Here is a 576,716-nt window from a genome sequence, read left to right on the forward strand (position 1 = left end):
TTGTTGAATTTACAAAAAATTACATTGGAATCCAATAAATGTGCAACCAAATTTCAAACTTCAAATTTCATCAAAGTATAACATAGTATTTTGGAATTCGTACATATTAATTCTACCATATAATTTTTGGTCAATACTTATTTCCTGATTGTAAGTAAAATTTCCTTTTCCGTAAAATTTCTTAACGCCGTAATTGATAGATATTGTATACATGCCCTCGCCATTTTTCAAAAAACGCACAGAAATTGAAAGTACTCTATTTTACAGCTCTTTACAAGCCCTATCTAAAGAAACCATAAAAAATTATTTTCATCATTTTTTTTACTCTACATTTTTGAATTAAATATTTTTCCGAAGAAAAAAGCTCAAAGCCAAAAATTTTCATACTCACATCGTATTTGACGAAAATAATTTTTTAATTAGTTATTTATTCTTATTTATGGTGCATGCGTCCCTCTTTTAATTTTTCTTTTCTTTTTAGACAAATGTCTTTATTGGTTTTTTTTTTTTTTTTTTTTTATTTATCTCTCACCCGCACCTTGATTTATCATGATATTTCATTTACTCACGTGCTTCGCAATTTGTTTCTACATCAGTGTAGCCGACCTGATGACTACTCTCACCCGCACCTTGAATGTTTTCCTTATCTTGTTGCTCTTCTTTGTTGTCCATTCTCGCCGTTGGTTTTCTCTTCACTTTTCTTTTCGTTCACACACACCTTATTTTACCACTCGCGCAGTGGAAGCGTATTTGTATTACACCGCCGGGCTTATAACCTGTCAATGTATGTGTCGCGAGGACAGGTGTGTGCAAATGAATAAACGTTATGTACGTTAAGAAGTCTTTATTATAATGCGTTCTCAAAAGCTCCCCTCGATTTAAGTAGCTGTATGTGTCGCGCTCGAACTAACTCGACGGACTGACTCTATAGCGCTAGGCGGCGTCCTCAGCATGGGAGGAGAGGATTAGAGCGGGCATGAAGGCGGGAGCATTCAAATATTTTACACTCTTTATAAGCTATATCTAAATCACTAATTAAAAAATTATTTTCGTCAAATACGATGTGAGTATGAAAATTTTTGAGCTTTTTTCTTCGGAAAAATATTTAATTCCAAAATGTAGAGTAAAAAAAATGATGAAAATATTTTTTTATGGATTCTTTAGATAGGGCTTGTAAAGAGCTGTAAAATAGAGTACTTTCAATTTCTGTGCGTTTTTTGAAAAATGGCGAGGGCATATATACAATATCTATCAATTACCGCGTTAAGAAATTTTACGCAAAAGGAAATTTTACTTACAATCAGGAAATAAGTATTGACCAAAAATTATATGGTAGAATTAATATGTACGAATTCCAAAATACTATGTTATACTTTGATGAAATTTGAAGTTTGAAATTTGGTTGCACATTTATTGGATTCCAATGTAATTTCTTGTAAATTCAACAAACACTGCACTCACAATTAATATACTGATTCAAACGAGCTCGATGAAGCTCTGACTAAAGACTGATGATGAGAGGTAATATCGAGTATTCGAGTGTTGTTTTGGCGAGCTGATTGTGAGTTCAAGAGTGTGATCGCATCGTCGAAAAAGGTCTTATCTATCCAAAACATAGCAAAACGATAATTTAACCGTTGAGGTTTTTCCCACCGTCCGATCTCGACAACAACAACAAGAAAATGATAAATTTAATCTTATCTTGTTATTTTAAGCTGTTCACTTCTCTTAATTTGTTTTCCAAGCGTTTATACGTTTATTCTTCGTATGCATTTATTCGATAATTAGTTAGTTCTTCTTGCTTTGAATCATTAATTTTTTATTACTTTTGAAAGTCCCATAGAAAAAGAATAAAATCATAGAGATACGACAATATCTCCTGTGGGGCTGGTACACCCCTTATTATAGGTTATTTTTATTAAGGTGAGAACAGTCGATTTCGTATTTGAATATTGTGCATACTGCCAAAATTTTTTTCGTCAAACTCAAGAAACTAATATTTTCATATGGAAAAGGGTGTCATTTTTTTATTGAAAAATAGGGGTTGATACATTAGTGGGGTGAAGAATTCTAATTCAATACCAAGGATGTGAACTAATATTATTACACGTTTTACGCCACTGAATAGTCCTAGGGTATTTTCAAGTAATGAAAAAATAATACTTGAGATTGAGTTTTAGGGATGAATTCATTTGTAAGGGCTGATTTCAGAAAATTTCAAACTACATCAACTACTTAACAATTTTAATAGTATCCAAGAGATTTACACCATGATATCGTAATGGAATAATGAAATATAATAGTATAAATGTTAGGGGTAGCTCACCCCCTCAAGGAATTTTTTTTTTGAAAATGCCGGAACAGGTCAACTTTATTTTTGATTATTGTGCATAAAACAATTAATTTTGTCAAGATTTAACAGATTTTGGAATGTGTATAGTGAAAAAAATGGTCATCAAATATAGTTTTTCATTAATAAAAAACGGGGGTTACGAGTCTGATGACTAAAAACAATACATAAATATGTGCTTTTCAATAACAAGTGTTACCCACTTTGTTTCAGTAAAAAATTACGAATTGTATTCGAGAAATTAAAAAAAATTTGTTTTTAGGGGTGAACTTCAAGGGTGGGTTTCACCCCTTAAATGGGCTTATGGGCACGTATAAAAAAATACGCGTCGAATATTTTTTGATGTTCTACAACATATCACAATTTCAAGAAAATCGGTGAGGTACACCTCGGGTACCTTCCTTGTCAGTAATAAAATGAGTGTTGATGTATTTGGACGTATATTGAATAAAAAAAGGAGGATAATAGAGGTCCTCCTGGTATAGGGTATAATATCACTGAAGACGGACAATACGACTCGAATGACAAAAGAATTTGTTATATAGCCGATCCTCAGGATAGTAACGATGCTGTAAACTTACGAACGTTGCGAAAAACTAGTGAAGCTAACGTTACTACGCTTACGAGTATGATAAATGATCTCTCAAAATCACTGGATACAATAAGATTAGAATTAGTAAAGCATCGAGTAGTTATTGCTCAGTTAGAAAAAGATAATATTAGTAATCATAAAGAGAAAGAAAAAACTATTCGACCGTTTGACATTTTAAAAACTATTGGACCGTTTGACATTTTAAAAACAACTTTAAAATGAAACATCAAAGTGTGGTGGATGAGTTACATAAACCAGCACGTCGAAACTATCCCCGTAGAAAAGTTGATGTACGCCGAATAGATGAGACATGGCAAGCTGATCTTGTAGAGATGCAAGGCTACTCGAGAGAGAACAAAGGCTTTCGATATCTATTAACTGTCATTGATATATTTTCAAAGTACGCTTGGGCAGTTCCTGTGAAACAAAAAACTGGTATAGATGTTGCTTATGCAATGAAGTCTATATTAAAAAAAGGACGTACTCCTAGAAATCTACATGTGGATTATGGCAAAGAATTCTACAATTCAAATTTTCAAAGACTAATGACAAAGTATAAAATAAATCTATATTCAACCTATAGCAATCTTAAGGCAACTATTTGTGAACGTTTCAATCGCACGCTAAAAATTGTCATGTGGAAAAAATTCAGTCTTCAAGGAAATTACAAATGGATCAACAATCTAGCGGATTTATTGAAATCTTACAATAATCTAAAACATCGTACGATAGATATGAAGCCAAAAGACGTAACTAAAGATAATGAAATGCAGGTGTTGAGACGATTCTCTTACGACCGACGTCTTTTCGTTAAGAGCCCTAAATTTCAAGTAGGCGATAAAGTACGTGTGAGCAAGTCTAAACACGTTTTCGAAAAAGGATACACTCCTAACTGGTCTACTGAGATTTTTACTATTCAACGAGTTGTGAAGACAAAGCCTATCACTTATCATTTAAGAGATTATAAAGGCAATCAAATTGTTGGAGGTTTTTACGAGCAAGAACTACAGAAAGCTATGTATCCTGATGTATATCTCATTGAAAAAGTTTTAAGGAAACGTGGTAATCAAGTATACGTTAAATGGTTGGGATTCGACAATTCGCACAATTCATGGATAGATAAGACTTTATACGTATGAAAGAATAAAGACGTTTATGTAAAGTAAATTTTATTCAAATAAATATCACAATAATAATAAATAATTTTTGTTTTATTTTAATGGTAAGAGCCCCAACCTTCGCTCTCACCTGTGAGGTACTTCCATTTGAGCATCATCACTTGTGAGTCCATTAGAACAAGTCGAAACCTGCTTTAGTAGAAACACCTGTGACTCATTTACCTCTCCACAATATATTTTATAACAAATTTATTGTACATACTTTATTGAAATAAAGATACATTGATGTTACATTAAATAATAAATTGAAATCTACCAGCGCTATGATATTCAATCTGTAAACAATATTTTTGCACATGATCTGAAAGTAATATACTATATAAAGATCATAATGTTTCATGATGACTCTTGAAATTCGATCTGGTAAAATAAGTTGGAATTCACAATCGAGCTCGAGAATGATTCGATTGTTATCTTCTTCCTTAAACTTTGTTACTAAATAACAATGATTTTCTTCAAGTTCATAATGATTTTTCTCCGGTAGTGGATCAAAGGGCTTCATAGCTATTTTATTTAACATTTCTAAGTCCATCTTGCTATTGAAGACTTGAGAATAGTGGAGAAGGAAGTGAATACTACTGGTAATGATTCTTCTAACAGAATGACGTTTTCCGAGCTCTTCTCTCTCTCTTAAGACCTTTACCCCACCTACACTTTTTCTAGCCGGCACGGCCGCCTCCCTCCACTTGCTACTTCTTCCACCTCCACTTGCTGCTTCTTCCACCTCCACTTAGATTTTTAGTTTGTTAAGTGTACATACTATACAATGATTTTTTAGTATAGGTTCAAGAATATGATTCATCATTATTATACGTTTTTTTAAATAGTGCTCGCGATATTATACTACTTAGTTGCATAATACGACGTTGGAAGCGTTCTCGATCTCGTGCAAGCTGCTCCCACACTCCTTTTCTCGAGTCTTTGTCTTCAATAGGAAGATGATGAATTTGAATATTATCTGAGAACCATACATACTTTGAAGCGCGAATGCTCTTCTTGTTTCTTCTAATAGGCGCCATGATGAACCACAAGAGGATAGTCTTGCTATAGCTATTTCTTCTCACTGAATGATGGTAAAGCAAACTATGCATTCTTCTTATAAATATATTAGAACTCGAATGGCTGTCCTCTATCGGAACTTAAGGTTAATTATAGGAATAGTGAGAGCCCCAACCTTCGCTCTCACCTGTGAGGTACTTCCTTTCGAATCAATGCTCATGAGTCACCTTTACATTCAGATAAAATTCAATGGAAAGGGCTACATTAAGAACTTTCTTTTTTTACCTCTCCACAAAAGAAAATAAGAGGATAGTTAAATAAAAGAAAAAAGACTATTTAATTAGATATATTTTTTTTATTATTCATAGTGTAGCTATTTACATTAGTATTATAATACATTTAATTACTATTCGTTGAAAATACAATTATGTTTAAATTCGAAGTTTGAACCGACAATATGGTAAATAAATAACTCATCCTTCTCATTAGTCTGATGTAGGTTGTTCAACATTTCTTCATCTTTTTCGAGTACTATGTTAACCCTTTTAGGCAGGAACACATCAAATTCGTCGTCAATTGTAATAACAACGCTAAATCCATATTTCGTTGTTAATGATCTAACTTTAGTAACTTGATATAATGTGTTCGATGTTAGTTGGGACATCGCCTTCCGAGGAAGGAAAGTTGTCTTGGAAATTTTAATTATTGCTGAGAAATCCATTCTGTAAAATAAAAAATCAAAGAATTAATTATTTATTTATTTATTACTAAGGTATTAATAAACTAAAATTATTTAAATATCTTACTTGTTTCAATAGTTAGTGGAAGACGTATTAGAGATAAGACTGTTGCTTGAGTGAGAGCTGAGCAACTATTTCGAACAAGAGTGAGCTCTTAGTTTTATAAGTGGCATCCCCACTCTTAAAGCTCAAGCCACCGTCGCCGCTTTCCTCTCTTTCAGTCTCCCCTCTCTCATGATTCTTCATCTAAAACCATTCTCCCACTCTGTAGACTCAGATATCCATTATTTTTCCCTCTCCATTACTAGTCATCAGCGCCATCTAGTAACTGTCGAGGAGTAGAATTCTTTCGCTAGTGCTGCCCTCTAGAATTATTTTCTTCAAATCTGAATCTTTTCATATTACTATTTTGTTCTATCACTTCGTCTTCTTCTCTATACCTCTTTCTTCGTAGCTGTTCAACTCTTTCTTTCATTTTAGCAATTTCGAGAGTTTTATAATGCCCCCATGGAAGTGTGTCCGGATTATTATCAAAAATACATCGTTTATCATCATGAGGGCTTAGTGCTGTCTTTTCCTCTCTCTCTGTTAATACTTGATGTAATTTAGATCGAATATTACATTGAGTACGTTTAATAATTTCCATTTCGTTTAAACACCTTCGATAATCTGAGTGAGTTATTGTATTTTTTACTGTATGTTTTTTCACTCCTTTTGCCTTTTTCAAGAGATCCTTATTTATTATTTCAATACTGTATAGTTTACTTCGTAACCCAATGTACTCCCTCATAATAGCAGCTTTGCACTCATCCTTCATAACACCAAGAACTTTTTTGTTAGCTAGAGGCATTCCAAATTGATTATCAGCAGGATAGTCCGATGTGTCAAATTTATCAATGTCTACTTTCATGATCTCATACATATCGACATCTTGAATTTCATAAATGAGGCTGTCAGTATCAGTATAAAGTAATTTACATTTTTCACCAATTCGTTGCTTCATGTAACCATAATGAAAGTCATAGACTAATGTTTTTGAAAGATCTAATAGACCGATGTATATAGGTTTTTTAATACTGATAGTTGTCCACGATAATTGAATAGCAGCTAAATTTTCATGAAAGATGGAACTACTATGGAAATTTGGTTGGGCAATTCGAGCTTCAGCGCCATATCTACCACCCCATTGATTGATCAGTTTGACATCTTTTCGTTTTCTTTCGTCTTCCATTGTTTTTCCATATACTGCATTAATCATAAGCTTGTAAAATAATTTTTAAAACTCATTTTTAGCTTGCTTTCTTTTTTCAGTATTTAAATCAACATATGGTTTCAGCCATTGTTTTTGTTTGAATTCTAGCGCTCTATATATCTTTTTGAGTTTTAGTCCATATTTGAGAGCTTGTTTTAACGCTCTATAATGAATAACGTATCGTTCTTTATCATAAAGCGTTGTCAAAAGTTTTTTCTGTTTTGATCCGGGTGGTTTAGTATGTTCAGGACAAAGAGGTAGGTCTTTATGTTCATCATGCAGCTCTTGTGGATACTCTAGATCTACTTCTAAAATATAGCCTACGTCGCTATCATCAGAGATATTGAAAAAATTTGACATATCCACATTTGAAACCCATTTGAAGCCTTCAAATGGTAGTGATTGAGTCATAGCCCATTCATAAAGGTTGTTTACGTCATAATACATTAAAAATTTGTTTGGCTCATCCTTATTGAATTCTTCACCCATATATTTATTGTTTGCTTTTGAAAATCTATTGCAGCATTGACTAATACCTCCACGAATACCTTTTTGAATGAATAAAACCATATCTATATCTGTTAATAGTTCAAGCTTCATATTTATATATTTTAACATCGCGTCCCATGTTAATCCAGGAGTAGTATAATAATGAGCAGGATCGAGATCATATGCATTCTTACAGGTTGATCGAAAATTCTCAAAAATATCAGCTAGTAAAAGTACATCAGTTTTCAGATAGAGATCAGAATACATTCCTAAATCTATTTTCTTCCAAATACTACCGAAAATATTCCATACGTTTTGAGCATGCTTATATTCTTTAGTAGGAATATCACTATCTGTCAATTGACTATGAAATTTTTCAATAGATGGTAACTCTGTCTCAGTTAGTCTATTTAAATTTTGTATGTATTCATATGGGAAAACTCCTTTTCTTTTGAGTAAATTAATCTGTTCTAAAGTGTAATTATCTTTCTGAAATTCTCTCTGTACAATATCTAGCTGAGGTAAATAATATGCTAATTTATCTAGAGATGTAGGCATAAATCGAAAGGAATCAATGAAACGAAAGCTAATTCGACTGTTTGTAACTTCTTTTGTGAAGGATATGTATCGCTCCTTGTTTTCAGCGAGAACAGAGATCTTTCCTTCAAATTCTGAGTTAGTAGCAATTTCTGTTATAATAAAATGTGAGTCATAGCCTGTAAAGTTATGAAATACGATTGGTATGAAAGCAGCATTTTTATAATTCAAATTGCAATGATTGTGAGCTGCACCTCTAAATTTTCCTGTTAAATGACAATGATCACGAACTCGTTTTTGGTTATCTTGAAAATATTGGTTGCAAATATGACATCTTCTTGCCGTTTTGAATGTCTGTTCATTAATAAATGATAAATCCATTTTTATTGCATTATTATATATCTTTTCTAACTCAATCACTAGGGACTTCAATTGCTTTATAAACCATGATGCTGGTGATTCGTCTTCATTTAATTTTTTTCTATATGACTTATATATCGACTTACTATCATCATAACGGCATTTTACATATAATCCAATGCTATAGGCTTCATGTTCTTGGAAACTATGTCTCTTAACATTGAGATTTCTATTCGGATCTTCTATAGGTTTTAACAGACATTCAAAATCCGCGTATATAATAAATGGAACTTCCTCTTTATGTTTAAAATTTTTAAATTCTAAAGTAGCATCGTCAGGTAAATTAATCCGACACTTATTTATTTTGGAACAGTCAACTTCATGAGATTTCAAATTTTTTCTTGTTAGTAAAATAATGAAGGCAACGTTCACAAAGATAAATTTTTTCAGTATGTTGAGTAACTTGTCTACAAAGGAGAGCAGATAAAGTTTTAATCCATACGTAGTGAGTTTCTAATTTGAATTTTTCATCATCTATTGATATTCGTGGTCTATTAGTCTCATTTTCATCAATATATTCGTTTTGTATTAAGAGTAAGTTCACATGTTTAGTTTGTTTTAATTTCGTTATATAGTACGGTGAGACTTTATATTTTGATCCATATTTTTTTAGTATATATAAATTTACACTTATATTATTCAACTTTTCAAATTTAGGAATACTTTTTATTTTTACAGGGAAGCTTATACTATCAAAATTCAGTTCATTCTCATAGGGCTTGTACTTAATTACTCTGTTTGGATTTCTTGCAACTTGATGAAGGCATGAAAGTATAGCCCATTTAAAACATTCATTGTCTTCATTTTTTACATTAACACAGACTCTTTTATTATCTATGCTTGACGGTAATGGTATATACGAGCATGGTTTAAATGGATTATACTTATTTATATTAATAGTGAGACCGACAATAGTTTTTAACGACCAGCCTGAGTCTCTTTCTTGAAATTCTTCGATTTGTTTAAGTATAATATCTTTAACGTTATTTTGAAACCATCTATGAAGATCAGTAGTCTTATAAATGCAAACATTTTCTGTATTGAAATATTTGATTTGAATATCTTCTTCTTGATTTTTCTTTATGATAAATTGTGATGCCATTTCTGTATTTATTTCTAAGTTATTATGGAAAGCAAGAAATTGAGGTATTTTAATTTGTAATAGTTGATTTGCGGCAACTAGAAATGTTTTTATATCTAAATGATGTTGGTTAACTATACAGACTGTACTAATTCGATTTTCAAAGGCTGAATGAATTGGTCTCCAAACAACTCCATCTCCTAGAATTTCATCCTGAATAGCTGTTAATGGCTGTATACTTCCACCAACTTTTATAGTTTTACTTAAATTGACTTCAATAGAATTCAAATGACAAGCACAAGTTTGACACCTTTGTCGAATTGCTCTACTTAAATCAGATCGTTTCATAAATTCATTAATTGAAATTATAGCATTAACTGTTAGATTTCTCCATCTAATACAATCGTCTATATCTAAATCGTTCGAATGGTTATAAGCTTTCCATAAATTTTTAATTGTTTCTTCAAAATAGGCGATAGAAGTCATGTTGTTAGTTATCTAGTTTTATTGTCTTGTACAGTCACTTGTCTATAGTTGTATAAAGGATTATTATGATGAAAGAATGGAAAAGGTAGTGAACAGCTCTAAAATGAACTTGTTCTCAGTTGGTAATGAATATTGATTTGTTTAACAAATCAATAAGGATTCAACTAACTACTGAGGAACTACTTGCAAATGGCGCAAGGTAAGGCAAGCTTAGCTCGCAGGCTGTCTCGAGAGACTGCGCTCTTTTGCTAGGCCAAAGCTGCTTTTAAAGGTTAAGTGAGGGCGCTGTCAGCAAACTGAGGGCGCTGCCAGCAAACTGAGGACGCTGCCTACAAAGTGTGGGCGCTGTAGGTAGTATATGGAAGGGTTAGCTCAAACGAAAGAGTGTGGATGAACCGACTGTAGCACCATCTAACTTATTAATTTAGTATTAAAGGGTTTATATATAGATCTTCAGAATGAAAATATAGTCATTATTGCTTTGAGATACGATTCTTTGAGATACATATTATAGAGAATAATGGGATTTATACTCTAAGATAGACTATATTTTAGATATTCAAGGCTTTCAGAGTCTTAATAATACTTTTATTTGTAAGGAGTTTGCCTATTTACCAGTATGTTCTAATACTTCACCTACAGTACTACTTTTTAAACCTCCATATCATTGGCTCAAAATGTCTATTGAATATCAAAGAGTTAATAAGTGGTTGGAATTACATCATCATGGTATTTATTTTTATTATCGGTAATTAACATTGATTTTATTTGAAATATTTAATATAATCAATTTTATAGGTATATTATGGAGAAATGGTATTTTACCATATAATTTTTTAAATTGTACTATACGCAGTCATTTACATAATTGTAGAAATATTTATGTGAAAGGATTACAAAAGAAGCAATGGCTCAAAAAAATTATTCATGAAAAGTAGGTTCAAATAATATACAATAGTACAAAATTCTAAATTCGAATTTAATTAGTTTTTTTTTTTTAATTACAGAAATATTTTAGATATCGAAACTGAAATGAGATGTCCGCGATTGGAAGATTTAAGTCTTAAATTTAAACCATCATGCATATATCATAGTCAAAATCGCGAGAATATAGTATGTGCTGCAGTAAATACACAAAAGATACACGATTGGATGATGGAAAGACAAAAACAAGCAAAATCAAAAGGGATCGACACAGGCGAAAGATTTACAGATGACTATAATTCATATAAAAATTCAACTGAATATTTAAAAATAGCTATGTCAGACACTGAACATAAAGATTATAGACAAAGTGTACTCAATTCAATGTATAATTAAAAATAATAAATATTAAATAAATAATAAATGTGTGCTTATTTAAATAGTAAAATAATCATAACGATTGTAAGAAAGGGTGAATGGATGGGAATAAGGTTCTCTCCTAGCAGAGATGTTTAGGAGGAACATCTCAAGGAGGTGTCAGTCGAGCGACTGCATTCGTAGTCTCTAGCATTCTCACGAAAACAGTTCCCTTCGTGGAGAGAGCACGTATTGACTATAGACAGCATATGCTCCCCTCCGCGCACCATGGTCTACGTTTAGCTAGAGCGTAGGAGAGAGAAAAAGAGAGAGAGAGAAAGAGAGAGAGCGCCCGTTTACTACTACTATAGTAGCGCATCCCCATCAGGCCAGAACTATAGACAGCATGCGCTCCCCTCCTCCTCCACGCACTGTGGTCCACGCTGAGTCAGAGCGTAGGAGAGAGAGAGAGAAAGAAAGAGAGAGCATACGTTTACTACTATAGTAGCGCATCCCCATCAGGCCAGAACTATAGACAGCGTGCGCTCCCCTCCTTCTCCGCACGCTCGGGCCCTATACCAAATGTATGCGTGTGTAGCTAATATACACAATATGCATCTTCTAAGGTACATGTGGCATTGGCTCTAGTGGTAGAACGCTAGCCTGCCAAACCAGAGGACTACGGTTCGATTCCCCGGTCTGTCTTTTCATTTTTTTCAAAAAATCGTCGCTATTTTCTATATTCGTTTCATTCTCAATATAGCAAGTAAATTGTTAATAATATATATTTATAACTTTAAAAAAAAAAAACATTTAAATTTAATTAGACTGAAAGCACTAGGTATAGCGTCCCTAGGGACTAGGAGCCCTAGAGACTAGGAGCCCTAGAAACCTTCCTCAAAAATTATAAACAATTATTAACATTAATAATAATAATTAACATGGAGGGGATAGAGGCCAGGGAATCAAAGGGTTAAACCAAGGGACTCCCCACGAATATTGTTAATAATAATTGTTAACAATAATAATTATTATTAACATGAAAGGGTTAAGCCAGGGGGCCAAAGGGTTAAGCCCGGTGGGGTCAAAGGGTTACAGACCCCCCGCAGGTGTGCTGGAACATACATTGCTATACTACTTGTCTGAATCATGAACGACCAATCCCGCTTCAATTGCAGCTTTAAAAATTTCCAATGTAAATTGACATATTCTAGAAATTTTCTCTCTATATGTCCCTCCTTTATTATCTTCTAATACAACACAAAATAAGATAAATAAAAAATAAAATAAGATAAATTTTATATACATACTGATTACATTATCAATTCTCAAGATAAGATACGATAGTAAAAATAGTCTGAACTAATATATTATGGTTATTTTGCACAGTAAACATTTTTAAAACTATTCTGCTTTATATATTATATTATTAACATAAGCTGAAATACACACACACACATTATTACTATTACTATATTATATAATTATTATAAATTACTAAATTTATTATTATCATCATCATTATCATCATCATCGTCATGACCATCATCATCGTCATCATCATCATCATTATCATTATTATTATTAAACTACTACTACTACTACTACATTATTTAACTTTATATATGTATTATTATAAGACAAAATCAGGGGTAAACATTTTATTGAATAAATTAAGTTTACTTTAAACCTCTTACTGTAGAGTTTTATTTATATTATTTTTGGAAAACTGTTTTTTCAGTCTATAATTTTCCAATTTAAAATAACATAAGGTAGTTCCTTCGAATAAAATCTAGGTTTAAAACACGTACGAAAATTTTTAGTTCATTGGTTAAAACAGTTCTGAATAACATATTCAAATTTTAACCGAATCGACAATTTAGTTTTTTAGAAATCAATTGTCAAAGTTTAAAGAATGAACACGTGGTAGATAGGGATTCGTTATATTTCTCGTAAACCACTTTTACCGTATATGCACAAATTTTTGTAAGCGTAGAATAATTTTTTTGCAATTTTTTCATACAAAAAAAATTATAATTGACCATTGCAACGGTAGTCGATTCAATTAATAGAACCGTTCGCGATTCTGATTTTCGCGCATTAGTTCTAAGTATTGAGAGAGAGAGAGGGGGCGCGCGATCTTTTGAATTAGCAGTTACGTCTCAGCTGTTACTTGTATAGTACCGCCAAAATCGTTTAGCACAGTGTCCCAACGATAAAAAAGTTTACTTGGATTTTGGATACGTGTGCAAGGGTGAGCGAGGAAGCAGCAACAGTAGCAGCATCATGGAAGCAGCAGCAAAAGCGACAGCAATTATACAGCAGATTTGCAATCGAGGCAGCATAGCTGATTCTGATCTGAGGAGCACCTTTAATTTGCTTCAACAATTACGGCTGATCACCGTAATTGCACCGCAGGGTAGGTGCACCTCCCTTAATTATCGCGTGACAAAATACATTTGGTATTTTGCCCAACCGTATTAGCGTTAATTTTTTGTATTCGCGCCGAGCGTTAGATCGCGCCAATATTCGTATCTTCTCTCTCTCTCTTTCTCACCGAAAGTTATTTAATTGTAAATCCTATTCGCGTACGTCAGTCTTTCGGCCCGACAAAGACTGTAGAGATTTTTTATTAATAAAATCTATTAAACTTACTCGCCGATTTCGTCATATAATTTTTCCTAATAGTTTAAACAATTGAAAAAGGCTTAGGTTTTAATCCGATTATAGCTAGGGGATTAAGTGGATTAGGAGCAAAGTCGATTACACTTAAAACTCATCGAGTATCACAAGGCACGTGACTTAAGGTGAGTTCAACTCTGCTTGATCGAAGACAACTAAGTTAAGTCAGCTGACGTTAAGGCGAATACACGTATTAACATACGTGTTAACGGAGCGGCGGTTTGCTCTGCATCGTGGGAGTTTACTCTTAAATAAATTTCTCATTTTGCAGATTTATCTCCCCCGTTATATGGCGCCCAACTGGTATTAAGACCCGTGTCGTGCGAATAGGATTGTGCGTCGAAGGTAATTGACGCACGAGAGAGAGAGACGATTGCGCGAGCGCTTAGGAAGGTTTGAACGGGTGGTAGAGCGAGATCGTGAGCGGTACGCCCTCTGCTGGGGAAAAAACGAAACCACTTCGAACCTTTTGTTAAAAATTGTTAAGATTATTGTAAAAAGGGCCGAAAGCGATAATTATTGGTAGGTCGAAGTGATTTCAGATCGTACGAGATAATCAGGTGTTAACCTATTTCAGCCATAGTTTGGTGGATAAAGGGGGGTTGGTAGCACCTGATCAACGATAAAGCAGAGAGCGCGACCCAAGCGTGCAGTCCAAATATTAGCCAGGCGGAGCAAGCAAACAGCAGGCTCCGACCTTAGGTAGGATATTTTTATAATATTTATAGAAAGTTTGCAGAGACTGCACGCGCTCATAATCTCCTTTTAAAAGGCCTTATAAAAGGAGGCATTAAAAGTAGTAACACTAAATAGTGTACACCCCGCTCATACCTTGGGTGATAGGAAGCGGTAGTGGTCGATTAGGACGAAATTTTAAACCTCAACCGCATCCTACACCCGTGCGGAGGCAAGATGGCTCTGTTGTCAGCTCAAATCGACAATTGGGCATTAGAGCTGACCTCCGCACAGCGCGAACACTATTTAGCGGATTTGGAACTGCGCAAGGATGGAAGTGTCATCCAACAGGCGGCTAGGCTTGGGAGATGGTTGCTGGGTGAGTACACCGCCACAGATTTTCAAGAGACCACGCACAGCAAAGAGGTGGCGGGGCGCAGGAGGTGAGCCCGACAAGTGTGGCTCGACACAGTCTGTGACGAGTTGGAAAACTCCAACGCGGATGATAACAGCGACCATCCCCTCAGGATCATCAATAGGGAGGGAATATCATTGACTGATATGTCAAGGACATTCACCTGCCCGGACGAGGACTCTGAGGGTGAAGCCAACCGCCAAGAAGAGAATGAACTTATCTAGAAGGCCCTCCGCACGCAAGAGCAGGAGGAGAGGGAGAGGAGACAGAGCAATCCGGATCCCAGGTCGCAGGAATCCTGCACTCGGAAGGAACCTCAGGAAGAATTATCCTTGAGTGAAGCCTTCCGGGAAATAGAGTATCTGAAGGAGGGAGTAGACCATAACCAACAGTTGGTAGGTCGAATCCTAGAAACCCTTCAGACTCTGCAGGGATTACAGGTGTGTGCGGAGCGCGAGGCGCAGGACATGCGCATACGAATTCGAGAGCTGGAAGACGCAATGCATGACATGGCCAGTGCTAACCGTGCTTCTCAGCGTGACTCGGTTCAACCGCGCTCCGGACGTAATGTGGACTTTCAGGACACATTCACCTGTCACTACGACTCGGGGATTCCGGGGAGTACACCGGCTCCTCCAAGACCAATACCTAGGAGAAGGGACGTCACCACACTGGAAGTCCTCCAACGAAGAGTAGGTGAAGAGGATCTGGAAGTTTATGGGAGATCCGCACCCTTTCGACAGAGGAGTCGAAGCGGATCATCTGGCACCGGACATCAGATATTCTCAGGGCTCTCCACAACCTGAGATGTTGGGAAAATTGTCCGCGGATGGAAATTGAGGTTTGCGGGCAGTAGGGCACAGAGCGTAGATACGTTTCTGTCGAGGTTAGAGGATCTGCGCGTAGGTGCAGGACTAACTGACGACGAAGTGCTTTGTTCCGTATCAGAGATCCTCGAAGGTAACGCGAGGACCTGGTACGATAACAACAAGTATCAGTGGCTCAGTTATGACGAGTTCGTCGCGGACGCCCGGGGGTTTGGCACAAGTACGCAACAGCAACAAAGGCTGTTGCAGGAAGCCCAGAACCGGTTCCAGGGTGAGGACGAACTAGTGCTAGACTACGTGTCCAACCTGGTGGCTCTTGTCAATAGACTAGAACCGCCCATGCCCTTGGAGAGGTTATTAGACCTACTCCATGCAAACCTCCTTCCAAGCATCCAAATCCAGCTGCGTCGGAGCGAGATGTCGTCGATACGCGAATTCAACAGGAGGGCGACCGAGGTACAGAACACCTTATCTTATGGTCGCCGTCCACGTGTATTCGCTGACCCCAACTCGACGATCTTCCCTCAGCATGCCTACCAGCCGAGCAAAAGAACGGCTGGTAGTAAATCCCAAGCCGCTGCAATGGCAAGCGAAGGGAAGGCGCGTGCGAAGAAGGAGGGAGATCCGCAGCGCGGACTGGGCGTGGAGAACTTCGCCAGAAGGCCTACCGAACAAGCATCGGTATCGGCTACGCAAGCTTTCACTTCTGATAAGAAGATGGAAGAACGTCTGGAGGGCATCGAGCGGATATTGCGCAAGTTGGCCACTGACAAGCAAGGCAGCCCTCCAGAACAGCGTAAGAGCCGATGGCGTGGAGGAAGGAAAAATTCTCCTTCTTCCAGGTCTCCTGGCGAGCGGCGAGAAGGGCAGAGGCGGAAGATAGACTTTACTAAGCCTCTCCAGTGTTCCGCTTGTGGCAAGCTGGGTTTTAGTCGCAAGTTTTTCCCAGATTGCAACAAGGGAAACGGCAAGGAGAGCGAAGAGAAGAGGTCATCTTCGCGCCTCCAGTAAATTCGACCTCTCGCTGCGGGTCGCCGATGGGAAACAGCAAGTTGTCGGCGACCCAGGGATCCAAACAAGTCCTGGGAGGTCATCAAGAGAGCCCAGGACATAGCAGTATATTAGAGCGGAAGGCAATTGAACCCGATGGCATCCCTCGGCAGAATAGGGGAGTGGTTATCCTGAAAGGACCAGATGGCCACATACAGGTTGTGGAGGAAGGGGAAGCTCCAGGGGGAGCCTCTCCACAAAAAAGCTCCTCTGCCGAAGGGATCCACGATAGAAGCCAGCCCACCGTCGTCGCGGCAGCGGAAGGAAAAAAGCCGCTGAAAAGCACGATGAAAGGAAGCGAAGATGGGACTCGTGGATATGACCCAGAGGATGAGACCAGGTGGTGGTTGCGGGTAGACATAGGTGACTTTAAAATTAGAGCACTCTATGATACCGGCGCCTCATCCACGGTCATGGGTCAATTAGGGCTGAGATTGGCATCGGAGATGGGACTCGGGTTGAATGTGACCAGGGCGGGCGATGCAAGGCTTGCTGATGGACGCCCGTGCCCTATAATTGGTCACGTGATGTTCCCTTTTAAAGTAGGGGGAATCACGAAGACAATCAGAGTCGCCATTACGCCGCTGCTCACAGATGACTGCTATGTAGGCGCGAACTTTATAAGAGAGTTCCGCGCAATTTTGGATCCCGATGAGGATGAATTATGGCTTAAGGACGCCCAAGTGAAAGTACCAATGGAAGTGGCTGGAATTGATGGTACGGCATTTCTCGCACCGGTAGGACTATGGGAAGCCACGGAGTCACAGCTTGAAGAAATTGAAGACCTCGTCAGAAGGTTAATTCCTGACGGGGGTCAGGCTTTAGGTTGTGCCGTGGGGGTTGAGCATGAAATAGATGTTGGAAATGCTCGACCCATCAAACAGAAGTACTACCCAGTCTCAGATAGAGTGCGAGAGGAAATGCACACGCTGGTCAAAGATATGCTGGAAAAGGATGTTATCGAACCAGCGACCAGCGGATGGTCGAGTCCAGTAGTAATGGTAAAGAAGGCAGATGGAAAATATAGGTTTTGTGTGAATTATCAAAAGGTAAATGCAATTACCAAACCTGATGCCTATCCTTTACCATATATGAACGACATCCTAAGACGAATTAGGGATGCAAAGTTCATATCTACTTTGGACTTGAGCAGTGCGTACCATCAAATTCCCTTAAAGGAAGAATCGCGTCCAATATCAGCGTTTACAGTTCCTAGATTAGGGCACTTTCAATTTAAGAGAATGCCCTTCGGACTGTCATAAGCAGGAGCGACCTTCCAGAGGTTGATGGACAAGGTGATAGGCCCGGATATGGATCCATTCGCTTTTGCTTACCTTGACGACGTAATTGTGGTTTCGTCGTCCTTTGAGGAGCATAGGCGGCACCTAGAAAGGGTATTAAAAAGAATTCTAGGTGCGGGCCTAACCATCAACAAAGATAAAAGTCACTTTTGTAAGACGGAAGTCAGGTACTTGGGAGTTCTTGTGAACCAGGACGGAGTAAAACCAGATCCCGAGAAAATATGCCCGATATTAGAATATCCAACACCCCGGACTGTCAAACAGGTGAAGCGGTTCATGGGAATGACCTCGTGGTTAGACGTTTTATTCCCGACTTTGCCATGATCGCTGAACCTATAAACCGCCTGACAAAGAAGAATGTACGTTTCTCTTGGGAGGAGGAGCAAGAGCGAGCTTTCACGAAATTGCAGGAGGCAATGACTTCCGCCCCAATACTACAATCACCCGATCCGAACGGTCAGTTTGTACTGCAAACTGATGCCAGTGACAATGGAATCGGGGCAGTTCTCGCGCAGGATGTCGATGGAGATGAGCGTGTAATAGAATACGCCAGCCGATCACTCAACAGTGCCGAGAGAAATTATACGGTCTCCGAGAAAGAGTGCTTGGCAGTGGTATGGGCCATTGGAAAGTTCTGACCGTATATTGAAGGGCATCACTTCAGGGTCGTCACTGATCATAGTTGCCTGAAATGGCTCCACAATATGAGAAATCCCACGGGAAGATTAGCGCGATGGGCGCTAGCATTGCAAGGCAATGTCTTCGATATCGAATATCGAAGAGGGGATCTCAATGTGGTGCCAAACGCTTTATCTAGGGCCTATGAGGAGGAGGGGATTGAAGTGAGTGCTATAAATAGTCGGCCGGAGACCACTGACGTCTGGTATTTGCAACAATACCAGGAAGTATGCCAGGACCCACACTCTCACCCCACTTGGAAGGTGGTGGGAGGGAGACTGTATCATTATCAGCCTGATGAGGATGGTGAAGGGTCCATCGACAACGATGAAGCGTGGAAGCTTGCGGTGCCTAGGGAGAAAAGGTACCAGGTGCTCCAGGAAGTCCATGATGCTCCTACTGCAGGACATCAAGGACGAGAGCGTACGTTCTCCAGGGCTAGGCGCTTGTACTACTGGCCTAAAATGTATGATCAGGTCAGGGAGTACGTAAAGAGTTGCCCGGTATGTCAGCAGTGCAAGGTGGAACAAAGAACACCTTGCGGGCTGATGGGTCGTAGACAAGTATCACGACCCTGGCAGGTGGTGGCCGGTGATATCACTGTTCCATTTCCCAAAAGCTCTCGAGGTTTTGAGTATATCTTAGTATTTTTAGACTTGTTTACTCGCTGGGTAGAGTGTGTTGCGATACGCAAGGCCAATGGGAAGACAATCGCAAGGGAATTACACGAGAGGATCGTCACTAGGTTTGGTGCGCCTGAAGTATTCTTGTCGGATAATGGAACCGAATTTAAGAATCAGGATGTCGATTCATACCTGCAGATGAACCGCATCCAGCGCGCTTTAACTCCCGTGTATCATCCCCAAGCGAATCCCACAGAGCGAGTAAACAGGACACTCAAGAGCATGATCACGTCTTACGTAAGCCGTGATCATAAGAGCTGGGATGAACACCTGTCAGAGTTCAACTTCGCGTTGAACTCGGAAACTCATAGCGCCACCGGATATAGTCCTGCGATGCTCATGTTTGGGCGTCAGCCGGTACCTCCTTTGACGTTCAGAAGAACCCAAGATCAGCAGGCCCTTGAATGTTCGGAGGGTCAGGCTGTGGAAGATTGGGCCGAACATATGGAGAAGCTTCCTAATTTGTGGGAGAGAGCTAACTCCAAGTCAAGGGAGGAAGCTGCGCGTCAGGCGGCTTATTATGACCGGAAGAGACGGCAACCCGAGTTTAAGGTCGGAGATTGGGTTTGGAAGAGGAACAGGATTCTATCTTCAGCTGCTCGAGGTATTTCAGCTAAATTAGCACCGAAATATGCCGGCCCGTACGTGATTGAAGAGGTTTGTGGTTCCAACACGTACAGGCTAAGCAATCAGCTGGAGATCCTGTCTGAGCTCTTCCATGCCAAGAACCTTAAACCATATTACGGTCCGGGTGAGGATGGGGAAAGCGAGGAGGTCATCGAACCTCGCGAGCCGCCAGATGAACTGCCGTCGGAGGATGCGAACGATTCCGCGAATGCGCGCGAAAATCCGGGAGGGGATTTATCGGATAGCGAGCGGATCCAATTAGCAGCCCCCACGGCCGTAGATAAAGTTCCCACCGAGGCGTCGGATTTACCGGTATCTGCCACAACTAAGAGAGGTCGAGGTCGACCTCGAAAGGTTCCAGAGACGGTCACCGGTCCAGCGAGGGGCTACGACTCTCCCGTGAAAGAGAATAGAGGGAGAGGTAGACCTCGAAAGATCGTGCCCGTCGTACAAAGGATGGTTGGGCCGATAAAACCGAGCGGTAACCGACGAGGGCCAGGACGTTCCCACAAAGAATCGCGAGGGAGCGTATAACTCGGTGGGATGCGGCTTATTTTAGGGTTTTTCTTCGCGCAGGGAGATTCATCCGAAATTTGTTTTTTGGATGTTTCAGATGGACCGGAGAATCGTCGTCGAAGAGGAGACCTTCGAGGTGGTCACGCAGATGCTGTTAGATCTGCAACTGGGCCCTGATACGACGCAGCTAATTGAAGATCTGCGGAGCATCGCCAGGGTCCAGTTGGAAGGGAGCGACGCAATGCCTTGGTGGCAGAGGTTCTCCGGGATTCGTCGTGGGTCGCCCCGAAGAAGGCTTCTCGGGACGCTTCGACACAGACCGAGGACCAGGACAGTGTCGAACGTCCCAAGTCTACAGTGGACCAGGGGGTGCAGACCCTCAAGTCCGGCGTAACCCTTACGTCGGACAGTGCGAGCCAATGCCCAGGACCCAGGGAAACCTGTGGGGCCTCGCACTGGGTCTGCAATCATTCCCGGATCCCTGAGCAGCCTACTCTCCTCCTCGACTTCAGACACGTGCGTCTGGGGATCAACGAGGTGGAGAGTGCATGGCGGTTCACTCAAGAACTCCAGTCTCAGGTGCAGGAGCACCTGAGACGCTTTTTGAGCCACCAGGGCGCAGAAGAGCTGCTCGGGGAGTGGGCAGGGATGGCTCAGCGTCAGAGGGCCTACGGAGAGGCCCTGCTGCGGGTGGATAACGGACAGGAGTCCTCCGCAGCACTCCCGGCGCCGGCTCAAGAGAACAGAGCTACTGACGCTGGACCGACGCTCACGGTCCATGTGGACGGGCGCATGGCTCCTGATACCACCATCGTGATCAGGTCGCAGGATAGACGTGCGACCGCCACGGTGGGAGGCGTGACCATCACCGCCTCACAGGGAGTCAGTACCCAGCAGTCCCCTCTGGCTGCTGAGCAGCCATCACAAGATCGGGAGGCTGCTCAATCTCGGTCGCAGCTGAGGGGCTGCTACATCTGTGGGGAGCCTGGGGTGACCAACTCCCAGCGGTGCCCGAAGAAGGCTACACACTGGCGCTACCCGAAACATCGCGCGCCAGGTGTAGCCAAACGATGATGTAGGCCCTGGAGGGCAAATAAATTAGCCGAAATAAAGAAGGGAGTTTATTATTTTGTTTCCTTTCCTTCTTTATTACTTCCAGGTTCCTGATGGCAGCGAATCGCGGATATTCGTCCTGCCCGGATAGTCAGGACTTGGAAGGGGCTGCAACGGTAGTCAATTCAATTAATCGAACCGTTCGCGATTCTGATTTTCGCGCGTTAGTTCTAAGTATTGAGAGAGAGAGGGGGCGCGCGATCTTTTGAATTAGCAGTTACGTCTCAGCTGTTACTTGTATAGTACCGCCAAAATAGTTTAGCACAGTGTCCCAACGATTTGCCAATAAAAAAGTTTACTTGGATTTTGGAAACGTGTGCAAGGGTGAGCGAGGAAGCAGCAACAGTAGCAGCATCACGGAAGCAGCAGCAAAAGCGACAGCAATTATACAGCAGATTTGCAATCGAGGCAGCACAGCTGATTCTGATCTGAGGAGCACCTTTAATTTGCTTCAACAATTACGGCTGATCACCGTAATTGCACCGCAGGGTAGGTGCACCTCCCTTAATTATCGCGTGACAAAATACATTTGGTATTTTGCCCAACCGTATTAGCGTTAATTTTTTGTATTCGCGCCGAGCGTTAGATCGCGCCAATATTCGTATCTTCTCTCTCTCTCTTTCTCACCGAAAGTTATTTAATTGTAAATCCTATTCGCGTGCGTCAGTCTTTCGGCCCGACAAAGACTGTAGAGATTTTTTATTAATAAAATCTATTAAACTTACTCGCCGATTTCGTCATATAATTTTTCCTAATAGTTTAAACAATTGAAAAAGTTTTAATCCGATTATAGCTAGGGGATTAAGTGGATTAGGAGCAAAGTCGATTACACTTAAAACTCATCGAGTATCACAAGGCACGTGACTTAAGGTGAGTTCAACTCTGCTTGATCGAAGACAACTAAGTTAAGTCAGCTGACGTTAAGGCGAATACACGTATTAACATACGTGTTAACGGAGCGGCGGTTTGCTCTGCATCGTGGGAGTTTACTCTTAAATAAATTTCTCATTTTGCAGATTTATCTCCCCCGTTATACCATTTAATATTAGAGTAATTAATTTTTTTAAATATCAATAATATACAAGTTCGCTTGAATGGGTCAATGTGGTAACGTCGCACTGACGAAATATAGAAAAATGAGCGCGAAAGTCGATGCTTGAATGTTTGGTAATATCAAAGATTTCTTATCTAGCAGGATTTATAGAATTACAATGGACATTTAAATAAATTACCAAATACTTTATATTTAACGAACAGTAACGTAAACAATAAAACAATTTTGGTATAATAAGAACTTTTTTTTCATTGTGTAGTTTATAATTTCGAATTTATTCAAGATACATAAATAACGTTTTTAATCATTGTAACATTGAAACTCAGTACGTAATATTGAAGCTTATTCTAATTTATATAAATAATATTTTATAATATTAATTTCAACACAAAATAAATAAATATATTTTTTATACTTGTTTATCGAATTGCTCAACAATTTTATTCAGTATACTTAATCTATTAGTCAATCTACATTTCTTATTAATTTTGTCTGATAAATAGTTAATAAGCGCTTCTTTACCCTATTTTTTAAATAATTGCTCTAATTATTCATAAGTAAATTGTCTGGAAGCCATTTTTTGCAATATGCTTTTTTTCACAACATCTTTCAAGGGTGTGAAAATACTTAATCTTCGTTTTATTCTATCACGTATTTTCACATTCTCACATATATTTTCAAAGGTCTTACAATTTTTGGTTAAACAGTCTACGCTATAATGAATTTACAACTTAACGCTTCAAGGCACATTACATCACATAAAGCTTCATAAAAGTTTCCTTTTAATTTCAATAAATCATTTGTTAAAGTGGCAAGCTTGAATTGTCCAGCACCTTTTCTATCAGGAAAAATTCGCTTTAAAATTATATAACTATCTGCCACTCCATGTATCACGTTTTTAAACATATCAGTCATAGAACACTGGTTGATTGCTCGTACTAAAATTGATGATTCGAACTTACAATTATGCGCATTAAGTATACATGGTTTATTAAATTTTTTAATAAACTCATAGAATAAAGACATTGCCTGCATGAGAGTAATACTTTCAACCAATTTACCATTATACATTAGTTTCCTCCCGACATTTACTCAACAAGTAACAGCACTAGCTGCACGATCAATCTGCTGAGTCGGGTTTACATAGGTTTGATAAATACGTACAAAGACTAGATTTTACTGCGATTTGTAAAATATTCACATCACTAGATAAGCCTGATGTTTTCAAGTCGAAATATAAAATTTGTTAACCTAGGGAATACAAGCTCTGTCTTACAGATAGTTCATTTTCAAATTCACCCATATCAAATGTCGACATATTTTCTTTACTAGATATTGGAATACCAATACTACTCTGATAAGTAATACCTTCTTTCTTTCCATTAGATTTTTTCAAGCTCTCTCTTTTTCTTTCAGAATATTTCTCCGAACCTTTGATTTGATAGTTTTGGTTTTATTAGCTTTCTTAAATCGCAGATAGTCACTTCTTTTTGTAAAACGTGACATGTAAAATCTAGGCGAAAATTCAACTTTTTGTTAACATCAATCAAGCTACTACTTCCATCGTTTTTATTCAAAACAGCTAAGCCTACACGGTAGTCTGCAGATTGGCTTGTGCTTAAGCATTTAGTTTTCGGAAGCTTCCGAGCATTCATATTATTCAAACATGATGTCGTGGTATCGTCGCTTCATACCCGACTTCGCAACGATCGCTGAGCCGATAAACCGCCTGACGAAGAAGAGCATCCCGTTTACGTGGCAGCAGGAACAAGAGCAGGCTTTCGAACGGTTACGAGACGCAATGGTCTCGGCACCGATCTTGGAGTCGCCAGATCCCAGCGCGCAGTTCGTGTTACAAACGGACGCGAGCGATAGTGGGATAGGCGCGGTATTGACGCAAGAAGTCGATGGACAGGAGCGCGTAATTGAGTACGCCAGTCGCTCCTTAAACAGTGCGGAAAGGAACTATACAGTCTCCGAACGAGAGTGCCTGGCAGTAGTATGGGCTATCGGGAAGTTCCGGCTCTATGTTGAGGGGCACCACTTCAAAGTCATCACCGATCATAGTTGTCTTAAGTGGCTCCACAGTATGAGGAATCCTACAGGAAGGCTGGCGCGTTGGGCGTTAGCACTACAAGGCCATGTGTTCGATATCGAGTATCGAAAAGGAGACCTCAACGTGGTGCCAGACGCTTTATCTAGGGCCTATGAGGAGGGGGTGGTAGAAGTGGGTGCCATGACTCATCAGCCGGAAACTGCCGACGCCTGGTACCTTCAAAAGTATCGAGAGGTATGCCAGGATCCACATTCTCAACCTACCTGGAAGGTGGTCGGAGGGAGATTGTATCACTACAATCCGACTGAGGAGAGCGAAGGGTCCATCGACAACGAGGAAGCCTGGAAGCTAGTGGTTCCTGCCGAGAAGAGGCATCAAGTACTCGAGGAGGTACACGATGCGCCAGCAGCGGGACACCAGGGGAGAGAACGAACGTTCTCCCGGGCTAGGCACCTGTATTTCTGGCCAAAGATGTACGATCAGGTCAGAGAGTACGTGAGGAGTTGCCCGGTGTGTCAGCAATGCAAGGCGGAGCAAAGGCCGCCTTGCGGGCTGATGGGTCGTCGAGAGGTCTCGCGACCCTGGCAGGTGGTGGCCAGTGACATTACTGGCCCCTTCCCGAAGAGCTCGAGAGGGTTCGAGTACATTTTAGTCTTTTTAGACCTGTTCACTCGGTGGGTGAAGTGCGTACCCGTACGTAAGGCCAATGGAAGGGCCATCGTACGGGAATTGCACGAGAGGGTGGTAACCTGGTTTGGGGCGCCAGAGATATTTCTTTCGGACAATGGGACCGAATTTAAAAATCAAGAGGTCGATGCCTACCTGTCGAGGAACGGCATCCAGCGCGCCCTGACCCCAGTTTACCACCCACAGGCAAACCCCACAGAGCGAGTGAACAAAACCCTCAAGGCCATGCTCATATCGTACGTGGAGCGGGACCATAAGAGCTGGGACGAGCACCTGCCAGAGTTCAACTTTGCGTTGAACTCGGCAACTCACAGCGCGACAGGTTACAGCCCGGCCATGCTGGTCTTCGGTAGACAGCTCACTCCCCCCTCGACCTTTAGGAGGGCCCAGGATCAGTTGGCTCGGGAAGCTTCCGAGGGCCAAGAACTGACCGAATGGGGCGAGCACATGCGCCAGTTACCCAATTTGTGGGAACGCGCTGGCTCTAAGTCCAGGGAGGAGGCGGCCCGTCAGGCGGTCTATTACAACCGGAGGAGACGCCAGGCCGACTTTAGGGTTGGGGACTGGGTGTGGAAGCGGAACCGCATCTGGTCTTCCGCAGCTCAGGGCGTTTCGGCGAAGTTGGCGCCGAAGTATGCTGGTCCCTACGTAATTCAGGAGGTATGTGGGACGAATACCTACCGTCTAGGTAACCAGCAGGAAGAGTTGCCCGAGCTGATCCACGCCAAGGACCTCAAGCCCTATTTCGGTCCATTCTCGGATGAGGACAACGAGGAACCAGGAGGCGGGGACTCAGCACCGTTGGAGGAAGAGGAGGGCGTAGGCGACCCGCCAGCGAAAATCGAGGAATCCAGCGAGGATCCGATATGCGAGCGCGTCGCGATTGCAGCCCCCGCGAACGAGCGTGAGATACCCGCGGCGACTCCAAAGGTACCGATCGAGGCGCCGGCTAAGCGAGGCCGGGGTAGGCCGCGCAAGAACCCTGCGCGCGAACCTCAGGAACCAGGTGGAGACGACCTGGATGGCAACGCGGTAAGGGGAAGAGGCAGGCCACGTAGAACCGCTCAGCATGTGCGGAGGGTGGTCCTGCCAGCTACCCCCGCAAATGGGCCATGTTCGCGAGGAAAGCGCAGGGGACCGGGACGTCCTCGTAAGCATTAGTGTCGAGCGTGACACAGCGACGGGTAGGTTAAGGGCTGAACCTGAGAAATCCCTTAACCCCACTTCTTCTCTTTTACAGATGGAGAGGAAGCTGGTCATCAGTGAAGAGGCCCTCGAGACGGCCACCCAACTGCTGCTCGACCTGGGATTGGGTCCGGGCGCCGATCGGCTGATCGGCGACCTCCGTAGGTTCGTCCGGGCCCAGGTCGAGGTGGCCGCTCGCGCCAGCGGGTGGACGACTTCCTCCGGGAAGGTATGAGGGCCCAAACATCCAAGCCCTCGACCCGGGAAGCGTCCACCCAGACCGACGGCCCGTCCGAAGAGGGTCGTCGGTCTCAGTCCACGCAGGACCAGGGGGTGCAGACCCAAGGGTCGAGCGCGGCAACGACGGAGATCTCGACCCAGTGCCCCGGGCCAAGGGAGGCCTGCGGCCAACAACAGTGGGTCTGCAACCACCCACGGATCCCCCAGCAAGATGGGCTTGCAAACTCCTGGAGGCACGTGAGGTTGGGCCTCCAGGAGTTGGAGAATGCTTGGGAGTTCGTCGGGGAACTCCAGCGCCAGGTACACGCTCACCTGGGGGAGTTCCTCGACTTCCGAGGCGCCCAAGAAATGCTGGGGGAGTGGGCTCCGGTAGTCCGGCGGCAGAGGGCCTACGGTGAGGCCCTCCTGCGCGTTGACCGGGGGCTGGAGTCCCCAGAGGCCGCGGGCCCGCCGGCGGTGTTACCACCGGCGGCCTCGACGAGTAGGGACGCGGCCAGGACTCCGGCCAAGCCCCCGACCAAGACTCAGCCCAAGAGAGTCTCGGGGGCCCCCGGCGCCGGACAGGAGTTCACGGTCCGCGTGGACGGGTCGGTTTCCGACCCCACCGTGGTGGTGCGTACCATGGGAGGACGCACATCCGCCACGGTGGGCGGCGTAACATTCATCGCCGCCCCGGCAGCAGCAGCCACGCCGCCCCAACAACCAGCAGGGAGCCAGGGCCATGGGGCGGAGCCCAGCCTCAGCAGACGACCGGGCAGGGGCTGCTACATCTGCGGCCATCCCGGGATTACGACCACGTCCAAATGCCCCAATAAGTCGGAGCACTGGCGCTACCCCAGATACAAGGCGCCAGGGGGCTCCGGTAGGTGACGTGGAGGAGTGGTGGCCCGGGATGGGCAAATAAAGCCATGTTTCAAAGAGGATGGATTGTGCTGATTTCTCTCCTTTCCCAATCCTGTCCTTGGGGTCGCGAGTCAATGGGGTAGTTCGATCCGGTAGTTCGAAGCTAGGAGGGGGCTGCAACGATTACCGAAATCGTAGACTCGCGCGAGGTTAACGAGCGGCTAAGCGAGAGGAGCCGCGTCCGGTCCGCGGGAGAGAGAGAGCGCGTAAGGGGCAATGACCGGGAGGGGAGGCTCCGACAGGCAGTATGACTGTGCTTCTCAGTCCGTCAGTGTCGCGCTAACCTCCAACCTCCCTAGTTTTGTGTTTTGCCATTGACATTGTGACTGGAGTGCGTGGGTGGGTGTGCAGCAGCAGCAGCAGCAATAGCAGTAGCAGCAACTGCAGTAGCAGCAACAGCAGCAACATCAACAGCAGCAACATCAGTGGCGACAACAACAACAGCAGCGACAGCAATAGAAGCGGTGCAGCAAGCAGCGGATCAGTCGATTAACAGCGTGTTTGTCGGATACGGTTGGCCACCGTATCCTCATCGTTCTCGCGGTAGGTGCACCTTCTTCCCTTGTTTAATTATTGTCATAATTTGCGTGCGAATCCGCGCAGCGAGCGCGAAGAATTTGTTTATTGCGTGCGAGCAGGTAGTTCGCGGGAATCGCGGTTTTCTCTCTCTCTCGCAATTTGCGTGTCTTGTCATTCACGCGTGCGTGCGTAGGTCTCTCGGCCAATTCCCCGTGTAGGTCAATTGCCTTAATAAAGTGCATTTTTATCGTTTCTAACGAATCAAAGAGTCGTTATTGTGTCTTTCCCTTGTCCGGAGGTCGCGCCCGTGTTTATTTTCAGTGTTTACGTCCGATTCGAATTCGCCGGTTACGCAGCACGGACCGTGCGAGTACAGGTAGACGCGAATCGACGCCTTGGGTTCCGGCGGCGGCCGCTCGAGCGCTGCTAGCAAGGGGCGACAGCGCCGCCAAGTGGTGAGTTGGGGGAACCCAACTCGGAACGGTGAAGAGACTCTGCGCAGGCGCTCTTCGAGGCAAGGTAGGTTACTGTGCCTTGAGCACAGAGATAACAAGGCGTCGTTTAGTCGAAATTAAAGGTACGTCTGCGGGATTATAGACTAAACGGCAGCCTGTTACAATATCAATCAATGCACAGCAAGTCAAAGGCTACTCCAAGATGGGGAGCTCCACGCAGAGTCATTTAACTCTGAGCTCGTGCAGTGAGAGGATGATGTCATCCGGTTGTGGACTTAGAAAGTTTTCGTGCAAGGTGTTTATGCTCGCGCGCAACTAAGACCACTTATACTCGCGCACGTGGCTATGTCCTTTCATGCGTGCACATTTCTAACTCATATCACACACTAATTACCTTTTTCATTAACTTCAAAAAATTTTCAAGAGCAAATACATCACATTTAGTGCATTGACACTTACAATCAGCAAGGTATAATCCGACTGCTAATTTAATAAGTTTCAATGCTCATGAATGCTTAAAAATTTTTCAAAGTTAAAATGAGCGTGTTTATTTAGTAATTGATAAGGTGAAGTCACGACGCTGTTCAATCATCGATTAATGCGCGTGCATTATGATCACATATTATATCAATTCATGAATGAAAGAAATGTATGTGTGTGTGTCCATGAGAGAGAGAAAGAGAGAGAGCGCACGCACCGCTCATAGCCAGGTGCTACATGGCTAACTTTTGGGGGAGGGGAGAGTATAACGCATCGAACTGCTCCACGGCTAAGATCGTATTATGTTCACAAGTCTAAATTCTCATATGACTCGAAAACTTATCTTTCTCAGCGTGCGACATAGCTAATGGAGCTATGTCACTTCGCAGGCATACAATTCTAAGTTCTTTTTTGTTTTGGATGCTGTAGAAACTAAGTGTCGATAATAGAAAGAGAGAGAGATGAAACTTACCCGTGTGTGCATTGGAAAGAAAGGCTACAGTATAAGTCATGTAGCGTCTTGGCGGTAAATAGTCCCGTGCGACTCAAGCTCGTTTAAAAGGACTTAACTATATTCGCTGGGAGCTAGAGTTCTTGTAGCATATAAAAAGAACTTAGCCGCATTCATAAAGACTCTTAATTGGACATAGACGTGTATGTGAATTATGATTGTCGCGCTGTTACTAACATATATGAAAAATGAACTTATATATATTCAAGAAAGTATGCAAAAATGGAAGGGGGTAAATGTATAAAATGCACGTCGAAATCGATGCTTCATCATATTCGGTGGAGCACAGCGATCATGGCACGTCGCAATCCTTTAACAAGGTATTGAAAAAATTTCAATCAATGAACTAACTTTTAATTTAAACTATATTTCTGTCTAATTATTTTTTCATTGTAGATTTGACATGGAAATCATCGTTGATATACGAGGTGTGTTCAAAAAGTAAGGTGGCTTTGTATTTTTAAGAAAAAATGAGTGAGCAGGGGCATTATCCTGATGCAAAAGCCATGAATTGTTTTTCCACAATTCTGGGCGTTTTCTTCGTATTGCTTCTCGCAAACGGCGCATAACTTCAAGATAATACTGTTAATTGACCGTACATCCATATGGTAAGAACTCATGATGCACCACACCATGGTAATCGAAGAAAACATTGAGCAAAACTTTGACATTCGATCGAACTTGGCGTGCTTTTTTCGGTATTGGCTCTTCCATTGGGACGATTGGACTTTGGTTTCGATATCATAACCATATACCCATGATTCGTCACCAGTTATGACCCTTTTGAGTAAATCTGGGTCGTCGTTGACGTCATTCAACAGTTCTTGAGCGATGCTCATGCGACGGTTCTTTTGGTCAAAATTTAGCAATTTCGGAACAAACTTCGCTGACACACGTCTCATGCCCAAAACGTTAGAAAAAATTTCATGGCACGAGCCAAGCGATATACCAACATCCTCAGCAACTTCTCTGATAGTGATTCGACGATTTTCCAGAACAATTTTCTTCACTGCTTGAACGTTTTCATCAGTTGTTGACGTGCTTGGGCGTCCAGAGCGAGGCTCGTCATTGGCATCTTCCCGGCCATCTTGGAAGAGTTTGTACCACTTGTAAACATTTTTTTTACTCAGAACAGTTTCACCGTATGCCACCGTCAACATTTCAAGTATTTCGGAGCACTTTATTTTATTTTTTACACAAAATTTGATGCAAATCCTTTGATCCATATTTTTCGATAGCAAGAAATCGCCGAGCACGCAAAACACTTAAAACCTTTACGCCTTTCACAACCAAACAAAAAATGCTATACACTTGAAACTTGGTACAGATGTTCGGGAAGAGTGTACCAACATAACAAAACAAAAAAAGCGATAATCGAAAGTACGTTGCCCGTGAAATTTGAAAAGTCACCTTACTTTTTGAACACACCTCGTACAAGCCTTTAAGTACGATAATCAACCAGTTTTTAAAGAATTTGCATTGATAAATCTCAATGACAATATTGAACCCACCCATTGGATTTTCAAGCGACCATATCCTTGAGAATAACTTCCCAGTCATTCAAAACGTGAAAATTCATGGCTTACAGTTAACTTCCATGGGCTTGATTGGAATACAGTAAACTTACTATTCGATTACCATCCACTTATTATACAAGACCTAACTCGCTTAGCAGCTGGCACTGACGAAGTTCTTATTTATGTAAAGAGATGTCAAAAAGTGTAGTGGTTCACTAGATTTGTTGATCATGTCTTCGATCTCGAAGATCTGGGTTGCCCTTCTTTACGTCAGCCAGGATTTTGCGAACCTATAGTTTGCAATTATCATCCTTCAAGCTGGACAGAAAACTATGCGCTTCAAAATGTCGTGGCTCTTAAAAACTGGTTGAAAAACAGTTATAGTCAACAATTAAGTCAGTCTTGCGACCTCTCTGACAGTGATTCTTCAACGTCAGAGTCGAATAGTGATGATGATGATGATGATGATGTGCACCATGTTGTGATCAGCAAACTAAAAATGTTAGATTCAGAGGATGAGGAAGATGAAGTGGAGATGGGGGATTGGTACAACACCTTCAATTAAAATGAGCGGTTTAACCTATATATGTGACAACATCAAGGTACGGATTCATTCGCTCGTCTACGCTCACAGTAGATACTTCATATAGCTTGAATACTTTTTTTAATAAAAAATTGTATGTCAATTTTTACTCAAAGAAAAAAGAATTTTTTTTTTAAGAATTGAATCCATCAATCTTTTATACAGTCACTGACATGAAAAAAGTTTAAACAAAATTCGGAACAAGAATCGTCATCGAACTGGAGACTGAGTTTAACGATTTTCTTCCGAACAAACTAAGCGAACATTTCGTTTCGAACCCCTAATCGCACAATACTCTGCTAAGACAACTTGAAAAAAGAATTGTTAAGCTTAAGTACGATGGGGGGGGGGGGGTCAAAAGTCTTTACAAAAAGAAGGAAAAAAAAGTTTTGCGTATTTCGTGAATCGTTTTCGGCAAGCCATTTTTTGAGGTTAGGAAATAAGAAAAAGTCACTGGAAGTCAAATCAGGTGAATGTGGGGAATGGTCAATTAATTCGAACTTTAAATCGTTAATTTTTGCCATCGAAACTTACACGTGTGAACTCGAGCATTGTCTTGAAGAAAGAAGCATTTTTGTTGTTCAAATGAGGACGTTTTTCAGTGATTTTTTCTTTCAGCTAACCTAATAATGACGCATAATAATGTCCAGTGATCGTCTGGCCCTTTTCCAAGTAGTCGATGTAGATGGTTCCATACGTATCCCAGAAAACCGTGGCCATAATCTTGCCAGCTGACTTTACTGTCTTTGCCTTCTTTGGGGCTGGTTCTCCTGCGGTAATATATTGTTTGGACTGTTCCTTGGTTTCAGGAGTGTAGTGGTGTACCCATGTTTCGTCAACAGTTACAAGTCGACGCCAAAAGTCTTCCTGATTACGACGTATGCAAGCCAAAAGAGCCTCAGAGGTGACCACGCTGGTTCGTTTGTTTTCAACAGTGAGCAACCGTGGCACTCATCTTGCTGATATTTTTTTCATCCCCAATTTTTTATGCTAAACTGAAATGATTGTATCCTTTGATATCCCTGTGGCCTCAACTAATTCTCACAATTTTAATCTTCTATCACTCAACACCATATCGTGGATTTTGTTGACCATTTCGGGCGTACTCACTTCTACGGGGCCTCCTGAACTAGGTTCATCTTTTGTTGTTGTACGGCCGCGTTTAAATTCATTTACCCAGTTATAAACAGTCTTAAACACAGGGGCAGACTTGCCATGAACGGCGTTTAACTCAACTATGATTTCTTTTGGTGTAAGGCCTTTCAAATGAAAATGTTTTATCATCGCTCGAAACTCTGTTTTTTCCATTTTTCAAATAAACCAATAACTTTTTATTCAACCAACGCTCACAAAAAAACTACTTAATGAATCGAGCTCAAACTTTGTACGATATCTAGTTAGTAGTATTGCTTGCCAAAAACATCATAATTTAAGCGTGACGAGCGCCATCTCTTTGATTTTGTATAGACTTATTGACCCTCCCCTCGTACCTTGGTGGCAGCTTATTAGAATTTATATAAGTGACAATAATTCAATAAGTATAAAAAAAAATTTAAAGAAATTAACAATTTTCAATTTACTATTTATCATCCATTCATTTCCTTTTTTTATTCATTTTAACAATGAGCATTGACGTGTTTGGACGCAAGCTCAGAGGAGCTGACAAAGTAAATTTGAAAACTTCACATGAGATTCTTTTAACAGAGATTGAAAATATTTAAGATTCTATTTTAAAATTGAAAGCTAAGTTAAAAAAACTTATATATTGTGTAACGGAGTTCACACGGCTCGGCCGTTGCTTTCCGTTAGACTCTCACCAATCCCCGTGCGCCTTCCCGCGTTGGTTGAGCACACTCTCATCTGCTGTCTCTTTTACTCCCTTTCTTGAGCTGCGACGGCGGCGACGGCGATTAGAGGGAGCTGACGAGAAGATGGCAGTGAGAGAGAGAGAGAGAGAGAGAGAGAGAGACGGAAGATCAGAGAGAGCCAGCGAGTCGCCGGCAAACCTGCGCGCGCACCTCGTTAGCGGAGAGAGAAAAAAATCGGCAGTAGCAGTTGGACAGCAGAGTAGACCGCCGCGCGCACATCATTTGTTTGGTTATTCGCCCGTGTTTCCTTCATTGGTTGAGTACCCGCGCCCTCGCCGTAATTTTCAAGGATATGTGCCTGGTGCGTGGAATAGTGACATTTTTCTTGTGCGTAAGGTGATACCGCGATTGCAGCGAGGCCGGCCCCGGTGCATGTAGACGACCGGCGAGGTGACGCGAGTTTGTGTGTGCGTGCGGCCATCTTGTCTTGACGGTGAGCTGCTATTCTCGTTGGTTTTGGACGGAGTACGACACAATCAGAACACACACGTACACTCATCAATCACAGGCAATACACACATACATACTCTCCAGGGCGACCACGACAACACTAATAGCGATAACAACAGCGATAACAGCAATAGCATTAACAACAGCAGCCACGTTAACGGAATTAGCAATAACAACAACACTAACAACAATCATAATAACATTAATAATATCAACAACAACAACACTACCGAAACTTAACTAACAAGAATTTGGGAACTCGAGAGGAATACATCTAATACAGGATTTTTTTATATCGCCGCAGAATTTTTCAACGTAGACAGAGGGCAAGAAGACGGAGCCACACATATCAACAGCGCGAGGCAAGGTCGGTGCTGTGTTTCTCTCTTTTTCTCACTCTCTCTCTCTGTCCGAAACGTCGATCGAATACTACGTTGCCCGACAGCTCTGCCGGCTACGGGGTCACCTGTTGACTTTCTTCGGGCTTTTTGTTTTTTCTTATTTTGTATTCAGATGCATCTTTTCTTTTGTATTTTCTTTTTCTCCATTAAGTAAACAGCGATTCGGTGAGCAGTCCTGCAGCCGATCCGCTGCGTGTTTACGCTCGTAAATTTGTTGTAACGGCGGTAATATTTACTTGTTCAATATAAATTTTATTATTTTGTTATTTTGTTATTATTAAAAATTGCTATGTTATTTCGAATGTTGTTGTGATATTTGCGCCTGAAGTCACTCCTGATCTCGTGTTAGTCAATTCGCGTGCGATTAATGCGTTCGCTCGACGCATTATTTAGTCGTGGGAACGTTTTCTTTTGCTTCCCGGATCCTCTTTATCGAACAAATAATTTGTACGGGCAGTCGCGAGCCACCTTGAGAAGGACGACTGGATTTCACCGTTACAATTCATTGATCTTCAGTGACAAGAACTTGATATGAAAATCATAGAAATTTTTTCTGACATTCATAAGTTAAATGAGTTATTTACCCTCTCTATGACTCAGTTGCCGTTACAAAAGGAGCGCGATTCATTCGCTGCAGCTCATTTACCGTCTGCAGCAGCATCAGACACATTATGAAATCATTAAGTAACAATATTCGAAGTCGGGCTATAGCCTGCTTGCGTGAATATCTTAGTAACTCGTACAATTTAGATGAATCTACGGCTCAAACAATGATGGATTATGTACAGTCATTCATTGACGAAGGTGCGGAGCTGATACATTTTTCTCACATTTTCAACCTATCAACGAATGATCTCATAATAATTGAATATTCTATAGCCTTATTGAAAAGTATCTTGTACATGACAAAGGATAAGAAAACGAACAACTTTATAACGATGTAGGCTGGTCATGGCCTACACCGTGCGTCCCTTTTCTCTCTCCGACATTAGCAAGGGCTCATGGCAGGCATCTGACGCACGTATATTTTTCGTGTCTGATGCCAGCCTTTTGTTTCAGCATCGGTCTCTCTTCCACAAAAAAGAAAGAGAGAGAGAGAGAGGGGGAGAGAGAGAGAGAGGGAGGGAGAGAGAGAGAGGGAGGGAGAGAGAGAGAGAGGGGGGCAGTCTCTCAGGCACTATTGAGTCATCTCTCGCGAGCATTAAGGAAATGACCTCGCGAGTGAGAGTACAGCGATCTAAGGCAGTGGCACAGTATTTTTCGAGCTTAGCAGCCTTTGTCTACCAGTCACGCCATACCACACGGGGTCACCAACCGGCAGAAAAGAAAGATCAACGTGCCAGCCCAGCAGACTTCGCCAATTATACAGGTCATCCTCTCTCCTCTCGTTTCTCTTTCTTAATCGGTTTAACCCTTTTGGCTATTCGCGATTTGTGCGCTGTGCCAGGCTCTCGCGGGCCGGCACAGCTGCGTTAGTGGTTAAGTTTTCTTTTTATTATTGTGTATCGAGTCGGTAATGAGATGGCAAGGCGCTCACGTGCCGGCTATCTCAGTTAGTTGATAAGAATTTATTGTGTATTAGGTTAAGGTTTTGATAAAGTGTTTTAATCGTCATCGCTCGGGGTAGCGATTTTATAATAAATATAATCCTAGGCGATAACTTGCCAGTGTATGACACGGGGAAGGCGATGTTAGTTTATTTTTTGTTTCGTTTTCTCTCGTTTATTTTTTGTTGTTGTGTTGTTAAATTCTTAGCGTGTCGGTTATCGCGTTCCATGCGCTTGTTTGACTGTTCGTCACCACCGCAACTGCGCCGTTAAAAGAAAAATTTTTTTTTACAACATGCTACTCGCAAGCAAAGATCGGCTTACGATGCGTAGATTGCTTCGCGATACCCGCGTTAAGGAAGTCAAGCGCCGTATCGATTCAATAGAACCGGCCGCCCTGCTTGAACTAATGCGTTACCGTAGGTTAGCGTTGCACGGCGAGATGGATGAACTTAAGAAAAGGTACTTAAGAAAATACTTGCGTTTCATGGAGAGGCCAGAGCTTGGGTCGTCCTTACATCCGAGCGATTTTACGCCGGGTCGCATGCCTGATCTATCACGTGATGAGCCGATGCATACGTCAGTTAGCAGTGACGAAAGCGAGATAGGACGGTCGAACCGGTTAGGATTGCGCCGCCCAAGGCAGCAGAGTGGCGATCGCCAGGACAGACGACGCGATCAACAGAAAGCGTTGCCGTTCTGCCTGAGCCAATTAGGCCGCCGGGCGATAGGGTTATCACTCCCATTCCCGAGGAGGAAATTTTACCGGCAGCCGTCGCCGCTAATGCAGTAATACCAGAGGTAGATTTGTATATAGAGGTTTTCGAGATCGCTGATTACGAATCTGTTATCAGATTTTGAAAATTCAAAATGACGGAACCAATATGGCGGACGGAAATATCGAAAAAAAATTTTATATAATAAAAAAGTTTTAAATGACTAAAAAAATTGGAAAAAATTTGTAAACATCTATAATAAACAAATTAAGTTTTTCGGTTTTTTCATAGATACTACCCCTAAGGGGGGGTAAACCACCCCTAACACAAAATAACTATAAGTATACTTCAATCGATAATATTTTGTAGAAGGTTTGTATATAGGGGTTTTCGTGATCGCTCTTTACAAATCTGATATCAGATTTTGAAAATTTAAAATGGCGGAACCAATGTGGTAGACGAAAATGTCGGAAAAAAAATTTAACTTTCATAAAAACTTGTTTACAAATGTCCGATCTTTGTAGCCTGTACATGTGAACTAAAGTGCCTTAAACCCTAATCCCCTAAATAACAAATAGGCTAGATGCCTGTGCTTTTTAACCAAACCACCTCAAATTCCTAAATTTGTAAACAAGAAAATTCTGTGTGTGAAGCAGTTTTATAATTTCCGTAGAAATTGTTATCAGAATGTTATTGAAATTCCTTTATTGTATATTTAACTTATAATGAATTTATCTGTATAATATTAGAGTATAATAATAATAATCTACAATCTTTTATCTTTTGCCATAGTGCATTTTTGTATTGAGCATAAAATATACTATTTTAAGAAGTTTTTACAATAATGGTAGTACTCATAAAAGTGTTTAAAGCACAATGCTTTTTTGCACCAACCACATTGTACAATTGCAATGTTTGTGCACCCTTCTATTTCACAATGTATTGCACAAGACTTTCCAAAACTGAAATCTATAGGATTATCAAATTTATCTGGTTTTTTATTGACGTAACCACTTTTATACCAGGAATATTTAAACAAATCTATATATCTCGGTGAAGACAGTTAGTTGTGAACCAATGATTAAAGTTTAATTATATTATTTCTCACGTGTAAATTCATATCATGATCCATTAACATTACATTATCAGAAAATGTTCGGACAAAGTTTTTCCAAATACGGAATCTATAGACATCCAATGGTTGAATTTTTCCTGTGGTTCCAGTTGGAATTTTTTTTATGTTAATAATTATACTTTGTGGCATCGTTTCTTCTATAACTTTGTCACAATGACCACTCCAAGAATCAAGTCATAATATTAAGTGATGACCTACATGGGGATAAAATATTTTTTCCAACCAGATTTTGAAGTGATCTGCAATTAAACGACTTACTAATTAACTGATCAACGATGTTACAATATAAAAATTGTTATTAGTTCCCTTACTTGTTGTTAATTTTCCAGATTTGGATGTTTCCATGTACACGTTTTCTGGTCTAAATATGTTTTGTTCTACAATAGGGCCAAACTTGCCACTTGGTTCCATTAAAACTAGAAATAGCGATGACGACAATTGTCCAGTAGCTGATATTAGTGGCTGTATAGTATAACTATGCGTTGTTGCTGAAATTGACTGTACCAGACATTGCACTGGCTTTTCTCCTTCTACTGCTAATGTTCTTCCAGAATGCATTTCTAGCTGAAATCCGCTCTGATCTGAATTATACAAATTTTCAAGTCCAATTCTTGGTATACACGATTTAACGTCATCGATAAATGCTTCAGCTTTAGCCGTAAGTTCTGCACTACTTTCTAGCGTTTTTCTTGTTATGAACTTATTTATTTTCCTAGAAACTATTCTCTGTGCTTGCTTAAATTTGAGTAACCAATGTTTAGAAGCTTTGAATCTAATATCAAAACCAATTTCTTTTTTAGCTTGTAAGGTCCATCGAATTATATCTACATCATGGATAATTGAACCATTGTCGAGAGCTGCTTTAAAGTTATCCAGGGTATACTGACAAGTTTGTAATACTTTTTCTCTATACGTGCTACCTTTATTAATTGAATGAGCCCAGCGATGTAGCTGACTAATAGATGATACTTTTTTGAATCTGTTTTACACTGTTTTGAGACTTAAATTTTGCTTCGTTTTGTTACTTCTCCAAAAATCTACAGCTCTTTTTTTGTATTCAAAATCTAGTTCTTCATTATCTGCTGTACATTGATTTGTTGGTGCTATACCCGGATCAGGAAAATGATGTTGCACTACATCTTCAATTATTTTCGCAATATGGTCTTTATACTCTTCTTGAAAATCCAAAGAGTCATCAGTAATCATTTCTACATCATTCAAATCATGCGTTGCATCTATTAAAATTTCTTTTATTTTTTCGACCAACTCTGTTTCATGATAATTCGTGACACTATCTGGTATGTTTAACGCTTGAAAGTATGCTTATAATAAGTTCAGAACGTTTAACGGATTAATTTTCATTTTTCAATCTGAAATAAAAACAAACGGTAAAATTTATAGAAGCTGTGTTTTTGCATGTAAGGTACGACTGCTATATTTCTACCAGAATAAAACGAGTGAATGTAAATTGAATGAAATCATTAATTTATGCATTGGAGAAGAATTCTCGTTCCATTTTGTGATGTTCGGGAAACTCTATTTTTGGTTCACTTTATAGGCGCCGAAAATGGTAGTTTCTATTCACATGTTATAAAAAAAACTCTTTGAGTTTATTAAAAAACTTTATTACATACATGTACCATGGTTACATACATGTTGAAAATATCTTTTTGCCCTGCCTCCACCGAAAGTATGCTGTTATATGCATGTAAATCGGGCGGAAATAGCACTTTGCCCCTCAAGGGCGGAGGAATGAGCCCTTGGGCGGGAAATAAACTTACGGGCGAAAAAGTGCAGAAAAGGAAAAAATTTCCGTTGTAGGGCTTACATTCTATCCTAGGGCTCTCTTTTCCGCTCTAGAGCGGAAAATAGTGCTATCATTTCCACTCGCATTTACATGTATGTAATAACACACTTACGGTGCAGATTAGACAAAAAATGTGGTATGCATAATGGATGGAAAGAAGACGATCATAATGAGTGATTGCCACCCTCACTTCGCTAGGGTGACAACTTTCACACTCGTCTGTAATTGCCTTCTTTCTGTCCTTAATGCGTAACATACTAATGATGGTTTATGCCTAGTCGTAAGGCGAAAAATCACGCGATTTTCGTCGATCTTTTTGAGAAATGAAAACTTTCTTTTTGCTTACAGCAAATTGTTGGTTCCAAAGTAGATATATTGAAAAACTTTCATGAATTTTGGTATTGAAAAATATTGTAAATTAAGGGAATTATAGCCATGTTAAGGAAACCTGTCTTTTTCAGAGTTGTTTTTCGGTGACCCAGATAACTTGAAAATCGTAAAAGCAATCGTCTTAAAACTTTGCTCCCTCCTAGAAGAAGTTTTGTAATAGTAAAATTTTCAGCTTCATAAAAAACTTCGTTTGAAGTTCAAAAAACGTGTCTTTAGAAAATGTCCGTATGGATGTGTGCGTGTATGTACGTATACCATTTTTGAACTGTCCATCGGATATCGATAAAATTTGGTATCCACTTTTGCATTTCTATCCCTAATGCGTGAAAAGAATCCATTTTGATTTTATCAACACGTTTTTGATTTATAGTGAATTTTCGATTTTTGAAAAACGGGTTTTCCATTCTTTAGATGAAAAAAATTAAGATATTTAAATGGTACAAATTGTTTTTGAAAGAATACAAAATACTTATGTTTTCACTAAATCAAAATTTACTTACAATTAGCTATAACCATAACTCTGTTATTCACAAAAAGGGTTTTTTTTAAAACGTTATATCTTGTAAACTAAATCCGACTAGGCCCAAACATTTTCGAAAAATACGTGATTCGATCTCCAAACACCTTCAAGCTTACTTCTATGAAGTATTAACTGAAAATTTTACTATTATAAAGCGTTCTCTCGGAGGAAGCAAAATCAAAAATTGAGTCTTCGAAAAGCCACGTTATTTCATAAAACGGCCGCCATTTTCTTTAAAATAATTTTTCGAAAAACCCTTTTGAACCAACAATTTTCTGTAATAAAATACAGTTTTTAACTTCTTTTAAAAAGATCACCGAAAATCGCGTGTTTTTTCGCTTTGAAAACAGACATGGCTTCTTCAGCGAACACATATTAGTTCAATATTTATTTCATACTTTAAATAATTTTTTAATTGGTTACACTTTTTGTTCTGGTGAAAATATAAGGCCTATTGTGTAGGAGTCGTGCCCAAAATGAATGATAAGTAACTACTACGATAGTATTCTTACACTCGAAATCGCTAAACAAGAGACTGTACTGGTTTAGACATTTTTATTTCTGAAGGAATTTTGAAAAAAAAAATTATAAATTTTTTTTCGTTACAATAAATTTTCGAAACAAGACAAAACAAAACAGTATCTTTTCTAGACGAGCCCTTTGAGCAGTATCGAGTTTAATTTTGAAGAAGCAAAAATACAAAAGTTTATTTATTCATTTCATATGAAACGTAATAATTACTGAAAAGATGTTCAAAAAGTGAATAAAATACATAATAAATAAATACATAATAAATACATAATAATAAAATACAAATAAATAAAAATAGTATTTTAAAAATAATCACTTTTAAACGAATTATTTTTTACTTTTAAAATTTATAGAAACTTTTATTCACTTTGAAATTGAATAATGTAAATGAATATAAAATCACTAAAGAAAATTTTCTACAACTGTATGATACCACTAACAAGCAAAAAGACGTACTATTCGTACTTTCCGGCATCGAACTAGAATACCCACAAAAGTCACTCACTGCCGAAAAACTAACACAGGCAGCTGAGGTAAACACTCGATGAAAACAATCTAAAAAAAGAATATAATGATTCGCACATATTATCAACAACTTTTATTAGTGAAAGACGTTTATCTGTGGAATTATCATTGAATGTATGATAACATTCATTAAACTAATGAATGTATATACAATTCCCTTTCAATAACAACGTGTTCTTTAATTCCAAATGAAGTTAAAGTATTAATATACTTATATATTTTTTTACCAATAACAAAAATTATCATAGTAATATAATAATAATAATAAAAATAATATGTAACAGGGGGGTTTTATTCGGAACGGAAATAAAAATCTTACCCGTTAAAGAGAAGGATATTCCTAGCATTGCGAGACTGACGATGTCCACGGGTCTCGTTGGCTTCTGGTCCTTCCTTGCAGCACTTTTCTTAGCCGAGATTTTCCCTGCCCGGATTCACAGTTACCCGCGAACCTCGACTGTTGCCTCAGATCGCTCTGGACAACTGGCTATAATGGGCAGTGGAAGGTCTTTTCCTCAGCTACGATTCTCTGCTCCCTCTGAATTATCGGCCCTCTGCATGATGTTGATCGAGGAGCTCTTTAGTTTCTTCTCACGGTCACTTGTCTCTCGTGCTTTTCTATCCGCAGGTTCGGACTCGAATGCCGCCACGCGCTCCTCTCCTCTCTTCACGCGTCGCGCACGCCGGCCGGCGGCCTAATCGCTCTCATTTCCCTTTCCCTTTTTCCTACTGTCCCATGTTACGCGCGTTTAACACGCGCTGACCGATGCCCTAATCTCTCTCCTCTCTCCCACTTTCTTTCGTTCGTTCGTTTCGCGCACTCTTTCCGCTTCCCCTTCTCTGTTTTATTCTCGCGGGCCGACTTTTGAGTTGCCCAACGCGATGGAAGCGCTTAGGTCTACTTTTAACGAGCGTCACTCGTTACAGCCTCCTCCTAGTCGACTGATGTATAGGGACGACATCGGCGACGATCTTTGCTTAAACGCCTTGGTGATGTAATGAATGAGAGATGGACAGGTAAGGGATTTTCGGTAGGATTAGGTGACTAAAGGAAACAGATCTCGAAAATTTTCTCCTTTTCTCCTTTTTTTTTTTTTTTTTATTTTTCTTTATCCGCCGTCGTACAGTTTATTTTCCTGTTCTTCGGGCACGGTCCTTCTTTTTTTCCTTTCCCGCCGGATAGCTCCGTGATCCTCTATCCGCGGATACCGGCTGGACTTGGCTACCCCCGGATGCCCACAAATGTAGCAGCCCCGGTCGTCTTTTCGTGATTTTCCTTCGTGTACCCCTGAAGGGTCGACGACGTTGGGATTGGGCTGCCTTTGTTATGCCCGACCTTGTGTCTGGGGAGCTTGATTGGGGTGAGGACGTGATTTTTCCTTCGCCCGTTCCCCAGATCGTTCGCCACCCAGGTTGATGGTGATATTCACCGAGCCAAGGCCCGACGGAGATGCGTCAACGCTTATTTTACAGGGCGAAGAATTTCGACTTCGCCCTGCAGTCTGGCTGGCTGAGGTCGGACGTTCGGGCATCCTCGGAGGTATCTGCCCTGGGAGCTTCTGGGCTCGCCATATGCATACGATGGCGTCGCGGTACGCTTGCCATCTCAACACCCGGTCCACCCAAGGCATGATAAAGGAACGGGTTCCCGGCAGCTCATTATACGCCTGGAATCTTGCCATTACCCGCGTGTGTAAGCGGCTAATGAACCTCCAGGCGTTTTCCAATTCTCGGAGACCCCTCTTCATCACTCGCCACCGCTCTTCTAGCGGCGTTACCTCGCTCCACAACAATGGCGAGGTAGGCCAGTCTTCCTCGTCGAAGGGGCGGTCGAGAGTCGGTGCTTCGTGGCCCTACCGGGCCGCGCGGGCGGGTTCCCCAGCGTCGGATGATGGTCCGGTGTCTCCGAGAGCGCTGGGAGTTTCGCCCTCTCCTTTGGTTGAAGAGGGTGCGTGGTCCAGTCCTTCCGATTTTTTGAGCTTGCCCCTTTCTTCCTCCATGGGTGGCTCGGCGGGGCGTGGTACTTCCGACCTCGAGGTTTCCCTGCCGGGAACGGGCCGACATTCTTCGGTAGAGGCGGGTTCCGACGATACCTCTTCCTCCATGGGCGGTTTGGAATGGCAAGAGGCTTCTTCCCCATCGAAGTGGACGTTCTGTCCATCTTCTTCGTCATCCACGAGGTCTATTACTTCGATGACGACGGGCTTAGGCCTCGGTTTGGAGGTCCCCATCGATATATACCGCGAGAACAACTCCTTGCGCCGCAGATGTTCTTTATGTTCTTCAAATGTAGCCGATACTATTATTATGTCGTCTAAGTAAGCGAAAGCAAACGGATCCATTTCAGGTCCAATCACTGAGTCGATTGCTCACTGAAAAGTCGCCCCCGCATACGATAACCCGAAGGGCATGCGCCGAAATTGAAAGTGACCCATGCCCGGTACCGTGAATGCGGTGATCGGGCGAGACTCTTTCTTCAGGCTGATCTGTTGGTAAGCCGAGCTGAGATCAAGCGTCGATATATATTTCGCGTTTCTCAGACGCCGCAAAATATCCTGCATATATGGTATCGGGTAAGCGTCAGGCTCGGTCACTCTGTTCACTTCCCGAAAGTCTATGCAAAAACGATATGATCCATCCGCTTTGCGTACCATTACAATGGGACTTGACCACCCACTGTTCGATGGTTCTATCATGCCTGCAGCCAACATCTGCTTCACTTGGCGATGCATTTCTTGTTCTACTCGCGGTGAGACGGGATAGTACCTCTTCTTAATTGGGTGGACGTTGCCCACACTGATTTCGTGTTCCACGCCGATCGCGCAGCCCAGTGTTTTATCGAGCTCGGGCAACAACTGCTTCGCGAGCTCTTTTATTTCCTTGCGTTGCGATTCGGACACATCCGCGATTCCGATCGAAGCCATCTCTGGTACACCGTGCAAACTTGCGAGCTCCATTGGCACGCTTACTCGCTCGTCCTTCAAAAGCAGCGTGTTGTCCGTTAGATCGGGGATCGCTTTGAATGCCTTCATAAAATTCATACCGGCGTAGCACTCACTCTCCAAATGAGGAATAATTGCTACTCTTACTATCCGAGTTACGCCGCCAACCGTAAAGGGCAGCATAACGTGTCCTATGATAGTAATAGAACTGCCATCGGGAAGCCGGCACGAGCCCGCTTTCCTTACGTCGAGAGTGATTTTCATCTCGGCCGCTATCTGTTGACCTAATGAACCCATCGTCGTACATGATGCTCCCGAGTTGTATAATGCCCGATCTCGAAAACTACCAATTTGGACGGGTAGCCACCATCTCGTCTCGTCTTCGGGTTCGTAGTCGTCGCTCCCCCACTATTTGAGCGATTCCCTCGTGTAGCTCCTACTGCCAGTGACTTATCGTTTGCGTACTTTGGTACGCGTTTATTCATGGTCTCTATGCTCGTGAGTTTCTCCGCGTCGCTCTTCGACTCAATACGACGTCCTGAGTCACCTCGGTCTTATGTCAAAGCCATCTGGTCCTACTCGTCTTTAGTTCGTGCTTCCTTCTCTGGGACCTTCTTGACCTTTTGTCACGAGTGGTTTCGTATCACTCTCCTCTTCTTATAAGCGAGGCTCTGCCTCACTTTCCCGGTGGATTCCCTCTGGTGACGTCCCTTCCGCGCGGTCAGCCTTTATTGCGAGGCCATGGAGTTGCTCTATTGCTCCATCCCTCTGCGCTACTTCGCTACCGCCGGGCGATACCATGGGCAGCGCGTGGCATGACTCTTCACGCGACTGCCCTGCCTGGGGGAGCCCTTTAACGTCGGGAGCGGCCCGGACTCCTTCTAGCCGCTGCCCTTCTCGTTTCCCGTCCCGGCGGACTTATTGCAATCGGGACAGTACCTCGCGCTAAAGCCTAATTTGCCGCATTTGCCGCACTGGAGCGGTTTCGAATAATCCACTGGCCTCCTGGGCTTGGGGTTAAATTTTGCTCCTTGTCCTGTGGGGCTGCTGTGACCCTTATCACCCTCATTGGTCGGGAGGGCCTTCGCTAACTCTTCCCTCAATAGGCGCGTGAGCAACTCCTCCACTTGGCTCATCGGGACCACGGTGCCACTGTTATCGGCCATTGCCGAGAGGCACGCTCGACTCGCCTCCTCATTTCCCTCGCCCTTCTCCGCCCCCATACCGGAAATTTTAGTCCTCTTCGGCTGGGATTGGGCGGAGGTGGTGGTCGTAGTGGACTGGTACATCCATTCGGGAAAGAGTGCCGTCTTTGGATCAATCATTTGTCGCTTTTGTTGAGCATAATGAAGATCGTTCTGAACTTCAGTCGCTCGTTTACATAACTCTCGAATATTTGAGCATTCCTTTCTCTGTATTGCTGGATTCCCGGCAGCAGGTTCGAATAGGCTAACTCCATTACTTCTTCCTGAGGCATTGGAGGTTGGACTTTGTTCATCATCGCTTGGATTTTCGTCAGGTAAATTCGCGCGGGCTCGTCGGGTCCTTGATACCTCGCTTGCGCTTCTCTTTTCAAGCGTTGTTGTTGCTGTATACTCGTGCCGAACCACTCTTGTGCATCGCGAATAAAATCTCCGTACGAAGTCCAATCTTTATTATTATTTAAATACCACGTTTGCGCTGCTCCTGGGAATAAATCCGCTAGTCCGTTTAGCGTTTCGTCTTCTGTCAGCCCCGCTGATATTCTTTGTGCCTCGAGTTTCTCTAAAAATACATCGATGCTCTGCTGATTCTCACCTGAGAATTTATTCTCCCAGCCTCGCACTATTCTGCCGACGTCTTTTGGGGACGCAAAACTAGCCGTCGCGTTGTACGGGAAATTGTTTGTTTGTCCGACAACGCGATCAGCTGAGGAGTCATTAGTCCTCTGCTGTCCTCTCCCTCCTGAGGGCAGTACCGGGGGCGCTCGTTGGACCACCGAGTGCCCGGCGTCGGGTTCGCCCGGAGGGGAGTGCTGCCCGGTAGAGCGGGATCGTAGCGGAGCGTGAAGGTTTCCGCGAAATTTACCGATTTTGCCGGTGGTTGTGGACTTCGACTATTTTCCTTGCTTGTTTCCACCATTTCGTCTAGGTCATTTTCTAATATACCTATCCGGTGCAAGGCTTTATTTAATCTGTCCGTTTCTATTGCTTGGGTAGCGCATATTGATTGGCACATTGCTGCCATTGACGACGTATTTTCCATCGCTCGCGTTAGCGCTCTTTCTAAATAATCTATTCGTTCTTTATATTTGCAGAATAAGCTCAGTAAGTCGGGTGGTGTTTGCTCTAGGCGCTTTTCGACGTCAGTGGGCTCTGATGTTTGCGCATTTGGGCGAATCGACTCTTCGTCTTCATCGCCCTGCGCATTTTTTGCTGCTGCGTTTTGCATTGCCGCTCCCGTTATGAGGCTTAGCTTCGTGTTTATTTCGTCGTCGGTCATAAGCCTGTATAGAGGGTGACTACTTGCTTCTGCTGCTTGCGTTTTTTCTAGTGCTATGCACTCTTGTTCTATATATTTAGTTCGGAGGGCTAACCTTCTCGCCGGGTCCGATGTCTTCTCTGTTGCCCTCGTTTGATCAAAATCGGCTGCTGTGTAGTCCCCCATCAGCCAATTTTTTAATCTTTGTTCTTGGGCGGTACGCTCTCTCGCTTGTTTGAGCTCTAATTGAGCGAGCGTTCGCTCTAGCTCTGGCTTGGACATGCCCTTGACAAAAGCCTCGATTTCCGAGATCGTGTTGTCGAAATCAGACATTTTTGTTGCAAAACATATTATCAACAGAGGGACAAAAATGCGTGTTTGTTTCTCTGTCTTTGGGTTTCGCTTATTGTGCGTACGTGTATTTGCTTTCTTTAATAATAGACGGCCAGTCGTTTTCTATTTGTCGGGGTGACTGCGACAACACAAACTATTTTGTTGCCTGGCCGATTTGTACGCGCGCGACTCGTGAGCGCGCCCTGCTATGCCTTTTGCTAACAATTGTCCTGTCTATTAATTTTGTCAACTATTTGCTGGCAAAATTATTGTTAGTTTTCTGGGCGCGCCGTCCTGTACAAGTTCGTCGCTGGGCGGTTGAGTGACAAGAAAAAAAACAAAAAAAACAAAAAAAGAAATACTCGCGTGAGATTCTTAGAATCGTGCCTTCGCGTGTGATATTATTGTAAGTTCGACCTCGGCCAATGTTTGCATTGGCCCAAGTCTAGCTCTTTCAAATTCTTGTATATTAATGCTTTTGCTTCGCGCCTTTGTTTCACTCGTGACCGCTCTTTGTCCTGCCTGCTCGGTGTTGTTGTTATGTACTCTCGGACTCACAAGAGTCACGTGATTTTTGTTTTCGATCAGACTCGAATTTTCCGGTGAACTTGTATTTTTGAGTCGCGTGTTCTTGAGCCCTACACGTGCGCTCTTACAATTCGCTTATTCGACCTATCTTTGTCTTTCTCTCTCGGGTTGTAAAAGAAACGCGAATGTTTAATGGAGGTTTCTACTCCTTACCCTTACCACTAGTTGGGCGCCACTGTAACGGGAGGTTTTATTCGGGGCGGAAATTAAAATCTTACCCGTTAAAGAGAAGGATATTCCTAGCGTTGCGAGGCTAGCCGCCGCCTCGATCAGCTCGTTCGGACAGCCTCAATCTTCTGACCGTTCGCCCCAGGGCCTGTCAAAACCCACACGTGCAGAACACACGTGGCGATCCAGGTTGCCCAATGACTCAAGGTCGGGCAGGTTCTGTTATGTTAGGAGAGGAAAACCAGAGGGGATTCAAAAAAAAAATCTCAACCAATTGTCACAAGATCTAGAAATTTATTTCTCTTTGCCGCGTCCAATTGTACAAAAAGAAAGTTATGGCCGAGAGATTTCGTTAGATACGTCGCTTTCGCGGTGAGAGAGAGAAAGACGCGCACTATCTAATTTCGATATTCGGCCGCGCGCATTTACATTCGATATCGAGGACTTACGTCACGGGAACGAGTTGCTGCCGACAACGGAGTTCCTGACGATGTCCACGGGTCTCATTGGCTTCTGGTCCTTCCTTGCAGCACTTTTCTCAGCCGAGGTTTTCTCTGCCCGGATTCACAGTTACCCGCGATCCTCGACTGTTGCCTCAGATCGCTCTGGGCAACTGGCTATAATGGGCGGTGGAAGGTCTTTTCCTCAGCTACGATTCTCTGCTCCCTCGGAATTATAGGCCCTCTGCACGATGTCGGTCGAGGAGTTCTTTAGTTTCTTCTCACGGTCACTTGTCTCTCCGCTTTTCTATCCGCAGGTCCGGACTCCAATGCCGCCACGCGATCCTCTCCTCTCTTCACGCCTCGCGCACGCCGGCCGGAAGCCTAATCGCTCTCATTTCCCTATCCCTTTTTCCTACTGTCCAATGTTACGTGCGTTTAACACGCGCTGACCGTTGCCCTAATCTCTCTCCTCTCTCCCACTTTCTTTCGTTCGATCGTTTCACCTTCTCTACATTATTCTCGCAGGCCGACTTTTGAGTTGCTCCAAGCGATGGAAGCGTTTAGGCTCTACTTTTAACGAGCGGCACTCGTTACAAATAATAATAATAATAATAATAATAATAATAATAATAATCTCCGGCTTGTGGCTTGTCTACGGCCGGAGATACTCTTCGACCTGTACAACACGTGCTTGACGACAGGAACATTCAGCGACCGGTGGAAGGTGGTAAGGCTCGTTCTTATCCCAAAAGGTAGGAGCGATCCTGGCACGCCTTCGGCTTACCGACCGTTGAGTTTACTTGACACGACTGGTAAACTCTTTGAACAACTACTGAGACCGAGGCCGATGGATGCGATACAGACCGGAGGGGCTTTATCACGTTTGCAGTTCGGTTTCCGGAGGGTTGGATCGACGATTGGAGCGATTCAAAAGGTGATCGACTCTTTCCTGGAACTAGACAGACACTGCCACGCAGCGCGACCTATAGTGTTGCTGGCGACGCTCGACATTAGGAATGCTTTTAATTCGGCCAGGTGGAAGGATATCTTGGAGGCGCTGAAAAGCAACTTCGGGATCCAGCCATACCTGCTTCACATTGTGGAGGATTACCTAAAAAACAGACGGAAAACGTACGAGACGATCGAAGGACAAGTAACGAGACAGGTCACTGCTGGGGATGGCACAGGGGTCGATACTGGAACCTGACTTCTGGAATGGCTTATACGATAGTTTGCTTCGGCTTGAGATGCCGCTCGGAGTGACCCTCGTCGCCTACGCTGATGACGTGGCGGCGGTGATTACGGAGAGGTCCCCCGAGCTGGCGCAGCTGGCGTTGAACCAGACCACGGGGACGAGTCGGACGATGGATGACAGACCACGGACTACAACTCGCAACGGAAAAAACGGAACTGTTGTTTCTCACGAGAAGACGCATACAGACAATACTGCACATGAGGGTGGGGACATGCGAGATGGAGACCAAGAGGGAAGTAAAGTACTTTGGGGTAACCCTCGATACGAAGATGATCTTCTGCCCTCATATGGGCAAATCCACCGAACCCTTAACTTTTCTGTTACTCGCTATTTTATGTCAGAAATAATTTTTGTAACTGGATATAAACCATCTAGTCCTCAAGTATAGCATCTATACTAATCAATTTAATGATATCTAGCCACCGAAAAATTCTCTGCTGCGTTTAAAGGACTTTAATAAAAGAAAATTACTAAGAATCGCATTGATTTCAAGTGTTACTCTGATCTCTTTTTTTTCGATTTTTGCCTGTAATTTTTTAAAGTCGTCATCAATCGACTTGAAAATTTGAGGAAATATTCCTCTACATAAGACAGTTAAACTACTTACTCCTTTATTAGTGTGCCGTCCAATGCCTCATCATGGTCTACAGTTATATAAGCGTTACTCTGTTTTTGGTCATTAAGAATTTTTTTACTTTTTCACGTATAACTTTTTAAAGTCATCAAAATTTATGATTTTGAATATATGGTATAATAGCTTTTTGAAAAACAAAAAAAACTGTGATTTCAAAAGTTATGTGCCATCAAAAACCGTGAAGCTAGAATGGAAAATATTGAAGATATGCTTGCGTAACTTTTTTTCAAAATCATATTTTTCTATCGGCACAACTCAAATTTTTTATTTTACATACCAAAACATCTTGTAATTCATGTATGCTCATTGTAGGAGTCTGCTGCTAAAATATTTACATCAGATTATTAAAACTACTATAGTTACAACGCTTTACTCGATGAATAAATTTTGTAATATTTTATGCCATAGTAAAAAAAGAGTTTTGTTTACATATGTGACCGTTTGAACCGATGAATACAAATATACAGTAGTATAATTTGCGGACTGCGAAAATAGCGTCAGTTGTATAACAGTGGTCACGTTTTTCACTTTATGTCATTATGGCAATGAAAGAAAATGAGTAAGTTATTGTATATTTTACTATAATAGTGAAAAGTTTGCATAATTGAAGTTGGATTGTATGAGTAACTTTTTTTAACGTAAAGTTTTATTTCAATAAGATTATTTTTCTGGACAAGTGGTAACAGTAGTATCAGAGATGCACAATTGCAGTTGAAAAAACAAAAGGTGAAAAAGAAACGCGCGAGTGATGCTGAACAACGTAGAATAAAATCACTTAAACTGGCTGCATATAATAAAAGTCAAAAATCAACACGAGAGTTGAATAAAACTTTGTAAGCATTTTACAACGTATTTAATTTTGGATTGTATAAATACTGTCTAAATATTCCACAAATTCTATTCTATAGATGCCAATCAGCAACAGAACCTCGTCCAAATAGAATATATTCACTGAGAGCGAAAGAAAATACAACTCCTAGTCAGAAAAGCAATAATTCAACATCAAAACAAACAAAAAAGTCGGTAAGCACGCCAATTTCGATTATTAGTACTGACGAGAATACAAGTAATATACAGGAGCTTGAGGAACCGACAGTAAATACACAACAGTTATATGATGAAAGGACACTTGAGAACTCTGACAATAGATTTTCAAAACTAGAAAAACAAATTATTAGTTTGAAAAGACGCGAAGCTAAGTTGCGTAGAAAAGTAAAAAAATTAAAAATTCAGTTACAAAAACAAATAAAAAAAAATAATACTCAAGTTTCAAAATGGAAAATGAAATATTATCGATGTTTGAAAAAGTATTCTAAACCTGATGAAATTATAGAAAATGTAAAAAAGATAGAAAATGCAGGATGTCACGAAGTACACAAAAATCTGCAATTTGAAATTTGGAATTTGGAAAAAACAAATACGTGATAGACGACTTTTGTTAAGAAATGAAAAAGAAAAATCCGTTTTTACTCAATGTTTGGCTGGAAGAGTAATAAAAAAATATAAAGGAATCAAAAAATTGTCCCCTTTCGTATCTAATTATGCATTGAGAAAGTATAAGAATTCCAATAACATACATTTCAATAGATGCAGTCCTAAAAGAAAATTATTCCACAATCAAATTAGTGAAAAGGTTCAGAATTTCTTGGAAAAAGACGAAAACACTTCGATTTCCCCAGGAGTTAAAGACACAATAACCAAAAATGGCATCACTAAAAGAAAACGGTATTTATGTGACACAATGGAAAACTTATATTTGAAATTTGTGACAGAAGAGAAGCTTAAAATTTCACGTTCGCTTTTTTATACAGTAAAGCCCTTCTGGGTGTTACACAGAAAAGTTACTGGAAGAGATACTTGTCTCTGCAAGTCTCACGCTAATATGGGATTGTTATTGCAAAAACTATTTCAACTAAAATTAATACCCAGTCGATCTATTACTGCATTTGTAAAATCAAGAGTTTGCACTATGTCTACTAAAGAATGTTTTTATGATGAGTGTGAAAAATGCGAACAAAAAAGTGTACTAGCGAAATCCAGTGAACAACCGACATGATACTACAAATGGACGACGCAAGAAATAACTCGACCTGGTTCAAAAGGACTTACTTATAAGGTCAAAATAACTTCAAAGGTTAAAGTTGACTGCTCCATTGATGAATTAATATCAGAGGTTAATTCAGAAATACCTGAATTCTTTAAACATGTCTACCTCACTACTCATCAGCTTAAAGCACTCGAATGTATATCTGAAGACATAAAAGAAAATGAAGTTTCTTTAGTGATTGATTACTCACAAAACTATATTTGCAAGTCCCACGAAGAAATTCAAAGTGCGCACTTTGGTGCATCAAAAAAGCAATTATCCTTGCATACTGGAGCTTTTTTTTATAAAGATAAAGTAACCAACTCAAGAATGTGTCAATCTTTCTGTTCTGCTTCTGAATGTCTTCGACACAATGCCGCATCAGTATGGGCACACCTAGATCCTGTTTTTAAGCTTATTAAGGATACTGTACCTGACGTGAAGATTGTGCATTTTCAAAGCGACGGGCCATCTACTCAATATAAGAACAAGACAAATTTTTATTTATTCAAAGAACATTGTCGTAATGAACAATACGATATTGCCATTTGGGGCATCACTCCACCTGGACATGGCAAAAGTATCGCCGATGGAGTAGGTGGATCAGTCAAAGGGTTGTGCGACCGAGCAGTGGCTCAAGGTGCGGATATTACTAGTGCTGAAGATATGGTCAAGATCATTAACTCAAACAGTTCTAAAATTCAAGCATTTCTAATATTACCTTCTGATATTGAACGTAAAGATTCGAAGATTCCTGAGTCACTGAAAGCTGCTCCTAATACTCAGAAGATTTTTCAATTAACGTGGTTGAAAACTGACATGAATAAATTATTTTTGAACGAATTTTCATGCTCATATTGCTTCGCTAACAAATTATATGATTCGCCTTGTAAACACTTTCCACTTCAACCAAACAGTTACACATTAATAGACACTCCAAACTCTAGGAAACGCCCTACAACTGCCCCGAAACAAAATTCTACTGAGAAGAAAAGAAAACTTGATCAATCTTCAGAGATTGATAAAACTCAAACTCGAATAAAAACTAATAGACAGAAAAGAAAAAAAAATAGTCAAGAAAGTGAAGAAAATGTAGTTGAAGTCAATGGGAGCAGAAAAAATGTAACTAAAACCAAAAGAGGTATGCAGAATAAAGGTTGTATACAAAAAACGAAAACGGAAACAAATGCCCCGAAAATTTCAAAACGTCCTGTACGTAAAACTAAGTCGTAAATGCGTTAGATATTACTTTTTTTTTATTGTGAATATGATACAATATTTACTAAGTAAATTGTTTTTCTTGTTTATTATGTAATAGATATACATTACTCTATCAATAATTATATGTTACATTTATTTTGTTGTTAATAAACATCTTAGTGTTTTATGAAAGGTGTGTTCTTTATTTAAAGTAGAAGGTTCTAATTAATTATTTCCATAGAATTTCTTGCTTGATATTCATAAATAATTATTAGAGGATGCTAACTAATTTATTAATCATTGGTATCCTCTTAACAAGTATTAAACTACTAACTATTATCACAATGCAATGTCAAAAAAAACTTTTTTGCCAAATAGTCAGTTTTTTCATTTTTTTATGATAACTCAGTAAAGTCTTTATAGAACTGAGTTACGCGGGTAAATTTTTCACTTTTAGTAGTCTACAATTACGTCTAAATAAGTTTAACAAGTGTGCTTAAAAAAAAAAAATTAAATTCCATTTTTCAAAAAAATGAAAGGTTCGGTGGATTTACCCATATACAGAAAACAACCCGGAAAGCAGCAGAGAGGATAGCATCCTTGAAACGCCTGATAGCAAATACGACGGGACCGAGATCGGGAAAACGACGACTGTTAATGACGACAGCTCACTCGGTCCTTCTATACGGCGCGGAATTATGGGCAGACTCCCTGAAGACAAAGAAATACTGTAAGTCGATGATGATGGTACAGAGACAGGGCGCACTGCGAATCGCTTGCTCCTACCGAACAGTCTCTGCGCAGGCTGTTTTGGTGATGGCTGATATTAATACCCGTGGATCTTCTGGCCTTTGAACGCAAAAGGATCTACGGGAGTAGCGAGGACATAGAACGGAAGAACGCGACAATCGCTGAGCGCGACGGGACAATTGACATTTGGCAAGGCCGATGGACAGAGGAACGAGGTGGTAACTGGACGAGACGATTGATACGGGACTTGAGGCTGTGGCTCGGAAGGAAATTTGGTGATGTAAATTTCTACGTCACCCAGCTCTTGACGGGCCACGGGTACTTCCGACGGTACCTTAATAATATGAACAAACTACGAACATCCTACTGTAAGTACTATGGACAGGAACGAGACGACGCGGAACACACGTTTTTCGCGGGTTACCGCTGGACAAGACTCAGACAGGAACTGGAAGAAACTGTCGGCAGCATCACCCCCGATAACATCGTGGCTCTGATGCTGCGTGAACCCGAAAGGTGGCGCTTAGTTGCTACCTATACGGAAACTATACTGAGACGTAAGAACGCGGACGGCTGCCTGATAGTTGACTGAGCAAACGAAGTGACGCGACGTAACGAGATTCGGAGGAACGACACGAACGGACGAACACAGACAGAACCTCCAATCAGAAGTAATATCAACATAGTCCCTGGCTAGGGGAAGGACACCAAGGAGATGGCGGTTTAGTGGGTAGGCCTATTTTTTTTTCGATATATAAGAGTCCCACATAACCCCTCAATCAGAAAGACTAAGGGCAATTCGCAAAAAGAATTCCGCAACTCCTTGTAAAAAAAAAATAATAATATAATAACAGTAATACTGATAATAGCAATGATAATGAATAATAATAATAATAATGAGAATAATATTTATTATTGAATTTAGATTTTTGGATAAATTCATTAAATCGTATCAAACAGTATTATTATGGAATTCCAGACTGTTAATATTTTACAATAGATAGAATAAAAAACTTTTGGCTTACAAAATAATTGTAACAATGAAAAACTCCTAAGTTTGACAACATTAAAATTGATTACAAAACGCAAAAGAGGTTGATAAACTAATTTTATTAACCTATGTTTTTTCATTTGCAAAACAGTATAACGGGGTTTCGACTCAGCGCGGGTCGCTCGTTATATAATTTACGAGGAAGTCATGAACAGCTCGGAGTGGGCCTCGTAATAGGCTGTGCGAAGCCTAACCCAGCAGCAACAGAAACGTCGTGGTGCAGCGTCCGTTACCTTAGCCCGCAGAGAGCGTCGTGCAGTCCTATGGGCGCTTTGGAGCGATCACGAAATTCAGGTGCGAAAGCCGGACGGAACGGGATTGTTTACGATAGGTAAAAAGAGGCGCAGAGGAAGAAAACAGATATACGAGCAGCATTGAGTTTACTACAGAGAATAGTACAGAGTTAGGACGCAGCGTAAGCGAGAGAGAGAGAGCGACGCAAAGCTAGCGAGAGAGACACGTATTCGAGGTGGTACTTACAATGACGTCTCGGAGTCAGCCCTGGAGACGGTGTTCTCGGCCTCGCACGTGGCCCGCGAGGACGCGCAGTGCGCAACTCGAATGCGGTCAAGAGACGGGCGGCTTTGAAGGCTCGCACGCGTAGTCGCTAGAATAAGCTTGCCAAAACACTGGGGCAATCTCGGCACCAAACCTTACACCGAGTGGATACTCGCGTACTCGCCAGAAACACCAAAAAAAAAAGTCGCAGATCACAAAAGGTCGCAAGTACGTATATCCACTCGCAATACGTCCGCGTGCGTGGAAGTCGCCGATACAAAATCCTCGTCTCCCCTCTCGTCCGCGCGCGCGTCGCGCCGGCTTCCCGAATCCTCTCTCTCTAACTCGCCCTCTATTGGCGCTCTCTCTGACTTACCTTTAGCTGCCATACAAGTGAGATAATTATATGACAAATATATATATATATAAATAATTATAATTATGTGTGGGGAGAGAGAGACATAACGAGGGTCTGGCCGCTCGTTATAACAGTGAGGACTTTTTGAATTTATAAATTATATAATTATGAAATTTATAAAATACTTTATAATTTATGAAATTACTTTTGAAATTATGCTAATTTATAAAAGCAGAAAAATAAATAATCTTTGATTGAAACATAAAACGAGACGTTATTTGTTACATACAAAATGATTGAATAAAATATCGGTAATATGTCTACTCGTATACTCGTGTCTACGGTTAAGTATAGGCCTTCGGCCTGTCTGGAGGTTAGGGGTTTGGAGTCGTTTGGTTAAAAAGCATAACCAATTAGCTTATTTGTTGTTTAGGGGTTTAGGGTTTAAGGCTCTTTAGTTCACATGTACAGGCTACAAAGATCACACATTTGTAAACAAGTTTTTATGAAAGTTAAAATTTTTTTTCGACAATTTCGTCCACCACATTAAATTTTCAAAATCTGATATCAGATTTGTGAAGAGCGATTTCGAAAACCCCTACCCTGCTAAAAATAATCCATTCGGAATCATTAAAATTGATTGAATTTCAATAATATTCAATGATTTTCAATGAAATTGATGATTCGCAATTGAAAGTGCGATTAATACTGAATGATATTTAATCAGATTCAATGACAATCCTAATTAATAGTAAAATGTACCATTAATCTCAATAATTTCCAATCACCTTTAATATTTCTTTGAAACACAATTGGTGAATCATATATAATTCAAAACTTTTTTATATATTCTAATAATTTTTTATTGGTCATACTGTTGAATCACATTTAATGTAATAACTTTTAATATATTTCAATGAATTGTCAGTTCTAAAATCTTCAATCACATTCTATCTTATACTTCTTGATAAATCCCAATAAATTAGATAAGAGGAATTCGGTTAATCGCATTCAATGTAATAACTTTTAATATATTTCAATGAATTGTATATAAGTAACACTTTATTAGTTAAAAAATATAATAAAAACTATTTTTACAAAAATATAAAAAACTATATCAATTTGCTAAAAAATATAGCTAAAAAGTAGGTTGCTATTGAATTTCAAAATTATTAGGCATTCTACATAAATACCTAGCATTCCTTGCATTCACTAATAAAACTTTACATTCTATATCACTGATCTGTATAACAATGTCATTGTCTCCCTCAGATTCAATCTTTTGTATATGTCTTACACCTGGGAATGGATCTTCTGGGAACATATTAAATATTCGTACCTGAATGTATGGTTTTAAATTTCTTTGACATTCTATAACTTGCACAATTGTTGCATATGCTCCTGAAGTAAGCTGTATCATACAATTATTAGTTCTTTTCGCTTGGGCGTATTTTTCACTATGATAAGCAGTATTTTTGTATATACATCTCTTGTATACCAAACATTTTCCAAGCCCGTCTATGTTTCTTGACTCGCTTTTTCCGCAATAAACGATATCTTGCCCATGGCGGAAAGATTTGCTGTATTTGATGGGATTGAACACAGCAGAACAAAATCTTATAGCTATTTCAGACGGAGCAACTTTTCCAATATTTCCGGTTTTTAAAAGTAAATATTGCAAATGTTTTCTGGCTATTTGTCTATCCATACCTTTCGGTCCATTAACATATAATTTTAATCTGTAGATGTTACTTTCGAACGGGAATGCTGAATTATAACATAAAGATCCAGTTTTTTTTATAGAACTAACAATGTGCCTGAGAGTGTGATTATTGAATGTCATTTTTTCTTTACCGTAATACCTTTCATAATCAACTTCAAAAGATAGAAGATCCTCATCGCATTTATTCAGCTCTTCAGCTGTCTGTGCAGGCTTTAACGCAGTGAAGGCGCTCTTTACTAACAAACTGTAATGATTTAAAGCATCTTCATGCAAAACATTTTTCAAACAAGGTAAGCTGTAATACAGTAACCAAGATTTTAGTTCAGAGGCCTTTGGTTTAGCTGACCCTTTTATGATTCTACTTCTTGGAAGTCTGTGGATTTCCTGGGTGGGTGTCATGCGCAAAAATCTTTTTTCAATGAAGTCGATTTGTTGCTTGCTGAGCTTGAAGTCGGAATCACCATTTTTCCACTCATTTACAATTGTAAGTGTTGTTCCAAGACATAGCCCGTGTAGATATTCATAGCAAAGTGACCAAATCATATCACATAGTGGTTGTAATTGCGACATTACAGAAGCTCCTCTCACTCCGTTACTTATTTTTCCTGTTGTTATAGCTTTTTCAACGTCTTTTTCATGACTGAAAGGAGTTCTTTCAATACAACTTTGATTGACAGGATAGCGTATACCACGTACACTTGTAACGTATTCTCCTAATTGGTAGCCCCAACTGCAACCGTTATAGCCGTTGAATTGGATTCGATTTTGAATAATCGGACGGCAGACTGAATCAACTGGGCAAGTATGAGTACAAAATTTAAATATAATATCCCGTTCTTTGTACGTGACTTCTATACCCTCCGTGTATAATAGATTAATTTGTTTGCAATAAACTTCCGAAAGATACAAATTAAGCAGATCACTTTTTGGTTCAACTTCGGTCAATAACAAGCCACCAAGTAAAACATTTCGAAACCTTAACTTGGGAGATAAATCATTCAATATTATTTGCACAGGCCAAAATCCTCTTTTACCGCTTTTTGTGAGCGGTGCTCCATCGGTCTTCATATTTACCGTACATATGATTTCGGATTCGTTCGTTGAGTTGAGAGCAAAATTCTTGAGTAAATCTTTGTGAATGGATCCGGCATTTACGTCTTCGATATAATCACTATCAGGATCTCTTGATTCTACATTATTTAAAATATCATCTATCATGACCGAATCAGATAGCAAATGATCTATTTGATGCTTTAAATCTATGCTTAAAAAATAATTACTCGACTGTGCATTTATTTTACTGCTAAAATTGCAATTAGGGCAAACAATTTCTGTATTTCTATTCTTTTCATCAGCTGTTATAGAACAGAGCTTTGAAGCAGTGCAACTAGTACAGTAATAATGATAAGTTACTTGTTCATCTTGCGAGGAAAAACACTTATCCATCATATACTTTCATAAGTTCAAGCGATCAAACTTTTCGCCAGCAAGAACTTTAGTAAATTGTCCTAATTTCAATTTACCTTCATCAGATAGCTTCAAATCTAGTGATAGCGCAGTTATCATAGCAATTACATCACATACCTTCAGCTTAGACTCAGGAAACATAACTTTATCGAAGAAGTCAATTTTTTTATTTGTTTGGAAAGGAACATCTTCATCATCGTCGCTACTACCTTTGAGGTCCGAATATTCCGATTGGTTATCACCAAGGGAACTGTAATCGGAGTTGTTTTGTTGTTCAAAATATTCTTCTACATTTTCTCTATTAGGCTCATCATAATAAGGAATGTGCTCGGTAAATGGCGCACTATTGTTATCGATCAAAGTAGTATCAATTTCCTTTACGATGTCTCCTTCAACATCACTAATATGATGACCCACAGATTCCGGCGAAGAATTGGAAATTATTGGACTATTACAAGCTTGAGAACATGTTGCTGTTGGAATAGACGATCTTGACTCTGTAACATAAAATTAGTAAGTCTCGTCAGATGATGTTGCTATATATAAAAATACAATTACAGGTGGGACAATTAATTTCTATTTAAAAATATTCAAGCTTATTCAATACGATTAAAAATTATAAAAAATTTATAAACTGTTATATGATATTATTAATCATTAATAGTAATATATGACTGCCGATGTTATGAATTAATCATAAAAAATTTTTAGTTACATAAGCACCATATTTTGCAAAACAAAATGAGCTGTACACCCGCTTGTGCACATACATTTTTGTTAACTTCACCTGCAAAAAAACTCATCTATTTCAGGACACACACAATGCACTCTGACCAGCCGGTAATTGTTGATGTGAAAAACGATGCCAAAACCGCGATTACGAAATATATAATCAATCACTCGGCAAAACCAAAAAGATCGTGGTAATACTGGTTTTCAACTCGATATCTGATACCAACATTATTTCGTTAACATTAGTAACCAATCATCTAATACTAATCTAGTTATTTTCACGCGGTTGAGCGCGAATAATATATGTATATATATATATATTATTAATATATTTCATACAATGAAAACTATTTTAATAATTTATGAAAGCATGCATAATTATGTATCTATTATCAATATATGAATTCAGTCATATATTTTTAATGTAAATAAAAAACAAAGAACTCAATCTAATTATCATCTGGACTGGTGAATACATAACAAATAGAACTTTAAAACGAATGAAAGCTATAGTGCATCAGTGATGCATATAGACGTATAATTATAATTATAATTGTATATTATGGAAGACTTCATATTCGTGTTATAATGCATACTAAATTTCTTATACAATAATTAGATTGTGAACTTTGTGTTTTATTCACTTGCAAAATATATATGACACTATCAATTAAAAAGTTATATGAACGATTTTGTGCAGCCACTTCATAAGAACAAAATTTAATATGTGCCTACATAAAATCGGTTTATGAAATCAATAAAAAACAAAAGCGCGTGAACACATATATACGAATGACAGCTGAATTCATTTATAATTTTCTAGATTTTTTCTTGTTCAACGGTCGTGTTGCGCAGAATCGGTTGAAGGCGCGTAGCGCAAAAACTACGTAATATAATTTGTTTATGTTATTTTTTTGTTAAGAAGAAGCAATAATAAGTATACAAAATCACATATATATATTGTATTCAATACAGCATTTATATACATATTTTATACATTGAAAACTATTTTAATTCATGACCGCGCGTGCTTTATATATCTATTATTATCAATGCAAGTCATATATATTTTTAATGTAAATAAAAACAAACAAGGAACTCAATCTAATTATCATCTGAATAATTGGTAAATGCATAACAATTAATAGAACTTTATTCAGTATGTCACGCATAATATAGCCGTTATATATTACAATTGTATTTGGAAGACTTCATATTCGTGTTAAAAATGCATACTAAATTTCTTATACAATAATTAGAAATTACACAGGCCTGCAAGGTTTTGTTCTTTTGCAACTGAGGGTCATTTCCGAAGTAATTTTTGGCGTAGAATTCGAATCCGTCATCAGAATTTCTCCATCACGTAAGGTTTTTGAGTAATCGTCCCCTAAAGGTCGAAAAAACACGTTTTTTGGCCATATTCAAGGCTTGATTACATCGTGAGTTTATATTCTTTTCAATTCTAGAATCATTATCCAAAAAATACTAAGAAATATATCGTATTCTTCCAGGACAATTGGCCGAATTTTTAAGCTCATGGTGAAACCTCAAAAATGGCAAATTTCCATTGATGATATCTTGATGAAAAAAAATGATATCTTAAATTTGAAAAATGGGTTTTGAAGGGTAAGAGTGCTTCTTTAAGATGCCGTCAACCGTTTTTGAAAAGAATATAAACTCACGATGTAATCAAGCCTTGAATATGGCCAAAAAACGTGTTTTTTCGACCTTTAGGGGACGATTACTCAAAAACCTGACGTGATGAAGCAATTCTGGCGACGGATTCTAATTTTACGCCAAAAATTACTTCGGAAATGACCGTAAGTTGTAAAATAACAGTGACGACTCTCTATTTTGCAGGCCTGTGTTATTCACTTGTAAAATATATTATGACACTATCAATTATTTAAAAGTTATATTTATAAAGAAACCACTAACCATTGGCCCTTTGTGATCGCTTGAGTTCCCACCTCCTTCTTGTTTGTCGACTGACATCACTTGGCTTATATCCTAGATCCAAAGGTAATTTATACCGCTTTGATGGTCTATTATTTACATCATCGTCACTGCTATAGCTGCTGCTCGAAGTACAATTGGCCATGATGTAGTTTTTATCTTTAAATTAATTAATAATAATATATACATACACATATCATATATTAGAAGGTGCGATATATACTATTCAATATGTGAATTTATATTATATCAATCGATATATATATATATATATATGTACGTGTAGCAGCAGTCGGTAAGTGTAATTATACGTGTCAGCATTATAATAAAGAGAAAATCCTAAATTGTACTTGTTCATAATATCCATTAATATTTAAAACTTTTAATTTCCAACTATTTTTATTATTTATTAAATAATAAAAAACAGCACTAATACCAGCAGGTCCCATAGACCCGGAGTGGCGGTCAGAGAAGGGGGGACATTGTAGACATAGCCGTAATAATACAGCCTTGCGTACCGGGCATCGGCGTTCAGCCTGCATTGTTGACTTGAGTGAATTAATAGTGCAGCAACCGTACAGATTAGGCATGCAGTTAAAGCTTTCAAATTTGCGAGAGAAAATCTAACTGTGCTCGCGAAAAATTGTTTAAATTAAACACGTGATCGTGTACATATTAGCTGGCACGACATTTTGCTTTTTGTCCTACTTAGCCTGAAAACTAACCTGCATAACCAAGTGGTCGCGCCAAAATCGACTTTTTTTTGTAGCGTGTAGGAGTAATAAAAATGTCTAGTTTAACTGATAATCATGATGCTGCTAAAGTCAGGTACATTCGTGTGAAACATCTAAATGGTCAACGAAAGTCGTCTGAGGACAATATCACTACTGACATGATCTATGGCAATCACAGCTTTGCAAACAATGAGTTCTTGAAAAACCATAAGTACAAACTTATAGACAAAGATAATTCTACCAAGAACCCAAAGTTACTGACAAGAGTATTAATTTTAAGCATTGCAGGTATGTAAATAATAAACAGTAAATCAATCATTTTCAAGTAAAAAAATTTATATTGATAAATTTTTATTAAATTAAATTAAACCACATTTTGTTGTCAAATTCTATAATTTATATAAATAACATCTCATTAGTTGATAAAAAAAATATATAATATCAAAACTATATTCACAATATAATATTTATATTTATATCATCAGAAACTATATTATCTTGCGTCATAAATTTTTATTAGTAAATTTGTATATTATAGATACACTAGAAGAACTGGAGCAAAATTTGTCTACTATGTCATCTATGCGTATACCTTGTCTGAAAAATATAGACACAGCTACAGACTCAGAAGTCGACTGCACTGCCCAAGCTCATGCATCCTTGACCAGCAAAAAGAAATTTCAGGTAATTTTGTAATAAATATAAACAATTTATCTGCAAGAAGAAAAGTGTGAAGGACATGCATAATTTTTTGGCACATAACAGTAATTTTTTCAAATTAGTCTGACATAAATCTTAAATTATAATAATTGTATAACTTACTAGTCTATATTGCACAAAAGAACATGTTATAAAATGTTATCAATTGAAGTAGATTTGACAATCAGTTGTTTATACTCGTATTGAAAGATCCAATGAAAGTTGTAGAATTGCTTTGTGAATGGAACCATACAAAGTACGTATGCACAAGTTGAATTTAATTTTCTAGTGTATCCTTGTAAAAATCCTTGTAAATATTAACGTGTATAAAATTAGAATATATATAGCAATATATCTTTGCACATTACACTATGAAATCAAAATGAACAAGTAATTCTAAAGCTAATGACTTACGAATAGAATTTGGTAAATTTTCATTTACTAAAAACAAAAAATTATGTACATCTTCTCAAGTTCTAATTTAATTTGTAATAAATTTGTAATGCTATAACGGGGTTCCTGCTCAGCTTCGCTCGAGCGGGATACGCTATATAAAAGTAACCGCGGAAAAGTAGATGAATGGCTCTCCAGAGCAGATCGGCACTCCTGCACCGAACGTCCTGGGTCCAGCAGCTCAGTTGCCTCCTTCTCGAGTCGAAAACTTGGCCCGCGGAGAGTGTCGTAAGCTTTCGTATGACAAGGCGCGACAGCCAAGGAGAAGCTAAAGCGCATAATCGCATATACGACTAGGAATCGGGGGAAAATGACACATAGCAAAGGAGTGAATTGAATTCATTTATTCACAACACAAGCATAGAATAGCGTAGTTCGCGCGCAGTACAAATAGCAGCGTGGATAGCCTCGCGTCAGATTTCAGTGCAGCCGACGAGCCGCGCACACGCTACGCAGCGAGGAACTTGCCCGCGCACGCCCTGTAAGAGCGGTTAGGCACAATGGCGGCGGCTAGCCGGCGCGCACCGTTCGAACGAGAAACCTACATCGCTTACTCGTGTCGGCTCTTTAGCCGGTCGAAATGTCTCGGTCACTCGACTTAGACGAAAACGGCAACCGCACTTGCTCGTGCGGTTACGAGCTCTCTTTAGAGCTCTCTTTAGAGGCTATCGTAATAAAATTTTGGAAGTTCGTTTGAAAGCGGGCGTTACATGTCTCGACCGGCAAAGCAAAGGCGCGACGTCATGACGTCGAGCCGAGCACGTGTAGAAAGCATAAAGAACCGAGTAACAGGTCGGTGCGTGTCTGAAATTCTAGGAATAGAAAAATTAAAAGAAAGAATGTGAAACGAAAACAAAAGTATTAGAGATATAATAAAATAGATGTATTTTGAAAGTAAAAATTGATGTGATTATGAAATTAAACAGAATTAACCAGAAAAATAAATTAGAATGATTGTTGTTAAAAAATTAGAAGTATTCGAAGAATAAACTAGACGTATTCTATTGATGAAAAAAATTAGAAAGTTGTAGAAATTATAAAAAGTTATAATGTACTAAATTAAAGTGAAACTAATCATAACATAAAGTTAAATTGTAAAGTCGAGAAATTTCGGGCGATGTTCGAACGTTTTTCTCTCAACAGACTAACATAAGCTTGGAACACATTCCTGGTGCTTTGCATGTGTGCGATCGCCACCTGCTTAAAGGACTTTGTCGTTGTACGACCCTTTAGTGGGGTGCACGTGTTGAGTATCAGTGTGTGCAAAGAGCAAACGTCGTTTCCAATCCGAACTATCAAACGTTTTGATGGGAAGGAAAAGAAACTGCTATATATCCATGAGAAACTAATTGAAATGTTTGGTATTTATCTAGAGGTCTACTACGCATCGAAATGGGAGATATCCCAAAATATGGTCATGCTGAAAGTGGCACTCCTCCGGGAACGCCACTCATGTTAAGACAGGGTCATGTTTCTCATGGTAAGTATAACAAAATGATAACAATCAAAATAAAATTATATGCATATAAACTAAAAAAAAAAAACTTAATTAGAAGCCATATTAGAAGTAGATGTGCGGATCCGCCACTAGAAGTTCATTGTAGAAATTATAAACAAAATCCAAACATTAATTAAATTTTTGTTTCATCTAGATGACGAAAACAGCAACAATTCTGTTGAGGAGGCTCTAAGAAGCTCCGGTTCGGTTGAGGAAAATGCTGTAGCTCAGGAAGGTGTCGATGACTTTCCAGCACAACCTTTGATGAATCCTGCTTCAGACAGGGTTCATAGAGGTAGAAGTAATAATAATCGAGGTAAAAATAATAAAGGAAACAGAGGCGGGAGTATATTTAGAGGTAAAAGTCGATCTTTTAAATCCAACGCTAGACCATACACCCCGCACAATCAGCATCAGAATAACGCCAAAACTGCAGCGGCACATGCAGCGGTTCAAGGTAAGAGTAATACTCATACCTCAATTCATAATATAAGTTTCCTGGCTGATTCCGGTGCAACAGAACATATAATAAATAAAGGCTTTATTCTATCTAACTTTAAAGAATGTCCTGGGGCGGTTATTAGAAGTGCGAATAAAAATAGTACTGCTGATATTAAAATAAATGGAAAAGGGGACCTTGTTCTAGAAAAACTTGATAGTCAGGGTAAAATTGTTGTACTGCCAAACGTTCTAGCTGCGGAAAATATTAGTGAAAATCTAATGTCACTTAGAAAGTTTGTTGATGCAGGTTTTAGTATATATTTAGATGATCGAATTTTGAAAGTTTTTGACAAAGAAACAAATCATGTGTATTTATCAGGCGTTTATAATAAACCAAATTGGATAATTTCACTGAGCATTAAGAGTCCCGTTGATGTTCTAGAGGAAAAATATTATAGTTATAGATGTAACGCGAGAATGATCACTCTTGATGAAGCCCCTGAGGAAACTCCTATTAAATCATCTAACGTATTAGACGAAAATAACCAAAATAAAAATATAGATGCTGAACTTGAGAGGGAGTGCATTGTGGAAGAAATCAATCCTAGTTCAATACTTAACAATAATCCGTCACTCAAACATTTAAATTACAAATTGGTGGACATAGATAGTTTAGAAGATGCAGATAAAATAGAAAACCTGTTCATGTCATTTGAATTAGAAAAATTACACACTGAAAAATTGAACGAAGGTATGTTATGGCATGTTAGATTAGGTTACCCCTCGTTAGCTTATCTCAAAGAATTACAGAAATTAGATGTAAATTTGAAGGGAATAAAATTCGACGAAAATATAATAAACTGTGAGACCTGTATCCTTGCAAAATTGACGAAACTACCATTTAAAGAAACAAGAACCAGAGCTACCAAGCCACTTTATATGATTCATGCAGATACCATTGGTCCAATCAAACCTATTTCATTCCCAGATCAATGTCGATATATAATAGTTTTTGTGGATGACTGCACCAAATTTGCATTGGCCTATTCGGTAAAACACAAGTCTGATTCAGGTGATTGTTTAGAGGTTTTCCTGATTAGTGCACGAAATCTACTTGGTAGAAATGAAAAGGTCAGTTTTATCCGAGCTGATAATGGTACTGAATTCACAGGAGGAAAGTTTTTAGAAGTAATGAAAAGGGAGGGCATAGAACCAAATTTTTCTAGCCCGCACACTCCATCACATAATGGTACCGCAGAGAGATTTAATAGAACCCTTATTGAGAAAACCAGGTCACTAATGATTGATTCCGATCTGCCTAAGAGTATGTGGCCGTTTGCTGTGGATGTATCTATAAACTTATATAATAGAACTCCTAATAAATCAATTGATTTCAAGATCCCTTTGAAGCTAATAAATCCTGAAGGCAAATGCCACATAGATAAAATTAGAAGGTTTGGAAGTATTGCTTATGCTGCGAAACACGCCCTTGAAACAAAATTCTCAGCCAAGGCTATTAAAGGTGTGCTGGTAGGTCAGACATCAAATGGTTATATACTTTGGCACCCCAGCTCGGGCAAATTTGTTCACTCAAAACATGTTAAAATCAAAGAAAAACTTACATACAAAAATATTGAGAACAAAAGAATTTTTGCAAAAGATAGTGAACTAGAAGATGGAAAAGAAAATACAGTGCATTTATATGGAGATAATTTAGAAGTATTAGAAGTCGAAGAAAACAACTTTAAAAACATACAACAGACATTAAACCAAAACATGGGAGTTGATAGTTCAGTCATACCTAAATCTAAAGAGAGTAAGAAGACCCGATCTACGGAACAAACTACAGATGTAGAGCCCGTGAGAAAGCAACCGAAAAGAAATGTAAAAACTGCCAAAGACTATAAGGCCATGGATAAAGGAATCTGTGATGCTCGAATGGTAGTAGATACCAGCTTTGCGTTTTTAAGTAAAATAGTAGGCATTGGCTTAGGAGATAAAGATGAGTCAGTCTTTGCTCTTTTGGCTGTTGTAAATCATGATCCCATTAGTTTTAAAGAAGCAATGAGTATGGAAGACAAAGGTGAATGGCTTACAGCAGTTAAAGAAGAATTGAAATCAATGGAAATAAACAAAGTTTGGAGTTTGGTGGACAGGCCAACAGTCTTGAAGAATGGTAAACGAGCAAACGTTATTGATTCTAGATGGGTATTTAAGAAGAAATTAGATAAATTACATATATTGAACAGAAAAGGTAGGCTCGTTATTAGAGGATTCATGGATAAAAATAATTATGAGCTCAGAGAAACATATGCACCAGTTTCTAGACTGCCGGTTATAAGAGCAGCTCTAGCCATTATAAACAAGATGGATTTAGAAATCCGCCAGTTAGATGTAAAAACAGCTTTCTTAAATGGTACTTTAGATGAAGATGAAGAAATCTATATGGAAATATCAGAGGGTTTAGAAGTAGATGAATTCACTAGAAAGACTAAAGTTTGTAGACTACATAAAGCACTGTATGGTTTGAAAATAAGTCCTAAGAAGTGGAATGAACGGTTCACAGAAGAAGTACTAAAACTGGGTTTGCAAAAGGATATTAACGAGCCCTGCTTGTTTACTTATAGATATCAAGGGATTATTGTTTTTCTAGTCTTGTATGTGGATGACATTATTGCGGCGAGCAATTGTTTAAAGAAATTAAAAGAAATAATAGATCATTTGAGCGGCGTCTTCCAAATGAAAAACTTGGGTGAACCAAAACAGTTTTTAGGCATGACCATAAAGAGAGATAGAGGTAGCAAAATATTGACAATCAATCAAACAGAGTATGTTTACAAGGTGTTAGAAAGGTTTGGAATGACTGATTGTAATCCACACGAAACGCCTATGGTTACTCGACAAGCTAGAAGCAAGAAAATCAATCAAGATCAAAATAAGACTAGAAGAAAACTAGATGTTCCATATAGAGAGGTCATTGGATGTATCTCTTACCTGGCAAATGCTTCACGACCGGATATCTCCTTCGCGGTAAATTTCCTCTCGCGTAAGCAATCTAATCCCTCCGAGGAAGATTGGTTAGATGTCAAAAGAGTACTTAGGTATTTAAAGGGAACAGCTGAGTTAGGACTTACATTTAGAGGTGATGGTGATACTTTGGAAGCCTACTCTGATTCAAGTTTTAAAGATTGTCCAGATTCCACTTCCACTAGTGGAATGGTCATTTCATTATATAAAGACACTGTTGCATGGAGAAGTCATAAGCAAACTTTGGTGACTTCTTCAACTTGTGGGTCAGAGTATTTGGCGATGAGTGAGGCATGCAAAGACATCGTTTCGTTAGATAAGGTATTAAGAGATATATTAGGTTACACCATGTATCCAGTTACTCTTTACTGTGATAATCAGTCTGCCAGAGATTGTACCCAAAAGGAGGGTAGCCATAAACTTAAAGATTTTGATGATACTTTAGAAGAGATTAAGAAACATCTGGTTGAAAGAGAAAGAACTGGTGTTAAAAGAAAATTGTCTGATACCCATGGAGATTACGTGAAGCAGTGTGCTTTAGAAGGTAAAGTCAGTATTAGAGGGGTATCTATACATGATAATATTGCTGATATATTTACTAAGCCGCTTTCTCTTCAGCCCTTTAGAAAATACAGAAATATATTGCTGAACCATTACAACTGATATACATATATATAAAAATTCCTTTTGAATTTTTCAGAGGCAGCTGTTATTAATAATGCTGATTGAGAGACGTTGATGATCGAGGTAGATGAATTTAGAAGAATTTCATTTAGAAGAAAGAATTAAGTTAATTATAAGAAAAAGCCAGTTACTTTTTGTATTTAGAAGTTTTCGTTTGTATTTAAAGTTTTTGTATTTAGAAGTTTTCGTTTGTATTTAAAGTTTTTGTATTTAGAAGTTTTCGTTTGTATTCAAAGTTTTTTATTTGTGTTTGGAAGTTCTTTGTATTTGGACATATGTAATGCAAAGCAAGAGAGGGAGTGTTAAAATCAACTTGCTCGGCATTTCATATGTATGTGCATGCGCGTGCTTTGTGAGAGTGTGTGTGTGCTGTGCATTCAAGACTAGGCCTACGAGCCGCCTTTTGTATAAGCAAGGACCTCACTCCTTCTGCAATCGCTTAGAAGTACACAGCAATAAACACCTTTTCTTTTGTGACTCGTGTCTACGCTTGGTATCCTCCGACTTAATCATAACAAAATTTAAGCTACGCAAAAGTACATGAGAAAAAAAAGATAGTTTATTGATAATAAATGGCCCGACGTTACAGTAGCATCATGAAAAAATAAAGTCTATCGAGAACACATATAATTACTGTGTTATTTTTTTAACATACTAACGATTATTTTGCAATAACATCGAAGATTTACACGAAATCAATAACTTTCAATTCAAATAAAGACTGCTAGTTACGTTACATGCTATTTTAATTCCGAACTTATTCAAGACGGAGTCTTGATTAAAAAAGAATCATTATATTATTCGTATAAATCTACGATTTTATACTGTATATTTCGATCGTGACTGTTAGTATTAAAATGTATTATAAAGGATTCGTTATAATGATATTAAAAATACACCTGATGAGAGTAGGACTTGTGATTCGATTTTATTGAAAGTGATTCGTAGGTAAATTTTATAATCCATTAAAAAGTATTAATCAAATGCATATCAATATATTGAATGTTATTGAAAATAATTCTCATTTAATTTATTGGGGTATATTAAAAAGTATATGATAGAGGAATGTGATTGCACGATTTATAGTGCTAGATAGCTTATTGGAGTATATTCAAAGTTATTGAATTAAACGTGATTCAATATTGTGCCTAATCAAAGATCATTGAAAAATATAAAAAAGTATTATTTTAAACATGACCAACCGTCCGTTTTTAGAAATGTTTTTAAAAGTGATTAAAAATTATTAAGTTTAATCGTAAATGTGGATATTAATTATGATTCTTATTGAATATCGTTAAATATGATTCAATTTTAATCGCGCTTTCAATTACGAATCATCAATTTTATTGAAAGTGATTGCATTTTATTATAAGTCAATCAATATTAATGATTCCTAATGCTACTTGAATTGCGGGAAAACATTGAATAGTTTTTAATCATAAATCTGAATACCTAATAGTACTATTGATATCAATAGAATGTAATCTAAATAATTATTAATTGAATTTCATTAAATATTATTGATTTATCACTATATTTCTTATTAAAACCCAAAGAATGTTATTAGATTCCTAATAAATTTTAATCAACTTGGTTCACTGGCACGGGAGAAATCGTTTTGAATAGAATTTTAATTGGCATATGAGGGATTCAGATTTATGATTAAAAATTATTCACTTTTTTTTAATAATTTTCAATGGATTATTTTTAGCAGGGTATATACAAACCTTCTACAAAATATTATGGATTGAAGTATACTTATAGTTATTTTGTGTTAGAGGTGATTTACCCCCCTTAGGGATAATATTTATTAAAACACCGAAAGACGTCAATTAAATTTTGTTATTATGGATGTTTAAATATTTATTCTAATTTTTTTTAGTCGGTTTAAACTTTTTTATTATAAAATTATGTCAAAAAATATATGTTTTCAACCCCTAAAAAATAGGGGATGCTATCCTTACTCTTAAAATCACCATGAAATACCTGCTCCTTTTGTAAGAAATAACCTCCAATTTGTTTCACTGAAAAATATTAATTTTAAGCCGAGATATTAAAAAAATGCTTTTTGGGGGTTAACTTTAGGGGAGGTTTTTACCCCTTTAAAGTAAAAATTAGCCGATAAAAAAATAAGTGTTTCTTATTTTTTTGGGTTGGTTACCTTTCCTTGTTAGTCTGGCGGAAAGTTCACTCGCTCTCTAACGCTGCGGAGGGTAAGAACGCGAAACTAGACCCTAAATATGGTGGTAGTTCAAAATCGTTAGAGTATTATCACCGGAAATATACTATTTGCAGACGGAAAGCAAATATCGTGTTGCGCGAGTGCACGTGCCGGACTTAAAGCGATACCTTACACCTCGAAAGGTTAAGGGATATTAGTTGAAGGCAAGGAGGCATGTAGTCTATAGGTATGATAACTTGGATGTCTGTTATTTTATTTTTAAGGTATTGGTAACGACGATGGATAATAGAGCGACGGAGTTGGGAGCCGCCGCACCCTTTAAGCCCAACCGTTCCGCGCAATTATCTGTCGCGATCGGGATGAGCGTTCCCAACGTGTTGCAATAATCGATGGCGCCGGAAGCTGCGGGGTCGAGCCAGGCCGAGGGGTTCGCCGCTTTTCCTTCACGAGAAGAGCAGGCGGCCACTCTGGTTGAGGCTCCACCACAGCTTCTTGGCGCCTCGAACGAGACGTTTGATCGTGCCAGTCTCAGGTCGCGAGGAGTGCCGACTCCTCAACCGTTACCGGTGTGTCCGGTCCCTTTTGAAAAGTTGGGTTTGGTGAGCCTTAAAAAAGCAGGGCTCCATCGACGACGTTACGTTTGGCTGCTCCAGTACAGTACTGGGCAGAAGCCGTACGCAAGTGTGCGTCCTACCGCCTGACGTCTCTCGCAATACGTGAGGCGGCGGAGAGATTGCGCGTGGCTTCCGCCGCGGAGGGACTGTATCAACCCCCGGTTGATACAAATACCTGTTTAGGATCGTCACCGGATTAGCGACGTATCTCAATCGGTCGCTCCCCAAGTCCGAATTTCGGGAGAATGGCTAGGACGCGCGCGAATTCGCGAGGACGAAGGAGTCGGTCGCGATAGCACGGTATTATGTTCCGCGGGTACCAACGGAGTGTTGGAGATCTTCGACGAAGACGGCGCCTGGCGACGAGTGGCGCCTCAGAAGCACGTACATGAGCCATTGCCGTGGAAGCCTCTTCGGCTCCAGAGGCTCGATCTGGCCTATCAGTTCGTAAGGACTGATGGACCGGGAGGTCACGCGCCGGCTGGCTATTCGGCTGATGAGCGAAGGCGAGAACATGAAGAACGCGTTAACGCAGGACGGAGGCGGCGGCGAGCGCGGCTTGATCTGTCCTCCTGCAACATAGAGTCGCCATTGCATTCTAGGGATCCAGTGCCGCCGCTATTGGTTCGTGTGGTTGCGGACGCTGCATCGGTGGAAGCCGACTAGCGTCCCGTGACGACTACGAGTCGAGCGGCGAGTCAATCACTGACTCAAAGGCCTGGGCCCCGTAAGCGCGTCGACGGGCCGATGGAGGTGGAGGAGTCGCTACTACGTCCGTCGTCTCCTCTGGCCTCGTTGCCCGTCCTCCCCGTGCCGACAACTAGGCATGCCTCGACATCATCTGAGGCAACCTGGTTTGTAAGGCGTGGGGAAAAGCCATCAGTTGGGTCAGCCCCGGCGAGTGTGCCAGTTAGGGCTGGCGTCTCTAGTGCAGGGTTCGGACTCGTGAGGGGGGCTTTTCTCCGGGGATTGGCGTCTGTGCCGTAAGACGATCAGCTAGATCTCCCATTGTTTAGAAGCTTTAATTGCCGGACGGGCTCCCGCCGTAGGGCCGACTGCACGGAGCCGCCGCTTAGACCCGACTACTGCCATAATTGCGGACGGTTGGACACAACCGTCAGCGATTGCCCGCGATGTCGCCTGGCATACTCGCTTGAACAAGCGAGGGTTGATTCTAGCCGAGATGCTCCAGTACCGGTCTTGAGCCGCTGCCCAGCGTGCCGTCTGTCCCACAAAACAGATAGGTGCCACAGCAGGCTCCTCAAAGTCAGGGACCTTTGACAACGGGGCAGACGGTTCCCCTGGCTACCACTCCGGAGGTTATCCGAAAACCAGATGAACGGTGCGGAGTCGCTATCGCGAGACGGGTCCAGTTCGTTCTTGAAGGAGGTCACCCCGATGGATAGAGAGAGAGAGAGAGAGAGAGAGAGAGAGAGAGAGAGAGAGAGAGAGAGAGAGAGAGAGAGAGAGAGAGAGAAGTACTTGAATATATGAGAAGAAGAAAATATATATAAATGATATGTATTAATCACCCCAAAAACTTTTTTTACATTAGCATACTCATCAATAGGCAATATTCATGAAAATTTGAAAAGTAAATTGTAGACCTGACATTTGAACATTAAATGTGGTACGTTCAGCGCTACAGTTTTAAAAAACAGTCACTTTTGCTCACTACCGGTAGTGTTGGTACTAAATAATCGAACTAGATATTTTTAGTGATGTAACTAAAGTTGCGATTCGCGTCCGTATCCGTCCGCATCCGTATGTAATGTAACCGGGGCCTAATTGTTGCACATGAAACAACTACATTTTTTGTCTCTCTCTTGGTTGGGCTGGAGATACAAATTCAATTATCTAAAATTATTTTATTTAAAAATTCTGAGTTAACATTAGATCATTAAATTAAATTATCTGTAATTGCCAATTTTTTGAATCAGTTTAAAATTTCAATTGAACCCATGTCTATATTTCATACGTACTCTATGACTACAATTCAATATCTCAGTTTTGTAAAATCAAATACTGAATAAATTCACTTGTTAATAACTCTCGATTGATTTTAAACAAAGTAAAGAATAGAACGATTCAGATTGATTTTGACAAAATAGTACTAATTAATTTAGTGTTATAATCTTTACAGTGATATATATAACCTAACAAATAATTATATTCAAAATATAGAATTATAGCTAGTATTTGAAAATGGAAATTGAATACATGCACAGAAAATTGAGTTATTTAAGAAAAATACTGGAACGATCAGGACCATTCTGTCACCAAGACTTTGAACCTTCATCCGAATGTTTGCAATTTGTAATACAACACTGTAAAGTACTTATAGTTGGTGCCGGTGGATTAGGTTGTGAATGCTTAAAAAATTTAGCATATATGGGTTTTCGACAAATGCATGTTATTGATATGGATCAAATTGATTTATCAAATTTAAATAGGTAAGCTAAAATTCTAGCATTAACAAACAAAAATGAAAGAGTATTGTACATTTATAATTTTATGAGAAATACATGTTAAACTTGAAATATTGATTGTTTAACATGTTTAGCTTATACTGATGTCTATTAATTTTTATTATACCTGTGTGGAATATGTAAAATTACTGTGCACTAACTTAATTATTTATAATAATTCAATTATAACATACAATTAAAAAAATTAGTCAATTTCTAAAAAAAAAATAAACCAGTTTGTTATTAAATTATATAATTGAACTTTCGTGTTAATAATTTATAACTCTTATTATTGAAACAAAATATATCATTAAAAATGAGGGCCAAAGAAATCATTTCTAATATTTTAATATATGTGATTTAATATTCAGTATTACTTTGAAATATTTAAAGTTAAATTATCAGTTTAGTAATTAAAAGTAGTCAAGGATTGACAACATTTGTGTAAAGATTTTACCTAATTTTTAATTATTTTTATAAATTATAGTATAGTAGAAAAGTATTATACAAAATATTATATCATTTTATTATCTTTTCTATGGTCTCACTTGTGATATAGGATTCAACAGTTTCATTGTACTATTTTTAACTTTTGACCTAATATAACAGTTGTTGATCTATTATCATTATCAAGGTAGTACATTAATACAATCAACGTCTTTACTAGTTTAACGAAACTTCAGGCATGTTTATTTATAATAGTAAAAGAAATTCAGTTGAAATTTTACAAGTTAGAATACTTTGTAACAAAGTTATTAATATTCTTTCCTTCCATAATTTTACTATAAAATGAGAAATCGGCCTACTATCACCATGAATTGTAAACTGCAAACTTTAGCAGAACTTCCTCAAGTAACATGTTACTAAAGGTATAAAACAACCAATGGAAATGAGATTTTTTAAAACAACTTAGTGAATGCTTTTGTTGACCACAAAAAATAATACATATTGTAATTTTTCAACTATATGATCCTATCAATTAAGTACTGTTTTCATCCATTTATACAAAATGAAATAGTTTTTACAATTTATTTAATACAATAGTACAAATTACAATGTATTCGAATTTAAGTCTAATATATAAAAATATTTATCTACAAATGTAATAAAATCAATCTTCAACATCACAGTTTTCTTAGATCACAGCTAGAAGTTCTTAAAAATTAAAGTGTTTGATCAACTATTCTAGCTGGATTTAATATCTGTGTTAATAAATGATGAAGTTCCCTTGAACAGCAGTTGTCAAAGAGGGCTCCACGAAACGAAAAAGTGTTTCATCAGTTCAACTCACTCGTATTTTGAAAGTTGCAGATAGATTAAAGCAAAAAAACTTAAGAATAATTCATTAAGCATGAAGTTTCTAATAGTCTTTTTCACAAAATAATTTTTAGGATTGTTTATAAAAAATTATAATCTCGAAAGTTATGGAATGAGTAATGTAGATCCTCAAAAATCTGTTAAAAATTTTCGAAAATTAAAATTTTTTTAAATAGTATATTTAAATCAACATTCTGAGAATGTGAGTACAAAATTTAAAGTCTCAATATTGATTAGAAAACATTATAGAAATGATTTAATGGAATAGCATTGCCCCAAGGTATCGATATTTATAAGTATATTTTTATGAATGGTATTGAATTACCACTTTCAATTGCTATTGAATTATCACTTTGAACTGATTCAATTAGATATGAAAATTATTACGATAATTATTATGAGCCTGTGAAAAAAACTTTTATATCCCTTAACATCATTTTATAAAAAGCTGACAAATTATTAGATGAAATTTATTTAAATGGTAGTTTTCTTCTATTTCAATTTTCATGCTTAAATTTGATCATTAATGTGTTTTGTATATCCTTTATTAATTTTATTCTGCAAAGATTTTCTTCCAAAATTCGAATTAAATTTTTTATCAATTAAATACTACAAAAAACAAGTAATTTTGCAATAGAGTTCAGCTGTTTGTAACTAGCATTGCAGAGTTGGTGATACAGGAACTTGTGTTTTCTGACCTCTTGAAAATGAGGGGATAAATTTTTTCGGCAGAATATACGAAAGAATTTACGTAAGACGTATCAGAAGAATTTATGTGAGCTCTTCCAGAAATATTGTGGCTGTTTTTTTATCTGTACCATTACCACATAAGATAAGTTCTTACATAAGTTCTTCCAGAGGAACAATAAAAGAAACAGCATGATAGAAAACAGATTTATTAAGTAAAGACAAACCCTCATCGAAGATTACTGGCTTAATAATTTGAACAGCAATGCAATAGAAACAAAAAATCTGTTTAAAGTTTTGAAAAAAAAGGAAATAAACGAAAACATAGAAAAGGTAAACACATCATTTATGTTGTTATTTAAATTGATAACTATATGTTTCTATTATGTCTATATTCTATGTCACGCTATTCAATCTTATGCTCACGCTTACAGTTGAATTTGCTGGCCAAATGCCTAGCATACAAGTCCGAATAAAATCCTCATCTAATTACAATTCGAGAGTTATCCTTATTTTACTCCCGTATTCGCTGTATATAAATATCAGATTACGGGTCCAGCGTGAGGACTTCAAGTGAATAAAGGCTCGAGTTAGTAAGTGCGTTGGGCGCGTAAAAACGTTTTTTCTTTTTGAGCGACGAAGGCGAAGTGCTGTGTCAGGAACAAAGCGCTAAAAATGGCGACAAAGACATCGTTCGGAACGATGCAGTTTATCGAGCATCTTGCCAGAATTATCAAAAGTGGGCGATTGTTATGAAGGATTACTTCAAGGTAGAAGAACTCTGGGACACCGTCAAGGTAACCAGAGCCGCATCGCTATCCAACGGACGCTGAGACAAGTCTGTACGTGCATATGCAGGAAGTTGAGTTTCCAAGGTTATATGGGAGAAACTTAAAAAGGCGTTCATCGATGACGGTTTGGATAGGAGAGTGTACCTCGTGAAGGAGATTACGTCAATCAGGTTGTTTGAGTGTGAGTTTACTGAAAGCTACGTCGAGAATATCATTGGTGCGTCACAGAAGCTTCGAGGCCTAGGCACAAATTTGCTAAATGATTGGGTAGCCACATTTCTTCTCGCTGGTTTGCCCGAGGATTATCAGCCGATGGTAATGGTACTCGAAACACTCACCGACAGAGTGACTGCCGATCTAGTCAAGATCAAGATACTTCAAAAGGTTCGCATCGACGGCGCGACCAGTACTGTCAAGTCGCAGAGTCTATACACACATTTAAGTCAAATCGATGCTGAAACACGTCACGCAGCTGGCGCAGACAACACAACGAAAATTCGTCGAAGGACGAAAACAGTAAAAAAGAAAAAAAATAAATAAAACAAAGTGTTATAATTGTGACAGACACGAAAATTACGCGCGCGATTGTTCAACCGAATCTAACAAGAGACAACGCAAAGTCTATGTTGTTGACGTTCACGAAAATTCAGACGGTGATACGCAAAAGCCTATTTGCGGATTCATAAGTGTCACAAATGCTAATCTCATCTCTTTTAATACTATTGCAAATACGGGATACTCGAAGCTCGAATGTGCCAAGCGTCAAAATAGCATATAGCTCAAAAATACAAGTATGCGGTTAAGACGAGGTTATGTTGTCTCTAGTGGCAAATCAAGGCACACATAAAGTCAAGCTCCACAATGTTCTATACACTCCGGACATATCGGCAAATCTAATCTCTGTAAACTCTATTGTAAGAAATGACTTCTCAACGATTTTTGAAAAAGGGTATTGCAAAGTAATGGATCATGAGAGCAAAGTGATCTTGGCCGTAACTATGGCTCTAACTAGAGTTTGTTAGATTCCTGAAATGACATTATTTGCCATTGTCGATCCTCAAGATCTTGATTTTGCAGTGTGCCTGATTTTCTGCATACTTAATGAAGTGTCGATATCTTTGAGTAACTTGATCCTTCTTGTAACGGTCCATACCGATACATAAATTAGTTCTAACAAGAGAACCACCCCAACCCGACCTCGCCGATTCGAATGATTTTGGGATATGTTGTAGTACTTGAAAAAAAATTAGATACGTGTTTTTTTTATCGGCCCATAAGGGCTTTTAAGAGATGAAATCCATCCTGAAAATCAACCCCTAAAATCAGTTTTTTTAATATTTCTCAGCATCAAATGAATATTTTTCAGTAAACTCAACGTTAAAAAATTTCTTATAAAAAGGCGCTTTTAAGGACATAACATTTATACTGAAGGGTTGCAACCCCTTTTTAACAGGGGTAAATACACTATTTTTTGTACTGTTTTACGACATGTAATATAGTAAATCATATGTGAGTGATTTAAAAATCGCACTGATAATGAGAAAATACCAAAATTAAATTGAAGTGTTTCCAGATTTAAAAAAAAATATATTTAAGGGGTGTTTTACCCCCTAGAAACCATCCCCGTCAAACTATCAGTAGGTTAATCCACCTAACCCTGGGATAAACAAGTTTAGTCGTTTGTTATTTCTTGAAATAATTTAATCCTATGCATGAGCGAGCTACCTCAACTAAGCAACCTGCCTCTAACACACCAAACCTCCATAAACCACCCTTACCAAACCACATGCAGGCTAACCCACCTAATCCTGTGAAAAGCAACTTTAGTCGTTTGTTATTTCTTGAAATAATTGAATTTTACACCACAAGCGAGTTATCCCAGCTGTATAACATACCTCTTATCCACCTACCCCTAACCTATCTAACCCCCACCCTTATAAACCACCCTTACTGAAACACAAGCAGGCTAAACCTCCTAACCCTGGGAAACACGAGTTAAGTCATTTGTTATTCCCTGAAATAATTCAATCCTACGCTTGAGCGAGCTACCTCAACTAACCAACCTGCCTCTAACCCACCAAACCCCCATAAACCACTCTTATCCAACCAAATGTAGGCTAATAGACCTAACTTTGGGAGAATTGAGTTTATCAGTTACTTTTTCTTAAAATAATTGATTTCTACACCGTACGTGGGGTATCCCATTTTTTCGGATAAAATATATCTGTAGCTCAAACATAATTTATGACAAATAACAATATGTTTAATATATTTTATTTTAATAGTACCAAAATGGCGAGAAATATCTCTTAAAAATAAACACGAGAATAACACGAGGTCTAATTATCATTTATAGATCTATACATATATATTTATATTCGTATGTAGATACATAAATATATTTACGTAAGAGCCATCGTATGCGATACTACATATATTTTGATTTTTCATAATAATTTTCATATTTTTCTTTTTTTTTATTGGTAAATTAAAATGTATCATTCAACGAATTCCTTACAGAAATGATAATCATCGAAATAGTGTTTGAAACATAATGATCTTTTACACCAACCACACCGTATTATAGCAACATTTTTACATGCTTCTACTTCGCAATGTATATTACAAGAATTTCCAAAACTAAAATCAACAGGGTTATCTGTTTTAGCTGATTTTTCAGCACTGCAGCCGCTTTTATACCAAGCGTATTTAAAAATATTTGTATATCTTGGTGAAGAAAGCTGGTTCTGGACAAGAGACTGCATTTTTATGATGTTATTTCTTAAATGTAGATTCATTTCATAGTCCATCAAAATTACTTGATCTGATAAACGTCGAACGAAGTTTTTCCAGATACGAAATCCATAAACATCGAGTGGTTGGATGTTCCCTGTCGTTCCTGTGGGGATTTTTTTTATATTAACAATTTTGTTTGTCGGCATCGTTTCCCTTACAGCTTTATCGCAATGTCCACTCCAAGAGTCGAGTGAAAGTACAGATTGAGGTCCAACATTTGGGTAAAAAACTTTTTTCAACCAAATTTTAAAATGATCTAAAATAAAAAAATGTCAAAATTTTTTTTTGTCATTGCATTATAATAAACAAAAATATACTAACTTGTCGTTAATTTTCCAGATTTAGATGCTTCCACATGCACATTTTCTGGTCTAAATAATAAAGATTCCACTATGGGACCGAATTGACCATTTTTTTCTTTTAATACTATAAAAAGTGGTGATAAAAGTTTCCCGGTTGCTGATATAGTTGGCTGAATTGTATAACTGTGCGTTGTCGATGAAACCGACTGTACCAGATATTGCACTTGCTTTTTTCCTTCAACTACTAATGTTCTTCCCGAGTGCATTTCTAATTGGAAACCACTCTGATCTGAATTATAAAAGTTTGCAATGCCGATTTCTGGTATACATGATTTAACATCAGCTACAAAAGCATCAGCATTAGTTTGTAGTTCTTTTTTACTTTCTAATGTTTTTTGATGATAAATTTATTTATTTTTCTAGATACTATTCTGTGAGCTTTTTTAAATTTTAGTAACCAATTTTGAGAAGCCTTAAATCTTATATCTTCATGGCCAACAATTTTTTGAGCTTGCAATGCCCATTTCCGTATATCTCGATCATGCACTATCGTACCAGCTACAATAGCGGCTTTTAAATTATCAAACGTGTATTGGCAAATTTGCGCAATTTTTTCTCGGTAAGTTCCATTTTTATTAATTGTTTTCGCCCAACGTTTAAGTTGATTTATAGATGAAACTTTTTTGAATCTATGTTGTACAGTATCCAGTTTTAAGTTTATGTTTTTTCCGCTCCTCCAAAATTCTATGGCTCTTTGTTTATAATCAAATGTGATTTCTTCATCATTATTTGTGCACTGATTTGTTGGTGCAAAATCAGGATCAGGAAAGTGATGTTAAACTTCATCTTCGATTATTTTAGCATCAGTATCTTTATAATCTTCATGAAAATCTAACGTCTTTTCAACAATCATATCAATATCGTTAAACTCCTACACGGCATCTATTAATATTTCTTTCAACTTTTCTGACAATTTAATTTCTTTGAAATTAATCTCGCTATCTGGTATTTGTAAACTTTGAAAATATGCTAATAATAAATTGACTACGTTCAAAGGATTGATCTTCATGTTTTAATTTAAAACAAAATCAAGATATAAATACTCTTTTTTGCAGTTGAATAATTTGACAAAAGGCAAAAGAAAACCTAATCTTTAGATAGAATTCGACCATACGTTTTTAACAGTTATATTTCACATGTTTACAAATCAAAATATTTGAATAAAATTATATATGATAAGTGACATAAATACTTACGTAGTAGACAAAAACTTTTCTTCTTGTTATGTACTATATTTTCGTGTACGGGAAATTTGTATGTAAATATAGAAATAAGTTTATTTATAAATCCAGCACTATAAAAAAACTTTAACTTTTTAAATACTTGACTTTTCTTCAACTACTATGAATAATGAAATATGTATCGGATGTCTTATTATCGTAAGGGGCGTAGATTTCATATAACTTATCTTCTTCGAGCCATTGATAAGACAAAATTGTAAATAAGTTAATGTGTACAGCAAAGTAAAGTACCAACAAAAAGTAAACTAAACCACAAGTGAAAATTGAAAAAAGTAAACAGTTTATAAGTATAGGAATTGAGACTATAATAACTATTTATAACTATTAATATAATCAATTATTTGTTATAATCTCTTTTCTCATTGACAAATTGTAAAAGACTAAAAAAGAAATAATAACTATATTAAACTTCCACTTTTGAAATTAATAATTTTTAACTGTTATTACTTGTTATTTTTCTTTATTACGAATTAACTTTACGTTTAAAAAATAATAACTATTATTATTACTCTTTTATACATAGCTATATGTAATACAATGCAAATAATATTTAAAAAAAACTGATACTATAACTGTTATTATTAATTTATAAGGGTGGGGGTTAGATAGGTTAGGGGTAGGTGGATAAGAGGTATGTTATACAGCTGGGATAACTCGCTTGTGGTGTAAAATTCAATTATTTCAAGAAATAACAAACGACTAAAGTTGCTTTTCACAGGATTAGGTGGGTTAGCCTGCATGTGGTTTGGTAAGGGTGGTTTATGGAGGTTTGGTGTGTTAGAGGCAGGTTGCTTAGTTGAGGTAGCTCGCTCATGCATAGGATTAAATTATTTCAAGAAATAACAAACGACTAAACTTGTTTATCCCAGGGTTAGGTGGATTAACCTACTGATAGTTTGACGGGGATGGTTTCTAGGGGGTAAAACACCCCTTAAATATATTTTTTTTTAAATCTGGAAACACTTCAATTTAATTTTGGTATTTTCTCATTATCAGTGCGATTTTTAAATCACTCACATATGATTTACTATATTACATGTCGTAAAACAGTACAAAAAATAGTGTATTTACCCCTGTTAAAAAGGGGTTGCAACCCTTCAGTATAAATGTTATGTCCTTAAAAGCGCCTTTTTATAAGAAATTTTTTAACGTTGAGTTTACTGAAAAATATTCATTTGATGCTGAGAAATATTAAAAAAACTGATTTTAGGGGTTGATTTTCAGGATGGATTTCATCTCTTAAAAGCCCTTATGGGCCGATAAAAAAAACACGTATCTAATTTTTTTTCAAGTACTACAACATATCCCAAAATCATTCGAATCGGCGAGGTCGGGTTGGGGTGGTTCTCTTGTTAGAACTAATTTATGTATCGGTATGGACCGTTACAAGAAGGATCAAGTTACTCAAAGATATCGACACTTCATTAAGTATGCAGAAAATCAGGCACACTGCAAAATCAAGATCTTGAGGATCGACAATGGCAAATAATGTCATTTCAGGAATCTAACAAATTTGTGATGAGTACGGAATTCTACATCAAGCTAGCGTCGCCTACAATTCTTCATCAAATGGTAGAGCCGAGCGACTAAATAGATTACTACTAAACAAAACTAGGAGCTTAATTGAGGATGCTCAACTTAAAGAGTCATTGTGGTCAGAAGCTTTATCAACTGCAGCTTACTTGTAAAATCATTCTCCTCATAAATCCTTAGACGGAAAGTTGCCTCAAGAATTATGGACTGGGAAGACTCCTAGCTTGAAGCATTTACGAATTTTTGGATGCCGAACCCTAGTTCATGTTGAACCGCATAATAGATCCAAGCTTGACGCTAAAGCTATGAAATGTTTAATGTTTAGTTATTCTGAAACGGAAAAGGGCTATCGTCTGTGGGATTATAAGGCTTTGAAAATCATTATCAGTTGTGACATTGAATTCAAACTCATTCATATAGCTAGTTATAAAGGATGTAGCACTGGGAAACTTCCGCAATAAAAATTATTTCCGACATTTAGATCAAAATAAACAACAAGAACAGAAAGTCCCATTAGACCAAATATTATATATGCACAGGTAGCGAACGACAATGTTTATATGTTAAATTAGGCGCCCGAACATGCGTGAGAATGAAAGAACATACGCCACCGACCTTCCGCGGTTTGGTTACTACTACTCGCTATTATCCCTGCTACTGCTGTTTGCTATGGCCTCTATTATTGCCGTAGTCGCTCAAAATTAGCCACACGCGCCGCTAACTCGGGTCTTCGCTGGTATCTCTACATCCACTGGTTCGGGGTTGTGACACTGGCTGGACGCAACTCAGCCACCAAATACATGAACATCAGACTTGCATGTAACGCGTAGTGGGCGAGCATTCTTATAACAGAAGAGGCTACACACCAAAACCAAGCAAAACGAAAAATCGGACACAGGACACATCGGCAAGGGAAAATCGGCGACGTGCGCGACTTGTCAATCTAGCTGATACTACTACTTATTACAAGTTTTCATAATGCGCGCGACTCACATCTCTCACCTAAGATTAGAAAAGAGATCGATATAGGTATTGCTTGGTCATGCACCGAATTTTGTTGGAGCGATCCAAGCGATCAATGTTAGAACCATGAAAGTCTAGTAAAGAGAACGGGATGTCGACAGCAGAGTTTATCGACTCAAGGGAAAGAGACAACATAGTAAGAAGTGGAGCGTTTTCATATTTTGAGACATTTGCGTTTTCTCTTCTCGTAGCCTAAATGCATATTTTAATCTGACGTCTGGATAGACTGTGACATGTATGTCACTTGCTCGATTTCTCGTTATCCTCCCATAAAAGGGACAAGATTGACTGAGCCCGGTAATACAGTATTTCGTCTGATCATCCTGTTTTGCCAAAGTCGTGGAGTTTGATCGATAGTCTCCCCCTTGAGTACGACTTTCACGTGATCGCTGGTTATCTAGTTTGGCTCTAGATTTTCGCACTGATAACTGTACCTTCTTACTTGAAAGATGAAGTGATAATGGCGACCAATGAGAACGCGTCCTTGCCGACGATCGGTAGCGATAATCCAACCCTCTGTTATGTCGTGCACTTGTAGCTAGGCACATTTAATAGTTATTTCTGCTATACCAATCTAGTCACGGGTGGGCTCATTTTATCTTTGATTAAAAAGCGCAGTCAAGATCTTTACCAGCGCCCAATCTTGAATTTATAACTGCTTTGTATTACTATACATATTGAATAAAAAGTACTAGTATTTATTTATTTATTTTATTTATTTAGGTATTCATATATATATATATATATATATATATATATATATATACATACAGGGTGTTCCAGACCACCCGTACACCCCCTCTAGAATCCAAAATAATGGATTAATCAAAAACTGCTTCAGACAAAAGTTGCTGGGCTTCGAGGGGGACATATCCGTACGACCTTGGCTTTGACCTTGGAGGTCATGTTCAAGGTCATTTCAAGGTCAACTTTGTTTCTTTAAATATGAAACCCCTATTTTTGACCCCGGATTCGGAAAGAGCGGGAAATTTACGTCCAAAACGGTATTTTTAAATTTTTTTTCATGGCCTAGAGAAGGTCGATTTAAGGTCAAATGCTTGAAAAACTGCCTAAAAGCGTTTTTTTAATTTTTAAGATATCGAAAAATGACCTCTACAAAATTTGTTCAGAACAGAGTGGGCCACCCAATGCACCAAAAACCTTTGACCTTTAACCTCATTTTGAAGGTCATTTCAAGGTCGAAGTGTTTTTTGTAATGGAAATCCCTCTTTTTAACCCCGGATACGCACATAGCGCGAAATCCGACGTTTGGATAAGGTATTGTGTTGAGTTTCGCGCTATGTGCGAATCCGGGGTCAAAAAGAGGGGTTTCCATTACAAAAAACACTTCGACCTTGAAATGACCTTCAAAATGAGGTTAAAGGTCAAAGGTTTTTGGTGCATTGGGTGGCCCACTCTATTCTGAACAAATTTTGTAGAGGTCATTTTTCGATATCTTAAAAATTAAAAAAACGCTTTTATGCAGTTTTTCAAGCATTTGACCTTAAATCGACCTTCTCAAGGCCATGAAAAAAAATTTAAAAATACCGTTTTGGACGTAAAATTTTCCGCTCTTTCCGAATCCGGGGTCAAAAATGGGGGTTTCATATTTAAAAAAACAAAGTTGACCTTGAAATGACCTTGAACATGACCTCCTCAGTTGAGTAACTTTTGTCTGAAACTTTTTTCGATAAAACTCACTCCAATCTAGATATTTGAGTGGATCACTTAAAATGGGCCACCCTGTATATATATATATATGGATACCTAAATAAATAAAATAAATAAATAAATATGTACTTTTTATTCAATATGTATAGTAATACAAAGCAGTTATAAATTCAAGATTGGGCGCTGGTAAAGATCTTGACTGCGCTTTTTAATCAAAGATAAAATGAGCCCACCCGTGACTAGACTGGTATAGCAGAAATAACTATTAAATGTGCCTAGCTACAAGTGCACGACATAACAGAGGGTTGGATTATCGCTACCGATCGTCGGCAAGGACGCGTTCTCATTGGTCGCCATTATCACTTCATCTTTCAAGTAAGAAGGTACAGTTATCAGTGCGAAAATCTAGAGCCAAACTAGACAACCAGCGATCACGTGAAAGTCGTACTCAAGGGGGAGACTATCGATCAAACTCCACGACTTTGGCAAAACAGGATGATCAGACGAAATACTGTATTACCGGGCTCAGTCAATCTTGTCCCTTTTATGGGAGGATAACGAGAAATCGAGCAAGTGACATACATGTCACAGTCTATCCAGACGTCAGATTAAAATATGCATTTAGGCTACGAGAAGAGAAAACGCAAATGTCTCAAAATATGAAAACGCTCCACTTCTTACTATGTTGTCTCTTTCCCTTGAGTCGATAAACTCTGCTGTCGACATCCCGTTCTCTTTACTAGACTTTCATGGTTCTAACATTGATCGCTTGGATCGCTCCAACAAAATTCGGTGCATGACCAAGCAATACCTATATCGATCTCTTTTCTAATCTTAGGTGAGAGATGTGAGTCGCGCGAAACTCAACACAATACCTTATCCAAACGTCGGATTTCGCGCTATGTGCGTATCCGGGGTTAAAAAGAGGGATTTCCATTACAAAAAACACTTCGACCTTGAAATGACCTTCAAAATGAGGTTAAAGGTCAAAGGTTTTTGGTGCATTGGGTGGCCTACTCTGTTCTGAACAAATTTTGTAGAGGTCATTTTTCGATATCTTAAAAATTAAAAAAACGCTTTTAGGCAGTTTTTCAAGCATTTGACCTTAAATCGACCTTCTCAAGGCCATGAAAAAAAATTTAAAAATACCGTTTTGGACGTAAAATTTCCCGCTCTTTCCGAATCCGGGGTCAAAAATGGGGGTTCCTATTTAAAAAAACAAAGTTGACCTTGAAATGACCTTGAACATGACCTCCAAGGTCAAAGCCAAGGTCGTACGGATATGTCCCCCTCGAAGCCCAGCAACTTTTGTCTGAAGCAGTTTTTGATTAATCCATTATTTTGGATTCTAGAGGGGGTGTACGGGTGGTCTGGAACACCCTGTATATAGTGCTACTTTCCGGGACCCCTTTTTTCTAGGATCCCGGAAAAATTATTAGTAATTTTCCGGGATCCTGAAATATATTTTTTCTAGGATATCCTAAATATTGTATAAAATATTCTGAGGAAACAATTTAAACTTACATAAAATAATTCTTATAACTTGGCTAACTATGGAATTTGAAATATAAGTCTATATTATTATTTATTTGTGAAAATTACTATTAAATAAATAATATCTCAAAAAAATTTGTTTCCAATTAAATTAATAATATTTATTATTTACTTCTAAATTACCGATCTATTAATGCTTTGGACATGAATTGTTTTTATTGTTGTTCGATGCGAAATAATCACAAATTTCTACATATAAAGAAATGTTAAAGTAAGTAATTTAATTCCAGTCACAATAGTACAATGAATTTTGTTAAATAATATTATTCTAGAAAATTTCCTTACAGATCTACAAGCATTTTTAAATGAGAATATTTTGATTGTTGAAAACTTAAACCAGTAGTTCTTTTCAACGTTCGATCATATGGCAAGTATTCTTCACATAGTATAAACAGGTAAGTACCTCATCAATCTCTTAGTTTTATATAATGAATTTTCATTGACTCATCATTTTCTGGGATCCTAGAAATACGTAAGCTTGTACAACTGGATGATAAGCACCTACATCATATTTTGATTTTAAAAATATGATTAAAAAATACCATTCTTTAATTAATTCTTTATTAATATTTACGAAGTAGTCTGAGGAGAAACGTAGTTCTGATCGGGTGTTCAGTAACACTTGCATATACCTTATTTTAACGGATTGATTCTAGACGAATAATTAATTGCTATCAAAACTGTTTACTTGTCAAGTTATCACATGGTTTAATCTATTTTTTATTATTTCGAAAATTCAGTACATATACGCTAATAATTGAAACCTGTAGTTAATCGTTTTCTGATACATTCTTTAACGGTAAGTGGCGTGATTAAGATAAACGGAAGTATATAGAAAGAACTTTTATCAGTAACGTGGAAACCATTCTTGAAAATTCGAAAAGTTATTAGAACCACTTCCTGATTTATTGATGCATAGATAGTTGCATACGGATTTATAGAATTAAGAGTGTAACGAAGTGCAATTTCGCGGTCGTTTCCAATTCGGATAGCTCACGGCCGTCCGTACAAAATTATTTAAGGTGGAGATTGGGGAAGTGCGAACGTTCCCATGACTGAATGATCCAGTGAGTTAAACGGATCAAAACGAGCGTTAACAAATTTTACGGAGTGAGGAGTGATAATGCGAAGTAATGAAAACTCGGAATTATTAACAATCAATTTTAATCTAAATAACAACAAACGTATTTAACAAAAGTAATAATAAACTTAACTAACGAAAACAAATCGAAAACGCACACATAAGAATAACAAAACTCCCACTCGTTACACGATCGACAAAGTCTCTTCGCGCCCGCGAAGAAGTACGAATCGGCGGCAGGATTGTCATCCGATCCACCTTCACTACTATTCGCGGGCTCCAAAATACATAATGAAATGGCGTCTGTAACAAAGAAAATTATAAAACGATTGCGGACGGCGAGGTAACTGGCAGGTCTTCCGCTCTACTCGCTCGACAAGAACGCCCGGAACATGCGAAAAAGAGAAAAAGAGAAAATCTGACCCTGACCTCACCCACCTGCTCTTGTCTCTGCGGTTGCTTGTCCGATCTCCTCCTCCTCTGTGTATGTGTGTGTGTGTATGTGTACGAGGTGTGATCAAAAAGTAAGGTGAATTTTGAAATTTAGCGGGCTACGTCCGTTCGATCTTCGACTTTTTTATTTGGTTATGTCGGTACACTCGTCTAGAACATACGTTCCAAATTTCAGCTTTGTAGTATGTTTGGTTTGTTTGTGAGAGGCATCAAGGTTAGAAGTGTTTTGCGTGCTCCACGATTTACTGCTGTCTAAAAAACATGGATCAAAGAGTTTGCATTAAATTTTGTGTGAAAAATGGAATCAAATGTTCCAAAACACTTGAAATGCTGAAAGTGGCATACGTTGAGTCTACTTTAAGCCAAAAAAATGTTTACAAGTGGTATAAACTCTTCCAAGAAGGCCGAGAAGACACCGACGACGAACCTCGTTCTGGACGCCCCAGCACATCAACAACTGATGAGAATGTTGAAGAAGTGAAGAAAATAGTGTTGGGAAATCGTCGAATTACCATTAGAGAAATTGCTGATGATATTGGCATCTCATTTGGTTCGTGCCAATCAATTTTGATGAGTGTTTTAGACATGAGACGTGTGTCAGCGAAGTTTGTTCCGAAATTGCTCAATTTCGACCAAAAGAAACGTCGCATGAGCATCGCCCAAGAGCTACTGAATGACGTCAACGATGATCCAGATTTACTCAACAGGGTTATAACAGGTGACGAAACATGGGTATACGGTTATGACGTCGAGACTAAGACTCAATCGTCCCAGTGGAGGCATTCTGGATCACCAAGACCAAAAAAAGCACGCCAAGTTCGATCAAATGTAAAGGTTTTGCTTACAGTTTTCTTTGACTGCAGGGGCGTGGTGCATCATGAGTTCTTGCCACAGGGTAGAACAGTAAATAATGAATATTACCTGCAAGTTATGCGCAATTTGCGCGAAGAAATCCGCCAGAAACGTCCGAATTTGTGGAAAAATAAAAATTGGCTTTTGCACCATGATAACGCCCCTGCTCACACATCGTTGCTTGTGCGCGAGTTTTTGGCTAAAATCAACACAGTAACGATGCCACAGGCACCGTATTCCCCAGATCTGGCCCCCTGTGACTTCTTCTTGTTCCCAAAACTGAAGAGGCCCATGAAAGGACGGCGTTTTGCCACGATTGAGGAGATAAAGACGGCATCGAAGGATGAACTAAACAAGATCACAAAAAATGATTTTTTGAAATGCTTTGAGGATTGGAAAAAGCGTTGGCACAAGTGCATTATATCCGAGGGGGATTACTTTGAAGGAGATAAAATAAAAATTGATGAATAAATAAATATTTGTTGAGAAAAATAAAAATTCACCTTACTTTTTGATCACACCTCGTACGTATCTTATAATTTGCTCTTGGTCATTATTTGACCGATCACTTCATTTTCTCGGTCACGCTTTCCTACTTGGACTTATAACTATTAGGTTGAATTGAAAAAATTAGGTCGTGCTTTTTCAGTAGACAACGTGTCCTTTCGAATGCTCCTTCCAGTTTTTGACTCAAATGGGAATTAGTGATGTGAGAAGAGTTCAAAAACAGTAGAAAAGTCTTTTTTATACTTTTAGGTTAGAATTTATCAGAAACTGAGGGTGATGGATCAGATCTGAGGCCAGATTCGGCTTCAGCGAGTAAAATTTCTTTGGGTATACTAGGTCTGGTCTCTGGATCTGCACTTTCCACAAATTTGTCGACCTGTGTTATGTTTTCTGTTAGTAAATATATCCCATATCACAAGCGAACTATATTACCTAACCAAGTTACCCTTAACCCCTAACTGTTCAAAATCAAAAAGACTACCCCTATCAAATTACAACAAGCTAATCTTACTCTGACCCTAGCGTATTTTTTGATGATTTATTCAATAAATATATCCTACAGAATAAGTAATTTATTATCTCGAGTAGACTACTGCCTTCAACCTTAACCCCAGCGCGTTTATCGCTTATTTCTTCTTGGAATCATTGTTAAATCGAAACCTGGGATGAAAAAAGTCACGCATAAAAATAATTATCTAATGTAATACGTTGTCTTATTATTTTCAAATTAACTTTATTAAAATTTATTTTTATAAAAGATATTTTTGACTCATATGTAAATTAAAATGTATTATTTGACATAGTTTTCACAGTAGTAATAATCTTCAAAGAAGTGCTTGAAACATAATGACTTTCTACACTAGCCATATTATATTATTGCAACATTCTTAAATCCTTCTACTTCGCAGTTGACATTACGAGATTCTCCAAAACTAAAATCGACAAGATTATCAGTTTTATCTGATTTTTGAGTAATATAGCCGCTTTTATACTAGAAACATTAACAAATATTCGGATATCTCAGTGAAGAAAACTGGTTATGTACCAGCGATTATAATGTTATTTCTTAAATGTAAATTGAAGTCATAATCTATCAGCATTACTCAATCTCAAAATTGTATCACGAAATTTTTCCAAACCCTAAAACCATGTACATTAAGAGGTTGAATCTCCTCTGTCCTTCCAGTTAGAATGTTTTTAATATTAACAATTTTATTCGTTGGCATTATTTCCTCTACAACTCTATCACAATGTCCACTCCAAGAATTAAGTAAAAGAATTGATTAAGAACCAATATTTAGATAAAGTAATTCTTTTAACCAAATTTAAAGTGCTCTGAAATAAATAAAATATTGCTATAGAATACTTTTTTATATTATTGTATTATTATACATAAAAATAATCTCACCTGTGATTAATTTTCCAGATTTTGATGCTTTCACATGTACATTATTTCGTTTTATCAAAGTTGATTGTACTATAGGATTGAATTTACCAGTTTTTTCTTTTAACAATAATACTGTAACGGTAAATCACAGTCGTCCTTCTTCAGGTGGCTCGCGACTGCCCGTACAAATTATTTATTTGAGGATTCGGGAAGCAAGAGTCGTTCCCACGGCTGAATAAATAAAAAAAAACGCGTCGAGCGCAAACACGGTAATCGTACCTCAATTGCCTAGCACGGGATCAGGAGTGACTTCGGGTATAGAGATTATAGCAAAATTCAAAATAACATAATAATTTTAATTACAACAAAAAAGAAACAAAGTAACTGAATTTATATCTGGGAACAAAATAATCGAATCTATATAAAAAAATTACTAAATAATAAGAGAAGTACAAAATAATAGAAAAGTACAAAATAATATAAAAGAACAAAATAATACCACCGTTACAATCAAAATACAAATGTAAGCACGCAGCGGATTGGCTGCAGGGCTGCTCACCGAACCGCTGTTTACCCAATCAAGGAGAAAGAATACAAAGAAAGATACATCTGTATACAAATCAAAGAAAACAAATCGCTCGAACAAATCTAACGCGTGACATCGCAGCCGGCACAGCTGCCGAGCCGCATAATATTTAATCGACGCCTCGGATAGAGAGAGAGAGAGAGAAAGAGAGAAAACATAGCACCGACCTTGCCGCGCTTTGATGGCACGTATCACTCCGTCCGCTCTTCTTTGTCTCCGATGAAGAAAATTCTGTGGCAAACAAAGGATTCCTATTCCATAATTGCTCTCCTCGTACTCTCAAATCCTGGTTAGTTGGAGGTTCGACGATGTTGTTGTTATTTTCGTTGTTAGCGTTGTTATTGTTAATGTTGTTACTCTCGTTGTTAGCGTTATTATTATTACTGGTTTGTTGTGTGGTTACGGTGGCTAGAACTGTTGTTGTAATTGTTGTTGTTATTGTTATTCCTGTTGCTGTAGTGTTGTAGTTGTGGCCTTTGAGTGTGTGTGTGTATGTGTAAGCTGGTGGTCGGCGAAGTGTGTGTGTGTGTCTTGATCGTGCCGAATCTCGTCCCCCGAGATAAATCAGCGAAAAAAATCGCAACTCACTGTAGCATACAAAATGGCCGCACGCGCGCACACGGCCGCGTCACGTCGTCGGCTCCCTCCAATCACCGTCGCCGCCGTACCTCGAGAAAGGGAGCAAGAAAGACAGTCGATTAGAGTGTGCTCAACGCCCATACACTCTCAGCTCAGCAAGGCACACGGGGATCAACGAGAGCCTGACGGAGAGCAACGGCCGAGTCGTGATTCTCCGTTACAATACTAAAAAAAAGTCGTGATAGAAGTTTTCCTGTAGCTGATATGTTTGGTTGAATTATGTAACTGTGCGTTGTCGATGAAACTGACTGTACCAAACATTGAACTTGTTTTTTCCCTTTCATCGTTATTGTCCTTCCTGAATGCATTTCTAATGTGGAACCACTCTGGTCTGAATTATAAATAGTTGCTACGTATTCCGATTCTTGGTATACACTATTTTACGTTAGCAACAAAAGCGTCAGCACTATCTTGAAGTTCTGAAGCACCTTGTAATGTTTTTAGTAATAAATTTATTTATTTTTCTTAACAAAATTCTATAAGCATTTTTAAACTTTACTACCTAATCCACAGAAGCCTTGAATCTTAGATCTTCTGGGCCGAGTTTTTTTTGAGCTTGTAACACCTATTTACTACGTATATTTTTGTCATGCACTGTCATACCAGTTTCAATAGCAGCTTTGAAATTTTCTAATATATACTGACAGATTTGGGTAATTTTTTCTCAATAAGTACCACATTTATTTATTGTTTCGGTCCAACGTTTAAGTTGACTTATTTATGAACCTTTTTTAAATCTGTTACTTATAGTTTGTAATTTTAAATTTGTTCCCTTTTTTACGCTTCTCCAATATTCTACGGCATTATTTTTATATTCAATTTACTTCTATTGACATAATATGACTTTTCAACGTAAATATAGTCGAACGTATTAAAACTATAAGTTTGATACATGTTCTATTGAAATATTGCTTCAGTTGCTTTGAATTTTGAAAATACAGAGCAGTGATTTCCTTATGTCCGGTTTTGTGAATAATTATTATTCCTATTGCTAATCTAGTGTTTATTAATTAAAATGGGAAAAAAGAGAAATTTGAGTGTTGAACAATGTGCAAAAATTTTTGCTTCGCATAGCTTAAAAAAAGTAATCAAAAAATTTCTCAAATTTTAAAAATTCTAAGAACAGTTAATTACAATGTTAACAAATTTAAATTTAAAGGGAATATTACAAACAAAAATAATGAAGGAAAATGTAGAAAGACAAATGTTCAAGATAAACATTTGTGATATTAATCGCCGTAATCCAAGATTAACTGTTCCTGAAATAGCTGCAATTGCAAGAAAAGATTTTGGTGTTACAGTCAGTTATTCAACAATAAAGAGAAGACTGAATGAGAAAGGCCTGTATGGCCGAATCGCAGCTAAAAAGCCTTTGTTGAAAGACATTAATAAAAAGAAACGTTTGAAATGGGCGAGAAAACATAAGGACTAGACTGTAAATAATTGGAAGAAAGTTTTGTGATCAGATGAAAGTAAAGTTGAATTATTTGGTAATAAGCAAGATCATTTGTACGACGACCAACTAATGAAAGATTCTTAGAAAAAAAAATTAGTTTCTTTAGTAAACATGGTGGAGGCTCGGCAATGGTCTGGGGTTGTTTCGGTGGTACTAAAGTTGAAGACTTAGTAAAAATAGATGGAAAGCTAAACAAAGAAGGATATAAAAGTATATTGGAAAAACATGCTGTACCATTTGGAAGAAGAAAACTCGGCCATAAGATTACTTTCCAACAAGACAACTATCCAAAAAATACTTCAAACTTGTCTAAATTCCAAACCAAAAAAAAGGAAATAAAATTATTTTAATCATTTTATAAGTTTGTAAATGGTCTTTGTTTACCAAAATGCAACAACTTTTTTCTTTAGTTTTTTTGTAAAATTTTTCTGAGATATAACGATTTGATTCTTAACATGTTTTTTTTAATAAAATACGATATACTCAATAAAATCGTATGTAACAAAATTTCTCGGATATGGGGTTTGTAGCATTTGGGACAAGCTTTTAAATGGTAATGACGGTTCGTTTTTCGTCTCTGAAAACATAAAACAACCTAAATATTATTGGTGAAAAACAATTTCTTAAGTAAAAAAACCTGTTTTCTTCGAATCTTTTGTCAGATTTGAAAAATTTTTTTCTAGAAATTTAATATGACCGCCTGAAAATGGCTGAACTCAAAGCACCGCCTGTCTGATTTTAACAATTTACGTATTGTTTTATTCGAAAAAATAAGGTTTGGAAGCTAGCCATATTACATCCTTGAAATGCAGATTAGATGGGACAGATGTGAAAATGTTAATACTAAACATTTTTAAAATGGCGGATCCAATATGGCCGCCAATACTAACATATTTTTATCTTATCAAATGCAAAGCAAGCGAGTAATCATTTTATGTTTTGGAGGGTGCTAAATCTAAATTTTATACCAGATTTTCTATTTACCAAACGGCGGACCTAATATGGCCATCATTCCAACAAATTTTAGTAATTTTATGATTTTCTGATCTTTCGCCATTCAAAATGTTGCCCGACTCCTACAACGAGGAGGTGAACAGAAGGTACCATATAATATTTTAGTCATGTTTTTTTCTGTATTTTTCTTTTTTTTTAATTTTTTAATTTTTTTATTCTATACGAGTAATTGCACTGGCGTATGCATACTATATGAGTGACTCCAATATATATGAAATGGTTACTCTCTTGCTATGACTTCGCAAAAAAAATAGTTAATAATGGCAGCCATATTGGATCCGGCATCTTGTAAGATTACAATCTGTTGTAAAATTTGGATTCAGCACCCTCCAAAACATAAAATAATTACTCGCTTACTAGGAGGGTCGTTTGAAAAGTCCGTGCAAAATCAGAGAGATGGCGCTACTAGTGCGTATCAAGGTTATTTTCAGATAGTGGCATATCTTGGAAGAGCACACACCAAGTTTCAGCCAGATCAGCCAATTACTTTGCGTTTTACATTCGTTTCAATCAAAGAAATCGAGTGGTTGTAAAAACATGGACGAAAAAGAATTTCGTGTATTGATTAAATATTACTTTTTCAAAGGCAAAACGCCTCAGGAGATTAAACAGAAGCTTGATAAACATTATGATGATTGTGCACATTCGATTAGAATGGTTTATAAGTGGTTTCAAAATTTTCGGAGTGGTCATATAAGCACAAAAGACGCTGAACGTTCTGGACGCCCTGTTGAAGTTACCACTTCAGAAATCATTGATAAAATCCATGATATGGTGATGGCTGACAGAAGAGTGAAGGTGCATGAGATTGCTAGTACTGTAGGCATCTCGAGCGAACGGGTACATAATATTTTGCACCAACATTTGGACATGAAAAAGCTATCCGCTAGATGGGTGCCGCGATTGCTCACAATTGACCAAAAACGAGATCGTGTGAAGTGTTGCAAGAATGGTTTGCAGCTGTTCCAGCAAAATCCGCAAGACTTTAAGGGGGTATCCTGCTTTAGAACGTTCAAAAAATCGATTTTTTTTATTGCTTAAATCTATTCCTTATATGTATAAGAATATATATCCGAAGTTATAGAGTCGGATTCGCAGTATTTCCGAAGATACAGCACTAAACGCAGCGGGGCATCGAGTAAGTGCCAGTGCTCGGTCAGACTGAAACGCGCTCGCTCCTCCCCTCGTCTCTAAACTCGAAACTATATACCTGAAAAGGTTCAGCAGCTGTTAGAAATAATATTTTGCTTTCATAGAAGCGTCTTTTGAACCTTAGTATGTGTCATCGGTATATAATCTGTGTGTACCTGTTTCCTATAGGGCTGTTTGTGGCGTAACGTTTAGTTCTGCTCTGACTATTGACGAGTGCGCTTCAATATAATTATGTCTAGTTATCCGAAAAGTGACAAATTGAGTAGTAATCGTGCTGTAAAACCACGGAAACGAAAATTCCATGGTAATCAATTCACAACAGAATCAGACGATACAGAGTGCAACACAAGTAGTACTGAGAGAAAATTAGCCACCGCTAGCACCGAGAACATCATTGTGCATCTAACTCACTGCTATCGAATAATCGAGTTTGTCACAGTATTTTTTGCAATTTCTGATATCGTAATTTGCAGATATTGCAAACAAAATATACACTTTTCAGAGAGCGGACATCGAGGCTTAGGTTTCAAAATTGTATTATCGTGTATGTGTGGCCATAGAGAAATAAATTCAGGACCGTTTATAAAAACTGGATTCGAAATAAATAGACGAATTGTTTTTGTTATGAGGCTTTTCGGTGTTGGACGAGAAGGTATTAATGTGTTTTGTGGACTTATGGATATATGTCAAGGTTTAGCAAAATCAACGTATGATCAAATTGTGCAGCATTTATATACAGCGTCAAAATCAATGTTCAAAAGCGTTTGTGAAAAAGCTGTCAAAGAAGAGAAAAAAATATATAGAACATGATAGATCTGCTGACTGTTTGAAAGTTTCTGGTGATGGATCCTGGAAAAAACGAGGTTTTACTTCATTGTTTGGTGTTACAACGCTCATTGCATATTACTCTGGCAAAGTAGTCGACCTTATTGTAAAAAATGCATATTGTCATTCATGTGCTTTACAAAAGAATATATTAGATGAAGAAGAATTTGAAGAATGGTATAATGGTCATAACGAATCATGCTCTTCAAATCACGATGGTTCAGCAGGGAAGATGGAGGTAGATTCAATCGTGGAGATGTTCTTGAGATCTGTTGAAAATTTTGGAGTAAAGTATACGAATTACATCGGCGACGGTGATTCGAAAACTTTCAATGGTATTGTAAAAATGAATCCATATGGTAATGATTACCCTGTGACAAAAAATGAGTGCGTGGGACATGTACAAAAGCGCATGGGTACTCGACTCCGAAATAAAAGGAAGGAAGAGAAGCTTGGAGGAAAAAAGCGTCTAACAGAGAGTCTCATCAAAAAGTTGACAATATATTATGGTTTAGCAATTCGAAGGAATATTCATTTTGTCCATGATATGAAAAAAGCTGTGATGGCAACGCTGGATCATTATTGTTCAACTGATGAATCTCCTTGTCACGAGAATTGTCCGACAGGCACTGACAGCTGGTATGAGTGGCGCAAAGCCAAAGCTACGAATCGTCTTGCATCCTTCAAACATTCTGCTCGATTAATTGACGAAAAAGTGGAGGAACATATTCGTCCAATCTACGAAGAACTTTCAAATGACGATCTCATGACGCGATGCTTAGGTGGACACACGCAAAATTCGAACGAATCGTTCAACTCCACTGTCTGGCGCATAACTCCGAAACATCTCAATTCTGGTCAAAAAATCGTAGAAATTGCTGCGTATATGGCTGCAGGAATGTTCAATGAAGGATATTCAGCAGTTCTGCATACCATGCAATTACTCAATTTGAAAATTGGCCAGCAATGTAAAATGTTTGCGGATAATGTCGACATACAACGGATTGAACGAGAAAGATGACGTTCATCTCTTTCCAGTAAAGAAGCTCGTACGACCCGTAGACTTGAACAACTTCAACAAAATGAGTTCCATGAGGAAGCTGAAGGTCTATTGTATGGCACAGGAATAGTTCATTAGCGAATTATTGCCGTAAGTAGTCGAAAATTAACATTTTTCCAGTTCATAAACTTCAAAGCGCTTTTTCTCGAGTTTTCGTTTTTCCACTTTTTCTAAACTGGCGGGAGTGTTTGTAAAAAAAATAAATAAGCTATCATAACGATCCGAAGCTTTTTAGCTTCAGTTTTATCTACTCTTCTATATGAACCAAAAAGGTTTTTGGAAATAAATTTCTATAAGACTTTTTCAGCACATTGAAGAGATTTTTTTTTCTCGTAAAAAGCACTTTTTGCTTCAAATTCGGAAAAAATTTCAAATTTCACAATTTCTTCGGATTTTTCTTGGTTCACATAGAAAATACATGTATGAAAATGAAATATTTTTTTGGTTTTCTGTTTCAGATCAAAATTAAGAGCTCTATCACTCCCGCCAATAGAAGACTCGGATTACGGATTGCCCAACAAATGTGTCTAATAATCGGCTGCATTTGGATATTTTTCTTTAAAAAAATTTTTTTATAATGTTCAATTATATACTAAAATATTCCTGAAAGTTCGCTGGAGTTGGTTATTTTTTTCTATCTTAAAAAAATTCCCTAAGAAACGGGTTTTTAGGCCTTCCAAAGCAGGATACCCCTTTAAGCGTCGTTTCATCACTAGATTAAACATGGATACATCACTACACTCCTGAGACCAATGGATTACCAAGGGGGAATCTGAATATAGAATTAAATTAAAAAAAAAAATAAGAAACGTCCACGATTGGCCCACAAAATGTCCTCTTCCACCGCGACAATGCGCCAGCTCACGCCTTAGCAGTTGTGGCCGCAGAATGATGGATGGATGGATTCACATCCCCCCTATTTTCCAGACTTGGCTCCGTCGGACTACTATTTGTTCCTTAATATGAAAAAATGGCTGGCGGGGAAAAGATTTTATTCAAACGAGGAGGTGATTGCAGAAACGAATGCCTATTTTACAAACTTGGACAAATCCTATTATTTGGAAGGGATTAAACTAGAGCAGCGTTGGATGAAGTGTATAAGCCTAAAAGGAGACTATGTTGAAAAATAAGAAAGATTTATTTAAAAAAATCAAGTAGTTTTTATTTTTGCACGGACTTTTTAAACGACCCTCGTATAATGAACGGTTTACAGAGGGGAAGTTTTTTATGCCCTGAATATCTTCGTTGATATTCGCTATTAGAGCTTTTCTGATGTTTCAAATAAGTACTGTCAGCAATAAGTGCAAGATTATTATCACTTACACCGTGAAGTTTTCGAGACGAATTGTTGAATGATTACGAATTAAATCTCCTTCAAACCAAAGCGCAACGGTAAGACATCATTATCAAATGACTTGAAAATAGACTTTGAAAATTCAAAAACTTGCTGATGTCGTTTAAGTTCAAAAATAGACAGATCATCTCATTTGAATTTCCTGTTCGTATTCTGAATAAAAACACAACAATAGCTTGTGTAACATTCCGATTATTTATATTTTTTAAAGAAACCATCATATCTTTCAATTGTATTAGCTGTTCCCAGCGTAATCCTGTAAGCGCGCGAATTCTTTCTTCAGATATAGAAAAGTCACCGATTCTGTCGTGTAATTCTCTATCTGAAGTGATACTTATAGATTTGAGTAACTTAGTAATATCTTCAGCTGTTGCTATACATGAATTCGAATGTATTTTTAGACTATTTAAATCTTCTACAATACATACAACCGTCTCTTTATTAAGTGTTAGTGACAGCATCGATTACCTTCCGGGATATATATTTCCCTTTTAACGAAAGCTTTACGTCGCGCTTCAAAAGGAACATTAATAATTCCTGATTTGCATTGACACTGATAACAATAATCATGCGTAGATACCACTCTTCTATAAGGTAATTCAATAGTTTCTTGGACAGTAACGTTTTTTTCGCAGTGGACTATAACTTGGAAGGCTGTGATGGTGGATTTGAAGATGAAGCGAATTCTTGACTGTCGAATTGTGGCGTACTTATCACTTTTTTCGGTTCTTCAAGTTTACGTTGTTTTGGCTTTGCTAAACTTACGAAACCGCTGCACTTGCCACACGCAATATTTCCAACTACAACGTCTGTAGCAAAACAGTTGGCTAAAGCAACTTCTTCTTCATCTGTGTCAACTTTTTTTTTGCTTCCGATTATCTTCGTTTCTGATAAACCGCAACCAAGGCACTTGTTCTGAGCCATACTGATTCACATCTAAAAGAGAAAGAATCTATTACCTACATCAAGAATGTAGATAAAGAAAAACGATTGACCCAATACGACTGAATATAACAATTTCATATATTTTCGGCCCATAAATTACAGTTGAACGAACAATATTTTTCTTTGAAACAAAGATATCTATTCTAGCGATGTGAAATATTAATAAAAAAGTATTCAATTACGAACTGAATGGAATTTCAAAAATAATCAATTTATCTTGTAAATAATTGAAGAATAGATTCTTATGCGATTATTGTGAAAAAAAATTAATGAAAACTGCATTAGAACACATGTTATTTTGTGTAATTTTTTAATATCTTTTTTAATACATTTCTTAGTATTCACAAGGTAATTTATGCATGGAGAAATTTTGAAAAAAGCTGAAATAGATTTATTCAAAGCTCAGATAATTTATATAATGGAAAGTAATTTTCAAAATTCATTGAGTACGTTTTTTTACATACTTTCAATTAAGATAGTACTATAATATTATTGAAAAATTTGTAAAAGATTTTTTTAATTCGTTATAAAATAAAAAATCTGTCATTCTTATTTAACTCAATGCATTATCTGATTGATAATTTTTATAATAATGTTGAATTTTTAAAGTTAAATTTTGGTGTCAAATATCATATAAAATCCAAATAATATAAGAGTAATACTGTAGGTACAATCAAGAAACTTACTAACTTATTATTAAAATAGTTGACTAATTTTATATATTTTATTATTATGTACAATCGAATAACTGTTTTACTGTGAAAATTAAAATGACTTATCCTAAAAAGGAATCGTTAAATCTGATTTGAATTTATAACTAAAATAAAAGGAATTAATGGATATTCTAAAGATTATATCATCAGTAATAATTGGTATTTCAATTATAAAAAAGTATATTAATATATGATTATCTAATGAGGTAGGTTGAAATTCCATCAATTTCCTCACTTTCCCATTAGCTTCTTAAAAAAAAATTATTTGTGTTGAATTATGTATAGCTTTTCGTGTAGTTCGTTATTCTAATGTATGTACGATGTTGGAGACAGTAGCGCTGTACGCTCTTTGCGCTCGGTCAACTGTGCAAGGTTGACTCGCAGGGGTCTTATTGAGATAGTGGATCCGGTAAGCTCAGAGGCACTATGCTGCAACTGCGCAATATGTAGTTTCTAATGCGCAGAAGACCCCAGTCAGCCGGGTTAACCGACATGGAGTTATTTTAAATAATATTATACACGTTTTTAATATATTTTTTCGCATAGAAGACAATAGTGTAACTGGTTGTATGATAGAGCATGTTATAGGAATGCAGAAGCAAACAACTACAAATATTTACAAAATAATCCGGTTTTTATCTTCTAGCGTTCTTGCTATAGGCTTTACAGTAACACTGATTGCACCATTGCATACTACGTAATAAAATACAAAAGAACCATGCATTATAATTTTGAAAAAAAGGTTTGTTCGCTCTGGAATATCGAAAAATAAAAATTTTGAATATTAGTTGGAAGACAGGTAGAGAATTCATTGGTTTTTTGAATTTTTTAAGGATGACCCCAGATTGTTTTCAAATATATGGTACACTCTTTTGATGTATTTTTTGACGTAGAATCTAATGGTGCTATTTATTTTATCGTAAGATTTAGCTTAAAAGCGCTACAAGCGAGAAATGGTGTTTATAGGCCGTTTTTATTTTTTTCAAAGTCGTTCCACCAATTTTAAAAATCTAAAAAAATATAGGCGTATTTTTGGAGTAAAAATACAAGAAATATATTTTTTCCAGAAAAGTGTTTTTCTTAATTTTTGAGAAAAAAATTGTTGAAATTTTTAAATCGCTATGAAAATGTGAATATGGCGCAAAAATTTTTTCGACTAGACAGTTCTGAAGAACTTAAAAAATCCTCCAAAACCAAAAAGAAAATTTTTTTCTAGCTCAAAAGTTAACCGAGATATCATTAAAAAATCCCAAAGCACAAAATCGGGTCCCGTTGTGCCCTACCTTATTCTAAGGGTATGGAAATTTGAGAAAAGAAGTTTCTATTCATACCAAACATAACGGCGGAGTTACTTTATCTGAGAGAGAGAGAGAGAGAGAGAGAGAGAGAGAGAGAGAGAGAGAGAGAGAGAGAGAGAGAGAGAGAGAGTTTTTGAGCTGAACAATCGCGCGAGTTTGGAGTGTGTGAGCGACGGCCTCTTGCCTCCGGCGCCAACCTATTCAGGCTTATTATAATTACATATTACAGTTTGTATTTATTATCATATTATTATTATATATTACATATATTATCATATTACAGTTTGTAATTCGAGTGCCTATTGCGAGCCGACCTTCAAGGGGCAGCAACTTGTAAGTACTGCTGCGTACCTCACTCTCTCCCAATTCTTGCTTTCTCTCTCTCCTTTTTGCTTCGCCGCTCTTCTATTATTTTTGGTAACATTTATTCGTCATTCTAATAAATAACACGCTTATTTCTTAACACACGTCTACTTTATTCCGTTCTTCCGCCTATCTCCTTGACCTTTTATTCTTGCGTTTAGGCGTGCGAGTTTTACGCCGCGACCTGGCATTAGAGCCACGACGCCCCGACAACACCTGACGAGCCGAGCTGTTCCTGTCTAACCGAGCCTGGATTCTTTATTTGCGTTATCCGCATATCTTCATATACTAATTTTTATGTCAATAAGACTGTTCCTCGTTATAGTAGGTGTGGGTTCACTTGTTCTAAAAACAATTTTCTAAGGAAAATTGTTTTAAAATTTTTTTTTCTAATTTTACATTTGGATGATTAAGTTATTCAAAATTGAAAATATATTTTTACTTGAAATCAACATTTTTAGAACAATTTTCCTTAGAACATTTTTTTAGAAAAACTGTACCCAAATTATTAAGTATAATAGTTTATATAATCGGAAATTTCTTTAAAAATAATAATTTTTTGATATTATAATTTTTATAGTTTATATATTCGAATTTTATTTAAGAGATGAAATATGTTCGTTCAATGAAATGAAATAATTATTATTTACACTTCACAAAAAGTAACTATTGACTAGGTATATTTTTATAATCATAGAACTTTCTTCAACAATGAAAATAATATTGTTACGTTTACGTATAGTCAATAAAAATACGCAAATAACTCAAACTAAACTTTATTGAAACACAAACGTGATGCTTTCAATTCGACGCTCAGGCGTCAACTAACTAAACAACAAAAATATTTATTTTGACGCTGCCGTGGATACAAACGTACAAATTCGATATGATAAACCGCATTCGTAACACTACCCCCTCCTTTGAAAAATAATTGTCGTCCTCGACAATAAGAAAATCTTGAACCAAGCGGGTTAATTCGTCTTCAACCAATGAAGGCTCCAAGGTTGCCCAAGATACCAAATCTTCGAGCACAACCTAACCAACATTCCAGAAGAAAACTGGGACCCGTCTCTTGATTGATTCTTGAATCTTCTCTCTTGACTCCAAGCAGGTTGATCTTCAGTCTTCCAATGACGACTCAAGGCCCCAAGCCAATCATCATTCCAGAAAACAAAGGACCCGTTTCTTGAACGTCAGAAAATTTCGAAAGGAGTATTATGGGGGATATATAGGAGATTGAACTTGGTTGGGAGTTAACGCTCTGTGGTCCAACCCAAGTTCCTGTTCTAGCATTTGCCCACAGCTTGAGGAAAACCACAGCACCAAAAACTCAAGCAGAACAGTTCTCCAATTAACGACGGTCAACGTATTTCGCAAGTCTTATCACTATGTACAATTTTATTCTTATGTCTAGGGGATGGTCTTATACAATAAACAACGTCGTTAATTTTTCGAATAACTTCATATGGACCTTCCCAGTCGGATTGCAACTTCGGGGTTTTTCCAATTTTTCTCTTCGGATTGAAGAACCAAACTTTCTTTGGCTTCAAATGACTTGAAAACAGAAGATTTATTATAGGTTATCTTGGTACAGTTGGATTGTGAATTCATCTTTTTCGAGCAACATCATGAATTTGGTGTAATCGATGACGAATTCTTGTGACATAATTGGAGGGAGTTTCGGGAACAACGTTGGGTGGACATCCTTGGAGTAAGTCAATGGGCAATCGAAGATCTTGTCCAAGGTACATCTCCGCAGGAGTCATCCCTGTTGTCTCATTTCGTGAAGAATGAAATGTCAGAAGAAAAAGCGGAATAAGTTCATCCCAATTCCGTTGATTTTCTGAAATGAGCAACGACAGATACTGCAGAATTGTTCTATTAAGACGATTGACTTGACCATTAGATTGTGGGTGTAAAGGTGTCGTTCTAGTTTTATGGATACCCAATAAAACTGTTAACTCTTTGAACAAATTTGACTTAAAATTCCTACCCTGATCTGTATGGATTTCTAATGGAACTCCATGACGGGAAATGACTTGGGAGACTAATGCCCGAGCAATTACCTTGGCTTGAATATTTTTTAGAGGAATTACTTCAGGCCATCTCGTAAAACAATCAATTATAACCATTAAATATTTATTACCTGATGAAGAAGGAGGTAATTTGCCTAAAATGTCTCCAATATTATAAATCTATAAAGTACTTTTACCTCTTCCTGATGGTCCCTTTTTAGCAATACTCTTACACCAATTTTTAACATCTTTTTTATAGGAATCCCAGTAAAAACGAAGTCGAACCCTGTCCAGAGTTTTGTTTATACCAAAATGGCCATCAGTAGAAGAATCGTGAGATTCTTTGAGCACTTCATTGATCCTACTCTTTGGGACATTTAATTGCCACACACATGTTTTAAAATCATGTGATTCCCAACGTCTAAAAAGAAGATCATTACGAATAAAAAGAGAATCCCACTGAAGAGTATAAAATTGAAACGAAGGACTTTTTGAAGAAACAATACGTCTATCAGGGCGTTTATCCTCCATTTTAAATTTAAGTAGAACACTAATGCAATAATGAAATAATCTTTTCCTTGTTCTATTTTTCAAACAATAGGATTATTTTCAAGAAGACAGATTCGACCGACTACCTTTTCAACAGCATAGTTATTTTCAATTTTTGAGCAATATCTACAAAAAGATTCATCGCGGGGACGACGTGAAAGTCCATCTGCATTACTGTTATTCCTTTCCTATGAATAACCTCAAAATTAAATTTACTTAATTTTCCTAACCACCTAGCTAACTAACCATCTAAGTTCCGAAAAGAGATTAGCCATGTAAGAGCTGAATGATCTGTACGAATTAAAAACTTCTTACAAATGAGATAATGGGAGAAATATTCATAAATATTCATCTATAACCGCAAAAAGTTCTCTTCTAGTGACGCAGTAATTGTTCTCAGCTTTGGATAGAACTCTACTATAATACGCAATTGTTCGTTCTACACCATTCTGAACTTGTAAAAGAACAGCACCAATCCCATGTCCTGATGCATCAGTATCTAAGATAAATTCGTCATCTTTATCTGGATATGCCAAAATAGGAGGGGATGTCAAGGCCTGCATTAACTTATCAAAAGCTTTCTGACATTCAGAAGTCCAAAAAAATAGAATGTTTTTCTCAGTTAACTTATGAAGAGGTGTGACTATGTTAGAAAACTTTGGGACGAATTTTCTTTAATATGAAGCGAACCCAATAAAACTCCTAATCTATTTTTTTGTTTTAGGAATTGGCCATTCCAAGACAGCAGAAACTTTCTTGGGGTCCATACTTATACCCTCCTGAGATATAATATGACAGGTATTCTGTCTGCCTCTTAAAAAGTTCGCACTTTTTCGGGTTAAGTTTCATATTCGCCTCATCTAAACGAGAGAAAACTTTATCCAAATTATCTAACATTTCTTCGAAGTTCTTAGCTTTAACCATAATATCGTCTAGGTAAACTAGACAAATTTTGTGGATCAAATCTTGAAGAATATCCTACATTACCCTTTCAAAAGTAGCTGGAGCATTGCACAAACCGAAAGCCATAACCTCAAGTTCCCAAAGACCATTACCTACAGAAAATGCTGTTTTTTCTTTATCCTGAGATCTGAGTTTAATTTGCCAGTATCCTATCTTTAAATCTAATGTTGAAAACCAAGAATACCCTATTAGATCATCGAGAATTTCTGAAATATTTGGCAAAGGAAAAGAATCTTTAATTGTAACAGCATTTAACTGTCTGAAGTCTACATAAAACCGTAATGTACCATCCTTTTTTTTATAACTACAGGGGAACACCAAGAACTTTTAGATTTTCTAATAGCTCCATGTTTTTGCATTTCCAAAATCATTTTTTGGATTTCTGCATTGTAGTGAAAAGGGGGTCTACGAAGAGGTTGTTTAACGAGACGGGGGTTAGAAAGCTCTATCTTATGTTTGATCTTATTACATGCACCAATATTTACTGATCCATCCGTAAAAGACGACTTATGTTGAATAAGGAATTCTTTGAATTTCTCTTATAAGTCTTGTAAATATTCAGGAATTTCAGAGGAAGAAGAAGAGGAAGAAATACAACCACAAGTTCGTTGTTCGGAAACTTGGAAATTACCAAAGAGGCCTGTTTCTATATAGGAAGTAATGCCTACAGCAACAAGAAAATCTAACCTTAAAATGCAATCATCTCCTATGTCAGCGACATAGATAATTAAATCCAAACGGTATTTTACTAATTTTATATTAACAGGTGTCTATTATACAGGAACATTTTCGCCTGTAGGGTATTTAAGGCTAGAAGAATCACAAGGAATTCTTTCGTTACTCGGGTCAAACAATTTAAAATTTAAAATTGAAATATCAGAGCCGGAATCGATTCTAAATGTACATGAAGTTCTATTAGCTTTACCAGAAAAATGAAAAAATTTTGGATTCCTTGAGATTCTTCCGAAATAAAGAGAATTAGGATTACATGGTTGCAATAGGGCTTTATTGCGATTCGTCAAACTCGCTCCAGAAAGTTTGACACATTTTAATTTCCCTTCTTATTAAACTTAGAGCAATTAACGCGGATATGATTAGTGGAACCACACTCCTAACAACACCCGGGGTCAGTGAACTTCTTAGTGGGGGCATGTTGGTTACTGGAAAAAGGTTTTTGTGGTTGATAAAAATTTTGGACAGTCGTAGTCGGGATATCAGGAGCAAAACCAAGTAATGGTGGTGGAACCTGTGGGGTCAATCTACGATTTTGTTCTCTAATAGCTTTTATCTCAAAAGCATGAGCGACAGCATTTTTTAAAGAGATTATATGTTCTAGTTGTAACTGTTCGCGAATAGAATTATCAAGCAGAGCAAGGATAAATTGTGAACAAGCAATTTTATCTTGTTCTTCCGGTGGAGAACGAGCAAATACTGATCTGGCTAATCTTTCCAAATCCATAGCCAGTACAGCGAAATCCTCATTCGTTTGCTGACGTCTATTTTGGAATAACGAAAAACTATTTAATGCCTGAAAACTATTGCCAAAACGAAGGTCTAATTTTGAACGTAAATCTGCAAAATTTACACAGCCATGTTGGAAACTATCTAATACGGTTCGAGCTTGTCCACGTAAACAAGAAACTAATGCAATACAACTTTTGTTGTCATCCCATCTATTAAACTAAGCAATAATGTCGAACTGATGAATGAAATCGCGGAAGGATGAAGTACCATCAAAAGTATCGGGTTGTAGGTTATATCCTAAATTGATATGGGTATTCGCAATTGGAAGTGGTTGAGTGTTAGAAAGGTTGGATGTGTTTACATTTATAGGTGATATAGGGGTATATAGCGAATGTTGAGGGATTGAAACAGATGTATGTGTAAGAGTAGGGTTATGTGTAGGGTTGTGGAAAGGGTTGAAAAATAGAGGTAGATGAAATCAGTAGAACATTACAAGAAACCGATGGTGAAATGACAGATGTACTGCAGTTGCTTAGCTGTGTTAATCGTAATTGCATCTCTGCTAGTTCTCTGCGAAACTGTGATTCAATGTCGGTTCATAAGCGATGTTTTTCTTAGTTAGCTTTCTCTAATGTAGCTTGTCGTTGAGTTAATCGGTCACGTTCTTCTCGGTTAGCTTCTGCATCTTCCTCTCGAAGATGACGTAAAGCTGCAACTTCTAGACGTAGTTTTTCTGATTCTGCCTTTGCTGCATTAAGTTGGTGAAGAAAAGACTGTGATTCGTCAACCGACAGCACACTACATTGTACTGGTTCTTGACGTATAAGTTGTATCTCATCCACCGGCAGAGAAGTTAACGAGCGTGGATCTTGATCCAGTGACAGCGGGTCGTTCGGCAAGCTCGAAGGCAAAATTGTTTGTTGAGCAGATGTAGAATTAGAAATATTAACGGATGATGTATTTACATTTTCGACGGTGGCTTCCACTTCGAAAATGTCCGATGTAGCAGTATCGTTTTAAGCAGCAGCGGTGGTCGCAGCTTCAATTGCAGACTGTGCCCTCGTCTTTGTCTGCAGCGGCACGCGTGATGGTGTACGTGTTGTTTTTTCAGATTTTTGAAAACTCATGTTGTACAAACAGTTCACTGTCAGAAATTCAAGAAAAGTCCGGACAAATTAAAAAACGGACGAGCCCTCAAAATGTTACGTTTACGTATAGTCAATAAAAATACGCAAATAACTCAAACTAAACTTTATTAAAACACAAACGTGATGCTTTCAATTTAACGCTCAGGCGTCAACTAACTAAACAACAACAAAAATATTTATTCTGACGTTGCCGTGGATACAAACGTACGAATTCGATATTATACGAGGTATGTCCGGAAAGTATCGGGCCTACCTTTATATTTTCGTGCTAGAGTTATTCCTTATCATCTAGTGGGTGGCATCCTTCAAAGTAATCCCCACTTGATTGAATAACATGGTTCCATCGATGTTTCCACTTTTCAAAACAGTCCTGGGACTCACTCTTAGGGATAGCCTTAAGTACACTCGTGGCATTGTTTTCAACCGTTGTTTTGTCATCGAATCGGTGTCCTTTGAGTGGTTTTTTTAGTTTTGGAAACAGCAAAAAGTTACAAGGGGCTATGTCGGGACTGTATGGAGGTTGTCGAAGCAATGCGATATTGTGTTTGCTCAAAAACTGCTCCACAAGATTGGATGAATGCGCTGGCGCATTATCGTGATAGAGAAGCCAGTCACCACTTTCCCAAAAGTGCGGCCGTTTTCTTCTTACTACATCACGCAAACGTTTTAAAATTTGAACGTAGTATTCTTTATTGATTGTCTGACCTGTTGGTGTATATTCGTGATGTACAACACTTTAACAATCGAAAAAAACAATCAACATTGATTCAACATTGCTTTTTTTACATTTCAGGCTGACATCGAAAATGGTAATGAAGATTAACTGCAAGGATGATCCGAACTTCATTAATCATTAAAAATAAGTTAAGGAGATAAAATAAGTATAACAAGTTAATTTAGAAGTAGTATTAGGTTGTTTAATATTTAGATGAAAAAATTGTATAACCCAATACTGCAAAATTGTATTATGAATTGGATTAATTTGTCACAGTACAGTGTCTAGTCATATTATATAATCATCATGCTTTTAATAACTGATATTTTTTTAATGTTTACTGATTGAGAAATTGTATATAATTGATTCAATATTTTATTTTAAAATATGTATCTCTCTTGTGAGTGTTTTGTTATTAAGAATTAATATTTTTGATTTGAGCTATTACCTAAGTGATTATTTTAATATTGCGTAACATTTGTACAATTTATTTCTAATTTCACTTTCAAATCTCCAATGAATACATTGAAATTGTGTGTTTAAGTTGAATTCTTAAACAAGGAATTCTCTTACTAAGTTGTATTCAAAATCAAGTCTCTTAAATATTGCATTTATTGTATGATAGAAGTAAAAGCATGATAGAAATAAAAAAATATTAAATACTCATTGTTAATATGTTTTATCAATAACTTCTTGATTATATAAAAATCTCGATATATAACAGATTAATCTTCTTTAACCCTTTGACATCCTGTACTCCTGTAATGTATCACAGTATTAAAAAATGTTTAAGAATAATTACACTCAATATTTTTCAATCGATAATTGACAGATTAATTAAAAGATTATAATATCTATTAGTTGTTCTATATATTTCTGCTGTAACGGGGTGAATTAGCTAGTAAAATAAAAATTTATTAAAGCACAAACTCCCACGATACAGAGCTAACCGCCGCTTCGTTAAACACGTATGAGTATACGTGTATTCGTCTTTACGTTTGATACTTTCGTTTCAGTGTCTACTTTCCAACAGAGTTTAACTCACCTTAAGTCACCTGAATTGTGACACTCGATCTATCTTAGGTGTAATTGACCTAATGTTTATTCCACCTATTCCCCTAAATGAAATCGGTTTAAAATTTAATCCGTAATAGATCCGTTAAACTAATAGGAAACGAAATGATGTAATGCGGCGAATAAAATTAATAACGTTTATGACTAGAAAAATTAGTCTTTGATGGGCCGAAAAACTAACGCACGCGAATAGGATTTTACAATGATTAACAATTATACGGGGAGAGAGAAAGAGAGAGAGAATTTGAAACTTTGTCGTGAAAACTAACGCTCGGCGCGAATACAAAATAACAGTCGTGATGGACACTCTTGCTAGTATTTTGTTGTGCAATAAAAAGGGAGGTGCACCTACCCTGCGTTGCAATCACGGTGATCAGCCGTAATTGTTGAAGCAAATAACTGAAGGTGCTCCTCAGAAACCAGTTGCGCTGTCTCGCTCGCTTCCAAAATGCTACTGCTTTGCTACCGCTTTATTTGCTGCTGCAGTGATGCTATTTCTTTTCCCAAGTTTCCTTGTTATCACTCGCGCACGTATCAAAAACCCTAGTTAACTATTATTAATTATTAAAACGGCGAAACACAGTGGAAAACAATTTGGTGGTGCTATCCAAGTAACAGCTGAGGCTTATCTGAACTTTTAAACTCTCACGCGCCCTATCTCTCTTAGTCGTTCGCTCTTGCATCGCGAGTGTACCGAATCGCGAACGGATCGATTAATCAAATCGACTACCGTTGCACTGCTTAAAGAAAACTAATTTTTCTTATTTTCTCTTATAAGGGTACCACCCCAACCCGACCCCACCGATTTTAATGATTTTTGGATAAGTTATAACGTTCTAAAAAATATTCGACACGTGTTTTTTTTTATCGGCTGACATCCACTTTTAAGGGGTGAAAGCCACCTCTAAAAAGCACCTTTTGAAAACCACCCCGAAAAATGATTTTTTTAATATATCGCTGTATCTAATGAATATTTTAAATAAAACCATATCACTAGAAGCACCTCCTTTTAAGAAATATTTTGGCGTTGATTTGATTTAAAAATATTCTTTAGATGCATAGATATATTAAAAAAAAAACATTTTTCGGGGTGTCTTTCAGGGGTGGATTTCACTCCTTAAAAGTGAATGTCAGCTGATAAAAAAACACGTGTCGAATATTTTTTCGAGTATTACAACATATCTAAAAATCATTAAAATCGGTGGAGTCGGGTTGGGGTGATTCCCTTGTTAGTTATTATTAATATTTTAGATATAACAATAATATAATTTAAATGTTTATATATAATGCAACGGTAGTCGATTCGATAAATCGATCCGTACGCGATTCGTACACTCGCGATGTTAGTTTGAACGACTAAGAGAGAGAAAGGGTGCTCGAGGGTTTAAATATTCAGTTAAGCCTCAGCTGTTTTTGGAAGAGTACTGCCAATACTTTTTGCATAGTGTTTTGCCGTTTTGATAAAAGTTATTTCCTGAATTTTTTGGCCTTGTGCGAGAGAAAGCGAGCAGCATCACAACAGCAGCAATCAAAGCAGCAACAGAGTAATAACAGATATTACGATGGAGGCAGCGCAGCTGATATTTGCGGAGCATCGACCGTTGATTTTCTTCTACAATTGCGGCTGATAACGGTAATTGCACCGCAAGGTAGGTGCACCTCCCTTATATTGCGCGACAAAATACGAGCGAGAGTATTTTGTCTATCGCGAGCGTTATTTTTTGTATTCGCGCTAAGTGTTAGATTTCGCGGCAAAAGCTCAAATTTTCTCTCTCTCTCTCTCTCTCTCTCTCTCTCTCACCGAATTATTATCGATAATTGTAAATCCTATTTCGCGTGCGTTAGTCTTTCGGCCCGGAAAAGACTGTAGTTTTTTATTAATTAAACAGTATTAATTTTATTCGCCATTTACGTCATTTCGTTTCCTACTAGCTTAACAGATCTATAAAGGATAAGCATTAGGTCACTCAACTCTAAGATAGATCGAGTGTCACAAGTCAAATGACTTAAGGTGAGTTTAACTCGGTTGGAAAGAAGACACTGAAATGAAAATATTTAACGGAAAGGCAAATACATGTATAACTATACGTGTTTAACGGAGCGGCGGTTAGCTCTGCATCGTGGGAGTTTGTGCGTTAATGAATTTCCCATTTTCTTAGATCACTACCCCGTTACATGCCGCCCAACTGGTATTAAGTCCCCTTTTAGTGCGAATGGGATTGCACGTCGAAGGTAATCGACGCACGAGAGAGAGAGAGAGACGATTGCGCGAGCGCTTAGGAAGATTTGGGCAGGTGGTAGCGCGAGATCGTGAGCGGTGCGCCCTCTGCAGGGAAAAAACGGAATCACTTCGACTTTTTTTCTTCTAAATTGTTAAATTTATTGTAAAAAGCGCCGAAAGCGGTAATAATTAGTAGGTCGAAGTAATTCCAGATCGTTGTAAGTAATCAGGTGCTAGCCCGTTTGAGCCATAGTTTGGTGAATAAAGGGGGACCGGAAGCCCCTGAGCGACGATATTAGCAGAGAGCGCGACCCAAGCGTGTATCCAGGAAATATTAGCCAGGCGGAGCAAGCAAACTACAGGCTCTGACCTTAGTAGGATATTTTTATCTTATTATTAGATAATTTGCGGAGACTGCACGTGCTTATAATCTCGCGAGTTTGCGCCTTAAAAAAGAAGGCATTAAGGGCAAATACACTATGTAGTGTATACCCCGCTCATACCTTGGGTGGTATGAAGCGGTAGTGGTCGATTAGGCCGATAATTTTAAACCTCGACCGCATCCTACACCCGTGCGGAGGCAAGATGGCTCTGCTGTAAGCCCAGATCGACACGTGGGCACAGCGCGAACACTACTTGGCGGATCTAGAGCTGCGAAAGGATGGTAGTGTCATCTAGCAGGCGGCTAGGCTTGGGAGATGGTTGCTGGGTGAGTACACCGTCACAAATTTTAAAGAGACCACGTGCAGTAATGAGGTGGCGGGGCGCAGGAAACATACCGGACAAGTGTAGCTCGATACAATCTGTGACGAATTGGAAAACCTCAGCGCAGAGGAGAACAGCGACCATCCCTTGAAACTTATCAAGAGGGAGGTAATATCCTTGACAAGTATGTCAAGGACATTCGCCGACCCGGATGAGGACTTGGAAGGTGAAACCAGCCGCCAAAAAGAGGATGAAATCATCCAAAAAGTCCTCCAAACCCACAAACAGGAGGAGGGAGAGAGGAGACGGAGCAACCCGGATCTAAGATCACAGGAATCCTGCACCCGGAAGGAGCCTCAAGAAGAATTATCCTTGAGCGAAGCCTTCCGGAAGATAGAGTACCTGAAGTAGGGAGTCGACCGCAACCGCAAGCTGGTAGGTCGGATCCTAGGAACCCTTCAGACTGTACAGGGTATACAGGTGTGTGCGAGGCGCAGGACATGCATTAAAGAATAAGAAAGCTGGAGGACGGAATGCATGAAATGGCCAATGCATCCCGTTCGTCACAGCGTGAATCGATTCAACCGCGCTCCAGACGTAATGTGGACTTTCAGGACACATTCACCTGTACGCTTTGGGATTCCGGGAAGCACACCGGCTTCTCCAAGATCCGTACCCAGGAGAAGGGACATCACCCCACCGGAAGCCCTCCGGAGAAGCGGAGGTGAGGAGGATCCAGAGGAATACAAGAGATCCGCACTTGTTCGACAGAGGAGTCGAAGCGGATCGTCTGGTATCGGTCCTCAATTATCCTCAGGGCTCTCCACAACCCGAGATGTTAGGAAAATTGTCCGCGGATGGAAATTGAGGTTTGCGGGCAGTAAGGCACAGAGCGTGGACACGTTTCTGTCGAGGTTGGAAGACCTGTGCGTGGGAGCAGGACTAACCGACGACGAAGTACTTTGTTCCGTATCAGAGATCCTCGAAGGCAACGCGAGGACCTGGTACAATAACAATAAGTACCAGTGGCTCAGTTACGCCAAATTCGTCGCCAACGCCCGAGAATGGTTCGGGACAAGTACGCAACAGCAACAAAGGCTGTTGCAGGAAGCTCAGAACCGATTCCAGAGCGAAGACGAATTGGTACGAGACTCCGTGTCCAACCTGGTGGCTCTTGTCAATAGACTAGAACCACCAATGCCTTCGGAGAGGTTATTATACCTGCTCCATGTAAACCTCCTTCCGAACATCCAGATTCAGCTGCGTCGGAGCGAGTTGACGTCGATACGCGAGTTTAACAGGAGGACGACCGAAGTACAAAACACTTTGTCTTACGGTCGTCGTTCACGCGTATACACTGACCCCAACTCGACGATCTTTCCTCAGCACGTCTACCAACCGAGCAAAAGAACGGCTGGTAGTAAACCCCAAACAGCTGCAGTAGCCAGCTAAGGTAAGGAGCGTGATAAGAAGGAGGGATATCCGCAGCGCGGACAGGGCGTGGAGAAACCTGCCAGGAGGCCTACCAAGCAAGCGACGGTATCGGCTACACAAAGAGGTTGATCGACTTCACAAAGCCTGTGTTCCACTTGTGGCAAACTGGGCTTTAGTCGTAAATTCTGCCCAGACTGCAATAAGGGAAACGGCAAGGAGAGCGAAGAGAAAAGGTCGCACCTCCAGTAAATTCGACCTCTCGCTGCGGGTCGTCGACTGAAAAGAGCAAGTTGTCGGCGACGCAGGGATCCAAACAGGTCCTAGTAGGGTATCACGAGAGCCCAGGACCTAGCGGTACATCGGAGCAGAAGGTGATCGAGCCCGATGCCAGCCCTCGACAGAGTAAGGGGGTGGTCATCCTGGAAGGACCAGGTGGCTACATACAAGTTGTGAAAAAAGGGGAAAACTCAGAGAATCAAGCAACCCGATGACCTAAAAGGTTCGGGCCACTCCACACAAAAAGCTCCCATGCCGAAGGAATCCACGAGTATGAGCAAGCCCATCGTCGTAGCATCAGTGACAGTGGGATCGGAGCAGTTTTCACGGAGGATGTCGATGGAAAGGAGCGTAAGATAGAATACGCCAGTTGATCACTCAACAGCGCTGAGAAGAATTAAACAGTCCTCGAGAAATGTGTTTGGCAGTGGTTTGGGTCATCAGAAATTTCCGGCCGTACATTGAAGGGCATCACTTCAGGGTAATCACTGATGATAGTTGCCTGAAATTGCTCCACAGTATGAGAAATCCCTCCGGAAGACTAGCGCGGTAGGCGCTAGCATTGCAAGGCAATGTCTTCGATATTGAATATCTCAATGTGGTACCGGACGTATTGTCTAGGACCTATGAGGAGGAGGGGATTGAATTGAGTGTCATAAATAGTCGGCCGGAGACGACTGACGCCTGGTATTTGCAACAATATCAGGAAGTGTGCCAAGACCCACACTCATACCCCACATGGAAGGTAATGGGAGGCTTGATGAGGACGGTGAAGGATCCATCGACAACGAGGAAGCGTGGAAGCTTGCGGTGCCTAGAGAGAAAAGGCACCAACTGCTCCAGGAGGTCCATGATACTCCGACGGCAGGGCATCAAGGACGAGAGCGTACGTTCTCCAGGGCTAGGCGCTTGTACTACTGGCCTAAGATGTATGATCAGGTCAGGGAGTACGTAAAAAGTTGCCCGGTATGTCAGCAATGCAAGGTGAAACAAAGGGCACCTTGCGGGCTGATGGGTCGTAAACAAGTGTTGCGACCCTGGCAGGTGGTGGCCGGTGATATCACTGGCCCATTCCCCAAAAGTTTCGAGGTTTTGATTATGTCTTAGTCTCTGTAGACCTAATTACTTGCTGGGTAGAGTGTGTTGCGATACGCAAAGCCAATGGGAGGACAATCGCAAAGGAATTACACGAGATGATTGTTACTAGGTTTGGAGCGCCAGAAGTATTCTTGTCGGATAATGGAACCGAATTCAAGAATCAGGAAGTCGATTCATACCTCCAGATAAACGGCATACAGCTTGCCTAAATTCCCGTGTATCATCCCCAAGCGAATTCCACAGAGCAAGTAAACAGAACGCTCAAAAAAAACCCTGATCACGTCGTATGTGAGCCGTGATCATAAGAGCTGAAACGAGCACCTGTCAGAGTTTAACTTCGCGTTGAACTCGGCAACTCATAACGCCACTAGGTATAGTCCTGCAATGCTCATCTTTGGGCGTCAGCCGGTACTTCCTTTGTCGTTCAGAAGATTTCAAGATCAGCAGGCCTTTGAGTGTTCGGAAGGTCAAGCTGTGATAGATTGAGCTGAACATATGGAGAAGCTCCCTAATTTATGGGAGCGGGCCAATTTCAAGTCAAAGGAGGAAGCTGCGCGTCAGGCGGCTTATTATGACCGGAAGAGACGGCAACCCGAGTTTAAGGTCGGAGATTGGGTATGGAAGAGAAACAGGATTCTCTCCTCGGCTGCCCAAGGCATTTCAGCCAAATTGGCCCTGGAATACGCCGGCGTATGTGATGAAGAGGTTTGCGGTTCCAACACGTACCGACTGGGTAATCAGCTAGAGTTCCTGCGCGAGCTCTTCCATACCAAAAACCTTAAGCCGTATTACGGTCCGGGGGATGAAGAGGAAAGCGAAGAAGCGACCGTCATCGATCCTTGTGAGCCGCACGAAGAACGGCCATTGGAGGTGACCGAATCCGCGAATGCGTGCAAAGATCCGTGGGGGGATTTGTCGAGCGAGCAGATCAAATTAGGAGCCCCCACGGCCATAGGTAACGATCCCATTGAGTCGTCGAATTTACCGGTATCTGTCCCAACCAAGAGAGGTCGAGGTCGACATCGAAATGTCCCAGAGACGGTCACTGTTCAAGCAAGAGGCGACAACTCTCCCTTAAAGGAATCTAGAGGGAGAGGTAGGCCTCAAAAGATCGTGCCCATCGAGCAAAGGACGGTTGGGCCGATAAACCCGAACGGTAACCGACGAGGGCCAGGGCGTTCACGCGAGAATTAGCGAGAGAACGCGTGACTCGGTGGGATACGGCATTCGATAAGGTTTTTTCTTTGCGCAAGGAGTTTTATCCAAAATTTTGTTTTGGTTTGGATGTAACAGATGGACCGGAGAATCGTTGCGGAGGAAAAGATCTTCGAGGTGGTCATGCAGATATTGCTGGATCTGCAGCTGGGCCCTGATGCGACGCAACTTTTAGAAAATCTGCCTAGTTTTACCAAGGTCAAGTTGGAGGGGACCACCCGAAGGGAGTGCCACAACGGATCGGTGGCGGACGTTCTCCGGGGTTCAACGTGGATCGCCCCGAAGAAGGCTTCCCAGGACGCTTGTACCCAGACGGAGAACCAGGAAGAGGTCAAGCATCCCAAGTCCACCGTGGATCAGGAGGTACAGACCTTCAAGTCCTGCGTACCCCAGACGTCGGACAGTGCGAGCCAGTGCCCAGGGTCCAGGGAAACCTGTGGGACATCGCACTGGGTTTGCAACCACCCCCGTATCCTGGAGCAGCCATTTAAATTTATAATTGAGCCAATTAAACTTATAATTTAAACATTGAAAGTTTAAGTAAATAATGAAACTATAATCAGCAGAATGTCAGTAATTAAAAAACTAATTTATTTTTATTAATGTCTGAGAATATGGAACTGTTTACTGTTTATTATATAGAAACCATTATTATATATGTTTTAGATCATATTTACCTTTAACATCCTTGATAATTACACAGTTGAAATCATTATCGTATCTCTTTAATGCATCAGTACATGATCAATGCTTGTTAATATAAACGTTATTTGCTATCAGTTGTATTTCTTTCTCATCAGATTTAAGCATGTTCGAATTTATTAAATTTTCTTCACTGACATAGTTTATTAGGTTTTATTTCATACAGGTTAGTGTCATATCCAATCCTTTTTTTATGTGTTCGTTTACTCTTCTTTAGGTACTTTAATCAATGCAGTTTGATTCCAGATTACTGTTATTTTTATACACAGCATCTTTAAATTTGGTTAACTGTTCTGAAAACTTTTCGGTCTCTGTAAGAATAGGATTTTTCTGAAATATGCAAAAAAAATATCTTAATTAGTATATAATTGCAAACAATAAGTCAACGTACATGTGTCCAAAGAATTAATAATTTTTGCTACAGGTTAAAATTGTTAAAGTTTATTATTAACCCTTTGCGGCATACATTTTTCAGAGAAACCAGTTTTCGTATAAATTGGTATACAAGGGTTTTTGGGATCGCTGATCACGATTCTGAACTCAGAATTTCAAAATTAAAAATGGTGGATTCAAGATGGCGGCAAAAATTTGGGTTATTTTCTTTTATTTTATTGAAAATTGGTATACAAGGGTTTTTGAGATCGTTGATCACGATTCTGAACTCAGATTTTCGAAATTCAAAATAGCGGATCTAAAATGGCGGCAAAAATTTGGTGTATATATTTTATTTTATTGAAAGTTGGTATAAAAGGGTTTTTGGGATCGCTGATCTCGATTCTGAACTCAGAATTCCGAAATTCAAAATGGCGGTCAAAATGACGGATTCAAGATGGCGGCGTAAATTCAATGTATATTTTTTATTTCATTGAAAATTTGTATACAAGGGTTTTTGGAATCGCTGATCACGGTTCTGAACTCAGAATTTTGAAATTAAAAATGGCGGATCCAAGATGGCGGCAAAAATTTGGTGTATATTTTTTATTTTATTGAAAGTTGGTATACAAGGGTTTTTGCGGTTGCTAATTATGAATCTAAACTCAAATTTGCGAAATTCGTAATAACGAATCCAAGACGACAGCAAATATTGATATTTCAGAATTTCTTCTGAAAATGTGCATGTAGAGGTTTACGGGATGGGTGATCATATTTCTTCGAAAATTTCCTTTCTTTCTGCGGAAAGTTCTGAAATTCCATATTTTTAAAAGTCAACTCCTTCCATCAATAGAGGCTGTAACAAACCGTCATCTGTTCAAATGTTGTAATTTCTGTATGCTGGTACTCCATTAGATCCAATGCCAATTCAGTAAATCAGAGGATAAATCATTACCAAACTTACTTGACTTCAATAATCGTGAAATTATATACGTATACATAAGAGTAAAAATATAGCGAGTGTTAAAAATTCTTTCAGTTATATAGCACATCGAACATTTCAAGTCATCTATTGGAGACCGATGGAAAAACAATTTTAAAGCGATAAAATAGATTCGTACGGATCATTGTAGTATAATACACTAAAATCTGTTGTGAGTTGCAATTTTCGTAAGAGCTTGTACCGATCCTGTAGCATGAAAAATTTTTTTTATCTAGTAGTCGAGTTTTTTTATAATTACAAATATTAACGTATCTCATACAAAATGGAAATCGCTGATATTCCTAGCGACACGGAGTCAGTAGATGGACTTGTTGATTCAGACCAAGAGGAGGATGATATAAATGTAGAAACCGAAGATCAGCTTGAAGAGAATGAAGGTGACAGCGATTCAGATGAAGATCAAGGAGAACGCTCTGGCAATGAAGTATGGAAGAAAAAAGGAAAAAATAGAGATGATGATCAATTCACTGCTGATTTCGGACCAAATATCCCCGAAAACGTAAAATCTCCACTAGATAATTTTTTGTGTCTTTTTTCTGACGACATGCTGGATTTACTAGTTCAGCAAACAAATAAATATACACAGGAGAAAACTCAGGAAAAGCAATTGATCAAAAAAGAAGAGTTACTGATTTTTCTAGGAATTAATTTTCTGATGGGAATAAAAAAACTGCCTTCTTAACGCGACTATTGGTCGAGTGACCCAAAGTTGAAGGATTCATATATAAGCTCGCTAATGCCGGTTGTTCGTTTCGGATTCATATTAGGTAATTTGCATATATCCGACAACAGCACAGAACCTAAAAAAGGTGAGCCTAATTATGATAAATTGTATAAATTGAGACCATTGCTGGATAGACTTCAAGAAACATTCAAAACTTGCTGGAAACCAAGCAAATATCAATCTATCGATGAATCCACGATAAAATTCAAAGGTCGAAGTAGCCTGAAGCAATACTTGCCAGCAAAACCAATAAAACGAGGATATAAATGTTGGGTTCGTGCGGATGAGTCCAGTTACGTATGTGAATTTCAAGTTTATACTGGCAAAACCGAAAGTTCTGAGAAACAGTTAGGAGCACGAGTTGTCGAAGATTTGACGCGTGAACTTGTTGGTAAAAATCACCATGTATACTTTGACAATTTCTTCACTGGTGTCGATCTATTAATTTCGCTGAAAGAAGACAAAATATTTGCTTGCGGAACTGTACGTTCCAATCGTACTGGGTTACCTAAATCTGTAATGCTTGACAAACAAATGAAACATGGACAATACGATTTTCGAACGTCTGATACTGGTATTACTTGGATAAAATGGATGGATAAGAAAGGTGTTTGTTTCCTGTCAAATTACCATGATCCATCCGAAGTGACAACAGTAAATCGAACACAGAAAGATGGCACACGAGTGCAGGTAGATTGTCCAGTCATGTGCTCTGATTACAATAAATACATGGGATTTGTCGATAACTCTGATCGTTTGTTATCTACATAAAAATAGATCGAAAGTCCAAAAAGTGGTGGCACGGATTATTCTGGCATTTCATTGATCTAACTATTACAAATTCATTCAACATATTTTCAAAAATAAACGCTGATAATTCTATAACATTGAAGAAGTTCAGACTACTTTTAGTGGATCGATTGGTTTCTCACAAAATTCCAACTAAAAAAGGAAGAAAGCGACAACCTACACAAACCAATCTTCACAAACCACAAGTTTCTGTTGAAAAAAGACGCTCTCTATCTGCTCATATGCCAACACCCATTGATAATTATAGGAGATGCGCTCACTGCAGTACAAAAACAAAAGATGTGCGAACTAAATGGTCATGTATTACGTGCAACGTACCATTATGTTTACAAGTAGACAGAAATTGCTTTTTGAAGTATCATTCATGAAAGATTGAAATGAATTAGAAAGCTAAGATAATTAAAAAATTGAAGGTGAGAAGATAAAAATATAAAAGTGAAAAAAACAAAAAAAAACAAAAATACAAAAAAAAAATCAATCTAATATTGGATTCACTATTTTGAATTTCGAAATTCTGGATTCAGAATCGAGATTAGCGATCCCAAAAACCCTTGTATACTAATTTTCAATAAATTAAAAAATATACACCAAATTTTTACCGCCATCTTGAATCCGCCATTTTAAATTTCGAAATTCTGAGTTCAACATCGTGATCAGCGATCCCAAAAAACCTTGTATACAAATTTTCAATGAAATAAAAAATATACACTGAATTTATGCCGCCATCTTGGATCCGCCATTGTAAATTTCAAAATTCTGAGTTTAGAATCGTGATTAGCGATCCCAAAAACTCCTTTGTCTAAATTTTTGTAAAATTATAACTGAAAGTTTCTTCAATAATGAATTTTGTTTATAAATAGGGCTGTTTTTTCGTCTTTGTTTAACAATATTAACAAATTAATAAAAGTTGTGGTACCAATTGACGTAAATTTCAATTGTATATCATCCTATAATCGTAAAACAACAAAAAACTCAGGGTAAATTCATCAAAAACTATTCCAAATTTGCAAAAAATGCTATGAAAAAAGGTGGGAATACGTATTCCCACTGTGCCGCAAAGGGTTAAGTAGATAATATTATCTCAGTATTCTTATTTTTGTTCTGATATGTATCATGAAAATTTATTTTACATAAATATAGTGTGAATAAGGTACTGTAATATGGTACTGACAATATTGATTTTTATTACTAATGAAATTACAGTCATGAAAACAAGTTAGTTCTTCTCCTATATGAATAAATCTTTTTATTTCTATGTAAACAGTATCATTGTAAGAGATGTATTTACAATTGGTATTACAATCGTAATTACCAAATGCAACAGGTACTACAAGGATAAAAGTAAGTTCTGTTCTGTATTTCTTTTTCAGTTATTCTTATATTGAATCCAATAAGATTATTAATTCTTATATTCTTAGCTATATTTTGTTTAGCAACAATTTTATTTTGCTTTTGACTTGTTTGATATCTAGTAGATTCCCTAATAGTGACAATACAACTAGCATTAATAAGATTTAAATAGATTTTTGAATAATCAAATAATTTAGTTTCATTAGCAAAATTAACAATTTTTTCACAATTTATATAAGTTGATAAATTTGAAACAATATCCTTTAAAATTTTTTGGTTTAATGATTTTTGTACGTTTAGGCATAAAATAAAAAAAAATCGGTCCGTCACATTGCCGGTGCGTCAGCCAGATATTGAAGTTACACTTTTAATCAAAGTAAAAGATACAAATACAGTGTATACTTACAAGGAAACTACCTCAGATGTACCTCACAGATTTTCTTCATTTTTTGATATGTTGTACATCGAAAAATACTTGATCCGTATTTTTTCGTTTGTGCTAATTCGGCGATTTACGGAGTGAAGTCCTTGAAAGTTCTTATACTACATTTTCTGCCTATTTGGCTAAGAGTGGACTAGGCAATGTGACTTTAGGTGATTCAAAACTAAATAAGATCTGATGGAAAGAAATTGAATCTTATTTTGTCTACGATGCGCGTATTTGAAATCTTATACGTTTGATTGTTAAATAATAGGTATTGCAACGATTACCGAAAATCGTCAGACTCGCGCGAGGTTGATGAGCGGCTAAACGAGAGGAGCCGCGTTCGGTTCGCGAGAGAGAGAGAGCGCGTAGGGGCAATGACCGGGAGGGGAGGCTCCGACCGGCAGTATGACTGTGCCACTCAGTCTGTCAGCGTCGCGCTAACCTCCATTTCCAAGTTTTCCGTGCGTTTTCCCAGGTGACATTGCGAACTTGAGTGCGTGGGTGTGTTGGCAGCAGCAATAGCAGCAGCAGCAGCGGTAGCAGCAGCAATATCGGCGGCAGCCCTAGCAGCAACAGCAATTGAGCGACAGCAGCAACAACAACAGCAGCAATAGCAATCGAGGCGGTGCAGCAAGTAGCGGAGCCGATTATTAGCAGCGTGTTAATCGGATACGGTTGGCCACCGTATCCTCATCGTTCTTGCGGTAGGTGCACCTTTTCCCCCTTTTGTTATTGTAATTTGCGTGCGATCCCGCGCAGCGTGCGCGAGGAAAATTAGTTGTTGCGTGCGAGCGGTTAGTTCGCGGTAATCGCGGTTTTCTCTCTCTCTCAATCTGCGTGTTGTCATTCGCGCAAGCGTGCGTAAGTCTCTCGGCCAAACCCTCGTGTAAATAAGTTGCAGAAATAAAGTGCATATTAATCGTTACATTCAAATCAAATAGTCGTTATTTAGTCTTTCCTTTGTCCGGAGGTCGCGTCAGTGTTTGTTTACGGTCGATTCGAATTCGCCGGTAACGTAGCACGAAGCACGTGAATCGTTAGGCGGGAATCTTCAACTTAGGTTCCAGCGGCGGCCGCACGAGCGCTACTAGTAAGGGCGACAGCGCCGCCAAGCGGCGAGTTGGGGGAACCCAGCTCGGAATAGTAAGGAGACTCTGCGCAGGCGCACTCCGAGGCAAGGTAGGTTGCTGTGCTTCGAGCACAGAGATAACAAGGCTTCGTCTAGTCGTAATAAAGGCACTTTCAAGAGATTATCGACTAAATGGCAGCCTGTTACAGTATTCTTAATTTATTATTTGGTATCCCGTTTAATTTTTTTAAAAATATTTTATTTTATTATTAATGTAATTTATTAAGTGTTTTGGTTACCGAACTATATTTTCAAAACCTATAAAAGTACAAAAATAGAATGTTACCATAATTTAAAACAGGTGTTCACCGATTATAAACTTTTCTATCGTTGCGCATCCCTTCGCTTTCACTTTCTGAGCATAATAAGCTGCCAAGGACTCTGGGGGCGATAAGTTTTCTGTAGACTAGAAATTAGCGAGACGTAGCAGGATCTATTATCATTTTTTTTATTTTAAACGAATAAACGATAAGTAAGACGGCAACCGAAGCAGACACCCTACAGCTGCTGACTAACATGTCGGCCAGCTTTACCCTTCAGAACATTGTACAAGGAATCACAGAATTTGATGGAAATAATGTGCCTTTGAAATATTTTATCCAAATAAATCGGCAAATCAATCAAGGCTGTTGACGACTTCATTAAAATTGTAAAGGAGTGACTTGCACCATGCAACCACTTTGCATACTATGATTCTAAAATTCATAGTTTACGCATGAATCAAGGAGACTTGGTTGGAGATTTTCATGACAGGATAAACAACTTGTTCAATTATGCGTAGAATGCTCTGGAGGAAGAGCTTGGAGAAAACTATACCGACGCGATTATGACCCCTATGCAGAACTCAACTATAAAAACTTTTATGGATGATTAGGGTGGTTCTTAATTTTTTTTTTTTTTTTAGTAGACCTTAGGTCCGGGTTAAAATGGCTTCTAGGTACTCTAAAAACTCTGCGCAAATAGTTTTTAATTTTTTTTTATTGTATTAACACGTGCCTCAAAGCACCTCAAGTTTCCTATTGATTTTATATGGGAAAAACGAGTTAAACGGTTTACCCTTCCAAAACCTAGTCTAATTTTCGGATTTTTAATTTTGAAACCACATAATCTTGTGTATTTTGAGTCGCCAAATCGAATGGCACTATTAGTTTTTGTCTAAAATGCGATTAAAAAATGTTATAAGCGAAAATTGTCAAAAAAATGGAAAAATCAGTGAAAAAAAGACAATTAACTGGCTTGTAATGTTTGTAACCAGTCAGTTATGTTTTTAGAAATACATATTTCCATGTATTTTGAGCTGCCAAATCGAATGGTATCATTAATTTCCTGATAGCTAAGCAGAATATTAAAGTTATAGGCCAATATCGGTGAAAAACTTGGAAAATCACCGGAAAATGGCAAATAACTTGCATACAATGTTTATATCCGGCAATATATCAGAAATTTCTTCGCGCTCACATCAATTTCTATATACGAGGTGTGATCAAAAAGTAAGGTGAATTTTGAAATTTAGCGGGCTACGTCCGTTCGATCTTCGACTTTTTTATTTGGTTATGTCGGTACACTCGTCTAGAACATACGTTCCAAATTTCAGCTTTGTAGTATGTTTGGTTTGTTTGTGAGAGGCATCAAGATTAGAAGTGTTTTGCGTGCTCCACGATTTGCTGCTGTCTAAAAACATGGATCAAAGAGTTTGCATTAAATTTTGTGTGAAAAATGGAATCAAATGTTCCAAATGAACTTGAAATGCTGAAAGTGGCATACGGTGAGTCTACTTTAAGCCAAAAAAATGTTTACAAGTGGTATAAACTCTTCCAAGAAGACCGAGAAGACACCGACGACGAACCTCGTTCTGGACGCCCCAGCACATCAACAACTGATGAGAATGTTGAAGAAGTGAAGAAAATAGTGTTGGGAAATCGTCGAATTACCATTAGAGAAATTGCTGATGATATTGGCATCTCATTTGGTTCGTGCCAATCAATTTTGACGAGTATTTTAGACATGAGACGTGTGTCAGCGAAGTTTTTTCCGAAATTGCTCAATTTCGACCAAAAGAAACGTCGCATGAGCATCGCCCAAGAGCTACTGAATGACGTCAACGATGATCCAGATTTACTCAACAGGGTTATAACAGGTGACGAAACATGGGTATACGGTTATGATGTCGAGACTAAGACTCAATCGTCCCAGTGGAGGCATTCTGGATCACCAAGACCAAAAAAAGCACGCCAAGTTCGATCAAATGTAAAGGTTTTGCTTACAGTTTTCTTTGACTGCAGGGGCGTGGTGCATCATGAGTTCTTGCCACAGGGTAGAACAGTAAATAAGGAATATTACCTGCAAGTTATGCGCAATTTGCGCGAAGCAATCCGCCAGAAACGTCCGAATTTTTGGAAAAATAAAAATTGGCTTTTGCACCATGATAACGCCCCTGTTCACACATCGTTGCTTGTGCGCGAATTTTTGGCTAAAACCAACACAGTAACGATGCCCCAGGCACCGTATTCCCCAGATCTGGCCCCCTGTGACTTCTTCTTGTTCCCAAAATTGAAGAGGCCCATGAAAGGACGGCGTTTTGCCACGATTGAGGAGATAAAGACGGCATCGAATGATGAACTAAACAAGATCACAAAAAATGATTTTTTGAAATGCTTTGAGGATTCGAAAAAGCGTTGGCACAAGTGCATTATATCCGAGGGGGATTACTTTGAAGGAGATAAAATAAAAATTGATGAATAAATAAATATTTTTTGAGAAAAATAAAAATTCACCTTACTTTTTGATCACACCTCGTATTTAAAGCCGCTAAAATGAAGAGTATGAGTATGTTTTTGTCAGTATAGCCACACTATTTAGTTGTAAACCAGAATCCTTAAAAAACCCGCGCAAAGAAAAGGAATAAGAATCGTATACTTTTGATGAACATAATTATCAAATTTTTCCAGAGTAGTTCATATATTTTTTGACACAAGAAGAAAAAACAACGACTTATTTCTGACATTTTTTAACTATAAAATTTAAATTGTAGTAAGTACACGTATAAATTTTCACTGTCGTAAAAAATAAAACACATGAGGTGAAATCCTAAAAAGTTACTATTTCAAAATTGAAGCTGCTTTGTAATTCATGGTTTCGACCGACGGGGGCGCTATAGCTCGAACTGGAATGCCATGCATTAGGCATCGAGTTGACGCTCTACAGTTCATCATAGTTTCAGCTTTCAGCAAACGTATAACATTTGCCAGCATTTGTATACAATCTTCAAGTTTTATTGATTTTATTTAGTTTTGTGCAAGAAATCTGTTAATAACTTTTCAGGAGGATTATTAGTAGCATTTATAGTCACAAAGCTCAAATTATAATGAATTTTAGTGTAGGTCAATAGGTAACTGATTAGAATATGAAATTTTTTAAAATGGACAGTATACAAAAAGGTGAAATGCAATTGAACAAGAAACCTACGTGTAAATACTACTTATACAATTTGAATACAATTTGAATTTTATAGTTAAAAAATATCAGAAATAAGTCGTTGTTTTTTCTTCTTGTGTCAAAAAATATATGAACTACTCTGGAAAAATTTGATAATTATGTTCATCAAAAGTATACGATTCTTATTCCTTTTCTTCGCGCGGGTTTTTTAAGAATTTTGGCTTACAACTAAATAGTGTGGCTATACTGACAAAAACATACTCGTACTCTTCATTTTAGCGGCTTTAAATATATAGAAATTGACGTGAGCGCGAAGAAATTTCTGATATATTGCCGGATATAAACATTGTATGCAAGTTATTTGCCATTTTCCGGTGATTTTCCAAGTTTTTCACCGATATTGGCCTATAACTTTAATATTCCGCTTAGCTATCAGGAAATTAATGATACCATTCGGCAGCTCAAAATACATGGAAATATGTATTTCTAAAAACATAACTGACTGGTTACAAACATTATAAGCCAGTTAATTGTCTTTTTTTCACTGATTTTTCCATTTTTTTGACAATTTTCGCTTATAACATTTTTTAATCGCATTTTAGACAAAAACTAATAGTGCCATTCGATTTGGCGACTCAATATACACAAGATTATGTGGTTTCAAAATTAAAAATCCGAAAATTAGACTAGGTTTTGGAAGGGTAAACCGTTTAACTCGTTTTTCCCATATAAAATCAATGGGAAACTTGAGGTGCTTTGAGGCACGTGTTAATACAATAAAAAAAAATTAAAAACTATTTGCGCAGAGTTTTTAGAGTACCTAGAAGCCATTTTAACCCGGACCTAAGGTCTTCTAAGAAAAAAAAAATTAAGAGCCACCCTAATGGATGATTTACCAAAGGAAATCGGGGATTTAGTAGCTGTTAAGCGACCCGAGACTCTGGAGGAAGCGCATAAAGAAGCGCTTCGTATAGAGATTAGAAATAAATCAAGGACGAGGCACGCTGAGCCGAATATTAACAGATGGATAACCCTCTTGCGTGGACTAAATGGAAATTACGTACAAGATCAACAAAATGATCCAGAGGAGCAGCATGAAGACGAGTGGGATGTTTTAACGCGTTTTAATTGAAAAATAAAAACGATTATATCTATATCTATAAGTAAAGTGACGTCACGCTCCTTATATGGTCATGAAATTTGACTCTAGCTCTAATACAATCACATAATATGTGAGGTGGCGCCGTTTAATATACTAATTGATGTAAGTAGATTGACGAGTTTAGCGGATTGCAGTAATCTAGTGAAAATAAGAGAAGAGTTCATAGCTAGGACAGTTACAATTGTATCATTTCCTAAATGAATCTTTTTTCATGATAATTTTGTGATTCTGTACACGAAAAATCCATTAAAAAATGTAGTTTTTCCCCTGTACATGGTAGGAGTTGCTACCCCCCGAGTCCAAAACTATGCGGTTTTGTTGTTTTTTAAGTAAAAAATTTTTTCCATTTTGTTTCATCAAAAAAGATTCGTTACAACCAAAGTTACTGCTGTTTAATTATTTTTAGGGGTGACTTTTGAGGGTGATTTTCACCCCCTAGAAAGCTTTTTCCGCCGATAAAAAAATACGTGTCTCTTATTTTTTTTATAATAATATATCTCAATTTCAACAAAATTGAAGGCAGACGGTTGGGAATATTCCCTTGTTAGTCCTAAAACACTACCTATCCGCCTTCAATTACGTGTTTAAACGTCATTTGGCGTAGACATAATAATTGGGAACCCCTGCCTAGGTAATTAGAACTGTAGTTAACATAATAAGAAAACGCTAACAAAATGTCAAACCAGCAAATCAGCCAAGCAATCGCAGACGAAATTATTGTACGTAAAATATCAAAAATTGAAAATACGTTCACTCAGAATAGAGTACCATCGCTAATAGAATGTATTACATATTTACAAAATAGATTCACACCCACCATGGAAAAAGAAATCACATGCTTACAAGAACTGCAACGACTAAAATTTAATTTATTAGAATCACATAGCGCGCTACGCGCGCATCACGTTGGTTAACTTTATTACGTGATATAAATTATAACATAATTTTAGATAATAAATAATGTAATTATCATTTCTGTTCGAAAATTGATTAAATAATCACGTGAATGAACGTGAATACGTTTGTTAACAGACAGCTATGATTTTCTATAAGAAAAGCTCTTTATAAGCATAATTTTAACCTTGAAACTATTTTGTCGATGGCTCCCAAGAAAAATTTTAAGGGTATCCCATGATCGTACTCTAGACATTGCTACATATAACTGCCCATGATTGAAAACGTCTCTACGAAGATCAATTGCAATATTGTCAAATGTTTGCCCTTGAGCTTTATTAATCGTCATTGCAAATGCTAATTTAACTGGAAATTGACGTCTTTTAAATGAAAATGGATACTCATTAGTACCAAACAATTAGATACGATTTAAAAATACTGTATTATTATATTTATCTCCCGTTAAAACTTGGCATTTCAATAAATGATGCGAAAAATCTAATATTCGTAAACGTGTACCATTGCATAAACCTTCATGAATTCTAATATTTCGAATAAGTATAACAATACAGTTTTTTCTTAATCGTAATTCATATGGAGGTAAGCTGGAAGGATTTAAGGAATTTAAATATTCGGGTAAAAGTACTTCATCCAATTTCCCATTATCACAATTATCAGTACTGTCAATTGCAGTATAAATATTTTCCATAGTGATATCTAGTAAATTAGTAATTAATTTATTTATTTCATCAACGTCGGCGTTTCTGGCAGATAAAATAGCACATTTACTCATTTCATCAAATTTCTTTTCTCTAATTAGTTTACCAAATACAGTTTAAATAACATCATCATTAATATTAAGAATGCAATGATTAGGTAACGTCAAATTATCGTGTTGGTCATTCAATGTTCCGTTACCAACCAATAATAAAAATTTTGCAAAATCGACTTCATGAGGTAAAACTCTCATATTCGTTGTAAGATTATATTTGATGAAATGACTCCATAATTCACTGTATTTTATAGAAAGATTCAATGTTTCACTTCGTGGAGTCTAATTGGTAAAAGTTGTGGAAAATCACCGCCCAAAACCATAACTTTACCACCGAATGGTAAATCATTGTTCATAATGCTCTTAAGCGTTCTGTTAACTATTTCCAATGCATATCTTGGAGCCATGGGAGCTTCATCCCAAATAAAAACTTTTGTTTTTTTAATAAAAGACCTTCTTTAGATTGCGCTTTAATACTTGAAGATGAATCACTATACATAGGAACTGGAAGGCTAAATGTTTTATGCACTGTTTTTCCTTTTGGAAGTAAAATTGCAGCAATCCCTTTAAAAGCCATTGAAGTAACTTTAATATTTTTCGAACATAATAAATTATAAGTAGTCGTATAGATAAAAGTTTTCCCCGATCCTCCTGGACCATCAATATATAAACAATTATGCTTGCTTACCTGGTCATTAACACCAGTAGCTAAATCCAAAATAACATCAACAATTTCTTTTTGTTATTCATTCAATAAATCATATTGTTGTTTTCCAATGTCTGCAAAATTTGTTTGTGATACTTGATCGCTATTTTCAAGTGATAAATAAGTAATAACTGTTTGATTCATAGAAGAAAAATCAGACAAACTTTTACCTTCATGATTTAACATATTATTTATGTCAGCGTATGCCAGTTGATGACTTACATTAGTATTGTTTGTTCTTGAAAAATCTTTGGATAATGCATTTTTAATTCATAATTTTTCAGGATGTATTGGTTGGCAATGTATTAAAATGCGAACAAATAATTGTCTAAGTCTTCGTGGCATCATCCATAACGTGGCTTCTTGTAAAGCTTTAGCCCATTCTTGGTCATCTTCTATTAGTCCCAGTTCAAGACATGCTGCTGTGAATGAAGGTTGTAGTATGCCATTAACTGATTTTAATGAATCGAAGCTTGTAGCTCCTCTTACATGTAACAATAGTAATCGCAAGTGGAATAACTCTATTTGTGTAGGACTGACCGAAAACATCTCCGAGACAGTTGAAATGCATTTTACATGTTACCCATTTAATTACTTTAATGTCATTAATTTTTTCTGTTTTATATGTAAAAAAATTTGGAATATCACTGTAAAAATATTGTCGTGCATTTTCATTTTCAATATTTAACTTGAAATAATCAAGTAGTTTACTACTTACTTCATTGAGATTTCTTACAGAATTGTTTGCATCATTAGAAATGATTACGTAATGTTGATTTGGTAAATGAACTGGTAATCGTTCTATAGTATGACTTTTATCTTGTAGAATTTTACTCAAAATTCGATTACATGCCTCAACAGGTCCAACATAGCGAGTTTCTATTAAATTAGAAACTTCATCGTGGTTGATAACATTTCTAGGTGGATTTTCAGTTCCAGTAGTTACAGAAGCTGCGTCATTCCCTTTATAAATATATTTATATAAATATTTCACAGCTCGAACACTTGAAACAATTTCCAAATTTATATGACAATGAGACATTTTTAATAAATTACGGCAATGTGGTACAACCCATCGATTATCAATAATATGACCATTAGGTAGTTCATGTGAAACACCATCATCTTTTCTTTGACAATGAGAATATCCGTTTTCATCCATAGTAGTTTTATCTTGAAATTATTTTGGAAATTTTTTGGAACATTTGTTATTTACCATATACCAATTACCACAAGGACCATTAGTCATATTTTTTACAACGATGTTATATAAATCAGGATCGGTTTCTTTATTCGACAGTTCAGCGGATATAAATTTGTTAACCATATCAGGTGTAGTTATTTTGTAAACATATTTCAAAGTAATCAATAAATGCATATGAGGTATCCCACGCTTTTGAAATTCTACAACATATACATAAGATGCTACTTCCCCAAAAAAAGTTTTTTTGTAACAACGTCAAGTAATCGATTTTTTTTAAATGAAATACTCGAGCAACAATATCTGGTCTATCACATGCCTGTTGGCCTGGAAGAAGGTTTTCTTGAATTTCTTTCCACCTTGGGTTACAAGTCATCGTAAGAAAAATATCTGGTTTTCAAGTTTTATCAACCAAAGCCATTGTATCTTGATAACTTTGTTGCATGTGGCGTGGTGAACCCAAGAAAGTCGATGGTAAAATAACAGTTTTTCCTATTTGGCCACCAATATCATTTGCAGAATTTTGCAAATAGTCATGTAGTCCTTGGTATGTATCTGCTTTTAATTCTCTTTGATGATCTTTACACCATTGAATTCTATCCTTTTCAATTTTAACATAAGAATCTACAATCCATTGTTGAAACAATCGACGACCTAACAAAATAGCATTAAATTCATCTGGTCTTATAGCTATTTTACATCTAATATAGGCCATTCGTGTTACTCGTCTACTTGGGTCATTATCATTTACCTTGATTCGTTGTAAATTTTTATACCATCCTTGTGATCCATAAGGATGAATCAATGGGTATATCCATGGCTCCACGTTACGATCCATAGTGCTAACATATTGCAATACTTTTGTATTTTTATTTCTGATAGTAACATACGACTCTGGAATTTCACCATCGGTTATTGAAAAAATAGCAGCAACCTCGTTTGTTCGTTGAAAATTGAATCGTCGTCTATCAGTTCCTGGTTTCAAGGTAAATAATAATTGCAATTCAAGTTCTTCTTCGACATTCATTCGTGATCTCTGATCGTTTATTTCTTGTTTCATTATTGCGTATGACTGTGTAAAGATATTGTTTTCTCGTATTATTATGTCTAACATTGAAAGTGTCTCTTGTCTAAGATGAGGATTTTGTGACAATCGAACATTAAGAGCTTCTTCTTGATCAACGAAGAAAAGCTGACCATAAGCAGGATTTTCATTTACGCAAGGATACGAGGGTGGTCCGATAAGTACTTAGCCTACAAAAGAAAAATTTTTTCGACGTCAAATCGGCCCAATAATTCGGCATAGTATAGCCCTGTGACCGTTTTGCCCCTCTCCAGGTAGTCGATGTAGATCACACCTTGTGAATCCCAGAAAACAGTGGTTATCACCTTTCCGGCCGATGGGGCAGTCTTCACCTACTTCGGAGCACTTTCACCGAGTAAAGTCCACTGTTTCGACTGTTCCTTGGTCTCTGGTGTATACCAGTGGATCCATGTTCCGTCGACTGTCACGAAACGACGCAGAAACTCCTTCGGATTGCGCTTCAACAGCGTCAGACATTGTCCGGAGTGAGCAAACGTGGCACCCATCGCGCTGACAGCTTTCTCATGCCCAAAATTTCATGCAGGACATGACCCACGCGGTCTTGTGAGATGCTTACGATCTTAGCTATCTCGCGCACCTTCAATCGTCGATCTGCCAATACGAGATCGTGAATTTTTGTCACGTTATCCTCCGTGGTAGCCGTTTTCGGAGCTCCTGGACGTGGCTCTTCAAAAATCGACGTGCAACCACGTTGAAACTCGTTAAACCAATTTTTAACGGTCGCCATCGAAGGAGAAGAGTCACCGTACGCAGCATCCAAGCGATTTTTGATTTCGCTGCGTGATTTCCCTTCCAAAAACAAGAATCGAATCATCGACCGATACTGTTCTTTTTCCATTTTTCAAAAATCAACGGACACACTTGCTTTCACACGCTCTCAAAAATGAACTACAACTCCGATCCGGCTGAAATCTTGATAGTAACCATCGAGAAGGTTGTACTACGTGATAGAATATTTCTTTTGCGAGAGTGGTGCCATCGAGCGGTGAGTCTAAGTACTTATCGGACCACCCTCGTATAATGCTGTATTGATTTGATAATATATTTGTCCATGAATTTTAAAACAATATGGCCCTGGACGGCGCTGTTGAAAGTTGACTAAATTGGCATTAAAAGATGCAAACGAAAGCGAATTATTATAATAACGAATGTTATCAAAAAAATCATTCGAATTGGCATGAGTTCCATCAAATAAAGGTAATAATTCTTGAGGAAAGTCAGAGGTAGTGTCTAAAGCTACTGCTCCATGCGAACAACAATCATTGAAAGATAAACCTTTTTTATCAACTTTTTCTAATTTGAAATGTTTCACTTTACAATGCTTACACGAAACATCCATTTTTCCTAAATAATCTTGTTCATTTGTAGAATTTCTGCGTTCATCATTTATAAGATTGTGTGCAACTTGACGTCTAATTCGCTGGCATTCAGCATTTCTTAAACGTCTTTGAGCTTGATAAACTTGCTGTTCCTCTGGAGTACGGTTTGTTTTTGGTTTCTCCGTTTAAAACAAATAAAATCGGAATTTACTAATTTTTCTAATTTTTTCTAATTTTTCTAGTATTTCTAATTTTTCTAGTTTTTCTAATTTTTCTAGTTTTTCTAATTTTTCTAGTTTTTCTAGTTTTTCTAGTTTTTTTATTTTCGTTTTTTTGCTTGTTCTTTATTTTCTTTGTCTTCAATTCTTTAATTTACTAGTCGATTCAGTTTCGTTTTTCTCTAACTAATCCTTTATTTCATTTCTCTTTGATTCTTAAAATTTCATTTAAAAAAGTAGTATAATTTATCTCTGGTTGTTTTTCTTTCAATAATTAATTTTAAATGGTGTCCAAAATTCTATGTAAAAACTGATATTTACATTTTCAATATTGTAATTTTCTTCTGTAAATCCTTTTTTTAGTAAATAAATTGAATGTTTGTTGAATAATCCCCTTATAAAAAAGTGATGGAAGCCATATTGAAGCATTTTATTCGTGACCTGATTGGCCCAAATGAAAAAAACCGCGAGAATTTAAATTGATTTTAATTGATTTTTTATTTCAGATATAATTTAATTTGTTTTTAGCAAATAAATAAAATATAAAAAATATAATCTTTCATTCATCATTTATAATCATAATGTAATTCATTGTTTATCAGTTTTATCTCTTATAAAAAAGTAATGGATGCCACGTTGAAGCATATAGTGATCTGATGGGTGAGATATAATTGCGTGATATACTTACATATGCGGCGGAAAATAAGCATAGGCGTGGTTTTGAGTTGAGATTTTACTACTAAAAATTCAAATCATCATAATTTATCATACGGATAATTTTGAAGATAATGAAGTAAAAAAGTAGACTATAATATTGTTTATACAATGCAACGGTAGTCGATTTAATTAATCGACTCGTTCGCGATTCTGCTTCTCGCACGTTAGTTCGAACTATTGAGAGAGAGAGGGGGCGCGCGATCTTTTGAATAAGCAGTTACGCCTCAGCTGTGAACGTGAATTTACCGCCGATTTGTATTGCACTTTGTTTTCGCCGAATAATTAGTTTTTTGGGACAATTTCGTGCGTGAGTGCAACGGCATATTCGAGATAACCAGTAGCAATGCAGAAGCAGCAGCTTTGTAGCTAATTTGAGGCAGATCGAGGCAGCGCAGCTGATAATAGAGGGGCAGCGGCAGTTGAAATTTTTTGCAACAACAATTACGGCTGATAACCGTAATTGCACTGCATGGTAGGTGCACCTTCCGTCATATTAAGCGAAGCAAAATACATTCGGTATTTTGTCTATTCGTGATAGCGTTATATTTTTTTGTATTCGCGGCGTGCGTTAGTTCGCGGTAGAATTCAAATCTACTCTCTCTCTCATTCTCTTTCTCACCGAAAATATCCATTTTTTATTAATGGTTCCTTTTCGAAACTCATGCAACTGAAAACGATTTTTAAAATGACTTGCAGCACCGTCCGATAATATGGTGATCGACTCCAGTACAATATTGTCTTCACTAAGTGTGCTTTCAATTATATCAATAATTTTTTTCATCGCTAATAAAGCATGACAAAAATCATGTTTTTGGTCATCGCTGACAACAACAAAACTCTTCACCATATTTCCTACATAAATAACTGCAGTAAAAATTGAAATCTGTTTGTTTACCCAGTGGTTTCCTTGAACGGGATTTTTCAAAATTACTGTCCAATTCTCAGCAAAATCAATATGCATCAATAACCATCGACAGTTTTTTGATACTGCTTCTTTTTCAGATTTTATTTCTAACCTTTGTATTTCCTTAATCCTTAAGTGAGAAATAATTTTGATGGTATGCTCTGCAATCTCTTCCTTGAACGTAGCAATAGATACCGTTCTCATTTCTAGAGTACCTTTACTCCAAAATGCAAATGATATTTCACTATCTACCTCAGATTCGTCAATTTTTAATTTGTCGAATGTGATGCCATTAGCGCCAGGGCATGAAGTGCATTCTTGAAAATTACAAGACTCTGTAGGGGCTGAACAAACAACATTTGATAACATTTCAGAGCGCATACTCGAAAGACTAGTACTTGTTTGCCCAATAAAATTTTTCAAAGCAATGAGAAGTAGATCAAAATTTGCACAATAAATACATAAGCATACATCGTTCACTGGATCTATTAGTACATATTTCGGGCGCATTGAGTAGAATTTTGATTTGCTAATTTTTATACTAGGATTGTCTTCTTTGAAAACTTTGTATACTTCCTTCATACTCCTCGTTAAAAAACGTTTAACTTTTTTCACCCTTTGCCCATGTTCAATCACAGTAATAACGTCACATTTGTTAGGACTTTGTCTTGAGCAGTTATAATCTTCGTTCAAAAAATATGGCATGACTATTTCACTTGTTTCTTTTTCTAATGGATGTCCATTATAGCGATCTGGTTCACTGTAAATTCCTATAATCGAAAATTACACAATAAAACTTCTGCTTTTAGAATAAACTATCAACAAATATATCTAATTTTGAATATTTTAAAAATAAAGTTACCTTCATTTGAAGAAATTTTTCTTGCTTTATCAACCATGTAAGCCGTAACTTGTGGAAACAAAGATAAGATTTGGCATTTAGATAATATAGGAGCTATAATGGTCAAGAGCTTGATCTTGTCTGAAATATTCCGACAACTATCAAAGGCTTTAGCTACGTTATCCTTTAATTCTTTGGACATATGACCCAAATAGCTTTGCTCTTCCTCAAGTGGTGTATCATATATTTTTCTTAACTTCCGGCTCGTAGCTTTAGTAAACGATGACACGAGTTGTCTTTTTTTTTTAAGAACATATGTTTCGATGTTCATCTGGGAAAGATTTCCTTTTTTTCGCAAAGGCGATACTGGATTTTCCAATTTTGAAATAACTGCATTATTGAATTCATCAACATGTACAGAAGAATCCAGTTCAAACTCACTATCACCACCAACGTTAATCACATTCACTTCCACCGAATCGGGGATCTAAACCGTATCATTATGATCTACACTATCATTATGAGCTCTGTAAATACGCTTGTAGCAATTACTACATACACTACTGTTAGCAGTTATACTTTCATCTGCAAACTTTGTTTGCAAAAATCCTGCGTAATCACCCACAACTTGAGTTCAATGTTCTACTTTGATACACGCACTTTTTGTGAACTTGAAAATAATCGGGGCATTTCAGTCTCTTTGCAGAATAATTTTCGAGAGTAGACATGATAACTACAAGAAAGCCAAGCTTCTACTGTCGTCAAATTCCAGATATGCGTATGTGGATAGTACTCGCGTACTCAAAGAATGCGGCAGTGTTTGTAAACATGAGCGTTCAATGATTTACAGTTTTTTTTTTATAGAAGTAACATACATTTACGTAGATTATTCAAATTTTCGACACGGAAGAAAAAATTTTTTTTTTATTTTTTTTCTCCATAAAAAAGCAAAAACCGGAAACCGGACTGGTATACGTTTGAACACGATGGTACAACGAATCTACAAAAAAAATGGGCCAAAAAAAAGATGGCCTTTTTGAGATAAATCGGTATTTTTACAGGAAGGAAATTTTATGCAAAAGTGCATAATCTTCTGAAAAATGCATTTATGCACATTTTTGATCACGTACATCTGAAGGTCTTCAATTTTGCTACAATATGAAAAAAGTTTCATCCGATTTGGACTAATAATGACCGAGCAGTAGAAAGTCGAAATCCAACTCTTAAAATTTTTTTTTAACTTTGAATTTTAGAAGTGAATTTTCAAAATTCAATATTAAATCAAATATGCGTCTAAGGCAAAAAAAATACGTGTCGCTTTATTTTCATCATAGAATCTCAAAAAAATAGTTTGGTGTGGTTTGCTCATGGGTGCCCATGGAGCTCCGTATGATTTGAGATGGAATCGGCCTATAGCTTTTCGTCTAATTGCGCTTTGACCAAAGCAAGTCGCGAAGGCGAGAGAGACAGTTCTCTTCTTTCACGCTTTCGCGAGATTTACTGAATAGAATATGCAACGACTCGCGAAGCTGATTAAGCAATTAGCAATTGGCCAGTGACATTGGCGAATACGTTCATGGTCGGGTCATCGCGAGGCTTTTTCCTTGATTGCAGGAGGACTTGCGACATTCGGTAACCGGCAGTAAAACAGTAAGGACGTGCGCGAAAGTCTAGTAAAGGTGTCGAATCTTCAAAATTAGAAAGTACGTTTAAAATCGATTAGATATACTTGTAAACTTCAAGTATAAGTGTTAATTTAATAAAAGTGACGATACCTCTAAAAATTGTGATTTCAACTTAACCGAAAACTTCCGATTTTCCTCTCGTCTTGTGGAGTGTGATGGCCGTGAGCGGTGCTTTAAGCACAATCATTTCCTTGGCAAGCGACGGACTGCAGATCAACAATTTAAAAGGAAACAACTCGCAAAACAAATTGAACAATAAAAGGAAACAATTCAAAAGGTAGCGAAAGGTACCCGCTACATCAGGTTCTCCCTTTATTTCTTCTTTCTCTTTCGATAATTTTCGCTTACTCTAGGCGGATTTTCCAAGTAAGTTTAATTAAATATTAATAAATTCCGGACGTAACATTTGGTGACACACGCGGTGGTATACTTTTCTTACAAAGGTATTCGATGCTCATAATTACACTCGTACAAAATTAAACAATTAATTAATTAATAATTAATTAACTAACAGAACAAATCGAAATAATGCTTATCAGAGCGTGACATTTTACAAACTCAAAGAAATTTTATTTCTCTTTCATTTTATTTTTTTCCTTTATCTTTATTTTTCAGCTCGCAATTTTACGAATTTTTTTTTCTCTTCTTTCATTGATCAAAGATCAAACAAAAACCTAATTTTACAAAAGAAATTTTACCTTTTGCTAGGAAAAGAAATTAAAAATCTGTCCCTTGTGTCATCGGTTTCATTCCTCTTTCATTTTATTTTAATACTTTATCTTTTTCTTTCAGCTCGGTAGCGGAAGATCGTCACCTTTAGAACAATATAACGAAGAAACAAACAAAAACTTACTTGAATGAATTAGTGGTAGTGATATTAATAAAAAACAACTGGAGGAACTACAATTTCGACTGTTTAAAAAACAACAAGAGCTTGAAGAACGAGAAGCGGCTATTCTAGCCGAAGAACAACAGATCAAGATAGAGGCTAAGAAAATTGCAAAACAAGTATCCAGTGCCCTCGCAGAAGAAAATAAAAAAACCGTTGCTTTAGACATAGAAATTAAACGATTAAAAACTACTCTCCAACAAATGCAAATTCAAAACCGAGAGACACTTCCTTTCCAGGTTCCCTCTAGTACTCCATTAGCTGAACAAACAAGAACAAAAATTTCGGATCCTTTCGCTGATATCGGAGCAACATTAGTAAATTATTCAAAACAGGATGAAACGCTCAGCCAGACTACTGCTGAACAAAATTTAACAGTACCCGTCTCAGTTACAATTAAAGAAGCCCTTACAATGGTCCTTTCTTTCGATGGCACGAACTTGCCGCAATTCCTACGTGCATGTCGCCCTGCTCGGAGACTGGTGGCGTCGGAAGCTCAAACAGAACTAATAAAGCTCCTGACGAACAAGTTAGATGACAGAGCCTATGTAGCTATCGAGGGCCTTCGATTCACTAACTTCGAAAATTTTTCAACACAGTTAAGACAAGTCTTTTCACCAAGCACCAGTGCAAACACTTATCGCGGCGAGCTTGCGGGGATAGTGAAAGAACGCGGCGATCCCATATTAGATTATATTAATAGAATAACCAACATTAGAGACTGCATAGAAGATGCAATTAGAAATGAAACAAGAACAGAATTGTCGTTAATAGAGAAGGCAAAATTGGACAACGAAACAATAGAAGGATTTTGCGACAGTCTACATTTCAATTTTCGCTGCTGACTAGAAAACTGGAAAGGTATGACACTGCAAGAAGTCTTCAGCGACGCAATAAAGGTAGAAAAACAAATTCAGAGAGACAGGCAAAAACTTGGCGCAAATGAGTCACGAAAACCATTACCGACAAGCGGTAGGCCATCTCAAGCAGGAAAACCAACTGAAGCCCATCAACAAATGGAACGGACAGCCCAACGAACACAAATGCAATCAACGTCATCACCGGCGCATCCCAGTCCACAAAAGAGGCCTAGAAATCCAAACTTACCACCGCCACCTAAATTCGAGAAAAAACCATACGACGCAGAAGCCAATTGCACGCATTGCAAAAGAAGCGGACATCATGTAAATGACTGCCTAAGTCTCAAGTACAAAGCATGGTGCGAAGAACAAGAAAGAAAACTAGCGGGAAACGTACAGGCAGCCCCGCAAACCCAGGGCGCGTCGGGGCCTGCCATGAACCAGCGCCCAGTGAATGCAATTCTTGCAGCAATAGAAAAAAACCAATCTACCATATAAATTTAGGACGCTCGGAGGTAATACCAGTTATTGAACTTACATCCGACGATTTTTATACAAAACAAGTCGACGCTATGTTAGATTCAGGAGCAGAGCCACTTATAATTAAAATATCTGCTTTATCCCGCGACTACTATATAAATTCACAAAACGTACCCTTAATCCGTGGAGTAACAGGCGGAGACATCTGCGCTTTAGGTACCACACTAATCTGTCTGGCAGATTCTCAGACTGACTTTGTCGTTGTAACCGATGATTTTCCCATAGCTACAACCGCTTTGTTAGGAGCCCATTTTCTAAAAAGTAATAGAGCATGCGTTGATTTCGCGTTAGAAACAATGTTCACCCCCGCAAAAATTTATCCCTTCCTAAACAAATTGATACACGAAATTCCGGCATATACAACTTTAGTTCTCAGACTAACCCTTGTAAATCCGATTTCTTTTTACAGACGATACATACTTGAATTAGAGTTCGGTGACTCAAATATTAAAGTAGGAAATCTATTAGTCGATAATTTCGATGATCTAGTGGATCTCCCAGTCACCAATAATAATTCGTTTTCGTCAAATTGCGTTTTCCAAAACTCAATCTTTATTCGGAAGCAATGTATTACCAAATGAACGTAACGACAGGCTTTCTGAAAGATCCAGAAGATCACGAATCAAGTTATGGTCACAATGTAAACGACGGTCGAACATCGCTTCGTCTCTCTCTCTTCCTCTCTCTTTATATTTATAAGGAAGAAGAAGAAAACAAGCGGGTGAGCGCGAATAAAATAAAAAAATGGTCCCGGGGTCCCGTCGTTAGTCGTAAGACAGGGTCGGTGAGCCGCATCTGTTCCTCAGGTGTGCCACATCAACGCTGACCGATCCCGTCAATAAATTGCCTCGTATTTACTCTCGTTTTTTGTCGGGTTATTCTGTTTGTTCGTCGCAAAATAGGGAACGAAGAAATCCGCGGAATTGTAAACGTTTAGGACAGACACCGGACATATGTAAAATAAATTACCGAAAATTGTAAGGCTAAGCAGTGACAAAAAAGCGCCTTGTCCGTTTGGGCCTTCTTATTTCAGCTCATCCCTATAAAACTCACTCTCGCCAATAACCGCGGGCGTACGCAAGGTCTGCGTATCGTCGCCGGACACCACTATACTACTCCGAGGGATAAGTCCCTGGAGGTAGTTAGACCCCACGGGAAACCGATGGTCTTACCAGAGGTTTCCGGGTATTGTCGGGTCATAAAATGAACAGATAGGGCCAGCACAGAGGCTCCCCTAGGCTGACAAGCTGGCGAGAGAGAGAGAGAGAGAGAGAGAGAGACGAATTTGAACAACAGACAAACGACAAGAAAGTGGAAGATAGAATGGAGAAGGAAGGGGAAACGGGGGCGTAAACCATGTCGCATCAACCAGGCACCAGAACGAGATTTGGTCTCAAACGAGCAGGTCGCCTTTTAGTCGCTGCTAGCCACGCGAAAGTCTTTGTCAATTTGAAGAAATAAATACCAGTCTGTAAAATTATCGAATTTAACAATCCATTATTATTTCTCATACTCACCCCTAACACACAAACATGAATCGGTTTCCTCTTTTCCGACACGCATATTAACTGATGATATGAGCGACCCGGAAAACGTAAGCGAAAACGAGAACAGTTCGATAAAAACCTCTTATGAAATTAACGATTTTACAAGAATCTTAAAGAAACTTATTGATCTTGAACTAAATCCTAACAAAAATAATAACGTAAACAGAAACAAATTACCTATAAACGAGGCACCACAGGCTGAAAAAGCACAGAACAGGCCTCATTTATTGGTTCAGAATTACGTCAAAGAAAACGCCCCTATCACAATAGATAATATGATACAGAACTTAAATATTTCAGTTCAAGAATATGTCGAAACTAAGAAAGAAATATTAAATAAAAACAGCGAAACAGAAATCAATCAAACCCATGTGCTTGCTACATTTAAGCTCGACTCAGAAAGCAATACATACAAAACGTTTGACGAAACATCAGGTTACCCAATTACGGAAAATTTTCCATCAGCTCCCAGCATTTCAAAACCTCAAAATCATTTGAGTCGATCAGATTATGGATCTGATTAACTTCGGTGAGTTAGCTAACGATAAAATACAGAGATTTCGAAACTTAGTCGAAAAAACAGAAAAAGCTTTCCATTTACCTACTGAAAACTTAACGTCCATCAACGTGGCAAGATACAATAATAACGACAGATGACGTCCCTGTACATATACGCCAATATCCAATTCCACAAAAGATGCAAGAAATAGTTGAAAATGAAGTTATTAAACTCTTAGCAGCAGGAATTATAGAACCATCGAAAAGCGATTATAACGCCCCTCTTATTGTCGTACCCAAACAAGAAAAGGAATGGAGAGATGTAGTCGACTTCCGAGAGTTAAACAAAAAAACTAAACCCAACCTTTACCCGATCCCGAATTTAATCAACATGCCCTTTGGATTGAAAAATGCGCCCAGTACATTCCAACGCATGATAGATAATGTACTAAGAGGTATTCAAGGAAAAATCGTATTCGCATATATCGATGATCTTAACATCTTTGCAAGAAACATCGATGAGCATGATCAGAAATTTCTTTTGACAGCAGAAATATTTATAAAGGCAAACTTAAAATTCAACCCCAAAAAGTGCAGGCCCTATCGAGAGGAAGCAAACTATCTTGGGCATGTGCTGACTCCCGAAGGAATAAAACCGGATCCTAAAAAAAACAGAAGCAATAAAGAAGTTTCCATTACCAGAAAATCCAACTGCCGTAAAATCATTTCACGGATTACCCGGATACTACCGACGATTTATTCCAAACTTTTCCAAAATAGCAAAACCTTTAACAGATATACTTAAGAAAGACGTCCCATTTACCTGGGGAGAGCTCCAACAAAATTCCTTCGATTACCTAAAACATTCTTTGACGTCTGCACCAATCTTAATCCATCCAAATTTAGAAGAACGATTTTTGTAACCACTGACGCCTCAAAATACGCTATAGGAGGATTTCTAAGCCAGAGACGTGAACATCTATAGTTACCAGTTTGCTTTGCCTCTAGAATACTCACCAAAGCTGAAGTAAATTACAGTACAATAGAAAAGGAGTTACTCGCAATAGTATATTGTATAGAGCAATTGAGATACTACATTTTCGCTCGAGAATTCACTGTTATCACGGACCACCAGCCACTAGTTTGGCTACGAAATCTCAAAAATCCAAACTCTCGTTAAAAAAGGTAGGAGTATAAGTTATCAGAATACGACTTTACCATTATCTATAGCCCTGGTAAGGACAATCGCGTCGCTGATCCATTATCTAGATATCCACCATTACCTCAAGATGTACTTGCGATCAGGAAATGAGAAGAAATGGAATCAAAAACGGCGAGCGCAGAGTTACTAGTAAAGTGTCCAAAATATGATAAACAAAAACACGAACTGATATACGAAAAAGGCAAATTCATTGCCGTAAAGACGGTTGATGATTCGTTTTACTTATGCAAGGCTATACAGGATATATATAAACACTCACACAGAATCAAGATCCGATGGCTGACTCAGGATAAAAACGACAAGACGCTCTTCAATACGGACTATGATAACAAGATCGATTTTAACTGCATTTTAACAGACCTGTATCTCCAAACGGTTCTAGGAACGACATACCGTCTTTCAAATCAAGAAAGGAAGAAAATAGAACAAATCCTGAAGGACTCCATTAACATAGAATTACACAAGAAAACTAACGATATTAATTCTCCACGAAACCCGACAAATACTCAATCGCCAGAAATAACCACAAGAAATAGAACAGCATCGGACATAGTAAACACTCCTATAGACTCTCTCACTGACTTAGAAACAAATAGAGACGACATACATAGGCATACTTAATGAACTCCGCCGTAAACAGAGAAACATTAGTTAGCTCTGACGATTTGGCAAATGTAGAGGACGACCCTATGATGGGAAATGAGCTTCAGAATCAAGATGAAGTAATACAAGTAATACAAGTAATACAACGAGTAATACAAGCTCCAAAAAGAAAAACAGTAAAAAGCAAGATCAATTAGAAAATGTCTCTGAAGACGAGTCGGGTGATGAAAATCTATCCGAAGTAGAATATGAATTTGGCCGTAGTGAAGTAACCAGACCGAGGCCAGCGCCTAATATCATAGAAATCAGAAACAATTTCTTACTTGCGAAGTATAACCTCATCTACTTTGTAACACTCAAAAACCAACCAATAGATTCTGGAGCCATTACCTTTCAAAATGCAGATGAACTTCCGTCTCACCATGAATTAACACTTGGTAAGGCAAAAGTCCATCAGCATAAAAACAAATATCTAATAGCACTGCCGATAAAGGAAAACATGAGAATCACAATAGTCCCAGAAATTTTGAAAAGTACAATAGAATCTCTCTTAGATTTATGCCTCTCACTTTGTTTGACTTCTGTTAGAATATCAAAAACAAGCAGGATTGACGATACCGAGTGGAACGAGATCGTCGATCTTCTCAAAATTTATTTCAAGGGAAGCCAAACTAAAATCTTGATTTGTAAAAATTTAATACAGCTACCAGATAGTGCTATTAGAGAAAAAATAATCACTGACATTCATGGGCACAATGGTAAATCCCAATAAATGGACACAAGGGTGTCACAAAAACCTATAAGCGTATTCGACAGGATTATTACTGGCCGAATATGAAAAAACAAATACAGGAGCTCATTGGTCTCTGTAAAACTTGTGAGATCAATAAGCTCCGCAGACAAAAAATAAAACAACCAATGATTTTGACCGATACGCCCGGTACTTGCTTCGAAAAAGTAGCGTTGGATATGGTCGGACCGTTAAAAAAAACTAGAAAAAACAACAGCTATATCTTAACAATTCAATGCTTATTAACAAAACACATTACGTTAGCACCGCTTTCAAAAACAAACTCAAAAGCAATAGCAAATGAATTTTTAAGAAAATTCATTTTTATTCACGGTTGTCCGAAAATAATACTAACAGATCAGAGAACAAATTTTACTAGGCCATTAATAAGGAACATGGCTAAGCTTTGTCGCATTAAAACCTGTAACACAACGGCATACCGACCACAATCCAACGGTAGTATCGAACGCATGCACCATTCAATGACTGGTTAATTAACTACACTAATAGTATAAGGGAATGGGATACGTGGTGCGAATGCGCTGCTTTTTCTTATAACACAAGCGTTCATGACGGCACAAAACTAATACCATACGAATGCGTATACGGTAAATTAGCCCGCGTGCCTGGTCCAGAAACTTCACTCGAAGAAGACACTGTCGATACGTACTGTGATTACGTAGCTAGACTTAAGGAGCGATTGGCCGATGTACAAGAACTGGCTCGGAAAAATTTAATAAATACTAAAATACGCTCAAAAAAAATTTTATGATAGAAGATGTAACCTCTGCATTTTTAAAGTAGGAGATTATGTTATGTTATTATTAGAACCAAGATCTGGAAAACATGTGCCCCAATATCGAGGCCCTTTTAGAGTTTTTGAAATAGAAAATGAAACAGGTAATGTCTAAATCGCGTATAAAAATAGCACCCGTTTGGTTCGCCCAAATAAATTGCGCTTAACTCGCTTAAGATGTAGCGAGATCAGCACTGCGGTACCAAGTAGTTCTTGTACATTGCCCAGCCATGAGGAAAACTCAAACATACTGTCCACCGAAAATTATAATAGCGAGAATAATACAAATAACAGCACTACAATAAGCGGAGAAACAGAAAACGACTTGTAAATGTGAGCATTATTAATAACCACTAGAAATAAATTATAAAGTTAGCATTTCAAATCACTATTACAATAATACGAAGCAAAAGCGAGATGAATCGAAAAGAAAACTTAAAGTGCGAACCTAATACGCCACATAATATAAAAAGTATATATTTTTCTAATATTTTTCTTTTTCTTTACCATTTTTTCTTCCATCTAGAGTTAAAACAGAATACGAAAAACAATACGAATTGGAATTCCTTTCAGCGTTCATCTTCCTCACAGTTATCAGCACCACTGCCACACTCACCGCCTACAGGTGTGGAGACGGAAAACCTAATATAACGACCGTCTCTCTCATCGATATCGGGTCGTGTGATCTCGAAGACATCAAGCCAATGCAAACATCAGTATACATACAATTATTACAACTAGTTGAATATGAAAAGATCTTTGTAAGACAGTGCAAAATTCAAGTTAAACGTACAGCACGTCATTGTAGCATGTTCTCACACAATTCCGACGTTGAACACGGCGTTGAAAACTACATAAAAAGGGTCTCATCCGATGAATGCTTTGACATAGCACGATACGGTGAGTTTAAACTTGGAGAAGCCATCATCAGAAACATCAAAGTAAACGCAACGACTCGTGAAACTGTCACCAGCCACGGCTCGTTGGTCAGCGAAGGAAAATGCCAAGGCGTCCGTTTAGTAATAAACGGTATCGAGTACGAAAATGCATACGAGTATTCAGAACTTACAATCACAGTTTAATATTTAATTACAATACAGGAATTCTACATCAGTGCAAAAAGAGAGAGAAACGAAATATACCTTCCTCTTGGTACGCAATGTACTTATACAGATGGTCACTGTTTTACCAATGAAGAATTCTATGCATTTTGGCAAATAAACTCGGAACCTCAGTGCAATTACAATATGTATGAAGCGCTGTATCAAGGTTATGGAACTAAAGTAACCGATAACATCACACATGCTCCAGATATGTATTTTACCAACTCAACTGGAAACATACAATTCGGATTAGCCACTGAAAATTCATTTGATCTATGCGGATATCGCCTCATCTCAACTGAACAAGCCAGACTTTTCATAGTAGAAACACAACCAGGCCGTTCCTTTTCAGCAAAACAGAGAATTGATCTCGAAGATATACTTCTGTCAGCGTATTTTAACACAAAAATGACTTACTTTGCACGGCACGTTAAACTTCAATTTTCCCAAGTATACAAGGATATAGTAAAACACAGATGTGAACTTGAACGACAAGTAATTAAAAATTCACTGGCATACACTGCACCTGATGTATTTGCTACAATTATCATGCGACAGCCAGGACACACAGCAGTCACAGTAGGTGAAATCGCACACATTATACGATACCAACCCGTAGAATGCCGTCTCAGGAAGACTGAAAACTGTTACCACGAATTACCAGTAATTTGTAACAAAAACGAACTCTTCGTAAAACCAGAAACACACATATTACAATCACACGGAACCGCGAGAGATTGTAATTCAATATTACCCGCAGCATTCAAATTCAACATGTGGTACTCTCCATTAAAAGTCAGTCACTACTTACCAATCCAACTATAATTCAACCAATGAAAAAACTGACTTGGCATTACAGTGATATAAACAATCTTATTAATGATGGAATCTACTCCCCTGAAGATCTCGATCGCCTACACCATCATACGAATTTCCTCATCGAACGACCAGCATTGTTAGAAAACATGGCAAGAAGGCTTAATGGCACGACAACACCTGCAGATGAATCAAACCTTCAAAATCTACTAAACAAAAATGTAATAGAAGACTTTACCGAATCAGTAATACAGAAAACCTGGGAAAATTTTATGAAGTTCGGCACTATTTCAGCAGGAATCCTTATGATAATATTAGTTGTACAATTTCTCAAAGGCATTTTAGACGTCTGCATCAACGGGTACGCTCTATACAGGATTTATGGATGGAGCGCACACTTATTGGCCGCTGTATGGTCATCGTTGGCTCACTTGTTCATGTATCTGGCGAAACCCACAACTGACGTAGAGACACCACCAACTCCGCCACGAAGAGAGCAGGCGGCGTTTGATAGGCAAACTGTCCATTACAAAACCACACCGACTAAGATTACTTTCAAAAACGATGAAGAGAAGAAACCAAGCGAACAACTACGGGAGTTACATGCCCAAATAGAAGCCACAAAAAACAAGGCGTCCGTACCTCGCTAATTAAAACTTAAATTATATTCAACAATTAGTCTAATATCATCAAGGAAGTCAGAACATCACTGTCGTTAGCTGAATAAAATACAGCGACTTCGGATGATACCTGACTCGGATTCACAGGCCGACAAAATTTAAAAAATGGAAAAACCCAGAAATCAGACAGTACGTTCCCAAACGTTTTTGGTGCGCTGAAACCGAATCTGACCTCAGAATTGCTCCATCACCCTAGGTTTTCGAGAAATCCTAACCTAAAAGTTCAAAAAACACGATTTTTCACTATATTTCGCGTAGTATTACGTCGTAAGCCAATTTTATTTTAAAAAACGAGTAATGCTATTTGAAAGTACTACTCTTACCCTTCAAAACCCTTTTTTCAGATTTAAAAAATCTTTTTTTTCCATCGAGATATCGTAGATTGAATTTGAGTGATTTAGCGATTTCGTTACAGCACGAAATAGTGGCGAATTTCCGAATAAGGAGTTATAGTGTAATTATATGTTTTTTGGGTTACTGAATCAAAATTTAACGTCAGAACGACTCTATAATCTCAATTCCCTTAACCCTAGAGCCCCATAACCTGCGACGCTGTAACCCCTGACCGACATACTCCAAAGTCCTTAACTCTCGAGCCCTTTAACCTGCTACGGTATAACCCCCGACCCTCACACCCCAATTTCCTTAACCCTCGAGCCTTTAACCTGCGAAGCTATAACCCCCGGCCCTATCAAGGGTTAAAGAATTTCGGGTTTGGTGGACGGGGAATACCGCTGGGTCAATGGAACAACGATAGACGTCATTTCTGCGGTAAAAGAAGGTAGAAGAATTTGTGTCTGTGATAGGAAAATTCATATCCAACTTACGTATACAAGTACAATTTACGTTTACATACAAGTGTCTATAACTTGCGAAATCGATCAGCTAGGATTTTTAATCTTACATTTTTCTGGTCCACTAACGATGAAGAAAGTATCTACGTTAGCAGATATCGGATTCACTTAGGGCCTACATTTCCTTACTTGAGGATAACCGAGTATGACATTGCTCAAAAACTACAAATTTTTGTGCTTCGTTCTTCATCCGTGTTAGGGATCGCGTTTGAGCGGCAGGCTAACGGAGAAGTCACTGGAATTTCTATTATTTCTCATATAACACTGCGTGCAGTACTTTACTGATCTTTATTATTACTTTGTCTTCTAGAAATTTAATTATATTTACCCATTTCGTTATTAGAATAAGTTTATAATATTACTCGTGATTTCCAATTAACTTATAAGTTATTGAAGATGTCGGCATGTAGAATTCCATGCAAAGGAAAAATCGATTCCTTTTGTAATATCTGCGGTAAATTTGAGGTAGCTCGACTTCGTCGACCAATCACTGATATCATTAAAGATCAGTTTGAAGAATGTTACGAGACACCTACGAAGAATTTAGACAAACCATGGGTTCCTAAATATATTTGTGAAGACTGTCGCCGAAGTTTAAAAAACTGGAATAAAACTAAAACCGAAGTTGTTCTCCAACCAACAATATGGCGTGAACCTAAAAATCACCATGATGACTGTTACTGTTGTAAATGTGATACTTTAGGTTTTAATCATAATAACACAGCTTCTCTCTTTTATTCGAACGTTTCTAGTGTAACAGCAGCTCAGTATGGAAAAATAGAAAGAAAAAAAAAATTCTGATTCTGAGCCAAAAAAACTTCAACCAATAGAAGTTCCGGTAACAGACAAAAGTAGCAGTAGTGATGAAGAAGATTTTTCTGACTCAGAAAAGCCCAAACTTTTCGACCAAAATTCTTTGGATGATCTGATCTGTGATTTGAATCTTCCGAAAGATTCTTCAGAACTCTTAGCTTCAAGACTAAAAGAAAGAAATCTTTTATTACCTGACACAAAAGTTTCTATTTACAGGAAGAGAGATATTAAATTTCGGCCATATTTTACTTGCGTGTTTACTGCAACGATATAAAGCATCTCATCAGTTTATATGGAGTGCAAGGAGGTTATAATCCAGAGAACTGGCGACTCTTCATGGATGCATCTGTACAAAGTCTCAAGGCAGTACTTCTGCACAATGGGAATGAGTATGCAGCTATTCCCATTGCTCATTCCACTGTGATGAAAGAGTCTCACGATAACTTTCGATTCCTTCTTGAGATAATCAATTACAATGAACACAAATGGCTCGTTTGTGGCAATTTCAAGATGATCAATATATTAGTTGGCTTGCAATCTGGAAATACGAAGCACCCCTGTTTTTTGTGTCTCTGGGACAGTCGTGCACGAGAAGAACATTGGGTTCGGAAAGAATGGACGAAAAGAATCGGAATGGTTGTTGGATCACACAATGTCGTCCATGAGAACCTTGTTGATACTAAACATATCTTGTTACCTCCACTCCATATAAAACTGGGCTTGATGAAGCAATTCGTCAAGGCACTAGATAAGGAAGGCGAATGTTACAAGTATCTTCAGGGCAAATTTCTTAAATTGTCTGAAGCGAAAATTAAGGAAGGCATATTTGTAGGGCCAGACATTCGAGCACTTATGAAAGATGATGAATTCCTCTTGATAATGACGACTAATGAGAGAAATGCTTGGATAAGTTTCAAAAGTGTCACCGAGAATTTTCTCAGAAACCACCGGGACCCTAAATACAAAACTATTGTGTCGACAATGCTACAGAATTTTCAAAAATTGGGGTGTTTGATGAGCCTGAAAATACACTTTTTGTTTTCACATTTGAAATACTTTCCGGACAATGTTGGAGCGTTCAGTGAAGAAATGGGTGAAAGATTTCATCAAGATTTCAGAAACAAAGAGGAACATTATCAAGGTAGATGGAATGAGAGCATGATGGCTGACTATTGCTGGGCTCTACACCGACACGATACATTAACAGATCATCATAGACACAAATCTCTTAAACATTCATTTCAAGATAAACGACAGCGTTTTCATAAAAAAAAGAAGTGAAAAACTGTAGGGTTGCAGATATTCAGATGCAACACTCACAAACTGAATAAAAGAGATTTAAAACGCGTAATTGAAAGCTGCGTAGAATACAAGGCTTGGATATTGAAGGGATTGAAATGTAGAGACATACGGTTATACGATAGCAGCTTGAAGTGCTGATTGAGGAAATTCTGGCAAAGGAGTCTGAGGTTGCCGACTTGTAGAGCTCGGCGGTTGAATATAATTTGGAGGCTTGAGGTATTCTGCGTAGCGAATTTCGGTATGAGGGTTGGGGGTTATAGCGTCGCGGTAATAGGGCTCGAGGGTTGAGGAAATTGGGGTGTGAGGGTCGGGGGTTATAGCTTCGCAGGTTAAAGGCTCGAGGGTTGAGGAAATTGGGGTATGAGGGTCGGGGGTTATACCGCAGCAGGTTAAAGGGCTCGAGGGTTAAGGAAATTGGGGTGTGAGGGTCGGGGGTTATACCGCCGCAGGTTAAAGGGCTCGAGGGTTAAGGAAATTAGTGTATGTCGGTCAGGGGTTACAGCGTCGCAGGTTATGGGGCTCTAGGGTTAAGGGAATTGAGATTATAGAGTCGTTCTGACGTTAAATTTTGATTCAGTAACCCAAAAAACATATAATTACACTATAACTCCTTATTCGGAAATTCGCCACTATTTCGTGCTGTAACCAAATCGCTAAATCACTCAAATTCAATCTACGATATCTCGATGGAAAAAAACGATCTTTTAAATCTGAAAAAGGGTTTTGAAGGGTAAGAGTAGTACTTTGAGATAGCATTGCTCGTTTTTTAAAATAAAATTGACTTACGACATAATACTACGCGAAATATAGTGAAAAATCGTGTTTTTTGAACTTTTAGGTTAGGATTTCTCGAAAACCTAGGGCGATGGAGCAATTCTGAGGTCATATTCGGTTTCAGCGCACCAAAAACGTTTGGGAACGTACTGTCTACTTTCTGGGTTTTTTTCCTTGTCGGCTTGTGTAATTTTCGCTTACTCTAGGCGGATTTTCCAAGTAAGTTTAATTAAATATTGATAAATTTCGGACGTAACACGTAACACAATATAAATATATACTCACAAGTACTCAAAACTGTAAAAATTACATGAAAGTTGACTGAAAAAATATTTTCTTTTCATTATGGAACGCATAACACGTAACGTTTACCTTAAATCAGTTACTAACATAGAAAGTAGTATTAAAATACTTAACGTATATCTACCTGAGGCCATTAACAAATGTTAGATGACTGTAAATAGTAGAAAAAACATAGCAAATCACTAGTAATATATCTAATAACACAAAAAATAAAAAATAGAGATTACTAAGAGAAAGGTAACAGTCAATAGATGGAATTAAGATAAAACCAAAGTAAACAAAGCATTCAAAGTGTTACAAAAAATATATGAAGAAAAAACATACAAATCCAGATATATCTAAGTCGAATAGAAGCAACGGATTACTTACTATGAAATGCCACTAAACGAGTTAAAACACTAACTACATTTATACCAGCTATCAGAAGATCTTGCGGTAAGAAAATGTTGTATGAAGAAAAAAAATAATTAAAAAGTTACCTTAAAGCAATAATATACGTAACAATTATTTTCAATATATGCTTGCATATTTGTTATTTCCCCTCTGACTAAAAAGTAGCATAAATTAAATATTAATATATAAACCGGATAAAGAACCTAAACTGGTGATCTTATATAGACCGGTTATTTTTTTACCAGCACTTTTAAAAATGTTTAGAGAAAGTATTTCTAGCCTGAATTAATCCAATAACATTGAATAGAAAACATATCTCATAACCTTAATTCAGTTTGAGGTGCAAACATTTCGCGATTGAACAAGTAAAACGGATAGTGTTTTACTGCGAGGATATTAGTTGAAAGTAAACAGTATTTCTTCGGCACATTTCTTGATTTCACCAGGCCTTTGATAAAGTTTATCATACAGGCCTCATGCACAAACTCACGAGATATTTTCACAAGCACCATTATGAATTACTATAGTTATATCTACAAAATAGATGTTTTTTATGTTCATAAAAGTAGGATTACCGCAGTATAATTTTACTGAATGCATCGAAGAGAAGTACGTGGGTGCGATAAAAGGGGGAGAGCGACACGTGACGAGAAAAATAGCTTAGACTGACTAGTCGACAAGCGAGAAAGACAGACGGTTACAAAGTTTGTCCTGTCGAATTTCACTCGACCTGGTGACTTGCTTTTTACAGCAACCTCTCGTCAGCCAGACCCTTTATGCGGTGAAGTATGAATAGAGAGGACGCGATGCAGTGTAGCGTATCTATCGAGAGATCGACGCCCAATGTTGACAGGATCATTGATTTTAACCATTCGGAGCATCACTCTCTAGACGCTACCAGTAATAAGCGGGCCGAGTCGGCTAATCATCATCGACCAACTATCTTCCCATAAATCTACTCGATCCGTCGTAGTATCGTTGTTTGCAGCAACGATGTCCAAAATAAGGTAGGCGATTGATTGTATCATCACAAATGCAGTGAGTCGTTGCACGAGTGAAGCGACCACTATTCGCGCTTAGCTGGATATGTTTATTTCTCTCTCTCTCTCTCTCTCTCTCTCTCTCTCTCTCTCTCTCTCTCTCTCTCTCTCTCGTACTCGCTGTGGTCAACAAGTGCGCTCACTTGTTGATCTTTGTCTGTATCTAAAATCTCTTGGCCGAATCGTTATTGTGAATTGTTTCTAAAAAGCGGAATAAAATTCGCACATTTTATTTTATTTCCTATTATGTCTATATTTACCTTACTCTGTACTAATCCCTGCCCGCAGTAGAGAACCTGACTTGATTTCTTTTTATCTCTTGCATTGCTCCGTGATTTCACGTACGTTTTCAGCCACGCGCAATATATATGTGCCATCACCAAGGTTACTTGAAACAGATTAAGCCTGTAGTTAGTCTTGCATCGAGGGACGAATAATTTTTAACGGCATTAAATAATATATTTTTTTGATTCATCATTACAGCATAAATAAATTCTAATCTTTTTATCGCATTCTAAAATAAAAACTATCTACTGGAGTATTTTCCTAAATCTCGTGTACACATAACTATATAGCAGTAACATTTACTTAATGTCTTAATATACTCGTATTAGACAGATTATAAATAAATTTGGCGCACATAGAAAACATTTGATAAGTCTAGTGAAGGTTTAGGTATAAATTTTCTCAAGGTTAGGGGCTTTCTCAAGCCCTTAACTGATCCTCGCTCGAAACAAAACTTACGCGATCTGTTAAGCGCCCGCAGTTTACACGTATTTACATGTTTTCTGGTGCGCTCACGAAAATAGAAATAGTCTATCTTTCAACACAATTCCCCAGTGCTATTGACAGCGACGTGGCAGTGAGTAGTTCATTGTGGGAATACAAATCGAAACGTGGGAAATTTGTTTTAATTAGCTCCCCCTCCCCCTGGAGCAAAGAACACGTAATATAAAAATTAATCCTCGTGGAACATAGCATGAGTAAGAAATAATGGGAGTGGGAATAGAGAGAATGCCGGGAGATAAGTGATTGCTATATCTCTCTGCACTATCTTTCTTTTTATTCTTTCGCATATCGATAAGACATTATAATTTTTACAGTTCACTTGTCATCTCAATTGTGTGATAAGAAACATAGCTTTAGAAAAACTTAAAGATCATACTCCAGAAATACTATAAATTTTTCTTGTAATATATAACGCTTAATTTTTGGATAAAGCAATATAATTATTTAGTTTAATTTCAGGCAATTCTTGTTTCGACATAAAGACATTGGAAGTTCAAAAGCAGAAACAGCTTCAATATTTATTAACAATCAAATGCCTGGATGTAATGTTGTTCCTCATTACTGCAAAATTCAAGATAAGGATGAAGACTTTTACCGTCAGTTTCATATTGTTGTTTGTGGTTTAGATTCGGTTATAGCAAGAAGATGGATCAATGGCATGTTGATTTCGCTTCTTGTTTATAACGATGGTGTTCTTGATCATAGCAGTATAATTCCATTTGTCGATGGTGGAACTGAAGGTTTCAAAGGAAATGTAAGAGTAATCTTACCTGGACTCACGGCGTGTGTAGAGTGTACTCTGGACTTATACCCTCCACAGGTACTCAATTTTTATATCAATATTATTGTAGGTTTCTCTTTAATTTTATTATATTTCATATAACCGTAAATAACAATGTGGGCCTGAAAGTGATAATAAGTACGATTACGTGTTTACTCAGGTGCTCTTTGGTGTTATAAATATTTGGTATTATGTTAAATAGTGCAGGAAATCCTTCGTGTCAGTCAACCAGAAATATGTACAAATAAACACTTTCGTGATAAATTACTATGTATTTCGAATGCAATAAGGGGAGTAATAAATGTATATTGTCTAGGAAATTTATGAGTAGAGATTAGGAAAATGCATAGTAATTTTTTTTATTTGTGAGTATCGTTTGCGTTAGAATTTAGATGATTTGCATGCATTTTATCATCTCATATTTTATTTACACTTGCATAGTAATTATAATAATTTAATAAGTCATTGTTATGATATCCATTGTTTTTAATCATATTTGTATTCTTTTCGTTGAATTTTCATTTACACCTTTATGTTCTGACAATTTTTTAAGCGTTCTTTTATCTATTATTTTCGTGTTTCTCAATAAATATTTTTTCATTTTCATCAGTCAAAGATAGTGATTGTAGTAGAAAATGTATTTAAATGAGAATTAACCTGTCTAAATTAACCCGTTTCGGCCGAAAACGCCACTAGCGATATACCAGTCTTTGGTATCTCGTAACTCATTCTATAGATGTCCAAAAAAATTGAGAGGGGCATATTTTAAAAGCTTGAAATAAATCCTTTCTGATGGTGAATTCAAAATTGTTCAAAATTATTAATATTTATGAAAAAATGGTGTTTAAACAAAAAGAAAACATTAATTTTCTTCTCTTTTTTTCAAAGCCTTTCACGTTTGGAATTGACCGGAAACCTTTTTAACCGGTGGAATAAATGGTTGAACTTTAAGAATCCATCATTCATAGATCGATTTTTCACTGTAGAATTTGTAAAATGACGTCCAAACCGCAAAATATTTTTAAATAATTCATGATTTTTTTTCTCAAAAACTATAAACTTATGGTAAAATTGCCAAGAAAAGAAAATTACTTAAAATTAATTTAAAAATACACGTGCATTTTTTTATTTTCTTATATTTGTATAATTTTTCACAAATATTTTTTTTTTATTATATGTATATGCTCCCAAATTTTTATAATAAAGATTATTAATCTAATATAGTGAATGAAAATTTGGAAAATTCTACCAATAGAACATATTAGTCACATGTGGATTTAATGTTCATCGCCTTCTGTGTTGTAATAATTTTTTATTTATGACATTCAGCAAAGTAATTTTTTTCCGTATTAATGCATAAAGTTACACTGCATGTCGTGCAATAGAATTATGATCGAAATCCTTTGTTTTAGTACTAAAAAGCTCATTGTTTGTGTATAGTCCTCATGCATACGAGGCAAATGTTTCTTCTGTATTGACGTCCTGATACTTTCAGGAGTTTTAATTTTTTTTTTATTAACTTATCTACAACTGATAAACGAATGTCTTTCAATTTCAATTCTTTATCAGGATTGAAAAATTTACAAATTATGAAAGTGTTGATAATAGTTACGTGCCCTTGTACGCGGTGCCACCATTTTCTTTTTTTTTTGTTATTTCATAGAATGATTTTATCTGATGTGATTTGTCAATAATCTCTATGTGAGTATTATAATCCTTTACCATTTGAGGGCAAGCTATAGTCTTGAATAAACCATCTTTCTCCCAGTGACTTTTTCTTATTTCCTAACCTCAAAAAATGGCTTGCCGGACAACGATTCACGTCGAATGAAGAAGTCATCGTCGAAACAAATGCCTATTTTGAGGATTTTCAGAAATCATATTTTTCTAATAGCTTAAAAAAACTGGAAGGCCATTTAATAAAATGTATCGACCTTCAAGGAGATTATGTTGAAAAATATAAAAAAATTACATACGCAAAACTATTTTTTCCTTCTTTTTGTAAAGACTTATTGACCCCCCCCTCGTACTTAAAGTCTATTCTTCAACTTTTCTGTGTCATGTTGGTTAGCGCCGTTAATAACGAGCGGAACCACTTAATATTACACAGTTATTCATACCTGTCCGGTTTATCTTCGTAATAGCTGCTCTTCCTCGACTTTTTTTTTTCTGTAGTACACAATGTTGTGATAATGTGTTTATCACCTATTCATACCAATATATACAGACGTAAATACGTAAGTTAATATTGCGAGGACAAGATTATATTAAGTAGAAAATATTATTTTGATATTGTGATCATTACTTTTTATATAAATAAGTACGGACATTCATACATGTTGCGCGGACATTATTATATTATGAAGTAAATATTAATTATTATTATTATTATTATTTTTAATAAAATGATAGTGAATATTATGAGGACACTATTATATTAAGTATTACGCGATATTTCGTTAACGAGGGGCTACTTCATTTTTGTAGAAATGTCTCTAAGTCTATTTTTATAATAAAGAAACATTTAAATATAATTCAAAATTGTTGGTTTAATAAAATCCATGCTAAACACAGAAGTTCATTTACATAATAAACTTTTAACGTTGTTGAAATTATGTTGAAAAATATAACAAAATTACATACGCAAAACTTTTTTTTCCTTCTTTTTGTAAAGACTTATTGACCCCCCTCGTAGAATCTGCCTTTGATAGGGTTACATTAGAAATGAGTTTTAACTTTCAGTTATACATTGTATGATCTGCAACGGTAGTGGATTCAATCAATTGATACGTTCGCGATTCGGTAGCACTCGCGATGCTAGAGCGAACGTCTAAGAGAGAGAGAGGGGGGGTGCGCGAGAGTTCAATTTTTCAATTAACCTTTTCGCTACGGTGGGCCTCACCGCGGAGTACCTCGTCTAAAACGGAGCTCCGTGCCGAAAGTGGGAACATTAAGCGCGCGCAGTTTTTAGCATTCGGGGCCAAGACTTTTGTCTCAAAAACGACTTTGTGACATTACTTTTAGAAACAAAATGATTTGTGTTCATAATTTTTCCATGGAGGTATTTTTAATTCAACAATGCAATTAATATTTTTATATTGTACAACAATATAGGAACTATAATTATAACATAATATTGAACAGTAATTTTTTAATAATAATATTCTGTATGAAATTTTTCAAAACACGGATACACATAAACCAACATCACATTTCTCACGTTAACCTTTTAAGGACGGGACTGGTCGATATATCGACCACCAATTTTGTCAGGCACTCCACGTGACATATTCTTTCATTTTATGCACAAATATTGTGCAAAAAAAAGTCAAATTTTAACGTAAAAATCCCCGTCCTTAAAAGGTTAATATCGTGTTTGACTGCTTTTATCGTTCTTTTTTGCATACCACACATTTTTTTAGTGGATTTTTTCTCTTCGTCTTGTTATTCTCATAAAGTGATGGAAAATGTCTTGCAGTAAGAAGCGTTGTGTTAATATGTCCAGATTTATTAACATTCTTCGTGGCTTTCGATGAATGGTAGCGTCTTAAAATTTGTCGAATTAATTCAAGATGGAATTTAGCCATTGATATATATTTCCCACTTTTCAATTTATATAGACAATAGGCGTTCCATATGCATATATCCAATAAGAGGAAAAAATACTTCTTGTACCATTTAAACTTTTCTTTTGGGAATGAATCGCACTTATTATCATATCAGTTTTATTCACGGCTCCCATAGAACGATTATAATCAACGACACACTTTGGTTTTATGATCATTTCCTTTGTGCGATAATGGATTTTTGTATCGACAAATTCTTCGGTGTGAAAGGTCGGTAACATATACACCTCTCTTTTGTCATGTCATTTCATGGCTAGCAAACATTCTGACGATCAGAAACCCGCCTCGTTTTTTTTCAATTTTTTATCCATTCTTGGCATACCTTTGCGTCTTTTTTTCACGGTGCCACAGGCGTTAGTACCATTCTTGTGCAAAAAAATAAACAGTGCTGGACTTGCGCACTAGTTATCAACAAATAGACTATGCCCTTTTTCTAAATATGGTCTAAGTAGCTGGACAACAATGTTCCCAGATTTTCCAAGATTTGCATCTGTGTTGGTAATATTGGAGAGGGATCCGTCGTAAATTATAAAGTCTTGAACAAATTCAGATTTCTTATCACATAACACAAAGGACTTAATACCAAATCTGTTCCTCTTTGATGGAATATACTGTTTGAAGGACAATCTGCCCTTATATAACAACAAACTTTCATCAATGCATAAATCTTGGAAGGGATACAACGCATTCTTGAATCTTTCTCTAAGCATATCTCAAATTTCCCGAATTTCATTAATCTATCAACATTTGCTTACGTATCATTGGTATTAAAATGTAATGTTTTTAGTAAATATAAAAATCGGTCCCTTGACATTATTTCACCAAAAATTCTGTTTCTCAAAAGCTCATCGTTTGCCCAATACTCAAAATGAGATAGTTTTTTATTCCGCGACATCAACATCTTTATACAGAGTAAACGATACATTTCAGCAAGAGAAGTCCCTTGTGAAGGACTCGGAGCGTTATTATTATTTATGCATTCCTCATAATCGTTTGTTGTTTTGACGATAAATTCCACAAAGCTCTCGGAGAAAAATAACTGGAAGTAATCAAGAATTGATGTGGAGTGGCTAATTGGTACTCTTATTCCGGAATTTCGTTTCGAAAATTGATGAAGTTTGGGTCGCGCCGGTTCGGTAGTCCATGTAATATCGAATATATTTTTTTCCGATTTTGTTGAATTTTGTTCTTCGGATTCTGAGGTGCTCAATATACTCTTTCGAGTTCTTTTGTACGAAGTAATAATATCATCTTCCGATTGCGATTCATTTATTATTTTGATTTTTATTGTTTCTAATCATTTTCTGGAACGGGTCAAATATTTAAAAATTTATTGCAATTGCAGAAAAATATAAAAGTTAGAAAAATAATCAGTTATACCTTTTTCTTGCTGTACGTCTGATATATTATTTATATAATTTTAATATAATTATATCATAATTCACTATATTTATATAAATTTACTGCAATTTTGTCACTGATACGACTGGTTTCTATCCTCTGATACACTCGACTTACGACTAACTGAGTATAATTATACATTTGAGACCCACGGGTTGATGACAAAACAACGTCGAAAAAAATCGAACGCTGCAATAGCGCTTGCAATTGTTTGCGAACAGAAATACACGAAGCGATACCATTTATCTTAACATTTGGTTCCATTTTTGGAGCGGGTGACTATAGTCACCCGTCGTGTGCGGGTATCGTTTTGTGGCGGGTGACTATAGTCACCCGCAGTAGCGAAAGGGTTAAGCCTCAGCTGTTGTTCTTGAGAGTACTGCCCAAGTTTTCCACTGTGTTTTTGCCGTTTGCCGATTCAGAAAATTATTGATTTTGTACGTACGTGAATGGCAATGAGGGTGCTAGAATAAATAGCAGCAGTAATCACAGCAGCAGCACATTAAGCGCAGCAACAGCCAATTTGCAGCGAGGATAACCAGCGCAGCCGTTCCTGGAAAAGAATTCGTGAGCGGCGGTTAGCTGTGCATCGTAGGAGTTTGTTCTTTAATAAACCCATTTTGTACCAGTTAATCTCCGTTATAGATCAAATTTGTATAGATTTATTATCTAAATTATTGATTAAAGACGATGTTTTAATGATGTTTCATAAGACGACTACATCTTGTTTCTTTTTCTGTACAAAACAGTTTAAAAAATATGATCCATTTTAAAACGAAAAGATCTCTTGTCATTTTATCGTCCAATGAACATTTCAAAAATTTATAAATTTATAAATTTTTTGAGATTAATAATTTTATTAATTTTCTCTGTTAATAAATTTTAAATACGCATTTTACGAAAAAATGACAAGAGATCTTTTTGTTTTAAACGATTTCTTCCTAATCAACCATATTATAGTTGATTGGTTTGTTGCCTATAATTTTTTTTATTACTTCAAATATATTTACAATTTGTCTCACGTACAGAGAAAATAAGCATATTTTGTTACTATTAGACATATACATCTATGTAATAAATAGTAGTATACTCCAGTAAGTATACTGTCTGTGTTTTACAGTGTGATTGAAATAATTATGTTAATTTATTTGTGCATTCATTACTTTATGTTTTTTTAGTCTGGTTTTAGCAATGGACGTCTTGAGAAGTGTGTTGACAAGTTTATTTGGATGGTATTGAAGTCTGGAATTATATTTTGCGTAGAATTTTTTAATTTCTTTATGGACCGTAGATATCTGTAAATCATTTCGGATAATTTCATTCGGTACGAACCGTGGGGCACGTACTATATTGCGTAGAACTTTCCAGGATTTAAATCTTTCCAGGATTTCGATATTCGAGTTCGAAGCAGCACTCTATAGTTGAATGCTATATATCCAAACTGGTTTAAGTACAATTTTATATACCATCAGTTTGTTGTAAATTGACAACTCCGATTTTGTTCCGATGAGCCAGTATATTTTCTTCCATTATAGACCTAACTGTTTATGTTTAGTGAATATATGTTCTTTCCATGTAAGTCTTCGGTGTAGGTGAATATCTAGATATTTTACTTGATTGCTTTGCGGAATATTTCTCGATTAATCTAATAGGAGAACAGGTATCTTTTCGAAGTATGAATGTCATATGTATCGATTTGCTTTCGTTTACTATTAATCTCTATTAATCTACAAAACTACATAAAAAACCACTTTCAAACCAATTTTGAAAGTGGTTTTTTATGTAGTTTTGTAATGTTTTGGTTACTATTGATGCCTCTGAGTATACTGTTAAAATTGCTTTATCATTTGCATATGTTGCTGTCAAGATATTAATAGAGTTTGATAGGTCCGGGGTATATAACAGATGTAGTGTTAGACCTAGAACATAGCCCTACGGAACTCCTACTCTTATTAATTAACGTTTTGATACATTTTTATTTATTTTAACTTGATAGGCTCTATTGTGTAGATAAGACTATAACAATTCTTAGTAGGTCTGAGAAAAAACTCTCTTGAGCTTGTGCAGTAGCCCTTTATGCCATACCTTGTCAAAAGCCTGGGCAACATTCATAAATATACCACCAGTACAGTATTGTTCATCTTCGATGGCTTTCCTTGTAACATCGCGGAATGGTTACACCTGTGTAAAATCTTTTAGCTGGGAGGGAGACAAATGAAGTCGTAAAATTAAGATAACGTGAATTTTAAATTGTTTTATTATATACTTAAAATCACCAAAAGGGAAATACGCAAGAACGAAACACACTTGATGAAGTAAAGTATGCGCATCATTATCTTAATACTGACCTGTCGCAATCGTTCATGAAGGAACTGAGCCCTCTCCTTCGCATGCGGTCTATTTAAAAACTCGCTATCACCTCCCTACTCCTCACCAAATAAAGGCACGTGTTGGCTGTCGCCAATACACAGCTTCGCTTATCTCGGAAGTTGTTTTCAAGAGTTATTTCGAGTATGTTTCGCCCTACAGCTTTCGAAAATTCCTAGGATTTAGACCAAAAATCCGAAAGCCCAACCCTCACAACAGTTCCACAACTTTCGAGGGCTTGTGCCCTTTCGATACTACAAGGAAATGAGCAATTGTAAGCCTGGCAACTTTCTGATCATATCTCAAAATCGCGGTATTTTTCCGTCACGACAGGGACAGGCGACTCTCGATTTTTTGTTTTTTCAAGTATGTATAAGGCTCCTCGTATACTCACTATCGATGCGTGAACTTCACCGTATTATCGACGCTTATAAGATATACATAAATATATAAATGCGTTATACATAAATTATTAATCGACGAATACAGTCATTTTAACTTACTCTCTAATCATACAAAATATTATCTAATTACTTAATATTTTAATAATAATCACACTCTTAAATTTAAATCGTTTTAGTTGCACACTCGTGCATTGCACTAACCAACAAAATTTTCCAATTATTAAAATTATGTACATCATGTCCGTAACAATTTAAAACCGAATTGATGATCAACAATAAGTTTTCTATTTAGTATTATTGGGTGAATTCTAGCTAAAATTAGTTTTTCAAAGATTTTAGAAAATGGTGATAAAAGACTAATCGATCTATATGACGTTACCAGGTCTGGTTCTTTACCGGGGTTAGGTATTAAAACAATTTCTGCCACTTTCCACTATTTTAATCAATTTGATTGGTGTACTGTCTTGGATGTCAGAGCCTCCTAGTAAGATTTCTTCTTCTTCAGTGATTATTCTTTGGTGAGGTTTGAATACTGTACTAAGATGACTTACGAACGTTTCAACTTTTCCTTCGTTTGATCTTGCCTAGTTACTACCAGGTTTTCTGATAGGCGATATAAATGTAATTGGTCTTTTAAGTCGTTCAGTAGCTTTCTATAATAAGTATTTGTTGCTTCTGTAGGACTCAGTGATCTGAGATAATTCTACGTTTGTGTTTATTCTTCATATAACATTTTCTTTAGATCTTTGTTTGCTTAATTTCCTTTAGTTTTGTCTTGACTCAACTGAGTTAGTTGATACCTTTTTCTTAATAATTTCTTTTCTTTGATTTTTTGGGCTATTTCAGTGGACGTGATTTGCTGTGTTTTATTTCTATTTATTGTAGTAGAACATTTATTAATAGTTTCAGTTAGAATTACGTTGAGTGAGTTGATGCTATTTTCTATATTATTAGCTGTTTTAAGAGGAAGGTACACGTTATGCGTTTCTCTATGTAAAGAGCATATTGTTTCCACTCGACTTTTATGTTATTGTTTACTTTATTAAATACTTGGTGGTGTAAAGTTATTAGTACCGGTGAATGATCTGTTAATAAATCTAATCATAATGACACTTCAAAATAATTTTTGTTTATACCTTTTACTATAACAAATTCAATCAAATCCGGAAACTTGTTTACATCTGTAGGCCAGTATATTGGTTCTTCAGAGGATATCGGAATGTAGTTATTTTTTTGTAGTATTTCACAGGGTACTCTGCCTCTCTATGTTAAAGTTGATGATCTTGATCCCTACTACGGATCTTTCACATTATAATCACCTCCTACTATAAAGCGATTTTCAAAGTATGTTAAAAAACTCTGTCCAGTTTTCTTTTATAATTGTTTTGTTGGAGGATAGTAAACAGCTGATATTGTTATCGGTATGTTTTTATCCTTGATGATTACACTGGTTGCTTGTAAATTGATTTCACTAGTGTAAATGTGGATGTAGTGGTTTATTTTTGTTTTGATTATAATCCAGTACCTGGATAATCCAGCTTTATTGAACGGGTAATTGATTTTATGCACAGTGTAATTTGATATATTAAGATAGTTTTTACTCGTAAAGTGTGTTTCTGATATCAACATGATGTCTATATTTACATAGATTAAAAATGCTTTTAATTCAATATGCTTCTGCATAAGGCCGATTACTAGTACATTTAAAAGATTTAACATAGTATTCATTCTTTGCATCGACTGCTCAATCATATGTTCGAGTTTATTGTTTGTGTTTACTTAGCTCTGCTTGAACAATTGTTTGTTTTGATATTTCTATCTCACTCTGATCGTTTTGTTTTGATATTATCTATGCATATGTTATATTTGGTCTAACTCTATTGACGTTATTATTTAAATTTAAATTTGAATTTTGATGAACTTGAATACTGTTTTAATTTGACGTTTTTTCTCTTAGTCTAGAAAATAGTTTTTGCTGTGATTGCTTACTAAATGGGCATCCTTTAAAGATTACAGTGTAATTTCCTTTGTAATGTTTCTTCTTTTATTTTTTGTTTAATTGGACATTCTTTAGTTTGGTGTTATTCAGCACATTTCACATACATAGTGTTCAGGTATGAATACGGGTGGAATTAGATAACACAAGGTTTAAATTGGAATTCAATGACTCGAATACGGTGAAAAAATTGTTTATTTATGTATAATGTTACACTCGAAACTAACTAAATAGTCGGCACAAAGCGAACCTCATTACATGTGAGAGAAGCCTATTATTTTGCAAACTGTAATCTTGTTATACTGAACTAGGTTAAAAAACGAAACGCAACAATCTAAAATTAAGGGAGAGCGAATTGTTTAAGTGACCTGCTTCGAGCGGCCTTAAACGAGAAGTGTTTCAGACGAGCCCGGCCGCTCACTCGCTCTGTTACACACCCGAGTTTTCCGCCCGTACTCCTCTCTCTACCACTACGGTTGCAGGGTTGGGCCTCAGAGGCGCGCGCAGTTTTTCTATTCCTTCGCTCTCGGTCCTCCTCTATCCCGCGCGTTTTTATGGCTTGACAACCAACCGGCCTAGGACAATACGTATGCGCTGACTCTTTCCGTACCTGGGTGACCGCAATACCCGGAAGCCTGTCTTCCTCGTGGGTCGAGCAGCCTTCGCAAACCATGTGCTCGCGAAGCTGTACATAAGGTGGTGTTACGACAACGGTATCCTTGATACGCCCGTTCTTGTCCATATGTCTAGCACGAACGGCGAGAGAGATGAGCAACAGATTGCTTGGACTGATGCTGACTAAATCATGTTCGTGCCTACGTAGACGATTTTATGGCTTGGCAATTTTGACATTGAGAAATTTCTCTTTTAATGTTCGGTAGTTCTAAATTGATTACTGTGTTTAATAGTCGGTTTACTTTATAAACTTTCTAGCTTTGAGAATTATGTTCAATTTCAACTGTGAAAAGCGGCAATAGTGGTTTTGTGATGCAATGCCTATTATTATGAATACTTATTACTTTATGTCTATGTTCTTTTATGACTGTTTTTAAATCATGTACAGGGTGTTTCATTTTAATCCGACCAGGTGCGTAACTTAGTAAAAACAAACGTTATCAAAAAATGACCTTTACAAAAATTGTAGGGGACTGAGTGGGCTACCAAATGCTATCATCAACTTTGACCCTTAATTCGATTTTCAAGGTCATCTGAAGGTCAAAGTGCTTTTTTAATTGGAACCCCTATTTTTGACCCCGGAATCGTGTAGACCGGGAAAATTACACCGAAAATGATATTACAAATTTTTATTTATGACCTGAGAAGGTCAATTGAAGGTCAAATGCTCGAAAAACCTTATAATAACTGGTTTTTTAAATTTTTTGATAGAATAAATATTGTAAAGATAATTTTTGAAAGTAATTGTGTAAAATATCATGCTGTCTTTGAAGCAATTTTGTATTGTCATTTGAAAGTCACAGTGCTTGTTGTAACAGAAAATTTTTCTTATGAAGGATCCGAAAATAAAAAAAATATACAATTTGAATATGACAATGAATATTATTAATATTTTGGTTATTTGAAGGTTAAATTTTTATCCTACCATTAGCATCACCCAGGAACAACGACGTGGACGTAATAGAATTCTTTTCCCTTTAGAGTGCTTGATTAGAGTCCCGTTGCCTCTCACTTTTCTTTAGAATTCAACGTAGGTTTTCGGAGATACCACGATTTTCTTGAATACACAATTGTATTAACTGTTGAAATTGTTCTACTGTTCTGAGTAATACAGCCCTTGGGATGTTTTCACAAGCGGTTCGAATTCTTTGCATCATGTCTTCTCTTGTTGTTGGTTCGTGTTCATAAACAATGTCTTTTAAATATCCCCACAAATAAAAATTAGGTGATGTTAAATCTAGAGATTTTTGTGGCCATTGAACAAAAAAATCTCCACGCTCGGCGTGTCCAATCCATCTGTCACGATAATATTGATTGAGATATTGTCTAATTATTCGAGCGTAGTGTGCAGGAGCTCCATCTAATTGAATCCACATTCTTAATCTTGTGTACAAATCTACTTCTTCAAGAATTACTGGAAGATGGTCTCTCGTAAAATGTAAAAAATTATGCATATTTGTATTTCCATCGAAAAAGTACGGGCCTATAAGGTATCCATTAACAATTCCACACTATACGTTAAGGCTCCATTGATTTTGATTATCTATCTGCCTGTGTCAATGCGGATTAACATCCGACCAATAATGACAGTTATTTCGATTAAGCTGGCCATTGCTTTGAAAGTTTGCTTCGTCTGAAAACATTACGTATCGAAAAAAGTTTGGATCATTGACAATCATTTGTTTTGCCCATTGGCAAAACTGTAGACGTAATCTCATATCAGCAGATGTGATGGCTTGAGTCAAAGTGATATGATATGGATGATAACGATGATTTCTTAGTATTCTCCAAACAGTAGCCATTGGTATACCAGTTTGCCTTTGAATGTCACGAGTACTGATGTTACGATTTAAATGAACCATTGTCAGAACCACTATTACACGAATATCTTCTTCATTGTGATTACGACGTTCTCTAACCCGTGCTAGTTGCCCTTGTTGAGCTCTACGGTATATTTCAAGAACTGTTGTATGACTCGGATGTCTCCTGTCGAGATATCGATTTCGATAAAGAGCAGCAGCTTGTCCATAATTACGCCTACATTCACCAAAAACCAATAGAATATCAACCCTTCCAACCGCTGGGTAATCAACCATAGTGAAAATTTTGATTATAAAAAAGTAAAAAAAAACGAAATAATTTTTCTGCGATAATTAAATATAAGAAGAAAACAATGTTAAACAAAAGAAATTTAATTAGTTTAACTATTCAATAAGTAGAGCTACATTAAATATAAACTGTATGTAACAATAAGCAGAGGTCAAAGTCAAAATGAAAAATTATTTTTAACTGAAAAAATTATCTACTTTAATAATCACGGTGGGTCTGAGCGACATTTAAATAAAAGTGAAAGCAGGTTCCAATTTTTTTGCATATTTCGGTAAAAATACTAATAATTAGAAGATCCCAGAAAGAATTAAAAAAAATCCCTGAGCCCTTTTTGAAAAAATCGATTTTTAAAAATTTTTATCAAACAAAAAAAATAAAAAAATAATTTTGGTTGTGGTTGATGGTATTAATAAATAAATCAATATTTTTTCGATATTTCCACAGATGCACATTTAATAATAAAAAATTCAACACCAGCATTTTAAAAATTAATTTTTTTTTATTTATTGACTGTTTTTACTAATTTTTATCTCTCTATTCTCCCATACACAATCATATTAATGGAGAAACACATGTATATATAAATATCAGTGTTTATTAATAGTATACATACGATAAGGACATATCAGTATTGTAAACATGTGTGTTTACAGCCCGCACCTGTATCTAAGGAAGTAGTAGCTAGAATAGCGTGCTCAAAAGTTTTCACAGTTGTCCCAGCTTGATTGTGGAAAAAATTTGTGGAAAGTTAGTTAGAATTTAGTGAGTTACAACATGTTGTAACTCACTAAATTCTCCAATTTCTCGAGAAACTTTCCACAAATTTTTTTCAGTTTAGCCTTCTTTTTCTGACAAACCAAACAAATTTTCGAACGATTCTCAGAGTGCGTTAGTGCACGTCGCTTCATGTTGCTAATTCAATTATTTTGATCAAACACAGAACGTTAACTACAACAAAATTCTTATTGTATTTCTTATCACGAGAACACTATTACTGGCAGATTTCATTGTTGATCGGTCAAGCAATCTGGGACAACTGTGAAAACTTTTGAGCACGCTATTCTAGCTACTACTTCCTTAGATACAAGGTGCACGCTGTAAACACACATGTTTACAATACTGCTATGTCCTTATCGTATGTATACTATTAATAAACACTGATATTTATATATACATGTGTTTCTCTATTAATATGATTGTGTATGGGAGAATAGAGAGATAAAAATTAGTAAAAACAGTCAATAAATAAAAAAAAATTAATTTTCAAAATGCTGGTGTTGAATTTTTTATTATTAAATGTGCATCTGTGGAAATATCGAAAAAATATTGATTTATTTATTAATACCATCAACCACAACCAAAATTATTTTTTTATTTTTTTTGTTTGATAAAAATTTTTAAAAATCGATTTTTTCAAAAAGGGCTCAGGGATTTTTTTGAATTCTTTCTGGGATCTTCTTATTATTAGTATTTTTACCGAAATATGCAAAAAAATTGGAACCTGCTTTCACTTTTATTTAAATGTCGCTCAGACCCACCGTGTACAATCAAAGCTCTCCATCGCCGCAATTTCTGCTACCTCCGGCCGAAATCGAGACGCGTGTACGTAATTTAACTTTGTACAATGATAAAAAAACTTTTTAAAAAATCAGTAACAAGTAAAATTATTGCTGATTATATGTATCATTGTATTAGTCTTTAACTATAGTCTGAAACATTAGTCTATTATCTAGCGAAATTAATTAATATTTGTCATAATTTATAAGTTTATACAGTTTTGACTTTAGATTTAAAATATAAATGATAAAATTTTTTAAATAAACAGGAAATCATTATGTATGCCCTTTGAGAGTGGCTTTGTGTGTGTGCATTCTTATTATGCTTGTATGTGATACTGTTTTAATATATTTACTTGATATATCGACTAAAACGGAATACGAAAATGAGATATTTAAATGTTGTAGTTTCAAAGTATTGTTATATTTTATTAATCAGTAAATAATGGGACATCTACGTATTTATCTATCCATCTCTCATTTGTGCAAGTCTTAATTTTTTACTTACGAAGTGCTTGAACGCGTCTATAATGATAGGCGTGCTGTCCATCGTCCTTCATTACCAGTTGTGCCATACTGTACGTGCAAATGATTCCTGTAGTTTCGGTTATTATTGTAGCGACTCGACGTAAGCTGGTGATCGGGTCCCTCTCAAACGCTTCAACTATTGGTTCATGCAACTGATTTCGAAGCTCCCTCGGTCGCCCACCATCACGATTAGTCACGATAATGCTCCCGGTCTCCCGTAACCTTTTTATAAATAGCAACAAAAAGAAAATAAATTCATCGTCGCTACTGATTACTATGAAAATATTCTATCTATAAAGCAACAAAATAAAAGTATACAAATAAAAAACGGCTTCGCTAGTAGCTTTTTTAATTGAATATTTGCAATTTTGTTTTATAAAAACCTTTGCTCGGTACTGCCGATAGTCTCGGCTGTTGGCATGTTCTCCCGAAAGTGTCCAAAACGGCGACGATATTCACGAGCAGCCTCTTCTCGATTTCCTTGAGCACAACCAAGACACAATACCATGTCTGTATACTCTTCAGCAGTATAATTAATACGAGGCATTTTAGATGCGCGTTGATGTAAACAAAACAACGATTAAACGATATTGACGGCATTTGAAACAAAATTAATAACGAAAAAAAAGAACGCTTTAAGAAATTTCAGTTCGAAGCCGAATAAATTTGAATAATTTTATAATAACAACATTTAAAACGGAAATACGAAGTCCTTGACACATTAATAATCATAACATTATTATTGAAAAATTTTATTTAATTCAATAGTATTTGTTTTAGCTAAATAATCATTATTATTTCATAATCTTAAATATATTAAGTTGTACATACTTTATTTTTATTTTGCTACAATATAGTGCATTAAAAAAATTATAATAAAAGACTTTATAAATATTAAAAATTACCGTATGCCAATTAACACAAAATTTGATAAATATTATAAAAATGCGACTACTTACCTACATTTTATTCAGCAAAATATGTAACACATTAATATTGCCAAAAACCAACAAATTATATTACCGATAATTGAAATCTATCGTGCACCATCTAATTTCTAACCAATGTATATTATAAGCAAAAATCATTATTACAACTGTTAAGCCTTCACAGTCACTTGAAAATACAAAATACCAATACCACTGACTCTAAATTTAAAAAATTCCTCAATTATTTGCACTATCGCAAAGAAAGAAACGAACTAATTATAACGTCTTTGTCATTTATTATAAATATCATACTTGAATAATTTAGACTAAAATAGTTTAAGCGAGACATTTGTTCATTGATAATCAAGGAAGATTTTTGCAAAGTTTCAGATCAATTCAACAAATAATCACTGAAATAGAGCGTTTATACCAAATCCGCGTCCTGGCGGTAACAACGAAATGATGCTTACGTGACAGCAGGATACAAAGATGCCGCGTGCAAGATCGCGCGTTTGTGTTAAAAATGCTTTATTTCAGTGATTATTCATTGAATCGATCTGAAACTTTACAGAAATCTTCCTTGATTATTATTAAATAAATGTCTCACTGAGAGTTATTCTAGTCTCCAACTTCTTTGCATACATATCATCGTTGAATGTACACTACAAACATGTCACTCGAAATCGTTTACTTAAAATTAAACAAATAAATAATATTATATCACAATTATTTTTGTATATGTTTAACGCATTTGCAAAACCATTATACGCATTTGAAAAAAATAATGAATCAATTCTAATAATATTTCAAGAAGCTAGAGCGAGTTATTTAAGAAAAAAGATATAAAAATCATATTTAAATTCATCTTTTTTGATGTTTCATTTCAATTATTTTATCCTTGTAATCTTGACACGTATTGCTGAATATGAAAAATGTACAAAGATAGCATTTTTTGTTCATAGCATATTGGAAATTGGTTTTTTTTTTTGGGGTTTTCAATGTTGGAAAATACATTATGAACAAGGCATTTTTTGAAAAAATCTAGCTTCTCAATGACAAAAAATAAATATAGATTAATTAATTTGGCATTACTATTATCATTATTATCATATTTCTAATATTATGAAAACGTATTTCAATTCGTTAGCATCGAAATATTATGCCACGCATGAAGGTTGAGCACCGTTTTTGTTTAGCTGTGGCGCGCTTATAGCAGTCCATCTCACTGCTCCCCGTTCGCCGCCGAGCGCCTATACTTCCAAAGCCGCGCGCTGATTGATCGATCTTTGAAACTAATTATCTAATTACTCGATTGTCAAAAAAAAATAATAATTGATTCTTAAATAACTTTTGGAGACGAATCCGGCAATACCAATTTCCTTTAATGTTTTTGAATCGCTCTATAAAGAACCCGTGGTACCGGCGTAAGTTTCTGCAGGTCGAACGGAATCCAAAAGCGCACCCTTATTGGAAGATTGTTGGCGGTCGTTTGTTTCTGTATCGACCGGACCCTGCGATCGACGATCTCATGGGAGACGACGACGCCTGGAAACTCGTTGTTCCAAGAGAACAGCGTGAGCAGGGTCTCATGGAATGTCATGAGGAACCCACAGCTGGCCATTTAGGCCGACACAAAACTCACCAGAGGGTGGTGCTGCGTTATTACTGGCCAAGTGTCTACAAAGATACCGCACACTTTGTACGTAACTGTCAAGTGTGCCAGCAAATTAAAGTCGAACAACGAGCATCTGCTGGACTGATGGGAAAACACGTTGTTTCCCGTCCATGGGAAATCGTCTGTACTGATATGATGGGCCCCTTTCCGAGATCGCCTCAAGGAAACGAACACTTAGTCATCTTCATGGATATCTTCACGAGATGGATAGAGTGTATTCCGATCCGCAAGGCCAATGCCAAAATAATTAAGGAAGAGATTAATCATCGCATCTTCTTACGTTTTGGAATCCCTGATAGATTTCTATCGGACAATGGCACGCCCTTTAAAAACTCGTTAATCGACTCATTCTTAGATGCACATGGCGTCTTTCGTGGCACATGCGCTCTTTATTCCCCCAAATCGAACCCGACGAGCGAGTAAACCGCACCGTCAAAACTATGATTGCGGCATTTATTACGGATAAACATAATAAGTAGGACGAGCATATTGGCGAGTTCGCCTTTGCCTACAACACTGCTATCCACGAGACTACTCGCTCCAGTCCTGCCTTCTTAAATTACGGACGGAATCCAGAATCACCATATAATGTTCGACGCAGGGAAGAGCGCGCTGCTCTACAGCAGCTAGAAACTTACGGCCCATGAAGAATGGTACTCTCGCATGCGAAAGCTTGACGAATTACGAGCTGATGCCCGCGAGATGAGTGAAGATGCTCAACTACGACAAGAGAAGTACTACAACCGGAAATATTGCGATGTTAACTATAACATCGGTGATAAAGTTTGGGTAAAGAACCGAGTACTTTCCTCAGCGGCTAAAGCCATAGCAGCTAAACTCTGCCCTAAATACGCTGGCCCATTCGTTGTGGTATCTCGCCTTGGCATGAATTCTTATCAACTTCGGAACGAGAATGGATTCGATATAGGAAAATTCGCTGTCTGTGACATGAAGCCCTGTTTCAATGCCGAGCAATTTTCCTTGGACGCTCATTTGTGCCAGCCACTACTCAATCTCGGTTAATTAATATATTGTAGCGGTTTAAATCCCCGTTACATAATTTCAATATTCGAAAGAGTTATATAGATTATTGGGCGAGAAATTGAATGTTGCACTCTTATATTATTTCAAATACGATAAGTCAAAATTTTTGTGAAAAAAATCAAGTCTAATTTGTAAACTTCAAAAAATTGAGACAGTGATGATAGTCATAAAGTTTGGAAAGTATGTGTACTGTTAAATATTTTATAAAAAATATAAAACAATTTGGATTCTTTTGCTCATTATTGTCAATTGATCAAATGATGATTAAATTTTTTGGTCGGACCCTTCTAAAACAATTCATCAAAGACAAAGCAATACGTTTTGGAATAAACGCCTCTTGCACTTTAAATAGATATGTTTTAGAACTAGATATTTATTGTGGGAAGAATGATGGTATAAATAATGCAAAATTTTTCATGTACAGTTTAGGATCAAGGTCAGTTATGAAAATTCACTGCAATTTACTATAATAATAATAATTTTATTCCAGTGAAGTATTCATCTTTTGCTTACTTTACCATGCCATGTAATACAATCTTTTTACTCTATGTAGTCCTAGTTTCGTACATAGATTTCCGCGAACTAAATATTACAATTAATCTTTCGTCTTCAATACTCCATGTGACTGTCTTCTTCCTCTTCTTTCCTAACTCTGCTTCTCCCCTCTGATTTCCCTGATTCCTTCCTTTGTATGTAGACTATTCATTCCTCAATTCCAACCTCCTATCCTCTCGCATTTATCTCTTATTCTCAATTTCTTTTTCTTATCTATTATTATGTCGAAAGTCCTTGCATATTGATTCGTACCATGGTCGATCCTTCCTTCTAGCACTATTCTCAATTTTCTTATTCAATCTTCTCCCATGCTCTCCCCTCTCCAATTGTGCACAGCCTTTACCCATTCTTTCCTTATAATATTCTTCGTCGCCTCACATGTTAAAATGTGTTGTAGGTCCTCTTCTTCTTTTTCGTAAACTCTGCATATTTAATTTATGTATCTTTTGTTCTCTTCCTTTTCTATGTCCCCGCATCTTATTCTTGCCCATTCCTCTTTCAGATAACCCCCATTTCCACCTTCTCTCCAGTATTTCTCCGTATCTAATGATTTTTTCCATTTCATGTAGTATTTCCATTATTTCGAACCGTCTATCTTGTTCCATTTTGTTTGTATGTCTTGCTCTGTCCTTATTTTTAAGGTTCATTCTGTGATTTCCATTAATTTTTCTTTCTTTAACCCGATTTCCATTGATATTTTTAACTCACCGTTTCTTGCCTTCCTAGCTGAATCCAGCCATTGCCTCCCCCATCTTGTAGAGTTGTTATTTCTTATCCCTCTTATCTCCTTAAGCATATTTTCGGGAGTCTTTCGTCATCCATTTCCGTAATCTTCCCTATGTAGTTTGTCGCCCTCTTTATCGTTTCTAAATATAATCCTTCTACCCCCATCTCCATTTTCCATATGTAATCTGGTGTGTTCATGTTGACGCTTAGCTTCAATTTACCATCTTGATTAGTTTTGCTTGAATTTTTATTCCATTTCATCGTGCGGTGTTTATCCCCATATCTCTGTTCCATATAGGCATCCCGCTCTCCCCATTGAATTCAGTATTAACAATCTTCTTTCCAGTGTATTGAGTCTTGCTCTCTTCATTAAACCCCATGAGCTGCCTGTGTTCACCGCCCTGTGTGCTTTTTGCTTCATTTTCTTTATATGCGCTTTGTATCCGCCCTTCGTTGTGAATCAAAATCCTAAATATTTGTACTCCTTTACTACTTTCAGTCTTTCTCCTTTGTAATACCATTTTGCTTCTCTTCTTAACCTTCCTCCCGCGTTATCATCATTACCTTTGTCTTGTTTACATTTAAGTCCATTCCATTCCTCTCATTATATCCTTGCATGCTGTTAAGCATTTCTTGCAATCCCTCCTTGGTGTCAGCAATCAGTACTATGCCGTCGGCGAACTTTAATCCATAAACTTTCTGTTTTCCAATTACAGTTCCCCCTTTCTTTCGATTCGTCCACATTTTGTCTAAGTCGTTTAAGTAGATGTTAAAGAGTGTCGGACTTAATGGGCAGCCTTGCTTTATTCCTTTCGTGGTTCTGAATTCCCTTGAAATTCTTTTGTCCATTATCACTTCACATGTTGATTCTCTGTATATCTCGTTTAATATCGTTAACATTTTCCCATGTACCCCTTCCTCTGCCAGCTTTGTCTTCAGAATTTTTCTGTTTACCGAATCGAAGGCTCTCTTGAAATCAATGAATGCCAGATGAATGTTTCCTCCTTCTTTCTTGATTTTGTTCTCCATTATGCTGTTTAGGGTGAAAATATGATCCCTTGTTCCTCTTTCTATCCTGAATCCTGCCTGACACTCTCCTAGTATACCTTCTTCTTCTATCCAAGATCTAAGTATGTTGTTTAAGATCCCTGCAAAAATCTTGTACCCCACATCTAAAAGTAATACTCCTCGATAATTCTTCGCTTTATTTTCCTCGCCAGCTTTGTAAATTGAAAAAATTTGGGCTTTTTTCCATTCCTCTGGTATCTTCCCTGTGTCCCATATCTCGTTCAGTGTCTCTGTTAATTCTGTCAGCCAGCCATTCGTCATGTTCTTAAAAACTCTGCGGGGATTCCGTGTTGTCCCGCTGCTTTCCCATTTTTAATGCCTTTTATAGCCCTCTCTACCTCTCCTCTAATTATCACTTTGTCCATAACGCTCTGATCGCTCTAGGGTCTCTTCACTTCTTCCTCTCTTCTTTATTCACTTCCTTCTTCATTCTCTCCCAAAACTGCTTCTGTCTCCTCTTTCGTATCCCTGCGTTCCATTCTTTCTTGTTCCACTGGATTAAAATGTTTCAGTCAATCTACTTCAATGATCCTGGAGCCCTTTCTGCTTCTCTTTTTCCTAAAACTTTTCAGTGCCTTCCATAAATATGCTCCTCTCTTACTTTTTCATGCCTTATCCACTTTCTTTCTGCCATCTGCCTTTTCTTCTTGTTTACCAACTCTCTTAGCATTCTCCTTCCCTCATTATATTCTTCTCTGTCTTTATTTTCTTTAGACCATAAATATTTATTAAGTTTTTTCCATACACTTCTACTCTTCTCCTTGTATTCCGTGGCTTTCCAGCCCCTTTCCTCTATATTTCTTCTCGTCTTATACTTTATCTCTCTTAGTAGCCCTAGTTTTTCCGCTATTTCTAGTAAGTTCTCTTTTATCCTTTTCCATCTTTCTCCTTTTGTTTCCGAGCTCCAATCATTCTCTCTCTTCTTTAATTCTTCACTGAACTCCATTTTCTTTCCTTCTTCCCATACTATTCTCACTGCTGCACTTTGTTCTTCATCTCCAACTGGCTCCTCCCCTATTTTACAGTTTCTCTCTGATCCTGCGTCAATCTCAAATGTGATAGGTAAATAGTCCGATGCTAGTTTCCCCTCTATTTTTATTCTTTCCACTATATCTCCATTATCATCTTGTCTTTCGACTATATAATAGAGTCTAGAACTACATCCTGAACCAATGTATGTTATATCTCCTTCCCAGTCGCCTTCGGTGTTTCCATTTCTTATAAATCCCCTCAACTCGTCACAAAATTCTAACATTCTTTCTCCTTCTTTGTTTTTTGTTTTGTCCTGTGATCTTCTCCTTCTGCGGTCGTTTTCTTTTTCCTACCCCTCTCCCACTCTTGTGTTAAAATCCCCAATTATTAGTAGGCCATTTGCTTTATCTTCTCTTTCCTCTAGCATTTTTTCCAGCTCTCTTCTCATCTTATTTTTCTTCGTTGATGTATACTGCTACTATGTCACAACTTCTTCCATCCGAGATTCTTATTCCTTGAGCAATCACTCCATATTTCCATTCCTGCATTTTAACTTCTGCTGGAATCCATTTTTTAATTCCAATTAGAACTCCTCCACTTGCTCTCCCTCTTCTTTTAGATTTCACTACCGTCTTTCCTCCCCATTTGTGCTCCTCTCCTGTATTTTTTATGAAACTCTGCATTCTCCCTTCTTCTAACCATGTCTCTTATAGTATTATGATGTCGTATTCCTTGATTTTTTTCTATTCTTTTCATATATTTTTTTCTATTCTTTTCATATATTAATCCCGCACTGTTCCAGTCAATTCCTGTAATCTTCCTTTTCTTCTTTCTTTTATTCCCTTTGAAGTATATGTTACCCTCGTTTTCCACTCTCACCAATCCCCCCTCTTTATCTCTCCATTCATACCAGGTCCCTTCTACTATTATTTTTTGGTGTCCAGCTACCGCATTCCTTCCTCTTGCTCTTTCTTCCTTCTCCACTGTGTCTATCCACTCCTGGATTACTCTTTCTCTTGCTGTCAGCTCGTCATCTATCCTAATGGCCATTCTCTTTAATCTATATCTATTCTTGATTATGTCCAACTTTTCTTGTAGTGCACACATTGTCAGCACCGTCCCTTCTCTTGCGGTTTTAGTCCTGTAGATCTTGATTGGGATTTTTAAAAGTGTTACCAGTTCTTCCTTGTATCTAGCTAATGCTTCCTCCAGCTTATCATCCCATTCACTAAAATGTTATTTTTCCTCGCTACTCTTTCCTTCCTCTAGTATTCTTGCTCGATCTCCGATATCCTATCCAGTTTTGACCTGTAGCTTTCCGACTTCTAGTCCTCCCATATCGGTGTTATCACTCTCGTTTCGGGATGTTCGTTCCTTTTTCTATTCCCTTCTAAATGCAATCTGCGTACTTCCTCCTTAAAATCTCTCTGAGTGTATTCCCCTACGTTGTGTACTTCCCTTGTTTCTATATCTTCGTCATCCTCCTTCCGTTTAGTCGGTTCCCTTTATCCTGATGGCTCCTCTCTTTCTCGCTGGCTCATCCGTCCCTCGTTCTCCAGTTCGTCAATCCTCTCCTGTAAATTGTTTATTTTAGAGTTTTTCTTGACTATTTCCTCCCAAACTTCCTCGAATCTGATCTCCCAGTTCCTTTCAATAATTCTCATTTCCTCTTTATGCTTTTTTCCATTATTTTCTATCATCCCCTCTAATAATCTTATTTTCCTTTCCATTTCATTTTTGATTTTGTCCCATTCAGCACTTACCTCGTCTTTTCTTCTTTCTCTAGCAATTATCTCCTCTTTACCTGTGTCGCTTATTCCTCATTTTTCTCTTAACCTCTCTTCGTTCCAACGCTTAGCTGCAGTTCCTCTATCCAAAAAGGATTTTTCATTATCTACCTCGCTGCGATCGACGGGTTCCTTCTCTTCCTTCTCACTTTTATCTGCGATCTATAAATAATATAATAATATAATAATACAAATAATTTATATTTCCATCTCATCCTCCTCTTCCTTATCGACCTCTTCTCTCCTTTCTGTTCTGACTTCTCCTTTGTTCTTGTCCCTTTCTGTGCCCCCCTCGCCCATCTGCCTTTCTTTGTCTTTCCCCCCTGTCTCCTCCCTCTCACCTGTTTTTAGCATAAATTTCTTAATCCCTGTTTCTTGATTCCAGCCTTCATTCGACTGTCCTCTTTTTAATGGCCTTCCTCTTCTCCTCTTCGAATCCGACTCGTCGCCTATTCTTTTTTCTGCTCCCCTGCTCCTGCTATAAATTTCTCCTTCGCACCTAACCTCACTGACGCCTCTTCTTTTTTCCTTCCTGATACTTTCTTCTAATCACTTTCCTTTATCGAACTTTCACCCACTTCTCTTCTTCCCTTTAACAGCTTTCTTTTTCACTACTTTTCACTTAATTCCTTAGCTTATTTCTTTTAAAACTAAGATTTTTTCATGTGCTGCGTTGCGCTGCACTGTCAATCGTCCCAGCGTCCAACCGGAAGTCCACTACACTTGACTAATTACGATCTTCAAAAGATATATTGCAAAATATCATTTATATTTCCATAAATATTTAACATCTCCTGATTTATTAGTATATTGAAAAAACCAAATCTTCGTACAACAATAACAGTAAGAAATTATCGTGTCTTCACAAACGATATGTTTTCTAAAGTGTTAATGAATGCAAATAAAAAATAAAAAATAAAAATAAATCCTGAAAAAGAAAAATTAATGAACAAACATAAAATGGATTAAAAAAAGCCGTAAGAGGGTTCCATGTTGTAAGCTACGAGGAAAATAGTGGTATAAATTATATTACTGTACTGGACTCAAAACCAGTGTCTATATTATCTATAGGTCTTGGACAGATTTGATAAAACAATTAAAGTACAGATCAACTTTCCTGGAGCATTCACATATAATATGGTTGTGGTGAGCGCATCGAGCATTCGAACCAATATTCGAACGTGGTTGAGAAACAAAAGTGTAAGCATAGCAACGAATTCATTTCATTTAATAAAAAAACATTTCTATAGTCAGTCTGTCAATTGTATTCTTAATAAACAGACGGTTTCATATTAACCAATTGACTTATTACTAATAGGAGTAAACTACTCGAATAAATAGCCATTTATTCCTATATTGGTAACCCCGATAATAAAATTGTGTTACAATTCAAGCCTTGGCGAGAATTGTGGTATTTTGTTAGTGGATTTTCTTTTCGCCATCGTAGAAGATTATAGCCTCATCACAAGATGCTTCGCGACGAGGGTCAACTTGTGGTTCTACGTGAGGAAAACGAGCTGCTTCAACGGCAGATCGAGGAACTACGTCAACAAATAGAGCATCGAGTGCAAAATTTACAACCGCATGAGCTGCAGGAACCACCGCCGCAGCAGCAGCAGCTACAAGAACAACAGCAGTTGCAGACTCAAGGCGTCATCGCTGACACCGTCAACCAACGCCATGCAGTACATCGTGTCGCTGTGAAATTGCCGCCGTTTTGGTGAGATAAACCAAGCTTGTGGTTTGTTCAAGCTGATTCTCAATTCACGCTTTCTGACATCACTAATGAAGTAACAAAATTTCATTACGTTGTTTCTCAATTAGACGCTCGCATTGCATTGGAAGTAGAGGATGTTATTAAAAATCCTCCTCAATTAAACCCCTACACATATTTACGCACAAAAATAATTGAACGATTATCTGCGTCTGAGGAACAACGTGTCCGCCAACTCATCAGTCTCTATTGACTGAGTGAAACCTGCATTCATTTTACAAGATGATGTCACACCTGTTCCTGTTTCTGTCCCTGATGCTGTACCTACAGAACCAATTCCTGTTCCTGTTTCTGTTCCTGATTCTGTACCTACAGAACCAATACCAGTTCCTGTTCTTGATGTTGTGCCTACAGAGCCCACGCAAATTCCTGAACGCGCTACGCGATTTGGCAGAAGAGTCAAATTTCGAGACATTTTAAATTTATAGCCAATTCGAACATTCGAACCAATATTCGAACGTGGTTGAGAAACAAAAGTGTGAGCATAGCAACGAACATTCATTTCATTTAATAAAAAAACATTTCTATAGTCAGTCTGTCAATTGTATTCTTAATAAACAGATGGTTTAATATTAACCAATTGACTTATTACTAATAGGAGTAAACTACTCGAATAAATAGCCATTTATTCCTATATGGTTATGGGTGAGGTTGATCTTCATAACCAATACCTCAGTGACATAAGAACAAATATTGGTTCAAAGAAATGGACATGGGTTGTTCTATACAGGTTGATTGATCATTGATAAATGCTTTGATTTTATACAACATGGTGCATGAAAAGAAACTGCCCAATAAAGATGTCGTAAAAAAAGTTATTTATTCTTATTTAGAGCTTTCTGCAAAGAAGTTATCAAAACATTTAAAACTTACAATACCTAATCGTAGAAGAGTTTATATAACATGTAACACGAGAACGATAATTAATTAATTTTTTTAATTAATTATCTTTTAATTTTTTTAGTTTAAAAAAATATGTATTTGAATAATTTGTTTAAATAATTGCGATTTTAAACATGAATCTATAAATTCATAAAAAAATAAACATTAGTTTCGTATTCGGCACCTTTGAAAACATTATATTAACTTATTTTTAGCGACTAGAAGGAGATCGGTCGATTAGACATTTTCTAGATGACTTTTGGGATGTTCCGCTCCTTTATGTGGCGAGATTCGTTGAGGAATCTCTTGGTCATCGAAGCCCAACTAACCGCCCAAAACCTGTTTCTTTTTAACCTAATGATAAATCGCCGGGGAACGAGTAGTAATATCTGCCGAGAACGGCGTCAGTATCACTTGAAAACCCATGTGTGGTATGTCTTTGTTATCTAGTCTTGTATCTTGTACTTTATTCGTTATTAAACTTGCATTCGAGCGTTTTCTCTTACATACATTTGCGCACACATGCTTTTGCCATTCACTCTATTTTCCTGCACCCATCCATCTTTTTCCCTCGCAGAATAGCCTCGACATATGTCGCAGTCATTGTCTTTCTTTATCTTTCTTTACCTTATCTTTCACAAAACTTCTATCCCGATTTCGTCTGTGCTTCATTCGTATACGCGTTTCTGTTCCCGAGCGAGGTGGTCAATTAGAATTATGCCCGCCACCACAAGAACGGATTTAACAGAGACCGTTCTATAGGTGCAGGCAATCCTCAATACTCTTTATCTCTGTACGTACATGAGTCGTTTGCTGTATTTTCTAATCTTCAGTACATCAACCCATACCTCTGCCCCGTATAGCATGATTGAGTGGGTCGTAGATATTAATAGTTGTCTATTTCATTGACTCAGTCCAAATGTGTTTGCCATCAGACAGCTTTGAGCGAAAGTCCTCTCCGACGCCTTTTTGATTGCTTCTTTATAACAGTCTTGTATTCCTGTTACGTCCTCACCAAAAAGTCTTGGATTCGATTACCGATACTAGAACTAATTGTTACGTTGTGAACATTAGTAGTGTTCAAGGCATTTTTATATGAGTCTAATGAAATAGCTCAATATAAATTGTTATAATGAGAATTTATATTATAAGATTATAAATTACCTTGGAAACTTATCCATGCATTGAGTAACATTGTAGTAGTAGTCTCTTTATTGGAAGTGAGCTTATGCAATGATTCCGAGATTTTATATTTATACAATTAAATTTAACTTTTATTAGAATTTAACACGCTTGAATATAAGTTGAAATAGACTTTGCAAGTAAATGACAAGTGAAGCTTTCTATGTTTAATGGATAAATATAAGCTGTAAAAGCATTCGTGTCAATGGTCCAACTGGCGTCGTAAGGATCTCTGATTTCCAGCTGTTGTTCTTTGGTTTACATGCTTGTTTTTAAACCGTCGCATCTTAAATATCTGCAACGCAACTTATCATGACCGATTTTTAATGAAGCTTTAAATCGCACGACTCACTTTGTAATTTCATAATTGAGTGACCGAATTTTAGTTGTGCAACTTATGAAACTGCGCTGAGGCTTTGTGTAATGTTTCAAATTGTTGGCTGATAGTTAGACAAATTGAGTGAACCTCTTATGATTTATAACCCAACCCCAGAGATTTCTTTCCACTTTTTCCTACAGTTCTCCTAATCAACGGTTTTGTTTTCTCTAATTCAGATAGTCAGAGCCTTTCGTGAGTTGCTAAACTATCTGTGATAGGACTTCCTTTTTTTCGCGCGTGGTATAACCTTTTGCGGCAGGCAATATATTTCTTATGGAAAAGATTGATGTCATCTATCCACTAGTACATTGTCTTTTCCTCGTTCTACCCTTACGCCAGGTCATCGTGGCGTCACATAGTTACGTCATCAGTTCCATCATCTTTTGTTATCCAGGTTACCCGTTCTTGAACGTTGAGCTCTACCGGGGAAGCTTTGGCGGGTGCCGTTGCCTCCTATAACAGTTCCATCAAGCACACTTTGTTTTGTTCCATAGGTTTCAGTACTTTAAGATTCTGTCCATACTCTTATCCGTGACAAGAGCCTACTTCAAGTTATTTTCACATTGGGTATTGAGTAACCAGATCGCAGTTGTCTGTATGACAGCGTCGTTCTTTGGTTAACTTCTTCTAAATAAAACCTTGTGACTATTTTCAGAAGCAACATTCCTTGTTTAACCATTGTTGTTATGCCCCACTCGATCACCCTACAGTTTAGATCTTCTGGCAAGATCATCTGAAAGGTCTTCAAGGGTCTCCAGCTTGCCGATTTTTCCTTTAAATTTTGCTGTTATGCAGTTTGGGCTGACCCTAAATTTACCGGAGTATATGCTTACGTATGTTGTGATGTCTACCCTCATCCACACCTAACTCTTCCTCCTAAAGATGCCTGAACTCTCCTTGCCGATTTTCCCTTCACTCATATAGCCGATATACCAGAGGCATTTGAAAACCAGTCGTCTTGTGTTCGTAAGTTTCATAGTTGTTCGCTCAGAATAAGTATGTCCCCGTTTCGTTTTTTCACTATTTCTGAGAACAGTAGCTAGGCCGTGTATCACTTATATAAGTTAACTTGAAGGATTCTTCTAATTTTGTGTCTACTTCCTACGCCCCTCTAGCGTGGTGCAGTAGACCGTACACGTTTTCGTTCTCGGGACTTGCCCCCTATTCCCCACCAGCGCCTCGGAGCACAGGAGGTATATCAGTTGTTTGGTCAGGCATGGTCGGTTTCACAGCATTTCCAACAACATTGTCCTTTATCTTGTTTTTCATAGTCTGCACGTCAGTGTCAATATCCAAGATTTCGGTAGCACCACGGAACCATTATCTTTGTTCTCACTCGATAATTCACCCAGCCGATTAGGATTCTGCCCTTCTTAAATAGCCTATGAACTGTGTCTCTGTCCATCTCAAATACTAAATGTGTCATTGACGTCATCGTATCTGTGACACAGTCCAAATTTATAATTTCCAGTGTCTGTCTCTGCATCAAATTCTGCACCATTCCGTCATCTTCCAGGATCTGCTTAAACTTTATCTTTCGATATCCTTAAATGCTGACTTTTAAGCCATCAGGATTAATCTCCATCTTTAATCGACGTAGTGTGTCTGGGTACGTTTCTTCATCCTTTGGCTAAATTAAAATGGTGTTGGTTCTCCTCTTTTCGTGAAAACTCAGTTATCTTGGGCCGTGACTTGTCTGTGGATGGTGTCCTATTTTATTGGGATGGCAAGGTAAGTAGCCCCCTCGTCAAGTTGTTCGTCGGTGTCTTCGACATCAACCGTTCTGTCGTTTGGGTAAATTTTGTCGCTGTTATAGTGCCATTCGTCAGATATTTCATCTTCTTTTTTATTTTTTTTTAAGAGAACCGTAATCCAATTCGATTTTTCTACTACTTTTTTATAGGCCGCAGTTTGTTCGAGAACGAATCTGATGTCGGTGATTTCTCTCTTTCGTTTCTGTCCCTTTGTTGTTATATTTTTAGCATTTTTCGGAAGTGGACCTAGGCAGTCACACTCATTCCATTCTATCTCAACTGTTTCCATTATCATAGTCATACCAGTCATTATATCCGTGCTGATATTCCTTTGTGCCTCCATGTTTTCGAGCGTAGCATCGATGCACTTGAGCTATGCTTGAAGACTATCGATGCCTTTGGTCCTCTGTCCGTCGTCCATATTTATGTCGGTTATTTATTTATTTATTCCATAACTTCCATATCTGTGTGGATTGGTATTGTAACGGTCCTATCTGTAAGCTATTTTCTTATTTCACTGAATCACTGCAACCCGCTAAACTCATCAATCTTTTTACATCAATTAGCAGATTAAACGGTGCCACCTCACATTATTTGATTGTCTTAGTACCAGAGTCATATTTCATGACCATATAAGGAACGTGACGTCACATATTTATAGATATAAATATAATAGTTTTCGTTATTTTATTAAAATATGTTAATTAAGAGTAATTTCGATGAAACAAAGCATTTTTTATATGGATTTTAGGGCATAGATATAGATTTTAATAATTTTGATTGCGTTTAACTACTAAATTATATTAAATTTTAATATGCAAAGTTAGTTTGTTTATTACATTGTAAATATTAATTATCAGAATAATGCGGATACTCTAAATTCGTGATGACATCTTAGAAACATGAGTAAGAACAGGTTTCATTGATAACAGTTTGAATTATTACTATTATCAATTGTGACGGGGTGGATACCGTTTGATTATTTTTATTCGCGCAACTTTATTGAAGGGCGAATGTAATCATCTATGCTCAATACATAATCCGGAGAGCATGGGGAAACAGGTGTCAGTCAACCAATAGATCTACTAATCTACGAAAATGTGAGTGGAAGCAATATGGAATAAGCGAGTCGAAAGCACTTGTTAATGTCACGAATAGAATCTTTTATTGTCTATCAAATGCTACATAAGGTCGGCCCGCGTGTTTTTTTACATCGATGCTCGCTCAACGACAACCTGCAGTGTCGGGACGCTCGCTGCTCTTTGTTAACAGAGCTATTACATGCACGCTTCGGATGCCGGAGGTTAGTCGTCACGCATGCAATCATATCGCGACCGCGAAATGAAGCTGGCCAGCTTACCTTTATTCAGCGGACGCTCGAAGATGACACCAACAAGTCACACTCAAGAAAGGGATTCGAGTTTGGTCGTGGCGCGGATCGCGAACTCGCGCGCACGTGGTTTCGCCCTCGATGTCGCCGGTACGAGGGCGTTCAGCAGGCTCAGGTCAGCACTCGGTAGTAGCGGTTGCTGGTGTTCGACTCTAATTTGGATACTCTCACTGGATGACTCGACCTCTAGCTCACGTATCAGTAATCGGCGTCGTAATTGCGGGTGAGCGTGACGATGGCCAGTGCTTCACTAGTTCAATTTCAATCGCGCGCGTTCCGTCTGCTCGCGTGCCGAATTCCTTCGTTACGTTTTTCGTCTCCCCGGTAGGTGCTGCCCCCGCAGGCAGCAATTAGGTTATATTATTAGCGCTAATTTGACGTTTACCGTCACACAATACATAAATAATTAATAATTTATTTAAACATATAATTGTATATAGATCAAAAACGTTAATTTTGTACATAACAATGACAACTTTATAATTTATTAATCTTAATTGATTAATCTAGTAATTACATTATAAGATTTTAGAAAAAAACGTTCTAAATACGAAAATTTATTATAATTTAAATGTTATTAACTAATTTGAGTATTTCTTTTTAGAAATTACTTCTACTAGTGATAAACTATTAATCTGTGTCAAATTTTCTTATTGTAAATATTACGCTATCACATTTATTAATATTATTAGTTAATAACTTTTGACGATACTTTTTGCGATAATTGTAAATTATACTAAAATGATCAATATCTATGTTTATAAAGTTTACATATTTTAAAATTTCATTATTACTGTTTATTCTCTTGTAAATTTGAAAAAATGATTTCTCACAATTGCGTAAATACCTCGAAGAGAGCTGTCCTGCGAAAATAGGCGGGAAAATCTGTGTATGAATATGCTGATTTTGCACAGGCTAGAATTCACTTCTGATTACTGTAATTGCACCGCAGGATAGGTGTACCTCCCTTCTTCTGCGCGACAAAATATTCACGAGAATATTTTGTCTATCGCGACTATTATTTTTGTATTCGCGCTGAGCATTAGTTTTCGCGGCCGTATTTCGAATTCTCTCTCTCTCCCCGTATTATTATTAAACATTGTAAATCCTATTCGTGTGCTTTAGTCTTTCGGTCCATCGAAGACTGTAGTTTATTAGAGATAAAATATCTGAATTTCATTCGCCGCATTACGTTATTTCGTTCGCTTTTAGTTTAATGGATCCTTCAGCGGTTATTTTTTCAAACCGATTTCATCTACCATTCAGCGATTGACCACTGTAGTGTACAGACGTGCAAATACAGCGCTCTAGCCGAAAAGCGAAAGTATAAACCGATCTAAGTGAGGTGACAGTGAATTTACAAAAATTGATTGTAATCAAGAAGTTAAGGAATGTAATTAACAAAGTTCACAAAAGAAACGGCAGAAATGGCCACTCAGTCGGGAGATATTACTCCTAATAAAAACACCAAGGACTGGAAAATAGCAAGCGTCAAAAGAAAAAGAGTTAGCCCTGACAATCAAACCCACGACAGGGAAAGACAATCAAAATTACCTGAGTATTGGCTAAGTAACACGAAAAACAGGTACGAGCTTCTACAGGAAAATAATGAAAAAGGAAATGAAGAAGAAAACGGAGTAAGTAAAGATTTAAATACACCTAAAGTCAAATCACCTCCGATCTTCGTATATAATGTAGAGGATATTCGCCCGTTAGAAAAACTGCTAAATGAGATAGCAAAAGACAGCTATACCTTAAAGATAACCGGGCAAAACAAAATAAAAATACAACCGTTAATAACTGAAAAATACTTGCCAATTGTTAGCGCTTTGAAAAAAAACACACGCAGTTTTACACATATCAACGCAAAGAAGAAAAAGGATTTAGAGTAATTTTAAGAAGTATACACCCTTCAGTAGACATAAAAGAACTGAAAGAGGCTATAGAGGAACACGGTCATAAAGTGATGAACATCAGCAACATTCGACATCGTACCACAAAAATACCTCTACCATTATTTTCGGTGGTAATAGAACACGATTACAAAAGTCAAGAAATTTATAAAATAAACAGGCTATTAAATACAGTGATCAAATTCGAACCACCGAACGTTAAGAGAGAAATACCGTAATGTCATAACTGTCAAGAGTTCGGACACACAAAAAATTACTGTTTTAAGAGCGCAGTATGTGTTAAATGTGCTAAACATCACTTAACCAAAGATTGCCCAATAAAAGAAAAAATCAAAGAAATAGTATGTGCAAATTGCCTAGGAAATCACACTGCTAGCTATAAAGGATGCCCTACACGAAAACAATTACAGCAAAAATTATATCCTAGACTCCGAGAAAAAATATTACATCAAAATCAAAACAATACTCAAATTCAGTTAAATTCAAATTTAAATCTCGACAACAATAGTATCAGACCAAACACATCATATGCTCAAGCTGTTTCAAAATCAAAACATAACGATCAGAGAGAGACAGACATACCAAAACAAATAGATGTACTAACAGACTCAAATAATTACTCACAAGACCAAACAAATAACAAACTTGTACGCATGATAGAACATCTAACGCAAAAAATGGACAAAATGGTAAACTTACTAACAATACTAGTAAATAATATGGCAAAACAATGGAATATCTAAAAATTGTAATCTGGAACGCAAACGGTCTTATGCAAAGGCATCAGGAATTACGAGCATTTCTAACGTACGAAAACATTGATATCATGCTGATTTCAGAGACTCACTTCACAAGCAAAAATTTTCTACACATACCAAAATATTCAGTATACAAAACAAATCATCCACACGACAAAGCACACGGAGGTACCGCAATCATCATCAAAACAAAAATAAACCATTACGTCAATGTACACATTAATGAAATAAATATACAAGCAACTAGCGTAACCATCAACGACAACAATGGTCCTATAACTGTAACAGCTGTTTACTGCCCCCCAAATAAAGCAATAACAAAAGAAAACTGGACGTACTTTTTCCACTCATTAGGAAATCGCTTCATAGCAGGAGGCGACTACAATGCTAAACATCCGTGGTGGGGTTCGAGATCATCAACTCCAACATTCAGAGGCAAAGTGCTATACGAGATAATACAAACAAATAATTACACCCCAATATCCACTGGAGAACCAACATATTGGCCAACTGACATGACAAAAAAACCAGATTTGATCGACTTCGCAATAGTTAAGAGTATTAATAAATCACACATTACAGCTTCCTCATGCTTAGACCTTACTTCAGATCACTCGCTGATAATAGTCACTTTAAACTCCACAGTAAACAGAACAGTAAATAATCTCACAATAACAAAATGGAAAAAATATACAAGCTTCATTGAGAAACGTATCAAATGTAATGTCCCTCTTAAAACAACAAGGGATATAGATAACAGTATACAAACACTCAATTCTCTTCTAACTGAAGCCATCAATAAATGCTCTACTACTGTAACAAGGAGAGAATCTCAACTAAGTATCTCCTCAATAGTAGAGAAAAAAATCAAAGAAAAAAGACTACTGAGGAAAAGGTATCAGACCACAAGATCGAGCCATGACAAAACAAATTTAAATAGAGCAGTAAAAGAACTGAAGCAAGTATTGATTATAGAGAAAAATGCAGAGATACAGAAAAAACTCAGAACACTTAGCCCAACTGATGCAACGGACTACTCACTGTGGAAAGCAACAAAAAGGCTAAAGAGACCAACCTCATTCATTCCACCCATACGTAGAGACTGTGGAACTTAGGCCAGATCGGACGAAGAGAAAACGGAAACTTTTGCTAAACATCTAAGTGAAGTATTCAAACCACATAAACGGAAAATCACAAAACAAGAAGAGGAAATATTACTCGAAGAACATAATGCACAGGACAGCACTTCGTTTAAACCAGTTAAACTAAAGGAAGTATACAAAATCATCAATACCATAAATAATAAAAAAGCCCCCGGTTATGATAGTATTACAGGAAAAATGATTAAAAAGCTTCCAATGATAGCAACTCGCTACATAACAATAATATTAAATGCATGCTTCCGTCTTTGCTACTTTCCATCACAATGGAAAAAAGCTGAGATCATCGTAATACCAAAACCAGGTAAAGAAAATGAACTTGTAACATCATACAGGCCAATCAGTCTACTGCCTGTACTTTCTAAAATCTATGAAAAATCCATACTCGCACGAATAAATCCAATCATAACAGAAAAAAAACTCATCCCGGACCACCAATTTAGATTCAAGAGCCAACATTCTACGATCGAACAAGTCAACAGAATCGTATCAATAGCAAGGAAATCAATAGAAAATAAACAATTCCGTACAGGCATATTTCTTGACGTCGCGCAGGCGTTCGATAAAGTCTGGCACAAGGGGCTAATACACAAACTGAAGGGGTCTTTTCCAAAATGCTATAGTGATTTGCTAGAATCTTACCTGCAGGATAGAACATTTCAAGTAAAGATCAACAAAAAAGTGTCAACGTGGCAAGAAATCAAAGCAGGAATACCACAGGGCAGTGTCTTAGGCCCAATACTATATCTGCTATACACATCCGACCTACCAGAATCTTCAAATATATCGACAGCAACATATGCAGACGATACAGCAATACTCACAACACACCAAGAAGCAAAAATAGCATCGGAAACAATTCAAAACTATGTAAATAACTATCTTCAAAATTAGCTAAATTCATGGAGAATAATAGTAAACGAGGGGAAATCAATTCACATCACATTCACTCTGCGTAAAGATACCTGTCCATCTATTTCGCTGAACGAAAAACAAATACCACAGAAGGACCATGTTAAGTACCTAGGTATACACTTGGATAGAAGACTGACATGGAAAGAACACATATTCACCAAGAGGAAACAGTTAGGATTAACCCATTAACGCTCACAGGACGGTTTTTCGAGACCTGAGTTTGAACTATTCTCATGTCATGAATTCTCGTGGAAAAAATTCAGGAACCATTGTTTCTTATGTTTTCGAGTGTCCTCTTTCCAATGATGCTGGTTAAAATTGTCGCTGAAAAACTTTTACGGTCCAAAAATCAAAAATAAATAAAAAAAACATGATTTTCTGATTTAATTTTTTTTTTAAATCGACTTTTCGTTCCCTAAGCATTTTTTTTAATGCCTAAAACCCTTATAGATCGCGGCCTCGAGGTTTTAACTACAAGTTACTATGGTTCTCCGGATATGAAAATTTTTCGTATAAACAAAATGGCGGCCGAAGTGAAAATATTTATCTAAAACTTTACAAATTTTTTTCTCGAATACTATAGATTTTCATGAAAATTTTTAAAGAACAAAAATGTCTTAGAATTAGTTATAAAATACTCTCAAATTTTTTCAGAATCATCCGAGAAAATTTTGGGATTTCGGAAAAGTCTCTGAATTGAAAATTTAAAAATTATGTCGGAAAATTTTGAAATAATTTGAGAGCGTTCTTTGTTTGTTTTTAAGACATTTCTATTCTCAGAAAAATGTTCCTAAAGAGTATACTTTTCGAGAAAAAAAATGTTAAAGTTTGCAAAACAAATATTTTGTTTACCAAAAACCATGCACTTTACGAAAGTTTTTCTGAGAATAGAAATGTCTTAAAAACAAACAAAGAACGCTCTCAAATTATTTCAAAATTTTCCGACATAATTTTTAAATTTTCAATTCAGAGACTTTTCCGAAATCCCAAAATTTTCTCGGATGATTCTGAAAAAATTTGAGAGTATTTTATAACTAATTCTAAGACATTTTTGTTCTTTAAAAATTTTCATGAAAATCTATAGTATTCGAGAAAAAAATTTGTAAAGTTTTAGATAAATATTTTCACTTCGGCCGCCATTTTGTTTATACGAAAAATTTTCATATCCGGAGAACCATAGTAACTTGTAGTTAAAACCTCGAGGCCGCGATCTATAAGGGTTTTAGGCATTAAAAAAAATGCTTAGGGAACGAAAAGTCGATTTAAAAAAAAAAATTAAATCAGAAAGTCATGTTTTTTTTATTTATTTTTGATTTTTGGACCGTAAAAGTTTTTCAGCGACAATTTTAACCAGCATCATTGGAAAGAGGACACTCGAAAACATAAGAAACAATGGTTCCTGAATTTTTTCCACGAGAATTCATGACATGAGAATAGTTCAAACTCAGGTCTCGAAAAACCGTCCTGTGAGCGTTAATGGGTTAAAATGGAGAAAAATGTACTGGCTAATTGGAGGAAAATCGGAGCTACAAATTGAAAATAAACTTTTACTGTACAAAGCTGTACTCAAGCCAGTCTGGACCTACGGCATCCAACTATGGGGAGCCGCTTCGAACTCGAACATTGAAATTTTAGAAAGATTTCAAGCGAAAGTCCTACGCAATATAACACGCGCACCGTGGTTCGTTTCCAACGATATCATTAGAAATGATTTACAAATTGCATCAGTGAAAGAAGAAATTCAAACCTTCTACGTAAAATATTACATAAGACTACAAAACCACACAAACAAACTCATTAGCACACTTCTGGAGGAATCGATTACAAATACCAGACTAAAGAAACACAAGATAATGAAACCATGACATAACTCAAGATAAAAAAATAGAACCTTTTTTAATTCATAAACCTTTTAATTCAAAAAAAAAAAAAATAAAACAAGATAGAATACTTATTGGAGTACTCTGCTGATATCTAGTAAAATTCTCTGTATTAAATAATTTACTTATTGTCATTTAGTCTTACTTGGTCGACAGATTGTAAATATACTTAGGAAATAAATAAAAAAAAAAAAAATTTCATCTAGGGAATAGTTGGAGTAAACATTAGGTTACTCACACCTAAGATAGTTCAAGTGTCACAAGTCAGGTAACTTAAGGTTAGTTCAACTCTGTTGAAAAAGGAGACATTGGAACGAAAGTATAAAACGTAAAGGCGAATACACGTATACTCATACGTGTTTAACAGAGCGGCGACTAGCTCTGTATCGTGGGATTTTGTCCGTTAATAAACCCCATTTGTACTAGCTAATCCACCCTGTTACAATAATTATATGTATTATTTATTATTTTATTTCATAGTAATAATTAGAATCATTTGTAACGGGATATACCATTCGGGGCGCGAATGGGAATCTTACCCGTTATAGGAAGGATGTTCCCAGCGTCGTGAGGCTAACCGCCGCCTCGATCAGCTCGTTTGAACAGCGTCGATCTTCAGACCTTCCACCCTAGACCCCGTAAAAACTCACACGTGGAGAACACGTGCGGCGATCCGGGGTGCCCAGTGACTCAAGGTCGGGCAGGTTCTGTCGTGGGCGTCAGGAGAGGAAAACCAGAGGGGATTCGGAAGAAGAACTCTCAGCCGGTTGTCGAGAGAATTGATATCTTTATTTACGTCTATCGCTTCAATCATACAACAGTAATGCTGTGGCCGAGAGACTTTGTCGAGTATCCCGCGTTCGCGATGAGAGAGAGAAAGAAAACGCACTATCTAAGTAGACTTTATGGTCGCACGCAATTACATTCAAAGTCAGGGACTTACGCTACGGGGACGAGTCACTGTCGATCAAGCAGCTCCGATGTTGTGTACAGGTCGCGTTGGTCTCTGACCCTTCTTGGCGACAAACCTCTCGGTTGGGGTTTTCGCTGCCCGAGTCTGCAGTTGCCCGCGATCCTTGACCGTTGCCCCAGATCGCTCTGAGCAACTGATAATAATGGGCAGCGAATGACCTTTCACCGAGTGGCGACTTCCTAGCGACTTCTGAGCTACTGGGTCTTCGTGTGCTACCGGCCTGGTTGCCCCTCGAATTTCTCTGACCTTATTCACTTGTCACTTACGTTCTCCTTATCCGCAAGTCCGGACTTGACTGACTCTCCCCATTCCTCCTTCCGCCAACGCGCGCGCGCCGGCCGGCGGCCTGATCGCTCTCTTCCCCCTTCCCAACATTCCTAATGTCCCGCGGTACGGGCGCCTGACTCGCGCTGGTCGGTGCCCCAATCCCTCTTCTCTCTCTCGCTTCTTCGCTCGTTCGTCTCGCGGGCGCTTCTCCTCCTCGGGTTTGTTTCTACGGACCGGCTTTTACGCAGCTCCACGCGATAGGGGCGCTTAGGTTACACCTTTAACGAGTGACACTCGTTACACATTTTGAAAAGATACGAATTCTTACTCATTAACGCGACAGACCACGAGAGTACGAACTATAATATAAATAATAAGTATACGAACATCACAGTATTTTTAGTCCATTAACGCCGACAGGACACTTTTTCGAGAGCTACGTTTAAATACTTGTCATGTAATCAATTCGAACAAAAAAAAATTTTAAATCACTGTTCTACACTTTTCAAGGGTGCTATTTACATTGGTGTTGGTTAAAAGTCTTGCAAAAAAAGTTTTACCATCAAAATGTCTAAAATAAAAAAAAACTTCGGTTTTTCGGTTAAATTTTTTTTTTAATCCACTGTTTGTTCCTTCAACATTTTTTTAAATGTCCAAAACCTCTCTAGATCGTGGTCTTGTATCTTAACTAAAAATAAGTAACAAAGTGGCAGCTGGAATGAAAAAATTCTTTTTGGAAAATTGTGGGCTCTTATCAAAATTCCCTAAGAACAAAAATATCTTTCAAAAAGTTAAGGATACTTTAGGATTTGTTCAGAATCGTCTGAAGAAATTTTTTAATTTTCGAAGTCACAACATTTTAAATTCAAAAATCGTATCTGAAAATTCTGAAATAAATTGAGAGTATTCTTTATTTGATTTTAAGACATTTTTATTGTTGAGTAAATTTGAGTAAAAAATTGTAACAGGGTATCTGCTCGAGTTGAATCGGGCAGAATTCGAAACATGCTTTAATAGAATGAATTGCGGACTAAAAATAGTTGCGGTTGGTGATGCTATCCAGAGCAACTCTCTACTCCTGCGCAAGCGCTGCCTGGGTCCAGCTTATTCAGATTGCCTCCTTGTTAGAGGAAATCGACTCGCAGATGTCGTGAGCTACGCGATGATAATGCGAGCAATAACCTAGGGAGACTTACGAGCAGTTGGCAGCACAATAATACATTGAAGAGGGAAGCGGAAGTGATAAATAAAGACGGGCAAGTTTCGAGAAAACAGAATTGATATATTCAAAAAATGACAACGAAATGTATACGAACGAGTAAGCGGACGTATTTATCCTCGTCGCTATCGTGAAATATGACGCCGAGAATATCGAGTTGCAACATTAGTACGCCATGCGCAAAAGAGTAAAACAAAGGCAGTCTGCGCTGCGTGAATAAGCAAAAGAAAAAATAAACAAGCTAGAGGAGAGTGAAGGAGAGAAAAAGCCAAGTTATGAAGTAGTACTTCTAGTTTTTTATCGTTCGTCAAATTACAACAACGTGCTCGCCTAATTACAACCAATTGCTTCGGATTCCTAGCTTTAGCGTAAACGCTTCTCTTTATTATAGTGTAACGGTCCTATTTATGAGCTATTTATTAGATCACTGAATTACCGCAACCAGTCTAACGCATCTATCTGTTTATTCAAATTAATACATTAAGCGGCGCTACCTTACCGTGTACTCGATTGTATTCATATAAGAGTCGAATCAAAATAAATAGCGTGACGTCACAAAGTAATAGATATAGATATAATGATTTTTGTTATTAAGAAAAATATGTTAATTAGAGATAATTTTAATATAACAAAGCATTTATTATATAGATTTTAGTACGTAGATTCAGAATATAATAACACAAATTGTATTTAATTATTGAATAATAATGAATATCAATATGCAAAGTTGATTTATTTATTACGCTAAAAATATGAATTATTAGAAAAATGTAAATAATCCATAGGTAAAGTGAATAAGTATAGTACATGAGTAAGAATTGGTTTCATTAATAACAGCTGAATAATAACTGTTATAAATAAATAAACAATTAATAATCTATTTAAACAATAAGCTGTATATCAAACGAAAGCATTAACTTTATACTTAATAATGATAACTTTATGATTTAGGAATCTTAGATAACACAGTCCGACAAGATTTTTGCACAAGCAAACCATACATGGTTTCCCGAAGAATTTTTGGCGCTGAAACCGAATCTGGCCTCAGAATTTCTCTAACACATCAGGATTTTGAGATATCCTAACCTAAAAGTACGAAAATAGCGATTTTTGCCTATATTTGAGGTTATGTAGCACTACGACATTCTCTATACACAAAAAACTATAAAAGACATCTTAAAGTATCAGCCTAGTCCTTTCAAATGCCTTGAGTTTGCTCAAATAGCTTATTTTTTTTTGAGATATTGTATTTTAAAGTTTTTCGATTTCATAAATATTGTACCTCTCAGAACATATAGTACTCGTACAGCTTTGAAAGTTTCGACGTCGAATTTTATGTCAAACGACTTCAATCAACTACTGTTCTGCAAGAAAATTAAGATATATACCATAGACAGGCTAATCTACCTTTATCCTAAATTATATCATTCCCACAAATCCTTACAGCCCTTAAAAACCACCCATGCCAACCCTCAAACAGGCTAACCTACCTACGATAAATCTGGGTAGAGCGAGTTTAATCGACTGCTTTTCTATGAGGAACCTAAGATCTCAACCACAGATAGGCTTATCTGTTTTCTCCTTGACGTACTCTATCCTCAGAAAACCCTACAACCCTCAGAAACCCCCTCTACCGACCCCCAAGCAAAATAACCCACCTAACCCTTGGTAGAGCGAGTTTAATCAACTGCTTTTCTGTAAAAAAATAAATATCTCATTGACATTGTCTCTGATATACCCAACCCCTTCTCAGGTAGGGGTGGTGTATAAGGGCTGTAAGGGTGCGTGGGGATGACGTAATTTAGGTTGAAGTTGGGTTAGCCTGTCCATGGTATATATCTTAATTTTGTTGTAGAACAGTAATTGATTGAAGACGCTTGACACAAAATTCGACGTCGAATCGTTCAAAGCTATATGTTCTGAAAGATACAATATTCATGAAATGAAAAACTTTGAAATTTAATATCTCAAAGAAAAAATAAGCAAACTGAGCAAACTCAACGGCATTTAAAAGGACTAGACTGCTTCTTTAATATGTCGTTTGTAGTTTTTTACGTGTAGATAATGTCGTGGTGCTACATAACCTCAAATATAGATAAAAATCGCTATTTTCACACTTTTAGATTAAGATATCTCAAAATCCCTACGTGTTGGAGCAATTCTGAGGCCGGATTTGGTTTCAGCGCCAAAAATTCTTTGGGAAAACATATATGGTTTGCTTGTGCAAAAAATTAAGGTAATTTTGTAGGACTGTGTAATTAATCTAATAATTGCGTTATAAGATTAGAAAAAACCGTTACAAATATAAAAATTGATTATAATTCAAATGTTATTAACTAATTTAAATATTTCTTTTGTAAGTGCATAGTGGTATGCTTATATGCTAGACATACACATCGGGGTGTTCGAGAAGCATGTACAGCTTTCCCCTACTCTATCTAAGACTACACTTTGGGTACGAGCCAGCGGCTCTACGAGCATGCGCCCGGCAAGAGGTCTGTTCGGAGCGAGGAAACTAGACAGAGTTCGGAGTGTGTGTGTGAAGGAAGACTCGAAAGATTATCGCGATGCTACCCATCTGTAATTACTCATCTCTTACAATATACTCCTTTGATTGTAACCTGGATATTTTATTTTATTGCATGCTCCCTTACCCCTATAATTCTAGGTGTGGGGTAGGCAATCGCGACCGAGTCAGATTTCGTGCATTAGAACCGAATTACTTTGTGTTAAAAATCTGAAACGGTAATTTCACGGAAGCTATTGTGCGCGATGTAGTGTGTTGACGTGAATATTGTTACCACATTTCGGTATTATCATTATTGTTGCATTTTACGGAAGCTATTGTGCGCGACGTAATGCGTTGACGTGAATATCTTAAACGATTTGTGCTTACCTAAAAAAAAAAATTTTTTTTTGTGAGCAAGATGGCTAACCTTGAGCCAACGGATTACACAGTGCTCCAACTGAAAGAGGTGCTAAGAAGACGCAATTTGCCAAGCAATGGATCGAAAGCTGAACTAATCGAGCGATTGATGCAGCATGATGAAAACATTTGGACAACGCTGAATGAAGAGCGGCGAATTCAAATGGAAGAGGACCAACATCGAAGGAACAATGATGATGATGCAAATAAAATGGACAATATTAAAAATCAAGAGGAAATGGCGCGAGAATTAGAGCTGTTGAGAAGAGAGCGCGATGTGGCTCTTCGCGAGCTTGACTTGTTGTGACGCGAACATGACATTCGTGGAATCAATGTGGCCAGCACTAACGGCTCTCAGAATGGCAAACATTCCACGATGTCAACAACGACGATGAGCATTCGTCAAATCGGAGACCTGCTCAGTAAATTTGAAGGACAAGACTTCCATATTTGGAAAGAACAGCTTTTGTTATTGAAACGAACATCCGAATTAGACGACAACGCAACGCGTGTTTTGATTACCTCAAGTTTGAAGAATTGAGCGATGACATGGTTTCACTCGAAACCAACACATTTGACAATTAGCATAGAAACACTGCTAAGTAAAATGGAGAAAATGTTTGACGATCGTCCCAAGAAGATGAATTTACGTAAGGAATTTGAAACTCGTTCGTGGCAATCGAAAGAATCATTTGCAGACTACTACCACGATAAAATTATTTTAGCTAACCGTGTACCTATCGCCGAGGAGGAAATTGTGGACTATCTAATTGAGGGAATACCAGATGACAAAATAAAAAACCAAGGACGCATAATGTGTTTCAAGGAAAAAAAGTGATGTTTTCGAAGCATTTAACAAGATAACATTAAATAAAAAAGATACAAAATGGGAAACAAAGATGACTTCTAAAAAGGATATCAACGCACAAGGAAAACCCATCAAATGTTATAATTGTTTTGAAGAGGGGCACTTATCACCAGAATGTGAAAAAGAAAAACGACCCTATGGGGCATGTTTTGAGTGCAATAACACTGACCATAAAATCAAGGATTGTCCACTTGCTAGAAAGAAGAAGACGTCCAACACATTAAAGCAGCCGAGGTCAAAAGCGGCATCAGCGCAAGTTGCAACAAGCGCCACGCAGTCGGTAACATTCGTTTCTCCCAGCAACAGCAGCCCAAGCAGCCAGTTAAGCGAGCAACCGATGCAGACGACAACAGCGGTTAGCGCTCCATATATGGTATCTATTAGTTGCGTGCTTGGCGATGAGAACGAAAAATGTCGCTTAATGCTATTTTAGATTCGGGTTCGCCTATTAGCATAATTAAATCTACTTTTGTACCTAAAAATTTATGGAAACCTTATATAAATAATAATTCTTTTTATGGGATTAACGGTTCACAATTAAAAATTGTTGGAATTTTTGAAAACCGTTTTGAGATAGAAGGTATTCCTATTATAATCAAATTTTACATTATACCAGAGGAGACAATGAGTCACGTAGCATTACTTGGCAGAGATTTCTCAACTAATCCAACGATAAAAATAACATATAACGGGGTTTTAGCTAACTCGTCGTTATAATCGAGAGGATAAAATGATTGACAGCTCGGCTTAACCAGTTACTGATGCCACGAGGCGGGTGCGTTGTAGCACGTGTGGCCAGGCCCTTCAATTAGCCACAATATCAGGCAGCCTCGTGGCCCGCGTAGAGCGTCGCAGGTAGCAGTGGCTGAAAAGCGCGAAAGGTAGCGACGGGCGCAGAGAATTCGCCAAGGATAAGGAATGAGAGTTGGACGCAAAATTAGAGAAGCACGGAGAATAAGGATAAAAATAATTTATACAAAGAATCCAAGGGAAAGTACACAGAACAGTAAGTCGGCAAAGAGAGAGAGAAGCGGCAAGCCAGCAAGAGAGAGCCAAACGAGTAGGTACTTACAATACGATGGCAATGGCCAGGCCCTCCGTACAAAGAGTATCCGCTCGCCGAACGGCGTTCCCGGACGCCGGGTGCAGTGCCAGTGGAGAAGCGCGGGACCGCCTAGCGCTAGGTCCCAGCACGCGCACACCACTCTATCAAGTCGCCGCACTACAGTACGCACTCGCAAAACACTTCTAGGCAATGCCAGGCCGAAGGTCCAAACTCACCAGTAAAGAGGACGAAGTTGACGAACGCTAAATCGCGGCGATTGCCCAAGCAAAAGAGGACGGAAAAGCCCTTGCCTCGATGCGCGTCCAGACACGTGTCGCCCGCGTTACGTCTGCCAGTCAATTGCCGCGAGAGGCGTCCCCACTCTTTTATCGCACTTTTCGGCAGCGCGACCACGCGCATACACGCATACATGCGAACGTGACTCTCTCTGCTTGTACGCACATGAGTAGACATGCCGGGCTCTCTCTCTTACCTTACACTTCGGCGTTGTCGGCTGCTGCAGGCTGCTGTACATTATAATGTAAATTCAAGTATAGTACAAGTATATAAATTGTGTACATGCATGCGTGGGAAGAGAGAGACATAACGAATGAATTAAATTCGTTATAAACATTAACAGATAGAATACATATAAAAAAAAAGGTTGAGCAATCTGTACTTTTAATGCAAAAAGCTATTGATGAAATATTAAATATTGATTATTTAAGTAAACCAACGGATATAAAATCAGAATTAAACATTAATCCATATATTGATGTTGAAACAAAATCAAGAATTGAACAAATATTCAATGATATGTATATAACATTAAAATCAAAATCAAAAATTGAACATAACTTTGAAATGATAATTGCTTTAACAAAAGATCAACCAATAAATTATCGAGTGAGAAGATTAGCTTTTAGTGACAAAGAGAAATTGCGTGTTATTTTAGACGATCTGCTTACAAGAAAAATTATTCGTAAAAGCATATCACCATACGCAAGTCCAATTTTACTAGTGCGCAAAAAGAATGGTGAAATAAGACTGTATTGATTATAGGGAATTGAATAAAATTCAGAGATAATTTTCCGACTCCATTCATAAAGGATAATATTGACCAATTGAGAGAAAAGAAAATTTTTACTGTACTAGACTTAAAGGATTCATTTCACCATGTAAAGATTGTTGAGGATTGTAAAAAGTTTACTGCTTTTATTACACCTTTTGGGTTATTTGAATATGAGACTTGTCCTTTTGGTCTGGTAAATGGAACCAAAATTTTTATTCACTTCACGGACAGTTGATTGATGACAAGAAGTTGATACCTTTCATTGATGATTTAGTGATTGCCACAGAATCAATTGAAGAAAATTTAAATATTCTTCAATCAGTTCTAAGACTTGCAGCAGAAAACCATCTTGAATTGCGTTTAGACAAATGCAAATTTTTACAGACTGAAATGGATTACTTAGGTTATTATATCAATGAGGATGACATTAGGCCGACGAATGAAAACATTGAATCTGTAAAATATTATCCGATACCTCGCAATGCGAAAGAGGTACTGCGATTTGTTAGCCTAGCAAGCTACTTTAGAAAATTTATTTATCAATTTGCGCTCATTGCAAAATCTTTGTATCATCTTGTAAAGAAAGAAGTACCATTTCATTTTGGCGAAAATCAAGTGCATGCTTTTGAGACGTTAAAAAAACATCTGTCAGATTGTCCAATTTTAGCGATTTATTCGCCAAATGCTGAAACTGAATTGCATTGCGATGCGAGTGCGTCTGGGTATGGCGCAATTCTCTTACAAAAGCAAAACGATGGCAATTTAAAGCCTATTGCATATTATAGTCAAAGAACAACACTGATTGAGGCAAAATATCATATTTTTGAATTGGAATGTTTGGCAGTGGTAAATGCGATAAAACGTTTTGATATGTATTTGACTGGTGTAAAATTTAAGGTTGTGACTGATTGCGATAGTTTTAGATTAACTCTGTCAAAGAAAAATATTAATCCTCGCATTTCACGTTGGGCCATGTTCTTACAGAGTTACGACTTTGATATAACACATCGCCCAGGTAATAGAATGAGTCATGTTGATGCTTTAAGCCGATGCCACAGTGTACTAGTAGTTGAAGGTAATACTTTTGAGCAGACTTTATCGATTTGCCAAGATAGGGATGATGAGATTGTAAAGCTGCGTTCTGAATTAGAAAAGAAAGATATGCCATTGTTTGAATTACGTGATGGTTTAGTTTATCGAAAAGATTCAAAAGATTCAAAAAGCTATTTTTTTATGTACCTCGTTCAATGGAATCAAATGTAATTAGAACATGTCATGATGATTTAGGTCATATAGGTATAGATAAAGTAATCACAAACATTTCAACTGTTTACTGGTTTCCAAACATGCGTGAAAAAGTAAACAATCACATAAAAACTGTTTAAAATGTATTGAATTCACACCTCTATCAGGTAAACGAGAAGGTTATTTGCACAGTATTCCTAAAAATGATTTACCATTTCATACAATCCACATTGATCACTTAGGACCTTTAGAAAAAACTAGTAAAGGTTTTAAACATTTGTTAGTTATAATTGATGGATTTACCCGATTTGTAAAACTATTTCCTTGCAAATCGACGAAGACTGATGAAACTATCAAACATCTCAATCAGTACTTTAGAATGTATAGTAAACCTAGGCGTTTAATTTCGGATAGAGGCACATCTTTTACATCAAATGAATTCAAAAAATTTTTAAAAGAAAATACCATTCAACATGTACTCATTGCAGTAGGGATGCCTAGAGCGAATGGGCAAGTAGAACGTTTAAATAGAGAAATTACACCTATGATAGCAAAATTATCCAACGATTTAAAAAAATGGGATCAAACTCTTGAAACAGTAGAATTTGCACTGAACAATACAATGTGTCGCTCGAGAAAAAATACACCTAGTAAATTGCTATTTGGCATAAACCAGCTAGGAGAAATAAATGACAATTTGAAATTTTTTTTTTTTATTTATTTAAGACAATTTGAAATTAATGTTAAATGACAACTTGGATAATGAGAGAAATTTCGAAATATTCAGAAAAAATGCTAGTGAAAGTATTGCTAACAGTCAGATAAAAAATGAAAAAAGTTTTCATGCAAAGAGAAAAGATGCAAAAGTTTATGATGTTGGTGACTATATTATGATAAAAAATATTGATACTACTAGTGGAGTAAACAAAAAATTTATTCCAAACAAGAAAGGACCTTATGTCGTTTAGAAAGTATTAGGGAATGATAGATATGTTGTAACTGACATTGAAGGTTTTCAAGTAACACAAATACCCTACAATGGAATTCACGCGGCAGAAAATATGTCACCTTATGTTTCGATAAATAATTAAACTTGCATAAAAAAAAATTAAAATTAAATAACTTTAACTTTAATGATTTTGTAATAATTTCAACTATTTGCCTCAACTATTCAACTATTTCAATATAAAACCATTGTAATCTCTGAATGTCTTGACGGTCGAGACGACCTTAGGTTAGGATGGCGGAGTTGTAAGTGCACAGTGGTAGACATATATGCTAGACATACACATCGGGGTGTTCGAGAAGCATGTACAGCTTTCCCCTACTCTATCCGAGACTACAGTTTGGGTACGATCCAGCGGCTCTACGAGCATGCGCTCGGCAAGAGGTCTGTTCGGAGCGAGGAAAATAGACAGAGTTCGGAGTGTGTGTGTGAAGGAAGACTCAAAAGATTGTCGCGGTGCTACCCATCTGTAATTACTCATCTCTTACAATATACTCTTTTGATTGTAACCTGGATATTTTATTTTATTGCATGCTTCCTTACCCCTACACTTTTTAGAAAATACTTCCGAAATTAAGCAACTATAAAGATATAAAAATTTAATAATTTTTTATTGTAAATATTGTAATATCACGTTAATTAACTTTATTAGTTAATAACTTTTGACGACACTATTTGCGATAATTGTATATTGTATAAAATCAACAAATAACAAATTCTGTAAAGTTTACATGTGTTAAAAGCTTACGATTAATGGTTATTTACTTGTAAATTAAGAAAACTCATTTCTCAAAATTCGCGAATGTCTCTCGAATATTCGATGACATCTCTCCTGCAAAAATAAGCGGGAAAATCTGTGTATAAATACGCCCATCTTTGCACAGGCTAGCATTTTTTTCTAGCCTTGCAAGGTGAACGCATGAGTCTGAATAAACTTGGCTAATACCTAAGTTCTTTCTCTCATTGTGATTAACTGAGCAAGTCTGTTCCTTCCTTATAATTCGAGCTCGACTTATAGAAAATCTCGCGCTATAAGAAACTTGGGCCGAATGATATCCTATCCAAGAAAGACTTTAGCTCTGCTTATGGGACAATTCGTACTATACAAAACTAGAGCATCGTTTGACTTTCCCTGAAACATTGTACTTATTTATATATATTTGATTTATTTATTATTATTAGAGTACATTTGATTTATCTATTTATTTTATCGACAAGTAGAATAAAATTATTAGAAACAAATTCTTACTCATTAGCTAGATACGAGAGTTCGAATTATTATTATAAGTGATACGAACATCACAATAGTGAATTCGCTTTTCGATGTACAACTCAGTTAATCTGATTGTCGACCAAAAATGTCGTCTCGAGCGTGATCACTAAATTCTCTCTCTCTCTTGTGATGAGGAATCTTACGATAATCGCTTCTCCGCGAGGTTCGCGTCATGCATTCACCATCGATAGTCGATCAACAATCTTACAAATTATTACATATAAATAATTATAAATGTTTAGATTACTGGCTTTAGGGACAAAGATACATAAGGTACAACAAGCCGCTCATTATAAAATGTAGTTTTCGAGAAAAATTTTATTAGGTTTGAAATATGAATTTTTTCCACGAAAACCACATTCTTTAATATAAATTTCCTAAGAATAAAAATGACTTAGAATCAAATAAATACTATTTTCAATTTTTATTAGAACTTTCCGATATAATTTTTAAATTTGCAATGTTGTGACTTTTCGCAATTTCAAAAATTTCTTCAAAGGATTCTGAAAAAATTTTTAAGTATTCCTTCGCTGATTCTAAGATATTTTTATACTTAGAGAATTTTGACAAGTTCATAATTTTTCAAAAAAAAAAAATTTGTGAAGTTACAGAAAAAAATTTTTCATGTCGACCGCCATTGTGTTTGAGCAAAATTTTAAATATTTACAAAACCTTAAAGCAGTCAATTTAAAAAAAATCAGCAGTCGAATCCAATTTTTTTTTTATTTCAGACTTTTCGATGGTAAAACTTTTTGCTAGACTTTTATCCAAGACCACCGAAGAGAACACCTCTGAAAATGTACAGAACAGTGATTTCTAAATTTTTTTGTTGGAATTCATTGCATAGCAACTATACAAACGTAGGTCTCGAAAAAACATTCTGTCGACGTTAATGGGTTAATGGACTAGTGTGCAAGGCTGCACTGAGGACTGCTGTGAGTGGTCCTAGTGGCTCCGAAAACGAAGCACTAACAAAATAAATTGAAGAGACTTTTCCCGCTAACTAGGAAATCTCTTTATAGTGGAAGGTTATTATGATGCAAAGCAATTAAGATCACTAACTGAAATCCCTAGAGGTAAAATACTTTATTACGAAATAATACTTCAAAATAAATGCCTACCAATATATACCGGGAACCGATATTAGCCAACTGATATAAACAAGCTTCTAACGATATTGCAAAAATATGTTATAAAAGTTAATTTCAAATTCTAAGATACGAAGTCCGGAAAGTATCAGGCCTACCTTTATGATATGCTGTGTAACGGGGTAGCTATCCGTCTATTTAATTATGCGCGCGATCGCATCGAAGAGCACGCGGGATTATCTACACGTTCAAATTCGAAAATCGGAGAGCAGGAGGGAACGGGCGTCAGTCACCAACTTTCTACTAACGCCAAATAATAATATCAGAATTATGGTTAATATCACATGCGAGATCGTTTATTTCCTCTAAAGTCTACAATGTATTCAGCCCGCGTGTTTATCTTTACAAGACGCGGGCGCGACAATAACATGCAGTGTCGGATCGCTTACCGCTCTTTATTCGCCGAGTTAATACATGCACGCTTCTTACGAAATACGAAAGATTAATCAATAACAATTATAGCGATCGCGGAATTAAGCTGGCCAGCTTACCTTATTAGCAGTTGTACGGTAACACGAGAGTTCGCACCCTAGTTGCGGGAAAGTCAGTCTTTGTTACGAGGTATCTCGCGTTTTCGGTTTCGCCCTCGATGGCAAAACTCCTCACTCACGCACACTAGCACACACTCGTTCTGGTCTGGGTCAGGCACAGCTCCTCTCGATCCTTATCAGTTGACTCCTCTTAGCACTCCAAGAAAACTCGGGAAAAACTCTGATCGTTATTAGCAGCAGCTGAGTGTGCGGATTCTAATCTTCAACTGGTTCGTTTTCATACGCGCGCGTTCCGTCTCGTCTCGTGCCGAATTCCCTCATTACATTTCACCCCAACCGGCAGGTGCTGCCCTCGCCGGCAGCCGCATGGTTGGGCTGTTAGCGCTAATAAAACGTTTACCGTCACAGCCCCCTTCCAGTCTGGACCTAAGGGGTCCTTGACGATAGAATTATTAGCGCTATTCTTTTGGAGGTTAAGAGGGTGAAGGACAATAAATGGTCATGTTCTCTGTGATATTTTGAGCAAACTTTATTGCGTGTTAGTGTGGATGTGGCCCTGCCCACGGGGGCAGGGATCGTGCCTCCCATCCCAGCCTCTCCTGGACCAGGTCGACGGGTTGCCGTACACGGGGACAACGATCCGTGCGGATCACCCCGGGGTAATGGCACACGTTGCACCCTTCCCACTGTGCGTGGGAGAGGATGCCACGAGGGAGGCCTCGCTCCCTAGGGGTCAGCGGCAACCCGTCCCGCCGGTTCAGGGCTGACCACAGCAGCCTTTCGACCGTGGGGTCCTCACCCGTGGACCCTACCACAAGATTTATGTGGATGGGTCCCGTTACTTGACCCCCGTTGCTGCCGTCCACGTTCACCACGAAGCTTACCCCGCACGTCCGCGGACCCAGATGTGCCGTGGCCTCCGACCTGGCCTCCGGAGCCGCTGGTCTAGCTCCGACAGCTGGAGGCTGGGTGAGGCCGGCGGGTATGTCACCGACCGGGCCCTCGAGGGCCTGGCGGTGACGGCGCTGAGCTTCCTTCAACGCTTGTGCGAACTGGTGCCGGCGGGACACCACTTTGCTCCAGTAATCCATATCACTGGAGCGGTGTCCCGCAGTCGTATACGCGTCGTATTCCGCGTACACGGCTCGTCGGAGGGTATTGAGGGTCGTCCAGCCTTGCTCGACCTCCCTCAAACCTTCCACTCTCTTTTCCCAGGTTCGTTCACCAGGCGAGGATGCCTGGCTAGTGAACCTGGGGCGCCAGGTCGCATCGGCGAAGGTTCCCTTCGTCTGTGTGCCCACGGAGATTGGAGGGGCCCTCATGGAGATCGCCCCCGCTGGTGCTTCGGGTAACGTGATTATCTCTTCACGCACGACGCCCTGTACGGTCGAGGAACGCGGGGATTCTTCGCCCGCGACTTCCTCGATAATCATGGATGTCGAGCTCGCGTGAGCTCGCATCCGTGTTTGCTCCTCCTCCTCCTTTTTCTCTCCGAGGAGGTGCAGGGCGGCGTGCACTACCCCCTCGACGGCGGAACCTAGGTCCAGCCTACTCAGGGCGGCTGCTGCTTCCTCGAATTGTTCGGTGATCTTCATCCTGTAACAGTCACATGTGTCAGTATCTATGACCCTTTCCTCGGGTATCGAAGGTGGCCGCCTGTTCGGCTGCCCAGGGCCTTCGTCGCCGGAACTGAAGGTGGGGTCCTTTGCGTCGGTCTCCCAGGTCCTTCGTTCGCAGGGCCTCATGCATCCACGGTTGGTGTTCTCGGCGGTCTACCCCTCTTCCTTTTCCCGACGATAGGAGGGGGAATACGTTGATTCTGTCGATACGGTGTAGTCTGGGTGGTTAGCGCGTTCTTGCGAGGTCTCCCTCGTGGGCACTTTGCTGTATTAGTTGGAGGGGCGGTTATCAGGATTTTATCGGAAGGATCGGAAGGGGCGTTACGAGGTTGGCTCGAAGCTATCGTGTTATCATTCCGGATCACGTCATCCGTAGAAATGGCGCGTCCGTTTCCGCGCGTTGTCGCATCGCTCGCGGTAGGCGGGATGTTCGTCGCCTCGGTTCCCTCAGTGGTAGATGTATCGTCGTCATGTCTCCGTCGGGTTCCACCTTCCGGCAAGGTATCCTCCTGTCCATAGTAGGGTTTAAGGTCTTTGGCCTGGACCAATTCTGTGACCTCTTCCTGCTGATTGGCAAGGCGGTACGAGTCGACTCCGAGTACTTTCGTGACGATAAAGGGACCTATGAACTTTGGCGCTAACTTCGCGTAAATACCCTGCGTCGCACTGGACAGTACGCGATTTTTCTTTCATACCCAGTCCCCTTCCTTAAATCCGGGGGTCCTGTGCTTGGCGTTATAATATCTCGGCTGCCTCAGGGACTCGTCGGAAGCGCTTTCACGAGCTTGCTGAATAACGAATCGGTTATTCTTCATATGCGCGTTCCATTGGATTCCGTCCGATTCGGAGCAAATCTTCCTCTCGGGTCGCAAGCTCGTCCATTTGTCTCCGAAGGGTGTTCGGGGCTTCCGGCTACCTACCGTAGTTGAGCATGGCAGGGCTGGTTACCGTGGAACTGTGGACGGTAGTGTTCAGCGCGAACGCTAGTTCCGGTAACACTCGGTCCCATTCCTTGTGATTTCCGCGCAGGTATGAGGTTATCATCGTCTTCAGAGTTCTGTTAACTCTTTCGGTAGGGTTAGCCTGTGGGGTATAGGTCGGCGTAATGGTCTGGTTTATCCCTTGGTCCCTCAGGTACCCGTCTACCAGCTGGTTACGGAACTCGGTACCATTATCGGACAGGAAGACCTTAGGCACACCGAAGCGCAGAATCACTCGTTCCCGGAGTTCCTTCGCGATCGTCTTACCATTAGCACTACATATAGGTATGCACTCGACCCATCGCGTGAATAAGTCGATAAAGACTAATACATATTCGTGCCCTCGAGGGCTTCTTGGAAAGGGCCCGGCGATGTCGCCCGCTACCACTTGCCAAGGTGTGGACAACATCCGATTTCCATGAGTCCGCGCGGCAATCGCTGTTCGACCTTACACTGCTGGCAAACCTGACACTTTTGGACGTAACCTTTAACGTCCGCGTACATCCCTGGCCTATAGTAGGATTGGGTGACGCAGGCGAAGGTCTTCTCGCGTCCCAAATGTCCCGTAGTCTCGACGTCGTGATTCTCGAACAGGACCGCCTTTCGGTCTTCCGGCGGTACGACAAGCTTCCAAGTGTCCTCGTACCCATCTTCGCCTTAGTAGTCACAGCTCGGCTTTGGGTGATACATCACCTTGCCAACTATTTTCCAGTCCAGGTAGTCTTCTGGGTTGTCCTCAACGCGTCGGAACTGTTCCGAGTACCAGGCTTTGTCCCCTCTCTTCGGCTGGTCCATTGCACTAACCTCAGCCTTCGCGGGCTCAAAAGCGCGCGATAACGCATCGGGCAGTACTTTATCGGTCCCCTTTCGATATTCTATCTCGAAAGTATGACCTTGGAGTTGTAGTGCCCATAGGGCTAGACGTCCTATCGGGTTCTTCAGGTTGTATAGCCATTTCAGACTGTTATGGTCCGTTACTACCTTGAATCGGTACGCCTCTATGTATGAGCGGAACTTCTGTATAGTTCATACGACCGCCAAACACTCGCGCTCCGTGGCAGAGTAATTTTGCTCCGCCGGGTTAAGGACTCTGCTAGCGTACTCAATGATTCGGTCTTCGTCCCTTACTTTTTAAATAAGGACGACGCCGATTCCCGTAGCGCTAGCGTCTGTTTCCAACACGTATTGTGCGGATCATGGTGCGGATATCATGAGTGCCTTAAGTTTAGCGAAGGCTTGTTCTTGGTCTTATCCCCACACGTATTCACATTTCTTCCCCGTTAGTTTCGTTAACGGTTGGGCGTGTGTGGCGAAGTCACTCAAGAATCGGCGGTACCATGAAGCCACCCCCAGGAAGGTACGTAACTGTCGCACGTTTCCTGGTCGAGGGTACTCCACGATAGAGCGCACCTTTTCAGGGTCTGGCCTGATACCCTCGCGGTTAATCAACAAACCTAGATATTCAGCCTCCGGCTTGCAGAAGACGCTCTTCTCTCGATTAATCGAGAGGACGGCTCGACATAACCTATCCAACACGGTTTTAAGATGTTGCAGGTGATCTTCGAATTTGGACGATACTACAATGATATCATCCAAATAGGCGAAGGCGAAATCGCCAAGCTCAGGTCCGATCACGCTATCTATTAGCCGTTGGAAGATGGCACCGGCGTATGAGAGACCGAATGGCATTCGTACGAACTGGAAATGCCCCAATCCGGGCACGGTAAAGGCCGTGATAAGTCGAGATTCGGGTTTGAGTGGTATTTGGTGATATGCACTACTGAGGTCGAGCGTGGAGATATAGCGCGGGTTTCGTAAGCGCCTCAATATATCTTGCATAAACGATAGGGGATACGCGTTTGGCTCGGTGACCATATTGACCTTCCTGAAGTCTACAGAATCGATACGAGCCATCCTTCTTGCGTATCATAACCACTGGACTCGACCAGCCGCTATCCGCTAGCTCGATCACCCCTGATCTAACATCTCCCTTACCAATCTATGCATTTCTTGCTCGACCTTGTGTGATACTGGATAGTAGCGCTGCTTGATAGGTTTCGTATCACCGACCAGAATCTCGTGTTCAATGCCTGCCGCACATCCCAGTCCCACGGGGGCCTGCGATAAGGTCTCGCCGATGGTCCTCTGCAATATCGCCTGTTGAGAGGCTGTCACCTCGGCTAGTCCGATCGTAGCTAACCTCGGACCAGCCTCTAAGCTAGCTACCTCTAGCTTCATCTTGGTTTGTGATTTCTTGAACAGCAACGTATTATCGTCGGGGTCAAGTACCGCTCTAAACAGTCTAACAAAATTCTCTCCTAGGATACATTTATCGACGGGGGTTGGGAGGATAGCTACCCTCGTCGGCATCGTCACGTCCCCTGCGGTAAACGGCAACATGGCGTGACCAACGATCGTTAACTTACGACCATTCGGAGGTCCTGCCGTACCCGTATGGGTGGTATCTAACCTGATGCCTAGCACAGACGCTATCTGCAGAGCATTACTACCCATTGCTGTGGTGGAAGCTCCCGGATCATAGAGAACCCGTATCTGGAAGTCTCCTATTTTCACCGGCAGCCACCAGCGCGTTTCCTGTTCCGGGGAATATTGCGAAACAGATTCGGCGGCTCCACAGCCTTGCTCTTTGCACACCATAGCGCTAGCCACTGTGCTCTCGCATGATAAAGTGATGTCACTTGTCGTTCGAATCACCTTGGTTCGGACGATCGAAGTTTGCATGGGGTTACCCTTTGACGGTTTATTTGGCGTTACCCACTCCCCGAGGGCGTGTGCGACCCATTCGCCACCACCTCGGCCGGTCCAGGGTCTTGGGCTTTACTAACGTCAATACCCTCTCTCTCCGCGTTCACTTTACCGCCACGTTCATCATTGGCGCCACCAAGGGAGTTCTCGCTCTCGTTGCTCAACACGCTCGCTACTATCGGCGCTGACTGTGTTGGCGAAGGCCGCGAGATCTCGTTTACGGGGTTTATTTTAGGGGATGAAGGAGTGGGGTCAACCCCACCTAACCACTCCTTTCCTCGTTTCCCTTATTGCATTGGGGACAGTACTTTTTGCTGTACCCCAGTAACTTGCACTCGATGCACTTGAGTGACTTGGAGAAGTCTCTCTCCCGTCTTCGAGGAGCTTCCGGCTTCCTAGTGCGGTCTTCCGAGGTCAAGTTTTTTCCAACGAGGTTGTGCTTCATGCCTTCAGATAGATCTCCTTGAGAGATAACAGCACTTAGCTCAGTAGATCGGTGAGTGGAGTCTTCTTCTCGCCATTAATTGCCTCTAGGCTCGGACTAGGTGTTGCCCCCGAGGACGTCGGTGTGTAGACGACCTGATGCGTCACTTTCTCGAGCACTTTCTCCATACAGTCCAACCGGTCGCCGACCTCCGGCTTATCACTGGACATTGATGCCACCTTGCCCTTGCGGCCCTTGCTTCCATCGGTACGAGGCTGGAACGCTAACTCCTGGTACAGAGTTGATTGTGGATCCGGTACCACCCGTTCTGCCTTTCTCTGGTGCAAGCTATTCTGTGCCGCCGTGGTCAGCGCATTCAAGGTTCGTATGGAGCTCACTTCAGATCTCCGCACCTGGCCCTGAATGTCCGGGAGAAGGTTGGCGTGCAGCAGGTCCAATTGGCAATCAGGCGTCAGTTGGGGGTTTAGCCGCTTCATCAGGCCCATCATGTTGGCGATGTAGACATTCACGGGTTCGTCGGGGCCCTGATATCGACTCTAAATTTCCCTCATTAGACACTGTTGCTGCTGCACACTGGTCCCAATCCATTCTCTTGCGTCCATCTCAAATTTGGCGTAGGAGAGCCATTCCTTCTTCATCGCCTCGTACCAGGTGAGGGCGGGACCAACGAGTAGCTCCGATACCGTTAGGAGCATCTCGTCTTCCGTGAGTCCCGCGCCGTTCCTTAAGTTATTCAGCCTAGACAGGAAGGTGTCGATACTCGCATTGCCCTCTCCTGAAAACTTCAGTTTCCATCCTCGGACAATGCGACCAACATCTCTTGTAGTCGACCAAGGGTTTGTTGTCTGCTGAGATGACCACGTGCTCGGCAGATGGTTATTCACTTCAGCATTAACTCCACTGAGTTGATGCTGTCCACCCTCTCCGAAAGGGAACGTCCGGCGGGGGATCCTGCCGGTGACCCCCGTGGGCCTCTATCCGGGTCCAGCTGAAGTACTGTGAGGTAACCTGGTGTCGTAATGATAGGTGAAGGTATCTTGGAATGCTATGCTCCTACGCGTGTATTTCTTGTTTTCGCGTTTCGCTAGAATTATTCGCATTATCTTGCCGTACATTCCTGTTTTCGGCATTTTCCAATGCGCTCATTCTGGCAGATAGGTCGTCCAGTTGGCTCTTAACATTGCTGCAGTTGTATATCTGGTCTAATACTTTCGTTAGACTCGACATGTTTACTCTTAACGAGTCTAGCAGCTCTAGCTTCTTCTCATTTTCTCTGGACCGGAAAATGAGGTCTTGGATCATTACTGCAAATGCCGGCGGGAGTTGGAACTGGCTACCATCATTAGCCGTTACAGTAATATACTTATTACTGCTCGTACTCTCGCCGTCGTCTAGTACGTTTGTGATGTTTATTGCTGTTTCCTAAATCCGCGATATCACCTCTGCACTTTGCATTAGCTGGGCTAGTGGGTGTTCTCCTTCTTGTTCGGATGCTGTGTGTTCCGCGTATAAGGATACTATGAGCTCCGAGCGTAGCGCTGCCCTTCTTGCTGGATTGCTGTGTTGGTTGTCGACTTCCGCGAAATCCGCCGCAGAGTAGTCGCCTAACAACCAATTTTGCAGTCGTCCAGCTCTCGAGAGCTTATTCCCGCTTGTCTTGAGCTCCAAGTGTTCGAGGTACTCGTTTATTTCCTCATCTTGGAGCGTCAAAACCCAGTTTTCGACTTCTTTTTGAGTGCAGTCCATTGTTATCTGTTAGTTATGACACAACTAATTTTTCGCTCAAATTTACACGCTTGTTTGACGGATGATGCGAGTGCGAGTGCTATATTAGTATATTAGTAAACAAGCGAAAAAAATTTAGACTTCACTAGCTGATAATAGGGTCAACAAAGGGAATTTAATGTTGTGTTTACCGAAAGACTCTGCTCGCTATTGCGCAATATAATGATCCTGCCTATCTGGCGCACTAACTGTTTGTTAGCACGGCTGTGTTGGTTAGTATCTCAAATATTATAACGAGCGTCTATATGCGTAGTCACCAATAACCGTAGCTAGCAATATTTAAAAAAATACATTTACGTTAAGATAACACTATATCAAATAAAACTATTAATTTGAGTTTCTTTTGTTTGAATGTTGCCGGTGTTAGTTTTCTCCGGGCCAACGGGTACAATATTATTGATTTGCGGCAACTTTCAAAACCTATTGGTGTTTACGCTTTGGCTAAAGAGTCGTTCGGTCGCACTCGCACGCGCTTACAACGACTGCTTACAAATTATCGTCGCGGCGGGTCTTCGCACGCTAACTAACAGAGATGCGATATTTACTGTGTGGCTTTTAACTCAAAGTGTGCACAACAACACTTTGATTGCTACCTAAGTCGCTGGTTGACTGAGCGCAAGGTCAATGTTTAGAACCGGCGTTTTGAACAATCATAAACGCTGTAGGTTCTTTTACGTTGGGCGCCATGTAACGGGGTAGCTATCCGTTTATTTAATTATTCACGCGATCGCATCGAAGAGCGCGCGGGATTATCTACACGTTTAAATTCGAAAATCGGTGAGCAGGAGGGAACGGGTGTCAGTCAACCAACTTTCTACTAACGCCAAATAATAATATCTGAATTACGGTTAATATCACATGCGAGATCGTTTATTTCCTCTAAAGTCTACAATGTATTCGGCCCGCGTATTTATGTTTACAAGACGCGCGCGCGACAATAACATGCAGTGTCGGATCGCTCACGGCTCTGTATTCGCCGAGTTAATACATGCACGCTTCTTACGAAATACGAAAGATTAGTCAATAACAATTATAGCGATCGCGGAATTAAGCTGGCCAGCCTACCTTATTAGCAGTTGTACGGTAGCACGAGAGTTCGCACCCTAGTTGCGGGAAAGTCAGTCTTTGTTACGAGGTATCTCGCGTTTTCGGTTTCGCCCTCGATGGCGAAACTCCTCACTCCCGCACACTAGCACGCACTCGTTCTGGTCTGGGTCAGGCACATCTCCTCTCGATCCTTATCAGTAGACTCCTCTTAGCACTCCAAGAAAACTTGGGAAAAACTCTGATCGTTATTAGCAGCAGCTGAGTGTGCGGATTCTAATCTTCAACTGGTTCGTTTTCATACGCGCGCGTTCCGTCTCGTCTCGTGCCGAATTCCCTCATTACATTTCGCCCCAACCGGCAGGTCTTCGCCATCGCCGGCAGTGCCATCGCCGGCAGCCGCATGGTTGGGCTGTTAGCGCTAATAAGACGTTTACCGTCACAGCTGATACGTACAGATGTATTTTTATGCTCTCTAGAATTTTAAAAAAAATTTCCTACTTTACCCTACTCATCTCTACTTTTTTTATTAAAACTAATATTTTTTTGTTTTTTACATAAGTGTTTTTTTCCTTTTTTTTGTTTAAGAAATTTTTTGAGTTGTTAAGGAACGAAAGAAACATATAATATTTCAATAGCTATATCGAATACTGGAGTCGTTCCCATGTTATCTTCGTACGTTCGAATAGTGTTGGAACCGTGAACCGTGAAAGCTACTACTCTATCACTTATCGTAACCTTTTGTTATATCTGCCGTTTTCTGAGAATCATTTTTTGTTTTTCTGATTTTCAAGGGCATGGTGACACTGAATACCAGGTAACGGGTATAGCAGTTACTCTGAAAAAAAACCGTCTTGCACGTTTTTCAATGTTAGAAAAAATTGATCGCACCAAAGTTACTGAAAATTTATCACTCTCATTTGACACTGAATGTGCTAATTTCTAGAATGTGTTAGAAACTGTGTTAGAAACAATTGAAGAAAATAAAATCCCGAGTTTCTCAGAAAGATTGATAATAGAAAGCATCAATAAAAAATCAAAATAACTAGAAAATGTAGACGATTTTGAAAATTGTGATACTGTGCTCATTCCTAATTTGTATACTTTTTCCAACAATGAAGTAATCCTCCTTATAAATCGATACAAATCGTCTCCGGAATTTTTGAGAAAGTGGAGTATGTGGGTAAGAATGATTTTTAATGTCATAAATTTTGTTCAGAAATTGTATAATAGCGTAGTGTTGTAGAAATCTTGATATATATTGACGAAACCTATAATGTTTTTGAGAGTTTTATTTTTAACATTGTGGCAGGGAATTTCGGGGGTGTTGGCCGCGCTCCGAGTTCTTCCGCCACAAGGCCTGTTTGGCTCTACCCCCGATTATTTAGGGCGCCAGACCGTCGGCTGATTACGGCGATTTATCGTCGGGGGTAAGGCCAGTAGGGTTGCGCGTATCCCGGTCTGCCTAACGGCGACTGCGCAGAGTGGGCAGATGGGGGGATACGCGTGGTATCCTAACTTCAGGCCTTTGGTGTCCAACTCTCCTTCGATTTCTCCTTGACTAGGGTACGCCGGCAGCTCAGATGATGACTCCTTACGTCAGGTCGTGAGGACATTCGAAATCGCGCGTATTTTACCTAACGAATAATCCGAAAATATAGCGAATTAATAAAACCCGTATGTAACCGCTCGCGGCTGAAAATCGCTAGCATACAACAGGGGTAGGTTATCCAGTAAATTTTATATATAAATATAAAGATAATTAATCGTTTTATTGATGCATTAAAAATTTCTCACATACGAGGTCGGAATGAATATGGTCGGTAAAATTCTGAATTTTCATTAATCCTTAAGGGTACAATTTAATCGGAACGTTAGCGAAAGGTCAGCGCGAATACCAAGTCGCAATTTTCTCTCATGAAACGGAACTTAATAAACGTTGACGAAAGGTCAGCGCGAATACTAAGTCGCAATTTCCTTTTTGTAAGACCTAACGTTCAAATTCGGTTTGCGAAATGGCGGAAAGGTCAGCGCGAATAATAAATCGCAATTTTCTTTTATAAGACCTAACGCTCAAATTCGGTTTGCGAAATGGCGGAAAGGTCAGCACAATTAATTAGTCAAAACAATTTAATTCAATTGAACTTACGTTTGTACTAATTAACTAACGAAAGGTCAGCGCGAATACTAAATTGCAATTTTCTTTTGTAAGACGAACACTTAATAGAAGTTGGCGAAAGGTCAGCGCGAACACTAAGTCGCGATTTTCTCTCGTAACCGAACACTCAATTTATTTTCACGGAATGGCGGACAGGTCAGCACGATCCGGTAAGCACCGGCGTCGACGGATCCACGCGTCGCGACGACCTACGGCACTGAACTAAATAAATTAACTAATCTAACCCGCACTCCGCGATTAAATAAAATGAGTGGCACTTTGCCTACTTACAATTTTCTCCTTGCGGTATAAGCAAACAAATTGGTAAGATATCTGAGGCGTGCGCTAAAGATCTGACAACGATTAGCTGTTAGCTCCTTCCTTGCGGATATCCAGTGGCAAAATGGACGAGAATCGGCTTCTCGCGGTCAAAGATCGTTTCTCTTCTCCTTTTTCCGAGAAGAAATGTTATTATTGGTCGGTATGCTAATTCGGATATCGGTAGCGCCCTCCGAATTTTTATCATTGGTCCTTATGTAAATTAGAATAATACAGCGCCCTCCTTAACTCTCCTACTTTCGTCGTTATTTACTCTCTCTCACCCCCCACTAAGGTATCTATCATTAATTGTCGGAAAAGATCTACCCCTACTCTTATCTATTCGTCTATGCGGACGGAAATCAAATTTTATTCTAATTTGCCTATTGGTAGTGACGTCACTAGCGAATTTTGTCAGATGTTCGAATTCGGTTAGTTAAATTATTATTTAAACCTAAAGGGGATAGTTGTCGCTCGCCATTATAATAGGGGTGTCGGTCGCGTGCGAATTTTACAATTCGATATTTGTTTCGTGTTCATTATTTTCCAATTTAACATTTTAATTTTATTATCAGAAATACGTATATAATATACGCCGTTTCATTTGTAGCGCCCTTATCTTCGCATTTGCATATTATTCTATTATTTTATATCGTCTGTCTCGCTCGCTCTTGTTTCGTCTATTTCGCTCGCTCTGTCTCAGTGTGTCTCGCTCGCTCTTGTTTAGCCTGCTTCGCTCACTCTGTCTCGCTCGCTCTGTCTCGCTCGCTCTGTCTCAGTCTGTCTCGCTCGCTCGCTATCAGTCTATATCGGCGCTTCAAGATGGCCGCTCAGTTTCTCGCGCGTACGCCTCGTGTCCTTGCGCCGGTTGTTGGAGCGCCTCCTGGGGCGCTCCCGTGTCGGTTCTGTGGTGTTTTTCCGGGTGTTTGTGTGTGTGGTCGCTGATTTTCGTGTGTGTGGCGCTCAGGATGACGCCGATGGTGTTCGGCAGCCCGACACAGCTGATTGCCGGCTGCCACTTCATCGGCGATTTTCTGCTCGCCCCAGGAGTGTCAGTGCCTCGTGAGTGTTCGTGTTGATGTCTGGGAGTGTAACGGATCTGCATGTGTCATCAACATGCATCTCCGTTGCATTTCCCAGTCAGGTTTTGCATTTTTAGTTTGCCGGCCGGCAACACGTGGTCGGGAGTGTCTGTGAGTGAGTGTGTGCGTGCGCTCTCTTTTTCTGTGGTGCGCTCCTTTTTTTTGTCTGCTCTTTGAGCGTCCGTCGGATCGCGTTGGGCAAGTTTGTTTCGCCCATATCTCCGGCGTGGTCGTTCGGACATGGAAAATAATAATTGTTCGGTATAGGGCGTGTTTAGCTTTATTTTAAACAACCGGTTACGGGGCGGCAAGGGACGGGGATGGCCTTTCTGAGGTGTTGCAAATAATGCAGCACTCAGGAAAGGCCTTGTAATGTGCCACATTACAACATGTAACTACAATGAACAACTGAACATCTTACAGCGAAACACGAATTCGCATCTTTTCAAAGTGTTTAGATTTTTAATTGTACACCTGCAAAATAATTTAGAGGACCGCAAAATTGTTTTAATGGAAATACGCGCAGCTTTATAGCGTAATAAAGTGTCGCGAATAAGTTATCTTTTAAATATTGCATCTACAATTTGTAAGAAATATTCACATGATGCCAATTATGCACGCCTTCAATTAGTCAAAGCTTTACATAGGTTTCCTATATTAGTAGGATTTTATCTTAATTTGACGGAAAATACTGTTCTGAATTTCATTGGTGTTTACAATGTATACTGTCATTTAGAAAAACGTTTCGAACTAGTAATTGGTAGCGAGCTAGTAGATAAGATTAATGAATTATTAAAAAAAAACAAATTGGAAGTTTTGTTTTCCAATCCGCTATTATTGAAAATATTTACGATTTTGTCTCCTTGTAAGACAATATCACAATATTGTCTACTACAGAAAAAAAGAAGCCGAGGACGAGCAGCTATTACGAAAATAAACAGGACAGGTATGAATAACTGTGTAATGTTAACTGGTTCCGCTCATTATTAACGGCGCTAACCAACATTACACAGAAAAGTTGAAGAATAGAATTTAAGTATAATTTCCGGAAATTTCAAAGTTATTAAATTTACTGGTACGGATATTGCAAGAAATGTTCGGACATTCTTCACTCATATTGGATTATGTCCGGACATTACATTTTATGTCCGGACGTTATACATATAGTTTGCACGTAATTCAAAGAATGTCAAAAACTTAATATCATAGTATTGTATACTAATTAACATAATAATATCCCCGCAATATTGATTAATGTCTGTACGTATTGGTATGAATAGGCGATCATGACAATATCACAACATTGTGTACCACAGAAAAAAAGCCGAGAAAGAGCAGCTATTATGAAGATAAACAGGTTAGGCATGAATAACTGTTATGTTAATTGGTTCCGCTCGTAATTAACGGCGCGCATCAACATTACATAAAAAAGCTGAAGAATAGATACCTTAAGTATTATGTCCGGCAATTTTGGCGTAGTTAAATAAATATGTACGGATAGTATGGGCATTGTGCGATCAAAATACTTACTGTACGTGCGTATCAGTATTAATATTCAAAATTCCCAGACATTACTCTTAAAGTCCGGGTATCATCCTTAATGTCCGATCATGATCTTACAGCAAATTAAAACTTCGTACCGTGTTCATTATTTTTTGAGATTTATTAAATTTAATGAAAAAATGTTGAAATCATATAAGACTATTAACAGCTATATAATAAATCACAATTATTTCGCAGAACATTTTTTTGAAATGTTTGAAAAAGTTTGAGGTTGGCCGCCATACTTTATTACACTCTGGCACCAACTTTGAACATCTCAACTTGATTGTTCTCCAATAATTCTTTTTTTATTCTTTGTGGGTCCAGCTCTTCAAATTTCTTAACTATTGCCGGCTCTTTCGTTATTTTTTTTTGCTTTAAATCCCGCACAAGTTACAGTGGGATAAAGGCCCTTCACTTCTATCACTTTGTAAAAAAAATATGGATGAGTTGACTTCTGCTGCCACCAAAACTTTGTTCCTGGCGGATATTATTTCACCCATTCTAGTGCAATTTTGCCTCTTTTAACTGAATCACCGGTCGTTAGATTTGTCATCTAGAAATTAAGAATAAATATGTTGTATTATCAATATAATTTTGTGCAAGATACATTGTCTACGTGTCTACATTTCCTGGATATAATTTGTTAATATTTACGATATTTCATGAAGACTGGAGGACCCAGCTTAATCGAATGAAGATCCTTGCATTTCTTCTACAGTACTAGCGCTTACACTCATAGTATCGTCTTGAGTGGACTCAACCTATAATAAGAAATTAATTATTATTATTAAATGTTAAACTTGTTCATCTGTTATTTGTTAATACAATTTTTGTTGTTAATACAATTGTTAATACAATTTGTAATGAAAACAATACAATAGATGTTTAGAAGAATGGAAGATGAAGGCAACATAAAACTTCGTGAGCATGATACGATAACTCTGGACATTAACGGAAACAAATATATCAAATAAAAGTTGAATTCTTTTACTTGTGACGAATTTTCTTCAATGTTTTTACGATTTTCAAGTTCATTCAATTTGAATTTTAGTGATTTGATCTCCATTTGGTACTGCATGGTCACTTTAGCTATGTCAATTTTGTCCGTTTTGAGTAAATCTTCAAATGTATAACGAAGGTCTAAACGTTCAGACTCTGTGATCTGAGGTTGTATTTGAGTTCCCAACCGATCAATTTCAGGATCAATATGTTGTTTGGTGAAGAAAATTTCACTATGACAGAAGCGAATATTATTTAAATTATAATTTTTATAATGATTTACACGATGATCAAATTAACGCTATATCTCTCATCGTTTAAGAACTGTTAAAGTTAATTGGTTCCACTCATATATAATGGCGTTAATCTAACATAACACAGAGAGAAGCAAAAATATTTACGAATGTCCGTATTTATCTGTATAAAAAGTAGATAATCACAATATCACTCAAATGGGTGCTACTCAACACAATACTGATCAACTGATTATTAAATTGAAAAATGAAGTCCTATTGAAATAGTTATTTGTATCCGTACTATCCATGAAATGTCCGTACATAGGTATAGAACTTGGTAATGTCCGTCCAGAGATATGAATTGTATGAATTATATAATCCAAAGCATGTTTTATCGCTTTTGGTGATCTGTGTGGAACAACGTTAAAAGTTTATTATGTAAATGAACTTCTGTGTTTAGCATGGATTTTATTAAACCAACAATTTTGAATTATATTTAAATGATTCTTTATTATAAAAATAGACTTAGAGACATTTCTACAAAAATGAAGTAGCCGCTCGTTAACGAAATATCGCGTAATACTTAATATAATAGTGTCCTCATAATATTCACTATCATTTTATTAAAAATAATAATAATAATAATAATTAATATTTACTTCATAATATAATAATGTCCGCGCAACATGTATGAATGTCCGTACTTATTTATATAAAAAGTAATGATCACAATATCAAAATAATATTTTCTACTTAATATAATCTTGTCCTCGCAATATTAACTTACGTATTTACGTCTGTATATATTGGTATGAATAGGTGATAAACACATTATCTCAACATTGTGCACTACAGAAAAAAAACCGAGAAAAAGCAGCTATTACGAAGATAAACAGAACAGGTATGAATAACTGTGTAATGTTAACTAGTCCCGCTCGTAATTAACGACACTCACGAATATTTCACAGAAAAGTTGAAGAATAGACTTTTTTTTTTATTTAAGAAGAATAGACTTTAAGTATTATCTCCGGACATTTCGAAGTTATTAAATCTATATGTACGGACATTACAAAGTATGTCCGGTCAATACACTCTCTTATTGTATTATGCCCGGACGTGATAGATATAGTTCGCACGTAATTGAAAGAATGTCAAAAACTTAACATCATAGTATTGTATACTAATTAACATAATAATATCCCCGCAATATTAATTAATGTCTGTACGTATTGGTATGAATAGGCGATCAAGACAATATCACAACATTGTGTACTACAGGAAAAAAAAGTCGAGAAAGAGCAGCTATTACGAAGATAAACCGAACAGGTATGAATAACTGTGTAATATTAAGTGGTTCCGCTCGTTATTAACGGCGCTAACCAACATTACACAGAAAAGTTGAAGAATAGACTTTAAGTACGAGGGGGGGTCAATAAGTCTTTACAAAAAGAAGGAAAAAAAAGTTTTGCGTATGTAATTTTTTTATATTTTTCAACATAATCTCCTTGAAGGTCGATACATTTTATTAAACGACCTTCCAGTTTTTTTAAGCGATTAGAAAAATATGATTTCTGAAAATCCTCAAAATAGGCATTTGTTTCGGCGATTACTTCTTCATTCGACGTGACTCGTTGTCCGGCAAGCCATTTTTTGAGGTTAGGAAATAAGAAAGAGTCTCTGGGAGCCAAATCAGGCGAATATGGTGGATGGTAAATTAATTCGAACTTTAAATCGTTAATTTTTGCCATCGAAACTGCACATGTGTGAACTCGAGCATTGTCTTAAAGAAAGAGGCATTTTTTTTGTCCAACTGAGGACGTTTTTCTCTGATTTTTTCTTTCAGCTAATCTAATAATGACGCATAATATTGTCCAGTGATCGTCTGGCCCTTTTCCAAGTAGTCTATGTAGATGATTCCATACGCATCCCAGAAAACTGTGGCCATAATCTTGCCAGCTGACTTTACTGTCTTTGCCTTCTTTGGGGCTGGATCTCCTGCCGTAATCCTTTGTTTGGACTGTTCTTTGGTTTCAGGAGTGTAGTGGTATACCCATATTTCGTCTACAGTTATGAGTCGACGCTAAAAGTCTTCCGGATTACGACGTATGCGTGCCAAAAGAGCCTCAGAGGTGACCACGCGGGTTCATTTGTTTTCAACAGTGGGCAAACGCGGCACTCATTTTGCTGATATTCTTTTCATCCCCAATTTCCATGCAAAATTGAAATGATTGTACCCTTTGATACCTCTGTGGCCTCAACTAATTGTCGCAATTTTAAACTTCTATCACTCAATACCATATTGTTGATTTTGTTGACCATTTTGGGTGTACTCACTTCTACGGGGCGTCCTGAACGAGGTTCATCTTTTGTTGTTGTACGGCCGCGTTTAAATTCATTTACCCATTTATAAACAGTCTTAAACACAGGTGCAGACTTGCCATGAACGGTGTTCAACTCAACTGTGACTTCTTTTGGTGTAAGGTCTTTCAAATGAAAATGTTTTATCACCGCTCGAAACTCTGTTTTTTCCATTTTTCAAATAAACCAATAACTTTTTGTTCAACCAACGCTCACAAAAAAACGATTTAATGAATCGAGCTGAAACCTTGTACGATATGTTGTTAGTAGTATTGCTTGCCAAAAACATCATAATTTAAGCGTAACGACCGCCATCTCTTGGATTTTGTAAAGACTTATTTTCCCCCCTCGTATTATCTTCGAACTGTCATGTTCGTATCACTTATAATAATAATTCGAACTCTCGTATCTAGCTAATGAGCAAGAATTTGTTTCTAATAATTTTACTCTACTTGTTGATAAAATAAATAGATAAATCAAATGTAGTCTAATAATAATAAATAAATCAAATATATATAAATAAGTACAATGTTTCAGGGAAAGTCAGACGATGCCCCAGTTTCTTATGGTGCTAATTGTCCCATAAGCAGAGCTAAAGTCTTTCTTGGATGGGATATCATTCGGCCCAAGTTTCTTATAACGCGAGATGTTCTATAAGTCGAGCTCGAATTATAAGGAAGGAACAGTCTTTCTCAGTTAATCACAATGAGAGAAAGAACTTAGGTATTAGCCAAGTTTATTCAGACTCATGCGCTCACCTTGCAAGGCTAGAAGTGAATGCTAGCCTGTGCAAAGGTGGGCGTATTTATACACAGATTTTCCCGCTTATTTTTGCAGGAGAGATGTCATCGAATATTTGAGAGACATTCGCGAATTTTGAGAAATGAGTTTTCTTAATTTACAAGTAAATAACCATTAATCGTAAGCTTTTAACACATGTAAACTTCACATATTTTGTTATTTGTTGATTTTATACAATATACAATTATCGCAAATAGTGTCGTCAAAAGTTATTAACTAATAAAGTTAATTAACGTGATATTACAATATTTACAATAAAAAATTATTAAATTTTTATATAACTTTATAGTTGCTTAATTTCAGAAGTATTTTCTAAAAAGAAATATTTAAATTAGTTAATAACATTTGAATTATAATCAAATTTTATATTTGTAACGGTTTTTTCTAATCTTATAACGCAATTATTAGATTAATTATCTAAGATTCCTAAATCATAAAGTTATCATTATTAAGTATAAAGTTAATGCTTTCGTTTGATATACAGCTTATTGTTTAAATAAATTATTAATTGTTTATTTATTAGTAACAGTTATTATTCAGCTGTTATTAATGAAACCAATTCTTACTCATGCTCTACACTTATTCACTTTGCCTATGGATTATTTACATTTTTCTAATAATTCATATTTTTAGCGTAATAAATAAATTATTTTTGCATATTGATATTCATTATTATTCAATAATTAAATACAATTTGTGTTATTATATTCTGAATCTACTTACTAAAATCTATATAATAAATGCTTTGTTATATTAAAATTATCTCTAATTAACATATTTTTCTTAATAACAAAAATCATTATATCTATATCTATTACTTTGTGACGTCACGCTATTTATTTTAATTCAACTCTTATATGAATACAATCGAGGAAACAGTGAGGTAGCGCCGCTTAATATATTAATTTGAATAAACAGATAGATGCGTTAGACTGGTTGCGGTAATTCAGTGATCCAATAAATAGCTCATAAATAGGACCGTTACAGAACTATTCGACGTTGTAAAATCAATACGTACACACATTATGGAAAACCTCCGGTCATTGCACCATCTTATCCTAATTCAACAAAATCGTTTATTACGTTCGTACAAATACGAAAAAGACTATTGCAACTCCCGTCGCTTCCTAGCTATTGCAAGCTGCCTTTTCGCTTGCGTTCCAACAACTATAACGTCATTTTTAGCTCATCAAAGTATCGGGCTTACCTTTATAATTTCGTGCTAGTGTTATTCTTTATTATCTGATGGGTGGCATCCTTCAAAGTAATCCCTACTTGATTGAATAACACGGTTCCATCGATGTTTCCACTTTTCAAAGCAGTCCTGAAACTCACTTTTAGGGATAGCCTTAAGTACACTCATCGCATTGTTTTCAACCGTTATTTTGTCATCGAATCGGTTTCCTTTGAGTGGTTTTTTTAGTTTTGGAAACAGCCAAACGTCACAAGGGGCTATGTCGGGGCTGTATGGAAGTTGTCGAAGCAATGCGATATTGTGTTTGCTCAAAAACTGCTGCACAAGATCGGATTAATGCGCTGGCGCATTATCGTGGTGGAGAAGCCAGTCACCACTTTCCCAAAAGTGCGGCCGTTTTCTTCTTACTGCATCACGCAAACGTTTCAAAATTTGAACGTAATATTCTTTATTGATTGTCTGACCTGTTGGTGCATATTCGTGATGTACAACACCTTCACAATCGAAAAAAACAATCAACATTGACTTAACATTGCTCCGACTTTGACGTGCTTTTTTTGGTCTTGGCGATTCAGAATGCTTCCACTGTGAAGATTGTTGTTTTGTTTCAGGATCATAACCATCAACCCATGATTCATCACCTGTAATAACTTTTCTAAGCAAATTATCATCATTATTGACCATTTCCAGATTGTCCAGAGCGATTTCTAAGCGAATGTTCTTCTGCTCTGCTGTGAGCAATTTTGGGATGAATTTCGCACACACGCCTTTCATTCCTAAATTTTCGGTTAAAATTTCTGAAATGATAGTTTTTGGTATCCCAAGGTCTTCTAGTTCTCGCACAGTCATACAACGATCTTGTTCGATTGCAAGTCGCACCCGCTCAATATTATCTGCGGTTTTTGTCGTCGAAGGTCGGCCGGAACGAGAATCACTATCGACAGAAGTGCGACCATCCTTGAACCGTTTATACCACTCTTTTATTCGTGTTTTGCTCATACACTCGCTTCCGAAGGCCTTTTGCATCATTTCAATAGTTTCCGAACTCGTTTTTCCGAGTTGAAAGCAAAATTTAATGCAAATTCGTTGATCTTATTTTTCAGTCATTTTTGACATTATCAAAATCCCACGAACGCGAAAAAGGCAATGTAAACAAAGACACGCTGCGCATGAACTATACGTCCGGCATGTATCAGTAAATAACCAATAGATTCGTGAGGCTTTACTGTTGACGTTTCTGTCCGGTAGAGATCGCTCGAACACTATGGTTGTTTTTTGTGTTCATCTTAAAGGCTGGTGGAAGGGAGTTAGTCCTGAGATTTTCGGAAATAATACTTTTTAATAAACCGGTCTCTACAAACATCTTAGTCGCAACCGAAAGTAATCGTTTCTTCTTCAGACTTTTTAAATCATTTCTCGTATGTTCGACTTTGCACCTATGACTTGAAGATTCAGACTCTGACGTGTTCTCTGCCAGGAGCTGGGGGCTGCAAAATAAATTATGATGTATGTTAACAAAAAATGTATATTTACTTACTTAGAAACCTATATTTACGTATACATACATAAAAGGGACTGAATGAAAATATGTCGTCATTTGGGCTTTTGTTGGCACATCTACGTAGCACGGTGATAATATTGAAGACCATTCCGAAATATCTGTTTTAATATTTTTTTTTGAAACTGGGAGGAAAATCGTCGTCTAATTTATATAAAATTTTCGTTTATTTTTCTTTTTTTCGTAGAAACATGTTGAGGTGTCCGACGGTTATTTCCTTTAGTCTTGTTTCTTCATTTGAATATTCCGAAAATTGTAAAAGAAAATCTATATAAGATTTTAAATATAGACATGATCCAGGACGGCTTTGTATAAAATTGGTAGCTATATCGTTATGAGAATATAACCAGGAAAAAATAAACATCCGTATATGTGTCCGTACGTATTAGTATCAAGTTGTAACAATGCCTGCAATATATACATAATATCCGTCGGTATTGAGATTGAGATGAGAAATATCGTCAAAGTTAACGTTTTCGTAATATGTAAAATGTATCTATTGTAAAGTTATTACCATTGCGTACATTATCCAGTCGCAAAATCAGTACGTACAGACACGTTACTATTTACATCGATATACGTACATAGACTGATTTTTAATATTGATAATATTTAAGGTTAAGTTCGACGATTCGCCAGACGTATGTAGGAATATACGTATTTTTTGTTAGTATAACATATAACAAATGATGAAAAATTACTTGAGAATAGTGAAGCTGAATGCTTCGGTTGTGCAGAACGCTAGAGACGGTGTTTTTTGTATTTCTGCCACCACATCTTCGTCTTGCAAAATTCGTTGCATGGCAATAATATTTGCCTTTCTCTAATATATCTCCTTCGAATATTTCAGAGATTTTAAACATTCTAGTGGATCACGAATGCTATTCTCTGTTAAATAATTTTGTAGCAATACATATTTCTCTTTGTTGCTACGGTAGAAATTTATATTGCCGTAGTCGGCACTCGACATTTTTCAGATTTATATAAACAGAAATATCAGAAAGAATCACGCATCTATATGAAATGTCCGGCCACACTGAACTAGTAACTACACAATCTTTATGCGAAGCACAACAAAGGGAGAGCACGTGCGCTTTGCTTCTCTTTTTTTCTCTATAGATGGCAGTAGGCCTGTGTAGGTGTCGCCATCAGAGTACCAGTGTAGATATACTGCACGCACTTTAATTCGCGACACACGAAATTTGAAAAAGAAATTAAACGAAGTTGCAGATTGAGCATTACTGGCACCGAGCGAGATTAAGTCAAAGTTTTAATTTTCTTAAAAGTTGCACAGTTCGTGCTAGAGCACCACAGCTAAGTTTTATACGCCAAAGTGCGTAGAGAAAATAGGGATGAGCAGCTGTTACTGATATGAACACGACAGGTACCTATAACAATCTGCGTCATTTTAATTGGTTCCGCTCGTAATTAACGGCGCTAACCAACATTACACAGACAAGGAGAAAAGAATAGAGACAATACATCCATAATAATAAATCCAGTCTTGAATTTGGAATTTAGTCGAAAAGTCCAAAACACATGTCTTCATCTTCACTTCAGATACCTATTCCTCTTTAGCTGGTTTCTTATCCTCTTTCTTTTCTTCTGCAACAGCAGGAGCAGCGGCACCACCAGATGGCATCGAAGCTAGTTTCTCTTTACCTTAGACTTTCAGTTCTTTATCATTTTTGCCACTGAGTTCAGAGAACATATTATAATATAAACGTATTATATATTATAATATAATAATTATAATAATATTATATTATAATTATATTATAACTATAACATATTATATATAAATATAATATAACATAATATAAAAACAAGCATACTGGGCAGCCGCAGTCGTATGTAACTTTATTGGAAAGTTTTGGTGTACACTTTTCGACTGTTATAAGCACTACAGTACGTTTGTCTGACTCCTTGACGAGTCCCTAGCCCACTCTACAGAGCACTTCGTGCACGAAATGTTTATTTTTTGCAATATTGCAATCGATAAATTGATCATAATGGACGGCCATTCTGCTGGTTCTTCAAAAACGGCCGGACATGAATCGCGATGCGTAGACTCGCGTTGTAGCTGCGTTGTTTGCAATAATGTCTTACAGTACCTGGCGATTGCTACATGCGTATGAAAAACCTCTAGAGATCAGGAGGAGCCGCTCCTCAATCAGAGATTTTTGTTTTGTTTTGTGTAACGTTACTCTATTAATGCTCCATCAGTGCTAATCAGCGACAGAGGCTTGCAATGTGTTTGAGAACAAAGCACATGAAAATTTTTTCAGTGGTGCTTGTATCAATCAGCAGGTACTGGGAATCGAATCCGGGCCTACCGGGTGCGCGTCCGTCGCCCTACTGACCGAGCCATTGCAGGCCTCCTCAATCAGAGATGCGGAAGGTTGCGGATTCTAGACGACTGCGCGATAATGGGATACTAAACTTCTGATAATAACCGGGCATTAACAGGCTGTTTTCTCGTTTTTAGAATACAAACTAAAGTCATGTCGAGAGTAAAAACTCTCCGAGTAACATTTTCTTACAGGTCAACGCTGGTAAACCAGATTTCTAGTTGTTTTTATAATTGTTCCAATTTTTGTAATTAATTTATGACTGCATGGACTAAATAGTACATACAGTCATAAATTAATTACGGTAACGTTAAAAGTTTCATGAACCCTATGTATGATCATCGCCAATTAATAAAAGAGAAGTTTCATTGAATATCTACGTAAGCGAAAGTATAGATATTGAACAAAATTTAGAAAGACTTGAATAAAGTGAAATCTGTGACGGAGAATTTCGGTTTGCCGGCTTCTCCTTTGTCTCTCTCTCGTCCGTTCGTTGCGCCCGGGCTGAGAGTGTGTTTGTATCCACTCTCATGCCTGCATTTTCTCTGTTTGAGGTGCGGTGAGCGGACATTGGCGGAGCTGGAGGCGGCCGACGAGGCGATGATCCGTTGCCAGGATCGTCATGCGGGAGGGCGAGCGGGATGGAGAGAGCGCGGGCTACGCACGCATCCGACGCGTGCGCGGCCGGGGGGGAAAATCGGCAGTATCGTTTGGGCTGGCCGATCGCGTGCGCGCGTTGTTTTCGTTCGTCGCCGATTTTGGTTGGTTTTCCGTTGGTTTTGGAAGCGGTGCGGTACTTCGTCGTCGTTTTGTTTGTGGATGCGTACCCGGTGTGTGGGCGCGCATCGGTGGTTTTGTCTCTCGTGCGTGGAGTGAGTGGCTGGGTCGCGCCCAGCCAAGCCTTGTCGCCCAGCACCGGTGTGCGCGGGTAACGGCGAAGCCCGTACCGCCGGCGCGCGCGCGTTCGGTGAGCGGCTGGGGAACAGCCGACGGCAGCAGCGAGCAGCAGCGGCCGGTTGGCAACAACGGTCGACAGCAGCAACAACCAGGGGTAGCAGCAGCCGGTTGTCAGCAACAGCAACAACAGCGAGTAGCAGCGGTAGTAGCAGTAGCGAGCAGTATCCGTCGGCGAGGTCGGTGCCGGTTTTTTCTCTCTCTCCCTCTCTTTCTCTCGCTCTCTCATTGCTCTCGCAATGATGCCGGCCCCCGTTGCCGGGTTTTGAGGTCGCGGGTGCATTCGCGAGCGAGCGGACTTAGTCGGATTGTCGGGCAGTGATTGCGTCTACAGAAGACCTAAGAATATAATTGATAATTTATATAACTTTTTCTATCTCGATAATAATTAAATTGAAGTATAATTTTGGATTATTATTCTGGACACCTAAAACTTACTTCTTACTTTTGTCACTTCCTCGAGCGGCATATTTTTGCAGGCGAGTTCGTCCAGCTGGTCACAGCGCTTACTGCTAAAAATTCTTGGCTTTTAGTCAATTTTTTGGCCAGTGGATGAATCATTCGCTTGCCTGGTAACAACATAACCTTCATCAAATCTCCAACTTTAACGAGTTTTGAGCTACACATCTCTGCTAACAACGCTAACAATAACACAGCCTCCACACCAGGACCACTACACTCTACACACTACACACTACACACCTTACTGATTGCAACACTTCAAAAATTTTTTGCTGCTAAGTACCTGTATCAACAATTTTACCGTTAATCCACATATTTTAATCTACTCGAAGAGACTCCTCACTGCCGGTATTATTTCTTCGCTGCATTACATCTCATAGCTTAAATTGTTCTTGCGTTTAGTCATCGCGATGGCTATTTTAATTTTATTTTTATTTTACTTTATCTTGTTTTGTTTCATTTAAGTTTAATTTTGTTGTATTTTTCATCTAACGCTATCTACACGCTAGACAATTTTAATTTTAATTTTAATTTTATTCGATCGACTATGTCAAATTGCGTTTCTTTTCTACAATTCATTTAATTTTTAATGTAATTTCCTGCGTTCGCTTCATCAATCATTTTTCTCATTTCATTTTCTGTATGTGCTTGTTTGTTTTTTGCGTTTTAGTCATTTTTAGGTTCATTTGCGAATCTCTTTACCGCCTCTTGTAAATGGCATCATTTTACTCTCGGATCTCCCGCCAATTTTGATCCTTAACTAACAGAGTTGGTACCACTGAGGCGCTAATTTTCAAATCTTTTAAATCCTGACTTATCTCAGCTCCTGTTTATGACTGGTCAGTGACTCAAATTTTCGCGCGAGATTTAAACTTTTCAATTTGTTGTATCAATCTGTCCTTTCAAATTACCTCTTACATTACAATTTCTTGTGAAGTTTTGAGACCCGGGGAGGAGAGATGGGAAATTTTTTGACACAATCTGTGAATTTCTATTTTTTGTCATAATTTGTTCTAAACTCCCAACTACTCACTTTTATCAAATGGTCTTGTCTTTATCTGCCGAGTGTGGTGAAACACTGAGTTACCGGGGTTGCAATATCTCGCAGTGCGAGGCCTGTGATAGATTTCCATCAGCACTGTACCGATATAACCTCAAACCTTGATCTTGCGACCTTTATTTGCCGTACCTGTTCTATTGAGTCTGCGGTCTCGGCTAACCCTCGTAAAACCGGTGGCGTGTTTTTACCATCCCTTCCTTCCACTCAAATCGACTCTGCTTCAGCTGGTACTTTATCTCTCGTCGAAACCTCAGGCCGAAAGAGACAAGCATCACCTTACGAGCTTTTCCCGTCGAAGACGTTGAAGGTGGAATCCCGGAGTGATTCCTTGAATACTGCCCGATCGGTTGTCCTTCCCACTGTTTCTTCCCCCAGTGCGGACAAAATCCTCTTGCTCGATAGTATAGCTCCTACCACGGGCGACAAACCACCAGTATGGTTTTCCGGTTTCGTAAATAATGAATTTACCGAGTATCGAAATGAGATTAGAGCAACCCAGACTTCCATCCTGACCAAAGTCAATCGTGTTGCCGACGAGGTGGAGAGCCTTAAGTCTGCAATGGGTCTCAAGGATCACTCCGAGCTCCTTATTTTGGGCCTTCCGCAGGAGGTCCAGGGTTCGAGGCAATTGGCTACCCATACGCTAGGAGTCGCATAGTGACCACCAGAAAATGGACTGCCACTCGCTCACATCCTAACTCGACCGAGACTGCCATGCGGGGTCAGACACATGCTACTACGTCCGCATTCGTGCGCAGTGGTGCGTGATATTATTTTGGAGCGCTCTAGGAGGCTCGCTGGGAAGACGGTAAGGGACGGCTTTAAGTGCGGTCTTAGAAATCCCGTCTTCATCCGCCAGCTGTTACCCCAGCCGATCCACAATCTTTTTGTGAAGGCGCTTGCGTGTAGTCGCGAGCTGGGTTTCGCGCGCCTTTTTTGTCTCGGGTAAGGTCATCCACATGCGGGAAAATACGCGTTCAACCCTTATCTCCATAATGTCGGAGAGCGACCTTGACTGCTGTACGCCTTTGCCTCCCGGCCAGCCTCCTGTCCCGTCTGTTCCACGCTCTAGTACCATGTCAGTGACTGCTACCCCGATCGGCACTCGAAGACACGCGCCGCTCAACCTCAATTTCGCCCCCCAGGTTGTCAAACAGCGACCCACTGCCGTCATCCCAAAAAACTCTGCTCCGCAACTTAATACAAACGACGGTTGTTTTACCCCAACAGTGTCTGTTTATCCAGCTCAGCTATCTGAAGCTGTCTCAAATACATCTCCTCCAGTTTCTGGTCCATGATGCCAGCTAATCCAAGACCAAACCCCGCCCTCTGCTTGCTTCGTTGTCAGCCACATCAATATAAATAGACTAAATTCCCCCTGTCACTTTACTCTTCTCGAAGCACAAGCCCTTTCTACATATTTTGACGTCATAGCCATTACTGAAACCTTCCTCTCACCTGATATCTCTGACTCACACCTCTGCCTCCCTGATTTAAGTTTTTTCAGGCTTGACCGAATTGGAAAGCGGGGTGGCGGGGTTGGCCTGTATGTGAGATTTCATCTTAAATCTAGTTTTCTAGCTACTTCAGATCCTGTTTTTGATAACACGCCTGAATTCATCCTTGACGAAATAAAGTCCGACAAGACCAAGCTTTTGATGGCGGTGGTACATAGACGTCCTTCCGCATGCTTTCCCACACACTTTTCAACTGCCTAGCCACTTACCTCCCCCTGTACGGAAATGTCATCATTACCGGTGATTTTAACGCAGATCTAAGTTCTAGCTCTCTGCCTGATGCTCGAGCTTTGAGATCTCTCGTCGACTTACACAACCTCCTCATCGTATCCAATGATGCCACACATCACTGTCTCGATATAAATCCCCTTCCCACACTACAAATCCAGAACTTTGGAAAATCCGATACTCCCTTTATTGCTAGGCATGATTTTATCTCGCCCTATCTATCGTTTAACCACGAACAAGCACGTCACCAGAGTCATTAAGTCCCGCGGGTTAAATCGGGTAGATGAAGTGGTCTAAAATGAGACCTTCAGCAGTCTTCTCTCGTGTCTGGTCGACAATCTCCAGCACGATTGAAGCGCTCTTCGGACCCGCCGATGGATGCTGACCTGCATTCCCTTGACAACTCGGTGCACTCTCTTACTGAAGTCCTTATAAAGTCTTTCGACGCGGTAGCCCCCCTCAAGTGCATCAAGTTGTCTTCTAGGCGCAAAACCTGGGTGACTCCGAGCATTCTCGCTTTCATGAAAAGACGTGACGCTGCCTATAAACTGGCATCCTCCTCCCTCTTGGTCAGTGACGTCGCTGAATATCGAAGACTTCGAAATGACGTCCCAAATGCCCTCAACTCAGCAAAAAATTCCTGCATCTCAAGCAGGCTGTCCTCCACAAGTACTAGTAAGGCCAGATGAAGCGAGTTACGAAACTTGGGAGTCACTAAGCGCGCTCTTCCATCCTCGTTTCGATTTTTTCCCCAGCCGCATTAAACACCCACTTTGTCAACATAGTTAACTCGTCTCCTCCCATGACATGTGACTTTTATGACGCCCTTTTAGCGAGTCCCCCAAATGTTCCTCACGCCCACTCCCCATTCGAATTTCGTGAGGTTATTAGCCAGGGGGTTATGGATGTACTAAACTCGTCCTCATCCAGAACATTCGATCCCGATGGTTTGTCTGTCAAGATGCTTAAACTCGTCTCTTCTACTTGTCTCTCGTTTCTCACGCATTTTGTCAATAAATCATTATCGTGAGGCGTTTTTTCGACCTCCTGGAAACGGTCTCTCATCATCCCTCTTGTTAGGTTATCCGAGATATCAAAGGTGCTTGAGAGGCTCGTTCATGCACAATTTTCGTCCTATCTAGACCGCTACAAGTTGCGTGATCCATGACAGGCCGGTTTCGTGAAGTTTCACAGCACTCAGACTGCACTCCTGGGTGTCCTCGATGACATCCACAGGGCCATTGAGGCGCGTAAAATCACAATCGTCATCCTGCTGGATTTTTCCAAGGCTTTTGATGTTATCTCCCATGGTCGTCTGATGGTTAAGCTCAGGGACCTATGCCTGTCTGATACTGTTGTGAGATGGTTTTTTAGCTATCTGACTGACAGGTTTCAGGCTGTTGTGGGGGAGGACGGCAGGGTATCGGACTGGCTCAGGACTGCTACTGGAGTACCACAGGGACCAATGCTATTTGCAATTGATATCTCGGACCTGCTCCCTGTCCTCTCCTTCGTGAATTATATGCTTTATGCCGACGACACGTAGGTCTACCTGCACTGTCATCCCGGCAGCCTTGCGGAGGCTTTGGAGAGGGTGCAGCTTGATGTGCAGGCTATAGCGGACTGGGCTCTAAGAAACGGTATCTCTCTCAACCTCACCAAGACAAAGGTCTTGATACTAGGCAACGAACAGTACGTTAGGGCTATAAACTTGAACGACATCGCGAAGATCACCATTAACGAGGTTCCACTCGACTATGTTATCAGTGCTCGTAACCTGGGCGTGATACTGACTACCACGCTAAATTGGTCCGAACATGTCAAAAGCGTGACGAGGAGGGCATACGGCTCTCTGGCTTCACTCCGATTCCACAGGAAATCTCTCTTGATTACCCTTATAAAAGTTCTTGTCGAGCAGATCATTTTCCCACATTTCGACTACCTCTCAGTGGTCTGTATTCAGCTCGATGGAGAGCGCTTGTCTAAGCTTCAAGTTGCCCAAAAACTGCCTGTGTACGCTTCGTAATAGGATGGATCATATATATACCTACTCTATCCGTAAACAGCCACATCAACCACCATAGATTAGCCCTAGGCTGGCTATCCCTTGCCCTGAATAGATATAGAGCCCACGCCGTTCTGGCCTACTCTGTTGTATACAGAAAATCGCCACACTATCTAGCTAAAAACCTATCTGTCCTGCTTGATAGTGTCATTATCCGGCGCTCGGGTCGCCATCCACCGTCGGCGTTTGCATACAAAACCCAACCCCTTGAACTAAGGCCAGGAACCATTCTTTTGCGATACTCGCATAGAGGATACTCAATTCATTGAGCATGGCCCTGTTCTCTACCGATCGAATCTCTGACTTCAAGGATTGGACACATGATCTGTTTTCAAATTATGAGGCTAGAGCATGGATTGAGAGGGCGACTCGCGAAAAACTAATGCCAGTGCCGGCACTGTACGATTACACTCGCATACCAAACAAGGTATATCCAGTCGCGTTCTCCCATAATTATCCATCCTTCTACAAATACCCCTCTATCGACCTTTAGTTCATGAAATAGCTAATTAAATATGGTTGTTTTCTAGCCAAATGCATGTCGCTCCACTTTTATTCCTTTCCTTCTTTCAGACCGTTTTTTCTGTAAAATAGGTGCCATCGCGCTTTCATTACTTTTATTATTTTTATTGTTCTTATTATTTTTATTATTTTTTATTAATTTTATTGTCTTTATTATTTGTATTATTTTTCATCTTTTATTATTGTTATTTTTGTTGTTTTATTTGTTATTTCAATTGTATTGTTCTTTATATATTTTTATTTTACTATATTTTACATATTTTATTCTATTTTTATTTTTACATATATATTTTTAGTTTTCTTACTGTTAATGCCATTGTAAATTCGCTGCTCACCGTACATACAACTCATGCATTTTCACTTAACTCATCTTCTTTAAATAGTTAAATGCGTTACTATTTATCTCTGTATGTTTTACTTTTGTCATTTTTAAATTTTGCTATTATTTGATTTATACATTTTCTAAACTGCCAGACAGGGTTCCACCTCATTGGCGCAATAAACGAACTAATCTAATCTAATCTCTCTCTCTCTCTCTCTTTCTCTCTCTCTCTATATATATATATCTCTCCATCACGGCGCCACTTCACCGGCCGCTACGCTCCCCTCTCCTGACTCTGTAACGACACGGGACATGTACTCTTTGTCATCGCATATGCTCGGTCATGCGTTCTCGCGAGGAGAGTGCCGCGCACAGGGTCAGCGAACACGCTGTAGCCCTATCACAACATTTACTGTTAAGAAATAGTAAATTAGGCAACGAGTGAGCAAAGTAGGTGATTTCCGCACGCGTGAGTTTGTATAATGTTGTATAATAATGTATAATAATGTATATTATAATATATATTATAAGTTTTGTATAATAATGCGCGTGCGTTATTACCTTATTTGCGCACAACTTGAGTGTATTATTTTTCCTACTAAACTGCACAAAATCGAACTTTACGCATAATAGTAGGAAAAAGTATTTTTCATCAGAAACATAATTAGGATATATAATATATAATATTTAAAACTATTATCATCCATGAAAACTAAAATTTCATGGAAAGGCCCATATTTGTCATATGGTACTATAGGAAAACAGTTTTACTTTGGTACTGTAAGACACAATATGTATCCAATACAAATCAATGAATTACATGCTATTTTAGTGAAAAAATATTTTGATCGATACTAAAGTTACGTAAAACTACATAATTAATAAGTCTAGGGATAAATATGTTACATATTTTTATGAGATTTATTGAAGCACTCTAAACATAGATAAAGATTATTTTCAGTCATAACAGATCGTTGTGATTCTTTTTGATTTGACTCTAGCATCAATAGAATTTATAGCTAATGATCTTAAGGCTTTGTAACATAATACAAATCGTCCACGATATACAGACGCTTATAAGATGTGTCGATATCTCTTCTTAACTATTTCATCCTCTTCTTCATCATTGTCGCTCAATATTTCTTGAATTAGATTTTCTGTAAAGTTTATTAATTTTATAAAGTTATCAGGTTCTTTTTTATACAGTATCCAAGAGTTTACAACAGCTATGCCTGTAATTATTTTCATTGACACTTATCTATACCAATTGATACCCTTTCTAAGAGTTGTATAATAATATGATATTTAACCAGAATAATAATCTACGCCTTTCTTTGCCTTATTGCAATTCAATACGGATTCCTGTTTTTGAACAAACCTACTATCTCTTACAGTTTGATTAGTATCAAATACATAACAGCCATGATTTTCTATAGCGGTTATCATTAAGACATCCAGTTTATCTTTCCATTTTATAATTTTTACATTTTGTTGATTTTATAAGTCAAAAACTTCATCTTTCTTTAATTTAGCGCTTACTATTTCAAATAGAACGTCCTTTCTATTTTTCCTTAAAGTACCATACCGAAATGTTTTTTATTGTTACAAATTTTCAGCCAGAAATATACTGTTATAAAAATTTTCAGCGAATATGTTCTGTTTTAGTTCAAACTAGAACACCACACCGCGCCTCGCGCGCCCAATGTTAATAACGTGCAATATAAAATATATTATATCTAAATAATTATCGTTTATATGTTAATAACACAATAATTAGAATTTGTAAATTGTTAAAAATAATCTCATTGGTACAATTCTGTATAAACATAATTTTTAACATTCAAAGTTTGTCTCTGATTTCCTAAATAAATTTTCAATGAATCCCATGATCGCACTCTAGACATCGCAACATAAAGCTGACCATGATTAAAAACATCTCGTCGAAGATCGATACCAATTTTTGCTAGAGTTTGTCCTTGAGATTTATTGATAGTTATAGCAAAAGCTAATCGAATTGGAAATTGTCGTCTTTTGAAAGTGAACGGATATTGATTTTCACAGTACAATGTAATTCGATTAATAAATACTATGTTATTGCGTTTGTCTCCAGTTAATATTTTACATTTCAGTAAATGATTAAAAAAATCAATTACTTGTAATCTTGTTCCATTACATAATCCTTCACTGAGATTAATATTTCTTATTAACATGATTATGCAAAATTTTCTTAAACGCAATTTGTGAGGAGGAAAGTTCGGTGGGTTTAATGAGTTAAGATATTCTGGTAAAAGAACCTCTCCCATTTCACCATTTTCACAGTTCTCTGTGCTGTCTATGCCAGTGTATATGTGTTCAGTAGTTTTATCTAATAAATCGGTAATTTTATTATTCATATCGTCTACATCAGCATTTCTGGCTGACAAAATAGCACAATGACTAATTTCATCAAACTTTTTATCTTTAATTAACTTTCCAAAAATGTTTTGAACAATGCATTCATTAGAAGGTAGTATACAGTGGTGTGGAAGCTGTATATTATTATCTGTATCATTTATAGTTCCATTACCAACATCCAATAAATATTTGGCGAATTCAATTTCATGTGGTAGAACTCTCATATTCGTTTTGAAATGAAATATTGAAAATAATGGCCATAATTGCGAGTTTTTGATAGATAAATTTAAAATTTCATTACGCGTTCCATGAATCTTTATAGGAAGCAATTGTCTAAAGTCACCACCTAAAATCATTATTTTTCCACCAAATGGTAAATCATTGTCCATCAAATTTTGTAATGTTCTGTTAACTATTTCCAAAGCGTATCTTGGAGCCATCGGGGCTTCATCCCAAATAAATACTTTAGTATTTTCTAAAAGCATACCTTCATTAGATTGTATTTTAATATTAGAAGATGAATCATGAAACATAGGAACTGGTAAACCAAAAGTTTTATGTACTGTTTTTCCGTGAGGCAGCAATGTTGCAGTAATACCAGTATATGCCATTGTAGAACATTTAATATTGTCTGATATTAAAAGATTATAAATAGTAGTGTAAACAAAAGTTTTTCCAGAACCTCCTTGTCCATCTATGTAAAAGCAAGTTGGCCCAGTATAATTATCAGAACGTGATACTTCAATAGTTTTATCAACTATTTCTTTTTGTTGAGCATTTAATTTTTGATATTGTTCATTACCAATTTGTAATCGATGATTTCTCTCATCAGTATCATTAGTGTCGATCATTATCTGAATCATAACATTTTGATTCATTGTCGGAAAGTCATCTAAACTTTTTCCTTCTTTTATCAAAATATCATTTATTTCAGAATAGGCCATTTGGTAACTGATATTCAATTCATTATTACGTGAAAAATCTTCAGACATCGCGTCTTTAAATGTTTCCCATAATTTTTCTGGATAAATAGGTTGACAGTGTAATAATATAAGAACAAATAAATGTCTCAAACGTTTTGGCATCATCCAAGTAACTGCTTCTCTCATACCTTTGTTCCATTCATCGTCATCTTCAATAATTCCTAATGCTAAACAGGCTGATGTGAAAGTAGGATGTAATTCATTATCTACTGTTTTTAAGTCGTTATAATTTGTAGCTCCTTTCACATGAAGTAAAAGTAATCTTAAATGAAACAATTCAATTTGCATTGGACTTACTGAAAACATTCTACCTATACATTTAAAATGTTTTTTTCGAGTCTCCCATGAAGAAGTGACTTTACCATTAATTTTTCTTTTCTTGTAGGTAAAATATTTAGGTATTTCAGGATAGTAATATTGTCTTGCTGTTTCATTTGTTGCATTTAAAGTGAAATAATCAAGTAACATACTTCTGGAATTATTTAAACAGTTTATCAATGAAGCTTCATCTTCATTCTGTGTAATTATTACAGATTGTTCGTTAGGTAAGTGTATTGGTAATCTTATGACGGTGTGACTTTTATCTTGCAGTGTTTTACTTAAAATTCGATAGCATGCTTCCACAGGACCAACATAACGTGTTTCAATAAAATTACGACACTCATCATGTTCAATAGTGGCACCATTTTCTGCTTGACCAATTACTACTGTAGCAGCATCATGACCTTTATAGATATATTTGTATAAATATTTCACAGCTTTAATACTTGAAACTATTTCCACGTTAATATGGCAATCGAAAATTAGTAATAATTTAGCACAATATGGAACCACCCATCTATTATCTATTTTATGCCCATTAGGACATTCGTAAGAAGTGGCGGTATCGGTTCTACGATAATACGAATAACCATTTTCATCCATAGTAGTCTCTTGCTGAAACTCTTTAGGGAAATTTTTTAAACATTTGCCCTCTTTCATGCACCAATTACCGCAAGGGCCATGAACCATATTTCTTATAACGATATCGTATAGACGTGGATTTCTTATTTTAATTGGTATTTCAGCTGATATAAATGTATCAACTATATCAGACGTAGTTATTTTGTACCCTTGTACTAATGTAATCAATAAATGCATGTGCGGTAATCCCCTTTTTTGGAATTCAATGACATATACGTAAGATGCAACTTTACCAAAGAAACTTTTCTTTACAACCATATCGAGTAAATGATCTTTTTTCAAATCAAAAACTCTTGCTACAATATCTGGCCGGTCAGATGCTTGTTGACTTGGTAATACATTTTCTGATATTTCTGGCCAATTTGGATTGCATGTCATTGTGAGAAAAATATCAGGTTTACCTGTTTCATTTACAATAGCCATAGCATCTTGATAACATTGTTGCATATACCTAGGTGAGCCAGTAAATGATGAAGGAAGAATTATAGTTTTGCCTACATGACCATTAACATCATTAGCACTATGTGCCATGTAATCATGTAAACCTTTATACGTATCAGCTCGTAATTCTTTCTGGTGATTCTTACAATACTAAATTCTGTCTTGTTCAATTTTTAGATAACTATCTACTACCCATTGTTGAAATAGTCTACGCCCTCTTATAATCGGATTGAATTCATTTTCTCTAATAGCTATTCGATGTTTAGTATAACCCAAACGTGTGATTTTACGATTAGAATTAACGTCAAACATATTATGATGCCAACCACGCGTACCATATGGGTAAAATAAAGGATAAACCCATGGTTCTACGTTTGGATCCAAGGAACTAACTGTTTCTAAGAGTTTTGTATTTTTATTTCGTATGGTAATATATGATTCGGGTATTTCTCCATCAGCAGTTGTTGAAAAAATTGCAGCAACTTCATTAACTCTTTGAAAATTATATCGACGATGATCTTGACCAGGTTTCAATGAAAATAATAAAGTCAGTTCTGAAGGTGATGAATCATTTCTTATATCATTTATTAATTGTTGTGCACGTATTTCTTCTTTTATCATTTCATACGATTTAGCATAAATATTTTTATTGCGAATAATTGTATCTAGAATTGACATTAATTCATAATCTATAAGAGGATTTTGTTGAATTCGATAATCTAAAGCTTCATTTTGATCTATTATAAAAAGTTGACCATATGAAGGACTTTCGCCATTGTCAGGATATAAAGCTGTATTCATTTGATAATAGATTTGGCCTTGAATTTTAAAACAATATGGTCCTGATCGACGCACTTGAAAATTGGCTAAATTAGCATTTAATGAGGCGAAAGATAAAGAGTTATTATAATTGCGTATACGTTCGAAAAACATTGATGATTTATCGTGATCTCTATTGAACAATGTTTTAAGTTGAGGTGGAAAATCCGGAAATTCTTCTAGTTTTATTGATCCATGACTACAACAGTCATTGAAAGATAATCCTTTGTTAGAAACTTTTTCATCTTCAAAATGTTTTGCTTGGCAGTGCATGCATAAAATATTCATCAGCCCTAAGTAATCTTTTTCAACTATATCGTTGGAAATACGATTATTATCAGCAATGCATTGCCGAGCCGTTTGTCGTCTACGACGTTGATTTTCATTTTCACGGATTCGTCTATTTTTTTTAGCAACATCTGCTTCGATGTCCGTGTGTTTGTTTCTACCCATAATGTAAATTCTTAATGATAAGTTATTTAGTAATTATTAACTCGTCAAATGAATATAAAGTTAAAACACTTTTAAATTATACAATTTTGAGAACTTATCGAAATCCTGTAAATTTTCAACATCAATAAAATCTTGTTTGATTTATTTTTTGGACTTTAGTTTGGGTTAATTTCAAATCTAGTTTAATTTCGTTTGGGTTGTTTGGTTTAAGCTTTGGTTTCGTTTGGTCTGGTTAGGTTAAGCGAGGTATAGATATTTATAAATAAATATAGTATATTTATTATTAAGATATAAAAATATATTTACAATTTCAATAAATATAACATTATGTTAATGTCAGAATCTGATAGTGTTGGAATCGTATAATAATTTAACAAATGAGTTGTAATCTAGACAAACAGTAGAACCTGAAACATAAATATAATAATGAATAATACAGTTTTTGACACGATCACAGTGTTTTATAATTAATGTACTCACCAAAACTATATCAGCACAAGCCACAATCCTTAGAATACGAATAAATCTGAAAAAATAAATGTGGTAGTCAACAATCTATTTAATCGAATAGTAGCTATAGGTATATAAATAATAATTTATGTTACAAAAGATACAAACATGTGTCATATATCTAATTCAGAATATTATATATATTTATAAGCTTATTGTATTGATTACACTACAGTTAGCCTTCTTTTTACTGTAGATTTTTCTAGAAATTATTATTGATCCTTTAGAAAATTGTACTTCATGTGCATATGTGCAATATTGTATTAGATACTTTAGATAACAATTTAATTAAATTAGTATTAGATATAAAAATAAAATTATTTTGCAAGAATTTTGCACTGCAGATTATTATTCTATAAAATATTACAGAATTTTCATCGAACGAAAATTTTCAAATTCGTATGAATCTGAACTAATTTTAGCATAATTATAATACAGTTACCTTTGCATTTATAATCCAAATGGATTTGATATAATATTGCTGATATTGACGCTGTTTACTGTTACTTTAAGGTTAACAGAAAATACATGTTGATTGAAACATGCATCACTTATATTTTTTATAACCGATGAGTAGCGCTGCAAACTTATAATTTTGAATAATCAAAATTAGGTAAACAAACAAAATATCACAGATAAAATTTGTATATGAAGCACAAAAAACTGTTGGCTACGTGTTGACTACACGCTCAACTAACTCAAATAAGATGCTGTCTAATATGTACAATACAATGGTGGTCAATTGCGCATGCTCACGTGATCAGCTTTAAGGGGATCCTCCTATAGATGAGTCGAAAAATCGATTTTTTTTATTGCATAAATCGAAAGTACAACATTTCGAGAGTATGCTGTTAAAATTTTATAGAGCTATTTGAAATATTATAGCCGCTGTAAATATTTCAGCTGACGGTCTTGAGCGCTGGCCGCACGCGGCGCAGGTAGGCAGATACGCACTCGACTAAACTTTAATTGCTATTTTCTCGAAAAAAAATTTCTTGATTTTCCAAGTTGGCGTAGACCAAGTAAATCACCAATAAAATTAATTATTTACATGAAATTTCAAAATATTCAAAGTTTTTTAGAAATAAATGAATATCTTTTCTAGATAACATTTTATTATTTTAATTTCAAATTAATACTCAGTTACAAAGTAATGAAACAAAATTTAAGGGATACATACTATATACAGGGTGAGTCATTTTAATTTCCCCAGTCTAATAACTTTTGAAACAAGCAAATTACGCAAAAATGTTTCAGACCAAAGTTGTAGGGGTTCAAGGGGGACATCTAGGGGTGACTTTGAAATTGACCTTGAGCTTGACCTTGACGGTTTTCTCAAGGTCATTTCTATTTTTTTAATGGAAACCCCTATTTCTGATCTCAGGATCAGAAAGAGCGGGAAATTTTACGTTCAAGTATCTATTTAGTTTTTTTTCATAAGAACATAAACAATATTTCAGTTTTTACTTAAGAAATTGAAGCCGCTTTCAAACATCAAAAGGTTTAACGAGCATCGAAGACCTTTGTCGTACTTCTATTCTCAATGTGAAGCAAAGGTCAAATTCTTGAAAATTCTCTTATTTTTGTTACATTTCGAGGCGAAGCTTTTATCGCATATGACCGTTGTTAAATAAACTTCCAAAGAATAAGGGACTGGCCATGTACTAACGATGCTGATGTTTAAGATCATAAACTTCCTATCTTTAGCACTACCCAGGAACAACGACGTGGACGTAATAGGATTATGTTCCCTCTGGGGTGCTTTATTAACGTGAATCCCCTTGCCTCTCACGATTCGGGGTGCTTTATTAACGTGAATCCCCTTGCCTCTCACGATTTGGGGTGCTTTATTAATGTGAGTCCCCTTGCCTCTCACAATTCGTGATGAAACTAGAATAAACTTATTTCCTATCGGTTTTGCTCGAAATTATTACCATTTACGTCGATGCATTGCCTGAGCCTCTGTTCGAAGCTTTCAATAGTGCGCAGTAAGATATCTCTAGAGATTTGTCTACATGCAACTCTAATCCTTTCTATCATATTCTCCCTTGTTGTGGGCGCTTCGGCGAACACAGTATTTTTTAAGTATCCCCAAAGGAAGAAATCTGGGGAAGTTAAGTCCGGTGATCGTGCAGGCCAAGCAACTGGACCACCTCTTCCAATCCACCTTTGTTGGAAATTTCTATTTAAAGACTCTCGTACAATTAAAGCGAAATGCGGTCCTGCACCGTCCAGTTGTATCCACATTCGACGTCTAGTCTCAAGATCTACGTCTTCAAGTAAAAGTGGGAGATGATCCCTTAAAAGTTCTAAAATAGCATTGCCGTTGACGTTTTCTTCAAAAAAGAATGGCCCGATGAGATGACCATTAACTATTCCACACCATACATTTACACTCCAACGATGTTGATTATCGACTGGTCTGTACCAGTGAGGATTCTGATCAGACCAATAATGACTGTTGTGACGATTCAATTGGCCAGTACTATGAAACGTAGCTTTATCAGAAAAAAGGACATAATTAAAAAAATTCGGATCCTGCAAAATCATCTGTAGAGCCCACCGACAGAAATTTACTCTGTTTCTCATATCATTAGCGTTTAATGCTTGCGTTAAGGTAATATGATACGGATGATATCTATTACTTCTTAAAATTCTAATAACGGTTCTTTGAGGTATTCCTGTTTCTCTCTCTATTTGTCGGCTGCTGATATGAGGATTTAGGTGAACCAATCCTAAGACAACCAAAACCCTAGCATCTCTATCATCATACTCATGTCTTGGTCGACTTCTTCGTAGATGCCCTTGTCGAGCTCTTTCTTCAAGACGATGAATGGTACGGTGATCAGGATGGCGCCTTTGTGGGTATCGAATTCGATACAACCTTGACGCTTCACGGTAATTACCTCTACATTCTCCTAAAATCCAAATCATATCAACTATCTCTGTTGGGGTAAAATCAGCCATATTTAAAAGATTTTTTCAAAAAACCTCAATACAAATCAACAAAGGCAAAGATCATAGAAAGGTGATACAAATTAAATATTACTGAAAACAGAGGCAATATTGTCCAAATTAGATTTCATATGATCGATGGCAATAAGAAAGGTCTCTTATTCAAATATGAAGAAATAATGATAGTGATACAATGAACACAAGCATAGTTAAAACAAAAGTAATATTTAAAGCTTTTTCAAAATTGAAATCACGACTGAACGTATTGCGATTACTTTCTAAACGACTTCCAAATGTAATAGATTCTTCATTGAACATGAAATTTATCCTTATGTATTTAACTTTTACTCTTATTTCTTTGCAGAACATCAGATTGATACTGAAATAGTTTCATTAATTTAATAGACTTGTAATAGCAAATTATTAGCAACAACTTCCAATATTTGAAATTTATTAATAATAATTATACAGTCCGGTGAAAAATAAAAAGGATAGGGAACGGAAACAAGAATAGTCCCGTAAAATTTAAAAAAATTAAATTTAAAAAATTTTAAAATTTAAAAAATTTAAATCCTGTAAAATTTCCTGCTCTTTCCGATTCCGAGGTCAGAAATAACGGTTCCCAATAAAAAAATAGACTTGACCTTGAGAAAGCCGTCAAGGTCAAGCTCAAGGTCAATTTCAAAGTCACCCCTAGACGTCCCCCTTGAACTCCTACAACTTTTTTCTGAGTCATTTTTTCGTATTTTGCTTACATTGTTCGATTCTTGTTCCAGGATAGTTTTGACCTTAGCATGACCTTAAGGGTTTATTTTGACCCATGTTAAAAGATGTTATCTGGATGTAAAATTTCCCGCTCTTTCCGATTCCGAGGTCAGAAATAGGGGTTCCCAATAAAAAAATAGACTTGACCTTGAGAAAGCCGTCAAGGTCAAGCTCAAGGTCAATTTCAAAGTCACCCCTAGACGTCCCCCTTGAACCCCTACAACTTTGGTCTGAAACATTTTTTCGTATTTTGCTTACATTGTTCGATTCTTGTTCCAGGATAGTTTTGACCTTAGCATGACCTTAAGGGTTTATTTTGACCCATGTTAAAAGATGTTATCTGGATGTAAAATTTCCCGCTCTTTCCGATTCCGAGGTCAGAAATAGGCGTTCCCAATAAAAAAATAGACTTGACCTTGAGAAAGCCGTCAAGGTCAAGCTCAAGGTCAATTTCAAAGTCACCCCTAGATGTCCCCCTTGAACCCCTACAACTTTGGTCTGAAACATTTTTGCGTAATTTGCTTGTTTCAAAAGTTATTAGACTGGGGAAATTAAAATGACTCACCCTGTATATTAATAGCATTCATAATACATAATGATATTTATGTACATTGTTACATTAATTTAAATAAAATACATGTTTTGGAACAATATAATGAAATGAGCGACACATTTTTTTTACAATAAATTGCAATGGTAATAAAAAAGTAATGACATTAATATTATTGAGTATTATATTTTAGTTACATAATTTCTTATTTTTAATGAAATATTTCAACTATATCTTAAGATAATTTATGATTAGTGTAAGTGCTATAACGAGTGAGATTGCCAACCCGTTATATCTCTCTCTCCCTAGTAATGATATGTAAATATAACATATTTCTCCGAACTTATCCTATATATTTATGAATTTATTATGTTTATATTCATTTATTATTAATATCTGTATATGTAATTACCCTTCGGTTCGAATATAAGGTAAGAGAGAGAGAGAGAGAGAGAGAGAGAGATGCGAGTACGCAGGGATACTTCCGTGCGCGACCGCGAGGCGCGGAGAGAGAGAGAGAGACATAGTCGCGCCTTAGCGAGTGACCGCGGGCACTAATCGACTAGACACAGAGTAGAAAGAAATCGAGAGCCGAGCAGGCAACACGCTAGAGAGTTGCTATCGTGCGGATTTGTCAGCGGGCAGGTAGATTCCTTTGTCTCAACGACTTTCCCTGCTCGCATCTTCGTGGTGACCTGGTGCTTCCCTCTTCTTCGATCTCGGAGTTGGGGCCTTTATCCAGAGAAGAATTGCGACGTCGCCCGGCCCAGTAGAGGATCTACGCTCGCGTGTTGTAACTGGTAGAGCAGGATTTCGTCAGGAGGAAACGAGCCGCGGAGTGCACGTGGTGCCCGATAATTTGTGCGTGTGCGTTGACGCAAACTGTGCGACTCGTTTGCGTATCTAGAGGACGAGCACCGTCATTGTAAGTACTGGCTAGTTGGTTTACTCTCTCTCTATCCGTTCTCTCAGCGTACTCTCTCCCTCCTTCCGACCACTTTTGTTAACTTCTACTGATTAAAAATACTGTTTACCGTGAGTCTCTTTTATTTAATCGTATCCCGACGCCTTATTCAAACGCTCCGCCCTTTCGCGCCTACACCCGCTTTCGAATCTTCGGCTTTTGCGTTCTTCAGCCAACACTACGAATCTGCGCGGATCCGGCTGTCCTGTCACCGGCGTGACGAACACCGGACCTGAGAAGACGGACAGTCCAGGAGGCTCCAGACTTCGCTCGGACATTCCTCATTTAACATTAGTTATTTCTTTTTTTTATATTTACGGGGCTAACCGGGCTAAATCCCCGTTATAGTGCATTATTATGGTAGTATATGAGTTACATTTTTACAGCATGAAAGATTTAATATTACAAAATGTATCTATACATCAGTCGTTTTTCTATAAAATAAAATTATGATACTATACTGTTAAAATTACATTTTCTAAATAATTAGATTTAAAATCACATTTGTATTTTATTAATATTCTAATAATACTAATGTATTTGGCAAAATGTGTGCACTCAATGCAAAAACATTAAGAAAATTATTTTTTATGGAATAAATATATAAAAATACGAACGAAGATTTATATAACTTATATAGAATAATTAAATTAGTTTTTTAATCATATCCCCTCTTCGGATTTTTAATACCATGTGCAATCTCCACCATATTCATTTTTGAAGCACCTGGAATTTCAATTATAGAGTTGACATCTCTGCAAGTAATTGTTACTGGTCCGCCACCTTAAAATCATTTTAGGAATTATTGATTCAAATAATATAACAATTTTAAAAGTTATATGGTACAATTAACATTTATTCATACCCGGTTGCACTTCTCCAATGATTTTTACTCGAGTTCCCTTCTCCAGGTTCAATTCAATATAATTCATAATGTGCACGACGACTTTGAATGTGCCATCGGTAATCGCTCCACATACATACGATGCTGATTTGAATTTATTGTCTCCTACAATGAATTTCATTTTGACATATCCTTCAATACCTGTAAGAATTTTTAACGTATGAAAGCAACTAGATGTTATTATTCATATTTTTATATATTCTTATAAGGAATAATTTTCTGAATTTTTTGCATTGAATGCACTTATTTTTCAAATACATTAGTTATTATTAGATAGATTAATAAAAAACAAATGTGATTTTTAATTTAATTTGAAATTTGAAATGATAGAATTATATATTTAAAAAAAAAAAAAAAAAAAGAATTATATATTTAGAAAATATTTTATTAATTATTAGTTTTAATATTTTATTAATTATTAGTTTTATTAATGAATAACTTACAGATTAAGCCCTTAGACTTGCCAATGTCCGCAAAAGTTACATTTTGAATAAGTGCTTCATCAAATTTATTCTCTTTTTCTTCATCCCGTTGCCCAAGGTATGAAATTGTAGTGTTCTCCTTGATAAGTAGTTCGAAAGCCACATGATTGTTTGCCTCTTTGTAGAATGACAATGAAGCAGCCTTAGTGTATCCACCTTCAATGTGTAAGATCTAGAAGAATAATATAAAATGACATATTAATTTTATGTATGTATTGTATTGTATATATTGTATTGTTTTGTTATGTGTATGTATATATAAATAAGTAGAACATTTTGACAATGTATCTTACCTTTCCAATGGTAATTTTCTCCACATATTTCTAGATCAACGACTTGCCCCAAATTAAGCATACGATTCTCCTCTGACTTCCATTACTAAGTACAAATTTAAAGAGATCGTACTTAGCTTTCACCCTAACAACTGTAGGTGCATGGACCTCATCCATAAAACCCACCAGCTCGCTGAAAAATTAGAATTAAAATTAATTAAATAAATTTAACTATAATATATATAATGAGTCCTCTATATTATCCTCTATATTATACTAAAGAGTCCTCTATATTATACTAAAAAGTGATTGTTAAGTAAAAAAATGTAATTCTTAAAAACTTACGTAGTTTCATCTTTATCGCATAACTCGTCAAAGTCTTCATCTCTGGTCAGAAGTAATTTTGCATCGATCTCCTTACAACTATTTGCATCCATCTATAAAAAAAGGTTTATATTTCATTATGTATGCATTTGAATAATACACCATTCAACACGTGGTTTTTTAGATTAGGTTACGTCAGCAATCATATTGAAAATGGTATTGAAATTTAGAAAAAATGAAAATAAAAGTAATATATAATAATCTAATGTATATATAAATATAATCTAATGATAATTAAATATCATTATATATGCATTTTAAAAATATACTATTCAAAACGTGGTGTTTTAGGTTAAGTCAACAATCGTATATTGAAAATCACATTGAAAATAATGAAAAAATGAAAATAATAGTATATATAATATAATAATAATCATATATGAATTTCGGCAATGAACTTACCTCTGTTTCTCAAATTATATTCGTTATGTCGACGGATTTGGTGTTGCACACTCTAAGGCACGTTTTTTAGTTATCACTGGTCTGCAGTTAAAACTATGCATACATATACATATTATAATAAATATTACATGTAATATTCATGTTCGCCACGGGAGCCATCTATGCAGAACTATGTTCAATTAACGCTGACCACTGACTTAACAAATGCACGCACAACGACACAGTGTGTATGCGCACGCGCCATGACCAGCTCTAAGCCAATCAAATCACGAATAAAATGACTTCACTTCACAAGCCATCACTTTTTATATAGAGGATAATTAGAGCATAAATTACTAACAACTTCTTTAGCATAGCTACTATGTTCTTTTTTCTTATGCGATTTTAACTTTCCACAATAAAGTATTATGTTAAGTGTGTAGCCACTAACTGTACAAAGTGTGTACATCTTAATACCATATTTATGGCGCTTATTTTTTATACAGGGTGTCCCATTTTAACTTACGCACTAAGATAACCCAAAAACTATGAGAGCTAGCGAAAAATGTTTCGAATAAAAGTTACTCGTCTCCGAGGGGGACATATTATGGTGACCTTGACTTTGACCTCGAGGGTCATTTTCAAGGTCATTTGAAGGTCAACTTTGTTTTTTCAAATAGGAACCCCTATTTTCGACCCCGGATTCGGAAAGAGCGGAAAATTCTACGTTTAGATGACCTATCATGCGTGGGGTCCGGGAGATCCGCCAAGGTCATTTGAAGGTCAACTTTGTTTTTTCAAATAGGAACCCCTATTTTCGACCCCGGATTCGGAAAGAGCGGAAAATTCTACGTTTAGGTAACCTATCATGCGTGGGGTCTGGGAGACCCGCCAAGGTCATTTGAAGGTCAACTTTGTTTTTTCCTGGAGTACCCTACTTTTTTTATCACGGATTCGGAAACAACAAAAAATTCTACGTTCAGGCAAGGTGTAACTTGTGGTTGATCACTCAAGAACATGTGAAGGTTAACTATTTTTCATAGGAATCGCTATTCTCGACCCCGGATTCGGAAAGTATGGAAGGTTGTCCGTTCTGTCAACGTCGAGATGTAACGTGTATTCAATTCTTTATGCTCATTTAGAGGTAAAAGTAAGTTTTTGAATAAAAACGTCGATTTTTGTTTTGAACGGAGTGACGAATTTAGTGTTGAGATGAGTGATTATTAATAGTAAGCATTTTTTTAACAACTGTTGAAAAAGTCGTTGAGCGTTTTTCATGTAAGTATTAACAAATTATTACCACTCTTGTGGTTAGTGTTATCTTTCAAATATGCATTACGTCTTTGATATTTCTTCACAGAATGACCAATTATTCAGGAAATGAAGTCGTTGAAGTATTGTTAGTACTTGGTAAATGTCGCCGGAACTACCGAGCTGCTGCTCGGCTCTATGCTGAACGTTTTCCGAACCAGCGCCATCCTAATGACAGGCAAATCAGAAATATCGAAAGTCGTTGCCGTATGAATGATCTTCATCGACAGAGAGGTGGAAACAGAAATGTGAACAACAATGATCCAAGACTTCTTGCTGTGTTAGCAATGGTTCATGTGAATCCTCACATCAGTACAAGAGAAATCGAACGTCGGTTGGGCGTACCTCGTACTACTGCTCATCGGATGTTAAGATCCGTGGGTTACCATCCATACCACATCATCCTGCACCAAGAACTCAATGAAAATGATTATTTACTCAGAATGAATTACTGTAGGTGGGCTCTTAATCAACTGGACGAGGATCCCAATTTCTTTTGGAATGTTTGTTTTAGCGATGAAGCTACCTTTAAAAGTGACGGTAAACTCAATAGACATAATTGTCATTATTGGTCACCTGTCAATCTTCATTGGCATGTCAAGTGATAAATCAACACCGTTGGAGTCTTAATGTTTGGGTGGGAATATTCAACGGGCATATTATTGGTCCCCATTTTTTTGATGGCAATGTCAACGGCCAAGCGTATCTTGATTTTCTGGAGAATCATCTACCTGAATACTTGGAGGACATCCCACTGAATGTTCGGCAGCTCATGTAGCTACAACAAGATGGTGCTCCAGCTCACTTTGCTGTAAACGTTAGAGAATTTTTGAATGCTCAATTACGTGACCATTGGATAGGTCAAGGTGGTCCAGTTCCCTGGCCACCTAGGTCTCCTGACCTGAATCCACTAGACAGCTATTTCTGGGGATATTGCAAGGACGCTGTTTACAAGGATGCACCTACCACTAGATTAGATATGATGGATAGAGTGAGAAGAGCTTGTGCAGCTGTTACGCCTGAAATACTTACAAACGTTCTCAATAATTATCATCGGCGGTTGGAAACATGCTTAGCAAACAATGGGGGACCTATTGAACATCTCATGTAATTGTGCGTGCGCATCATTCATCACCAACTTATTGCCAGATCATTATTATTGTTATTATTGAGTTATTCCTCATCAGCTTGACTAATACTGTTGATTATTACTACTAATGACTAATATTTTTTTGTTAAACTCTGTACATAAAAAGTTGAATAAATTTAGTGTGTTCTAAAATTTACGCATACTTTATTTCTCATATGAAAACATGAAACTGTTCTGAGTAAAGTAATTTGCCATTAATTTGACGTTTAAATGGCCATGGAAAGTTGAATTAATTCATTACATAAAATATTTAGGATTTTTTGTACTTTTCGAATCCGGGGTTAAAATTAGGGATTCCTATTTGAAAAAACAAAGTTGACCTTCAAATGACCTTGGCGGGTCTCCCGGACCCCACGCATGATAGGTCATCTAAACGTAGAATTTTCCGCTCTTTCCGAATCCGGGGTCGAAAATAGGGGTTCCTATTTGAAAAAACAAAGTTGACCTTCAAATGACCTTGGCGGGTCTCCCGGACCCCACGCATGATAGGTCATCTAAACGTAGAATTTTCCGCTCTTTCCGAATCCGGGGTCGAAAATAGGGGTTCCCATTTGAAAAAACAAAGTTGACCTTCAAATGACCTTGGCGGATCTCCCGGACCCCACGCATGATAGGTCATCTAAACGTAGAATTTTCCGCTATTTCCGAATCCGGGGTCGAAAATAGGGGTTCCTATTTGAAAAAACAAAGTTGACCTTCAAATGACCTTGAAAATGACCCTCGAGGTCAAAGTCAAGGTCACCATAATATGTCCCCCTCGGAGACGAGTAACTTTTATTCGAAACATTTTTCGCTAGCTCTCATAGTTTTTGGGTTATCTTGGTGCGTAAGTTAAAATGGGACACCCTGTATATTACTTAAAAATGAGAGGTCCTCTCCAAGGAATCATAGTTTCATCAATGATCATTCCACTTTCAGGATCTAAAAGCTGTTGAGCATTTTCATTGAAACTATTCACATAATCTATTCGAGCATTTGAAACTTCATTATTAGAAAAATGAAATAATTTTGGTGTTGACAAAAATCTATCTCCTGTCATATTTTTTTTATTAGCGAGACACTATACAAATCGTTGCAACTCCAATAATTCCTCAGAATTGGAACTCAAATTAATACCATAGTTAAACTTATAACGATAAAAATTTTAAGCTCTTTCAAGTCAACATTTTTCGGTAATCTAATTCGAGATTTTCCTCTTTCTCTATAATAGCATTCCATATAGAGGCCACAGGCAATTCACCGTCACCGATTTCATCATCAAAATCACCTTCATCGTTATCACCACAATCCGACTTCATCAGAGTCTGCGTTTTCTTCAGATCCACTACTTGGAAAATACTCGAAAATCTTAACAATCTCTTGTAACTTCTTTATCTAAATCATTAATAAAATCACGTTTTATACGAGGTGTGTTCAAAAAGTAAGATGACTTTTCAAATTTCACGGGCAAAGTACTTTCGATTATCGATTTTTTTGTTTTGTTATGTTGGTACACTCTTCCCGAACATCTGTACCAAGATTTAAGTGTATAGCATTTTTTGTTTGGTTGTGAGAGCCGTAAAGGTTATAAGTGTTTTGCGTGCTCGGCGATTTCTTGCTATCGAAAAATATGGATCAAAGGATTTGCATCAAATTTTGTGTAAAAAATAAAATAAAGTGCTCCGAAACACTTGAAATGTTGACGGTGGCATACGATGCAACTGTTCTGAGTAAAAAAAATGTTTACAAGTGGTACAAACTCTTCCAAGATAGCCGGGAAGATGCCAATGACGAGCCTCGCTCTGGATGCCCAAGCACGTCAACAACTGATGGAAACGTTCAAGCAGTGAAGAAAATTGTTCTGGAAAATCGTCGAATCACTATCAGAGAAGTTGCTGAGGATATTGGTATATCGCTTGGCTCGTGCCATGAAATTTTTTCTAACGTTTTGGGCATGAGACGTGTGTCAGCGAAGTTTGTTCCGAAATTGCTCAATTTCGACCAAAAGAAACGTCGCATGAGCATCGCCCAAGAGCTACTGAATGACATCAACGACGACCCAGATTTACTCAAAAGGATCATAACTGGTGACGAATCATGGGTATATGGTTATAATATCGAAACCAAAGTCTAATCGTCCCAATGGAAGAGCTCAGATGAGCCAAGACCGAAAAAAGCACGCCAAGTTCGATAAAATGGCAAATTTTTGCTCACTGTTTTCTTCGATTACCATGGCGTGGTGCATCAGGAGTTCTTACCGTATGGACGTACGGTCAATAAACAGTATTATCTTGAAGTTATGCGCTGTTTGCGAGAAGCAATACGAAGAAAACGCCCAGAATTGTGGAAAAACAATTCATGGCTTTTGCATCACGATAATGCCCCTGCTCACTCATCTTTGCTTGTGAGAGATTTTTTGGCCAAAAACAACACCACAATCATGCCTCAGCCACTATATTCACCGGATTTGGCACCATGTGACTTTTTCTTGTTCCCAAAATTAAAGAGACCTATGAAAGGACGGAGATTTGCAACGATTGAAGAGAAAGACTGCATCGCTGGAAGAGCTCAAGGCTATACCGAAAAGTGCTTATGAGAACTGCTTTGAGGATTGGAAAAACCGTTGACATAAGTATATAGTATCTGAGGGGGATTACTTTGAAGGGGACAACATAAATATTGATAAATAAATAAATATTTTTTCTTAAAAATACAAAGTCACCTTACTTTTTGAACACACCTCGTATGAACCTCATTGAATGGCGATGAACAGAATGTAATGGGTTTAACTTTAAAATGGGTCACCCTGTATATGTATATATATATATATATACGAGGGTCGTTTAAAAGTCCGTGCCAAGTTAAAGAGATGGCGCTACTAGTGCGTATGAAGATTATTTTCAGTTAGTGGCATATCTTGGAAGAGCACACGCCAAGTTTCAGCCAGATCGGCCAATTACTTTGCTTTTTACATTCGTTTCAATCGAAGAAATCGAGTGGTTGTAAAAAAATGGACGAAAAAGAATTTCGTGTATTGATTAAACATTACTTTTTCAAAGGCTAAACGCCTCAAGAGATTAAACAGAAACTTGATAAACATTATGGTGATTGTGCACCTTCGATTAGAATAGTTTATAAGTGATTTCAAAATTTTCGGAGTAGCCATATGAGCACAAAAGACGCTGAACGTTCTGGACGCCCTGTTGAGGTTACCATTTCAGAAATCATTGATAAAATCCATGATATGGTGATGGCTAACAGAAGAGTGAAGGTGTGTGAGATTGCTAGTACTGTAGGCATCTCGAGCGAACGGGTACATAATATTTTGCACCAACATTTGGACATGAAAAAGCTATCCGCTAGATGGGTGCCTCGATTGCTCACGATTGACCAAAAACGAGATCGTGTGAAGTATTGCAAGAATGGTTTGCAGCTGTTCCAGCAAAATCCGCAAGACTTTAAGCGTCGTTTCATCACTGTAGATGAAACATGGATACATAACTGCACTCCTGAGACCAAAGAACAGTCAAAACAATGGGTTACCAAGGGAGAATCTGCTCCGAAAAAGGCGAAGACAATTCCTTCGGCCGGGAAGGTTATGGCGACTGTCTTTTGGGATTCGCAAGGAATAATCTTCATCGACTATATAGAAAAGGGTAAAACCATTACAGGCTAATATTATTCATCGTTATTGGATCGTTTGAAAACCGAGTTGCTAGAGAAACATCCATGATTGGCCCACAAAAAAGTCCTCTTCCACCACGACAATGCGCCAGCTCACGTCTCAGCAGTTATGGCCGCAAAACTGATGGAGATAGGGTTCCAACTCGTTTCACATCCCCCCTATTCTCCAGACTTGGCTCCGTCGGACTACTATTTGTTCCCTAATATGAAAAAATGGCTGGCGGGGAAAAGATTTTATTCAAACGAGGAGGTGATTGCAGAAACGAATGCCTATTTTACAGACTTGGATAAATCCTATTATTTGGAAGGGATTAACAAACTAGAGCAACGTTGGATGAAGTGTATAAGCCTAAAAGGAGACTATGTTGAAAAATAAAAAAGATTTATTAAAAAAAATCAAGCAGTTTTTATTTTTGCACGGACTTTTCAAACGACCCTCGTATATATATTGTATCGGGGTATGATTTCCGTGCGTTAATACCTATATTTCACCTAGTACGTAATCGTGTTGGAATACGCGCGATGAGTACGAAGATAAGCGATTCCAACTAATCGATAAGTGAGGAAGGATGAGTAAGATTCAACCAACTAAATAACAAAAGGAACGAAACTAAAATTATCGTTTTGCTAGCACAAATTCATTTATTTACGCTGCTCTTACAATGCATTTGGCCCGCGAATAAACATTTGCTCAATATGTGCAACAGCGTTGCACACCGCCATTTTGATCGCCGTTGCTCATTCGAAATATTCACTCGCTTGCTCGATCACTACCGGTATTGTAACCCTATTACGTTGTATTAACATATTACGCACGGGTGCTCGATATAATCATGACTCGAAGCTGGCCAGCTTACCTTAATCAATTCGACGCGTTATCAGGGGGAGCAATCCGTCGTCGCCTTTCGACGTGCCGCTCAGGTTGCCACTTTTCCTCACAAAACAAGGCCTCCTCGATCGCCCGGCCGCTTTCGCCAGGACAATTCGTCGGACTAATAATCAGCCTACGATGGCACATCGGCTATCCAGAAGTGATATCAGCAGTAACGGGTTAATTGCAATTGTCGAATTTCTGTATCCTTTTCCTTGTTTCCTGGATATCACGCTCACACGCACTGTCTGTTGCCGATGCCAAAGATTAATTCCGACTGGTCCTTCTCTCTTCGCGCGCGTTCCGCCCCATCTCGGACCAAGTTCCCCAATATAATATACGTACTTGTGCCAGCGCTTTTTCCAATCATCGAAACTCTTTTGATAATCATTTTGAGGTATAGCCTTGAATTCTTTTAGCGTGCGACGAGGGAGAGGACAGGGGAAAAGTAATTATTCAATTTTCCGCGGCCTTAACTACCACCAACGGTGCAGTCAGCCGACAATTGCAGCTTTTATTATTATCGATGATTTATCGTTGGGCGCCAGCTACCGTCCTCGCGTTAGGAGGGCGGGTAACGCTTCAGATCAGCTGGGTTCTGGTCGCTGTGATTCGGGCGGTCCCGTTGTTTCCTCCATACGCTGGTTTCGTTGGCTATCTATAGGATGTTAGAAAGAAAAGGGAGCGCGAAGTCCTAATCGAACATGCGAAGAAAATCAAACGAGGGGTGTAACAACCACCTACGGCTACGGCTCAATGGCTAGTCGATATGTCGGGGCAAAGGCTCTTGTTTCAGCAGCGGGTAATCGTAGCGGCGTCCCAGGATACCCCGTTAACGATCCAAGGGCAGTAAAGAGTTCGGATCAACCGGTCACGTGGGCTGAAGCAACGTCAAGGCATCGACGCATGAACTAATCTCACGCACCCGATCACGATAGCTACGGGGAATATGGTAAAATCAAATCGGGTGAAGTCAATGACAATAATGATTTAAGCTTCTTTATTAGTAATCAAACTCGTTTTACCCGAGTCAACCCAAAGTAAATTATCTCGCGTCTCTTTCTATGCTTAATCGTAATTGGCTGTTCACGACGGTCTGCTTCGCCTAAGTTTACTAAAGACGCGGATGGCGCACCGCGACGCGATTGCGACTCGCTTTCGTGGCGATCGAGCGGAGGTTAGGTGACCTAAACTAATACACGGACGATCTCGGGGATTGCGTAGCGGTCGTATAGAATCCTATTGATACATGAATATTTACGACGGCACAAAAAGCATCGACGGCAATCTAATTTATGCGGGGAATTTGGCGATCACGAAGGTCAAAGTGTATTTCTATTTACACGAGGGCTTAAACAATCCCACAAAGGAAATTCGTGTCAATCTAACGCGCGCGAGGAATTCGTCGGTCACGCGAAAGTCAGATGGCACTCGTTCAATGCGCGAAAACTCACAAAGATCGCACAAAGGAATTTGATGACAATCTAACGCGCGCGCAAAGAATTCGTTGGTCGCGCGAAGGTCAGATGCCACTCGTTCAATGCGCGAAAACTCGATCCATCACACAAAAGCTATCGGTGACAATCTAGCGTGCGCGCGAGGAATTCGTCGATCGCGCGAAGGTCAGACGGCACTCCCGTAATACGCGAGGTCTAGACGATCACGTGTAAATCAAAGGGTGAGAGAAAAGTACTCACTTTTTCGTTATTTTGCTGGTACCCGTTTGCCGTCCTGCTGCTGCTGCTACGGCTGAATACTATGCTGCTGCTTCTGTGCTATGCTGCTGCTTCTTTGTTCTGTGGTTCACTCTCACACGCGTACTCCGGACATCCACGCGGCTCCAGAGTCTGGCGGCTACTGGCAGCGATTCGCGGCATTGCGTCGCGTCTAATTTGCTTCCCCTTACAGTCGCGAGATTTTACCTTATTGGTTGGTTTTGTTGCTAGGTCGGATGTCAGCGCCGTCTATTTTACTAATTTGGCCCGCATAATTTTACGACTGGTCGGTTCTTGGCACCTAATTTCCCTATTTTATAATCAGATAGCGTCAATTTTATCCTATTTGCTAAACCACCCCAAGCCTATTACCGATTGGCTGGTTAAGTAGCGTCGTTTTAGCTCATTTGGCGATCTACACCTATCCTATTACCGATTAACTAGTCAAGTCGTGCGCGTCGGTCAGTTTCGCGTCGTTATCGGCTATCTCTTTCTAACATGCGCTCGTTAGCCCTACCGATTTCCCCTCGCTCGCGTCCAATCGGTCTCGTATCGGCTGTCTCGCTCGCTCTCACGCGCTCGGTTGCTTCTTCCTTGGTCTAGCCAGGTCTAACGCGAGCTTAGTAGCAGTCGCTATGATCAGCTGATCCCAGCTGCAATCTTTTTCGTCGTCTAGCTTTTTGGGGAGTATCGGTCCGGGTTGTGATTGCGTGAGTGGTTGTACGCGGGCGTAAGGGTTGCGCATCAGCTTGGTAGACCCTAAAGAGTGTTAAATCGCGAGGTCTCGGATGTGCGCGAGTGGGCTATGCGGCATCAGCTGATCGATCGCATCCTCTTGTCGGGAGCGGATTTCGTGTGAGCTTAATAATAATTTAAGTGATGACGCATCGTCACAAGCGATGCAGTTTTTATCTCCTCAATCGTTGAAAATCGATGTCTTTTCATGGGTTTCTTAAGTTAGGAAAAGAAAATAGTCTCTAGAAGCCAAATCAGACGAATATGGTGGATTGTCAATTAATTCGAACTTTAAATCGTTAATTTTTGCCATCGAAACTACACACGTGTGAATTCGAGCATTGTCTTGAAGAAAGAGGCATTTTTTTGTTCAAGTGAGGACGTTTTTCTCTGATTTTTTCTTTCAGCTAATCTAATAATGACGCATAATATTGTCCAGTGATCGTCTAGCCCTTTTCCAAGTAGTCAATGTAGATGATTCCATACGCATCCCAGAAAACCGTGGCCATAATCTTGCCAGCTGACTTTACTGTCTTTGCCTTATATGGGGCTGGTTCTCCTGCGGTAATCCATTGTTTGGAATCTCCTTTGTTTTCAGGAGTGTAGTGGTATACCCATGTTTCGTGTACAGTTACGAGTGGACGCCAAAAGTCTTCCGGATTACGAAGTATGCATGCCAAAAGAGCCTCAGAAGTAACCACACGGGTCCGTTTGTTTTCAACAGTGAGCAAACGCGGAACCCATCTTGCTAATATTTTTTTCATCCCTAATTTTTCATGCAAAATTGAAATGATTGTACCCTTTGATATCTCTGTGGCCTCAACTCATTCTCGTAATTTTAATCTTCTATCACTCAACACCATATCGTGGATTTTGTTGACCATTTCGGGTGTACTCACTTCTACGGGGCGTCCTGAACGAGGTTCATCTTTTGTTGTTGTACGGCCGCGTTTAAATTCATTTACCCATTTATAAACAGTGTTAAACACAGGTGCAGACTTGTCATGAACGGTGTTCAACTAAACTGTGATTTCTTTTGGTGTAAGGCCTTTCAAATGAAAATGTTTTATCACCGCTCGAAACTCTGTTTTTTCCATTTTCCAAATAAACCAATAAATTTTTGTTCAACCAACGCTCACAAACAAACGAATTAATGAATCGAGCTGAAACTTTGTACGATATCTAGTTAGTAGTATTGTTTGCCAAAAACATTATAATTTAAGCGTAACGAGCACCATCTCTTGGATTGTATAAAGACTTATTGACCCCCCCCTCGTATGACATTATCAAGATATATAAGCAGTCGTTGATTGGTATTATTACTTTCTAACATCAACAAGGTTTTACAAACTAGAGCTATTTTTAAATCAACAATGAGAAGAGTGAGATGTTCGCGGTCGGATTTTTAAAGTTGGCACTAGCAGCATAGCAATTTCTGCATCGCCGAATGAATTCTTGCTCTTGGCTGACATAGCTTCTAGCGCAAATTGGGTGATAGTGATAGAGAATCAAAGAGAAGGTTGCTTTCTTTGTTATATGTGAGCACTTTTTTTGTTGACAACTTTCATCTTCGGTTCTTAAACTTTTTTATTTTGTTCACCTTTGTGCGACGTATTGATAAATCGCAAAATATTGTTTATACCCGGCTGTGTAGACATGTTGACTCCATTGAAATGGAAAACATAAATAGAATTATTAATACAATAATTAACTTAGAATTCCAAAGAAACTAACAAATTTAAATTGATATTATATAAAATTTGTGTCATGCACTTTTTATTCAACCTTGCGCGTAACGTGGGCAATGAACCAATTTAAATAAATGGTTAGAGTTTACTTTGATCTTTATTCTAATTTTATTTACTGTCTTATAATTTAATAAAACTAGAGTCATTTCTAGTTATTACTTCATAAATGCAAACTGCATACATTAATACCAAACACTTAATATGTTACTATCGAGGCTATTTCCTTCATAGTGTTATTATTGTTCATGATCATACGTTCTATGATAGCAAATCTTCATTTAGTTAGAATAACAACAAGGATACCGTCCGGTTGATGGTTTGCAATTATAGCAAAATTTATTATGATTAGACGTTGCTTAGCTCGATTTCATAATTTTAATATTTTACATTAATTATACATGAAATCTGATAATAACAATTCAAATTCTCACTTATGAGAACGCAAGTCAATAGTTTCAACAAGAGCTCAAATTTAGAAATTAATTGTTTATATTTCAAATGTATAATAGTTGACATATCACAATACATTTGTTATATGAATGAGAAGAGGGTATGCTAAAAGCTTTTCAATGAAAGTGATTTATGGGCGCGAACACACGGGTACTGACGTTGAAGTGGGAACACATTAGAGAAGAGTCGTTTGAGCATTGCCTATAAAAATAGATTTCACGCCTAAGCTCGTTACATTTCGACAAAAGAAGGAATATGTATTCATCATTAAATAGAATTTCACAACTTGTTCCTGCTTTATTTCATTTCCCTATCATAATAATAAAATATTTTTTAAATAAATGAAATTTTTTTCAATGTAATTTTAAAAGGATATTAAAGTTTTCTTCTTCTATAATTTTTTGTAAGAAAGTTTTTTTTCTGAATTGATATTTCTTCAAATTCTTAAAAAAGGAATTTTAAAACAAGTGATACATTTTTATCAAAACGACAAGAAAGGAACTTATCGTTGATGTGCAAGCGTTCAAATAAAAAAATCGATCTACTTTTAAGGAAATAATGGCTGTTTATTTGCAGAATAATGCTATACATCCCGTACTAATACACTGGGTACTTAAACCATTAGCTTGGAAAGAGCTATAGCCTCGAAATCGATGAGAAAATGTACGGTTGCAACACATCCTTCAGAGCTTACCTTGAGAATGTGGAGATTAAAAGATTATCGGAAGTTTGATGGTTAAGGTGATATCTTAAAATATATACAATTTAGGGGATGTGGGTTGTCCATCACTGCACTCACTTGAATTCCGATAACCTGAAGTAGTCCAGTCAAAATAGTTCTGAAATAGATTGTCATACAAGTGGATGCAAATTGGTTATTAGATAAATCGAGGTCAAAAAAAACGATTCTGAAATTTTCAGTACTCTAGGTTAAGGAGTACTATGAGAAATCAACATTTGAAGTTTAAGTTCGTTTATACTTCAAGAATGGCTGAACCTACGACGAAATAATATGTACCAATCGAAAGAGCGTTAAATTTTACATAAGAATCAATTTCTCACACAATTTCAATAAGGGTAATTTGGCATTATTTCATAGTCGTTGTCCGATTTGAATTTTGTGTACTATAGTTGAGCGAATATTATGTTCGACAGTGTATTTTTGACTTTATTGTGATATTTAATTTGATTGTGACTTGCGAATTGAGATCTGATGAGGTTGGATATTTACCAACGAAACACACGTGTTGTAACCTGAGATGATTGTTTGATTATTATTTTTTTCACAACGGGTTGGCTCTAAAATTGGTTTAAAAGAATTTTGCTCAATAAGGGTAAAATGTTGAGATAAAAAATAAATGAAAAACTTTATCTTTACGTGGTAGGAAAGGAAGGTGCATTACAGCTCACGTTCTCCTCTACCACCCCTCCCGATGTGCGCAGATAGTCGTACGCACTCCGAAATGCTCCGCCGAACTCAAACTTTGCAGTGTGGTTAGTTTAAATATGATTTCACGCTTACCAAATAGAATTCTAAATATAATGCTTACTAAATACACCTATAATAATTTTTTTATACCAAAAGAGCATATTTTCGTAACAACGTTAGTAATACTTTTTAGTATCAAAATGGGTAATGAAAAGATAAAACTTGTTATGTGATTTCAAAATTGTTTAATTGACTGTATGAAAACAATAATTGTTTTCATCAATTGTTATCCTTTTGAGTCATATATTTTTCTATTGGATATTTTTGTCTAAATTTTTTTACTGGAAATTTTTGAGGGTCGTTGATTACGAATCTGAAGTCGAATTTTGTAAATACTGAAATTTAAAATGGCGGATCCTATATGGCGGACTTTTTTCAGATTTTAATAATAAATAATAATAAATAATTTTAATAATAATAATTCGTTTTATAATTATTAAATATGGATTTTCGAGGTCATTGATTACGAATGTCATGATGTCACATCTTGAAAAATCTGAAAATTCAAAATGACAGATTCAATATGGCCGACCACTAGTGTTCATTTTTTATTAGATTTGTATTATAATGGTTATAATGTTTATGTATGAATTTTTGGAGTCGCTGATTGCAAATCTGAAATTGGTTTTTGTAAATTCTGAAAATTAAAAATAGCGGATCCAATATAGCGAATCCAAATGGTAGACCATTATTGTCCATTTCTTAGCAGATTAGTTTTATATTGGTTATCATTGGTATATGTCGGATTGGGAATTCGAAGTCATATTTCGATAAATCTGAAAATTATAAATGATGGGTTTAAAATGGCAGACCGTATGCTCCATTATTCTTAGACTCTTATCCATAACTCTAGAAACAGCGAGTATAGTATCTTATTTTTTTGGCATAATTTAATTTTACACCACAAGCCAAGTAACCAACCTAACCATCTATCCTCCAGCCCACCTAACTCTTTAAAACCATCCCTACCAAAACACAATCAGGCTAACCCACCTAACTCTGGGAACTGTGAGTTTAGTCGCTTATTTTATTTATTTTTTTTTTTTGAAAAAATTAAATATTACACCACAAGTCAGTTCACCCACCTAATTATTTACCCCAAATCCATGAATTACAAACCCACAACTTTCAAACCCGCAAACCCTAAACCCACAAACATTAAACCAACTAACTCCGAAACCAACCAATCCAAAAACCAACAAAACCCAAAGTCACAAACCCATATACTTGGGTTATAATAATCAAATTTTGGAGTTTAAAGGTCTGAAAACGTTTTCCATTATCAATATGTTATCTTTTTTTAGGTGCATTAGCCTTCTTATGGTTTAGCAAGGGTAGATTATAGGAGTAAAACACCCCTAAAAAAATCTTTTCTATAAAAATCCTGAAACATTTCAAATTTAATTTTATCTTTTCACATTATCAGTGCAATATCTAACCGAAACTGGCTAATTTAATCAACTGTGTATAAAAAATAATAAGAAAAATACACAACTAACCCTAAAAAAATTAGGGATTGCAACCCTTTGGTATAAAAGCTAGGTCTGAAGAAGCGTATCTGTATAAGAAATTTTTTGAAATTGATTTTATTCAGAAACTCCAAATAGTTTTTGAGATATGGAAAAAAAAATGTTTTTAGAGATGACCTTTAGGGGTGATACTTACCTTTAAAATGAGCGAGTTAGCTCTTAAAAGAAAATACGTGTCTAATATTTTCTTGAGTACCACAACATATTACATTTTCTTTGTGCGTTTAACAGGATTGAGACTGTCATGCTTAGTGCATTAATAAAATAATATTTGATTGTATTTGTTAAGAAATCCATTGCCTTTTTTTAATTTTGGTGTATCATTGTCACTACAAGTTTATGATCTCCCGAATATTTAAATATTTTCAACCTTTTTTCTCTTTCAATAACAAAAGCAGGAGAAATTCGGATCTGCGGTACTGCTGGTATCTTTGAAAATCTTTCTGATAACTTTCTCTGTATTCTATTATGCATTTCTTTACTGTAATTATATACTTTTAAATTTTCACATTTTGCTGCTGCCCACTCATACAGACCTTTCGAGTTCAGTATGGCTTATGTTGGGTTTTACTTAAAGACTAGCTCGAACGGCCGCTTTTTTTGAATATCGCTCCGACACCGTCGCAAGTACCTTTTCCAAGAGTTGTTGCATAGCAATGCCATTCTGCTTTTATGCCAAAGTCCTCGTAATGATGTACGAGGTTACACATCTGAAACTTATTTTTGTCAGGTTGCTTAGCAACATCACTAGCGTAAATTATTTTCTTCATATTAGAACATATTTTCTTTATTTCTGGTATTATATTCTCTTGAAACATGTATATTAATGCTGAATCATCGGGTCGTGCTTTCAGATAACGCTATCAAACTTTGAGGGTCAATCGCATCACTATTTCTATAATACAAAATGCCCACGTGAACTATGGATTGGTCATTATTAAAGTGGAATTCTTGGGCAGCATTTTAAACAACGTATTTCAAATTTTCCGAAAAATCAATACAAGCTAATATCTCTCCTAGTTTCGGCTTCTCTTTCAATTAAGACAGATAAGTCGATTGATTTTTTAAATAAAATGAGAAGGCATCTTTAATTATAATCTTCAATGATAATCAGCTTTAATTGAGTGCACATTTTAGAGATGAAGTCTTTTGTAGGTAAACATTGCTTCATCAATGTACACCTATCGGTTGACTGCCACACGCTGAAATTGACTTCCGCAATATTTCTTTTTTGTAGAATTTCCTGCACGCAATCATGAAAAGATTCAAAACCTGGGCAATCTGTACAATTTCTTAAATAACAATCAACTGTCGGTTCTTTGCACATAATAATTGAAAAGCAATCATTATAATTTTTTATTGGGTATTCAAGCCCAAGCGTTATCCTTTCCAAATCAGCAACCTCAACTATATTTTTGAAATTTTCATAAATAGTGCAAACACATACACAATGTCTACCTTTAGCTCCAGCTAGTTCAACATATTCTGGCCGAAGCTCTGAAAATTTTGTCAGTCCGATAGGATTATTCGGATACAATTCCTTAAATTCTCAATGTAAACACGCTACATCATATAATAATACTCGCTTTGTTTCCAATTTTTTAGTTTCATCTTCTGATACTACAACGACATTTTCAGATTTAGCATTAACCGGCTATTCATATAACTTGTATAGTAATCTATGACCAATTTCTTGGTATCATTTGATAAAGATTTCCGTTTCTTTAATGCTAATTGTGCTAATACTCCTTTTAATTTCCTTAGTTCTTGAGCTTTGATTACCATAAACCTAATCGTTCTGAATTCATTAACTGTTTTATGAGTACTCTATTCCTCGGGAGCAATTAATAAGCTAAGAGGATCTGTTTTTTCCTTCGAATGGAATTTATTTTTCAACCCATCTAACATGTGTTCTAGTTCAAATTTTCTTTCCAACTTAGCACTTTTATTATTTACTAAGTAATCATTCACAGATGATTCATGCACCTTAGCCAGTTTACCAGATGGCTCAGATGCATTTTAACGCGTAGATTCTGAAAAACTGTTCTACAAATTCTATAAACTTTTACTTTATCAGTTAGATATGGATACTCTTGGAGAATAGCTTTTGATATTTTAAGTAAATCGGTCCCAACATGGTCTGTTCGTCCGAGCGGATTAGCACATCTATCTGATCGGTTAGATGACATAGTTTAAGAATCAAAGGTTAAAAAAAGTATTTTATATTTAGACAGCTACTTGACGATATTTCTGTTATTATATTAACTCTACCACCGGTGTCATCAATAGTTATTTTTTTTATATTTTATTTATTTTTTTGTCTTTTATGAGATATTCGCTAAACTTAAATCTGTATAACTAACTTGATTAAAGCTATAACTTAAAATAATTAACGTTATAGCCGACAACAGCGTGAGAGGAGAGGGAACCAATCACGGTAAGTCACATGAGAGGGAAAGAAAGAGAAATATCTAACAAGTCGCGACACGCGGAAGGGTCGCGCGCCGCTGGCCTTCCATAGCTCGCATAGACGTCACGGCGTGAGTGGAGAATAGTATTCACCACGCCATCACGCACACGTATTTTGCGATGAGTCATACTATCCTTCGCGCATTGTCCTTGCTTCGCTGCGTTTCCGCTTTCCGAGCTGCATCCAGGAAGGAAGAGTCACCTATCGCCTCAACGTAGCCATTCGTCGCTTCCTGGACTCCATCGTGGCTAAGGTAGTAAGAACACACGTGCGCGCGTGCTGGTGCTGGTGCATAATGAGTGTGTCAGCTCATTTGTAAAGTATAAGCGAGGGCTAAGAAGCTACGGCCGGTGACTGTAAGTGTCTGCGGTCTCTTCCTTTCTCTCCCAGCTTACTGCTTTCTCTCTCTTTCCCGCATTGCAACGCTGCGTTTGCGCTTCTGCGAAGTGCCGCTTCACTTCTGTTATATACGCTTGTGTGCTATTGTAGATTTTCCGCCTATTACATTATTGTAGGATCTATTTTACATTAATTGCTTGCTTCTTTTGAACCCTGTTCTTTTCCGTTTCCCCGTCGCCCGTTGCGACTATGCATTGCTGTGCTGCCTGGACCCTTCTTAATCTATCAATCTATAACCTTCCTCATTATTTTCTAATGACGGTGACTGTAGCACGCATCACGTGCGCAGCACCGTTATAAATTATATGAACTATTTGTTATGAAAACAAAAATTCTTACCCAATTTTGTTTGTCGATTTTGTTGATTTTCCCTCGACTTACAAGGAAGGTACCCCAACCCGAACTCACTGATGTTAATAATTCTTCTGTATGTTGTAGTACATTAAAAAAGCAAGAAATTGGTATATTTTTTATCGGTGGAAAAATATATTTCAGGGGTGAAATCCACCCTCAAAGTTTATCCCTAAAAACATTTTTTTTCAAATAACTTTTCTTCTAGTCAATATTTTTTAATAAAACACAGTGGATAACAATCCTTATAAAAAGTAAAACAAATCTGATGTATTTGACTTTTAGGGGTTGCAACCCCTATTTTTAATACACGAAAAATTAAAAAATTGACATCATTTTCTGCAGTAAAAATTTAAAAAATAGTGTAATTATAACCAAATTTTTATATTTATAAAGAAAATAAAAAAAATAAGTTTATGTTTTCTAGCATTTTTAATAAAAAATATTTTTAGAGGGTAAAGCCACCCTCTAATTAATGAAAATTAGAACTTTCGATATTAAAATTATTTAAAAGCAAATTTTTTAATTTTTACTACTTTATATATTATTATAATAAAAATATTCTAAAAACACATTTGAAGGGTAAAATATACCCTCAAACTTCACCCTCAAAAACAAGTTTTTTTAAGTAGCTTTTTTCCTAATCAATATTTTTAGTAAAAACAAGAGGGTAATATTCCTTATCGAAAGTATAACAAATTCTGGTGACATTGACTTTTCGGAGTTGCAACTACTATTTTTAATAGGTAAAAAATTGACATGAATTTTTGCAGTGAAAAAATAGTATAGTTTTGAACAGATGTTTATGTTTTGAAAGAAGTAAACAATTTCTTCGTTTTTAATTAAATTATAGGCATGGCAACTCCCGTTTCTAATGAAAATAAACTGGAAAAATTTATATGAATTCCTATTTTAACCCTTTATGGTGGAAAATCTTATTTTTATACAGAATCGATAACAAGAGAAAATTATATTTAATCTTTATTGTCTTATATAACTCTACTTTTAACTCATTTGTCTTTGTACCAATTTTTTGATAGAGTGCTGCACACTTACTAATATAAATTTTTATAAAATTTAATACAATTTAGACGGAACGGTTTTTAAACATTTTTTATTTGTTCAAGTCTGAACAGTAATGATAATCATCAAAAAAATGTTTAAAACATAGGGACTTTTTACACCAGCCACAATGTATAATTGCAGTATTTTGGCAGCCTTCGATTTTGCATTTTGAACTACAAGAATCCCCGAAACTGAAATCAACCGGATTATCAAATTTTTCCAGTTTTTCTTCGAGATATCCACTTTTAAACCAAGAATATTTAAAAAGATTTATAAATCTTGGTGACGAAAATTGGTTATGAACCAATAACTAAAGCCTAATAATATTATTATATTATTATTCGAATATAAATTCATATCGTAATCCATTAAAATAACGTTATCTGAAAAACGTCGAACAAAGTTTTTCCACACTCGAAATCCGTATATATTTAATGGCTGGATTTTTCCTGTAGTTCCAGATGGAATTTTCATAACATTAACGATCTTATTTTCTGGTCTAGTTTCTTCAATTACTTTTTCACAGTGACCACACCAAGAATCTAGCAGCAATATACTGGTACGAGTAGGACCAAGATTTGGATGAAAAATGTTCTTCAACCAAATTTTAAAAAGATCTGCAATAAAAGAATTTGTTCAACATTTTTCTACCAGCATTCTGTTATTTTTAAATTATATTTAATTATTACTTACATGAAGTTAATTTTCCAGATTTAGATACTTCTACGTATACATTTTGAGATTTGAACAATTTGGATTCTATAATTGGTCCAAACTGGCCAGATTTTTCATTTAAAACTAAAAATAGAGGTGACAACAGTTTTCCTTTACCTGATATTAGGGGTTGTATAATATAGCTCTGTGTCTTTGATGATACCGATTGTACTAGACATTGAATCTGACTTTCGCCTTCCACCACAGGTGTTCTTCCGGAGTGGATTTCCAATTGGAATCCACTTTGATCTGTATTATGAATTCCAATTTCTTGAATAGCTTTCTTCACATTGGTAAAAAATGTAAGTGATTGTTTCTCTAGTTCTGTACTACTTTCGAAAGTTTTTCGGGTAACGAATTTATTAATTTTTCTTGATATAATTCTGTGAGCAATTTTAAATCTTGATAATCAGTGTTTTTAAACTTTGAACCGAAAATCTTCAAACTCTAGATCCTTTTTGCGTGTAATGCCCAACGACGCAAATCTTGATCGTGCACAATAAAACCAGCGTCAATAGCAGATTTAAAATTTTGTTATACATAATCACAAATTCGGGTAATTTTTTCTCTGTATGTACCACCTTGGTTGACTGTGTGAGCCCAACGCCGAAGATGACTGATAGAGGATACCTTTCTGAATTTACATTTCACATTCTCAACACTCAAATTTTTTCTTTTCCCACTTCGCCAATAATTCACTGCTCTTTCTTTATAATCTAAAGATAAATCTTCTCTATCTTCTTTACACTAATTTGTTGGAAATTCTACAGGAGGAGGAAAATGATGCATTATATCGTCCTCGATAATTTGTGCATCAGGATCCTTGTATTCCTCCTGGAAATCTAACGTTTCTTCTAAAATTATTTCTACATCTTGAAATTCATCCATCGAATCTATTAAAATATTTTTTGTTTTCCGCTAACAGATTTTCATAATAAATAGTTGGGCTATTAATCGGTAATTCGAATGTTTGAAAGTATGCCAGCAATAAATTGATTACGTTTAAAGGATTGACTCTCATCGTAAATACTGCAATTGCATTAATTACTTTTACGAATAAACTATGTTAATGGAATGAAAAATAAACATTCGAAATTTCTTACCTTTTCGATAAAACAGAAATTAAGAATAAATTATTTTAAGAATTTAAATTTGAAAATATTCAAGAAATTATTTCACTCCCCGAAACACGTCCGTCCAGTAAAGACATGGAATTCAAACTGATATCTTATGTTTACAAAAATTTGTATGATATATATAGGACAGATAACACATTTCATTTGATAGTATTTTTGTCTTGTTTTCTTAATTGTACACTACCGTTCGAAAGTTTGAGCTCACCTAGAAAAAAAAGGGAAATCATAAAAGTTCGATATCTTAGGAACTAAACATCGTAAAAGACTTTACCGTAGCTCATTTTTAAGCTCTTGCTAAATTCTTCAAAAGTTATGCTTACAAATTTTTTGTACGATCTACTCAGCTTTTTCTGCACATGTCTGAAAAAGTCGAAATTTCGAAAAATTTTTATTCCACTTCAACTTCTTCTATGTTAGCCGGTAGATATCATATATTTAAAAAACTAATTCTATCACAAAGTAGGATGCAAAATCTTCAAAATGAGCTAAGGAACGTTCTTTTAAGTCAATTTTTCTTCAAATGATAAATATTTTTGTGAAGAATAGTCAATTTTCTAAATTGAAGTTTATTTCCGCAATTATCCATCATACAGAAAAATGATACTCAGAGAATATGTTCCATTTTCAAAAGAGAATCGAATAATAAAATCCAAAATTCAAGAAAAGACTTTATTTTTCTACTATTCCAGCCAGCTCTGTCTAAATCATGAAAAACCGTACAGGAGTGTTACATATACATAGAACGCGTATTTGATAAGAGCAAAATTAAATAATAATATATGACTGAAAATGTAATCTTCAAATAGAAAAATCTTGTATCTATTCTTAGGACATGCGTCAGGAATACAATATAAATTTAATACTTTGACCGCTGCGTGTGACTTTGTTTATTTTATTTAGAAATTCAACTAAGTATTATCCACTGTAACGGGGTAAGACCGTTTAAGTAATTAAATCACGCAATCACATTAAAGGGGTGCGCGTAATTAATTATGCTCAGTATACGAAACGGGGAGCATGTAAAGATAGTCGCCAGTCAACCAGTAATTCGTCTTATCGAGGAAGGTGTAAATAACCTATAATCAATCGGAAGTGAGTAGAAGCTACGAGATATAAGAGAATCAAAAGAAAACACTTGTTAGTAAAATGAACTAGATCTTTTATTATTCCTTATACTCTACAGAAGGTCGGCCCGCGCGTTTGTTTACGTTGACGCTCGCTCATCGACAACACGCTTTGCCGGTACGCTCGCTGCTCTTTGTTATTAGAGCCGTTACATGCACGCATCGACAATAATAATTTATTTGTTAATCGGGTAACCGCGCTCGCGAGATTAAGCTGGCCAGCTTACCTTATATTTGCAGACGATCGGAGAAAACAGCGACAACTCGCACAGCACGTAACAGTTTTTATATTGTTTTGCTCGCGGGTCGCGAATGCGCGCACACACTGGTTTCGCCCTCGATGGCGAAACCTCACACACTCTCTGTCTCGTCCTGGTCTCGAGCTGTCGGATGGATAACACCTTGGCGGCTGCAATCCTGGATCACTGGCTGCTGCTGTTTTAATGTGCGTAGGGATCAAGGGCACGTGAATCGGCAGATGCGGTAGCAAAAGCGGGCGGACACGACAATGGTCTATGCTTCACTAGTTCGAATTCTATCGCGCGCGTTCCGTCTGCTCGCGTGCCGAATTCCTTCGTTACCTATTTCGTCCCCCCGAGAGGTGCTGCCCTCACAGACAGCAATTAAGTTAAATAATCAGCGCTAATTTGACGTTTACCGTCACACCACATATGTTTGAAATTACCTAAATTTTCAAAACGAAATAGACATCTCGTACAGTACTCGGATACTCATTTAAGTCTCTCTTTAAGATTGCTCGAAAATCAAAACTTCCTGAAACAACACGATCAGCTATCCTTGCATTACAAAAAAGTGGATTTTTGAACCGAAAAATTTCCAAAACATTTAATATTTCTTATAGTGGTGTTAAATATACAGTAGACTGGTACAAGCAACAACATGGCATAAAAGATCGTAAGTGCGTAGGTCGGCCTCGTAAAAAAACTTCACAGCAATATCAGCATATTATTCTGAGGTGTAAACGAAATCGTTTTAAAACTGTGCGAGATATACGTAGTGAGGTTATTGAAGCTGATAATATACAAACTATGTCAGCTACAACTATTAAACGCCGTCTTCGTAATACTGGTTTGAATGGGCGGGTGGCTACTAAAAAACCTCTTTTGAGGAAAGTTCATAAGAAAAAAAGATTAGTCTGGGCAAAAAAATAAATATAATTGGACACCGGAAGATTGGAAGACAGTTCTCTTCACTGACGAGTCAAAATTCGAATTATTTTCTTCAAAGCGCCGTGTTTATTTACGAAGACAAGTTCATGAAAAAATTAGTGAAAATTGTATAATTCCAACTATTAAGCACGGAGGAGGTTCCGTAATGGTTTGAAGCTGTTTTGCTGGAACATCAGTTGGCGTTCTTGTTAAAATAGATGACATAAGGGATAAAAGTATGTATCATAAAATTTTACAATAGCATGCAATTCCATCGGGTAATCGTCTTGTTGGTGCAAATTTTGTAATGCAACAAGACAATGACCCGAAACATACATCAAAATTTTGTATGAATTATTTAAGGTCAAAAGAAAAACAAAAAAGCCTTCAGATCATGGAGTGGCCTTCTCAGAGTCTCGACTGTAATCTTATCGAGTATTTATGGGATCATTTGGATAGAAGCATTAGGAGCAAAAGATTACGGAATAAAAATTAGCTATAAGAATCATTAAAAGAAGAATGGAACCGTATTGGAGAAGATGTGTTGCAAAAATTAATTGATAAATTTCCGCGCATTTGCAAAGCTATAATAAGAGTTCATGGGAGAGTTAATTTCTGTAAGAATATGATGATGAAAACTTGAAATATACCTGTTTATTTAATTCTATTCACAATAGATACTTATACTATTTGTATATAATACTTTGGTACGATTTTTCATGATTGAAACAGAGCTGGCTAGAATAGTAGAAAAATAAAATTTCTTTTCATAAATTTTGTATTTTATTATTCGATTCTCTTTTGAAAATGGAACATATTCTCTGAGTATCATTTTTCTGTATGATGGATAATTGCGGAAATAAACTTCAATTTAGAAAATTGGCTATTCTTCACAAAAATATTTATCATTTGAAGAAAAATGGACTTAAAAGAACGTTTCTTAGCTCATTTTGAAGATTTTGCATTCTACTTTGTGATAGAATTAGTTTTTTAAAGATATGATATCTACCGGCTAACATAGAAGAAGTTGAAGTGGAATAAAAATTTTTCGAAATTTCGACTTTTTCAGACATGCGCAGAATGAACTGAGTGGATCGTACGAAAAATCTGTAAACATAACTTTTTGAAGAATTTAGTAAGAGCTTAAAAATGAGCTGCGGTAATGTCTTCTACGATGTTTAGTTCCTGAGAAATCGAACTTTTAAGATTTCCCTTTTCATTTCTAGGTGAGCTCAAAATTTCAGACGGTAGTGTAAGTATTCTCAACTCTCACTTTCTACATATAAATAAAATTAAAGAATTTTATAACATCATTTCATTTGTAATTAAATTATCATCATTTCAGTAATTAAATTATTCACTTCCTTCTAACATGTTTAGTATGGAGACGGCCATCGATTACTGAAAATTAGAAAATTTATTTAAAACTTTCGCATTATCTACTCATTAGATATTAATTTTTATTAATAAGCATAATTTTAATTAACGCTAGCACGAAAATATAAAGGTAGGCCCGATACTTTCTGGACAGACATCGTATATATAATATTTTTATTCCTTTTCCTTTGCTGGTTTAAGGAAGTGTGACTGCTTCACTTGCAATAATCATAATACTACCCTGGGGAATATGAACCTGATGAAGACACTTGGAGTGTTCGTGAACTCAAAGTATTAAACTTAGTAAAACTTAAGAGTTCGTTGAATAAAGAGTTATCAGTAGTATACTGAATTTCATTAGAATCAGATAAAGCTCCTTCAGGACACGTATTATTTAGACTTAGTTTAATGAGCTCATTTTTCTCTAAAAATTCATCCTTGCTTAGAAAATGGATTCATAAATATTTCTACCTAAAGATTTTTGCCGTATCTGACGTATATTTTAAGTTAATTTCGGATTGATAGATTTGACAAAGTTTTTCTTGTTAGAGCTCTCAGTTTTTTGTACTCAGTTAGATCGACAATATTATTAGTGTACTTCTAATGTTTGGAGGCAGCCTGTCTCTGTCTTTTCACTCTATCATAATCACTATTCCACCATGCTACGGGATTTTTGTGATTAGATTTTCTTAATTACCATTTTTTATGAGTACTTTTTATCAGTGCATCTTTTATTATTTTAATAAACATATCGTCTTCTTATTTAAGTATTCAAGAACTTGTCATAATTTTCATCAAGGATTTTAAAAAACTTATTCTAGTTTGTGTATTTTTAGTGTATTTTGAAGGAGCATTCAGCATAATAGAACTTTTCAATATCGAAATTGATATAAATTGGAAAATTCTCAGAACCTAAATAATCCCCTGATACTATAACTTTTATAAAATGAGCAATATCGTGGCTGTATGAAAGCGTGTTGTGTATTGTTATTGTGTAGAAATAAATCTAATTTTTCGGATTGTTCAAGTAAAATTTCGCCATTATTATCCCATCCTATCACAGTTTCAAGCAATATTATGGGTACTTAAATCACCAAGTAAGATACAACTACTATTATAACACTACGTGACCTAAATCGGTACTTATGCCTCACTTCTTCGTAGCATAAGTGGCCAGTTTGAGCACGGTTTTGTGAAAATCACGAACGTCACATCAATGGCGATTATTAATAAAAATACACTCAAACTTATTTCAAAGAACTAGTATATGCTCATAATAATCAAAATAAGAGATCAAAAACTACTTAAACAATAGAAAAAAAAATTCGTCTTGGTAATAAGTTAGTTTCGCACAACTTCAGAGCAATGGAAACCTGATTATGTAGTTTAAATGAGTGTTTCCAATATCATTGTAAAAATCTAACCTTCCATACAAATTTAAAAAACGACAATAATCAATATATACCAACATTTTCATTTATAATTTATTACAAATACATTGTTGTTTACAGATTTAATTATAAATTAGAAAATAAATAATATAATTTAAAATATAATAAATTATGTATTTTTAACACTGAAGGTTACATTGCAATTATTAAAAGTAAAACTTTTAACAATCTCATCTGCTAATCCTTGTACATAAAGTCCAATATCTGGATCATAAAATACTGGTAACCTTGGCTCTTTTATTTCAAAATGAATTGACTTATATTATAAAAAATCTGTCAGAACACAAGCATCTTTCTTTAAGGGGACCAGAGGGTGTTTCGTAGTGAAAAATTAACACTTTGTTTATTGCCGCGTAGAAATCATTCTACTGAAGATATCGATGTAGGACTTTTTTCAGCTGAAAGTATTCTATATAAGCTTTCATTTTCTTTGTTATAAGTTCCAGAATAATCATTGTACACCTAATATGGACACAACAAAGACCAAGCTCTATTTTTCAAAAAATGGGGCTTTGCCACGCCTTTCTGAACGCCAGAGTGGACAAAAATCGTTTTGTGAGAGCTCATTTTTTTTGTTATGAACCGGACTACAGAATGAGCGGAGCACTTTTATAAAAAAGATAATTCTTCCTATTTTTTGAGGATAATTTGCAAAAAAAATTTTTTTGAAAAATTAAAATTTCATATATTGGCTCAAAAAAATAGGAAGAATTATCTTTTTTATAAAAGTGCTCCGCTCATTCTGTAGTCCGGTTCATAACAAAAAAAATGAGCTCTCACAAAACGATTTTTGTCTACTCTGGCGTTCAGAAAGGCGTGGCAAAGCCCCATTTTTTGAAAAATAGAGCTTGGTCTTTGTTGTGTCCATATTAGGTGTACAATGATTATTCTGGAACTTATAACAAAGAAAATGAAAGCTTATATAGAATACTTTCAGCTGAAAAAAGTCCTACATCGATATCTTCAGTAGAATGATTTCTACGCGGCAATAAACAAAGTGTTAATTTTTCACTACGAAACACCCTCTGGTCCCCTTAAGCCGTTCAATCCAATGGAACGAATTGATGATTCATCACTTTGTACAGTACAATTTCTTTGTGGCTCATGAAATCGTATGTGAGAAACAGTATCACATTCATAATTTTCGGTTTGAACCATAATAATCTTACTGCTATGTGATTTAAAAAGTTGAACTCCTTGAAATTTTTTTGATTTTTGGTACTAACGCTTTATTTGAAATCATTCTGATTTTTGGACGTGTGGATATATCTTGATTACACAGTCCTACAAAAATACCTTAATTTTTTGCACAAGCAAACCATATATGTTTTCCCAAAGAATTTTTGGCACTGAAACCAAATCCAGCCTCAGAATTGCTCCAGCACGTCAGGATTTTGAGATATCTTAATCTAAAAATGTGAAAATAGCGATTTTTACCTATAGTTGAGGTTATGTAGCACCACGACATTATCTACACGTAAAAAACTACAAACGACATATTAAAGAAGCAGTCTAGTCCTTTTAAATGCCGTTGAGTTTGCTCAGTTTGCTTATTTTTTCTTTGAGATACTAAATTTCAAAGTTTTTCATTTCATGAATATTGTACCTTTCAGAATATATAGCTTTGAACGTTTCGACGTCGAATTTTGTGTCAAGCGTCTTCAATCAATTACTGTTCTACAACCAAATTAAGATATATACCATGGACAGGCTAACCCAACTTCAACCTAAATTACGTCATCCCCACGAACCCTTACAGCTCTTATAAACCACCCCTACCTGGGGAGGGATATATCAGAGACAATGTCAATGAGATATTCATTTTTTTACAGAAAAGCAGTTGATTAAACTCGCTCTACCAAGGGTTAGGTGGGTTAGTTTGTTTGGGGGTTGGTAGAGGGGGTTTCTGAGGGTTGTAGGATTTTCTGAGGATAGAGTACATCGAGGAGACAACAGGTAAGTCTATCTGGTTGAGATCTTAGGTTCCTCATAGAAAAGCAGTCGATTAAACTCGCTCTACCCAGATTTATCGTAGGTAGGTTAGCCTGTTTGAGGGTTGGCAGGGGTGTTTTTTAAGGGTTGTAAGGATTTGTGTGAATGATATAATTTAGGTTAAAGGTAGGTTAGCCTGTTTATGGTATATATCTTAATTTTCTTGCAGAACAGTAGTTGATTGAAGTCGTTTGACATAAAATTCGACGTCGAAACTTTCAAAGCTGTACGAGTATGTTCTGAGAGGTACAATATTTATGAAATCGAAAAACTTTAAAATACAATATCTCAAAAAAAAAAGCTATTTGAGCAAACTCAACGGCATTTGAAAAGACTAGGCTGCTACTTTAAGATGTCGTTTATAGTTTTTTGTGTATAGAGAATGTCGTAGTGCTACATAACCTTAAATATAGGCAAAAATCGCTATTTTTGCACTTTTAGGTTAGGATATCTCAAAATCCTGACGTGTTGGAGAAATTCTGACGCCGGATTCGGTTTCAGCCCTAAAAATTCTTCGGGGAACCATGTATGGTTTGCTTGTGCAAAAATCTTGTCGGACTGTGTTATTAAACGAACATAATAGGTCAGGTAAACCAACCAAAGAATTAATAATTGAAAAATCATTTTCTTTATTCAATGAACGTAATGATTTTGCAGAACCAACTGATACTTGCAGAGAAATCACATTTGAAACATTCCTAATATTACATTCTATGCTAGGAACAACTCTCTTTTTCAACTAAATATTACTTGATATTTTTTCACAAATTTTTCTTTCATTATTCATTGAATCTACAATACAATGTTAACAACAGCTACTATAGTTGATTTCTAACCTCCATATCGTATGAGTTCTGTAAGTTCAGCTCTTGCATCAATCAAAAGGGTAATAGAAGATCTGCGAAAGCCGTGACCAGTGTATAATTCTGAATTACGTAGTTCTAAAAATGTAGCAACAGCTTCGGGTAAGCTTCCAAATATATTGATATCCATTGATTGTGAGTGCATTTTCCATTGGAATATCTTAAAAAAAAATTATGCATAGAACACGGATCTTACCTTTTCTTAATCGAAACAAACATCAAACAAAGGTTCTGCGATAACAAAATTTCACGGAACCTTATTTTTAGTTTTGTTAATCTTGAGAAATAATTCATAATTGCCATTTACTATGACGCTCTTCACTTTGATCGCATATACTTTGCTCTTTTCAAATAACTAGCAATACCAAAAATCAACGCAACCTACAAAGTATTTTAAAAAATAAGATGCTAAATATTTACTATCTGCTGCTTTTTCTAAAAACTTAGTACTAGCTTAAGATGTAAAAACAAATAATTTTTTTCGAACATAACCTTCAGCCTTCTGTTTCGAAAACGCTATTAATCTACTATAAGTTCTGATGTTAATATTGTTAAAAATACTCAAAGTACAGTTCAACATTGAGTATCGTGCTCACAAACTACTTGGTACAAACTTTTTTGACAAATCTAAAAAGAAGGCTAACAATACATTTTCACAAAAAGAATTGAATCCTTTTTCTTTTCACCAGTTTTTAAATCATTATAAGCAGCTGTATACACTAATTTAGACTTTACTGGTCCTGCTGTCAAAGTAGCAGCTTTTACTGCTTTTCTGATCTCTTCTAAAACTATACCCTCAAATTCATCATCACTAACAGAATATAATCTTCTTCCTCACTCATTGTTATGCAAAAGTAAAAGAAAAATAATTTGAATAATCGCAGTATCGTACACAGTTACATCTGCAAGTGAAATGATAACCTTCAATCAACTGTACGCCATTATTTATCAAAATAAACTGAAAAACTGACGAGACCTTGTACACTACAGGGTGTTTCATTTTAATCCGACCACGCGCATAACCTAGTAAAAACAAACGTAATTAAAAAATAACCTTTACAAAAGTTGTAGGGAATTGAGTGGGCTACCAAATTCTATCATCAACTTTGACCCTTAATTCGATTTTCAAGGTCATCTGAAGGTCAAAGTGCTTTTATTAATTGGAATCCTTATTTTTGACCCCGGAATCATGTAGACCGGGAAAAATTACATCGAAAATTATATTACAAGTTTGTATTTATGACCTGAGAAGGTCAATTGAAGGTCAAATGCCCGAAAAACCTTCTAATAACTAGTTTTTTAAATTTTTTGATAGAATAAACATTGTAAAGATAATTTTTGAAAGTAATTGTGTAAAATATCATGTTGTCTTGGAAACAATTTTGCATTGTCATTTGAAAGTCACAGTGCTTGTTGTAACAGAAAATTTTTTTTATCAAGGATCCGAAAATTAAAAAATATACAATTTGAATATGACAATGTTCTGGACCCTTTTATCGATATTCTGATCATTTGAAGGCCAAATTTTTATCCTACTATTAGCATAACCCAGGAACAACGACGTAGACGTAATAAAATTGTGTTCCTTTTCGAGTGCTTGATTAGAGTCCCCTTGCCTCTCACTTTTCTTTAGAATTCAACGTAGGTTTTCAAAGATACCACCATTTTCTTGAATACACAATTGTATTCGCTATTGAAATTGTTCTACTTTCTGAGTAATACAGGTCTTGGGATGTTTTCACAAGCGGTTCGAATTCTTTGCATCATGTCTTCTCTTGTTGTTGGTTCGTGTTCATAAACAATATCTTTTAAATATCCCCACAAATAAAAATTAGGTGATGTTAAATCTGGAGATCTTGGTGGCCATCGAACAAATCTCCACGCTCGGCGTGTCCAATCCATCTGTCACGATAATATTGATTGAGATATTGTCTAATTATTCGAGCGTAGTGTGTAGGAGCTCCATCTAATTGAATCCATATTCTTAATCTTGTGTACAAATCTACTTCTTCAAGAAGTACTGGAAGATGGTCTCTCAGAAAATATAAAAAATTATGCATATTTGTATTTCCATCAAAAAGTACGGGCCTATAAGGCATCCATTGACAATTCCATACCATACGTTAAGGCTCCATCGATTTTGATTATTATCTATCTGCCTGTGCCAATGCGGATTAACATCCTACCAATAATGACAATTATGTCGATTAAGCTGGCCATTGCTTTGAAAGCTTGCTTCATCTGAATGCATTACATATCGAAAAAAGTTTGGATCATTGGCAATCATTTGTCGTGCCCATTGACAAAACTATAGACGTAATCTCATATCAGCAGGTGTGATGGCTTGAGTCAAAGTGATATGATATGGATGACAACGATGATTTCTTAGCATTCTCCAAACAGTAGCCATTGGTATATCAGTTTTCCTTTGAATGGTACTGATGTTACGATTTAAATGAACCATTGCCAGAACCACTATTACAGGAATATCTTCTTCATTGTAATTATTAAATTTATTAAATTTAAGAAGAAAACAATGTTAAACAAAAGAAATTTAATTAGTTTAACTATTCAATAAGTAGTGCTATATTAAATATAAACTGTATGTAATAAGCAGAGGTCAAAGTCATTATGATAAATTATTTTTAACTGAAAAAATTATCTACTTCAATAATAAATAGGGAACAAATTCATAATAGAGAGTCAGAGAATTAATTAATTTAATTAATAAATTGTACAGAGACATCGGTATGACAAAAATACAGTTTTTTGAGCATTTGACCTTCAATTGACCTTCTTAGGTCACCAATACAAACTTGAAATATCATTTTAGATGTAATTTTTCCCGCTCTACACGATTCCGTAGTCAAAAATAGGAGTTCCCATTAATAAAAGCCCTTTGACCTTCAGATGACTTTAAAAAAACGTATTAAGGGTCAAAGTTGATGCTACTCGTAGTATTTGATGGTCCCCTCTATACCCTACAACTTTTGTAGACGTCATTTTTTGATAACGTTTGTTTTTACTAGGTTATGTGCGTGGTAGGATTAAAATGAAACACCCTGTATATAATACACAATCTCAGCTTTATCTCAATGTATCTCAACGTATGATGATTTACATATAAATTAAAATAAAACAATATATTAACTCAAACAGCATAAGCCCAAATAATTGACGTTGCCTCGTGGCTCGTGGCGGAGTGTTACGCCATCAGCATACAAGATATAATATGTAGCAACTAGCAATATCTGACAGATGATGCTATATTTTATGGAACTTGTGTTGTGACCTATTTTTTTTGTCAAAATCAGAATATAACAGCTTTTGAATCTCAAAAAGTATTTGGTGGATTTATGTCATTCCTGCTATAAAAAAGTATACGATACTTGTGCCGTAAGTGGTTCTCTGGTGTATAGCACATGTATCATAATTAGTGTAACTCAGTAGTGAGCTCCAATCCTGTTCTTTAAGTATGATGGTAGGAGTTTGTAGCATGCAATAATAATAATAGATTCTTCAAGATTACTGATTTTAATTCCATATAGTTCAGTATTATTATTTATTATTTTGCATGTTTTTTATTAGAGAATAATTATAAGTATTTAAACCAGAATAATAAAATGAGTTACTGTCTCTAAGCTATGATTCGACACAAATAAGAACATCCACATTTTGAATTATTTTAGCGATCTCTTCTTTCTTGTTGCATACACTCCTTGGGTTTCAGTATAGCGTTCTTAGTTTAATTAGAGTACATTTTTCATGATCTTTACTCAGATGCTTGATGTACCAAACAATTAAATAAATAAACGAAACGAAACTATTAAATAAGTCTATTAAACTCTCAGTGTAATTATTTTAATTATTTACTTCAGAGTCTACTATATCCATTTTTTTCACATGAACCTTCTGATATTTGATGATATTTGTAATTCTTCTTTTAAAATTTTTTTCTTTTCAGTTATATTTGTGTGTAGGTCGTTCAACATGATTATAAGTGCGATAGTATTATCAGAGTATTTTAGCGAGAAAACGAAAACATTTTTGTATTCGCACTTGTAGGTCTCAATTAGAAATTTTCCTATGACAACAGCAGTAAGAAGATACGTAGCTTGTGAGCTCTCAGAGGCTGCATCGATTTTCATTTAAAGATCAGCGGGCATTCATTGTGATTAGTGAGCTTTTCTTTTTTTCAAGAGGTTTCCCGGTAGTATCTGTTCCATCAGCTTCTATAAAGCTATCATTGGATTTTGAAGTCAAGAAGAGCTGCCTTTTAGCAATAACATTACTATTCACAGGCTTGGTAAACAGTTGTTAGCCATTAAATTCTAACTGTACGTATTGTGAGTTTCGGTCTATGGAATTCACTTAAATGTTGTTGGAAGTATTGTCAATATTTGCCAAATTGTTCGTGTTTACATTAGCGGACAGAGCCAGTATTTTCATTGGTATCTTTACTTTTATTACTTTTATATTTAGCAGTTTTATATTTAGTGTCACCCTCCTGATTGCACATGAAGCAGATGATCTTTTTTGTGGAAATGTAGATGTGATGAAGCGAGTCATTGTAGTTAAGAGTGGCCTCCTTTAAAAGTTTTTGTATGTCGTCAGGATGTATGTAAATTTGTTTAGGAAAACTGAGTACGAGGTGTGTTCAAAAAATAACAAGAATTTTCGTTTTATGAAAAAAATATTTATTTATTCATCTACATTAATGTTGTCGCCTTCAAAGTAGTCCCCTTCGGATACAATACACTTATGCCAACGCTTTTTCCAATCCTCGAAACACTTTTGAAACTCGATCTTTGTAATAGCTTTTAGCTCTTTCAGCGATTCGCTTTTAATGTCATCTATGCTTGTAAAACGACGGCCTTTTAATGTTCTCTTTATTTTTGGAAATAGAAAAAAGTCACATGGAGCCATATCTGGCGAATATGGAGGCTGAGGCATCGTTACAGTTTCGTTTTTGGCCAAAAATTCACGAACAAGCAATGAAGTGTGAGCAGGCGCATTATCGTGGTGCAAAAGCCATGAATTGTTTTGCCACAAATCCGGGCGTTTTTTTCGGATTGCTTCACGCAAACGACGTTGAACTTGTAGGTAGTACTGCTTATTGATTGTTTGACCTTGTGGCAAGAATTCATAATCCACTATGCCATTAAAATCGAAGAACACAGTGAGCATAACCTTCACATTCGACCGCACTTGTCGAGCCTTTTTCGGCCTTGGCGATCCAGAATGCCTCCACTGGGAAGATTGAGCCTTAGTTTCGACATCATATCCGTAAACCCATGTTTCGTCACCTGTTATAACACGTTTTAGTAGTTCTGCATCGTTATTGACTTAATTTAGCGACTCCTGAGCAACTTCCATTCGCCGCTGTTTTTGTTCGAAATTAAACAATTTTGGAACGAATTTTGCTGCCACACGTTTCATACCCAAAACATTCGAAAAAATTTGATGGCATGAGCCAACTGATATGCCAACATCATCAGCGACTTCTCTGATTGTGATTCGGCGATCGTTCATAACCATTTCTTTCACTTTTTTCACGTTTTCATCGGTTGTTGATGTGCTTGGGCGTCCGGGTCGTTCGTCATCTTCAACGTTTTCGTGGCCATCTTGGAAACGCTTATACCACTCATAAATCCTTGCTTTACTCATAGCAGACTCACTATATGCCTTTGTTAACATTTGACAAACTTTACTACACTTTATTTCATTTTTTACGCAAAATTTAATACAAATTCTTTGATCCATTTTTTTTCACAAACGAAAATCGCCGAGCTCGAAAAACACGTCTAACGTTAGCGGCTGCCACTTAAAAAGTAAGCAATGAATATTGCTGAAAATTTTATCGTACTTCAGGGGCATGTGTACCAACATAATAAAAAAAAATTTTATACAAGCGGACTCTCCAAACCCGCGAAATTTAAAAATTCTCGTTACTTTTTGAACACACCTCGTATATGCGTAAATCCAGTTTCAGCGAAAATAAGCCTAATCTAACTCAGCTTGACTTCGGCTCAATGCCGTATGTCTAAAATACTGAAATAATCTCGTCTTGTAGGATGCTGCCATGCGTATTTGAAAAAATTACTCTGCTTGATTTATTGACGTAGAGTTTCATTTTCATAATATGTTTATCAATTACCACTGTGTTATTGCCTTCTTTTGTTAGTGATTCAATGATTTTTTCATCATTAAAATAACAACAAAATCTGTTTTGGGATATCTTGGACGCTGCAATAATGTTGATTGGTGGCGTTTTACAAGCGATAGTACGTAGATCGGCTTTCACGTCTATGCCTTTGAGGGTATCAATTACTATACAATGACTAAATTCTTTTTTAGGAACATACTGTTTCTTACTATATTAGAAAACAACAGTGTTGCGTTACTTTCGATTGATTTTTGACTTTAGTTTTGTAGATCTTTTTTGAAAATACTTTTAATTGTCGAGATACTCTGCAATGGGAAGGTAGATATTTTATCCAATTAACTATTTCTTATTTATAGAAGCAAAAGAAAAGAATGTCAGTGTTGTGTTAACCGCATTACGCCGCGGCCAACCGTGGTACAGATAGTAAGCGCCATAATACTAATCAGAGCTAAATGTAAATACGTCTGACTCAACGTCAATGAGAACTCTACTGATTTTTAAAATATTCATTTAATTTACATCAACCAAATTATTATTAAAGCAGATACTCAATTAGTGATTTACAAAATGAATGAAAAGTTTATTCGAGCTACTAATTATATCTTAATATTGGTTATAAATAATGACAATTGAAATTAAATTGTAATCATATAATTAAAACTAGTTCATTTTATTTGATTTCAGGCGACATATCCTCTTTGTACTATAGCCAATACTCCACGATTGCCAGAACACTGTATAGAATATGTAAAAGTTATTCAATGGCCTAAGGAAAATCCATTTGATTGTTCTATAGATGGTGATGATCCTCAGCACATTAATTGGATTTATGAAAAGTCAAATGATCGAGCTATACATTTCGGAATTCAAGGATTAACGTATAGATTGGTACAAGGTGTTGTAAAAAATATTATACCCGCTGTTGCATCAACTAATGCAGTCATTGCAGCGATATGTTGTACAGAAGTTTTCAAATTAGCTACTAGCTGTACAGTATCGTTAAACAATTATATGGTAATGATATTAACGTCTACATATAAAAAACATTTGCAATTAATTCTCTGTCAATCATTATAGTGTTATCAATTTATTTTAATTAATTTAATCTCCTTTTGCTGAGAAAGTAGTTAGTTAAAAACTTAGTTTGATATTATTCGGATAAATACCGGATAATCCGGGACAGAAGAATGGGGAGCTTCAATTCTTCAACTATTTAGAGTAGAGTACAGAGATCTTATTAGTCAAATAAATCATACACATAAAATGCTTTATGATTGTACAGTTTTATTACAAAACTTGATTTTCTGTGCAATAGGTATCGCTTAGTTATTAAAATCATTTCCACTGATGTTACCTATTTTTAACATAATTATACAAGGATGTGACAAGAATGAACATAAAAGTATTATTACGAAATCCACCCCTTTCAAAATAAGTGTCATTTCATTTACGTAAGTATTCACTTATTACTCACATAAGATTGTTAAAATAGCGCCTATATTTAAGAATTCTGAGAAAATAATATTTAATAACGCTACAACCACAAAAACTTATTTAATACATATAAATGTAACTAGTAAACGCGCTAGCTGCTATTTTCGCGGCTATCGCGAGAGCAAATAAAACAGCAACATGAAAGAGACACAACCACGAATAAGTGAGGGAGAGAGAGCGAGAAAAAGAAATTCAGGCGTCTAGGAGCGAAGAGCAAAGATTGGATGCAAACCAACACGAATAATCAGTGTCATTAGAACGCGACCACAATAAATGTGTCTTGCTATTGTCGAACGTCTCTTCATTTTCGCTAGTATTTTACCGTAATCTCCTTGAAGATACTTCCGTGAGAGTGTGTGCAAATGATGAAAATTATGCTAACCCATGTCAGAAAGCTGAGTGACTTGTAACAAAAGCGGGAAATTGAGATGGTAATGAGAAATAAGACTTTCGGGATTGTCCAGGCCACTCGCATATAAATTTACTAGAAACTTCAACGTTGCCGAAAGCAATCCAGAAGCTGATGAATGCTTTGTTGTGTTCATGTTTGAATTATATGGTTCACTATACATTGTGAGTTGTTTTCTTTGCCTCTCTACCTTTCTCGTCTTTTCATATACCCCCCCCCCTCTCTGCCATTCACGGCAAAGCACGTTTATAAAAATCTTTCAGCTAAAAAAGTATATTGTATTGACTTTCATAAAGTATAATAAAACGACATAAATGTTTCTGCATTCTGTAATGTAGGTCACTATTTTTATTTGTAAAAAATAGTGAAAATTAATCTAACCTTTCACCCGAAAATTGAATCTACCCGCTTCGTGAATCACTTTGTACTATGATTTCATGCACGTTTTTAGATATGAAAGTGCGTTTATTAAATTTACTGGTAACAAGTATTCCCAACCCTGATCAAAGCGGTGATTAGCCTCTCACTGAGAAATAACCGTTGCTGATAGACCAAAATTAAATTAACACGAAACGAGAACACACGACAGTAAATTACAATAAATTTTGTTATGTTTTTACATTTTACTATATTTATTTATTGTCTACACTTCTATACACAAATATCAACTTTTTGCCAAAGTTAAATAAAAATATATCAATCGACCATCCTCGCTCTTTCATTGATGATCTCTCTTCCTCTTTATCGGTGTCACCAATCTGCCGCTAGCATTTCGACAAACAAGAGAGCACAAACATGAGGTCAGGTAAATACTGCACAAGTTTTCAGCTTGGCAATGGCTGAGAAGATGACGAAAAAGAGGTAGCTCGATAGTTAAACGATTCACAGAGCTCATTCCACCAATATGGCCTTGAGAACTATTTTAAATAATTAATTTGATTGAAAACAAAATATTTTTGCTTACTCTGAAGCTATAAATATTAGGAAAAGGATTTTAGGAAAAATCCTCAAGAAAAACTTACCAGTAAGAATCATAGTTTAACTATTAATTCGCTGATAAATAGATTCAACAAAGCGATTGTAAACTTTTTGAATAAATACCTATCTACATTAAAATTGTCTTTGAAAAATACCTACTAACGATCAGAATAATTACTGGTTGGTTTCTTTTAATGTTATTTTCATATACACAAATATTAATATTAACTTGGTATTACTAGATATTATGAGAAAATGGAAGTGTTTAAAATGCCACATTAATTTGACCTTATAGGGGTTTCTAGATGGTATTATCTTCTTTATAAGCTGAAATTATTTTTAATTTAATGGCAAATTTTGAATGAAACACATTGTCTGGATGTCATGAAATGTAATGTTAACTTTTATAAAAGATAAGTGGATGATATTTTATTGTTGCGAAATCAGAAAAAATAGACGCTTGAGTATATTTAATATATTTAATAATAATAATAACAAAATAATCACTGGCATTAAATAAGCACTTTTGGAACGCTTTATACCTTTTGATTTTTACCATCTATTTCCACAAAAGAGAGCTATTGTTTATAATTTTGTAAATAGAGCGATCCAATTGTTACACACGATTTCACTCACAAAATATAACTTAATTTGAAAAATTATTACATATAAATGACTTACCCATGGAGTTCATAAAGTGCTCGATTCCTCAGAAACTTTCATACATTTATACACGACCTAACTAGACCAATAATAATAATGATAATAATGAGATAATCCTAATCATTGTACTAACTTACATTATAATGGGATTTTTGGTTGAGGTCACAATATTTCTTATTGCCATAAATGGGAGGCAAGTACCTCGGGGTGAATTGATGAGGAGAACGTCTTATGGATCTGAAGGATATCAGCTCTGGCAGGTATCGGTGCAAGCTATGAGCAGTTCGCTCGGTCTTTCCCACTTGTTCTCCGATGAGAGCGTGACTGCCTGGATCTGCGGAGAGTATTATGGGGCTTATTCTATAAGAGCGTGCGCATGACAAGTCATCAGAGAGCCAGTAGGGAAGCAAGAAGCGGTAGAGTAATAAGATAAATAAATAAATAAATAAATAAGATAAATAAGTAATAACTAATAAAAGTGTTAAGCTTTGATGCAGACAATAGGATTGGATTACAAAATAAATCACGCGAGTCGGTAGTAAACCATGCAAAGGATATAGATAGTAGCACCGAGAAATAAATAGATAGATAAAAGATCGTTTATTTGTCCTATAACGTGTGTTAAGCCACTCGTTATGTCTCTCTCTCTCTCTAACAACCACTCTTATATATATCCATACTTATATACTTATATTTATATTAATTTATGTAACCTTCTGTACAAAGCTTAGAAGTAGCAGTCGCAGCAGACAATAGAGTACGAGGTAAGAGAGAGAGAGAATACTTAATTCGCAACGCGAACTAGCGAGAGGAAGGATAAGCTCATGCAGATCCACACCGAAAGCGCGCTAACGTGTGAGAGAGAGACGGCCGCGCGACAGGAACCGACTTAGGTTTGACAGAGTAAGGGAGAGAGAGTGGGGGAACGCTCCCGCGACATTAGCTTGAGAATCGCGGCCAAAAACATACGTGCTCCTGCCGGCCGGCTTTCAAAAAGAAGTCGAGATATTACTTATCTTCATTGAGACGTTTTGATTTGGCCCAGAGGCAGTAGAAAGGAGAGACTTCCCACCGTAAATAGTGCACAGTGTTGCAAGTTATTGTGTGGGACTATTCCGGTGCAAGCTAGCCAATCGTCCCCCTGTATTCAAGCATTTGATAAGGCTCATCCGTGGCCTCGTGCGCATTTGTAAGTACCTACTTGTGTACCTTGTCTCTCTCTCGCTAGCTAGTTATTCTCCCTCTCTTTATCGCCGCGCTGCTTTCTATGTAAACTTACAAGCTGTATAAATATCATTTATTTTATGCAACCCTTTTTCTTATTTACACCTGACTCTACAACTTTCCACGCTTTTCCCGTTGGTGAATTAACTTGAAGACTAGCTGCTGAACCCACGACGCTCCCGCGGGCCTTAAGGCGTAACTAAGTATCCGGGCATAGTCTCACGCGGTTGCCGTACGCCCGCATCGAGCTGTATAAAATATTTATTGATCTCTCGCGAAATAACGCGGGCAAATATCAACCCCGTTATATTGGCGCCCAACCGACAGTGGCATTCGAAGTAGCTTTTCTTCTTGTGCGAGAGACACGACGCCGCGTGTTTACGAAAACGATAGAGTACCAGTGCGTATATAACAGAGACTCAGGTTGCGCAGCGAATGTAAACACAGTGTGTTATTTACACGGCAGCCTTGAAATTGCTATAAGCCTCGCTAGTCGAGCAATTTCAAACTTTTTCAATATTGGAATATAATATATTTTTCAAGGCTACGCCGTTTGAGAAATGTCACACGATTGTACATAAGAAAATGCGTATGTAAACATAGGACACGGCGAAAAGTGTGTAGTGGTACATGAATTCGACAAACGAAGACTTTCGTTCACCTATAAATAAACAAGCTAATCAAATCACAACGATAATATACTCGTACATATAAAAGTACACATATACAGGGTGTTCCAGACCACCCGTACACCCCCTCTAGAATCCAAAATAATGGATTAATCAAAAACTGCTTCAGACAAAAGTTGCTGGGCTTCGAGGGGGACATATCCGTACGACCTTGGCTTTGACCTTGGAGGTCATGTTCAAGATCATTTCAAGGTCAACTTTGTTTTTTTAAATAGGAACCTCCATTTTTGACCCCGGATTTGGAAAGAGCGGGAAATTTTACGTCCAAAACGGTATTTTTAAATTTTTTTTCATGGCCTTGAGAAGGTCGATTTAAGGTCAAATGCTTGAAAAACTGCCTAAAAGCGTTTTTTTAATTTTTAAGATATCGAAAAATGACCTCTACAAAATTTGTTCAGAACAGAGTGGGCCACCCAATGCACCAAAAACCTTTGACCTTTAACCTCATTTTGAAGGTCATTTCAAGGTCGAAGTGTTTTTTGTAATGGAAATCCCTCTTTTTAACCCCGGATACGCACATAGCGCGAAACTCAACACAATACCTTATCCAAACGTCGGATTTCGCGCTATGTGCGTATCCGGGGTTAAAAAGAGGGATTTCCATTACAAAAAACACTTCGACCTTGAAATGACCTTCAAAATGAGGTTAAAGGTCAAAGGTTTTTGGTGCATTGGGTGGCCCACTCTGTTCTGAACAAATTTTGTAGAGGTCATTTTTCGATATCTTAAAAATTAAAAAAACGCTTTTAGGCAGTTTTTCAAGCATTTGACCTTAAATCGACCTTCTCAAGGCCATGAAAAAAAATTTAAAAATACCGTTTTGGACGTAAAATTTTTCGCTCTTTCTGAATCCGGGGTCAAAAATAGTGGTTCCTATTTAAAAAAACAAAGTTGACCTTGAAATGACCTTGAACATGACCTCCAAGGTCAAAGCCAAGGTCGTACGGATAAGTCCCCCTCGAAGCCCAGCAACTTTTGTCTGAAGCAGTTTTTGATTAATCCATTATTTTGGATTCTAGAGGGGGTGTACGGGTGGTCTGGAACACCCTGTATAATAATATATAACAACCTTTCTTGGCGGCGCATGCATATGTTTTCTTCCTTTTACATAATTGCCTCGCGATAACTCTTAGAACGAATCCAACTAGACTGACGCCTGAAAAAATTCCAACTTCGCTTTTAGAGCGCACGCAGTATACGTTGCGCTAGATATTGAATTAATCTAAACTCAATTAACAATCATTTAACCTAGCCTTTAACGATTTCGGCCAACAACTTTCGTTCGTCTTCTTCGGCAGCGCCTCCGAACTAGCTCAGTCCGCTAACAATTACATAATAAAAATAATAAAAATAAACTCAAGAAACGACAACAATGGCAACTAACTGGACGCTCGACGACTTAACAATCTTTAAAGAAAGATTGAACGAGCAACTGCTTGCATGGGTTCGAAATTTATCAAGTATCGACCTGGACAACGCACTGTCACAATAAGAATTGTACAACGAGGGACGCCTTCTTGAGCGAGCGGACAGATTATACCGCAGACTACAAGGGGACTATACAGCACAGGACTTCGTAGCGCCCAAAGACGAAGATGACACATTCACCCGTACAAGACGGGACGACTTAGCCAAAACATTCTTCGAATCAGGTACACTACCACCCGACATTAGTAAAGACCTACATACAGCTTTGGAAATGGAAAGATATTTAAGCCTTCAAATTACCATAAATGAAGAAAGTGAAGAGCATTTGGCAACCAGCTCACCTCACAACAATAACAGCGAAATGTCGCTAACCCTCGGAGCAGACTCACAATCTCCCGAACTCACAGGGCAAAGCCATCAAGTATCACCATCACAACAAATAAGTACATTTATGCCGACAAATGTAACTCCCGTAAACAACATCACTACTACCGAGCCAACGCCAAAGTACGACAGCACTAGTCAAGAACTAATAAAAATCGTACTGCCCAATGGCCGGACAGAGATTACGATAAAGCCGATAGCAGACGAACTGCGTAGAGGATGGAAACTAGAAATGGCAAGACACGCAGAACGAACACAATTCCAGACGCAATTCGCTGCCTGGCAAAAAGAAGTAGAAGAAACTAAAAACCTATTGAAACAATACGAAACAATACATTCCTCTCCACAATCACCTCGACGGCCCAAAGGCATTTTACGCCCCCGCAAGCCCACTCGCACGACAAGCGGCATGCCCCATGCACTGTCCTTTCTTTGCTCGACCCGACGGCTTCCCTCGTTACCTCGACTGCCCCGGCAAGCTCGAGCTGGGGAAGAGGGGCCATACCTAGCGCGACAGTGAACTCATCACAACAGGGTGCATATTTCTACCCACCAGTAGCCAGCCAGACGACTAGTTTACATCAAACAGGTCCAGCTTATTACCCCTCGAGCAGGAACCTGGGGAAAACAGTCAGAGAGTGGAAAATCAAATTTTCTGGTGCCGAAGGGCTAGGCATTGAAGAGTTCCTGGAAAGAGTAGAGGAGAACCGGCGCCTAGACCGAGTGGCGGATACAGAGCTGTTGGACTCCATGACTCCCTTATTCACCGGATCAGCTCTCTTTTGGTATAGGGCCCTAAGAAAAACCTGGGACACTTTCGACGAATTTAAAGATACGGCTCTCACAACTTACAGCAAATCTAAGAAAAATCGGAGAAACCTAGTGGTAGAAGCTCATTGCCGGACCCAGGGTGTAGAAGAACCAGTGACAGAATATAGCGTAGCTCTGCTTACCATTTTGAAAAGAATGGATCCGCCGTGGGAGATGAAAGACCAGATAACTCTCGTCATAGATAATATGCTGCCTAAGCTTCACAAGAAACTGAAGCACTATAGGAATAACTTGGAAGACGTTCGGGTACTTTTGACCAAAGCCCAAGAGGCCGAAGATGACGAAGCGGGACAGTGGAAGCCCCCACCTCCGGCTGAGTACAGCATCCTACCGGAGACGGCATATAGGCCTCCGAGGGGCACCAAGAATAAGCCGTCCGGCCTATCCTCCATGAACGAGAGCTCCCCTAGCGCCTCGGCGGACGAGTTGGATGACGAGAATCCTAGAGAAGAAGCTCAGAGAAATGGAAAACTCCAAATCACCTACTATTCAGGCCAAGGAAGGGAGCCCTGGCACCAACTCCGAGCTCAACCGCCGTGAGGAGCCTAAGAACCCTCGTTGGGACTCGTATAGAGGCAGAGGCCGTGGTCGGGGAGGTTTTAGACCCCGCGATAAAAATCCCTCTTTAGTGACTACGCCAAGGTCGGATAAGAATAAGGACCGAGCAGCCGGCCCTGACGGAGATAAACTTCTTTGTTGGAACTGCAGTTGGCCCGGCTATACGAAAAAGTCCTGCCCTGAGTGCGGTCCACTGGAAAGTGCTAGACTCAAAGCAAAAAACGACGAAGGGAGCGCGTAGATGAGGTCCCTGCGGCTCCCCCAAACCACGGGACCTTCGAAACTAGTGGCGACACAGGAGCTCCGTACAGGCTGTACACAAGACGGTGAACGACCCGATGCTAGCTCAGGTTAGTTCTTCCGACGTGCGACAGCCCTGCGATGGCGGTACTGTGGCCAGCGCCCAGGTTGAGAAGTCACCTCGCTGGTGGCTGACCGTGAGTGTCGGCGACTATAAATTCAGAGGCCTCTGGGATACCGGATCTTCCCGTACTGTCCTTGGTCCACACGCTATTTCGATTGCCACCGCCTTGAATAGGCGCGTACACCCCTATGTGGGCCCAGGAGCCAAAGCAGTCGATGGTCACTACGTACCCATTATGGGTATCGTAAAGTTACCCTTTACTTTAGGGGGGGTAACTCATGCGATTAACGCTCTCATTTTATCAGAAGTCGACACCGAGTGCACTTTCGGTGCTGACTTCAAACGCGCCTTTTCGGCCATGTTGGATCCCACGACTAACAGGCTGACTTTCAAAGGTTGCTCCGAAGGCGTGCCTGCAACTCTCTCCTCCGAGAAGTCTGAAGAGGCAATGGCCTTGTTCTCTCTGGGGATCGAAGATCTCACAGGTGAGCAGAGCGAAATCGATAGGGTCATGCATAGCTTGATCCCCGAAACCTCTGGTGAACAGTTAGGTTGCACCAGGTGGATCGTTCATGAAATTAATCTCACTAGCCCGCGCCCGATTAAGCAAAGATACTATCCAGTGTCTAAGAAAATTGAGGACGAAATGCACGAGCAAGTACGTAAAATGTTGCAGATGGGAGTGATCCGAAGATCCAAGAGCGAATAGTCTAGCCCAGTAGTAATGATCCTGAAACCAGATGGAACGTATAGGTTTTGTGTAGACTATCGCAAAGTTAATGCGGTTTCAAAGATATCGGCATATCCATTACCTTATATGGGTGTTATTTTACGCAAGATACAACACGCCAAATATATAAGCGCCCTAGATTGTTCGGGAGCCTTTTGGCAGATTCCGCTTAAGGAAGAGTCTATCCCGATTACGGCCTTCACTGTCTCTGGTATGGGTTTATTTGAATTTACTCGGATGCCTTATGGCTTGGCCGGCGGTCCTGCTACGATTCAAATGCTGGCGGATAAGCTTATCACGCCCGAAATGGAGCCTTTTGCCTTTGCCTATTTAGACGATCTGATCATTGCAACGGATACTTTTACCGATCACGTAAAGTGGCTCACGCTGATTCTGAAGCGAGTTAACGAGGCTGGGCTTACTATAAATAGGAAAAAGTCCAAGATTTGTATGTCCGAGGTGCGCTACCTCGGCGTACTGGTGAATCGAGACGGCTGCCGCCCGGATCCTGAGAGAGTGAAACCCATCTTACAATACCCAAGACCTAAAAATTTGCGTCAACTACGTCGTTTCCTGGGCATGGCCTCATGGTACAGGAAGTTCCTGGATGACTTTGCAGCTATTGCGGAACCACTCACTTCCCTTACTCGGAAAGATTCCAAATATGTATGGACCGAAGAACATTGGGCCTTCTTCGAGCAAGTTAAAGCTCTCCTTGCTTCCGCTCCAGTTCTGGCTAGACCAGACCCTAACGCTCCATTCTCTATCGAATATGACGCCAGCGACACGGGCATTGGTTTCGTGTTGGTCCAAAAGATAAATGAGATCGACTATGTCATTTGCTACGGCAGCAGAGTCCTCACTGCTGCCGAGCGTCGCCTGTCAGTCACCGAGCGAGAATGCCTTACGGTAATCTGGTCGATTGAGAAATGTCGCCCGTATGTCGAAGGCTATCACTTTACAGTGGTTACAGACCACCATAGTTTGACTTAGCTTAGGAATCTGAAGAACCTCAATGGGAAACTAGGCCGCTGGTCGTTACACCTTCAAGGCTACGACTTTGATATCGTACACCGCAAAGGCAAGGACAATGTCGTGTCCGATGCACTTTCGCGTATGTTCGAGACAGACGAGGATATCGCCGCCGCTTTAGCTTCTTTCTCTCTCGATGACAATACCAAGGACCCCTGGTATAGACGCAAGATCTCGCAAGTCGCTCAGGATCCACAAGCGCATCCCTACTGGAAGGTAGTGGGTGGCCGCTTATATGTTTATCGACCTGACCCGATAGTCGATGATTTGATGGGCAATGATGACGATGCCTGGAAGCTAGTAGTTCCTCGAGAACAACGAAAGAGAGTCCTGGCGGAATGTCATGACGAACCGACATCGGGCCATCAAGGGCGATATAAGACCCATCAACGAGCCGTATTACGCTATCATTGGCCTGGCATATACAAAGATGTCGCGCATTTTGTACGTAACTGTATGATTTACCAACAAGTAAAAGTAGAACAAAAATCCCCTGCAGGACTCATGGGTAAACACGTAATTACCCGTCCCTCGGAAGTGGTCTGCGGCGACACCATGGGGCCTTTGCCTCGCTCGCCCCAAGGCCATGAGCACCTGCTCATCTTTATGGATGTGTTCACTCGTTGGATCGAATGCATTCCGATCCGTAAGGTTAACTGTAAAACCATTAAGAAAGAACTCAATCAACGGGTTTTCCTTCGCTTCGGAACCCCTGACCGATTTCTTTCGGATAATGGCACGCCCTTCAAAAACAAGTTAGTCGATGAGTTCCTGAAGTTACACGGAGTGATCCATGGAACTTGCGCTCCGTATAACCCACCGAGCGGGCAAATCGGACCATTAAAACTATAATTGCCGCTTTCACTGAAGACAAGCATGCGAAATGGGATGAGCATATAGCGGAATTCACATTCGCCTATAACTCAGCCATTCATGAAGCTACTCGCTCAAGCCCTGCTTTCCTCAACTACGGGCGACATCCAGCGCCCCCTCGCACAGTTCGACGCGAGGAGGAGCGCGTGGCGGTTCTACAATTGGAGACCACTGCCCGTGAGGAATGGAGCGACCGTATGAAAAAACTCGCTGAAGTACGAGCTGGAGCTCTGGAAAACAGCCGAGCCGCGCAAACGCGACAGGAAAAGTACTTTAACGACTGCCATCGCGACGTCGTCTATAATGTCGGTGACAAAGTCTGGGCGAAAAATAATGTCCTCTCTTCGGCGGCTAAAGCCATTGCCGCCAAACTCTGCCCGAAATTCTGTAGTCCGTTCATCGTGACGTAAACGTTTGGGAATGAATTCCTACCTACTCCAATCAGAAAGTGGAGTAAATATTGGAAAAGTAGCTGTAAATCAGCTTAAAATATGCAACGACAAGGAACAATTCCCCCACGACGCCCCCTTAGAACCGGTAGACGACACAGAAGGGCAACATGATTTAGCTATTCGGGAGAAGAACCCGGAGGCAGTGGACCGTTCGGCGACTCAGGCCTCCACTACAATGGCTACGCCTTCTTCTACAGCCGACCTGACTTCTCAGCCAGACTCAAGCCAAGCTCTACCCGCCCAGGAGGCGGTAGCTCCACGTAAGAGAGGCAGACCCCGTAAGTTCTGCCTAAATCTAACACCTGCGTGGCGACCAGTTATACTTTCTCCCCGCCGACTACGTTCGCGACATAATCCCTCATCGTAGTTATTAATGAATATACGCTATCTTGTCACTAACCTTTCTTACCGCTCTAACGCTTATTATATAATAAGCTATGTTTTTGCTTTTTCTCGAACATATTATGTTATTATTCATACATGTACTATAAACGACGATCTTCCTTACAGATCATGTTACCGGTACGGCAAATGTCCGGTAAGCAAGAGACCGTTAAGGTCGAGGTTCCCCGCTTCGTTGCCACTCGGCTTTTGGAAATGGTCAACGAAATGGCCATGCGAACGGCCACCCTCCCTTCCGAGCTGATTCCTCAGCTCCCCTCAATCGAAGAGCTGCTCCTAACCTGGGCCGATACAGCCGGTGGTCGCCAACCCATCCGTGAGGCCCTAGCCCAGCCTTGGGTACCGGCTCTTCCGGCCCCTACTGCCTCGACCCGTCAAGGAGGAGATATGGCCAATGCCGTCTCCCCCCAAGAACAATGGTCGGCTATTAGGCAGCAGATAAAGGATCTTCGAGCGGCTCGCCGTAAGGCTGAGCAAGCCGAAGGCCAGGCCTACTCCGAGGCCCTAGCCCTGGCCAACCATCCTGACCAACGGATCCGGACCTTCGCCCCCGAAGATCTGATCTCCAAGATCCAAGACGAAGTGGAGCGCCGCGTTTTCCTAGCCAATGCAGCGTCTCGCTGGGATACGGCGAAAAATATCCAGAAGGAGCGAGCTCGCCTGCTGGAACTCCAGGAACAAAAGCGCCGGGAGAGGGAAGAGATCCAGCGCCAGTTGGCCCAGCTAAATCTGCTGGAAGCGGAAGTCCGACCGCTTTCCGTGCCTGCGGGGGTGTCACAGGTCCCATCCTATCCCGCCGCCGAAGCCGAAGACCTAGCGTCGAGAGAGGTCCATTTCTCTCTCGATCAGCGCCGGGAGCTGGCTCATAGGGCTCAAGCCGCTCACTATTGCGAGAGCAACCAGAACCTGGTCCCTCAGCACCACGCGCTGAAGCACAGGTGTGCTACCACGCCCTGCGGCAAGTGGGATGGGCCTAATGTGCCAAAGAAAGGTGTCCGGTACTGCTTTGTGTGCAACCTCACCGGCGTAAGCAGGACAGAAAACTGCCCGAACTTTTTCCAGCACAGGAAATTCGAGCTAGGACTGGCAGACAGGTATAACTACCTCGAGGATTACGCCCCCAGGGCCTTCCATTAGAGGACCATCCAGTAGCCGTCCCTGCGCCTCTTTGGCTACGCCGAAGACAGAAGAGGACGACCCCTCATCGAGAGTTCACTTTTCCTTGGCCACTGCCTCCTATTACGCGTTTCGTTTATCGCGTCAAACTAATAATATATTGTAATCCGCGTGAATCAACTGCTTTCTTTAATTCTTTTTTTTTGGCATTGCCTTAATCCTAACTTCTAAGTCTTGTAAATAAAGCGAGGGAGAGTAAGGGGGCTACTTGTAATAAAACATTATGGTTCTTATCCAGTCTGGTTATTATACTCATTTTGTCCTAAACCATTACACTCAACGACCCGCCCGATGAATAGTGGTCTTTGTCTTTCCTATACCCCTGGTAGTTTTCTTCCCAGGACGAGAGAGATCAAGGTATCGAGTGGGTACTGCTGGCGTTACTAACGTCTGGGGGAGGGGAATATAACGTGTGTTAAGCCACTCGTTATGTCTCTCTCTCTCTAACAACCACTCTTATATATATCCATACTTATATACTTATATTTATATCAATTTATGTAACCTTATGTACAAAGCTTAGAAGTAGCAGCCGCAGCAGACAATAGAGTACGAGGTAAGAGAGAGAGAGAATACTTAATTCGCAACGCGAACTAGCGAGAGGAAGGATAAGCTCGTGCAGATCCACACTGAAGGCGCGCTAACGTGTGAGAGAGAGACGGCCGCGCGACAGGAACCGACTTAGGTTCGACAGAGTAGGGGAGAGAGAGTGGGGGAACGCTCCCGCGACATTAGCTCGAGAATAGCGGCCAAAAACACACGTGCTCCTGCCGGCCGGCTTTCAAAAAGAAGTCGAGATATTACTCATCTTCATTGAGACGTTTTGATTTGGCCCAGCGGCAGTAGAAAGGAGAGACTTCCCACCGTAAATAGTGCACAGTGTTGCAAGTTAGTGTGTGGGACTATTCCGGTGCAAGTTAGCCAATCGTCCCCCTGTATTCAAGCATTTGATAAGGCTCATCCGTGGTCTCGTGCGCATTTGTAAGTACCTACTTGTGTACCTTGTCTCTCTCTCGCTAGCTAGTTATTCTCCCTCTCTTTATCGCCGCGCTGCTTTCTATGTAAACTTACAAGCTGTATAAATATCATTTATTTTATGCAACCCTTTTTCTTATTTACACCTGACTCTACAACTTTCCACGCTTTTCCCGTCGGTGAATTAACATGAAGACTAGCTGCTGAACCCACGACGCTCCCGCGGGCTTTAAGGCGTAACTAAGTATCCGGGCATAGTCTCACGCGGTTGCCGTACGCCCGCATCGAGCTGTATAAAATATTTATTGATCTCTCGCGAAATAACGCGGGCAAATATCTACCTCGTTATAGTCCGGAGGCAAAAGTAGAAATTCATTCTTTAAAAATATATAACACATACTTTGGTCAAGGAACTGTCACAAGATTATTACATATATGAATAAATAAAGTATTGCATAACAATTCTGTCAGCCAGTAACAAACAATTAAAAGTCCTGAATACATATCAAACGTTTAAATAGAGAAAATTAAGACAAAATACTTTATCACAGTTCAGCAAGACTGGTAATATTTATTTTAATCTATCAAGAAATTAGTAATGCAGTTGTCAACAGTATAAAATATAAAACAACAAAGCACGCACTCAACGAGTAACAAAAAAATAAAATAAAAAAAGACAAGCCATTTCTGTGAGACAGACTTAAGGATCGTTGGAAAGAAAATATCTATTAGTACCATCACTGAAGGCAGTAAGTGATGGTAAACTTCGTAGAGAGGAAGGAAGGGAATTCCGTAGGCTCTCACCTTGTTAAATGTTGAATTCCGGTCATTCCCTCCTGCCAGTGAAGCCGCGTTTGTGAATAGAGGAAAACTTAGTTAAATACTTGGGCTCCATCATAAAAGTAATTTTGTATATGAGCAAGGCAGTAAAACGGCTCCTGTGAGAATTGACGCGGAGCCAACCCACCTGCTTCCGGTAGAATGTAATGTGCTCATTCCATTTAACACCAATAATACACCGAATACAGGTGTTGGTGAGTCTGCAGTCGTATTTGTTGCTCCTGATACACATCTAAAGACAATACTATGCAGTAATCGAGATGTGGCTGGATCACAGACACCATCAGTTTTCTGCGCAACGTCAGCATGTTACAAGGTCTTATAATGCGCAAACTATACAGAGCGTGATTGATTTTGGTTTGATCTGGTCAATGTACTGTCTCCATGTTAATTTACTGTCCAGCGTGACACCAAGGCTGACAACCTCATCATTAAAGGCAACGAAGATCTCATCCCGTAGCTTAACTCCTGGCAACTTTATACCTTTGATGGTATGTATGATTATTTGAGAGCCAGAAGTAATTCTCTTTGTTTTGTTGACATTGAGACATGAGCCTATAGTAACTCTTGCGAGGTGTCCACCTCTGATTTTTGAGTAACTGTAATAAGTTGTGGAATATAAGGAAATAAGAGACACGTATTTTTTTGATCAGCGGTTTTAGGGAGTGATAACTATTCTTAAAAATCATCCCTGAAAATTGTAATGGGACTTCTGTTCAAAGTGTTTTGAATTAAAGCCGAAACATAAGATTATTGTTATTCGCGGACGAAAATTATATATAGCGGGTGTTGACGTTATCCTGCGCAATACTATGCTCTAGCATAGTTGCATTAAGGGTCCGGCTGCCTCAGGTTACCTCCTTCGATAAGAGAGAAATGAGCCCGCGTTCAGTGCCGTGAGCTATGCGAAAAGTAACCGAAGAATAACCAAGAAAGAACGAGGCACAAATCAATAATGCGACCGATTATTATAGGAAGAACGGTGAATAACTCGGCACAAGCTTGGGATAGATAATGCTCTGTATTGACAAAAAGGAAATTATTACACAGAAAGAAAGTAGAGTACAAAACTCGGCGTAAATCAAGCGATGCGCATGCTTCATGCAGGTTAGTGCAACACGAGCACTCACAAACATGCACTCAAAATCAGTACGTATTGCGAACACACCGCGCAGGCTGACGGAACTCTCTTTCTCTCTCTCTCTCTCTCTCTCTCTCTCTCTCTCTCTCTCTCTCTCTTTGACTTGTTTTTCCAGCATTTTGATGGAGCTTGAGCTTGAGGAGTGGTCAGATGACTTCGGTTCCCTTGTAAGAGGGTGCGGTGTTGTAAACGGGCCCTCTGATATCAACACACCATCCGATACTGAGAGGACCTTGGTTGATAGGGTTTCGACTTTCGAGGGGTTAATCATCGCTCAGGCCTCAATGCTTTTGGAAATACAGAGTAAATGTGATCATGCTTTTAAGTGACAATCAACCCTTCAAACAACAATTAAATAATTCACTAATGAAAGCAAGAGACAGCCAGGGTGTATCCCGAATAATAATAATAAAAAATGCAGTCATGACGCTCGCGTTAATAGTAAAGTTATACGTGACAAGACTATCAATAATATAGTGCTCGAAAATTTAACAAGCCATTTTCAGTCACACGAGCGTGACTTTTTATTGATGGGGGCTAGTGATTTTGATTCGTACTTTGGCAGTAAGGATGTGTGGGGTGTGGCCGTGCGAAAAATTCGTCGCGTTATTCGATTTCGCCGGAACGTCTAGATCCCTTATCGTATAGGATAATTCGACTGAGACGTGATGAACAATCGCCATTTCCCAGACACGAGTGTAGTTTAGAAATAAAGGAAGTAAAGTAAAGTTGAGTCTCTATTTTTTTTATTGGATTATTTTCGCCTCACTGACCGACTCCCCTGCATACTGACCTTTTATTTTCAGCTGCGGTCGGGATATTTAATGAGAGCCCTAAGTTAGAATTTTCCGCGTTCGAATAAAGTAGCTTTGTGCGCCATTTTCCACCGAACCCTGATTCGAAGAAAGGATTTACTAGCTGAGCTTCCTGGAACTTCAGCGATAAGAAAGGGTATTTGAGAAGAAAGGTGACCAGTGGAAGTTGGAGCCGGCTTCGAAGTTGGCGCAGTCGCACAGCGGGTGAAGTCAATTTCACACCAATTCCGACACGAATTCTTGACAACCGTCGTACCCAGGAACGGTGATCTGACCGATCTTAAAACTTAGTCGGGGAAATGAGTCACCCTAAATGCTGTGGCAGTGAGATTTCGTGTATCCGGCCTAAATTTCCCGAAATCCTATACACACATGTATTATCTTCAACGGTCCTTTCTACACAGTTTTTTAATTCGTCTTCAAATTCGAGTGTATTATTTTCTCGACATTCCATTTCGTTATTATCCATAGCATGTAAAAAAAGTTTTTCGATATTTTCTTTCAATTCTAAATTTTCATGGTTAACAAGAGGTTCTTGTATATTTATAACTTGGAATATGGTTAGTAGAAGATTAATTATATCCATTGGAGTGATTCTCATTGTCGACAAATATTAAAATGCTTACAAATAACACAATTGAAATATAAACACTTATTGCCAGATGCTTCTGATAGATGTTGTTTTTAATTGTCGAAATTTCTCATTCGACTAATCTTATACTGATAAAAGTAGAACTTATCATAGGAATTAAATAAACGAAAAGAGCAGCTTATCAAAGTGTAAAAATACCAAATGCTTTTCTACAGACGTTGTTTTTCTTTTACAGAATATTTCTTTGCACTTATCTTATCACTAAGAGTTATCATGGGAATTTAACACATGAAAATAGAAACTTTTTAAGTGTAAAAATGTCAATACTTTAGGATACAAATAATCGTCATAGAACTGCCATTTTATTGTGTTCACAATTTAAAATACATATAGACCTCGTATATCTTTAAATTTTATAGCTACTCCACATAGGAATATTTTTTTATTAACTTTGCAATTTTGTAAACTTAGGGGCCTTAATCGATTTTTTTATAAAATTCCCGAAACGCCTCCATTAAAATTTTCATTTTTATTATAAAAATATATATTTTAATTTAATTTAAACGACTTCGAAAAGATGGTACTGGAGATATTGTAAAAAAAACAGTATTTTATTTAGATAGTAAATGCGCGACATAGACCTCGCAGAGATGAGATTGTCTCGAGGAAAGAGAGAGAGAGAGAGAGAGTTCAAAATTCTACCGCGAAATCTAACGCTCGGCGCGAATACAAAAATAACCGTCGCGATAGACAAAATATTCTCGTGAATATTTTGTCGCGCAGAAAAAGGGAGGTGCGCCTATTCTTCGGTGCAATTTCGGTGATCGGCCGTAATTGTTTTTCAGCAAAATTAACTGTTGTTGCTCCTCAGGAACCAGCTGCGCTGCCTCGCTCGTTTCCAAACTGCTGTTGCTTTGCTGCTGCTTTAGATACTGTTGCTGTGATGCTGCTTCTTTTCTTAAGCTTCCTCGCTATCACTCGGGCACATATTCAAAATCTCAGGAAACAACTTTTTATAGCCCCCTCTCTCTCTTAATCGTTCGCTCTAGCATCGCGAGTGCTACCGAAGCTCCGAATGGATCGAATAGACTACCGTTGCATCAAATCTGCATGAAAATTTTGTAGTGAATCAAATCTTGACATTTTTTTGTTTAGAAAAAAACCAATTTTGATTAAAAAATAATATTGAGAATGACTACTAGAAAATTCAACCCTCCAAAGGTCTGTAAAGCTTAAAAATCCTAAATAAAATAAAGCGAAATCAAGGGTGCCTTATAATTTTAAGCACTACTATATTGTTCAATAAATAAACTTGTCTTTATCTTTTTTATATGATGAATAAAATAATCTTTTCTTTTTCAGGTTTTTGTATGTGTATCTGTACAAGAATTTTTAATTTTTTTGCCTGTTCGTTATCAAAAGTTAATGTTTGTATATTTTCACTTATTTTTTTTCGATATAATATAATGTAAATAAATTATATTGAATAAACAAGAAAAATGTTGTAATATTTTATGACAATTAGTATAGTTTCAATATATATTGTACATATTCTTACTTATGTATATATTTATTCTAGACCTCCACTATAAAATACTGCACCATAATATAAATGTATTTTAGCTATACCGTACCTATAAATGTACCTATTAATATACCTATACTGTACCTTTACCATACATTTACGGATATTAGATCGTAAATATATATATACACACATACACACACAATTTATTTACTTCTAAAACTATTTGAATTTAATCATAGTTAGTTTATTTATTTACAACTTATGTGTTACATTTGGTTTACATTTCTTATATTACTATTTGTGTCTCGTATCCAGTTTGTGTAGTTGATTATGTATGTGTTTTGTGTGTGTGTGTGTGTGTGTGTGAGTGCGTGCGTGCGTGTGTGTGTGTATGTGTTGTGTAAATATGTGCCTTTGTAAGTGTGTCTGCAACTCTTGTGTCCCTGTCTTCTGCGCCTGCCTGTTCCTCTTTTCTTCTCATTTTTCTTCTGATTAATCTTCTCTTCCTCTTTCTCTCTCCAAGATCTGCCTTTTCCGCTCTTCTGTTTTTTTTTTTTTCTCTTTCTTGCATGTTTTCTTTTCAGATTTTCCTTTATTACTTTCTTTTGCCTTTTCACCTTTGCCTTTCCTTTGCTTTTGCTCTCCTTCTTGCTAATCATTTCATCTGTCTTTCTCCTTATTAAGGCTTTGACACCTTTTTCTTGTTTCCTATTGCTCCCTCTGCCTTTCCTTTCCTCAACCTCACTTATTTTTCCTTAGTATCTTATGATTTGCCTTCTAGTTTACCTTTTTCTTTCTCTTTTTCGATTCTTCTTCTTTTCCATTTTGCTCCATCCTCCAATACCTGCTTCCTCTCGCTTGTGTAGTTGCTGTTACTTGTGGCTTGTGTGTGTGTGTGTGTGTGTGTGTATGTTTATGTTTGCGCGTATGTTTGTGTTTTGTGTGTATGTGTTTGTATGTATGTGTGTGTAGGTGTGTCTGCGAGTCTTTCTTCTCTGTCTTCTGTTTCCGTCTTTCCTTAGGGTCTTGTAGCTTCGTCTTCTTGCTTTTCTTTTTCTTTCTTCTCTTCATTTCTTCTTCTTTTCCATTTTATCTCCATCATCCACGCTATCTTTTCTTTGCTTCCTATTATTATTTTTTCCCATTCTTCCCCTTCCTTTCTGCTTTTTTCACATTTTTCTACCATGTGCTTCCAATTTTCTTCCTCGTTCATACACATTCTGCATCTCTTATTTTCTTCTTTTTCCCAATACCTGCTTCCTCTCGTTTCATTACCTAACCTAAACCTTTCCCTTATTTGCAGGCCTTTTATTCTTCCCTCTCCTTGAATTTCCTTTAACCTATACCTTTTTATTTCTTCTTTCAGCTCTTTCCACTCGTTTATGTATCTTGATTTTTCTAGTTTTTCTTCTAGTTCTTTGTCATCTTTTTTCTTCAGCTCATGTCTTATTTCTTCCCAAAACTCTTCCCTCATTTCATCTCCCTCTTCTCTCTCTGTATATTTTACTTTTTTCCAGCCTTTCCTCTCTCTCCTCCTTCTTACCCTTTTTATCTTTTTCATTTCTTTCCCTTTTCTTTAATTCTCTCCATGGTTCTTTTTTTATTGAGCCATCTCTTTCTTCTCTTATTTTGTTTTCATACTTCATTGCTCTTTCTAATGCCGTTTCTTTCATTTCTTGTCTTCCTGTTTCCCATCGTATTAGGTAACTTGGCGTGTTTCTATCTAATCGTAATACCCACTTTATGTATTTTAGTTGTAGTCTCTCTATTTCCTCATATCTCTTCCATCCCCAGATTTCTGCTCCATACATAATCACGCTTTTCGCTAGAGCATCGAACAGGTTCATCCTTAGCTCCCAGTTTTCTCTAAATAGCTTTTCTCCTAGCCCCCATAACTTTCCGAGTCCCATATTTATTTTCCCTTCTATCTTCTTTATCTGCTTTTTATTTCCATTATTTCTGCATATCACATATCCCAAGTAATTGTACTCTTTAACCATCTCTATCTTCTCATCTTCCCATTCGAATTCTTCTTCCTTCCCCCTTCATCCTCCTCTCCTGCATTTCATCATCTTTGATTTTCCTACATTTAACTCTAATCCCCTTTCTTCCAGATATCTTTTTAATTTTTTCAGCATTGCTTTCATTCCACTTTCACTCTTTGCCATCATCACTATATCATCTGCGTATCCTAATGTCCATATTTTCTTCCTTCCTATCACTACCCTTCCTTCCTGCACCTGCTTGATCTTCACTTCCAGGTCGGCGAAGGCAAGATTAAATAGCGTGGTGCTCAAAGGATACCCTTGCCTTACGCCTTTGTAAGTCTCAAACTCCCCACTAATTTCTCCTCCAACTTTTACCTTACTCCCTGTTTTCTTGTATATTTCTTCTATTCTTTTCCTAATTTTTCTATTTATCCCTTTCTCTTTCATTGTTTCCCATATTTTCTTCATCTTTATTTTATCAAAAGCGGCCTTCATGTCTGCAAAAAATACGAACAGTTTTCCTCCTTTTTCCCTTATTTCCTTCCCTATTATTATTTTTAATATAAATATCGCGTCCATTGTTCCTCTTTTCTTCCTAAATCCCATCTGCGTATCACTTAGCGTTTCTTTAGCTTCTAGTTCTCTTTCCAGCTTTTTTCTCAGTATTTCCGCATATATTTTATATCCCTTATCCATCAGCGTTATTCCTCTATAGTTTCCTACTTCTTCTTTCCTCCCTTTCTTATATATTAGTACTATTATTCCCTTCCTCCATTCTTCCGGATATCCTTCTCCGTTCCATATTCCGTTTAAGCATTTTGTCATATTTTTTATCAAGCCTTCCGTGCCTTCCACCCACGCTTCATTTGCTATACCATCTTCTCCTGTCGCCTTTTTCTTTTTCATTTTTCTTATTACCTCTTTTACTTCTCTTTCTTTGATTTCTTCACCTTCCTCTCCTTCGCTGTCTTCGGTTTCTTCCCCTTTACTTTCTTCCTGTTCTTTCTCTCCCAATTGTTCCTTGAAGTGCTTTATCCATTCTTCTTTTCCTATATTTTCATCTAATCCAATTCTTTTCTTCCTATTGCTATTCACTTTATCCCAGAATTTTCTTCTCGTCTTTTCTGTTCTTATTTCTTCTGCCACTCTTTTCCCTTCATCTTCTTTTGCTTTTCTTATTTCCTCTCTGTATTCTCTCTTTGCTTCTAAGTATTTGCCTCTGTCTCCTTCCCCTTTTCTTACCTTATTTAACTCTGCCATCACCCTATCCCTTTTTGCCTTACATTCTTTTCTCCACCAGCTTTTTTTTTATCCTTTTTTTTTCCTTATCTTCTTTTTTACAACTGCGTTTTTCACTCTATTTTTTATATCTTTCCATTTATCTGTTCCCTCTATTGCGTCTATCCATCTCTGATACTCCCTTATACCTTCTTCACTCCAGTCGTCTATCATTCTTTCTTCCTCTTCTTTTCTTTCTTCCGCTATTTTGTCTCCCAATTCCACTTCTATTGGTAAATGGTCCGACTTTACCCTCTTCTTTATTTGAACACTTTTTATCGCCTCATCACCTTCCTCATTACCTACTACATAGTCTATCGTTGACATTCCTCTCGCTCCTATATATGTGATTTCTCCCTCTTCATCTCCTTTTTTCCCATTCGTTATTACTAAGCCCATTTCTCCTAGCCATTTTATCATTTCTTCTCCCTCTGCGTTTAACACTTTATCCTTGGCCTTAATTTCTTCTAGGTTTTCTTCTGTCTCCCATTCTCTTCCTTCGTTTCCTGTTCTTGCGTTGAAGTCTCCTCCTATAATTATTGTTTTTCCTCTGTTCTCTTCTATCTCTTCAGTTAGGTATTCATAGTTTTCCTTCTTCTCATGTTGCATATACACCGATGCTATCATGTATTCCCTTCCTTCGATCTTTATTTCTCCTGCTATTGCCTCACTTGTCCTTTCATTCTTCCATTCAACCTTACTCATCCCTTTCCGCTCTCTTACCGCCATTATTCCTTCCCCTATTTCTCTCCCCCTTCTTCCTTCCCTTCTTGAGTCCCACCACTCTATGCTGTACCCTTTCAGTTGTTTCTCCACACCAGTTCTTGCCCCTTGCCTCTTCACCCAGGTTTCCGTTAGCCCTATTATGTCGAATTCCCTAACATATTCCCAGCCGTCTTCCTCCATGCTCCTCACCCCCGCCACGTTCCAGAATAGTATTTTTACTGCCTTTCTCTCCTCTCTCTCCCTTCTATCCTCTCTCTCTCTCTTTTATCCCTATTGTTTTCGAAACCCTTTCACCCCCTTTCCTACCATTTTTCCCTCTCTCTCGCTCCACTACCATTCTTCTTCCTCTGACTTCACCCCGTTATGCCACATCTTTACCTCTTTACCTTTACTTCTTATTCCTTTCGCTTTCCTTCTTACTTCCTCTCTTATCCTTCTCTGCTTCCACGTCCAGTCCTGATATATGTATATCTTTTTCTGTGCCAGATTCTTTTTCTTCTTCATATTTCCTTCTTTTTGTTCCCATGACGCGCATCTAATTTGCCACATGTTTTTACTTCTTTCTCTCCGATCATCTCTCTCCGCTGTTCCTCCTATTCTTCTCAGATTCACTATCGCTCCTTTCATTTCTAGTACCTCCCTTAACCAGAGCTCTGCCTCTCCCTTCTTTTCCCATCTTAACTCACCCTCTAAGTCTGTCACTATTATATTGTTTATCCTACTTTCTCTATCCATTTTTTCTCTCATATGCTCTAATTCTTCCTTATTGCCTACTTCTGTTCCTCTTTGCTTCTAGTTTCCTCCTTCTATGCTTTCTTTTAGTTTCACGCACTCCTCTTCCAACTGGTCCATCCTCTCTCCCCATTTTTCCTGCAGTTTCTTTTCTCTACGTTCTGCTTTTTCCCTTTCTTCTTTCGTCTCTATCTTTCTTTCTTCTCTCTCTCTCTCTCTCTTGTTCTTTCTTAACTTTTCCTATTTCCTTCTCCCACCTTTCTTCTCTTCTTTTCCCCTCTACCTCCATTCTTTCCATTTTTCCCATTATTTCTTTAAACATTTCTGTCCATTCTTTCCTTTCCTCCTCCCATACCTCTTTTAATTACCTTATGTCTGTCCGTATCTTTTCCATTATATCTTCTGCACCACTACTTTTTCCCACTTCTCTTATCGTGTTATCCAATCCTTCTTCCCCCTCCTCATCCATCTCGCTTCCCTCGCTCTCACTCTTGCATCTCTTTGCCCCTCTCATTTCTCCTCTATTATTCTCCCTCAACTCCTCCCCGCTCTCTCTCCCCCTCACCACCCTTACTCTTTTCTTCTTTTCCTCCTCTGGGCCTTTCTTATCCAACCTTCCATTTTTATCTCTTAATTTTTCTGTTGTCACAAATCTTTCCATCCTATCCCGTACGCCTTAATTCGACTCTCTATAACTACCCGTGATCCCACCTTTATTCCCTGTCTTACCTTTTCTGTCTCTGCCTTTACTTCTTACCGCCCCTCCTCTCTGCCTGCCTTTCCCGCTTTCTGATTTTTTCTCTTAACCTCAACTTTTATTTTTTTTCTTTATTCCTTTCTCTCTGCTTTTTCCTGCTCTTCTCCAGACCTCTCTCTCTCTCTTCTCCACTCCTGCTCCGCCTCCATGCTCTTTTCACCTCTATTTCTCTCCTCAAACACTTTTCCTCTTTGACTTTCTCACCAAAACTCGCGCTCACATCCAAGACACATCCACACTCCCCTCGAGTGAAATCTAACCTCCTGAATTTAATTATATTAATAGGAATATTATTTTTTCCATTTTAACTTTATTATTACCGTTTCAAAAACAATTTTTTTATTTTCTTAGCAGTTTAGGACTACTCTAATATCTTTCTTCGTTCTTTCCTGACTGAGGTAAACAATAGCAAAAAGTACCTAAGATAAGGCATCAAAAAATTCCTCAAATGTTTCGATATTTTGAACAATTACTGTAGGTATTATGTACAAAAACCAAAAATAAAATTCGAAAAAACACATTACTGTTTCAAAGCGTTAAAGGGTCGTAGCGCCTTAAGGAGACATTTCCGGACATGGGTTCTTATACTCAAATGTCTTCTATTAGTGCACTGAATATCCCCTAGAAGTTTGATTCCATAATTCTGGGACACCCTGTATATACACAAATATTACGCAGTTATAGTGATATCTGCAAGAATGTTATAGGCGATTATTAGATAACTACATATTAAATTACTAATTTTATTTATATTTATGATCCCTATAATTTTGAACAAGTTACACGAGTGTCATGAGCAATATTTAAATTAGTTATTTCCTTATTTAATAAAAAATGATCGAATTAATAAACGGCCATTTATTTTTGAAAAAGTACAATGTCAAACAATGATAAAGACTGCGATATTTTAGCTATAGCATTTGCTACATCAATATGTTTCAAAACAAATCTTTCAATAATTAAATATTAATATGGAAAAATAAGAGGTCACCTTTGGGATATATTATAAAAAATATATACAAATATGTACAAATATATATACAATTTGACAGCTTTTTCATTGGAAAACATTATTTAAAGATCTGGTAAGGGTGATATGTGCAATGGCATTAATTTTACAAACGAAAAAGAACATCATTTTTAGTAAATCAACAAATAGATAAAATAAAATATGATTGTAATGATCAAAATTGCCTAGAAAATGTTATTGTTCGTAATAATGTTGGTCTGTCTAAAGTATTAAATGTGCAATATAATAATAAGAATTACGAAATTGTTTAACTTCTTAATTACGATATAGTTTTATGTTATGCAAATGCATCGGTACAAAGTATACCAAATAGTTCTTCAATAAAAAAACACTAGAATAATGATATTGAAAACAAAATGTTCACAATAATGAAACAATATCAATCAAAATGTAAGAGTAATACAGTATACATAGATATCGAAGATTTAAGAGCTTTCGTTCGTATTATCTATGATGAATCACTTCAACGAGATGTTCACGAATTCATTAGCCATCTTGTCAATAAATCCTAAGGTATACAGTATTCGATTGAATATACGAGGTGTGATCAAAAAGTAAGGTGAATTTTTATTTTTCTCAAAAAATATTTATTTATTAATCAATTTTTATTTTATCTCCTTCAAAGTAATCCCCCTCGGATATAATGCACTTGTGCCAACGCTTTTTCCAATCCTCAAAGCATTTCAAAAAATCATTTTTTGTGATCTTGTTTAGTTCATCCTTCGATGCCGTCTTCATCTCCTCAATCGTGGCAAAACGCCATCCTTTCATGGGCCTCTTCAGTTTTGGGAACAAGAAGAAGTCACAGGGGGCCAGATCTGGGGAATACGGTGCCTGTGGCATCGTTACTATGTTGGTTTTAGCCAAAAATTCGCGCACAAGCAACGATGTATGAGCAGGGGCGTTATCATGGTGCAAAAGCCAATTTTTATTTTTCCACAAATTCGGACGTTTCTGGCAGATTGCTTCGCGCAAATTGCGCATAACTTGCAGGTAATATTGCTCATTTACTGTTCTACCCTGTAGCAAGAACTCATGATGCACCACGCCTCTGCAGTCAAAGAAAACTGTCAGCAAAACCTTTACATTTGATCGAACTTGGCGTGCTTTTTTTGGTCTTGGTGATCCAGAATGCCTCTACTGGGACGATTGAGTCTTAGTCTCGACGTCATAACCGTATACCCATGTTTCGTCACCTGTTATAATCCTGTTGAGTAAATCTGGATCATCGTTGACGTCATTCAGTAGCTCTTGGGCAATGCTCATGCGACGTTTCTTTTGGTCGAAGTTTGTTCCGAAATTGAGCAATTTCGGAACAAACTTCGCTGACACACGTCTCATGTCTAAAACACTCGTCAAAATTGATTGGCACGAACCAAATGAGATGCCAATATCATCAGCAATTTCTCTAATGGTAATTCGACGATTTCCCAACACTATTTTCTTCACTTCTTCAACATTCTCATCAGTTGTTGATGTGCTGGGGCGTCCAGAACGAGGTTCGTCGTCGGTGTCTTCTCGGCCTTCTTGGAAGAGTTTATACCACTTGTAAACATTTTTTTGGCTTAAAGTAGACTCACCGTATGCCACTTTCAGCATTTCAAGTGTTTTGGAACATTTGATTCCATTTTTCACACAAAATTTAATGCAGACTCTTTGATCCATGTTTTTAGACAGCAGCAAATCGTGGAGCACGCAAAACACTTCTAACCTTGATGCCTCTCACAAACAAACCAAACATACTACAAAGCTGAAATTTGGAACGTATGTTCTAGACGAGTGTACCGACATACCCAAATAAAAAAGTCGAAGATCGAATGGACGTAGCCCGCTAAATTTCAAAATTCACCTTACTTTTTGATCACACCTCGTATGTAAGTCAGGTCCAATTTTCACGTGCCCTCATAGTGAATGCAATCAGATTAAATATTATGATATGTATTCCAATTCTACGAGGGTCGTTTGAAAAGTCCGTACAAAGTCAGAGAGATGGTGCTACTAGTGCGTATCAAGGTTATTTTTAGTTAGTGGTATATCTTGGAAGAGCACACACCAAGTTTCAGCCAGATCGGCCAATTACTTTGCGTTTTAATTCGTTTCAATCAAAGAAATCGAGTGGTTGTAAAAAAATGGACGAAAAAGAATTTCGTGTATTGATTAAACATTACTTTTTCAAAGGCAAAACGCCTCAGGAGATTAAATAGAAGCTTGATAAATATTATGGTGATTGTGCACCTTCGATTAGAATGGTTTATAAGTGATTTCAAAATTTTCGGAGTAGCCATATGAGCACAAAAGACGCTGAACGTTCTGGACGCCCTGTTGAGGTTACCATTTCAGAAATCATTGATAAAATCCATGATATGGTGATGGCTAACAGAAGAGTGAAGGTGTGTGAGATTGCTAGTACTGTAGGCATCTCGAGCGAACGGGTACATAATATTTTGCATCAACATTTGGACATGAAAAAGCTATCTGCTAGATGGGTACTGCGATTGCTCACGATTGACCAAAAACGAGATCGTGTGAAGTGTTACAAGAATGGTTTGCAGCTGTTCCAGCAAAATCCGCAAGACTTTAAGCGTCGTTTCATCACTGTAGATGAAATATGGATACGTCACTACACTCCTGAGAACAAAAAATAGTCTAAACAATGGGTTACCAAGGGGGGAATCTGCTCCGAAAAAGGTGAAGACAATTCCTTCGGCCGGGAAGGTTATGGCGACTGTCTTTTGGGATTCGCTAGGAATAATCTTCATCGACTATCTGGAAAAGGGTAAAACCATTACAGGCGAATATTATTCATCGTTATTGGATCGTTTGAAAACCGAGTTGCTAGAGAAACGTTCACGATTGGCCCACAAAAAAGTCCTCTTCCACAACGATAATGCGCCAGCTCATGCCTCAGCAGTTGTGGCCGCAAAACTGATGGAGATTGGGTTCCAACTCGTTTCACATCCCCCCTATTCTCTAGACTTGGCTCCGTCGGACTACTATTTGTTCCCTGATATGAAAAAATGACTGGTGGGGAAAAGATTTTATTCAAACGAGGAGGTGATTGCAGAAACGAATACCTATTTTACAGACTTGGACAAATCCTATTATTTGGAAGGGATTAACAAACTAGAGCAGTTGGATGAAGTGTACAAGCCTAAAAGGAGACTATGTTGAAAAATAAAAAAGATTTATTAAAAAAAATCAAGCAGTTTTTATTTTTGCACGGTCTTTTCAAACGACCCTCGTATCTTGCCTTTGCAATTACTGAAAAAAATCATTATTTGTACACTACAAATTTTAATTGATGCTTCAAGTTCCATTTCCTCTGCTACCACTGAAGTGTCTACATCCATGCATTCAGATGTCACAGTTTTATTCTCAACTATTTTTAGTCATGTTAAAACCAATAGTGTTAGTCATGCAGAAATTCTATTATTGTTTATCTTTTATGAAAAATTTTTTGTGATTCCCTTTTTTTATTTTAATTGGCTACTTCAACACCAAATCAATCATAGTAATTCAATTTAAAACTGTTCGAGAAAGATCTGAAACATTTTACAATCTCATACTATCACAAACTAAACAAACAAAATAAGAGTTTGAATTACATAGGAATCAATTTGACATGTTCAAGCAGACTATATCAGACATTGTCTGAGGAAGAAACTTCCGAGACTGAAGAAAAAGGGAGCCCTGAAAATGAATACTTGCCAGATGGAGAAAAAAAGCTCCTCAAAACTTCAATCAAAAGAAGCTGAGTGATATTATTCGGGATCTAGGACTGCCTAAAGATGAAGCCGAATATTATTTTCTTAAGGAAACTTATGAAAATTTGGATAGTATTGCAAAAAATAAAGTATTATGAACATTAATGGAAAGTTTGTGGCGATCTTAAAATTGCAACCATAATATTAGGACAACCATCAGGTTTTACTAAATATTCCTGCTTCTTATGTTTGTGGGATAGCAAAGACAGGCAAAGTCACTATGTTCAAAAAATATAGTTAACTAGGACAAATTTTAAACCAGGGTCGAAGAACATTATACGCCCACCATTGATTGATTCATCAAAGTATCTGCTTCCTCCACTTCATATCAAACTTGGTCTTGAGAAACAGTATGTAAAAGCTCTCAATAAATATGGCTATTGTATTTAGGAGAAAAGTTTCCCACAGTAAGTGACACAAAATTGAAAGAAGGTATTTTTGATGGTCCCCAAGTTCGTGCTCTATTTGAAGACAAAAATTTCACGACAAAAATGACTGCCAATGCGAAAGCCGCATGGCAACATTTCAAATCTGTATGTAAGAACTTCTTAGGAAATAAAAAGAGTGAGAACTATGAGGAACTTGTCGAAGATATGTTAAAAATGTAAAAAAATTTAGGTTGTTTGATGAGCTATAAAATGCATTTCTTACATTCTCATCTAGATTACTTTCCTTTCAATCTTGGACACTTCAGCGAAGAACAAGGAGAATGTTTCCATTAAGATATAAGTGTAATGGAGAATCGATACCAAGGAAAATGGAACATTAATATGATGGTAGATTTTTCCTGGATGCTGAAAAAAGACACTGTGAGAAATAGCAGAAAAAGAAAAGAAATCTTTTACACAGGTCATTTGAAGAAAAGAGAGTTCGTTACAAGAGGAAAAAGGAGTAGAGCAAACAGAGTCGACGTTATAAAAAAAAAAAAAAAAACAAAAAAAACCAAAATCATATTTAGAAAAGAGAAAGAACTTCTTGAATGCCATGATTTGCGTTGTTATCTTTCTCACGATATTTTTATTTTTCAAGCGGTTTTACAAGATTTTGACATTTTTTCAAATTTGTGGGGATATAACAGTCAAATACTCAACAGATCTTATTTTAGACGCCTAAAATTCACATAAATCATACATAAGACACTCACAAAAGAAGTATTGCAACTAAGTTATATTTTTAAATGCAAATTTTCACGATTTTCCGCGATTTTTCATGATTTTTGCGATTTTAAAATAATTTTGGGGGTGTTTGGTTAAAAACAACCTCGAATTCGGATTCAGTGCGTCAAAATACATAAGGATAGATAGGTCTGATTTCTTGAACAAACCACTTTTTTTCATGTGCCGGTGAATTATCGTACAACTGCCAGAAGTATGCTGGTAAGATTTTGGTGAAGAATATAAAACCAAATGCATTTATTTAGTCGCTTGCTTACCATGGTACTGAAAATTTCCATCATACAAGCACGCAATAAAGAAACTTTTTTAGTTTTAGTTTAGTGGTTATATTATTAGATTGAGTGTTTAGTTTGTATTCCAGATCAGTGAACAGAACTTAATTTCCTCTGCTGAATTGCAAAAATTATATCGCTTTTAGATATATTTTCTATATCTGAAACTAAAAAAAGCAGAGTAGTTACTCGAGTTCTTTCTGTTAGAGATAGTTTTATATCAGAAGCCAAGGATAAATTTTAAAAATCGAAAGACAAAGTGACAATCTATTTTAGTCGTTTATAAGATACATGTATTACGAACAATAACATTAGGAATGCAATTTCAGCATTATGTGGAACATCGAAGCATACCAGGCATTTTTCTATGAAGTAATCTATAAATTTGAGACTGAATTACTTGTGACTGAATTGGAAAAAATAAATGTTATAGTAATAAATGAAACTAGACAGTCAGCTACTATCATACCTTTACTTGTTGATGCGAAAAAAGAAAATCTGTGGTTGTGCAATCAGTACTATAAAATGTCTAATATCCATACTATGATTGAATTGAAAGATTTTTTCGAAAAATTGACGGATTTTAACGCATTATAATTCTTAAGATTTTTTTCAAAATAATATCTCATGCAGTATAAAATCACCGCATTCTGAAAAACTTGGTTATTCAATTGTTTGCTAAATTGGAATTTTCTCATTCAAGTCAATATTTTTTAAAATTCGTATTTATCTTCCCACTTTCCACTTTTATGAATAATAATAAATTTAATTTATACTCTACGAAGGTTTTATGCAAATATTGAAACAGTAAATGAAGCTTTGAATAATGTCGATTTGAATAAATTAAATGATTATGTCTCAATATCGGCTTCGTTCTTATATTTTCATTGCAATAATACGGATGAAATTTCCTTAGATAAAAATGAAATATTAAAAAAGCTATATAAAAGTGTTAAAATGTATTATAACATTTTTAACAATCTTCCATTAAGTATTTTCTTACCCTCCGAACGACTATGTCGTGCCTAAAGTATAAAAGATGATAAGAATTATGAACCAAATATTGCTTGTGAATTACTAAGACTTATAAATATTGCCTAGATGAAGTTAGTACAATATTATGAAGGTAATAATTTGATGGAAACACTTAACAACAGTAAAATTTGCAAAACTTATTTCGTCAACGGGGTAGTCGGCAGATCTGCCACACTACCCACCTATCAACTGGCGCCCAAACATGCAAGATAGAGACAAGAGAGAACACGGCACCGACCTCGACCTTCAGCCTCTCTGACGGCTAAAACGCTTCGCTGTGTGACGTCACAGGTACGCTCCTTCTCGCTGGGGTTATTGTCGTCGCTGTTTGTTCTCTCGTTCGCTCTACTAATGTTGCTGCCTCAATCTGTTGTTCCACTCATTATTGTTGTTGCTTCCGCTGCCTTTCGATTGCTCAGTGTTAGCAGCAGCGATGAAGTCCGTTCACGCGCTCACCCGCGCACCTCGCCGGTTACCCATACGCACCGGTGCCGGCTATCCTTCCGGACACAGCTGAGCGCGACCTAGACACACTCTAATTCTCGTCGGCGCACCGGGCGTGTCTTCCAAAGCGCTCTCTCTCTGTCTCTCTCTTTCTCTCTCTCTCTCTCTCTCTCTCTCTCTCTCTCTCGCTCTCTCTCTCTCTCTGTCTCTCTCTTTCTCTCTCTTTCTCTCTCTCTTTCTCTCTCTCTCTCTCTCTCTTTCTCTCTCTCTCTCCCTCTTTTCCACGCCATCTCGATCGCTCCAGCCGTCAGCTTAGCCCGTACACAGCACCTCCAAACAAAATCGAAGCATGAATATGCGTACCACACGCACACACTCAGCTTGGCGCGGCGCGCGGACATTGGCGAGAGCTAAACGGACGAAATCGGTCTAGCCGAGATTCTCCGTTACAAATGTTTTCCAGACATTTTTACTTACGGCAAATGTGGGCAACGTGTTCCAAGAAAAATTATATTACGAGATTCTGATATTATTAAACACATATTAACATCTAAACGTTCACTATTTTGAGATAGCAAACAAATACTTAATTATTATCTACATGACAACAATATGAAAAGTTTCGATGTAGGAATTTACACGTGTTATATGTTTCAGATAGTCGTTACAAATATACTGCAAGGAATTACATAAAACAATTAGAGAAGAAATTTTGGAATGAAATCTTTATTTTGTATTTTCTCACAGAAAAACTAAAGCATATTAGAGAAGACCAAGAAGAGAACTAAATTGTATGAAGTAGGAATATGCCCCTCGCCGCAAAATTAGTCAAAACTTTAACGTTTACTGTCTCTGGTAAAAATTAACATACAGAGTCGCCCGGGGACGCGTTTAAAAGGACTTTCTCAGAGCTTTCAAATGGTATGACTTATGGAATCCATTGATTGATTTTAATTTTTGCAAGAACAGCATTTTTTGCAACAAATAGAGAAAAAATTTTCTAAGACTAAAAAAAAGAGAAAATTCATTTTTTTGAATAATTCATGACATTTATTATGGAATAATATTGAATGAGTGAAAAAAAAATTTAATGTAATTTTTCATCTTTTTTGCGTACCAGCTGTGAAAAAAAAATTTTTTTAAATCGACAAAAATTGTTTTTCGGAAAAATTAAAAAAGAAATAGTAAAGTATTCCACTTGCAAAAATAAACATTTTCTTCAATACATTTTTTTTAATTTTTAGAATTAACGGAGATAAAAAATGCTTAAAAAAACTGTCACTTCCCGGAAAAAATGCCCGTACGCGCGTCTGTTTTGACGAAAATAATTTTTTATCAGTGATTCTGATAGAGCTTGATAAAAGCTCAAAAGGCTCTAACTCAAATTTTTGTAAGATTTTGTTCTAGATTTGGCAAGTTTTCAAAGTTAGCAAAAAATTTCCCGAATTTTCAATGTTGAATTATTGCTTGCAAAAAAAAAACAATCGATGGCAGCCATGAGTCATATCATTTGAAAGCTCCTAAATAGAACTTTCAAACGATTTCGGGCGACTCTGTACGTTAATTTTTACCAGAGACATTGAACTTTAAAGTTTTGACTAATTTTGCGGCGGGGGGCCCAAAGTAGGTGACCCGCAGTGTAGCATTGAATAAATCTCTTTGTAGCAGACTTTCGATCGCAGATTTGTGTGGACTAACTTACAGAGAATGTGGAACTATGGATGCTGCTGATACTTTACTGACATTTAAGTGATATAGTACATCCTGAAACTTATTATTTTTCTTTACTTATATTATTTAAACCCTGAAAAAAACTTAAGAACTAAAAGAAAATCAAGATACATATCATCGTGCATACATTGAAATAAAAGACGAATTATCTGTAGCACTTAATATCACGACAAATTACAGGTGATTCAAAATACACTAGTGGAAAAAATTAAAGGATCAAAAAAAAATTCCAAATTTTTTGACGCTTTTTAACTGGCTGTATTTCCCTTGAAAATGGTCGTACTGGAATTTAAAAAAAAGCGTTTTAAAGTTTGAATTTTCTAGTTTTGAGATCTCATAATCAAAACATTTTTCAAGCAACATGTTCTGCTCAATCTTCATGAATAACAAAAAAAATTTTTTTATTAAATTTTTTGTTTTTTTTTTAGTCTACGAACTTGGAAAAAAATTTTCTAACTCAGCCACTATATGGATCGGATAACTTGTTTATTCAGCTTTAATTTGCATTTTTGAGAAGTTCAATACCACTAGTTCTTGCTGAGATATCGAACTTTGAATGGAAAAGGATCTTTTTGTCTTTAACCATCAATATCTCAGCAACCGCTGATTGCACAAAAAAATGAAGGTAGGTTTTGAAATCTTGAATATATTTCCCAAAAAACGAAACTACTGTTTTTGAAAAAACAATTTTTTTTTATTCTTTACATTAATTTGAAAAATCAAGAAAAAAAAGGCTATTTGATGGCTTTTGGGATAATCAAGCGCTAAGTTGGAACTATCGGGAAAACCAGAAATGTTAAGCGTGTCTTTTACAGTTCAATATGCTCACAAAAATCCCACAAAGTTTCAATTCAATCGATCAAGCCGTTTTTTATTTTATTCAATCGAGTTTTTGAAAAAAATTAAAGGATCACAATTTTGACTTTAAATGATCATAATCTTGAAAAAAAGGCAAAAAAAATTTTTTTTTTAATTTTGAAACATTTTTTTTAATGACTCCAAAAAATTTTGAACATAAACTACCGCCGGCATCAGCATTACCCGAAGCGTACCACATGAGGTTGCCCGGTCGGATTTACGCTTCATGTGTGTGTTTTTTTTTAGGAGAAATGAGTCCCGGAGGCTCGTAAGATTCTCCGTAGTTAAGGACTCCAAACTCATTCTCCTAAGAATATGTGTGTGTGTGTATGTGATGAGGAAAAAAAATTTTTCAAAAAAGGCATATCACTTCTCTTAATAACGGGTATTGCCACCCCTGTCTCAATAACGGCTGCCAAGCGTTCAGTCATATTAATGCATCAGGCAATCTGGGGTTGCAAATGGTGTTCCAAATTTGCAGAAGTGCACGCTCTAATGCGGCCAAGTTGTACAAATTTGGATACTCTCTGTGCAAACGACGACCCATTATGTCCCAAACATGCTCGATGGGGTTGAGGTCTTAACTCATTGGTGGGTGCCGCAGCAATGTGATAACATGTCGTTCTAAAAAGCGTCTGGTGATGTTGGCTATGTGTGGATTGCGTCTTGATGTCTTAATGTCCAAGCCCGATGTGCATTAGCATATGCTAAGCGTGCTCGGCGATGTCTCGCTGTCAAAAGGGGTACAAGATTAGGATGTCGTGCATTTAACCCAATTTCGCGAAGACGGTTGATTACTGTTCGGGAAGAAATGTTTCGCACTTGATGCCGCTGTCGATGTCTTTGTCGCTGTTGTACCCGATTTGGGAAATATCTTGCCACGATATTCGCATTGATGAAAGGTTCACGTCGAACTTGTCGGACAATCGCTCGATCATCTGGAACAGTCGTGACACGATGGCGACCTTGTCCAAGGCAACGATTGTATTGGTTCATCTCCCGGTATCGCGCATACGTTCGAGATACGACGGATTGACTAACACCCATCTGGATAGCAACATCACGTTGACTCTAACCTTCTTCAAGCAGGTGATCAAACGAGAAACCTCCGGTTCTGATAAATGCCGTCTAACCATGATCGAAAATCAAAATGAATTTTTGATTTTTGCAAATTTATGAATTTTGTTTTTGTAATGCAAAAGGAGTGGTTTTGAAAAAAAAACTGTTTTTTTTAGCGTTGTAAGAGTTAACGAAAATTAATGATAAGCAATTTATGAAAAGCGTGTGGATCGAGTTCGAAATTCGATTGGGTATATCAACTTTATTTAAAATTGAATTAAAATTTTAATTCAGTTGAAGTTTACAAATCAGAAAAATCATGAAATGCAATAACAGAATCGCGTTAAAAAGGGCAAAGATTATGAGCATTTATGATCGTAAATCCGACCGGGCAACCTCATGTGGTACGCTTCGGGTAATGCTGATGCCGGCGGTAGTTTCTGTTCAAAATTTTTTGGAGTCATTAAAAAAAATGTTTCAAAATTAAAAAAAAAAATTTTTTAGCCTTTTTTCAAGATTATGATCATTTAAAGTCAAAATTGTGATCCTTTAATTTTTTTCAAAAACTCGATTGAATAAAATAAAAAAACGGCTTGATCGATTGAATTGAAACTTTGTGGGGTTTTTGTGGACATATTGAACTGTAAAAGACACGCTTAACATTTCTGGTTTTCCCGATAGTTCCAGCTTAGCGCTTGATTATCCCAAAAGCCACCAAATACCCTTTTTTTTCTTGATTTTTCAAATTATTGTAAAGAATAAAAAAAATTGTTTTTTCAAAAATAGTAGTTTAATTTTTTGAGAAATGTATTCAAGATTTCAAAACCTACCTTCATTTTTTTGTGCAATCAGCGGTTGCTGAGATATTGATGGTTAAAGACAAAAAGATCCTTTTCCATTCAAAGTTCGATATCTCAGCAAGAACTAGTGGTATTGAACTTTTCAAAAATGCAAATTAAAGCTGAATAAACAAGTTAATAAGATTCATATAGTGGCTGAGTTAGAAAAATTTTTTCCAAGTTCGTAGACTAAAAAAAAGAACTAAAAAATTTTAATAAAAAATTTTTTTTTGGCCATCATGAAGATTGAGCAGAACATGTTGCTGAAAAATTTTTTGATTATAAGATCTCAAAACTAGAAACTTCAAACTTTAAAACGCTTTTTTTAAAATTCCTGTACGACCATTTTCAAGGGAAATACAGCCAGTTAAAAAGCGTCAAAAAATTTAAAATTTTTTTTTGATCCTACAATTTTTTCCACTAGTGTATAATAAATGAGGCAAATACAATAGTAAATTAATAGAACAACAAGAATTAGCAAAAACTTTATCCCAGTAATCAGAACATCTGGAAAATGTTAATCATCTTGATGCATTACAAGTTATAAAAGATATTCAAGATTTAATTGAAAAAGTTTGCGAAAAAAAATACGACAATGACATAAATCAATCCATTAAATCTTACATTACTGATCAATTAAGAATATGTAATGGAATACATCTGACAATAAAACAATAAGATTTTTAGTGGACTTAGAGATATTGGTAAAAGTTACCTTATTGAAAACTTAGTTTTATGGAACAAACTAAAGAGAAATAAAAATACCGCTGTTGCTGCTCTGACTAGAATTGCAGCATTTAATATCCAGAGAGTAATAGTCCATAGATTATTACAATTACCTGTAGAGCAAGAAGGCACGGCAAAATATAAAACTCTACCCGATGATGCTTTCAAAAGAGTACGTTAAAGTTTAAAAGACGTTGATTTTATTATCATTGATGAAGTTTTTATGATATGAAATATCACTTTTATATATCCATTCACGTCTACCAGAGATTTTTTATACATTAAACAAAGAAGAGGTTTGGTATATTGTAGTATTCGGTGATTTACTTCAACTACTACACATGTGAGAAGATTTTGCTTTTATTGCATTGAAAAGATCGCAAATTGATAAATATATCAAAGGCATGTTGTTATATAATTTATGGAGTTTGTTCGATTATGAGGAATTTGTCAAATAATACAGTACGTTTGATACCGACTAAAGATATATGTACAATATTTAATAATACCTTTACTAATGATTGTTACAAGTGCCCCAAAAGTTTATAAAAACGTACTTTGGAAATTTTGAATGATGACGATGATAACGCATGCAATGTTTCTGGAGCGATCAAAATAAAAATAGGCTGCAAAATTATGATACGAAGAAACATCAATGTTTCCATTGGATTAATTAATGGAACTATAACAATAATTTTTGCAGTGAGCAAAGCAAAAACAGTTATAGATAGTGTTACCATTAAACTTCAGTCGAATCAAGAGCATGTTATGAAACAATTACTATACCAATTTCGAAGAATAGATCAAGTATTCGTTACAAGAGAACAATTTCCTTTTTTTCTCAGTAATGCTATTAATATTCATAAAAGTTAAGGTTTAAGTTTAAAAAATATTATTGTAGAAGCAGGAAATCGCATTTTTAGTTGTGGTCGAACGTACACTGCCCGTCAATCACTTTTGCCATGCTTACCTCAAAATTAGGCAAACTTGAAAGTTTTGTATCTCGGTCGGAAATCATCGTATCACAAAAAACAGCAGGGCATTTTAAAGGTAATTGCAAAAGCTTCCATTTAAGACGTGCAGAGACTTAAAAATGAAAATATGTGTTTCTTACAGTAAAAAAACTGATTAAAAAAATTTCAATTTTTTAACCTCGACTTAAATCAATGCCAATTTAGAACCAGGTGGTGGAGGGCAAATCGACCGGAGGTGTTCGGAGGGTAATGTCTTTCCCTTTAAAATTAGCCCCCGCGGGGTTCTATCCGATGTTTTTTAACCGAGTTACGGCGTTTTTTCTAAAAAAATAACCTTTTTTTTCAATCCTCAATAACTTCGACTTGCGTACGTTTTGGAAAAAAATGCCAAGGAGAAAAAAGTTTCATTTTGTGCACAAGAATACGAAAATAAAGTCAAAATAAAGAAATAGAGAAAAAAATTTTTTTCGGTTTTTTAGCGCATTAAAAAAATAAAGGAATTTAACTTTTTTTTAGGCTTAGTTTTAGTTTTTTTGTGATTTACTACGTCCCTAGACATTTTAAAACGAAGCGTAAAAAAAAAGTTAAATTCCTTTATTTTCTTAATGCGCTAAAAAACCGAAAAAAAATTTTTTCTCTATTTCTTTATTTTGACTTTATTTTCGTATTCTTGGGCACAAAATGAAACTTTTTTCTCCTTGGCATTTTTTTCCAAAACGTGCGCAAGTCGAAGTTATTGAGGATTGAAAAAAAGGTTATTTTTTTACAAAAAACGCCGTAACTCGGTTAAAAAACATCGGATAGAACCCCGCAGGGGCTAATTTTAAAGGGAAAGACATTACCCTCCGAACCCCTCCGGTCGATTTGCCCTCCACCGCTTGGTTCTAAATTGGCATTGATTTAAGTCGAGGTTAAAAAAATTGAAATTTTTTTAATCAGTTTTTTTACTGTAAAAAACACATATTTTCATTTTTAAGTCTCTGCACGTCTTAAATGGAAGCTTTTGCAATTATCTTTAAAATGCCCTGCTGTTTTTTGTGATACGATGATTTCCAACCGAGATACAAAACTTTCAAGTTTGCCTAATTTTGAGGTAAGCATGGCAAAAGTGATTGACGGGCAGTGTATGTAACTTTATCAAGGATATTACATTGAAAGATTTGCATTTAATTAATTTTAATCCTTTTAGCATAATAGCTAACAAATCAGCTATGAGAGAATATAATAAATTGAAAAAACAACATTAGCTAGAAATATTTATAATATACCAGGAAACAATCCATTATAAAATAACAAAATATTTGACTTTGTATGGTTAGTTTCACGTCATGCACTGCGGATTCAAGCTGACAATGTTAATATTATTCTTGAATGCCTATTGAAAAATTTTATAACGAGTATATGTTAACTCGTTATCTCTCTCTCTCTCTCTCTCTCTCTCTCTCTCTCTCTCTCTCTCTCTCTCTCTCTACGGCGATAATATTAAGAATATCATATATCTATAATGTTATATTATTTGAATTATGTTTCTCCTTAGCAGCAGCAGACGACGACTGCGGAGAATAAGGTAATCGAGAGTGCCAGCAGAGAGAGACCGCATGCGCATGTAGGCATAACTACGAGATGTGTGACGAACAGCGCGCCGTATGCCACGTGACGAAGGGCCAGCTATTAGCCGATAGCTCGCGAGCCGTGCAGAGGCGTTCGGACGTGCCTATACTTTTATTAGCTTTTCTGTTTGAATCGCCTCCTGGCAAGAGAGTGACCTTTGACTGTGAGCGGTTTGTGAGGTGCTACTGTGCGTGTGATACCTCCTCTCTTTCGTGATAAGCGACTATTCAAATAGGCGAATTCGGTACACTTGTGGAATTGTAATTGAGAGGCATCGACTAATGTAAGTATCGGCCGTTCCTTGAATCTCTCTCTCGCTTTGCCTATCTCGTCGCTCTCTCTGAACCGTCCTGTTTACTGACACGTACATAAATATATATATATATTTATGTATATTTGTATACTACTAAAACCGCATGACTTTTCTTTTAGACTACCCTTTCATTCCTATCGCTTCCCTCAACTTTTGTGATTTAACCCTTAACTTGCATACCTCATTTTGGCCACGTAACCGCTCGGTGGGGTAAATCTACCCCAGCCCGAAAAACATCGAATAAATCAGAGAATTTTAAATATTTTGCTATGAAATTTTTTTCTAGTATATTTCAAACCTTTTACTACAAAAAAAAATATTCAGGTTAACAATTTTTAATGTTACACATACTGAAAAAAATGTTGAAAAAAAAAAAAAATTTTATTTATTGTTAAAAATTGTCTGGGGTAAATCTACCCCACATAGCAGTTAACGGTTAAGCTGCGTAACCCACGACGATTTCCGCGGGCCAGTTAGCGATCTAACTTACCAGGCCGGTCTTGCATAGCAAAACGTAATCCCGCAAAGAGCTGCAATAGTGCCAGCCATTACTTGATCTCGGTTTAATTAATATATTATAGCGGTCTAAATCCCCATTACAACTTCTTTCAACTATCACTTGATAAAAAAAGCTTATCTTACGTTGAATCATGTATACAAAGTTTATTTCATTATTACTTAATCAGAAAAATTTCGATTGAACTAAATATCAAGATATTTTTTCAAATATTTAATAAATATGATAACAAAACTTCTATTGTTTTAATACCGCTTTCTAATTTTTTCGATAATGATAATTATTTATTACTTATTCAAAAAAATGCTGCAGACGGATAAATGTATGTAAATTGGAATAATAGGAAAACTTATTAAGTATGAATTTATAATAGGAATAAGATGTCTGGGATGTTATTTAAACCCTATCCAATTACAGCGCGCAATTATATTTTTAATTTATATTTAAATTCAGAAACAAATAGGGCATATACGCTTTAACAAATTATTGCTGAAAATATTAATGTGTAGCTGAACATTCAAAAAAATATCTTTTCGTATAAATTCGCAAAAGATATTGATAATAAGACTGTCACTGTTATCAGATAATAATAAATTAACTGGATTAAATAAAAAATGAAGTAACGAAGGCGAAAATTTCTATTGATAATAAATGTTTTAGAGTAATAAGTGCAATTTTTCATTGTGGACGAATTTTGGAAAAAGGAAATTGTTTCAATGTTTTACGCAAAGAAATCAATGAGTTTCATATTTCTGACACTATACGAGGTGTGTTCAAAAAGTAAGGTGATATTGTATTTTTAAGAAAAAATATTTATTGATTTATCAATATTTATGTTGTCCCCTTCAAAGTAATCCCCCTCTTCTAATAAATAAAAAAAAAGTAATCCCCCTCAGATACAATACACTTATGCCAACGGTTTTTCCAATCCTCAAAGCACTTCTAATAAGCACTTTTCGGTATAGTCTTGAGCTCTTCCAGCGATGCAGTCTTTATCTCTTCAATCGTTGCAAATTTCCGTCCTTTCATAGGTCTCTTTAGTTTTGGGAACAAGAAAAAGTCACATGGGGCCAAATCCGGTGAATATGGTGGCTGAGGCATGATTGTGGTGTTGTTTTTGGCCAAAAAATCTCTCACAAGCAAAGATGAGTGAGCAGGGGCATTATCGTGATGCAAAAGCCATGAATTGTTTTTCCACAATTCTAGGCGTTTTCTTCGTATTGCTTCTCGCAAACGGCGCATAACTTCGGGATAATACTGTTTATTGACCGTACGTCCATATGGTAAGAACTTCTGATGCACCATGCCATGGTAATTGAAGAAAACAGTGAGCAAAACTTTGCCATTTGATCGAACTTGGCATGCTTTTTTCGGTCTTGGCTCATCTGAACTCTTCCATTGGGACGATTGGATTTTGGTTTCGATATCATAACCATTTACCCATGATTTGTCACCAGTTATGACCCTTTTGAGTAAATCTGGGTCGTCGTTGATGTCATTCAACAGTTCTTGAGCGATGCTCATGCGACGGTTCTTTTGGTCAAAATTTAGCAATTTCGGAACAAACTTCGCTGACACGTCTCATGCCCAAAACGTTAGAAAAAATTTCATGGCACGAGCCAAGCGATATACCAACAGCCTCAGCAACTTCTCTGATAGCGATTCGACGATTTTCCAGAACAATTTTCTTCACTGCTTGAACGTTTTCATCAGTTGTTGACGTGCTTGGGCGTCCAGAGCGAGGCTCATCATTGGCATCTTCCCGGCTATCTTGGAAGAGTTTGTACCACTTGTAAACATTTTTTTACTTAGAACAGTTTCACCGTATGCCACCGTCAACATTTCAAGTGTTTCGGAGCACTTTATTTTATTTTTTACACAAAATTTGATGCAAATCCTTTGATCCATATTTTTCGATAGCAAGAAATCGCCGAGCACGCAAAACACTTATAACCTTTACGCCTCTCACAACCAAATAAAAAATGCTATACACTTGAAACTTGGTACAGATGTTCGAGAAGAGTGTACCATCATAACAAAATAAAAAAATCGATAATCGAAAGTATGTTACCCGTGAAATTTGAAGTCACCTTACTTTTTGAACACACCTCGTATGTGTTAAAAAAAACCGTGGTCCAAAGGCTAGAAACACATATATATAATATTTTTAGAATAAATTAAAGCACCTAAAAGAAAGTAATTGATTTGTAATAATAATATTTAAAACGTTTCTAACTAATAAACAGCCATAAACTATATTTTCTTTAATCTATTAATTACAGCCTACATTAAAATAAGTAAAATCTCAACAAAAAAAAACACTTTGAACAGAGTAAGAAAATGCATGAATGCTTTTGTGATATTTATTAATTTTTATTACTTTATTACTTATTTTACTATACTACTCTTATCAAATCTCTATTTGAGTCATCGCTAATTATCACTTTCTGAATCTAAACTATTTTTGTAAAACTTGTTTGAATTCATTACAATAATAATATTAACAAAGTAGAACGTTGCCTTACTGTTGCGAATATACTACTTTTTCGTAGTGTATTCTATAGTTCTTTACTTTAACTTATTAAAAAAAATAATTTGCCTTTTAAAAATCAAAGAATTTTGAGTTTATAGTATATAAATAAAAAACATTATTCTCATCCCACTATGTATCTTAATTGCGTTTTAGCTGTTTTCTGAATTGTTTCTGAACTGTCGAAAGTAGTGAAATCAATCTTATAATGGCACGGATGCTGAAAACTATATTAGTTGAAAATAGCTATCATATTTAATTGTCACAGTTCCGATAATATATTTATCATATTGCAACGGTAGTCGATTCAATTAATCGAACCGTTCGCGATTCTGATTTTCGCGCGTTAGTTCTAAGTATTGAGAGAGAGAGGGGGCGCGCGATCTTTTGAATTAGCAGTTACATCTCAGCTGTTACTTGTGTAGTACCGCCAAAATAGTTTAGCACAGTGTTCCAACGATTTGCCAATAAAAAAGTTTACTTGGATTTTGGATACGTGTGCAAGGGTGAGCGAGGAAGCAGCAACAGTAGCAGTATCACGGAATCAGCAGCAAAAGCGACAGCAATTATATAGCAGATTTGCAATCGAGGCAGCACAGCTGATTCGGATCTGAGGAGCACCTTTAATTTGCTTCAACAATTACGGCTGATCACCGTAATTGCACCGCAGGGTAGGTGCACCTCCCTTAATTACCGCGTGACAAAATACATTTAGTATTTTGTTCAACCGTGTTAGCGTTGATATTTTTGTATTCGCGCCGAGCGTTAGATCGCGCCAATATTCGTATCTTCTCTCTCTCTCTTTCTCACCGAAAGTTATTTAATTGTAAATTCTATTCGCGTGCGTCAGTCTTTCGGCCCGACAAAGACTGTAGAGATTTTTATTAATAAAATCTATTAAACTTATTCGCCGATTTTGTCATATAATTTTTCCTAGTAGTTTAAACAATTGGAAAAAGCTTAGGTTTTAATCCTATTATATCTAGGGGATTAAGTGGATTAGGAGTAAAGTCGATTACACTTAAAACTCATCGAGTATCACAAGGCACGTGACTTAAGGTGAGTTCAACTCTGCTTGATCGAAGACAACTAAGTTAAGTCAGCTGATGTTAAGGCGAATACACGTATTAACATACGTGTTAACGGAGCGGCGGTTTTCTCTGCATCGTGGGAGTTTGTTCTTAAATAAATTTCTCATTTTTGCAGATTTATCCCCCCGTTACAATATATATTATTACAATTATAAAATTCACAATGTTAAACAAACGGAGTTTTGGAACAACGATAAACATAATGGTATAATGTTATAAGTAATTTTTACGTTGAAGTGCTTTCCGTCAACAATTAACCCATTAAAGCCCATGCCAAAACTGTATGATATAGCACCAAATTAATTGTACCATTCATAGGTAAATCGAAAAAATAATACCCGTATTTTTTCGTTAGCCATTTCCATTTGTTTATAAAAAGTTAATTAAATTAATTACCTGAAAAGTTATTTTTTATATTTGATTGCGGGAATCGATTCTACGAGAAAAAATGTAGCAAAAATATGCATAACATTTTTTTGTTGGACTTCAATTTATTATAAAAAATAGCTATCTAACATCAATCATGTACCTCGATTGAATTTTTATGTAGTTTTATTTACATAGTCTTCTCGATTTCTCTTGGACAAGGGACAAAACATTTCTGACAATAAAATTCAGTTTTCCTCTCACACGATGATACCTCATATATTTTATATATACATATATCATACCTTCTTTTATTTCGTGTTTACGTAGTATTATTATTATACAAATTTTTTTTTGACATAATTTAAAAACACTGCTTTTTAGATAAAGAAAAAAATTATTTTATAGAAAAAATGTTCCACTTATCTCAAAGTATAAATCCTAATAAATAAAGTAAGCCCTCTATCACTCTCATATTCAAAATTGTGTATGACGCAAAATCTTCACTGTTTAACATTGAATAGTCCATTTAAAAGATAATAAGAGAGTACCTGCAACAGAAAGGAAATGAGAGAGAGAAAGATAACGAATCTATCTATCCATGATTCATTCACAATAACAGATAAACAAGTTGTTTTATAATGTAATATTGCTTATACCTAAATAGATTATCACGATATTCGGAATATGCAAAAGTTTGTGCCTGATTCTTTGTTTTCGTATCCATGACATCTGATGTTTCTTGGGTTCATTGGATTTCTGATATTTTGCATATTACGTAGGACAGTGTAATACCTGGTTTTCAACTCTCGTTTGAGAGTTGTACAATGTTGAACTATTACGTACGAGCGGCATGAGCGGTTTAAGGGAGTACCCTCGATACGTAGCTAGTCAGTTCGGAGGACGCGTCGTCTCGTGATTGACTCACACGGTACGAGTCGTAAGTCGGCAACGTCGCATTCTTTCTCTACTCGTGTGTTTGAGTGTATTGTTTTTCACTTTTATATAGCTATGCAATTGTAGTTTTAGTTTCATTATGTTAAATGTGTATAAAGCATGAATAAAAACAGTACAAAGTGGTTTTGGAAAGGAAAGAGAGTGACGAAAAAAGTTTATGATCAAAGATGCAAGCAAGTGAACAATGGAAAAAATCTCCAGAAAATACAGCAACATAACCTCGAAGAGTGCACAACAAAAGTTGAAGCATCATCAACAAACTTTGAAATTGAAGGGCGTAGAATAATTCACATTAGTACATTGGCACATGCACTATTCTGCATCAAATGTAATTCAATATTATCATTGGTCGATTCTGTTGTCGAAAAGAGAATTGGTTTGGCTTCGATATTTCACGTGAAATGTCGAACATGCCATGCAATTAGTGCAGTAAGTACTGACAAAAAACACGCAGTAGAAGGAAAGAACATGCATTACGATGTCAACACAAAAGCAGTATTAGGTTCGTATAGCAATCATGAAATTGATAAAAAATGTGAATAATTTTTTGAAGATTGTTATTGAAAAAACATTTACTCTTACAGGGTCTCTAAATGCCGGAATGGGCTGTACACATGTAAATAAATTAATGTCAGGATTAAATATACCACAATACCATTGGAATTCATATAAAAGTCACGAAGTTGAAGTTGGCTTAGCTGCTGAAAAAATGGCTCGTGAAAGTTGTTTACATGCAGTTGCAGTAGAGAGACAGCTAACTATTGAAAAAAGTGACACAGTTAAAAAAATGCTGTAGGTTGAAAATTCTGGAAGATAACTTTTTAATTCAAATATATTTCACAATAAGACAAGTATTGATTGTGATACGAAAATATTTTTTTTGTGCTGATAAAATGTTTGAAGTGATCGTGCATTCATAAATGATTTTTTTTTCATATTTTTTAATATTTTAAAAATAGATTGTATTGTATTTATATGAATTAGTTTACAATAATGATTTTTTCTTTTTAGTATTATCATTAATCATGAAATTAATTGTAAATATAAAAAATTGTACATTGTTATTTCTGTAATCTTTACTTGTTATTATTATCGAAGTAGATTTCAATATTTTGTACTGCAATTTCTTTTAATGGAATACTTTTTTATAAAACAAAATAAAAAAAACGTGATAATCGAATTTCTTTCAGGCCTTCTCATCTTGGAACTTCCTACATTTTTCCTGACCTTCCTGTATCCATTCCAATTTATTCAATTAATCAGTCGCATATAGTTCGTGTAGGCAGATCGATTAATATGGGCTGGTTTACTAAGGGCTCGGGCAGGTCATATGATAGTTTGTCCGGTACGGCAACGCTCATGGGTGTATTATCAAATATGATTATGTCGTATACAACGCTCAACCGAAAATATCGCAAATGTGATATTGGCCAAAGTAAAACTAGTCATGATTGTAGATGTAACTTTAGTGGTACAGCCAAAGCTATGGAGCCTTATGCTGCAGTTAAACTTACCAAAAATAATAGTATTTTATCTAATGATAACGTTGAAATAGGTATAATAATTGCAGATAATGATAGTAGCGCGATTGCCGCTATGCGCAATTCTTTGGATTATGATATAGTCAAACAAGCAGACAAGAATCATACTAGTAAGGGCCTTGTTAGTGCATTATATAAATTACAAAAGAAGCATAAAGAACTTACGACTGAAACTATTAAGTACCTGCAAAAGTGTTTCAACTATTGTATTTCCCAAAATATTAGCAATGCGGAACGCATGGCTGACGCTATAAAAAATATACCTTACCATAGTTTCAATCTACATAGAAATTGCGGGTCATGGTGTCAATATCAAAAGGATCTAAGGACATATAAGCATAAAATTTTAGGTGACGGCTTTACTGATGCAGCATTATTTGATTCCCTCGAAGAGCTTTTCAATATCTTCGGTGATAAGTCTAATCAATACTCGGTAGGAGCTTCAAGCAATCCAAATGAAAGCATGAACGCATCTATCGTGAGCAAGGCTCCGAAATCTAGAATATACGGTACATCTTCATCTGCAGACGGCAGAGTAGCTTTAGCAGTACTAAAAAAGAATGAAGGTGAAAAATATGTATGCGACTTGAATACTCGACTAAATTGTTCTCCAGGGAAACACACAGATAAATTTGGAAATAAGTGTGATTCAATTAGCCGATAAAGATATCTTACGTCGCAGACTCCTGAATTTAAAAAACGACGTTTATTTTTGAAAAAAAGAAAATTGGATCTTAGAAAAAAAAATTAACTCTGTGAAGGAACGACTTACGAAACCGATTGTCAACTACTAAGTAATCTCGATACGTATGTGCCTATTGGTAGTTTTACTGATGATGCCCAATCAATAATAGTTTTTTTTTATATCGAAATGAATGGCTTTAGTACAACTGCTGATATTTTGCAAATTGCAGCTAAGTGTGGCCATCGTGAATTTGCGGTTTACATACAGCTAACTCAACCTCTCAAAGAAGAAGCCAGTGCTATCCATGGTTTACGGTTTATGAACGGTCATTTACAATTACACGGGACGGAAGTTGAAACACTGACGCTAACAGAAGCCATAATTGGTTTCTATGAATTTCTATACCGTCTAAATAAAAAATGTATTTTGACAGCACATAACTGCAAATTTGATGGTCCAAGATTGATTTTAGCAATAACGAAGGTATTTATGCTGGATCGTTTCAAATCTATTGTCAAAGGATTTTGCGATACATTACCTATTATTGCCAAACTCAACAAACAAAAAAGTAAAAACGAAAAAGTAAAAGGTAAAAATACCCTGAAAAATCTTGCAAGCATTTGCAAAATAAATTGTTCAAATGCACATAACGCCATCGCAGATGTTGAAATGTTAAAAGCCATTATACTGCACATGAAAATAAGCAATGTCACATTAGAACAAGCCACTATTACTTGGAAAATGATTGCAGAAAAACAGGTACCAAAGGAAAACGAAAAAGCTTATAAAAAAAAATTTTACGACAATTGCCAACTCTTAAATGTTTTGAAACGTGCTTGTCTGATTGTATGAGAAGAAAAATTATTAACGCAAACATTGCAAGAGAAGTGCTTGAAAAAGCTTACAAGTCAAATAAGTTTGATGGACTCTGTGAACTTTTATCCAAAGTTGTTACCAAAAATAAAAAAATTATTTGTAAACTAAGCGATTACTTAGATTTATATTATGAAGAGAATTATGAGAATGTTAATCCAAATGTTATACTGAGTCAATAACGTTATTATTTTAATTTAGTTATATAAGAATATAGACATTGTATACAAGTTCACCGTTGATGTAATAAACTCATATTTATTTAATTAAAGTATCTTGGATTTTTTTATCAAAAATTTATTCGTTGAAAATGTGGTACGATTAATAAAATTGCATGTATTCCAATTTCAATTCATAACTCACAAAAACAACGAACAATCACGCCGCTATAAAATGTTGCATGTATATATGGATACAGTAAAGCACGTGGAGGAGATGCGACGTTGCCACATTGCTACTTCGTTATCGCGTGCTGCGAATTTACGGTACAAATTATTTAATAACATTTCTTTCAGATTCTGAATGCCATTTCTGCGAACGAATATAAATTTAAAATAATTTTTTACATGAGTCATAATTTTTTCAGAATTTTTTCAATTGTGAGTACTTCGAAAAACGCTAAAAAGTGTATTTTCCCATAAGACTCCATGTTATTTTCAATCGTGAATTTCTCGAGTTCAAAGTTCTGAAGGGTTACAAAATTTGAACCACAGCTTTATAACACTTTAATGAAGATTTAATGGTTAAAGTTTCAAACGACTTTCAATTGTAGATCAGTTTCCGAGGGTACTCCCTTAAACGTAGAGGACAAAGAAAATTTATCTCATCAAATTATAAACGTGTTACGATGTATATAGATATATTTAGGTGGACGTATTCGAGTTTATAGGTACAAATAACGCTCAATCAATAAATAGGTAGCGTACACAAGAGGAAGTCCCCCGGTTCTGTAGAATCCAATATAGCCTAAGAGGCAGTATAGAGTATGACACTAAGCTGTATTGACCATCAATACAATTTAGATAAATCATCCTCAGTTGAATTCGTAGCATCCCAGGGGGCATAAATTGGAAAACAATGCAGCATTGCAGCGAAGCCACAGATAAAAAATTATTAGTAGTGCAAATCTGTGTACAGTGACGTTGTAAGGTATTTATTTACCAGTTGAATGCCAGCTTCATTTAACTGTAAAATGTCATTACCACGAATATATAAAAATTTTTAAGCGGCAAGGGCGAGCCAAGGACGAAAATATGGTATAGAGAGTATGTTTTTAGTGTGATATAATCGAAACTGACAAATATATGACAAATCGAATATGACAAAGTACTTCGATTTTGAAAATCCTTTTTTTCTTTAATTACTTTATGAGATTGAGAACAATAGTTGGTACGATTTTACTTCTTATTAACTATATGGGAGCGCGCATATAGGTTAGCCAAATTTTGAAATCAGTATGGGTGGAATATGCAAACCTAAATCCCCTTGATAATGGAGTTAACGGGTAAGGGGTAAATTCACCCGTTATCTCAAATGTTTGTCTGAGTCTTAATCGCTAAGAGTCCAAACGTTTGAAGAGAAGAAACCTTAGTGAACAATCTGATTCAGTAGTCCAAAACCAAGCAGACGGGTGAATCCGATTACACAGTCCGACAAGATTTTTGCACAAGCAAACCATACATAGTTCCTCGAAGAATTTTTGGCGCTGAAACCGAATCCGGCCTCAGAATTTCTCCATGTCAGGATTTTGAGATATCCTAACCTAAAAGTGCGAAAATAGCGATTTTTGCCTATATTTGAGGTTATGTAGCACTACGACATTCTCTATACACAAAAAACTATAAACGACATCTTAAAGTAGCAGCCTAGTCCTTTCAAATGCCGTTCAGTTTGCTCAAATAGCTTATTTTTTCTTTGAGATATTGTATTTTAAAGTTTTTCGATTTCATGAATATTGTACCTCTCAGAACATACTCGTACAGCTTTGAAAGTTTCGATGTCGAATTTTATGTCAATAAAACTTCAATCAACTACTATTCTGCTAGAAAATTAAGATATACGAGGTGTGATCAAAAAGTAAGGTGAATTTTGAAATTTAGCGGGCTACGTCCGTTCGATCTTCGACTTTTTTATTTGGTTATGTCGGTACACTCGTCTAGAACATACGTTCCAAATTTCAGCTTTGTAGTATGTTTGGTTTGTTTGTGAGAGGCATCAAGGTTAGAAGTGTTTTGCGTGCTCCACGATTTGCTGCTGTCTAAAAACATGGATCAAAGAGTTTGCATTAAATTTTGTGTGAAAAATGGAATCAAATGTTCCAAAACACTTGAAATGCTGAAAGTGGCATACGGTGAGTCTACTTTAAGCCAAAAAAATGTTTACAAGTGGTATAAACTCTTCCAAGAAGGCCGAGAAGACACCGACGACGAACCTCGTTCTGGACGCCCCAGCACATCAACAACTGATGAGAATGTTGAAGAAGTGAAGAAAATAGTGTTGGGAAATCGTCGAATTACCATTAGAGAAATTGCTGATGATATTGGCATCTCATTTGGTTCGTGCCAATCAATTTTGACGAGTGTTTTAGACATGAGACGTGTGTCAGCGAAGTTTGTTCCGAAATTGCTCAATTTCGACCAAAAGAAACGTCGCATGAGCATCGCCCAAGAGCTACTGAATGACGTCAACGATGATCCAGATTTACTCAACAGGGTTATAACAGGTGAAGAAACATGGGTATACGGTTATGACGCACTATAGGAATTTTCGCCCAACTTTGAACGAAATCAAATAACTCAAGATCTAAAAGGGTTAGAGAAAATCGGGGAACGGCATTTTGAAGCTTTTGTTAAGTAGATTAAGGGAAAAATAGTCCATTTCGAGAAAAAAAAAATTTTGAGCTCCAAATCGAAGGTCAAAACACGAGTTTTTAGGAAAATAAAGCTTTTTTATTTTTTCTAACATACTTACACCATGAAATTTGAAAAAGCAATGCAACAGAAGTGTAGCTCTTGAAAAAACAAGGCAGATAGCATTTTTTGTTTTTTTTTTTTACTTCAAGGTCAACGAAGTAATATTCGTCAAATCATCCACTTACCTATCGTGAGTGATTTAATTGACTTAACACAGTTTTTAGTTCTAGTACGGGTTACGAAGCTCTTGATGTGTGGCAAAAGTTCAAGAAACCATTAATAATAATTTGAAAGTCATTAATACGTTGAAGTACACACACAATTTGAGATAGCTACATTTTTTTACATGAAATAATTTGTTACAAATTCTCGAAATTCGAACCTTTATTGAACCACTTTTAATTTTTTTTTAATTTGATCAAAAAAATATCTCAAACTCACAAACTCCTATCATTTTCAAATCTTGCATAAACTATAATTTTAGATTTACAAAATACACAAAATTATATGATGCTATCGAAATGAGTATTGAAATAATAGTTGAAAACCTGATTCATAAAATATAGACTGATATTTATAATTGAAAGATTTATAATAGAAAAATAAATTACTGAAAAAATGTATATCTATATAGTTTCTCTTAGAAACTCTTTCACTGTACAACAGTAGGTCAGTAGAATGAAATCGTAATGTATACAATGTTTACATGCTTGACTTTATCATTCACCTCTGTCCTGATGAAACTGATGTAAGACATTTTACATTCATTCAAGTGAGTAACTTGTACGAGAATAGTTTTACAGCACGTATATTCATTACGATTGAACTGCGATTATCAATAATTTCCAGTGTTCAATAGAGTGTAATAATTCCGTAAAATTGTATGGTCTAATTTGACGTTTCATAAACTGATGGTAAGTTTAAATTAGCGTTTCTATGATTTTTATTCGCCAATCTCGTGTAAGAAATCTGCTCGTAATACGGTAAACGAATGGAAAATTCGTGATGAGTATTCTGAATATTGTACGATACGAAACTTACATCACCAGGTATTTCAAGACACGACTTTTTTCAAATAAGTAGTAACTCACCATGGGCCGAAAGAATAAAAATAAACAACCGAAAGGAAGAGGCAGACCAAAAAAAGTCCGACGAGATGTCATTAACAGTGGTCGGAAAAAAATCAATGTGCGTGAGATGCGTGTTTCAAGAACTACTTTAAGAAATCGAGCTAAAGATTTGTTGAATGATCCCAAGTACAATGATGAAGTGATATCGATGGCAGAAAAGATGAATGCAAAAAAGATAATAGAAGATCAGACAGAAGAAGAAGGAGAAAAAGAAGTACTGGCAAGAAAACATACACTTAGTTCGGCTTTGGGTTTTTTTTTAGAAAATGACTACAGTAAAAATCAATACGAAGCATTAATATCTGATACAAAAAGCTTAGGATACGATATTTATCCCAGCTATCAAGCACTACTGCAAGAGAAAAAAAAGTGTCATCCGCGAGCTTATCAAGTTGAGAGTGACATTGAGGTTTGTGTACGTTTGCAAGAGCTACTCAATATAACTGCTGAGCGATTATGTGAAGCTGTAGCGCTCGGATGGCCTAATAATATATATCGCAACTTACACATGCGTGTATCGATAGGCTTTGACAGCTCTTCGGGTCATAAAAATCCTCAACAAAAATTTGAAAATGGAGAATTAGAAAACAAAAATGCTCAACTGTCACTATTCGTAACGTGCATCGGAGTAATTCAGCTTTTTGACTCGAAAAATGGCGAGCACAGTTGGATAAATCCAACTCCCATGAGTGTGAGATTTTTTAGACCAGTGAGAATTTGTTATCAACAAGAAACTACTGATAGCGTGAAAGTCGAGTATGATCGGTTGATCAAAGAGATACAATTTCTCACTGCTCATAAATTCATTTTATCAAATGAAAAACAAGTTCGTGTCAAGTTTGAAGTGTACCCTACTTTGTTCGATGGAAAGTGTTTGAATATTATTACTAACAATCCATCTGCGTCAAGATGCCCTTGCTGTCAGCTCACAACATCTACATTTAGTAATTTGAAGAATAAATTTACATCAAAAGGAGATACACTAAATTTCGGATTAGGTATTTTACACTGTCAAATAAAAGCATTTGAGCATTTGATGAATCTGAGTTACCGCAAGCCTTTTCAACAGTGGGAAAGAATCGACAAAGACAAAGGTACGTGTATTTTTTATCATAAATAAGTTTTCAATATTTTGGGGCAGCGTTTCAACTGTTTAACATGACTTAAACTTTATAATTGATGGAAAAAGTCACGAGTCATTTAGCACTCTCCAGATTACATACAGATTAATAGTTTTGTAAAGCAGATTGCTAGCAATGAAATACTATTATTTTACAGATAAATACAAGGACAGAGAAAATGTTGTCAAAGAAAACTTGTACAAAAAGTTAACGATTCGAGCGGATCAATTGCTCCAAGGTACTGGAACGACAAATACTGGAAATTTAGCTAGGATATGCTTTGGAAATCCAGCAGCGTTCGCAGAAGCCTTAGAACTCGACGAAAAATTAGTCGAAAATATAGCAACTGTTCTTGCCGCATTCAAAAGTAAAAAAGTACTCGATTTAGATAAAATGAAAAATTTTACTTTCGATACTTACAAATTATACTATTCGCTGTACCCCTGGGCAAAAATGAATCCAACTACGCACAAGTTATTGATTCATGGATGTCAAATAGCAGAAAATTTTCCTCTTCCAATCGCATATTTTGCTGAAGATGGTTTGGAATCATGGCATAAATACTTCAGATCAAACACAACTCATCATTGTCGTCAAAGTTCTCGTGAAAATCGTACCCAAGATTTATACAATAGAGCAATTGAAATGAGTGATCCTGCAATATCTCTGATGGGCATAAAGAAGAGAATAATCAGAAGAAAGGCCATTCTCAGAAAACATGGAATCCCAGCAAATATTCGAAAGTATATTCAAGAGAAGTGAGTATCAAACATTGAATCAGAGATACAATACTTTTATGGAAACAATAAATGAATGAATAAATATGATTTCCAGTCTTCTCAAGTCATCAATTGAAATTGTAGATTCCGACGAATACTCTGACACTGAAGATGAATAGGGTTATAAGTTCATTACAGGCGCGCAGTCTTATGAGCAACGAGTTTCGAGAATTTGTAACAAATTATTTCATGTAAAAAAATGTAGCTATCTCAAATTGTGTGTGTACTTCAACGTATTAATGACTTTCAAATTATTATTAATGGTTTCTTGAACTTTTGCCACACATCAAGAGCTTCGTAACCCGTACTAGAACTAAAAACTGTGTTAAGTCAATTAAATCACTCACGATAGGTAAGTGGATGATTTGACGAATATTACTTCGTTGACCTTGAAGTAAAAAAAAAAAACAAAAAATGCTATCTGCCTTGTTTTTTCAAGAGCTACACTTCTGTTGCATTGCTTTTTCAAATTTCATGGTGTAAGTATGTTAGAAAAAATAAAAAAGCTTTATTTTCCTAAAAACTCGTGTTTTGACCTTCGATTTGGAGCTCAAAATTTTTTTTTTCTCGAATTGGACTATTTTTCCCTTAATCTACTTAACAAAAGCTTCAAAATGCCGTTCCCCGATTTTCTCTAACCCTTTTAGATCTTGAGTTATTTGATTTCGTTCAAAGTTGGGCGAAAATTCCTATAGTGTGACGTCGAGACTAAGACTCAATCGTCCCAGTGGAGGCATTCTGGATCACCAAGACCAAAAAAAGCACGCCAAGTTTGATCAAATGTAAAGGTTTTGCTTACAGTTTTCTTTGACTGCAGGGGCGTAGTGCATCATGAGTTCTTGCCACAGGATAGAACAGTAAATAAGGAATATTACCTGCAAGTTATGCGCAATTTGCGCGAAGCAATCCGCCAGAAACGTCCGAATTTGTGGAAAAATAAAAATTGGCTTTTGCACCATGATAACGCCCCTGCTCACACATCGTTGCTTGTGTGCGAATTTTTGGCTAAAACCAACACAGTAACGATGCCACAAGCACCGTATTCCCCAGATCTGGCTCCCTGTGACTTCTTCTTGTTCCCAAAACTGAAGAGGCCCATGAAAGGACGGCGTTTTGCCACGATTGAGGAGATAAAGACGGCATCGAAGGATGAACTAAACAAGATCACAAAAAATGATTTTTTGAAATGCTTTGAGGATTGGAAAAAGCGTTGGCACAAGTGCATTATATCCGAAGGGGATTACTTTGAAGGAGATAAAATAAAAATTGATGAATAAATAAATATTTTTTGAGAAAAATAAAAATTCACCTTACTTTTTGATCACACCTCGTATACCATAGACAGGCCAACCTACCTTTAACCTAAATGATATCATTCCCACAAATCCTTACAACCCTTAAAAACCACCCCTCCCAACCCTCAAACAGGCTAACCTACCTACGATAAATCTGGGTAGAGCGAGTTTAATCAATGGCTTTTCTATCAGGAACCTAAGATCTCAACCAGATAGGCTTACCTGTTGTGTCCTTGATGTACTCTATCCTCAGAAAACCCTACAACCCTCAGAAACCCCCTCTACCAACCCCCAAGCAAACTAACCCACCTAACCCTTGGTAGAGCGAGTTTAATCAACTGCTTTTCTATAAAAAAATGAATATCTCATTGACATTGTCTCTGATATACCCCTCCCCAGGTAGGGGTGGTTTATAAGGGCTGTAAGGGTTCGTGGGGATGACGTAATTTAGGTTGAAGTTGGGTTAGCCTGTCCATGGTATATATCTTAATTTTGTTGTAGAACAGTAATTGATTGAAGACGTTTGACATAAAATTCAACGTCGAAACGTTCAAAGCTATATGTTCTGAAAGGTCCAATATTCATGAAATGAAAAACTTTGAAATTTAATATCTCAAAGAAAAAATAAGCAATCTGAGCAAACTCAAAGGCATTTAAAAGGACTAGACTGCTTCTTTAATATGTCGTTTGTAGTTTTTTACGTGTAGATAATGTCGTGGTTCTACATAACCTCAAATATAGGTAAAAATCGCTATTTTCACACTTTTAGATTAAGATATCTCAAAATCCTGACGCGCTAGAGCAATTCTGAGGCCGGATTTGGTTTCAGCGCCAAAAATTCTTTGGGAAAACATATATGGTTTGCTTGTGCAACAAATTAAGGTATTTTTGCAGGACTGTGTTATTCGTAGATTGTAAGCAAGATACCATATGTTTAAAAATATATTTAACAATCTAGTACTTCCAGATTACATTTGGTTCAATTGTTTATTAATTTTTCAATGAATGCCTGTCATTTCTTAATCTGTATCTATCATAGTACCAAAAGAGTATTTTAATTAAATGCGCTATTTTTCTCATTATTAAAGAACGCTAAGAAAACCCGCGGTCTAGAGGTCATATGCTAATGCGGCTTATTATTATACCACATAAAATTATTATTAGACCGACAATGTTAACCTATAGATAACTCTTGTAATATTATCGTAGAGAAAGCTGATTTCTTGATTATAGAAAGCACTACCTCCCTCGTGAACTGAAAGCGCGAGAGAGGATTTTTATAGAAAAAAAGCTAAAGTAATTTAAGGGAAAGAGGATTTTCATAATCGAAGTTGAATTTTATACAGGGCGATTCAAAAACATTAAAGGAAATTGGTATTGCCGGATTCGTCTCCAAAAGTTATTTAAGAATCAATTATTATTTTTTTATTTTGACAATCGAGTAATTAGATAATTAGTGTCAAAGATCGACCAATCAGCAGGCGGCTTTGGAAGTATAGGCGCTCGGCGGCCAGCGGGGAGCAGTGAGACGGACTGCTATGAGCGCGCCACAGCTAAACAAAAACGGTGCTCAACCTTCATGCGTGGCATAATATTTCGATGCTAACGAATTGAAATACGTTTTCATAATATTAGAAATATGATAATAATGATAATAGTAATGCCAAATTAATTAATCTATATTTATTTTTTGTCATTGAGAAGCTAGATTTTTCAACAAAATGCCTTGTTCATAATGTATTTTCCAACATTGAAAACCCCTATGAACAAAAAATGCTATCTTTGTACATTTTTCATATTCAGCAACGTGTCAAGTTTACAAGGATAAAATAATTGAAAAGAAACAACAAAAATGATAAATTTAAATATGATTTTTATATCTTTTTTCTTAAATAACTCGCTCTAGCTTCCTGAAATATTATTAGAATTGATTCATTATTTTTTTCAAATGCGTATAATGGTTTTGCAAATACGTTAAACATATACACAAATAATTGTGAAATAATATTATTTATTTGTTTAATTTTAAGTAAACGATTTCGAGTGACATGTTTTTAGTGTACATTCAACGATGATATGTATGCAAAGAAGTTGGAGACTAGAATAACTTTCAGTGAGACATTTATTTAATAATAATCAAGGAAGTTTTCTGTAAAGTTTCAAATCGATTCATTGAATAATCACTGAAATAAAGCATTTTTAACACAAACGCGCGATCTTGCACGCGGCATCGTTGTATGCTGCTGTCACGTAAGCATCATTTCGTTGTTACCGCCAGGGCGCGGATTGGGTATAAACGCTCTATTTCAGTGATTATTTGTTGAATTGATCTGAAACTTTGCAAAAATCTTCCTTGATTATCAATGAACAAATGTCTCGCTTAAACTATTTTAGTCTAAATTATTCAAGTATGATATTTATAATAAATGACAAAGACGTTATAATCAGTTCATTGCTTTCTTTGCGATAATGCAAATAATTGAGGTATTTTTTCAAATTTAGAGTCAGTGGTATTGGTATTTTGTATTTTCAAGTGACTGTGAAAGCTTAATAGTTGTAATAATGATTTTTGCTTAAAATATACATTGGTTAGAAATTAGATGGTGCACGATAGATTTTAATTATCGATAATATAATTTGTTGGTTTTTGGCAATATTAATGTTACATATTTTGCTGAATAAAATGGAGGTAAGTAGTCGCATTTTTATAATATTTATCAAATTTTGTCTTAATTGGCATACGGTAATTTTTAATATTTATAAAAATTCTTTTATTATAATTTTTTAATGCATTATATTGTAGCAAAATAAAGTAAGTACAACTTAATATATTTAAGATTATGAAATAATAATGATTATTTAGCTAAAACAAATACTATTGAATTGAATAAAATTTTTCAATAATAATGTTATGATTATTAATATGTCAAGGACTTCGTATTTCCGTTTTAAATGTTGTTATTATAAAATTATACAAATTTATTCGGCTTCGAACTAAAATTTCTTAAAGCGTTCTTTTTTTTCGTTATGAATTTTGTTTCAAATGCCGTCAATATCGTTCAATCGTTGTTTTGTTTACATCAACGCGCATCTAAAATGCCTCGTATTAATTATACTGCTGAAGAGTATACAGACATGGTATTGTGTCTTGGTTGGGCTCAAGGAAATTGAGAAGAGGCTGCTCGTGAATATCGTCGCCGTTTTGGACACTTTCGGGAGAACATGCCAACAGCCGAGACTATCGGCAGAACCGAGCAAAGGTTTTTATTAGACAAAATTGCAAATATTCAATTAAAAAAGCTACTAGCGAAGCCGTATTTTAGTTGTATACTTTTATTTTGTTGCTTTATAGATAGAATATTTTCATAGTAATCAGTTGCGACGATGAATTTAACCTCTTTTTGTTGCTATTTATAAAAACGTTACGGGAGACCGGGAGCGTTATCGTGACCAACCGTGATGGTGGGCGACCGAGGGAGCTTCGAAATCAGTTGCATGAACCAATAGTTGAAGCGTTTGAGAGGGACCCGACCACCAGCTTACGTCGAGTCGCTACAATAATAACTGAAACTACAGGAATCATTTGCACGTACAGTATGGCACAACGGGTAATGAAGGACGATGGACAGCACGCCTATCATTATAGACGCGTTCAAGCACTTTGTAAGTAAAAAATTAAGACTTGCACAAATGAGAGATGGATAGATAAATACGTAGATGTCTCATTATTTACTGATTAATAAAATATAACAATACTTTGAAACTACAACATTTAAATATCTCATTTTCGTATTCCGTTTTAGTCGATGTATCAATTAAATATATTAAAACAGTATCACATACAAGCATAATAAGAATGCACGCACACAAAGCCACTCTCAAATAGCATACACAATGATTTCCTGTTTATTTAAAAAATGTTATCATTTATATTTTTAATCTAAAGTCAAAACTGTATAAACTTATAAATTATGACAAATATTAATTAATTTCACTAGATAATAGACTCATGTTTCATACTATAGTTAAAGACTAATACAATGATACATATAATCAGCAATAATTTTACTTGTTACTGATTTTTTAAAAAGTTTTGTTATCATTGTACAAAGTTAAATTACGTACACGCGTCTCGATTTCGGCCGGAGGTAGCAGAAATTGCAACGATGGAGCTTTGATTGTATTAATATCGACACATCCAGACACGACTTAATTTATTAATTAATTTCTACGCTTTTATTAATAATAGAAATACGTATTTTTTACTATTTATGTTTTTTTTCTATTTGGCAATAGTTTGAAACTGACCTATCAAATCTCGATACTTCAAGGGTTAAAATGTATGTTTGTAAAATTAAAAAAATTTTGTAATTCAACGTTTTTACTATTCTTATATTGCTTTGCTTATATTTTTTTAATATCTTTATAACTAGAATAAATTTGAAGTAATTTTTCTATTTAAATGAAAAGTAATTCTTTTAGTTATTTATAGTAGTTCAAAAAATACTACTGAGTTTAGTATCTTATTTACTTCAAAGATGGTTTTATTATTACTGCGAGTTTCGAGTTCAATAGTAGAGTAGAGTTTCCTTCTTTGAAATTCTGCTATGAATGTTAATGATATTCATAGCTTTATATCCGATATCATCAAGTTCTTTCTTTAGCTCATATCTGTCCATTAAAGAGTAAATACCTCTCAATACCAATTAGTTACACTTACACTACATTTACATTTAGATGCTAAATAATATTTAATCTGATTTATGATCGGCGCATAATCCACTTATTTACTCGTGCAACTTTCACTTTCTCTAATCTATTAGTTTTCAATGCTAAAGCGAATACGAACACGTCAGATCAGCATGGACACTGACTAGAGACTCATAAAAAAATTATGAATTAATAAGTTACACATTTTGTGACATATTTATGCGATTATTGTCATTATCACTAGTTAAAAGTTAAGATTCCGGAACAACAAGCTCTTCAAAATCATTTTCTACGTTTGCCAATGACTCCTTATAATTGTCTTAACTCGTCATTTATTTCTTTATTTCTTTTATATTTTATGTTGCTGATATTAATTACAGAATAATTCGCCAATATGTAGCCAATCCAATAATCAATCGATAAAATTTAAGGTGAAAGACAAAAATAATTAGTTGGTTATTCCTCATGCTATTACAATCGTTTAACGAATACAATATTATGAATAGAAAAATATGTCAATCGCCTCAATTTATACTCCATGGAATCCTATCACGGAGATAAAATTCGATGATTATAACATGCCCATTTTTCATAACATAGTTGCCAGATTGCAAATCTGGCTCTACTCCCTTCCATAAAAAAAATACAGATAAACTTACTGCTAGCACTTTATACATGAATAATTGTAGGTATACCGAATAATTTATTAAATATATTGTATTCTAAATTCTCTATTGCAAGATTACGTTGACAAAATTTTTGCAATGGTCAAAAGAGAGACAAAACTTGAATAATCTCATTGTTAAGACTCATACTACCATGGCATGGACTTCACGCTATTAACGATTAACAACAAAACCATGCTATAATAATCTGATTTTTCTCTCCGTACAAATACCTCTTTTATCTCTAACCAAATAATCAAAACTTTTATTATAAAAAATGTAACAATTTTAAATATAACTCTTAACATTTTTCAAACATTTTTTCACCGATATTTCGGCAAACACCTACATAAACACGCACAAATATACAGCTTTTTGGCTATAAGAAACCGCCAAACAATTCAACAAAAATTAAATTGGAGCTAGATTTATTAAGTTAGGTGATTATGATACAGATCCCGGAAACGCTGAGAATCGCATGCGGTTCTCTCAGTTTATTTTAGAATAGATTGGAGAAGATCCAGAATACATGGACCGAATTCTGCGGACAGACGAGTCGAGTTATGGTCGGGTAGGGCTGTTCAATCATCATAACGAACATTATTGGGATTATGAAAATCCCTTCGTTATCCGAGAAGGTGAATGAAATACTAAATAAATGATTTTTCTAAAACTTAAAATATATGGTAATTGTGCTATTGAAAAATATGAAAAATTTCGACACAAACATACATTTTGATAATTTAGGTTATTGGGTTATTTAGATTTCGAGGTCATACGATATTGATGAATATAAATAAATCGACACAATTGCCAATATTTTTAAAATTGTAGTTATAAGATTGAGATGATATCTGTTGTGATCTTTAGGGTAACTTAACGAAAATGGTGTTAATTATTTTCAGATAATTTCCAGCATCGTTTTTCGGCAAATCTTTGGACAGGTCTGTACCGCGACAGGATTATTGGGTCATTTGAGTTACCGGTACCGTTAACTGATCAAGCGTACCTCGATTTTTTGCAAAACGATTTGCCAGGAATGTTGGAGGATTATTTAACACGGCAAGAACTGAACGACATGATTTTCATGCACGATGGGGCACCTGTACACACTGCCGCGATAGTTAGAAACTATCTAAACGAGGTAATTTTTTATTTATTTAATTTTAATCTTTAATGGTTAAAAATAATTAAACAATTTCTTAAGTGTCACTTATTAATTAAAAAAAAATTATATATTGCAAGGCATATTCTGGTCGTTGGATCGGCAACAATGGGCCAATACAATGGCCAGCAAGATCGCTAGATTTGAATCCGTTGGATTATTATTACTTCGGAGCATCTAAGGAACATGTTTATCATGGCGACGGCCCTCAAGATCTAGATGAGATGCTCCGAAGTATACAAGAATTCGCGGATGATGTACAGCCTGAAGTGATCCATCAGGCTACACATCAAATTGAACGGAGAGCTAGGTTGTGTATTGAACAGAGGGGAGGGCACTTTGAACAATCTTTGAATGGCGATAATGGTGATGATGAAGCTATCAACGAGGATGGAATGGATGAAGATGATGAAGAAGATGAAAAAAATAGAGAAGAAGACGAAGAGATGGATGAAGAAGATGACGATGATCCTGACTGGGAGATGTGATTTGTTTGATGTGTGGGTTGTGTAATTATGTTTTTGATTTGTTTGTTGTATGATTGTGTGTATTATATGCGTGTAATTGTGTTTAACAAATTGTAACTTCTTCTATGTAAATATTGTTCATTTCGTTTATAATTCTTAAGGTTTATATTTGTTTCTCCATTTTGTTTTTGTTGTTTCGTTCTTTTATTTAATTTCATGATTACAATTGTTAATACAAATTTAGTTCACTGAAAATTTCTCTTGTTCATTATCTTCTTTTCCCCTCATAACACTCCAGCCATAAAACAATCTTTAAAAAACATATAATAAAACGCGACTGTAAGCGAAGAATCAGCGCGCGGCTTTGGAAGTATAGGCGCTCGGCGGCCAGCGGGGATCAGTGAGACGGACTGCTATGAGCGCGCCACAGCTAAACAAAAACGGTGCTCAACCTTCATGCGTGGCATAATATTTCGATGCTAACGAATTGAAATACGTTTTCATAATATTAGAAATATGATAATAATGATAATAGTAATGCCAAATTAATTAATCTATATTTATTTTTTGTCATTGAAAAGCTAGATTTTTCAAGAAAATGCCTTGTTCATAATTGTTACGTGACGCTTCATTGTATTATTTTTTTATTTTGTCAAATAATATTTCGGACCCGAGATTTCCGTTCGGACATAGTATAATCAGCAGTATTCGTGTGCGCGACTCGGTGGGAACGTGCGGCAGAGGCTGATTCACGCTGCGCCAGCATGCTGCGACGGCATGCTTCGGTCAGCGTGCTTAGCTAGGTAAGACGAGCCAATACGAGAAGCGTAAACGTTTAAAGTATATGTGCGAGAGAGAGACGAAAAGCGAGGGACAAAAGATATATAACGAACCGGCGTAAACAACGAATTAATCCTTAGTCAGTCAGGAGTCAGCGCTCGACTAAGAAGCCTGCAAGAGTTTGAGAATATTACAGTTAAATTATATCGAAATACCGAGTATCGTTATTTCTAACGATTTTTTTTGCGTGAACGAAAGTCATACCAGGACTCACTTTATTTGCTATTGGAATACTATTGGAATATTATTGGATAAAGAAAATATATTGGACCAGTTTATTGAACGAATTCGAAACCAGTGATTACCTATATAACGAACCTAACAATATTTCGGACCTAGACAACAGAGTGAGTACTTTTGAGCTCTATCCTCGATAAGGTGAAATCTCTTCCTTATTGTTATTTTATTATCTCTCTCTCTCTCTTCGCTCTAATACTACTAAGCATAATCAAGGTTCCCCTTTCGGCGAATCCACGTGATTGCGTACCGGGACCAAGTGTTTAAGCGCCACTGACCGCGCAAATTAAAATACTTATTTAATAAATCGCGAACCACATAGTACCGCAATATTATTACCAGAAGTGTTATCAGACGTATTAAAGTATATATATATATATATAAACCTATCTAACGCACCGGTGTAAGTTCATTTAAGAAAACCGGCGAAGCCCCTTCCCTTTTTGCTTCCCGATTACCGCCGCTATCCCCTCGCAAGGTCGAACTTCGGATATTATCGGCGAAGACGCGATCCATTCGGTGACACGGTCGGGGTACCGTACTGAAGGTCTAGTCCGCCCGAGTCAGGACCACTCGGAGCTAAAAACGGTCTAACACGTGCCCGTTTTGAAGAGACATCAAAACTGGCACGTAACAAATGGTAGCAGAGCGTGGTTAGTGCCTTCGATTAGTTGCCGTTGAATAACCATATAAATTTATTCATATGCCGGGTAGCACGAGTGCTAATGTAACAAGTATCAATAATCTATACTACTAGAATATATGTATTATTCATTAGTGTGCGATATATATAATCATGTAATACTATATGTATTGCATAGCGTTAATATATTGACGCGTATTAATTAATATTAATTCATATTGATACATCTGTCGTCTCTTTTTTTTTATCGTTATTAATATTAAATTTTTTTTTCTTCTTTTAAATTTTTTTTTCTTCTCTGCCTTTCCTCTCTCTCATATCTTGAAACGCGATACGGGCAATAGGACGTTCGTTTTTGAGCGAGGTAAAGCCACGCCGGAGACGCGAGAAATTTTGTTTCTCACACGGAATTCGTCGGAGTTTCGTTTTCAATCGTACGTAAGCGTAATCAGAGTGTTTGCGCCTGAAACCGGGTGGGTCTCCTTATCCGCTCTCACATTTTGTGATTGGTTGGCAGAATGGCATTGGCAACGTGATCCTTCGCTTACAAATGTTTGAAAGTGAAAACGCGGGTTAGAAAATTCCCTTGATTTATGGACGGTCGTTTATAATTTTGACATGCGGGTCAGCGAAATATTTTATTTCTTTTTTTTTCTGCTGTAATAGAGGACTGACCCTTGGCATTGTCCCGTGTCGTTCGGCTATTAAAATTTCCCTTAATTATTTTTGTGTTTACTTTTGCTACTAAAAGTATTTATTAATATAAGAATAATATCTTTATTAGGAATAATATTTTATTAATATAATTTATTTATTGACTAATAAAACAATGTAAATTAATAATTAAAACAGAAACTTATAAATAAATATAACGGATTGTTGCTGATCAAGGATAATAAACGTTATTTTGTTAATGATTGTTGTTCGAATGAATCATTAACTGCTAATTATGATTAATCAATAATTATAATTGGTACTTTGTTAGTGCAATGATTATTTGAATAAATTATAATCGTTGTATTATCAGCTTTATCCATTTATTATTGATTGATTAATAAAATAAATAAAATAAATAAAAAAAAAAATATAAAAAAAAAATCTTAAAATAATAAAATTTAAAATAATAAAATAAAAGAAAAATATAGGACCTAGGACCTAGACCATAACGAAATGGAGTCGGCAACCCTCCAGTTATTGACTAATATGTCAGCAAGTTTTACTTTGCAAAGTATTGTGCAAGGAATCACGGAATTCGACGGGAAAAATGTTCCCCTAAAGGACTTTATTCAGGACTTTATTCATCCGCAACGGAAAGGCACTTATAGCTGATACACAAGAACCAAATTTTATTCGCTTGATTATAACGAAATTAAAGGGACCAGCGAGAGATTGCATTTACGGTAAGACCGTAAATACAGCCGAGGGACTAGTTAAAATTCTTAAGGAGCGATTTGCCCCGTGTAAGGACTTCTCTTACTATGATTCAAAGATTCATAATTTGCGAATGAAAAATGGGGACACGGTCGGAGATTTTCACGACCGCATCAATATCCTATTAAACTGCGCACAGAACGCGCTGAAGGAAGAACTTGGAGCTGACTATAGTGATGTCATGATGACCCCGATAAAGAATTCCACACTTAAAACCTTCATTGACGGGCTGCCGAAAGAAATCGGGGACTTAGTCGATATTAAGCAGCCGAAGTCTCTTGAGGAGGCTTACAAGGAAGCCCTTCGCATAGAGACTAGAAATAAGAACAAGCCAAAAAATGAGGACCTTAGTATGGGTAAGTGGCTGTCGATTAACCGTGGATTTAATGTTGGGTATATTCAGGATCAGCAAGTTGAAGCTGAGGAACCATACTACGAGGAATGGGAAGAGGTACCCGCGGAAGTGCAATAATTTCTTATCCAACGACAGAACGGACGATTTTATCAGAATAATCAACGACAACAATACCAGAATCAGAACCAGGAAAGCCAGGCTAAACAACAGGAAAATCAGTCCCAGGGGCAGAGGCAGTTTATGTTCAGAAATTGGAGGGGACGCCAGCGGAATAAAAATTTTCAAGATAACGGCAGTCACCCAGGACGATTGTACAATCCTGATACGGACATGTATCAAAACCCTACGGGACGAAGATACGGGGCAATTGCCTACGACCAACAACAGAGATTTAATGAGTTGAGACCGAACCCACCGTATCAACACTTTGGAGGAAATCCTGGTAATTTAAACTCCGATGGGGCTCGCCCTGGAGTGACTGCGGCGGGCCCATCTCAGACATCCCCGGCTCAGAATTATCAGCAGCAACAGGCGAAAACTCTGATAACGGAAGTTCGACAGACGCCGGAAGCGGAGAAGCCGGGAGTACCGCCAGCGAAAGTGATGACGATACTGAAAAATTCGGAGACGTTGCTTCCGAGTCAGTCGTCGCAGTTGCCGCAGATCGGGGATCTGGCGAAAGAGATAATAAAATCCATGCGCCTACAAGAGTAAGATTTCGAATACCCGAGACCGATAAACGGTGGACCGTATTTATGGTCGATAATGGATCGGCTGTAAATCTTATAAAATTTAATGCTTTACATTGGACTACGAGGTTCGACCCAAGAGAGTCGACTACGCTGAGCGGGATAACTGCACACACTGTTCCGACTCTTGGCACTGTATTGCTAACAATAAATGGCAAGCCTGCAAAATTCCATATAGTGTGGAATAATTTCCCCATTGAAGAGGATGGCATGCTAGGAAGGGACTATTTAATAGACACAAGTGCAGTTATATCATATTATAATGGAACATTAATGGTAAACAGTGATTTAATGAGCCCGATACCATTTCTACCTACTAATGTGCCCATGGAGCACTTACAAGACAATCTTATCAAAACTATGCGCATAGTACCGAAAGACGATGAAATATCAGAACTTGAAACTGATTCGGACCTGGATTATGCGATAGAGCAGCTTGCAAATGAAAGGATTAGTAACTCTAAGCCCGGACGAGTGAAGAACGTGGTCAATCACGGTACGGTCAGATACACAATAGGACCAAGATCTCGTCAAATTATTCAAATTAATTTGATCGAAACCGAGTTGACAGAAGGCTACCTGCCCAGGATTGACGTGAAGGACGAAAAGGTATTTCTTGGAGAGGGAGTAGTCGCAAATGCAAATAATACCTATAAAATCATGGCAATTAATACACACGATGACGAGGAAGTTACCATTGAAGTGGACCCGAGAGAAATTTTGCCATTCGAGCGGTTTAAATCGCAGTTTTCCAGCTCTGACGGCGAAGGTGTTTCGGAATCTAAAGTTACCAGGCAGATCGATGACCAATATAAGAAGAGGGGAGAGAACCTCTTACAATTAATCAGGACCGGACATCTTAGTCCAAGCGAGCTCCAAAGCGTTCAGCGATTACTAAAAAGGTACCCACACGTATTCCTACTACCCGGAGAACCATTGCCCTGCACGGACTTAATAGAACATGAAATTCATCTTGAAAATAGAATTCCCGTAAATACCAAACAGTATAGGCACCCTCCTGTTCATAGACAATTTATTTCTCAAACGTTAAGAAAACGACTGGAAGACGGAATAATAGAGGAATCGAATTCACCATATAACTCGCCACTTTGGATAGTACCTAAAAGCCCGGGAAGCGATGGAACCCCGAGGTGGAGAATGGTCATCGATTTCCGAGAACTGAATAAAAAAACTGTCGGTGACGCTTACCCTTTACCGAATATAGGGGATATATTAGATCAACTAGTGGGATCCCTTTATTTTTCAACGTTTGATCTTGCGAATGGATTTCAACAAATACCCTTAAGAAAAGAAGACAGGCCCAAGACAGCGTTTTCGTCGTTTGATGGGCACTTCCAATATAAAAGGATGCCGGAAGGATTAATGAACGCGCCGGCAACATTCCAGAGAATGATGAATGTATTGCTGCGCGGGCTCCTAAATGTAGAGATGCTAGTGTACCTAGACGACGTAATAGTTTATGCTAAGAACCTTCATGAACACGAAGTGAAGGTTAGTAAACTTTTTGAGAGACTATCGGATGCGGGACTAGTCCTACAGCCCGACAAGGTGAATTTCCTTTGTAGGGAAGTAAAATTCCTTGGGCATATTGTAAGTGGTCGAAGAGTCGAGCCAGACCCTAAATTAGTCGAAGCTGTAATGAAGTTCCCAAGGCCAAAAGGAGTGAGAAGTGTTAGGTCTTTTCTAGGACTGTCCGGATACTATAGGTGATTTATTCAGGATTATTCGAAAATTGCCAAACCCCTCAGTGATCTTACCAAAAAGGGACAAGAATATGATTTGGGACCTGCACAGGAAGAAGCCTTTGAAAAGCTTAAAAAACTCCTATGTGTAGCCCCGATTCTAACATTTCCGGACTTCAATAAACCATTCACGCTAACTACAGACGCCTCAGATTACGCGATTGGAGCGGTACTTTCACAAGAAGAAGATGGAGTCGATAGGCCTGTAGCTTATTTGTCGAGACTGCTAAGTAAACCCGAAAGAAACTATACGACCACTGAGAAAGAGTGTATCTCAGTTTTATACGCGATGAATCAGTTCCGGCCATATCTCTTATGCAACAAATTCACGCTAGTCTGTGACCATGAACCTTTGAACTATATGCATACGCGCAAGGACCCTGGACAACGCCTTATGAGATGGATGTTCAAGTTCACGGATTACCAATACACCTTTAAGTATAAGGCGGGAAAATTGAATTGTAATGCCGATGCACTGTCAAGGAACCCGGTAAATTTACAAGAATACTTGGATGAAAAGGAACAAAAAGAGAAGGAACTGAATGAAAACATACCGAAAATTCAAGTAATGATGCTGAGAAATAAAGTGAGTAAAAGGAAAGTCACTAAAGAACAAACCGAAGAAGATCCAGAACAACCGGTAGCAATACGAAGAAGAGCGCACATCATATCCAGCGAACCTAGACCAAAAGGCAGGCCAGTAGGGGCCAAAACGAATAAAGGAAGACCGCACCTGGATCATAGCACCGTAGCAGAAAGAACCAGAAGTAAAAGGCCTGTGCCTACGACCTCGAAAGATACTGAAGTACACGAGAAAACCTGGGCGCCAGCCGATAAAGAAAAGATGCGATCGAAAAGAGTCCAAGAGCTAAAGAATTACGAAGCGGAACTTCCCACAGACGAGTCAAGTACAGAACCCACCAAGGAGATCCAACAGAGAAAACAACTGACCAACCAAAACTATGAGTCCGTGGCAAATACTTCCGAAATAGAAACAGTTGTAAATGAAAATGCGAATGAGGACGAGAAACAAAAGTCGGCCCGTCCTAAATTACATTGGCGCGTGCAAGAAATTTTAAATCGATTGGACCGAGAGAGTCAAAGTTCAATTATGTCGGACTCTGAGGCGGATATGAGCAAACTACGGCCCAGTTCCTCGAGACGTTCTGTAATATCCTCTACTGGTGTAGAGGATAGGGACGCGAAAGAAGCTCATGACAGTACAGACAACCGACCTCCCATGGAGGACCCGCGATATAGCGGACTAAGAAGAGGTAAAGAAACGGAAATAGAAGCGAGTGAGGATCAAAAATCTGAAATGAAGGGTCCGAAGACAAATAATGCTAGCGGTACGACGACTGAGGGAGCTCTATCTGAAACAACCGAAGAATCAATTGAAATACCGATCACTGGACCCCAAACTAACGCGAGTTCTGAGGAAACTGAGGATGAAACCTCCGAGGAAAACGCAAACGGCGCAGGTCAAGGGGACCACGATGGTTTAGAGAAGGGCCCAAGCACCAGTCTGACAGCAGACGAAGTCTGGACATCGGCAGAGAAATTCGAAGCCAGTCTACGCCGACATAGAAGCTTGGACAACGTATCGTACTTTTGGGACGATTTGGGTCTAGCCCAAGATAACAAAACCATAGAGATGCCTTCCCATTTTTCAGACGGTGACGAACCGTTTCCGGAAATACAGGAAACACTATGGGAATTCGACCCATACGACGACGAAAATGAGACTAATGAAGAAATGGCTGAACGAATAAAAAAATTGGTGGAAAAATCTCAAAGGGTCGTTGCCTCTCAAATTGAACAGAGTAGTGATAGAGATGAAAATGACGCGTCACGTGAAAACCAGAGGCAACACGCAGAGTATTCAAGCGAAATCAACAGAGAGAACCTTGACGACATGACGGAAGTGGCGCGCCATAGAGAAATTTCAGTGACTCCGAGCATAAAGGTAGGAGCACCAACTGCCAAAAGTACGCCCATGACTCAGGGGCGACGCCCCATAGTGAGTTTCAAGGGACTAAACGCTATCACTGAGGAATCGGCTACGAAAGATGAAACGCCGGTAGAATTACATTTTTCACAAGCACCCGTAGAGGATGAATTGTTTCTCATGGTACCCCCACCCTTGGGACCATTAAATCAATATAAAAGACCCGAAAATTATCGAAATCCGACTTCTAGTAGCGAGGGTACTAGCGGTGACCAAACGTTGGGACCTGCGAATTATATTCTTCAAAATAATGTCAGCACGAGCCAACAGTGTTTGACTTATAAGAGGGATAACATTGTTCATTTTATTTCACGGAATTGTGACAATAAAACCTCTGTCTCCAAGCTATTAGAGGAAATTGGAGCGATAGACTTACGGAACATGAAGAATCAAAAGTCAAAAATTGGACAGATTCTAACGACCGAGTACAAAAATAAATACATCTTCTCAATCGTCGTTAAGGACAAGTACCACGACTCCACTAGTATAGAAGCCATTAAAATAGGATTAATAAACTTAAAAAAATTGCTCCTGCAGAAAAAACTGAACAGTTTTCGTATAGCTCGGAGAGGAGATTATTCTGATGACCTAGGGCCCGGACTATTAACCGAAATATTAATAAGAGTATTCGAAAACAGTCCTGTAAAGGTTACAATTTGCTACGGTAAATCCATTGTACCCCCAGAGGACGAAAGAAAAGAGATTATCCAAACTCTACATGATAGTCTTATTGGAGGGCATAAGGGAGTCAATCAAACTTATTAAAAGATAAGGGCCCGGTATCATTGGGCTGGACTACGCAATGATGTGCTGGATTATGTCAGAAGGTGCCCGAAATGCCTCGAGAAAAAAATTGACCGACATAAAACAAAAGAGCCAATGTTAATTACAGATACGCCGATAGAGGCGTTTGATAAAGTGTCAATTGATACTGTAGGAAAGCTCCGGACCACCCCTGGTGGAAACTCCCACCTGCTAACGATGCAATGTAATTTGACTAAATACTTAATTGTAATACCGATAAAGGACCTTAAGGCAACCACTATTGCTGACGCGCTAGCCAGACACCTAATCTGCCAATTCGGTGCCCCTAGAGCAATATTGTCAGATCGAGGTACCAGTTTCTTGTCGGAAATTGTAGAATCACTTCTACATCTATTCAAAATCCATCATTTAACCACTTCCGGTTATAGGCCTCAGACCAATGGGTCACTCGAAAGGAGCCATGCACCCTTGATAGACTTTATACGTATATATTCAGAGCGCTTTGACGACTGGGACCGCTTGACACCGTTCGCGGTTTTCACATATAATACTAGTATCCATAAAGCGACCGGTTATACCCCGTTCGAATTAGTGTATGGACGAATTGCTAGGTTCCCGATGAAAATACCGCGAGAAGAAAAATTACGAACGTATAACCAATATTTGAAAGATCTTGTTTTACGTCTTACCGAATTGAAGATAGCGGGCGGCGAAAATCAAATACGTGAGAAAATCAAATCAAAAGGGCGGTATGACAGACATTCTAACGCGTTCAATGGGAAGGTAGGAGACTATGCATGGGTTCTAAACGAACCACGAATAGGAAAGGCCGATAGTTACTACAAACGACCTTTGAAAACCATCGAAATTTTTAAATCGAAAAAATATTTTATTAGAATTTCCGAATGGAAAGAAAGTACGCAAGCACGTGGATAAGCTAAAATTGAAACATTGACTATATGCTATTTAAATTCTACCTTTTAAGGCCATAAATCTACACTTACTATCTCGTACCTTACAGAAAAAAAAAGTTCTTCCTTTCCAACATGCAAAACTTTCTCCTTCTTCTCCTATGCTCTTTACTCGCATTATCTGTTACGGACTCCCAAGCTTACACGATAGAAAATTTGAGCCAAAATCCAAGATTATATTATGAAAGATTGGACCCCATAAGAATAAAAAGAGCAAATTGGAAAGTATACCTTACGGTTGATACGAAGTACTTCTTGGCAAGGACCACCATAATACATGACTTTCATATATTGCTTGGGAATTGCACCAAACACCTAGATGGAATTACGTGTAACAACCTGTTAAATAAAGATATTTTGGATATAAAAGAGCTCACGCTTCAACAGCTACAAACGGAAATTACTGAATCAATCGGAAACATGGGAAACATCCAGCCACCCAGAGTTCGGGGGCCCGGAAGCATCAGGAACAAAAGATTAATACTATTTGGAGGGATAGGAAGTTTAAGCCACAGTTTGTTTGGATTGGTAACTGTGGATGAAACGAATAAAATAGACGCGAACATCGATCAATTATACCAAGACCAGAAATCGTTAATCAACCTCTTTAACAAAAGGACACACATTATTACCACGGGAATAAACAAATTATTCAAGATGATAGACATACATGGTGACAAAATCTTCCAGCTTGGAACCCAGATGCAGTAAAAATTTGAAAAATTAGAAAATGAAAACGCACGCTTAGAATATATCATTTCTGTACAATCTTTTGGAAGAATGTTGGAATCTAGATTAGATTATTTCATTAAAGGTTCAGAAAGATTTCTAGAAATTCTCCGCGCATTAAAAGAAGGAAAAGTGCACCCAGATTTAATAAGCACTGATGTGCTGCACCAAATAGTTGATGATATCAAACATACGGTAACGGACCTTGATTTTCCTATCCCAACGGAGCATCTCAGAGTGGAAGAAATAGTTAGAATTTCGAAAATCGATGCATCGCATCGCGAAGGAAGGACATATAGTATATAGTAGTGCACTTGCCCCTTGTGGACAGAGATTACTATAATTTATATAGATTGCATTCTATATTAGTACCACAATTATCGATCTCTAAAAAAGGGTCAGCATACATAAAATATAATTACCCTTACTTAGCCTTGAGCTCAGACCAAAAACAGTATATGCAAATGGACCATCAATCTCTATTAGATTGCACTCGAACTCACTACACCTTTGTATGCTCAGTAAAAGGACCCCTTCTAGATGTTAATCTGCATAAGAACTGTGAATTAGGAATGCTAATACAACCATCCGCCCATGAATTGTACCATTGTGATATAGTACTGAAAAGTCAGGAAACGACACAATGGAATTATATTTCGATGGACGGATCGTGGATTTTCTCTGCTCATCAACTGGACACTATACGAATCGCTTGTCCGGACCGAATGGACCAGATGATCCACATACAAGGGCTAGGGATACTCAAAATCGCCCCAGGCTGTATTGGATACTCGAGTGACGCGACTCTGTTAACAGAAGCAAAAAGGAATGACACGAACATTTATCTATATAAACCAGATTTGAACCTCAACTTAACGACTCTATACCCTACCGTACATCACTTATTCGATTCAGATATAAAATTAGAAAAATGGGTCCCGCAATCCGGAATGTGGACTAGCCAGGAAAAAGCCTTAAATGATATTATGGAGAAGGCAGAAACTATAAGTCAACACAATAAAATTACTACCTATCAATCCGGACTGATCTACGGAGGACTAAGTATCAATATTATTATGATAATGTTACTAATTGCACTTGCGTATAGATGGTGCACTAACTGCACATGGACCTCGCATAGCACCAAAACTCACAAATCACCCGACGCTCGTAAATATAACCGAGACTCTATAGCAAGAACCACATCGATTTTCCAAAGTCTAAAAATGACTAGGACTAGGAAGAATTCTAAACGGACGGATGAACCAAGACAATCTGTTGTTCATACGTTAAGCGACAATTCATTGGACCAAAACGAAACAAAATCAAAAGCATCATCTACACCGAAACCTAACCCCCAAAAACGACACGACAATACGCTTGCACTGCAAACCCAAATCGCAGAATTAACTTAATGACTATTAACATATTTATATGACCAACTCACGATCTGTTTCAGAAAAAAAAAGGGGAGAAGAAAACACGACATGAGTGAAGTAATCAATAATACGGTACAGGACCCTAAAAGTATAAAAATTCTTTACCCTAACCACCTGCCATTAAATGGACTTCTATACAGATTGGAACAGATCGGACCAGTTCAGGAGTTTCATGCACTAAAAAAAAGGACCAATAACTGCTTAAAATTTGTGTTATGTAAATTCGATCAGGTCAAACATGCTAAAATAGCTAGGAGGACTAAATCATGGACCCCTGACCTAATAACTAAACATTCGCCGCGCATAGAAAGGACCAGAGTTTTTAGAAAATCTTCACCAAGACCAATTGATAACACACGCTTATTCGAAGAAAATCGAAGAATATTCTTATATCAAAGAAAATCGAAGAGAAGTAGCCTTTTTCGAGCATTTCGTAGAATTCGGACCCTTGCTGTATCATAAAGTATTAAAAGATAAGTCTGGATCATTGGCTCTGGGATATGTCCAATACTACAATGCGACTGACGCAGACAGAGCAGTAAAAAGTTGTGACCCGATATATGGCGCAGAATTCGCGCAATTACAGAAACGGCGTTGGAATCAGGACTACGAAAACAAACACCACTGGTTATGCGACGAACAAATAGAGCTTACGATTTACGCAGACCATGACAAGACTTGCACGTGGCAGCATCAGAAAAGGATAAGAGAGAAAAAGGCTAACGAACGTTATCCAAAATCAGAAGTTAGAAGACCATCGTCAAACCTTATAGTTATAAACACGAACAATACCATGATTGATCCTGAATCCAAGCACGTGAAATCCAATGACCAAGCTGATACTCCAACTGAAGATGAAATAAACATAAACATTGACCAAGAGCGAGAATATTTAGAAACTTATGTATAAAATGGGGCAAAAGGGAGAAAGCTGATTACACTAAAATATAAATATAAATCTATCCAAAAAAAAAAAAAAAAAAAAAAAAAAATATGAACATTTTGTAGCTTAAAGGAAATTCTTTCAAACCAAGTGTGATCACCTTTGTCACTTTTGTTAATCTTAGTTATACGCGCGCCGATGATTAAATAATACCTTGAATAATTGCATGTTTGTAGCTACTACCCGTGAACTAATTGTAAAACCCCGTTTAACGCTTCTCGTAGTACATCCCTCTTCCGATTTATCTACATTTCATCATTTATCTCTCTAAAGGACCATACTTAAAATTTACAGAAAGACATTTAGCATGGACCCACGGCTCAGATATGACGTTGAGCCAATGCTTAACGAAAACTATGGTCTTACAATGATATACATGGACCCGAACAGGAAAGCGGAAGCAATGTGGCTCGCTTGCCAATATGGACCCTTAGAAAAGATGATTGACGTGGCAATTCCCGAGAAATTCAGGGAAAGCATAGGATGCACAATCTTTTACTTTGCGGACCCCATTCATGCCCTGGAAGCAATCGAGCACTTATTCAACAATCGGAAACCGTTTTCCAAGGAAATTCTGGAACTGGAAGAGGACTTACCGACCTATTATCACCTTGAGAAGGTAATATTTGACAGCAACGACCTCTCGGAAGCCGCCAATGAACCAGACTTATCTGATGAGGAGGATGGGCAAAACACCAGCGTGAGTAGTGCCGCCCTGGTCCCCCAACAAAAAAATCTTGGTCCTAAACACAATCGCCTAAATAGGATTCACTTCATATTACCCTATAATTGGACCGAAGTAATGGCAAATAAGGCCTTACTAAAGTTTGGCCCTATGGATTACATAAAGTACGTCCCGATGCGGAATGGAAACGGTTTAATGGGGTTCGCCGCATTTATCCATACCTCCGACGCAGAAAGGGTAGTCGCGAATAAGCTTGGCCAGTATTTAAAGGCCAGACTTATTCGCCCCAGGATCGTAAAATACGGCGAAAACGTGTTGGACCTCTACGAAAAGCACGATCTCTGCGGCCACTGGATTACCTCTAACGAACGTGGCAAGCACGTGTTACTCTGCGATATGCAGATTGGAAGTAACTTAAGAAAACACTACTTCTGTGGCAGGTCCATAGAATTAAGAGAATGGGACCAGCACCTAAAGGGCTGTAGTATGAAGAATTTTGATTATGTCAGTAACGTAAAAGAACAGACATTAGTCGACCTCGCTGGGCCCCCAGAATCAGCAGCAAGGACCAACAATACGGCGCAGGCCATCTCGGATGATTTAGCACGGATAACAATCTAGGACCAGGTTATTCCCTTGTTAAATACATGTACACACCCCCACCCCCTCTTTATACGCTATCATCGACTATACTAATGGACTAGGAATAAAGGACCTTGTATATTTACTAATTTAGTCACTAATTTATTCCTTACCGACCCATTGCAGACCCTGTGGCTCTTGATACATTGCCGAGGACGGCAACGATTCTAAGGGGGGAGGGATGTTACGTGACGCTTCATTGTATTATTTTTTTATTTTGTCAAATAATATTTCGGACCCGAGATTTCCGTTCGGACATAGTATAATCAGCAGTATTCGTGTACGCGACTCGGTGGGAACGTGCGGCAGAGGCTGATTCACGCTGCGCCAGCATGCTGCGACGGCATGCTTCGGTCAGCGTGCTTAGCTAGGTAAGACGAGCCAATACGAGAAGCGTAAACGTTTAAAGTATATGTGCGAGAGAGAGACGAAAAGCGAGGGACAAAAGATATATAACGAACCGGCGTAAACAACGAATTAATCCTTAGTCAGTCAGGAGTCAGCGCTCGACTAAGAAGCCTGCAAGAGTTTGAGAATATTACAGTAAAATTATATCGAAATAACGAGTATCGTTATTTCTAACGATTTTTTTTGCGTGAACGAAAGTCATACCAGGACTCACTTTATTTGCTATTGGAATAATATTGGAATATAATTGGATAAAGAAAATATATTGGACCAGTTTATTGAACGAATTCGAAACCAATGATTACCTATATAACGAACCTAACAATATTTCGGACCTAGACAACAGAGTGAGTACTTTTGAGCTTTATCCTCGATAAGGTGAAATCTCTTCCTTATTGTTATTTTATTATCTCTCTCTCTTCGCTCTAATACTACTAAGCATAATCAAGGTTCCCCTTTCGGCGAATCCACGTGATTGCGTACCGGGACCAAGTGTTTAAGCGCCACTGACCGCGCAAATTAAAATACTTATTTAATAAATCGCGAACCACATAGTACCGCAATATTATTACAAGAAGTGTTATCAGACGTATTAAAGTATATATATATATATATATAAACCTATCTAACGCACCGGTGTAAGTTCATTTAAGAATACCGGCGAAGCCCCTTCCCTTTTTGCTTCCCGATTACCGCCGCTATCCCCTCGCAAGGTCGAACTTCGGATATTATCGGCGAAGACGCGATCCATTCGGTGACACGGTCGGGGTATCGTACTGAAGGTCTAGTCCGCCCGAGTCAGGACCACTCGGAGCTAAAAACGGTCTAACACGTGCCCGTTTTGAAGAGACATCAAAACTGGCACGTAACAATAATGTATTTTCCAACATTGAAAACCCCTATGAACAAAAAATGCTATCTTTGTACATTTTTCATATTCAGCAACGTGTCAAGTTTACAAGGATAAAATAATTGAAATGAAACAACAAAAATGATAAATTTAAATATGATTTTTATATCTTTTTTCTTAAATAACTCGCTCTAGCTTCCTGAAATATTATTAGAATTGATTTATTATTTTTTTCAAATACGTATAATGGTTTTGAAAATACGTTAAACATATACAAAAATAATTGTGAAATAATATTATTTATTTGTTTAATTTTAAGTAAACGATTGCGAGTGACATGTTTTTAGTGTACCTTCAACGATGATATGTATGCAAAGAAGTTGGAGACTAGAATAACTTTCAGTGAGACATTTATTTAATAATAATCAAGGAAGTTTTCTGTAAAGTTTCAAATCGATTCATTGAATAATCACTGAAATAAAGCATTTTTAACACAAACGCGCGATCTTGCACGCGGCTTCGTTGTATGCTGCTGTCACGTAAGCATCATTTCGTTGTTACCGCCAGGGCGCGGATTTGGTATAAACGCTCTATTTCAGTGATTATTTGTTGAATTGATCTGAAACTTTGCAAAAATCTTCCTTGATTATCAATGAACAAGTGTCTCGCTAGGACTTATTTCAGTCTACAATATTTCTCTTCGTATATTTCTTTTATTGAATTTAATGAACCAATATGACTCAATATTGTTAAAAATAAATTGTAATTAATACTATTCCCTATTATCTTTTTTACACATTCGATGTGCATGTTTGATAGTGACGCGCATTAAAAAAATCGTTCGATTTTGATCATTTATCGAATTCAGAACGAAAATATAAAACAAATAAATCTGTCAGCTACTATTTTTTTACTCATATTATAACCAAGTTGCAAAAGTCGTTAGTTGCTGTTACAGTAGTGATCAAATGTAAGATGAAGAAGTACTGTTTGGTTTTGTGGAAAGGTGTTGTGGGAGAGTTTAGTGTGGTGCGTTCGACGAATGTGAAGCGTATGAGAGAGAGATTTAAGGTTAAATTTGGGAAAAAGTGGTTTGCGGCGGACGTTATAAAAAATAGCGGTGAGTATTTTTAATATTAATTATGAACTCTTTGAATATTATATTTAACAATAAACACTTTATAAACTCGAACCACACAATTACAAAAAAATCTTTGTATTTATTTTGCCATTAGAAACATATTCGATTAAAGTAATTATAATGTATTATAATACATTAGATTAAAGTAATTATATACATCTTATAGAAGTACACTAGTTATTGGGTTATTGACATTTAAAATTTTCAGTCTTGGTTCCGTTAATTTATCCTGTAGTATATTATAATCCTTACCAAATTCAACATTCAAATGATGTTCAACAATATTAATATCCTCTTTGTTTGTACAGTTAACGACTATCGTTTTTAGTTTCAACTAATTTATCTGTCGGTACTATGATATTATTTAGAAGTTTTTCCGCTACCGTTTTTAGTATTTGATCCTTATGCTATAAATTTTTTTGCTTGATAATTAGTGCAGGCTTATGATTTATTTTAAATGTTTTAGACTTCGTAATTTCTGCAAAGGATGGAAAGTTAGTTCTTAAGGGATCAGATTTATTGTATTATCGCTATTATGTTCTAGATTAAGTTTATCTAGTTCAAGTTTGTTTGTTTCGAGGAATTCTTTCAATAATGCAAAAAATAATGCATTTTTTTCTTGTATTTCACCATTTAATTTCCGCAATAGAATTGTCAGTATAGAATTTTATTTATGCATTCGCAACGTCCCGTATAAGAGTGCGGACAGTCTACACCAGCCCATTGGAACACACAATTCTCGGCGATCGAGGGATTCTGCTTTCCAATAATACACATATACTCCACATACATACACATGCAGATACTCACTTTATTAATTATTTTATAGATGATGAAGAATACCTATTGAGTTTTGATGTTTTTACGGATGCAACAGTGCTACCAAAAAATCGAGGTTAGTATTTATTCCTTAGTAACACTCTATTATACTCCCATTTTTTATATTAAACTTCTAATTTCTAGCATTATAAAATCTAATAATATTAATTGATTATTCTTTTATTTTTATGAGGAGGAGCAAGAGAAGGAGAAAAGAAGAGTGATGGTATGGAAGAAGTAGAAGAAGACGAGGGAGAAAAAATGGAAGAAAAAGAAATGGAAGAAGGAAGACAAGAGGAGCAAGGATAAAATGGAGAAGGATTGGAAGAAGAAAGAGGACCAACTGAAGGAGAGATAGATGAAGGAAGACGAGAAGAAGGGGAAAGAGAAGAAGAACAATATCAGGAAGAAGGTATAGTATTATATTTCATTTTTAATTTCTCAAATTATAAAATAAAATAAAATAAATGAATCTTATATTTTTAGATGGACGAGTGAGAGAGGTTGAAGAAATGGTAACAGGGGAAGAGCGAGAAAATGAAAGGAATGAAGATGGTAAAGATGCTGAAGCTCAGATGGCAAAACTCGTCCGAATTTTAAGGACAGATTTTGCAAGTTGTGTGCCAAATGACAGAAGCGTATGTATAATTATATCTTTTCATTTATAAAATATAAAATCTGAGCTTGGGTGTGTACGCGTAACCTCGGAACGTTTGTATATAAATTATACACACGCATACGTAAGCTCGCCAAAACTATAACGCAAGCAAATATAAATCGGTTTCATTTAGAAATCATACATACTTAATCTTAAAAATATTTTCAGGTACGTTTAGTGGATGATGTTGATGTGTGCGTTTCAAAAGTTGAGCTTGACAGCATCATAAAAACGTACGCTCACAACAGTACTAGAATGGTTACAAAATTGATGAGTTCCTTGATTAAAAAAGAGGAACTCATAGCCATGACCGCTACTGGCAAGGGAAAAACACCTGAAATTCCAAAGGAGATATTCGAAGGAGTACTACGTAAGTAAAAAAACAATGTATAATTGGAAAATATATACGTATATTTAAATACATGAGTTTATTATTGTTGTAGAATTTGTTAATAATGCAGTGAGTGAGGAACAGAACATTTCTAAAAAAAGGTACAGGATAATATTAACAAGGATGTTGAATCATATGAGGAACCGATAACGAAGTTTTGTATATTTTTATTTATATCGTTACTTTTTATTGAGTTATTGTTAATAAATAGTTCATGAAAATATAAAAACCTTTTCGTGTATTGATTTAAATATAAGAGTTAAGACTATCGAAAACATATTTTTTAATTAGACAAACAACATAGAGTATTATATCACCAATTATTCCAAAAAATATACAGACGTACAGTGCCGCTCACGCACTTTTACCCCCCCACGGGCAAAATCAGTCTAACTTCAAAGTTTTATATCTCTGGTAGAAATTAATGTACAGAGACGCGCGTGGGTGCGTTTGGAAGGTCTTTCGGAGAGCTTTCAAATAATATGACTCACGGTTGCCATCGATTGTTTTTTTAAATTTTGCAACAATTATGCAAAATTGAAAATTCTGAAATTTTTTATTATTTTTGACAATTAGCCAATTTTGGAAAAAAAATCGTACGAAAATTTGAAGTACACCATTTTTTAGCTATTACCAAGCCCTATCTGAATCACTCATCAAAAATTTATTTTCGTCAAATATGACGCGCGCACGGGCATTTTTTCCTGGAAGTGACAGTTTTTTTCAACATTTTTTATCTCCGTCAAATTGTAACAATCGAAAAAAATTTATAGGAGAAAAAATGTTTGTTTTTTCACGTAGAATACTGCAATAATTTTTTTTTTGGTTTTTCGAAAAATTTTTTTTTTCGGTTTTTTTCAATTTTTTTTTCTCACAGTCGGTACGCTAAAAAGATGAGAAACCACAAAAAAAAATTTTTTTCCTCCCATTCAATAATACTACATAACAAGTATCGTAAATTACATAAAAAAAAAATCTTTTTTTTTTTTCGACCTTGAAAAATAATTTAAACCGAAAAAAAAAATTTTTCGAAAAACCAAAAAAAAAATTATTGCAGTATTCTACGTGAAAAAACAAACATTTTTTCTCCTATAAATTTTTTTCGATTGTTACAATTTGACGGAGATAAAAAATGTTGAAAAAAACTGTCACTTCCAGGAAAAAATGCCCGTGCGCGCGTCATATTTGACGAAAATAAATTTTTGATGAGTGATTCAGATAGGGCTTGGTAATAGCTAAAAAATGGTGTACTTCAAATTTTCGTACGATTTTTTTTCCAAAATTGGCTAATTGTCAAAAATAATAAAAAATTTCAGAATTTTCAATTTTGCATAATTGTTGCAAAATTTAAAAAAACAATCGATGGCAACCGTGAGTCATATTATTTGAAAGCTCTCCGAAAGACCTTCCAAACGCACCCACGCGCGTCTCTGTACATTAATTTCTACCAGAGATATAAAACTTTGAAGTTAGACTGATTTTGCCCGTGGGGGGGTAAAAGTGCGTGAGCGGCACTGTACGTCTGTATATTTTTTGGAATAATTGGTGATATAATACTCTATGTTGTTTGTCTAATTAAAAAATATGTTTTCGATAGTCTTAACTCTTATATTTAAATCAATACACGAAAAGGTTTTTATATTTTCATGAACTATTTATTAACAATAACTCAATAAAAAGTAACGATATAAATAAAAATATACAAAACTTCGTTATCGGTTCCTCATATGATTCAACATCCTTGTTAATATTATCCTGTACCTTTTTTTAGAAATGTTCTGTTCCTCACTCACTGCATTATTAACAAATTCTACAACAATAATAAACTCATGTATTTAAATATACGTATATATTTTCCAATTATACATTGTTTTTTTACTTACGTAGTACTCCTTCGAATATCTCCTTTGGAATTTCAGGTGTTTTTCCCTTGCCAGTAGCGGTCATGGCTATGAGTTCCTCTTTTTTAATCAAGGAACTCATCAATTTTGTAACCATTCTAGTACTGTTGTGAGCGTACGTTTTTATGATGCTGTCAAGCTCAACTTTTGAAACGCACACATCAACATCATCCACTAAACGTACCTGAAAATATTTTTAAGATTAAGTATGTATGATTTCTAAATGAAACCGATTTATATTTGCTTGCGTTATAGTTTTGGCGAGCTTACGTATGCGTGTGTATAATTTATATACAAACGTTCCGAGGTTACGCGTACACACCCAAGCTCAGATTTTATATTTTATAAATGAAAAGATATAATTATACATACGCTTCTGTCATTTGGCACACAACTTGCAAAATCTGTCCTTAAAATTCGGACGAGTTTTGCCATCTGAGCTTCAGCATCTTTACCATCTTCATTCCTTTCATTTTCTCGCTCTTCCCCTGTTACCATTTCTTCAACCTCTCTCACTCGTCCATCTAAAAATATAAGATTCATTTATTTTATTTTATTTTATAATTTGAGAAATTAAAAATGAAATATAATACTATACCTTCTTCCTGATATTGTTCTTCTTCTCTTTCCCCTTCTTCTCGTCTTCCTTCATCTATCTCTCCTTCAGTTGGTCCTCTTTCTTCTTCCAATCCTTCTCCATTTTATCCTTGCTCCTCTTGTCTTCCTTCTTCCATTTCTTTTTCTTCCATTTTTTCTCCCTCGTCTTCTTCTACTTCTTCCATACCATCACTCTTCTTTTCTCCTTCTCTTGCTCCTCCTCATAAAAATAAAAGAATAATCAATTAATATTATTAGATTTTATAATGCTAGAAATTAGAAGTTTAATATAAAAAATGGGAGTATAATAGAGTGTTACTAAGGAATAAATACTAACCTCGATTTTTTGGTAGCACTGTTGCATCCGTAAAAACATCAAAACTCAATAGGTATTCTTCATCATCTATAAAATAATTAATAAAGTGAGTATCTGCATGTGTATGTATGTGGAGTATATGTGTATTATTGGAAAGCAGAATCCCTCGATCGCCGAGAATTGTGTGTTCCAATGGGCTGGTGTAGACTGTCCGCACTCTTATACGGGACGTTGCGAATGCATAAATAAAATTCTATACTGACAATTCTATTGCGGAAATTAAATGGTGAAATACAAGAAAAAAATGCATTATTTTTTGCATTATTGAAAGAATTCCTCGAAACAAACAAACTTGAACTAGATAAACTTAATCTAGAACATAATAGCGATAATACAATAAATCTGATCCCTTAAGAACTAACTTTCCATCCTTTGCAGAAATTACGAAGTCTAAAACATTTAAAATAAATCATAAGCCTGCACTAATTATCAAGCAAAAAAATTTATAGCATAAGGATCAAATACTAAAAACGGTAGCGGAAAAACTTCTAAATAATATCATAGTACCGACAGATAAATTAGTTGAAACTAAAAACGATAGTCGTTAACTGTACAAACAAAGAGGATATTAATATTGTTGAACATCATTTGAATGTTGAATTTGGTAAGGATTATAATATACTACAGGATAAATTAACGGAACCAAGACTGAAAATTTTAAATGTCAATAACCCAATAACTAGTGTACTTCTATAAGATGTATATAATTACTTTAATCTAATGTATTATAATACATTATAATTACTTTAATCGAATATGTTTCTAATGGCAAAATAAATACAAAGATTTTTTTGTAATTGTGTGGTTCGAGTTTATAAAGTGTTTATTGTTAAATATAATATTCAAAGAGTTCATAATTAATATTAAAAATACTCACCGCTATTTTTTATAACGTCCGCCGCAAACCACTTTTTCCCAAATTTAACCTTAAATCTCTCTCTCATACGCTTCACATTCGTCGAACGCACCACACTAAACTCTCCCACAACACCTTTCCACAAAACCAAACAGTACTTCTTCATCTTACATTTGATCACTACTGTAACAGCAACTAACGACTTTTGCAACTTGGTTATAATATGAGTAAAAAAATAGTAGCTGACAGATTTATTTGTTTTATATTTTCGTTCTGAATTCGATAAATGATCAAAATCGAACGATTTTTTTAATGCGCGTCACTATCAAACATGCACATCGAATGTGTAAAAAAGATAATAGGGAATAGTATTAATTACAATTTATTTTTAACAATATTGAGTCATATTGGTTCATTAAATTCAATAAAAGAAATATACGAAGAGAAATATTGTAGACTGAAATAAGTCCTAGCGAGACACTTGTTCATTGATAATCAAGGAAGATTTTTGCAAAGTTTCAGATCAATTCAACAAATAATCACTGAAATAGAGCGTTTATACCAAATCCGCGCCCTGGCGGTAACAACGAAATGATGCTTACGTGACAGCAGCATACAACGAAGCCGCGTGCAAGATCGCGCGTTTGTGTTAAAAATGCTTTATTTCAGTGATTATTCAATGAATCGATTTGAAACTTTACAGAAAACTTCCTTGATTATTATTAAATAAATGTCTCACTGAAAGTTATTCTAGTCTCCAACTTCTTTGCATACATATCATCGTTGAAGGTACACTAAAAACATGTCACTCGCAATCGTTTACTTAAAATTAAACAAATAAATAATATTATTTCACAATTATTTTTGTATATGTTTAACGTATTTGCAAAACCATTATACGTATTTGAAAAAAATAATAAATCAATTCTAATAATATTTCAGGAAGCTAGAGCGAGTTATTTAAGAAAAAAGATATAAAAATCATATTTAAATTTATCATTTTTGTTGTTTCATTTCAATTATTTTATCCTTGTAAACTTGACACGTTGCTGAATATGAAAAATGTACAAAGATAGCATTTTTTGTTCATAGGGGTTTTCAATGTTGGAAAATACATTATGAACAAGGTATTTTGTTGAAAAATCTAGCTTCTTAATGACATAAAATAAATATAGATTAATTAATTTGGCATTACTATTATCATTATTATCATATTTCTAATATTATGAAAACGTATTTCAATTCGTTAGCATCGAAATATTATGCCGCGCATGAAGGTTGAGCACCGTTTTTGTTTAGCTGTGGCGCGCTCATAGCAGTCCGTCTCACTGATCCCCGCTGGCCGCCGAGCGCCTATACTTCCAAAGCCGTGCGCTGATTGGTCGATCTTTGACACTAATTATCTAATTACTCGATTGTCAAAAAAAAAATAATAATTGATTCTTAAATAACTTTTGGAGACGAATCCGGCAATACCAATTTCCTTTAATATTTTTGAATCGCCCTGTATATTGTAACGGTCCTATCTATGAGCTAGTTTATTATTTTACTGAATCACTGCAATCCATTAAACTCATCAATTAGCATATTAAACGGCGCCACCTCACCTATTATTTGATTGCCTTAATACAAGAGTCTAATTTCATAACCATATAAGTAGCGTGACGTTACATACTTATAGATATAGATATAATAGTTTTTGTTATTTTAATAAAATATGTTAATTAGACTCAATTTTGATGTAACAAAGCATTTCTTATATTTAGTACATAGATTTAGATTATAATAATACGAATTGCGTTTAATTATTAAATAATAATGAATTTTAATATGCAAAGTTAATTTGCTTTTTACACTATGAATATTAATTATTAGAAAAATGTGAATACTCCATATTCATAATAAATATCTAAAGAACATAAGTAAGAATTGGTTTCATTAATAACAGTTTAATAATAACTGTTATTAATAAATAAATAATCAATAATTTATTTAAACATTAAGTTGTATATAAAACGAAAGCGTTAATTTTATACATAATAATGATAGCTTTATAATTTATAAATCTTAAATAATTAATCTAGTAATTACGTATAAGATTATAGAACAAACCGTTACAAATATGAGTATTTCTTTTCAGAAATTACTTCTAAAATTAGAAAACGATAAAATGATGTAAAAATTTAATATTGTTCTATTGTAAATATTGCAATATTGCATTAATTAACTTTATTAGTTAATAACTTTTGACGATACTATTTGTCATAATTGTAAATTACATTAACCCATTGAAAAAAATTCATAAAAACAAAAATGCCTTAGAATCGCTCGAGGAACATTCTCAAATTTTTTCAAAATTTTTTGAGACAATTTTTGATTTTCCGGGAAACTTGGGAAATGGAATTTTCAAAAATGTCTCCAAAAATTCTGAAAAAATTTTAGGATGTTTCTCGAGTGATTCTAAGACATTTTTGTTCTTATGAATTTTTTTCTAAAGTCCATAGATTTCGAGAAAAAAATTGATAAAGTGAACATAGCGGCCGAAACGAATTTTTATTTTTTCAACTTTATCAATTTTTTTCTCGAAATCTATGGACTTTAGAAAAAAATTCATAAGAACAAAAATGTCTTAGAATCACTCGAGAAACATCCTAAAATTTTTTCAGAATTTTTGGAGACATTTTTGAAAATTCCATTTCCCAAGTTTCCCAAAAAATCAAAAATTGTCTCAAAAAATTCTGAAAAAATTTGAGAATGTTCCTCGAGCGATTCTAAGGCATTTTTGTTTTTATGAATTTTTTTCTAAAGACCATAGATTTTGAGAAAAAAGTTGATGAAGATTGAAAAAAAAAAAATTCGTTTTTTCCGCCATTTTGTAAAGAAGCGATGGTTCAAGGTAAACAAAAAAATTCTCTGTTAAACTTCAAATCCCATGATCACCTTTGATCATGGTCGCAAGGTGATATCTTCACCGTAACACTTCGAAAAAAAATCCTAAAAATTTTTTTTTTAGAAAATTTAGGTGTTTTTTATGTTTCAATCGAGCATATCTCTTTTCCCGTAAGTTTTATCATGATTCTGGCAACGGATTCTGAAAGAGCATGCAATTTTACATCAGAATATGTGGTTCAAGAATTTTTTCAACGCCAATTACATAGGAAAAAATCACTTTTAAAACGTGTAAGAAATTTTGACATTTTGGACGTTAATGGGTTAAATCGACCAATAACTAATTTTGTAAAGTTTACATGTGTTGAAACGTTAATATTAATGTTTATTTACTTGTAAATTAAGAAAATTCATTTCTCAAAATTTACGAATATTTCTCGATGATTCGAAAACTTCTCGAAGAGAACTCTCCTGCGAAAATAGGCGGGAAAATCTATGTATAAATACGCCCATTATTGCACAGGCTGGTATTCATTCCCAGCCTTGCAAAGTGAGCGCATGCGATTGAATAAACTTGGCTAATACCTAAGTTCTTTCTCTCATTGTAATTAACTAAGCAAGACCTTTCCTTTCCTATAATTCATTCTCAACTTATAGAACATTTAGCGCTATAAGAAACTTGGGCTGAATTATATCCTTTATAAGGAAGACTTTAGCTCTGCTTATGGGACAATTCGCACCATAAGAAACTAGGACAGAGTCTGACTTTCCTTGAAACTTTACTTATATTTGCATATACTTGATTTATCGATTTATTTCATATTGACAATTAGAGTAAATTTTAAAAGAAACGAATTCATACTCATTAACGCAACAAGACCACGAGAGTACGAATTATTAATTATATTATAAGTGATACGAACATCACAATATTCGTAAATTTACACGTACTAGAGAGCTATCCACACACGAATGAGCCAAGCGCGAATATGATATTGTAGTATATTCGATACGTTCCAATTTGTTGGTTACTAAGTGATTGTTTGGTTGCTAAGTAATCTGTATTATTATTAGTTAGTTGGTTGTGTTCATGAGCTGATATTATATACACACGCTATTTTCAACGATTCTAATACAAGTTTTAGTTTCTTTTATATATCGTTGTATTTTATTTCATTAATTAGTAGTGGTTATAACATTTTGGGGGCTCGTCCGGGATCCGACATTTGTTTCTTCTATTAAGTTTGAATCTCAACTATGTCTACACACCGGACACCACCGAGGAGAAGAGCGCAGGCAGCGGCAAGCGCTAATACAATTACGACGAATATTGCTGATGCCGCTTCGGTTGCTGCTGCAATAGCTGCTGCCTCTGATATCGCCACTAATACGAGGTGTGTTCAAAAAATAACGAGAATTTTCGTTTTATGAAAAAAATATTTATTTATTCATCTACATTAATGTTGTCGCCTTCAAAGTAGTCCCCTTCGGATACAATACACTTATGCCAACGCTTTTTCCAATCCTCGAAACACTTTTGAAACTCGATCTTTGTAATAGCTTTTAGCTCTTTCAGCGATTCGCTTTTAATGTCATCTATGCTTGTAAAACGACGGCCTTTTAATGTTCTCTTTATTTTTGGAAATAGAAAAAAGTCACATGGAGCCATATCTGTCGAATATGGAGGCTGAGGCATCCTTACAGTTTCGTTTTTGGCCAAAAATTCACGAACAAGCAATGAAGTGTGAGCAGGCGCATTATCGTGGTGCAAAAGCCATGAATTGTTTCGCCACAAATCCGGGCGTTTTTTTCGGATTGCTTCACGCAAACGACGTTGAACTTGTAGGTAGTACTGCTTATTGATTGTTTGACCTTGTGGCAAGAATTCATAATGCACTATGCCATTAAAATCGAAGAACACAGTGAGCATAACCTTCACATTCGACCGCACTTGTCGAGCCTTTTTCGGTCTTGGCGATCCAGAATGCCTCCACTGGGACGATTGAGCCTTAGTTTCGACATCATATCCGTAAATCCATGTTTCGTCACCTGTTATAACACGTTTAGTAGTTCTGCATCGTTATTGACTTCATTTAGCGACTCCTGAGCAACTTCCATTCGCCGCTGTTTTTGTTCGAAATTCAACAATTTTGGAACGAATTTTGCTGCCACACGTTTCATACCCAAAACATTCGAAAAAATTTGATGGCATGAGCCAACTGATATGCCAACATCATCAGCGACTTCTCTGATTGTGATTCGGCGATCGTTCATAACCATTTCTTTCACTTTTTTCACGTTTTCATCGGTTGTTGATGTGCTTGGGCGTCCGGGTCGTTCGTCATCTTCAACGTTTTCGTGGCCATCTTGGAAACGCTTATACCACTCATAAATCCTTGCTTTACTCATAGCAGACTCACTATATGCCTTTGTTAACATTTGACAAACTTTACTACACTTTATTTCATTTTTTACGCAAAATTTAATACAAATTCTTTGATCCATTTTTTTTCACAAACGAAAATCGCCGAGCTCGAAAAACACGTCTAACGTTAGCGGCTGCCACTTAAAAAGTAAGCAATGAATATTGCTGAAAATTTTATCGTACTTCAGGGGCATATGTACCAACATAATAAAAAAAAATTTTATACAAGCGGACTCTCCAAACCCGCGAAATTTAAAAATTCTCGTTACTTTTTGAACACACCTCGTACACAAGGACATTTCGAACAACAATCGGATGTCACAGACATAACCCAACATACAGGTACTAATTTATTTTTTCCGAATTTAAGTGGCCCTTCAGATACTCCTGCACTGCACCCTGTACTTCCTGCTGTTGCATCGACCGCTAATTCGGCTCTGCAAGAGGCATTGCTGTCGTTGAGCGAGTCGCGAGCAATGTCCGATGATCTTCTTCAAGAAGTGACAACATTGCGCGCTCAGCTGGATGCTGAAAAAGCTCAACGCTGTGAACTTGAAGAGGCGCTACAGCTACAGGCCAGCCAAGAGCAGAGTCTCGTAACAGAGCTGCGCGCGCATAATACAGACTTCTCTGAGCTTCGTCGAGAGTTCAACCGACTTCGTCAGGAAGTCAACCAGCTAAGTCGCTATCCTTCTAACCTCACAAACACACGTATTTTGTCACATGCTCAACCCAACCTCGCGCAAGCATATCCAGCAACGAATACACCGATTCCACTCACAGATCTAGGGATAGGTTACACTCTAAAAGTCGATACATACGATGGTTCAGCACCACTTTGCGAATTTTTGTGTCAGTTTGAGCTTATTTCAAAAGCTAATCGTTGGACAGATGATAAAAAGATGGTAGTTTTAGGTTCGTGCTTACGTGGTGATGCTCGATCTATTCTTAGAAGTTATCCGACATCTGAAACAATAACTTTTCATTCACTGATACAGAAATTAGAAGAAAGATTCAGGGACAAACATTTAGAATCTATTAATTATTCACTCTTTCACACCAGATGTCAAAAACTAGGAGAAGATTTTCCGACTTTGGCTGCTGATATTGAAAGATTAGCTACTTTAGCTTATTCGGAATGTTCTAGTGAAGTTCAGGATAAAATAGCTTGTTCTCAATTCATCACTGGTATTTTTAATAAAGGGATTAAAGAAATACTTCAGTTAGAAAAAATTACGTCATTAAAGATTGCCTTATCTCGAGCACAAGAAATTAAAACTATCAGGGAACAGAATAGGACTTCATTTTCACAAAAGAATGAGATTAAAACATCTCAAACTTCACCGCAAAATATATCAGACAAACAAACTGACTTCAAAGCTCCGAATGGAAAAGCTAAGGATTTCAACGTTAAGGATTGGCTTAAAAACGTTGAATGTTTTGCTTGTAAACAAAAAGGCCACGTTCGTACACACTGCCCGAACTCTCAACAGGAAAACTGAATATTGTTAGACTTTCGGGAGCGAGTTTAACTACTGATGTAAGAGCTCCTCAATTTACTCCTTTTCCTCGGGTATGTAGAGTTCTTAGAAATTTTAAAACTTTTGAATTCGAAGGCACGGTAGATAATAAGACTTGCATACTCAAAATTGATTCAGGTTCAGATGTTTCTATTTTGAATTCAAAATTTGTTGACAAAAATTGCCTTTGCATTCCTCTCATTCAGGATTCTTTGAAATACCCTACAGGTGAAAGTGTTCCTATTAAATTTAAGACTATTGTTCAGATTTGTTTAGGTAAATATTCTGTTCGTATGATAGTTTTTGTTGCCGATATAATCGATGATTGTATACTTGGCTGCGATTTTTTGAATAACTTCGGAATTGCAGATTCTATTAATGACATTTTTTCTGATGTTCCAAACTCTGTTAGGACTAACGTTAACCAAAAAATTTGTTCTAGAATTATACAATTAAGTACTGAATTTCCTGCTCAACTACAAGATTTACTTGAGAAAAATTCAAAAGAGTTGAATTTTTCTCAAAAGAATAAATTTTCACAACTCACTGATTTTCAAGATATTTTTGAAGATAACGATGTAACAGGTAAATGTAACCTTATTGAGCATACAATTCAATTAACAGATTCAGTTCCTATTAAACAATCGGTTCGTCCTATAGCATTTCATCTGAAAGCTGAAGTCAATAAAATGATTTCAGACATGCGAGACCAAGGTGTTATTGAAGAATCTTCCAGTTCTTGATGTTCTCCGATAGTGTTAAAAAAGAAAAAAGATGGTGCGTGGAGATTTTGCGTTGATTTTCGTAAATTAAATTCAAAAACAGTTAAAGATTCTTATCCTTTACCTAGAATAGATCACACTCTAGACAAACTGGCTGGAAATTCTTGGTTTTCCACTTTAGACTTAAAAAGCGGTTATTGGCAGGTAAAAATCCGTGAAGAAGATAGAGAAAAAACTGCTTTTTCAATTGGTAACGGTTTATGGCAATTTATTGTTATGGCTTTCGGGTTGTGCAATGCTCCCGCTACTTTCGAGCGACTAATGGAGAAAATTCTTCGAGATATTCTTGATGATATTTGCTTAATCTATCTAGATGATGTCATGGTTATGGCTAAATCATTTGATGACATGATAGACAACCTTAGGACTGTTTTTTCAAGGATTCGGTAAGCAAATTTGAGATTAAATAAAAAGAAATGTAATTTTTTCCAACGTGAAGTAGAATATCTTGGTCATATAGTGTCCGAATTCGGCAAGAAAACAGATCCTAAGAAAATTGAAACGATAACTCAATGGCCGATTCCAGTAAATAAAGATCAAATTAAAAGTTTTACTGGATTGTGTTCTTATTATAGGCGTTTCATTAAAGGTTTCTCTTCTATAGCTAAACCTTTGTACAATTTGGCAGATCGAAAAGATATTTTTGTTTGGACGGATGAATGTCAAACTGCATTTTTAAATCTGAAAAAGGCTCTGTCTTCGCCACCTATCTTAGCTTTTCCTCGGTTAAATTCACCTTTTCTGTTGGATACTGATGCTTCTAATCATGGTTTAGGTTCTGTCCTTTCTCAAAATCAGGATAATATAGAAGTCGTTATAGGTTATTATAGTCACGTCTTGTCTAAGGCAGAAAAAAATTATTGTGTAACTCGTCGCGAATTACTAGCAGTTATAGATTATGTAAAAAACTTTCATCATTATTTATGCGGTCGACCTTTCTTCATCAGAACTGATCATTCTGCTTTAACATGGCTACTTTCGTTTAAGGACTTAGATGGTCAATTAGCAAGATGGATAGGAAAACTTGATCAATATGACTTTCAAGTTTTACATCGTAAAGGTATTTCGCATGGTAATGCAGATGGACTCTCGAGAAGACCCTGTAACAGTTCATCTTGTACTTATTGTTCGAAATTAGAATTTAAATTCTTAAATAACAGTTGTACTGTAGGTCGTATTTGTTTTGAAGAGTCTTCATTAACTGATTGGCGAAAACGTCAACATCAGGACAATGTCATTAAGACCATTTTAAATTGTAAAAAGAATAACACCAAACTTTTATGGCAAGATGTTTCTTCGGAGGATGAATCTATAAAATTATACTTGTCTCAATGGGATTCGTTGTTAGTTGTAGATGATATCTTATATAAAGAATGGATTAGCCCAAATTTGAAGTTCAAAATTCTTCAATTGATTGTACCGAAAGACTTTACCAATATCGTTTTGAAAGAAGCTCACGATTCTCCGTCAGGAGGTCATTTTGGTGTAAATAAAACCTTAGATAAGATTCGTAAAAGATTTTATTGGGTTTCTTATAAAAGAGATGTTGAAAATTGGTGTAAGTCTTGTTCCACTTGTGTTGCTAGAAAAGGTCCATCTGATAAAGGTCATAATCAGATGAAGATTTATAATGTAGGATTACCATTTGAAAGACTTCAAATGGATATTTTAGGCCGTTTTCCAATTTCTTCTTTAGGAAATAAGTATCTGTTAGTTATAACTGATTGTTTTACGAAATGGGTAGAAGCTTTTCCTCTTCCTAATATGCGAACAAAAGCTATTGCTGAAGTGCTTGTTCGAGAAATTGTATGTCGATATGGAGTTCCTTTAGAAATCCATACTGATCAAGGCACTAATTTTGATGCTATTTTAATAAAAGAGTTATCTGATCTGTTAGGTATTAAGAAAACACGAACAACACCCCTACACCCGCAATCAAATGGACAAGTAGAAAGACAGAACAAAACAATTTTAGACTATTTATCTAAATACATCGCAGACAATCAAAAAGATTGGGATCGGTGGGTTGCCTTATATCTTTTGGCTTACAGATCCTCGACTCATGCTACCACCGGCGTTACACCAGCTGAAATGTACACTGGTGCCGATCTACGACTTCCGTTGGATTTATTACGAGGATCACCTCCCAACCGAGAAGAATTGTTAACTACTGATTACGTACAACAGTTAAAATCAACACTTAACACTATACACAATTCGGCCCGACAAAACATCGCTATTGCTTCTCAAAGAACAAAGAAAACTTATGAAATGACAGCTAGACATGTTCATTTTCCAGTAAACCAAAAAGTATGGTTCTTTAACCCTCGCAAAGTCAAAGGAAAAACACCAAAACTTCAGAGTACTTGGGTAGGACCTTACAGAATCGTCTAAAAGATTAACGACGTGGTTTTCTGCATCCAGCAATCACCAAAACACAAAAAGAAGATTGTACATATTGATAGGTTAGCTACATACCACGATAGGTAACACACTTATCTTTCTCACGGTTATTTTGAGCTGTGGTTTTTCCCGTGAGATATAAGACGAATGTCAAGGTAATATACAAGGTGAGGTCCACAGCATGATAATTCCCCACCCTTGTAAAAATCCAACACATTATACACTACAACATTACACAACAGACTCAAGGTTTAAGATTGAAGATTCAAGGTTTAAGATTGAAGATTCAAGGTTTAAGATTGAAGATTCAAGGTTTAAGATTGAAGCTTTTCAAGACACGGGCTTCTGTTCTTTAACGGAAGAATAAACTCGCTTGACAAAGTTGACATCTTGGTTCAAGGTTTACGATTCAAGGTTCAAGGTTCAAGAGTCAAGATTTCTGAGTATTTTGTTTTATTTAGATTGTCGGGGCAACAATTTGAATAAAGGAGGAGCAATGTAGTATATTCGATACGTTCCAATTTGTTGGTTACTAAGTGATTGTATGGTTGCTAAGTAATCTGTATTATTATTAGTTAGTTGGTTGTGTTCATGAGCTGATATTATATACACACGCTATTTTCAACGATTCTAATACAAGTTTTAGTTTCTTTTACATATCGTTGTATTTTATTTCATTAATTAGTAGTGGTTATAACAATATGCACTTGCTTCGCTTTTTGTTTTCAGTTTCTACTATATTGCTCCAAAAGCATAATCTTTATACCGTATTCCCAATCTTCGCTCGCTTTTGATGCTTAACAAATTATATTTATTCATGAACATGATGTTTTACAGTGAAATTAGTATTCAACTAGTAAATAAATACCTTACAACGTAACTGTGCACAGATTTACCCTGCTAATAATTTTTTACGGTGTGGCTCCGCTGCTATGCTGCATTGTTTTCCAATTTATGCCTTCTGGATGCTACGAATTTAACTGAGGAAGATTTATGTGAGTCGTATCGACGGTCAATACAGATTAGTGTCATACTCTATATAGCCTCCTAGGCTGTATTGGATTCTACAGAACCGGGGGACTTCCTCTTATGTACGCTACCTACTTATTGATTGAGCGCCATCCATATGTATAAACTCGAATACATCCACATAAAAATATCTATACACATCATAATACCTTTATAATTTGATGAGATAAATTTTTTTTTGTAGTCTGCGCTATATGGGTAAATCGCTCGTGTATATAGTTCAACGCTGTTCAACTCTCAAACGAGCGTTGAAAACTAAGCGTGGCACTGTTGTACTAAGTATACAAAACATAAGAAATCTAAAGAATCCAAGGAACATTAGGTGTCACGGATATGAAAGCAAAGAATTAGGTGTTAATTTTCCAAGTCACTCTTGCATATTCCAGATATCGAGATCACCCAACTCGCCATACGCAATATTACACTAAAAAACAATTCACATATCTGTTCTGTATACGGATCGTCATCCTTAGATCAACTGTCACGGTACTTTACCTGCAATTACGGTCAAAGTTATCCTAACCTAATTTCTTCCTTTGCGTAGTCTAATTGTTTTTATTTTACGAGAGTGGGCCTATAAGTCCTTAGAAAATCCAAGAGATGGCGCTCAAAGCATCCCAACTTATGTTGCACCAGAAAGCTTCACTATTAAATAAAGTGCTGCCGAAGTTTCATCCAGTTCCATCGAATAATTCCGTGTTTATCCTTGATCAAAGTGAACAACTTTTGTTTATTGTTAACAATGGAAAAAAGTGCGTTCCGAGCGGTCATAAAACACTTCTATTTAAAAGGCCTTACACCTAAAGAAATCAAAGCTGAGTTAACCCATTAACGCTCACAGGACGGTTTTTCGAAAGCTGAATTCAAATTAGTATCACGTAACGAATTTGAAAGCCAAAATTTCGGGAACCACTGTTCCTTATGTTTTTAAGGGTGATCTTTCGAATGGTGTTGGTTAAAAGTCCCGCCAAGGAAGCTTTGCCATAAAAAAATCGAAAATAAATAAAAAAAGCTGAATTTTTCGGCTAAATTTTTTTTTTTAATCGAATTTTCAATCGCTTAACATGTTTTTATATGCTCCAAACCCCTTCAGATCGCGGCCTAGATGTCTGAAGTAAATATTAGTAAGGTTACCCGAACATGAAAATTGCTTGGGTAATCAAAATGGCGTCCGGTATGAAAAAATTTTTTTTTCAATTTCATGATTTTTTTACTCGAAAACCAAGCATTTTCGTAGAAATTTTCTAAGAACAAAATCATCTTAGAATTGATCAAGGAATATCCTCAAATTTTTTCAGAATGATTCGGGAAAATTTTTGAATTTTCGATGTCACGAAATTGAAAATTTAAAAATGTATCGAAAAATTCTGGAATAATTCTAGGATATTCTCCGATCAATTTTAAGACATTTTTGTTCTAAAAAATTATTTTGTAAATATCATAGTTTTCGAGCAAAATACCCTTATAGTTTACTCTACCAATCTCACGAAGGTACAAAAAAAACCATTCATAATACAAATGTTGCCCAATTCTCACCACGGGGAGGTAGACGTTACCGAGAATCTCTTTTCTTTTCGTTTTTTTGAATAATTTTTGTTTGTTTTTTTTAATTTTTTTAATTTTTTGTTTTTTTTTTTAATTTTTAAAATTTTTTGTTTTTTTTTTAATTTTTTAAATTTTTTTTAAATGTTTTTTTCAGTTTTTCCATGTATTTATTTATTTTTCATTGATTTTCCTGTGGCATATCTCATAAGTTATTCAAGAGACAAATGACTTTTGTTGAAACATTGAAGGCAGAAATATAAATTGCAATCTTCACAAAATTTATTACTCCTAACTGCACATTTCCCTTCACTACAATTTTTTTTCAATGGATAAGTTTTTAGTGTATGATGTTGCTTTTTTTTTGCAAGATATTGTCGGCTAATCTCTAGAGCAAAATCTTTTGTACCAACTTTTCGATCACTTTTGTTACATATATTATATAACACTGTAGCGTTAGTTATAGACGACTGTATCAAGCGTTCGAAAACGACCCATGTCCATTTTTTAGATCTTATGATCGGAAGAAGCTTATTGCAGTGCTGATCGTGTATATCTACACCCCCCATGAATTTATTATAGTAAGTGAAAGCATTTGGATACTGTAAATCGGTCTTCTTCTTTTCAATTCTGTCGTAACGTTTGACACTTGATAACGGAGTAACACCCGCAGCAGTAGAAAGAATTGATACAGGTTTTGAATCAACTACTGTAATAAAATTCATGTTACTGCCTTTTTCATGCTTCGCAACATATGTTCCTCTTGCAGCCTTTTTATCTATTTCATTTTTTTCTGGAACCCGGTCAACTCTCACTGTACCAGTTGCCTTGAGACCAATTTTTTTCATGTGAACTAACAAATCTGGACCTGTGAAGAGATTATCAAAATATATATGATATTGATATAATTTTCTTGGCGTAGTACTCATCAGTAATTGTTGTAACATTTGAAGAACAACTATACTTCCCTGAGCACACGTAGATAAAAAGTCGGATGTCTTAGACTTCTTTCCGCAGTATATATCAAAATCAAGTAAGTAACCGTCAGCACTGCACAAGGCCCACATCTTTATTCCAAATCTAATGGGCTTAGATTTTATAAACTGTTTGAGAGAATTCCTCCCATAATATTTCACCATCATTTCATCAATAGAGAGGGCTGTCGAGAAAAAACCAAATTGCCTGATGTTTTTTCGAAAAATATCTACCATTTTTCTGACCCGCCACACTTTGTCATCATCGTTTTGATCTTCAGGAACCGAATATTTTATAGACGACTTTATTTTTTCAAATTTATGTCGAGACATTGCTGATATTATCACTTCCGATTTCAATAAGGGATCAGTAGACCAATAGTCTCTTTGAGATGACCTTTTATTAAAGATAGTGAATACTATTATTCCAATAAAAGTATCTAGTTCATCCCGAGAAAGAGAATACCCGTTAGCTTGAGTGCACGATATAATGTGGTTTTTCAATTCTGTTGAAAAAAATAACTCAAATAATTCTATAAACGATCGATATGTTATTCCAGCTTTATCTTTGTCAGACAACAATATTTCATTGGTCAAACTTTCATTCAAAGGGTATTCCCCTTGTTCCCATTTGTACTCATAATTCATCTCTAACTTTTTCTATGTTGCAGAATAGTTACTCAATACTTTCTCGTAAGACTCGTATTGAAGAAAAGACTCATCTTCCAAATCACTGTTATTCGCCTCAGAAAGGTCATCATCGAATTCGTCACATTCGTCAGATTCATCAGAATCTGATTCCCCAGAACCATCAGCATCTGGGATAAAAATAGCATCAACAAAATTTTCTTTTTCAACAGCTTCTATTCTTTGTTTCTTAGCGCGTGTTACCATTGTCGAATAAACATTGGATTTTTCTGCAGAATCAGATTCAAAAGGAAGATCACTTGATTTCCTTTTTGGCATATTTTACAGATATTCAAATGAAATTGTAATTGAAGAAGTATACTTATACACTGAAATCAGCTATCCACAAGTTTTTCTAAACGTGTGTCCTATCGGAGTTGATTTTCGTACGGTGATATGGCCATGCAGAATCTAGTAATACAACTGCGTACTCTGGAGTACTCTAAGACTATGTAGAATATTCTTTCAACGATTATTTCATTGACTGAAAATTGATTTTTTTGCTCGAAAAATATAATATTTACAAAAAATTTTTCAGGAACAAAAATGTCTTAAAATTGATCGGAGAATATCCTAGAATTATTTCACAATTTTTCGATACAATTTTTAAATTTTCAATTTCGTAACTATTCGAAAATTCAAAAATTTTTCCGAATCATTCTGAAAAAATTTGAGGATATTCCTTGATCAATTCTAAGATTTTGTTTTTAGAAAATTTCTACAAAAATGCTTGGTTTTCGAGTAAAAAAATTATGAAATTGAAAAAAAAATTTTTTCATACTGGACGCCATTTTGTTTACCCAAGCAATTGTCATGTTCGGGTAACCTTACTAATATTTACTTCAGACATCTAGGCCGCGATCTGAAGGGGTTTGGAGCATATAAAAACATGTTAAGCGATTGAAAATTCGATTAAAAAAAAAATTTAGCCGAAAAATTCAGCTTTTTTTATTTATTTTCGATCTTTTTATGGTAAAGCTTCCTTGGCGGGACTTTTAACCTACACCATTCGAAAGATCACCCTTAAAAACATAAGGAACAGTGGTTCCCGAAATTTTGGCTTTCAAATTCGTTACGTGATACTAATTTGAATTCAGCTTTCGAAAAACCGTCCTGTGAGCGTTAATGGGTTAAATGCAGTTCATGGCGTATCTGCCTTTATGTTTGCAACTGTTTACAATTGAGTAAATGAATTTATACGTGGCCGTACATTTACTGCAGATGAACATCCTTCAGGTCGTCCTGTAGACGTGAGCAATCCAGAAATGATCAATATAATCCACGACATGGTGTTGAGTGATCGAAGAATGAAATTACGCAAAATATTTGAAGCCACAGGGGTTTCAAAAGGTAGTCATTTTGATTTTGCATGAGAAATTGAACATGAGAAAAATTTTGGCAAGATGGGTGCCGCATTCGCTCTCAGTCGAGAACAGACACAGTCGAGTGGTGGACGTTGATGCCTTCTTAGCGCGCATCCACCGTAATCTAGACGACTTTCTGCGTCGATTTTTAACTGTAGACAAAACGTGGATAGGAGGTCTGTCCGGAAAGAATCGGGCCTACGTGTTCGAGTGACCTCCGGAAAGAATCTTCGCGCCATAGTGTTCGAGCGACCTCTACCGGACAGAAACGTCAACAGTAAAGCCTTACGAATCTATTGATTACTTACTGACACTTGCCGGGCGTATAGTTCATGCACACCGTGTCTTTGTTTACAGTGCCTTTTTCGCGTTCATTGGATTTTGATATTGTCAAAAATGACTGAAAAACAAGATCAACGAATTTGCATCAAATGTTGCTTTCAACTCGGAAAAACGAGTTCGGAAACTATTGAAATGATGCAAAAGGCCTTCAGAAGCGAGTGTATGAGCAAAACACGAATAAAAGAGTGGTATAAACGGTTCAAGGATGGTCGCACTTCTGTCGATAGTGATTCTCGTTCAGGCCGACTTTCGACGACAAAAACCGCAGATAATATTGAGCGGGTGCGACTTGCAATCGAACAAGATCGTCGTATGGCTGTGCGAGAACTAGAAGAAGACCTTGGGATATCAAAAACTATCATTTCAGAAATTTTAACCGAAAATTTAGGAATGAAATGCGTGTGTGCGAAATTCATCCCAAAATTGCTCACAGCAGAGCAGAAGAACATTCGCTTAGAAATCGCTCTCGACAATCTGGAAATGGTCAATAATGATGATAATGTGCTTAGAAAAGTTATTACAGGTGATGAATCATGGGTTGATGGTTATGATCCTGAAACAAAACAACAATCTTCACAGTGGAAGCATTCTGAATCGCCAAGATCAAAAAAAAGCACGTCAAAGTCGGAGCAATGTTAAGTCAATGTTGATTGTTTTTTTCGATTGTGAAGGAGTTGTACATCACGAATATGCACCAACAAGTCAGACAATCAATAAAGAATACTACGTTCCACTCGAAGGACACCGATTCGATGACAAAACACTGGTTGAAAACAATGCGACGAGTGTACTTACGGCTATTCCTAAAAGTGAGTTCCAGGACTGTTTTGAAAAGTGGAAACATCGATGGAACCGTGTTATTCAATCAAGTGGGGATTACTTTGAAGGATGCCACCCACCAGATGATAAAGAATAACGCTAGCACGAAAATATAAAGGTAGGCCTGATACTTTCTGGACAGACCTCGTAAACCACTACACTCTTGAGACGAAGGAATAGTCAAAACAGTGGATTGTGAATAGTGAATCAGCTCCGAAGAAAGCGAAGACAGTGAAATTGGCCAGCAATGTTATGGCCACTGTTTTTTGGGATGAACATGGAATTATCTTCGTCGACTATTTAGAAAAAGGACAAATAATCACCAGAAAGTATTATGCGTCGTTATTGGACCGGTTAAGCGAGAAAATAAAGGAAAAACGGCCTCATTTGAACAAAAAAGAAATTGTTTCATAAAAACAATGCACACTTGCTTAGTTTCAATGGCTAAAATTAAGGAATTGAAGTACGAATTAGTAGATTATCTACCGTATTCACCAGATTTGGCCCCTAATGACTTTTTTTTATTCCCAAACCTAAAAAATACTTGCTGGACAACGATTCTTCTCGAACAAGGAGGTTATAACAGAAACAAATAGCTATTTTGAGGAACTTCTAAAATTATTTTTTTCTGATGGCTTAAAAAAACTTGAAGGACACCTGGAAAAGTGTATCGAGCTAAAAGGAGATTATATTGAAAAATAAAAAAAAATCTACCAAAAAAGAAATTATTTTTCTATCTTTTTCTAAGGATTTATTGACCCACCCCCCACCCCTGTATTATCTGCAAAGCTCATGCCTACCAATACGGGTTGTAAATCTGCTAAATTCGCGTCCGCAAAGTTATTGTTGGTAATATAACGACTCAGTCGAACTGTAGAGCACTTCAATATACACTTTCAAAAGTGGCAAACATGAAAAGTCTCATATTGTTTTAATCCTTTTTTTTGCGAACCAACTGTTTTTGAATTTCTAGCTGAGTCATTATGTAAAATCTGATAATTTTGTAAACTGTATACATAATTTTTAAATTAATTTACTTAATAGAAAAATAAATATTATTTATATATAAATTGTTGTTATGATTCATCTACGGTTTATTAATTCCTACTATTACTTTATTTCTTTTTAGGTATTTACAGATACGGATGGAATTTATTCCTATACTTATGAAGCAGAAAAAAATGATCATTGTATTTCCTGCAGTCAAATAATACGGCAGATCAAAATTAAAAATCTAGATATCAAGTTGAAAGATTTAATTGATATATTATGTTCCCAAAAAGAGATACGATTAAAAAATCCAGCCATTACAACTATGATTGCCGGCAAAACAAAAACTTTATACATTCCAGGTATTCCAAGCATCGAAGAAAAAACTAAAAAGAATTTAACAAAAACATTATCCGAACTTGGTTTAGAAGTAAATTCAGAAATAATTATAGCAGATATAACAACACCTAATGCGATCACTTTCCAAATAAATGTATTGGAGCATTGAAGCCAATTCTATTGTTACAAATATTTGAAGTAGAGTGAACAATAATTATTATTTAAATTGAAACTACATTCAAAAATAAAAATAATATAAATAGTATAATCACATAGTCACTCTAATATTCATATTTTATGTACTTTGAAAATTTATAATAAATCACTATAGTATTTACGACAAGTAATTATTTATCCACCCCGAACGTAAGCGGCATTTTGCTTTCAAGTCGAGTTTTCTATATCAATATGAGTCGTTGTGAAAATACAAACATTTTATTCCCAGAGTTGTAACATACGAGGTTTGTCAAAAAAAATTTTTCTTTTGTTAGTTTGTAATCTGGTTTGCTGCCATATTTTTCTTAGTTTTTTTCTAATTTTATTAGATACTGTTTTAAAAATAGTGAAATTTACTTTTTGGTTTATTGAGTATATAAGAGTTGTATTTTCAATGACTTTATAAATGTTATTATTTAGGTTTTCAATTACAATATCGATATTTTGCTTTTTTTTTAATGATATATACCATTAAAAATCCTATTTAATTTTTTTAATACATAGGAGGTCATTACTTCAAAGTTTGTTTTAATTGCTGAGTTTCAGTAAATAATAATTGAGAGATTATCTGAAGTTGAATCAAGGCTGTTAGGTGTTTAAGACATAATCCTTTAATGATTGCGAAATCTAATAGGATCAGTAGTTTATTTATATCAGAGAGCTAGATAGTATGTCTACTTGTTGATATTGATATTGTTTTCTGTTTGCATGACTAATTGTAAGTGACAAGGCTACAGCGAGTTCGCTGGCTTTGTGCGCGGCATTCTCCTTGCGCAAACACAGCGATCGAGCATGAATTGTGAGGTGTACATGCTTGTGTCGTTGTAGGGCTAGGAAAAGGGAGAGTTGTAGCTGGTGGAACAACGCCGTAAACGAGAGAGAGAGAAAGAGAACTAACTACCTAGGTTTTGGTTTGAGAAGAGTGGGAAAGGAGCGGAACGCGCGGCGACCAAGAACCTGAGGAGCAACGAGGTGATTTGATTGCAGAGAGGCGCGAGTCGAGTATTAAAAAGGCTTCTTATTTACAAAGAGGATAAGCTCATCAGTACTAATAACAACGAGGTTGACCATCAATCGCCAACAGCGCTACAATGTCGACGACTGATCTATTGTCCATCCCCGGGATACTTACAAGGAAGAGATACTTGCCCAACGACTCCGATTTTTCTGAAACTTGACAGAGGGGTAGAATTTTTTAAAATATTTGACACCTATTTTTTTTATGTGTGGAATTCATATTTAAAGGGTGAAAACCCCTCTTAAAGTTCACCCCCTAATCCCGCTTTTAATCAATGTCTCAAGGTTGAATCAACATTTCTTACGAAATCTAACGCCTACTTATTTCTTTTAAAAAGACAAGTATTTGGATAAAGTTTAGTAGCCCGAACGCTCATATGTAAGTATGTCTAGGGGGAAAATCACCCTTAAAACTCACCCCCGAAATACATTTTTTTAATATCTCGAGATTTCATCAGATTATTCAGGATAAAATCTATGCCTGTTTTTTTCTTATAAAAAAATGAGTATTTAAACAGAAATTAGTGATACAAATATGTTCAAGGGGTGAGAACCACCCTTAACACCCCAAAAACCAATTTTTTTAATATTTCGAGATTGGATCGGAATTTTTTGATAAAATCCACGCCAGTTTACTTCTTATAAAATAGTAAATATTCAAAAATAGTTTATGGACTCAAATATGTCCAGGGGGTGAGAATTGCCCTCAAATATATTGTTCTCAAATATATTCACTCATGTAAAAATTAGTTATTTTCCCATGAAAAAATTAGAATATATTTTAGAACCTAATTATTACATGTTCAATGATATCGCAACACAAAAAAATGTTTGTCCTTAATGATATCTATGTAGATAGTGATAAGCTAAAAAAACATTGTCAAGCTAATACGAAATATTTATGAAGTAAACAAGAAATATTTTTGATTGAGTATAATCTGTTTTCGGTGATTCTGTATATTGGTCTGAACGAAACGTGGAAATAAATAAAGAAATTTAATAAAAATATTAAATAACAAGCTTAATTTTTAAAAATACAGTGAAAATAGAAGCATTGTTAATAAGTAAGTAAAATAATAATTTTAACAATATAAAATATCCCCTTATAAAATAGTGATGGAAGCCATATTGAAGCATTTTATTCGTGACCTGATTGGCCCAAATGAAAAAAACCGCGGGAATTTAAATTGTTTTTAGTTGATTTTTTATTTCAGATTTAATTTAATTTGTTTTTAGCAAAAAAATAAAATATAAAAAATATAATCTTTCATTCATCATTTATAATCACAATGTAGTTCATTGTTTATCAGTCTTATCCCGTATAAAAAAGTGATGGATGCCACGTTGAAGCATATAGTGATCTGATGGCTGAGATATAATTGCGTGATATACTTAAGTGGCGGAAAATAAGCATATAGGTGTGGTTTTGAGTTGAGATTTTACTAATAAAAATTCAAATCATCATAATTTATCATACGGATAATTTTGAAGATAAGGAAGTAAAAAAGTAGACTGTAATATTATTTATACACACATAATATGAAATTAACAATTAAGAAATCGTTTCATACAAATAATATAGGTTGAAATTGCTCTAAATATTTTCTATTAATAATCGAAAATTTGGTTTTTGAATGTGTAAAATAAAAGTTGTAATGTTGCAATCTTTATTCAAAAAGTAGAATAAAAGTTTAATAATAAATTAACCGGTTGAGAAAAAAATATTATAAGATGCAACGATTACCGAAAATCGTTCGACTCGCGTAGGTTAATAAGCGGCTGAGCGGAATAGCGGCGATCGGTACGAGAGAGAGAGAGGGCGCGTAGGGGCAATGTCCGGGAGGGGAGAGCTCGGTAGCCAGTATGACTGTGTTACTCAGTCCGGTGAGATCGTCTCTACGTTTTGTGCGCCAAAGAACTGGACATTGTTTATCGCCAAGTGAGATCCAGGGAGCAAGGGTTAGTGGAAGTGAGTGGAGTGCGGAGTGTGCGTGCGCAGCCACAGCAGCAACAACCACAGCAGCAACAACCACAGCAACAACAACCTCAGCAGCAACACCAACAGCAACAGCAATAACAGCGGCAGTGCAGCGAGCAGGGGAGCAGCGAATCTGCGACTCGCGTATCGGATACGGTTGGCCACCGTATCCTCAACTATCTCGCGGTAGGTGCACCATTTCCGATTTTGTTGTTGTCGTGCGATTCCGCGCAGCGTGCGCGAAGAAATAATTTATAGCGTGCGGGTGGTTAGTTCGCGTCGATCGCGATTTTCTCTCTCTCTCTCACCTAGCGTATTGTCAATTGTATTTGCGTGCGCAAGACTCTCGGCGAATCCCCCGTGTATTAAATTCACTCGAATAAAGCGTTTAACTGAGATTCTTAATCGAGTCATTGTTTAGTCTATCCCTTGTCCGGAGGTCGCGTTTGTTTACATTCGGTTCGAATTAGCCGGTAGTCTGGCACGGACCGCGTGGAGATAGCTAGAGGCGCATTGCAAGTCAAGTTTCAAGCAGCGGCCACAGGAGCGCTGCTAGGCAAGAGCGATAGCGCCGCCAAGTGGCGAGTTGGGGAACCCAACTCGGATTGGCGAGGAGACTCTGCGCAGGCGCACTCACGGACAAGGTAGGTTGATGTGCTTCGAGCACATAGATAACTAGGCGTCGTTTAGCCATCAAATAGGTACATTCTAGGGAAATTATAGGTTAAACGGCAGCCTGTTACATGGCGCCCAACAAATATTAGGACTCACACACAAGGGGAGTCAATTTGCACAAAAAGAGAGAGAGACAGTTGCGCGCGTGCGTATTAAGGTGCGAGCGGGTAAAATAACGCATCGCTCGTTCGGCACGTACTCTGCGGTAGGGAAAAGACGCCTCTCCGACCCAATAACACCTGCTTTTGTAAGCCGAGAGCACACTAACCTCAATTGGGGTGTGTGTAGGGTTAGATTTACTAACCCGGTGGAGCTAGCAAACAGTTAATCTCCACCTATAGGCAGGTAGTTGCGATTGGAAGTTCGTACTTCCTTAGGGTACGCGGCACCTGCACACACCCACGAGCCCCGTGGATTGTTGCCTTGTGAGTTAAGGCGTAGAGGAATAGTTGCCGTAAAAATCGCAACACCCCGCTCGCGCCTTAGGCGATAGGAGGCGGTAGTGGTCGACTAGGTAAATTAACCTCAACCGTCAACTACGCCCCAGCATAAGCGATATGGAGGATACCGCCGACGCGATAACCCGGTGGGCATCGGAGCTGCCTTCGACACAGCTGGATAGATACCTGACGCAACTGGAGTTGCGTACAGACGGTCCCAAGCTGATGCAGGCAGTTCGACTAGCGTATTGGTTGTTAGGCGAATATATCGACCTGGACTTCCAAGGAGCGGCGTTGGATAGGGAGGCGGCGCAACGAAGACGAAGAAGCCGAGAGAGGTGGCTCGAGATCAGGCGACAAGAAATAGAGGCAGCTGATGCCGAAGACCTTGTCGCCCACCCGCTCATGCTGCTAGAGAGGGACGAAGCAGTAGAGGCGAACTTGACGCGGACCCTCGCGGTCTTCGACAACATTGAGGAAGACAGTCGGAGCGAAAGGGGGGAGCGAGAGCCCGTCGAGGAAGGGAGGATCGGCGTGGATAGAGGGCCTTCGGAAGGGGTTAGTAGTGAGCGCCAGGGCTCCACTGGATTGCCAGATAGGCGAAGAGCTCGACGCTTCGAAAATGAGGAGCTACAGCCTCAAGAAGAAGAAGAGGAACGGTGCGTGACAGAGCGATTAAAAGAAGAAATCGAGCGCAACCGTGTCGGGATCAACCGCATACTCGAGATGCTGGAAAGGCACGACCAGGTATGCGCGCGGTGGAGCGACCAGGTGACCACCCTGCAGGTGGAAGTCCAGCAGCTGAGGAGCAGGGACCCCACCAATCGACGAACGGTCATACCCGAGCGGCCCAGGAGAACCGTGGACTTCCAGTCCACGTATACGTGCCACTACGACCCAGGGGTGCCAGGAAGTACCCCGGAAGCCCAGAGGTCGACCCCTGGCGAACCTCGGGAGGCTCCCCAAAGGCAGGCGCCTTTACGGACGGAGCAGCCGCTACGCAGAGGACCAAGAGACGCCGACATAGGGGAAGAGCAGGCGATCCCTGAAGGATCCGCCTGGTATGACGCCAATGCGGCGTCAGGGTACTACGCGACTCGGGATGCGGGCAGGATAGTCCGTGGATGGAAGCTGCGATACTCAGGTACGGCTTCAGAGTGCGTGGACACCTTCCTGTCAAGACTGGAGGATCTACGCGCGGGCTCCGGGCTAACGGACGGCGAAATCTTGTGCTCGGTATCAGAGCTCCTCGAAGGTGTTGCGAGGACCTGGTACGAGCTTAACAAGTTTAAGTGGAGAAGTTACGTCGATGTCGTGGCTGGTGCTCGACGTTGGTTTGGGTCGAGTGAGTTGCAGCAACAAAGCCCAAGCCCGATACCAGGAGAAAGGAGAGCTGGTACGAGAATATGCCTGTCACCTCTTCTTCATGCTAGCCCAACTACGCCCGCCGTTACCAGAGCAGCGGCAATTAGATTTGCTATACGCAAATCTCCTGCCCGCTATCCGTATGCAGCTCAGGAGGAACGCGTTCTCCAACGTGGACGAATTCCACGCCCGGGCGACCGAAATCGAGACCGCTTTGCGGGACGACGAGCGCCCGAGGACCAGGCTGGAGCCTACGTCCACGTTATACCCCGAGCACATGGGGGTGTCAGCAAAGGCACCACCGCCCCGGGCAGGACCCCGAACGGCGGCCATGTCCAATAAACCTCGGGGTAGGGAACAGCTGCAACCCGAGTCACCGGTCAAAATCCAGGCCAGGAGACCCGAGGACCGGTCCACAATCGCCGCAACGCAGGCGACAGATCGCATTGAAGATCTGTCGTCGCAAATTACGACATTGCGACGCGGAATGGACCGGTACTTTAAGGAGAGGAAGGCTAACTCTCCCAAGCGGCCGAGGGGTCGGCCGCAAGAAAAGGGGAGGAATAAACCCCCCCCCCCCCCGGGTCTCCTGGCCAGCGACGAGAGGGTCAGTGGAGAAAAATAGATTACTCCCAACTGATTAAGTGCTCGTCTTGCGGCAAGCTGGGCTTCACCAGGAGGTACTGCCCGGATTGCAACAAGGGAAACGGGCAGGGAAACGGAGGACGGAGGTACCCTCCGCGTCCCCAGTAAAGGTGACCTCTCGTCGCGGGTCGCTTGATCGTGGCATGGGCCCGTCAGCGACCCCAGGGTTCAGGAAGATCTCGCCAGGGATATCGGACCCTACGAGACCTGGCAGTGCGGTGGCGTTGGAAGCGACAGCGACCGAGCAGATGCCTGATCTGGGTAACCGGGCATTTTGTATTCTCGAAGGGTACGGAGGACGAATCCAGGTGGTGGAGCAGGGGTATGAATGGGTCGGAGAGGAGACCGTCAGACCCAAAAGCTCCAGGAGACCACCTGACGCTCCAGAGGATACGCCTGCGACCCAGAAACCAGCGGGTGAGAGCACGTCGACGCGAGTAGCGGCGACCCAAGGCAAGAGGAGCCGTGAAAGCCTCCGGACCATGGAGGAAAAAGGGACGGAGAAAACTCCCCGCAGGTATAATCCCGAGGATAAGACCAGATGGTGGCTTCAGGTGGAGATAGGTGCCTACAAGTTGAGGGCACTCTACGATACCGGGGCCTCATCGACGGTAATGAGTCAACTCGGGCTTAGATTGGCATCGGACATGGGGCTGGGCCTGGACGTGACGCGTGCGGGAGAAGCAAAGCTCGCCGACGGTCGCCCATGTTCCATCTTGGGTCATGTGATTTTCCCCTTCACGGTAGGGGGAATCACGAAAGACGTAAGGGTCGCTATAACGCCACTGCTGTCTGATGACTGCTATGTGGGCGCGAATTTTGTGAGGGAATTCAGCGCCAACCTGAACCCTGACACGGACCAGCTGTACTTGGCGAAAGCCAAAGTGGCGGTACCGTTGGAAGTGGCAAGCGTCACTGGTACGTCGTGCCTCGCACCCGTAGGCCTGGTAGAAGCCACGGAAGCACAGCGTCAAGAAGTGGCTAGCCTCGTCGACGGATTAATTCCAGACGGAGGCGAGTGTTTAGGCTGTGCTGTGGGGGTCGAGCATGAGATAGACATCGGAGACGCTCGACCCTGTAAACAAAAATACTACCCGGTCTCCGACAGGGTGCGAGACGAAATGCACGCGCTGGTTAAGGCCATGCTGGACAACGACGTCATTGAACCAGCAACCAGTGGGTGGTCAAGTCCAGTGGTAATGGTGAAGAAGGCAGATGGCAAATATCGGTTCTGCGTAAATTACCAGAAGGTAAACGCGGTGACCAAGCCGGACGCCTATCCATTGCCCTTCATGAGCGACATCCTGCGAAGGATCAGGGATGCTAAGTTCATCTCGACATTGGACTTGAGTAGCGCGTACCACCAGATACCTCTTAAAAAGGAGTCGCGCTCCATTACGGCGTTCACAGTCCCTGGCCTGGGGCATTTTCAGTTCAAGAGAATGCCCTTCGGATTGTCCTACGCCGGCGCGACCTTCCAGAGGTTGATGGACAAAGTGATTGGCCCGGATTTAGATCCTTTCGCTTTTGGTTACCTCGACGACGTGATTATTATCTCGCCGTCCTTTGAGGAGCATAAGCGACACCTGGGATTGGTTTTACAACGGATTCTGGGTGCGGGCCTCACTGTGAATAAGACCAAAAGCCACTTCTGTAAGTCGGAAGTCAAGTACCTGGGGGTCCTTGTGAACCGTGAAGGAGTAAGGCCGGATTCGGAGAAGATCAAGCCTATTATGGAGTACCCAGCACCACGGACCATCAAGCAGGTGAAGCGATTTATGGGGATGATGTCGTGGTATCGTCGCTTTATACCCGACTTCGCGACAATCGCTGAGCCGATAAACCGCCTGACGAAGAAGAGCATCCCGTTTGCTTGGCAGCAGGAACAGGAGCAGGCTTTCGACAGGTTACGAGACGCGATGGTCTCGGCACCAATCTTGCAGTCGCCAGATCCCAGCGCACAGTTCGTATTACAAACGGACGCGAGCGATAGTGGGATAGGCGCGGTGTTGACGCAAGAAATCGATGGACAGGAACGCGTAATTGAGTACGCTAGTCGCTCCCTAAACAGTGCGGAAAGGAACTATACAGTCTCCGAACGAGAGTGCCTGGCTGTAGTGTGGGCTATCGGGAAGTTCCGACCTTATGTTGAGGGGCACCACTTCAAAGTCATCACCGATCATAGTTGCCTTAGGTGGCTCCACAGTATGAGGAATCCTACAGGAAGGCTAGCGCGTTGGGCGTTAGCACTGCAAGGACATGTTTTCGATATAGAGTATCGAAAGGGAGACCTCAACGTGGTGCCAGACGCTTTATCTAGGGCCTATGAGCAGGGGGTGGTAGAAGTGGGTGCCATGACTCATCAAGCGGAAACTGCCGATGCCTGGTACCTTCAAAAATACAGAGAAGTATGCCAGGATCCACATTCTCAGCCTACCTGGAAGGTGGTTGGAGGGAGATTGTATCACTACAATCCGACTGAGGAGAGCGAAGGGTCCATCGACAATGAGGAAGCCTGGAAGCTAGTGGTTCCTGCCGAGAAGAGGCATCAGGTACTCGAGGAGGTACATGATGCGCCAGCAGCGGGACACCAGGGGAGAGAACGAACATTCTCCCGGGCTAGGCACCTGTATTTCTGGCCAAAGATGTACGAGCAGGTCAGAGAGTACGTTAAGAGTTGCCCGGTATGTCAGCAGTGCAAGGCGGAACAGAGGCCGCCTTGCGGGCTGATGGGTCGTCGAGAGGTCTCGCGACCCTGGCAGGTGGTGGCCAGTGATATTACTGGTCCTTTCCCAAAGAGCTCGAGAGGGTTTGAGTATATTTTGGTCTTCTTAGACCTGTTCACTCGGTGGGTGAAGTGTGTACCCGTACGCAAGGCCAATGGAAGGACCATCGGGCGGGAATTGCATGAGAGGGTGGTGACCAGGTTCGGCGCGCCTGAGATATTTCTTTCGGACAACGGGACCGAATTTAAAAATCAGGAGGTTGATGCCTACTTGTTGAGGAACGGCATCCGGCGCGCCCTTACTCCAGTTTACCACCCACAAGCAAACCCTACAGAGCGAGTGAACAAAACCCTCAAGGCCATGCTCATGTCGTACGTGGAGCGGGACCATAAGAGCTGGGATGAGCACCTGCCAGAGTTCAACTTCGCGTTGAACTCGGCAACTCATAGCGCGACAGGTTATAGCCCGGCTATGCTATTCTTCGGTAGACAGCCCCCCCCCCCTCGACCTTTAGGAGAGCCCAGGATCAGTTAGCTCGGGAAGCTTCTGAGGGCCAAGAACTGACCGAATGGGGTGAGCACATGCGCCAATTACCCAACTTATGGGAACGCGCTGGCTCTAAGTCCAGGGAGGAGGCGGACCGTCAGGCGGTATACTACAACCGGAGAAGACGCCAGGCCGACTTTAGGGTTGGGGACTGGGTGTGGAAGCGGAACCGTATCTTGTCTTCCGCAGCTCAGGGCGTTTCGGCGAAGTTGGCGCCGAAGTATGCTGGTCCATATGTCATAGAGGAGGTATGTGGGACTAATACCTACCGCCTCGGTAACCAGCAGGAAGAGTTGCCCGAGCTGATCCACGCCAAGGATCTCAAGCCCTATTTCGGCCCATTCTCGGACCAGGACGACGAGGAACCGGGAGGAGGGGACTCAACGCCGTTGGAGGAAGAGGAGGGCGTAGGCGACCCGCCAGCGAAGGTTGAGGATTCCAGCGGGGATCCGATATGCGAGCGCGTCGCGATTGCAGCCCCCGCGAACGAGTGTGAGGAGTCCGTGGCGGCTTCGAAGATGTCGATCGAGGCGCCGGCTAAGCGAGGCCGTGGTAGACCGTGCAAGAACCCTGCGTGCGAACCTCAGGCACCAGGTGTAGATGACCTGAATGGCAATGCGGCAAGGGGAAGAGGCAGGCCCCGTAGAACCACTCAGCACGTGCGGAAGGTGGTCCTGCCAGCTACCCCCGCAAATGGGCCATATTCGCGATGAAAGCGCAGGGGACCGGGACGTCCTCGTAAACAGTAGCGTAGAGCGTGACGCAGCGACGGTTAGGTTAAGGACTGAACCTGAGATATCCCTTAACTCCCCTCTTCTCTTTTACAGATGGAGAGGAAGCTGGTAGTGAGCGAAGAGGCCTTCGAGACGGCCACCCAGATGCTGCTCGACCTTAGGCTGGGTCCGGACGCCGATCGGCTGATCGGCGACGTACGCAGATTCGTCCGGGCCCAGGTCGAGGTGGCCGCTCGAGAGGGCCGCTCTCGCCAGAGGGTGGATGACTTCCTCCGGGAAGGAATGAGGCCGCAAGCAAGGAAAGCGAAAACCCGGGAAGCATCCACCTAGACCGACGGTCCGTCCGAAGAGGGCCGTCGGTCTACGTCCACGACGGACCGGGGGGTGCAGACCCCGGAGCCGAGCAAGCCAGCGATGGCTGACGGCTCGACGCAGTGCCTCAGGCCAAAGGAGGCCTGTGGCCAGGGGCAGTAGGTCTGCAACCACCCCCGGATCCCCCAGCAAGTTAGGCTCGAAAATTCCTGGAGGCACGTGCGGTTGGGCCTCCAGGATTTGGAAAACGCGTGGGAGTTTGTGGGGGAACTTCAGCGCCAGGTACACGCACACCTGGGGGAGTTCCTCGACTTCCGCGGCGCCCAAGAAATGCTAGGGGAGTGGGCTCCAGTGGTCCGGCGGCAGAGGGCCTATGGTGAGGCCCTGCTGCGCGTAGACCGGGGGCCGGAGTCCCCAGTGGCCACGGGACCGCCGGCGATATTACCACCGACGGCATCAGCGAATAGGGCCGCGGCCAAGACTCCGGCCAAGTCCCCGACGCAAACTCAGGCCAAGAGAGTCTCGGGGGCCCCCGGTGCCGGGCAGGAGTTCACGGTCCGCGTGGACGGGTCGGTTACCGACCCTACCGTGGTGATGCGCACCCATGGGGGACGCACATCCGTCACGGTGGGCGGCGTGACATTTACCGCCGCCCCGGTAACCCCAGCCCAGCAGCCCCTTCCGCCGGCAGGCAGCCATGGACCAGGGTCAGTGCCTAGCTCCTCCGGGACCAAGCGGAAGGGCTGCTACATATGTGGACACCCCGGGATCACCACCACGTCGAAGTGCCCCAACAAGGCGGAGCACTGGCGCTTTCCCCGACACAAGGCGCCAGGAGGCTCCGGCAAATGACGAAGCAACGTGGTGGCCCGGGAGGGGCCAATAAAAGAATATTTTATGAGGATGGATGGTATTAATTTCTCCCCTTCCCAATCCTGTCCTTAAGGTCGCGAGTCGGCGAAGTAGTTCGGTCCGGTAGTCCGAAGCTAGGAAAGGACTGCAACGATTACCGAAAATCGTTCGACTCGCGTAGGTTAATAAGCGGCTGAGCGGAATAGCCGCGATCGGTACGAGAGAGAGAGAGGGCGCGTAGGGGCAATGACCGGGAGGGGAGAGCTCGGTAGCCAGTATGACTGTGTTACTCAGTCCGGTGAGATCGTCTCTACGTTTTGTGCGCCAAAGAACTGGACATTGTTTATCGCCAAGTGAGATCCAGGGAGTAAGGGTTAGTGGAAGTGAGTGGAGTGCGGAGTGTGCGTGCGCAGCCACAGCAGCAACAACCACAGCAGCAACAACCACAGCAACAACAACCTCAGCAGCAACACCAACAGCAACAGCAATAACAGCGGCAGTGCAGCGAGCAGGGGAGCAGCGAATCTGCGACTCGCGTATCGGATACGGTTGGCCACCGTATCCTCAACTATCTCGCGGTAGGTGCACCATTTCCGATTTTGTTGTTGTCGTGCGATTCCGCGCAGCGTGCGCGAAGAAATAATTTATAGCGTGCGGGCGGTTAGTTCGCGTCGATCGCGATTTTCTCTCTCTCCCACCTAGCGTATTGTCAATTGTATTTGCGTGCGCAAGACTCTCGGCGAATCCCCCGTGTATTAAATTCACTCGAATAAAGCGTTTAACTGAGATTCTTAATCGAGTAATTGTTTAGTCTATCCTTTGTCCGGAGGTCGCGTTTGTTTACATTCGGTTCGAATTAGCCGGTAGTCTGGCACGGACCGCGTGGAGATAGCTAGAGGCGCATTGAAAGTCAAGTTTCAAGCAGCGGCCACAGGAGCGCTGCTAGGCAAGAGTGACAGCGCCGCCAAGTGGCGAGTTAGGGAACCCAACTCGGATTGGCGAGGAGACTCTGCGCAGGCGCACTCACGGACAAGGTAGGTTGATGTGCTTCGAGCACATAGATAACTAGGCGTCGTTTAGCCATCAAATAGGTACATTCTAGGGAAATTATAGGTTAAACGGCATCCTGTTACAAAGATTATATTTATTGCAGTTTTTGATATAATAAATTATGTAACGGGGAGGTTATCTGAAAAATGGAAAATTTATTTAAGAACAAACTCCCACGATGCAGAGCAAACCGCCGCTCCGTTAAACACGTATGATAGTACGTTTATTCGCCTTAACGTCAGATGATTTATCTTAGTTGTTTTCTATTAAAAGGAGGTGATCTCACCTTAAGTCACGTGTCTTGAGTTTTCAGTGTGATAGACTTTACTCCTAATCTTCTTAATCCCCTAGATGTAATCGGATTAAAACCTAAGCCTTTTTCAATTACTTAAGCTACTAGGAAAATTAAATGACGAAATCGGCGAATAAATTTAACAGACGTTAATTAATAAAAATCACTACAGTCTTTGTAGGGCCGAAAGATTAACGCACGCAAATAGGATTTTACAATTAACTATGTTCGGTGAGAAAGAGAGAGAGAGAAGATTCGAATTCTACCGCGAACTAACGCTCGACGCGAATACACAAAAATAACGCTAACACGATTAGACAAAATACCGAATGTATTTTGTATCGCATATAATCACGGAAAGTGCACCTACCATGCGGTGCAATTACGGTGATCAGCCGTAATTGTTGATGCAAAATATCAACTGCCGCTGCCCCGCGATTAATCAGCTACCTCGATCTGCCTCAATATAACTTTGATGCTGCTTCTGTACTGCTGCTATTAACTGTCACGGAAATGCCGATGCATACACGCACGTCATTGTCCCAAGAAAACTTAATTTTGGCGAAACAAAGTGCAAAACACAAATCGGCGGTAAACTCGCGTGAACAGCTGAGGCATAACTGCTTATTTTAAAAGATCGCGCGCCCCCTCTCTCTCTTAATTGTTCGAACTAACGCGCGAGAAGCGGAATCGCGAACGGATCGATTAATTAAATCGACTACCGTTGCAGCCCACTCCAAGTCCTGACTACCCGGGCAGGACGAATACCCGCGATTCGCCGCTATCAGGAACCTGAAAAAATAAAGAGGGAAAGGAACCAAATAACAAACTCCCTCCTTTATTTTGGCTAATTTATTTGCCCTCCAGGGCCTACATCATCGTTTGGCTACACCTGGCGCTCGAGTTTCGGGTATCGCCAGTGTGTAGCCTTCTTCGGGCACCGCTGGGAGTTGGTCACCCCAGGCTCCCCACAGATGTAGCAGTCCCTCAACTGCGATCGAGATTGAGCAGCCTCTCGATCTTGTGTAGGCTGCTCAGCAGTCAGAGGGGACTGCTGGGCGCTGACTCCCTGGGAGGCGGTAATAGTGACGCCTCCCACCGCGGCGCTCGCACGACCATCTTGCGACCTGACCATGTATCTGGAGCCAGACGCCCGTCCACGTGGACCGTGAGCTTTGGTCCAGCGCCAGTAGCTCCCGGGGCTCTCTTCTCCTGAGCCGGCGCCGGGAGGCCTCTCCGTAGGCCCTCTGGCGCTGAGCCATCTCTACCCACTCCCCAAATAGTTCTTCTGCGTCCTGGCGGTCCATGCAGCGTCTCAGGTGCTCCTGCACCTGAGACTGGAGATTTTGGGCGAACCGCCAGGCACTCTCCACCTCGTTAATCCTCAGACGTACGTGTCTGAAGTCTAGGCGAAGAGTAGGCTGCTCCGGGAACGGGGGTGGTTGCAAACCCAGTGCGATGCCCCACAGGCTTCCCTGGGTCCTGGGCACTGGCTCGCACTGTCCGACGTCTGGGGTACGCCGGACTTGAGGGTCTGCACCCCCTGGTCCACTGTGGACTTGGGACGCTCGACACTGTCCTGGTCCTCCGTCTGTGTCGAAGCGTCTCGGGAAGCCTTCTTCGGGGCGACCCACGATGAGTCCCGGAGAACGTCTGCCTCCGAAGCATTGTGGCGCTACCTTCGGGTGATTCCCTCCAACTGGACCGTGGCGAAGTTCCGCAGATCTTCAATTAACTGCGTCGCATCAGGACGCAGTTGCAGATCTAATAGCATCTGCGGGACCATCTCGAAGGTCTCCTCTTCGACGACGATTCTCCGGTCCATCTGAAACATCCAAAAAAAAAAATCTCGGATAAAACTCCCTGCGCGAAGAAAAACCCTACTATATGCCGCATCCCACCGGGTTATACGTTCCCTCGCGATTCTTTGCGGGAACGTCCTGGCCCTCGTCGGTCACCGTTCGGATTTATCGGCCCAACCGTCCTTTGCACGACGGGCACGGTCTTTCGAGGCCTATCTTTCCCTCTAGTTTCCTTCATGGGAGAGTTGTTGCCTCTTACTGGACCGGTGACCGTCTCTGGGACCTTTCGAGGTCGACCTCGACCTCTCTTGATTACGGCAGATAACGGTATATCCGACGTCTCGGTGGGATCCTTATCTACGGCCGTGGGGGCTGCTAATTCGATCCGCTCGCTATCCGATAAATCTCTCCTCGGATATTCGCACGCGTTCGCAGAATCGTTCGCCTCCGACGGCTGTTCAATTTGCGGCTCGCGAGGATCGATAACCTCCTCGCTTTCCTCATCCTCACCCGGACCGTAGTACGGTTTAAGGTCGTTGGCATGGAAGAGCTCGGGTAGGATCTGCAGCTGATCTGTACGTGTGGGAATCACAAACCTCTTCAATCACGTACGGACCGGCATATTTCGGCGCAAATTTGGCTGAAATGCCTTGGGCGGACGAAGAGAGAATCCTGTTCTTCTTCCAAACCCAATCTCCGACCTTAAACTCGGGTTGCCGTCTCTTCCGGTCATAATAAGCCGCCTGACGCGCAGCTTCCTCCCTTGAGTTGGAGTTGGCCCTCTCCTATAAATTAGGGAGCTTCTCCATATGTTCAGCCCAATCTGCCACAGCCTGACCCTCCGAACATTCAAGGGCCTGCTGATCTTGGGCTCTTCTGAACGTCAAAGGAGGTACCAGCTGACGCCCAAACATGAGCATCGCAGGACTATATCCCGTGGCGCTATGAGTTGCCGAGTTAAATGCGAAGTTGAACTCTGACAGGTGTTTATGATCGCGGCTTACGTAAGACGTGATCATGGTTTTGAGTGTCCTGTTTACTTGCTCTGTGGGATTCGCTTGAGGATGATACACGGGAGTTAAGGCGCGCTGGATGCCGTTCACCTGGAGGTATAAATCGACCTCCTGATTCTTGAATTCGGTTCCATTATCCGACAAGAATACCTCTGGCGCGCCAAACCTAGTGACAATCCTCTCGTGTAATTCCCTTGCGATTGTCTTCCCATTGGCTTTCCGCATTGCAACACACTCTACCCAGCGAGTAAACAATGTACTCAAAACCTCGAGAGCTTTTGGGAAATGGACCAGTGATATCACCCATCACCACCTGCCAGGGTCGTGACACTCGTCTACGACCCATCAGCCCGCAAGGTGCTCTTTGTTCCACCTTGCATTGCTGACACACCGGGCAACTCTTTACGTACTCCCTGACTTGATCATACATCTTAGGCCAGTAGTACAAGCGCCTAGCTCTGGAGAACGTACGCTCTCGTCCCTGATGCCCTGCTGTAGGAGCATCATGGACCTCCTGGAGCACCTAGTGCCTTTTCTCCCTAGGCACCGTAAGCTTCCACGCTTCATCGTTGTCGATGGACCCTTCACCGTCCTCGTCAGGCTGATAATAATACAGCCTCCCTCCCACTACCTTCCAAGTGGGGTGAGAGTGTGGGTCTTGGCATACTTCCTGGTATTGTTGCAAATACCAGGCGTCAGAGGTCTCCGGCCGACTATTTATGGCACTCACTTCAATCCCCTCCTCCTCATAGGCCCTAGACAATGCGTCTGGCACCACATTGAGATCCCCCCTTCGATATTAAATATCGAAGATATTGCCTTGCAATGCTAGCGCCCATCGCGCTAGTCTTCCCGTGGGATTTCTCATATTGTGGAGCTATTTCAGGCAACTATGATCAGTGATGACCCTGAAGTAATGCACTTCAATGTACGGCCGGAACTTTCCAATAGCCCATACCACTGACAAGCACTCTTTCTCGGGGACCGTATAATTCCTCTCAGCGCTGTTGGGTGATCGCCTGGCGTATTCTATTACACGCTTCTCTCCATCGACATCCTGCGTAAGGACTGCCCCGATCCCACTGTCACTGGCATCAGTTTGCAATATAAACTGACCGCTAGGATCGGGTGATTGCAGTATTGGGGCGGAAGTCATCGTCTCCTGCAATCTCGTGAAAGCTCGCTCTTGCTCCTCTTCCCAAGAGAAACGTACATTCTTCTTTGTAAGGCGGTTTCTAGGTTCAGCGATCATGGCAAAGTCGGATATAAAACGTCTATACCACGAGGTCATTCCCATGAATCGCTTCACCTGTTTGACAGTCCGGAGTGTTGGATATTCCAATATCGGTCGTATTTTCTCTGGATCTGGTCTTACTCCGTCCTGGTTTACATGAACTCCCAAGTACCTGACTTTCGTCTTGCAGAAGTGACTTTTGGCTTTGTTGATGGTTAGGCTCGCACCTAGAATTCTCTTTAATACCATTTGTAGGTGCCGCTTATGCTCCTCAAAGGACGACGAAACCACAATTACGTCGTCAAGGTAAACAAAAGCGAATGGATCCATATCCGGGCTTATCACCTTGTCCATCAACCTCTGGAATGTCGCTCCTACGTATGACAGTTGACAGTCCGAAGGGCATTCTCTTGAATTGAAAGTGCCCTAATCCATGTACTGTAAACGTTGATATCGGACGCGATTCTTCCTTTAAGGGAATTTGATTGTACGCACTGCTCAAGTCCAGAGTAGATATGAACTTTGCATCCCTTATCCGTTTTAAGATGTCGTTCATATATGGTAAAGGGTAGGCATCAGGTTTGGTAATCGCATTTACCTTTTGTTAATTCACGCAAAACCTACATTTTCCATCAGCCTTGCTTACCATTACTATTGGACTTGACCATCCGCTGATCGCTGGTTCGATTACATCTTTTTCCAGCATATCTTTGACTAGCGCGTGCATTTCCTTTTGCACTCTATCAGAGACTGGGTAGTATTTCTGTTTGATGGGTCGAGCATTTCCAACATCTATTTCGTGCTCAACCCTCACGGCACTGCCTAAAGCCTGACCTCCGTCAGGAATCAATCCATTAACGAGGTCTTCTATTTCCTCTAGCTGTGTCTCCGTGGCCTCCCACAGTCCTATCGGTGCGAGAAATGCCGTACCATCAATTCCAGCCACTTCCATTGGTACTTTAACCTGGGCGTCCTTAAGCCATAATTCATCATCGTCGGGATCCAAAACTGTGCGGAACTCTCTTATAAAGTTCGCGCCTGCGTAGCAGTCATCCGTGAGCAGTGATGTAATGGCGACTCTGATTTCTTTCGTGATTCCTCCTACTTTAAAGGGGAACATCATGTGACCAATTATAGGGCATGGGCGCCCATCAGCGAGCCTTGCATCGCCCGCTCTGGTCACATTCAATCCGAGTCCCATCTCCGATGCCAATCTCAGCTCTAATTGACCCATGACCGTCAATGAGGCGCCGGTATCATAGAGTGCTCTAATTTTAAAGTCACCTATGTCTACGCGCAACCACCACCTGGTCTCATCCTCAGAGTCATATCCACGAGTTGCATCTTTGCCTCCCTTCGTCTTGCTTTTCAGCGGCTTTTTCCCTTCAGCTGCTGCAACGACGGTGGGCTTGCTTCTACTCGTGGATTTCTTCAGCAGATGAGCTTTTTGTGTGGAGAGGCTTTCCCTGGAGTCTTCCCCCTCCTCCACAACCTGTATGTGGCCATCTGGTCCTTCCATCGCCTTCTGCTCCAACGTACCGCTAGGCCTTGGGCTCTTTTGATGCCCTTCCAGGACCTGTTTGGATCCCGGGGTCGCCGACAACTTGCTGTTTCCCATCGGCGACCCGCAGCGAGAGGTCGAATTTACTGGAGGCGCGAAGATGACCTCTTCTCTTCGCTCTTCTTGCCGTTTCCCTTGTTGCAATCTGGGCAGAATTTACGACTAAATCCCAGTTTGCCACAAGCGGAACACTGGAGAGGCTTGGTGAAGTTGATTTTCCGCCGCTGTCCTTCTCACCGCTCGCCAGGAGACCTGGGAGAAGGAGAATTTTTTCTTCCCCCATGCCATCGGCTCTTACGCTGTTTTGGAGGGCTGCCTTGCTTCTCATTGGCCAACTTGCGCAACATCCGCTCGATGCCCTCCAGACGCTCTTTCATCTTCTTATCAGAAGTGGAAGCTTGCGTAGCCGATACCAATGCTTTTTCAGTAGACCTCCTGGCAGGTTCTCCACGCCCTGTTCACGCTACGGATCTCCCTCCTTCTTTGCACGTGCCTTCCCTTCGCTGGCCATTGCAGCGGTTTGGGATTTACTGTCAGCCGTTCTTTTGCTTGGCTGGTAGGCGTGCTGAGGGAAGATCGTCGAGTTGGGGTCGGTGAACACACGTGGACGACGACCGTAAGATAAGGTGTTCTGTACCTCCGTCGCCCTCCTGTTGAATTCGCGTATCGACTTCATCTCGCTCCGACGCAGCTGAATTTGGATGTTTGGAAGGAGGTTTGCATGAAGTAGGTCTAATAACCTCTCTAGGGGCATTGGTGGTTCCAGTCTATTGACGAGAGCCACCAGGTTGGACACGTAGTCTCGCACTAGTTCGTCCTCACCCTGGAACCGCTTCTGGACTTCCTGCAACAGTCTTTGATGCTGTTGCGTACTAGTACCGAACCAATCTCGGGCGTCAGCGACGAACTCTGCATAACTAAGCCACTGGTACTTGTTGTTATCGTACCAGGTCCTCGCGTTACCTTCGAGGATCTCTGATACGGAATAAAGCACTTCTTCATCAGTTAGCCCTGCGCCCACACGCAGATCTTCCAACCTTGACAGAAACGTATCTACGCTCTGTGCCCTAATGCCCGCAAACCTCAATTTCCATCCGCGGACAATTTTCCCAACATCTTAGGTTGTGGAGAGCCCTGAAGATAGTTGAGGACCGGTGCCAGATGATCCGCTTCGACTCCTCTTTCAAACAGGTGCGGATCTCCCATACTCTTCCAAATCCTCGTCACTTCCTCTTCTTTAGAGGGCTTCCGGCAGGGTGACGTCCCTTCTCCTGAGTAGTGGTCTTGGAGGAGCCGGTGTGCTTCCCGGAATCCTAGAATCGTAGTGACAGGTGAATGTGTCCTGAAAGTCCACATTACGTCTGGAGCGCAGTTGAACCGAGTTGCGCTGAAAAGAACGGCTAGCATTGGCCATCTCATGCATTGCGTCTTCCAGCTCTCGTATTCGTAAGCGCATGTCCTGTGCCTCGCGCTCCGCACACACCTGTATTCCCTGCAGAGTCTGAAGGGTTTCTAGGATTCGACCTACCAGCTTGCGATTGCGGTCGACTCCCTCTTTCAGGTACTCTATTTCCCGGAAGGCTTCACTCAAGTATAATTCTTCCTGAGGTTCCTTCCGGGTACGGGATTCCTAAGACCGGAGATCTGGATTGCTCCGTCTCCTCTCCCCCTCCTCTTCACAGACTGTATCGAGCCACGCTTGTCGGGTACGCCTCCTACGCCACACCACCTCTTTACTGCGCGTGGTCTCTTCGAAATCTGTGACGGTGTACTCTCCTAGAAACCATCTCCCAAGCCTAGCCGCCTGCTGGATGACACTTCCATCCTTGCGCAGCTCTATTTCCGCCAAGTAGCGTTCGCGCTGTGCGGAGGTCAGCTCTAAAGCCCAATTGTCGATTTGAGCTGACGACAGAGCCATCTTGCCTCCGCACGGGTGTAGGATGCGGTCGAGGTTTGAAATTATCGACCTAATCGACTGCTACCGCTTCCTATCACCCAAGGTATGAGCGAGGTATACACTATTTAGTGTAACTACCCTTAATGCCTCCTTTATGTAAGGCACAAACTCGCGAGATTATGAGCGCGTGCAGTCTCCGCAAACTATCTATTAATATTATAAAAATATCCTACCTAAGGTCGGAGACTGCTGTTTGCTTGCTCCGCCTGGCTAATATTTTCTGGACTGGACGCTTGGGTCGCGCTCTCTACCTTTATCGTCGTTCAGGTGCTTCCAACCACCCTTTATCCACTAAACTATGGCTGAAATAGATTAACACCCGATTACTTCGAACGACCTGAAATCACTTCAATCTACTAATAATTATCGCTTTCGGCCCTTTTTACAATTAATTTAACAATTTATAAGCAAAAGTTCGAAGTGACTTCGTTTTTTCACCAGCAGAGGGCGTACCGCTCCCGATCTCGCGCTAACCCGCTCAAACCTTCCTAAGCGCTCGCGCAATCGTCTCTCTCTCTCTCTCTCTCTCTCTCTCTCTCTCTCTCGTGCGTCGATTACCTTCGCCGCACAATCCTATTCGCAGGAAACGGGTCTTAATACCAGTTGGACGCCATGTAACGGAGGAGATTATCTGAAAAATGGAAAATTTATTTAAGAACAATCTCTCACGTTGCAGAGCAGACCGCCGCTCCGTTAAACATGTATGATAGTACGTGTATTCGCCTTAACGTCAGATGATTTATCTTAGTTGTCTTCTATCAAAAGGAGTTGATCTCACCTTAAGTCATGTGTCTTGTGACATTCGATGAGTTTTAAGTGTGATCGACTTTACTCCTAATCTTCTTAATCCCCTAGATGTAATCGGATTAAAACCTAAGACTTTTTCAATTACTTAAGCTACTAGGAAAATTAAATGGCGAAAACGGCGAATAAATTTAACAGACTTTAATTAATAAAAATCACTACAGTCTTTGTAGGGCCGAAAGATTAACGCACGCAAATAGGATTTTACAATTAACTATGTTCGGTGAGAAAGAGAGAGAGAGAAGATTCGAATTCTACTGCGAACTAACGCTCGTCGCGAATACACAAAAATAACGCTAACACGATTAGACAAAATACCGAATGTATTTTGTATCGCATATAATGACGGAAAGTACACCTACCATGTGGTGCAATTACGGTGATCAGCCGTAATTGTTGATGCAAAATATCAACTATATTAAAATGCCGCTGCCCCTCGATTAATCAGCTGCGCTGCCTCGATCTGCCTCAATATAACTTTGATGCTGCTTCTGTACTGCTGCTATTAACTGTCACGGAAATGCCGATGCACACACGCACGTAATTGTCCCAAGAAAACTTAATTTTGACGAAACAAAGTGCAAAACACAAATCGGCGGTAAACTCGTGTGAACAGTTGAGGCGTAACTACTTATTTTAAAAGATCGCGCGCCCCCTCTCTTTCTTAATTGTTCGAATTAACGCGCGAGAAGCAGAATCGCGAACGGATCGATTAATTAAATCGACTACCGTTGCAATCATAAATTTGAAAACGTATTTCATCACTAATACACATTTTCCGCTGTGATATGGGTTTTTAAAAAAAATTGAAAAATCTACCTTTCAAAAAAGTAATTTGTTAAATATGTTAATGTTGATATAACAATAAGAAATAAAAAAGAAGGTAAAAACGCGTAAAGTTTATCTAAACCTATATATTTTTATTTTCCTATATGGAAAAGTGATGCTGAGTGAAGTAATTTTATTTATGGCCTGATTGACTGAATTTCGTCACGTGTGTCACAATCATGAGTAAATCGGTCATAATAATAAATCGAAATACTTTACATCTATCAATACAAATAAGTATAATAATTTGTAGGCATTAAACTGTAAATGACTTCCACTTTCTCTTAATGGCCTAACCTTAAAAAAATACGATAAAGTAATCTTAATGCACTTCATTTGCATTTATTTATTGGACATATAAATTAATTGAATATATCTTTATTGTAAAGTTTAGCTTCGGATAAATATGATCACTATTGAGAAGAATGGTAAATTGATATTTTATATGAAATTCTGCGAATTTATTTCGGTGCAGTCGGTACCGTTAATTTATTTTAAATAAATTTTGAAATTTAATTTATAAATATAAACATATTCTCCAAATGGTTTCAGATGAACAATGGAAAAAACAGTTAAATTAAAATAATATATTTGTTGATATGGAGAAATCCTATGGAAAGCTTGATACCATGAACCAATACGTTAAAAAAGAAACAAAATTAAATTATTAGGCGCAGCTGATAGTTTTATGCTATCCTTATATTTATTTTTATTTTTTATTTTTATACTTTTTACATATTTTATTCCTATTTTATCTTTAAAAAAAGATGAGTCGCTGACATCCAGCGTTGTGATTTGTTGATGCAAAAATAAAATTTTAAATTTTCCTATACTTTGAAATATTATTATTATATATCAAAGAGTGTAAGATTTCTATTTTAGCGATAAATTCAATTTATGAATAATTAACATGGATAATAAACTGCAAGAATGGAAATATGTTAGTAAATTGGTTTAAGAACATAATACGTTATGTTTTGAAATTATTTGTACAAATTGTTAATTTTATAACCATCTCCGATACTACAATCAATATCGTTGTGTTAAAATTTGGCAGAAAGAAAAAGAGAATGAATAAAAATAAAATAGAGACTACATAATTATCTTTTGTATATTTTAAATTAAAACGTATGCGAACAAAGGAAATTAATTATCAAAATATTAAACCCGTTAAATTTGAAGAATATTCACGGGTGTGTTCATAGTGGCAGCAAAAAGTACACGATGTTAAATGTATTACTCATATACTAATATAAGATTGGAGCCATAATCACTACTATTGAATATGTAAGTTTAGTGTTGTATAATAGTATAATAGCATTATTGATCTTAGGTCGAATTAATCTTTTGAATAATTTTTCCGCTATATCTTGAAATGAGTAAAAGTTCATCGATTTTTGAGAAAAAATGGGTGCATGTTCTATTTTTATTCATCAATAAATATTGATGTACGTAGTCTACGTTAAACAGCATTATGTTATTCTTAGCACTCTCCATTTTGCTTAAACAGCATTACTTATTCGTGACCATTGAAATCTTGAAGTTGACATGTAAAAGGTTCAAATAATGTAATAAATAATAGTAAAACATTAAAAAAAAAAGCGCGCTAAATAACACGAGTATTGATAAAAATATGATGTCTATAATTGACGTAAAATATTATTTATATTAATTAATTTTATTATTAAGTTAAAGATTCTTTAATTATTCTTTCTTTTAATATAAAAAAATTGTTTGACCTTTCAAATTCATATATTGTACATACTGCAACGGTAGTCGATTCAATTAATCGATCCGTTCGCGATTCGGTAACTCGCGCGTTAGTACGAACAATTAATAGAGAGAGGGGGCGCGTGAGCATTTGAATAAGCAGTTAAACCTCAACTGTTTACGCGACATTACCGCCGAATCACAATCTTGCACTGTGTTTCGTCGATATTAAAGTTTGTTTGGGATAATTTTACGTGCGAAAGTGCAACGGAGTGATCGCAGCAATAGGAAGCAGCGGCATAGATTAGCAGCTGCAAATTGCAGCCGATAGGAGAGCGAGGCAGCGAAGCAGTTAGTGCACCTCCCGTTATTATTGTGTGACAAAATACATTCGGTATTTTGTCAACCGTGATAGCGATTTTTTGTATTCGCGCCGAGCGTTAGTTCGCGGTAAATTTCGAATCTTCTCTCTCTCTCTCACCGAACATTATTCATTGTAAAATCTTATTCGTGTGCGTTAGTCTTTCGGCCCAACAAAGACTGTAGTGATTTTTTATTAATTAAAGTCAGTTGAATTCATTCGCCGATTACGTCATTTAATTTTCCCATTAGCTTAAGTGGTTTGTAAAAGGCTTAGGTTTTAATCCGATTACATCTAGGGGATTAAGCGGATTAGGCGTAAAGTCGCCCACACCTCAGATTCATCAAGTGTCATAAGTCACGTGATTTAAGATGAGTTCAACTCCGTTCGATAGAAGACACTTAGGCGAAGTCATCTGACGTAAAGGCGAATACACGTACAATCATACGTGTTTAACGGAGCTGTGGTTAGCTCTGTATTGTGGGAGTTTGTTCTTAAATAAATTTCTCATTTTTTCAGATAACCTCCCCCGTTACAATACATAAGTTTATCACACTATGGTTTAGTACCAATTTCGAAACCTTTATGGTAATTGATTGAGTCATCGCCAACAAGGCCGGTAGCAATCGATATGAACTTAGCAGTCTTGAGAAGTGGATTATGATTTTTAAGAAACCTATCCATTTTGTTCATATCATTGGGATATCTGTTCACTTTAGCTTTGGATATGTCAACATCCTATTCAGACGTTTCATAATGAATATTAGTGGAACTTTCTATATGATCAAGGATATCGACCAATGCTACCGACGAAAGAATGTATCTCATCAAAACATAGTCAATTATTCCTCGGCCTACTGGACCTCCTGGTATCTTGAATGGTCGCATTAACGTATACTCAATCGTCATCTCTCACCAATATACTCGATTGAAACTTATCTGTTCTACGAATAGTGATAACAGAATCTTGCGTGAATTGTTTTATACTCGACGGAATCCACAATTTTTTCCAATTCAAGCATTTGCTGGGTATATAAATGCAAATATTTCGCATATAACATGTGACCTGCTGCATGCAGATAAGATAACATTTATTACGCAGACTATTAATGCAAGTTCCAAGCGCCCGTCCTTTCTGCCTCAACGAAATTTTTTAGAATTTCAACCATATGAATAAACTCTATTCACAGTTCAGCTGTTGGTCCATTATTCTTTGATTTGTTTAATGTATCTTGAAACTTTATTAGAACAGCTTGGAATTCTTCTCTATACAAAATACTATCCTACATGTCTTCACCATTCAACATTCAAAGCCTCATCTAACAATAATTTTTCATCGGAAGTGAATTCAACATTTTCGAATGCGACATTTATTATAGCACTCTGAACGATAATAAGACCACAAAAATAGCGAGTCCATGCTTTTTTAGTCAAAGCTTTCACTGCGGAATTTTCGGCGAAAATTTGGCAGAAAGCCTCTTTCAAGCCACTTCCAGCTATGATTGTAACTACTGACCGGAGGATCAGCTATGCCGTATGGAAATACGGAGCTTACTTTAAACTCTAATGCGGTTCCTTCAACGCAAGCCATTATTTCTTTAGCTTTCATAATTGGAGGTAGGTCAAATGTGACAAAAGTGTGTTTTTGCCTACGAGCTTTACATCGCTCGTCCACCTCTAATAAAACTGCCTAAATGGAATCGTAGGTTGTTATAGGGTTCATGAGAAATGGCAAAGGAATTATTTTCGATAATTAATACGGCTTCTCATTGGCACACAGCTCCATGAAACCGTTCCAGCAAACGGTTTCGTTTGGATTTGTTTTTTTTTCATACAACCATAGAAAGTCTTCTATAGTCAAAATCGGATTAGCAGGTACTTCATGTACAGCATTAAAATTTGTTAATGTAATGGCATTTAGATATCTTCTCTTTTTACAAATTGTTTGGGTGACAGCAAGCCAAAATTATCGTTGGTGCAAAATTGGGACTTTGTTTTTAATCTCGCTATTACTTTGTCGACTACAATGTCTTTTGCTGATGATGTCCCCAGTTGCATGGAATGTATTACGTCCATTTGGTGTATTTGTATTATGGTTCGTGTTGCCAAAAATAAACTGCAAAAAGCTGTTTTTTAATGAACAACTGCTCTCTAGTTTGAGCAATGCAATCTTCGAACCACAACATTTCTCGGTAAGATTCACAGAATCCAAGATACGCCAGAGAATCAATCAAATTTCTCAATCCGTGCTTTTTATAGAGAGATGTAGATAGTCCAAGCATGAACGGAGATATAAATTCACGCGGTCTCATTAATAAAGCTAAACAATGAGTAAATATTAAAATTCTGTTATTCTACTTTTTCTTATTAATTTTTGATTTTTTTTTGTGCATTTTTATTATGATTTTTAAAAATAGTTTTAAAAAATGAGAACACTGTTCTTCAATATTATCCAAACAGTAATGTGGAGCTAGATACTCGTCTATTTTATCGTATTTTGCACGCGTTTCGTTCAACATTATTTTTGCTGGAATTTTACAATTTTTGTTTTTTACTTTTCATAATCTTTTGTTTTACTTATTTCATTAATCCATACATTTCTGAGAATTTGATTTTTATCGTTTGCGAAACAAAAATACACATCAATTTTGAAAGCATATGTTGATATATCGTCTTCAAAATAACTTTCCAACCGATTTCGAACAATCCGGTAATCGAATACTTCGTCCAATTTATTAATATTGTTATATTCGATAATTAATTTCTTTACAGAATATTGACTTTGATCTGGATGTATATCTCGATAATGAATGATAAACTCAATCAAACCTATAGTTGTCTTGTCAGCCTGACGATCAGGTATGTTTGTTTTTCTTAATATGTGAAATCTTTTAAAGCAACCACGATGATAACGCGCTCTGATAGTATGTAACTCTACATTTTCAATTCGTTTTTGGATCTGTTTATATCAGCTTTCATTAATATTATCTATTATACGTTTATTTCTACCTTTCCCTGTTGCAACAATATTCTGTTCTGTTTCTAATTTTTCAACAAGTGTACTTGATCTGACCCCTTATTAATATCTTTTCTTCGAAGATAATGTATAAACTCGTCAGATGCATTATCACCGCAAAAAAAACAAAGCTTCTCAAACTCGAAATTTCAAGCTCTTGCGCTATCTCTATGGATTTCGCAATAGTATTTTGACGTGCTTTTAAAGCAGCGTTAATGGATTGTTACCTTTTATACGCATTTTAACGAGATGTGTACCTGCACAACGTCTTCATTTTTCAAATTTTTTTCAATTCGGTATGTTTTTTGTCTGTCCGTTTTTTGCTTGCCTCTATTAATGACGCTACAGCTTCTTTCTGCACTGTTCCTATGGCTTTCTCTCCAAAAGGTTGATCGCAAAGTAAACACAACAGCCCTCCTGATTGGTCATTCATTATTACACAAATAATAATAAATCTGAAAATTAATGTAACCTAATATTTGATCATGTAGTTGTAAAATAGTTAAATATTTATTACACAGAAACAAAAATTAATGTTATTTCAACTAGTTCAATGACTTATTGTTGCCGTACCAATAAGTATTAACTTAGATAGTTAATCGTTATATTGATAAAAAATAATATTTAAAATTCGATATGGCGTGTTGTTCAATAGTATGTTAAATAAACAGTTTATATTAAATGTATAATTGAGTAATGTAAAATAGTTTAACAAAAACTAAACCGTACGTAGTAGTCTATTACTTACTTTTATTTATTCGCAGTCAATTAGCAATAATGTCAATTATAAACATCATATTGAATTTTCCGTACAAAATTAATAATCGTTGCAATCGTACTTATAACATTTACAGTAACATTATCTGATATAACTTTGTTATTATCAGATTTAATCTTGGTGAAAAATAAAAGAAAAACAATTCTTGAATGATCGAATTGAGAATACGTTGACTTAGATCAGGATTAAAAATACTGTCACTAATCACTTTGTTATTTCACTGGAAAAACCTTTGAAAAAATCACTGGAAAAGCCTCAGAAGAAACCTCTGGAAACTATCTTGCCTTGATAGCAGGTGCTGGTAGTCACAAGCGCTCTTCCCGGAAAAGCTTCACGAAAAACCACGGGGAAAGTTTCTGGATAGACCACTGAAGAAGCCTCTGGGAAGTCCTCTAGAAAGGTCTCTGAAAACTCTCCTAGTTTAACAACAGGCACTGGTACTTGAAGGTGAATTTCTATCTCTAATAGAAATCTGGAAGGTTTCAGAGATATCTGAAGCTAGTTGAGCTGCTCAACAATAATGGCTTAACTGAGCCAATGCACTGATCTTTATACCCTTGCTCAGAACGTTCAGAGCGTTACAAAAGCCTATTATGTTACACTTTGAGAGAAGAGACAAGATGATCCATAAGGAGTCGCTCTCTGATGAGTTCTGAGATAAGTTTTGGGTGAATTTATGACGAGAAAATTTGATTCCAGTTGTTACTTATAATCCAAAATATAAAACAAGTATCATCAACAATTGTGTTGTGAGTTAACAAGAAGCAAGACTTAACCTGTCGTTATTGTATATGGACGAGATAGGAGACGAGGCTAAATATTTATTTTTAATGTTTGGAAAAATATGACGTCACAACTGTTTAGCATGGATTCATCGTTTTGAGTGAAAAAGAAACTAGCCACATAAAATCGATGATGAGGGGAAAATTGGAAAATGCAGGTCGAGGCCTGAGCAAGGGTAAATTATAAATAAGATGCGTTATAACATAAAAAAATTATTTATAACAAAAAGAAAATGATTTTTTAATTATGAAATACTTATAAAAATTGTAGTAATAAATAATTATTTATTGTACGATCGGTTTACGTGAAAGTTAATATTTCGTCGAGCTACCCCAAATAAAAAAAAATAATGAAAATTCATGCAGTAGTTACGGAAAATATGGAAAAATTTCGCTCGGTTTCAATTTGAAGACGCGCTGATACTTTTTCTATAGCTTGGTTGCAAACTCTAGTGTCCCCCCCCCCCCCCCCACCCTCGGCTTTCGCTCCGCGCGGTCCAGAAACGCGATCAGGTTTCACGTTGAAAGATGAGTTGAAGGATGATAATGTAATGTATAAATTTTACGGCATGTATTTTGTCCCGTAACTTCAACTTTCGCTCGAAACATTTCCGAAACCCGCGTTTTGAAAAGTTAATAATTAAACGCATGGGATGTTTTTGCAAAATAAATCCTATCTTCGCTCCTTTTACATTTAGCGAGGTAATTATTTTTGTAAATTTGTTAAAAAATTCTAGCTGTCCGAATATATTCATCAATAACAATAATCTCGCTCACAATAAAAGATATTCCATTTATTTATAAGGTCATTTTTAACATGTGTATCAAAGCTGTTCTTAAACAATTTAAAAATGATGACGCAGGTAAGCCTGAGTTAAACTAGAACGTTGAGCGAAGAGAATGAGCCCTTGCTGTTAACTGCAGACACCCCCAATCACAAGAAATAGCTTATTTTAACAATGTTTTTGCAATAAATTAAATGCTATTTGTCCGATTTTTACGGTCAACATCTCATTTGGTAGAGGTTCTCAGTGGCAAAAAAAGATGAAAATTCCATATCTTTACATCTAAAAGTTCAACTTGAAAAACAAGAAAAACGTTTTCAGCACCTGTTTTTCGCTAATTTGTTAATCGCGCATCACTTTTTTTGATCCATTGAGCCTATAGACTCATCAAGCATCACGATACAAAACCTTTCCTTCACGACTTATACCTTTATACAGTTATTGTTTATTTTAACTCTTTTTGATGGTAGAATGCTTGGACTATTATTTTCTTTCCTTATACTATTCTCATCTGGTTTGCTTACCTTCGTGCTTCTTTTCCTCTAATAATTAATAAATCCTCTAATTCTAATAACCTCTCAAATACCCTAGCATAATAACACATACCCGCATCGATTTTTTACTTTAAAACCTTTCTTAGTTTCTCAACCAACAACCCTCCATTAATGCCCTTTCTCCATTTCTTCACCGCTTAATACCACTTCTTCTAATAACTATTCTAATAACTCTTGATAACTCTTCTTGCTCCTTCACAAGTCCAGTTGTAAATTTTCCTCTCCTTTTCTGCATACTCTGCCTTCTTTGCTTCTATGACCTTTCTCTCCCTCCATTCTAATACTTAATCCTTGTCCATTCTTTAATCCTTGTTGTTCTTTCAGTAGTTCATCGTTTCCTTTCTCTTCCCAGTATTACTCTCTTTCTAAGTTTTCTTTCCAGTTTTTGTAGTATTTCTAGTACTTCGATCTGTCAATCCTGTTCCATCTTATCTGTATGTTCTAATCCATTCTGGTCGTCAGTATTTTCTCCATTGTCTTTTGAAGTTTGTCTTTTTTGATCCGTTCTCTCCACAGCTCTCTTAATTAGCCATTGCCTGCTGATTCAGCAATTCTTCTACATTCCTCTTCCTATTTCGTCAGATTATTATTCCTTACAAGGAAGGTACCCGAGGTGTACCTCACCGATTTTCTTGAAATTGTGATATGTTGTAGAACATCAAAAAATATTCGACGCGTATTTTTTTATACGTGCCCATAAGCCTATTTAAGGGGTGAAACCCACCCTTGAAGTTCACCCCTAAAAACAATTTTTTTTTAATCTCGAATACAATTCGTAATTTTTTTACTGAAACAAAGTGAGTAACACTTGTTATTGAAAAGCACATATTTATGCATTGTTTTTAGTCATCAGACTCGTAACCCCCGTTTTTTATTAATGAAAAACTATATTTGATGACCATTTTTTTCACTATACACATTCCAAAATCTGTTAAATCTTGACAAAATTAATTGTTTTATGCACAATAATCAAAAATAAAGTTGACCTGTTCCGGCATTTTCAAAAAAAAAATCCCTTGAGGGGGTGAGCTACCCCTAACATATATACTATTATATTTCATTATTCCATTACGATATCATGGTGTAAATCTCTTGGATACTATTAAAATTGTTAAGTAGTTGATGTAGTTTGAAATTTTCTGAAATCAGCCCTTACAAATGAATTCATCCCTAAAACTCAATCTCAAGTATTATTTTTTCATTACTTGAAAATACCCTAGGACTATTCAGTGGCGTAAAACGTGTAATAATATTAGTTCACATCCTTGGTATTGAATTAGAATTCTTCACCCCACTAATGTATCAACCCCTATTTTTCAATAAAAAAATGACACCCTTTTCCATATGAAAATACTAGTTTCTTGAGTTTGACGAAAAAATTTTTGGCAGTATGCACAATATTCAAATACGAAATCGACTGTTCTCACCTTAATAAAAATAACCTATAATAAGGGGTGTACCAGCCCCACAGGAGATATTGTCGTATCTCTATGATTTTATTCTTTTTCTATGGGACTTTCAAAAGTAATAAAAAATTAATGATTCAAAGCAAGAAGAACTAACTAATTATCGAATAAATGCATACGAAGAATAAACGTATAAACGCTTGGAAAACGAATTAAGAGAAATGAACAGCTTAAAATAACAAGATAAGATTAAATTTATCATTTTCTTGTTGTTGTTGTCGAGATCGGACGGTGGGAAAAACCTCAACGGTTAAATTATCGTCTTGCTATGTTTTTGATAGATAAGACCTTTTTCGACGATGCGATCACACTCTTGAACTCACAATCAGCTCGCCAAAACAACACTCGAATACTCGATATTACCTCTCATCATCAGTCTTTAGTCAGAGCTTCATCGAGCTCGTTTGAATCAGTATATTAATTGTGAGTGCAGTGTTTGTTGAATTTACAAGAAATTACATTGGAATCCAATAAATGTGCAACCAAATTTCAAACTTCAAATTTCATCAAAGTATAACATGGTATTTTGGAATTCGTACATATTAATTCTACCATATAATTTTTGGTCAATACTTATTTCCTGATTGTAAGTAAAATTTCCTTTTGCGTAAAATTTCTTAACGCGGTAATTGATAGATATTGTATACATGCCCTCACCATTTTTCAAAAAACGCACAGAAATTGAAAGTACTCTATTTTACAGCTCTTTACAAGCCCTATCTAAAGAAACCATAAAAAATTATTTTCATCATTTTTTTTACTCTACATTTTTGAATTAAATATTTTTCCGAAGAAAAAAGCTCAAAAATTTTCATACTCACATCGTATTTGACGAAAATAATTTTTTAATTAGTGATTTAGATATAGCTTATAAAGAGTTATAAAATGCAATACTTCATATTTTTATGTGGTCTTTTTCCAGAATTGGTGAGGGATCAAAGATGGACAAGAAATTTTGGAATTTTCAATATTCAATTATCGTTCGAAGAAATTAGAAATGAAATTGATACGTAATTGTCAGTGTAATGTTGATTTAAATGATATTAAAAATTATTGCCTGACTTTGTAAAAAAATATTCAAATTAATGCGCTTCAGATTTCATCATATAAAAAACAAATAATAATTATTATTTCTAGGTATTGGAAAAATGACTATTAATCCTATAAATGTTATACAATTATTATTATTATCTTTTCAAGCTATGAATATACAAGAAAGTCCCATTACTAAAGATGAAATTGCTTTGAAGGATAATATAGAAAAACTATTACTTGATTGTATAAATAACTTTGAGGATCCAGAATTCATTGTGGAATCTACATTAGCTTTTCAAGAACCATTTAAGGATACTGAAATACATATTGTTGAAGATATTGATAAAATCTGGTCAGCGGATGTTGATGAACACTCACTAGTATGTACAGCGGATACAGAAGATCTATCTTGGGATTACAAACGAAAAGCTGTGGACTACTGGAGAAGCGGAGTTACGAAAAATCTCGCTCTGCAAACTGTGCAGCATAGATTTCGAAAAGTCCAATCAATTACACAGTTGAAACGATGGGCGCATACTTTGAATAAAGGAGGCACTTATAAAGAAAAAATTGGAAGAATCAATAAATTTGTATTAGATAATTTTCAGTCGGCTTCCGATGCCGGTTATATAATTCACGATAGAGATTTACAAAAATGGGCATTACAAGCTCAGAAAATCGTTGGACATGAAGATATAAGGTTTAAAGCGTCACGTCATTGGCTACAAAATTTTAAAAAGGCTCACAGAATAGTCAGCAGAAAGATAAATAAATTCGTAACAAAAAAGACTGTTGAAGGGAGAGAATATTTACAAAAAATAGCTGATGATTTTGTTTCAGATGTGAAAAAAATAATTAAAAGCAAATTTTGGAATCAATTTACAATTCAGATCAGAATGGATTTCAAATTGAAATGCACTCGGGAAGAACACTAGCTATTGAAGGCGAAAAGCAAATTGAATGTCTTGTAGAATCTGTAAGTTCGACGACTCACAGTTACACAATTCAACCACTCATTTCAGCTGATGGGAGACTGCTTTTCCCATTATTCATTGATTTAAAAGAAAGTAAAGGAACCTTTGGACCGGTAGTAGAATCCAAATTATTCAAGCCATCAAATATTTACGTGATGCCTTCCGCTTTTGGCAAACTGACTTCAGGTATGATATTTATTATTGATGATTACAGTTTTTAACTTATGTCATGTGAATAAAAATGAGTTTTTTCAATGGTTACAGAACATTTCAAAACATGGCTGAAGGATGTGTATTTTCCCAATGTTGGGCATTCAAGTGTCTTATTAATTGATTCGTGGAGTGGGCATTGCCCTGATGCTGTAAAGGAAGCAGCACCTCCAAACAAAATTGTTGATGTAAAAATAATTCCAAAAGGAACAACAGGCAAAATTCAGCCACTAGATGCTTTCGGCTTCCGAGTGTGGAAAAATTACGTCCGTTGCTTCGAGGACAGTGTAACATTATTGAATGAGGATATAGAACTTCATAAAAGAAATAACATTATAAAACTCCAATCCTTGGTACATAATCAATTGTCATCTCCTCGATACAATAACCTATTCAAATATTCATGGTATAAAAGTAGCTACGTTGAATCAAAGCCAGATAAATTTGATAACCCCGTAGATTTTAGTTTTGGTAATGATTGTAATGAGCGTTGTGAAGTTCCTGGTTGTTCTAACTCAGCAATTGTAAGATGCTCTTGGTGTAAGAAATCATTATGCTTGAAACATTTTTTTAATGATTATCATTATTGCCAGGATTATAAAAAGTAACATTAAAACTCGAAACTATTGAAATATTAAATTTAAAATTTTTTTGTACTTTGAATCATTAATTTTTTATTACTTTTGAAAGTCCCATAGAAAAAGAATAAAATCATAGAGATACGACAATTTCTCCTGTGGGGCTGGTACACCCCTTATTATAGGTTATTTTTATTAAGGTGAGAACAGTCGATTTCGTATTTGAATATTGTGCATACTGCCAAAATTTTTTTCGTCAAACTCAAGAAACTAGTATTTTCATATGGAAAAGGGTGTCATTTTTTTATTGAAAAATAGGGGTTGATACATTAGTGGGGTGAAGAATTCTAATTCAATACCAAGGATGTGAACTAATATTATTACACGTTTTACGCCACTGAATAGTCCTAGGGTATTTTCAAGTAATGAAAAAATAATACTTGAGATTGAGTTTTAGGGATGAATTCATTTGTAAGGGCTGATTTCAGAAAATTTCAAACTACATCAACTACTTAACAATTTTAATAGTATCCAAGAGATTTACACCATGATATCGTAATGGAATAATGAAGTATAATAGTATAAATGTTAGGGGTAGCTCACCCCCTCAAGGGATTTTTTTTTTGAAAATGCCGGAACAGGTCAACTTTATTTTTGATTATTGTGCATAAAACAATTAATTTTGTCAAGATTTAACAGATTTTGGAATGTGTATAGTGAAAAAAATGGTCATCAAATATAGTTTTTCATTAATAAAAAACGGGGGTTACGAGTCTGATGACTAAAAACAATGCATAAATATGTGCTTTTCAATAACAAGTGTTACCCACTTTGTTTCAGTAAAAAAATTACGAATTGTATTCGAGATTAAAAAAAATTTGTTTTTAGGGGTGAACTTCAAGGGTGGGTTTCACCCCTTAAATAGGCTTATGGGCACGTATAAAAAAATACGCGTCGAATATTTTTTGATGTTCTACAACATATCACAATTTCAAGAAAATCGGTGAAGTACACCTCGGGTACCTTCCTTGTTAGTCCTTTTATTTCCTCTTTCATACATATAACTGCCGTCTTTTATCTCCATGACCTCTCCTAAGTACCTCGTCGATCTCTTGATCGTTTCTATGTTCAAACTCTCCATTCCCGCCTCCATAAATGTAATCTGGTGTGTTCTTGTTCCGTTCCAATGTCATTACTTTTGCCTGTATCCTCTTTATATATTCGTGTCTTGAATAACCCCATATCTTCAATCCGTATAAATATCCTACATTTCCCATTATGTCCAAAATGAGTAATCTTCTGCTCAGAGTGCCGAGTCTTGCTCTTTTCATTAGCCCTCACGTGTATTTATCACTCTCTACACTCTCTGCTGCATCTTTCTAATGTGAGTTCCCTAATTTCCTTTTGTCGTGAACCAAAATCCTAAATATTTATGTTTGTTTACTATTTCCAGTGAAATTAAAAATGTTTTTAGGACTTAACATAGTGATAGGTATAAAAAGATTACCATCTTATCGTGACTACTGGTTTACAAATATGCAGCTAAATTTTTCTTATATGAGTTTTATAATAAATATGAAAAGATTTTTTTTTATTATAATATTTACATTTAAATGATTCAAGTAAAAAACCTAAAAGATGCGTTTAGAATTATAATAAATTATAAAAAGTGGCACCTTATCTGAAAACTTTTTCGGAATTATACAAAATATTTTATAACCTAACTAAAGATCAATCAATCGATGAAAGTATGATCAAGTTGAAAGGCTGAAATTCAATAAAGCAATACTTGCTAATGATACCAATTAAGAGGAGCAACGAAGTTTGTATAAGTACGTGAGATATGTCGTCAAAGTTGAAATGCTCAAATCGTAATACGAAATCAGTAATAAGAGTAAGAAGTGGTGGTAAAGATTTTTTTGGCAATTTATAAATGTGACTATAGAAAATTATTTTATCATACGAGATATGTAGATAGCTTTTTCCAAATGATACCATGTCGCTAAAAAGACTTTCGTTTATCAGTTGTTAATCACTCAATTGGATTTTCAGATCGCTGACACTGGCATTAGATATACACATTGTAGTTAAAAAACAATCGATAAAGAAATAAGATATTATTGCGAAAAGTGCAATGTTAGGTTGTGCATTAATATTCAAGTAAATTATTTAAAAAATTTTTTAAATCAAAAAAATTTTCAAATACTTTATTAAAAGTTGAAAAAATATATAAAATTATAACAAAACTCTCATATACAATATTTAACATTGATTTGATTTTTTTTAATTTCCTATCACCATATTCTATCTAACATTCTAAATTTAGAAAATCTGTCTACAGTTTCGGAATCAGCGACCACAAGAACCTTTTTGTACAAAGATTTACATTTATTTATTAATGTTCATAATTTCGACTGCCACATTAGATCCACCATTTTAAATTTTGAAAATCTGACTTCAGATTCGTAATCAGCAACCTCAAAAACCTTTGTATTCACTATTAGGTTAGGAAAGATGCAATAGGAAAATATACCCCTAAATACATATTTGTAGTATTGTGACGGTAAAAGTCTTATTAGCGCTAACAGCCCAAATATGCGGCTGCCCGCGAGGACGGCACCTACCGGTTGGGGAAAATGTGTGACGAGGGAATTCGGCACGCAACGGGACGGAACGCGCGCGTATGAAAATGAGGCAGTCGAGGATCAGCTATCGATATCGCCTGAGAGGAGTCGAAGATTAGCATCCGGTCGCTAAGCTGTGCAAGGTGGGATAGTTGATAGTACCCGAGCTTTCCCGAGTGCCGAGACGAGCTGATCCAAGTGCAGGATTAACTACCGATACGGAGAGCCGCAAACAGTGGAGAATCAGCTACCGATACACAAGCCGCGAAATCGAGGCCCGCAGTCTGATTGCCCGAACGCAGCGCAGATATTGGTTGATTGTTGTTGCCGAGCTGTCCGGAGTGTCGACCTGAACCAGCAGAAGCGGTACCATCTCCTGCGGAGTCAAGTGTGTGTGTGAGGTGTTTCGCCATCGAGGGCGAAACCGTGTGCGCGCGAATTCGCGATCCGCGACAAAGAAAAGACAGACTTTACCGAGAGTGCGACTTGTTCTTCCGTTCTTCGTAAGACTGCTAAAAAGGTAAGCTGGCCAGCTTAATTCCGCGACCGCGATAGCAATACTAATAACTAATCTCTCGTATTCGACGAAAAGCGTGCATGTAATAACTCTGCTGACAAAGAGCGGCGAGCGATCCGACACTGCATGTTGTTGTCGTGCGCGCCACTGTAAACATAAACACGCGGGCCTAATGCGCTGTATAGTTAGATGAAATAAAAGATTCCGTCTGTGATATTAACCTTAGTTACGCTGTACTGATTTCATTTTCGTAGATAGTTGGTTGACTTACACCCGTTCCCTCCTGCTCTCCGGCTTTTATATTCGAATATTCGAATAATCCCGCGCGCTCTTATATGCGATCGCGCGCATTAAATAAAAAGACGGTAGCAACCCCGTTACAGTGCTTATTATGTGAAATTTATCAAGAGCATTCTTGGTATTTTTATATTGATTTCATTACTTTCAAAAAATGAAGAGCAAGTCAGAAAATAAGGGCTTGCAATGGGTCGATTAGTAATGCGACGGACTCGCACTCGGTAGGCCCGGATTCGATTCCCAGTCCCTGCTGATTGATACAAGCACCACAGAAAAAAGTTTCATATGCTTTGTTCTCAAACACATTGCAAGCCTCTGTCGCTGATTAGCATTTATGGAGAATAAATAGAGCGACATTAAGCAAAATTTAAAAAATCAGAAAATAAGATTGAGTTTAGATATAAATAAAGTAATAAGTATAGAAAAAGAACAATTTTTTTTAATAAAAATGACTAAAAATTTGTCAATGTATAATTATATAAGTGATGAAAAATGTTTAACTTATGACAAGGAAGAATAAGTGGAATTTACCTTTTTATTATTTTCAGTCACAATAGATCCTGATATCCGTCTATTCAAAAGGTATTTTTTTAATAACGTTACTCTTAAATTCCATCAGGCTTCAGCGGAACAGTCTTCTTCCTAACTAAATTAAAGAAGGGATTTTTTGTGAATAAAATACATCTTCTTGGATTATGTAAATCTTTGTTATTTTTTTCTGTCATTCGTTTCATCATAACCTTCAAAGAATATATTTGATTTTTTTCCTTTGTGCGCTTCTCTTGCGGTTGACTGTCCAATTCATTAGTTTTCAATTTATTTTATCTGATGAATCGTAAATTACTTCCTGTTCCATCAGACATTTTTTAATTAATACTAACTAGGAAACCCCTCAATCCGGCTTTATCGATTTTAATAATTTGTTGATATCTTATAGTACAGTCTAGTAGATTCCATACTTAGAAGATGTGTTTACATTTGCTCCAGTATAAGAATCTAACAGATCAGAAAAAGTGAAAGTGACACTTGAGTTAATAAAAGGATTAATTATAGTGCAAAGCGAGTTAGCTTTATACGCTGACTGTGAGTAACTGATCATAAACAAATATAGTAGAGAGATTAAATACAATATTAAATAGGCTTTTATAGCCAATAAAAACATTATAATCGCTCTGAAATAATAAAAAGGAAGAATGAAAAAAAGTCAATGGAAAACGGCAGTGGAATAGCCCTGAAAACAGTTCACAGCAACAAAATAAGGGTTAGGCCTATATGATCGATATGATCGATATGAGCTGTTGAGATTAGAAAATGAGAAAGATGAAAACTAAGAAATCAAAATTTTAATCTATAAATCACCACTAATGTACGTTAAAAATGTAGAAAACATTAAATCTCTTGAAGAATTACAAAATAGAATAGCGAAGAATAACTATAAGATTGAAATTCTCAACAACAATAAAATTAGAATTCAAACAAGTGTAACGAGAGCAAGCCTACAGCTTGCTTTCGTCTATGTTTCTCCCCTCTCCCCTCTTTCGGCAAAGCATGGTGGCCAACGTTGGGCACATTTAAGAATGCGCCTAACACTTGGCTTTTGTTTTCAGCGCCAAGGACTAAGCAGCGGAACCAGGCGTGTTCGAAGTTGAGGAGCGCAGAGAGAAAAGAGTGAGAGAGAGAGTGAACATTGGCTTATGCAGGTTTAGGCAGGCGTGTGACGCGTGACCGATAAGCGACGCATTGCGTGCCGCCTAAGAAATAGGTCAAGTAGGGATGCAAGCGAGAAGGCCAGCGCTGAGAAAAAAATGCGTGCGCGAGACAGTTGAGTTTGGGCAGTTAGCGACAGAGAGAGAGAGAGAGAGAGAGAGAGAGAGAGAGAGAGAGTGTAAGGAACCGAAGTCGCCGATATACTACAATCAACTTCACCAACAGCAACAACCAACTTTGCCCGTGGCGGATCTCTGCAACCCTTTGCCAGAGACCCAGGACAGCAGCCTCGCTAACAGCAGCTCACCTAGGACGACAGCCTCGCCAACAGCAGCTTTCCACCGAGTTATACATAGCGGCTCAGCATCTAATAAAGTCAAGTTTCTTTGTTCCCTGAATTTCTCTCTTGAACTATACTCTCTTTTTTTCTCACCGATAATGCGAATATGTGTGTGCGTTGAAGTAAGATAGCCAGGCATAACGTGCCGGCTATCTTGAGGTTCGCGCCTAATTTAATTTATTTGTTTTAGTGTTAGTTGCGACTGGCGAATTTTCAAGGCATTCATTTGCCGGGCAATTCCCAGGTATATTTTTCCTGCGTTATTGTTAATTTCGTTGCAATAGGGTAAGACATACATATATATGTATAGTTTGGTAAGAAATATCACGTAATATTTATTTGTAATTAAGTTAAGTTGTTTCTGTTGAATTATACGTAATAACTATACTGTACACACATACAAATGTAATATAAATATATCCATGAGTGATGATGCGCGCGCCACTATCAGTATGTATGTGAGGATGTGTGAGTGCGTGCGCACATGTATAGAGTATATGACAGTCAGTCGGCTATGTAAGAGACAAGAGAGCGCATCTCGACATAGCTTGGATACATGTATGTAATCTATATGTATCAACTCAATCATTGACTTTTAACATTAAATAATCATGTCATTATTATTGTTGTAATGAGGGGAACCTCAACATTGTTATTATTTCAACGATCCACCTCATATTCAACAGTTTCTTCCGGTTTTGGTAATAAAGAAGATAGTTCATATTTAGTATCATGTAGTGTTCGCGCATATTACGCGTTTAATGTTTGTTATTAATAATAAGGTAAAATTGATTTGATGTTGTAGCTATTGCGTTAGTTACTCTATGCCCGTTTCCCTCTCGCTTCCTTGATTGCCATGAGCGAAAGCGCCTCACTGGCCCATGCAATATTTGAAATTAGTGGCAACGAGAGATTTTTTCATACAAGAAATTCCGAAGAATACTTACGAATAGTAAATGCATTAAAAGAAAAGAGTACACAATTTTACACCTATCAACGTAAACAGAACAAAAGCTAGAAAGTGGTGCTAAGAGTGATACACCCGTCATCAGATATAAATAAATTGAAGAGAGAGTTGCAAGAAAATGGACACAGCCCTATGAATATTACCAATATTCATAGCAAGTTAACAAAAGCTGTTCAGAGATGCAGCGTTTCTCTTTTACCCTATTGTATCGGTAACTTGTAAAGGAGAAAGTGCTGTGTGGTCGACGATCACTAACCTCTGAATTCTAACCGCGAGACAAACTCGGCAAAAAGGGTACGGGTGTGGCACATATTGTCAGTCGTGGTGCCCACATGTGTCGAGCAGATGCAACACTCTGCGATGGCAAGCCAATAACGTCTGGCGCGGTTCGACTGACCCGAACACCCGAAACTTTCCCTTAATTTTCTTGGCGACAAAGGAAGAGAACTCGTCATCGTTTTCTGACAGGGCGCAGCAAGTTAGTCTGTCGATAAACAGCGAGAGAGTCGCTTCGCAATCCTGCATGGTTAAGTGTTAGCTCAGTCTTTTCTCTTGTTTTACCATAGCTACGTTCATTTTGATCAGGGCAGTACGTTAGTACTGTGTGTGAGTGTTAGAACGAGTGTGTGTAGTGCAAGCCCGTGAAGCGTTGGACTCAGCTCTACGCGACTGTAGTGGGTCACGACCTAGCGCGTCCCCGAGAGCGTTACCTCCACGCGGCCGCTGTGCCCAAATTCCACGTGGCGGCGAGGGCTGTTCCCGTCCTCGAGACGTCGAGGTCGCCTTAGGTGGTCACCATAGTGGTGCGCTCTTCCACATTCGCTGCGGCATCATAGTATCTGCGCACATCATCCGAGAACTCTCTGCGTTTCGTGAATGTGTGTGTGTAAGTGTGTTACGCTGTGTGTAATTGTATTAAGATTTGCGATTAATTATATTATAGTTTGTTCATATATATATATATATTGTATTAACGTTCGCCTTGGGCTTTTTCCCTACTTACGACTAGGATTTTTTACGCCCTTGACGAGCGTCAGCGTGGTCTATTTATCATACGTTAATTAAATTTCTAAATATAATAGAATTTCAAGTACCCTTGTCAATTTATTGCACTAATCCTACTCCCTTCTCTATACTAATCTTTCGCGAACTCTCAGCGGATTTAACTAAGTAAAATTTAAAAACAAAAGTACCATCACCACTTTTTACTAGAGAACTGGAAACTCACATATGGAATACTATTGGATTGATACAAAGTAAACTAGAACTAGAAAATTTTCTCACTAGCGAGTAAATAGATGTTATTCTGATCTCGACAATTCATTTTACAAGTAAACACTACTTCAAAATTTCTAAATATATTGTATATCAATTAGATCATTCAGACAATAAAGCACATAGATATTTATAAAATAGAGATGCAACTAGTATCAATAAATCATTACCCAAGAGTTAATCATTAGACAAAAAATTGCAAGCTATAAATATCGTAATAACGGACAAGAATGAACCAAATACTATTTCAGCAATATATGACCTACCTAACCACTCAATTAGTAAAGGTGATTTCTTTTCTTATTTCAGCATACTAAGTCATAGGTTCATAGCTAGCGGTGATTTCAATGCGAAACAATTATGGTGGGACTCCAGATCTTCGCACCTATCCTAAAGGTTAAATAACTGTTTGATGTAATGAGAAAAAATGATTCCACACCCACATCAACTGGGAATTCTATATGATAGCCTTCGGATCTCACCAAACTAACGGAACTCTCTGTCTTTGCAATAGTGAAATGAATTAATGAAATATAAACCCTTCCTATTTTGAAGCAAGCTCATGCTTAGATCTAACATTGGACTACTTTTAAGTAATAATAAAACTAAACACCAAAATAGCAAGACAAGATTATACAACAAAAACTACAGACTTGGACCAAATTAAAACATCTCGTAGAAGAACACATTCATAGCAACATACTTCTTAAAACCAACCATGAAATAGAAAAAAGCATATAAGAACTTAACATGTTGATCAAAAAAGCTTTAAACAAATCTAGTACTACAATAAACAAGAAAGTAATACAAAATCAATCAATCCACATAGGCAGAAAAATTCATGAAAAAAGAAAACTTAGGAAAAAATGGTAGAAAACTCTATACTAGAGAGACAAAATCTTGCAACTACAAAGGCCACTCGAATTATTAGAAATCCTCAACAATTCATCCCGTCTATCCATAAACCCCTTGAAAGCTGGGCGAAGGACAATAAAGAAACAGCAATAGTTTTTACGAACCACCTTAACAATATTTTTACACCAAATGAAAGAAGAATATCTGAGTTAGAAGAAAAACAATTGTTAAGGGGGTATTCTCATATAGATGGGGAAAAATCAAGGAAAACTTTGGGAATTTTTTTTGAAAGAACTATTCAACATTTTTTTTGAAATTTGGACACAACTTTATTGCAACCTTTGCCAATATATACAAATTTTTGTTGTTGCGAAATCTGAATTTGCCCATGTGCAAATTACATATGAAGCGGGAAGAAATTTTCCGTTTGTCTGATTTGATGTCGCCTATTGAGTCTGAAGCAGCGTCCTGAAACAAAAAAAAAGTTATTTTAGTTCAAATTCAATGTTTTTCATCCCCATAGACTAATTTTCATCAGGTTAAAATCAAAACCTAAAATATGGCGAGCATTTGACAAAATTCAGAAAATGTTTTTATTATTTTTATTGCAAAATGATTGCTAATTAATATTATTTTTATGGATCGGCATAGTTCATGTTGATAATAATTGAATTACCTTTAAAATGGCGTTTTTTTTTGTAGGATGAAAACTCCCTGAGTAATCAGTGGCATAAAGTCGGGAAATCGTGAAAATATGATTTTCCGTAAAACGCGTTTAAAGTTTGCGGCGCGTGATAAATTCATATTTTTTCAACGTTTACCATTCGGGATTGTTTTTTCCATCAATCAGCAATGCCTGGACCATAAAGAGTGCCTTCTTCCTCTCTAAATTATTCAGATAGCCTCGCTAGCTTCATTTTCTTGAGCACACGGCTAGCCTTCGTTGCGGTCTCGCTTCGAATTTTCTCGCGGTCCACGCGTTCCGTGTCGCATTTCATTCGACTTGATATACCCATTACCGTGGAATTTTCTTTTCCGTTCCGAAGCACGGTATCTCTTTCCGAAGCGTCCTTTCGGGTAAGTACTCATGGCGAACGTAAAGGAAAAAAGATGCAAACTGCTCAAGAGCTATAAGCAAACTGAGCCGAAAATATAGTAAAATCACGAAATGCGTCGTTCGGTATATACTTTACTAAAACCTTGACAACCAAAATATGCTATAGATTACACACGGATATACACTTATACATTCAAAACTAGAAGGGCAACAAGCATTTGACATTCCCTGTCCAAGCTAGCACCCGAGCGCAGCGTGAGTCTTTTGTTACGGAGCGCTCACCTAGCTACCAGCTCGCCGGTGCGCGGTCACTTGAACTGCGCTAGCAAATTAATAATTTGAAATTTCGCTCTGAAATTTTGACACAGTATTCCTAAGATATTATAGATTCGATTTAAAGATAAAAAAATCGATTTTTCGATCGATCTATATGAGGATATATATATATATATATATATATATATATATATTGTAACGGGGTTAATACCGTTTATTTAATTTATGCGCGCTATCGTATCGAAGAGCGCGCGGGATTACCTGAATGTTCAAACACGAAAATCGAAGAGCAGGAGGGAACGGGAGTCAGTCAACCAACTAACTACTAACGTGAAATAAATACGTCGAAAATACTGTTAATATCACATACGGGATCGTTTATTTTCTCCAAGTTCTACACTGTATTCGGCCCGCGTGTTTATGTTTACATGCCGCGTGCACGATAACAACATGCAGTGTCGGATCGCTCGCCGCTTATTGTTCGCAGAGTTATTACATGCGTCTTTCTTGTCGAGTACGAGAGATTAGGGATCGCGAAATTAAGCTGTCCAGCTTACCTTATTATCAGTCGCACGAAGAACGAAAGAAATAGTTCGTAGACGTGACTAGGGAGAAACTCGCTTCTATGGTCGATCGGCTCTCGCTGTCGATTTCGCCCTCGATGGCGAAACTCCTCACACACGCACGCTTACACGCACTCGTCTATGTCGGGTAATAGCACAGTTTCTGTCTCTCCTTCTTAATTCGTCTCGGCACTCAGGAAAGTTCGGGAAAACGTCAAATGTATTTTTGTTGCACAGCTCTGCGATCGGGTTCTAATTCTCGACTGGTTCGTTTTCATTCGCGCGCGTTCCGTCGCGTCTCGTACCGAATTCCCTCAATACATTTCGCCCCAACCAGCAGGTGCTGCCCTCACCGGCAGCCGCATGGTTGGGCTGTTAGCGCTAATACGACGTTTACCGTCACAATATATATCCCCAAGCAGCTCATACATGGAGTCGGATGTTTACAAAAAAACAATAAAGCTGGCAGAAGTTCTTAATCTAATGAAGAAAATGAAAATTAAAAATCTCCTTGAATAGACAACATAAGCGTTAAGATGGTCAATGAACCATCCAGAAAAAATTATGAGACATATCACGATCATTTACAATACTTGCCTTCGACTGTGTTACTTTCCGGAGATTTGGAAAATGGCCCAAATCATAGTCTTACCAAAACCTAGGAAAAATGTAGATCAAGTTACTTCTTATAGAGCCATTAGTTTGCTGCCAACTTTATCCGAAATTCTAAAAAAAATTATCCTTGCCAGAATGAGCCCGATCATAGAAGAAAGCAAACTGATTCCGGATTACGAGTTTAGATTTCGAAGCAAATACTCTACAATTGAGCAAGTTAATCGAATTATGGCACAAATAAGAAAGATACTTGAAGAAAATACATATTGCTCAGTAGTGTTTCTCAATATCCAACAGGCATTTGATAGGGTTTAACATAAAGAACTGGTAAACAGAATTAAAAAAAGTTTTCCTACAAAATTAGTTAAGTTGCTGAAGTTATATTTAAAAAACAGAAGTTTTAGAGTAAAAGTAGGAGATTATAGTACAGATAAATGTCCAATTAAAGCAAGTATTCCACAAGAAAGTATACTAGGACCAGTACTATAAACAGTCTATACAGTAAACATTCCAATAATGCAATATATCATAACAGGTACTTATGCGTACGATACAGCACTGCTGACTACTCATAAGAAAAGATAGATAGCCTCTTACACACTTCAGAAATCTAAATAAGGATCTCACTGGATAAACATGGCTGAATAAATGGACAATAATAATAAACGAAGACAAATGTAACCATGTAACGATTATACGCAAAAAGAATATCTACTCTACGGTATGTCTAATTCGTATAAGTATACCTGAAAGTAATGAAGCTAAGTACCTGGAAATGCATCCGAACAGACGCCTGAATTTGAGGGGATATTTTTGGACAAAAAAAGAACAGCTGAATTTAAAACTTAGAAAAATGTACTGGTTGATGGGAAGAAAATAATAACTAACTTTAGAAAACAAAATTCTTGCGTACAAATCAATTCTCAAATGCGTATTGACGTATGAAATCTAACTATAGGGGACAACTTCAAACTCAAATATAGAAATATTAAAAAAATTCCTAAAAAAAAGTATAGTACTAGACAAAATAAAAGACACGTATTTTCGTTTCTGTGCGGATATCCACTCTTAAGGGTAGAAAGCCATCCCTAAATTTTACCCTTAACATCGTTTGCTGGTTATATATCTCAGCATCTAATGAATATTTTTTAATAAAACCAAATGAAGAATATTTTCTGTAAGAAGTCTAAGATATTAGGCGTATTTATGACCCAGGGGATTGTAATTTTTATTCTATATTTTTTTCTTAATATCGTAGTCGAAAGTACGTTATTTCCTCATCGTTTTCGGTAGCGAAAGAACCACTTTTATCTATTGCTAGAGCTTTCGCCACTGACAGTGACTTTTGAGACGCATGATTTGGAGTGCGTAACCAGGCTACGCTAGTTTTTGTTGATAGTGCGTTTTAGAAATTTTGTTTATATAATGTAAGAATTTCACCTACACATGAAAGTCACTGTTTTTTTACTTATCAACATGAGTGAGCAATATATAATTATGATTCCAAACGAAACGTTGCCACAAAAATCAAGAGAGCGGTACTTACTGGTCTACGACACATACAAAAACTGGAAAGTCAAAAATTAAAATGCACTTTCAAGCTCCGAAGAAAATAATTTAGAAGTGTATTTTACAGAATTGAAGAAAAAATTAAAGCCACCAACTCTTTGGAGCATGTATAATCCATGTTGAGAAAAATCTTAAATATTAAAGATAATCTTGATATTAGTGGTTTTTTCAATTTAAAAGCTTTACTCATAAATAGTAACAAAGGTTATAAACCCAAGCAATCGCTCACTTTAACGTGGAATGAGATTTAGAAATTTGTAAATAACGCTGCAGATCAAGTTTATTTAGCTATGACGGTATTGCTTTTTCTAACATATTTTTTATTAGTTCCTTATAGTTAAAATAATTCTACGTTATTCTGATATTCAGACTTCATGGCGGACTTCGATGTGAAGAACTGACGAATCTCAAAATCGATGATGTTGAAAATAAAGGAAATTGATTTATTGTATCAGTGTTGAGGCAAAAGACGTACCATGCGCAACAATTTATTGTAGGTGAACTTTTCTATGATAAGGTTAAAAAATATATTCAACTAAAGTTATCAGAAAAATTTACAGATAGATATTTTTTAGTATAAAAAGGGGAACTGTGTTCGCAAAGTCATAGGTATAAATAAAATCGGCGAAACTCCTTATACTATTACTACATATTTACCTTTAGTAAATGCTAAAAGTTACACTGGACATTATTTTCAGAGAATGGCAGCTTCACTTTTATCTAAATCGAGGACTAGTATGCAATTAATTAAACAAATAGGAGGATGGTGATCAGACAAAGTATCTCAACTCTACATTGAACACTCGAAAAATAATCATCGGAAGATTTTTGAAGACATAACCCATGCAGCTAAACTGTCCAAAACAGATTCGAAACTATCTAGTGAAGCTGATTCATCCAAAATTAATCCAATACCTTCCACAAGTAAAGTTCTGAGATTCTTTTGAATCCATGTACTAAACCTCAGTACGAAGTGATTTGGAATGATTTCTTTGAAAGCTTTGATTTGAACGGATTTCAGCATGTGACAGGTAAGCAAGTGATATATAATTTTATGACGACTAATGCTACACTTTGTGTGAGAAATTATTCATTAACTGATTATCGTTTTAGATGCAAATAATGTGACTGATTTCGTTACTGCAAATGGAAGGAACGTGCGAGAAGTAACATCTGTTTCGGTTAAAAGAAATCCTAAATCTTTTCTATCGCATCCAGTGTTGAAAGTAAACTTTATTCGACCTACTAAAACACCAAGTAAAAGAAAGAGAAACTTTATAGATGAGCAATGTCCGCTAAACTCATCCCATAATTGCTCTATTTTATAACGAAAACTGTGTCTTTAAAAATTGCGTATTTAATATTGAATAAATATTAATTTAATAACTGTTCCTTTAAATTTGATAAATCTCTTGATTAATAATAATTACTGTTTTTATTCAGAACTATCTTTATTTCCCTAGATTTTCATGATCTGCGTGTTGATGTATTTTCTTTGCCCGCTCCGATCAGCAGCACTTACTTCGCTCGTGCTGCAAATGTTGAGCGGCCATTGAAAGCACCTCAACGCACTATTCGAGAAAAACTGAAGGCACAATTCAATGTAGAAAAATGTACTTCAAACTATAAGCATGACAGCGAGGGTGCTCATGTCACCATAAATTGGGCGAAAGTAATACCGTGGCTTTGCAGTATTGATAATAGAAGAGAATGTAAACAAAAGATGATTTTTGACACTCTGTGCGGAAAGCTCGTACTTTCCGCACGCTCGACCAAATACGTATGTTCAAAAACAATCTTTCCACATGTCGTATCGAAAAATACGGTACGATACATATTCAGAAAAGAGTTTCTTGTCTTCGCGTGTGCTTTCCCACCCTCATTTCGCTCGGATGTAAACGCCACACAAGATAAGAATCTACTTTTTCAACGTACTTTCCACTGGACATTAAGAAAAATAGCACATCCCGATGTGAAACTTGCTCATTAGATGAGACTAGTTATTTCCGGTAGATTTTGGGTCACTGAATTAAAATCTGACCTCAGAATTACTTTGAATATACATTTGGGTATTACAGCATCTTTTAATAAATTTCCTAATTTTTGAACATTATTTTCAAAGCCAATACAATATTTTTTTTTTAATAACCCATAGATAAAAATTTTCAAAAGAATATCTGATAATACCAGTAACTCTTATAAGTGAATCAACAGAAAAATCAGTCATATCACAAATGATAGGCAGTCTGATTTCCATTTTATATTATTATTATTTTATTCCAGATAAGTATACATCATTTGCTTACTTTACCATACCATTTAATACAACATTTTAACGTTATACAGTCCTAGTTTCGTACATAGATCTCCGCGAACTAATATTACAATTAATCTTTGGACCTCAATACTCCATGTAAACGGTCTTCCTCTTCTTCTTTCCTAACTTTGTTTCACCCCTCTAATTTCCCTGGTTGCCTCCCTTATGTGTAGACTATTCGCTCCTCAGTTTCAACCTCCAGTCCTCTCGCACTTATCTCTTATTCTCAAATTTCTCGTTCTTTTCTATTATCTTTTCGAAAGCCCTTGCATATTGACTCGTACCACGGTCAATCCTTCCTTCTAGAAAATTTATTTAAGTCGTTTAAATAGATATTAAAAGTGTCGGACAAATAGGGCAGCCTTGCTTTACTCTTCTCGTGGTTCTGAACTCTCTTGAAATTCTTTTGTCCATTATCACTTCACATGTTGATTCTCTATATGGAATATTTAAAATACTATATCTCGTTTAATATCCTTAACATTTTCCCATGTACCCCTTCCTCTTCCAACTTCCTCGTCAGAATTCTTCTGTCCACCGAATCGAAGGCTCTCTTGAGATGAATGTTACCTCCTTCCTTCTTGATTTTGTTTTCTATTATGCTCTTTAGGGTCAAAATGAGATCCATCGTTCATCTTTCTATCCTGAATCCTGCCTGACACTCTCCTAGTATACCATCTTCTTCTATCTACGATCTAAGTTTGTGGTTTAGGATTCCTGCAAAAATCTTGTATCCCACGTCTAAAAGCGATACTCCTCGATAATTCTCCGCTTTATTTTCGTCACCAACTTTATAAATTGGGAAAATGCGTCATAGTTTTGAAGAACTCTTCGGGAATTTCGTCTTGACCCGCTGTTTTCTCTTTTTTAATACCTTTTATAACCCTCTCTATCTCTCCTCTAATTATCACTTTGTCTATAACACTCTTATCGCTCCAGGGTTTCTTCTCTTCTTTCTCTCTTCTTTCTTATATCCTTTTTCACACCCTTCCAAGGCTGCTTCTGTCTCCCCTTCCGTATCCCTGCGTTCCATTCTTTCTTCATCCACCGGACTAAAATGCCAATCATCTTCAGTGATCCTGGAGCCCTTTCTGTTTTGTCTTGAAAGGTTCACCTCTGAAATGCCATAGGTGGCATTCCAGCAATTTTTTTTTTTTTTTTTGGAAGGAATTGAAAGGAAATGATTTTAATGAAATAATTTAATTTCGCGTGATTTGACCCTTAAGTTTTCAGCGTGAATTGACCCTTAAGTTTACAAAATGAATCAACCTTTAAGGTTTGATTCAAAACTGGTCCCTATGGTTTGTTAATGTAGCACTGGTAACAAATAAACAACACTATTTTTTTGTGGGAAAAAAGCCTTTCGGCATAAAAAAACCCAATTTATTAAGACGATACAGATTGGATAAATTCGGATGAACTTGAATGAAAGGATAATAGAGTGACGCCGCACAAAGTGACACGCATAAATGTCGCAATTATTTTCGCAAGATACTACCACGTGTTCACATAAATTCTATCGCACCAAGATAATTATAGAGAAAGATGAAGTTAGCTTGATATCGATGATATCATACAAAATGAAAATAGAATTGACAAGATTGATGAAATTAGCTTGATATCGGTGATATCACACAAAGGCAATAGTAGATAGAGGAAAAGGTTCGTAGATTACTACCTGTAATCACCACGTGGCAAAGGCCACTTATTTGTTGTTGTTATAGATAAAGTAAGCACTAGATTTGCGCAATATGTTGTTTTGCATCTTTGATATTGTTAGTCGTTGACGATTTCAGTTATCACGATCACAAATGGAACCGGATTACATTGAATTTCACGGGTGCAAACGAGGGTAAAAATTCACGATAGCTCTGCACACAATGGCCGCTCGAGCTGTACTGACGATGTGCTCGTGGTTAGATTGGCGCGAACTCTCCAAAAAACCGCGAAAGCATACGCAGTTGGTGGCGCCATCTCCCTCAGTTCTCACTCAAGCTCGGCTCTCACACTCACACATACACACACACATGAGACGACGGAACACTTTCTGCTTCTCTTTTTCCTGAGACTTTTCAATGTTTCCCAAAAATCTGTTCCTCTTTTACTTTTTTCAAGCCTTGTCCACTTAGCTTCCTCCTTCCGCTAGCTCCCTTTTCTTCTTGTTTTCCAGCTCTCTTAACATTCTCCTTCCCTCTTTATATTCTTCTCTGTCTTTATTTCCTTTAGTCAATAGGTATCTGTTAAGTTTCTTCCATACTCGTCTACTCAACTCCTTGTACTCCGTGTCTTTCCAGCCCCATTCCTCTAGATTTCTTATCGTCTTATCCTTTATCTCTCCTAGTAGCTCTAGTTTTTCCGCTACTTCTAGTAAGCTCTCTTTTATCCTTTTTCATCTTCCTCCTTTTGTTTCCGAGCTCCAATCATTCTCTCTCTTCTTTAATTTTTCACTAAACTCCATTTTATTTCCTTCTTTCCATACTATCCTCGCTGCTACTTTCTATTCTTCTTCTCAAAATGGCTCCTCGCCTATTTCAGAGTTTCCCTCTGATCCTGCGTCAATCTGAAATGTAATAGGTAAATGTTCTGATGCTTGGTTCCCCTCTATTTTTATTCTTTTCACTATACGAGGTCTGTCCGGAAAGTATCGGGCCTACCTTTATATTTTCGTGCTAGCGTTATTCTTTATCATCTGGTGGGTGGCATCCTTCAAAGTAATCCCTAATTGATTGAATAACACGGTTCCATTAATGTTTCCACTTTTCAAAACAGTCCTGGAACTCACTTTTATAGATAGCCTTAAGTACACTCGTCGCATTGTTTTTAACCTTTGTTTTATCATCGAATCGGTGTCCTTTGAGTGGTTTTTTTAGTTTTGGAAACAGACAAAAGTCACAAGGGGCTATGGCGGGACTGTATGGAGGTTGTCGAAGCAAGGCGATATTGTGTTAGCTCAAAAACTGCTGCACAAGATTGGATGAATGCGCTGGGGCATTATCGTAATGAAGAAGCCAGTCACCACTTTCCCAAAAGTGCGACCGTTTTCTTCTTACTGCATCACGCAAACGTTTCAAAATTTGAACGTAGTATTCTTTATTGAATGTCTGACCTGTTGGTGCATATTCGTGATGTACAACACCTTCACAATCGAAAAAAACAATCAACATTGACTTAACATGGCTCCGACTTTGACGTGCTTTTCTTGGTCTTGGCGATTCAGATGCTTCCACTGTGAAGATTGTTGTTTTGTTTCAGGATCATAACCATAAACCCATGATTCATCACCTGTAATAACTTTTCTAAGCACATTATCATCATTATTGACCATTTCCAGATTGTCCAGAGCGATTTCTAAGCAAATGTTCTTCTGCTCTGCTGTGAGCAATTTTGGGATGAATTTCGCACACCCGCGTTTCATTCCTAAATTTTCGGTTAAAATTTCTGAAATGAGTTTTTGGTATCCCAAGGTCTTCTTCTAGTTTTCACACAGTCATACGATGATCTTGTTCGATTGCAAGTCGCACCCACTCAATATTATCTGCGGTTTTGTCGTCGAAGGTCGGCCGGAACGAGAATCACTATCGACAGAAGTGCGACCATCCTTGAACCGTTTATACCACTCATTTATTCCTGTTTTGTTCATACACTCGCTTCCGAAGGCCTTTTGCATCATTTCAATAGTTTCCGAACTCGTTTTTCCGAGTTGAAAGCAAAATTTAATGCAAATTCGTTGATCTTGTTTTTCAGTCATTTTTGACAATATCAAAATCTGACGAACGCGAAAAAGGCACTGTAAACAAAGACACGGTGTGCATGAACTATACGCCCGGCAAGTGTCAGTAAGTAATCAATAGATTCGTAAGGCTTTACTGTTGACGTTTCTGTCCGGTAGAGGTCGCTCGAACACTATGGCGCGAAGATATAAACGTAGGCCCGATACTTTCCGGACAGACCTCGTATCTCCATTTGCATCCTGTCTTTTGACTATATAATCGAGTGTAGAACTACATCTCGAACCAATGTATGTTATCTATCCATCCCAGTCTCCGTCGGTGTTTTCATTTCTTATAAATTCCCCCAACTCGTCACTAAAATTCTAGCATTCTTTCTCCTTCTTTGTTTTTTGTTTTGTCCTGTGATCTTCTCCTTCTGTCGTTGTTTTCTTCTTCCTATCCCTCTCCCACTCTTGCCCTGAAATCCCTAATTATCATTAGGCCGTTTGCTTTATCTTCTCTTTCCTCTAGCACTTTATCCAGCTCTCTTCTCATTTTATTGATTCCTTCGTTGATGTACACTGCTACTATGTCGCAACTTCTTCTATCCGAGATTCTTATTCCTTCAGCAATTACTCCATATTTCCATTCTTTCATTTTAACCCCTGCTGCCATCCATTTTTTAATTCCAATTAGAACTCCTCCATTTGCTCTCCCTCTTCTTTTAGATTTCACTACTGCTTTACCTCCCCATCTGTGCTCCTCTCCTGTATTTTTCACGAAACTCTACATTCTTCCCTCTTCTAGCTATGTCTCTTATAGTATTATGATGTCGTATTCCTTGATTTTGCACCATTCTTTTCATGTTTTTCGATCCCGCGCTGTTCCAGTCAATTCCTGTAATCTTCCTTTTCTTTCTTCTTATACTCCCTCTGAAATGTATGTTACCCTCTTTTTTCTACTCTCACCATATTCCCCTCTCTTTCTCTCCATTCATACCAGGTCTCCTCTATTATTATTTTTTGGTGTCCAGCTACCGCATTCCTTCCTCTTGCTCTTTCTTCCTTCTCCACTGGGCCTATCCACTCCTGGATTACTCTTTCTCTTGCTGTCAGCTTGTCATCTATCCTAATGGCCATTCTCTTCAATCTGTATCTATTCTTGATTATGTCCAACTTTTCTTGTAGTGCACACATTGTCAGCACCGTTCCTTCTCTTGCGGTTTCCGCCCTGTAGATCTTGATTGAGATTTTTAAAAGAGTTTCCAGTTATTCCTTGTATCTAGCTAATGATTCCTTTCCCCTCCAGCTCATCATCCCTTTCACTATAATGTTATTTTTCCTCGCTACTCTTTCCTTCCTCTAGTATTCTTGCTCGATCTCCGACATCCTATCCGGTTTTTACCTGTAGCTTTCCGACTTCTGTTTCTCCCAAATCAGTGTTATCACTCTCGTTTCGGGATGTTTGTTCCTTTTTCTATTCCCTTCTAAATGCAATCTGCGTACTCCCTCCGCAAAATCTCTCTGAGTGTATTTCCCTTCGTTGTGTACTTCCCTTGATTCTACATCTTCGTCTTCCTCCTTCCTTCTCATCGGTTCCCTTTTTCCTGAAGACTCCTCTCTTATTCGCTGCTTATCCATCTATCGTTCTCCAGTTCATCAATTCTTTCCTGTAAATTATTTATTTTAGAGTCTTTCATAACTATTTCCCCCAAACTTCCTCAAATCTGATCTCCCAGTTCCTTTCCATAATTCTCATTTCCTCTTTACAGGTACACTTTTGATTCAATGCATAGTTGAATTAGTAATACAGACAAGTCATAGCTAAAAATACTTTAACTTAGAGTGACATGTTTGTTTGTAACAAATATGCCATCCAAGTGGATAATGTTCCCAACAACGAGTATATTTTTTAATTTATCCTTTACTTTATTATCCCATACACTTACTTGTAAAACTATGCTATTTCTGTTGATTAATGTTGTAATAGTTCTATGAGCTCTTCTCTTATTTTCACTGAATTACTACAATCCGGTAATCTCGTCAATCTGTTTACATCAATTAGCATATTAAACGGCGCCACTTCATATATTATATAATTTTCTTAGTACTAGAGTCAAATTTCATGACCATATAAGGAGCATAACGTCACCTCCTTATAGATATAGATATAATAGCATTTGTTGTTTTATTAAAATATGTTAATTAAGGATAATTTCAATGTAATAAAGTATTTTTTATATAGATTTTAGGGCATAGGAATTTAATTTGTTTATTACGTTGTAAATGTTAATTACTATAATAAACGGATACTCTGAACTCAAGATGACTATCTGAGAAACATGAGTAAGAATTCGTTTCATTGATAACAGCTTAGTTATTACTGTTATTAATAAATAAACAATTAATAATTTATTTAAACATAGAATTGTATGTAGACAAAAAGCGTTAATTTTGTACATAACAACGATAACTTTATAATTTATTGATCTTAATTAACTAATTTAGTATTTACATTATAAGATTTTACAAAAAACCGTTACAAATATGAAAATTGATTATAATTCAAATGGTATTAACTAATTTAAGTAATTCTCTTTTGGAATTACTTCTATTAGCGATAAACTATTAATCTGTGTAAAATTTTATCATTATTTTATTGTAAATATTGCGCTATTACATTAATTAACTTTATTAGTTAATAACTTTTGACGATACTTTTTGCGATAATTGTAAATTATGTTCAAATGATCTATATTTACTTCTGTAAAGTTGACAAGTTTTAGAATTGTGTAATTACTGTTTATTTTCTTGTAAATTTGAAAAAATGATTTCGCACAAACGTGTAAGCAACTCGAAGAGAGCTGTCCTGCGAAAATAGACGGGAAAATCTGTGTATTAATACGCCGATTTTTGCACAGGCTAGATTCACTCCTAGCCTTGCAAAGTGAGCGCATGAGATTGAATAAACTTGGCTAATACCTAAGTTCTTTCTCTCAAGTGATTACCTGAGCAAATCCTCTCTTTCGTATTGTAATTTGTGCTCAACTCATAGAACACTCCGTGCTTTGAAAAACTTGGGCTGAATTGCATCCCTTTATAAGAAAGACTTAAGCTCTGCTTATGGGACACTTCGCATCATAAGAAACTAGCGTAAAGTCTATCTTTCCTTCATATTATAACGGGGTTTTGACCCAGCATGGGTCGCTCGTTATATAATTTACGAGGGAGTTAGGAACAGCTCGGAGTGGGCCTCGTAATAGGCTGTGCGAAGCCTAACCCAGCAGCAACAGAAACGGCGTGGTACAGCGTCTGTTACCTTAGCCCGCAGAGAGCGTTGTGTAGTCCTATGGGCGCTTTCGAGCGATCACGAAATTCAGGTGCGAGGGCAGAACGGAACGGGATTGACTACGATAGGTAAAGGCTCAGAGAAAGAAAGCAGATATACAAAAAGCATCGAGTTTACTACTGAGGAAAGTACAGAGTTAGCGAGAGAGAGAGAGAGAGCGGCGAAAGGATAGCGAGAGAGACACGCATTCAAGGTGGTACTTACAATGACGTTCCAGCGTCAGCCCTGGAAACGGTGCCCTCAGCCTCGTACGTGGCTTGCGAGGACGCGCAGTGTACAGCTCGGGTACAGTCGGGAGGCGGGCGGCCCTAAAGGCTCGCGCGCGTACTCGCAGGAACTGGCCCAGCAAGGGCGCTAGGGGTAATCTCAGACCCGAAGTCTTGCACCGAGTGGACACTAGCGTACTCGGCGGAAACACCAAAAAAATCGGTTTCGGAGAACAAAGGTCGCGCACGTGTAGAGCTGCTCGTAATACGTCCGCGTGCTTCGAAGTCGCCGATACAATTATAAATCCCCACTCTCGTTCTCGCATGCGTCGCGTCGGCTTCCCGAATTCTCTTTCTCTAACTCGCCCTCTATTAGCGCTCTCTCTGACTTACCTTTGGCTGCCATACATATGAAATAAGTATATGATAAATAAATATATATATATAAGGATAATTATAATTATGTATGGAGACAGAGAGACATAACAAGGGTCTGGCCACTCGTTATAATATCTAACTCATATAATCATAGATATTTATTAATTTTTTTATTTCAAAGTTAATATTTAGAAGCATTTTTGAAAATTGAAACAAATTCTTACACATTAACGCGACAGTCCACGAGAGTACGAAGAATAATATAAATAAAAGGTGAAAAAAATATCACATTTGGCGACCGTAACGGACTCTTGTAGTATTAGTTTGCGTTAATTTGTTTGTAATTTATTAGTTTATAATTGAATATGCCGAAACGAAATAACCAAATGCATTCGAGGAGTCGTAAAAATGCATCATTAGGAAAAGAATTAAGTGAATGATGTGATTTATATTCGGGACTTATGAATGCATTTGTTAACTTAGGTAACAATTATAAACATAATATGCGATTATTTGATACTAGTTTGAGAAATATAATGGCATCTAGGTCAGCTCCCGGTGCTTAATTTATATTTGTTAACTAATTAAGATTATTTATTTAAATAAATTTATAATATTATGAATTATATAGTTATTTTTTATTATAAAATGTTTTATTAACAATAATATTGAGTAATTGTTAATTTGCTTATATAACTATTTGTCAAAAATTTTGTATCATTAAAATTAATTGATTTAAAGGGAAATATCATTCATTAAGTTTCAATAAGTAGTTTTTTGGTTTATATTTATCTTTTGCATTTCTTTGATTTATGATGTAACGTGGTGAATGCTCCATCTTTTTATTTCGATTATTTATTCGCGTAATGGTATCGAAGAGCGCGCGGTGTTGTCGAAACCTTCAAATTCATTAATCGGAGAGCAGGAGGGGACGGGGTCAGTCAATCAACTTGCTACTAGTGAGAAATAATAACAGCGAAATTATAATCAGTATCATATGAGAGTTAGTTTATTTACCTCTTCTTTACAGTATACTTGGCCCGCGTGTTTATGTTTACAAAGTGCGCGCGTGTCAATAACATGCAGCGTCGGAGCGATCGCAGCTCTTTTTTCGCCGGGTTAACACGTGCACGCTACCGATTCTTACAAAGAACGAGGGATTAGCAATTAGTTCCGCGCAGTCGTGAGAAAAATAAAACAAAGTCGCGATATATAACTAGCCAGCTTACCTTCGTATCGGTCACACTACTCGCAAGGGGAAAGGAGAAGAACTCGCTATTAGTCCTTCATAGGAACCGTCCGTTCTCGGTTTCGCCCTCGATGGCGAAACCCTGCACTCACGCTCACTCACACACAGACGTACAGTAACGACAGAAATGCGGTTTTCGCTGATGTCCTTCTTATTCAGCTGGCTCGCTGCTGCACTCTGGAACTCTGGAGAAACTCTGGTTACCACTCAACATCGGCTGAATGCTCGGATGATTTATCCTCGACTAGTTCATTTATGTTCGCGCGCGTTCCGTTCCGTTGCGTACCGAATTCCCTTATTTCATTTTTCCCAACCAGTAGGTGCTGCCCTCGCAGGCAGACGCAAGGCTGGGGCGATAGCGCCTACTAGACGTTTACCGTCACAATGGTTAAGATGTCGAATGACAAACGTTCAATCTATAATTCTATGGAGTACACTCCCGAGACAATTCTAAACGAACTTAGTGAATCACTAATTGGCGAGGAATCGACTGTGCAACAAAAAAAATGCACGAATAGGGAAGGGCTGTAGTAGATGAGTTAAAAACATTTTATATGGATCAATTCAAATTGCAAAACGATTTTAAAACAATTTCGGAAACAATAAATAATTTGAGTAATAAAGTCGATAGATTGACAAATAAGATTATTGAGCAAGATAATAATTAAAAATTTAAAATCAAATTTAGAAAAATCGAATGAAATTATTGCTATTTTAAAAGACAGATGCGATGATAATTTCAATGATATTATTGGTACTGTAATGCGGTACATTACAAGGCCTTTCCTGAGCGCTGCATTATTTGCAACATCTCAGAAAAGCCATTCCCTTCCCTTGCCGCCCCGTAACCGGTTGAATAAAATAAAAACAAACGCGCCCTATATATAAACGATTACCTTTTTCATGCCCGAACAACCACACCGAAGATATTGGTGAAACAAACCCGACAAACGCGATCCGACGGACACGCAAAAGAAAAAAAAAAAGGAGCGCACCACGAAATAAAAGAGCGCACGCACACACTCATTCCCGACCACGTGTTGCCGACCGGCAAAAGAAAAACAGGAAACTTCACTGGGAAATGCAACGGAACTGCATGTTGATGACACATGCAGATCCGTTACACTCCCAGGCACCAACACCAACATTCACAAAACACTGACACCCCTGGGGCAAGTAGAAAATTGCCGATGAAGTGGCAGCCGGCAATCAGCTGGGTCGGGCTGCCGAACACCATCAGCGACATCCTGAGCGCCACACATAACTACAACAGTAACCACACACACAAACACCCGGGAAAACGTCACTTAACCGACACAGGAGCGCCCCAGGAGGCGCTCCAACAACCGATACGAGAACACGAAGCGTACACGCGAGAGACCGAGCGGCCATTTTGAAACGCCGAGACAGAGCGAGCGAAATAGACTAAACTAGAGCGAGCAAGACAGACTGAGAGCGAGCGAGCGAGACAACGAGCGAAATAGACTTAACAAGAGCGAGCGAGACAGATTGTATGAAATGACGAATAGAATAATATGTAAATGCGAGGATGGGGGCACTACAATTGAAACGACGTATATTATATATGTATAGTAACGGTCCAGTCTGATTTGTCTCCTATTTTCCTCTGCAAAACGGCAACCCGTCACACACGAGACTATTAAAGAAAAGCGGTAATTGAGCGTAGGCGCTTTTCACACGTATATGCAAATGTGTTAGGGCAACTCTGCGAAAACATTACCATATAAGGAGCGTGACGTCACGACTGTGGGAAAATTTATTGTTTACAACAGAAAATCGTCAATTATAAAGTTTTTTAAACGAACAAAAGTACTTTTTAGTTAAATTTGATGCGCTGATCCTGAATTTCATGTTGTTATAACTCTCAAATCGATATTTGTTAGTCAAATCTAATCTACAAGTTAACATTGTTAGTTATTTTGCAATAAACAACAATATTGTTATTTCGAGCATACGATTACAATCTCGACGTATTGAAACAGAAAAGCAAGAATTTGACCCTTTGATAACTAATTATTCACTAAGTTATCAATAAATAAACAATTTATAATTTTTTTTAACAATTAAAATAACACTGTTAGATAGCAAATTGATCATACGTATCTGTAAAATTGATGATTATGATTGTTACTAATTTGCTGATTTTTAAACCGCTAAAAAAGAAATTTGCAAATCTGTTTTTTAATTATTATTCAAAATTAGAGAGCAACATTAATCATCTTTTATTTGAATAACATTCTTCTAACCACAAGCGATTTTTTCATGTAAAAATTTTCTATAATTTTATTGTAAAAATGGCGTAATTTGATTATTAAATTGTATAACTTATAACTTTGAGAGGCGATTTTTCCTCGAGATGTAATTTATGTTAAAAAATTCATCATTTCAAGTTTAATTTTTTAAATCGCATAATTGCAATTTCGATCGAGCCATTTTGCGATAAAACATGTACAAAATTTGCGTCAATGACCAAAATAGCGTTGTAGGGGCTACCAAGCGTAGAAAGGAGCCCATTTCGCATGTATAAATTCGCTCGTCGCTGCGGCAAAAGGACTCATTTTCCTACCTTGCTTAGCAGCGCGAGCACTGTTGTAGAAATAAAGCCTCAGCTATTTCCTGAGACGAATTTCTTTTTCAGTAGTTAGCCTGTTAAACTCCTTTCCTACAGATCTCTAAGCGCTCAACTCATGAGACTATATCTCTCATGAGAAAAAAGCAGCCTTAGATATCTTCCCTCCTGAAATATATTTACTGTTGAGAAATTAAATTGAGCAGTGATCGCGGCGCTGTCGGGCCTCTCCCCGATAGATGCGATTGCTCTCAATTGCATTTCGAAGCAGCTCATCGAGTTGGTAAGCCTCGTGGTTTGCTACTCGAAAGATTTTCTTTTATTATTTAGATTGCGCGCGTGTCAACTTCTTGCTTTTTTCGGAGACGTAATTGCGAATTCAATGTAAAGAGTCCGAACTATTATTTTCATAACGCGAGATAGTTTCAAACGTTACAGTATTAAAATTAAAATTATAATGAACATGGAATAAATATCGAATTATAAAATTCGCATGTGACCGACACACCCCCTATTATAATAGCGAGCGACAACTACCCCATTAAATTGAATTAATAAATTAACCGACAGAATTCGAACCTCTGACGAAATTCGCTAGTGACGTCACGACCAAGAAGCGAATTAGAATAAAATTTGATTTCCGTCCAGATAGAAAAATAGATAAGAGTAGGGGTAGATCTTTTCTGACAATTAATGATAGCTATCTTAGTGGGGGGTGAGAGAGGGTAAATAACGAAAGGACGCTGTATCCTTCTAATTTACATACGGACCAATGATAAAATATTCGGAGGGCGCTACCGATATCCGAATTAGCATACCGACCAATAATAACATTTCTTCTCGGAAAGAGGAGAAGAAAAGTGATCTTTGACCGCGAAAAGCCGATTTTCGTCCTTTTTGCCACCGGTCTTCTAGCTAGAAGGAGTGATTGAGCCAGATAATTTCGTCACACAGGACTAATTACGTAGATATTCTGTTCTTGTTAATTTCGTTCGCCGAATCACAGCAAGGAAAATCGTAAGTAGGCAAAGTGCGATTCACTTATATAAAATCGCGGAGTGCGGGAGTGAGATTTTCAGTGCCGTAGGTTGTCGCGACGCGTGGATCCGTCGATGCCGGTGCCTATCGAATCGCGCTGACCTTCCCGCCATTTCGTAGATTGAACGTGAGTATTAGGATTATACGAATTAAAAGCCGTGATTAATTTATTCGCGCTGACCTTTCGCTAACAATTTATTGCGAACGCAGAATTAGCCGAATAAACTTACCGTGCTTATTTAATTGTGCTGACCTTCCCGCCATTTCGTAAACCGAACGTGAGCGTTAAGATCAAATAAAGAAAATTCGTGATTTAGGATATTCGCGCTGACCTTTCGCTAACAATTTATTGCGAACGTAGAATTAGCCGAATAAGATTACCGTGCTTATTTAATTGTGCTGACCTTTCCGCCATTTCGTAAACCGAACGTGAGCGTTAAGATCAGACAAAGAAAATTCATGATTTAGTTATTTGCGCTGACCATTCCACCATCTTTGTTAATCGATGACCGACCGGAAAATTATTAATATTTCGATTAATTTGTACCCTTGCTATTTCATAATTATTCAGAGTTATACTGACCCTAATCACTCCGACTTCTTGCTTATAAATTAATAAATACGTCAATAAAGTGATTAATTGTTTATTTTTACATACAATTTACTTCTGTTACCCTGCCTTAATTCTATGCTGGTGATTTTCAGCCGCGGGCGGTTATAATCGGGTAACGCTGATTCGCTATATTTTCGGATCCCACGATAGGTAACATACGCGCGAATTCGAACGGACTTACGACCTGAATTAAGGAGCCATCATCTGAGCTGCCGGCATACCATAATTGAGGAGGAAAAATTGGAATCGAGTAGTTGGACACAGAGGCCTGAACTGAGGAGATCGCGAGTACTCACCCGCTTGCCTACCCTGCGCAGTCGCCGTGAAGGCAAACCGCGATACATGCGACAAAACCCCATTTTGGCCCTATCCCCGACGATCGCCCTAATTAGTCGGCGGTCTGGCGCCCTAAATAATCGGGGGTAGAGAGTCAAACAGGCCTTGTGGCGGAAGAAACTCGTAGCGCGGTTAAAACCCCCGAAATTCCCCGTCACAGTACGAAAAATAATGTTACTATGGAAATGAATGAAACATTTTAAGTACTTCGCGAAAATATTGATAAACTTAAAAATAATGATCAAAATTGATCTATTGTAAATGAAACCATTATTGACACAATCAAGTAACCTGCTTTAGCGTGTTCAGTTTTTGACGAAGTTATAAATATCGTCTGGTAAAATATCTAAATGATCTCAAACGTATTTGTAGGCGAGTAATTATAATACTGATCAGCTATTATGTTTGCTATCTCAATCTATGACAGGGGTAAATTCTTCTTGGTACGACATAGTACAATACGAGATGAAAAATTTTGAAGATTTTGAATATTATTTAAAGAGAAATTTTGGAAAGTGAAAATACGTCGAAATATTACTCGTCAAATAGAGTTCGGTAAATATTTTGGTGGTAAATTAACACGTTATAATTATGTAATACGCAAAATAAACTTTGCATTTGATATAAATGAGAATTTAGATGAGTAAGAATTAATAGATAAACTATCTCGACATTGTGATAGAGATATACGTCTATTAGTTCAAGCCAGACACACAAAAAAGATTTCGAAGTTTATTAAAATCTTATCATTTCTAGATAATGATGATTATATTAGTTCATGTCATACTCAAAAAAACAGTATCAAATAAACAGTATAACTATTAAAAATAATAAGTCAATTAATAAAAATAATAAAGTAAATAAAAATAAAAATAATAATAGTACAAAACCGACTTCGGAAAACACGTAAATGTTGCTTCTCGGAAATCGGAAAAATGCAAAAGCTTGCAACGAGTTGCAACATTAAAATCAAATAACACTTCTAACGTGTTATAATTTCCGTGCGTTAGTATTTTATATTTCATCTGGTACGTAGTCGTGCTGGAATACGCGCGATGAGTACGAAGATAAGCGATTCCAACTAATCGATAAGTGGGGAAGGATGAGTAAGAGTCAACCAATTAAACAACAAAAGGAACGAAAGTAAAATTATCGTTTTGATAATACAAATTCATTTATTTCCGCTGCTCTTACAATGCATTTAGCCCGCGTATAAATATTTGTTCAATATGTGTGACAGCGTTGCGCACCGCCATTTTGTTCGCCGTTGCTCATTCGAAATATTCACTCGCTCGCTCGCTCACTATCGGTATTGTAACGCTCGCGCACGGCTTTGTGAAGGGAAAGTTAACAGATTACGTGCGGTTGTTCGATATAATCATGACGCGAAGCTGACCAGCTTACCTTAATCAATTCGACGCGTTTTCAGGGGGAGCAATCCGTCGTCGCCTTTCGACGTGCCACTCAGGTTGCCACTTTTCGTCACAAAACGAGGCCTCCTCGATCGCCCTGCCACTTCCGCCGGGAATTCATTAGACTAATAATTAGCCTACGATGGCGTATCGGCTACGCAAAGGCGACGTCAGCAGCAATAGGTTAATTGCAATTGACAAATTTCTATATCCTTTTTCGTGCTTCCTGGATATCATGCTCATACACATTGTCTGTTGCCGATGCCAGAGATTAACTCACATTGGTCCTTCTCTCTTCGCGCGCGTTCCATCCCATCTCGGACCGAGTTCTCTTTTTCTTTTCCCCGGTCGGCCGATGCTGCCCTCACGGGCAGCCTCGCGATCGAGACGGTAGCGCGAACCGGACGCTTATCGTCACATACTTTAACATCAAAAGAATTATTAACTACTTTTGAAGATCCTAGACAAGAAATTAATGGTGAATTATTAAATAATGAAAATAATAATGGGGGCAGAATTTATTCTGAAATACTTCTTTTATTAGATAGTATTTCGGTAAAAGCTCTACTTGATTCGGGTAGTGAAATTTCTGCCATTTCAAAGGAATTTTATAATCAAAACTTGAATATTTTTAAGGATAAACCGATTAGTGGACATGTTTGAAAGTAGCTACAGGCCAAACATCGGTGAGGTTGAAGAAACAAATTTATTTAAATGTAAAATGGAGTAATCAATATATTAATATTATCTTCATAATTATTCCTAAATTAATAAAAGATTGCATTATTGGTTATCATACAATGAAAAATATAAAGCTCAAACTTGATACATATAATGAACAAGCTTATTTTGAAATTAATAATACTTTAGAAAACTTAAAATATAACGATGCATTTATAGATGAAAGTACTTTTCAAAGCTTAACTATTCAGTATGATACTGTCTCGGAAATTGGTAATGATCTACCATTGCTCATTGATCTAACTCGAAATGAAATAGACACAGGGATCGTAAAAGACGATTCTGTAAATCTAATTCGAGGGGAAATTAATGACAAAATAGATGAAAGCTCAAGCCTAATCGATGCTCAAAAAAATGAGATAGCTTCACTTGTATACGAATTTAGAGATGTATTTCGTGAAAAATTAGGTTTATTAAAATTATATACTTATAAATTGATTTTAAAAGATAATGAGCTTTATTTTTCAAAACAATATCCTATACCGTTAAATTATCGAGAAAATATTCAAATTGCAATCAAAAAAATACTAAAAAATGGCGTTATCCGTCGATCAATTAGTAATTATATTAATCTAATTGTTATAAGTATAAAAAAAGACGGGTCAGTACGATTTTGTCTAGATGCCCGAAAATTAAACAAGAAATTAGTAAAAGATTATGAAGCCCCACTACATATGAATGATATTTTTCAACACTGTTTCGAAGTAAAATTTATATCTAGTTTTGATTTGACAAGTAGTTTTTGGCAAATTTCTCTCTCGAAGAAAGTATGCTGAGATATGTAGACCTTTGATGCATTTATTATATTGCAACAAAACAAGTTTCGGCTATCAGTGGTTACCTGAACATGAATTAGCTTTTGAAAATGTACAAAAAATTTTTATTGATACTATTACTTTAAGATTTTCTGATCCCAGTAAGTCTTATATATTAACGACTGATATTTGTTATCATACTATAGCCGCTGCTTTGTCACAATTAAATAGCGAAGGCGAAGAAGAAGTTGTAACATTCATATCTAGAACTTTAAAAGGCGCGGAATTCAATTATTTCACAACCGAAAAAGAACTTTTAGCTGTAGCTTGGTCGTGTCTGAAATTAGAAACATACCTAAGAGATGCGAAAGAAATAATTATACGTACGGATCATGAAGCGTATAACGGGGTTTTGACCCAGCGCGGGTCACTCGTTATATAAATTACGAGGGGAATAAACAGCTCGGTGTGGGCCTCGTAATAGGCTGCGCAAAGCCTAGCCCAGCGGCAACAGGAACGTCGTGGTGCAGCGTCTGTTACCTTGGCCCGCGGAGAGCGTCGTGTAGTCCTATGGGCGCTTTGGAATAATCACGAAATTTAGGTGCGAAAGCCGGACGGAACGGGATTGATTACGATAGGTAAAAGGAAGCGCAAAAGAAGGAAACAGATATACAAATAACATCGAGTTTACTACGGAGAGTAATACAAAATTAATACGCAGCGTAAGCGGGAGAGAGAGCGGCGAAAAGCTAGCGAGAGAAACATGTATTCGAGAAGGTACTTACAATAACGTCTCGGCGTTAGCCCTGCAGGCGATATCCTCAGCCTCGCACGTGGCTCGCGATGACGCGCAGTGTACAGCTCGGGTGCAGTCAAGAAGCGGGCGGCCTTAAAGGCTCGCACGCGCGGTCGCAGGAACTAGCCCGCCAAAGGCACTAGGGGCAATCTCGGCACCGATATCTCACACCGAGTGGACACTCGCGTACTCGCAGGCAACCGAAATGTCAGTCACAAGAGTTAGTCGCGAAAAATCGAGTAACAAAAGGTCGCAAGCACAAGTATAGCCGCTCGTCATACGTCCACGTGCTTCGTCGTCGCCGGTACAAGAGCGAGTCCTTATCGCGCGCCTCTCCGAACTCTTCTCTAGCTCGCCCTCTATTAGCGCTCTCTCTGACTTACCTTTGGCTGCCATACATGTGGGATAATTATAAGACAATTATATACATAAGAATAATTATAATTATGTATGGGGAGAGAGAGACATAACGAGGGTCTGGCCGCTCGTTATATGCCCCTTCCCCAGACTGGGTAGCAGGGCGTACCAGGTCGAAAAACCTGTCTCTCTCCACCAAGCAAGGAAAATTAATTGATAAAGAAAAATCAAGACATCGTAGTGGTAAAAAAATATGTTTTATTTATTTATACACTAGAAACTCTAGGTGGAACGTAGCTTACCGCGACTCTCTCTACTCGCGCGGATCGCAAATCTAATAGTAACGCGTGACAAAAGAAAACGAGAAGAGAAAAAAACAACGTGGGCGTCAATGCCTGGTGTCTGATCACGCCTCGTCAGTTCCCGCCGTCCACGGGGGCGGCCTACGGCTCCTCCTTATCTCGAAGGAAGGCTTCCCTGCGTTGGCGCATTTCGACTGTGCTATAGGAGTACGGCTGCTGTCCACCGCTCCTCCAAAGCTCGTGCCTCGACCAGTTCGGGCAGTCTGAGGTTCGAGGTACTCCTGTGAGGCCGCAAGTGGAGCAGGCCCGCTTGCCGAAGAGGTCGGGACGGGGACCGGCCCAGCGGTTGCACGGCTCGTCTCCCGCGGCTCCTTGCAGGGCAAAATAGCCTGGCGTGCGGCGCGTCCGATCGTTCGGGATGGCCTGGTTGGAAGCTCGACGGGAGTGGGACGTCGGTGGGTCGCCCAAGGCTGCGAGCTGCCGTTTCACCGTCTCGAGGTGCTCCTGGGCTCGACGTTGCTCCTCTCGTAAGCGTTGCCGCGTCTCCTCGCGCTGTTTGCGAGCCTCGCGTTCCTTCCGCCATTCGGGGATCGCCTCCTGGAGGTAGTCCTTGAGCTCTATGGCCTCCTGCAGTCTGGTCGCGTAGGTTCCCGCGATAGCGAGACCGCGGGACCCATGACGGTCGATGAAGGCCCAATCTCGGTAGGCCTTCTCCTCCTCCTTTTCCGCGGCTAGCCGCGCCATTCATCCTCGAGGGTGGGTGGCTCTTCCGCCGCAGGGGCCTGATCTACCTTGGCATAGAGGCTCGTAGCGACGTCGCATTCCTTGGGGCCGTAGCCGCGCTGCCGCAGGATGGCCTCCATGCGTTCGGCGGCCGCCATGGCGGAACAAGGAGACTCGTTGGCGTGCTTCGGTTTGCGATCCGGTGAATCCTCACCTTTACGGCCTGCATTGCCCTCTGGCTGTCTCGGCCTGCGTAGCATCCTCTGGGGAAAGTCCAGGGTAGTTTCCGCGGAACTGGCGTCGCTGTCATCATCTGACGAGGCCCGCGACTTGTTGGCTGGGATATCCTCTACCACGTTGGAGTAGGCCAGGGCTGGAGCCGGAGTGGCGTCCCTGCGCGTTGACGGCGCAGCGTTTCGGCGCGATGCAATAGCTACGGCCGCCGTGAATGCATCATGCAGCACTTCTTCCATCCATACGGCGAGGGGAGCTATTTCGGCGTTGGTCAGCATCCTCTACAGGGCGAAGCATACGTAATGTTAAGCAAGAAAACGAGCTCGATTAGCTGCATCAAGCGATAGCGTCTGCTAGGGAAGCAGGAAGCTTTGAAGCAGTAACAGAGTTTTATTAGCATAGAAGGTGAGATAAGCAAAAAGAAAATGAGGAAGCAAGCAAAGTCGTAGGGTGTTAGTTCCTGGAACGCAAGCGCCGAGGGGATACGTCGACGGGAGCATGCATTTTCTGCTTGCGAGGACGACCTCTTCTCTTTGGGGCGGTCGGTACTTCGCCTTGCGCAAGGTCCTGTCGCGGGCTTGCTGAGGCCCCTGGCTCTATAACCTTCGTGACCGAAACGTCGTTGTTCGAGGTGTCGTGCTCGTCGCTTTCTTGCGTGCGATCGGGCGAGAAAATTCCTTTCAACGACATCGTTTCGTCGTTTTCGTTTCCTTCAAGGAGAGGACTGTCAACTGCATCATCGGGGCACTGGGCTCCGTCGAAACACGGGCGCAAGTCGCAAACGGCGACTTTACCAACGTCACAACCTTCTTCGTTCTGGAGTTGGTGTGAGTTGGGACCGAGGCGTGCGGTAACGATGAACGGGCCCGCGTATTTCGGGCTGAGTTTCGCGGTCGTCTGGTTAGCGGCGGAGGACAGCATACGATTCTTCGCCCAGACTCTATCGCCGACGTTATACCTGACGTCGCGATGCTTAGCGTTGTAGTACATCTCCTGTCTATCTTGGGCTTCTCGCGAGTGTTGCAGTGCAACGGCTCGGAAGTCGTCAAGCTTGTTAATTCGAGCGTGCCAGTCGGCGACCGCGGTCATCTCGAGGTTCCGAGCCACGGCGCGTTCTTCCTCTCGTTTCTTCGAGTTTGGCAGCTCGGGATGGCGTCCGTAATTTAGAAAAGCGGGGCTCGTGCGCACCGCTTCGTGTATTGCCGTGTAGTAGGCAAACGCGAACTCTGCTATGTGCGCATCCCACGTCGAGTGCTTTTCCTCGATAAACGCTCGAATCATTGTTTTGAGCGTGCGATTTACGCGTTCGGTCGGGTTGCTCTTGGGCGAGTACGGGGCGCATGTCGCGTGTATCACGCCGAACGAGTCCAGAAAGTCGTCGACAACTTTATTCTTGAACGGAGTACCGTTGTCAGACAAGAACTTTTTAGGGATCCCGAAACGCAGAAACACACGTTTTTTCAGTTGGCATCGGATGATTTTCCCAGTAATCTTAAGGGACACATTCGATCCAACGGGTGAAGAGATCGAGAAAGACAAGCAAGTGCTCGTAGCCCTGCGCGGATCGCGGGAAAGGGCCCATGGTATCGCCGGACACAATTTCCCACGGTCGCGTGACGAGGTGTCGTCCCATCAATCCTGCTGGTGTGACTTGTAAGGCTTTGACCTGCTGGCAGATTTGGCAATTCTTGACGTAATATCCTACGTCGTGATGGATCTTCGGCCAATAATAGCGGAGGCTCGCGCGCTTGTGGGTTTTGTAGCGGCCAAGATGTCCTGCCGTCGGCTCCTCGTGGCATTCGGATAAGACTCGTGCCCGGTCTTCCTTTGGGATAACGAGCTTCCAAGCGTCGTCATCGGTTCCGAAGAGGTCGTCGACGATGGGGTCAGGCTTATAAATATATAACCGGCCGCCTAAAACTTTCCAATAGGGGTTATCCGTGGGCCGCTCGAGGACCTCCTGCATCCTCTTGCGGTACCACGGATCGTTGATGCTATCGTCGAGTGTCAACGAAGCGGTAGCCGCGAGCTCGTCTTCGTCGGCCTCAAACATGCGTGAAAGCGCGTCAGGCACGACGTTGTCCTTACCCCTGCGATGTATAATATCGAAATCATACGATTGCAACGCGAGGGACCAGCGACCAAGCTTACCGTTTGGGTGTTTCAGATTAGTGAGCCATTTAAGGCTCTGGTGGTCGGTCACAACTGTAAAGTGATACCCCTCCACGTAGGGTCGGAACTTTTCGGTCGACCATACGACAGCGAGGCACTCACGCTCGGTAACCGACAAGCGGCGTTCGCAAGCCGTTAGGGCGCGGCTCGCGAAGCACAGAACTCGATCTTCGCCGTCGATATGCTACAGCAGAACGCTTCCAAGGCCGGTATCGCTCGCGTCACATTCGATGATGAACGGCGCGGTGAAATTGGGCCTGGCTAGGACAGGGGCCGTTGCCAAAAGGGCTTTGACTTGCTCGAAAGCTTGCCGTTGCGCCTCCTGCCATTCAAATTTGGCGTCCTTGCGGGTGAGCGCGTTAAGCGGCTCACAAATCGTGGCGTAATCGCTTAGAAATTTTCGATACCACGAGGCCATGCCCAAGAATCTGCGCAAAGCACGAAGATTTTTCGGGGCTGGGTACTCGAGTATCGGTACGACTCGTTCTGGATCGGGGCGTGTACCATCGCGATTTACCAGCACGCCGAGATAACGCACCTCGGTCATGCAAATCCTGGACTTCTTGCGATTGATCGTAAGGCCAGCATCACGTATTCTTTTTAGAATATGCGTGAGCCAGCGAACATGCTCTGAAAACGTTTCAGTAGCGATGATCACGTCGTCAAGATACGCGAAGGCATAAGGCTCCATCTCGGGCGAGATGAGCCTGTCGGCTAACATCTGAAATGTTGCCGGGGCACCAGCCAATCCGAAGGGCATCCGAACAAATTCAAATAGCCCGAGTCCTGGGACGGTGAAAGCAGTTATCGGGATGGCCCTCTCCGAAAGAGGGACCTGCCAAAATCCGCTCGCGAGGTCAATTGCGCTCACGAATCTGGCGTGCTGGAGCTTTCGCAATATCGCGTCCATAAAGGGCAGCGGATATGCGCTCACGCGAGTAACGCTATTCACCTTCCGATAGTCCACACAAAATCGGTATTCGCCGTCGGGTTTCCGAATCATCACCACCGGGCTAGACCACTCGCTGCGGGACTTACGAATAATTCCCATTTGCAGCATTTTATGCACTTGCACGTGTATCTCCTCTTCGATCTTATGCGACACCGGATAGTATTTCTGTTTAATCGGGCGCGCGCTGCCGATGTCGATTTCGTGCTCGATCCATCCGGTACAGCCGAGCTGCTCGCAGGAAGGTTCGGGCAGGAGGTCATCCATCACTCGATCGATTTCTTGTCGCTGCTCCTTCGAGATCTCTTCGATACCCAAGGCCGCCAGCGACATCGCCTCCTCCGCACGAGGTGAGGAGACAGTAGTCGGGACTTCCTGATCGCAACCTTTAATCCTTATCGTGTTGGTCTCGGGATCCAAACACGCGGAAAAGGCTCGAACGAAGTCACTTCCGAGGGTGCAATCAGCATTAGCCTCGCTCAAAATGAGTACGTCGATCGAGTGGGTAACACCACCTATCGTAAAGGGTAACTGTACATTACCGATGATAGGGACATAATGACCATCGACTGCTTTCGCGCCGGGCCCGACATATATGTTGACGCGCTTGTTCATCGCGGCAGCAATCTGAAGGGCGATGGGACTCAGAACGGTGCGCGAGGCTCCAGTGTCGTACAGAGCCCTGCAGGTAAATGGACCGATGCTAAGCGTCAGCCACCATCTGGGATACTTCTCTACCAACGCGCTCGTCGCAAAACTATCGGAACGCGTTGGCGCTTCTCCCGCGGGGGCATCTGCAGCGAAGGTCCGGGTCGCCATGGGAACGGTAGGGACCTCATCTACACGTTCCTCTCCACGTTTTTTGGTGCCTCGATTTTTGAGCACTCGGGACAGGTGGCTTTGGTGTACCCAGGCCAGCTGCAATCCCAACAGAGTAATCTCTCAGCATCGGGGCCGGGAGGCTTGCCCTTGTTTTTATCCGACTTGGGAGTAATGACTTGGGCCCGACCGTTTCTTGCCGGGCGGCCACGGCCGCTTGCCCCGCCCCGTCTTCCCTCGCGTTGACGCGGGCAGGCCGGAGGTTTGCCATCTTTCGGGGAGCCGACGGTGGTCGATTCTTGTACTGCGTCCTTAAGGGGAACGGGAAGCCCTTTCTTAGCCGCCGCAAGTTGCTGCCACTTTTTATCGAAAAACTTTTGGAAAGATTTTTCGAAGTCGGCCTCGGAGAAAGAAGACTTTTCTACAACAGACGCGATGCTCGCTTTAGCCCTCGCCGGCGCTTTGGCTCTAGGCTGGTATGCCGCGTCGGGCAGCATGCTCTGTTCTGCGGAGGGGGGAGCTTTCCAGTGTTCGTCGGACTCCGCGATCTCCACTTCCATGGCTTTGGCTAACAACTGCGGTAGCGACGCGAAGTAGTTCTGAGTCTTTTTCAACTCTTTCTTCAGTTTAGGCAGCATATTATCGATCGCCAAGTTGATCTGGTCTGCGACGCTCCACGGCCTTTCGAAGCGGCTAAAAATAGTATTCAGCGCTGCAAGGTAATCGCGGACCGGTTCATCGGGGCCCTGTGTCCTCAGGTGTGCTTCAACCGATAGGTTACGGTTGTACTTCCTGGATTTACTATAAGCGGATAGCGCGGCGTCTCTGAACTGTTCATACGACGACCATATGGGCCGTAGCAAGCGGTACCATCGAAGCGCAGATCCGCGAAACAGGGTGGAGAACGAGTCTAAAAGCTCGTCTTCCGCTATTCGATCTAGGCAGCAGTTTTCTTCAACACGCTCTAAAAATTCCTCGATGCTGATGGTGCCGTCTCCTGCGAAGGAAATCTTCAATTCCCTGATGGTTTTCCCTAAATTCCTGGTTGAACTCATCGAACGGGTGGTTGCGAGAAGTGGGCTCGATCGCCTATTGGGGACACCGAAGCTCGAAGGGATTTGGGATTGCGCAGCGGCCGTTTGTTGCGCGCCCGTCGCTTGCGAGAGCGGACGACTTGAAGATGTGACCCCCCTTCCCCAGCTCGAGCTTGCGGGGATGTGAGGGATCGCGTTGGGAAACTCAGCTTCCCTTAATCGCGTGGCCGCTTGCATCCTGTCGGCCGGTCTAACTGGTGCGGCTGAATATACTGTTGGCCCTGTCACGTATTGTGTTGTCTGCTGTTTCGTTGTCGAGCAGAAGATTCGTGCATGGGGATTTACGTTCGGGCTGGTTATAGTTAGATCGAAGTCCGGATCGATGAGGCTGTATGTGTCGCGAAAGTTGACAGCTTTATCGGCGCGCGTCGCGTTAAACCGTGTGCGCTCGTTTTGTTGATGAACTCTTGCTTCAGCTGCTTGTAGTCTGGCGAGGAGGTTATTGTTCGTGGTCTTCAGATCTTCATTTTGTCTTATAAGCTTGTCGTGTTTGTTCGACATAGCTTCTAAACAATTTTGGAGATCGAGAATTTGTTGAGCCTGTGAACGTTCCGCTATCACTGCTCGTTTTAGCTCCTCGGCTGTTAAGCGTGGCATTTGTTTAGGTTCACCGCAAGACAGATTAACCCATATGAGGTCTTCCCGATAATTTATCGTACTTGGGGTGCCTATTGTAGGTATCGATGCCTCGTGCGCGCATGTTGTGTTCGTGTTGGCATGGCGTTGTTCGCTTGAGCTTACGTTTGCTGCTGATACTGTGCACGGCGGTGTTGACTGCGATGTCGGCACGTGGGCGCTCGTAATTACCGCGAACATCGGTGTGTATGTTCGTACCGCGTCTCGCATGAGTGTCTCGTGTGTATTAGCTGTTGTTGTTAGTGACATGTCGCCGTTATTCGTTTCTTCTATTTCTTGGCTATTTATCATGTCTTCTTCTATGTCTTGATTAACGGCGTTAACGAGATCTTCACGCGATTCTCGCGGTAGCGCGTTTGATTTTATAAAAGTGAGACAAAGTTTATTACGTCGCGTTATCGTTTCGTGGTCCCACGCGTCTAAGGTTTGTATGAAGTCTTTTTCTTCATAGTCACCTTGCAGTCGTCTGTATAAGCGGTTCGCGCGTTCATACATTGTGCCGTCTACCACGAGTTCAAGATTTTCCAAAACGTTATCTATTCTATCACTTGGCAAACTTTTAATCCAATCTTTAATGTGATTGTCAATTTATTCTTTTATAATTGTTAAGTCGGTTATATCTTTTTCGGCCATTTTTAATTTTTATAAAACTGATAACGAAAAACAATGATTTTGGAATATCCTGAAATAATGGATTTTAATTGTAGGTCGCGTAACAATTTTTAAGCAAATACGCCCGATCGTTGCCAGCACGCACAGCGGAAAATAAATGTTGTTACGCTTGTACGCATACGTTTCTAAATACGAAAAATTACGATTCTCGCTCGCACGCTATGATAAAGTTTTAAGGTGCTGAAAATCGAGCGCCTTGTTTTGGTTGTGCGCTGTGGCTAGCTTCTAAACGTAAACAATTCTTCTCTCGTCGCGCGCGTCGCATTCCTCAGTGGATTCCACGAACACACGCTTTCGCTATACAATTATAATTCGGATTTCGGAATTTTCACAAAGCTATTAAACCCATGTGTTGTTAGGCGCCATAATATAACGGGGTTTTGACCCAGCGCGGGTCACTCGTTATATAAATTACGAGGGGAATAAACAGCTCGGTGTGGGCCTCGTAATAGGCTGCGCAAAGCCTAGCCTAGCGGCAACAGGAACGTCGTGGTGCAGTGTCTGTTACCTTGGCCTGCGGAGAGCGTCGTGTAGTCCTATGGGCGCTTTGGAATAATCACGAAATTTAGGTGCGAAAGCCGGACGGAACGGGATTGATTACGATAGGTAAAAGGAAGCGCAAAAGAAGGAAACAGATATACAAATAACATCGAGTTTACTACGGAGAGTAATACAAAATTAATACGCAGCGTAAGCGGGAGAGAGAGCGGCGAAAAGCTAGCGAGAGAAACATGTATTCGAGAAGGTACTTACAATAACGTCTCGGCGTTAGCTCTACAGGCGATATCCTCAGCCTCGCACGTGGCTCGCGATGACGCGCAGTGTACAGCTCGGGTGCAGTCAAGAAGCGGGCGGCCTTAAAGGCTCGCACGCGCGGTCGCAGGAACTAGCCCGCCAAAGGCACTAGGGACAATCTCGGCACCGATATCTCACACCGAGTGGACACTCGCGTACTCGCAGGCAACCGAAATGTCAGTCACAAGAGTTAGTCGCGAAAAGTCGAGTAACAAAAGGTCGCAAGCACAAGAATAGCCGCTCGTCATATGTCCTCGTGCTTCGTCGTCGCCGGTACAAGAGCGAGTCCTTATCGCGCGCCTCTCCGAACTCTTCTCTAGCTCGCCCTCTATTAGCGCTCTCTCTGACTTACCTTTGGCTGCCATACATGTGGGATAATTATAAGACAATTATATACATAAGAATAATTATAATTATGTATGGGGAGAGAGAGACATAACAAGGGTCTGGCCGCTCGTTATAAGCGTTGAAATTTTTGACTACTTGTAAATTTACGAATGCGAGATTAGTGAGGTAATGCTTGTTTCTTCAAGACATTACATACGAGTATTTACCAGGTAACAAAAGTAAAGCCGATAATTTCCTATCAAGATACATAACGGACTGCAGCAACGACAACACCGATGAAATTCAAGTCGCTACGTTGATGAAAAATCCTTCTTGTGATTTAATTAAACATTTCAAAAATGGATTTGTTAAAACAAAAGATGACTACATACAAATTTAAGAAAAAAGAAAAATTTTGATCATAGATATATAATTAAGAACAATTTAATGTATAAAAAGGATAAAATTAACAATAAAATAGTGTTACCTGAAGTAATTAATCCAGGTTTAATCCAAGAAATACACGAGATCTATAGTCACATTGGATCAAGCAAAATTATAAAGAAGTTATAGGAAAACTTTTATATTTATAAGCTTTGTAAAAAAGTCACTGAAACTATAAATCAATGTGATTTATGCCAGCGCACGAAGTATTATACTAAAAAGATATCTATAATGCAGCCAATACTTATTGAAAAACCAAATGATTTATTGTCAATAGACTTCTATGGTCCTTTACCTACTTCACGTGACGGAGTTAAATATATTTTAACAACCATAGATTGTTTTTGTAAATTTGTTATTATATATCCTGTAAAAAGATCAACATATACTACTTTAAAAAAAGTTTTAGAACATTATATTCCTAAATATGAAAAACCACGAGCAATTATATGTGATCACTGTACTCTGATCACTGCAAAAGCTTGAAAAGAGAAACTTTCTTCAGCTAAAATAAAATTGATATATTCTAGTACTCGTTACCCACACGGTGGTCGGGAAGACCGAAAAAGTTCGTCTACGTTGCCAACGAAATCCGAGTCCACAGTTGTCTTTGTTTTTACTAAAATAATCAAGAAATCATCGTCCGGATATCGGATCTGCTCCTTCTTTCGAGTTATTGACGAAAAATGAGATAATAGGTCAGAATTTTTTTTTCGCGTGTGTGCATCCGTTTAGAATGAATTTAAAGTTGCAATTTGCTGGTGGGTGTGAGCAATAGACTACCCTTAATAAGCAAATAAAACTGTAACGTAATAAATTATTTAAAATTTTGCGTATTCGTTTTAAATATGTTCATTATTATTCATTATAATATTAATTATGTATCATAATCTTGCAAATTTATGGAATTGCTTAACCAATATAAGCAACAATTAAACAATAGTTCAAATATCTGTATTTTATTATAAATGTAATCTTATATTTTAGGAATCAAAAACCGATATAGTATTTCAATTTTGTTAATTGTTAATAAAATGAAACTTTCATCTACATCAATAGTTCTCGTGTGCGGAAAGAATATGCAGAATAACTGCGCTACACATTTCCATCATTGTAGTCGATATCGATATATAAACCTTGGTGTTTATGTTTACCTTTGGTTCCGAGGAAAGTTATATTATAACGATACGACTGACTTATTAATATCAGTGTATCGCCGGTTACCGAGCGGGTGCGGTCTATTTCCGCTCGTAAAATATATTAGTCAAATAAAATTTAGCGATATAAACTAATAATTTTTCGTGATTCAAGAGTGTGCTGTGCAGTGTAGTGTCTAATGTGTAGTTAGTACTTATTGTGAAAATGCCGAAGCACGCGTATACTAAATGTAGCCATGAAGAAAACCGTTATAAAGTGTGTGGTCCGTGTGGACAAAAAGTCATTGTGGGCAAACAGAAACTAATTCATTTTAAAATCACAGAACGTACTTATGGACTTATTAAAGATTTGGTTGATAAAACATACAACTTATCTGATGAAAGATATCCCTTAAGTATTTGCTCGACATGTCGAAGAACGCTTTCCGAACATAAAAATGGTAATAACAGAAGACCAATTCAAAAAATTCCAAATTATGCTAACATAGTATTACCAAAAGCGACTCGATCGGTGATTTCACTGATCTGTAACTGCTATATTTGTTTGACAGCTCGATCCACGAGCCATTCCAAAACAGAGTTTGTTTTTGGACAAAAACGAGATTTGAATAATTCTATAGATGAATCAAATGGACTATATACCTCTTCAGCTCCAAAAGCAGATCAAACACAAAAGAGTTCGAATAAATCTCATGTAAATGTAAATAATGAAAATGTGATTAGATTATGTAAGAGATGTTCGCAAAAAGTAGGTAAAGGTGTTAAACACGTATGCGACTCACGAGACTATGCTGTTAGGCGGAATGTAATGGAATTAGTGGATCAACTGCCCGATACACAAAAAGAACGCGTAACTTCTACAATTCTGCAAGTACTATCTGCCAAGCAAAGTGAAAGTGATTCTATAACTCTGAGTACTGAAGGTCGTAAAAAAACAGTTTATTTAAAACAAAAAATTTCCAGTGATGAAATAATATTCTCAACTGAAGATCTCGATTGATTTCATGTAGACACTGCAGTTTCAAATAATCATATGAGAAAAATGAATTCTTTCATACGTAAAACTGCAGGCAGAAAGTCTGTTCCCATCAAGTATGAAGAGCATGTGAAAGAAAGAACTCATTTGTTAGACCAATTTTATCAAACAGGTATATATGAATTTGAAACAACAGGTGGAAATAAAGAAAAGAGGCCGGTGGTTTGGGCTAATGCCAGTGACTTGTTGAAAGAAATTATAGAAAGACGTGAAGTAATTGGTTATTATACTGTTAAAGTGATGGCTGACGGTGGGCAAGGTTTTTTCAAAGTATGCATGAGTATCATTCCCACTTCCGTAAATTGTACATCGCAATATAAGTCGGACGAAAGTTCGTCTGATGAAGATTGTATTGATGAAATACCGATGAAAAGAAGAAAATTGGATTCCCATAATAAGTCATCAGAATTCAAACTAACAAGCGTTAAAAAATTGATTATGCTTTGTATTGTTCCAGATATAAAAGAAACATATAATAATGTACAATTTCTTTTTGACTTAGTGAAACTAAATGAAATTTCTTTTAAATTTGTTTCTGACTTCAAGCTTCTATTAATCATTAATGGCCAACAAACTGCCACTTCTACATTTCCGTGCCCTTACTGTTCAATCAATTTACCAGATTTACGGAATTTCCATAAAACATCTGAAATCGAGAGCAGTCAGAAATCGAGTAGCAGTGCAGAAAATTCATTGAAAACTTACGGGAATTTGAAAGAAGACTACGAAAAGTATGTATTTGAAGGCAAGGATAAGAAAAAGGCCAAAGAATCACACAATGTCATAAACGAACAAATTTTCAACGAAGATAGTAATGTTTGCGTATTAGAAAAATGTTACATTCCAGAATTACACTTATTACAAGGCTTTGTCAATCACCTGTTCTGGAATGGCTTAGTTCCTCTCCTAGGTCGTGAAAAAGCAATCTTGTGGCCTATCAAATTAAAACTCGTTTCAAAAAGTTATCACGGAGAAATCTTTGAAGGAAACGCATGCCGAAAGTTATTGAAGAAAGCTGATGCTCTATATGATGCTGAAATATATAAAGATGTTGGTGTATTGGCTATCGTGCCATTCGTGTTTGCATTTAAAGCTATGAATAAACTAGTACATTCGTGCTTTTCTACTAAAAGAAAAGGTTCAATGAATGAGTTAGATAGAATAATCAACGAGCTGCGAAAGGCTGTGCTTGCTACTGAAGTATCCGTTACACTAAAAATACATGTCATTTTAGATCATGTTAAGCAAACTATGCAGATATTGAAAAATTCTGAAGGTCTTGGCAAGTGGTCAGAGCAAGCCGGTGAATCAATTCATCGAGAGTTCCTCAGCTTTTGGGAAAAATATAAGATAAATTTAATCAGCGACCCTTCCTTCTCGGAGAAATTGAAAGCGGCTACAGTGCAATTTTCATCATTTCACGTTTAGAAGAAACCATTATTGATTTATTCCGTTATGTAAAAATGTTGATATTAAGTATTTCAGATTGTGAATTTGTTATGAATATATATATATTTATCTTTGTACGTTTCCGAATGCTAGTTATTAAATTGAAATATTTATTTATTGTTGAAAATATAATGAACATGAGGGATAAGACTTATAAGAAAATTCTTATTTTTCAAACCACCTAACCTTTTCTACGGTGTCATGGTATAACCGAATGTTTGAAATTTTATTGCTCACACCCACCAGCAAATTGCAACTTTAAATTCATTCTAAACGGATGCACACACGCGAAAAACTAAATTCTGACCTATTATCTCATTTTTCGTCAATAACTCGAAAGAAGGAGCAGATCCGATTTCCGGACGATGATTTCTTGATTATTTTAGTAAAAACAAAGACAACTGTGGACTCGGATTTCGTTGGCAACGTAGACGAACTTTTTCGGTCTTCCCGACCACCGTGCCCACAGAGTAATATTGTGGAGCGGATACATAGAGCATTGGAAAAATTTTTAAGGACTTACGCCAATGAAAATCACAAAGGCTGAGCTCCGTTAATCTTCAAACTATAAGCAATTATGAACTGTATGTATCACGAAATAAATAAAATAAAACAAAGAAAATAAGAATAAAAAGCTCATAGCGAACTGGATTCATGATACTTCTTTCACGTGGATCATTCAATCTCAAGAGGGGGCTATGTAATGGTCCTATCTATAAGCTGTTCTCTTATTTTCACTGAATTACTGCAACCCGCTAAACTCGTCAATCTGTTCACATCAATTAGCATATTAAACGACGCCACATCATATATTATATAATTGTCTTAGTACTAGAGTCAAATTTCATGACCATATAAGGAGCGTAAATAACCTACTTGTAGATATAGATATAACAGCACTTGTTTTATTAAAAGTAGATTTTCTTACAACAGAGGAAAATGGAACTTCCGCTCGGCTTCGCCTCGGCTGTCATGCTACGTGCGTGAACGAGTTCCATTTTACCCCCATGTAAGAAATAGTATTTTTATCTATCCTAGGGCGAAAGTATGTTGATTTTTTTACCGAGCAAAGGCAAAAATAAATGATTGTTTACACTTGTATTAACATCAATATTGCGCGGCCATGTTTTACTTTCGCCACGAGGTCTGCTAGCGCGAGCGCCCTCGCGATTTTTTCATGCAATGTTATGGAGGTTACATTTTAGTTTTTTCGCAGCTTGCAATTTCCGATTTGTTCATGAATGCGCGATTAGGTGTTTTCGCTGCGCTCGTGCCGCAAATGTTGGGCGGGCACCGAAAACACATGAAAAAGCAGACTTTGCATTGATCAAGAAAAAGAGAACTAAATCAAGCATAATTATTTTGTAATTATTTTTTACAGTTTTCACAGGAATAATAATTATTAACAATATTACCATGGAAAGTATAGTTTTCATAATATACATTTGAGTTTTTCAGCCAATTTGTTGTATTCGGATTGTTATTCTCTGCGTTTTCAATACGAACTTCTTGTCTATGATTATTTACATTCAATTAGTAGAATCAATTTTCACTTTTTTAGCGACTGGCTGAGCAGAGGTATTATTAAATAAAACTTTAATAGGCGGTTTCGATGAAAAAGAGCGAGAAGCTGTCGGCCGAGATCTTACTATTTCCTTTTCACCCCTTTCACAAGTTGGAATTGGATTATTTTTGGCAGTAACGAAACTTGCCTGTTGCTCTGATCGATTTGACAATGCAGCTGGACGTGTAAACTCATCAATAGTCATGTTAGTTGGAAAATCATCCCAACTCAATTCGAAAGTCAACACATTTTCTTTATTTGATGTAATTGCTTCCGAAAAACTATCGTTACTGGTCGATGGTCTGCAATACTTATGGTTATTGAGTATACTTTTCTCAATAACATTGGCTATAGCTGCATGTGTGATTCCATCAAAAATTTGTTGTCGATTATGCAACGAGTTTTCCACATAACCATGGCATACTTTGTCCGAAACCCATCCCCCCAGCTGTTTTACCTTGTCAAAAGAAGCACCTGATTTAGATAAAAGTGTAGCTCCTGTTCGACGAAAGCAGTGACCTGTATACTTGTTCGGATTTTCCAATTCCAAATATGTAGCGATAATTTTCGGCGTTTCATAAATGTTATTAATCCCGATTACTTGCTGTATGCATTTCCCCTCCTGGTATCGAATAAAAAACTTGTCAGTGAAATGTTTGTTTAGTCTGAGGTTGATATATTTTTTGATTTGATGGTAAAAAAGAGATTCAATGAGTAACTCGCGTGATGCAGTACTCGTACCGCTATCGTAGTCATTTTTTGTGTGATGAATGGCTATTAAAAATCTGTTATTGCTCAGTTCTTTTACATCTTGATTGTTTAACTTGTATAATTCATCACACCTTAGTCCACCACAAATCCCAATAATAAGCATAATCTACGATATCATAAATACAAAATTAGAAATAGTTGAAGTCTAGTAATTACAGTATAAATTTATTTTCAAAAAATACTAACTTTGAAAGCTAGGTATGTACGATCATCTGCTTCTTGAATAAATTTCTTAATCTTGTGCCATTTCAAGTCTTTAGATTTAACAGGCTTATAACCTTTAGCATTATTTTTAAGTATAGCTTTCAAATTGAGAAATCGATCTATACTAATGTTTTCATTGGTATTCAAAGTTTTTTTGAGCATTGACCATATACTCCAAAGCGTACTAGATTTCATTTTGTCTTTGAAGCTGTTAAAATACACAATCAAATTGTTTTCATGTGAATTTGAAAGCTGTGACACGTTTTCATTTTCCCACTTTTTGTGTGCATCATAAACTTGCATGTAACGGTCTGAAGATTTCTTTGGCAAAGTATCTTTGTTTATAATCAATTGAGCTTCTGTGTCAAAATTTTGCAAGACTTCTTCTTCGTCGGTAGAACAATTATCGTCAGATAATTTTTGTATGTCACTCATGTTGTAAACTTTGACGAACTTTTTACTTTCACAAACGAGATAACGCGTCGCAGGTTAGGTTGCTTAAAACAAAGCTCAAAGCTCAAAGCATTTTCGGCCTCGGAGAGACAAGTGGCGCCATACATGCAGTGGGTAAAAGTGTAAGTTTTTCTACTGTTACCACACTGCGCAAGTACGTACTTTCGCCCGTGGGATAAAGAAAAATATGTTGATTAATGGTAATTTCAATGTAACAAAGTATTTTTTATATAGATTTTAAGACATAGAAATTTAATTTGTTTATTACGTTGTTAATTACTATAATAAAGCGGATACTCAGAACTCAAGATGACTATCTGAGAAACATGAGTAAGAATTCGTTTCAATGATAACAGCTTAGTTATTGCCGTTATCAATAAATAAATAATTAATAATTTATTTAAACATAGAATTGTATATAAATGGAAAGCGTTAATTTTGTACATAACAACGATAATTTTATAATTTATTGATTTTAATTAGCTAATTTAGTATTTACATTATAAGATTTTACAAAAAACCGTTACAAATACGAAAATTGATTATAATTCAAATGTTATTAACTAATTTAAGTAATTCTCTTTAGGAATTACTTCTACTAGTGATAAACTATTAATCTGTATAAAGGACTTCCGGTTGGACGCTGGAACGAGTGACAGTGCAGCGCAACGCAGCACATGAAAAAATTAGTTTTAAAAAAAAAATAGTTTTAAAAGAAATAAGTTAAGGAATTAAGTGAAAGATAGTGAAAAAGAAAGCTGTTATAGTGAAGAACAGAAGTGGGTGAAAGAACAATAAAGGAAAATGATTAGAAGAAAGTATCAGGAAGGAGGAAAGAAGAGGCGTCGGGGAGGTTAGGTGCGTAGGAGCAATTTATAGCGCTAGCAGGGGAGAAGAAAGAAGAATGGCCGACGAGTCGGATTTGAAGAGGAGAAGAGGAAGACTATCAAAAAGACGACAGTCGAATGAAGGCGGGCACCAGGAAACAGGAATTAAGAAATTTATGCTAAAAATGGGTGAGAGGGAGGAGACAGGAGGGAAAGATAAAGAAAGGCAGGTAGTCGAGGGGCCCGCAGAAGGGGGTGAGAACAAAGAAATTAGAACACAAAAGAGAGCAGAGGCCGATAAGGAAGAAGAGGTCGAGATGGAGATATCGACTGCAAATAGGAGTGAGAAGGAAGAGAACGAACCCGTCAATCGCAGCGAGCCAGATAAAGAAGAATCCTTTTTGGATGGAAGAATTGCAGCTAAGCGTTGGGACGAAGAGAGGTTATGAGAAAAAGGAGGAATAAGCGAAATAGGTAAAGAGGAGAGAACTGCAAGAGGAAAACGAAAAGACGAGGTAAATGCTGAATGGGTCAAATTCAAACATGAAAGGAGAAATGGAAAGGAAAATAAAATTATTAGAGGGGATGATAGAAAATAATGAAAAAAAGCACAAAGAGGAAATGAGAATTATTGAAAGGAAATGGGAGATCAGATTTGAGGAAGTTTGGGGGAAATAGTCATGAAAGACTCTAAAATAAATAATTTACAGGAAAGAATTGATGAACTGGAGAACGATAGATGGATGAGCAGCGAATAAGAGAGGAGTCTTCAGGAAAAATGGAACCGATGAGAAGGAAGGAGGAAGACGAAGATGTAGAAACAAGGGAAGTACACAACGAAGGGAAATACACTCAGAGAGATTTTGCGGAGGGAGTACGCAGATTGCATTTAGAAGGGAATAGAAAAAGGAACGAACATCCCGAAACGAGAGTGATAACACCGATTTGGGAGAAACAGAAGTCGGAAAGCTACAGGTAAAAACCGGATAGGATGTCGGAGATCGAGCAAGAATACTAGAGGAAGGAAAGAGTAGCAAGGAAAAATAACATTTTAGTAAAAGGGATGATGAGCTGGAGGGGAAAGGAAGCATTAGCTAGATACAAGGAAGAACTGGAAACACTTTTAAAAATCTCAATCAAGATCTACAGGACGGAAACCGCAAGAGAAGGGACGGTGCTGACAATGTGTGCACTACAAGAAAAGTTGGACATAATCAAGAATAGATACAGATTGAAGAGAATGGCCATTAGGCTTGAACTTTTTCATTTTCAAGGAGTCAAAATTCCAGGAAGACCTTCATTGAGCCAGGCTTGACAAAGGAAGCTGTAACTGTATTGAAAAAGACAAAGATTGAAGATTATCTCTATGGTGATCAGCTATCTGAAAAATTAAAATATTCCAGAGCTGTAAACAAATTAGCTGAAAACATCAAGGTTCAAACAACAGCCAAGTCAGTGTCAAACCAGAATCAGCCTAGACAGTCTTGAGGTTCCTGTTCCAACGTCGTCCGGATAAGACGGGTTCTACTTTTATCGCAGGACGACAGAAACCAAAGCTATTTTTCAGAAACAAGCAGCAGTGAACCAGAGCGCTCAGGCTCAAAACGTCCACCTCCTCCATACTAGCAGGAGAAGAACAAATAAATAATGTAAGTAGTTTCGCGAGTGGGTTAAAATTTTATATTGAAAATTGTAAACAAATTACTGACGGATAATTTATATTAGACACAATTTAAAGTTATAAAATTCCAGTATCTAAGAGAATAAGTCAAATCATTGAACCGCTATCAAATCTTGATCAAGCTATAGATTGTAGAAATTGAATTAACAAATTGTTAGAAAAAGGCGTAATTAGAGAATATTCGGAGGTCGAAGGTCAATGGGTATCTTCTTATTTTTTAGTTAAGAAACCAAATGGCACAGACAGATTCATTTTGAATTTAAAGAAATTTAATAAATTTATAATTAAAGATTATTTAAAATTATAAAATGTGAATACAGCAGTTGATCTTGTATTCCCAGACTATTTTTTAGCCCTAATTGATCTGAAACATGCTCATTTTCTTTTACCTGTACATAAAGATAGTAGAAGATATTTAAGATTTCGATTCAATGGAATTTTATGAGTTCGTATATCTGCCCTTTGGCCTGGCTACAGCTTTATATATTTTTACTAAAGTAATGAGAGTACTAATTAAATATTTGAGATCTTTAGGGTTTCGTCAGTAGTTTATTCAGACAACATTTACATAACATCGAAAACTCTTCTTCAGACTATCAAACTTTTGAAAACTTTAGGTTTCAAGATAAATGAAAAAAAGTCAGAGTTAAATCCAAGTCAGGTTTGTAGATTTTTAGGCCTTATTATTAATACAAGCAAATATGCAATTGAATTACCATAGAATAAGCGAGAAAAGGTTTTAAACTTAATAGAATTTTTCTTAAAGGAAAAAACTTGTAAAATCAATAAATTTGCACAATTAATTGTGACTCTTATGTCATGTTGTCCGGCAATAGAATACGCTTGGCTATATACCAAGCGTCTAGAAAGATAGAAAGAGAAAAAGTGTTTCAACTTATATTTAATAAACAAAATTATAACAGTAAGATGTTATTACTTTCTCACATTAAAGAGGACTTTGATGGTAGAATAACATAAGAGATAAAATTCATTACATAAAATCAGGGATATTTGCTATGACAATCTATACAGATGCACCGAATACTGACTGGAAGCTTCAAATGGGATCAGAAATATTTTTAGGTTCTAGTCTCAGGAAGAAAATAAAAATCATATTAATTTCCTAGAATTATTTGTTATAAAGATAATTTTAAAGGAATTAGCTTCAGATGTACAAAATGTTCAAATTTTATTTAACAAAAAACTCTATAGCCTTGGTATACGTATAGTAATAAAATGGGAAATATAAGGTTTGAGAAATATCATAAATTATCAAAAGAGATTTGGCAATGGGCAAAGTCAAAAATGATTATTCTGTTGTCCTCGTATATTCCATCCAAAAAGAACAAGTCAACTGATAGATTGTTTAGAGCAAACAATTTAGATACAGAATGGGAATTAAATAATAAAGCTTTTAAATTGATTGTAAAATTTTTAGATATGCCCACTATAAATTTGTTTGCTTCTACCAAAAATAAAAAATGTAAAACTTTTATCTTCTGAGGACCTGAAGATGATGTATCACTCGTAGATGCTTTCACAGAAAAATGGTCAGATTTCTACTTTTATGCTTTTCCTCTCTTCTGTATTGTATCAAAGGTCTTAGCAAAGATCAAACGCCAGAAAACAGTGGGTATTATAGTAATATTATACTGGAGAAATGAACTCTGGTTTCCGGTGTTTGAAAAAATGATCGTCGGCGAACCCATCGTTTTCAAACCTGATATACTCGTATGTTTATTATTATGATCGTGTAGATTAAAATGTCATTCACGAGCGAAATATTTAAACTGATAACTTGCAGAGTATAAGGCAATCTTTTTTAAATAAAGATATTCCAGAAATAGCAGTAGATATGATGATAGCCTCTTTAAGCGAAGGAACGCTAAAACAATATGCAGGACCATTAGAACAATGCAGATTGTTTTACGAGAAGAAAAACCATCATTTTCTCGAGATAACACCACAATTATTAATAGCATTTTTAAATATCATCTTTATTTCGATAACTATTTTACTTCTCCAAACTTATTAGTTCGTTTGAAAAGAATAGGATTACGGGCTACGGTTACTTTTCGAAAAGACCGAATTCGAGTATGAAATGAGATCAATAATAAAGCTCCAAGAGGAACATTTGTAGTTAAAAATGATAAAAACAGCGGAATAAATTTTATTACACTAATGGACTCGAAGCCAGTTTCTATTTTATTCTCTGCAGTAGGAGTAACACCGTTATATATAGTACAAAGTTACGATAAAAAAAACAAATAAATGATATATCTTTTCCAAACGCTTTCACTACTTATAACAAATAATATAGGAGACGTTGATACACATGACCAATATTGTAATCACCTTTCATCTCTTATTAAATCAAAAAATGGACATGGGTAGTATTTATGCGCTTGATCCAAGCATCTATCATAAATTTTACTCAATATAGTGAATTCTTGTAATAAATTAAATGTAAAGATTTCGCTTTAGAAAAGATACTGTACAAATGAAAAATGTAAAAAAGAACTTCAAAATATTATGTTGATTGTGAGAAATACTATTGTAAAGTATGCTGTGAGAATGTCCATTCTTAAGTTACAACAAAATTATAATTTTACAAAATTAAAAAAAAAGTAAAATATGTAATTAAAAAAACAAAAAAATAAAGAAATTCTTTGTGAACGCTACTTCCACGTGGTGAGAATTGGGCAATATTCATTCTAAATGGTTAAAAGCGTTTAGTCAAACCTGAAAAAATCTAAAACAGTTGTAGTAATCATTAGTGCTTGATTATGACATTTTGAAATTTTTCATCTGAAACAAAGTACTTTACGAAATGATTGCCAAGAACAAAAGAAGTTTAGAATTAGCCGAGGAGTACACCTGAATTTATTCAAAGTGATTCAAGAGATTTTTAAAATTAACAATTTGCAAAATTAAGAAAATTGCTCGTAACTTCTCGAAAAAAATCCAGACACATTCTTTGACCAATTCTAAATACTTTTTCTTCTGGAGAATTTTTTTGTAAAGTGTTTCGTTCCGAAAAAAAATTCATGAATGTTTTGACAAACTTATGCACTATGAGCGCCATTTTGAAATTCCTAACTAGTCAAACCGACTTCGGAACCCTATATTCTTAAGACTCAGATATCGCGTCCACGCTCTAGATCGGTTCCAAGTCGATTCCAAACCGGTAACTCTGAAAACTTGATTTGAAATAAAAAATTATCTTCAAAATTCGTGATTTTTTAAATTTTAAATAACATTTTTCGATAGAAAATGAAATTTTCCGATAATTCGAATGGTACCATCAGAAAGAACACACTTAAAGTTATAAGAATGCATGTGGTGCAATTTTTTTTTGCTTCGAAATGCAATAGCTATGAGGGCTGGAAAAAAGTTGTACAAAACTTGTTCGGCTGGGTGTTAATGGGTTAAGAAACACGGTATATTGATGTAATGTGTACCAGCCCAATCAATTAGTTTATATTTATTTATATATTGGTGAATCATAGTTCTAATAAAAAATTTATTTTGTAGTATATATGTAATCTATGTAAATATTACTATATAATAAAGAATTTATTGTATATTCTATATCTGATTTGTGTAAATATTACTATACAATTTCTGTTTCTGTAAATTGGTTATCGCACACATCCATTCTACTGTGATAATGGAGCATAATAAAATCATAAGAGGAAAAAGATTAGAAAAAAACAGAGAATATCAAAATAAGCATAGACAAAAAAAGAAAGATAAAAAAATTAAACATATTCGAAATATTTCCGCTGATGAAGGAACCAGTGATCAAACTAATTCTAATAATTCACCTAGTACTATTTCAAAAGTACATATAGAAAAAAGTGCATTGGAAAAACATAGACAATATCAAAGTAAGTATATATATATAAAGAAAAAGAAAAGCAAATTGAATATAATAAAAATATTTCCACTGCTGAAGGAACATGCAATCAAACCTTACAACCAAAAAAGAATGTAATTGCTCAGCGTAATCATTTTATTGATAGTTATGTTGATCAAGGTACTAATAAAAATAATTTGAATAATTCACCCGATATTCAACGTACAGAACAAAATAATAGTTTATCTAATCATATTGAATCAAATTATATTATGGAAATTATAAATGATTATCAAATTAGTATTTCAAACACGACTGATGAACAAAGAAAAGTCATACAATATCCACAGATATTTATCAAATAATTTCGAGCAACCATCTGTTTCAAATTTTGAACACACATACTCAAATACAAACAATAATCATTGAAATATAGAAGAAAATATAGCTGAAAATTATTTTTGGACGAAATGAATATAAAATGCCATCATTATGGAGCTAAACATTTTGATGGCAGAAGAGTATCTAACAAAATTAATATAAATTCTTTTAATGATTGGTGTAATTATGATAATGTTGAATTGACTGAATATGAGTTTTGTAAAGGGGGGGGGGGGGGGGGGTTATCTGAAAAAATGAGAAATTTATTTAAGAACAAACTCCCACAATGCAGAGCTAACCGCCGCTCCATTAAACACGTATAGTTGTACGTATATTCGCCTTTACGTCAGATGATTTCGCTTAAGTGTCTTCTATCCAACGGAGTTGAACTCACCTTAAGTCACGTGACTTGTGACACTCGATGTATCTTAGGTGTGGGCGACTTTACACCTAATCCTCTTAATCCCCTAGATGTAATCGGATTAAAACCTAAGCCTTTCACAAATCGCTTAAGCTAATGGGAAATTAAATGACGCAATCTGCGAATGAAATTGACTAACTTTAATTAGTAAAAATAACTACAGTCTTTTATGGGCTGAAAAACTAACGCACGCGAATAGGATTTTACAATGAATTATTATTCGGGGAGAGAGAGAGAAAATTCGAAATTTACCGCGAACTAACGCTCGGCGCGAATACAAAAAAATCGCTATGACGGTTGACAAAATACAGAATGTATTTTGTCACGCAATAATAACGGGAGGTGCATCTACCCTGCGGTGCAATTACGGTGATCAGCCGTAATTGTTGATGAGATAAATCAACTGCCGCTGCTCCTCCTGTTTATCAGTTACGCTGCCTCGCTCTACCTCAAATCAGCTACGATACTGCTTCTGCACTGCTGCTTGAGTCGTTGCACTCGCACGTAAAAACCGTCTCGGAAAACTGATTATTCGGCGTAACACAGCGCAAAATAAATTTGGCGATATCGTCACGTAAACAGCTGAGGCGTAACTGCTTATTTAAATGCTCGCGCGCCCCCTCTCTCTCTTAATTGTTCGTACTAACGCGCGAGTTACAGAATCGCGAACGGATCGATTAATTGAATCGACTACCGTTGCAGTTTCTAAAAAATTAAAAATTACTATTAAATTCGGAACATACAAATTTTTACTTCTCAATTTTGTAAGAATATCAGAATATATAATAAAATATTTTCTTTTGCTTCTTTCAATGAAAATATAGCGAATTTCAATAACAGAAGACCTGGTCTATATTTCTTTAAAATAAGGACAAATTTACTACCAAATTAATACTGCTTTATATCCTGAAAGCAATAAAAAACCATCGTATGGTCAACTTTATTTTATTGACAATGATGCAGCAATAAAAAATTAAATGGATTTAATAATGAGTTAAATTATATGGTTCTTCAAATTATAGAGACAACAATTCGAGATCATAATGTTTTCGCTAAATCGTATGAAATGATGGATGAAGAATTGAGAAAAATTAAAAAGTTAATCAGCAGAAGAATTACAGCTTTTGTTTTCATTGAAAGTAAGTTTAGATAAACGTTGTTACAATCCTCAAAGAGTTAATGTGGTAGCTGTAATTTTTTCAACTACTACTGATGGAGAAATACCTCATGCATTGTTGTTATGTGCAATAAAAGTACCAAACAATTGCAAAAAGTAATTCAATGAATCCTAACGTTGAACCGTGGATTTATCCATTACTTTATCTAAATGGAGCTCAAAGATATATATTGGTATATATATAAGATATATATTGGTATAGAAATTTAATGCGAAAAGATAGCAAAATAAGAATATCGCAATCAGCATATGGGCAAATCCAAGAAACTTTTGACTTTTGTGTTATTCGCTTCTACAACTGTGTAAACATAAGTTTGGTCAAGTTGTAATGGCTTAAATTTAAAGGTCTGCAACGTATATATATATATCAGGAAAAAAATTATTATCAGTTCAATATTATTCTTTACATGCGAATTATTCTGAAGGTCAAAAAAACAAAAAGTCGGAATTTTGAAGAATTTCGCATATTACTTTGCAAAAAGAAAAATTTCGAATTGCCGTAAAATGTGGAGCATTATAAATTCTTATGAAACTTTCAGGAGTTGCTGTATGTACAATGTCCTTAAAGAAATATCTTTATTTTTTGATGTGCTCATAATAAAAAATAAATGGAAGTCTCTACAACTTTTGTTACTAGTTTTTTGGTGAATTTGATATAGCGATTGGAGCATTCAGTAAATTATAATATAACCAATTTTTATGTTTCATTGACGCTTAAGCAATCTTATTATGCATAAAAAAAAGTATGTGCTAGTAGATAAGCAATGTATGTTCTGGGACACAAAGGAGCCGACAAAGGATGCCGCCAATGTATAAGGATACGTGTATGTTCTGGGACACAAAGGAGCCGCCCGATGAAGGTGTGAAGGTAGTGACACCTTTTGATTTATGGTCAGACCCCATGGTGAGTGCCTAAAAGGGATTTGATGTACCTTTGACACCTTCCGCGTGCCAGTGGGCCCCATGCTGAGTGTTAAGGGGCATTTGATGTTGGTTGACACCTCGCGCGCGCCGCCAATGTATAAGGATACGTGTATGTTCTGGGACAGAAAGGAGCCGCCCGATGAAGGTGTGAAGGTAGTGACACCTTTTAATCGCGATAAGATGAGACCCCACGCCGAGTGTTGCATTTGATGTTCGTTCGACACCTCCCGCGTGCCAGTGGGCCCTTCGAGGGGGCCAGTCTCCCCCCCCCCCCAATAGTAGGACGCTTCACCCACCCACCCACCCACCAACCCACCCACCCACCCACCAACCCACTCACAGAGGTTGTTAAGGTAGGACGCTGTAGAAGTCGGTAGGGCGTTTGGTAAACTATATGCTTATGCTGGCTGAGTGAAGGACCCTCGGAGAGGGGGTAGCGTCTCTAGCTTGCTAGACGCGTACGCCGTATAGTGAGGATGCTGTTTTCACTCTCTCTCTCTCTCTCTCTCTCTCTCTCTCGCTCTATCCCTCTCTCTCGCTCTTCTTCAATAGTAGGGCGCTTCACCCACCCGCCCACCCACCCGCAGAGGTTGTTAAGGTAGGATGCTGTAGAAGTCGGTAGGGTGTTTAGTAAACTATATGCTTATGCTGGCTGAGTGAAGGACCCTCGGAGAGGGGGTAGCGTCTCTAGCTTGCTAGGCGCGTACGCCGTATAGTGAGGATGCTGTTTTCTCTCTCTCTCTCTCTCTCTCTCTCTCTCTCTCTCTCTTACTCTCCTTCGATAGTAGGGCGCTATGGGACCCCTTCGACAGAGTGAGACCCCATGCTGAGTGTCTAAAAGGCATTTGATGTACCTTTGACTTCACCCACTCTCCCACCCACCCACAGAGGTTGTTAAGGTAGGTTGCTGTAGAAGTCGTTACTAAGAGTCTAAAGCATAACCGATGTTCCTTTTTTTTTTTTAAATGAAGATGCGTTCTAGCAGCGTGCACTATCCTTTTTCAGGACCACACATATAATTTAGGAAACTTTCGACCACCCACACCAGCTTGCACTTTCTCCAATAACGCTTTACCTCATGCTGAGGGTTAAAACGCATTCGATGTTCCTTTTTCAACGAAGATGCGTTCGAAAGTATGTAAGCAGCAGGTGATTGGAGATAGAGTAATCTTAATGACGTCTGTTAGTCATTTTATTGCTTTTTTTGCCTTAGAGATAAGGTTTTTGAGTTAGCCTTGTTTAGATGCGCTAACATCCTCCAACATGCTGAGCGTCTAAAGCGAAATCAATGTTCTTCTTCCTTTAAAGATTTTTATCAATTTTACTAGAGTTTCTTTTGGAGAGTAGGAATCATCCTGATTTTTCCGAAAATCTTTTCCGGAGTCAATCGTTCGGTAGTGCTCAAGAAGTATACATCGACGAAGCATTTAATATTTTTAGTAACTATTCTTTGCTTTTCATAAAAAATTAAAATGGATAGTGTACAAATAATAAGTACAATAAATGCCATGATTATTTTCATGGTGAATGTAAGTATTTTTATCTATATATTCTATTAATTATTTAAGACAGTTTTTATAATAAATTTTTTATTTTTTCAGACTCCTCCAATCCTGCTAGCTAGTTTACCAACTAGCATATTTTATTGCTTAATTATTGCCATTTTAAGAGTGGTAAGTATTTTTTATATAATATTAAATATATTTATTTTTAATCTTTTTATTTTTGCTTTTCAGCTAAATATAATCGTGACGGAGCCGTCGCATAGGCGACATATTCAACAGATATTAACAGTAGTCATAAAGGTATGTATAATTATATTTAAATAAGTATTTTTAAATAAGTATATATATATATATATATTGTTTTCTTAGTTACAGAGCGATGTTCAGAGATTAGAAAGGGCTGCAGTCGAGAGAGCTGTGGCTGAAAGAGCTGCGGCCGAAAGAGCTGCAGCCGAAAAAGCTGCAGCCGAAAAAGCTGCAGCCGAAAAAGCTGCAGCCGAAAAAGCTGCAGCCGAAACAGCTGCAACTGAAAGGGCCGCAAGCGAGAGGGCCGCTGAGCTCGAAAGGGCCGCGGCTGAAAGAACAGCAAAGGCTGCAAAGTATGCAGCTGAAAGGGCTGAAAGGGCTGCTAAAGCTGCGGCTGAGAAGACGGCGAGGGCTGCACAGTCTGCAGCCGAAAAGGCTGCGAGGGCTGCGAACGAAACGACAGCCGTAAAAGCAGCCAAGAAAAGATGTCTAAACGCTGTTCCGTTAGCAGCGTTTACATCTCTTCCGCCAAAGAAGAAATTTCTTAGGGTAAGATTATTTTTTATAGATAAATACTTTTTTTTTTATTTAATAACTAAATTTTTTTTAAAATAAATATTATTTTTTAGATGAATGTTGCTACTGATGCTGTGGATCGAAATGAACGATCGAGATGTCCCATGAGTAGCATTGAAAATGCCCTAACACCAGCAGTCATCGCTACCAGCAGTAGCAGCAGCAGCAGCAGCAGCACCAACAACAGTATAATTTTACCTACCACGAGCAAGGAGAAAGTGGTGCCAAAGGTAAAATGTATCAAAATAATCGAGGACCCTAGTCTATTTTCCTGTTTTAGCAGGAAACCAACACGACCTACCAAACCATGTGGTAGGAAAAATAATTGAAAATTAAAAAAATTTTTGTAATCTAATTAAATTTAATGTAATGTAATAAAATTAAATAAATTGATTTAAATTTAAAAAAATATCTCTCTCTCTCTCTCTCTCTCTCTCTCTCCCTTCCTCTCTCACTCTCCTTCAACGGTAAACATGCTGACTAGATGCATGTCCTAGGAGAGGGGGTAGCATCTCTAGCTGCTTGCTAGCAGCGTACCTCGTATAGCCCTTGGAGAGGGGGTAGCGTCTCTAGCTGCTTGCTAGGAGCATGCTCCGTATAGCCCTTGAAGAGGGGGATAGCGTCTTTAGCTTGCTAGACGCATACGCTGTATAGTGTAGATGCTGCTCTCTCTCTCTCTCTCTCTCTCGCTCTCCTTTAATAGTAGGGTATTTGGGCCCTTGGAGAGAGGGTAGCATATAGCTTGGTAAGCTATATGCTGCTCTCTTTCTCTTTCTCTAAGCAAGCGCTATAGTATTTTCATTAGATTTCGGGAACCTTTCAACCTCGATTATTATTTTATTCGAATATTAATTAATTAATAAAACTTATAGAATTTTCGTTTAATTATTAATTTATTGTTCATTCAACTATACATTGAATATAATACAGTCTGTCTATAATCTTTATTTTCAGTAGTTGACATCGCTATATTGAAATATTGAATTGAATTTTTATAGGTAATATTGTCCACTTCATCAATACCTTCCATTTCAGATTGCTTCAGTCTATCTTTTATCCATGAAAACAATCTTTGTGCATTTGTAACGGCACATACAAAGTTAGCTGGTTTATTATAATGATATGTACATATTGTTTCTAATGGGTAAGGTAATGCGCTCATTGGCGGACATCTCATCTCGCTTTCAAGTTCTAAAATTTTTCTAAAAAAGGAAAAAATTTTTAATTAATAATGATTTTAATTTCTTACAAAAAAATAAATAAATAAAAATACTTACTTTTCAGGTAAAATTTTTTGTAACCATTGTTTCTTTGTTAATCCTTTTACATAAATAGTTCTAGAATTATTTAAATGATTGTTTAGTACACGTGCTAAATTTTTATATGGAATAAGACCGGATCTCCATAATAAACCATGATGACACGTTTCTAAGAAATGATTCACTTTTCGATACTTGATAGGAAGTTGAAACCAATGATATGGTGGTTCGAAGAAAAACACAGTTGGAACAGTATCTATATCTAATGGTAGATATGCTAGTTCTTTACAAACAAAAGTCTCGTTAAAACTTTGAAAACCTTGAAAATCTATTACGAAATCCATTTTAAAAGATGCTGAAGTTAATGTGAACTCTACTAGTTCCCAAAACCGTTATGAGAGTAGAGGCACGTGTTTGTTCTATATAAAGCCTATACCTTACTATTCGAAAATAGAGGGCGCCATAGTCAGCATACCTCACCAATCGAAAGTATAGGGCGTCATAGACACTATATAGTATGGTTATAGGTAGTTTTATTAAATTCCAACAATATATATAATTTATTTTCTTTTTTTATTGAAAAGCATCGTATACATTGATTACATAATGTCTTGTTAATTTCAAACTAATTTTTTAACATCACCACTAATCGGGTTATATTGTACAATACGATCGTGTAATATTAAGCAGTAGGCTGCAGTATCTTCAGGAAAATCAGTCCGAGTTTCAAATTCTAGGCGAACATCGACTGGCGCGCTTTTTAATGTTTCATTTTGTTTGGAGCAGTCTATAACTATTAGCGGTACTTTATTAATGAAATCTTTTTTATTGAGTAACGGCTCGTTTTCTTTACCATAATAAGAGTTTTGAAAATTAGTATACATATCGTAGAGAACAGCATACTGATTTTGATTGATATTCAAATTGAGATTTCCATACGGATAGCATTGTGAATTAAGGAATAGCTTCACATTACTAATATTACAATGATCAAAATTACTAGAATTAACACTCGCCGAACTTTTACGTTTAGTTTGAAAAGCTAAAATAACAAAGCGAGGCTTTTCCAATTGATTGGAAGTCTTAACACTCCAAACATGCTTTGATGTACGTGGTAATTTTGGATACTCATACATTTCCCAAGTACGATAACTCATTGTAATTGCACGATCTCGTCCGATCTGATTGAGTAATTTGATTTTTTCTTTGTCTGCAACCATCACATATGGCATCAGCCATTCAACCTTAGTTAAAGTAATTTTTGTTTTTTCTGAAGCAGCAGGATTCCCAATTGGAGCAGACAAAATAGCATTCAAATCATCTCTTGATCTTGTGAGAATAAGTTCATGCTTGACATTGACTACAATTTTCCGATAATCTTCAGCAAAGCCCATCAACATACTGAGAGGTATAGTCACATCAAAAAAACCTTGAGCGTTACATATTAAAACTTCATTGTTATCACCATTCCATCCGGCATTTTCAGCGATAGAGCTCTGACATGGATTGAGTGAAAGCCAATTTTTCATGAGAGTTGTTAAGCCTACATTTTTCACTTTATCAATTTCAATAGCATTTATTTCATATCGTATTTCCTCGAACAAATGACAGAGGGCGTTGTTGACTAATAAAGTGTTCTCCACTGGCGTAGTACCGTCCGGCTTGGTTAACCTACCACAAATATGAATCATACTGCGCGATGGAAGCAGAGATAAATCTTGATGTTGAATTGCTATATGAATTTCATCGCTATTATTGAAATATGATAATGAATAAGGCTGATGCGCATGAACTTCATAATGAGCTATAGACTCATCGAAAGTGACAGCTGAATGAATGTCTAGAATTCCCTCCATATTGTTGTTGTTGTTTTATACAACACACTAATATGCACAATATTTTCTTCCACGATTTTCGACGACTTCTAGTCTCAAGCTTTTCAGGAATTGAATGTTCTGAGGTGTGAGCGGTCTGATAGCTCGCTGTTGACTGATTGCTGTTCGACATTTTTGTCTTTTAATATAGCCTCGGCCGCTCTTTATATTGTAAATGATACCCATTACTAAGATATGGTCTTTATATGCACTCGCACTGTGATGACTTCTCCTCGAAAGTTAACTAGGTTTCCGTCTTGATCAACTATACGAATTTGAAAATGATCAATGCTCCTCACAGCGACTGGAAGGTAAATGACGTGAGAGGGAACTTCTATAATCTTATATCCAGGTGGGACTGCTGGGAAAAATTCATGTATAGTATGTACTTTGCGATCGTTTATGTAAGAGCCTGTAGTAATATTACACTCTACACGTAAAGCATTGACTTTGAGTATAGTGACGGGTAAGTCAGAACTATGTGTTTCGTTTTCAACGAGCGTGCGTTTAGTGAAGCCTAAAATTGATCCAATAGAATCTTCTGGTTCAAAATGTATTTTTTGACTGCAGCGAATGACACTACGTAAAGTATTATTATTTGGTTTTAGGCTAAACGATATACCTTTAGGTGCTAATTCGTCTATGAGAAAGTTTTCAATATCTTCTATTTCGTAGCTACCAGTCGGTAAAGTGATAGCTTCTTGACCTTCAATGTAAAATTTATTACAACCAACGTCAATGTTTGGTATTGAATTAAATGTCAATAGCTCAACTAGACCAAGAACGTATTTTTTGTTTGCTATCAATTCGATCGGTGGAAAATAATATGATTCGAGTACGGATGATGTTCCCGAGAGACTCAATGTTAGTGTATTCTCCATGACAGATTCAAATCAAATGACAGTCATTCTTTGCATGAGTATTTTATATACTAGTCGTCTTTTCTATAGTTTGTTTAAAAGAAATTTGAGACAAAGATGGCCGCAATTATATGTATTAAAATCTTGATATCTAATATAATTATACATGATTCTATTAACTTTGAGATAAAGCAATAGATCTATAGGCGGCTGTAGATTACCAAAACTATCAAAATACATAACCTCATCGCCTTTCTTTTTATATGCTACCCAATGAGTACCTGGCCCCCGTTTATTATCCAAATTTACAATAGCTGTCTCTTGATATCGAGGCCCATCGGTCGGTAGAGCATCACGCATAAAAACACCTCGAAAATTTGCAATTTTTAGTATTTTAGCATATTTTCTTATATCATGATCTGTCAGTGCTCGATTAGGTAAAGTTATTTCGAGCTTTTTTTTTTTAAACCTTTTCCACTTGAATATGGTTTCAGATGAAGACCATAACCTTTACGATGTGGTTTCAAATAAAGTCCTTTACCAATAGCAATAGCTTCCATAGTTTTATTGTGTCTATGAGCCTCTTTCAATTCATTTTGAGCGGCCTTAGCACTGTTAACGGCTTTTGCTATTGAAGCAGCTCCTCCAGCTAAAGCTCCAGTGGCGCTCAAAGCGGCAAATAATGGAATTAAAAAAGGAAGAGCTCCACCCATTTTACTAGGAATTGGTAGAATACGAGGAATATTTATTTTTCTTCTTCCTCCAGCCTTCTTCACAGCTTCTTTAGCGCCTTTTATAGCCGAACGAATGACAAAGAGTGATTTATTACTAGGAACAACACTTCTCGAGGCAGCGTTAATAATTTTTTTCAATGCAATTGATAGATTTTTCCTTTTTACATGTGTCTTTCGTCGCTGTCGTCGTTGTTGGCGATTTTTTAATCCCTTACCTCGTTTCTTTCCTCGTTTTAAAATTTTAATACCCATACCAAGTTTACTTTTAACTTTCATTATGTTGGCTACGGCAAATGCAGCAACTTTCTCACCAAAACTACTATCTTTCGCTTGCACTCTATCCCAGGCTTGTTTAGCTAGAATTTTGTCGGCTTCGTTTCTCGCCTCAATGTTCTCTCGATTTTGAGAATAAGCAATATCGTGATCTTTACAAGCAGCGTCTAGCGGATTTTTTCCAGGATCACCACGAGCAAGTCGTTTTTTCAATTTAGTTCCCGGTCCGCAATACTGATAACCAGGCAAATGAGCTTCGAATGGTAAGTTATTAATGATCTTATTCACTAAGCCAGCACCACCAGTCTTTCTTTTGTAACAAATGATCATACCTCATCAGAAGACAAAGTCTTAATGAAACTAAAAATATATAAACAGTCTTTTTATAGTTAGTAGTCTCATTCGTCCTTCGATCGCTGATTAGAAAACAATATGGACTTCAAAGAGCAACCACTTAAGTTGCAAGTCATAAATTTTGATAATGTGGTTGAGACGGAAAAACGAGAAAAAAGACATGGTGACCTACTGCCTGACAGTATACGAGCAGTTTTCTGTGGTCCTAGTAACTGTGGGAAAACTAACTGTTTGCTAACACTAATCACACATCCTAATGGACTTAGATTTGAAAACATTTATGTTTATTCAAAGTCTCTCAATCAACCAAAGTATAAGTTTTTAAAAGATTTATTGGAACCGATTGATGGTATACAGTATTATGCCTTCAGCGAGCATGAGGCAGTTGTTTCACCGGATAAAGCTAATCCAAATTCCATCATGATTTTTGACGATATAGCCACTGAAAAACAGGACAACGTGAGAGCATTCTTCTGTATGGGAAGACATAAAAAGGTAGATAGTTTCTATCTCTGTCAATCATACGCTCGCATACCGAAGCATCTCATTCGAGATAATGTGAATTTACTAGTTTTGTTTCGACAAGATGACGTGAATATTAAACATATTTATAACGATCATGTTAACTCAGATATGACTTTTGAGAAGTTTAAAGTAATTTGTTCAAAATGTTGGAGAGACGATAATCATGGATTTATAGTTATTGATAGAGATAGACCAATCAATCATGGACGGTATAGAAAAGGATTCGATTCTTTTGCTATAAATATAACGGAGTGAACGAATGAAGATTATTTAACTTTAGAAACTGCAAGCGTCAACATGGCTAATTTTGAAAAAGAAAAGAAGATGCTCGAGCAATTATCTGAGGCTCGTGATGCCATCAGACGTAAGTATCAACTAATAAAACGTGACAAAGCTGATTTAGAAAATACATTGAATGAAACTTTTAAACCTATGGTTGATCCATTGAAGAAACTTGTGGAGGTAGCTATTGATAAAACTAACGATAATACTGAACAGGAAACGAACAAGGAGAAGAAAATTACGTTCGATAAAGTTTTCAAGTCAAAAACAACAGCTGACACTCCCTATAAATCTCGATATTTCAATAGTACTGTTAATGACTTCAATTCTACATTACATCCGCTTGATTCTACATTTGAATCCGCTATGTCTATTACTGATGATGGTGATGAAGATGAATTTAGTAAGACTAGTGAATCAACACTTGATAGAACCGCAATAAATTTAGACAATGTTAGTTCAAAACAACAAAAACAGCTATTGGATGACTCGATTGTAGGAAACTATATTCGACTATTGCATGAACCGCAACAGAAAAGTAATTTAGACAAGACATTTGGCGTTCGCTTGCATGAAAATACATATGTCATAGGCAATTCTCCAATTTCTTTCCAAAACGATAATGTGACTGTGAATGATAAAGCATTCAGCAAGACGTCTGGATTAATGGAACTTCTCTTTCGTAAAGAACCTAATTCTAAATTAATCAGTTCATCAGATATTGAAAATTATATAAAAATTCTTGAAATCACTAACGCTCATCGTAAGAGATATGAAACAAATGGAGAATATCGCAATAAGCGTGTAAATAAATTTAAAAAGTATATTGGTCCAAATTTATCTTTAAGTGGTAGTGCTAAGAAGCGAAAATTGACTATTGATGGAAGAGGTCTTTTTCCTAACTATAAAATAGCAAGAAAAGGAACATTATTTGATTATGTATATTGGGATGATCCAAACGAGCTCGTTGATCGATTGAGATTGCTTATCGCCGAACAAACCGCTGGTAATCCTAGTCATATTAATGAAATTCATTCAATCATTGAAGAATTACGTGAAGCTGGCTATATATATTAAGACAATTCTAAATATTCCTCAGTAATAAAATGAGTGTTGATGTGTTTGGACGTACATTGAAAAAAAAGGAGGGTAATCAAGGTCCTCCTGGTATAGGGTATAATATCACTAAAGACGGACAATACGACGCGAATGACAAAAGAATTTGTTATATAGCCGATCCTCAGGAGAGTAACGATGCTGTAAACTTACAAACGTTGCAAAAAATTATTGTAGCTAACGTTACTACGCTTACGAGTATGATAAATGATCTCTCAAAATCATTGGATACAATAAGATTAGAATTAGTAAAGCATCAAGTAATTATTGCTAAGTTAGAAGAAGATAATATTAGTAATAATAAAGAGAAACAGAAAGAGAAAGTGATAGAAAAAACTATTGGACCGTTAGACATTTTTAGAAATATTGGACCGTTTGAAATTTTAAAAAAAAAACTTTAAAATGAAACATCAAAGAGTGGTGGATGAGTTAGACAAACCAGCACGTCGAAACTATCCTCGTCGAAAAGTCGATATACGCGGAATAGATGAGACGTGGCAAGCTGATCTTGTTGAGATGCAAAACTATTCTAGAGAGAATAAAGGTTTTCGCTATCTGTTAACTATTATAGATACGTTCTCTAAATATGCTTGGGGAGTTCCAGTAAAACAGAAAACTGCTACAGATGTCACTAACGCAATGGAGTCTGTATTAAAAAAGGGACGCATTCCTAAAAATCTCCAAGTGGATAGAGGCAAAGAGTTCTACAATACAAATTTTCAAAGTTTAATGAAAAAATATAAAATAAACCTTTATTCTACTTATAGCAATCTTAAAGCATCAATTTGTGAACGTTTCAATCGAACACTAAAAAATATTATGTGGAAAAAATTCAGTTTAATAGGAAATTATAAGTGGATTGACTTTCTCCCCAGTTTAATAGAATCTTATAATAATCAAAAACACCGTACAATAAATATGAAGCCTAAAGACGTGACTAAAGAAAATCAAATGCAGGTCTTGACACGATTCTCTTACGATCAACGTCTTTTCAAAAAACCGAAATTCCAGGTAGGAGATAAAGTGCGAGTAAGCAAGTCTAAACACGTTTTTGAAAAAGGATATACGCCTAATTGGTCTACAGAAATTTTTACTATTCAACGTATTTCGAGAACTAAACCTGTAACATATCACCTACTAGATTATCAAGAAAATCCCATTGTTGGAGGTTTTTATGAGCAAGAACTACAGAAAGCTATGTATCCTGATATTTATCTTGTAGAAAAAATTCTCAGAAGACGGGGTAATGAAGTCTATGTAAAATGGCTTGGCTTTGATAATACTCACAATTCTTGGATAAATAAGGAGACTATACAACAATGAATTATAAATATAAATTTATATGTATCTAGCTTGTATTTAAATAAACAATTGTTTTCATTTATAAATATTACATTGTTTTTTTTTATTTTAAGGATAAGAGCCCCAACCTTCGCTCTTACCTGTGAGGTACTTCCATTTTATATATTCGACACTAGTGAGTCCATTAAGACAAGTCGAAACCTGCTTTAATAGAAACACTAATGACTCATTTACCTCTCCAGAAAATAAATTTATATAATACAATCTTTATTGAGAACTAATAAGATATACAAATACATTTACTTAATATTAAATTGAAATCGATCACATCCATAATATTGAATAAATAATGCATATTTTTGTACTCTATCAGAAAGATAAATAAAAAGATCCAAATGATGAATTATCGCTCTTGACATTCGGTCCGGTAGAACAATTTCGAACTCACAATCGAGTTCAAGAATAATTCGAGATTCATCTTGTCTCATGAATGTTATTAGATAATTCTCATCTTCATGCAATTCATAATGACTTTTTTCAGGAAGTATATCGAAAAGCTTCATTCCAATGTTATTCAACATTTCAAAATTCATCTTGCTGTAGGTAAAGAAATCTAGAATGTTACGTATTCTTCTTCTAATACTACTTCTACTACTACTTCTACTACTACTGCTCTCACTGCTGTTTGTACTGTTACTGCTGCTGCTGCTGCTGCTGCTGCTGCTGCTGCTGCTGCTACTACTGCTGCTGCTGCTACTACTGCTGCTGCTGCTGCTACTACTGCTACTACTGCTACTACTGCTACTACTCGATTCTTGAGGCAGAATGAAGCTCTTCGAGGCTCACAGCTCTTTTAAAACCTTTCCCCACTACTTTGGTTTTCGAGCCGCCACAACCGCCTCCCTCTACTTTAAATTAGATTTCCATTTTATTTAACATATATATAGTGTGATGATTTTCTAATATAGGACCAAGCATTCTATTCATCATCAATATACGTTTCTTGAGTAATACTCGTGATATAACTTTATTCAATTCAGCAATACGTCTTTGGAAACGTTCGTGATCTCGTGCTATTTGCTCCCAAATACCTTTTCTAGAGTCTTTTTCTTCGTATGGAAGATGATGTATTTTAACATTCTTCGCAAACCATACATGCTTAGAAGAGGGGTGAGATCTCCTGTTGTCTCTTATAGCTGGCATGGCTAAGCTTCTACTATTACTACTACTTCTTCTTCTTACCAATGCTTCGAACAGAATGGTATTCCTATTAACATCTTATCGATATTTTAGAATATAACCCCACTACTTCGCTTTTCGAGCCGCCGAAATCACCCCCCCCCCTCTTTCTTATTTTTTATTAGGGAATGGTGAGAGCCCCAACCATCGCTCTCACCTGTGAGGTGCTTCCACTACTAACATTGCTTATGAGACCTTTACACTAAGTCGAAACTCAGCAGAAAGAACGCATAAGGAATTACTTCAACCTCTCCAAAAAAAGGATTTGAAGGAAAATTAAATTTGGATTAAAGAGATAATTAAAATTTTAAATATAAATTTATTTACTATTTATACATTTACATATTATGCTAGATTAATTTTTAAATTCAAAATTCGAGCCTTCTCGATGGTAAATAAACAACTCCTTTCTTTCCGCGGTCTCGAATAATTTTTTTAGCATAGCTTCATCTTTTTCTAATGCTAAGCTTACTCGCTTAGGTAAAAATACTTCAAATTCATCATCTACTGTAATCACTACGCTAAATCCATAACGAGTATTAAGCCATCTTAATCTCGTTATCATATAGGTGCAATTATTCTCTAATTGGGTCATTGTTTTTCTTGGTAAAAATGATGATTTGGCTATTCTATTAATTGATGAAAAGTCCATTCTACAATAACAAAAAATCAATCAATAATTAATACTACTAGGATATATAGTTAGAGAGCTACTAGTATACAAGAAACTTACTTTTAAGAGAAAATCTAGAAGTCTAATAGGAGAACTAGGAAGAGAGACTACTGCTGTTGCTTCAACCTACTGCTGAATAACTGCGCCGGACTGAGGTGTGTTCTCCGTTTTGTACCATGCGTCCCCTCTCAGAGAACTCGAGCCGCCGTAATTTCCCTCTCTTTTCGCCTTATCCCCACTTGACTAATTTCTCATATGATTCCATTGCCCATACTCCTCAGACTTCAGTCGCCATGTTTGCCGTTGTCCCCCACTCTGCCGTTGTCCCCACTCTCTCACTATTCTATCCTTAGTCTTTTCCTAACTGAGCCTTCTTCCTCCCCACTATTACTACTCTGTTCTGAGCGACTTCTGTCGGAGGTTGGAAGAAGCTTACAACTTTCTTTCATACTACTCTGTTCTGAGAGACTTCTGTCGGAGGTTAGAGGAAGCTTACAACTTTCTTGAGGATTTTCTTCCATTTCTATGATCTTTCTTTTCCTGCGTTCTTCCGCACTCTTGATTTTAAGCTTTGACGTTTCAATAGTTTTGTAATGACCCCATGGAAGTGTATCAGGATTTTTATCGAATATACATCGTTTATCATCATATGGACTTAGTGCTACTTTCTGCACTCTTTCTGTTCTTACTTGATGTAATACACTTCGTATATTACATTGCTCACGCCTAATAATTTCTAAATCCAATAAACAGTTTCGAAAATCTTCATGATCTATTGTTTTTATGACAGTATGTGTTTTTACGCCTTTTGCTTTCTTTATTGCTTGTTGGTTTTCTATTAGTATACTATACATTTTACTTCGAAGTCCAATGAATTCTCTCATAATATTACCATTGCATTCATCTTTCATAATACCGAGAACCTTTTTATTGACTAACGGCATATTAAACTGATTATTTTCTGAGTAATCTGATGTATCAAATTTATTGATATCTTCTTTCATTATTTCATATATATCAACATCTTTAAATTCATATACGAGGCTATCTGTATCAGTATAAAGTAATTTTGCTTTATGAGGTAGTCTTTCTTTTATGTAGCCATAGTGGAAGTCATATACTAATGTTTTTGAGAGATCTAGCACACAAAGTCCAATATATATTGGTTTTTTAATACTAATAGACGTCCATGATAACTGTATTGCTACTAAATTTTCATCAAAGATTGAACTACTATGAAAGTTGGGTTGCGCGATCCGTGCTTCTGCTCCATATCTACCACTCCATGTACTAATTAATTTAACGTCTTTTCGTTTCCTTTCATCCTCCATAGTCTTTCCGTATACTGCATTAATCATGAGTTTATAGAATAACTTTTCAAATTCATTTCTAGCTTGTTTTCTTTTTTCTGTATTCAAATCTACATAAGTTTTAAGCCAAGGCTTTTGATTAAACTGAAGTGCTCTGTGTATTTGTTTTATTTTGAGTCCGTATTTAATAGCCTGCTTTAGCGCTCTATAATGAATGACATATCGTTCTTTATCATACAGTGTTGTTAAAAGTTTTTTTTGTCTTGACCCAGGTGGTGTGTTGTGTTCAGGACAAAGTGGAAGGTCCTTATGTTCGTCGTGTAGTTCTTTTGGATACTCTAGATCAACTTCTAAAATATATCCAACCTCATTGTTATCGGAAACATTGAAAAAATGAGGCTCATCGATGTTAGAGACCCACTTAAAATTTTTATATGGTAATGATTGTGTCATTGCCCATCCATATAAATTGTTAACGTCAAAGTACATCAAAGTCTTGCTAGGTTCTTTTTCATTATATTAATTAAGCCCATATATCGATTATTAGCTTTTGAGTATCTATTACAGCATTGACTAATACCTCCTCGAATGCCTTTTTGGATGAATAAAACCATGTCTATATCGGTTAAAAGTTCTAGCTCAATTTTTGTACACTTTAACATAGCATCCCATGTTAATCCAGGAGTAGTATAATAGTGTGCTGGGTCGAGTTGATACGCGTCCATACACGTTTTACGAAAATTTTCAAAAATATCGGCCAAGAGTAATACGTCAGTTTTTAAATATAAATCAGAATACTGTCCTAAATCAATGATGTTAAATGCATTCCACACTTTTTGAGCATGCTCATAGTCAGCTTCAGAGATGTTGCTATCTATCAATTGACTATGAAAATCTTCGATAGGTGGTAATTGAGTCTGTTTTAATCTTTCAAAACTGTTAACATACTCATATGGAAAAACGCCTTTTCTCTTCAATAATTCTATTTGTGTTTTTGTATATTTATCTATCTTGAATTCATGCTCTACGATATTTAGTTTGGTTAAGTATGAGGACAGTTTTTCGAGAGATGATGGCATAAAACGAAACGAATCAATAAATCGAAAATTTATAGTACTACCGTCCACATGTTTTGTGAAAGCTATATATCTTTCCTTGTTTTCAGCTAAAACAGTCACATTTCCCTCAAGATCAGAGCTAGTAGCTATTTCTTTTATTATAAAATGAGAATCATATCCAGTAAGGTTATGGAAGACAACTGGTATAAAATAAGGATTCTTATAATTTAAATTACAGGATGCGTGAGCAGCACCTCTAAATCGACCCGTCAAATGACAATGATCTCTGACTCTTGTTTCATCAGGTTGAAAATATTTTCTACAAATATGACACATTTTGCTCATCTTGAAATCCATTTGATTACGCCATGAAAGATTCATTTCTATTGCATTCTTATATATTTGATTCATTTCATCTAACAAAATCTGAAATTGTTTGATAATCCATTGTGCGGGTGATTGTTCTTCATTCAGTTTTTTTCTATACATCTTAAAGACTGATTTGGAATCATCATAACTACATTTTATATAAAGCCCCACACTAAAGGCTTCATGGTCTTGGAAGGATCGTCCGTTATTTACTGGTTTCAATAAGCACTCTAAATCAGCATAGATAATAAACGGAACCATTTCTTTTCGATCATAATGATTAAATTTCAGAAGAGGAAAATTAGGTAGATTAACTCTATATTTATTTAATTTTGAACAATCAGTCTCATGAATATTCAATTTTTCTTTATTATTAAAATAGTGGAGACAGCGTTCACAGAGATAAATTTGTGCAGTATGTTTCGTTACTTGACTTCTAACGAGAGCAGATAAGTTTTTAATCCATACATAGTGGAATTTTAATTTGAAATTATCACTGTTATTTGATCTATTAGATTTTTCTGTTTCATTCTCATCAATATAATCGCTTTGTAGTAACAAAAGATTTACATGCTTATCTTGTTTTAAAGTTGATATATAATATGGTGAGACTTCGAATTTCAAACCGTATTTTTTTAGTATGTATAGATTTATTGAAATACTATTTAATTTTTCAAATTTAGGAATATTCTTTACCTCAACAGGAAAGTTTATATCATCGAATTTCAATTCATTCGCAAAGGGCATATAATTTTGAACTCTTTCGCTATGAAATCTAGCTGGATGAAGACAGGCAAGCACAGCCCATTTAAAACATTCATTATCTGTATTTTGAACGTTGATAATTGCTTTTTTATCTGCTATTTGCTTTGGTAGTTGAATATATGAGCCAGGTTTGAAAGGATTAAATTTATTTATATTAACAGTAATACCGATGATAGTTTTTAATGTCCAACCGGAATCTTTTTCTTGAAATTCTTCTAAATTTTTAAGTATAACATCTTCAATATTTTCTGTAAACCATAATTTAAGATCTGTCGTTTTATAAATAGAAACATTTTCGGTGTTGAAATACTTTACTTGAATGTCCTCTACATTATCTTTTATTACGGTAAATTGAGCTGACATTTCTATATTTATTTTTAGAGCATTATGAATTGAAAGATATTTTGGTATTTGTAGTTGTAATAATTTATTTGCTGCTTTTAAGAATGACTTTATATCTCTATGTTCTTGATTGGCTATGAATGCAGTAATGATACGTTTTTCAAATGCTGAATTTATTTCACGCCAAATAACTCCATCCCCTTCAATTTGGTTTGGAATGACTCGTAATGAATTAATATTTCCTCCGACTTTTATGGAATTATTTAAATTAATTTCGATTGAATTTAAATGAGTAGCGCATGTTTGACATCTCTGTCGTATTGCTCTACTTAAGTTAGGCCGTAACATATATTCTTCAAGAGAATGCAAAGCGGTAATTATTATATTTTTCCATCTAATAAAATCATCCTTATTAGCGTCTGAGTTGTAATAGGCTTTCCATAAATCGCGTACTGTATTTTCAAAATAAGCAATAGAAGCCATTGTAATGAAAATGCACGTAGGTCAACTAGTAATACTACTACTACTACTACTAGTACTACTACTACTACTACTACTACTACTACTGCTTGTCACTGCTAAGAAAGCTAGTGAAGCGGGCTGTCTCGAAAGACTGCGCTCTATTCCCATCGAGCACATCTTTTAAGCACTATGGTGGCGCTGAAAGCAGCGGTTTCGGCGCTGTAGGTTGAAGAGGGAGTAGTCAGACAAAAGGTAGGAGGTGGGTGGGTGGGTGGTGGCTGCGCCTAGCAAGCTAGAGACGCTACCCCCTCTCCGAGGGCCCACACTCAGCTAGCATAAGCTTACTAAGCGCCCTACTATCGAAGGAGAGCGAGAGAGAGAGAGAGAGAGAACGGCATCCACACTATACGACGTACGCGTCTAGCAAGCTAGAGACGCTACCCCCTCTCCGAGGGCCCACACTCAGCCAGCATAAGCGCCCTACTATCGAAGGAGAGTGAGAGAGAGGGATAGAGAGAGAGAGAGAGAGAGAGAGAACAGCATCCTCACTGTACGGCGTACGCGCCTAGCAAGCTAGAGACGCTACCCCCTCTCCAAGGGTCCACACTCAGCTAGTATAAGCACCCTACTATCGAAGGAGAGCGAGAGAGAAAGAGAGAGAGAAAACAGCATCCGCACTATTACCGACTTCTACAGCATCCTACCTTAACAACCTCTGCGGGTGGGTGGGCGGGTGGGTGAAGCGCCCTACTATTGAAGAAGAGCGAGAGAGAGGGATAGAGCGAGAGAGAGAGAGAGAGAGAGAGAGAGTGAAAACAGCATCCTCACTATACGGCGTACGCGTCTAGCAAGCTAGAGACGCTACCCCCTCTCCGAGGGTCCTTCACTCAGCCAGCATAAGCATATAGTTTACCAAACGCCCTACCGACTTCTACAGCGTCCTACCTTAACAACCTCTGTGGGTGGGTTGGTGGGTGGGTGGGTGGGTGAAGCGTCCTACTATTGGGGGGGGGGGGGAGACTGGCCCCCTCGAAGGGCCCACTGGCACGCGGGAGGTGTCGAACGAACATCAAATGCAACACTCGGCGTGGGGTCTCATCTTATCGCGATTAAAAGGTGTCACTACCTTCACACCTTCATCGGGCGGCTCCTTTCTGTCCCAGAACATACACGTATCCTTATACATTGGCGGCGCGCGCGAGGTGTCAACCAACATCAAATGCCCCTTAACACTCAGCATGGGGCCCACTGGCACGCGGAAGGTGTCAAAGGTACATCAAATCCCTTTTAGGCACTCACCATGGGGTCTGACCATAAATCAAAAGGTGTCACTACCTTCACACCTTCATCGGGCGGCTCCTTTGTGTCCCAGAACATACACGTATCCTTATACATTGGCGGCATCCTTTGTCGGCTCCTTTGTGTCCCAGAACATACATTGCTTATCTACTTGTGCTCGCTGAAACTAGCTTTTAAATTGATGTCAAAGATCGAAATATTTCGCGAAAATATGTTAAAACCGTTAATTAATCACTGTGCTTTACTCAATATCACCAGTGAAAGTTCATAATAAAATGCTAACTTGATTAAACTTATTATTAAATGGATAGGGCAATCATATATTTTAATGTAACATATTCGTATATTAATCGGAAGAGAGGGGAGTAAGAAATCAAACTTTTTGATTACAATCACTTTTTCAGTGTCAGTTATAGAGCATTCGGCTCCTAGAACTTACGTAATATTTTTGGAGTTTACGTAAAACACTTAAAAAAGTAAGTTTTATTTCAATACAAGTTTTTCAATACACATAGAAAGTTCTCATAGTTATTTTAGTTCTATGTTCATCGTAACGTCTTGATGTACGAAAAGTGATAAATATATTGTCGATGGCTCATTTTTTATCATGTATTTTCATTTGAGAATCATTTCCAACATTATTGTAAATTATGAGTGTGTGTGTGTTGTATGTTATGTGTATATGTATACGTATGAGTGTGTGTTTTTGTATATAGATATGTATTAGATATAGAGAAAGACCAAGAGATATGTAATATTTTCGGTAATATTATACTGTTGATGAAAAAATGGTGTAGCTGATGGAGCATTGTTAAAAAAATTAAGCATAGCTATTCCATTAATTCTTATACTAATTTCTATGGTCCTGAACAAATATCAAAAGTGTGCTCCAAATATTGGTCTATTCTAATTCTTTTTACGAAAAATCAGAAGTTTTTGGAATTTGCCCATATATGAAATACCAAATTGCTGTTAGAGATAATTTTAATCCTTTTTTTTCAGGACGACGTTTATTTCGTTAATTTTTATTTGATTCAGACGTTAAAGTTGAAAAAGATAGAATAGAATACCATAAATCACAACAAATAATAAATTCGAATAAAGGGCTTATGGATTATCTTTGTAATAGATCTAATAATTCAAACAGATAAGTAGGAAAAATTATTATTTTATCATCAAAATTTGTAGGATCCTGTTCGGAATCTCTGTTCGAATCTGTTTACTCTATATTATCAAAAATACATAAGGTGTTTAAAGAAAAGGAATGGGAAAAGGAGTGTGCAATAAATAAACGATCGCTTCCGATTAATTAATACAACTACGGCTTTAATAAAATGATATAAGGTAAATAAGTAGCACTTATCCAGCATAAAAATCTTCAGTTATAAGTGGAGAAAATCCCTTTAAGTACTACTCTTACAACAGATAGAGAGAGAGAGAGAGAGAGAGAGAGAGAGAGAGAGAGAGAGAGAGAGAGAGAGAGAGAGAGAGAGAGAGAGAGCTAAGACGCGGGAAGCTGTTAGAGGTTCGCTGAGCCTGTACATATTTGTACGCGATGAATGGCCATTTAAAAAAAAACTCTCGTTTACCCGTAGACATCAACTCTGGTATGATAGAAGGGAGGATACTGTCTCAAATGTACACACACACACACGGACGGACGGACGGACGGCCGGACGCGCCACAGCCTCGACGTCTCGGGCACACCACACTGTGGCAACGCCTAAGTTGCCAATCTGATGAGTAGAGAAAAATCCTGGTAGCACACTAGAGGTACTAGGTTGTACTCTGCTGATGTAATCAGCCCTGTCGATATGCCACCGGTTCGTAGACACCTCGACTCCTGGACAGCGCGCTCACACTCTCGATCGCACAATATAGTTACAGATGAAGGGAAAGTGCATGCAACGCACTTACACGTAACACGCGCAGCGTGTAGCTTTGAGAAGAGATAGAGAGCAAGGATCGGCAGAGCAGATCGCTCGTAGCTGTCGATTTCCCGAGCGGGACTGTCTCGTAATGCGTGTTTTGGCAGAAGGGACGAACGAAAAATTCTTCTATACTCCTTATCTGCAGAGGCCCAGCACTGCGGGTGGATCCAAGTTCGGCAACTGAGAAGGCGGTAGAACTCCGCGCGGAGTTCAATTGCTACCACTCCATTGACTCCATTGACTACCTACGGGTGGTCGCTGCTGACCCTTTTTTTACAATGCGTGCCTTTGAACAACGAGCGTCGTTCTTCTAGACAATTTTGTTTCCCCAAAACATGCTGAGACCTAGAATGGCTTGACATCCATGTGTTCTTTTATTTTTACAATTTGAGAAAAACAACTCCATAAAAACTATGTTAGACGATAATTTGAACTGTTTGAATAGGTGGAGTCCAGATGCGACATGGTCTATTGCAGCGAACGCACAAACTAAACTCTCCTAAACTCTCACGACACTCGTATTTGACAGCTTTGTGAATGCCAACACAACCATCGGAGAATAAAATATGGCGTATTAATGACCCTCTGCTCAGCTTTCGCTCTCTGGATGCGTCTCTCATACCTTCACGCACAAACACACTCTCTCTTTATCTTTTTGAAGCGCAAACAGTACGAATAGATTCCCACGATATATGTTAGAATAATATCAAGATTCGATGGCAATAATGAGAAAAATGGAAAAATTCGACTTATTTATCACGATAAAGTGTAATCCACAATGAAAAGAAATTCAAGAAAACTTATTACCCGGTCAACGACCCTCAGATTATCCTGATTTAGTCACTTGAGTCTTTCATTTAAAAAAAAAGAATTAATAAATTTCATAGTTAAAGAGAAATATTTTGGTGAAATTGCTGCTTATATTTATGTGGTGTGACGGTAAACGTCAAATTAGCGCTGATAACCTAACTTAATTGCTGCCTGGGAGGGTAGCACCTACCGGGGGACGAAATACATAACGAAGGAATTGGACGCGCGGGCAGACGGAACGCGCGCGATTGAAACCGAACCAGTGAAGCTTTGACCACCATCACGCTCGTCCGCTTTTATTGTCTCGCTACTACCGATTTACGTACCGCCGATACCGGAAGCCTACGAGAAAAATACGTGCCAGTGATCCAGAGGAGTGACCGCTGTTGCCAAAAGTGTCGTACAACCGCACGAGGGAGAGACCTGAGCCGACGGAGGAGTGTCACCCCCCCCCCGACGAAATCAAGAGAGCATGTGTGAGGTTTCGCCATCGAGGGCGAAACCGCGTGTGCGCGAATTCGCGACCTGCGATAAATAAACAAAAACAGTTCCGAGCAGTGCGACTCTTTATCGTCCGCCTCGTACATCTGCGATATTAAGGTAAGCTGGCCAGCTTAATCTCGCGATCGCGGTTGCATGTTTAATGATTAATTTCCGATATCCGAAGCGTGCATGTAACGACTCCAATAACAAAGAGCAGCGAGCGTTCCGACAATACGTGTTGTCGATGAGCGAGCGTCGATGTAAACAAACCCGCGGGCCGACCTTATGTAGTATTTGTGTGATAATAAAAGGTTCTGTTCGTGTTATTAACAAGTGTTTTTCGACTCGCTTACTTCTTTTTGCTTTCTTACGGCTTAATAGATTTACTGGTTGACTGACGCCTGTCTTCCCATGCTCTCCGGATTGTATTTCGAACATAAATGATTACATTCGCCCTTTCAAGAAAATCGCGCGAATAAAAATATAATTAAACGGTGTTACCCCGTTACAGTGGTCGAAATTCTGAAATGTGGCTTATCGCATTATCATTTTTTGTTTAACTTATCTCATAAGAACAAATTTAATACTGTACAAATAATCGGCAAGTATGTTTCTGCAGAGATTCCTGATCCAGATTTGTAGCCTGCATTATATGAAATCGTCATGAATAACATGATTCATGGTCCTCATGGAGATTATTGTATAGTGGATGATAAATGTTTAAAAAGATTTCCTAAATCTTTTCAGACAGAAACAGTTATTGATGCTAACGGTAACGTTACTTTACGATGGAAAGACATAGGAAAAACATATTTACGGCCTAACAATTATGAAGTAAATAATAAATTCGTAGTGCTATATTGTTCAGTATTATCGTTACAGTTTAACTATTACATTCATGTTGAAATTTGTTCAAGTACAAAATCAGTTAAGTATTTACATAAATATGTTTACAAAGGATTACGATGCAGCATCAGTTATTGTGACTAATGCTAATGATGAAAATTTACTTGTACATGATGAAATAAATCAATTTATAAACACACGATATGCGGCGGAGTCAGTATGGCGTATTTTATGTTGACCTTTACAAGATAAAAGCCACAGTAATCTCCGATTATCTGTCCACTTAACAAAATTTCAAAATATTATGATTCCAAAATATTGTATATCCTACTGTTATTGATAAAACAGAAATAAACTGTACAATAGGATTACAGGTATCAATGTTAATGGATTATTTTGATCTGAATGAACGAGATGAAAATGAATGCCAGTATTATAATTATGAAATTCCGGAACATTATGTTTTAAAAAAAATTGAAATTAAGGGAAGGAAAGTAAATAGATAGGTTAAAAGGAAAATAAAAGTTAACACTATAATTGGACGTATATAGAAAGTTAACCCAAGTCAATTTGAATTATTCCATATGAGAATTTTGTTGCTTCGAATAAAGGGAGCTATAAGTTTTAAGCAATTAAGAACAGTGAACGGAGAAGTTTAATAAAATTTTTCATTAGCTTGTTTAGCTTGCGGATTTATTGAAAGTGATCAAGAGTGGACCTATGTAATGTCAGAAGCTGTAATATTTATAATGCCAAAACAGTTTCGTAGTTTATTTGTCCGAATTTTAATTAATTGTAACCCTATTCAACCATTTGAATTTTGGGAAAATTTTAAAGACTTTAAGTCTTTAAAATTTTCCCAAAATTTTAAAGAAGAGATAATTTTGTACGTCAGAATGTGATGTAACGGGGGAGGTTATCTGAAAAATGGTAAATTTATATAAGAACAAATTCCCACGATCCAGAGCAAACCGCTGCTCCATTAAACACGTATGATAGTACGTGTATTCACTTTAACGTCAGATGATTTATTTTAGTTGTCTTCTATCAAAAGGAGTTGAACTCACCTTAAGTCACGTGTCTTGTGACACTCGATGAGTTTTAAGTGTGAGCGACTTTACACCTAATCCTCTTAATCCCCTAGATGTAATCGGATTAAAACCTAAGCCTTTTTCAATTACTTAATCTACTAGGAAAATTAAATTTCGAAAACGGCGAATAAATTTCACAGACTTTAATTAATAAAAATTACTACAGTCTTTGCAGGGTCGAAAGACTAACGAACGCGAATAGGATTTTACAATTAGTTGTATTTGGTGAGAAAGAGAGAGAGAGAAAATTCGAATTATACCGCGAACTAACGCTCGACGCGAATACAAAAAATAACGCTATCACGAATATACAAGTATCGAATGTATTTTGTATCGCTTAATATTACGGAAGGTGCACCTACCATGCGGTGCAATTACGGTGATCAGCCGTAATTGTTGTTGCAAAAATCTCAACTGCCGCTGCCCCTCGATTATCAGCTGCGCTGCCTCGATCTGCCTCAATATAACTTTGTTGCTGCTTCTGTACTGCTGCTATTATCTGTCACGGAAATGCCGTTGCACTCACGCACGTAATTGACCCAAAGAAAACTTTACTTTTTGCGAAACAAAGTGCAAAACACAAATCGGCGGTAAACTCTCGTTACCGCCGATTAAAGATCGCGCGCCCCCTCTCTCTCTTAACTGTTAGAACTAACGCGCAGAATCGCGAACGGTTCGATTATTAAATCGACTACCGTTGCAGTGAGTGAAAATGAAAGTTATTCCAAAGCACTTTCAGACATTCAAGCTTTAATTTTAATGGAAAGTAAAAGCATAGATGAATTAGGATTTCAAAATTTGTTGCAAGTAGATATAGATGATTTTCTGAACGATCTGTTAAATTCTTATATATTGGTCATGATCAATATAAAAAATTAAATGAAAAACAAAAAGAAATAGCCGACGCAATATCCAAGCAAATTTTTTTTTCATAGATGGTCCCGGTGGATCTGTTAAAACTTATTTATATAAAACTCTATGATATCTCTATAAAGGAAATAATAAAATTATATCTTCTATGGAATTTACTGGAGGAGCAGCAACTTTACTACCGCAAGGTAAAATCGTGCATAATGTTTTCAAATTACCTGTACCACTGTTCTGATTCATCATTCAGTATAAAATTAGAATCAAAAAGAGCTGCTTTTTTAAGGGAAATAGATGTTTTTATATTGGATGAAGCTCCAATGGCTCCTTGATATTCCATTAATATTATAGATAGAACGTTACGTAACATAACGAACAATGGCAGATTGTTTTGTAGAAAAACGATTGTTTTAGGAGAAAATTTTAGGCAGCTACTTCCCATAAAATTGAATAGTACACGTAGTGAAACCTTTGATTTATCTATTAACCGATGTCCTCAATAGCCAAAAATATGTAAATATACTTAAACATAAAATATGCGAGGTTTATCTCAAGTTGTTGAATTTTCAAAATTTTTATTAAACGTTAGTGATGGAATATTAAATGACATACATGATCATCTGAGCTTAGCACATTTTCCTGAAAATTGTGTTACAGTAATTAATACTGTAGATACCATAGTAGACGATATTTATGGCGATATTTTAAAACATAAAGAATATAGAAAGACCATTAATTCTGCTATTTTATCTGCTAGAAATATTGACGTAAATGAAATAAATGAAAAAATAGTTAATTTTTTGTATGAAACAACTGAAAAAATATACACAAGTATAGATAGTACAAAAAACTGTGATAATGAGAGATTTGAAGGTGTTTTATCACCAGAAGATCTAAATACTCTGTCCCCTCCATCATTACCATCTCATGAATTAAAATTGAGATTAAATTGTATAGTAATGAGTATCCGAAATCATAGTATCAGCGGAGGATTATGTAATAGTACTAGATTGTTGATTTTAAACCTTTCTAATCATTTGTTCAGGCATGAAATTTTAACTAGAGATAAAAAAGGTGATATAGTATTTATAAACGACATAACATTATACTCATCAGAAAATTATTATCCATTTATTTTTAAATTACGCCAATTTCCTATAAAAATAGCATTTTCCATAACAATTAATAAAGTACGTACATGGTCAAATGTTAGAAAAAGTTGGTATAGACTTAAGAAATGACGTATTTAACCACATTTTGCACACTTCTTTTAAATAGTATTGTCTTGTAATAAAACGAAGGATTTTCTTTTACGTTCATTGAAATTCATTACACGTGACATTATTTATTGTATTTGTGTTGAAAAATAAATTTTTGACACGCAACGTCGCCAAAAATTAAGATTTGAATTTTTTTACAACTCCTTCATTCAAGTACATGCTATTCTTCTACATCAATAGAAAAAATTTGGTTTTTTTGTTTCAGATGAGTCTAGCCTAAGTTATGATGTCTACCGCATTTTCTGAAGGTTAGAAGGTGAATTTAGATAGTGATAAGATAGTGATAAGATATATTACTTTAATACATTATTTACTATTAAATACCAATTTAAAGAAGTCGTTTTTTTTATTTTAAACCCACGCAATCCCTTAAGATTTATTCGGAATAGAATATAATTTATATCAAAATTAAGCCTATTATATATTTCTTGTAATAGTAGTATTAAATAGCCACCTCTAAAAGTGAATTATCAAATTTTATTCGATATTTGATGAATATTTTTCAATAAAACTGATTAAAAATTATTTCTTATAAGATTGATATTATTTTCTTTTCATAGTTAAGTTATAGTATCTTATTCCACTGAGGGTAGGAGAAAATTAAGAGAGATGGAAAACAGGAAGAAAAGGAAAAAAGCGAAAGAAAAATGGTCAAGGCTTGAAAATAGCAGGAAAGGATCAAACTTTTGGGATGATTTAAGAAACTTCAGAAAAAAGAAAACGTAAAAAGGGCACCAGGATTTCCGAGGAATGACTGAAGCATTTCAGCCCTGTGGAAGAAGAAAGGTGGAATGGAGAAACACCGAAGAGGACCTAGAAGCAGATTTGAGAGAAAAAATAGAAAGAAGAGAAGAAAGAAGAAAGAAAATTGAAACAAGAACATGGGGTGAATAGTACATAATGGATAAAGTGATAATTAAAGGGGAAGTAGAGAGGGCTATAAAAGGAATCAAAAAAGGGAAAGCAGCGGAATAAGACGGAATACCCGGAGAATTCTATAAAAACCCGACGGAAGGATGGCTGATAGAATTAACAGAGACATTGAACGAGATATGGGTCACTGGGACGATACCAGAGGAATGAAAAAAAGCCCGCATCTATCCAATTTACAAAGCTGGCGAGGAAAATAAAGCAGAGAATTACAGGGGGGGGTATCACTGTTAGATGTGAGATATAAGATTTTTGCTGGAATTTTAAATGACTGCTTTAGATCCTGGATTGAAGAGAATGATATATTAGGGGAGTACCAAACCGGGTTTAGAACAGAAAGAGGAACGAGAGATCACATCTTTACCTTAAACAGCATAATAGGGAATATAATCGGAGGGAAAGAAGAAGCATTCATTTGGCATTCATCGACTATAAGAGAGCCTTCGACGTAGTAGACGGGAAAATTCTGATGAAGAAGCTGAAAGAGGAAGGAGTATCTAGAAGAATGCTTAAGATACCAAACGAGATCTATAGAGAAACAACATGTGAAGTGATAATGGACAAAGGAATATCAAGGAAATTCAAAACAATGAGAGAAGTCAAACAAGGCTGCCCACTAAGCCCAACACTCTTTAATATCTACTTAAGGGGTAACACTACTGTAGAGCACACTTTTTGAAGCTCTTTTTCGGAATTTTTTTAAAAGAAACATAGTTTTATATTAAAAATTGGACTTAATAACATGATATTAACTACACAAAATAATTTTTTCGAAGCAATAAAAAAAATGACGGCTGCACACAGCTATGAGCGATGATAGAATTTTTAAGGAGGCCTCCATGGCCATCACTTTTTTGTCGTCATTATTCATCTAAAACACAAAATCGAAATTTTTTCTTCATGTTAGAGTTAAAAGTGAAGGAACCACGTAGCCGTTTTTAAAAATATCAAATTTTCACAAATTGGCATAAGTTTGAAAAAAATTTTGGTCTTTTTCGCTAAAAAAATCGCAAATAATCAGGCGTCAATAAAAAAGTTTTTAACTTTTTCAAAAAATCCTACGTGGTTCCCTTGGAAATTATGTTTCAAAGGCTGTGTCAAAATTTGAGATTGATCGGATAAAAATTGGCTGAATAACTTTGATGGCCGTGTGGAAAAAAGTGATTTCGAGAAAATCGCGTTTGAAGTTTGAAAATGGCAAAACTTGGTGATAACGTTAGAAATATTAACGTTTTATGATTTTTACCTTTAGTTAGCGATACCAGGGCCATAAAGTTCTCCTTCCAAGTTGGCATTCTCTCGTTCTTCTTTAGTCCTCGACGTTCTCAAACTCAATCGAGCCTCTCTCGCCGCGTCAGTCAATGAGCGCTCCGAGAGTGCGATACGTGTTTCGTCGAACTCCATGCAGTAATTGTAGCAGTTTTCTCTAATTGTCATATCTAATACTGTCATCACCTCCATAACGCTTAAAATTCCATCATTGAAGATGCACACAGCAAGGTCAGAGCAAAGAGAGAGTGTAGATAATCCGCTCGAAACATTCTTTGGCGCCATGGACCAAAGGAGAGCATTGAAGCTTTCATTGCTGTTTTGAGTGAAACCTCCCAGGCGGCGATCCAATAATTCATCCTTGCTAAGATCTTCGTATATAGGTTTGATAGTTTCATAAACCTCATCACTGAGAGGTTTACTATGCGTGAACTCATCCAACGTGCCTTCGGCTTTCGCTCGTTGCCATTTACACCACGAGTCCGTGCCGGTGGGACAGTTTTCGTGATGCGGCTTCTCATCGGTAGACATTTTATGAGACAACGTGCACCAAATATCTTTCTTCATATTGTCTACAGACGAATGCGCATTTCGACAGATCGCCAAGCCGTAGTACTTACTAAGCTCGTCAATCAAATTTCCAGTTAATTTACCTCGGCCACCTAAACCTTTCTTTGACTTGACGAGCGCTCTCAAGCGAGAACTCATACGTTTTTGAACGTGGCCAATGCACTCTTTTTTCTGTACTTTCATGTTTAAAAAAAATCAGCCTCGTTTATACCTTTGAAAGTTTTACTGTCGCCGTCTCCGACGTAATACACGTAAAGCTTACCGTGTAAAGTGATTGATCGAGCAAACATTTCCTTTCCAGCGTCGACCCCTATCTTTCCTGCAGATCCTTGGTGATTCGCTTGGCATTCGCCTTCATAAAACTGTAACCACTCTGCATGCTCTGTTGTTCCTTCTTTTTTTTCCAATACTCGCAAGACTTGCAATAGGCAGATTTTACAACGATATCTAGAACTTTTCCAGTCAACCAGCCAATGAATGTTACTACGCCATACAGCGACGAAAACCCTCGTTTTCTCCACGTTCCATCGCCAGAAACTATTAGTCCATTAGTTTGTCCTTTTTCAGCAGATAATTCAGCTTCCTCCTTTGCTGCTTTCTTCATACTTGCATTACGCACACTCTCTGTTGCAGCAGAAATCGTTTTTACAATGGAGTCGTAGCATGACTCATTGAACAATGAAACATTGGCCGAGGAATATCCATAATTCCACAAAATTTTAATAATCCATTTAGTCCCACTCCTATCAAATGCATTGCCAATACTATTCGGCGGTTAATGTCGTATGCGTTTCGAATAAATGGACTATTAGGAATGCTGGCAATCACTTTATCTCTGCTGTTTTTCGCACACGTATCGCAGACAATGTCAATTTTGAAACCGAAGCCACGTTTTAAAGATTGGAAAAACTTCACTGGTGAATGACAAATGCCACATACAAGATGATTTGACATTTCTGTAAACACTGACACAAAAGCAATAAAACAGTAAGAGAAAGTAGGGTCGACCATCGGATCACGCGTGCTGTCTCTTCTCAATTTTTTTGCCGACGCACTAACCTCTTCGAAATCAGCTTCTGACTCGTAACGATTCAAAGGACGCCTCTTTCCTCTGCCTGCCTTCCGAATTAATGATTTCGTACCTTTTTTCGTAACAAATCCTTTTTTAGTAGGCGCCATATCGAATACAAAATTTGTGCGAGAATATTACTTTGAATCTACACACGGCGTTCGAATTAGCGTGCACAACGGTTAAACTGACGCTACACTGATACACTCACACAAATGCAGTTCAAAATCCAACTACTGACATTTGTAGGTATCTGTGTGTACTATGTACGACTAGGAATAGGTCGTTAGGGATGCCTGAGGCAGGTAAGTATTTCGGAGCGATGGGCGCGCTGCGTGAGCTCAAGCGCACAACGGGGCGCCTAGGGTCTGATGCTCATAACTCGGGGAAAAAATTTTTTTTTGCAAAACTACTTTAGGGTGGTGTTTTTGAGATGTTTCTCTACCATTTAAGCAAAAAAAAATCGATTTTTGAAAAATTTTACAGTAGTGTTACCCCTTAAATGATCTAGACAAAATGTGGACGGATAGAAAGGAAGAAGGATCAGTGATTGGTAATCAAAAAGTCTATGGATTAATGTTCGCGGACGACATAGTATTGATTGCTGACAACAAAGAGGGTTTACAAGAAATGCTCAACAGCATGCAAGGATATAACGAAAGGAATAGAATGGAGCTAAACGTAAACAAGACCAAAGTAATGGTGATAAGAAAGGGAGGGAGGTTAGGAAGAAATGCAAAGTGGTATTACAAAGATGAAAGACTGGAAGTAATAAATGAGTACAAATATTTAGGATTTTGGTTAATGCTAAAGGAGGATATGGAACACATGTAAAGAAAATGAGACTAAAAGCGCAAAGGGAAGTGAACAGTACATGGGACATAATGAAAAAAGCAAAGCTGAACACACTGGAGAGAAGGCTATTGATAGTGATTTCAATGGGGAAAGCAGGTTATCTTCACGGATCGGAGATATGGGGTTGGGCACAGCAAGAAGGAATAGAAAAAATACAAGCAAAAATAATCAAAATGGCACTAGGTATCAACACGAACACACCAGATTACATATGGAAAATGGAGGCAGGGATAGAAGGATTATATTTCGGAAACAATTAAGAAGGCGACAAACTATATAGGAAAGATTACTGAAATGGATGACAAAAGACTACCAAAACAAAGCTTAAGGGAGGAAATGAGAGGGATAAGGAATAATAATTCTACAAGATGGGGAAGGAAATAGGTAGAATCGGCCACAAAGGCAAGAAATGACGAGCTAAAAAGATTAATAAACCAAGGGTTGAAAAAGGAAAAACTTATGGAAACAACGGAGAGAACCCTAAAGATAAGAACAGAACAAGACATCCAAAGAAGATGGAGTAAAATTGATGAATCGAAATATTGAAATCACTACAAGAAATGGAACAAAACAATAGGAAGGGAGAAATATTAGAAAGAAAAAGGAAGTGAGGGGCATCTGAAAGAGGAATGAGCAAGGATAAGATGCGGGAGCATAGGAAAAGAAGGAAACAAAGGCTTTACCAATCAATTATGCAGAATATGTGAGAAAGAAGAAGATCTACAATACATCTGGACATGTGAGAAAGCGAGGAAGATGATAAGAAAGGAATGGGTAAAGGCGGTGGATGAATGGAGAGGGGAGACGGAAGGAGATGAATTAGTAAGGAAATTAGAAGAAATACTAGAGGGAAGGATCGACCACGGCACGAGCCAATATGCAAGGGCCTTTGAGAGAATAGTAGGAAAGAATAAGAAATTGAGAAAACATAAGAGGGCGATGTGTAGAGACTATTAGTCTTCGGACAGGAACAGGAAATCTGAGGGAAGAAGAAATGACAGAGAAGAAGAGGAAGGAAGACTATCAGAACGAAGCATACTAGACCAAAGGTTGTAAATAATATTAGCTCGCGGAATCTATGTACGAAAATAGGATAACAAATGTAAAAAGTTGTTAAATAATGTTTTGGTAAAGTAAGCATCTATGTATACCATTATGGAATAAATTATTATTATTATTGTTATTAGTATCTTATTCCACAAAGTGTTGATAATAATGATAATCTTCTACAAATATTTAAAACATAATGACTTTTTAGACTAACCGCAACGTATAATAGCAATATTGTTATATACTCCTATTCCGTACTCTATATTGTAAGAATCTTCAAAACTAAATTCAATAGGATTTTCAAATTTATTCGTTTTTTCATCAATGTACCAGGAATATTTTTATGTACCATAAACATATTTTTATATCTCGATGAAGAGAGCTAATGATGAACAATAGATTGGATTTTGACGATGTTGTTTTTTAAATGTAAATTTAAATCGTAATCCATTAGTCACATAATCTAAAAAATATCGAACGAAGTTTTTCCAGAAGCGAAATCTGTACACATCAAATGGTTCAATCTTTCCTGTTGGTCCTGCTGGCATTTTTTACATAAACAATTTTATTTCTTGGCATTGTTTCCTCTATAACTTTTTCATAGGGTCCACTCCAGGAATCGAGTAATAACACAGATTGATGTTCTATATGTATATAAAATACTTGTTCTTATCAAAGTTTAATAAAAAATTATAGCCATCAACTCATTTTCTTATTTTTTTTTTATTATAATAAACAAAAAATTATGCACTTGTAGTTAGTTTTCCAGGTTCTGATGTTTCTTATACACATTTTCTGGTCTAAATGACTGTTTTTCTATAACAGGGCCGAATTGATCAGTTGATTCTTTTAAAACGACGAAAAGCTCTGAGAGTGATTGTCTAGTAGCTGATACAAGTGAATGTATAGTGTAACTATGTGTTATCGATGAAACTGACTGTACCGACACTGCATCTATTTTTCTTCTTCAACTGTTAATGATTTTCCAGAATACAATTCTGATTAGAAACCTGCTTTCAACTGAATCGTACAAATTTTTAATTCAAATTGATAGTAAATAAGATTTTATATCAGTTACAAACATATCAGCTTTTGTTTGAAGCTCTAAACGACTCTTCAATGTTTTTCACGTAATAAATTTATTTATCTTTCTACTCATTATTCTATGTGCCTTTTTAAACTGTCATAACTAACTTTTAGAAGTTTTAAATCTTACATCTTCAAAGTCAATTTTTCTTTAAGGTTGTAAAGCTCGTCAATGAATATCACGATCGTGAATTTCTTAAATCACATTCAACAGCAACTTTGAAATTATCTAGCTTATAATGCCAGATCTATGCAATTTTTACTCTACGAGGGTGGTCCAATAAGTACTTAGCCTCACCGCCCGATGGCGCTACTCTCGCAAAAGAAATATTCTATCACGTAGTACAACCTTCTTGAAGTTGTAGTTTATTTTTGAGAGCGTGTGAAAGCAAGTGTGTACGTTGATTTTTGAAAAATGGAAAAAGAGCAGTATCGGTCGGTGATTCGATTCTTGTTTTTGGAAGGGAAATCGCGCAGCGAAATCAAAAAGCGCTTGGATGCTGTGTATGGTGACTCTTCTCCTTCGATGGCGACCGTCAAAAATTAGTTTAACGAGTTTCAACGTGGTCGCACGTCGATTTTTGAAGAGCCACGTCCAGGTGCTCCGAAAACGGCTACCACGGAGGATAACGTGATAAAAATTCACGATCTCGTATTGGCAGAGCGACGATTGATGGTGCGCGAAATAGCTAAGATCGTAGGCATCTCAAAAGACCGCGTGGGTCATGTCCTGCATGAAATTTTGGGCATGAGAAAGTTGTCGGCGCGATGGGTGCCGCGTTTGCTCACTCCGGACAAGAAGCGCAACCGTGAGACAACTTCAGAGCAATGTCTGACGCTGTTTAAGCGTAATCCGAAGGAGTTTCTGCGTCGTTTCGTGACCGTCGACGAAACATGGATCCACTGGTATACACCAGAGACCAAGGAATAGTCGAAACTGTGGATTTTACCCGGCGAAAGTCACATCGACTACCTGGGGCAAAACGGTCACAGGGCTGTACCTTGCCGAATTATTGGGCCGATTCGACGTCGAATTGCAGAAAAAACGGACCCATTTGGCGAAGAAAAAAGTGCTCTTCCACCATGACAACGCACCGGCTCACACCTCCGCCGTTGCCATAGCCAAATTGGTCGAATTAGACTACGAACTGCTGCCCCATCCACCGTATTCTCCAGATTTAGCCCTGTGCGACTTCTTTTTGTTTCCAAACTTGAAAAAGTCACTCGCCGGGCAGAAATTTGAGTCGAATGAGGAGGTAATCGCTGCCACGGAAGCCTACTTTTCAGACATCGAGGAAACGTATTTTTCAGACGGGTTAAAGAAGTTGGAGCATCGCTGGGCCAAGTGTATCGAACTAAAAGGAGACTATGTTGAAAAATAAAACGCCACTTTTCCAAAATTTTCGTTTTTCTGTTGTAGGCTAAGTACTTATCGGGCCACCCTCGTATAAGTTTCACCTTTATTAATTGCGTGAGTCTAACTTTTTAGCTGACTAATAAATGACACTTTTCTGAATCTTATTTGTATTGTTTCAATATTTAAATTTTTCGTCTTTCCGTTTCTCCAATATTCTATGACTTTCTGTTTGTAATAAAAACTGATGTCTTTGGTATCTTTCGTAAATTGATTTGTAGTACAACATCAAGATCAGAAAAATGATGTTGAACTTCATCCTCAATTATTTTAGTATCACCAACTTTATATTCTTATTATATGAAAATCCGACGTCTCTTCAACAATCATATCAACTTCATTAAAGTCATTTATTGTATCGATTAATATTTGTTTCAGTTTTTCTGATAACTCCATTTCTTTATAATTTGTCATGCTGTTTGTAAAATTTGGAATACGCTGGTAATAAATTCACTACATTTAAATTAAGTTCTGAACTATCGTCTATGGTAAACGTCAATTTTTAGTTTGACATCACGTATCTCCGGAAACTTCTTTTCTAAGTATTCAAAATATATTTCTTTCTTGTCTATATCTTTGATAAATTGCTTTATGAGACTAAGTTAGATATGAAGGGGAGGAAACAAAATTTTTGAAGGGTCTGTTAAAGGTTCATGGAGGATATTTCCCATAAACATAAGAAATATGGATGTTTTAGAAAACCTGACTGCTGTTTTAGTCGAGTCGAAAGAAATTTTAAGAGCGCCGCAAACTTTCCATTAGCGTTCTTCATGACTAATTTTCTCCAATACTATTTCCAAATTCTCGTATATTTTCTTCATCTTCGTTGAATGAATCCTTATTTATTTGTATATACTTATTTCATATGTATGGCAGCCAAAGGTAAGTCAGAGAGAGCGCTAATAGAGGGCGAGTTAGAGAGAGAGAGAGAGAATTCGGGAAGCCGACGCGACGCACGCGAGAACGAGAGTGGGGATTTATAATTGTATCGGCGACTTAGAAGCACGCGGACGTATTAGGAGTAGCTCTACACGTGCGCGACCTTTGTTCTCCGCAACCGATTTTTTTGGCGTTTCCGCCGACTACGCTAGTGTCCATTCGGTGCAAGACTTCGGGTCTGAGATTACCCCTAGCGCCCTTGGTGGGCCAGTTCCTGCGAGTACGCGCGCGAGCCTTTAGGGCCGCCCGCCTCCCGACTGCACCCGAGCTGTACACTGCGCGTCCTCGCGAGCCACGTGCGAGGCTAAGCGCACCGTTTCCAGGGCTGACGCTGGAACGTCATTGTAAGTACCACCTCGAATACGTGTCTCTCTCGCTAACCTTTCGCCGCTCTCTCTCTCGCTTACGCTGCGTCCTAACTCTGTACTTTCCTCAGTAGTAAACTCGATGCTTTTTGTATATCTGCTTTCTTTCTCTGAGCCTTTACCTATCGTAGTCAATCCCGTTCCGTTCTGCCCTCGCACCTGACTTTTGTGATCGCTCGAAAACGCTCATAGGACTACACGACGCTCTCTGCGGGCTAAGGTAACAGACGCTGTACCACGCCGTTTCTGTTGCTGCTGGGTTAGGCTTCGCACAGCCTATTACGAGGCCCACTCCGAGCTGTTCCTAACTCCCTCGTAAATTATATAACGAGCGACCCATGCTGGGTCAAAACCCCGTTATATTATAGCGTCCAACAACACATGGGTTTTATAGCTTTTGCGAAAATTACGAAATTCGAATTATAATTATATAGCGAAAGCTCGTATTCGTAGAATCCGCTGAGGAATGCGACGCGCGCGACGAGAGGAGAATTGTTTACGTCTTAGAAGCTAGCCGTAGCTCACGACCAAAACAAGGCGCTCGGTTTTCAACACCTTAAAATTCTAACATAGCGTGCGAGCGAGAGTTGTAATTCTTCGTATTTAGAAACGTATGTGTACAAGCGTAATAACATTTATTTTCCGTTGTGCGTGCTGGCAACAATCGGGCGTATTCGCTTAAAAATTGTCATGCGTCCTATGATTAATATCCACTATTTCAGGATATTCCAAAACTATTGTTTTTCGTTATCAGTTCTGTAGAAAATAATTAAAAATGGCCGAAAAAGATATAACTGACCTAACATCTATAAAAGAAAAGATCGTTAACTACATTAAAGAATGGATTAAGAGTTTGCCAAGTGATAGAATAGATAACGTTTTGGAAAATCTTGAACTCGTGGCAGACGGCACGATATACGAACGCGCGAACCGCTTATATAGACGACTGCAAGGCGACTACGAAGAAAAAGACTTCATACAAACTATAGAAGCGTGGGACCACGAAACGATAACGCGGCGCAATAATCTTTGTCTCACTTTTATAAAATCAGACGCGCTACCGCGAGAATTGCGCGAAGACCTCGTTAACGCCGTTAGTCAAGACATAGAAGAAGATATGATAAATAATCAAGAAATAGAAGAAACGAATAACGGCGACATGTCGCTCACAACGATAGCTAATACACACGAGACACTTACGCGAGACGCGGCACGCACATACACATCGACGTTCGCGGTAATTACAAGCGCCCACGTGCCGACATCGTAGTCAGTAACGCCGTGCACAGTATCAGTAGCAAACGTAGGCTCAAGTGAACCACGTCATGCCAACACGAACACAACATGCTCGCACGAGGCATCGATACCTGCAACAGGCACCACAAGTACGATAAATTATCGTGAAAATCTCGTATGGGTTAATCTGCCTTGCGGTGAACCCAAACAAATGCCACGTTTGGCAGCCGAGGAGCTAAAACGAGCAGTGATAGCGGAACGTACACAGGCTCAACAAATTCTTGATCTTCAAAACTGTTTAGAAGCTATGTCGAACGAACACGACAAACTGATAAGACAAAATAAAAATCTGAAGACCGCGAACAATAACCTCCTCGCCAGACTACAAGCAGCAGAAGTAACAGTTCAACAACAAGATCAAAACGAGTGCACACGGTTTAACGCGACTCGCGCAGATAAAGCGGTCAACTTTCGCGAAACGTATAGCCTTATCGACCCGGACTTTGACCTGACTGTAGCCAGTCCGAATCTAAATTTCCATGCACGAATCTTCTGCTCGACAACGAAGTAGCAGACGACACAATACGCGACAGGGCCAACAGTATATTCAGCTGCACCAGTGAGACCGACCGATAGGATGCAAGCGGCCACACGATTAACGGAGGCGGAGTTTTCCAACGCGATCCCTCACATCCCCGCAAGCTCGAGCTGGGGAAAGGGGGTCACACCTTCAAGTCGTCCGCTCTCGCAAGCGACGGGCGCGCAGCAAACGGCTGCCGCGCAAGCCCAAATGCCTTCGAGCTTCGGTGTCGCCAATTGGCGATCGAGTCCACTTCTCGCAACCTCCCGCTCGATGAGTTCAACTAGGAATCTAGGGAAAACCATCAGGGAATGGAAGATTTATTTCGCGGGAGACGCCACCATCAGCATCGAGGAATTTTTGGAGTGTGTGGAGGAAAACTGCTGCCTAGACCGAATAGCGGAAGACGACCTTTTAGACTCGTTATCCACCCTGTTTCGCGGATCCGCGCTTCGATGGTACCGCTTGCTGCGGCCCACGTGGGCGTCGTATGAGCAGTTCAGGGATGCCGCGCTATCGGCCTATAGTAAATCTAGGAAGTATAATCGCAACCTATCGGTTAAAGCGCACGTGCGGACACAGGGCCCTGATGAACCGGTCCGCAATTACCTCGCAGTGCTGAATACTATTTTTAGCCGCTTCGAAAGACCGTGGAGCGTTGCAGACCAGATCAATTTGGCAATCGATAATATGTTGCCTAAATTGAAGAAAGAGTTGAAAAAGACTCAGAACTATTTCACGTCGTTACCGCAGTTGTTAGCTAAAGCAATGGAAGTAGAGATCGCGGAGTCTGACGAGCATTGGAAAGCCCCCCCCCCCTCCGCAGAACAGAGCATGCTGCCCGACGCGGCATACCAGCTTAGAGTTAAAGCGCCGGCGAAGGCCAAAACGAGCATCGCGTCTGTGGTAGAAAAGTCCTCTTTCTCCGAGGCCGACTTCGAGATATCTTTCCAAAAGTTTTTCGATAAAAAGTGGCAGCAACTGGCAGCGGGTAAGAAAGGGCTTCCAGCCCCCCATAAGAGTGCAGTACAGGAATCTGTCTCTGCCAGCTCCTCGAACGACGACAAACCTCCGGCTTACCCGCGTCAACACGAGGGAAGACGGGGCCGGGTAAACGGCCGTGGCCGCCCGGCAAAAAACGGTCGGGCCCAAGTCATCACTCCCAAGTTGGACAAAAACAAGAGCCAGCCCCCCGGCCCCGATGCTGAGAGATTACTCTGTTGGTACTGCAGCTGGCCTGGGTACAGCAAAGCCATCTGTCCCGAGTGCTCAAAAATCGAGGCGCCAAAAAACGTGGAGAGGAACGCGTAGATGGGGTCCCTACCGTTCCGAGGGCGACCTGGACCTTCGCTACAGATGCCCCCGCGGGAGGAGCGCCTGCCTCGCGCGACGAGACGGTCTGCTCAACACCGGTTCTGAGTGACTCGAACGAAGCGTCAACGCGTTCCAAGAGTTTTGCGGCGAGCGCGTTAGTAGATAAGTACCCCAGATGGTGGCTGACGCTTAGCATCGATCAATTTACTTGCAGGGCTCTGTACGACACTGGAGCCTCGCGCACCGTTCTGAGCCCCATTGCCCTTCAGATTGCTGCCGCGATGAACAAGCGCGTCAACATGTATGTCGGGCCCGCCGCGAAAGCAGTCGCTGGTCATTATGTCCCTATCATCGGTAATGTACAATTACCCTTTACGATAGGTGGTGTTACCCATTCGATCGACGTACTCATCTTGAGCGAGGCTGATGCTGAGTGCACCCTCGGAAGCGACTTCGTTCGAGCCTTTTCCGCGTGTTTGGATCCCGAGACCAACACGATAAGGATCAAAGGTTGCGATTAGGAAGTGCCGACGTCTCCTCACTTCGTGCGGAGGAGGCGATGTCGCTGGTGGCCTTGGGTATCGAAGAGATCTCGAAGGAGCAGTGACAAGAAATCGATCGAGTGATGGATGACCTCCTGCCCGAACCTTCCTGTGAGCAGCTCGGCTGCACCGGATGGATCGAGCACGACATCGACATTGGCAGCGCGCGCCCAATTAAACAGAAATACTATCCGGTGTCGCATAAGATCGAGAAGGAAATGCACGCGCAAGTGCATAAAATGCTGCAAATGGGAATTATTCGTAAGTCCCACAGCGAGTGGTCTAGCCCGGTGGTGATGACTCGGAAACCCGATGGCGAATACCGATTTTGCGTAGACTACCGAAAGGTGAATAGCGTTACTCGCGTGAGCGCATATCCGTTGCCCTTTATGGATGCGATACTGCAGAAGCTCCAACACGCCAAGTTCGTGAGCGCAATTGACCTCGCGAGCGGATTTTGGCAGGTCCCTCTTTCGGAGAGGGACATTCCGATAACTGCTTTCACCGTTCCGGGACTCGGGCTATTCGAATTCGTTCGAATGCCCTTTGGATTGGCTGGTGCCCCGGCAACATTTCAGATGTTGGCCGACAAGCTCATCTCACCCGAGATGGAGCCTTATGCCTTCGCGTACCTTGACGACGTGATCATCGCTACTGAAACGTTCTCAGAGCATGTCCGGTGGCTCACGCATATTCTAAAAAGAATACACGAAGCTGGCCTTACGATCAATCGCAAGAAGTCTAGGATTTGCATGACCGAGGTGCGTTATCTCGGCGTGTTGGTAAATCGCGATGGTACACGCCCCGATCCAGAACGAGTTGCACCGATACTCGATTACCCAGCGCCCTAAAATCTTCGTGCGTTGCGCAGATTCCTGGACATGGCCTCGTGGTATCGAAAATTCTTAAACGATTACGCTACGATTTGTGAGCCGCTTAACGCGCTCACCCGCAAGGACGCCAAGTTTGAATGGCAGGAAGTGCAGCGGCAAGTTTTCGAGCAAGTCAAAACCCTTTTGGCAACGGCCCCTGTCCTAGCCAGGCCCAATTTCGCTGCGCCGTTCATCATCGAATGCGACGCGAGCGATATTGGCCTCGGAAGCATTTTGCTACAGCGTATCGACGGCGAAGATCGAGTTCTGTGCTTCGCGAGCCGCGCCCTGACGGCGTGCGAACGCCGTTTGTCGGTTACTGAGCGCGAGTGCCTCGCCGTCGTTTGGTCGATCGAGAAGTTCCGACCGTACGTGGAAGGTTATCACTGTACAGTTGTAACCGACCACCAGAGCCTTAAATGGCTCACTAATTTGAAACACCCAAACGGCAAGCTCGGTCGTTGGTCCCTTGCGTTGCAATCGTATGATCTCGATATTATACATCGCAAGGGCAAGGACAATGTCGTGCCTGACGCGCTTTCACGCATGTTTGAGACCGACGAAGACGAGCTCGCGGCAATCGCTTCGTTGACACTCGGTGAAAGCATAAAGGACCCGTGGTACCGCAAGAGGATGCAGGAGGTCCTCGATCAGCTCACGGATAATCCCTATTGGAAAGTTTTAGGTGTCCGTTTATATATTTACAAGCCTGACCCCATCGTCGACGACCTCTTCGGAATCAATGACGACGCTTGGAAGCTCGTTATTCCGAAGGAAGATCGAGTACGGGTCTTATCCGAATGCCACGAAGAGCCGATGGCTGGACATCTTGGCCGCTACAAAACCCACAAGCGCGTGAGCCTCCGCTATTATTGGCCGAAAATCCATCACGATGTAGGACATTATGTGTCAAGAACTTCCAAATCTGCCAGCAGGTCAAAGCCTTACAAATCACCCCAGCAGGGTTGATGGGACGACACCTCGTCACGCGACCGTGGGAAATTGTGTCCGGCGATACCATGGGCCCTTTCCCGCGATCCGCGCAGGGCTACGAGCACTTGCTTGTCTTTCTCGATCTCTTCACTCGCTGGATCGAATGTGTCCCTCTCCGTAAGATTACTGGGAAAATCATCCGATGCCAACTGAAAGAACGTGTGTTTCTGCGTTTCAGAATCCCTAAAAAGTTCTTGTCTGACAACGGTACGCCGTTCAAGAACAAAATTGTCGACTACTTTTTGGACTCGTTCGGCGTGGTACACGCGACATGCGCCCCGTACTCGCCTAAGAGAAATCCGACCGAACGCGTAAATCGCACGATCAAAACCATGATCCGTGCGTTTATCGAAGAAAAGCACACGACGTGGGACGCGCATATCGCAGAGTTCGCGTTTGCCTACAACACGGCGATACACGAAGCGGTACGCACGAGCCCCGCTTTTCTAAATTACGGACGCCATCCCGAGCTGCCAAACTCGAAGAAGCGAGAGGAAGAACGCGCCGTGGCTCGAAACCTTGAGACGGCCGCGGTCAACAACTGGCACGCTCAAATTAACAAGCTTGACAACTTCCGAGCCGTTGCCCTGCAACACTCGGGGGAAGCCCAAGATAGACAAGAAATATACTATAACGCTAAACATCGCGACGTTAGGTATAATGTCGGTGATAGAGGTTGGGCGAAAAATCGTGTACTGTCCTCCGCCGCCAACCAGACAGCCGCGAAACTCAGCCCGAAATTCGCGGGCTCGTTCATCATTACCGCACGCCTCGGTCCCAACTCATACTAACTCCAGAACGAAGAAGGTCGGGACGTTGGTAAAACCGCCGTTTGCGACTTGCGACCATGCTTCGACGGAGCCCAGTGCCCCGATGACGCGGCGGACAGTTCTCTCCTTGAAGAAAACAAAAACGACGAGACGATGTCGTTGAAAGAAATTTTCTCGCCCAATCACATGCAAGAAATCGACGAGCGCGATATCTCGAACGACGACGCGTCGGTCGCGGAAGTTATAGAGTCAAAGGCCCCAACAAGCCCATGGCAGGACCTTGTGAAAGTCGAAATACCGACCGCCCCAAAGAGAAGGAGTCGCCCTCGCAAGAAGAAAATGCATGCTCCCGTCGACGTGTCCCCGCGACGCTTGCGTCCCAGGAACTAGCATCTTACAACTTTGCTTGTTTCTTCATTTTCTTGCTGCTGGGTTAGGCTTCGCACAGCCTATTACGAGGCCCACTCCGAGCTGTTCCTAACTCCCTCGTAAATTATATAACGAGCGACCCGCGCTGGGTCAAAACCCCGTTATAAACTTTATGCAGAAAAGTAGTTAAATATCATAAATTCTTCATTTTTATAAATATTGGAATTCAATTTATTCATTAACCTTCCTATATCTATTTAGAAAGATACTGTTTTTTAAATCTTTATTCGTGAAACTATATTCAGTATTCAATTCTCAGGACAGTAGACATATTCACATTCTGTTCTACTCGAAAAAAAAGTATTAACCAATTAAGTGAGGCGACAGTTAATTCAAATTTATTCATCAAAATCATAACAAATAGCCATTTAGACAAGGGACACAATATTTACTACAATTCTCAGATTACTGGATAATTCAATCCAGTAACAAAGATGAGGTTCTTTAGGATAATCAAAATGAAGAATTGCATTAATAAAGAAGTGAATACTTTAAAAAATAAATCTTGTTTAATTTATGTTTACAATGTATAAAATATTCAATCATTAAAAAATCTGCTCAATGCAATAACTGAAGACGCTTATTAAAGTGCAAAGACAAAATAAAATAAAAATACAATCGACGTCAGTTAAATACATACATAAAAACTAACATCCGGCCAACATATATAAACAAACTTTCGTGTTTAATTAACTTTGCAATGATAAGTGGTATAAACAAAAAATATTTTGAAGTATTACTATGCCGAAACTTCATATCAGACCATTCTCAAGTATTAATTTTTCTATACTTCAAAGTACTTAACATTGTAAGCCACTTGTAGCGGAGATAAGCGGCCGTTTGCTTCTGGGTAGCTCGCGGCCGTCCGCACAAATTATTTATTTGGGGATTCGGGAAGCAAATGATGTTCCCACGACTGAATAACGCGTCGAGCAAAATCACGTTAAACGCACGGATTCGAAGTCGGGATAAGGAGTGATACAGCGGCGAATAAACAGAACACCGGATTAACACAATAATCTTTTACTTGTCAACAATCGATTACAAGACGGCGATCTCACGCTGATATATTACGAGCGGCACAACAGCAAACGCGAGCGCGAAGGTGAATCGGTGGCTGGTCAGCCTGACGATTCCCTTTTTTAAAACTAAATATTACAATGAATGCCCGATAAACAATTTCGTCAATGGGGTAACCGGCAGATCTGCTACACTATCCACATCTCAGCTGGCCCCCAAACATGCAAGAGAGACAAGAGAGAACACGGCACCGACCTCGACCTTCAACCTCTCTGACGGCTAGAACACTTCGCAGTCTGACATCACTGGTGCGCTCCTTTTCGCTGACCGCCTTGCTGGTGTTATCGTCGTCGCTGTTTGTTCTCTCGCTCGTCCTCTCGTTCGCTCTACCAAGATTGCCGCCTTAACCTGTTGTTACGCTCGTTGCTGTTGTTGCTTCCGCTGTGGTTGCTGTTGTTCCCGTTGCTGCCCTTCGGTCGCTCGGTGTCTGCAGCAGCGATGAAGTTCGCTCACGCACGCATCCGCGCATCTCGCCGGTTACCCACACGCACCGATGCCCGGTATCCTTCGTAACACGGCTGGGCGCGACCCAGCCACAACACTTTAATTCTCGTCCGCGCACCGGGCATGTCTCCGAAAACGAAACGTTGGCGATGTCACGGAGATAACTTCGAAAAACCGTTAACTTCGGTTAAATCCACGCGCATGACCTTCTCTCTGCTAAAGCCCAGCAGATACTCTCCTTCAATTTTCGCGGTAATCCGCAACTAGAGCGCGCGCTCTCTCTCTCTCTCTCTCCCTCTTCCGCGCCATCTCGATCGCTCCAGCCGTCAGCTCAGCCCGTACGCAGTACCTCAAAACAAAATCCAAGCATGAGTGTGCGTGCCATACGCACACACTCTCAGCTTGGCGTGGCGCGCGGACATCGGCGAGAACTAAACGGATGAAATCGGCCTAGCCGAGATTCTCCATTACAAACTACACAAAAGTTGACTGGAAAAAATATTTACCTCATCTAATGTGTAACGTTCCTCTCAAGTCAATTATTAACACAGAAAGCAGTATTAAAACATTCAACTTACTCATAACTAAAGCTATTAACACGTGTTCTATCACTATAAATAATAAAAATATACACAAATTACTTCCAATAAAATAGCACAAAAAATTAAAAGATAGAAATTACTCAGAAAAAGGTATCAGATAACCGGATCGTCCTGAGATAAAATTAAATTAAACAAAATATCCAAAAATATAAAGAAAATATTGTACGAAGAACAAAACTAAAATTAAAATTAAAAATTAAACTACAAATGTAAAGTTATCTTAGGGTACTAACTCCAACAAAAACAACGAATTACTCATTATGGAAAGCCACTAATCGACTTAAAAAACAAGCTCGTAAGCTCGTAATCCCAAATACTATAACCGACGAGTATCAAACGAACGACCAATTAATATCCAGCCTAAAACCTCAAAACACCATGAACTACGAGTTTAACCTCCATGCTCAAACCTACATGACATTGTAACCCACGTGTGTTGAACCTCGGACAAGTTAACCTTCAAGTAATTAGCCGAATTTATATTTACATTTGCAACGGTAGTCGATTCGAATAATCGATCCGTTCGCGATTCGATACACTCGCGATATTAGTTTGAACGACTAAGAGAGAGAGAGGGGGTGCGCGAGGGTTTAAATATTCAGTTAACCCTAGCTGCTTTCGCGAGAGTACCGCCAATTTTGTTTTTGCACTGTGTTTCGACGTTATTTATTAAAAGTTTTCCTGGGATTTGTTAATATGTGCGAATGCAACGAGGAAGCTAAGCAGCAGCAGCATTACAGCAGCAGCAAGCAGCAGCATTACAACAGCAGCAAGCAGCAGCAGATATTTGCAATCGAGGCAGCGCAGCTGACTGATCCAAGTCCACCGTTCATTTTCTTCAACAATTATGGCTGATCACCGAAATTGCACCGTAGGGTAGGTATACCTCCCTATTATTGCGCTGTATTGTAAAATCCTATTCGCGTGCGTTAGTCTTTCGGCCCATCAAAGGCTGTAATTTTTCTAGTCATAAACGTTATTAATTTTATTCGCCGCATTACATCATTTCGTTTCCTATTAGTTTAACGGATCTATTACGGATTAAATTTTAAACCGATTTCATTTAGGGGATTAGGTGGAATAAACATTAGGTCAATTACATCTAAGATAGATCGAGTGTCACAATTCAAGTGACTTAAGGTGAGTTCAAGTCGGTCGGAAAGACGACACTGAAACTAAAGTATCAAACGTAAAGGCGAATACACGTATAACCATACGTGTTTAACGGAGCGGCGGTTAGCTCTGCATCGTGGGAGTTTGTGCGTTAATAAATTTCTCATTTTGTAGGATAACCACCCCGTTACACATTATAAGATTTTGCAAAAAATGAAAATTAATTATTACTCAGATATTATTAACCAATTTAAATAATTCTTAGTTGTAATTATATCTACAAGTGATAAGTTATTTTTATATGTAAAAAAATCTTATTATTTTATTGTAAATTGTCTGCTATTGTATTAACTAACTTCATTAGTTAATAACGTTTAACTATGATTTTTGCGATAAGTGCAAATTATGTTTAAATTATCTATATTATCTTCTGTATTTTTTACACGACTTAAATTTTCTTTAGCACTGTCTATTCTATTGTAAGCAAGAGAAAATGATTTTGCACATTTGCAAAAACAGCGTGAAAAGGGCTATCCTACGTAAATGGGGCTCTAAATTTTGTGTATAAATAGTCTCATTTTGCACAGGCTAGCATTCACTCCTAGCCTTGCAAAGTGAGCGCTCGAGATTGAAAAAACTTGACTTATACTCAAGTTGTTTCTCTTTAGTAATTAGCTTAGCAAGTATTCCTTCTTCTATTGTAATTTACGCTCGACTCATAGAACATTTCATGCTATGAGAAACTTGGGCTGACTCACATCTTCTCAAAGAAAAAATTTAGGCTCTGCTTATGAAACACTTCGCACCATAAGAAACTATTTGCAAATGAATGAAACGTTTCCAGTGCTTCGCGAAAATATTGATAAACTTAGAAATAATGATGATAATAAATCTATCGTAAATGAAACAAAAATCGAAACAATTAAGCAACCTGTTTTAACGTGTTCAGTTTTCGATGAAAGTTATAAATATCGTCCGGTTAAATATCTAAATGATTTTACATGTTACTTACGAGCGTGTAATTATAATACCGCTCAGTTATTATGTTTGCTATTTTAATCTATGTCGGGAGTAAACTCTTCATGGTACGATTCAGTTCAGCGCGAAATAAAAAATTATGAGGATTTCGGGACGTTATTTTATTTATTTAGTTGTTTACCAGAGTATATGTACATTAATTACTTAATCGCAAGAAACATATATACATTACACAACTAATAAATTATGGAATCCAGCAGAGGAAATAGTATTCCTGTTTACCGGTCTGGACATACTTAAACTTAAAACTAATAAAATAAAATAAGCGTAATGAGGAAAAAAATATATTTGTATAGTACGCTTGAAAGTTGATAATCAAGAAACTATCAAGTCAAACTATTATAATTGAGTTAATGTGCTTCACAATATTATACACTTATCACTAAAATTGAATGAGCATTGCTCTAGCTGTAGTTCTATTGATGTAAGTTGCTTTTCTATCACTTGCATAGGAGATTTGCTCTATGTGATTAAGTCTGGCCGGGCATGTAAGTCCTACTGCACATGTGACCCTATAATGAGGAAACATGCTTTGATGTTGTTGAGAAGAGTAGCACATATAGTTTGATGTAAAGACTATTTCATCAACAACTATTATATCTTTATTTTTAGGTTGGAATTTTAGTCAGTAAACGGAATTGGTATAAATTTGAATACCTTGTACTCCTCTGCAGAAGTAAAGAATAGCTTTATTGTTACCTAAATAATTGATGTCACCATAAGCTATTCTAATGCAATTTGGTTTTCTATTGCCTGGAGCTGTGTAACGGTCCTATCTATGAGCTATTCTCTTATTTTCACTGTATCACTGCAACCCGTTAAACTCATCAATCTGTTTACATCAATTAATATATTAAACGGCGCCACCTCATATAGGAGCGTGATGTCACCTACTTATAGATATAGATATAATAGTTTTCGTTATTTTATTAAAATATGTTAATTAAGAGTAATTTCGATGAAACAAAGCATTTTTTATATGGATTTTAGGGCATAGATATAGATTATAATAATTTTAATTGCGTTTAACTACTAAATTGTATTAAATTTTAATATGCAAAGTTAATTTGTTTATTACATTTGTAACGGGGATTTAGATCGCTACAATATATTAATTAAACCGAGTAGTGGCTGGCACAATTGCAGCTCTTCGCGGGATTGCGTTCTGCTACGTAAGACCGGCCCGGTAGGTCAGATCGCCAACTGGCTCGCGGAGAGCGTCGTGGGTCGCGAAGCTTAAATCACGAAAGTTGAGCGAAACGATAGGAAGAAAAGGGTAGTACAAAAGAAAAACCATGCAGTTTTAGTAGTATACAAATATATATAGTTTATGTACGTGTCAGTTATAACGGGGTTTTGACCCAGCGCGGGTCACTCGTTATATAAATTACGAGGGGATTAAAAACAGCTCGGTGTGGGCCTCGTAATAGGCTGCGCAAAGCCAAGCCCAGCAGCAACAGGAACGTCGTGGTGTAACGTCTGTTACCTTGGCCCGCGGAGAGCGTCGTGTAGTACTATGGGCGCTTTGGAGCGATCACGAAATTCAGGTGCGAAAGCCGGACGGAACGGGATTGCTTACGATAGGTAAAAAAGGAAGCGCAAAGGAAGAAAACAGATATACGAGCAGCATCGAGTTTACTACAGAGAATAATACAAAATTAATACGCAGCGTAAGCGGGAGAGAGAGCGGCGAAAAGCTAGCGAGAGAGACACGTATTCGAGATGGTACTTACAATAATGTCTCGGCGTTAGCCCTGCAGGCGATATCCTCAGCCTCGCACGTGACTCGCGATGACGCGCAGTGTGCAGCTCGGGTGCAGTCAAGAGGCGGGCGGCCTTAAAGGCTCGCACGCATGGTCACAGGAACTAGCCCACCAAAGGCACTAGGGGCAATCTCGGCACCGATACCTTACACCAAGTGGACACTCGCGTATTCGCAGGCAACCGAAATGTCAGTCACAAAAGTTAGTCGCGAAAGGTCGGACAGCAAAAGATCGCAAGCACGTAGTCCAGTCGAATTAGGCCTCAAAGTGTCCAATTATGGATGTGAGAGCGACATCCTTATTTTTTCTTCAGATAGGGGCCAAAATATAGTAGTAATGGGATGGAACAAACTCCGCCGCGAATTTCCTAGTGGGTTTTGCAACATAAATGTTTATAGCTAAAATACTCGAAAATAGGTGATTTTGTGGACACTTTGAGTGATCTAACTCGTTAACTATCAATTAAACGGCATATATGCACAGGAACAAAGTTGTAGAAAGCACAATTTACTATCGAATACCGTGGTTCAAAGTTGAAAAATTCAATTTTCCGCGTCGGCAGCATTAGAATACATAAATAAAAAAGCTGAAAAACATGCCTCTTTTGCACAACAAATTGCAATTGACAGTATTAATGTATCTTATTCGTGAACAATTTTCTGGAAACTTTAATCTTTTACAAATCGATTGCAGTAAACCCGATCTCGATACCTGTTTTAGTTGCTAAGTTATTGTAATGTTAATTAAGATAATGCAAATAAGCTACACCCACTTTGAAGTCATGTAAAGTCAGACAAAAATTTTTTACGTATGCCACGATTTTTTTACATAATTTGCAAGCTTTAAACTACGATGTCTCATAATTTTGTATATATTTTTTTATTTTTAACATACTTTTAAAATTTAAAAAAAAAAAAGGCGATTTTGACCTTAATAACAAATTGAATATTTCTGCGAATTTTCATGATAATTGAAATCTGAGAAAACCTACTTAAAGTACTCAGAAAAATCTATCTTTTTATGATTCAAACGTTGAATTTTGTACATTCAAACTAGAGTTATTAAATTGCAAAGTCAGCTGCCTTTGCAAGGATATTGAGCAACAATATCGCGAAAAAAAAAATACCGACTTGTAGGTTATTCCAAGATCTTTCCTTGCAAGTTCAATAAAATACGTCATCTTTTATTGTTGAAGCGTTATTAATTGACAAAATAGAGTCGGCGCGTGTGAAAACGGCGCTTCAGCGGGAAAGTTGGTGGGGAGGGGATGACTCAGCGCGCTCCGAACGCAAATGAAAAAGTCGAATTGTCGAGTTCAAATTCGCTGCGCGCTCTTTACCTTTACTTAACTTTGCTTCTAATCGTCCAATTTTGATGATTTTTTTTAAAACGATATAGCAAATCGCGAGGAACATTAATATGAAACTACTGTTACTCTATTTTCATTCATTAACGCGCTAAGATTGTCACTATAATTTAATGATGTTTCCAATCTTCAACAATGATATTAGTTTGTTACATAAATTGATGATATGTGAATATTCTATAATGTCGAGGTCAAGGCTTGCTCATCTCACACAATCACGCCCAAATAGTGATTTTTAGTGCAAATACTGTTGAAATCTAATTGAATTTTGCATGGTGTACAGTAGTTCATAATGTGATAAAACATTAACTACCAAGTTATGTCATTATAAAATTAATAACTAAGAAGTAATGCGAAGTTACTATTATTAGTTTCAAATATCAACTCAAGACAGCATTCAAGAGCTGTGTTTCGTTAGGGAGAAAAATGCCGTGTTAGTTTGCCAGGTGCAACGGATTATAGAATTTTATGGGGCTATAGCATTGAGAGTATACCTACGTAGTATAGTCTCTATGGGCCTTGCCAGATGTTCGCCTACAGAAGGTCATTCGAGTTTCGGCTATGGTAACATTGATTAAACAATTTATTGAAGCAGAAAGATCTGGAAATTGGGAGTTGCATTTAGATACGCTGCGCAAAATGTTGCCATTTTTCCACGCGACGGGACATTTTAGGTATGCCGAATCGGCACAAATTTATTTACAGGACATGTACGAGATGAAAGGCAAAATGAGTGCAAGCGAGTACGAAAAGTTTGTGACTGAAGGCTATTTCACCATTAGAAGGTCAGACAAATACTTTTGTGGGATATGGTCGGACATGTCAATTGAACAGATTTTAATGCGTGCTATGAAGACGAGGGGCGGTTTAACGCGCGGAAGGGGTGTCACCGAAGCAGTACTTGCTCGCTGGATATTAAATATGCCATCTCTCGCTGCGCTCACTGATGCCATGCAAGGGTTTTTTAAAGTTTCTTTCGCTTCATTTGAGCAGCATATCGATGCTCGTCCGAGTAGAATTGAACGGGTCTTTTTCGATTTAAATAAATTAATTCAATTTTTTGAAACTTACGATCCATTCCCAGAGTCAGAAAATATTTGTTGTATAACTTCAGGTGTAGAGGGCAACGAGAAAGTAAATGTACATAAGTCTAACGAAATAGGCATTCAATTGATGAAAAGTATTGTAGGGGGTGCGTTTGGTAAATTGAAATTCAAACGAGCAAATCGTGTTGTATCGTTTCAAAGTGCCAACACGGTCAAAGTCAATGGTGAAGATGTAGTGATTGATTCAAATCTTATTTTTCAAAGAATTAGTGAAGGTATGGAGAACAAACCAGAGTTGGCAAGTTACTTTGAGTACGAACTAGCTCCGTTTCCATCTTCTATTTTTGAAAACGGTTTATTGCGTAAAACAGAAAAACACAAACTTTACGAATCGCTTATATCATTGAATGACGAAGATGTACCAGGCGATCGCGTTAACGTTATTGACGGAGGACTATTGATCCATACAGTAATCTGGCCGAAAAATGCAACGTACGATGAAATTATAAATCAATATATAAAATTCGTGCAACGTTATGGAAAAAATAGCTACTTAATTTTCGATGGATATCCGGAAGAAAAAAATAAATCAACAAAAAGTGTCGAGCGTGAACGCAGACATTCGCAATTTTCTACAACTATAAATTTTGAGTTACAGATGCGGGCAACAATAGCACAAGAAAAGTTTTTTTCTAATGAAAATAACAAGCGTAGATTTATTCAAAAATTAAGCGAGAAATTATGTGAAGCGGGTTATCAAACTAAACAGGCTTATGAGGACGCGGATACGTTGATCGTTAAAACAGCAATCGATATAACAACTGACGTTAAACCAGCTGTTATAGTGGCTGAAGACGTGGATTTAATTGTTATTTTATCTTTACTTAATCACGGAAATAAAAAAGTATATCTGTTAAAACCGAGCAAAGGCGAAACCCCAGAGAAATGGTATGATTCAAATTCTTTCGCAAACGATAAATTAAAATATTTGTTAGGTTTCATACATGCTTTTAGCGGGTGCGACACTACCTCTGCTTTTTATAACCAGGGTAAAAAAAAATTATTAAATTATTAAGTGATGACACAGGTTTATATAATAATGTAATAGTATTTAATAATAAAGAATCTAGCAAGGAAGATTTACAAAAAGCAGATTTGCCTATAATATCAGCGATGTATTCTAAACAGTTCAGGAAATTAAGATTAAATGAATTAAGATATAGATTGTTCAAACAAAAAAAAAAGCCAGTAAAATTATGTACCCTCCCGCCTACAGAACAGGCAGCAATTCAACATTTATATCGCGTTTTTTATCAAGTCCAGCAATGGTTTGGCAATGAGCTTGATCCTTCAGATTGGGGATGGTACGCGAATGAGGGAAAGTTAAAGCCAACGTATGGCCCAACTGAATTATTGCCACAAAACTTTTTGAAAGATATTAGTTGTCATTGTAAGAAAGGGTGCAATAAAAGATGTACATGTGTGAAGCACGGTTTGAAATGTTCAGATTACTGTGGAGGTTGTCACGGTCAAACCTGCAGTAATATCCACACTGTCGAAGACATGGATTTACATGACGGTGACGAAAACGTAGACTCACTTGACCAACATGACTTTTACCTGACCAATAATAGCGCGGATAATGAGGATGATAATATTGATATGGACTATAACGGGGATGAGAGTGAGGACGAAGACGATAATTTGAATAGATCCAATCAAATGCTAGCGAGCGAGGATACAGACGATTCCGATACTGGCTTATTAGATCCCAAGCGAGCGAAAGTGAATTAAAATTTTTTTTGTAGTGCGCAATTACCTGATTTTTATTTACGTAGTTATGTAAGATTATTTGTAAGATTGTTTCATTGTAAAACTCGAGCGTATATTGTAAATAAATTGTAAATGTATTGTATACATTGTACACATATTCAATCTAATTGAATTTTGCATGGTGTACAGTAGTTCGTGAATTGTAATTCATTTTATTGTCAATTTTTGAAAATATATAATTTTTTTATATCACACAATTTATTTACAATATATATACAGAATATGTGTAATATATATACAGAAAAAATTTTAATTCACTTTCGCTCGCTTGGGATCTAATAAGCCAGTATCGGAATCGTCTGTATCCTCGCTCGCTAGCATTTGATTGGATCTATTCAAATTATCGTCTTCGTCCTCACTCTCATCCCCGTTATAGTCCATATCAATATTATCATCCTCATTATCCGCGCTATTATTGGTCAGGTAAAAGTCATGTTGGTCAAGTGAGTCTACGTTTTCGTCACCGTCATGTAAATCCATGTCTTCGACAGTGTGGATATTACTGCAGGTTTGACCGTGACAACCTCCACAGTAATCTGAACATTTCAAACCGTGCTTCACACATGTACATCTTTTATTGCACCCTTTCTTACAATGACAACTAATATCTTTCAAAAAGTTTTGTGGCAATAATTCAGTTGGGCCATACGTTGGCTTTAACTTTCCCTCATTCGCGTACCATCCCCAATCTGAAGGATCAAGCTCATTGCCAAACCATTGCTGGACTTGATAAAAAACGCGATATAAATGTTGAATTGCTGCCTGTTCTGTAGGCGGGAGGGTACATAATTTTACTGGCTTTTTTTTTTGTTTGAACAATCTATATCTTAATTCATTTAATCTTAATTTCCTGAACTGTTTAGAATACATCGCTGATATTATAGGCAAATCTGCTTTTTGTAAATCTTCCTTGCTAGATTCTTTATTATTAAATACTATTACATTATTATATAAACCTGTGTCATCACTTAATAATTTAATAATTTTTTTTTACCCTGGTTATAAAAAGCAGAGGTAGTGTCGCACCCGCTAAAAGCATGTATGAAACCTAACAAATATTTTAATTTATCGTTTGCGAAAGAATTTGAATCATACCATTTCTCTGGGGTTTCGCCTTTGCTCGGTTTTAACAGATATACTTTTTTATTTCCGTGATTAAGTAAAGATAAAATAACAATTAAATCCACGTCTTCAGCCACTATAACAGCTGGTTTAACGTCAGTTGTTATATCGATTGCTGTTTTAACGATCAACGTATCCGCGTCCTCATAAGCCTGTTTAGTTTGATAACCCGCTTCACATAATTTCTCGCTTAATTTTTGAATAAATCTACGCTTGTTATTTTCATTAGAAAAAAACTTTTCTTGTGCTATTGTTGCCCGCATCTGTAACTCAAAATTTATAGTTGTAGAAAATTGCGAATGTCTGCGTTCACGCTCGACACTTTTTGTTGATTTATTTTTTTCTTCCGGATATCCATCGAAAATTAAGTAGCTATTTTTTCCATAACGTTGCACGAATTTTATATATTGATTTATAATTTCATCGTACGTTGCATTTTTCGGCCAGATTACTGTATGGATCAATAGTCCTCCGTCAATAACGTTAACGCGATCGCCTGGTACATCTTCGTCATTCAATGATATAAGCGATTCGTAAAGTTTGTGTTTTTCTGTTTTACGCAATAAACCGTTTTCAAAAATAGAAGATGGAAACGGAGCTAGTTCGTACTCAAAGTAACTTGCCAACTCTGGTTTGTTCTCCATACCTTCACTAATTCTTTGAAAAATAAGATTTGAATCAATCACTACATCTTCACCATTGACTTTGACCGTGTTGGCACTTTGAAACGATACAACACGATTTGCTCGTTTGAATTTCAATTTACCAAACGCACCCCCTACAATACTTTTCATCAATTGAATGCCTATTTCGTTAGACTTATGTACATTTACTTTCTCGTTGCCCTCTACACCTGAAGTTATACAACAAATATTTTCTGACTCTGGGAATGGATCGTAAGTTTCAAAAAATTGAATTAATTTATTTAAATCGAAAAAGACCCGTTCAATTCTACTCGGACGAGCATCGATATGCTGCTCAAATGAAGCGAAAGAAACTTTAAAAAACCCTTGCATGGCATCAGTGAGCGCAGCGAGAGATGGCATATTTAATATCCAGCGAGCAAGTACTGCTTCGGTGACACCCCTTCCGCGCGTTAAACCGCCCCTCGTCTTCATAGCACGCATTAAAATCTGTTCAATTGACATGTCCGACCATATCCCACAAAAGTATTTGTCTGACCTTCTAATGGTGAAATAGCCTTCAGTCACAAACTTTTCGTACTCGCTTGCACTCATTTTGCCTTTCATCTCGTACATGTCCTGTAAATAAATTTGTGCCGATTCGGCATACCTAAAATGTCCCGTCGCGTGGAAAAATGGCAACATTTTGCGCAGCGTATCTAAATGCAACTCCCAATTTCCAGATCTTTCTGCTTCAATAAATTGTTTAATCAATGTTACCATAGCCGAAACTCGAATGACCTTCTGTAGGCGAACATCTGGCAAGGCCCATAGAGACTATACTACGTAGGTATACTCTCAATGCTATAGCCCCATAAAATTCTATAATCCGTTGCACCTGGCAAACTAACACGGCATTTTTCTCCCTAACGAAACACAGCTCTTGAATGCTGTCTTGAGTTGATATTTGAAACTAATAATAGTAACTTCGCATTACTTCTTAGTTATTAATTTTATAATGACATAACTTGGTAGTTAATGTTTTATCACATTATGAACTACTGTACACCATGCAAAATTCAATTAGATTTCAACAGTATTTGCACTAAAAATCACTATTTGGGCGTGATTGTGTGAGATGAGCAAGCCTTGACCTCGACATTATAGAATATTCACATATCATCAATTTATGTAACAAACTAATATCATTGTTGAAGATTGGAAACATCATTAAATTATAGTGACAATCTTAGCGCGTTAATGAATGAAAATAGAGTAACAGTAGTTTCATATTAATGTTCCTCGCGATTTGCTATATCGTTTTAAAAAAAATCATCAAAATTGGACGATTAGAAGCAAAGTTAAGTAAAGGTAAAGAGCGCGCAGCGAATTTGAACTCGACAATTCGACTTTTTCATTTGCGTTCGGAGCGCGCTGAGTCATCCCCTCCCCACCAACTTTCCCGCTGAAGCGCCGTTTTCACACGCGCCGACTCTATTTTGTCAATTAATAACGCTTCAACAATAAAAGATGACGTATTTTATTGAACTTGCAAGGAAAGATCTTGGAATAACCTACAAGTCGGTATTTTTTTTTTCGCGATATTGTTGCTCAATATCCTTGCAAAGGCAGCTGACTTTGCAATTTAATAACTCTAGTTTGAATGTACAAAATTCAACGTTTGAATCATAAAAAGATAGATTTTTCTGAGTACTTTAAGTAGGTTTTCTCAGATTTCAATTATCATGAAAATTCGCAGAAATATTCAATTTGTTATTAAGGTCAAAATCGCCTTTTTTTTTTTTAAATTTTAAAAGTATGTTAAAAATAAAAAAATATATACAAAATTATGAGACATCGTAGTTTAAAGCTTGCAAATTATGTAAAAAAATCGTGGCATACGTAAAAAATTTTTGTCTGACTTTACATGACTTCAAAGTGGGTGTAGCTTATTTGCATTATCTTAATTAACATTACAATAACTTAGCAACTAAAACAGGTATCGAGATCGGGTTTACTGCAATCGATTTGTAAAAGATTAAAGTTTCCAGAAAATTGTTCACGAATAAGATACATTAATACTGTCAATTGCAATTTGTTGTGCAAAAGAGGCATGTTTTTCAGCTTTTTTATTTATGTATTCTAATGCTGCCGACGCGGAAAATTGAATTTTTCAACTTTGAACCACGGTATTCGATAGTAAATTGTGCTTTCTACAACTTTGTTCCTGTGCATATATGCCGTTTAATTGATAGTTAACGAGTTAGATCACTCAAAGTGTCCACAAAATCACCTATTTTCGAGTATTTTAGCTATAAACATTTATGTTGCAAAACCCACTAGGAAATTCGCGGCGGAGTTTGTTCCATCCCATTACTACTATATTTTGGCCCCTATCTGAAGAAAAAATAAAGATGTCGCTCTCACATCCACCTCGAAGGTTAATTCGACTGGACTAACGTGTATAGCCGCTCGTCACACGTCCACGTGCTTCGAAGTCGCCGGTACAAGAGAGAGTTCTTATCGCGGGGCTTTTTCCTGCCCCACTCTCTTACTCGCGCACGTCGCGCCGGCCTCCCGAATTCTCTCTCTCTAGCTCGCCCTCTATTAGCGCTCTCTCTGACTTACCTTTGGCTGCCATACAAGTGAGATAATTATAAGATAATTATATATATAAGAATAATTATAATTATATATGAGGAGAGAGAGACATAACGAAGGTCTGGCCGCTCGTTATACAGTGTACAGGGTGGTTCAGAGAGAGCGACGAGATAGGCAAAGCGAGAGAGAGATCCAAGGAACGGTCGGTAATTACATTAATCGAAGCCTCTCAATTACGATTCGGCAAGATTGCATAATTCGCCTAACTGTACAGTCGCTTGTCGCGAGAGGACGTATTGCAACTCACTAATTTGTCACAGTCAAAAGTCACTCTCTTGCCACGAGGCGATTCACAAAGAAAAGCTAAAACGAGGATACGCACGACCGAATGCCTCTGTATGGCTTGCGAGCTATCGGCTAATTGCCGACTCTTCGTCACGTGGCGCGCGACGCGCGGCTCGTCACACATATCGTTATGCCTACACGCGCATGCGGTCTCTCGCTGCCGGCGCTCTCTCTTACCTTCTCCGCAGTCATCGTCTGCTGCTGCTAAGGAGAAACATAATTCAAGTAATATAACATTTATATATATGATATTCTTAATATTATCGCCATAGAGACAGAGAGAGACATAACGAGTTGACATCAAACTCGTTATATCCCCCACCCCCCAGACGTTGGTAACGAGGATGGTACCAACTCGAACCTTAGGTCTCTCTCGTAAAGAAAACTACAAGGAATAATCAAGATAAGTAATTTATTAGTAATTATTAAAACAAAAGATCAAGAGTTATTTTCCCTATCGCGCTCTCTCTGCGACATAGGGACCGGGCCAACGAAAGAAAACAAATTAAAGTGTCGTTAATGCCATGATTAGGAAAATAAAAGGGCATGGTAAAGCTTCACATTATAGGTGCAACGGCGCAAAATTTGAATGGCGCGCAGGCCAAGAGGCGAAAGATCTTCGGTCTTAATTTTTACTTTTCTCTTGAGGCAGAAGACTTGTTGAATGGTGGCCGTTCTGATGGTAGCTCAATGATGGCGGCTCCCGTCACCGTAGACGTATCGCGGCTCCAGCCCCTGCTCGAACTTCCAATGTTGGAAGAAAAGAAGGTCTCGAAGAGTTGGACAGTTTTCGGTTCTACTGACTGCCGTCAAGTTGCAGACGTAGCAGAATCGAATGCCCCTCTTCTCCGGGGCTGGACCATCGTAATTGCCACATGGCCTTGTGGTATCTTGGTGCAGGAGCGTAGAGTATTGAGGGGTTAAACCCTAGTTTCCCCGGCAAAATCTGCCAGGTAGCCTTTGGGCCTACCTTGCGATTTCGCAACGCTCTTCATGGGTAAGCAAGCGAGGATCCGGACGAGTTGGACCTGACATATGGCTCGGGGACGGACCAGGGACAGTAGCGCTTGCTGTCGCGGCAGAGGTCCATGCGTACTGGACATTTAGTCCAGCCAGTTAGCGTTGGAGCTCCAAAATTTCCTGCCGCTTTTGCTTCTGTTGTGCTAGAAGGCCTTCGCGCTCCTTCTGGATGGCCTTTGCCTCATCTCAGCGTTCCGCGGCTTGGGCAAGAAAGGTCTGGCACTCCATTTCATCCCGGACCTTTTGGACAAAGCTGGGGGATGCGGCAGCTCGGACACGAGCGTCAGGATGCTCTGTGAATGCCATAACGGCAGCATAAGCCCGATGTTCCTTTTCTTACGCCCTGATTGCGCAGAGCGACATGATCACGCTGTTGTCTCTGCGTCAGCTGACCTTTCTTCGTGGGTTTGGGCCGGTGTCGGCCCTTCATCCGTGACGTCGGTCAGGCTCACTGAGGATCGCCGCGGCTTAGAACATGGCCGTTGCCTCTCGTTCTGGGTGTCTGGAGCGGGGAGAGCCCGTTGGGCGCGCAGATGTCGTTCTTCTTCTTCCCTGCGCTTGGCAGCGTTGCGCTCTGTACAGCACCTAGACTGCTTTTCTTATTCTCGGTGTTTGGTGGCGTATCGTTCTGCCCAGCGCAGAGCCAGCTCCTCATACGAGGGTAATTCCGGCTTAACTTCCGGCAGGAGTGGAGCCTGCGCTCTAGCCATCTCAGAGGCAACCTCTCTAAATTGGGCCAGTAGGCTTCGGGGAATGGTCACCTGGACCACATCTGGCTCTTCACGGGCTTTCTTAACGGGTAACATTCTCTGTAAAGGATTTATCTAAATTAATAGGGGCTAACAAAGAAAAGAAATTGAAAGCGGTAAAGCATAAGCGGAGGCAGGGCAGTAAGCAAGCCGAGAGCAGAAGTGACTGTAGAAGGTCTCGAAGAGTATAGCGTAGACTTAGTGTTTTTATGGGGTCATGTAGTGTAAGCACGCTGTGATAGAGGGGTGTTAAGTGTCAAGCTTGCCTCTTGGGCGCAGCCGCCGGGACGAGGTCGTTACCAATATAGGTATGACTTTCTTAGAGCCATGTGGTCGGCCTCTTTTTCGATGAGCAATGACCCTTGGTACCAGAGGAGCTGGGCTTGGACTCAACTGACAAGGAAAGGTACCCAAGCCGAACTCACTGATCTTGATGATTTTGACAGATATTGTAGAACATAAAAAAATAAGAGACACGTATTTTTTTTGTCGGCTAATTTTCACTTTCAAGGGGTAAAAATCTCCCCTAAAGTTAACCACCAAAAAGCGTTTTTTTTAATATCTCGGCTTAAAATTAATATTTTTCAGTGAAATAATGTGGAGGTTATTTTTTACAAAAAGAGCAAGTATTTCATGGTGATTTGAAAAGTAAGGGTAGCATCCCCTATTTTTTAGGGGTTGAACATATATTTTTTGGTTTAATTTTATAATAAAAAAGTTTAAACCGACTAAAAAAAATTGGAAAAAATGTTTAAACATCCATACTAACAAAATTTAGTTAACGTCTTTTGGTGTTATAATAAATATTACCCCTAAGGGGGGTAAACCACCTCTAATACAAAATAACTGTAAATATATAATTCAATACATAATATTTCATAGAAAGTTTGTATATAGAGGTTTTAGAGGTCGCTGATTACAAATCTGTTATCAGATTTTGAAAATTTAAAATGGCGGAACTAGTATGGCGGACAGAAATATCGAAAAAAAATTTTATATAATAAAAAAGTTTCATATGACTCAAAAAATTGGAAAAAAATTTGTAAACATCTATAATAAACAAATTAAGTTTTTCAGTTTTTTCATAGATACTACCGCTAAGGGGAAGGAGGGGGGGGGGGGGGTAAACCATTCCCAACACAAAATAACTATAAGTATACTTCAATCCATAATATTTTGTAGAAGGTTTGTATATAGGAGTTTTCGAGATCGCTCTTTACAAATCAGATATCAGATTTTGAAAATTCAAAATGACGGATCCAATTTGGTGGACGAAAATATCGAAAAAAAATGTTAAGTTTCATAAAAACTTGTTCACAAATGTGTGATCTTTGTAGCCTGTACATGTGAACTAAAGACCCTTTAACCCTAAACAACAAATAGGCTAAGATGCCTGTGCTTTTCAACCAAACCACCTCAAATTCCTAAATTTGTAAACAAGAAAATTCTCTGTATGAAGCAGTTTTATAACTTCCGTAGAAATTGTTATCAGAATGTTATTGAAATTCCTTTATTGTATATTTAACTTATAATGAATTTTTCTTTATAATATTAGAGTGTAATAATAATAATCTACAATCTTTTATCTTTTGCCATAGTGCATTTTTTGTATTGAGCATAAAATATACTATTTTACGAAGTTTTTACAATAATGGTAGTCCTCATAAAAGTGCTTAAAGCACAATGCTTTTTTGCACCAACCACATCGTACAATTGCAATGTTTGTGCACACTTCTATTTCACAATGTGTTGCACAAGACTTTCCAAAACTGAAATCTATAGGATTATCAAATTTATCTGGTTTTTCATTGACGTAAACGCTTTTATACCAGGAATATTTAAACAAATCTATATATCTCGGTGAAGACAGTTGCTTGTGAACCAATGATTGAAGTTTAATTATATTATTTCTCACATGTAAATTCATATCATGATCCATTAACATTACATTATCAGAAAATGTTCGGACAAAGTTTTTCCAAATACGGAATCTATAGACATCAAGTGGTTGAATTTTTCCTGTGGTTCCAGTTGGAATTGTTTTTATGTTAATAATTTTATTTTCTGCCATCGTTTCTTCTATAACTTTGTCACAATGACCACTCCAAGAATCAAGTAATAATATTAAGTGATGAACTACATGGGGATAAACTATTTTTTCCAACCAGATTTTGAAGTGATCTGCAATTAAACGACTTACTAATTAACTGATCAACGATATCACAATGTAAAAATTGTTATTAGTTCCCTTACTTGTTAATTTTCCAAATTTGGATGTTTCCATGTACACGTTTTCTGGTCTAAATATGTTTTGTTCTACAATAGGGCTAAATTTGCCACTTGGTTCCTTTAAAACTAGAAAGAGTGGTGACGACAATTGTCTAGTAGCAGATATTAGTGGTTATATAGTATAACTATGCGTTGTTGCTGAAATTGACTGCACCAGATATTGCACTTGCTTTTCTCCTTCTACTGCTAATGTTCTTCCAGAATACATTTCTAGCTAAAATCCGCTCTGATCTAAATTATACAAATTTTCGAGTCCAATCCTTGGTATACACGATTTAATGTCATCGATAAATGCTTCAGCTTTAGCCGTAAGTTCTGTACTATTTTCTAGCGTTTTTCTTGTTATGAACTTATTTATTTTCCTAGAAACTATTCTGTGTGCTTGCTTAAATTTGAGTAACCAATGTTTAGAAGCTTTGAATCTAATATCAAAACCAATTTATTTTTTAGCTTGTAAGGTCCATCGAATTATATCTTCATCATGGATAATTGAACCATTGTCGAGAGCTGCTTTAAAATTATCCAGGGTATACCAACAAATTTGTACTACTTTTTCTCTATACGTACTACCTTTATTAATTAAATGAGCCCAACGATGTAGCTGACTAATAAATGATACTTTTTTTAATCTGTTTTGCACTGTTTGGAGACTTAAATTTTGCTTCGTTTTGCTACTTCTCCAAAAATCTACAGCTCTTTTTTTGTATTCAAAATCTAGTTCTTCATTATCTGCTGTACATTGATTTGTTGGTGCTATACCCGGATCAGGAAAATAACGTTGCACTACATCTTCAATTAATTTCGCAATATGGTCTTTATACTTTTCTTGAAAATCCAAAGAGTCATCAGTAATCATTTCTACATCGTTGAAATCATGTGTTGCATCTATTAAAATTTCTTTTATTTTTTCGACTAACTCTGTTTCATGATAATTCGTGACACTATCTGATATGTTTAACGCTTAAAAGTATGCTAATAAGAAGTTCAGAACGTTTAACGGATTAATTTTCATTTTTCAATCTGAAATAAAAACAAACGGTAAAATTTATAGAAGCTGTGTTTTTGTATGTAAGGTACGACTGCTGCATTTCTACCAGAATAAAACGAGTGAATGTAAATTGAATGAAATCATTAATTTATGCATTGGAGAAGAATTCTCGTTCCACTTTGTGATGTTCGGGAAACTCTATTTTTGGTTCACTTTATAGGCCCCGAAAATGGTAGTTTTTATTCACATGTTATAAAAAAAACTCTTTGAGTTTGTTAAAAAACTTTATTACATACGAGATGTGATCAAAAAGTAAGGTGAATTTTGAAATTTAGCGGGCTACGTCCGTTCGATCTTCGACTTTTTTATTTGGTTATGTCGGTACACTCGTCTAGAAATACGTTCCAAATTTCAGCTTTGTAGTATGTTTGGTTTGTTTGTGAGAGGCATCAAGGTTAGAAGTGTTTTGCGTGCTCCACGATTTGCTGCTGTCTAAAAACATGGATCAAAGAGTTTGCATTAAATTTTGTGTGAAAAATGGAATCAAATGTTCCAAAACACTTGAAATGCTGAAAGTCGCATACGGTGAGTCTACTTTAACCCAAAAAAATGTTTACAAGTGGTATAAACTCTTCCAAGAAGGCCGAGAAGACACCGACGACGAACCTCGTTCTGGACGCCCCAGCACATCAACAACTGATGAGAATGTTGAAGAAGTGAAGAAAATAGTGTTGGGAAATCGTCGAATTACCATTAGAGAAATTGCTGATGATATTGGCATCTCATTTGGTTCGTGCCAATCAATTTTGACGAGTGTTTTAGACATGAGACGTGTGTCAACGAAGTTTGTTCCGAAATTGCTCAATTTCGACCAAAAGAAACGTCGCATGAGCATCGCCCAAGAGCTACTGAATGACGTCAACGATGATCCAGATTTACTCAACAGGGTTATAACAGGTGACGAAACATGGGTATACGGTTATGACGTCGAGACTAAGACTCAATCGTCCCAGTGGAGGCATTCTGGATCACCAAGACCAAAAAAGCACGCCAAGTTCGATCAAATGTAAAGGTTTTGCTTACAGTTTTCTTTGACTGCAGGGGCGTGGTGCATCATGAGTTCTTGCCACAGGGTAGAACAGTAAATAAGGAATATTACCTGCAAGTTATGCGCAATTTGCGCGAAGCAATCCGCCAGAAACGTCCGAATTTGTGGAAAAATAAAAATTGGCTTTTGCACCATGATAACGCCCCTGTTCACACATCGTTGCTCGTGCGCGAATTTTTGGCTAAAACCAACACAGTAACGATGCCACAGGTACCGTATTCCCCAGATCTGGCCCCCTGTGACTTCTTCTTGTTCCCAAAACTGAAGAGGCCCATGAAAGGACGGCGTTTTGCCACGATTGAGGAGATAAAGACGGCATCGAAGGATGAACTAAACAAGATCACAAAAAATGATTTTTTGAAATGCTTTGAGGATTCGAAAAAGCGTTGGCACAAGTGCATTATATCCGAGGGGGATTACTTTGAAGGAGATAAAATAAAAATTCACCTTACTTTTTGATCACACCTCGTACATGTATCATGGTTACATACATGTTGAAAATATCTTTTTGCCCTGCCTCCACCGAAAGTATGCTGTTATATGCATGTAAATCGGGCGGAAAATAGCACTTTGCCGCTCAAGGGCGGAGGAATGAGCCCTTGGGCGGAAAATAATCTTACGGGCGAAAAAGTGCAGAAAAGGAAAAAATTTCCGTTATAGGGCTTACATTCCATCCTAGGGCTCTCTTTTCCGCTCTAGAGCGGAAAATAGTGCTATAATTTTCACTCGCATTTACATGTATGTAATAACACACTTACGATGCAGATTAGACAAAAAATGTGGTGTGCATAATGGATGCAAAGAAGACGATCATAATGAGTGATTGCCACCCTCACTTCGCTAGGGTGACAACTTTCACACTCGTCTGTAATTGCCTTCTTTCTGCCCTTAATGCGTAACATACTAATAAAGCTTTATGCCTAGTCGCAAGGCGAAAAATCACGCGATTTTCGTGGATCTTTTTGAGAAATTAAAATTGTCTTTTTGCTTACAGCAAATTGTTGGTTTCAAAGTAGATATACTGAAAAACTTCCATGAATTTTGGTATTGAAATATATTGTAAATTAAGGGAATTATAGCCATGTTAAGGAAACCTGTCTTTTTCAGAGTTGTTTTTCGGTGACCCAGATAACTTGAAAATCGTAAAAGCAATCGTCTTTAAAAATTTTGTTTCCTCCAAGAAGAAGCTTTGTAATAGTAAAATTTTCAGCTTCATAAAAAACTTCGTTTGAAGTTCAAAAAACGTGTCTTTAGAAAATGTCCGTATGGATGTGTGTGTGTATGTACGTATACCATTTTTGAACCGTCCATCGGATATCGATAAAATTTGGTATCCACTTTTGTTTTTCTATCCCGAATGCGTGAAAAGAATCCATTTTGATTTTATCAAAACGTTTTTGATTTATAGTGAATTTTCGATTTTCGAAGATTTCGGAGCCACACAAAGCTGTGAAGCGATATCGCTCAATGTATGGCCTGAATTTTTCTATAGACCATATGACCACAAGGTATTCGCGTTCAGTAACCGATAGTCGACGTTCCGTAGGCGTGAGGATGCGACTAGCAATACACAGGACGTGGTTTCCATCTTCTGTCTTTTGAAGTAAGACACTACCAAGGCCCGTATCATTGGCATCACGCTCCAGAATGAACGGCGCAGAGAAGTCAGGTCTTGCTAAGACAGGGGCCGTAGCAAGAAGTGCTTTTATCTGTGTAAAAGTGGTATGGTGCTCTTCCGTCCATACGTAGTTGGTGTCATTTTTCGTGAGAAACGTAAGAGGCACAGCCAGTGTAGCAAAATCCAGCAAGAATTTGTAGACAATGTCAAGAAAACGTCGCAAATGTCGTAGATATCTTGGCGCGGGGTACTCTAAGATTGGTCGCACTTTTTCAGGGTCTGGTCGGCAACCGTCACGATTAACTAACACGCCGAGATAACGAATTTCGGACGTGCAAATCTTGGACTTTTTCCTATTGATGGTGAGGTCCGCTTCGTTAATTCTTTCCAGAATCATCGTGAGCCATTTCACGTGATCTGCGAATATGTCAGACGCGATGATCAGTTTATCTAAATAGGCAAAAGCGTGGGGCTCCATTTCAGGCGTGATAATTTTATCCGGCAGCATTTGAAATGTAGCCGGGCTGTCCGCCGGGCCATAAGGCATACGAACGAATTTGTACAAACCCATACCCGGGACTGTGAAAGCCGTAACTTGTAGTGATCTCTCCGTGAGAGGTATCTGTCAGAAAGCTCCAGAACAATCTAAAGTACTTATATACTTGGAGTGCTGCATTTTGTGCAAGATCACATCTATATAGGGCAATGAATATGCCGGAACTTTCGACACCGCATTAACTTTACGGTAATCGACGCTAATTCGATACGTACCATCAGGGCCAGGTTCTTTATCCTGATTTCTGTTGGACACAGGAGTAACCACAGTAACGCGATTGTCTCTGGGGCGTCCCCAACTTCTCCTGCCTTCACGTCCTCGTCCGTTACTGCGAGATAAGTCTCCCTTGAAACTATTAGAATTTTCCTTCGGAATTGTCTTGGGCTTCCGACTATAACCTCCTTTCTTCTGTGGCAAAACAGAGGTCTTAGAATCTTTAAACTCTAAGTTTTTCTTCTCGAGAAACTTGATAAGTACGTTTTCTAGCTCTGAATCATCAATTGGCTGTGTTTTCTCGCTTAGAGAGGACAAACCAGACGGCTTAGCCTTAGTGGTTTTGGTGTGTGACTTATAGGCTGTTTCAGGCCAACCGGCATATTCAATAGGTGGAGGTGGCTTCCACTGTCCCTCTTCATAGACTTCGGCCTGTCTGCTTTGTTGAGGAGCACCTGTACGTCCGTGAGGTTGTTCTTAAATGGCTTAAGTTTCTTTTGGAGCTTAGGCAACATATTGTCTATAACTAGGTTAATTTGGTCCTGCACACTCCAAGGCAGATCGAGCCTTTTCATAATAGTGAATAATGAGACAGCATATTCAACTACGGGCTCGTTAGCGCCTTGCGTATGCAAATGTGCCTCTATCGTCATGATTCTTTTATTCCTCCTTAATTTACTGTAGGTCGGGAGAGCGATCTCTTTGAATTCGCAGAAAGTAGTCCACGAGGGCTTTACAGTGTGATACCACAAGAGAGCTGACTTCTCGAGTAAGGGAGTCATAGACTTTAACAGCTCTTCGTCGGACACTTTATCTAACAGTCGGTTTTCTTCGACTCGCTCCAAAAATTCATCAATGCTCAGCCCTTCGTCTCCGGAAAACTTTATTTTCCACTCTCTTACCGTTTTTCCTAAAGGTTTAGTCCTGGGAAAGTATCCGAACGACCTCGTATTCAATGTGGTTGCTTGCTGTGAGCTAGCAGTTTGGCTTCCTGTTGGTGCGCTAAGTGTTGCCTGCTGCGGTGTGACTCCTGCCGAAGTACTGGGCAGAACCCCCTCCCCCAGCTCGAGGATACGAGGGTGAACGAGCAAGCGAGGGAAGTTACGGAGCCGAGCGACAAAGAAGTACTGGAAGGCGTATGCTTCTCCCAGTGCGAGGATGCAGGAGGATACATTGTAGACGAGGATGACGTAGTCATCGCTAGCGACACTGGCAAGGGTCCTTGTGAAAGCATTGTGGAGGGCTGTGTTGTCGAATGGAACAACGGCGCTTGTGGATTGAGTGAGGATGGCATATGAGAATGCGTTGTATTACCGAATTGGCTTGGATGGTTATAATAATTCAGTTCGAAAGTTTCTGCAAATTAAACATTTCTGTTTCGCGTGGCCTCTAGGCGTGCCTGCTCCGTAGCTTGATGTTGAGCAGTAGATACAACTGATTTTAATTGCTCGTGCAAACCTTGCTGTATTTTGACGGAGTTAACTCGTTCTTAAGTTATTATTCGTTCATACTGTGCTATTTTTGCTGGTATATTTTTAATTTGCTTTTCTAAGACCGACGTATGAATCAGAAAGTGTTTATGTGCCAATAACGCATCGATTTCTACTTGCCAGAGCCTTCGAAGTTGGTGTTCTACGGCGTAAGGCACAAAGTGCGTCTTACTGTCTGGCATCACTATTTGCACGTTATTCATTTGAGCTGTAGCTGCATAACTTGCTGTAGAACCGTAATTCGAAGTTGCTACTTTTGTTGACGTGATGCTAGTCGTTGTTACTGTTGAAGCTATGTGCTTAGCAGTAGCAGCGTCTTGATTTGATCCGGTATTTTGTGAGGTTAACTGCCGAGGTTTTGGCAACCATCTATCGTTATCTGCAATGGTCTCAGGTTCTTCGACGGCTCTGCCATGTGGCGAACTCATAGTTATATGTTCGTCATCCTCTAAATTCGACTGCCCCATGGTGTCGAGGGCTTCTTCTGCCTCTAAGGCAGTTTGCAAATCTTTCCGGATTTCCGCTGGTAAAGCTTCTGACATAAAAAATAAACGACTAAGGTTGTCACGTCTTTCTTTTGCAGTTTCTTCATCTAAATCATCTGTTGTTATAAAGTCCTGAGCTGAGTAGTGGCCATTTAACCTATGGAATAATCGGTTTGCTCGCTCATAAAGCGTTCTGTCGGTTCATAATTCGAACTGAGTCAATAAGCTATTTACCTGTAAGCTAGGTAAGTCTCTCACCCAGTTTGACAAATTTTATCAATATCTTCTTTGAAAATTGACAAGTCACTTAGTGACCAATTTGTAGCCATATTGTACATACTCAGATTGACAATTGACCTACGAGACAATCGGACGGCTTGTTTAATGACAGCGAAAAGTGAAAAGTACGATTATCAGTTCAAAATAAAATATATTAAACAATTGTTAATTTATTTATTAATTATATTAATAAAAGTTGCTAAGTTAGATATACAATTGCTATTCAAATAATTATATACTAATCATTTATATCGCAAGCTGTAAGATTGTCAACAAAAGAGAATATTTATTGATGTTTTATAATGTTTGTTATGCGTTACGAGTAAACGCAGAGGTGAATTAACTGATAGCTCGCTGCTCGTAAATCAACTTATAATATCAACTTATAGTATAACTTGCACTAGGGCATAGCCTACGCAATGTTTATATCAAGAATATATAGAAGAAATTATAAATTTCTATCTGTATAATGGCTAGGACAGCAAGTCGCGCAAGTCGTTATGCCAACACGTAACTTTATTTGTATTTATGACTTTCGAGCGAATTGGTAATTTCAGAAATATACTCGATTCTCAATACAAGCAATAGCTTCGAGAATATACGTTTTTGTAGTGACGAAATTATACTCGTTTATACTTTGGTATTTGATAGCGAATGTTACATATGTGACTTGCCGCGCGGCTTGTGTTTACAAACAACACACTGTGAGCGAACGCGCATTTCTTGTCCTTCCTAGAATTCGACTTTCCGAAACTGGTATCTCGGTAAAATTTTCACTGCGTAAGCCAGCACCTAATTGTACAGTCGCTTGTCGCGAAGGAGAGGCGGTATTGCACGCACAATGGCACCTCACTAACTTGTCACAGTCAAAAGTCACTCTTTTGCCACGAGGCGATTCACAAAGAAAAGCTAAAACGAGGATACGCACGACCGAATGCCTCTGTACGGCTCGCGAGCTATCGGCTAATTGCCGGCCCGGTCCGGCCGGCGCGCGGCTCGTCACATATATCGTTATGCCTACACGCGCATGCGGTCTCTTGCTGCCGGCGCTTTCTCTTATATTCTCCGCAGTTATCGGCTGCTGCTGCTAAGGAGAAACATAATTCAAGTAATATAACATTTATATATATGATATTCTTAATATTATCGCCGTAGAGAGAGAGAGAAAGAGAGAGAGAGAGAGAGAGAGAGAGAGAGAGAGAGACATAACGAGTTGACATCAAACTCGTTATACATTGTAAATATTAATTATTAGAATAATGCAGATACTCTTAATTCGTGATGATTATCTTATTGTTAGTAATATGAGTAAGAAGTTGTTTCATTGATAACAGCTTAGTTATCACTGTTATAATATAACGGGGTTTTGACCCAGCGCGGGTCACTCGTTATATAAATTACGAGGGGAATAAACAGCTCGGTGGGGGCCTCGTAATAGGCTGCGCAAAGCCTAGCCCAGCGGCAACAGGAACGTCGTGGTGCAGCGTCTGTTACCTTGGCCCGCGGAGAGCGTCGTGTAGTCCTATGGGCGCTTTGGAATAATCACGAAATTTAGGTGCGAAAGCCGGATGGAACGGGATTGATTACGATAGGTGAAGGGATGCGCAAAAGAAGAAAACAGATATACAAATAACGTCGAGTTTACTACGGAGAGTAATACAAAATTAATACGCAGCGTAAGCGGGAGAGAGAGCGGCGAAAAGCTAGCGAGAGAAACATGTATTCGAGAAGGTACTTACAATAATATCTCGGCGTTAGCCCTGCAGGCGCTATCCTCAGCCTCGCACGTGGCTCGCGATGACGCGCAGTGTACAGCTCGGGTGCAGTCAAGAAGCGGGCGACCTTAAAGGCTCGCACGCACGACCGCAGGAACTGGCCCGCCAAAGGCACTAGGGGCAATCTCGGCACCGATATCTCACACCGAGTGGACACTCGCGTACTCGCAGACAACCGAAAAGTCAGTCACAAAAGGTTAGTCGCGTAAAGTCGGACAGCAAAAGATCGCAAGCACAAGTATAGCCGCTCGTCACACGTCCGCGTGCTTCGAAGTCGCCGGTACAAGAGCGAGTCCTTATCGCGCGCCTCTCCGAACTCTTCTACTCGCACGCGTCGCACCGGCCTCCCGAATTCTCTCTCTCTAGCTCGCCCTCTATTAGCGCTCTCTCTGACTTACCTTTGGCTGCCATACATGAGGGATAAATATAAGACAATTATATATATAAGAATAATTATAATTATGTATAGGGAGAGAGAGACATAACGAGGGTCTGGCCGCTCGTTATAATAAATAAATAAACAATTAATAATTTATTTAAACATATAATTGTATATAGATCTAAAGCGGTAATTTTTTACATAACAACGACAACTTTATAATTTATTGATCTTAATTAATTAATCTAGTATTTGCATTATAAGATTTTACACAAAACCGTTACAAATACGAAAATTGATTATAATTCTAATGTTATTAACTAATTTAAGTATTTCTTTTTAGGAATTACTTCTACTAGTGATAAACTATTAATCTATGTAAAATTTTATCATTGTTTTATTGTAAATATTGCGCTATCACATTAATTAACTTTATGAGTTAACAACTTTTTACGATAGTTTTTACTATGTATACGTCATTGTAAATTATACTAAAATGATCTATATCTACTACTGTAAAGTTTACATGTTTAAAAATTGCATTATTACTGTTTATTCTCTTGTAAATTAGAAAAAATAATTTCGCACGATTGCGTAAACAACTCGAAGAGTGCTGTCCCGCGAAAATTGGCGGGAAAATCTGTGTCTAAATAGGCTGATTTTTGCACAGGCTAGCATTCACTCCTAACCTTGCAAAGTGAGCGCATGAGATTGAATAAACTTGGCTAATACCCAAGTTCTTTCTCTTAAGTGATTAACTGAGCAAATCCTCTCTTTCCTATTATAATTTGTGCTTGACTCATAGAACACTTCGTGCTATGAGACACTTGGGCTGAATTGCATCCTTTTATAAGAAAGACTTAAGCTCTGCTTATGGGACACTTCGTATCATAAGAAACTAGGGTAAAGTCTATCTTTCCTTCATATCTAACTCATATAATCATAGATATTCATTTATTATTTTTTTTAAGTTAATATTCATAAGTATTTCGAAAACTGAAACAAATTCTTACACATTAACGCGACAGGCCAAGATAGTACGAACAATAATATAAATAAAAGGTGATACGAACATCACAGCTGACTCAATTTTATTTGTTATTGCTTTAATGTTGTTAGCTTCAGCCATTTGGTCTATTATATCAAAAACCGTTTCTATACAATTATACTTTGTAATGTTTTCATTAGGTGATGATTACGGTTCTGAGTGTAATGCTTTTAAAAAAGTTATTGGTTTAAAACTTTTAATGTAGGATTTATAGGAGTCGTCATTGTTTATATCTCGTATAGTTTTATTGGTTATTATATTATATGATTCAGTGAATTTGTTGGTTAGCTTAATTATATTTTCCATTTCTTCATTTGATCTGTTTGACATTTTTTTATAATTGTAAATGGTCAATATAGAGTGTAATCATTATTATGATGGTTACAATTACCTTGAGCACATATGTATGTTCTAATATCTAGTAATATGTTGTTTGGGTATTTTCATGGACTTCCGATGTCGGATACTCAATTCCATTTTGCCATTTTTTCAATGATGAGTAATTCTTACAGTTGTATTTATCTTTCTTAGTTTTCTTATTCGGTGTAATAAGTTTTATGGGTTCTGTTGTATCCATAATTTGAGTTTGGTTTTCCTAGTATGTAAATTTTCCATTGTTTTAAGTTCTTTAGATAATTTGTTAAATAATGTAATAGCCCTAATATAACTATGTTTGATACTGATTTGTCTTAATCTTCTTGGTACTTGTAGGCTGTTTTTTCTTGTTTTTATTATTGTATGTTATAGAAAGTTTATCATAATAGTGTAGTTGTGATTCTAATGAGAAGGTTTTTCTTACATTAAGAGGTTGTTTCTCAATGATGAATTTATTTTTATTAACTATTTTAAATAATCTGTTTTGCAAATGTTGTAGTCCTTTAATTTTACCAGAATAAGCTCCTTCTCATGCAATAATTCCATAAAATGCAATGCTATCCAATAGGGCGTAATAGATCATCCTGAGCACTTTCGTGCTCATTATTCTCGATAATTTGTAAAAGATAAAGGTTAAATACTTGGTTCTTTTGTATAAATTTTGTAAGTGAAGGTCCCATCTCATATTATTATCAAAAGTTACACCTAGGTACTTTATGTAGTCTTGTTTGTGAATTGTTTCATCTTTTATAGAAATATTTAAGTTTGCTATTACAGTTATTTTCAAATTGAAGATATACTTCAAATTGAAGATAGTCTATTTAAGACTAACCAGTCATCTACTTTTTGTAATTGATTGTTCATCTTTCTTTCAACTTCTATCCAACTCCTACCAGATACGATGACTGCTGTATCATCTGCAAAAGATAAGATAGAATTTTCTGACATATTCGAAAGAATATCATTTATGTAGAGTAGGAAAAGCAGAGGTCCTAGGATCGTTCCTTGTGGTACTCCCATGTATATTATTTCAGGTTTACTAATGTAGTTATTTACTTTTACAATTTGTTTTCAGTTGGTTAGGTAACTTTTTATAAGATTATAAGCTTTTCCTCGTATTTCGTACCAGTATAATTTATTTAGCAATATAGTGTGATCTACTATATCAAAAGCTTTTGCTAAGTCAAGGAAGGTGATAATGATAGGAGATCTCCTTGATCGAGTTGATTGTATATTATATTCGTTATGTGATCGATGCATCTTTTGTACTTTTATTTTTCTGGAAACCATATTGCTTGTTAGAAATTAGACTGCAATCATTTACAAATCTAGTTATTCTTTTGTGTATTAGTTTTTCAAAAACTTTAGCTACGTTCGATATAAGTGATATAGTCCTATAATTAGTTGGTAAATGTTTTCTTTGGCTTTATGAATGGGAATTATCTCCGCTTCTTTAAGTGCATCTAGTCATTTTTCTTTGTCAATGCTAGTGTTTATTATGTGGACCAGGAGTGCTGAGAAGAAACTTGTTAAAGTTATAATTACTTTTGAGTTTATTCCGTCAACATCACCTTTTTTGTTTTTTATTTTATGGATTATTTCTTGAATTTCATATGTATTTGTTGACTTTAAAAATATAGTTTTGTTGTTTATCTCTGGCATTTCTATGTTTTTGTTCTTGGGCGTATTGATTTTATTACTTAAGTGTTTTTCCACGTTGCAGAAGAATCTGTTCATTTTATCGGCTATTTTTTGTATATCTGTAATTATATATTGTTCTCAGTAATGAAATCGATATTATTAGTTTTTTTAGTGTTTTTCCCTAATTTGTTGTTTAATTTTTAGTATTGTCCATAGATTTTGAGGGTTGTTGGTAATGAGGTCAATTTTTATTCTGTCAAAGTTTTCTCTTGCTTTATTAATTAGCTGGTATAACGTTTTAACATATTTCTTATAATTTTTTTTTTACTACGTTATTGGAATCTTTTTCCCAGATGTCATAGATTTTTTCTTTTGTTTTACACGAATGAATGATTGCTTTAGTTATCCAGGCATTTCTTGGTTGATTAATATTATTATTATTTTTGGTACTGTAATTTGCTGCATTTATACATAATTGTATGATTTTTATTAGTTTCGTGATAGCTTGGTTAGGATTTGCTATAGTTATTATTTCTGAACAATTTATTGTTTTTGCAAAATTTATTAATTTGTGGAAATTTATTTTTGGATTGTTATTAATCTGCTTTTTATCATTTATAATGGAATTTAATGTCATTAAAATTGGATAATGATCTGTTACGTGACGTTCCATTATGTTATAATTATATTTTACGATTAAGATTTCGCTCCTTGAGAATTCCGTTCGGACATAGTAATAAAACACTATAGCTAGCAGTATTCGTGTGCGCGACTCGGTGGGAATGAGCGGCAGAGGCTGATTCACGCTGCTACAGCATGCTTAGCTAGGTAAGACAGTCAGCGTACTTAGCTAGGTAAGACGAGCCGATACGAGAAGCGTAAACGTCTAAAGCATATGTGCGAGAGAGAGACAGAATGCGAGGGACAAAGAATATATGGGTAATTCTAGGCTATTTCGATTGACTTGTAACCTTTAGATTACGGATTTTTTTTTAATTTGGCACAATTGTTGTACACATAAAACTGAGATTTTTCCCAAATTTTGGAGACGATACATTAATTATATCAAAAGTTATTAACAATTAAAGAAAAATGATAAAAAATTTTCAAACAGCTATATTTTAAAAACTAATAAAGATATCGAAGTCGGATTTTTTTCAAAATACTTATAATGCCTTAAAATTTCGAAATAATTACAACAATAAACAATAAAAATTTTTTTTCGAAAGTTATTAACTTTTTGTTTAAACAATTGCTAATATCTCAAAAAGTATATTTTTTTTTTGAAAAATTCTTGCTCCTACGTATTCCTGAGGATTTTTGCTATCGAAATCAATCATAAAATTCAAGGGCCCGACATATCGGAAAGCGTAGCCTGAATCAAAAGAAGACGCCTCAGCGTAAGGCTGCGGTAGCGCTCCAGCGGACTCACGGTCGAAAGGTACTTTAGCTTTAATCTAAAAAACTAATAAAGATACCGAATCGGAGTTTTCCCAAATTACTTATAATACCTTGAACTTTCGAAATAATTACAACAATAAACAATAAAAATTTTTTTTCGAAAGTTATTAACTTTTTGTTTAAACAATTGCTAATATCTCAAAAAGTATATTTTTTTTTTGAAAAATTCTTGCTCCTACGTATTCCTGAGGATTTTTGCTATCGAAATCAATCATAAAATTCAAGGGCCCGACATATCGGAAAGCGTAGCCCTAATCAAAAGAAGACGCCTCAGCGTAAGACCACGAAGACGTCCTGCTGTCGTTGCGACGTACACTGAGGCATCTTCTTTTGATTAGGGCTACGCTTTCCGATATGTCGGGCCCTTGAATTTTATGACTGATTTCGATAGCAAAAATCCTCAGGAATACGTAGGAGCAAGAATTTTTCAAAAAAAAATATACTTTTTGAGATATTAGCAATTGTTTAAACAAAAAGTTAATAACTTTCGAAAAAAAATTTTTATTGTTTATTGTTGTAATTATTTCGAAAGTTCAAGGTATTATAAGTAATTTGGGAAAACTCCGATTCGGTATCTTTATTAGTTTTTTAGATTAAAGCTAAAGTACCTTTCGACCGTGAGTCCGCTGGAGCGCTACCGCAGCCTTACGCTGAGGCGTCTTCTTTTGATTCAGGCTACGCTTTCCGATATGTCGGGCCCTTGAATTTTATGATTGATTTCGATAGCAAAAATCCTCAGGAATACGTAGGAGCAAGAATTTTTCAAAAAAAAAATATACTTTTTGAGATATTAGCAATTGTTTAAACAAAAAGTTAATAACTTTCGAAAAAAAATTTTTATTGTTTATTGTTGTAATTATTTCGAAATTTTAAGGCATTATAAGTATTTTGAAAAAAATCCGACTTCGATATCTTTATTAGTTTTTAAAATATAGCTGTTTGAAAATTTTTTATCATTTTTCTTTAATTGTTAATAACTTTTGATATAATTAATGTATCGTCTCCAAAATTTGGGAAAAATCTCAGTTTTATGTGTACAACAATTGTGCCAAATTAAAAAAAAATCCGTAACCTAAGGGTTACAAGTCAATCGAAATAGCCTAGAATTACCCATATAATAAATCGGCGAAAACAACGACCAGAGATTAATCTGTCAGGACTGAGCGCTAGAGCTAGTAAGCCGCAATATTTCCGCATTACAGAGTTCATCTCGCCGATTGAAATCTAAATTTAGTTTGATTCATCCGAGTTATCCGATATTATTCCTTTACTTAATTAAAAGTTGAGTTCAGTTTGAGTGTAGTAAATGGCAAAGAAACACAGCAACCGTACAGCCAACTTGTTCACGCCGCTAGGACCAAGAAAAAAATATAAATTAATCGACAGTATTAATTAGACATACACGAATATACGTGTACATTTGACGGACCTTACAATCCATTTAAAGAGAAACAGAGAGGAGAGAGATAAATAAAAAATACTAAAGGACCGATTGTTAATAACTGTATTTAAAAATAAGTGAGTACCATATTGTTTATAGATAATAGACAACGCGAGGCGAAGAACACGCGTCTATATATATATTGTAACGGGGTTGCACCGTTTAATTATTTTTATTCGCGCGATTTTCTTGAAAGGGCGGATGTAATCATTTATGCTCAAAACACAATCCGGAGAGCATGGGGAGACAGGCGCCAGTCAACCAGTAATTCTAATTAACCTATAAGAAAGTGAGTGGAAGCAAAAAAGAGTAAGCGAGTCGAAAACACTTGTTAGTAACACGAACAGAACCTTTTATTATCACTTAAATGCTACATAAGGTCGGCCCGCGCGTTTGTTTACATCGACGCTCGCTCATCGACAACACGTATTGTCGGAACGCTCGCTGCTCTTCGTTATTGGAGCCGTTACATGCACGCTTCGAATATGATAAATCGGTTGTTAATCATGCAACCGCGATCGCGGGATTAAGCTGGCCAGCTTACCTTGATATTGCAGACGTTCGAAGGATACGATAGAATCACACACTGCGAGAGGACAGTTATTGTTAGCGTCGTGGGTCGCGAATGCGCGCACACGCGGCTTCGCCCTCGATGGCGAAGCCTCACTCACTCGTGGAGGGCGGCGTTTCTCCGCCGGCTCAGGTCTCTCCTTGCGTAGGCACACAGCACCTCGTCAACTGCGATCACTCTCCTGGATCAATGACACGGATGATCTTCGTCGGTTTTCGGTGTTGGCGGCACGTAGATCGGTAGTAGCAAAACAACAAAAGCGGGCGAGCGGGACGGTGGTCAAAGCTTCACTTTATGACTCGATCTCTAGCTCACGTATCAGTAATCGGCGTCGTAGTTGCGGGTGAGCGTGACGATGACTAGTGCTTCACTACTAGCTGGTACTGATCTGGGCGTTCTTCTCTCAATAGTTGGCTTTAACGGCACACGGACCGATGTTAGCAAAACAAAAGCGGGCGAGTGGCACGGTGGTCAAAGCTTCACTTTATGACTCGATCTCTAGCTCACGTATCAGTAATCGGCGTTGTAGTTGCGGGTGAGCGTGACGATGACCAGTGCTTCACTGGTTCGGTTTCAATCGCGCGCGTTCCGTCTGCTCGCGCGCCGAATTCCTTCGTTACGTTTTTCGTCCCCCCGGTAGGTACTGCCCTCCTAGGCAGCAATCAGGTTAGGTTATGAGCGCTAATTTGACGTTTACCGTCACAATATATATATATATATATATTTCTAATTTTCACTCTATCATTTATTCATGTACTTAAGCTTTATAAAATAAATTTTATAAGTACTATTAAATGCGCTTGAGTATATCCATATGCTTCCCCGTTATTGCTTATTATATATAACCGATTACGGATAAATATATACGAATACGTCCGATCGAATATTTCACGATCGCGGTATCGGGAGTCCGGATTCGAATCTACGGAGACTTTGTTATTGACGCGCGAACGGGACGGAGTGCCCGAGAGCCTGATTGCCGCCCGAATCAAAGGCCGCTCGGCTGTTGAAAGGCCTTCGTACGGGATAAACTCGCCTCGCGCGAGTTGTCACCCATCAACTGGTAGTAGAGCGTGGTTTCTCAGGCTTTATCTTTTCGCTTTTTCTCGCGTTGATAAAATTTTAATAATTTAGTGAATAACTTCATAAAACTAATATATATTGATTAGCACGAGTATTAATGTAATTGGTATTAATACACTATATGTGTTGATTAATGTGTGATATATAGTATTACATAGTGTTAATATACGTTGATGCGTATTAATTAATATTAACACATATTAATTAATCCGCCGTCATTATCATTATTATTAATATTATTTTTTTTCTCATATCTCATATATTATTTTACCTTCATTTTGTATAATATTTACGTTATATTTAATTATAATTGCAATTAGAAAAATATAATTTCTTTCTTGTGCTGTACGAAACGCGATACGGGTGAATAAGACGCTCGTTTCCGAGCAGGCTAAAGCCACGCCGGAGACGTGGAAAATTGTTTTTTTCACACGATCGGGCGCTCAGAAATTCGGTAGAGTTTCGTTTTTTTTGGTCGTGTAAGCGGAATTAGAGTTTTCGCTTCTGAGACCGGGTGCGTCCTTCTTCCGTTCCCACATTTCGTGCTTAGTTGACGGAATAGTATTGGCAACGTGATTCTTTTGCTTAAAAATATTTGAAAGTCGAAACGCGGCTTAGCGAAATTCCTTTGGGGTATTATTTTATGAACGATCGTTTAAAATTTGATGTGCGCGTTTGCGGAATATTTTCTTCTGTGAAATAAACGAATTTATTTTTTTTATTATTCTGTTGTAATAGGGAATTGATACTTGGCATTATTCCGTACCATCCTGTTATTAAAATTTCCCTTAATTATTTTTACTTTTATTTTTATTACTAAACGATAGGTATATATTATTAATTAATAATAATAATTAGTATTTTATTAATAATTATTATTTGAATAAATTATTATCTTGTTAGGAATTATTATTATTATTATTTTCTTTATTGACAACGAAAAATTTTATTGTATTATCGCCTTTATTTATTTATTATCTACAATATTAAAAAAAAAATAAAAAGGACCCTGGGCCATATATAATCCGTAAACCACATCGGGAAAATTTACTGCGACCGTATATGAAAAAGAAAGCAAGATACAAATATACATAGGACTATAAGCGAAATGGAGTCGGCTACCTTACAGTTATTGACTAGAATGTCAGACAGCTTTACCCTACAAAACATAGTACAAGGAATTACGGAGTTTGATGGAAAAAATGTGCCGCTTAAAGACTTCAGGATATTCGGAATGGAAGAGCATTGATAACAGATTCACGGGAACAAAATTTTGTCTGGTTAATAATTGCTTAACTACGAGGACCCGCACGTGACTGCATTTATGGAAAATCCATTAAGGTAGTTGATGACTTAATCAGGATCTCAAAGGAACGATTCGCACCTTGCAAAGACTTCGCTTACTACAGCTCCAAAATCCATAGCCTGCGTAAGAAGCAAGGGGACAATGTTGGGGACTTTCACGACAGGATAAACATCCTTTTGAACTGTGCACAGAACGCGCTGAAAGAAGAGCTCGGAGAAGAGTACACTGAGACGATGATGACTCCAATGCGCAACTCAACTATTAAGACTTTCATAGATGGATTGCCAAAAGAAATTGGAGACTTAGTGGACATTAAATAGCCTAAAACCTTGGAGGATGCTTATAAAAAAGCATTGCGTATAGAAACAAGAAATAAGTCAAGGGCAAGGCATGGGGAGTCGAACCCTAACAAATGGATAAATTTATTGCGCAGCCTCAATGTTATCTTTGTACAAGACGAACAAAATGATTAAGAGGAACAATTAGAGGACGAGTGGGAGGAATTACCCGCGGAAATTCAACAGTTGTTCGTACAAAGAAATAATGGATAGCAGTCGTATACGAATAACCAAAATAACCAAAGACAGCAACCGAATCGATTTCAAGGGCAGAGACCGTACCAAAATAAGAACTGGAAGCCTCGTTACAAAAATTATCAGGATAATGGACCGCATGCAGGACGATTATATAACCCGGACACAGACTCGTATCACCATCCCTCTGGAAAACGTTATGGGACAATAGCCTATGACCAGCAGCAAAGAGGCGAACTTAGACCTAATCAAAAGTACCAGCAATAGAATAATGCAAATAATTTAAACTCGGATGGGGCTCGCCCAGCAGCGAATGGAACGGGCTCCTGTCAGACGTGCCGCCAGAACCAAGACAAAATTCAACATCAACAACCGAAGGCGAAGACGATGTTGACCGACATCCAGGAAGAATCAACGTCCGAAAAACCGAGAGTGCCTCCGGCAAAAGTGATGACGATACTAAGGAATCCGCAATCGTTAATGAACCAGTCATCGCAATTGCCTCAAATTGAGGACTTAGCACAGGAAATAATCAGATCTATGCGCCAACAAGAGTAAGGTTTCGTATACCAGAGACCTGTAAAAAGTGGACCGTGTTCATGGTTGATAATGGATCAGCCGTGAACTTAATTAAGTTTAATGCATTAAATTGAACTACGAGGTTTGATCCGAGGGAGGTCACTACCTTGAGCGGTATTACGGCACACACCGTTCTGACCATAGGTACGGCAATATTAACCATTAATGGAAAATCCGCAAAATTCCACATAGTATGGAACAATTTTCCTATTGAAGAGGATGGAATATTAGGCAGAGATTATTTGATCGACACTGATGCAGTGATTTCGTATTATCATAACAGCCTAATGGTAAACAGTGATGTAATGAACCCGATACCGTTCTTACCGAATGATGTTCCCATTGACCGACTACAAGATGATCTGATACAAACAATGAGTATTAGAGCTCGTGAGGATGAAATGTCGGATATTGAAACTGCAGTGGACCTAGATAGAGATGAATAGAACGACTAGCTTTTAAGGAAAGCGCGACTAATAAGATTACAGATAGAAAAAAGAGACCGGTGGTTGGCACGGTACGATATACATTAACACCAAGGACTCGTCAAGTTATACAGATTAATTTGCTGAAGAGTACGCTCGCAGAAGGGTATCTACCTAGAATAAATGTGGGCGACGAAAAAGTGTTTCTGGGGGAAGGCATAGTCATTAATAATCATGAGACCTGCAAGATTATGGCTATCAATATCCATGAGAGAGAAGTAACCATAGAAGTGGATCCAAAGGAAATTATTCCATTTGAATATTACAAATCGGAATTCTCTAGTGACACGAATTCAGATCAGAAAGGTAACCTTCAGGGATCACGGGCTATGGATCAACCCGAGAAACGGTGTAATCAATTATTGCAATTGATTAGAACAGGACACCTTAACTCGCACGAACTCAAGAGTATTAAACGCTTATTGAAGAAATATCCGAATGTGTTCTTACTCCCTGGAGAACCTTTACCATGAACTAACTTGATAGAACATGAAATACACTTAGAAAACAGAGTACCAGTTAATACCAAATAGTATAGGCATCCTCCTGTGCACCGAGAATTTATATCGGAGCAAATTAAAAAAACGCTTAAAGGAAGGAATAATCGAAGAATCTAACTCACCTTATAACTCGCCGCTCTGGATTGTCCCTAAAAGCCCGGCGAGTGATGGCACACCAAGGTGGAGGATAGTCATCGACTTTAGAGAATTAAATAAAAAGACTATTGGTGATGCCTACCCTTTACCTAATATTGCTGATATTCTAGATCAGTTGGGAGGTTCGATGTATTTCTCGACGTTTGACTTAATCAGTGGATTTCAACAAATTCCCTTAAGATTTTAGGACAGGGAGAAGACGGCATTTTCAACTTTTGATGGACATTTTCATTATATCAGAATGCCGGAAGGACTAATGAACACGCCAGCGACCTTTCAACGAATGATGAATGCGTTGCTGCGAGGACTGTTGAACGTAGAAATGTTAGTGTATTTGGATGACGTGATAGTTTACGCTAAGAATTTACACAAACATAAAGTTAAAGTAGGGAAATTGTTTGAAAGACTTACCGACGCAGGATTAGTCTTACAACCGGACAAGGTAAATTTGCTACGTCGAGAAGTAAAATTCTTGGGACACATTGTTAGTGCGCAAGGAGTTCAGCCGGACCCTAAATTGATTGAAGCCGTAAAGAAATTTCCAAAGCTCAATGGAGTGAAAAGTGTCAGATCTTTTCTTGGACTCTCCAGATATTACCGTCGGTTTATCCAGGACTACTCGAAGATAGCCAAACCTCTCAGTGATTTAACGAAAAAAGACCAAGTATATAACTGGGGACCGCCACAGGAAGAGGCTTTTGAAAAGCTGAAGCGGATGCTTTGTGAGGCTCCTATCCTAGCTTTTCCTGATTTTGAGAACCTTTACCTTAACCACAGATGCTTCGGATTACGCAATAGGAGTGGTTTTATCACAAGAAGTGAATGGTCATGAAAGGCCTGTAGCATATCTTTCAAGGTTGTTGAATAAAGCGAAAAGAAACTATACTACCACGGAAAAGGAGTGTGTTGCAGTTTTATACGCAATGAATCAGTTTAGACCTTATCTCGTATGCAAGAAATTTACCCTGATTGCTGATCATGAACCTTTAAACTTTATGCATAATCGCAAGGACCCAGGACAAAGGTTAATGAGGTGGATGTTTAAATTCACAGACTACCAATATACATTCAAATATAAACCCGGAAAATTAAATTGCAACGAGGATGCACTTTCAAGGAACCCGATTAACTTGCAAGAGTATTTAGACGAAAAGGTTCAGAAAGAAAAGGAGCTGAATGAAAATATCCCGAAGATTCAGGTAATGATGCTAAAGCGTAAGACTGAAAGAAAAGAAACAGATGAGAAAGAGAAAGTAGAGCCACGGGAATCGATTGGTAAACGAAAGAGGGCTCATACTATTTCGAATGAAACAAGGACGAAAGGAAGGCCTGTTGGGGCCAAGACGAATAAAGAGAAACCAAATTTAGATCACAGTACCATTGCTGAAAGAACTCGAAGCAAGAAGTCTGTGATAACCGCAGGAAAAACTCTCTGACAACCGAATAAACCCAGACCCGGCACATCTAAACTTAAATTGGAGGTTGAAAAATGGGCCAAATTAGACAAGGATAAACCCCTACCCAAGAGGCTAAAGGCGTTACGAAAATCTACATCGGATGCGGCAATAGATGATTCCAGATTGAAAACCGGTGATTCGGACAAGGAAACCTCGCCTAAAGTTACAGAGCGGGAAGGAGTAACGTCGACTGATGAATCTGCTATCGAAGTTGCCGTGAAGGAGGTCGATAGCAACGAGTTCGTTAAAGATTCGTCTTTTGGACAATATCTGCCGAGTGGACGACACAAACGGGTACAGGATATTTTAGACCGATTGGAAAGGGAAAACATTAGCGCCAGTGTTTCGGATTCTGATAGCGAGGTCGGATTGAAACAGGCAATCTCCCCTCGGGGACCCTTGTTATCCTCAACTAGGATGGAGGATAAAGATCCGAAAAATGTCCAGGATAGTACGGATGACAGACCCCCGATAGAAGATCCGCGACATAGTGGACTGAGAAAGGAAACCGAAACGGAAGGGGACAGCTCAAGCGATGAAGTTCAGAGTGATAAATCGGAATTTACTGAACGAATAGAGCTAGAAGTGGACCTTAAACCAGCGGGAACTCTGGAGAAGACGATGAATTATCAGAAAATGAAAGTTTTACTAAAAGATGCGAAGAACGAGCCCCGGTACAGAGGACTAGTTTATCGGCAAACGAACTGTGTGGAATCGGCAGAAAAATTCGAAGCCAGTTTGCGAAGACATAAAAGTTTAGATAATGAATCGTACTATTGGGACGACACGGACCTTGCGCGAGACAACCGAACCATAGAAATGCCTTCTCATTTCTCAGATGGAGACGAGCCCCCCCAAGAACTACAAGAGACACTATGGAGGCTTGACCCATATGATGAAATAAATGATTCTGATGAGGTAATGGCGAATAGGATAACGAAGCTAGTGGAAGATTCGCAAAAATTAATGGAAACTCACCTAGAACACGTCAGTGGCTCGGACACAGATCGCCCGGATGAAGATGAAAATCAACGTCTCTCGGATAGGACTAAGGAAGAAAGTCCCGGAAGAATTAAGGAAGCTGAAGAAACCTTAAGGCAGCCACGATATCGAGAGATAACCCCAACTATTAAGACAGGAATACCGGGAGCCAGAAGTACTCCTATGGTTAAAGGAGCTCGACTTATGGTAAGATTCGAAGGGCTTGAGGGTATACCCGAAGAGTCAGATCCTAGATACAAGAGCCCTGTGGAATTAAACTTTTCAAAAACACCCGTAGATGATGAATTATTCTTCCTGTTACCGCCGACAGGACCAATTAACCAATATCGCAGACCGGAAGACTATAAGAACCCAAGTTCAAGCAGTGAAATCGGGAGCGGAAATTCTTTAATAGGACCTGCACAATATATCTTACAAAATAATGTAAGCACGAGCCAACAATGTCTAACCTATCGACGAGATAACATTGTACATTTTATGTCACGAGACTGTAATAACCAAACTGCTATCTCGAAATTATTAAGTGAAATTGGGGCTATAGACCTACGCAATATGATGAAATCTTTGAAACCTAAGGTCGGACGAATACTAACAACCAAATATAAAAACCATAATATTTTCTCTGTAGTTATAAAAGACAGATATAATGATTCCATTACTATAGAGGCTATAAAAGTCGGACATACAAATTTGAAGAAGATACTGATTAAAAGAAATATAGTAAGTTTCCGGATTGCTAGACGATGAATTATCAGAAAATGAATATACTGATGACCTTGGACCTGGATTACTAACAGAAATATTAATAAGAATTTTTGAGAAGAGTCCTATAAAAGTAATTGTTTGTTATGGGAACATGGTTCTCCCACCGGCAAACCAGCGGGCGAAAATAATTAAAACACTACATGACAGCCTAGTGGGTGGCCATAAGGGTATTAACTAGACATACCAAAAAATTCGAGCAAGATATTATTGGCCAGGACTACGAAAGGACATATTAGATTACGTACGGAAATGTCTGAGTTGTCTTGAGAAGAAAATTGATCGTCACAAGACTAAGGAACCGATGCTGATTACAGACACATCAATCGAGGCGTTCGACAAGGTATCGATAGACACCGTAGGAAAATTACGAACCACTCCTAGTGGAAACTCTCACCTGCTGACTATGCAATGCAATCTGACCAAATACTTAATTGTAGTGCCAATAAAGGACCTTAGAGCAACCACTATCGCTGACGCGTTACCGAGACACTTAATATGCCAATTCGGTGCCCCTAGAGCAATATTGTCAGATCGCGGGACAAGCTTTCTTTCGGAGATTGTAGAATCACTATTACACTTATTCAAAATTCATCATTTAACAACTTCCGGATATAGACCTCAGACTAATGGGTCTCTTGAGAGAAGCCATGCACCATTAATCGATTTCTTACGGATATATTCGGAGCGTTTTGACGATTAGGATCGGTTAACCCCCTTTGCGGTTTTTACATATAATACAAGTATAAATAATGGAACTGGTTACACCCCCTTTGAACTAGTTTACGGACGAATCGCTCGTTTCCCCATGAAGATACCTAGGGAGGAAAAATTAGGGACCTATAATCAATACATACGCGATCTAGTCTTACGTTTGACAGAACTAAAGATAGCAGCGGGTGATAATCAAATTCGTGAAAAAGAAAAATCGAAAAATCAATATGATAAACACGCTAGACCCTTTAAAGGGAAAGTCGGTGATTACGCCTGAATATTAAACGAACCTCGGGTAGGAAAAGCCGATAGTTATTATAAAAAACCCCTAAAAATCAACGAAATGTTAAATCATAAAAACGTTTTATTAGAATTACCCAATGGAAAAACAATACGGAAGCATATGGATAAACTTGAACTTCAGGCGTAGCTTTATAAATTCAATTACTCACTTATCTTATCTGTTCTATATTCTTCGTCTATACTATTTACTTTGTTCTGTTCTTTCAGATACTATTAATTTTAATATACTTCCTTACATTTAATATGTATCTAATCTTACTTTCCTTTCTCTCCGTATTCGCCCCGTCTATTATGGACCCCCAAGCTTATTCTATAGAAAAGTTAGACAACAACCCAGGAATTTACTATGAAAGAATAGATCCAATGAGAATAAAGAGGGCAGATTGGAAAGTGTACATATCCATCGACTTCAATTTGTTCCTGGCAAAGACCACTGCTATAATTGACCTACAGTCACTACTACAAAATTGTACTGGACATCTCAATAAGGAAACTTGCGGTAATATAATCGGCAAGGATCACATTGATCTGAAGACAATCGTTCTTGAACAAATACAAATGAAGATTCAAGGAGCTATTGAAAACATGGGATATATTCAGCCAGCCGATGTCCAAGGACCTAAAAATATCGGGCCGAAAAGACTGGTACCTTTTGGAGGCATAGGAAGACTGAGTCATCGTTTATTTGGATTAGTGACCATTGACAAAACTGATAAAATAGAAGCCAACATAAATGAATTCTATGCAGACCAAAAAGATATCATTAAACTCTTTAATGATAGGACCCATATAATTACCACAGGAATGGATAAACTATATAAAATGATGGACGTCCACGGGGACAGAATTTATAATTTAAACCTCCAAATGCGACAAAAATTCAGGAAATTTGAAAATGAAAATGCCCGACTGGAGTACATGTCTTCAGTAAATTCATTTGGAAGAATGCTAGAGGCAAAATTAGATCATCTTATCAAAAGCTCGGAAAAACTTCTTGAAATTATTCATACGTTGAAAAGGGGCAAAATACATCCGGACCTTATAGATTCTAACATGTTGCACCAGATAGCAAATGATATAAAATTCATGGTAACGGACCTCAATTTCCCAATTCCAACGGAACACCTCCGAATTGAAGAAATTATTAAAATCTCCAGCATTGCCGCGATCCAGCGAGAAAGGAAGACATATATTGTCAATACCCCTAGATGACAAAAATTACTATTATCTATACCGTCTGCACTCAGTATCAGTACCGCAATCACGAAGCTCAACTGGAAAATCTGCATATATTAGACACGAATACCCGTACTTGGCATTAAGTTCGAATCAAAAACAGTATATACAGATGGACCACCATTCATTGCAAAGTTGTGTGCGAACACACTATACCTTTATATGTCCGGTAGGAGGACCTGTTTTAGATGCTAATCTAAATAGTAAATGCGAACTAGCACTGCTATTACAACCATCCAGGCATGAACCATTGTGACATAGTTGTGAGAATACAACGAATTACCAGTTGGAATTATATATCAACGGAAGGGTCATGGATATACTCAGCCAATCAACAAGATACAGTCCGAATTGTCTGCCCGAACCAAGTGGATCAAAAAACTGAAATACAAGGGGTAGGAATATTAAGAATTACCCCGGGGTGTATCGGTTATACCAAGGATGCGACCTTGTTTACGGAAGTGGGCAAAGACAATACAAATGTTTACCTATAACAACCAAACTTCACCCTTAACCTAACGAATTTTTACCCGACACTAACCTACTTATCTTAAACAGATATTAAATTGGAAGAATGGACCCCACAAGCTGAAACCTGGACCAGCCAAGAAAAAACATTAAGCGACATCATGGAAAAGACGCAAATGTGATAAGAAATCATAAAAAAATCACAACAACGCAATCAGGACTGATTTATGGAGGATTCAGTATTAATATCCTAATCATAATAATTATCAGTATAATTTATAAATGTTACATCGTACGCACAAAAGCGTTAAATAATACCATAGTACACGAATCACCTCACGTGCATACACCGGATCCTAGACACAGACCAATCCTTCATAGCCTCGGACTGATTACGAATAAGCAAACGCCTGCCCGAATGCCTGAAGAACGATCTAAGAAACAAGCTCAAATTGAAACCCTTCACATTCAACCCTCGAAGAAACCGAAACCCTCCGCGACTATATCTAATCCGTTGACAAAATCTGAAAATTCTTCGGGTTTACAAATCCAGACAGCAGAGTCTGTATGAATTTTTTTTTTAATCAATAAATTATTGATCATTTGTTTCAGTACCCAATATCGTCATGAGTGACATGTCCGACCACTTGATAATAGACCCGACTTGCATCAAGATACGGTACTTAAAGCATAAGCCGCTGAGCGAACTCCTGACACGATTAGAGAGTATCGGATCCATAGAGGAGTTTCATTCACTACAAAATCTCACAAACAACAGTACAAGAATTATTCTCTACAAATTTACTAGAATTAAATATGCAGTTGAAGCAAGAAAAATAAAAAACTGGAACATAAGCGAGATAAATCGTGCCCGTATTGGAAAACCGAAACCGTTACGAACAAACGATTCTAGGCCTACGAAGAAAACCCGACTATTTTGTCGACTTCCCGGGACAATTGAAGAGAGTTATACGGAAATCTCATTTTTCCAACACTTCGTACAATTCGGACCCTTAGTGTATCATAAAGTGGTGCGAGATAACAAAGGAGCCCTATAGGCTACGCTCAGTATTACAAAGATGCTGATGCCGCAACAGCCTTAAAAGAATGCGACCTTATTTACGGCGCTAGATATGCTGATATAAGGAAAAGAAGATGGGACCACAGTGATGAAACTAGGTACCACTGGCTTTGCGACGAATGGATAGACGCATCGATCTATGAGGAACACGATACCACCTGCAAATGGCAGCACCAAAATAAACTCAGGGAAGGAAAAATGAAAAAACAATACTCTAAAAATTAGAAGTGAGAAGAGTGTATAAGGTGAATTCTACCGAAACAAGCCGACCTAACATAGGATTAGACAAAAATGGACCCTCTACAGATCTTGTTACGCTCATGGAAATTAAATTAATGGACCCTACTCCTAATCCACGGGCAACCTTACGAAAAGCCCGATGAATTGACCTAACGGAAGAAGACGTGATAACAGGAATTGACCCTGAAGATAGAAGATACTTCGAATCAGCTGTATAAATTATAAGTCATAGGATAAAAAAAAAATTATTGAATCATTCAATTATATTATTATTTTATTTAACGGACCCATAACTCTTTAATCTTTGACCTATTTCTTTACTCTTGTTTATGTCTAGTCGTAAATCTTTGTACTTTTTCTCTCCTCTCGACCACGCAACTAACTGGACCATATTTTTACCTTAGGATGGAAGAAATTAACGGAATTCGCCTCCGAGCTGTGGCACCAGTAGATGACTCCTCCACTGCAATTCGAGTCAAATTTGATGACCCTCAACAAGAAGCTGCGGTCATCAAATTATTTAGTACTGTGGGGACCATGCACTCTGCCACAACGATGCAGACCTATCCTCCTCACATTATGGAGAAATCATTATTGAATTTCTTCTTGAGGATGATTACCTTGCGGCAGTATTAAGATTCTTCTCGTGTGCCGTAGGGGAATGGTCACCTTACACTTCAAATGAGCACTCTTCGGTAGACGAAGATGTGAGGAAACAACGAACCCAATTGGGTTCACGCCACGATCGACTACACCAGCCTATGCGAAGGAGGATGACGCCGACCGACGATTACATTTCCTCATACCGCACTGCGAGAAACAGGGTAAACCATGGCCAGAACAGCGGGTCCATGACGACTTCATGCAATTTGAACCAGTAGATTATATTAAAATATGGCAAAGTTCTTGTAGGCCTATGGGAGTAATCAAATACATATTTAGTTGGAGTGTCACTTCAGCATTAAGTAACTTAAATAAACGTTATAAGGCGAAACATTCGCCATCTCGACATCTCACAGCCAAACTCTGGAACAGGTCCATGTACGTTTATCATGGTGGCTGCAGACACTATGTTAACAAGACAGAATTAGAAGCACATAGGACCCTTTGCCAATACCAAAACAGGAATGTGCTGAGAACGCATTGGTTCTGTGGAAGGGCAGTGTACCTTTCCGATTGGGACCAACATTTGCAAGACTGTAATCTAGAGACCTACGATTACAACGGGTCCCCCTTTGATAGTATAAACAAGCTGACCTTGTTTTTGCAAACTCCCTCAGCCAAACCAAAGGACCAAATTTTGTTACTCCAGGACCAAATTTCCTGTCTGCAAGACTTAGAGGGGCTAGATCTAACAACCGGGCAGGATGACCGCCAACTTGCGTTGCGCAAATAAAGATTGGATCAAATTAACGAGCTTTTGCCTCCTTCTATTAATTATATATAGAGTTTATTCAACTTAATGTTACAATTTTATTTACAATGTACATTTCAATTTTATTAAGTGACGTGTCTTGTTTCTTTTGCTAGTGTTTTGTGTTGTATATGTGTGTGATTGTGTTTTGTTTGTGTTAGTGTATTTTGCACTTCCTTTTCCTCTTCTTTCATCTGTCCGTATTAGGGCTTTTACACCTTTTCTGCGATATCCTCCGCTCCCTCTGCTTTCACTCATGCTTACTACAGTTCTCTCTTACCAATTTCTTTCTTCTCTCTTTTCACTTTTCTTTTTCTTTCAATTTCTCTTCTTCTTTTCTTCTTCTTTTCCACTTTAGTTCCATCATCCATGCTATTTTTTCTTTGCTCCCAACCATTATTTCTTCCCACTTTTCTCCTTCTTTTCTTGTCATTTCGCATTTTTCTACTATGTGTTTCCAGTCTTCCTCTTCTTTTTGGCACAATCTACATTTCCTATTTTCATCTTTTTCCCAGTATCTACACCCTCTTGTCTCGTTCCCTAACCTAAACCTCTCTCTTATCTGTAGCCCTCTTATTTTCCCTTCATTTTGTATTTCTTTTAGTCTACTCTTCTTCATTTCCTCCTTTATCCCCTTCCACTCTCTTATATATCTTGATTCTTCCATCTTGTCTTCCATTTCTTTTTCTTCTTTTTTCTTCAATTCTTCTCTTACTTCTTCCCAGAACTCTTCTCTTTCATCGTCTCCTTCTTCTCTCTCTCTGTATTTTTTACTTTCCCCTAGTCTTTCTTCTCTCTCTCCTTTTTTTTCATTTCTTTCTTCTCTTTTCCTTTCGTTTCTCTTCATTTCTCTCCATGCTTCTTTCTTTATTGTTCCATCCCTCTCTTCTTTTATTTTATTTTCATATCTCATCGCTCTTTCTATTGCTTTTTCTTTTATTTCTTTTCTTCCTGTTTCCCATTTTATCAGATAACTCGGTGTGTTTCTGTCTAAACCCAGTACCCATTTTATATATTTCATTTGTAGTCTTTCTATTTCCTCGTATCTTTTCCACCCCCATATTTCTGCTCCATACATTATCACGCTTTTCATTAACGTGTCAAATAACATCATCCTTAGCTTCCAATTTTCTTTAAATAATCTTTCTCCCAACCCCTATACTTTTCCTAGTCCCATATTTATTTTACCTTCTGTTTTCTTTATATGTCTCTTATTTCCATTATTTTTGTTTATTGTGAATCCCAGATAGTTATATTCTTTTACCATTTCAATTTTCTTTCCTATCCACTCAAAACTTTCTTCCTTTCCTCTTCCTCCTCCTTTCTTACATTTCATCATTTTTGACTTTTCTACATTTAATTCCAACCCTCTTTCCTCTAGGAATTTCCTTAGTTTTTTCAGCATCTCTTTCATCCCATTTTCATTTTTTGCCAACATTACTATATCATCCGCATATCCTATCGTCCAGATTTTCTTTCTTCCTATTACCACTCCTCCTTCCTGAATTTTACTCATTTTCTCTTCTAACTCCGCAAAGGCAAGATTGAATAGCGTGGTGCTCAGCGGGCACCCTTGCCTTACTCCCTTTTCTGTGTCGAATTCCCCTATTATCTCTCCTCTAATTTTTATTCTGCATCCTATTTCTTTATATATTTCTTCTATACTTCTTCTGATCCTTTTATCTATATCTTTTTCCTTCATTATTTCCCATATCTTCTGTCTTCTTATCCTGTCAAACGCTGCTTTCATATCAGCGAAGAAGACAAACAATTTCCCATCTTTTTCCCTGATTTCTTTTCCTATTGCCGTTTTTAGCACATATATTGCGTCTGTTGTTCCTCTTTTTAGTCTGAATCCCATTTGCGTATCGCTTAGTATTCCTTTTTCTTCTATCTCTCTGTCTAGTCTTTTCCTTACTATTTCTGTATATATCTTGTAACCTGTGTCCATCAGCGTTATACCCCTGTAATTGCTTACTTCTTCTTTTTTACCTTTCTTGTATACTGGTATTATTATTCCCTTTCTCCATTCCTTCGGGTATCCTTCTCCGTTCCATACTCTATTTAGACATTTTGTCAGGTCATTTATTAGGCTTTCAGTCCCTGCCATCCACGCTTCATTTGCAATCCCATCTTCTCCTGCTGCTTTTTTCTTTTTCATTCTCTTTATCACTTCTACTACCTCCCCTACTTTTATTTCCCCTCCCTCCTCTTTTTCACCTCTTTCTCATTCTTCTCTTTCTTCTTTTTGATTGTAGTCCTTTTCTTTTTCTCCCAGCTGCTTCTTGAAGTGTTTTAGCCATTCCTCATTACTTATTTTTCTGTCTATTTTTGTTCTTTTTTTCTTTTCTCCGCTCACTTTTTCCCAAAATTTCCTTCTCGTTCTATTTTTGCTCATTTCCTCCGCCACTTTCCTTCCTTCCTCTTCTTTTGCCTTTCTTATTTCCTCTCTGTATTCCCTCTTTGTTTCCAAGTATCTGCTTCTATCCCCAGTTCCTCTTCTTAGTTCTTTCAGAGTATTCATTACCTTGTCTCTTTTTACCTTACATTCTTCTCTCCACCAGCTTTTTCTTGTTCCTTTTTTACTTCTTATTTTCTTTTTTGTTACAGCGTTCTGCACTCTGATTTTTATCTCTTCCCATTTTTCCGTTCCTTCTACTGCTCCTATCCATCTATGATACT

General features: G+C 37.8%; 2 protein-coding genes across 3 annotated transcripts; one reads left to right on the plus strand and one right to left on the minus strand.

The window, feature by feature from the left end:
* Window positions 1-38,741: 38,741 nt before the first annotated feature.
* Window positions 38,742-392,674, plus strand: LOC131675062 (NEDD8-activating enzyme E1 catalytic subunit). 2 transcript variants are annotated; one of them, XM_058953895.1, is made up of 5 exons: window positions 38,742-38,937; window positions 75,213-75,481; window positions 157,581-157,941; window positions 289,053-289,382; window positions 392,165-392,674. In XM_058953895.1, exons 2-5 carry the CDS (start codon window positions 75,234-75,236, stop codon window positions 392,531-392,533), a joined length of 1,308 nt encoding a protein of 435 aa, XP_058809878.1. In that variant the 5' UTR covers window positions 38,742-38,937; window positions 75,213-75,233; the 3' UTR covers window positions 392,534-392,674. The 2 variants fall into 2 exon arrangements, 1 of the variants encoding a protein (XP_058809878.1); XR_009302985.1 differs by lacking the exon at window positions 38,742-38,937 and adding an exon at window positions 289,684-289,819 and having other exon boundaries at window positions 74,870-75,481; window positions 392,165-392,291.
* A 119,474-nt stretch (window positions 392,675-512,148) lies between these two features.
* LOC131675170 (uncharacterized) lies at window positions 512,149-512,922 on the minus strand. The gene has a single exon (XM_058954043.1). It carries the CDS (start codon window positions 512,920-512,922, stop codon window positions 512,149-512,151), a length of 774 nt encoding a protein of 257 aa, XP_058810026.1.
* Window positions 512,923-576,716: the final 63,794 nt, after the last annotated feature.

The sequence above is a fragment of the Phymastichus coffea genome, unplaced genomic scaffold (genome assembly GCF_024137745.1).
Source record: "Phymastichus coffea isolate CEN01 unplaced genomic scaffold, Cenicafe_Pcof_1.1 PCOF00016, whole genome shotgun sequence".
NCBI classification, from domain to species: domain Eukaryota; kingdom Metazoa; phylum Arthropoda; class Insecta; order Hymenoptera; family Eulophidae; genus Phymastichus; species Phymastichus coffea.

Excerpts from the sequence above, each read along its gene's own strand:
- LOC131675170 (XM_058954043.1), bottom strand. The coding sequence starts at position 512,922 with ATGAAAGTACAGAAAAAAGAGTGCATTGGCCACGTTCAAAAACGTATG.
- LOC131675062 (XM_058953895.1), top strand. The coding sequence starts at position 75,234 with ATGGAAATTGAATACATGCACAGAAAATTGAGTTATTTAAGAAAAATA. Across the intron at positions 75,482-157,580 it reads GATTTATCAAATTTAAATAG|GCAATTCTTGTTTCGACATA; the intron begins GTAAGCTAAAAT and ends GTTTAATTTCAG. Across the intron at positions 289,383-392,164 it reads TATCGTTAAACAATTATATG|GTATTTACAGATACGGATGG; the intron begins GTAATGATATTA and ends ATTTCTTTTTAG.